The sequence below is a fragment of the Mustela lutreola genome, chromosome 7, assembly GCF_030435805.1.
Source record: "Mustela lutreola isolate mMusLut2 chromosome 7, mMusLut2.pri, whole genome shotgun sequence".
In the NCBI taxonomy this organism is placed as follows: domain Eukaryota; kingdom Metazoa; phylum Chordata; class Mammalia; order Carnivora; family Mustelidae; genus Mustela; species Mustela lutreola.
In genome coordinates, this window is record NC_081296.1 from 6758156 (window position 1) to 7232736 (window position 474581).

Below are 474581 nucleotides of genomic sequence, written 5' to 3' on the forward strand. Positions count from 1 at the left end.
AGATGAACAGAACTTTAACATTTTTATGTAGTTAAATCCACCAGTATTTGTATTTTATGGATATAGTCTTTGGTATTTTGTTTAGAAAAGCATTCCCCACCTCAAGACCAGATCATTTAACTTGCACTTCATTTTGGTTCTCTTATGTCTTAATGTTATTCTTTTTCTTCTTTATTTATGTCATCTTTTATATATGGATTTATTCTTTCAGGTATATATTTTGGTGTATAAAATGACATATAATCTAGCTCCAGTTAAAAAAATACATATGTGTGTGTGTGTGTGTGTGTGTGTGTGTGTGTGTACACACACACACACACACATAAAACTGAACCTGTTTCTGGACTTCTTAGTCTGCTGTATTTGTCTGTTTATTTCTGTATCAGTAATGTATAATAGATAATATTTATTGATCACTTACCCTCTTGCCAGGCTGTCTGTTTTCCATATATTAATTTGATTAACTGTCCCATCAAGTCTTTGCAGAGGCAGTTTATTATGAAACGAATGAATCTAAGCTTCAGGGCCCTTCAGTTGCACAAACCTCCTCCCAGACCCTGGAGGGGGCTCTAGCAAGTTATAACACAGTGTTATATTTGGTAAAATTTGCAGAGTAAGATATTGCAATGACAGTTGGTTAAGAAACCACTGTTTCTGACAAATCTTCCTTCACAGTACCCCGATATCGCTGGGGGGGGGGGGCATTGGAATGGCCTCTGGCATTAAGGAGAAGCTGAGTCCAGAATACATTCAGGTAGGTTTAGTGGGATTTCCTTGTATGGTTACCAGTCAATTTTGCTCGATGCCCCTTACAGAAATAGCTTCCACAAATACTCCTCCTGCCTGTTAGGCCAACTTACCCAACATCATGGCACAGAAGTACAGAGCTGGAACACTTTCTCTTTTCATTTTTAAAGATTTTATTTTTAAGTACTCTCTACACCCAACGTGGTGCTATTCCAATATAAAAGGGTCCCTCTGGGACCCAGCTCTAGCAGTATACAGTTAGTGAAAGAAAATAAGGTTAAAAATATATGGCAACAGAAACTAGCGCGCAGAATATTTTCTAGTCCACCAAAGTGTAAAATATGGTTATGAACACCTGGTCTAAAAAGAAGTCCTGGGCTCCTGGGTGGCTCAGTTGGTTAAGCCTCTGCCTTCGGCTCAGGTCATGATTCCACGGTCCTGGGATCGAGCCCTGCATTGGGCTCCCTGCTTGGCAGAGAGCCTGCTTCTCTCTCTCTCTCTCTGCCTCTCTGCCTACTTGTGATGTCTCTCTATCTCTCTGTCAAATAAATAAATAAAATCTTAAAAAAAAAAAAAAGGAGTCCTCTCGTCAGGAATAGTCTTGATAATTCATTTATTATACTTAAAGATAATCATACTCTTTTGAAACAGGAATCATGCAAAATAACGTATATTGGAATGCCTGGGTTTGTGGGGCACAACTCTCTTGCTGTCCTGTTTAAGGATTGGCTACAGCTTGTACAGAAAAGAAACATCACGGAGGGTTAAGAGGGTTTCCCAGATTTCACGATAGTCCTGAAAATGTGTTTATTTTCATCAACAAGTTCTAAAACTCAAGAAACTTTGCTAAATAGCCAATAATAGATTTTTTTTTTATCCTGCTGGAGAAAAAATACAAATGATTTTTCATTTTTTTCCTCTAGAAAATGACACACCAAAATCATTTTCATGTGAAGCGACGATCAAAGGGTATGAAGCCAAAATGGCAGGGCGGAAAGAGTATTATAGAAATGTTTTAGGCAGTTATCTGGTAAAAAAAGATAATGTTATTTTTCTGGGTTTGTGCTATTTGTGATATTTTTTGGCTTTCTAAAAATGTGTGCTTTGTGGGTGCCTGAATGGCTCAGTTGATTAAGCGTCTGCCTTCAGCTCGGGTCATGATCCCAGAATCCTGGGATCGAGCCCCGCTTCAGGCTCCCAGCTCCATGGGGAGTCTGCTTCTCCCTCTGACCTTCTCCCCTTTCATGCTCTCTCTCACAAATAAATAAATAAAATCTTTTTTAAAAAGTGTGCTTTGTTATGATTATCTCCTCAATTATAACTTCTTCTAATTTTTCTGGTAATTTCAAACAAAAATTTGAAAGGCTGGGTGCAATGAAGACCCATACTCCAAATTTCTATTTGATTTTGCATTAATTTCTTGTGTAAGATTCAGACTCATAAAGCCTGTGTCTATGATATTATGATAGAGCTTTTATTATGATTTAATAATAAATTTACAGACAAGAAAACTGGGGCAGAGAGAGGACAAGGTCAACAGTTGAATACTACGTTGTCACGTAGGAGTATTGTCACACACTATAATGCCCTATTAAATTCTGCCTTATTTCAGTGTTTAGCTTATTTTAAAGATCTTATTTATTGGACAGAGAGAGAATACAAGCAAGGGGAGGAGTAGGAGGAGAGGGAAAAGCAGACTCCTCGCTGAGCAGGGAGCCTGACCTGGAACTTAATCCCAGCACCCTGGGATCATGACCTGAGCCAAAGGCCAGACGCTTAACTGACTGAGCCACTCAGGCGCCCCTGTAACTCATTTTACTTTTTTTTTTTTTTTTAAGATTTTTATTTATTTAATTACTTTTCAGACAGAGATCACGAGAGGCAGAGAGGCAGGCAGAGAGAGAGGAGGAAGTAGGCACCCTGCTGAGCAGAGAGCCTGATTCGGGGCTCTATCCCAGGACCTGGGACCGTGGCCTGAGCCAAAGGCAGAGGCTTTAACCCACTGAGCCACCCAAGCGCCCCTATTTTTTTAATCTTTCTTTTTCACCGGACCATATAACTTGGACTGCTTCCGTATCAGTACATATCATACTGCCTCATTTATTTTCCCTTATGGCTGTATCGTGCTCCAATATACTATAATTTAGCCAGGTCTTTCTCTCTTTTTTTTGAAAGATTTATTTATCAGTTTGAGAGAGAGAGAGAATGAGCAGGGGGTCAAGCAGAGGGAGAGGGAGAAGCAGACGCCCCACTGAGCAGGGAGCCTCATGCGGGGTTGGCTCTCATGACCTCGAGATCACGACCTGAGCTGAAATGAAGAGTTAGACATGCAACCGACTGAGCCACCCAAAAAGATGGAAATTGCCATCTTCTCATTACAGATAAAACTGTCATGATATCCATGTACTTATGTCATTTCACCAAGATGGGAATATATTTAAATCAGATCAATACCCAAGAGGGAAACTATTATGTCAAAGAATATATGGCGACGTCTTTTTGATACTAGGCTTGAGATGTCTGTAGTGGAGGTAATAATTACCAGTGCCATTTCTTTATATTGAGCTACCTCTGAATTATTTGAATAAATTGTACTTAGTTGTGGTTAATTATGCCTCCACTAGTGCCAAATGTGATTTGCTGTTACCATATTTGAGATTCCCATAGACTATCCATCTATGTGTTTGGTTGATGTCTGTCTGTCTATCTGTAGCTTCCTTCCTGTGAGCTGTCTCAGGGGTAAGTATCAGAGCCAAGGTCATAATGTGAATTTGGAACCCATCCTCTAAGCTTTCGATAATTTATTTAGCATCTGTTCTTTGAACATTTGAAGACACTTTGCTCCCAACTGCATGGCCTGGGAAGATTTCCACAAGGTATTAAGTTTAAAAAAAAAAAATCAAGCTTCAGAAACAATATGAAACTGTTCTGATTTTTTTAATTGTATTTATGGGTTTATGTGCTTGGATAGGCAGGTAGACAGAGAATGCTCTTAATTAAGTATACAAGAAATAGTCTAAAAGTGTACATACCAAACAGATAATGACCAATAGTGACCCTTGCTGAGCAGCTACACAAGAAAGAAAGGCACGAATTGTCAGTCTCCACCTGTACCTTGATCTCTATATATGCTTTTATAAGTTGTTTGCATTTTACTTTTCTCGGGAGGTACAACTTACATGTAGTAGAGGACACAAGTCCCAAGTAGAAAGCTAACATTAGTTTGCATATGTGAATACTTAGAGCCTACTGTCTTTGCTAAAGACGATTTAATAAGGTCTCCAGTCCCACGTGGCTCTCTCACAATGTGGCTGACCCCTCCCCCATCAAAAGTCGAATCCAAGCCCCTTCCTTTTGAACCTGGTCAGAACTTTGTGACCACCTCTGTGGGGAGGTGAAATTCTATGTGGCTGTCAAGCCTAGCACATAGACGGAGATAGAACCTCTTCCTGATGCGCTCTCTGTCTCTATCTCTCTCTCAGACCACCATGTGCCCTTGGAGCCACCATGCTGTGAGGAAGCCCCAGTCACACGGAGAGGCTCACGCGGAGAGAAGCCAGGGTTCTGGGTCCTTCTGGGTCCTCTACTCCAGCTGAGCTCCCAGACAACAGCCCGCATCAACTTGCAGCCACAGGCATGAGCCCTGGAAAGGGATCTTCTAGACCCCAGTCAAGCCACCCCAGATGATTCTGGGTGAAGCAGACATGAGTATTCCCTGCTAGGCCCTGCCCACGTTGCAGATTCATGAGAAAAACAAGTAACTCTTTCAAACTATTGGGTTTGGGCCTGGTTTCTTACACAGTAATATATACCCTGAATAACACCCATGGAACTACTACCAGTTCTAGATAAAGAAAATTTCTGTTAACCCAGAAGTTTCCCTCATCTACCCTCCAAGTCAACCATCCAGTGGAAGGTAATCACTATTCTGACCCCTAGCACCACGTCTTAGTTTTGCCAGTCGTGAAGTTTCATATAAATGGAATCGTGATGTATTTTCATGTGGCTCTTTAGCTCAATAAGTAATGAAATTAATCCACATTGTTTCAGGATTAAGGTTTGTTCTTTTTCATTCATCGTATAACTATACCACCATTTATGTACTCTACTATTGAGAATCACTGGCCATTTATGATGAGCAAAGCTGCTAGGCACACTTCCGTATTTTCTTTGGATTTACATATGTCTTAGTTTTTGTTGGGATTATACCTAGGAGTTCAACAGCCAGAGCTTTTGTGGTGTGGTAGTTTTGAAACATGTCCATAAATTCTCTGATACCCCTTGGAATCTGGATGGACCAGATTACAGATTAGCATATGTAACTAATGGAATGCAGTGGATATGACCTTGCATGACTTCCAGGCTATGTCCAAAAGAGTGATGCAGTTCTACCTGGTTTTCTTGGGACACTTGCTCTAGGAAGTGTCCAGCCAGTGTTTCTTCACATGCTGCCCCACCTCTTTCCTGTTCCCCTTCTAATACTGCAATATATATTAGTCCTTTCTCATACGATTCACAGACATACATTCTTTTCTATATTTTCTGCCCTTTTCCCTGTATTTCAATTTCAGCCTCTACTGACTTGTGTTCTAGTTATAGTCATCATCTGCTCTGCTCTACTTGGCTATTAAACACACATTATTTAGGTATTAATGTGTTTATAGTATTTTTTTTTCAGGTTAGGAGCCTCCACTTTCATGGATTAAATGTTGAAATTCTCCATCTTTCTTCTATTTTCCTGATCATATCAAACATGGTTGTTTTAACGTCCTTGTCCGATAAATCCAATATCCGAACCATCCACAGATCTGATTCTCTTGTCTATTCTTGGTCCTCCTCTGTCTCTCCTGCCTCTTTAGCATGCCTCATAATTTTTTTTTAAAGATTTTATTTATTTATTTGACAGAGAGAAATCACAAGTAGATGGAGAGGCAGGCAGAGAGAGAGAGAGGGAAGCAGGCTCCCTGCTGAGCAGAGAGCCCGATGCGGGACTCGATCCCAGAACCCTGAGATCATGACCTGAGCCGAAGGCAGCGGCTTAACCCACTGAGCCACCCAGGCGCCCCAGCATGCCTCATAATTTTAATTCCCCCCCCCCCCACAACATTGTAGAAGAAAAAAATGTTGACTTTCTGGATGATATATCTTGATTTATATGATTTAGTCTCTTTATGGCAGCTTGTACAGAGCACCTTGAACCTGTCAAAGATTGGCTGTAGCTAATTAATTTTTCTCTAACTACTGGTGTGTAACCCCTACTTCTAGAGCATGGCCCTTTGGGATCTCAGCCAGAAGTCTCTTGTCTTTACGAAAGCTCCTCCATCTGGGTGGGACCTGAACTTACAAGCTCAGTGAAATGGTAAGAAAATTAAGGAGGGTGAATTGGGTACTGGTCTTTTAAATGCAGTGGAAATCAATTCAGCTGGAGGAAGGAGATGCTTGCCGCAAAGCGGGAAGTTCAACAACATGCTGCCCACCTCTTCGGACTCTGGGATTAGAAGCAGGAATCAGTGCCCAGAGCCCAGATATTTGGAGGGCAGGTTCCTTTTGCCCACGTGGCTCCCACAGGCCGGGTGCAGCTGTCTCCCTTCCATGTGGCTGGGGCTGAGGGATGAGTGGCTGCTTCTGTGCACAGAACTGAAATCGACAGAAATTAACAGCAGTGTCTAGTCCAAATCTTCCCCTAAATGACCAGCCTTTAACAGGCTCCAGAAAGCCAAAATAGCCACATCAGACAGACCCTGCCAGCAGCTGCTGTCTAGGAGGGGAGACAGATTCCTGGGGTTTCCTCCTCTGCCACCTTCCCAGAATTCTGTACTTCATTTCATTACTTCCACTTTCGCAGAAAGAGTGGTTTTGGCTATACTTTAGCTTGAACTCAGCGTTGATTGCATTCCACAAGTTTTCATACACAGCGTCCTCATATTTTCTATTAAATTATAATTATTGTTGATAATGCGGCCTCTACTATATGACCTCTGGTACATTTGAGAGATTGTGGGTTTTTTCTGATATTTAAAATATTGTTGTTTATTATTTTTGGTGGGCACCAAAGCAAGGTTTGAGTGATATCAAGGTGATGGTACAGAGTTCCCAGGGAGGGAAGGGACCCAAAAGTGTTGCCCTAAAATAGTGTTAATTTTTAGCAATGGATTGTAAAACGTTAAAAAAATAGTTCCGTGATCCACAGTGACAGTCACTGAGACACTAGAGCAGAAGAATGTGGGCTGCTGGATCTGGAGGGGTCCAAGATTCGCCCGTCTCCGGAGGGGTGACTTGGAGATTACTGGGGAAGGGAGGCCGTGGGTCATCCTGCCGCCCTCCGAAGCGCTCCCTGGCTGAGGCCTCGGGGCCTCCCATTTCCACGGGAAACTCCTGAAGGGACAGCCCAGGAACCTGCCCCTGGGATACGTGGGAGGCGCTGGAGCTGATGATGAGGGGCCCGAGGCGAGGACGGGCGCTCCGGGTCGGAGGAGACGCAGGGGCTAGTGCGTCGGCCCTCCCGGGGAGGGGTGCACCGGGCGCGGAAAACACCGCCCTGCGTGCCGCGAAGGACTCCACGCTGCGCCGGCCCGGCTCGGGCGGTCGCGCGCGCTCCCGCATCCCTGCGTGGCGAGGGCGCGCGCCCGGTAGCCGCGAGCGGGCCGGGGCCGGGGAAGGGCGGGGCCGGGGCCGGGGAGGGGCGGGGCCGGGGCCGGGGAGGGGCGGGGCCGGGGCCGGGGCGGGGCCGGGGAGGTGCGCGGCCGCCGGAAGCGCCTTTCCCGGAAGGCACCGAGGCGGTGCCGGCCTCCGGGGGCGGCGTCGGCGATGGCGGCTGAGCGGCGGGAGCTCTCTGCCTAGCCCGAGGAGCCGCGCCGCTGGAGGATGGCCTCGCTCGGGCCGGCCGCTGCGGGCGAGCAGGTGCCGGCGGCCGAGGCGGAGCCGGGCGCCGCGGGGCCTCCGTCGCCGCCGCCGTCCTCTCTGGGGCCCCTGCTGCCCCTGCAGCGGGAGCCGCTGTACAACTGGCAGGCGACCAAGGCGTCGCTGAAGGAGCGCTTCGCCTTCCTCTTCAACTCCGAGCTGCTGAGCGATGTGCGCTTCGTGCTGGGCAAGGGCCGCGGCGCCGCGGCCGCCGGGGGCCCGCAGCGCATCCCCGCGCACCGCTTCGTGCTGGCGGCCGGCAGCGCCGTCTTCGACGCCATGTTCAACGGCGGCATGGCCACCACGTCGGCCGAGATCGAGCTGCCGGACGTGGAGCCCGCCGCCTTCCTGGCGCTGCTGAGGTGAGCGGCTCCCCGCTGGCCGCGCGCGCCGGCCTGTCGCCTCCGGGCCGCCGGCGGTCGGGGCAGCGTCCCGCGTCTGCGGCCGCTGAGCGAGCCCGTCGGGTGCGCTCCGGGCGTGGGGCCCGGCCTCGGGGCTGGAGGAGCGGCGGCGCCGCGGCGGGGCCCGCTGACGTCGTTTTGTGTATGCTTTTGCCGAGGAGAGCGGGAGAGCGGAAAAGTCGCGTGCGACCGAGGGCCTTTGTGTGTGTCTGAGGTCCTGACTCGGTTTCGCTCTTAGTGTGTGTGAGTGGTGGGGCCCGGGGAGGGGAGGACCGGGACGGGTAGGCGCGGCCGTTCCTGCCGCCGCGGTTCTGCGGACAAGGTCACATTCGCTTAAAAGCGAAGCCAGCCTCCCGTGTTCTTAGGAGTTTGCTTTCGGCTTACTGGGGGGTAACACACTGACTTCTGATGAATTGTGGTGAACGGGAGGGAGCCAGTCGCTTGGCATTATTAGCTTGTATTTACGAAAGTCCGGCTGGGGAGCTGTAGGTGGTGTTTTCCACACTTTTGCAAGTGGGATCGGGGCCCGGAAAAGTCAAGTGACTGGCCAGGGTAACAGCAACCTCATAAGGAAGACCATGCGTGCTTCATTACATCGAGAGGGTTTTAGCTGCCTGACGACAGTGTGTCCCCAAAGTAACACAGTCTTGGTTGGTACAGAGGCAGAAAACAGACCACTGAACGGGCACATAGTCGACGAAGGCTCAAAGCTCAATCAGGAAGCTCAGTGGGAAGCTGACTATAAAGTTAAACCAAGTAGAAAATACCAAGATCCCATAAATAAATGGATAAATGGCAGGATAGATAGGTAGAGAAAAATATAGCTAATGAACAAAGAATGTTTAACCTCAGTAATTAAAGAAGTGGAAATTAAAAGCAAAGCACTTTCTCTCCCAATATTTAACTTTTTCTAAAAGATTGTATATAGGGGGACGCCTGGTTGGCTCAGTGGGTTAAGCCTCTGCCTTCAGCTCAGGTCATGATCTCAGGGTCCTGGGATCGAGTCCCGCATCAGGCTTTCTGCTCAGTAGGGAGCCTGCTTCCTCCTCTCTCTGCCTGCCTCTCTGCCTACTTGTGATCTCTCTCTGTCCATGAATAAATTTTAAAAATCTTAAAAAAAGAAAAAAATGATTGTATTTAGGGGCGCCTGGGTGGCTCAGTGGGTAAAGCCTCTGTCTTCGCCTCAGGTCATGATCCCAGGGTCCTGGGATCGAGCCCTGCATCAGGCTCTCTGCTCAGAGGGGAACCTGCTTCCCTCTCTCCTCTCTCTCTGTCTGCCTCTCTGCCTACTTGTGATCTCTGCCTGTGTCAAATAAATAAATAAAATCTTTAAAAAATTTATATTTATTTGAGAGAGAGAGCAGAGTAGGGATGAGGGACAGAGGGAGAGAGAGGGGGAGAAGCAGCCTCCCAGCTGAGCAGGAAGCCCAATGCAGGGCTCAATCCCAGGAACTCAGGATCATGACCTGAGCCCAAGACAAATGCTTAAGTGACTGAGCCACCCAGGAGCCCCACCTCAGTATTTTAGAGATCTGTTGGAAGAGCCCTAAGGTGGTGGTAAAATAGTTTGACACTGTAGATTCCCCCCACCCAGTATTCAAGTACTGTACAAAATGTTGTCTATAAAAATGTTTACGGCTGGATTATTGCAGTAGAGAGGAAGTAGTCAGCTGGTCGGAATGGTTAGATACCAGTGATAGGGGCACTCCATGCAGGGTAATGCCACCGAGTGTGATACTGAGGAATACTAGGCGATACTGTTAACATAGGAAGTGTGTATGATACATAGCATTGAAGCTGTGTGTGCTGGGAATAAAACAGAAGGAACAGAACCAGGCGCATACCCAGAGGTATGGAGAGAAGGAAGCGCACCCGAATGCTACCCGAAGCGTATTGGAGTGGTAAGATGATAATTGCCTTTTTGTCCTTCTTTTTGTTTCATATATTTTCTGCAGTTTAGTGAAATTATATTTATAAAGACAGAGAAAAAAGCCAGCTTAAGAGCTGGGATCTAGGTCTTTTGGTTTTGGTTTGGCATTGACAGGAGGATTGGTTTTTCTAGACTATAGGTATTTAAAGGGATTTGTTGGTCTACCTGCATTGCATCCTGGAGTGCTTGTTAAATTTGCAGATTCTTCCTCCCTCTTTGAAGGATTGTAATGTTTAGAGGTGGGGCCTTGAGAGCATTTTTTAATATTCTCTGTAAATAGGGCGCCTGGGTGGCTCAGTGGGTTAAGCCGCTGCCTTCGGCTCAGGTCATGATCTCAGGATCCTGGGATCGAGTCCCGCATCGGGCTCTCTGCTCAGCAGGGAGCCTGCTTCCTCCTCTCTCTGCCTGCCTCTCCGACTACTTGTGATTTCTCTCTGTCAAATAAATAAATAAAATCTTAAAAAAAAAATTCTCTGTAAATACTAATAATACCAGCTAAATCTGAGAGCCACTGATCTAAAAAGACTGTCGAGTTCTTTCCTTTAAAACTAGAGTGGGTAGAGTAAGAACGAAGAGGGGAAAATGTTTAGTTGGTATTTTCACTGAAGCTGGTGGTCACTCAATCCTTTCCTGTCAATAGAAGGTAAGTGGATTAATTTTAAAGTCCTTGAAATTTTCCTGTGTTCAGCGTGGTCCTGGTTTTTGTCCTTCTTCAGATTCCAGTCATTGTTCTGTTCTGAAATGATATCTGGCCTGATTGTTACATGATACCTGGACCGAAAGGTATTGGCCGGCGGTGGAGCATAGATGCTGTCCTTACTATTGTGTGACAAACAGATGTCTCCTAGTTTGTACTTGCTGAGTGGGGAAAACAAGTTAGCTTGGGCCTATTTTTATTATGTTTACAGATTGAATTAGTTACGTTAGTTACGTTATAAAAACCTGCTTGTTTTGATCTGCCTGACCTTGAAGTGATGTTCTTCGTTGTTTGTTTGAGAAACGCTGTGTGCCCTTGTGCCAGTCCCCGTTTCAGATGTCGGATTCAGCAGGGAACAAGCAAAAGTCCCTGCCCTCAGGTAGTTTATAATCTAGCAAGGAGAAGCAAAGATAAAATGTCAAGTACTGATAAATATTTTAAAGAAAAATGATCAGACTGTGAGGGTAGGAGCATTCTAAGCAAGGCAAAGCATGTCTGAGGTCCTAAATTTCTCCTGCTGGAGGAACTTCAAGAATAAACCAGTGCTGTTTGAGCAGAATGAATTGGGGAAAAAGTGGTAGAAAATGAGTTCCAAAGGAGAGGCTAGACAAGGTTGTGCAGGGCTGGATAGTCTATGGAAGGACTTTGATGTGTGGTGAGAAACTTTTGGAGAGTTTTCAGTGTGGCTGTGATATGATCTGATTTACATTTTTAAAAACTCATTTGGGCAATTGTTTGGAGATTAGACTGGGGAGGAAGTACAATGGGCAGCAGGGAGTTGAATTAAGACACTTTTGCAGTATTCCAGGCAAGAGGTATGCTACTGGGTTGTATCTACCAGCTTGGGAGTGATAGATGGGTAAAAAGTGGTCAGACTGTGGATAGCTGATTGACCTTTGAACCACATGAGTTTGAACTACATGGGCTTATGTATATGTGGATTTTTTCCCCCACCAAATGCAGTATAGTACTGTAAATGTATTTTCTCTTCCTTAGGATTTTCTTTCTTTAAAAAAAAAAAAAAAAAAGACTTTATTTGAGAAAGAGAGAGAGACAAGATGAGTGAGAGGGAGAGAAGCTGAAGCAGACCTCACACTGAGCACAGAACCGAACATAGGGCTTGATCCCACAACCACAGAGATCATGACCCAAGCCGAAACCAAGAGTCCAGTGCTTTACTGACTGAGCCACCCAGGTGCCCCAATGCATTTATTTAAAAAAAAAAAATTGTTTTTTTTAAAAGATTTTATTTATTTATTTGAGAGAGAACATGAGCGAGGAGAAGGTCAGAGGGAGAAGCAGACTTCCCATGGAGCTGGGAGCCTGATGTGGGACTCGATCCTGGGACTCCAGGATCATGACCTGAGCCGAAGGCAGTCGTCCAATCAACTGAGCCACCCAAGCGCCCCTATTTTAAAAAATTTTTTAAGATTTTATTTACTTGTTTGAGAGAGAGGGAGAGAGAGAGAGAACACGCACAGGCAGGGATAGGGGTAGAAGGAGAGGGAGAAACAGATTGCTCGCCGAGCAGCCCCGATGTGGGGCTCCATCCCAGGACCCTGGGATCATGACCCAAGCCAAACCCAGATGCTTGAACAGCTGAGCCACCCAGGCACCCCTTCTTCCTTTGGATTTTCTTGATGACATTTTCTTTTCTCTAGCTCACGCAATTGTAAGAATACAGTATATAATAATACAACATAAAATATAATGTGTTAATTGTTATCGATATGTCGTCTGATCAACAGTAGGCTATTAGTAAAGTTTTGGGAGAGTTACATGCAGGTTTTCAGCCGTTTGGAGGGAGGGGGATAGGGAGTGGAGGCCATGCCCCTAATGGCAGTGTTGTTTAAGGGTCAACTGCATTTTGTAAAGGTAGAACCAAGAAGACTTCTAAGGCTTATCTAAAAGAGTACAGCCAGAAATATGAACCTGGAGTTGAGGGAAGAGCTTCTTGCTGAACATAAATTTGAAAGCTAAGAGTGAATGGTCTTTAAACCATAAGACCAAATGGGGTCACCTAGGGAGGGGATGCGGTTGTGAAAAGAGGTGCCAGGATGAGCCCTGGGGACCTCCACCATGTGGAGGTGTAGCTGAGGAGACTAAGATGACACAGACACTGCTGTCAGTGAATTAGATTGGAAAGCAAGGAGCCTGGGATCTTGAAAGTCAAGTTGAAGGAAGTGTTTAAACCAAGAGGGTCTTGAAAGTCAAGTTGAAGAAAGTGTTTCAACCAAGAGGGAGTCCCTTAATGAATGAGTCAGTAGTGATCCAAAGGTTCTTATGCACGATCTTATAGTTTCTGTAATTTAAGATCAAGTTTTTGCCATAGTTTTTTGAAATTTTTACTAAATATAACCTAAATTAGGTTAGAAAACCTTTAATCTTTAGGGTGGGGGAAAAGGAGTAGTTTAACGACATATCATTTCTCTTGCGCTCTCATCCTTAAAGGTAGTGAATGAGGGCTGAAAGGTTCATTTTAAAATACAAAGAATTGGGGTACCTGGGTGGCCCCAGTTGGTTGAGCATCTGACTCAGTTTCACCCCAGGTTGTGATCTCAGGGTCTTGGGATCACCCTCAGCATTGGACTCTGCACTCGGTGGGGGTTCCGCTGGGGTTGCTCTCTCTCCATCTCCCTCTGGCCTTCCCCACAGCACACGCATACTCTGTCTTTCTCTCAAATAAATGGATAAGTCTTTCTAAAAAACAAAAACCTGTGGTAATTGATTAATTTTTAATTATATTTTATAAACCTTGGCTTTTTTTTATTATAGCCATTTTAATAATTAAATAGAAGATAAGAAACATATAAGTAAAATATGAACCAACATGGTTCCTGGATTTTTAAGTAGTCTGTTTTCTCATTAGAGGTGAGTATGGTTCCTCAGTTGTGTTACATAGAAACTTGTACTGAATTGTCTAGTCACTTAACACGTACTGATTAATGCTTAGCCATGTGCCCACACCGAGCTGGGTATTGTAGAAAAATGCACACAAAGTATGGGAAACACAGAGATCCATTTCTTACTTTTTTTTTAATTTTAAGATTTTATTTATTTGACACAGAGAGCGAGAGCACAGGTAGGCGGAGTGGCAGGCAGAGGGAGGGAGAAGCAGGCCCTCCACTGAGCACAGAGCCCGATGCGGGGCTCGATCCCAGGATCCCAGGATCATGACCTGAGCCTAAGGTAGCCGCTTAACCGACTGAGCCACCCAGGGGCCCCCCATTTCTTATTGTTAATAGAACATCATTTATAACTTGCATTGCTCCAAAAAGAATTTAAAATATCTTAAAAAAACACAAAGGTAAGAAATAAAGCCAAGATGAAGCTAATATAAAAATGCATGCTGTAGGCAAGCTAGAAATTTAATTTTTTTAAAAGGTTATTTATTTCTCACAGATCACAACTAGGCAGAGAGGCAGGTAGAGAGAGAGGTGGGGGAAGCAGGCTCCCTGCTGAGCACAGATTCCCAGATGAGGGGCTTGATCCGAGGACCCTGAGATCATGACCTGAGGCGAAGGCAGAGGCTTAACCCACTCAGCCACCCAGGTGCCCCTAAATTTAATTGTTTTAAAGATTTTATTTATTTGACAGAACAAACATAAGTGGGGGGATCGGCAGAGGGAGAGGGAGAAGCAGGCTCCCCACCAAACAGGGACCCCAGTGTGAGGCTCATTCCCATGGCTCCTGGATCATGACCTGAGCCAAAGGCAGATGCCTAATCAACTGAGCCACCGAGCACCCCTACAAATTTAATTTTAATTGTTTAGCAGCTAACGGAGAAAGAGAAACCTAGCTAGTCAGTACAATTCATAGTGTTTGTCAGGTTAAAAATAAAACAAAGCATCTGCTTAGTGAATGCACAACTCTGTCTGATAATCTGACCAACAAGAAAATGCTTGTGAGGTTTGCTCATAAAGAAGGCATTACTGAAGTCAATAGTATCCTTAGTCTGTCTTTAGATGTAAATGTTTCTTTAAAATATTCCTTGCTATAAGCTAAAGGTATATTACCAAAGTGGAATTTAATAAAAGCAGTTTGAATGGGGGTGTGTGTGTGTATCTCAAATAGAAGAGCCTAAAAACAATTCTCTCTTGTTCCTGGCGTGTTCTTCCCACCGTCTTGTCATCCTTTAGTCTTATCTCAAGCAGACGTTTCTCCAGGACGGTTTTGCAATCTCCCTGACAGAGCGCCTGGTTACAGACGCCTGTGAGACCGGGTCCTTCAGCTCTGTGGGGTTTGTCTCCTTGTTGCTGCCGCACATGCAAAGGCAAACGGTGATAACGGCCCCGTGTTTCCGCTCTTTATTTTATAACTCTGGTATTTTGCCTGAAAAAAAAAAAATTAAAGCAGATGTAAAGATTCTTTCTACCTTGCCCTTTAAATTAAAATGTCACAGGTTTCTGACTCAAGAAGGGAACGGAGCATGCAGTAGGCCTTCTCTTAAACCTGATAGAGTGATGGGGAAGAGGGAGATGGAGTGGGAGCCAACTGTGGAAAAGGGACAGAGCAGTTGAGAGTGTGCTGCTGATGAAAGGGAGGGGGTGACAGGACCCCAGAATCCAGAGCTCGGGGAGCTGCAGCTGGCTTCCCTGGCAGACCCCCCCCCCCCCCGCCATCCCCCAGTGGTTCTAGGCCAGGGCTGGTAGGGAGATGTGTGAAATGAGAAGGTGGAGCTAAAATGTGGCAATTAATTTTTTTTATAAAGATTTTATTTATTTGAGGGGCACCTGGGTGGCTCAGTAGGTTTAGAGCCTCTGCCTTTGGCTCAGGTCATGATCCTGGGGTCCTGGGATCAAGCCCTGCATTAGGCTCTCTTCTCAGTGGGGAGCCTGCTTCCCTTCCTCTCTCTTTCCACCTGCCTCTCTGCCTACTTGTGATCTCTTCTGTCAAATAAACAAAATCTTAAAAAAAAAAAAAAAAGATTTTATTTATTTATTTATTTATTTTTTTAAAAGATTTATTTATTTATTTGACAGAGAGAGATTACAAGTAGGCAGAGAGGCAGGCAGAGAGAGAGAGGAGGAAGCAGGCTCCCTGCTGAGCAGAGAGCCCGATGCGGGACTCGATCCCAGGATCCTGAGATCATGACCTGAGCCGAAGGCAGCGGCTTAACCCACTGAGCCACCCAGGCGCCCAAGATTTTATTTATTTGAGAAAGAGAAAGCAAGAGATTGCACTTGAGCAGAGGGGGAGGGTCAGAGTGAGAAGCTGACTCCCCGCTGAGCAGGGAATCTGATGCAGGACTTGATCCCAGGACCCTGGGACCATGACCTGAGCCCAAGGCAGCCGCTTAACTGACTGAGCCACCCAGGTGCCCCCGGGGGAGTTAACTTAAAGCTTGCTTATAGATGCACCCTCAGCCAGCTCTTGCAGACTAACTGCTAGTGACAGCCTCCTGGCAGGCTCTTCTTAAAGAAATTGAACAAACTGCCTGGGAGAGCTTAGGGACTCTAGAGTCATGGCATTAGGGGATCCCAGGTGCCAGTCAACAAGCCTCCCACATACACAGAGCTCTCAGCCAGCCCGTTCGCTTTGGGGGTGGTTTTCCCTGGAGAGTAGGCCCATCTACACAGCAGCAAGGAAAACCTAGACCGGCTGCGGGAACACCAAACTGGAGACCACCATTGATCATTAACGTATGAGGGCATGAGAATGTGAACCACGGAGACCAAGAGCAGCTGATCCTCGGAACTGGGAACAAAAGGGAACCTGAAACACTCTGGTTAATACCACCTTGGAGACTTGAAGACGTTTTTGCACCCATGAAACCAAGACAGAGTGCTGTGGAGGAGAAAAGGAATGACTAAGAAGCAGGAATTCTTAGAAACATGAACATGTGTTACTGGGGAGAACAGAAGGCCAGAAGACAACGGCATGGACATCTTCTAAAACAGAGGGAAACAGCAGAGAGGAAGAAATGAAGCAACATAAAAATAAACAGCCAACATTTGCCGAGGCTGAGTACTTGTCAGGCACTATTTAAAACACTTCATTTTTTTCAGTTTATACTAATCCTCACGAGAGCATGATGAAGGAAATGCTGTCACTCTCTTTTCAGAAAGGAGAAACGATGATAGCTTGTTTCTAGTCTCAGAGCTGGCAGTGATGGGACGGGCTCAAACCCGAGCCTGAGGTCCTGAGAACACTCAGCCCTCACCTGGGGGGCCTGCCAGTCTCACCCTGGAAGCAGGCCTGGGCCCAGAAGCAGCGCGTTCTCTGATAGGCAGTTTCCCCACCTTCCCTGTGCAGGGTAATAGCCACTGCCTGCCTTGTGGGAGGGTTGAATCAACAAATCAACAAATGTTGATTTTCTCTCTCTCTTTTCTGTTCATCCCCCTTCCCCTGACTGTAAGCGATGACACCTTACTTGCTTTTTAATTCCCTGTACTCATCACAAAGTGGCACGTAACTTTAAGGTAAATATTATGAGGGTAGTACAGCCAGTTGACTTGACTCTCTAAAAAGGTTTTGGGGGAAAATTTTTTTTAAATGGTGTGATCCTGAGAATCAGCAACCCTCACTTTGAAGGCTGAGGAGAATGAGAATGAACAGTCTCGGCTAGAGATAGTTGTAAGCACAGAGATATTGTTAGAGGAGCACAGGCATTTGGTTAAGGCGACAGACTGGAGGCTCTCATGGGCTGGGGTTTCATCTTGGGTGGTGATAATGGAGACAGGAATGAAAGAAGAGGAAGTGGAACAGTAGAGGGTGGGGACAGGAGTTAGAACTTCCTTCACTCCAGTGTAATAGAGGGTTCTGAGACATGTTAATGGGTTTTCTTATTTTATGACTTGGATCCTAGCAATATACATATAATTACTCTGATGTCTTTAGTATCACTAAGATGCAATTTTTAGAAGATTTATTTATTTGAGAGAGAGAGAGAATCTTAGCAGACTCCCTGCTAAGCACGGAGCCCAATGTGGGGCTCAGTCCCATGACTGAGATCATGACTGAGCTCGAATCAAGAGTCAGAAACCCAACCGACTGAGCCATCCAGGCCACCCAGGCGCCTCACTAAAATGCAATTTTTATTCTTCATGCCATCCTTCTCTACGGCCCTCCGCTCCCGGCTTCCTGTATATAGTTGAGAACTGGGCAGTACACACAGGGTCTCTGAGGAGCCACAAAAGAGGCCTAAAGTTGATAGGCAAAAGCTGCAAGATCTCTCAAGAACTGTCCAGGCTTTCGCTGAGAATCTTCTGCCTTATTTGCAGTTCTGTGAAGGTGATCTGTCCAGCAGTCTAACAGAAGCAGCGAACTGGGAGGAGGCAGTATCAGACTGATAGTGTTTTGAGAGAAAATTAAACCTAGATACCCAAAAACACAAAACAACATGAGTCATTTATGATATTATTAAATTGTTTTATTCCTCCAAAGACTCATTGTGCTAGTTTGGGAATAACAATGAAAGGTTAAAAGATGCCCAGATTAACAAGACACCATTATCAGGAAATAAATGAATGTTTTGTCATCTAGAGATGTGAACTTCAGCTACCTGTACATTTGTTTAAATGAACATCCTTTGGTGAAGGAGATGTTAGTAAACCATTGCTGCCCTGAACTGCGGTGGGGTGCTAAAAGACCTCTGAAAATTTGGTTTTAAGAGAGATGGGTCTGTCTTGAGATCTCACTTAACTTCAGTTTTGTTAGTAAAATGGAGACACTACCTACCTCTCGGGCCTGAGTAAGAATAAATGAGATTATGTATGTGCAAATGCCCTATGGCCTACAAAGTCTCCTATCAGGTTGTTGTTGGGTTTGCTCATTATCTTTTAAGATATTCCTCAGAGGTTTCACTCTGATGGATTGATTGCTTATCTAAAATATTAATGGCCATCTCTGTCAATTCCCAATTGCTTTCTAGATTTCTGTATTCAGATGAAGTTCAAATTGGCCCGGAGACAGTTATGACCACTCTGTATACTGCTAAGAAATATGCAGTCCCAGCCCTGGAAGCTCATTGTGTGGAATTTCTCACCAAACATCTTCGGGCAGATAATGCCTTTATGTTACTTACTCAGGTAAGTAAATGTAGCTAATAGCTAATTTTAAAGATTGAGTATAACTACATATGAGTATTTCATATTTCCTGGAGAATTAGTTCTAGATCATAAAGTATATGTAATTATTTTTATAGTACCATTCAGGGAACTATATCAGATTCATAATGTTTTTATAATAGAAAAGCAAATTAAAGTCCATACAGTATCATATAGGTAAAGAAATGAAGCCTTACGTAAGTAGACTCAAAGATACAGTTCTTTATGGTTGGAGTTGGAATAAACATCCACTGTTGTTCTTGGTATGATTTGAGAGTATGATAATAGCATGAGGTTTTCTGGACATCTTTGGTCTTAATTTTTGTTGGATCTGGAATAAAGATTGAGGTTGCAAGTCCAGAAAAGTTCTAAGATTTACTGTCTTTGGACTTAATCGGAAAGCTTGGAGGAGTTAGAATTTAAGATTTATATGAAATACTCTTTCTCTGATATATAAACATTTTCACTAAATGGCAGTATATATACAGAAAAGTACACATTCCCGTAAATACACAGGCTGATGGATTTTCACATACTGAACACATCTATGGAAGCATTAACCAGTCTTTACCATATTATTTGGCATTTATTAGGTGCCTGTAACCTGAGCTTTATACTTTAGCTATAAATAAATCACTGTTTTTCTCTTTAGACAAAGTTATAATACCCTTACATGAATTGTTTTAAAAATTCCAAGATAAGGGTGGTTGGGTGGCTCAGTCGTTAAGCGTCTGTTTGCCCTCAGCTTGGGTCATGATTCTGGGGTCCTAGGACCGAGCCCCGTGTCGGGCTCCCTGCTCTGCGGGAAACCTCCTTCTCCTTCTCCACTCCCCTTGTTCGTCGTGTTCTCTTTCTCGCTGTCTCTCTGTGAGATACATAAATAATATCTTTAAAAAAAAAATTATAAGCTAGCCTATAGCCATTTGTTAAGGACTGAACTATGTCTCCAACAGAATGTGATCTTATTTGGAGATAGGGTCTTTACAGGGGTAAGCAAGTTAAAATGAGGACAAAGAAAAAAAAATTGTAAGCTGATAATATGTAATTCTATTGAGTATTAGTGCTGGACCTACTGACAGATGTCCCTTAGCTCAACCCTTTCATTTTCCAAATGGAAAAACTAAAACCTGGGCTGCTGAACTGCAGGCTAGCTGGGGCCAGAGCCCCAAGCTCAGGGTTTCTGGCCTTGCAACTGTTCTGTTGCATAGAGAATGTCTGGTGCCACCTTTTATTGTTGGTTTTTTTCCCATCTTCTGTCATCAGACGTGTGTAGTTATGGAAGAAAGAACATGCTGACATATGGACGTAATCTCAGAACCGATGTCTGTATATAGTCCGCCCAGCACTGAGCTAGTTGCTTTGCATGTATCAGCGCATTTACTTACTGCAGCAAGTGATAGAATTATCACGGTTATGTGCATTCCAGCTCGGCTGTAATTTACTATTATCCCCTTTTGGACAATGAAGAAATGAAAGCTCAGGGAAGTATCTTACTTAACGTTAGACAGCAAGTGGTAAAACGAAGATCGTAGCCTTCAGCCGGTGGTGGTGAAGGTGCGGCGTATTGATGGCGTGACGGCAGCAGAGCGCACTGGGTGACGCCTGTGCGCCAGCCCCTCGTGTGCCGTCTTGGCAGTAACTTTTGGGAGGCGCAGGTGTTCTAGGGGAGAGTTTTCTTACTGTCCCCATTTTATGGTTAAGGAGATAGAGGCAGAGAGACATGAAATAACCAAGGTCATAGAACTATGAGGCAGTGTCTCCCTACATTTCTTCCTCTTCTGAGTATGTGATGAAAATCTAATACGGCAGTTGATATTCCTAAGATTCTTTTTATGTTCAAGGCTTTTAAGGTATGTGGAGAGGATCACTTAATTACTTTTATTTTAAAAGTTGAGTGAAAAATCAGAAACCAATAAACTAAACCGTGAGCACAGGACAGTTTCTAGTTCAGGTCCAAGGTGAAACCTGAGTCTGGATTTCTCACGAGCTTTCAGAGCACCCCGGTGCTTCTGAACCACACTTTGAGTAGTAAAGGTTAACGCGTGTCACTAGGAGAACAAAAAGGAACTTTTCAGTGTCCTGTTGGTCTGAGAACCCAGTAGTACTATTGCACATTTTCATTGGTGGCGTCATGTGACTTAGCCCACAAAGTGTCATGTGAATTTCTTATTTCAGCCAAGTGAGTCATTTGAACTGAACATGTTCATTTATTTGAGAGGACCTGTGCCAGCTTCATGCTAACACAAAAGGCCAGTATGCTGTACCAGTATGGGTTAGACAGGGGAAAACATTTTTTATGAAGTGAAGCAATCATACTGATATTTTTTCAGAGATAATGCCAGACCCAAACTAAATTTTGGGAAAATGTATTTTACTCTAAGTAGCAACAATAGATCCCATAGGAAACTTAATATTGCCTGTGTAACCTGAGGAGTAACTGAAATATTGCTATTCTGAATAAAAACAATTTTTACCAAAGACTGAAACACAAGTTTTTACGTAAACACTAACTAAAAATATAGTTGAGTTGGCCCGTTAAAATACTTCCTGATATTAGAATTTCATTTGATAAAAATGTACTAGTTTCCATATTTTAAAAATGCATGAACTATGATCCTAGACTGGATCCTCTTCCGGAAGGAAAAGTGTTATAAAAAAACAGTAGTTTGGGGCCCATGTGTGGTGCAGTTAGTTAAGTGACCACCTCTTGGTTTCTGCTCAGGTCATGATCTCAGGTTCATGAGATTGAGCCCTGGGCCAGCTCCGCAGTCGGCTTGAGGTCTGCTTCAGTGTCTTTCTCCCTCTCCCTCTGTCCCCCTGCCCCCTGCTCCCCTGCACATGCATGTGCGCTCACTCACTCTCAAAAAAAGGTCTGTTGGCAAAATTGAAATATAGTAGATAAAAATATTACACGGTTATTTACCAAAGTTAATCACTATGGGTTATATAGGAGAATATTCTTATTCTTAGGAAATACATACTGAAGTATTTAAGGGTAAGGGCAGGGATGTGTGTCATTTATTCCTGAACAGTTTGCCTCAAGTACACATGCAGACACTATACATTGCCTGTTTTCTTACACATTATTATCCCATTTATATATGTATGTATAAATACAAATATGTATAGATATGAAATGTGTCTGTGTGTGTAGAGAGAGTGCAGATGATGGAACAAGACAAGTAATATTTAGATGGGTAAATCTGGGTAAAGGTGTATGGGTGTTCTTTTCACTTGCAGCTTTTCTGTAAATTTGAAATATTTCTTTTTTTTTTGAAAGTATTTCTAAATTTAAAAAATCTAAGAGAAAATTACAAGAAATAGAGTTAATTTTATCCTCCTAGATCAGATTTTTTTTTTTTTTTGTGGAAAATTTGACTAAGCAAATTAATACAAGGCCAATATATAATCTAGGAATAGCATTTTCAGACATGTTCGAGTATTCTATAATTTTAAGAAATATTCTACTGACTTAACATACATATTTTATATATGTAAATATATATCATGTATTATGTATCTTTTTTTTTTTTTTAAGATTTTATTTATTTATTTGACAGATACAAGCAGGCAGAGAGGCAGGCAGGGAGAGAGGGGGAAACAGGCTCTCCACTGAGCAGAGAGCCCGATGCGGGGCTCGATCCCAGGATCCTGGGATCATGACCTGAGCCGAAGGCAGAGGCTTTATCCCACTGAGCCACCCAGGCGCCCCTATCTTTTATTTTTTTAATAAAGATTTTATTTTAGAGAGAATGAGCGAGCAGGAGGGGTGGCACAGGGAGATGGAGGGTGAGACTCTCAGGGAGACTCCCCACCACATGCCTAGCCTGATGTGGGGCTCGATCTTATGACCCTGAGATTGTAACCTGAGCCAAAATCAGGAGTCGGGCTCTTAACTGATTGAGCCACTCTGGTGGTCCCATATATATATTTTAAATTTAATCCACTGCTTTCATTGGTCTCTACTTTCCCCCATAAAACACAAGATAATGGTTGAGTTTAGGGACGTTTATTATTCTGTGGCATCTGAGTTACTGAATCCCTTGAAAATGGATTTTACAGGACGCCTGGGTTGGTTAAGCAGCTGCCTTCAGCTCAGGTCATGATCCCGGCGTCCTGGGATCGAGTCGCATATCGGGCTCCCTGCTCAACGGGGAGCCTGCTTCTCTCTCTGTCTCTTCCTGGAACTCTGCATGTGCTCGCTCGCTCTCTCTGACAAATAAATAAATTAAAAAAAAAAAAAGAAAATGGATTTTACTTTATAAATAAATGAAGACTCATCAGCCATGTCAGGTAATGCTTAGTTAATTGGCAGTATTGTCAGCAGGATTCTACCTGACCCGGGGTGAATATTTCTGTGTGCTTTGTGTTTGTCCATACTGTTAAATGTAAATAGATCTGACCCTAGGCCAGGCTGAAAGCTTGGTCATCAGCATACCTATTATCATCACATCTTTTTTCAGCATTTTTTTTTTTTTTTAAGATTTTATTTATTAGAGAGAAAGCATGAGCGGGGTGAGGGCCAGAAGGAGAAGCAGATTCCCTGCTGAGCAGGAAACCCTCCCCCCCCACCCCAAATGTGGGGCTTGATCCTGGGACTCCAGGATCATGACCTTACTTCAAGGCAGACACTTAACCAACTGAGCCACATAGGTCCCCCAGTGTCAATGGTTTTTATTTATTTATTTTTTGATATTATTTATTTATTTGACAGACAGAGATCACAAGTAGGCAGAGAGGCAGGCAGAGACAGAGGGGGAAGCAGGCTCTCCACTGAGCAGAGAGCCCAATGCAGGGCTCGATCCCAGGATCCTGGGATCATGACCTAAGCCGAAGGCAGAGGCTTTAACCCACTGAGCCACCCAGGTGCCCCTGTCAATGGTTTTTATTTTTATTTTTTTTTATTTTTTTATTTTTTTAAAAGATTTTATTTATTTATTTGACAGACAGAGATCACAAGTAGGCAGAGAAGCAGGTAGAGAGAGAGGGAAGCAGGCTCCCTGCTGAGCAGAGAACCTGATGTGGGGCTCGATCCCAAGACCCTGGGACCATGACCTCAGCCGAAGTCAGAGGCTTTAACCCACTGAGCCACCCAGGCACCCCAGCCTGTCAATGGTTTTTAAATCTCATTTGAGTTTGGATTTTCTGCCCCTTTCCTCCACGACTGACTTTTAAATTTGTTGTTGTTTGTTTTTTTTTTTTTTTAAGATTATACTTATTTATTTGACAGAGAGAGAGATCACAAGTAGGCAGAGAGAAAGGAGGAAGCAGGCTCCCTGCTGAGCAGAGAGCCTGATGCGGGGCTCGATCCCAGGACCCTGGGATCATGACCTGAGCTGAAGGCAGAGGCTTTAACCTACTGAGCCACCCAGGTGCCCCTAAACATATTTTTATTTTTGTGTTCTTTTGCTTTTGTTTTTATTTTATTTTATATTATTTTAAAGAGTAAGGAACCCAGGATAGGGGGAAGAGAGAGAGAGAGGATTTTTTTTAAAAATATAATTTATTTATTTATTTGACAGAGAGAAAGATACCACAAGCAGGCAGAGAGGCAGGCAGAGAGAGAAGGGGAAGCAGGCTCCCCACCAAGCAGAGAGCCCGATGCGGGGCTCGATCCCAGGACCCCAAGATCATGACCTGAGCCGAAGGCAGAGGCTTAACCCACTGAGCCACCCAGGCACCCCAAGAGATAAAGGATTTTAAGCAGGCTCCATGCTCAGCACAGAGCCCAGTGTGGGGCTGGATCTCACGACCCTGTATTATGAGCTGAGCCAAAAGACACTTAACTAACTGAGCCACCCAGGTGCCCCAAACTTTTTTTTTTGTTAATTATAATATGCACCCTGATTAACCACATTATCAGCTTGACTTATGACTTCTTAAAGCCCAGATAGCTTTTTTTGGAATCCTATAGTGTAGTTCTGCTCAATTTATGCTGGGGCTTCTTTTGTTTGTCAGTGTTTGTAGGATTTGTTCATATCATTGTACGTGGCTGTAGCTCGCTCTTGTGTAGGATTCGGTCCTGGGACTATATGCTTTTCTGTTGTTGGGCCTGCTTTTCCCTCAGGCACCCAGAGTTTGCATGCTCTGAAACTCTTGTACTTCATTCTCTCTCCACAGTCAAGATGGAAATGGAAGGGGAAAAAATCTGTTTGTACTGGTATGCTTGATAGTTGCTACCATTTGGTGAAAATATCCTAAAACTCGGATTTAAATAATGACTTTACAGTATAACTAGTTAGATCATGTTAGGCAAGTCAGTATACCTTTTGATCCACATCTGGAAAATGGGATGATTCTGTCTGCCTCATCTAACCTAGAGTGTTTGGTAATGATCAAAATAAGTATAAGAACCAGGCAGTATGTATATATAGGAGCATATGAAAAGAAAAGTAACAAGGTTGCCAGTGGTAATGTGAACTTGTTGTCTAAGCAAGGCATTTGTGCTTTTGGCTTTTCATTTCTGGCTACAGAATGGAAAGTTTTAAAAATAGGTACACATTATAATGGTATTTAAGATAGGTGTTTTACATGATTAGCAGTTATAACTATAACTGTTTGCAGAGTTAACTTTGAATATGTATGGTCTGAAAGTAAAATAACTATGAAAATAAAATAACTATCTTTTTGTATGTTTAGGCTCGATTGTTTGATGAACCTCAGCTAGCTAGTCTTTGTCTCGACACGATAGACAAAAGCACGATGGATGCGATCAGCGCAGAGGGCTTTACCGACATTGATATCGGTAAGTGCGCCCGTGGGCGGGCTGTGCCGCCTACAGACGGTTACGCAGTGTCAGTCAGCCTCACTGCCGGGTGGGCTGTTATTGTAAAGTGGCACTTTGTACCAAATTGGATAAGTCTGTCTCTTAAGAGTGCTGCTTTATTATAGTGATATATTCCTAAAGGTCATCTCTACTTACAACCTCGTTAAAAAAAAAAAAAAAAAAAAGCATGGCATTGTGCAACATTATAGTTGGGTCATTGACATACAGAGTGAGATGTGATTTTTCTTAAGGAAACTATGATCTAATTGGAGACTCAAGGGACACATATGTGAAATTTAAGAGTTAAGACACAGAAAATTCTGGATAGCATACAGCAAAATGTGATTTTGCCTTTTCTGAGCTAGAGATCTAGAAAATAATCACTATGCAAATCCAAAACATGGAAAGATTACCTCCCATTGAATAGCGTTAGGAAAGTCTTGATGGGGAGAGTTTGATCTGGGCTGTGAAGAATGGGTAGCATTTGAGTAGTGCAGAGGAGAGGGCATTCGAGGCAGGTAGAGCCCCAGGAAAAAGCGGATGGGGGGGTGGGCGGTGTGCGGCCCGCCAGCCGGGCTGCGTGGGACTGGCTAAGGACGGTGGAGGAGTTTGACTCTTGTTACAGGAGAGCTGAGAGAGCTGACCCAGGCCTGTGACCTGAAATATTATCTTCATCATGATGGACACAATGTATATTCGATATCTGTGATTGTCTGTTATTATCTATCTTGCTGGCAGACAGAAAAAAGCATGGGCAGGGAGAACACCCCCATCTTGAAAGCTTTGGCCGTGAAGTGGAACCGGCATTTTCACTCCTCATTGTCTCAAATTCAGTCTCATGATCCCATGTAACTTCCGAGGAAGGTCAGGAAGGAGAGAAAACAGCACCCACTGCTGCCTCTATCTGTGCCTGACCTGGTCTCCTGCCATCCTCTCCCGTCATTCTCGCCCTTTCATATGCACTGGCCAGGCTCATTTCTCTTTTAAGCCTTTGTGTTTACTGTTCCATTGATCAGAATCCTTTCCCCCGAATCTGTATGTGGCTTCCTCCTTTATATTATTCCGATACCGAGTTAAACGAGACCTGAGACAGACCACCTTTGACCTTAGGGAAACCTCAGACCTTAGCCCGAGTAGATACACATTCCCCTGAACTGTCCCTGTGCTGTTGCTCTGACTGATTTTCCTCATGATACATTTTACTACTTGAAATTCTTAAGTATTGTCTGTTCATGATGGTTGTCTAGCTTTCCCACCTAGATTATAAACTTGTTTTTAAGGACTTTATTTCTCAGTAATCTCTACACCAAACATGGGGCTTGAACTTAAAACCCTGAGATCAGGAGTCATGTGCTTACTGACTGAGCCAGCCAGGTACTCCTGTCAACTCTTTTGCAGTCCGGGACTTTGCCTTGTTTACCATGGTGTCTCGAACACTGATGACAGGAGAACATAGTAGGTGCTGAGTTAACATTCGCTCACCAGCTGGTCCGTCTAGAACGCTGCCTTTCCTTCTGCCTTGGCTAGTTCACTCAGTCTTCTCATCTTGGCTCAAATTCTACTTCCGCAGCGACTCCTTTCTGAAGAGCTAACGTCCTACCCTCTTCAGTGACAGTGAGTGTGTTCGATTACAACAACATCCCATTGACAGCGTGTCTGTCTGTCTGTCTCGCAGTACCTTGGGAAGGATTTATACTCATTTCACATCAATTATCCTGAAGGGCGAGGGCTAGATTCCTCCCCACTATACGTAGTAGGCCGCTGACTGGATGGTGGAGAGCCCTAGGCACCACCCACATTGCTGAGGAAACAGTGCTTCATCCTGATTTTCTTCCCCATAAGGGGTTGGCAAGTACACCATCGGTACTTCAGTCTGGGTCTGACATAACATCGGTACTTCAGTCTGGGTCTGACATAATACTGTTTGCATCTGGGTGGCTTCCTCCTGGAAACTTTTTGAAGTAGGTCGGCACGCCCTCGGAACCCAGAATCCCTGAAGGGGGTGTAGATCCTCAAATATTGGTTGATTTGCTTTGACCCCCCACCCCCACCCCAGATGCTTGTATTAAGATCTAGCCTTGCATCATGTTTGCAAAACATAGCCTTGGGTGTTTTTATGATCTTTATTAGGCTCAGCTGCCAATAGAAGACCTGTGTGTTTCCACACCACAGTCTAGTTTGGCCTTCGATGCACTTGTTAAAAACTGATTGGAAGAGAAGCCTAGATGCTGAGAGGATGCTGGGCCGGGCTTCAGGAGCTCTTCATGCAGGTTATGGTCTTAGATTCGGGGGGAGCTTTTTCTCCTCTGGGATTGGGATATATGTGCTGGAGGGATGTGCTTGCCATTTTCCAAGTAGAGAGATACCATTTTTCTCACTGCTGTTTGCTAAGGGAAGAAGACAGTATATCACACTGATAGGAGAAAAAAGCAAATTTGCATTATGCTAAAGGCAGTATAATGCACTGTTTTTTCCCCTGCTGATAATTTAAGTTTTTGTGTTTATCTTTGCTGAAGCTTGTCAGCATACAGCATAGAGATTAGTAGATCCAGTTTTCCCACGAGTGATAAGTTATGGTGAGTGTATATTCCTAATCCTTTAAGTATCGAGGCATAAGGGTTTACATTCATTTACCTGTGAAAAATTTTTATGGAGCCTTAATTTATATTCATCTGCTCAGCTACAAAAGAAGGAAAAATGTCATTTAAAAAAATACATGTATAACCTATTCATTTTTAACATATTATTGGGCCCCTGCTGTGTTCTGGGGACTGAGACGTCTTTGCTGGCATGATAGCTGTGGTTTGATACCGACCAGAGATTGAGTGTGTAGACCGTTACAGAATGCAATTTTTTTAAGATAAAATTTTCTTAGATGTGTAATACTGGGTAATTTAAGCATATTTAATGTCTTTAGATTTTTACTGTATTGGCATCTTCCTTTTTATTTGAATTTTGTGATTATTCGTGCTCATTATTATGAATATCAGTTATTGTATAGTGAAGCCTTCAGGATTCTGAAGTGTTTTTTTGTTTGTGTACTTTTGTTTTTAACGATTTATTTATTAATTTATTTTGGAGTGGGGAGGTGGTGAGTGCAGACGGAGGGCAGAGGGAGCCGGAGAGAATCCTCAAGCAGACTCCCCACTGAGCACGAGCCTGACTCAGGGCTCGAATCCCATGACCCCGAGCTCTTGACCTGAGTTGAAGCCAAGGGTAGGATGCCCAACCAGCTGAGCCACCCAGCTGCCCCTGTGTTTGTTTTTTAATCTTTCTCTTTGTATGAAAGACTCTTGACTCTAGTGCTTTTCAGACACCTGCATCTACTTTCCAGATTTCCTCTCTTCTCAGCCCCTGTTTGTGGGCAGCCTATCACTTTACTGTAGTCTGCTGGCCTCCAAGGCGCCCTCTCTGGACTGCTGCTTCTGGTCTACTGTAGAGAAGCTGAGTTGTTTTTTTTGTTTTGTTTTGTTTTGTTTTTAAGTTTTGCCTCTGATAAAAGAAGGAGGATTCCAAGTGAAGGCCTGAGTTCCAGGCATGACATTTGTACTTGGACATGAGATAGGGAGTTCAGACTCAAGATGTCCTGGATTAACTCCAGATCACAGCTCTCACCGTCCCTCACTACCTCCTTCACAGGCTTTCCCGTCTCAGTCGATGCTGCTGCCATCCGTCCGTGGCGTAGACTCTGAGGCCGGAGTTATCCTTGCCCCTCTCCGTCACCCTCTGTATTCAGTCTGTGAGGACATCACACTGAGTCATCCTCCTGAATGCATCCCGAAGCCGATCGTTTTCACCTCTTCCTGCTGGTCCTGGCCGTCATCGCCTCTGACCTGGCTCAGAGCAGGAGCCTGCTAACTGATCTCATTTCCACTCTGCCTCCACTAGAGTCTCTTCTCAACACGGCCGCCAGCGTGGTCCTTTTACAACATAGAATGTCACAGCCCCAAATCCTCTAGGGGTTTGGTTCCCCTTCCCACGCAGAGTAAAAGTCAGATGATCTGTAGGGTACTGTAGGACTATACCTCATTGCTCCCCATTTGTGGCCTCATCACTGACCACTTTTTCCCTCTTGCTCACTGCAGTCTGGCCACGCTGGCTTCCTGGTTGGTCCTCACACTTGCAAGGCACAAGTTCATATATGGGCCTTTGTACAGGCAGTCCTGGTACTCCTGGCTAGGCCTCTGTTTGGCTGACTCAACCCCACCCCACCCCCAGATCAAATCTTACTAGCTCACGTGAGCCACCCAAGCCATCCTATTTTAAACAGTACTTACGGTTCCCCTTACTCTGCTCTTGTCCTACACTTGTCATCTAACATCATAACATTTACCCCCATTAGAATCTAAGTGCCATGAAGGCAGATTTACTCAGTGACGTATCCTCCTCATCTAGGACAGTGCCTGACACATAAAGAGTACCTAATGGGAAGTCTTTGGGGAATGGGTAAATGGTTCTGTAGGCTTTGTGAATTTATGTATGTTACTAACTTGAAGCCACTTTCTCTGACTGACTGACTGTTAATCTTATCTGGATATTGGGGTTTCCTTGATAAATGGCACGGATACACAAGGAGATACTACACCTGAGTTGCCTTGTATGATAAGGAGTTGTTAACCTTATAACAGTTTTTTTTAAAAGAAAACTTTGCTGTTTAATTCCTCTCATTCTTCAATGTTTTTCTATATAGAGTCTATAGTTTTAAATCTCTAGCCTGTTTTTTATTGAAATTTGAAAACTTAATGTAAGCCTGTCTGTTGGTATTGTTTTGTTAAAAAGCAAAATATTCCTAATTCGCTTTATTTTTGTATTTTACTTCTAGACACACTCTGTGCAGTTCTCGAGAGAGACACACTTAGTATTAGAGAAAGTCGACTTTTCGGAGCTGTTGTGCGATGGGCAGAAGCGGAATGTCAAAGACAACAGTTGCCTGTGACTTTTGGAAACAAACAGAAAGTTCTAGGAAAAGCACTGTCCTTGATCCGGTTTCCGCTGATGACCATTGAGGAGTTTGCAGCAGGTAGGGCGACACCCTGGCCAGAATCTGTGTGCAACTAGCCGTCAGCCAGCCTTTGTGTGCTAGAGGAGAAACAGCTGGTATTTAGGAGTTCTAGTCCCATGATATATGAGTGTGAGCGTGTGTGATTTCATTTACTTTTCCTGAGAGCCCTTCAAGATAACATTATACGTTATTTATTTTGATATGTGCATTGGGTTCTTTTTTTCCCCCCTCCGAGTGGAGTTGCACGCAGGTTACCGTTAGTTTCAGGTGCACAACAGGGTGATTCTGTTCAGCAAGGCCCATGTGCTCTCCACAGTGTAGCCACCGTCTGTCACCACGCAGCACTATGACAGCGGCATTGACTGCATTCCCTATGCTGAACCTTTTGTTCCTGTGACTTCTTCATCCCATAACTGGAAGCCGGGACTCCCCCTCGCCTTCACGCATTTGCCCGTCCCCCGCTCCCCACCCACCCGTCTGGCAACCACCAGTTTGTTCTCTGTATTTATGGGTCTGATCCTGGTTTTTTGTTTATCCATATGTTTTTATTTTTTAGATTCCACATGTATGAGTGAATATAGGTTATAATTTTAAAATACTATGAGTATATATAAAAATCATATTTTTATGGATTAGAGAACTGAATCTGAAAGGTATTAAGTGCCTTGCTCAAGGTTATAATGATAGATCTTTCTGATTCTTAAGATCAATGCTGCTTTTTTTTTTAAAGATTTTATTTATTAGAGGGAGAAAGAGCATGGAGAGAGAAAAAGCAAGCAAATATGAACAGGGGAGCGGTGGGGGGGCAAGAGGGGCAGAGGGAGAGGGAGAAGCAAGGCTGCCCACTGAGCAGGGAGCCCACACTCTCAGGACTCTATCCCAGGATCCCAGGATCATGACCTGAGCCGAAGGCAAGACACTTAACTGACTGAGCCACCCAGGTGCCCCTGATCGACGCTTCTGATGTAAAATCAGAGAGACCCAGGGGTGCCTGGGGGGCTTAAGTGTCTGCCTTCAGCTCAGGTCATGATCTCTGGGTCCTGAGATCAAGCCCTGATTAGGGTTTCCTGCTCAGCGAGGAGTCTGCTGCTCTCTCGATCTCTCGCTCCTGGCCTCCCCACTGCCTGTGTGCACGTGCTCGCTCTCTCTTTATAAAAGAAATAAATATCTTATTAATACGGGGTGCCTGGGTGGCTCAGTGGGTTAAAGCCTCTGTCTTCAGCTCAGGTCATGATCTCAGGGTCCTGGGATGGAGCCCCGCATTGGGCTCTCTGCTCAGCAGGGAGCCTGCCTCCCTCTCCCCCTCTGCCTGCCTCTCTGACTACTTGTGATCTGTCAAATAAGTATAATCTTAAAAAAAAAAAAAAAAAAGAAATATCTTATAAATAAATACATATATATGTATGTATGTGTATATATATGCATACATATGTTTTGAATCTTCGTTCTGTGACCCATTCTTCTTATCCATATTGACATTGAGTATTATCTGCTTTTAAGTCATGGCCAGGTTGATTTAAAGGAAAAAGGAAATTTCATTACTGTTTAAAACTATATTTTTATTTACTGGCCATTTGTATTTTTTCTTAACATTTGTGACTTTTGTTTTTTCTGTTGGGTATTCAAATTTTTCTTGTTGATTTATCATAAATGTTCTAATTTTCTCTGAATTTGTTTTTGTTGGAATCAATGTTTTTTCTTTCTGCAGACTTTTTTATTGAGGTGTAACAGCCACATAATAAAGTGAACACACCTGCAGAACCACACTTGCTATCAGTTTGTCATTTATTACCAGTACCGAGAAGCCTTCGTCGTGGTCCTCCAGGTCCCTGCTCTCCCTCCCAAAGGAGGGGCCTGTAAATTAGTTTTTCTGGCGCCTGTAAATTAGTTTTGTCTGTTTTTGAACTTTTTTAGTTTTTATTTTAAACACCTGGTGCTTATCACCCCAAATGCACTCCTTAATCCCCATCACCTGTTTGTCCTGCCTTTCCTCTGGTAACGATCAGTTCTGAGGGTCTGTTTTTTGGTCTGTCTCTTTCTTTTATTTACCCCCATGATCATTTGTTTTGTTTCTTAAATTCCACATGTGAGTGAAATTATCAGGTAATTGTCTTTTCTGACTGACTGCTCTTAGTGCTATACTCTCTAGCTCCATCAAGGTCATTGCAAATGGAAAGATTTCATTCTTTTTTATGGCTGAGTCATATTCCTCTGTGTGTGTGTGCACATGCGCACACGCACCACATCGTCTATCCATTCATCAGTTTATGGTCTCTGGGCTGCTTGTGTGTTTTGGCTGTCGTAGGGTAATGTTCCTGTATACACCGGGTGCATCTGTCCATTTAAGTCAGTGGTTTTCATTCTTTGGGTAAATACCCAGTTAGTGTGATTTGCTGGACTGTAGGGGAGTTCTGTTTTTAACTTTTCGAGGAACCTTCATACTATTTTCCGGAGTGGTTGTATCAGTTTGCCCACCAGCAGTGCCAGAGGGCTCCCCTTGATCCACATCCTCGCAGATATTTATTTCTTTGAGAGAGAGAGAGCACGTACGTGCACACAGGCAGTGGGGAGGTGGGGGGAGAGAGAGAGGGAGAGCAGCAGACTCCTCGCTAGGTTAACATCAGAAGCGTCGATCGGGGGCACCTGGGTGGCTCAGTCAGTTAAGTGCTCTCTCTCGCTCACTCTCTTTCCTCTCTCAAATCAATAAATCTTTGAAACAGAAAAAGAGCCTGTTTATTTTTGTTTGCTTTTTTTTTTTTTAAGATTTTTATTTATTTATGAGAGAGAGAGAGAGAGAGAGACTGAGAGAGCATGAGAGGGGAGAAGGTCAGAGGGAGAAGCAGACTCCCCATGGAGCTGGGAGCCTGACGTGGGACTTGATCCCAGGGCTCCCGGATCATGACCTGAGCTGAAAGCAGTCGTTCAACCAACTGAGCTACGCAAGCCCCTGTTTGCTAGTCATTTTAAGAGTGAAATTACATAAGTGAAATCATATGGTATTTGTTTTTGTTTGACTTATTTCACTTAGTCTCATGCCCTCTAGCTCCGTCCATGTTGTTGCAGACCGGCGAGATTCATTCTTTACGGCTGAGTAGTATTCTCTTGTAATATATACCGCATCTTCTTTATCTTTTTGTCTGTTGATGGTACTTGGGTTGCTTCTCTGTCTTGGCTTTTGATAAATAGAAAATCTTAATTTTAATAAAGTTCATTTATCAATCTTTTTATTAAGGTGAAGGCTTTCTTTGTCTTTAAGAAATTTGCCAGCCTCAAGGTTATTAAAATACTCTCTTAATTTCTTTTTTTTTTTTTTTTTTTAATTTTTTATTTTTTATAAACATATATTTTTTATATACATATATTTTTATCCCCAGGTCTGTGAATCACCAGGTTTACACACTTCACAGCACTCACCAAATCACATACCCTCCCCAATGTCCATAATCCCACCCCCTTCTCCCCAACCCCCTCCCCCCGGCAACCCTCAGTTTGTTTTGTGAGATTAAGAGTCAATTATGGTTTGTCTCCCTCCCAATCCCATCTTGTTTCATTTATTCTTCTACCCACTTAAGCCTCCATGTTGCATCACCACTTCCTCATATCAGGGAGATCATATGATAGTTGTCTTTCTCTGCTTGACTTATTTCGCTAAGCATGATACGCTCTAGTTCCATCCATGTTGTTGCAAATGGCAAGATTTCATTTCTTTTGATGGCTGCATAGTATTCCATTGTGTATATATACCACATCTTCTTGATCCATTCATCTGTTGATGGACATCTAGGTTCTTTCCATAGTTTGGCTATTGTGGACATTGCTGCTATAAACATTCGGGTGCATGTGTCCCTTTGGATCACTACATTTGTATCTTTAGGGTAAATACCCAATAGTGCAATTGCTGGGTCATAGGGCAGTTCTATTTTCAACATTTTGAGGAACCTCCATGCTGTTTTCCAGAGTGGCTGCACCAGCTTGCATTCCCACCAACAGTGTAGGAGGGTTCCCCTTTCTCCGCATCCTCGCCAGCATCTGTCATTTCCTGACTTGTTGATTTTAGCCATTCTGACTGGTGTGAGGTGATATCTCATTGTGGTTTTGATTTGTATTTCCCTGATGCCGAGTGATATGGAGCACTTTTTCATGTGTCTGTTCGCCATCTGGATGTCTTCTTTGCAGAAATGTCTGTTCATGTCTTCTGCCCATTTCTTGATTGGATTATTTGTTCTTTGGGTGTTGAGTTTGCTAAGTTCTTTATAGATTCTGGACACTAGTCCTTTATCTGATATGTCGTTTGCAAATATCTTCTCCCATTCTGTCAGTTGTCTTTTGATTTTGTTAACTGTTTCCTTTGCTGTGCAAAAGCTTTTGATCTTGATGAAATCCCAGTAGTTCATTTTTTCCCTTGCTTCCCTTGCCTTTTGCGTTGTTCCTAGGAAGATGTTGCTGCGGCAGAGGTCGAAGAGGTTGCTGCCCGTGTTCTCCTCAAGGATTTTGATGGATTCCTTTCGTACATTGAGGTCCTTCATCCATTTTGAGTCTATTTTTGTGTGTGGTGTAAGGAAATGGTCCAATTTCATTTTTCTGCATGTGGCTGTCCAATTTTCCCAGCACCATTTATTGAAAAGGCTGTCTTTTTTCCATTGGACATTCTTTCCTGCTTTGTCGAAGATTAGTTGACCATAGAGTTGAGGGTCTATTTCTGGGCTCTCTATTCTGTTCCATTGATCTATGTGTCTGTTTTTGTGCCAGTACCATGCTGTCTTGATGATGACAGCTTTGTAATAGAGCTTGAAGTCCGGAATTGTGATGCCACCAACGTTGGCTTTCTTTTTCAATATCCCTTTGGCTATTCGAGGTCTTTTCTGGTTCCATATAAATTTTAGAATTATTTGTTCCATTTCTTTGAAAAAGATGGATGGTACTTTGATAGGAATTGCATTAAATGTGTAGATTGCTTTAGGTAGCATAGACATTTTCACAATATTTATTCTTCCAATCCAGGAGCATGGAACATTTTTCCATTTCTTTGTGTCTTCCTCAATTTCTTTCATGAGTACTTTATAGTTTTCTGAGTATAGATTCTGTGTCTCTTTGGTTAGGTTTATTCCTAGGTATCTTATGGTTTTGGATGCAATTGTAAATGGGATTGACTCCTTAATATCTCTTTCTTCTGTCTTGCTGTTGGTGTAGAGAAATGCAACTGATTTCTGTGCATTGATTTTATATCCTGACACTTTACTGAATTCCTGTATAAGTTCTAGCAGTTTTGGAGTGGAGTCTTTTGGGTTTTCCACATATAGTATCATATCATCTGCGAAGAGTGATAATTTGACTTCTTCTTTGCCGATTTGGATGCCTTTAATTTCCTTTTGTTGTCTGATTGCTGAGGCTAGGACCTCTAGTACGATGTTGAATAGCAGTGGTGATAATGGACATCCCTGCCGTGTTCCTGACCTTAGCGGAAAAGCTTTCAGTTTTTCTCCATTGAGAATGATATTTGCGGTGGGTTTTTCATAGATGGCTTTGATGATATTGAGGTATGTGCCCTCTATCCCTACACTTTGAAGAGTTTTGATCAGGAAGGGATGTTGTACTTTGTCAAATGCTTTTTCAGCATCTATTGAGAGTATCATATGGTTCTTGTTCTTACTTTTATTGATGTGTTGTATCACATTGACTGATTTGCGGATGTTGAACCAACCTTGCAGCCCTGGAATAAATCCCACTTGGTCGTGGTGAATAATCTTTTTAATGTACTGTTGAATCCGATTGGCTAGTATTTTGTTGAGTATTTTCGCATCTGTGTTCATCAAGGATATCGGTCTATAGCTCTCTTTTTTGGTGGGATCCTTGTCTGGTTTTGGGATCAAGGTGATGCTGGCCTCATAAAATGAGTTTGGAAGTTTTCCTTCCATTTCTATTTTTTGGAACAGTTTCAGGAGAATAGGAATTAGTTCTTCTTTAAATGTTTGGTAGAATTCCCCCGGGAAGCCGTCTGGCCCTGGGCTTTTGTTTGTTTGGAGATTTTTAATGACTGTTTCAATCTCCTTACTGGTTATGGGTCTGTTCAGGCTTTCTATTTCTTCATGGTTCAGTTGTGGTAGTTTATATGTTTCTAGGAATGCATCCATTTCTTCCAGATTGTCAAATTTATTGCCGTAGAGTTGCTCATAGTATGTTCTTATAATAGTTTGTATTTCCTTGGTGTTAGTTGTGATCTCTCCTCTTTCATTCATGATTTTATTTATTTGGGTCTTTTCTCTTTTCTTTTTGATAAGTCGGGCCAGGGGTTTATCAATTTTATTAATTCTTTCAAAGAACCAGCTCCTAGTTTCGTTGATTTGTTCTATTGTTTTTTTGGTTTCTATTTCATTGATTTCTGCTCTGATCTTTATGATTTCTCTTCTCCTGCTGGGCTTAGGGTTTCTTTCTTGTTCTTTCTCCAGCTCCTTTAGGTGTAGGGTTAGGTTGTGTACCTGAGACCTTTCTTGTTTCTTGAGAAAGGCTTGTACCGCTATATATTTTCCTCTCAGGACTGCCTTTGTTGTGTCCCACAGATTTTGAACCGTTGTATTTTCATTATCATTTGTTTCCATGATTTTTTTCAATTCTTCTTTAATTTCCCGGTTGACCCATTCATTCTTTAGAAGGATACTGTTTAGTCTCCATGTATTTGGGTTCTTTCCAAACTTCCTTTTGTGGTTGAGTTCTAGCTTTAGAGCATTGTGGTCTGAAAATATGCAGGGAATGATCCCAATCTTTTGATACCGGTTGAGTCCTGATTTAGGACCGAGGATGTGATCTATTCTGGAGAATGTTCCATGTGCACTAGAGAAGAATGTGTATTCTGTTGCTTTGGGATGAAATATTCTGAATATATCTGTGATGTCCATCTGGTCCAGTGTGTCATTTAAGGCCTTTATTTCCTTGCTGATCTTTTGCTTGGATGACCTGTCCATTTCAGTGAGGGGAATGTTAAAGTCCCCTACTATTATTGTATTGTTGTTTATGTGTTTCTTTGATTTTGTTATTAATTGGTTTATATAGTTGGCTGCTCCCACGTTGGGGGCATAGATATTTAAAATTGTTAAATCTTCTTGTTGGACAGACCCTTTGAGTATGATATAGTGTCCTTCCTCATCTCTTATTACAGTCTTTGGCTTAAAATCTAATTGATCTGATATAAGGATTGCCACTCCTGCTTTCTTCTGATGTCCATTAGCATGGTAAATTCTTTTCCACCCCCTCACTTTAAATCTGGAGGTGTCTTCGGGCTTAAAATGTGTTTCTTGGAGGCAACATATAGATGGGTTTTGTTTTTTTATCCATTCTGATACCCTGTGTCTTTTGACAGGGGCATTTAGCCCATTCACATTCAGGGTAACTATTGAGAGATATGAATTTAGTGCCATTGTATTGCCTGTAAGGTGACTGTTACTGTATATGGTCTCTGTTCCTTTCTGATCTACCACTTGTAGGCTCTCTCTTTGCTTAGAGGACCCCTTTCAATATTTCCTGTAGAGCTGGTTTGGTATTTGCAAATTCTTTCAGTTGTTGTTTGTCCTGGAAGCTTTTAATCTCTCCTTCTATTTTCAATGATAGCCTAGCTGGATATAGTATTCTTGGCTGCATGTTTTTCTCGTTTAGTGCTCTGAAAATATCATGCCAGCTCTTTCTGGCCTGCCAGGTCTCTGTGGATAAGTCAGCTGCCAATCTAATATTTTTACCATTGTATGTTACAGACTTCTTTTCCCGGGCTGCTTTCAGGATTTTCTCTTTGTCATTGAGACTTGTAAATTTTACTATTATGTGACGGGGTGTGGGCCTATTCTTATTGATTTTGAGGGGCATTCTCTGAACCTCCTGAATTTTGATGCTTGTTCCCTTTGCCATATTGGGGAAATTCTCCCCAATAATTCTCTCCAGTATACCTTCTGCTCCCCTCTCACTTTCTTCTTCTTCTGGAATCCCAATTATTCTAATGTTGTTTCGTCTTATGGTGTCACTTATTTCTCGAATTCTCCCCTCGTGGTCCAGTAGCTGTTTGTCCCTCTTTTGATCAGCTTCTTTATTCTCTGTCATTTGGTCTTCTATATCACTAATTCTTTCTTCTGCCTCATTTATCCTAGCAGTGAGAGCCTCCATTTTTGATTGCACCTCATTAATAGCTTTTTTGATTTCAACTTGGTTAGATTTTAGTTCTTTTATTTCTCCAGAAAGGGCTTTTATATCTCTCGAGAGGGTTTCTCTAATATCTTCCATGCCTTTTTCGAGCCCGGCTAGAACCTTGAGAATTGTCATTCTGAACTCTAGATCTGACATATTACCGATGTCTGTATTGATTAGGTCCCTAGCCTTCGGTACTGCCTCTTGTTCTTTTTTTTGTGGTGAATTTTTACGTCTTGTCATTTTGTCCAGATAAGAGTAAATGAAGGGGCAAGTAAAATACTAAAAGGGTGGCAACAACCCCAGGAAAATATGCTTTAGCCAAATTAGAAGAGATCCAAAATCGTGAGTGGGGAGAAAGGGGATAAAAAGAGGTTCAAAAAGGAAGAAAGAAAAAAGAAAAAAAAAAAAAAAAAGAAAAGAAAAGAAAAGAATTTTTTTTTTAAAAAAGAAAACACCTAAGAAAAATGTAAAAAAATATATATATATATTAGATAAACTAGTAAAAAATCGTTAAAAAAGAAAAAGGTAACAGTTAAAAAAAAAAAAATTTTACCCGAAGGCGAGAAAAAAGAAAAAAAAAAAAAATGAAAAAGAAAAAATTAAATTAACTGCAAGACTAAAAAAAATCACAGGAAAAAAGCCATGAGTTCCGTGCTTGGCTTTCTCCTCCTCTGGAATTCTGCTGCTCTCCTTGGTATTGAAACCGCACTCCTTGGTAGGTGAACTTGGTCTCGGCTGGATTTCTTGTTGATCTTCTGGGGGAGGGGCCTGGTGTAGTGATTCTCAAGTGTCTTTGCCCCAGGCGGAATTACACCGCCCTTACCCGGGGCCGGGGTGAGTAATCCGCTCGGGTTTGCTTTCAGGAGCTTTTGTTCCCTGAGCGCTTTCCGTAGAGTTCCAGAGGACGGGAATACAAATGGCGGCCTCCTGGTCTCCGGCCCGGAGGAGCCGAGAGCCCAGGGCCCCACTCCTCAGTGCGCCCTCAGAGAACAGCGCCCAGTTACTCCCGTCTGCCTGACCTCCGGCCGCGCTCCGAGCTCACCGAGCCTGCGACCGGTTCAAGGTAACACCGAGCTGCGAGCTTACTGTCGGCTCTGTCTCTGTAGCCGGCTTTCCCGTTCCAATACCCGCAAGCTCTGCGACACTCAGACACCCCCGATCCTTCTGTGACCCTGCGGGACCTGAGGCCACGCTGACCCCGCGTGGGCTTCGCCCCGGTTTAGCCTCTGGAGCGATGTCCCTCAGCGGAACAGACTTTTAAAAGTCCTGATTTTGTGCGCGGTTGCTCCGCCGCTTGCCGGGAGCCGGCCCCTCCCCCCGGGGTCTATCTTCCCGTCGCTTTGGATTCACTTCTCCGCTGGTCCTACCTTTCAGAAAGTGGTTGTTTTTCTGTTTCCAGAATTGCTGTTCTTCTTCTCTTCGATCTGCCGATGGATTTTCAGGTGTTTGCAATCTTTAGATAAGCTATCTAGCTGATCTCCGGCTAGCTGAAGCAGTCTCAGCTTGCTACTTCTCCGCCATCTTGACTCCTCCCTCTCTCTTAATTTCTCTTAAAGAAGTTTTAATGTTTCACATTTAACATTTAGATCGGTAAACCAATTGGATTTGGGGTTTTTTTTGGTATTATTTTCTCACGCACGTGTATGGTATAAGGTAGAAGTTAAGGTTCATTTTTCCCCATGTAACTACATATTAAAAAACTACCCTTGCCCCATCCATTGCAGGGCCAACTTTGTTGTAAATCAGGTGATTTTGTTTGAATTAATCTGTTTCTGGAGTGTGTGCTCTGTTCCACTGTTACATTTGTTTATTCTTGACCAGTTCTACATAGTTTTACACCAGATCTTGACATCTGGTGGTGAAAATTCTCCAGCTTTATTCTTCTTCAAGATTATGTTGGCTATTTTTTGTCTTTTTGCATTTTTGTATAAATAAATTTTTTACTCAGCTTGTCAGTTTCCACCCCTCCCCCCGCAAAATCATGGGATTTTGATTGGAATTGTGTTGAATCTGTAGATTGGTGTGGAGATAATTGACATTTTTATAATATTACTTGTCACTCATACTTATATTTTATAATATTTCTAGTCTGCTGAGAGTTTTATCATTTATTAGCTGCTTCTATTCTTTTCAGATAGTGATAGAGTAGTTCCTCCCTTTATTTTTGTTTTTTCAAATATGGAATTGACTTTATTAAACAATGCATGAGTTGGGCAGCATTCCGTCTAGCAAGCAGAGAGATGCTCTTTGCTGTATTTTTTTAATACGGTGAACTCCACTTGTTTTTCCAAATTAAACCTACTTTGGATTCCTTATATAAGCCAGACTTAGTTGTCATTCTTTATCCTGTTACCGAATCCAATTTGCTAAACGTCTTAAAAAATAGATTTTATTTATTTATTTGACAGAGATCACAAGTAGGCAGAGAGGCAGGCAGAGAGAGAGAGAGGAAGGGAAGCAGGCTCCCTGCTGAGCAGAGAGCACGATGCTCAATCCCAGGAGCTAATCCCAGGACCCCAGGATCATGACCTGAGCCGAAGGCAGAAGCTTAATCCACTGCGCCACTCAGGCACCCCTAATTTGCTAAACTTTTAAAAATATTTTTATGGCTACTTCATCAGAGAAATTAGTCTATAACTTTCCTTTCTTGGAATGAAATTGTGGAATTTTGATTACCAAGTTTCTACTGGTCGCATACAAAAGTTACGGATGTTTCTTTTTTCAGTGTTTAAGAGTTTGTGTAGGATTGGTGGTTTTTTTTTTCCTTAAGTGTTTAGGAAAATTCACCAGTGAGGATCTAGAGTTCTTTGTGGAAGATTTTGTTTGTTGTTGTTTTTAAAGATTTATTTATTTATTAGAGAGGGAGCGCTATTAACGGTTATGTTCCACTAGAGTAACCTCAAGCGCATTTAGAAATCTTCGAATACATAACCAGAATGTCTCTACTTCTCTGTTACTTTACGTTCTCTAGATTTGAATTCACGTTGTCATGTGAAGTATTAGAGGGTTAGGAATTGAAGTCCAGGCGCTTTTCCTGAGGCTCTGTCTTTCTCTCTGCAGGTCCCGCTCAGTCTGGGATTCTGTCCGACCGCGAAGTGGTCAATCTCTTTCTTCATTTCACTGTCAATCCTAAGCCCCGGGTGGAATACATCGACCGGCCGCGGTGCTGCCTGCGGGGCAAGGAGTGCTGCATCAACAGGTTCCAGCAGGTGGAGAGCCGCTGGGGCTACAGCGGGACCAGCGACCGCATCAGGTAGCTGCCTCGTGCAGGGGCCGGTGCGCGGCTCCTACTGCAGATCGCTGACCGGGTTTTGTTTGCCACTGTGTGTGATCCGCGGTCCAGAGTCAGGGGGATACAGCTGTCTCCTCGCTGGACCGGGACTGCGAGGACCTCTCGGGAAGCGAGTGAAGGTAGAAAGGTTTGGGGTGGGCTTCTGCGGCCTGGGCTCTGTTCGGATGGCCACTGCTGGGCAGCGGACTCCGCACCTTCATTAAGCAAACCCTTGCTCTTAGGGCGTCTAGCCTGAGCGCTCCCTTTGCATGGGCGGTCACAAAAGCTTGAATGGGGGAAAAAATCAGAGTCCTGAAAGACACGTGGATATAAACCTGTGGAGGAATTTATCTTTGCTCTGTTGTGTTTTCTTTAGGTTAAATATCAAAATAGAGTGAGTACCTGTTTTCGTAAAATGGATTTTTACTTAGGTGATGGCACTTTAGTATCAAATGAGGAACTAATAATAAGTTTGTTAAAAGATAGAATTCTGAGGGGGAGGACTCATTAATTATTGGGTGAAAATGGAAATGCATTTGTGGACTACTTAATAATCATTCACAATGAGAATATTATATAGGAAAATTTATGAGATGAGGCAAAAGTGTCACACAAAAGGACAGTAATAATAACCTTCTTTTAATAAAATTAGGGTAGAAATAAATAATTTTAAGCATTCAGCTCAAGTAGCTAGAAAATGAATAGCCACAAAAAATAGAAAAGAGAAGGGAAATGGAAAAATGTAGAAATTAATGAATTTAAAACAGTAGAATTAAGAAATCCATAAACTGGTTTCTTAAAAAAATCAAAATAAATAAACCTCAAAAATGGTAAAGGAAGAAAACACACATTTAGGAATAATAGTGGGGATATAATATAATCATATACTAAGGCAGTCTTTATTTTACTTCTGAGTTTAATCTGTGCTAATAAATTGAACATCTCGATGGAATGGATCATTTTATAGGCAAATATAAATTATCAGAATTGACTGGAGAAGAAAGCCTGAATAGACCAATTACCAGTGGAAGGAATTAAAAGTTATCAAAGAACTGTCCCTTCACAAGGTGGTTTTTACAGGTGAGTTTTATCAAACCTTCAAGGAATAGGTCATTTCCTTGAGGCTTAAAAGAAGAAAGTACTTCTTGGGTAATTATTAAAAGAAGCATAACCCTTATACAGGAGTCTGATGAGACAGAAACATTTCTAGGTCGGTCTCACTGGTATAAGATACCAGTGTCTTGAATCTAGCAGTACCTCAGAAAAAACAGTACTGTATGAGCTAACAGGGTGTATGTGAAGATTGAAAAAATGCTCAGTATTATAAAATACATTAAATACCCATTAACCACAGTAGCAGACCAAAGGAAAAAAGGAATATAATTGTTTCAGTAGGTGTCAGAAAGACTTGATAAAATCTCACCTTCATTCCAGATATAACTGTTCATAGACTTGGTCTAGAAAAATTCTTTCACATGGTAGACTGTCAAAACCTCAAGAGAGCAATGCTGGCCAGCCTTTCTGGGTCTCAGCAGTATTATAATTCTGGGTGATGGGATTTTTTTATGATTGTCATAAAGAGTAAGGAAATTAGAGCCTTGAATAATGGAAAGGAAGAAGTCTTTTTCATTATTTGCAGATGATATTATCTACGTTAGTACCAGTTCTTTTTTATAATAAAATATTTTATATTCCCTCTTTACTAAACTGATGAAATTCATAGACCATATGCTTCACACATTGCTTTTAATTGCCATGATGACCTAGTTGTAATGGAGCAGTAACCATAACCGAGATCAAGTAAAAGCCGTGCTTTGGTGTGTGGGCACTGTACAGACAGAAGCAGGCAGTGCGCGTGCACACCAGCGTGCTGAGACCACTACGCTGGTGGGGGACAGGTGTAGCATCCTGATGTGTCAAAAACCAGGAGCGGTGTTGCTGCTGATCGTGTCATTTTTTTTAAAGGTTTCAAATAAAACAAAATACGGTCACTCCTATTATTTTGTTTTTAGATTTGCAACTCGCTGACTCTCTAAAACTTATTTATACTCCCCATATCAGAACTTGAGGTGCTTTCTTAAGTCACAGGAGAGTTTTTTGGGGCTGGGGGACTGTGTTCCTATGTGAGGTCACACAAGGAGATGCTCTGTGCCTTATTTTCTCTATCCTGTGCGAATGGAGATAGAAGAGGGCCGTGCAGGGTCCTGCAGGACAGGCTCTGGGCCATGTGAACCCTAACTCTGCACCTGTTGGTGGGGGACCTCAGGCACGTCACGGAACACTTCTGAACCTTTGTTTTCTCTTTTGTAAAATAAAATGGAATATACTATGATGAGCTGTTTTTAGGATTATAACCCATGTGAGGTGTGTGTGAGTGTATGTGTGTGTACACATGCCCCCCCCCCGCCAGGAGCAATGGTTTAGTATTTGTGCAACTTTATAGAATATGATTACTACAAATACAAGAATTAACTATATAATATTTCTGCTCTATATTGATCACCTCTTGTAAAGGTCAGTGAATATAAAAATTGTCACAAAAAAATCTTTGGTTTGTGTTGAAGCACTGAGTGATGCTAAGGACTTGGGGACCCCACTTTGCAAAGAGAACAGAGGACTGGTTATAATGCCCTAATTCCATTCTTTGCACAGGCAAAAGACACATCCTCTCTGCAGAAGTGATCTTGCTTTATGACAACGATGACAAAAAATGTTTGGTTTGTTTATTTATAAATAAATTAGGAATTAGGTAGAATTAGGTTGAACTCATGTAGTTATAAATGAGTTTTTAACCTGCATGAATTCTGATAGGACACTTGAAAGTTGATTGGGATTCTTTGTTTTGGGAGACTATGCTAAGCATTGCAGTTAATCTGGTGCCCCTGGTTCCCTGCCAGTATTGACTCTACACCTTGGTGCAAACAGAGCTTGGCCTTCTTGAGGACCGGACTCATTTTGAGAACAAGGGATCCGTCTGGATAATCTCAGGATCAGTAAAAATCTGTTGGAACCAGTGAAAGAGAATAGTGACCACTTGTGAAAGGTGTATGCAAGAGCCAGTGGCATTCCTGCGTGTCCTCAGAATTCAGCTACAGAGATGGACGGTGGCAAGGGTTGAGTGTGCTCAGTGCCGCTGAGCACTTAAAAAATGGCTGAGGTGGTATGTTTTGTTGTGTAGTTTGCCACCATAAAAAGACAAAATTTGAAAAATATTTAGATTTTCGGTTAAAATATTAAATAAAAAACGTATCACTTACAGTGACAACATAAAGGAGCAGGAATAAATCCTAAGAAACACACAGTCGACTACCTTTATGAAAAATTGGAGAACTTGGACTGGAATCCGCGTCTTTCCAGATTAACCCTGTGTGTGCAGTTCCTTTCAGAAGTTGCGTGTGTTTGGTACGGAGGAGTGGTTTGCAAAACTATTCTAAAGTTGACCTGGAAGACTAAATGTATCTCTCTTTAAAAGAGCAGCATGGATCGAATGTGAGAAGTATTATAATGCTGAAATAAGTGCTGTATGGAACACACTAGAGAGTTCAGAAACCAGCCTGACGTAGATGAGCATTTAGAATATAAGGGAGGAAATTTAGAAAGGGAAGAAAGGATTAACCTCTGGGAAAATCAAGTTAGATCCTTTCTGATCCCATCTAGCACTGTCTGTATGAAGTTAAATTTTAACATTAAAAAAATGAAATCATGACAGTGCTAGAGGAGATGAATGTTACAGTGGGGTGAGATAGGCTTCTTTGAACTTGGCGGAGATCATATAATTTGACTACAGATAATACAGCATTTTTACTTCCAAAGCCACCATGAAGTTAATAAATAAATGACAAACAGGCTACTTTCCATAGTGGATGTTTACTGACAAAGCACAGCTATATAACATGGCCTTTCAAATCCACATGAAAAAGACACTCATCAGCAGAGAAAAATCTCTTTTATTTCATTAAAGAGAAAATCCAATAATGGTAAGCATATGAGCAAATGTTTTAACTCATTAGTAATCAAAGAAATATAAATAGACTCACTCAGCACTGCTAGCCTGAGATAGAATCAATCTTTGTTCCCTGTGGGGTGGAAAGTGTGCTAGTCTTCCTGGGAAGCAATTTGATAATGTTAATCTAAAGCTTTAAGAATATGCCTTTCATTTTCCTTAGCAGTTATACTTCTAGGAATTTATACTAGGGACATAATTAAAGTCCTGCAAGACTATTCATGATGGCACTGTTTTATAATAACAAAATTGGGAGTAACCTAGATTATCCAACAATGAGAAAGTAGTTAAATGTAGTGGACCAGTAGTAATTGTTTAGCTTTTTAAATGAAAAGTTGCAAAAAATATATATGTGTGTGTGTGTGTGTGTGTGTGTGTGTGTCCCGAGATGATTTTTTAAAGCAACGTGTTCATAGAAAACAAGTCTTACTTTCCCATTGTTAGAAAACAGAACCAAAAGTCTAGAAAGAGAATGCACCAAAGGATAAGTGGGGCCTCTCTCTGGGTCGTAGATTTAGTGATGCTTTAAAATTGTCTTTGTTTAGCTGCATTTTCTATTTTTTTTTTTTTACAGAGAATATATTACCATTTTTTTTTAAAAGATTTTATTTATTTATTTGATGGAGAAAGAGACAGGGAACACCAGCAGGGGGAGTAGGAGGGGGAAAAGCAGGCTTCCTGCCGAGCAGGGAGCCTCATGAGGGACTCTATCCCAGGATGCTGGGATCATGGCCTGAGCTTAACAACTGAGCCACCCAGGCGCCCCTACATTTTTAAAATAAGAAAAAAACCTGTGTTATCAACGATATATTTAAAACTCCTGAGACAGTCTTTGCCCTGGACTATAGTGGGTAAGAGCACAGGCGTTTTGGCCCAAGCAGGTCTGCAGCCCCCCAGCTATGCCACACTTTGTGACCCAGCAAGTTAATTTCTCTAAACCTCAGTTTCTTCAACCGTCCACACTGAGGATAATAAAAACAGTCCTGCGTTACTGAGTTTATAGAGCTGTTACAATGATTAAAGGAAATAATGTAAAATCTCGAAGCCCTGCATCTGGCTGGGGAAGGACTCGGTGTGTGGGAGTAGTAAGCAGTGACGTTGCTACAGAAGAGGCCGAGGGGCCCTGCTTTATGTCACCGATGACCGCTGGTCATAGGGTCTTTCGGGGCTGTTAGTACTTCCTGTCAGTTTTTGTACATTCATAAAATGGAGTAAGGTGGGTCTGTTTTTTAACTGTTATGACCGAACTGGACTTGGTAATTGTTGTGGAAGATCTCATTCCGATCCACCTGCGTCAATCGGGTCCTGACCCCACACTGCACCTCCGTGTTCTGGGAACGGCAGCCTCTTCCTTCACGGCTCTGCGCCCGACCTGGAATTACCGACTGAGTCCTTCGCTTACTTGCCTGTTACTGGCGTCCTCTGTTAGGCCACAGGTGCAGTGTGGGTAGACAAGCTTGCTGACCATTGTTTCCCTGGTGCCAGGCCCGGTGCCCAAGTCTGACAGGCCTTGAGTAAGTGTTCATCCTGCCAAGAAGTTTTCTAGTTCGGGCCGCTGGGCTTCAGGCCTGATGACTCACACATTTGTGTTCATGAAGGAGGTGGGCACATGTATTTGGACTAATACATCATTAAAATTATCATTACAGTAAAAGTGGCTGTTTGGCCGTCAGAAATGTACAGTACAGAACACAAGTTCTACTTAAGTTACTTAAGTTAAAATTTACTCTAGAAAGAGTTTTTTAGTAAACAGATAACACCTCCAAGGAGATCACATTTATGACAGTTTACCTTTTTATGAGCAATGTTAGTTATTCCAGGTAACACTTAGAAGTTTTATGAGCCTTCAGAATATGAACATTCACTGAATTATATGTCTATTTTATATCTGATTTCATTCTCAGGTTCACAGTTAATAGAAGAATCTCTGTAGTCGGATTTGGTTTATACGGATCTATTCATGGTCCCACGGATTATCAAGTGAATATACAGGTACACTTTCTACCTCACTATATAATTGAAATATAACAAGCGTATTTTTACAGTAAGATCTCATTTTGACAAACCAGATTTCAATATAATTATCAAAGGCATCAAAAAGCCTAGAAAGTTCTCTTTTGCAACTGATCAAGAGTGGTTTCAGAGAATCGGGGTCCTGGGGTCTTTCCTAGAAGCATTAGCATCGAAGGAGCGCTCCTTTCTCTAGGAAGCACTTCTGTGGGTCATTCCTGCTGTGCATTGTCTTAAAATACCCACCGGCTTTTTCCGTGGCACTTCGAACTCCAGGGCTTGAAACTGTTTAATTTCTCAGAACTACTATGAACACCTTCTGATCTCTGATTGTCTGACTAGACCCTGCCTCATGCTTTAGATCTTCTCCACCCCAGTTCTTAATCTGGTAGAAAGTTAAATACCTTTCGCATTCTCTTTCAGTAAACCAGTGTTCTCCTGCTGTCCAGTTAGTAAAATTGTTTTTGAAACACATCTACACTGGATTTGTATTTACTGCGCATACTGTACTTTGACATTTTGCATAAGTTAAAAGAAAAATAGAAATGAGAAAAGGAAGTAAACAGTGTTTAAAAACTTATATCAGTAGAAAATAACTGCCTTCTCTGAAATGTTGTTAATATATTATTTTAATAGTAAAAACCTTGGTGAACTTTGTGTTCAAAATACATCATTAGTTTTCAAAATACGGATCAGTTCAAACATCTGATTTGATGACGGTTGAAAAAGATGCCTCACTACCTCACAAAGACTCCGGCATCCGAGGGAAGAGCCGCGTTGCTGGCCCTGCTCACGACATCATGCTCGTTGTCTAATCCTGTCTGTTGCAGTCCCCTTGAACTTCAGCTGGGGCGCTCGGCGGCTGCAGTCCGTCAGGCCCCAAGTCTGGGTTTTGGCTCGGATCGTGAGAGGGAGCCCCATGTTGGGCTCGGTGCTCAGTGCGGAGTCTGCTGTCCTTCCTGCTCATTCTGTTTGTCTCTCAAATAACTAACTAACTAACTAAATGAATTAATTAAAAAATTTCAGCTGATGGGTCCCCAGCTGGCTTGAGTCTGTAGAATATACACCTCTTGATTCTGGGGGCTATGCGTTCGAGTTCCTCCTTGGGTATGGAGATTGGTTAAATAAATAAAGAATCAGCTGATAAATTTACACTACTTGCGCCATTTTGTTACTTGTTACAAACCAACTAGAAGGTGGCTTTTTTTTGAAAGATTTTATTTATTTGAGAGAGAGCATGAATAGGGGGAGGGGCAGAGGGAGAAGCAGACTCTGTTGAACAGGGAGCCTGGTGCAGGGCTTGATCCCAGGACCCTGAGCCGAAGGCAGGTGCTTAACTGACTGAGTCACCCAGGCACCCCAGAAGGTGACATTTTTAATATTTTTAACAAATACTTTCAAAACCCACTGAAATTGGAAAGATTTTAAAGGTTAGAAAATTTTATTTTTACCGTTTTAAGTGCAGTAAAACCAAAGCAAACCTCAGAGGGGTACAAAAGCTTTTCACAGGTACTTCCTGTTTCACTTCACATCCGAGGGGATGTTAAGATCCCATCCCAGTAGGATCCGGGAACCCACTTTAGCAGGCTCTGTCATCTGCAGGCCCGAGAGAAGGCATCAGGGATGTAGGTCTGTTGAAAGGGAGAAATATAAAAACTGAGTAAAATGAATGGAAATCGGACTTGTCTTTATTTTCTTCCCAGGGGCTGGCATCACACACCCTCCAAATGTAGCAGCGGGTAGACCCTTGTGGGTTTGCGTGTTAGCTCCACCTCGAGGTGTGATGGTGGCCCAAGTCAGGCAGCGTCTCCCAGCCTCAGTTTCCTTGTCTTGCTGTGGCAGCCGTGGTGCCCGCCGTACAGTTTCTAATGGCATTCTCCCCGCAGCCTTAGGGAGAAGGCGAAGCAAGTGTTCCTCTCAGTGAACCAGTGTGACTGCTCAGAGAAGTGCAGGGGTCTGCTGTGGGGGGGGACACCAGCCTGCCACGGTTTTCCATGTTGTTTTGCTTTGTTTTCTTTTTTAAGGATTTTATTTATTTGACAGAGAGAGAGAGCACACACAAGCATGGGGAGAGGCAGGCTCCCCAGTGAGCAGGGAGCCCGATGGGGGACTGAGTCCCAGGACCTCGGGATCGTGACCTGAGCTGAAAGGCAGTCACCCAATCGACGGAGCCACCCAGGCGCCCCGGGTTTAAGTTCTATATGGAACCGTGCGGGGCATTTAGGAAAGTACATGTCTGATTCTAAGTGGCACATGTGGCTTGCTTGTCACACACTGACTACACTTGTGCAGCCGGCAGCCAGATCAAGGAACAGGGCCTTAGAGCTTCCCCGGGGACCCCTTGTGAGCTTTCCAGTCACTGTCCCTGCGGAGGTGACCACTGCCCTGTTTTTGTCTCATGGGTGTGAAAAGGCAGGTCTGCGAGCCTCCGCCTCTGTGCGGCCTATTCCCTCGCACGGGCTTTGTGTCCTGGGAAGCTCTGACTGGAGCTTTTAAAACTCCTCTGTGCAGCCTCACCCCTTCGCGACGGAGTAAAATCGTCCTCCGTCGAGCCGCTTCGCCCTCCATGGGCGCTTGCTGCCGGCGCCGCGCTGAAGCGTCCCCGCGCACACGGCCGGTGCCAGAAGCTTCGTGAGAGGGTGTCCCTGCGGCCTGGCGCCGAGTATGGAGCTAAATCGAAAACACACGATGTTCACCTTTTCAATATCTGCATCCCCGAATTTCAGGTCATTTTAATCTCAGCAAATAACAGAGGAAATGCTGAGGGAATTTTCTAGTGGCAAGACACAGGCTAGCAAGGAGTCAAGGCCCATTTTCCTCAGTGTCTAAAATCCAGATGCTCAGGGTGCCTGGGTGGCTCAGTAGGTTAAAGCCTCTGCCTTCAGCTCGGGTCATGATCTCAGGGTCCTGGGATTGAGACCCCATCAGGCTCTCTGCTCAGCAGGGAGCCTGCTTCCCCCTCTCTCTCTGCCTGCCTCTCTGCCTACTTGTGATCTCTCTCTGTCAAACAAAATCTTTAAAAATAAATAAATAAATAATAAAATCCAGATGCTCTAAAAAGCAGTCTCCCGAGCCCTGTGTCTTCTGTGGAAACCCCTCTGACCAGGCCCGGCCCCAGTTAGCTGGCATCCCCCTGCCCTTGACAACCTATTAGAGACGTCTTGTGGGGAGCGGGTGGGTTCGCGGTAAGTACAGAAGAATCACACAGGGACACTGCGTCACTGTTCCTCAGGGCTCCGTACTCCTTTCTGTGAACCCTGGCATCAGGTGATGTAACTGAGGTGTACCTTCTCTTTGAAAACTTACAGATCATTGAATATGAAAAGAAACAAACTCTGGGACAGAACGATACTGGATTCAGTTGTGACGGGACTGCTAACACGTTCAGGGTCATGTTCAAAGAACCCATAGAGATCCTGCCCAACGTGTGCTACACGGCATGCGCGACACTCAAAGTAAGTCTTCTAGAATGTTCCAGAGGGTGAACTGGTGGGTTTCCTCTTGTTACAGAGCAGTCTTCCAGAGACAGTGAGAGTACCTGACAATAAAGCCTTTAGGAAGAGGGGAAGGAAGGAGGCTGGGAGTTAGAGTGCTCTAGTGCTTCTCAGCACAGCTCTGCTCAGAAATGTTCTTCACAAGAAGTAGCCCTTTGCTTGAGTAGGAGTTTGAATGTTTGACAGAAAATAAAATAATTATTTTCTTAAAACCGTTCACTGTTGCCTAAAAGCTGACTTCTGCATTCAGTATTTTTACTAATTAACTGACTTTGTAGCAAAAACTTTATTTTTCATGACATGGCTTAGCATAAAATTTCATACAAGGATTATAATGCAATATAATAGGTCATTAATCTAATTAAAGCACCACATTAAATTGAGTGCTTATGAAATGAAAATTACTAATGAACCTTTTGTTCTCATTTAGGGTCCAGACTCCCACTATGGCACAAAAGGATTGAAGAAAGTCATGCATGAGACACCTACTGCTAGCAAGACTGTTTTTTTCTTTTTCAGTTCTCCCGGCAATAATAATGGCACGTCAATAGAGGATGGACAGATACCAGAAATAATATTTTATACATAATTCAGCATTCTGGACATTTTGGCTAAATAGTAGCATACCATCTAGTCTCAAAGGCATAAAAAACTGGCCACAAAAAATAGTTTCAGTGTCATGAATATTTATAATATTTATAAGAAACATTTTAGTTTCTTAGAGGATATGAAGAATGTTGATTTAAGGCTGTGCATGGTTTAAAAGGAATTTTACATTTTCTTATAACCTTAGAGGAAAAGAAAACTGGGCATAAGTGTTTAAAAAAATAAATGCAGCTTTCAGCTTTACCTTGTATAATTTCATAAATCAGCTGACTCATGATCTTTCCGCAGTTTTATAGAAAGATTCTAGTTTCAGACAGCTGGTTTCATTGTTGTTGTTATTGTCGTAGTTTTAACTGTTGTGAAGTTTAGGTGAGTTGGACTTACAGGCTTATCTATTCTGAAGGTTATATGGAATGAGATGGGTCAGTATTCCTACAGAATTCCTATTAATTCACATAACTAATTTCAGAAAATTAAGAAAACTGACCTTATATTTGGAGTTTTGAAGTATCTGGTCGTTAGCATTCAGAATATTGCTAGAAGTAGGCCTAATAAATGCCCAAGAGCATTCTCTATGTATTTACAAAAAAGGATATTTTATAGTAGTATATTAGTCGTGTTATGTAGTACAATTTAAAACTATAAATGGAGTTTGTACAGATTCACAATAATGTGACATAAACAGAGGATCTAAAGGTAGAGTCTAAGACTGGATTCTTGATCACTAAACTGCACCATTGTACTCAGTGTGTCTGTATGGGGGATGCCCTTGAGAATGCCCGAGGTCGAGACGGCGCTGCTGGGGGCCACCAGCTAGCCAGCATCAGTTCAGCATTGTGGCGATAATCTTACATAACAGGAGACTGAATAAAATACTGACCTTTCTAACAACTACTTTGAGATTTTAAAGATAGACAACAGAATCACTCCTGCTGAAAAGTATACTTTCTGTCACCTACACAGTTCTACAGAACCAAGAAGTAAGATAGGTTTCATATTTCTGACCTCAGCTCATGTCACAGGTACAGCTGTATTAGGAGGGGATAGGGAGTATATCTGGTAGAATAACATTTGTATACTTTTTTATAAAGCAAAATTTTTATATAAATAACATTCTCTTTTTCCCTCCAAAGTGATTATCTTGTTAAAAAAAAAAAAAGCTTACGTGTAATTAAGTTTAAGATATGCAAATAGTTTGGGAAGATGGTTAAAAGTCAGTTCTTTTAAGTAACAACTTAAAAAGAATTAAGGTTTTCTAAATAATAGTAATTAGGACGTAAAAATTTTTCATCTAAAATAGTACTTCATTTTATATTTCAAGAAGGTAGTAAGGTGTGTTGGTGGCGGAGGTCTCAAAATTGCTGAAGAAGGGACATTTTCTATCTCTGGTATCTTGTGGATATAAACCTCAGCTAACTGGAATATTGATGAAATGTGTGGTTCTGATTAAAGATTAACCAGCGAACACCCTATAGTGACTGTTACGGAATGTCCTTCTACCTTACGATGTATGGCATGCCCTGGGTACGGCGGTTAATGTTTTTTTGACATTTGAGGCGTTTCAAATGCTTTTCAAGTATGTTGCACTGAACAATGATTGTCACTGAAGGTAGCTGTAGAAGGGATAAGCAACGGAACTGTTTACTGATGTGGGACATCCCCTGGAATTTTATAAATAAATACCTATTATCCTTTTAGGTTTTTGTCATTTGTCTTTTTCTTCTGAAAGTTGAGTGTAAGACACTGGGAACAAGGGTTCTAGCTGATTGAGGTTTAACCTTGTCTTTAATTTATGGAGGTAATTCAACACAAAGTAAGAGTGCACCACTTGGAGTGAGTCGCTGGAACTCGAGAATCAGTGCTGCCCATCTCTCTGCTGCTTGATCCTTTTTTGTGGCCACCAGTTGTTCTCCCTTGATCTAATCTCAGGAGGTGGGAGAATGTCTTGTCATTCTGGGATGGTTGTGTGGTGTTCATGGACACCAGAGTGGTCGCTGGGTGCTGGCTGTGCACTGAGGAGCTCACCTCTGTGCCTCCCATCAGTATGAGGGGAGACTGTTATAAAACCCACTTCCCGGGCAGAGAGATGGCATGTTTCAAAAGGTCGTCGTGGGGAGGCCGACTACAAACCCAGGTCTCCTCCGCCAGCCGCAGCTCCTGAATGCCCCAGAGATGATCCACTCTCCGCTTTCGGCCCCGCTGCCGTCGTCGTTCAGGCCACCATCTTCCGACCCAGCGGCAGGCAGGTCCCCACCCCCACCCCCGCCCCCCGCTTCATCGCTTGCCACATCGTCCATCAGAGTATTTCCTCTCTTACATTGTGGAATCCTCAGCTACGGGCACAAAGCAGGTGCTCCATCCACACATGGACTGTGCTCCCTGCTATCCTCTGTTCCCAGGAGGCAAGAGAAGACCAGCGGTAGCACAGCCTTCCTCCCTGGGGAGTCTGGGAGGCCATCCCTCACTACAGGGTCCAGGCCCAGCTCTCCGTCCTGGTCCTGGGCTGCTGTTGAGGACGAGGAGTCATGCTCCCGCCGGCCGGGAGGGGTCGCCCTGGGGCAGGAGCGCAGACGCGGGCCTGCGGAGCCGCTCCTGCCCACGTGCGCAGGCGCAGAGGGATCTTCCGGCGCCCGTTCGTCTCTGCCCGGCTTCCCCGCGGGGATGCTGCGGCTGGGCTGCTGGCTGAGGCCGCTAGTGTCGGGGCGCGGGCTCCGAGCCTCTGCCCGGCTCTCCTTAAGCGCCGAGATGCCCAAGAAAGCCGGTGCGACGAACAAGGCCAGTGGCAAGCCCCGTGGCAGGGGGAGGGTGGGCGGCGTGCGGGAGAGAGGCGGGGCCCGCGGCTCACGGCTCCCCAGACCCGGGGCTCCTGCGGTCTTGTGCCGCCCCACTCTGTCCGGACGGCCGCGTCCCCGCAGGGCCAGCGTCCCCCGGCGTCGGAGGCCCGGGCAGGCGCCTTCCCGCGCTGGGCCGCCGGTGCGCGCCTCGCGTCCTCGCCCCCCGCGTGCGCACCGTCCGCGCACCTGCCGCCCCGCCGCCGAGTGCCCTGCGCGCGGAGTCGGGCCGCAGCTTCCGTCGCTGGGCAGCCCTTCGTGGCCGTGGCCGGCCCTTCCTGTCCCCACACACTCTTCCCGCCTGGTTGCGCACAGCAGTTTGTCAGCTCGTGCTGCCGGAGGCGCAGGGACGAGTAAGAAGCGGCCCCTGCGCCTGGGGTTGGGGACCAGCACTGAGGGGGGAGCCAGAGCCCCGTCTTCCCAGCGCGGGAGGGGAACACTCGGTTGGGTTGATCGGAGGGCTTCGGGCGAGAATTGGTTGGGGATGCTGGTGAAACCTTTCCAGGTGGCCAGAAGTGCCCGGGCGCGACGAGCTTGTCCTGGGTTAAGGAGAAAGGGAGTCGTGGAAGGCTCGAACGTGTGAGAAAGCGCCTTATAGCCTGTAAAGTTGTAGTGTGGTTGTTGTTGTCGTTTTAGGGTAAGAGCCAGAGCAAGGAGCCAGAGAGACCACTTCCTCCCTTAGGTCCTGTGGCAGTTGATCCTAAAGGTTGTGTCACCATAGCCATCCATGCCAAACCCGGGTCCAAACAAAACGCTGTCACAGGTATATGTGGACAATGGGGGCGGGGGGCCTAAGCGGGGAAGGGGAGTCCCCTCCGTCCTCCCTTTGCCTTGCTGAGCTGAAGGTTGATCTACAGTTGGTGTATTTCTCACCTCTGCGATTAGAGGCGTCCCCGTTTGAGAATTCTAGATTCTAATGTAAAGGAGTAAATCCAGTGTCAAAAGTGAGTGAATATACCACAGTTACAGCATACCAAGTTCGATGAAAAAAAAAACGTATATTTTCCTTCTTAAAAATACGGTATTTTAGGGGCGCCTGGATGGCACAGTCACCTCTGCCTCTAAAGCGCCTCTGCCTTCGGCTCAGGTCATGATCTCAGGGTCCTGGGATCGAGTCCCGCATCGGGCTCTCTGCTCAGCAGGGAGCCTGCTTCCCCCTCTCTCTTCTCTGCCTGCCTCTCCATCTACTTGTGATCTCTGTCTGTCAAATAAATAAATAATCCTTTAAAAAATGGTGTTTTAGGGGCGCCTGGGTGGCTCAGTGGGTTAAAGCCTCTGCCTTCGGCTCAGGTCATGATCCCAGGGTCCTGAACCCATGCTGGGCTCTCTCTAAGCAGGGAGCCTGCTTCCTCCTCTCTCTCTGCCTGCCTCTCTGCCTACTTGTGATCTGTGTCTGTCAAATAAATAAAATCTTTAAAAATAAATAAATAAATAATGGTGTTTTAGAAAGGACACATCTAGAAAGATATGTAGCCTAGAATTATTAGTTTCTCCTATTTCAGAACTGGAGACATTGGCCAGAGAAAGAAAGAAGACACATTTTGGTTGAGTTTAAAGACCACGGGCCCAAGGAGGAAGAGAAAATCTAGTCTCTGAGATCCCTGGTCGTCACCTCCTGTGTGAACTTGCTTTGAGTTAAATACAAAACTTTTCTGGGCCCAGTTCTTTCTGTCTGTGGGATGGGATATTGAACTAAGAGGCTTTCAGGTGATTCCCTGGAGCCCAAAAAGGTGCCTCAGGGATCTCTTAGGTGGACACCGGGAGGCCAGCAGGCAGGGCTCCTGAGAAGCTGTGTTTTCATTTACTGTAAATGTGGGGAGTCCAGGGGAACTTGTGGGGGGGGCAGCATTCTGGGTGAAGGTGAAGGTCTTTTTCTCCTCCAAAGCTCTTTATTCCTTTTCTTTTTTTACACTTTGAAAACAAGACCTCCTAATTGCGGTGCTGGGCCTGGTTTGTGCTAGTGGCTGCGTCAGCCTGTCTGTGTGGGCCGCACCCACCGTGGCCCGCATTTTCAGAGTAGTCGCGCTGACAGTCCGGTCGGCATACCGTGTGTCGTCAAGTCTCGAGATGCCAGCCACTAGAAGGTACACAAGTATTCTGTGTACCAGCGAGACAGAATCCCTGTGAACACTTTCTTTACCATCTGTTGTGAGACCCGTCTGGATGTGAAAGCTACTAAAATGCGGAAAAGGGCACATCGCAGAATGGGAATTGGTGACAGGACAGGAGGCGGCTTGTTGTGCCACTTTGTGCTTATGGATTCTGTGGCCACGTCGTTCACACGGGCGCGGTGTAAGTGTGTGAAAATGCCTGCGTAACCCCAGGTGGGGACCAGCTTCAGCGCACTTGCAAACCCTTTGAGTAGACATTTCTCTCTCTCCGGAATAACCATGGGGGACTAGGGGCAGGAGTGCTTGATAGAGGCCGCATCGACCAGGGAGGCAGGAGTACTCCTCCAAAGCAAAGCTCTTTGGCCCAGCATGTCAAAGCATGCATTTAAACTTAACTTTGACTCACAACATCGCTTTATAGCCGCGTGCCCTTCGGCAAATCTGGATTTGTTGCCCCATTTGTAAACCGGAGATCCTAGCGGCATTAATATTTTCTTCATAAAGCTCTTATGAGGATTGAACAAGTTAATATTTGTGAAGTCCCTAAAACATGTTTGTATGCCATCGAATTTGTGGATACAAGTGCTGTGTAAATGTTTAAATGCTGCATTTTAAAAACCTTAGAGGCATTTCACGTGAGCTGAATCAGTCCAGTGCTCTCATTTTCCTGATGGCGGAACCTGTGGGCTGGCTCGTTCTCACCCGGCTCCTGATCCTACCGTAGGGCTCTGCGTACCACTCGGGCAGTTTCCAGTTGCGTGAGGCCGGGGAAGGACTCCAGGCCCATCTTGGTCTGCAGGACAGGGAAGATGTCAATTTACTCTGGATTTCTTTCCTCAAACGGGGGAGCCATATTTATTATAACGTTCCCTCAGGTGTGAGTAGTTTACTCACTCATTTCTTCACGCAGTAGTTATTGATGGAAAATCCACTCTGTGCCAGGGAAGTGTAAACCCTTTTGCAAAATATCCTCATTCCTTAAAGACACAGTCCACACTGATTTCATTCCAGACGTGACAGCGGAAGCGGTGAGCGTGGCCATAGCAGCCCCCCCGTCGGAAGGAGAGGCTAATGCCGAGCTCTGTCGGTACCTTTCCAAGGTCTTGGAGCTCAGGAAGAGTGACGTGGTTTTGGATAAGGTAGGTCTCTCTGGAAACAGCTTTGATGATTACGCATCAGTCATTATTTTATAAATATGGGCTCTTTTCCAAGTAATTGAAAAGCTGGGGTTTTTTGTTTGTGTGTTTGTTTTTTAACTCTCATCCATTTAATCACTAACATGTGTGATTCTGTGTAGTCACGTGTAGTCACCTTCATTCCTACTGGCTTGATCCTTAGGCTGACCACACTCTGTACATTTCTTCCTTGGTTGAAACCATTTTGAGCATTTTCTCCTTTCTACATGTATTCCTGTATCTGCTGTCAGATTGATCTGTCTGTCTCTTCAAGTCATTACCATGCTAAGAAGTCTGAAAGGGTCCTTTAGTGACTCTATCACATGTTTCTGGTCCCCCACGTTGTCCTGGCTCCCTGGAGAAGCTCATTAGGAAGAGAGAGGAAGAGATGAAGTCATTAATATCATGGGTTTCCTCTGGGGGTGGGTATCAGATCACCTGGGAGTGAGATGTACAACACCGATCCTGGCGTCACTCAAGACTTACTGAAAGAGAACTTGCAGGAGTGGGACTCAGCGGTGCTGCTGGTGGCTCACTCTCTGCATCCAGGTTCTCGCTGGCAGTCGGTCGTTGGTTAATAGGCTGCATCTAAAAATCTCTCCCCTCGGCCACTTCCCTCGATAGCTCTCCCACCTGTGGCAGGTCATTTCTGAGTCTGTCAGTGCACATGCTCTGACATTGGCCTGAAAGGGGCTTCCCACTCTTCTACCCCAATAGATGATCCCTGCTCAGATTTTACCTTCTTTAAAGGATGTTTCCAAATGAAACTCTTGGCCCAGTTGGTTGTGGAATTGGAGCATTTGTTCTGGTGGGTTTTTTTTTTTTTTTTAATTTTCAGAAATGTGTAACAGAATAGTTCTGTATTTGGAATTATTTTTATACAAAGTTTATAGAAAGTTCCAATATTTGGTAATTTAGAAAATAATTTTCACTTTTAAACAAAAAAGTTACTTAAAAACACAGTATTCTACTTCTGGACTCTATTCGTTTTGAAATTTGAATGCCAGTTTTTATTAGAGAGATTGATATGTGAAGGTAAAAACCCTGGAGAATTGTCAACATTTGTAGTAAGGTAGACCGTAAGATACACTCGTTGGTTAGACCAGGAATGCAGAACTGACAGGAGAAGGTGCTGTAGCTCAGCGGTCAGGAAGGCTGCGGCCACCGGGCAGCCCTGAGGACACGGCCGAGCCCCGCGCTCTCTGTTCGGTGAGTCGTCCTGACAACATTTTTTGCTTTTGGTCCAGGGCGGTAAATCTCGTGAAAAAGTGGTGAAGCTGTTAGCGTCCACAACGGCAGAGGAGATCTTGGAGAAATTAAAGCAGCAAGTTGAAAAACAATAAAAGCAAGTTATGAGAAGTACATCCTTGAGAAGCGCTTTAATTGCTATTCGTGAAGAGGCTGTTCAGTAGGAAAATATACCTCAGCGCACTGAAGAACATGAAAAGAAAATTTAAGAACAGGACTCAGAAGAGAAGTAGGAATTTTAAAAGTACTGTATGTTCAGTGTAGGTTCTGACGTCCAAAGAGTTTGGAACACATCAGTCCGATTTCATCGCATTACACAATGACAGAGCTGGAAGACACCTTCAGGATGACCTGTCACCCCTCTGATCCCGTGATGGGGCTTCCACTCTCCAGAATTTCAGAGACTTGTTCGGGATCACACCACGAGGTGTGGCAGCCAGAACCACGGTCCCTTGACTCCTGGCCACATTTTATGCCAATCGTAAATGAACAGGTTTCCACAGCACCTCTAGGGTTCTGAGGATTGCCTTGTCTGGAGTTTACAAGTGACAGAAAAAAACCTGTCATACTGCTTTGTGGTCTGTCTTTATATTTTAAAAGGCTTATCTACATACAAAAATGCCTTTTTTGTCTTTTGAAAACTGTGGAGTGAAAAACTAAGAGTTTTCAGGACTTGTAATTTACTATTAATTATTTTGGGGAAGTCACTGAATTTTTGTCCTCATTGGAGGGTGTAGTCTTCAAATCTGGTAGTTCCTGTGAATCTGCAAGGAGCCTTAAAAGAAGAGGGCCTGGAAGCTACTTTCCATATTTGTAAAAGCCCATCAGGAATCTCTCCTACATTAAAGCTTCAAAAGCTAGTAATAAATGCCTTGTTTTTAAATATCCAATGCAAAAACAGTGATTTGGTCAGGTAAATAACAAATTCATTACCTTTGCTGATCAGAATCAAAGCAGTTTTGTGCTTTTGTCTAAGTACCTGAGAAAATATATTGGTAGACAAAATGTTTAAAAATACAAAATCCCCAAGGACTACTAATAAAAATTATCTTGTACAACTCTTACTCTATTGATAGGAACCAAGGACGAGAAGAGTCACTTGGGTTACCCAAGAGCATAGCCAGTCCTAATGGCGGAACATGAGTTACGCTCAGCTGCCTTCTTCTCGAAGCCATTGTGCCATATTGCCCCCAAATGTGGTTTACTGTACCTGATCTCAGCTTCAGAACTTTTCCCACACATTCCAGCGTGTGTGCTAGCGGCATTTTACTTGTGGTTCTTTTGTTTTGTTTTACATGGATCACTGTTAGGATGCTTTCCTTGACAAGTAATGGAAACCCAGCTCTGTCTGGCTTACACACGAAGGGATTTATTAGCCCACTACCTGGCAAGTCCAGAGGCAGGGCTGGCTTAGGGGTTAGCCTGATGCAGCAGCTAAGTGAGTTCACAAGGACCCACTTTCTCTCCTTACCTGACTCTAACTAGCAGGGCCAGCTTCAGCCCTAAGCCCGCTTCCCTCATGGAGGCCAAAAGGCAACAGCTCTGGGTTTCAGGACCATATATCACTCCCTCCATCAGGCAAAGAGGCCACTCACCGAGAAGAGCTCTGATATTTTCTAAAAGCTCTAAAGCTTCCTGCTCCTTTGTGTCTAAGGGTTTGGCGGGTGGGGGAGAGAACCGGAGAATGTAGGTGGCACCTTTGCAATGTTTAAAGTTCCAAGCAGCCAAAAACTCAGACTTCAGGAGGCAGGTTTTTTCTGGGCTATGAATTGCTAGCATACCCCCCATCACCTGGAATTTGTGGTAAGGGATTTGGTTAAGTAGTTCCTTTTAACTGTAATACAAAATATAAGTTCCCAAAACACACTGTGACCCCCACTATGGATTTTTAAAATGCATGTGACTAGAGACTAAAAATTTTAAGAATCTAGATTTTCAGTTTACATCCAAGAGGTGGCACCATAACGCAACAGCAGGAAGCCACCGGGACTCTGAAGGGACTGACGATTCCTTTTTGAAGAGAGCAGCACTAGTAGGAGATATCTTCCGTAGTGCCTGACTACCAGTGTCACACGCTAATCCTTCTTGTCTGGTCTTGGAGACATTACTTAGGCTTAGCCCCACATTCCTCGAGTTCGGTTCTGGCCAGAGTGTTGTGTTAACTGCTCCATGGTGTAACCTCCTTGGCTGGGTTCTCAGAGGTCCTGGCTCAGTACCTCAGTGGAGTCAGCGTGGCCCCCAGTGTCTCCATTGTGCAGTTTGCAGAAATCCCCAGCTTAGTTGGTGTTTTTGAAAATGGAATTGGTCTGGAAAATTGGCAAGGAATTCATTTCTAAACACAATGCCAGTTTACTAATGTGAGTGAAGAACACACCTGCCAAATGGACTGTGTAGTGGGGGTCCCCGAGTGAGCAGCTTGTGTTGCTTCGGGAAATCTCTTCAAGAAGCCAGTCATCATTTGAAGACTGCTTGGAGAGCGTGGGATCCGAACCCAAGAAATTAGGGGATGGGGCAAGGGAGCTCGGACCATCGAAGAGACTCATCATGTCTCAGCCCCTCTCCTGGGACAACACTGGACACTCACACTTCTTGATACAGGAACTGCCCTTTTCAAGGTTGTGAGAAGACCACCTACTTCTGCCCGGATAGGCTTTCCTCTGCCTCTACACTTCAGTTGATAAGTTTTTCAGCATTTCCTAATCCTGTTCTGGTTGTGTGGGTCCATCTAATCCCTTTGATACAGAGTCTGGGCAGAGGGAACCCCCAAACTCAGCAGCGCAATTTACAGGCTCAGTGGTCATTTCTACATGAGATGCCTCCATGATATGGTTTTGCTACCACATTGGCCTTCAAGTTGTGTCAGAGCCTTGTGTTTCTCCAGAGATACCCTCGGGGGTTGGAGAACTGGGGCAGAGGGGGAGTGAGTCAAGTCAACAGAACTCCAAGCCTTTAGTCCTCTTCCGAAACTGTGCCGTCAGGATGGCAGCTGCTAGGCACATGTGCTCACTGAGCACTTGAAAGGTGGCTTACCAGATTTCTTCTTTTTTAAACAAAAGCATCATGGAAAAAGGCCTCGTTGGAAACAACAGAGAAGAGGTTGAAAATAGGGCACAAAATTTGGAGGGCAGGAGGGAGAAAGGTGAGCAAAGAAAGGAAAATGACAGATCTAAAAGTCAGGCAAAGGGAAATCAACAACATAATTGGGGTCCTGAAAAAGAACCCCAAAAGTGCAAGAGAACAATGATTTCAAGATATAATCAAGAAAATACCGGGAAAAAAAGGATTTTAAGGAATAAAAGGTGCAGCATCCCAGGGCAAACACTGACAAAGCATGGCTGACAAGGACATAAAACCAAGTGAAGTTCTCGGAATTCAAAAACAACGCCTGTGGCATCTAGACAAAAAGTTGAAATCCTAGGAAGGGAGAGGGGAGACGCATATGTACATTCATATGTTGTCACCTGGGAATGTGAACTGCTACAGTGTTTTGGAAAATGTGGCACTTAACTAAAAATATAGGTGTTTTAACCTAATATTCTACGTTGGAGAATACCTCCTAGAACACACAAAAATAAAAATGCCAAGGAGTATCTGAAAATGAGCAAAAATGGGGAAACATAATCTAAACGTATACCTACCGGAGAATAATCATATAATCAACAGAAAATCCATACGTGAGAGTATTAGACTGTTAATTTTTAATCTGTAATTACTGAACTAGAGTCCTGTTTGTTACGTTGCACGAACAAAGAATGATAGACGTGTGTGTATATATATTTATATACAATCTCACTTTAGTAAGCAAGGAAAACTATCAAATTTAGACATATTTGTGGGCATGGTAAAAGAGCAGCGTACACAACAGGCAATATCGCTGGATGAGTGCAGTGATGAGTAGTGTTTCACTTCCTTACAGTATTTATTATTTTGTATGCACACCAAACCTATACAGTGAAGGAAATTTTAAAATGAGAAAACACTCAAATGCAAAAGCTCTGGCCTTTAGCAATGAGAGCAGCTTTATTTATGTAATTCAGACAAAGGCTGGAGATCCGTTAGGGAGTTAAAGGCACTGACAGTGGAAAAAAACCATGAGATCATCATCACATCATTGCCCTGAAGCTGTCTCAAGAGAAGCCACTGAAACCCAGAGAAAATCTAACTGGTAATTAATACATGGGGCTCTGTGTGTCCCTTAGGGACAGGAATGAAAACAGCAAATGAATTAGCCCGTGAGCCCATGGAGACATTGGGGAAAGACGTGTGAGCTGCATTTCTTGCACCAGGCGAGCTCAGAGGCACCCCCCAGCCCACTGCACTTCCGGACACACACAGCTGACCCAGACCTGCAGCCTACCATGTACCCAGCCCCGTGACGCACGCTTTCTGTAAATGTTTTCACTTAATCCTGCAAGGGGACAGTCAGATTACACGTTAGCAGTTTTGATGGAAGACCTGTCCTCTTACTGTCTCATACTGTCCTGTAAATCTTAAAATCCGGGGGGTATTATCCACAACTTATCTCCACTTCCCGTCTGAGGGCACTGGTAACCAGTTCCTCAGATAATGTTTCTTGGCACCTGGCAGCCTCCACAGTGGTGCAGGAGCTGAAGCTGCTTCTTCAACCCTGGCTTGTCCTGAGAGTGTCCAGCCCTATTGATGAGGCCCATGCAGCCAGCCCGACCCAGGCCATTCTCTCCCAGAACATCCACGGGTTAAGGGATCTCCACTACTGTCCCTATCTTCCTCAAAACTTGGTCCTAGTAGAGGTCTAGACCTCTAGAGAGGAGGAGATACTTGCCCAAGGCTACCTTGGAGTCCAGTGGTATAATCTATTTGAATCTAGTTGTTGATTTGGTTCCATAATAATTTATCTGGAGCCAAGAGAAATTTTTGTTTAGATAGTATAGAACACAGCAAGAAGAGTCTATGTGAATTCTGAAGTAGAACTCTAAAAATTAACATCATAATTCCTGCCAATGTTGAGTATTTACTCCTGTTGGCCTTAATTCATTCTAAATTAAAAGCCAGAGGACTGTAAAAGCACACATTTCTAAATTTATATAGAGAGGAAGGAACTGAGTGACCTATATAATTGGTTTTTTCACACAGAATTAGCCCAAGTCTATCTAGTACTTCAAAATCCTCATTTATATCTCAAATATGATTCTGTGGTTAAAATACAAGATATTGAAAGACAAATCCCAAATAAGCTTTTCGGTGAATGAAAAGGTTTATATGAATTTCAGGTTTATAATACCTGTTTGTCTAACGCTACCAAAGTAAGCACGTTCACAAGCCAGCTTCCCAGCTAACTGAAGTTATTAAATCATACTACAAGCTGCTGTGAGCTGGGAGTCTTATTTCCTACATTTTCTATGAAAACAATAAGTTGCCTTTCACTATAAGAAATAGTACTAAATAAAAGAAGTCAAAGGCCAGGGGCATAGGTTTCCATACACAGCCAAATCTGTGTTTGGGTTGAATCAATCAGAGGGAATGGGTCTTGGAAAAATTTTAAGGTGTTAAAAAAACTATCTTTAGAAACAAGATGTGGAATTCAGAATTAGTAATCTTCAGGGCAAGAGATAATTTCCTTCCGTTTTAGTATTCTAAACTTAAAACTGACATTTCACAGGGCACCTGGGTGGCTCAGTGGGTTGGGCCTCTGCCTTTGGCTCGGGTCATGATCTCAGAGTCCTGGGATCGAGCCCCACGTCGGGCTCCCTGCTCAGTGGGGTGCCTGCTTCCCCCTCTTTCTCTGCTTGCCTCTCTGCCTGCTTGTGATCTTGATCTCTCTCTCTGTCAAATAAATTAATTAATTTTAAAAAAAACAAAACCCTGACATTTCACTACTCAATTCTATCATAAAATTATAGATTTTCCTTTAGGCAAATAAATTACAAAGGGAAAATTAAAATTAAATCCTGTCCGTTGAGCATTATAAGGAATGCAGCTTTGAAAACCCAAACCATGCTAGAAATCTCACCAGATGGCTTTTTTTCCGATCTGGTTTCAAGAGTTCCAACTGTCCTCAGAACCGTGACCCATGGTTATGAGTACTCTGGATAACCTCAAATCCTAGCACTCAAGAAAGAAAGAAAAAACAAACACACGAAAAAAATCCTCTAGCTCAAGTCTCTAGCAAGCTGGTCTCAAAAGGATGTTAATCTGGTATGTTTCCATAATCAGCATTTGACATTTTAAAATGTGTCAATTTCAAACAGCAAATGCTAATTTTAGCTCAATATTTATATAAATTTTCTTTGATATTTGAAATTTGTTCTATTCTGAAGGACAGAATTTCTTTTTCTAATTCATATATTAATTCACGTAAGAATGACAAATCTTTACTCTCAATAAATTTCCTGCTCTACCTTATCTTCTGTCAGTTACTCTATACCCTTTAAATCAACACTGTGCTTTATAATTTACCAAATACTTCCCTCCCATTGACTCTGCAAATGTTTATGCAGCACCAGTTACGTGCCAGTGGGAGTTAATGGTCCGAAGCCCTAGTTTCTATCTTAAGCTCTTGTATGTTTGGTCACTTTTTTTATGATGACCCTGTGAAGAGGGGCAGGGTATTTTCCTCATTTTTACAGGTGAGCACATAAGCTCCATGCTTAACCGATTTTTCTCAAGGTCCTCTACCTGGTAAGAACAGGACTGGAAGTCACGGCTCCTTACGCTTAATGCTATAGGCTATTACAACAGACTATTTGAGATTAATTCCATTTAACACTATTTTAATTCTTTCTTCAGATCATTCTCTGAATTATCCTTAAATTTTTTAACGTTATTTTCTGTCTCTCCCACATGAAGCAGAAACCATGACTTTCATTTCCTCTCCGTTTTTTGTTTTTGTTTTAAAGATTTTTATTTATTTATTTGACAGAGATTACAAGTAGGCAGAGAGGCAGGCAGAGAGAGCGAGCCCGGGGGCGGGGGGGAAGCAGACTCTCCGCTGAGCAGAGAGCCTGATGTGGGGCTCAATCCCAGGACCCTGGGATCATGACCTGAGCCGAAGGCAGAGGCTTTAACCCACTGAGCTACCCAGGCATCCCTCCTCTCCGTTTTAAGCATAAAGGGGAGTCTAATGGTGACTGTTTAAAAAAAAAAAAAACAAAGACGAACCACTACCACCACATGGGCTGTTTATGCAGAATACAGAAATAATTCATGTTAAAAGGACTCATCGTATTTTCCAGCAGGCAGGGCTGATACTTAGGCCATCTGTGAATATTTCAATACTATTGGAAAATAACCTTTCCTTAGAGACCCATCCCTCACTCCAAGCCCTGCCCCGTGGGCCCATAGGTCCCGGTAAGTAGTGCCAGCAGCCGGCACAGCAGACAGCCCAGCCCTCAGGGTCCTGCTCTAAAGCTGCGGCCGCTGCCACCCCAGTGAGTCAGTGCCTGTGCTTTGTCACTTGATGGGTAGTTTTAATAACCCACCCGCCTGCAGAGAAGATCGTGGTGTGCAGTGAGGCCATTCTGGACTGTCTAGGCTACATATCTGCAGTATCCAGAAAGAGATCTAACAGCACTGTGCCTACTGATGTAATCAGAGGGGTATAGGGAAAACCCTTATCTTACTGTTAAAATTTTATTTACATCTCAGTGTGAAGACCTGATTTATTAGATCCTTTCCAATCAAAGAGTTACCTGAAAGGACGGCTCTCTTCATGAAGGGGAAGTAGAGGGGAGTTGGGTCCAGAGCATGGAGAAGTAGTGCCTGGAGAAGTCAACCTCAAGGGCCCAGAGTGCAGTGCTAAGAGAGAAGGCAGCGGAAGGCAGGTTTGGGGAGTTGCCTTTATACTCCTTTTCCCTATGATGAAGCTTCTACTCTTAATATTACTCTTAAGCCAAATAAGCCTTTCCAACAGATATAAAGGAAACAGCAATAAAAAACGAAAGGGTTCATCACATTAATGAATGGTCTAACTGCAAAACTTGAGAAATTGCTTAATCTTGTAAGTACTTTATTTGAATGAAAGCATTGAAATGGCCATTAAAATGATCTGGAATATACTGATCGGTCTGAGAGGAAGTTCTGGCATCACGGTATTTGTACGAGAGGAAGCAGCGAAGATGCACATTTGGAAGTGAATGAGAGGAAGCAGCGAAGATGCACATTTGGAAGTGAATATAACATTGTACGATCAATTCATATAAGTACATAAAAGTACGTAGTCGGAATGCAGCATTATATACACACTACTGAAAAGGAAAGGAGAACATTTACAGAGTTAAACTTCTTTTAGAACATGTGAATTTTGATCTGCTTTAACTTAGCAAAAAGCCTCACAGTTTGTAACAAAATGACTGTGTGCCCCAATCTCACCCACCAGTAGATCAAGACACTGAAACAGAGAATGTTCCCTTCCCCAGTTGAAGGTTTTATTTCTGACATCCTCAAAAAAGGGACCAAAGCGGTTGTGGACATCACTCTTACCTGGAGTAATGATAAAAAGTACCACAGTCACAACAACGAAAGCCAAAAAGAAGCATCTACAGTCGTTTTACCTTCAACTGCTGATGCCATGTACAACACATTACAAGTGTGCATAGTTGTGCGTTCGGGAGTTGACTGTACTAACCGCTGTAAAAATTTGGGAATGAGAAAATCTGAGTATATGGATACTTCCTTATCTTACAAAGTAAAATCAAGCATTTTCCACTTTATAATTTTTATTTCTCTGTAAAACAAAGAACTCCTGGAGGTCAAACAAGGGACACAGACACCAATTTCAAAGCACTATTAAGTCATGAAACAAAGAAGAATCTGAGGTAGAAGTCAGGCAATGGAATCCACAACCTTTTTAGGGGAATACTGAACCAGCACATCTCTAGTAAGATCTTTTTTTTTTTTTTTTTTTTTTTAAGTCACAAGTTCCAAAAAGTTTATAATCCACTCTCTGAAATCAGATATAAAACTATGACCAACAGAAGATACACACAAACTTTTGTCATGTTAACAGAGGAAATGATTTCACAAAAAGCTGCTGACGTTTCCATCAGTAGTAACCATAGGGAGGCCGTTGGTTGTAACCATAGTGTCCGTATTGATGGGGGTAGTAAGGTTCTTGTCTGTGCTGCGGGTAATTGTTACCCCAGGATCGTCCGTGCCACTGATTGGATCGATTGTCACTTGGCCACCCCCGTCTGCTATCCCTACCTCTAAACTGTCTGTTATCTTGCAACCTACAACAAAAAAAAAAAACAAAGATTTTTATACTTCCCTTTTTAAAAAATACAAATGACAAATCTATCCCGCTGCATTTCATTTCTCAACCTCCTACTCCATAAACAGAAGTGTAAAAAACACTTTTCTCTGCAGAATGTTATATGTAGCAACAGTTATTCAAAACTTTCCTAAGATTTAAATCATTCTTCCAGTATTATACTGGATACACTTTGCAGAGAAATAGGCAGACCACAACACGAAACCCACAACAATAGGACAGTTCTGAATCAAACTGAGGTCTATTCGATTGTACAAGAGCTATTCTGAATTATGAAATAGACGAAATCCCACTGTATAACTTTCTTAAAGTAAAGCCAAAGACAAGGCCTTCTTTATGGAACCTAGCACAAAGTTTTGTAGAAAACTCTAGGTTCATAAACTATATTGGCAGAGAAAATAAAATGTTAGCCTACAGAAAGAGTATTTTAAAAAACAACATTAAAACACATACACAACTGAACAGCAAGGAAAAAAACACACAGTGCTGACAAAACATTAAAGTAAATCTTTACCAGCCACTCACTGCTTGCAGGCAGTGACTAGGCAAGAGGTATACGGTTCTGAACAGAAACAATGGCCCCTGGCCTCACTGGCCTTAACGGGCACACGGAGTAAAGCTGTCCTCTCCCACATTAGCCACCTGCGTCTCCTGAAGTAATACATACCGATTGCCTCTGTTTCTCTGGTTCCCACCGGCTCTGCTATTCCATTCCTCCACGATCGGCGGGGACTCGGGAGGGCGTTTCAGGTACTCCTGGTACTCTTTGTCAGCTTCTGTGAATCTGCTGGCAAACATCTCTTCAAAGTTGGGAACAGCTTCAGAAGTGTCTGTCATCCTGAAATTCTGCACAGTTTTTAATAGGTTTCTATGAGAATTTTTAAAAACATAATACTCTCTCACTCGACAAGTGAAAAACCAAGAAATGAACAATTTAGGCAAGGTATGCGTAAAAGTCTTAGTATATTTTTAAATTTAAAATGGTTTTAGATACTTCATTCAGTATTTCCTGATTTCAGTACCACAGGCATTGTGCTAACAGGTGCTTGGGATACAAAGATGAACGATATATCGGGGCCTCCACCCTGCAAAGAGCTTTCAGTCTAGTGTAAGAGACAGACCTGGTGCAAATACAGAGGGAGGAACAGTGAATGTCCAGAAACAAAGCTGGAAAAATGGGGAGGGACCAAACTGTGAAAAACTGTGTTCCAGGCAAACAACCCTGCCCTTATTCTGGTAGGAAAGGGGAAGACTTCAGCCTAAGTGGTATAAGCAGGGAGGCCTGTAGGGCAAACTGACTACTTAGAAGGACCTCTTTGCTAACAGGGTAGGGAAGAGACTCATGAGGACAGACCAAAGGCAGATTGCTGCAGGACTGGAGGCTGAATCTGAGGCAGCAACTGCACGTGCAATTTGGTAGGAATTCCATTAGAAATGAATGGACTGACTACACTGGACTACACTGACTAATGGACTGACTAGACAACAATGACTAGATGTTGGCAGAGGCGGGTATAAAGGATAACTTTCAGACTTCTAGCCAAATGCCTGGATGGGCTGTGGTGCCATAGGAACCACAGGAAAAGTGTGGGTGAGGATATGGAGTCTGAAGTTAGTTACAGGATGTACATCCACATGGGAGAACCAGCTCCCAGTTACCCATTTTGGGTCTGAGAAGTAGGGTGATGATACATATGGGAGACGTCAGCAGTTTTGTTGGTGGTTAACGCTGTGAGAGTGGATGAGATTTCTCAGGAAGGCTGTGGAGTAAGAAGTACATCAAGGAACAGAATCCTAGAGCACACTGACCTCTAGGAAAGTTGGAGATAAAGAAGGGATAAGAGGAGAATATACACAGATCAGATGCAAAAGAGCTTCCTGCAGGAGAATAGAGTGAATGGTCCTCAGTGTGGAATGGCACAGTGACAGAACCAAGAGGAGAAAATTAATAGGACTTAGCCATCAGGAGGTCATTATGTTAGAGTACTAGGGATGGAAGCAGGACGCAGTTCACTGAGAAGTAACTGGAGCTAAGGAACTAGAAATCTACATGGATTACAGAGTGAGCTTTCGAAATGCTTCACTGAACACCAGAGGGAAAGAGTAGTAGCGAAGGGGTTACTGGAAGAGGACCTCCGTCTTCCAGGACAGTGTCGCTGAGGTTGTTTATAGGAAAAGAAAACCAGTAAGAAAGAGAAACTGAAAATACAGGAAAGATGTGAAAATGGAAAGGCAAATAGGCCTTTAAATGAACAGCTACTCAACTCTGGGGTACTTTATAGAGGCATCCAATGTAGTCTTACTCTGGAACAAAATGAAAATTATGATAAATACTATCTAACAGCTAAAAAAAAAAAAAAAAAAACCCTGAAACCTCTTACCAGCTGGGTTCGGCAGGCCGAGTAGAATTTCTGCACCCACATTCTCAGAGACCCTCTACCTCTGAAGAAAGATTTGGCTCAGGCCACACGAGCCTCGTCCTTGAGAAGCGAGGGGACCAAGAGTTCCTTCTCTTCATCCTTACGCACGGCCTGAAGCCCCATCCGTATTCGGTAGGTAGCCCCACGTGCCGCACTTGCCGTCTTCCTCGGCCAAGCGGTGGTCAGTACTCCCACCCCCCGCCTCTCCTAACCCTAACTTCAGCTTCTCGTCGCTCTACTCTCCGCCTGCTTTGTGATTCGGGCGTGCGGGACCTGCTGAAACGAAAACTGAATCTCCCCCTCTCGCCTGACGTCCGACAGTTCCTTTTCTTCCTGCGTTACTTCGCCTTTGACAAACACACGTGATGGTGGAAGACCGCGTCTTCCGTGATTCTTCGCGGGATCCCTCAAACGCCAGTGTGTCCACGCCTGCCCTTACCCCAGCAACGGACAGCTGGACAGCCGGACTGCCGTGCGGGAGCAAGCGGCACCACCCGGACGCGCTCTTTCTCCCAGTGTGCCTGGGACTGGCTGACTGGAGTGTCGTCAGGTCTACGGACTTCCACAGGAACCCGGGAATCTCAGGACGCCCCCCACCCACCAGACAGGGCAGACTGTGCCCTCAGGCACAGTGCGGCTCCCACGACCCCTCCCACGGGTGGGCAGGCGTCTTCCTGCGCGCTCCTGAGAGCGTTACACAGGATTCCGGTGCATCTGAGCTTTACTCACCGAGCGATCTGCCGCGGCTGCCGCCGTTAATGTTTACGCTGTTTCGATCTGAGGGAGGCAAAACCCGCTTGATTCCCTCCAAGGAACCCTCAGAAGAATGGGCGGGGGCTGGTTACAGGCGCCCCGCCGGGCCTCCTGCAGTACGCTAGTCCGAGCGCTACCGGGAACGAGCTCCGTTCTCCTCGTGGACAGGAGGGGTCCGCCCTTCAGACTCGCCCTCCGACACCGCCCGTGTCTGTGCAAGTAACACCGCCCGCAGCTGCCCGCGGCCGACTGGCGCCGGACGCGACCGCCTGCCTGGGCCTTCGCTGCCCGGGAGACGGCGCAGACCGCCAGCAGGGCCCGGCAGGGCTTGCCCACCACGGTCCGGACAGGTCTGCTCCCTCCCGGGGCCCCTCAGCGCCGCGGCCGCGACGGCCGGTGGGGGCCGACAGGGGTTCCCGCTCCATGAGGCCCCTCGGCTCGGCCCGCCCGGCTCCCCGCTCCCCGTGGCCTCCCCAACCGGCGACCGGCCCGCCGACGGCCGCGTCCATCCCGCTCGGGCCGCACCCCGCCCGCCACACACGCAGAAACACCCACCTCCGGCCCACACCGCGGCCAAAGGATCGCCCGCCACTTCAGCTCTCCAAGGCAACGCAGCCACTTGAGCGACAAGCCGACATTCGCCCCACTTCCGCTTCCGGCGGGCGGGCGCGGGGGCGGGCCCAGCAGGTATCGCGAGATCGCGGGCTCGCTTGCGGCTTTTTCGCAGTAGCTGGGTAATGCGGGCGGAGTGCGGACGGCGCGGGCGGTGCGCCTGCGGGAAGTTACTTCCCTGGCGCTCTCAGCCTTCGCTCCCTGGGATGTGTGTGAAGCGTCCCCTGGCTGGGCGCCGGGGACGGGTGGGGACAGGCGTTCAGGAACTATGCGGAGAGGAGGGGGGAGGCCACTTCCGGCGAGGCGAGGGCTGCGGGGGACGGTGGGCACGAGCGGAGGGCCTCGGCGGTGCCGCGCCCCTCGCCCCGCGGGAAGACGGTGTCTGTCGTCCGCTCGGAACCGGGTTTGCCGAAACACCCTCTGCGCCCGCTGGCTTCGTCGGCGCTCAGGAACCGCCGAGTGTCTTGGCCGCTCCTTCCCGGATGTTCTGCGGTCGTGGCCGCCGGATCTCCCACATGGAACCGGGCCCGGCCCTTCCAGACGGCGCACCCGCTTTGTTAGCGTCACCGCCGGCTTCGACTTGGACACTTGGGTGTCCGCAGTTGACGTTTCCCCCCTTGACTGCCGTCCGATGTCGAGCTCTGTCGATCGTCCCTCTGCCGGCGTCCGCTCTCCCTACCCACCGTGCGCCCGCTCCACGTTCCCATTACCGGCCCGGAACGGGGAACACGCACGGCTTTTCTAGGTCCCCTTCCTCCGGCGGCGCTTGCCGCCCGCCCAGCTGACAGAGCTGCTGTGATCGTCTCTGTGACCAAAAGTCTTCCCTGGCTCCCTGTTGCCTGTGGGTGAAAGGCCAGGTTTATTAACTTGGTTTAAAAACTCTTAACTTCATTTTTTGCCGTTCCCCTTTCGTTCTCCCTTGCCCGTGGCAAGGTCGCAGGAAGCACCTCTTGCATGAATTACCCATTACCTTTCTAAAGACGGCTCCTGTCTCTTTCTCCTTGGAATACCCTCCCCTCCCATCTTCTAAGGATGCTGAGATTCTGTCCAGTCTTTAAAGCCAGATAAAGTGGCCTCTCCATCTAGAAATAAATTTTCTTTCCTGCTGAATGTCCATCCTACTTTCTGGACCATTCATCATTCATGCAGATAGTACCACTTTCTAATTTTGAACTAAAATTGTGTACAACTCTTCCCCAGACTAGACTGTAAACAGACCTTTATCATTCCTACGTTCTGGAATGCGTAATGTTGTGCTTTGCACAAAGCGAGCCCTCAATAAATGTGGCATGAGTGTGGAGCTGTGAGCATTCCAAGCCGTGTTTTACAAACACTGAGCCAGCAAAGTGGCTAGACGGTATGGATGAGGAGCTCTGGTAGTGTCCGTGTGGGATAGTAAAGGTGAGAGGGGAAGAGCAAGGTTGCAGTAACTCGAGTAACACTCTCCTTAGTGACGGAGTGGATGGTGGGCGCAAAGGATTATGAGGAATCAGAGAAAACTGCAGCCCTGTAAACCTGGGAAATTGGGACTGAGAAGGGATAGCCATAGGGTGAGTGGGTTTTATTTCTTTGAGCGAGAGCAGTAGAGGGGCAGAGGGAGAGAGAAATCACAAGCCGGGCCAGCTCCGTGCAAGGGCAGAGTTGGACAAGGGGCTCAACCCCACATCCCTGAGATCATGACCTGAGTTGAAACTGAGAGTCAGAGGCCTAACTGACTGAGCCGCCCAGGCACACAGGGACCCCCTAGGGTGAGTTAATTTTAAAGCAGGAGTTAGCACGGTGCTCAAAAAGATTTGTAGAATTTGAGATGGCAGGTTAGGAATACGGAACTAAAGCTGAAGAAAGAGAGGTTATGCCTAAATATGTAAATGTGTGAGTCATCCATGAAGAAACAACAGTTGAAATCATCCGTGTATATGATCTTTCCAAAGGAGAAAGTATTTATAGAGAGGAGCAGAAGGCCAAGGCCTACGCCTCAGGAAAACCCATATTTAGGAGGAAGGAATAGGAAATATAAACTTGAAGAGGGAAATTAGAATAAATACATCGTAGCAGTGTAACAGTAGAGAAACTTAGAAAAATGCTTCCCCACCTGGTATCAGGAGTCAGGGAGGACAGTCGGAAAAAGGAGGGTGGTGGGAGACCCATTTGTTTGCTTTGTAACTTTATTATAGCATTATTTCCAGGTGATGAGGGCTTGCACAAGAAAGAGTATATTTCTTTAATTTCATAAGTACTTAGAAGCTCCTAAGCTCCTGAGAATTTCTGTAAAGAACTCTAGGTATTCAAATCAATTTCAATTCAAATCAATGCAACTATTTCTGCCCATTAATTCTTTCAATATTCTTTCTTTAAAGAAATATTTAGGGGCACCTGGGTGGCTCAGTCAGTTAGGCATCTGCCTTTGACTCAGGTCATGATCCCAGGGTCCTGGGATTGAGTCCTGTGTCTGGCTCCCTGCTCAGCAGGGCGTCTGCTCCCCCTCCCACTGCTGCTCCCCCTGCTTGTCCTCTCTGTTTCTCTGTCAAATAAATAAATAAATGGAATCTTTAAAAAAAAAAAATATTGGGGCATCTAGGTGGCTCAGTCAGTTAAGCATCTGCCTTTGGCTCTGGTCATACTCCCAGCGTCCTGGGATCAAGCCTCATTGCAGACTCCCTACTCAGCAGGGAGCCTGCTTCTCCCTCTCATTACCCCCCCACTCATGCTTTCTCTTGCTATTTCTCTCTCTCTCTAATAAAAAAAATACAAGATTTATTTATCCACTCTAGAGAAAGATTTAAAATTTAAATCAAAATTTAAAATTTAAAGATCGAAAAACCTTTAAAAATACAAATTAAAATATTTTTTAAAAATTAAGAAATTATTTACTCCAGAGAAAGAGCAGGTGAAGGAGGTGATGGGTGGGGGTGGGAAGAAGGGACAGAGGGAGAGAATCTCAAGCAGATTCCCCACTGTGCGGTGGGGCCTGATGCAGGGCTAGATCCCACCATCAGGAGATCATGACCTGAGCCGAAACCAAGAGTTGACTGGATAGTAATGCCCCTGGGCCTGTGGATACATCTGGAAAAGATTGCCCTATGTTAGTTGACTTTTTTGTCTCTGTTACTAATCTTATATCTCAGTTTTATCTTCAAGCAACCCTATAAATTAACTTAGTTTTACCCATAATTTCAAGCCTTATGTCAACCCAGTCATCTGGAGGCAAAACACACCAGCTGATGTCCCTGGGGGGTTGTGGCAGCTAAAAACTCCTACTCTCAGAGGCTGTGAGTGACCTTGGACAACGACCACTTTAAAGGTGGTTCCAGCGGTTATGCAGGTTTTTCAAGGGGCCCAGCTGGTGAGTGGCAGCAGGACTTGGATCAAGTCTGTGCTCCTTCCACAAAACCTTGCTCTTTCCACAGTGAAACACTGTTTCCTCCCATTCCTTCCATACTCCACACATGGGGAGCCACACTGAGCCCCCTTACTGCTGTTGCCCAGCCCCGACTGCCCTGAAGTGGGGCTGCCGGGGAGCCCAGAAGGCAGGAACTCTGCCCCTGCTGCCTCCCCTCAAAACACGCAGCCAGGACAACCTACCTGTTGCCTCGTGTTCTCTACCTCTGAAGGAATTTTTCAAAGATGTATCTCACAGGCAGGACCCAAGTCAGAGGGCTGATCCCCAATGGAAAGGAAGGCTGGGCAAGTGAGCTTTTAGTTTCCTCTTGGGAGAGGCAGGACTCACAGGTGGCACATCCTCCAGACAGAGGAAGGATGTTCGGAAGGTGCTGGCAGACAGGAAATGTGACAGTTAGCCCTGCGCTCCGGTTTACACTCCATTTGGCCTTGTGTTATGGTTACGATTCTGAGCATGCATAAAATCACAGTATTGAAGCACTGTAAAGGACTATCTGGCTGAACACTTTTTACATTTTTTAAGATTTTTATAATTTTTTAAAAGATTTTCTTTATTGCTTAGAGGTAGAGAGAGGGTGCGAGCAGGGGCGGGGGTGCAGAGGGAGAAGTAGGCGCCCGCTGAGCAGGGAGCCCGATGGTGGGACTCAGTTCCAGGACCCCAGGATCATGACCCAAGCCAAAGGCATACCCTTAATCGACTGAGTCACCCAGGCATCCCTACTTTTTTTCTTTTAACTAATGCCACAGGAGATGAAATGACTTCTCCGCAGTGTTGGTCAGTGGCAGAACTGGAACCGGAACCTTCAGATGTACTTCACGATTCAACAGATGTCTTTTGAATTCCTATTAGATGCCAGGTTCTGTGCCATGCCCTGAAAACATCAGCGAATAAGGGTAAAAGCCCTGCCCTCAGGGAGCTTCCATTCTAGTGGGGAAGATGGTTGGTTGAAAAAGTGAACAGAAGAGTGACTCCACAGGGCAGGAGGACAGAGGGCAATGGGCCATCACTTTGGAGCGTGTCCTCAGGGAACATGGGAGTGCGTGGTTTTCATCTCAGCCCATTTCCTTGTAAGGTGGAGCTCTCATACTTTCTCCCTCTCAGGAATATACAGATGGAATACTGTGTTTATTTTTGACATCTGTTCCTTTCCTAGTGAGTAGAGGAATAGGTCTCTCATTTCTGGGACCAAGCAGATGTGGCCTACTGTGTTCTGAAACTGTGCCCTGTGGCAAGACTGAACTTCTGTGCCTATAGCTTGAGTCGGAACTACAGGCTCGCAAATTGTCTTTCTTTGTATTGTTTTATTCAAACCCCCTTTCCTGGGACGCCTGGGTGGCTCAGTAGGTTAAGCCTCTGCCTTCCGCTGTGGTCATGATCTCAGGGTCCTGTGATCATGTCCCACATCGGGTTCCCTGCTCAGGGAGCACCTGCTCCTCCCTCTTCTGCTGTGCGTGTGCTCTCTCAAATGGATAAATTAAAATCTTTAAAAAAAGAAGAATAAAAAAAATAAGCTACCTTTCTTCCCCCCAGCCTCCCTGCCCCACCCATGAATATACTGACCGTCTTCCATAGAGCCAAGCACAGGGATGGGCTCAATAAATAAATTCCTGAAAAAGAATTAAAATACAAAAGCCTCCCACTCACTTTTTTCTGACCTGGGCAAATGTCAACATGTTTCCCTGCCCTGCTTTTATCTTCTGCAGAATGGGAATAATAATCCTTTTCTTTCTCTGCCTCAGTAGGTTATCATGAGAAATAATTACTGCATATACAAAGTGCTTTATGTTCAAGTGAACAAAGACATTATGCAGATGCTACATAAATATTTAAGCGGCATGAAAATGCTTCAGGTTATATGCAGCATTGGTTTAGAGAATTTTCTTTTTTAAAAATTTATTTATGGGACGCCTGGGTGGCTCAGTTGGTTAAGCAGCTGCCTTCGGCTCAGGTCATGATCCCAGCGTCCTGGGATCGAGTCCCACGTCGGGCTCCTTGCTTGGCAGGGAGCCTGCTTCTCCCTCTGCCTCTGCCTGCCATTCTGTCTGCCTGTGCTCGCTCTCTCCCCCTCTCTCTCTGATAAATAAATAAAATCTTTTTTAAAAATTTATTTATGTATTTATTTTGGAGAGAGAGAGAGCACGGGCCTGCACGCACCACTGAGGGGAGGGTCCGAAGGAGAGAGGATGTCAAGCAGACACCCCGCTGAGTGGGGAGCCCACTGCGGGGATTGATCTCAAGACCCTGAGTTCAGTGACCTGAGCCGAAGTCAGAGACACAACCAGCTGAGCCCCCCAGGCGCCCTGAGGCATCGGGGTAGATTCACATCTGTCCTCCTGTGACTTTTAATTACAAGGAATTGTTTTAATCAGAGATTACAAGATCCTAATCCAGTTCCGGCCCTGGGTGCCATCCTCCCACAGGAGGAGTCCTTGGCGTAAGGGACTTTCCCCAGGAGAGGGTAGGAAGCAAGCCTGTGCTAGTTCTTTTGTTTGCTACCTGAGCCTGACTATTTCCTGTAGGAGCCGGTTGGTATCCTCGAAGAAATCACAGAAGGAAAGACGAGCAGTCTTGGGGAGGAAGAAGCTATGCATTGGGTTTAGTGGGTTGGAACTAAAGTCTCTTCCCATTCTTGTGAGATGAAGGGTTTTTCTCTCCTTTTCCTCTTGTGTGTTATGTAAATAGTGGCGCAGTCTATGTTCTCTAGGTGGAGGAGACTTGGATTCAAGTTGTGCTCGAATATCTATCTGATTCTGCTTCATTTGGCCAGGCCCACGCGAGGCCCCGTGATGGCTCTGTCTTTAGTGTCCTTCCTTCGCTTTTTGTGGCTGCTTTCTCTGCGTGCTCCAGCGCCCGGCTCTCATAATCTACTTCAGTGTCCTGTTCCCGTCCACCTCTTCATCAAATATGCCTGCTACTCTTAGAAGGGACCTTGGAAATGTGCAGAGAGGCCAAGAGACTTGTCCACTGAGGTGATCATCACAGTTTAATTGTTTCAAGCATTCTCCAAGCCTCTGGGACAGGCATGAGTAAGTCAGGATCCTTATCTGAGGAGGAACTTCTGCTAACTGCCCCATTTTAAGAAGGTCTCAATCCAGGATCTTGGCAAGCTTCTTGTCTTTGATGACAGGGTGGCCTCTTCTGCCCTTGTGGGAAGGCAGCCTTATCTGGTGATCTTTCCAAAGAAAAGTATGGGAAGCCCCCTCTTAACAGGGCGGTGTTATGTGAAGTAAGTGTCTTCGATCTGAGTGAGTGTAACGTAGGGAACAGAGCACCAGGCAAGGAGTCAAAGACACTTGAGTTAAAAATCTTACTCCCTGTGGCTTGTTGCAGGAGGTCATAGACAGGGTGTGACCACCAGATGACCGTGGAGCTGGCCTGGGAGCCATCAAGCTCCTCACCTCTCCTTCAGCCTTCCAGTGCTGGTCCTGCCCACCGTGCCCACGGCCGGAGCTGTTTTCAAGGATGCAGCCTGGAGAGACAAGAGACAACCCAGTGGAGGCCTCTAGTAAGTGTCTGAGAGTCTGGCAGGCAGTGTGGAAATCAACCTGTCTTGTGGCCAGCCAAGACAAGCCTCAAATGTACATTCCCTTGCTTATGAAAGCCGCCATCCACTGATCTGGAGGGGCCCGCGTCTTTCTTTGGTCTCTCCCCGCCTTCAGTGGGGGGTGGGGCAGTTTGTAAACCAGCCGATGTCCTGCAAGTCACCCCGCCCCTGGGCCTTACTTTCCCCACCTTGCTCCTGACCCCACAGATGGAGTTGAGGCTTCAGCCTCAGTTCCCTCAGCTTCTCCATCCCAGACCTACAGTGCACCCACTTGTCGCCCCTTCCCCCCATTTGTCTTCCAGGGTCTCAGGGCCGCTGCGTCTTGGGTCAGTGTGCAACCTGCTCTTCGGGTCTGTGCTTCTGCAGCTCCTTCTGTCTCCTCTGTTTTCATGTCCCCACTCCCACCCCCGAGCCTTTCCTTCTCAAGTTTCTCAGTCTCAAAACAAAACTGATACCTGCCCTCAATCCTGTGTCCTCCTCTGAACACCTCGGATCTGCTTTCTCCACACCGTGAGCCCCTCACCAAGAGCCCTGCATACCTGCAGCACTGCATCGGCCCCTTTCTGCCCCCAGGCAGGCCTCCGAGACCAGTGTGGCACACCTCGCCAGGACGAAGTTGACCTGGGGCCAAACGCAATGACTGGCTGTCTAAGGCTTCGGTTTATTTCGTACCCGTGCGGCATCTGACACTGTCCTCTCCTTGCTCCCTTACACCTTGCCGCCCCCTTGTTTCCAGGTTTCCCATGATCCTCCTCGGCCGACTCCTCGGTCCCCTGTTCATCCCTAAGTGCTGGTGTCCCATGACCCTGTCTGTACTCTCCAGGTGTCACCTCTGCGTGCTCAGTTTCTCTGTGACTCCAGCTTCCAGCCCTGTGCTGACGACTCAGCAGTGGTGCCCCCAGCCAGCTCTAGACTCACAAGTCTGAGCTCTAGACTCGTAAGTACTGCCCACTAGAAATTTCTCTCTGCGGGTCTGGCCGACATGTCCACAGGCGAGTTCATCCTCCTTTCTGGACCCATTCATCTGCAGGGACTGTGTTCTCCCAGTGACCCACACCAGACGCTGGCGCTCATCCCGGACCTCTCCCCCTCTCTCGCACACCCACCCTCCCCGTGTCCTGTGGACCTCAGCTCCTGACCGTCTCTTCAAGCAGAGAGCCTACTCTTCCCTGCTGCCACAGTTCTGACCCTCACCCCTTCTCATGCAGACCAGGTGACAGCCTCCTAACTGTCCCTGTAAGCCAGCGCTGCTCCCCTCCAAACGCTTCTCTACCCCGTAACAGGTGTTCTTTAATTCTTATGAAACACGCAGAGAAGAACTGAGAATAACATAACCAACCCCGGTGTGCCAGCCAGCTCGGGGTCCGGGGGGGGGGTCTTTCTAAACCACAAAGCCGGTGACTTCTGTCCCTTGATGGCCCCACCTTTCCGGGGCTCCTCATTGCTTCCAGCATACACTCGAGTGTGGAATTCCGGCCTGGGGAGACTCATTCTGTCCTATGCAGTGTCTCCCGCCACTCTCCCCAGGCGGACTAAATGCGTGGCCGCGCAAACCATTTCAGGTTCCTGGAAGACTGTGTTGTGTTGTCTTCGTGCTGTTCCTTCTGTTTGCGGTGCCCTACCCACTCTGGTCTACTCGGTAAACCCTAGCCTGTTATGTCACCTTCGAGCGGCCTCAGTCGTACACCCCTTCTCTGTCCCCACCTCCAAGGAGAACCCATGATTCCTTTCTGAATATCTTGCACGTGTATAGCCCCATCTCCCTAAATTAGAGATTCCTTGAGGGCAAGGCTGTATCTTTCACATCTCTGGCGATTAGCGTAGAATCTAGTGACCTGATACGTAGCTGGTGCTCGGGAATGTTGACTGCTCCGGCCCCTACCTTCCTGTCCCGTCTCGTATTTGAGAAATCTTTTCCCACTTACTTTCTCCCCAAGCGTGTATAAAGACCCTGCCCCCCTCCTGTGCACAGCATGTGTGTCCCCTGGACACCCCTTCCCTGGGTACCCTGGTCACCTTGTGGAACCTCTCCGTGGTGCCTGCTGGAGTGTAGGTGCTGTGAGCTCCCCCCACCCCGGACCACCATGCGTGGTCTCTGCCTCCCGGGCACCTGAGCACCGGGGCCAGGGCTCGAGGCAGGGGAGAAGCGTTTGCGAGCCTGCAAAGGAAGGAAGTCAGGCTTGCTGATTTCTACGTCCCCCAGCTCCCAAACTGTGTGATTCGAGGTTCTGAAAACTGTGACATAATCTGGAAGTTTTCTCCCAGCAGATGGTCAGAACAGTTGAAACACCGATTCAGACAGTTGGCAGATACGAAGGTAAACAGTGAAGACAGTGAGTCAGAAGGAAGGTGAATCCTCCAGCGGGAAGGGGAGCACTGGCCAACAGCCTCCCGTGGTCGCCCGCAGGCCTACACCCAGCGGTGGGCTCCGTATGTTCGCTCCCGTGATCCGTGGGCCTCGAGAGCATCTCAGAAAGGTGTCTGACAGCTTCCCTCTGACTAAACCCCGCCACTGGCTAGGAAGGAGCTGAGAGCACGTTATTTCTTTCTCTGGAGCAAACATTACTTTTATCTTTCCCTTCAGCGTTTCACTTTAGTTTGCTCATTTTTGTAAACTCAAACACCAAGTTTGGTCATTTACTTAATATTTTATTTCTGTCCAGATAGAATGCTAGAGAAAGCCCCTTTAAATGCTAGAGGACCCCCTCCCCCTAGAGACGTTTTGGGAGCTTGTGACCTTGCTTATTTTCTCTTCTCTACGAGCACTTATCCACACCCAGCATGTTTCTAGGGTAAGTGCTGGGGGGAATGGACAGAAGTGACGAGACGTGGAACACAAATCGTAGAATGTAAGTGAGGAGTCCAGTAGAGGATTGTCCCGCTATATTGTAGGCATCATCTGAGCAGGATGAGGTAACCCCATCGAGTTCAGGGAAGGGTAATCCCAGCGAGGTATCCGGTGTAGACAGACTCGAGGCTGAGGGAAAACTCAGCAAAGTAAAGTTAGGGCAGATGCGTGCACACACACGCACACGTGTGTGCCCATAAGCAAGCAAGCACAGATGCCAGAAGTGAGCCCCTGGGAGGAATCTGGGCTTGGGGTGTGGCGGGTGGACAAGGCTCCCCACTTCCCCTTTAGGCCGACTCACTCCCTCTCTACTCCTCTCTCTCCCGAGACACCGCCCCCAAGAGAACTGCTGTGTAACGTTGCCCCCCTCCTACTTGGAATGTGGGTTGTGACCTCTGCTGACATGGGGCAACGCGTGTCTCTCCTTGACTTTGGCCTGTTCCAGTGAGACATTGCTAAGGGTTGACTCTGCCTCCCTCCTGGTGGGTGAGAGCCTGCCCCCTCCCACAGGCGTGTGTTGGGGGCGAGAGCTTTTGCTCCATGGGGACCTGGAGCATTTTTAGGTGGAAAGAGCATCGGCTTTCCATGCAGGCCAGACTGAGTGACCTTAAGCAAGAGTGAGGCTATTTCTCCTTATTTCCAGAATGAGATGGTAACAATTATTATCTTCCACTGCCGAGATGATTGTAGGGCTTAAGAAACGTTAGTGAGTCCCCCCACACTCCTTCCTCACCATTCTCCAGACTGAAGCACTCTGACTTGGCTGGTTTGAGCAGGGAGAGGCTCTGAGGTGAACCTTTTGCAATGGCCCCGTGAAAACACGTCTGTCACAACACTCCCACCAGCACCGTCTGCTGAGCGCGGACTCCAGGCCCCGGCACTGCCTTGGAACTTCGTTATCTCCTTCAGGCCTCGCTGACTCGAGGTAACTCGCCCAAGGTTACACAGGCACGCAGAAGGGAGATTGGAATCCACGACTCCCTCCCCAGAGAAGGGACACCAGACAACCTCAAGAACAGCGCTGGAGGTTTGAGGAATAGGCGACGTGAGACAGGCCAGTCACGACTGCCCCCCATGGCTGAGAAATGAGAACCCGGACGTTCGAGGCATTGGTCAAGGAGGCACCGTTGGTTTTCAAATGAGACCTGCTCGAGCTGGCCGTGGACTTCCATTTAGCAGCTGAGACTCAGTTCACTTTGACTTTGGTTTAGTCCAAAGCAGGGATGGGAACGAGGCGAGGAGTCCATGAGAGGCTCCCTGAGGCCTGCCATCCTGCGCCTCAGGGAGGTGTGCGCTCACTCTAGTGTGTCCAGCGAGCCCACGCAGGGTGAGGTGTCCATCAGGTCTGAAGCATATGACCCAGTAATGATATGGGCCACCACGGAATGCTGTCAGTCTGCTACTCAGAAGGCCCCATCACCTGGACCTGAGAGCCACAGCTTCGCCCTTGAACTTCCTGCCCAGTGTGCCAGCACACGGAAGGTCGTTTGTGTCCTTACCCAGAGGGCCAGCCCTTCCTCAGGCAGAGGTGCGAGAATTTATGGATGGCGACATCCAAAATTGTGTTCAAAAAAGAGGCTCTGATGGAGACAGAGAACTCATCAGTGATTTCTTGGGTTTGGGTAGGAGAGAGGGACAGACTACAAATGACAGCAAAGGAGCTTTTGGGGGTCAGGGACCACGGGAATATCCTGAAGCCAGATAGTGGTGGTGGTGGTGGCACAACTCCGAAACTTTGCTAAAGAGAGAGAGAGAGGAGCAGCTCTGGATCTGCATGAACAGTTGACAAGCACTTTGTTGAAACCCCAGCCTAACAGACCATGGACCACAGAAGAGAAGGTTCTGGCCTAGAAAGGGTTAAGAGCAGAAGCAAATCATTAGAATCTACAGTCACACATCCAGCCTTGAGTATTCTGCCTCCTGATGGGCCTCCTTGGAAAGAGGATGTTCGCAATATTTTTTTTTTAAGATTTACTTATTTTAGGGGCACCCGGGTGGCCCCGTCGGTTAAGCCTCTGCCTTTGGCTCAGGTCATGATCCCAGGGTCCTGGAATCGAGCCCATTATTGGGCTCCCTGCTCAGCAGGGAGTCTGCCTCTCCCTTTCCCTCTGTCTACTGCTCCCCTGCTTGTGCTCTCTCTCTCTCTGTCAAATAAATAAATAAAACCTCTTTAAAATGTATTTATTTCAGAGAGAGTGCGGGAAAGTGTGTGAGTAGGGGAGGGAGAGGAAGAGAGAGTGTCAAGCAGACTCCCCGTTGAGCGTAGAGCCCAACTGGGGGCTCAGTCCCACGACCCTGAGATCATGACCTGAGCCAAGATCAGGAGTCGGAGGCTCAACCGGCCGATGTGCGCAGGCGCCCGACAGTCGTAGTATTAACAATGCCTCTGACAGAAATGGCTGGTCCCCTCGTCCCCTCCCCCAATGTCCACCCTCCCCTTCCGCAGAGAGGGGGGTCTTTGAGGCCCTGGTTCAGAGGTGGGCGGACCTCGGCGGAGTCTGAGGTTAACAGCCAGAGCCGTCCTTTCTCGCTTCCAGGAATCTTTCAAAATCCATTTGAGTTTTCACATCAGTTCTCTGTGGTAGAGAAGTTGTTGCTCTGAAAAGAAATGTCACGGTGAGACATTCTCAGTGCCACAGTCACTAAAATTTGAAAAGGGTGCCAAAGAGAAAAAAAAGATACCCTTAGTGGCTCTGCCTCCCCAACAGCATCTGTGCGTCTCCCTCTGTGTGTGTGTGTGTCTGTCTCCAGGCCCACCCACCCCTCCATCCCCTGCCTTCGACCACCACCTGTTCCCCCACCCGGTGCAGATCTGAGAGAACCAGCGTCACCAGGGTTAGGAAGAAGCCTCGTGCAGTCGCCACACCAGGGAACTGGGGCAGCAGGGAGGGGCACGTGAGCCGCCTCTACCCCCTCCCCACCAGGTGATTTTAATTACCCGCACCTGTGGCGTGATTCAGAGCCCAGGCCCCCTCGCTGGAAACATCCAGAACTCCGAGTTGCTTGCTGTTGGCTTATACCGACCAAGCTTGTGTAACCGCACTAGCGTACCAGTGTCTCGGGAAACCAGACGTCAGTTTATGAAATTACGGTGAGAAATACACCTTCTTTCCGATGGGCTATTCCCCTCCCTACCCCCATCCACAACTCAGAGTGCCTCTTTCCTGGCGTCTGAGCCTCTGGGCCACCGACCATGCCTTTCCATCTCGGCCTCCTTGGAACACAGCTGGTGCTCAGTAAATATTTGCTAAACCGAGCTGAAATTTTGCCGGGGATCGGCGTTGTTTATCTTTCGCCATTTTTTGGTTGAACAGGAGCTAGAGATGTTTTACTCAGCGTATTTTCTGAGTCAAACGCTGTTTCTAACCCACAAGGAGCCATGCAAACACTGTATGGCAAGATTTACCAAGAGGCCATTTGTCTGATTTTCTACCCCCAACACGGCTGACTTCGTTCTAAAGCAAATTCTTCTCCGAGGATTTACCTAGCAAGAAGGCAGTCCGCCTCACTGTGCGTTCTCCCTTTTCCTCTATGTTTGAACTGAATGCTGTAAAAGATATGGTAATAATAGCACACACAGCTACGGACGGTCCACTGCCCATCCCCGAAATAGATCTTCAGTAGAAGAACAACAGTATTGTCATTTACCCGGTGGTATGGGAAGCAGAGATCGGAACTGCAGACATAAAAAGACGTATGAGTCAGCGGAGTCTAATTTAGCCTTGGTAGTAGTGTGAGGCCTATTATTAGGTCCATTTTCAGGGAAAATTGTATTGTTAGGGAAGGAAGCGTCCCGTCCCTTTGTCAGAGCCCTGGTGATGAGATCCCTGGCCGTAGGGAGCTCTTTTTCAGGCTCTCAAACAGTCCTCCCCTTCCGCCCTCTCCCCTATCCGATCTCCTGCTGATCTAAACACCCGTGAAGGTCCCCAACCCCTCTGACAAGCTCAGACCACCCCCCGGGGTCAGGCAGGAAGAGTTTCTGGGGTAGGGTTGGTGAGGATGTCTTGCTCTGAGCTCTCGGCTGCTGTGACACTTCCTCTCTCTGTGGTCTGTGTGCCCGGGGCTCGGCCCCTGGTCTCTCCTCATCCTCAGCGCTCTTCACGGGAACCGTGTCAGATCCTGTGGCTTCCACCGCCCCCAGATGCGGGCGCCCCTGCTGCTCATCCATGGGGTTCGGCCGACGCGTCTGCTGTCTACCGGTGCTCTTCCCTCTGTCCCACTGCCTGCTCGGTCCAGCCCCACAGACACGGACTGCAGGGTTCTAGTCTCTTGAAACGTCTGTTGTGGCTTCGGTGCCTGGATCTCTAAAATGCAGCAGTGAATACAGAGATAATTTAGTAAGTTACGGTGTATCAGTGCAATGCAGTTTTTTAAAAAACACTTATTCATTTATTATTTGAGAGAGAGAAAGAGAGCACACAGATGTGAGAGCGGGCGGGGGGAGGCGGGCAGGGGATGGAGATGGAGAAGCTCAAGCAGGCTGCATGTCTGACACGGGGCTCGATCCCACGACCCTGAGATCATGACCCGAGCCGAAATCAAGAGTTGACCACGTAACTGACTGCACCGCCCAGGCGCCCCTCAAAGCAGTGCAGTTTGGAGCAGCTATTAAGAATGCTTGCAAACGACTGTGGGTAAATCCTGTCTCTCTATGCACTTCTAAGTTTCCCGAAAGAGAATTCTTTTCTTTCCTAATCAGGAAAGAAGGGAGGACACGGGTGACATAATCAGTTGTGTCGAAGAAAAGAAGGTGGAGAAGAGGCAGTAATTCACTGACCCCTTCCCCAGCCACACCTGGCACATCCCTGGAGACTCCCCAGAACCCTCCAGATTAGCCGTCTTTTCCCTTTCCCGTTGCCCGACTGTGAAGACAGATGAGATGATGATCGGCCTCGAAGCAGAAGCCTCTAGTTTGTCTCTAGTTCTCTATTCTCAAAAGAAAGTACTTTTTAGACCCAGAGCTTCCCCAGGAAAGGACCTTATTTTATTCATTTCCATAACCCCAGAGCATGCACAGCAGGATGTGGACTCTAGCGTGGCACCACGGGATACTATGCAGCTGGGAAAAGGAGCGGTTCTTTTTGTTCTGTCCTAGAGCGAGCCGCAAGGTACTGAAGGGGGAAAAGGCCAACTGCAAAGCAGTGTGCATAAGATGGTACTGTCTGCGTAAACGAGGAGGGAGGAAAGTTTTAGTTTCTGGAAAGATGAGTAAGAAACGGGTACCTCTGGAGAGGGAACTGCGTGGGGGGGCCAGAGAAGTCAGAGCAAAGATCTTCACCGCAAACCCTTTGAACATTTTCAGTTTTAAACCCTGTTGAATGTTTTAGTGATTAAAAAAAAATAAAATTTATTAAAAAAAAATAAAAATATAAAATTTGAATTTAAAAAATAGATGTTAAATTTATTTCAAATATGCAGAACAGGTAAATCTGTGCAAACAGAAAGCAGGTACGTGGTAGCCAGGGGCTAAGAGGAGGAGGGAGCAGGGAGTGACAGATTAATTGGGAACGGGTGTCCTCCTGGGGTGAGAGAACTATCCGAAGCTGGATGGTGATGATGGTCTCGCAACCTTGTGAATGTACAAAATGCCACCGAATGGTACACTTTGCTTTTTATGGAGGTATAATTGGCATCATGCACACTTGCAAATGGTTAAAATGGTGAATTTTATGTTACGTGAATTTTGCCATAATTATACACAGATAATTTTACGTGTTCTATGTAATTATATTTTTGAATGAGCAAATGAATGAAAAGATATAATGCTTATTGTATTTATAGGCCTAAATTAGATCATCTCTCTCTGTAATGAGATGTCCCTGCTTTGTGGAGTCTTTTTTTTTTGTAATTAAAAAATGTTTTTGGGGACACCTGGGTGGCTCATTGGGTTAAAGCCTCTGCCTTTGGTCATGGTCCTGGGGTCCTTCTCTCTCTCTCTCTCTGCCTGCTTCTCCACGTACTTGAGATCTCTGTCTGTCAAATAAATAAATAAAAATCTTTAAAAAAACCACAGTTTTTGTAAGTAATCCCTGCACCCAATGTAGGGGTCAAACTCATGGACCCCAAGGCCAGGAGTCTCAACCTATACCAGCTGAGCCAGCCAGGTGCCCCTGCTTTGCAGAGGTTGCAATGGGAAATTTCAAACATACACAAAAGTAGTGGCTCCCTTACCTAACCCCCAGCTCCAACAGTTAGCAACTGTGGCCAGCCAAGCTGCACTGATACACTGAGCTGCTTCTCCTCCGTATCTCCCAGATTATTTGGAAGCAAATTTCAACTACTGCTGTGTAGACCTCTAATAGCTAAGGACTCTTTAAAAAAGGGGGGAGGGGGCGCCTGGGTGGCTCAGTGGGTTAAGCCGCTGCCTTCGGCTCAGGTCATGATCCCAGGGTCCTGGGATAGAGCCTTGAATCGGGCTCTCTGCTCAGCGGGGAGCCTGCTTTCTCCTCTCTCTCTCTCTCTGCCTGCCTCTTTGCCTACTTGTGATCTCTCTCTATCAAATAAATGAATAAAATCTTTAAAAAAAAAGAAAAAGAAAAAAAAAACCTTATTTATAGTGTGTTACCATCTCTAAGAAATTAGGTTATTCCTTAATATCATCAAAGGGCAGTGTTCAAATTTCCCAGACTGCCTCGCAGATATGCTTTTTAGATTCGATTCATTGCTCTGTGGTTTAAAGAAACCAAACTGCTTTTCCCAGAACCGACCTGATAAGTTCATTCCCAGCCACAACGAGATCTTAAAGAAATTCAGGTTTCTTCATGAGGATGACTGAAGTCGGGCAGCATGCTCTTAAAGTTCCAGTCCTGCTCAGGCGTTTTCTTGGAGGAACCCCTTTGCTTGCCGTGACCCACGTTGCTGTGTGGCGATGGAGGCCAGTCCTCAAAGGCCAGTGAGATGACTGAAATCCTCATTTGAGAGGCTGCAGTTTAGCACTGGAACTCACCAACGAGAGCATCTCCAGTCTCCCTCTCAGATATTAGTATGGTAGCCCCACTTCCTCGTTTTGGGGGGATGTTCCAAGCCTCCTAGCAGATGCCTGGATCCACAGAGAGCACCCACCCCATACAGACGACCTGTTTTCCTGCACACAGATACCTGCGATCATGCGTACCTGCGTACCAGTTAGACACAGCAGGAGATGAAAACAGTAACCGACCAGAGAGCCCAGTGCAGGGCTCGATCCCAGGACCCTGAGATCATGATCTGAGCCAAAGGCAGAGGCTTAACCCACTGAGCCACCCAGGGGCCCCAGTAACTCATTCTAAAATAGAACAATTGCAACAATACAGTGTAAAAAATGTTATATTAATGTGGCCTCTCCGTCCAAAGACCTTACTGGGATACTTCTTATTCTTCCCATGAGGATGTGAGATGAGAAAGCGCCTACAGAAGGAGATGACGTGAGGTGGGGGACGCGGGCACGTGTCTGCGACAGAGTGTAGGGCGACTGGTGACCTGGGATGTGTTGGGATCATCTGCTTCCAGACCTTGTGTTGACTGCAGGTAACCGAAACCCCCGAGAGTGAATAGTGGGTGTGCGGCGGGAAGCTACGGGATCTTAACTTCTCCCTCTGGCTTAGGCAGTTCCAGATGCCCGCCCTTCTCCCCCTGGGGACTCCTCGGTGGCTCTCAGCTCCCCACACTCTCCTGACTGCCCTCATCGGTCGTCAGCCCCCTGAAGACGGGGGGTGGGGTGGGGTGATGGCCCTCGAGGCATTGCAAGTTACAGTGGAAGCTGTCCCAAGAAATTCTAAGGTTTGACTCTCTGCTTTCTTCTCCTCTACTTTTGTCCCCTCTGTTTTGTGCTTGTAACGCCTTGGTGGACCCGCATAAGTACATATTCCTACCTGGCCCATCTCAAGGCGGACTTGATTCTCTTCTGTTCGTCTTTCTGCACATTTTAGTGACCGTTCTCCTTCCTCCCGCACCTCTGCGTCGCTGCCCAGATGCTCGGAGCTTTAGTACGATGCTCATCTTCGGTTAATTCTTACCCCTTCCTTCACCCCTCAGTTCTACTCTCCTCCCAACGTGCTGTGCTTTCCAAAGTGACCACTAGCTTATGTGCAGGATTATCAAGCCCGGAAGTGAGCGAGAGGACCCCCCTCCTGCAGGAGACCGTGACTCTGTGGCTGCACAGTGCTAGCTCAGGGCGCGGCTTCCTCTCCTCGCCAGCACCTTAGTGCAAAGGTGCCAATACTGTCCGTTTTACAGATGACAAACTTGAGGCCTATGGAGTTTAGTTAACACAACTGAGCCTGAAAGGAGGGGAGCAGGGGTGAGAATCGAGACCGTCTGCTCACCTAACTACAGTGCTGTGTTGCTTAAGCCTCGGAAGTGATTTTTTTTTTTTTTAAAGATTTTATTTATTTATTTGACAGGTAGAGATCACAAGTAGACAGAGAGAGAGGGGGAAGCAAGTTCCCTGCTGAGCAGGGAGCCTGATGTGGGGCTCAATCCCAGGACCCTGGAATCATGACCTGAGCCGAAGGCAGAGGTTCTAACCCACTGAGCCACCCAGGCGCCCCTCGGAAGTGATTTTTGTGGTTACAGACAGGGGAGTTGGTATTCACCCGAGAGCAAACACAGTAGCAACCACTTCTTTTTTTTTTTTTTTTTTTTTTTACTTCAAATTTTTTTTCATTAACATATAATGTATTATTTGTTTCAGGGGTACTGGTCTGTGATGCATCAGTCCTACACACTTCACAGCACTCACCATGGCACACACCCTCCCCAGTGTCCATCACCTGCCACCCCATCCCTCCCACACCTCTCCCCTCCAGCAACCCTCATTTTGTTTCTTGTAAGTCAAGTTGGCGCTGGGTGATGGCATCCCTTGTTTCACCATTTCCCAAAATATGTCCCCCCTCAGGAAAATGTAAGGTTTCGTTGTTAGTAAATTCACTTAATTTAGAAAAGATAGTATATTGCATTTACTTCTTGGATTTTCCTGTCTATACTGACACAGTACAGATTCTAAAAAGCAAGAGAGAGACAGACAGACAGACAGACAGACAAGTAAAGAAACCTATTTTAGTTTCATCCAAACCTACGGAGGACAGAAACTTTTCCTGCTGTGTAACACCTGCTGATGTCCCGCGGAGACGCTGCTTTATGTAAACTCTGGAGGGAAGGTCAACACGGAGCTTTTTCAGAAATTTCTTGTCCTTTCCTAATTTGTTTTAACGACAACAAAGCCGTTTCTGGGTTTATTAAAAGGAAGACATATCTGAATTTCTAGCCTGTTTGGCCATAACCTGCTCTGACCCATCGTGCCCTGGAGTGGTTGTGGGAGAGGGGGGTCATGTTTCTGTGGCGCTCGGAGGCCTGCGTGGGCCCCCGGCTAGAGCAACCTGAACATGAGTCAGCCTCCTGGGCTTCGGGCTTCCTTCGGCTGGCTTGCATCAGGAGGGCCCCGAGGTGGAATTTCAGCTGTGATGATATGGTTGGTGTCCAGTGTCTCCCTCGGTAAACAGCGACCTCCGATTTGGTAGATATAAGCTTCCAGACTTATTTCCATGTAATGACCCAGATGGAGCTAAAGGTAGAGTCTGATGTCACCGGCCCGCTGTAGTCATTCCCTAATTAATACCTAGCCATGACTACCTGGCCCTCTTGTTCTAAATTAGGACTCTAGCTCATTGTCATCCCTCAAATATAGGGAACCAAGCCAGGGGATGAGCTGCCAGAACTCTGGATCAACCAAGGCCCTCGGCACAAGAGCAAGGAACGAGAGGCAGTACACGGGCCCTGCATTCAGGATGTTAGAAGAGGAAGGGCCCAGCGTGCAGAGGCAGCAGGCGCAAGGGAGTCTTAGGGGCCAGGAGGCCAGGGAGGGCTGGGGAAAGCAACCCACTGGTCTGAGCTGGGAGCCTTTATCTTCCCAGCCCCAGGCCTCTAGGTTGGCCCCGCCTTACTGTTGGAACATTCTAGTTGATTCTAGTTCATTGTTTCCCAAATTTGTCTTTCATAAGAATCACTCCATGTATTTATTAAATATACAGATTTCCAGGTCCCACACCCAGAGAGTACTGATTGGATCTGCTTAATGAAGGCCCAGAGAGGTCTCTGTGATGGGGCAAGCTGGGGAAATCGTCCTCTGGTCGTTCAAGGGCTGTTACTCCAGAGCAATGGGCTCGGTCCACGCCTCCAAGTGATTTTGTGTGCTGTGGGCTCATCTTCTGGTCCGAGATGGAACCCCACAAGGGTCTCACGTTCTCTCAGCAGAGAGGACAAGGGCCTCATCCTCCTCATTCTCATTTTCCTTGAGGGTCTTGGACACCCGGCCCCTCTGGCCAGGGACAGCGCGTAGCCTGGTGTCGGGTCCCATCTAGAAAAAGTTTCTAGGTTTTCTCCCTCTCAGGAGGTGGGGGGGGCGGAGTGTCAGTCTTCTCCCTCTGGCTTTAGTAAGACGTAATTTTGGAAGATGTGGTTTGATGCGCTCTTGGTTCCCGTTTGGTGTCTTTTATATTAAACCTCTTGTCTGCACTAGTTGGCCCAGAGTATTTATAGAGCAAGGATTATTGTAGAACAAGGAACAAAAACTAAATTAAACATGTTCCTATCCTCTGGGCGTTGACAACTTTGTTTGGATTTCGAAAAACAAAAAAGTTCTGGAGACAATGAGTGGTGATGGTTTCCTGACACTGCGAATGTACAATTTCACCGAAACCGTATACTTAAAAATGATTAAAATGGTAAATTTTATGGGACATGTATTTTGCCGCAATCAGAAAGAAAGAACAAAACCCAATTTGCTCAGGAGATGATATACCCGAGAAACAACCGAAGATGTTTCCGGAGCGATAAAACAGCAAAAGTGTGACCCTGAAGGGCCACTTGAGTGAAGAAAAGCAAATGCTCAGGCAGGTTTTGTGTTGTTTCTGAAGAAGGTTAGGAATCCAGAGCTCGTGGGATGTTGCAAGGGAAGGAGTTCACACAGAATAGAAAACAAAGTTCTACAGGGGAGGCTCCGTGGAGAAGGCAGCCCGCACACTTCCCAGCAGCCCGGAGTCCGGGAAGGAAAGAAAATGATAATTGGGAAGATATCCCTGGGGGAAGCAAGGGTGGGTTCTTGTTTCCGAGGGGTAGAGAGGTATTGTCTTGATTCCAGGGGATTTTCTGCTGTCCGGTATTATAGCACTGTTAGAGGAAGAAAACTCTGGAGACTTGCCCCCCTCCATAGCCCCACCTCTAGGGGCAAGCTGTTGGAGGGATGGTTAGAAATGGCCAGAAAAGGGGTGCCTGGGTGGCTCAGTGGTTTAGGCCTCTGCCTTTGGCTCAGGTCATGATCCCAAGGTCCTGGGATCGAGCCCCACGTCAGGCTCTCTGCTCAGCAGGGAGCCTGCTTCCCTTCCTCTCTCTCCGCCTGCCTCTCTGCCTACTTGTGATCTGTCAAAAAAAATAAATAAAATCTTAAAAAGAAAGAAAGAAAGAAAGAAATGGCCAGAAAAGGTGGATGCGCTGACCGATGCCAGATGGCGCATCTCTGCCCTGCACTTCATGGCAAGAGCCGGAGGTGGGTCTTGGAGCAGGACCGGTCTCTGACCGGGAGCCCCGCACAGGCAAGGGCTTTGTGGAGCCCACAGAGCCCAAACCCACTACGCAGTGATGGGAAACAGGAGGCTTTCAGGAAAGGTGTTACTTGGCACAAGGACCCAGATTTGCAGGGTCGCGGTGGGGGCTCACTGAGGACAGCTGGCGGACGCGCTAAGCTTCATTGGAGGCGGCGGTGCCAGGAGCCGGATCCACTGGCCTCCCAGATGGGGCTGGGGAAGGACAAGGGGTGGGGCTGTGGGTCTGACCAGCTCCCCAGGCCGGCCCAGCCATCTGTGGCCGGTCTGCACGTGGCAGGCGCTCGGTGACTAGGTGCTACATTGAAATGAATCGAAAACCCACTCGTTTCTGTTTCGTAGGATTTGCTTTTTGTTTGTTTTTGTTTTCTAGTAAAGAGTTACTTCTATTTTTTTTTTTTTTAATTTAAGATATTTGATTCAACTAAATCTTGCTGAAGGGGATTGGTCCACATCTCCAACAGGTGGCCCCCTGGGTGCCGAGGGCCACTTTTCCACCCCCCCAGGCTCCCCTCCCTCACCTGGTGGTTGGGCCCTATGCCTTCAGCCCCACCTCCTCCCCGTCAGCACAGGGACGCTCCTCCTGGAGTCCTGTCTCGGGGCTGGCCCAGAGTCCCCTTCCACACGCCATCCCTGCTGTCTCCGACTGCCCACTGATCATCTCCTCTTGCTTGTCCCTCGGTATCCTGCATCTCAGCACGTCCAAAACTGCACCCACCATTTCTCCTCTCTGCTCTGCGGCTGCCCCGCACCGCCCGCCCTGGGCTTCCCTGTACCCCGGAGAGGCATCACCATCTACCCCGTGTCTCCAGCTAGCAGCCTGCTTAACTCATCCTCAGTCCTGTTGAGTCGCCTCAGACGGGGCTCCGGAGCCTCCAAGCTGGTCTAGATGTGCAAGCAGGCACCTCTCTGTTCCGGGGCTGATGCCAGTCAGAGACAACTCTCCCCTGAACCCAGCCCCCCTCAGAAAGCGTGAGCAGGCTTTAGGATCACCTCCTTCTGTCCTGTGCTCAGAGGGGGCCCTGCACATCCTTGGCCCCACAGTTTCCTGGGGTTTCTTAATTCCCCTCTGGAGCCCGAAGTCTCAGCCAAGCCCGACCAATGAGCTAGGATATGTCCTTTTCCTCCCTTCCAGGCCCCAAACTCCTGGGGCTCTCGCCTCACCCGTGGCACTCTCTGGGCATCCCGAGGCTTGGAGCGGTGGTTTGCAACCCTGGCTGAGCGTTGGGATGGCTTGGGGAGTTTACGGGCTGACGGCTCTCTGGACACCACCCAGGCCAATAAAACCCCGCTGTCTGCAGGCGGGGCGCCGGTGCTGGCATTTTGTCAGGGCTCCCTAGCTGACTTCAATCTCTAGCCAAGGTTGAGAGCCACTGGTATGCAGCATGTCTTTCCACTCTTTCTTTCTGGGGGGAATCTCAGAATTAAGTGTTCTCCAGCTCCCCAGACTGGGTCTTTCAAGTTCTCCTCCAGGAATAGCTTAACTTGGAATGATTCTGTCATAGCTTTGACTTTCATCTAATGATTCACCCATCTCCTCTGTGCCCGTCCCCAGGAAACCAACAGAACCATGTGTTCATTGTGGGCATCTGTCCTCATAACCCCCTGCCCCGGCTTACATCGGTTTACTTTGATTGTCCCAGCCCTTGATTTTCCTGTGGGTGTCTGCTCCAGTCCTGACCCCAGTCCACAGTCCTCTGTGAGCAGCTGCCTCCGCACCTCACTTGGGGCTGCGTCTGACCCCCACTAAGCCCATCAGGGTATGTCGAGCCCCCAGGCAGGCCAGTCAGACACGGTGAGCCTCCATTCTGGGACCGCGGTTTGAATCGCCGGGGAATTCACTCATTTCTTGCTACATCTGGATGTGGGCCCATCGCTGGGCAGAGAGCCTGTCCACGAACAGAGCCCAGCAAGGAAGATGAAGCCAGGGACCCTGCCCTCGGAGATCGCTGTCCAGGGGGACTCACTTGCTGAAGCGTCCCAAAGGCCCAGTGGGGGTGATCAGGTGCTAGCTCGGGGCTGCGTGGCGGCAAAACCCAGACCGCCCTGAGGTGCCTCGGTTGGCCGGGCTGCCCCTCTGGTCATTTCCAGTGTCGCCCGTCGTAGCTGAACTCTGGGTGGAGACGGCCAGGGCAGTTCGGCCTCGCCTCAAGTTTGTTGGACTGACCCCTTTCCAGCGTCACAAGAACTCCCGGCTCCCCGCTCTTAGTCCAGGCTCCTGGAGGCTGGTCAAGACACCTCCTCTCCCTGCCCAGCCTTGGCTGAAAGCTGCCCTAACACACCATGGTGCCCGCAGCCTCTGCCCCTCTAGGCAATTCTCCCTCCAGCTGCCAGAGGGTCTAAGATCCGAATCTGATCATGTTCAGGGTTTGTACTTTCTCCCCGTGGCCCTCAGAATCAAGTCCAACGTCTTCACGTGTCCCCAAGATTGTTTGGTGGGGTCTCACCTGACCTCTCATGCCTGGCCACTTCCTACCACCCACTACTGAGCCAACCACGGGGACAGTGCTCCCGTTCCCTGTGTGAGTCACTCCCTGGCCCTGGTCTGTTTGTAGGAAGCGGCTTTCTCCCCCATACATCCTTCACCACCCAGCTGGATGTCCCCTGTCTAAGCCAGGGAAAGTCAGTGTCTCATGGAATTTACTTGTACCTCAGTTAACTTTGCGTATTAGGTTGTTTGGAATAGGTGCTCAGTCAGGGTTAAATGAATTAATGAATGCTTTCAGAACCGCAGCAGGACAGACAGACTTAGGAAAGCCCTGGATGGGAGAGTAGAGGGTCACAGGGACTGCTGGAAACTGGTGATGGCTCGCCTTTCTAAGGGCAGGTCCTGGGCCAGATTGGAAACAGAAGGGACTGGCGCTGGCGGTCCCGTATTCCTCTGGTGTCATCTTAAGATGACATCTTCTCTGACCCTCGGGTGCCCTGCAGAGGAATCTTGACACTATGCAGAGTTTGGGACTCAGATTTGCAGAGCGTCCCCAGGCGGGAAGTGCGTGAGCCGTTTCATACATTCTCAGAATCTTTAAGCTGACTCCACTAAGTTGTAGTATGTTGCTATATAAATAGTATTGGATCAGTATTCATTCGAATTTTCCCGTGGTTCCACCACAAAAGCCAGTAATAATAACGGTACTTATAGTGTGTCAGGAATGTACTGCTCCAGGGACTGAGCTAAGCACAGAAGGCTTGATCGGGAGGACCACGGGGAGCAAGCACGGTCCAGTGAGGTCCCTTGCCTGGCAGGCGAGCGGACAGAGAGGCTGGAAAGCTGGCTCCCATCACCGATGTTCATGGCACCGCCAGCGTGAGGCCCAGCTCTGACTCTGGTGTTGGTGCTTTTCCCCCTGTATTCCTTCTGCTGCCCTGTGAGCCGGATTTTCATGTTCTGTACGTCCGGCCCTTGGTCCCACACACTGATAGTTTCTGCCTAACCAGAGTCCTGACACAGTGAGAATGGAAACCTAGATTACCGTCCGAACTAAACTTCCTATCAAAACACAAACCCCGTCCCTCACCCGGTCCTGTGGACTCTACCCCCAGATGCATGTCTGATCCGTAACCCACCTTCCTGCAGCCCCTCCCTTATCTTTTGTCTCCACGTCTTTACTCCTGCCCCCTTCTTACTTCTCCTCCCCGTAACCAGACTGGGCTTTGCAGAAGCTAAACTAGATCCTAGCGTCCCCTCCCCCCCGCCCCCCGCCCCACCGCTGCCAGCGAGCCCAGATCCTGAGCCAGGCCTCGGGCCCCTGGGTCCCCCTCCCACCTCTTCTCGTGCCTCGTGAAACTCACCACATTCGAAACAGCCTGACTTTCCAGTTCCTCCAAACTTCCCGCTTCTCCCCCAGCCCAGTGCCTCTGTCCTGTCCTCCGCCCAGGACCTCTGGCTCCACACCATCCCCAGCCCGTCCCTCTTCAGGGGCCATTCCTGCCCCCATCCTCAACCTAAATTAGAATTATTCTCTTCACACAGATCACAGTTTATATGTTGTGTGATGATTTGACTCCTGTATTTCACGCGGTTTTATAATTCCGTGATGGAAGGATCAGGTCTCTTTTGCTGACAGCTTTGTCTCTGGTGCCCAGCACAACATCAGACACCCAGTAGGTGAAGAATATTTGCTGAAAGAATAAATATTTTTCCGTGTTACTCTATGGTCTTCCCAGATCTCATCTAGTAGCTGCGTAGCCCCTCATAGTTCTCCATTGAATTAAGGGCTTTCATGTGACGTTTGTTTCCTATGTCAAGAACTGACCTTGTAGGGTCAGAAGATAAAAAGTGTCTAAAATCCCCGGATCAGCAGCATCAGAAATCTGAACACACTAATAATATCATCCGTGGACACGGTGAGCCTCATCTTGCTGTTGAGAGAAAAAAAAAAAAACATGTATAGATTACAGGTTTCAAAATCAATGGAGTGGGTTGTGGGCAGCACCGCTTTTAAAAATAGAACAGAAGGGACGATGCTGAATGCTTTGCGGGTGAGAGGGTAAGCATTGTTCTGTGTGACTTTCCTATATATATATATGTAACTTTTGTTTCCATTCTGTACAGACAGGTATCTGCGGAGAATGCCGAAGCCGGGCCTGGGCTGTGGTGTCAGATGCGTTTCTCACCGCCAGTTGCCTGCAAAGCACAGATACAGGCGGCTGGCTTTGGGGGGGTCTTGCACACCGTGTCAAGCCCCAGGCCTCACCAGGTGGGGTGCTGGCCCCGAGCTCCGCGGGCTCACCTTCCTGCCGTGGCCGGGGCGAGGGGCCTGTGGGACTTGGCATATAGGACATCCCCAGGGCTACTTTCTTTTTCAATAAACTTGTTATTTCAGACCAGTTTTTGATATACAGAGAAGTGGGAACGATAAGGCTAGAGCTCCTGCACACCCCTCACTGCCCCCCCCCCCCCCCCCCCCGCCATCAGCGTCTTATGTGCCACTGGATGGCAGCGCAGGGAGCCTGCCCTAGCGCGTCGCTAGTCACTGAACTCCTGACTTTCTTCGGATCTTACCCGTTTGCCTTTTTCCTCTTCTAGCACTGAGTGGAGGATCTCGGATGCACTCAGGCCTCACGTCTCCTGGGTCTCCCCTGGCCTGTGGCGGTTTCTTGGTCTTTATTTCTTTTTCATGACCTTGATGGAGGAGTTGTGGTCAGGTATTTTGTAGAATGCTCCTGAACGTGGATTTGTCGGGTGTGTTTCTCGTGAGTCAACCGGGGTGATGGGTTTAGGGGAAAAAATCGTCACGCAGGTGAAGTACACGTCTTGTCACATCCTATCAGGGGCACGAGATGCCAACATGCTTCAGCACTGGTGACGTTAACCTTGATCGCTTGGTCAAGGGAGGTCTGCTGGGTTCCCCCACTGTGGTGTGGCCACGTTTCCCTCTCTGTTCTCTTATTCTTTCAAGGCAAATCACTAAGACACAACGGAGAGGAGGGTGGAGGGGTGGGGTGTGTCACACGCTACCTCCCAGAATGGAGGATATTTGTGCATCTCATTTGGAAATCTTCTGTAGGGAAGATTTGCCTCTTCTCCACTTACTTAATAATTTATTATTTTTTAAAGACTTTATTTATTTGAGAGAGAGAGAGTGAGCACGTGCACACAGAAGGAGAGAGAGAGGGAGAAGCAGATTCCCTGCTGAGCAGAGAGCCCAATTCGGGACTCGATCCCAGGACCCAGAGATCATGACCTGAGCCATGTCACGTGTCCCGTTAATAATTTACTTACGCATGGACCGATGTCTGTTTGTTTCTTATTTTGCATCGTAATGCTAATCAGTATCATTTATCAGAATGCTCCCAGTGTTTCAGCTTTGGCCACTGCAAGCTCTTTCAGGGGCTCCTGGGTCCCCATCCTCGTGTCTGCTCGAGCAGGTCCTTACTTCCTGCTACACCAGCATGCTTTAGCTCACTTGTACTTACCCTGCCCCAGACTGAAACCGGCCATTTCTCCGGGAGCTGGTGTTGAGAGGCAGGAAGTGAGAGTCGTGGAATGCTGCTGTCTCAAGCACAGAGAGCGCACAGTGCTTTTCCACCAAGGCAGCTGGGGGTTGAGGGGGGTTGCAGGCCATACAGAGGAGGGGTGCATGGGAAGCTGCTCCCTGTTCCTCGGTTCCTCAGCTCTCTGCACCTGCAGCTCTCGGCTGAGCCCCACCCCCCCACCCCCTCCCCAGTGGTCAGATCTGCCCTGGTCAGAGTGCGAAATGTTCCTTGGGCCGATTGTCTGTTCCTGGAGCTCCAGCTCTGGAAGCCTCTGCTACCCTCACAGAATGGCAGGAATGCCAAGTGCCTGAGTTTGTGCTGGTCGAGGTCTGGCTTCCCAGACTTCTGGGGGCATCTCTGCCCCCACCCAATCCCAGCTCTGGATCTAGGCAGACATCCCCTTTGACCTTCCAGAGGCCGATGTTTCAGAGTTGGCTTTCCCCAGCCCTGCTCTTGCTCGTGCTCCCTGGAGAAGACTGTGAGTGCACCCTCGCTGTCAGCTTTCTCCTCCAGACCCGCCCCTCCTTTCCAAGGCTCACACCTCTGCCTGGGGCTGAACCCTCTGCTCTCCCGCTCTCCTCTGGGCAGGACCTCCCTCTCCCCACCCGCATCTTCAGTCTGTGCCCCCAGTGGCTCCTCTTGCCCAGTCTAAAAGGATACCCAGGCCTCCTGGCCCTGCCGCAGCCTCCAGCCAGCACAGCCTCCCTCCTCTTCACCTCGGGCCTCTTGAAAGAGGAGACTCGGCCCATTCTTTTCCTTGACAACTGGGCCACACAGAGCATGCTGCTGGGAGATGTTTCACACAAAAAAGGGGTGACAGCTGGTTTGGAGGGAGCAGCAGGCCCAGATAGGAACTCCCAGTGGCCCCCCTCGGGGAGATCCCACGGTGACCAAGTGCTGCTGGGAGGACCCACCTGAGGCTCTGGCTTGTCTGGGAGCCACCCAGGAGGCAGCCCCCACTCTGGGCCTGGAGCTGGGGTTGGAAGGAGAGAAGGGAAACCTCTCCCCACAGGTCCTCCAGAGTTGGTGCAGACGAGGGGCAGCTGTTTCCAAATCTTGTCTGCTCCATGCTTTTCCTTTTTATCCTCACCCTGTAGGGAAGGCCTTTGTCCAGAGGGACCAGGCACTTAACTCATGGAGTTAAGCCTTCCATGTCGAGCCTTCCGTGGGCTCCTACCTCCAGCATCGCCCTGCTTCCCACTGACTGTGGGAAACAGCCCGAGTGAGTCACCAACTCCACCTGTTGTGCCTGGCTGCGCCCTCCCGAGGTAAGTGGGTGCGCCCTCCCGTCAGTGGAACAAAAAGCTATTCCTGTTCAGGATCCGGGAGGCTGCTCAGCCCCGCCGCAGGGCGAATCTGCGTGCTGATACCCCCCCGCCAGCTGAGCTGGCCTCTCCATTATTTTCCTCTGCTGACTTCTGCCTTCCACACTGCCTAGGACAGCCCTCACCCCCACCCCAACCCCTGGTCTTCGGAATTCAGCCGCTGATAGATGCAGCTCCTCCAGGACCAAGTACTGAACAGACTCCGAACAGACTCACTTGTGCTTACAGACGCCGGCCAGTTCTGTCTGTCTGGGGCCCGGCTTATGCCAGTTCATTCATTCAACAGGTGTTTGTGGAGGACGTGCAGGCATAGCTTTATGCACCGGAGAGACAATGATGAACAAAAAGAGATGGCTCCACAGAGTTTGCAAATGGGCCCGGGAGATAGATATTACACTGGTAGCTTCACAGATACCTACTGCAAATAATAAGTGCAATATGGGCGTTCACAGTTTGTCTAAGGCATTAATTAAAGGTTCCACAGGAAGGGAGAGTTTAACTGCGATCTGAAGAGTGAGTAGGAATTGACTAGGAGTGACACAGACATGAGGGAAGAAGATCTTCCCAAAGGGTGAGAATAGCATGTGCCAAGGTCCTGGGGTTGGAAGGGGGATGGTCAGTTGGCTAAGGGCAAGAAGAAGAGAAGGAGAGAAAAAAGGCCGGAGAGGGTAGTGGAGGCACCATGGGGCAGGATCTTGAGGCATGTTTAGTATCTTGGTCTTTATCCTGAGGACAGTGGGAAGGAACTCCCTGAAGGATTTTAAGAAGAGTGACATGATTAGATTTAGTTGAGATAATTACTGACCACAGTGTGAAGTAAGGGTGGGTGCCCCCCACCCTCACCCAGGAGACCTTGGTGGTTAGCAGGTAAACTTGTGGTCCCAGAAGAGATGAGGGGAGGTTTGAGATGGTGGCCCTACTTCTTATGCTTCTTCCTTTACTTTTTTTTTTTTTTTTTTTTTAACTGTCCTGAAATGGCAGGTTTATGTGGGCAGTGTGTTCTCAGCAGATGATCTGATGGGAGGCCCTCAGGGGCACAAGGTTAGCTTAGTCCCGGTGCCAGCCTTTGGTAGGGAATCGGAACATGATGTGTGGACAAGGGATTCAGGGACTGCTCTTCAAGTGTTTGTTGCCATCTCAATTTCCCTCGCTCTAAGAATAAAACCAAGCTTAATTAAGCCTCCTTAAAAGCTGTTAGGCTTTCACTGGGAGCCCAGCCCCATCTTCACCCGGGAGGAGCCCAGAGCACCCGCTGCAGGTGCAGGACCTCCTGCCACGTTGGCTTCCCGGATTTCATGGCGGCGGGCACCGGGAGCCACGGAGCCGGGCAATGGACAGCAGAATGAAGGGCTCCGAGGAGGGGCGTGACCGTGCCCATCTCAGATTCTGGAGACCCGAGCTCGGGTCTGAAAATGTGACCTGGGGCAACTCACTGCCCCCCGCCGGAGCCTCAGTTCCCTCCCCTGCAATCTTGGGTGGCCCCAAAGTCCCTCCATCTGCGAGGGCGACTCTCGGTCCCGCAGGCGGGGTGCCCGCCCGGAGGTACAGCGCCAAGCCCTCCCGGGGCGGGCCACGCTGCCCGCGGGAGAAGGGGGCTGCGCGGAAGGCGGGCGGGGAGCGCGCGGCGGCGCGCGGGAACGGTCCCCGCGCGGCCGCGCCCCCCGCCCCTGGCCGGGCGCCGCGGCCCCAGCCCCGAGGTTACGTAAGGAGCCGGCGTAGGGAGCGGGGCGGGGCGGGGCGGGGCGGGGCCGGAGCGCGGCCGCCCAGCCCCCGCCCAGCCCCCGCCCACCCCCACCGGCCCAGCCCCCTCCCGCCCGCGCCTGGCGGCGGCGGCAGCTTCATCAGCAGCCGCGCAGCCCCGCGGAATGGAGCGGCGCCGGGGCTGAGCCGGGCGCGCACGGGCCGCTGCATGTGCCGCGCGGGGAGCGGCTGCGGAGCGCGCGGGGAGCGAGCGCCAGAGGGCCCGTCGGAGCGGTCGCCGGAGCAGCGCCGGAGATGGGGTGAGTGAGCCGGCGCCCGCCGGAGGGGCCGCCACGCGTGCCCGGCTCGGAGCCCCCGGGGGGCCGGCGCCCCCTGCCCGCGCGCGCCTCCTCCCCCCACCGGGACCCGGGGGCCGGCTCCTGCCAGCCGGGGGCCCGCCGACCCCGCGCCCTCCGCCCCGACCTCCCCCCCTCCCCGCGGGGGCAGCCCGGCCTGGGCGCGGACTTTCGGCCCCGCGCGCGTGGCCCTCCGCCTCCGAGCCGGCCCCGGGCGCGCGGCAGCGGCGGGGACGGCGGTCCCGGGCGCGACCGACTCCCGGGCCTGTGTTGGGGAGTGCGAGCAGCAGTTAGTCGTCCTCCAGGACGGGGTGTGTTGCCCGCGGATGGAAATGGAAGTTTTCCTGCAGAGGGAACGGGCGAAATCATCCCGACCCCCCTCCCCGAGCGCAGGAATAGTGGACTTTGCTTGGAGACGGAGGAGGGTGAGGAAGTCTGGAAGGAGCCGGAGGGAGGCTCCGGTCCTCGACACAGCGGAGTAAGGTGCTCAGGGGAGAAGTTGAAATACTCTGTCCGAGTGACTAATGCTTGTGCGTACGTAAAGTAATTCAAAAGGCAGGACTGATTCCCCCTTGGCGTCTCCGCGAGCAGCAGGCGCCGTGAGTCAGGGAGTCGCTGTGCCGACACCACGGACTCCTGACACCTGCTCACCGAGAGCAGTGGCGAGGTGCGCCGGCCCTATTTCGGGCGCAGCTGTTCTGCCCATTTTACAGATGAGCAAACTGATGCCTTAAGTGGTTCGGTGACTGTCCCCAGGTTGGACAGCTGGTGAGTGTGTGTAGAAAGACATTTCGTGCATCTGCAGAGGGGAAGCCACAGCCTGACAGCGGCCACCGCGGTGGTGGGCATGTGGTGAGTTCCTGAATCTCTGTGTCCCCTGCTGCTGTGCTCAGTGCCCTTCAGACGGCCCTTATCACTTTTGCTGGGTGGGTTTAGAGAGCGTGCTTTTCTGTATGGGGTTGGGGAGGAGTGGAAAGGGGCGCGACTGTCCTGGAGGCCTGGCTCCCACCGGTCAGTGGCTCTGTGGCACCTCACTCCAGGGAAGTTTCTGGAGTCCTCTTACCCAGTGAACCTTATCTGTGGGGTCCGCAGGGTGTCAGAAGGAACCAGAGGCAGGCGGAGAGGAATTTTGATGAAAGGCAGTGGGAGGGCTCCAGACCCCCATGAACAGGACAGTGGGGAGAGAAAGGGACCGAGAGATTTGCTTAAGACATCGGTGCCAGTCCAGGAGATGTCACACGTAGAGAAACTGTGGGTGCATATACCAGAGGCACACTGGTGGGGAAGCAGGTTTTCCGTAACGTTTTCAGTGACCTCTTGGTAGACTATGAAAGAGCTGCTCTTTGTGCAGTGGGGAAACTTTGAGGTTCTCAGATTTCATACTTTAAAAAAAAATATGTACGGGGGGAAGAGGGAGTTGGCAAATGTAGGTCTCAAGATGGAAGATAAAAGGGATCTGGTCATTTTAACTCCGTGTCCCTCCCCACAGACAGCCACAGAACCAACTCCGCACACTTGCGTGATCAAAAATATTGAAGCTCTGTGGTGGAGATCAAATAGTTCTGTGGAAATGAAAATGTTTATGCACAGAAGCTTGAAGAAAACAGCAGAAGGCAACTAGTTTGTGGAGCCTCCGGGAGGGCTGGCTTGGGGGTCGGGTTTAAGTGGGAGGTGGCTTCCCTGTACTTTTTTCATCACTCAGTGCATGTCTGTCCCTCGCTCCGCAGAGGTGAGGGCTGGTTCGTGACTCCTGCCTACTTCTGCCAGTCTCCATATATCCCTTCTTCTGTAACTTATGTGATACAAAGCACGGCTGAAAATGGGGTTGGAGCTGGGGCTGGATAAGCAGTTCAGACAGAGGAGGGTGGAGGGAGCCATTTTCACTGGAAATAGAACCAATGTCATGCTTTCTGAGAGTTGAGTGGGACGGGGAAAGAACAAAAGGGCAGCCAGTGCAGAATCTCACTGTGGTCCTCGGCCCTGTTATGGCTCGACTGTGCAGACGTGGCCAAGAATTAAGGGGAAAAAAAAAAATTCTGAGTTTACGTCTTCCCCACTTAAGATGCTTTTCCTCTGTCAGGCATTAACTGTTTCCGCTTCTCTTCTGTGAAGTGTTTTGCATTGAGCCTGTGATTTCCCCAGTAAGTTTGTGCTTTTTCTCCCCGAGGCTGCTGTTTTCTACCTTCTCTCCTGAGACCTGTCTCCTCTCCCCTCACACACCTTCACTGACAAAACAAGAGCCACCGACTGAGGAAAGCCTCATGTTCCTGCCCCCTGCAGGAACCAGGGTGGCTGCCCCTGGTGGCTTTCTTGCCCCCTGTCTCAGCAGCTGGCCAGGCCCTCCTGTTGTCTCCCGCCCGGGACCGTCCATCCCGTCCCCTCTCTGCCTGGTCAGGCCACCTCCCTCCCTCCCTCCAGGGTCTGTCTCATCCGTATACACACGGGCTTTGGTTCAGTGCTGTCCAGTAGACCTTTCCACACCGATGGGAATGTGCTCTGTCTGCAGGGCCGGATACAGCTGCCACTGGCCACATGGGACTGTTGAGCACTCAATATGTGACTAGTGTGACCGAGGACCTGAATTCTTTTTTTTTTTTTTTTAAGATTTTATTTATTTATTTGACAGACAGAGATCACAAGTAGGCAGAGAGGCAGGCGGAGATAGAGGAGGAAGCAGGCTCCCCATGGAACAGAGAGACGGATGTGGGGCTCGATCCCAGGACCCTGGGATCACGACCTGAGCAGAAGGCAGAGGCTTCAACCCACTGAGCCACCCAGGCGCCCCGGGACCTGAATTCTTAATTGAAGTTGAAATACCCCCATGCGGGTAGTGGCCGCCATCTAGGAGAGCCTAGCTGTAGCTTCTGTCTTCTCTCTCTTGCTTCTTTGTTCTCCTTCACCTGAAAACATCTCAGAAGATATGTCCCAGTCTCTCCATCAGCTTTCTTCTACCATGCATTACCCCTCACACTCTGCAGTCGCACCCAGCGGCGGGATCCCTGGGGACCTGCCAGATCTCCGTCCTTGTGTTGGCCCCTTGGCCCTGTTCCTCACCAGTGGCCACTCCTTCCTGGAAGAGCTCCCCACCCCCACCCTCCCACCACCCTCCAGCTTCTGGCCTCCCTACTCCCCTGGTTTTCTGCTCACCTTTCTGATGGTTCCTCTTCGGTGTCCCTGCTGTGGCTTCTCTGACCTCTGAATGATGGGGCTGCTTCGGGACTGGACCCACGTCCAGTCTGCTGAAAGTGTTACCCACCGCACCCCTGCTGGTGACTCCCATGTTTTTATTTCCAACACAGCCCTTCTGGGCGCTTCCAACTCTTGTCCACGAGTGGAGCTCTTGATACCCCGTCCAGCTCTCTCGTTCCCTTCTTCTTCTCCGTCTCAGTCAGGGGCCCCACCAGGCACCCACTTGCTAAGAGTAGTCCTTGCTTCTCCTCTCCCTCACCCTCCACATCTTCACTATCTGTGAGTCCCATGGTTCAACCACCAGCATGTTCTCTGGTGTCCCCCCGTCCTCATGATCATAGCTCCCACTCTGGTCCTGGCCACTGTTGCCTTCTTCCTGGACCAACCTCCTAACAGGTCCCCCAGCTTCCACCCTGGGTATCTCCAGTCCATTCTCCACACGGGACCCCGAGTGGACTGGCTTTTAAAACTGCCGATCAGATCACATCACCCTCCTGCTTGAACACCCTTCAGCCGCAAGGGGCGGGCCTGTGCCTCATCCCCAGCTTCCTGGTCCCTCTGGCCGTACCTCACTGCCTTCTGCTCATGTGAGCCTCCTTTCTGTCCCTGCTCTGCCTGGGAATCTTTGAACTTGCTCTCCCCTCTGCAGAGACCCTCCTCCTTCTCACGCTTCCAATTCCAACATCAGGGTCACCTGCAGAGTCTCTCCTGAGCATGGCCGTTGCTTGCTAACGTGGCTACACCTTTTTGTCTGCATGAGCTCACCATGGCACACCTGCGATCACTTGGGCTTTGTGTACGTGTTTATAACCTGTCTTCCCCAATAGTATCCCACAAGGATCGAGTCTTCGCTTTTTCCCCAGTGTCTTTCAAAACCTAGTGCGGTGACCGGCACCTAGGAGGCCCCCAGGATTTCTTGACTGAGTTAATGCTTGACTGTGGCAGGTGGCCTTGCTTGGATGCTGGCCTGGAAGGTGTGATAATTTCTGGATTACCTTTTATATAGCTTGCTTAATTGAGGGTTGCAAGGGCCAAGAGAGAAAGAAATCACATTTGGGTGCAATTTTCTTTTAATGCTAAAGCAAGCCATTTAGCTTTTATTATGACTTGGGTTAATTCTCGGGCTGTCAGCTGTCACCCGAGTACTGAGGCTGTAGATTATCTTTTTACCCGCCTGCAAAGGTAACGGAGAAGCCGGCTTGCCTGCTGTTGTGACTTTTAGCTGATTCTGCTGGTGTTTACAAGCAGGATCTACTGTAGTTCTGTTTGGCTTCAGTTTACACACTCATTTATTTTGTCCAGCCAAGGTTATGTTGCGATGTGCGGCGGGCGCGGCCGTGGTCATCGGACACCTCGGGCCTCCTTTCGGTAATCTATCCTGGTTAGCCTTCTGTTGCTGTTCCTTTCTTCCCCTCTGACTTTCCATTCCTCCTGCAAAGTACAGGCTTTGCTCTGGGGTTCGTGTTGACTAGAACAGATACCGTCTCTCCGATACACTGAGGAGCTTGTCTTTCTTGGTCCTGCCTTGGGCTTCCAAAACTACTCCCTAAGGCTCATTCAGTCTGTCCATATGGAAGGCATTTGGAGGGTGCAGGACGAGCAGACCTGCTAGGTCATTCCTGTCCTTATGGGGTTTGTATTTTAGCCTCGGAGATAAGCCACAGAGAGAAGTAGCAGCTTTATGTATGAGTTGAAACAAAATGTTGTCCTGCAAAGGGTGTTGGAGGCAATGCCAGCCTATCTGGGCACTTAGGACAGATGCGCCGGCTTGCTGGAGGGGGTGCCGGGGGGCTCATGATGTCGGCGGCCCTTAGTGCCCCCTTCTGTGCCGGAGCTGGGAAAAAAACGCAGTGTTTGGAATGGGGTAGACGCCAAATGGATACGTATGGCAGGAAGGAAGGAAGGAAGGGGAATGAGTGACTCCTCACTGGGCTGACTTTTGCTCTGGGGAGATGCCCTCATTCCTGTTGAAAACAGCCCCCAAACCCCTTACCCTTGAGAGCTTGACTACGGAGTCAAGGGCACCTTGGCTGCTCCCACACCGTCCCTTGCAGGCGGACTCAGGGCCCAGCGGGGGTTGGTTTCTGTCAAGTGCACGTTGTGATTTCTGTAAATCGTTGGTTTTCTTTTCTGTAGCGGCTCCTGGGGAACTTGGAGTTAAATGCGCGGTCACTCACAGCCCGTTTACCAGACCTTGTCCTTTAACTTTATTCCTTGCCCCATCGTACGGCTCTTCCCTTGTCTGCCTTCCTCCTGGCTCATCTACGACTTCTTCTTCCTCTTCTTCTTCTTTTTTTTTTTTTTTTTAACAACATGAAAATAGCTTTGCTTTTTTCTAATTATAAAAAAAGCTACATGCTCATACTAAAACACAACAGCATAAAGAAGGAAGTGAAAATTACCTGTCATCCCACGTCTCAGGCTTGACCCCCGCCAGCAGTCAGATGTCTGCCTCTGCAGACTTGTTCCTGTGTGTCTGCGTCTCTGCGTCTAGATGTAGGTCTACCTGGAACAAATGTATTTTTAACAAAATGGAATCATATCCTACATCTGTTTTGTAACATAAGTTTTGCAACTTAAAATACCTTGAGTGGACATCTTTTCATGCCAGGAACTATAAATAATACAGCAGCCTTTAAATCCACACCTACTTCTAAGTTGTCATTTTGCTAAATTTTATGCATCTTTGTAAATTTGTTTGAATGCCCTCTAAAGCAGGCAGGGTTTTCTGGGGGGGGGGGGAGACATTTTGACAATTCCTTAAAGCGAATCGGTTGCTCTAAATGAATTACCAAGGGAAAGAAATGGTAGAGAAACCAGCATCACAATTAAGCGGCGACTGTGTAATTTTGGGTGAGTCACTGCTCCTTAGTGAATCTTGGTAAGAACATCAAGGATTCATCGTTGTTGCTAAGGGTGGTTGGTGGACTAGGACCCAGCTGCTCAAATTCTTTCTGCTTGTTTGGAAATATCAGGACAGAGTGATTCTCCTTTCAGACCTGGACTAGAAGGTTCTCTGCTAGCCGAAAGCACCCGTACTCACCCCTGAGGGCCTCTTTGGCTTCAAAGCCCTTAGCCTGGGGGGCACCACAACCCCTCCTTCCGAGAATTCCCTTGGCAAGAAGGTTGACAGGGACATACATAGGGAAAGGACATTATAGTCCCTGATTTTGTTGTAAGGCAATTAAAACACACTCAAAACCTGGGTAAATCCTGTAACCTGTCACCTCAGCCAGCACCGGCATTTAAGACCTTTGGAAAAAGACTTCCCTTCGGTCAAAGGAACGGGGATGGGAAGCACTTGAAAAGAAAATCTTTACTCCACCTTTCTTAAAAAAGCAGTGAGCAGGAGACCCCTATGATACTGTATGTCAATTAGGCTTTAATAATCTAACAGTGTAAAAAAAAAAAAAAAAAAAGGTAAACAGCAGTCCCAAAGCAGATTTACAATAGAGAAAAAGCATTTTTCAGAAGATTAGAACTCTCAGGTGCCAAGTCCTGACCTTCTAGATTTTGAGTGAGACTCCCCTCCACCCCCGGCCCCTACTGCGTGTCTGTATTTCTTGATGGGGTGCAGTGTTTCTGGGTTCGGAGGTGAGCCCCGGCATCGGGGGGCCGGTTTCCAAGTGGGGTGCGCCTGCGTGGGATGTGGCAGGTTGGGAGCCCTCGCTAAACCACCCGAAGTTTCCAGCAGTTCTGCCGCCGGGCGCCGTTCGTCATATGGTATCGTTCGGGGAGAATTTATTTAAATTATATTTCAAATTAGCTTGTTAGAATAAAAATATGCTTGTGGGGAACACATTTAGACATTTGTCAACGACTAGAGAGATTAAAGGGGGGGAGAAAAGCATTTTTATTCACAAGCCCAGCTGATAGTCCCGTGGTTATTGCTCCGGGGGCCGGGGACGGTGGCATCACCCCCAGCCCGGGCTGTCAGCCCGAGAGGTGTGCAGGCCAAGCCGCGGGGTGCAGGTGTCTCCCGCCCACTCGGAGTCCCGGGGGCCCCAGTGAGGGAGGGGCTCTGGCAGGCCTCGCCCTGGGGAGGTCCCAAGTCAGGGCGGCTGAGGCTCTTTGTCCCCTGGCCCCCGGGGGGGGGTACTCCCATCTGTGGGTTATTGGGTCGGGGGTATCCGCGGGGACCCAATTAGAGGGGAAGAGCGCAGACGCTGCTGTCTGGCCAGTGGATTCCTTCTGGGACCTTTAATTGGGATTCATGGAGGAGGGGAGGAGACCTGCTTTGCCTCCTGTTGCTCTGGGGGAGGAGGGCCCGGGAGGTGCTCATGGGGAGGAGGAATGGAGCCTGTTCTGGAAGGCTCCAGAGAGCTGGAGGAGGAGCTCCCCGAGAGCTGGCTTCGAGGGACAGCTCCTTGCCGCCTCCGGGTGACCAAGGACAGAACTCTCACCCAGTGGCTCCCCTCGGGTCACACAGGGCCACCTGTCAGGGGGACCAGGAGGACGGTGAAGTAAAGTGCAAACCCAGCGCCCGAGGCTGTGTGCTTGAAGGGGTCACTTTCTCTCAGAGGTCGCTGTCCTCTGTACCTGCACAGTGAGGTGACTGAGCGGGGGTGGGGGGGCGGGTGTGAGGTGTTGAGCTTGGTGCCTGGCCCCTAAGTCCCCAACACCTGGTGGCCAGCTTTATCAGCCTGGCCGTCGTTCCTGCGCTGGGTGGGGTTCGGCGGGTGAGCCCTGAGGAACCTTCTGGAATATGTGGTCAGGGATGCACCATCCCTCATCTTGGATCCTCTTGTGCACACCCCTACCCCCACAACCGTGGCTGCTCCCAGCCCCAAGCAGTGCCAGAGGCGGCTCCCTGTCACCGGGCCGGACAACATGAAATCTGCCCTCGGAGGCCTTGCTCACCGCACGAGAGCGCTCGGGGGCGCGGGAGCAGGACGGTCACGGGCCGGGGGACGGGGAAGCTCAGGAGAGCCCACCCACGTACGCCAGCCAGAAAGCCAGTCTGCTGACCAGTTGCTTTCGAGGGGAGGAGAAAATGAGGGGTTTCTCCCCATTCTGGGCCTCAAGACTAAGGATTTGTGCTGCTGGTTGGAGAACCCTTGGCTTGCTTAATCCTACATTCCCTCCTTCATCCAGGAGACCATCCGTGTGTGGCTCCCTGAGGCTTCTAGTCCAGGGGGGATGGTGGTCACACCGGATGGACTTTACCTCATGGATCAGCCCCGGGGAATACGGGGCCAGGAGCCATGTAGACTATGAACCAGTGTTGTTCAGGGCCCTGCATTTCATGGCCCTCACCCGCTCCCAGGGGTCCCAACTCCTTTCTCATCACCCCTCATCTCTTCGTCAGCTCCTGTACCTTTCTGGAGCCTCTGCCCAGTGACCACCGCCTGGCTGTTGAGCGCCACCTCTGGGCCAGGCAGCAGGGAGATAGAGGTTGTCGAACTGGCTCCCCGCCCTCCTGCGGGAGAATGGTGGTGAGCAGGTCAGGAGGGGCCTGGCCCCGGTGTTGTAATAGAAACAAGACTGAAGTGCTTTCTTCCAGAAAAGGTGTGAGAAGACTTCTTGAAGGAGGTGACCTTCAAACTGGGTTTTGAAGGATGCATAGGAGTTTCCCAGGCAGATGAGGAGGAGCTTGGGCAGGGTGGGTGCGAGATATTGAGACACAGAGCTCTGCCCGGGCCCACGGGAAGTGGTTGAGCACGGAGCTTGAGCATGAGATCCTGGACTCGGTCCTGGCTTCCCATTCACCTGCTGTGTGACTGGGAGGGAGACGCTGACCTCCTCTGAACCTCATTGTCTTCATCTGTGAACTGGGAGAAGTAACAGTACTGATGTCACAGGGTCATCATGAGGAGCCGAGGAAAGGGGCATATTTTGATGTGCCTTAGCTGGGAGCAGTGGAGGCCAGGGTGAGGGAGGGGTGCACAGTCAATTCAGGAGTGCAGAAGGTCGGGAAGGTATAGGCCTCTGCGCCATGGTGCTGGGACTTAGTCCTGGGAGTGGCAGGGAGCCCGCCAGAGTTGAGGCGGGACAGAGGGGAGCAGGAGAGGACCGGGTGGGAGGCGGAGGCGTGCTGTTCCCCCGGGGGTTTGGACTTCAGTCTGCAGGCCAGGAGGGAACATTTTGAGCTTGAAGATGAGAATAATACTGGAAGCAAGGACGTTGTTCCGCGGACCATGCCGGGAGCAGAGGGGCGGAGAGGGGAGAGAAGACCCAGCACGGGTGTACGTGGTGTGAACCTCGCCCAGTTCTGTAAGGGATCCGAGGAAGCCTCTGGGAATACTGGAAATACCAGGAAATGGACCGTATATGTCCAGCATCTTGCTGGGGCCTCCTACCTGCTGGGAGGGCTGCAGAGTCTTTCCTAAAACATCCCTAATTTGGGACACAACTGGAGCCATCACCTCAGGAGACATTAGCGGGCTGGTGTTACTGCGTCTGTATCTCACTTCATCTCGCAGCCCCCGCTCTCATGGCTGGGGAAGTTGGCCCTGGGGAGAGTCCGTGATCTGCACAGACCCCCACAGGGAGGGACAGAGCTTGGGACTCCAGCTTAAGTCTGTTTGGGAGCAAAGCCCATGTTCTTCAGATATACTTCCTGGGGCCACATCCCCTGTGCCAGTCACAAGGCCCGGGGACCCACAGCTCTTGCTTGCTGGGATGAGGGATGGGAAGAAGCCGGGGGGCCAGCTGTTGAGATGTTTCTTGACTGTGTGGCTGGTGCCATTGGCTGAGGTTAGGATCATAAGGGGAGGTGTAGTTTTTTTGGGGGGGACAGTTGGGAGACCTTAGTTTTGGGTGGATATGGTGAATTTCTGTCTGGGGTGGATCTTGCATGGGGTGGCTTCTGTAGGTGGAAATTTGGCTCTGGCACTCAGCAGTCAGGAGAGAGCTAGAGGAACGGATTTGGGAGCTGTCTCCTCTGGAGTCCGTCTCCCAAGGAGAGGACAGGTCCAGAAGATGACAGTATAGTTCTGGATGACAGTTGAAGGGATTGAGAAGAAGCCAGTGGAAGAGACAGAGGCCAGAGGAGGGGAGGCAGAGAGCATGGCTGCTCCTAGAGCCAACGCCTCAGAAAGCTTGCAGAAACGTAGGGACCCAAGGTACATCCCAAGTACCACAGTGTGTGTGTGTGGGGGGGTTGGGGCACGGGTGGATTCTAAGGGGAGCTCTAGTCCAGGGTAAAGCTCCAACCCGTTTAAGGCCTGTCAGGGAGCGGATACGTGGTGAGGAGGAGACAGTCTGGCTGAAGAGGAAGGCAAGCAGGGGGTAGGAAGGTTGACTTCACCTCATAAATTGAGCACGTTGGGAGCTGAGGGCAAAGGAAAGGAGGAGACTGAAGATACTAGAGAGAGGGAGAGGCCAGAGCCTCCAGAGGGGCTGGAGGGCAGTCCTCGGAGATGGACACCTGGTGGGGTGGCGTAGGGAGGGAGGTGTTCTGAGGCTGTGGCGGGAAGGGGCACAAAGAGCTCGGTGGGCGGGGCTTTTCCTTCTCAGCGTGAGCTAAAGAACTGATTGGAGGACCGGGGTAAGTCAGGAAGAGAAAAATGGTGCATCTGTTGTGGAGGTCAGGGCAGGGAGCTAGCCAGGGGCAGATACACCATGTGAGTAACCTTGATGGCCCAGCTAGAGCCCCAAGAGCAGGAGTCTGTGAGGGGCCAGTCGCCTCAGCTCAGAGGTCGCCAGCATGCCCAGCGGCCTGGGGCGGGAGCAGGCAGGCGGTTCCAGACCCTGACGGTGGGCGTGCAGAGAGGGAGTAGGCTGGACCCCGAGGGCTGTGCCCTCCGCAGCTCGGGGCCACTGTGCGGGAGGAGAGTGAGCCTGCTTCGTCCCCATCAGTCCTCTTTCTGCCCTCCCTCCTCCGAGGGTCAGTCATCATTCTGTGTAATAATCCTTTCAGACCCTCCCTCAAAAATGCATTAACATTCTTGCCAGCATGCCCTCTTTGAGTAATGAGATCTGCGAGTTTATTCATCTCTGTGAGAAGTGGATCTCCTTGCTCCATGGGAGCAGATCATCTCTGGGGGGGATGAACATTGCTGTGCTGATCTGCAGGGTGAGCTGGATGTCGGAGGGCAGGGGCGGGGCGGTGGTGGCTCACTGGGGCCCCCGCCCCTGTCGGGCTGAGCAGGAAGGTGGGCTGGTTGCTGCTGTACTTCACCCCCCCCCCCCCCCCACTCAGCCCCAGTCAGGGAGTCTCACGACGGCCCAAAGTCGAGCTGGCCAGAGAGACTGAGTCACAGCAAAGCCTTGTCTCTCTACAGGAGCCTAGTTCTTTAAGAAGGGGGAGGAGGAGAGGGGAACGTTGAGCATCACGCACACAAGAATATCCAGACTGCGTGTTCGTTCGTTCACAATCGTCTGGGAAGCCACTAGAGTTCGCCTGGGCGTTAGGACACTTGCTGTCCGACCATGTTGGAACACGTCCTCTGTCTTCCCAGCGTTGGTCTTCGCTTGTGCACACGTGTTGCACAGCCGATGGGAGCTACGGGTGAGGCGGCCAGCTCATGGCAACCATCTGTGGCTTCAGCCTCATGCGTGTGGCATTTCAAGCCTGCTGTCGCCCAGCCTGACCCGCCTGTCCTCGGGTGGACCCTGAGGACTTGGCCTGTGCCCCTGTGTATTGCTTATCACCTAAAGCATTTCGTTCTAACACAATGTTCTGTCAACCTGTCATCACCTGCCTCTCCCCCATCCTTGACAACCAGACCCGCCAGCCCTATGGAAATATCAGTGCCGCATATGGAATTTTTCATGCTGTAACGTCCACATTCAAAAAGCAAAAAGCAACAGGTGAAATAAGTTTTAATGTATCTGAAACTGGCATATCCCAGATTTTCATGGTTTTTGATATGTAATCCCTAGCGAGTAAATCAGACATGGTCCCTCTTACCGTGGAATTTGCGTTTTAGCGAAGGAGACAGAGTCCACGTGTCTCCGGCCTTACACCCGATCGTGAATGGATTCACAAACAAAACGACCTGCAAGTCGTGCTCCGCGCTGTGAGGGAATGAGGCAGAGCCCGAGACGGACTTGCGGATGCGAAGCTCGGAGATGCCTCTCAGAAGGTGCGACCTTTAAGCCTCTACCTCGAGTGAAGAATGAACAGAACATTCCAGGGAGAGGGAGGAGCAGACGCACAGACAGAGTGGGAAGGGGCCGCCTGGAATGTCGGAGAAACTGAAATCAGGAAAATTGAAGGTTTCACCAGAGACGTGACGCCCTCCTTAAGTTTTTAGGAAGATTATTCCTGTGCTCCGTGGCGCCTGAGGAGGAAGGGGACAAGAACCGGGGCAGGGGCAAGGCTCCTGGGCTCCGGGGGGCGGAGGATGCTGTCTGAGGCTAGGAAGGTCTCAGAGGAGACGAAGGCGAATGGGTGGATTCCACAGAGCTTGGAGATGGGTGCACCAGGACTGTCAGAGGGACTAGATGTGGGGTAGGGGATGAGGGAGAGGGAGGAAAGACGAGGACTCCTTTGGTTTGTGGCGTAAGCGCCTAGTAGATGCGGGCAAGCTGCAGGTCGGGAGCAGGGCTGGGCAGTCAAGGCCAAAGATCTGCGTGTCAAGTTCGAGGCAGTGAGTGGGGTGAGTTAACTGTGCGCGTGTGGGACTCCGCAGAAGGCAGGGTGGGGATGGAGGGAGGGTGGGCAGAGGAAGAGAGGGCTGGGGGCCGAGCCCAGAGCACCTGGCTCCGCAGCGGTACAGGACAAGGAGCCAGCCCAGAAGCGGGGGTGGGGTGGTGGGGGGGAGTGGCAGGGAGGGCGGAGGAACCTGGCTGATGGCATCAGGGTGGCCGATAGCGAAGTGTCTCAGGGGAGCGCTTGGGTATCTGTTTTGCACTTTGGGGAGGTGGCCTCCGACCGGCGGGGGCGGCAGTGGCACCTGCTGGCGGCCCTCACCTGAGCAGGATCAGTGGCGCGGTGGAACCATGGGCCATGCGGCTGACAATGCAGAGAGGCTGGGCAGCAGAGCGCGAGCAGAGAGTAGGACAAAAATGGGAGAAGCCGCTGGTGAAGGGGAGACGTATCCAAGATGGGAAGACCCCCAGCGCCCGTGGGTGTGGACGCGGATGCCGCCCAAGAGGAGGTGGATGGCGGAGGAGCGGAGGCCCACAGGGGATGCCAGAGCTGGGGTTCAGTCCCAGAGGAAGGGCCGTCCCTTGGAGCGGGGAGGGAGGCACCTGTCGTGGGAGGAGGCCCCAGCAGGGGCAGATACAGGCAGGTTTGGGTGTGGTGGAAGGTACGTGAGCTCTGGACGTGGCTCCTGTTTTCTCCAAGAAGTAGGGGGCAGGGTCACGAGAGAGCCAGGGTGGAGGGCAGGTGCGGGTGGCTGGAGCAGAAGAAGGCATGAATTGTCCGGGAGTGGGTGGCCAGCCTAGTTGGGAGCCCCAAGCTTGTGGGCCACTGCGCAATGACAGATTGAGGTCAGAGAACATGCCTTTAGAGCGTAACTTGTCCACCCAGTTTTGCGGTGTCGCCCAGTGGCTTGGGTGTGGGCCTGAAGGCAGGCGGATGGCAGGGTGCACCGGGCCGGGGTTTCCCCAGGCCGGAGAGGTAGGATATTCGCACGGGGCCGGCAGCAGTGATGGTCCCATGGGCTGGGTAGGGGCCGCGGAGGAGGAGAGGGAAGCCAGGAGGCGGCTGGCGGAGAGCACGTAGGTTAGTGGAGGCTGAGAGGCTGGGCCGTGTGGGCAGGAAGCCAGGGGCCCGAAGGTCACATTCTGGGGGGGGCTGCTTTCTGGAGACAAGGGGTCCCACGCATGGCTGTGGGAGAATGCCCCTGAGGGGTACAGGGAAGAAGGCCTTGCAGCGGAGGACAAGAACTGAGTTCAGGGCGTTGGGGGGTATCCAGGTGCATGGTGACCGTGACAGGAGGTAGGCGGAGAGCGAAGCCAGGCCCGGATCTGATGCCCTGATCGGTGGCAGGAAATGACTTAGCGGGAGCACGGGCAGAAGGCAGGGGGCCGGGATGGCAAGAGTCACCTGCCAGGGCCACAAAGACACCATCCTGTGTCTCCGCTGGGGCTCTGCCTCCAGGCAGGGGGAGAGGAGCAGAGCTGTGCGTGGTCCTCACGGACCCACCTGGTTTCAGGGAAGGTGTGACCCCCGGTGGGGCTGCTGGTGTCTGCGGATCTCCGATGGGAGTCAGCCAGTCCCTGGAGGGGTGGACAGTGTAGGGAGGAGCCTGGAGCCCGAGAGAGGCCCGGGACCGGGAAGGGGTGGGAAGGGTTCACGTCTTGGGGTGTGCTGACGGACAGATCTTTCCGAGCGTGTGAGAGACTCGGGGCCTTCTAGTTGAACGTGAGCTCCGTGTGAGTCAGCCCTGGTGGTGTGTCCGTCCCAAGCGCCCACAGAGATGTTGACGAGCTTAGTCCAAGCCTGTAGTAGCTATGATAAAGGAGGCGTCGTGTGGGAGGAGGGGCAGCAGAGCAGGAGGGGTCTGGACACGATCTGTGAGGGTGATGTGGTTTTTTCTTTGATTAATCTTGTTTTGTTTTTGTTTTTTTAATACTGAATTAATCTCTACTTCCAACAAGCGGCTCGAACTCAGGACCCTGAGATCAAGAGTTGCAGGCTCCCCTGACTGGGCCAGCCGAGCACCTCCCCCCCCAACTCTGGGAGGGTCTCAAAGAGTGGTTTCTCTGCCGTTCAGGGGTCTGTGAACGTCCCTCCCCAAACTGCATGGGGCACCCTATGCACCCTATGCAGGTGCTTTTCATCTGATTTTCAAAGGGGTCTATGACCCAGATGGGATTAGCACCACTGTTGGAAAAACTTGGGGGTACATTTAGCTGGGGAGGGGCACTGGGGTCTGGAGGAGCAGGTGGGGGAGGGGAGAGTGGTTTCCACGCAGGCCACCAGCTGTCACTTGGTGTGTGGGGGCTCATGGTGTGTGAACTCCACTGGGCCAACCTGAGTCAGGGAGAGGGAGGCACAGGGAGCACGGGTTTGGCTTTGTGGGCATCTGAGGGATGCTGCAAGCACCTGTCGCAGGTGGGGTACGTGCAGGGCAGCTGACAGAACCAGGGGGACCTGCGACGCTGGCAGGAACTCTGTCCAGGTGCCCTTGTTCTGAGGCGTAAACCACTCGGGGTGTCACTGGGTTTTCTCTGTCCTCAGGGAGAGTGGCTCCGAGATGAAGCCGCGACAGGTGCTCAGGTGCACAGCTCTGGGCTCCAGGCGTCCTGGGAAACCTGCCTGCCCTTCCGGAGAATTAAATACCGTCTTGGGGAGCGGGCCCTCCACCTGTCTGGGGGCCTCAGCTGACTCCTCCGGGGATGGGGGAAGTAGGTTCCTTCACTCCTCCCCACATCTCATTCAGGGCCCGTGAGTCCCGTCATGGGCCCTCTGTCGCCCACCTCCGTGGCGTGCGGCACTGGGCTCCCTTCCACCCCGCAGAGCTGGGGGGGCTCGTGGGCTGGGGTCCAGCACAGCTTTCTCTCCTGGGTGGGGCTCCTGTAGGCCCCCGCACCCAGTGTGCTCGAGGGATGGTTGGGTTCCTACCTTACCTTGGCACCAACAGAGTCAGATCCGCTAAATTTAAAAGTGACTCCCATGAGACAAAAGTGATGATTAATCAAGTTTGGCTCTGTCAGAACTTCCTCTTTTTTTTTTTTTTTTTTTTTGTATTTAATGTTTTGTTTTCTCTCAGTCTTTTTTTCTAAAAGTAGGCATGCCTCACCAAGGTTGGAATATTCTGGAAGACTAGAACTGGAATCCCACAGTCTGATTGAAAGCCATATCACTTGCTTTAAGAGAGGGAGCTAAAAAAAGCCACTCCTTGGCTTCTCCCATGAATTTTAAATGTTCTGAAAATGTTGCCCACAAAGGAAACAATGTCTCATTCCTTAAATAATTAAGTAGAGTATACCAAGAGTGGGGCATCACCCCGGTCGGGTCACACTGAAGCCTCTGGGGGCCTCTTCTGCAAGGGGAGAGCTTGGGTGGGTGAAGGAGGTTATCCTCGGGAAAATCGATGCGGCCTCAGCTGCCTTTCAAGCACTTGGTGAAAGTGGCGCAACCCCGGAGATGTCACGAAAGAGGAGAAAGGTGGAATGTGCTAGAATGCAAGCTTTCCTCCGGGAGGCTGCCTCCATCCGTGTTTGCATTTAGCCCTGCAAACTCACAGTTGGCCTTGTCTGTCCCCTCGTGGCCACGTGACTGCCCACGACTGATGACTGTGGCCCGAGGCCAAGTCCGTATCCTCGCAACCACTATAGTATTGGCACTGATTTCTGTATGTACTTGGTAGAAATTTCTGGAGAATGTGTATAGGGAAGAGAAGGCTACTTTATCTTCTGGCAAGAAACCCGCCCGCCCGGAGCCCTGGTGGTCTCTCCGACCAGACCCATCCTTTCCCGGCCCCCTGGCCAGCCGCGCATTCTGCGATGACCCGGGATCCTTATCCCTGAGGCCCCAGCCCTGCAGGTGCCGGACAGACAGAGGGTCATGCCAGATGGTCGTTACGCGGTCTTGCTCTGTTTCTGCAGAAGAGTGCGTTAGCCGGGGGAAGGGAGCTACCGTGTATCGCTTATGCATATGTACCCTTTCCTTTAACCGTTCGGATTTACCGAGGAGGAACAGGCAGGGTTCCGAGAGGGTGACTTCCTCGGTTAGGGTAACGTGTCCAGGACACAGACGGGCTGGCGGCCTTTACTGATGTTGTTCCGCTGTGGGGTTCACACTCTGCAAGACTTCTACAATTCCCTGAGAAAAACGGCCTCTGTTTCAAGAGTCCACCTTGCGGTCTAAGCTGTCATTGAGAAAGACGTACCTCCGGGGAGTTCTGCCAGCCCCCCTTTAAAAGAGAGGGGTTCGAAGCAGGGATTTGCTCTGATGTGTGCACAGCTGTTCGCACATCTGTCTGAGCCGTCCACAGATGTCTTCTGCCCAGAACCTCCTGCTGTCTTTCTTTCCTCATCCTTGTCTCCACGTTCTCCCAGGGTCCTTTCTGTCACATCTCGGTGGAGGGTCTCAGAGGGACGCCGTTCTTCAGCCTTGAGCTGTACGTTGTGATCACGACGACGGGAATGTTACTCAGATCACGCAGTGGGGATCTAAATCTCCGATAAGTGGGCCCGTTGGTCTGGGTCTGCATCTGATCAGTGACAGCGATATTAGTCTTGACAGGAGCAGGACTGTGAGCTCTCCAGAGCCCCGGTTCCCTCCCTCTTCTTAGCAACGACTCAGAACCCAGAACCCGTCATACTTGTCAGTGTTTCACACTTGAGGTGGTTGCCTGCATTGTTTGCCTCAAAGACGCATGAGAGCTCTTTTTCCCTTCCCTTCTCTTCCTCTTTTTCTTTTCTTTTCTCTTTTCTTTTCTTTCCCGTCCCATCGGGTCCTGTTGTGTGTTCTGGTTACATCATTGTAGCTGGGGATCTCCTGGCCGCAACAGAAGGACTTGTCCGTCAGGAACCTGAGTGGAAACGTGGGAAGGCGCCTTTGTGATGCGGTTTTCAGTAACGCTTTACCAATCAAGCCACACTTTATCTCTGTAGAGGGTGAGGTTTCAAGCCCCATCATCCTAGGTAAGAGGTCAGACTGAAACTGAAGCAATGAAATTTGGCGCTCTCCAGGACTCTTATAAAAATTGTTTGGTTTAGGGATGCCTGGATGGCTCAGTGGGTTAAACCTCTGCCTTTAGCTTAGGTCATGAGCTCAGGGTCCTGGGATCGAGCCCTGCATCGATCTCAGCGGGGAGCCTGCTTTCCCCTCTCTCTCTGCCTGCTTCTCTGCCTACTTGTGATCTCTGTCTGTCAAATAAATAAATAAAATCTTTAAAAAATAAAAAAAATGGTTTATTTATATGTCCCCTTCCCTGGAGCAAGTCTCTTACCCACCAACAGCTAAACTAACCTGGTGAATGATGGGTGCGGCTAGAAGAGGAAGTCACAGGCTCGAATGATCAGAAACCTGGATGGGACCTTGTTGCACGTTTTTGGCTGGAAGAAGTTCACAGTTGAGGGTTTTCTAGGTCATCTGTTTTGGAATGAAAATTTCCAAGTGGTTGGTAACAGGTAACATCAGTCCCCCCTTGTCCGTAGGATCATATGTTTGCATGGCAGAGGCAGAAACCCATGGATGTGCTCCTGTCCCTGTGTCCAAGGGCTTCTGGTGTTGTGTGCTTGGGCTTATCAGAGTCAACACCTGTGTCAAGGTGGCAGCCAGTGGGGTGGGGTGGGGGAAAGAGCTGAAGTCCAGGTGGAGGTCACCTTGCCCAAAGTGGAGTGAGCCCAGCTGGGTGCATCTTGTGTCCTACCTCTGCTCCTCCATGCCCTCTGTTAAGCCATAGTTACTGAGTACCTCCAGGAATGACTAAGACAGATCTGGCCCTGTCCTTGTGGATCTTATGGGAAATTGGATGTTGATTATAATTCACTCATTCATTCAACAAGTATTTTTTAGCGTCTGTATTTGCACTGGGAGCTGTTTGTGTATTGGATATATCAGAATCGCTGCCTTCATGAAGCTTACATGCAAATGACACACTACAAATGAAAATGTAACAAGTAACTTTCAGAATGTAGGGGAGGAAAACTTTCTCTCTCCTCCTTTTTCGGTTCGTTGGCCAGTCTAATAATTAAATGTACACAGAACAGATAAATAAGAGAAAAATTTAATTGCTAGGGGAGCCCCCAAGATAGGAGGCTCAAGGAAGTGACCAAAGCCGGCAGCTTTTTCACCTTTTAGACAAAGAAACTATAAACTTGCAAAGAATTGGAGAGACAGGTTTGGGCTTGGCAGGCTCAATTAGTGAGGGGTAACAGGGGTTGGTTAAACAACCTTCTCAGCCTTGGATTGCCTGTCTCTGGTGATAAGCATGCCCTCTGCTCCCCTGGTCCAGGAAAGATTCCTTCTCATGGAATGATTTACCTCCTGCTTTCAGGGGGACAGAGGGGAGTCAGAGTCTCATTCTTGCACCTGCTGTTTCTAAACTAGCTTTAATGCAAAACAATCAGTGTGCCACAGTGGTGTATTTTGGGGGGTATATTGCGCTCCCCCTCCGTGGCATGCTGGAAGCGGGTAAGTGCTGTGGGAAGCAGGCAGGTAAAGGTGATTGGAAGCATGGGGGTGGGTCAGTTGCAGAGGGGAACGCATGACATGAAAATTATGGCTAGGTTGGAGTTAAAAATCAATGGCAGGTTATGACAGAGGGGTGGAGGGCTGCAGGGAGAGAGAAAAGTCTGAGCACCTGGGGGCGGAGGGAGGATCATCGGTGTTGTGTATTAAAATGACTGAGAATCAAGACGGGAGTCGTGTGGGAGGGAGGGACTGTGGCCCCGTAGCTAAAATCATCGAGAAATAACGGGGCGTGATATGGGGGTTGCTGGTTGATGGCAGCAGTGAGGGGTAGTGGGTGATGGTCTGATGACAAGTGATTGAAAGCTAGGGAGTTTGGGGAGGGGGAGGGAAGAGAGTTGTCTGGCGGGGCGGGGAGGAACTTGTGGTCCAGCCACAGGAAGGGCTCGGAAGGGGAGTTACAGGGCTGGTGGTGGGTATCAGCCTGGGGTGGATGGGCTGGTGATGGCTGCTGGGTGCTGGATTTTAAAATCAATACATATCTGGTCCTCGTGCAATTCCTGGCACAGCGCTCCCAAAACCTCTGGAATGAGAGCCAGAAAGGTGTCTTTTGTTATGTTAATGGAGTGGCTTTTGGACGGCACCTGAGGTAGGGCACTGGTTGCCTGGGATGCCAGCCCTGTGATTAGAGGATGGGACATTCAGCCCCAGCCTCCTCTGTGGAGGGGAGAGGGGCTGGAGTTTGAATCAATTGCCAGTAGCCAGTGTTTTAATCAATTATGGCTACATAACGAAGTTTCCATACAACTCCAAAAGGACAGGCCATAGAGCTTCTGGGTCGGTGAACACGTGGAGGTTTGGGGAGGACAGCGCACTCAGAGGGCGCGGAAGCCCCACGCCAGGTCCCCATACCCCGCCCGGCTGTTCCCAAGTTCTGTCCTTTCATAATAAACCGGGGAGCTCATAAATACAGCGTTTCTCTGAGCTCTGTGAGCTGTTCTGGTAGATGAGTCGAGCCCAAGGAGGGAACCTCGGGTGTCCAGCTGGGAACAACCCCACCCCGACTGGCAGCAGGAGTCAGAAGCAGGGGGCGGTCTTGGGGGACGGGGCCCTGAACCGGCGGAACGGGGTACCCGACGCTGGCTCCAGGCCGACGGTGTGAGGACCGAGTGGACTTGTAGGACACCCCGCTGTTGTCTTAGAGAATCGCTCAGTGGTGTGTGGGGGGGAACCACACATTAGAATTGGGTGCAGAATCTTAGCTTCCCCAAGGGGCTGTCATTTGAGAGGGTGACAGGTAGGAGGGGCGTGTGTTCCAGAGGCCGTCAGGAGGGAACAGGAAGTTTCTAGGGCTGCACTCAGGAGGAGGCCTGCTTCACGTGTGTGGGGGCCAGTGGGGGCATGGAGCATGGAGAAGAGGGGGGTTCCCAGGGTATTTGTTTAGTGTGCGGGAAGAGGAGAACTGTTTTGGTAGTTGGAGGCTGCAGAGAGATCCTGGGGGCCAGAGGGAGGTTTTTCTGTGGCCGCCCAGGAGGTGGGCTGTTGAAACACCAGCAGAGCCCCATCTTACTGACCTAGTGGTTGGTCTATCAACATGGTCCAAACAGAGCTGAGAGGTACCATTCAGAGCCATGAGTCCTTGGACAGGAGCTTGAAGGTTTGGGGAACTCAGTTAGAATTTTCCAGACTCTCCGCTGACTGTTGGGACTTTGGGAAGAGCTGTGGGGATGCTACAGGACGACAGTCTGTGTGAGACATGGGTAAGGGTGAGCTGGTTTACTCTGAGACCCACAAACCACTCAGGAGAGCCTTGGCCTGCCCTTGGTGATGGGAGAGGGGAGAGCCCTGCCGAGGCGGGCCGGTGAGGGGGCGGTAGAGCGCAGGTGTGGGATGTCTCTGGAGGTTTCCGGAATGGACCTGTGTGAAGGGCCCCCGAAGCAGTGTGTGCTGGGCTCAGGCGGCTTCAGTGACTGTCACTTAACGGCCGTGACCTTGGGCACATCACTTTGTTTTTCCTCCTTTCTGTTTTCCTCCGTGAAATGGAGACTTGGATGCTGATCTCTCAAGGTTGGTGGGAAAATCAGGTGAGAGACGATGTCAGGGCCCAGCAGGATGGCAGCGCACAGCTGCGGACCCACTCGTGCTAAAGCCTCCAGGAAGGACCTTTTCGGAGGGACTGCTGAGACGGGTAGGGGGGTCTGGCGCAGAAAGACCACAGAAAGGCATTTCCTGTCGAGAAAACAGATACAGAAGGGAGCGTGAATGTCACCCGTGATGGGAATGTGTGCAGAAACCCGCAAATCTTGGAGAAGATAAAAATGGAGTGGGGAGAAATCTACACACGGCCATCTGGCCCTTCGGAGGAGTGGGGCGATGTGTTCTTGGTGCAGGGGAGCAGGCTGGGGCTGTTCCGGGGCCAGACTCTGGGCCACACCCACAGGCCCCAGCTGTCTGGCACCTGCCGGCTGCCTCGCTCTGCAGAAAGCCCAGCGTCAGACCTTTTCCGAAAGAGGGAGGAAACGGTAGAAGACCCAGTGCTGTAGTCCCACGTTTGATGCGTCAGACCCTGCAGCCCACACAGCCTCCAGAGCCTTCCATGGAGGGATGGGAACACATGTCACTCTTCCAGAAGGCTTTTCTCTCCATTGCAGACCCGCTGGTGCTCTGTCCCTTGTCCTCCCAAACCTGAGGACGGTGTTGGCGCCCATGCCCTGCTGTTCCGTCTCTGTGCACCCTACCCTCTCTGCCCTTTGTCTTGGCATGTTTGCCTTGGCTGTGGCACGGCCCAGAAGAGCCAGTGCGTGGCCCTCGAGCTCCCCTCGAGCTCCCCGTGGCACAGTTGTGCTTTCAGGTGAGGCCGGGCTCGTGGGGAAAGGTCACTCGTGCAGCCCAGCGGGGTAGAGGGAGGAGGAGGCTAGTGGGGAAGCCAGAAGCCGAGCCTTCCCCTGTCCCCGTGCCACCTGGTGCTGGGAAGGTCAGGACGTCGGGGTGGCCCATGTATATGTGCACACTCTGGGAGAGAGCATCACTGGGCAGCTCGGCAGTAGAGAGAGTCTCCCCCACGCTCCCACATGGGTCTGCTCGCTCGCTCACCCGGCGGAACTGCATGGAGCCCACCAGTGGGCCCCTTGTCCCCCTGGGCTCTTTGCTACTCTAGTCAAAGCTGCTGGCGTCAGCTTGGAGCATGTCTTCCATCAAGGCCCCATGGGAGCTTTGGAGATGAAGACTAACTAACCCCTGCCTCCAGGGGTCTTACACCCCAGTCTGGGGGCACAGCACTCGCAGGTACGCAAGGACAAGGCAGAGGAGGAGGGCCACGGAGGCGGTACGGACAGCCGGGCTCCGGGGAGGGAGCGCCGACTGGTGCTGGAACCTGGGGCCTGGGACAGAAGAGCAGCCTTGGCTACCCTTCACCTTGAACGTGCAAGACTCTGAGTGGTGGAGGGTGGGCTTGAGCGAGAGGCCACAGGAGGAGGGCACAGCTTTCCAGAAAGCACCGGAATGGGGCGAGCAGGGACTTCTGTTCGGTGAAGCCTGGGGGCTGCGCACAGGGATTGCTGGGGAGGAGACCATGAAGTCAGGCGGAGGCAAAGGCTGGGTGAGGGTCTCGCATTTCAGCTCCGGGTCGGGGGGCCGTCTTCAGAGCCCGGGTGTGGATGGCTGGACAGGGCGGACATCTGAGGTTGGTTTGAACGGAGTGCGGCTGACTCGCTGTTGTACAGGGGATCAGGCACAGAAAAGGCTCCCTTCAACTCCTGTCACCCGTTTGAGGTCCACAAGGGCTAACTTTCCGTGGACCGCAGCCTCTCGCTCCTTCTGAGCCCGCGTGTGCCCTGGGTTGTAAGGCTCCGGGGCGCTGTGGGCACAAGACTATTTTTGTGGTCCTTCAAACGCTTGTGTTTATTTTTAAACCGGCGCCTCTGTATAGCCAGGAGGTATCATACAGGCTTTGCTTTTGAGTAAAAAGGTTCTCTCGGACTGATGGAACCGGCAAAAGATGTTCTCAGTGTAAAGTTGTCCTTGCTTTTCATTTACCGCCTCAGCACATGTGATCGGCGTTTTGGGGAAGGCCACAGAAGTCCTTTGCTCTTTAAACAAAATCCTGGAAAGAGGAAACCCACATTCAGTTTGCCATTTTCCGAGCAGGTGCATGTGCCGGGCTGGGCCCTGAGCTGCGTTGCTCGGACAAGGGGGGGGGTCCTCGGGCGTCGGGGGTGGGACCGGGTGGGCTGTAAGTCTGGGCCCTGCCAACCTGCCTGCCCCGCTCTCTCCAAGAGGAGCCCCAGGATAGAGCGTCTGCTGTCTCAGCATAGGCACGTTGTCACTGAAAAGTGGATGAGAGCAACCGAGTCGGAGGTAGGGGACTCAGAGCAGGTGCGTTCTTGCGCCTTGCCTACCCAGAACCATCAACCTGCTGGTATCGCGATCACATAACCCTAGAATGGCAAGGTGAACTGTGATCCCAGGGGAGTAGCGGCAGCGGGGAGATTGCTGCAAATCCCCGGATGCAGGAAAGCAGGCAGGGAAATGGTGAGGCCAACAGTGTGTCCGAGGAGCCTGGAGTTGGGCAGAGGGGCTGCAGGTGGGGGGGGTTCCAGGGGGGAGCAGTCTGCCCTGCGGCCCTCCCGTGAGCCTCCTGACCCAGCCCACAGGTCCTGCCCCGGGCAGGCCTGAGACATGGGGCCAGAAGCTAGAACTTGGATGGAAGCTCCCAGGGGCGCTGTGTGTATTAGGAGAAACTGAGGGCACGTGAACATACTGGCAGAGGTGAGGCGGCGTGGGGGGAGGGGTCGGCATTGTAGAATAAAGTCGCGCTGGTCTGGGAGGGACCTGGCTGGGCAGGAGGCATTGGAAACCGTGGAACAAGTGTGATCAGTGAGGACAGGCAGTGCTTGCAGCACCGAGGAGTCTGGAAGGGGAGGAACCAGCAAATGAGCTTCTCATCTGATACAGGGGATCAGGACGGTGGTAAAGCAAGGCTCAGAGGGAAAACCATTTGTCAGCCACTGAAATAAAAAGTTCCTGTCCAGTGTGGGCAACTGAAGCGCGCCCCCTTAGCTGTTCGGCCCCAGACCTCTGCAACCAGCAAACGTGACCGCATGTGATAAGAGTGTCTTTGCCGACATGATTAAAGCAAGGGCCTTGAGATGGGCAGCTTCTCCTGAACGATGCCTGCGGACCCTACATGCAATTAGGGGTGTCCCGATGGGACCGAGGCCGAAGACAGAGGGGACGTGCGGCCCTCAGCAGGAAGACTGACCTGAAGATGCCAGGCTGCTGGCTTTGCAGTCAGGACGCCAGACCCGACCCTCCCCCAGAGCCTCCGGAGGGAGCGCAGCGCTCCTGGCTCCGTGGTTTCACCCCAGAGGCAAGGACGTTGTGTTTCTGGCCTCCACTCTGTGAGGGGTCCGGACCTCTTGTTTCAAGCCCGCAAGTCAGCACGGACTCAGTGCCGCAGCCCTAGGAAACGCGCGCCTGCCAAAGCGATCAGGCAAAAAGGCGGTTACAGATATTGGGGTCCTTAACGGATACCTCCCACTCGCTTCGAGGGTCCACAGCAGTAAGACGGGTGGGGGCACGCGGAGGAGCCGTGTCTTCCAGGAGTCTGAAGTAAAGCAGTCCCAGACAGATGGCTGTGAGCGGGCCCCCCAGCGCCGATTAGAACCGAGAGTTCCCGGTTCCAAGAATAATGTCTTCAGGACAGAAACTGGAACGGATTCCAGACGATGGACAGAACAAACAAGAAGCTGGGAGACGCTAGCGTGGTGGAGGGATGGGCTGTGTTTCTTTTTCTCAGTCGGAGAAAGAAGGCAAAGGAAAAACACAAAAAATAAGAACATTCCCAGGCACGTCCTATTCCAAATATGAGAGGCACTAGGATCCCACCTGCTTTTTTTTTTTTTTTTTTTAAAGTAAACTCTTTGTCCAACATGAGGCTTGAACTCACGGCTCCAAGATCAAGCATCACCTGCCATACTGTTGAGCTAGCCGGTGCCCCCTGTATTTCTTGTTTTTTGAACAGTTGGGAGAGTACTAAAGAGAAGCTTCTCTCTGATCTCAGTGCCGGGAGCTTTTGTCTTTGAGGAGCACTTGGCTCTGGGCATTGAAAAGGTCCAGAAAGAAATAGGATCCCGTCTCATTTCTTGGCTCTGCAGGGAACAATATTTGTCTAGTTCTAATAATGTTCTCTTTCTTGGGTGGTTACACTATACTCTTGTGTTAACTCAGTGATCTAACTCTTCCTGGTGCTGGGCATTCTGTGTAATTTCTGGTGGACCTTTCTGTAAGTCATGCTGGAATCTGACGTCCGTCTGATCCGTGAAGCCTCCTTGTTGGAAGGGCTGGAGAAATGAATTGTCACTCCAGTCATGTGTATTTATGTATGGAGGGGCAGGGGCCTTACGTGCAGGAGTGATGACCCAGTTCCGAAGGGAGGTGGCTGGTCTAGACCGACCCCGTTATGGGCTGACCGGCCGGTGGGCTTCCCTGCTCCTGTACGCCCAAGCAGCATGGTGGTGCTTCCCTGAGCAGATGCCGGCAGCCAGGAGGGCGTGTTGGGAGGGACGGGCAGGCCGACTCACAGGTCGGGTTGAAATGGGAGAAACCCGAGCGTGTGTATGTCCTGACAGAAAGGATCCAGACACAGAAAGAGACTATTATAATCAAGGTTGGCATTGCCCAGTCTTTTTTAATGTCCCGGACACAGAGCACATTTTTGTTCAGCGCACGGGTAAATGGACAAGCCCACTCGTGGTCAGATGTGACCGGCCGGGCACTCCAGTTGTGCCCCAGGCTGAGCTCTGCACCCAGAAGCTCGAGGAGAGCCTCCTGCTCCCAGCCCGAAGACATCTGCACCGTTGAGAAAAAGGCAGTCCTTCCTGTAAGTGCCTGCCGGATCTCTGCCACGTGCTCGATACTGGGCAGAAGAGTACAGATCTTTGGGAGCACGGAGACGGCCATCCTCAGACTGTGTGCCAAGCCATCGGTCGCAGGCTGGCTCGGCTCGCCGGTGGCCCCCTCGAGGACGCTGTGTGCAAGGAGGCCGAGGGCCCGGGTGGCGAGGGGCATGAGCTCCTGGGCTCCTGGCTCGCTGCTGGAGCTGATGCGGGACTCGCTGAGCCGGGGCTGCGGGCAGAGCCGGCAGGGAGGGGCGCTGCAGCCGCTGAGTTCAGCGCAGACACCTGGGCCGCAGGTACACACCGGGGCTCCCCAGGGAGAGATGGTTCTCAACCCTGTGGAACTGAGGCGTAGAAAGTGTTCCTGGAGGAGAATCTTGAACAAGCCCTTGTCAAGGAGGGGCCTGGTACTACATGGGAGGGGATGCTGCGCACGGTGGAGTCCTGTCCCAGCAGGATCGCGTTGCCCTAGGGCATCCCTGGCAGAGACCTCTGACCGCCTTCTGGGAGCCCCGGACCAGTACCCTCCGGCACTGCCGGCTTTTCCTCTTGGCGAGTGCAGTGGGTCGGGGGATGGGTACCGCATCCATCTCTCTGCCCCTGGGGCCTGGTGTCTAACTTTTGAAAGGCACCGATGACCGCAGATGGAAGGCCAGAGTTGGACTCTGGGCGACTTGGGGCACCAGCACCCTGCCAGCTCCCGGCCCAGGGTTTCCTGCAGGGGCTCCCCAGGATCCCTGCTCTGAGCTGCCCCACAGAGCGTGTGGCCCACCCGGGACTAGTCTGGCTCTCCTGCAGGGCTCAGGTGTTGGCAGCTGTCCCATGGGGGTCCCCCAGGGACTGCAGGAGTCCTGTCTGGGGACCTGTGTGTTTGCACCAGACAAGCTGGTCTACACTTCTGCCCCTTGACAGTGGTGGGAAACAACAGTTGTTTTGCCTTGCTGGGGCAAGTGATGGGGTTTCCACATTACATCAAAGCCAGATAATTCAGTTTAGCAAATATTTTGGACCTACTGTGTGCACAGAGCTTGGGAGGTGCCCCATTTCCATGTGTCCCGAGTGAACTCAAGCAGCTCTAGCATGGTGGGCTTATTTTTACTTACTAGGTCTCCTTCCTCAAAACACCCACTGCCTCGGCCTTGTAATGTGAAATCCTGAACGTGTCGCTTTTCCCTTCTGTGCGTGCTGGACTTTGTTGCCTCCCCCGCAGGTAGACCGCCGGAGCTTGCACTTCCCACAAAGGCCGTTGATGTCACATGCCCTATCCTTGGATGCAGAGGGAAATGGCCCTCCAGCTGCCCCCACCCAGGGGCCTGGGAGAGCAGGGACAGGTGTCCACGCTGTTCCGCTCTCACCCCGCGACAAAGGGCAAGTTGTTGGGTGCCCAGATAGCTGAGGCTGGCACCGAGCGTTCCTGCAGCTTTGGCTGGAATCCTATCCGTTCTTGGGGCCACCTCGGTGCAGTCCTGCCGGGTAGAAAGCTGTTTGGCAGTTCGCTGTGACTTTGATGGATAAAGAAAAGAGAAAACAAATTATTCTTTCATAAATACCACCCAGAAGGCCAAACTCTCTCAATAAATGGGGTCCGCAGGGAAGACACAAATAATAAATTACTTCCTGGTCACGAGGTTGGAAACCAGCGGGTTAACCGTGCGGCAGGATCAAACCCAGATGATAACTCAGGATGGAGGCTCTGGCTTTTTCCAGGGCAGCCCCTGGTTTAGAGATCGCCAGCCAAGCACCTGGGCGCTCAGAGGGCCCCTCGGCGCCGTGTCCCCATCCAGCTCCTGTCATGTTTGTCCCCGGCTATCTAAACTCTTTAAAATCACTTTATTGAGGTATATATGACTTGCAAGAAATTGTGCGTATTTAATGGATACAGCTTAATGAGTCCGGAGGTACGTACATACCCAGGAAATGGTCACTACAGTGTATGCCGTAAATATTTCCCTTGTCCCTGAAGCTTTCTCCTGCCCGCTTCATCATCATTGCTGTGTGTGTGTGGGGGGGTGCATACCGGCACTCTAGGAACACTTACCATGAGATTTCCCCTCTTTGCAAGTTTCACGCCATGCTGTAGAAAGTTCTTGGGAGTACCTGCCTCTCTCCCTCTGTCCATAGGGGGGGTTGGGGTCCTCTCACCCCTGTCTTGTTTGGTGCACGTGGTTGTGCCTTTGACCTTAAGCTTGGGAAGCAAGAGACAGGGGCCTCTCCCTTGCCCAGATACCGGTCCACATTGCATGTTTTGATGAGCCTGGTCCTGCCAGAGAACACCCCGGCTACATGGTCACCTTTCCACACTTGTCCCCTTGCATACACACGGGCCCGGACACAGACAGGGAAGGAGCTCCCTGGATCCTGAGGCAATGCCTTAGGCTTATTTCCTGGGGTGTTTTCAGTGCCCAGCTCAGCCCTCTCGTGTAGCTGCTGGTAAATGTTTGTTAAGTAAGTATGTATCGATATTAGTATGCATATTTATAAGAATGGGAGCAGAGCAGGATGCTATCCTGTAACCTTTTCTCTTAATACTGTGTCCTTGGCAGCCCTAGTTTTGGCTAGGTTTTGTGGGAATTCTGAAACCTACAAGGTTTTCTTCCCCTTCCTTCTTTTCTTTTTTTTTTTTTTTTTTTTTTTTTTTTTTTAAAGATTTTATTTATTTATTTGACAGAGAGAGATCACAGGTAGGTAGAGAGGCTGGCAGAGAGAGAGAGGGAAGCAGGCTCCCTGCTGAGCAGAGAGCCCGATGTGGGACTCGATCCCAGGACTCTGAGATCATGACCTGAGCTGAAGGCAGCGGCTTAACCCACTGAGCCACCCAGGCGCCCATCTTCCTTCTTTTCTTGTTGTTTGTTTTCTTTTCTCCAAAGCAAGAGATTCTGAGAGACATTCAAGTTCTCCAGCCACTCTGCTTTCGTGGTAAAACATTCGCAACATCAAGTTCTCCATTGTAACGATTTCTAGATGCATTTGCAATTCAGCGGCATAGAGAACATTCACAGCGCCATGCACCTGTCACCACCATCCACCTCCAGATCCTCTTCATCTTTCCAAACAGAAACTCTGTCCCCACGGAGCCCTAACACCACACCCCCCACACCCCCCAGCTCCTGATAATCACCTTCTACTTTCTGTCTCTATGCATTTGACTGTTTGGGTCACAGAAGTGGAACCATACCGTTTTTATCCTTCTGTGGCTGGCTTATCTCACTTAGCTTTATTTTCAGGGTTCACCTGTGTTGTCACAGGCATCAAAATGCCCTCCCTTTGATGCCTAAATACTGATCCATTGCATGTCTACCCGCTCATCTGTCGGTGGACACGTGGGCTGTTTCGGCCTCATGCCTGTTGTGAACCGGGCCGTGAGCGGGAGTGTCCAAGCCTCTGTGAGTCCCTGCTTTCAGTACTTTTGGGTGTGTGCCTAGAGTTGCTGGGTCCTAGGATGATTCTATGTTTACCTCTTGGGAGGAGCAGCAAACTTTCTTCCGTAAGCCCCGCATGCTTTCCGGATAAGTGACAACAAAGAGATGGCCCCTGCAGCCTCCCGGGACCCGTGCCGTGTGGGGACCCTGCTCCTGGGGGGTCTGGACCCAGGGTCCGGGCAGGGGGCTGGGGCAAGAACAGTTTCCTAAGGCTGCAGAGCTTGACGGTGCGGTTGACTGGCTGTCCGTAGATGACCGTGAACGTGGCTCCTGTGGCTGTGGGGAGGGAGGCCCCACATGCTCCTTGCTGGGATGAGATGCCAGAAGCGAGGACAGTAGCTGAGATCTGGGGACAGGAGCGCCGCGGGCTCTGGGATGGGGGGTACCAGGTCAGACTGTTGGGCCCCTGCAGGTAGACACCATTAGCCAGGAGTGGCCAGGAGCAGCCAGGGCTTTCCCAGCTGCACAAAAGAGGTTCTAGAAGAATCTGGAGCTCTCCTGTCCTTGCAGTTATAAGAAGAGTGGAGGTGCTCCCAGGGGATTGGGGGCTCCTATAAGCCACTCCTCCCACCCTAGGGCACGGGGATGCAGAGCCATAACTGTCCAGGTCACTCTGGACAAATGGAGAAGGGCAGAACCCAGAAGGACGTCTTCCTGACCTTGAAATGTGGCCCACCCCCAGTCTACAGGTTTGCTTGCGTCTTCTGAGGTTGCCTTACGTAAAAAACCACTGGCTGGGGGGCACCTGGGTGGCTCAGTGGGTTAAGCCTCTGCCTTCAGCTCGGGCCATGATCCCAGGGTTTTGGGATCGAGCCCCGCGTCGGGCTCTCTGCTCAGCAGGGAGTCTGCTTCCTCCTCTCTCTCTCTCTCTGCCTCTCTGCCTACTTGTGATTTCTCTCTCTCTGTCAAATACATAAAATCTTTAAAAAACGAAACAAAACAAAACAAAAACCCCTGGCTGCGCTATCTACCGAATCCCTTTCTTGCCTCTCTCTAAACCCCACCTCTCTGTGTTTTTTATATTTCTCAAAGCATGAACAAATTCTCCTGTTCATAAAAGACTGAGGTAAGCGGTCTGGTTCCTTCCTTCGGCAGCAGCCACCAAGGAAGGTGTGGGAACACAGAGGAGGCACAGTTCTGTCACTGTGGGGTGTGGTCACCAGACCCAGGGTGGTGCGGCCTCTCGGACAGGCTCCAGCCCCTCCCCAGAGCGGCCCTGTGACCCCGCAATTCCACGCCTATGGACGTACCCAAGAGCCAAGAAAACACAGGTCCACCTGAAGGTAGGACACAGCAGCATTCTTTACAAGAGCCAAAAGGTGGGAACCACACAGATGTCCCTCTCCTGAAGGACGGAGAGACGAAATGTAGTGTGTCCGTACAGCCAACTGATGTCCCCCACAGAACCCGGTGAGGTAGTGAGACATGCCCAACATGCATGACCCTCGAAGACACTGTGCTTGGTGAGGACGGCCAGACGTGGCCCACACGACCTGTGTGACTGCATTTATGGGAAGTGTCCGGGGAGGGCAGATCGATGGAGACCGAGCGTGCATCGGTGGTTACTGGAGCGGGCAGAGGGGAAGCGGGAGTGAGCGCTAATGAGCATGGGATATGGAGGGGGGGGTTTCTGAAAATGCTCTGAGGTCAGACAGTGGTGGTGCCGCACACTTATGTGAGCAAACCGAAACCCACAGAATCGTATACTTCCCAAGGGGGAGTTGTGTGGTGTCTGAATTATAACTCAATAACATAAAAACTGTCCATGGTTTATCTGAAAGTCAAGTTTAGCCAGAAATCCTGTAGTGTGTGTGTGTGTGTCTGTCTGTCTGTGTGTCTGTGCACGCACACGCACGCCAAATCTGGCAACTTTAGAGTTGCCACCTATTTTTATGAATGAAGTTTTCTGAAATACGTAAAAAATCGAAGAGCCCGAGAGGCCAGTTGATGGCATAAATGAAGGCGTCAGGGTGTGCATTGAAGGTGTGTCTGCACCTTCGGTTCCGTGTTTTACATCTTCTGCAGGGGGCTTGGCAAGTTACCAGCCCCCTCACACCGCATGTTTTTCGTTCTGAACAAGAGTAAGTCTACGAAAACAAAAACAGCTTCTCTCCCCCAAAATCTGAATTCAGAGCAGTAGCCATGCCCTTAACGAGGGTTTGGCTTCTCGAACTGGAACTAGAATCCCCCCCCCCCCCCCACCCGGCGGCCACGCAGGAAACTAAAAGTGTGAACCATGAAAGCAATTAGCCACAACCAGTACTAATTCATCAGTAGAGGAGAAAACAAGTCTCAGACTTTTAAACTTTGAACAAATTTTTTTTTTTTTTAATTATGAACACACATAGTTACTCTTCTTAAAGATTTTTTTTTTTGTTTAATTTGATGCTTTTAGGAGAGACGGCTCGGCTGGATTGTGTCCGGGCGACTTGAGGTAGGAAAGGGACGGTCGTCCGCGCAGCGGGGTCTCTGCCGTAACTAGCGTCTTACAACGTCCCTTTACCAGGCAGCTGTTTGTGACAAGCATTTTGCACAGTCCCTTGGGCTGGTGGGACTCAGAGTGAGGTGACTGGCCCCAGGTCGCACAGGCAGGGAGAGCATCCCCTGCCCCGGGGCCCTGACATGGCTCCTCCTGACTTGTCCAGAAGTCCCTCCACTTCTTCAGCCTTGTCCCTGATGAGGACAAAGTGTCCTGTAATGGCCCTGAGACCAAGGAGGACTCAAATCTTGTTAGTCCCTCATTTGGGTTTCTGTCCCTTTGTTTTCCTTTCTCAGAAAAGGTAGAGCAGCCTGGTAGCCTTCTAGAGGGCATGAAGCCCCTGGTCGTCCGCCTGGGTGGCCTGAGGACTTTCTTAAGTTTCAGGACCTGCTCCTTGCTCCTCTTCCTGCTGTGCTGGGTCCCTGCTTCGGTCGTGTGTCCCCTCCTTTCTCCCTGTGGGCTCTGTGTGGTGTGGTCGACCCAGGGGACCCCTCGAGGTACTTGCCCCAGAAAGGGACCCTGTCCGCCTTCCGGCGTTTCTGCTGGGTGGCTGTACACCCTGCGGGTTCAGCACCGTGCAGGTCCCTCTCAGCCGCGGCAGCCCGAAAACTCAGTCACTGGGTCTTCTTTCTGCCCGTTCTCACGCACAGTTTTGATCTTCAAACAAAACAAACAAACACACACCAAAGTCATTTTATTGTGACGTAACTCAAGTACAGTACAAGTCAGTTTTATAAAATATACAATTCACTGATTTTTTTTTTTTATTCAGAACTGGGGCAACCATCAGCACAATCTAATTTTAGAACATTTTGATCCCTCCTCCAAGAAACCCAGAACCCGTTAGCAGTCACACCGCCTTCTCCCCATTTTTACTACAGACGGGAACGCCAGTCCCCAGCATTTAAGGTTAAGAGCATGTGTTTTCCGGTCCTTTAAGAACATCGCGTCTGCTGTGATGGGGCGTACTGTCGCCAAGTCACATTCTCATCTCACGTTTGGCATCGAGTCTTCTGTATTTTGTTGTCATTGCAGTGTCCTAAGGAACTCTGTGCCCAGATGTATTAGAGCGCGAGGAAGAGCATGGACCGCTTCTCCAGCCGCATTTGGGGCTCCCCTGAATTAGCCGTTCCAGGACTCATTAATCGTTACGACCTGGGCAGCTCGCCGCCGGGCTTTTCAGAAATCATCACCTGGGTGATCTGATTCTTGGCTTGGTGTTCACAGTCCATGAATCATAAAACGCTGCTTTTTTGTTTAAAACTCCCTTTTTTCTTTCCACCATAGATTCAGATAGAATGAGTTCTGATAGCATAAAAGCTCAGTATGCCACACACAGCAGGAGATAGCACGAATTTTAGCACGAATCCATGCTAAAATCCCAAGACAGGACGCCTCCCACAGGGTGAACACGGACAGAAGGTGCCCATCGAGGTGACGGTCAGTTTGCGTGTGGCGAGCACACAGCTCCCGGATGACTTCCAGCGGTCTTCGATGGAGAATGCCATTTCTTTCTTTTTTATTTTTTTAAAAGATTTTATTTATTTATTGGAGAGAGAGAGAGTGAGCACAAGCAGAGGGAGAGGACAGAGGGAGGGGGAGAAGCAGACTCCCCATGGAGAGCAGAGCCTGACATGGGGCGCCAATCAAGGACCCCAAGGTCATGACCAGAGCTGAGGTCAGATGTTTAACTGACCGAGCCACCCAGATGCCCTGAGGGTACTGTTTCCTAAAGGTGACACCACATGGTGAAGAAAACAACTAGCCAGATGCATCTCACATTTTCCTACACGTGTATTTCTTGGAATGTATTTGAAGAGAAAATGGTCTGGACATAAACCTTCCGTGGAGCCCAGGTGGGAGTGGGTGGCCCCAAGGTGGAGACTCATTTCCTTAGTGTGGCGGTCAGCGTCTGGGGGTATCCAGCCGGGCCCCCCCTCCGGCCTCGTCTCCTTTCTCCGCTCCCGCAGCCGCGCGCACCGCGGTGCCGGCTTGTCTCCGGGCACACCTGCGGCGTCTGGAGGGCCTCTTGCCCCGCACCTGCCAGGCCCAGAAGAGTGGTGCGGGGGGCGGCGGAGGGTGGATGTGCGCAGCAGGGAGAGAGGGTCTGGACGGGGATAGACGGGGCCACATGAAGATGGGGTGACAGCGTAACTGATGACGAGGTGCGGTTATTTATTTATTTATTTATTTATTTGACAGAGAGATCACAAGCAGCCAGAGAGGCAGGCAGAGGTGGGGGGGGAAGCAGGCTCCCCGCCGAGCAGACAGCCCGATGCGGGACTCGATCCCAGGACCCTGGGATCATGACCTGAGCCGAAGGCAGAGGCTTTAACCCACTGAGCCACCCAGGCACCCCCGAGGTGCGGTTTTTAAAAGTGTTTATTTCATTTCCGGTTCACATACAGTGTCATATTAGTGTCAGGTGTACGATATGGTGATGAAACACTTCCGTACACTGCCCGGCGCTCATCAGGACGGGCGACCTCCTGTGTCCCCGTCACCTGTTTTGCCCATTCCCCTGTCCCCCTCCTGCTGGTCACCAGCAGTTTGTTTCTTGGTTCATCTTTTTTCTTTGTTTCTTCACTTCCACATAGCAGTGAAATCATACGGGATTTGTCTTTCTCTGACCAACTTATCTCACTCAGCAGAATACTGTCTCGCTCCCCAATGTCATTGCAAATGTCACGATTCCATTTTTTTTTTTTAAGAGCTGAATAATATTCCAGTGTGTGTGTGTGTGTGTGTGTGTGTGTGTTGCTGCTATAAACATCAGGGGCATGTATCCCTTTCTTTGCATTAGTGTTTTTGTGTTCTTGGAGTAAATACCCAGTAGTGTGATTGCTGGGTCGTAGGGTAGCTCTGTTTTTAATTTTTTGAGGAAGCTCCATGTTGTTTTCCACAGTGGCTGCTCCAGTTTGCGTTCCCACCCACAGCGCACGGGGGTCCCCCTTTCTCCGCATCCTCACCAACGCCTTTAGTTTCTTGTGTTGTTGATTTTAACCGCTCTGTCAGGTGTGATGTGGTTCCTCATTGTCGTTTGATGTACATGTTCCTGATGAAGAGGGAGGTGGAGCGTCTTCCCAGGAGTCTGTTGGCCGTCCGGATGCCACCTCTGAAGAAATGTCTGTTCGTGTCTTCTGCCCGTTTTTTAATTGGATTGTTCATTTTGGGGGGTGTTGAGTTGATAAGTTCTTTATAGATTTTAGATACAAACCGTTTATTGGATACGTTGTGTGCGAATATCTTCTCCCATCCAGTGGGTCGCCTTTTTGTTTTGTTGATTGTGTCCTTTGCTGTACAGAAGATTTTTATTTTGATGTCGTCCCAACAGTTCATTTTTGTTTTTATTTCCCTTGTCTCGGGAGACAGACCTAGAAACATACTTCTGTGGATGAAGTCAGAGATTAATGCATGTGCTCTCCTCTAGGATGTTTATGGATTCAGGTCTCACATTTGGGTCTTTAGTCCATTTTCAGTTTGCTTTTGTGCATGGTAAAAGAGAGTGATGGTCTGGTTTCATTCTTCTGCATGAGGCTGTCCAGTTTCCCCAAGCCATTTGTTGAAGAGATGATCTTTTTCCCATTAGATATTCTTTCCTGCTTTGTTGAAGAGGAGTTGACCATAGAGTCCAGGGTCCATTTCTGGGTTTTCTGTTCTGTTCCATAGATCTGTGTGTCTGTTTTTGTGCTGGCACTATACTGTTTTCATGACGACAGCTTTGTGGATAGAGCTTGAAGTCAGTAATTGTGATGCCGCCAGCTTTACTTTTCTTTTTTAAGATTGCTTTGGCTTTGTAGGGTCTTCTGTGGTTCCACACAGATTTTTCAGATTGTTTGTTCTAGTTTTGTTGAAAAATGTATTTTGATGGGGATTGCCTAAAATGTATAAGTTGCTTGGGATAATACGACGTTTTAACAATATTTGTTTTTCTAATCCATGAGCATGGAATGTTCCTGTAGTATCCTCAGTTTCTTTCATCAGTGTTTTATAGTTTTCAGAGAGGTGGGTTGTTTCTTTTAAAACAGTTCTTTAACCAGATTTATTTCTGGTGTATCATCATTTTTGTCAGTTTTGCATAAGATGTATTTTTAAGGAAAATTTTTTTAGTTGTAACATATATACAGAAAAGTGCATACATAAATTATATGTGTACAGCTCAGTGAGTTTTTACAAAGTGAGCACAATGATGTAAGCATCACCCAGATGAAGATATGGAACATCACTGGTCCCCCGGAAGCTTCCCTCACGTCCCTTTCACTTGTCACCCTGGTGAGTTTTGTTTTATGTTCTCTCTTGTTCCTCCCTTGGTCTTGTCCTCCCATAATCTGTTTTCTTATCCTTCGTCCTCAGAAGAGCCCCCACGCTACCCCCACGCAAGTAGTTGCCTTCCATATCAGCTTTGATGTTCTGAAACTCTGCTTCTTCCCCTCCTCACTGTCGGGGTCCCCACCCACTGTTGGAGACTCCTGGCCCTTTCCCAGAGCACATGGGAGTGGATCTGATCTGGGGCAGCCCCGCAGCCTGTGACCTCGTCCCGGAACTTGGTCAGGCCCATATCATAGGAGGACCCACAGAGAATGTGTGCGGAGGGCTCCCGAGAAACTGTCCCGCCTCCTGGGACCTAAGGCAGCATCATTAACAAAGCCCATCAGCATTCCACAGGGTCACTTGCCTCATTCCGTTCTCTGATGTAAATGTGACCCGAAAAGAGAATCCCCAGTCCTTGGAGGGCTGGTGACAGATGTGACTTACGTGAGCTTTCTCCTTAATCAGCTGGGTTAATCTGGGCAGTTTGGGGGCAGGTAGAAATAACTTTGATAGACTGGGTCCGCCCTGACTCACTTGGCAGGGCTCAGACCAGGCGTGGAGACAGACTTCTGGCCAGGTGCAGGTGCAGGTGCAGGCTTTCCCCGGAGAGTTGCTAACCCCTTGTTGTAACAGGGTATGTGGGGCGACTCCCGTGCCCCCCACGGATAAGAAGCACCACCTACACCATGTGCTCAGTTCCTCGGGCTTCTAACTTGGTTGTTCTGTTCCATTAATTTACTTCTTTGCTCGATAACCCCCTGTTTCACGTGCTGGACTCTACAGTTAAGTATTTCATTATCCGACAGGGCTGAATTTCACTGCTCTCCATTTTCAGAATTTTCCTGGCTGTCTTCGTGGGGCGAGTTTCCCACACGAATAGCCCTGTCTTGGTTCTCAAGATACTCCTGCTGATGCTGTGACAAATGTACGGATTAGTTTAGGGGTACTTGATTTTTTTTTTGTTTAAGGACTGAATTTATTTATTTGAAAGAGAGAGAGAGAGAACACACATAGAGGAAAGTGAGAGGGAGAAGCAGGTTCCCCGCTGAGCAGAGAGCCCGATGCAGGGCTCGATCCAGGACCCTGAGATTATGACCTGAGCTGAAGGCAGAGGCTTAACCCACTGAGCCCCCCAGGCGCCCCAAAAGTATTTGATATCTTTATATTGACTTTTCCTATTTAAGAACAGAATGTGTTTTATTTATTAAAGTCTGCTTTTCTGTGCCTTTAGAAATTCTCTCCAGAAATTCTTTTTTTTAATTATTATTATTTTTATTTATTTGAGTGAGAGAGAGCATGAGAGGGGAGAAGGTCAGAGGGAGAAGCAGACTCCCCATGGAGCTGGGAGCCCGATGCGGGACTCGATCCCGGGACTCCGGGATCATGACCTGAGCCGAAGGCAGTCGTCCAACCAACTGAGCCACCCAGGCGCCCCTCTCTCCAGAAATTCTTGTCTTGATGTTTTTGAGGCAGATCTTGCACACTTCTATAGATTTCTAGAAATGGTATCTTTCTGTTTGCTGCTCTCTAAGGGATCTTTAAAAATCTGTTACATCACCTGCAAGGTTGTTTGCATCTAGAAGAAGGCTATTGAGTTTATTTTTTGTTAATCTTGTAACTAGCCATCTTACTGAACTTTATTACTCATGCTCACTTTTTCAGTTGATTTTCCTGGGCACTGTAGGTGTGGCGGTCACATTAGCTGCAAATAACAGTAGCTTCATTCTGTTCTATTTATTACGGGGGTTGGTATGCAAGGAGAGCCATAACACAGTCATGAGTTCGAGTCTCGGATGGAGAATGTACTAGACGGACCTTCTGTCCATCTTTCCTTTGTTATCCACTCTGGGTCCTCGTCTTTGGAGGCTTGACCCTGTCTGCGAAGGGCCTTATTTTTTTGTTTGTTTGTTTAAAGATTTTATTTATTTATTTGTCAGAGAGAGAGCGCGAGAGAGCCCACACAAGCAGGCAGAGTGGCAGGCAGAGGCGGAGAGAGAAGTAGGCTCCTTGCCGAGCAAGGAGCCCAATGCGGGACTCGATCCCAGGACTCTGGGATCATGACTGGAGCCGAAGAAAGAGACTTAACCAACTGAGCCACCCAGGCATCCCTGTGAAGGGCCTTATTAACCACCCCGGTTAATAACCAGGTTAATAACCAACTGGCTCAAAGCCAGGAGAGCCCACACTGCTGGTACCTGTGACAGACACTCAGTCCAGGGTCCGTGTCCTGGGGCGCAGATGGGACATTTCAGGAGGCCGTGACTGCATGTGAAGGACGAAGAGGAGGTCTTCCGACCGGCAAAGAGGGTGGGATGTTTAGGATCAAGACAGGGCATGTGCGGGGGCACCTGGAAATGCTGACAGGTGAGGAGCAGGGCCAGGCGGTCCGGGCTGGGGGGACATTCTAACACACCTGGAGTGTGTCCGATGGGGGCTAGAGCCAGGGAAGGTCTTTGCGACAGTTGGGGGGAGGGGATGGGGTGGGGGGGGTGCGTGCCTTACCTTAATCTGTCGAGCTTGGTGGTGAGCGTTTCTCTTGGTGCTGAGTGTTGGATGTTTGGAGGGGTTTGAGACCCGAGATAGATAAACTAGCCAGGGCTTCCTGTGAGACCATGAAACACTGTTTAAATAGCTGCAAAATAATGTCTGGATGGTTTGGTTTTCATTCAAGTCAAGCAGAAGTAGGAATAATAAGAATGGTGAGGTTTCACAGACCCGTATCCGAAAAAGCGTGGAGCTGAGCATTGCTGTGGCAAGTGGAGGGTGATGATAAATTAAAACATCATTTTTCTTTTTATTTTTTCCCCTGCAAAAATTAGTCCTGCCAGTTCTTTGCAGAATTCTCTTACACGGAGCCAGAAACCGTTTAGAGCAGGAGTGGTGTCTCTGCTGAGTGGGTTTCATATTCCAAACATACATATGTTGCACAGAGTGTCTAATTATTCTCGGGGACAATTACTGTCAGGTTCCAAAATGTGTTCAATGAGCAGCAATTGGTGTTTATTCAGCTCTAAAAAGACTGTGCGAGGGAACAGTGGGTTATATTGTCTGCCTAAAGCAACGTTTCGCCATCCGGAAACATCTGCTTTCTATTTAAAGCATTGAAGAAGGAATGGGAGTATTTTTGAAATCCACTCCCTAAGCATCGAACAGCAAAGAAAAGAGAATAAAATTGGGTATGAAGGTAGTTTCTGTTCTCTGATACACACTCTCTTCAGCTTTTCCCTGCTGAGAGGGAAAGGCGGTCTCCTGAGTTGGAAAGTTCTGCTTCTCTTGAATTTTTCTATTTATACTGATTTGCACACTTATTGGAACTGACTCCTGTGTCCTAGTTCCAGCACTTCTGCTTTTCCAGGTGAGGCAAGATGATCTCTCAGAGCTGGGAATCTGCGTTTCTGAATTTGGGGGCGAGGTTTATAGACTTCTCTGATTTTGCCCATCCCGATGTCAGGATTTGTGATATGTAGTAGACTTTCTATGACGGTCAAGGTATTAGTTCTCTTTTACTGAGTAATAAATTGCCACCACCTTAGCAGCTTAAAACAAAAGACTCTGGGTCCAGAGTCTGGGCGTGGCTTAGCTGTGTCCTCTGCTTCTGGGTCTCTTAGGAAGTATCTTTAAGGTGTCAAAGAGGGGTGGGGGTCTCAGGAGAGATCTGATCCCCAAGTTTCCAAGTGGTTTGTTGGAAGAATTTCAGTTCCCCAGGGGGTGTTGGGCGAAGGGCCTCAGTTTAGGGCCTCAGTTTCCCTCTGGCTGTTGGCTGGAGGCCACTCTCAGTTCCTGCAAATGTGGGTCCCCCCAGCATGGCAACACACCTCACCAAAGCCATCAAGAGAGTCAGGAGAATCTGCTAGCAAGACACACCTCACAATCTCGTGTAGCTTACTTGCGCAATGACATCCCATCACCTTTGCTGTACTCTTTTGTTTAAAACAAGTCACAGGTCCCTCCGCCACCACCATCCTCAAGCTCGGGGCGAGAAGGGGGATTCCATAGGGCGTAATTACTAGGAGGTGGGGATCACTGAGAACCACATCAGAAGCTGTGTCTTACAGAAAGCTATTCTTTCCAAAAGAGTGGAGCGTAATGCTTAAGAGGAAGGGGACCATGTCCCTTGGACCTGCTTTCGCGTCTCAAATCTGTCACTGACTGTATAACCCAAGGCAGGTCCTTGGCCTCTCTGAGACCCCATTTCGTCACCTGCACACCTCCCACAAAGGATCTTTATGATCCTAGAGGAGAGGTCACGTGTAAAACATGGCAGGTGGAAGGAGTCAGTAAATACTGACTTTTTAAATCCTTTCTTCCTTTTCTTTAAACACCATTAGATTTGTGAATTTTAGAAGAATTCATTAGAACTCCCCACTGGCCTCAGACGCGGTTATTCTTGTGGAAATCTCAGTCCTGTGGGCAGTTTCCTGGGTTCAAGGCTGCGATCACACTGGCCCCAGCTTGCCCAGGACTGAGGAATGAGGTCTCTGGTCTCCCCCATGCTTGTCCTCAGCAGGGGTGTGGGACTCCCCGCACCTCTCCCCTTGCAGAGGCCTGACCACGGGACACCCGGGCTGCAGCCACGGACGTTGTGGCCAGCTGGGTCCACGGTCCTTCCTCTTCTGACATCCTTGCATTTCTGGCCAGGGTCCCCAGGGCGGCCCACCATAGCTTTAGTCCATCTCCAGAGCCCAGCCAGCAGGTCTGGAGATGGGGACGTCTTCATGTCCCTGTGCTCAACTTGACCTGAATCACACCTCACAGGTGACTCTTGACTTTGGCTTATCCCCGGTCAGGAAGCCTCCCTGTCCTTCCTGCCTGGTCTCTGGTCTCCCTGCTCCCCTCACTTCCTCTGTCCTGCCGGGCTCAGGGACACAGAGTGCTTGAAGTCAGTGATGGCTTGGCCACACGGCCTTCCCGCCCCCCCATCTCTACCCAGAGCACTTCTGCCTCCCCACGCTTTGCACCCCCAAAATCCTGTCCTCGGTATCAGGTATCACCATAGTCCCCTTCAGGCTGTGGGAGGAAGATCTGGAATCATTCAAAGCTCGTAGTGTCTTTGCGGAGGCGAGATGCTGGCCGTAGGCTCACTTCTTCCGTCTTTTGTCTAGATCACCTGTTAATGTCTCATTGTGGGTTTCTCCGCAGCTTCTCTGAGGATCAGAATTACCCGGAGCTCTTATTAAAAACGGAGCTCCCCAGGCTGGTCCCTGGAGAGCCAAGTTCCTGCGGGACGGGGGTGGGAGGCGGTGGCGAGCAGGTTGGGGCCCAGAAACTTGCTTTTTATGAAGTGCTCAGCTAATTTCCGTCAGAGGTTTAGGAAACACTGGTCTGGAGGCGCTAAAGCCCAGACCCAGTCCCTCTTGCTCAGTGTGGAGGACGTGAGTGCGGGTGAGAGAGCCGGGCCCCTGCCCCAGCCGCTGGGGCTCCTGCCTGACCCGGGTGCCCCTCCCCCGCTCGTTAGTGCTCCGTGGGAGGGAGGCAGAGAGACTTGAGCACAACGCAATTATTTTTTTTTTTAATTGAGGAATAATTAGCGTATAACATCACGTTAGTTTTAAGTACACAGCATGATTCGGTGTTTGTATACATTGCAGAATTCCTCTAAAACTCTCTCCTGCGGTTACTGTCCTTCCAACCGTCGCCTCCTCTCGCATCTGCAGGATTCCGTGTGAGCAGGCGTTTTCCTTTCTGGTGCTGTACTTCGATGATTAGCAAAATATGGTGCCTGGGCTGGTGGTAACACAGCTGGGGAGCCCAGATGCCAGACTTCCCCGCGGGGACTTGACAAAGAACGCGGCTGTCGTGGGCACACAGGCTGCCCCGCAGGCTGGCCCTCCTGGTGACGACCGATGCGGGAAACTGCAGCAAGAATGTTCTTTTTGTCTCTAAGTCCTGTCACCCCGTGGCTGGAAGGGTGTCAGTTGAGGCTCGGGAGGGTGGGTACACCTAACCACGGTTGAGGAAAGACAGACGTCCGAGTGATCCACGTTCCCAGAGGGGCTTGTCCTCCTCTGGAATCTAGAAGGGAGATTTCGGGGGGCAAGAAATGCTTCCATTGGTTCTTCTGGAAAGCTGGCCTCTTGAACCCATTGCATTGAGTTAGCACAAATAGCATGCCTTTGGCTTTTGTTCTCCTGGAAGAGCAGTCATGGAAACGGGTCTGCAGCCACGACTGATGGTTGATGCTGATGTTTATGGCGATAGTATTCTTTGCAGGAGGCTCAAATAGTAAATTGCTTTTCTAGGAAGACGATTCTCTTCTAAAAGAGCTTTCTTTCCAGTAATGAGCCTCGTCTAGGCAGAACAGGTTCAAAGACTGCTTTGCCTAAAACCTCTCCAACTGGAGACCAGAACACTTGAAATTCACTTTCTCCCTTTGATTTTTTTTTTTTTTTTTTATATCCACTGAGTGTCCTATATTTTATGCCACCCCTTTGGACACTGTAAGGATGTTAAAAGTTAATGTGTTTTGAGTTACTTTTTGGTTTTGTTTTTATCTCTAATAAATGCTCATTAAATCTCATGAACATGATACTTCAACAGAAATATCACCAAGTTAACAACAACAACAAATAGATTTGAGGCATCTCATGAACAGTGGGGCCACTTTTACCTGCTGGGAGCTGCTTCCCGCCCCCCACACCCCGCCGCCCCTGTGTGATCATATTTGGAACACTTAAAGGATTTTTTGAGCCAGTTTGCCCGAAAACCCTTTCTTTAAAATTAAGTCTATTTTGTAATGAGTTTGTGTCTCCTTTTACATTACTTTGTGAGGTCGATAGCTTACAGAATGAAATGCTGTGGCATCGGTTTCAGATTTTTATCCATCTGCTTTATTTCTTGATCCTTTATTGTCGAGATCAAAACAATTCCCCACTTTCCAGAAAGAAACCTGGATCCTGTGTCCATCTGGTTGACAGTCATGTTAAGGATTTACAGGAGCCAAAGAGCAACAACCCTACAGAGGCAAGAATAGCAAAAGGGAAGGATTTCCTGAGTTAAGCTCCTGAACCTCTAAAGATTTCTAAGTTGGGACCATAAAACCTTAAGGCTCCGTCCATTACAAACGAATGCGTCTTGGGTAAGATGCTGCGAATTTGAGAGTGACTTACTAGAAATATAATAGGAAGTTGCACATGGATTGCAGATCCTAAAATTGTGGCAGGATCCTCCAAAAGAAATGCATCACAGCATCCCGAGTGTGCCGGCGGGATGTCAGACAGGACCGGGACGCTTGGCAGGAAGCAAGGACTCGGGACCCGCATGTAGAGCGAGTCGCTCCTTGCCAGTCGCCCACAGCCCATGGGGGGTGGGTTTCCGTGACTCCCGTGCCGGCCTCTCTCCTTCCCCCTGGTCTTAGTTTACTTGTCCTCCTGTATATGCATCTCTTCCAATAAGCCGTTGAGATCTTTGGGGATCGCAGGAGGTGGGGCGAGACGTCCTAAATGACTTGCGAAATCCTGCTCTGACCCTCACGCGCCCTCCTCTCTTCCCGCAGAGAACAGCCCATCTTCACCACGCGGGCGCATGTCTTCCAGATCGACCCCAGCACCAAGAAGAACTGGGTGCCGGCGAGCAAGCAGGCGGTCACCGTTTCCTACTTCTACGATGTCACCAGGAACAGCTATCGCATCATCAGCGTGGATGGAGCCAAGGTACCACCCGGAGGCCAATGTCACCATTCCCAGTCCCTGCCTTGTCAGCAAGAACCATAGGATATGGGGGTGCCCCGGGGGCTCAGTCCGTTAAGTGTCTGACTCTTGGTTTTGGCTCATGTTGTGATCTCGGGGTCCTGGATTCGAGCTCCGCCTTGGGCTCTGTGCTCAGAGCAGAGTCTGCTTCAGATTCTCCCTCCCTCTCTCTCTCTCTCAAACAAATAAGTAAAATCTTAGGAAAAAATGTCACTACGCTATGTTTCAAAGTGGAGGGGAAAGGATGCACCCAATTCCTGCCACGTTACACAGGTGTTCCTGTTACAGTCATGACGCTGGTCTAAGCCACACCCTGCCTTTTTTTTTTTTTTCCATTTAAAACGGATTGCGTGGAGCACTGGGTGTGGTGCAAAAATAATGAATACTGTTATGCTGAAAATAAATAAAAAATAAATTTAAAAAAATTATGGCAAATGAGGGAAAAAAAAAAAGAAGAAGATTATTTCCCTGTTACCACGTTGTCTTCGTAACTAGCATTTTAATGCTTGTGTAACAGTTCCACCAAGGGCCTGCACTCTTCTTAATCTCTCCCCTTATGGTTGCCTATGTTCGTGGCTTCCAGTTTTTTCCTGGTCTAGATAATGAGCATCTTTATAAAACAAGTTTTCCCACTCATTTTCATCATGTACCTATTGCTTTCTTTTGGGTAGTTCCTTAGGTTCGATTCCTGGAGAAAATACGGTATGCTGAGATAGTAATCATTGATTCATGGCATGTGACCACTGTGACCAGATTGCTTTCTGCAGAGTCCGTTCTTCTAGTGTGCATGAGAATGCTGGCATATTGCACACGTCCCAGCAATTATAACTAGATAGGTGTTAGATCTAGCCTGGTTTTTATGTTATCATTCCTAGCGATCGAATTTGATTAAAAGATTTTGGAGAATTTCTTGAAATACCTTTTTCCCCAGGTATTTGTATTATTCTGCTGTCTTCCTTGATATTTTTGCCACGTTGCTATGGCGGCAGAGTAAAGAAGGGATAGCAACAGAAGTATCGCCAAGTTAACAGAAAAAAAAGTAGATTTGAGGCTTTATGATTTCTTTTCTGTCTTTAGGCAGTGTTCATCCCACTGGACAGTTTTACAATTTCCATTATCTGCCGTCACCCTAAACTCAGTGTATCTGGGGCACCCAGGCATCTCAGTCAGTGGGGTGTGTGACTCTTGATCTTGGGATCGTGAGTTCAAGCACCATTTTGGAGGTAGTTTACTTAGAATAATTAGGTAAATCAACAAAGTCACTTATAAAAGAAGAAAATGAAATTCACTGTATTTGAAGCAGAATTCCCCTATTTTCCCTCTAAACCGCTTCCCCATTTTCATTCCCTATCAATTTAGGCTGGAAGAAAGAAAAGCACAAATTCATTCCCTTTTTAGTTGGTCAGAGAGTCTGCTTTTGAAGGGCCTCACATTTATGCCTAGTATTTTAAGACCATAACTTGTCCTGAAAGTCTTTTTTTTTTTTAAGATTTTTTATTTCTTTATTTGACAGATCACAAGTAGGCAGAGAGGCAGGCAGAGAGAGAGGGGGAAGCAGGCTCCCAGCTGAGCAGAGAGCCCGATGCGGGGCTGGATCCCAGGACCCTGGGATCATGACCTGAGCCGAAGGCAGAGGTTTTTTCGTTTTTGTTTTTGTTTTTTTTAAAGATTTTATTTATTTATTTGACAGACAGAAATCACAAGTAGGCAGAGAGAGAGAGGAGGAAGCAGGCTCCCCGCTTAGCAGAGAGCCCGACGTGGGACTCGATCCCAGGACCTGGGATCATGACGTGAGCCGAAGGCAGAGGCTTTAACCCACTGAGCCACCCAGACGCCCCTGTTTTTGTTTTTTTAAAGATTTTATTTATTTATTTGTCAGAGAGAGAGTGAGTGAGAGCGAGCACAGGCAGACAGAGTGGCAGGCAGAGGCAGAGGGAGAAGCAGGCTCCCTGCGGGGCAAGGAGCCCGATGTGGGACTCGATCCCAGGACACTGGGATCAGGACCTGAGCTGAAGGCAGCCGCTTAACCAACTGAGCCACCCAGGCGTCCCTGAAGTCAGAGGTTTTAACCCACTGAACCGTCAGGCGCCCCAAGTCTTTTTTTTTAATTGGAGTATGACTAGCCTGCAGTGTTTTCTGGGTTTCAGGTGCACCATGTGTTGGACAGTTCCGTCCCTCACGCGGTGCTCCTCGCGAGAAGGGTAGTCACTGTCGGTCACCAACAGACACTTTTACAGGATTATGGGCTGTTTTCCCTATGCTGTACTTCTCGTTCCCACGACTCATTTATTGATCTTCTACCCGGAAGTTCACCCCTCTCAGGGGCCCTTACAGATTTCCTCTTTCCCTCCCACCTCCCTCCCCTCTGACAACCGTAGGTTTGTTTTGTTTTTTTGTTGGTCCGTTTATTTTGGGGATTCCACAAATGAGTGAAATCAGACGGCATTTGCCTTTGACTTGCTCCCTGTAGCCTGACTCCTTCTAGGTCCATCCACGCGATCATAGGTGGGGAGAGCTCCTTCCCCCAGCCTGAGGGATGCTCTGTTGTGCGCACACGCCCGCGCCCTTGGCCCGTTCATCGGGGACGAACACTGGGCTGCTTCCGCACCTACTTTGGCGACTGTAGATAATGCCCGGGAAACACAAGGGTGTGTATCTTTTTAAATTAGTGTTTTCATTTTCTTTGGGTAAATACCCAATAGTGGATGACTGGATCGTAGGGTAATTTTATTTTTGATTTTTTGAGGAACCTCTGTACTGTTTTCCACAAGGGCTGCACCAGTTTACGTTCCCACCAGCAGTGCCCGAGGGTTCCCTTTCCTCCACATCCTCGCCAACACCTGTTATTTCTTGTCTTTTTTTTTCTTTTCTTTCTTTTTTTTTTTTTTTTAAGACTTATTTATTTGAGGAGCGCCTCGGTGGCTCAGTCGTTCAGTGTCTGCCTTCAGCTCAGGTCATGATCCCAGAGTCGTGGGATCGAGCCCCACCTCAGGCTCCCTGCTTAGCGGGGAGCCTGTTTCCCTCTCCTGCTCCTTCTTGCTTGTGTTCCTTCTCTCGCTCTCTCTGTCACAAATCAATAAAATCATTAAGAAAAGATTTATTTATTTGAGAGCGAGAGAAGTCCCAGCAAAGGGGGAGAACCCCAAGCAGACTCCCCGCTGAGCACAGAGCCTGATGGGGGGCTCCATCCCATAACCCTGAGATCACGACCCAAGCTGAAACCAAGAGTCAGGTGCTTACCAGACTGCGCCACCCAGACGCCCCTCTTGTCTTTTCAGTCCTGGCTGTTGTGACAGGTGTGAGGTGCTGTCTCACTGTGGTTTTAATTTGCATTTCGCTAAGGAGGAGGGATGTTGAGCACCTTTTGTTTGCTCAGAATTTTCGTAGCCTTCTTTTTTTTTTTTTTTTTAACATTTTATTTATTTATTTGACAGACAGAGATCACAGTAGGCAGAAAGGCAGGCAGAGAGAGAAGGGAAGCAGGCCCCCATGCAGAGCAGAGAGCCCGATGCGGGGCTCGTTCCCAGAACTCCGGGATCATGACTGGAGCCAAAGGCAGAGGCTTTAACCCACTGAGCCACCCAGGCGCCCCTTTTTGTAGCCTTCTGACCGGCTCCCCTCTCCTGCCTGAAGCCTGCCCCACCCTCTGCCTGTAGGCCAGAAGCCCTCGGAAGCAGGGGACTGGGGGTTTGAGCAGGGGAATGGGGCCTGGTGGATGCTTCTTGCTCCTCAGAGCCCCCAAAGCAGAGAAGCCTCCATTGGAATGTCCTTGAGGGAAGTTGGGAGAGCCTCGTCTCCTCCTGATCTCCTGACGAGGCTTCTTGTCCTAAGACAGAATCCCTCCTTTCAGTCGCGTTCTCTCAGCAGAGCGAAAACTGCAGATGACGTTGGTCGGGCGCCTCAATCCTGTCTTTTCCTTCCAGTTGTCACAACCCTTCCTCCTACGGAGGAAGGGAGCCCAGAAGTTTTCATTTCACAGTTGAGGTCGAGGACAGGCAGTCACCCAGCCCAGTTTCGCACGGCCTGTGAGGCTTGGCAGGCCGGCGCCTGTGGCCAGACCCCGGGACTCCAACTGCCCAGCGCTTGGGTTGCAGCAGGCTGGCCCCGGCCGGTAGAGCAGCGCATCCTGACACGATGTCACGCGAGCCGCGTGTCTTCTTCCGTGTTTGGACGGCCGCAGCTGGTGTGGCAAAGATATCTAAAGACTGGCAGGGGCTGGTTCTCTCCTTTAAGCAAACAGGAGGAGACAGGACAGGGTTCTGCTGAGCACACGTGGCAGTGCCTGGCACCCAGGAGGTAGGCAGTTGTGTTTGATGAGTGAATATCTGCAAGGTGCCTTTATTATTATTATTATTATTGTCATTGTTATTGTTGTTATGGTTATTATATTATTGTCGTTATTGTTATTATTTTTCTATTCTATTATTATTATTATCTCTGTTATTGTTATTGTTATTATTGTTGTTGTTATTATTATTTTCTTCTATTCTATTATTATTATTACCTCTTCCCTTCTCTGGGCTTCTGAGCTGGCATCGCCGCGCCTCGTGCCAGGATGTTCTGCTAGGGGTGGTGAATCAGGCTGACCCGCTTCCTTTTATCTGTTGATGCTGTCACTTCATCTGCTGTCCTCGAGCTGGGTTTGCATGGGTGTCAGTGGAGTTATCCAAGGATACATTGGGCTTAAATACAGATAAAATGACTTGCTTTGAGAAAGTGCTTTTAGTCCTCTTAGCTGGGCTTTTAGTGATTTGTCCAAGTGTCAGCCGCTCTCTCCTCCAGCTCTGCGGCTCCTGAAGGCTGCGGCGGTGCGGTGGCGCGCGAGCCAAACCAGGCAGCTAAGAGAAATCAGATGGGGGGGCGTGTAGAGGGGAGGGGGGCTGACTCCGAAGCTGTGGAACAGAACCAGCTCAGGGTTGGCTTGGGGGACCTGTCGATTTAGGGAGTCACTTGCAGAGTGGGAACCTGGCCGCAGGACACCACTGGAATTCAGAGATGGTTGTGGTGGCAAGTGTCCAGTGCAGGTGTGTCGGTGGGAGGAGCCGCTGGAGGCGGGGTGAGGAAGGGACCTAGGGCACAGGCTGGCTGACTTCTGGGCAGATGAACGGACCCTCCTTCTCTTGTGAGACAAGAGAATAAGGGGCGGGGGCCGGGGTCGGGAACTAAATCACAGGCTGGGGGACACCTCCCCACTGACTCATTTGCGTATGGGTGACAGAAAGGGAGCAGTGAGCTGGGCAGTTGTTTGGGGGTCTGGGATCCTTGCTCGGAGCGGGCACGGGGGCATCTGCGGAGCGTCTGCCACCAATGGGACCCACCCGCTGAAGTCCCGCGAACGAGCCAGATGGGTGCCTCGCAGTACGGGTTTGCCTCCTGAGATAAACAGCACCCTGTGCGAGTTAATGCTTCCCACAGCAGAAAATGTCACCTGAGACACAGAGTAAATTGCATCTCTCTGAACTTTCCCAGAGTCAGCACTTGAGTTTTTGAGTAAATTATATACATTCTGGCATGCGGTGGTCCTTCTGGCAGCTGAAAGCAGAGCCCAGATAATGGCAACTGAAAGGCACTGGAGAGGGGGGCCTGGGCGGCTCAGTCAGTTCAGCCTCTGCCTTCAGCTCGGGTCATGATCCCAGGGTCCTGGGATCGAGCCCCACATAGGCTGCTTCTCCCTCTCGCTCTGTCTGCTGCTCCCCCTGCTTGTGCTCTCTCTCTGTCATATAAACAAAATCTTAAAAAGAAAGAAAGGCAGGCATCAGGAAACGACAGGAAGGGAGGAAGGAAGGAAACCATCGAAACCATAGAAACACCGTGAACACAAGGGACTAAAATTCCAGAGAAGTAAGGACTGCTCAGAGATGACGATGACAATGGCAGTTGGCAGCTCTTTTCTGCCGTGAGTGTTGGCCAGGCCAGGCTGCAGGTGGACGCTGCTGGGGGAGGAGAGAAGCCCCCGGGGCAGGGAACAGTGGGGGCCAGAGGGTCTTTAGGCCACGGCTGGCTTCCCCACTAGATGCGGCTGAACGGCAGGTGTGCGTGGGTCTGCAGGGACAGGCTGAATGTTGCTGCGGGTCGAGAGAAATTCCCCTCATATTTACAGTGCTTAGAACGAAGACCTCCCCAAGGGGTCTAGAAGGGAACAGCAAAGACCCGAGAGCCCCAGAGACAGCGGGGAGGGGGAGACTCGCGGCGGGGGGTGGGGGGGGCGTCTCTGTACCCTCCTCCCCTGGGAAGGGCACTCGCCGGTGCGGCAGGAGGTAGAGGCTGAAAATCCATGCTCGACTCCCGGGAAAAGCAGAGCAGGAGGGACTTGGGAGCTAGAATGAGAGGCTGGGGAGCGAGTGGCCCAGACACACGGCCAGCTTCTCCTGCTGAGGTTTGCCAGATTTGGAAGTTAAAATTTGGAAGGCCTCAGAGCAAAGCTGGGGACGTCTGACAAACAGAACTGAATCTCCTGAAGCGTCTCGGGGAAGTGGAGATAGAGACCGGCCAGGCTCCCAGTGGAAAGCCCTAGAGGGCCTGCCCTGAGGCAGAGGCAGAGGGAGCCTCACCAGACCGGAAATGGGGCCCTGACACAGCTCCGTCCCAGAGCGAAATAAGGATATCTTGGATTCCTACCTGCCCAGCAGACAAGAGAGGACACGTCCATTGTAGGCGACAATATCCCGTGGAACCCTAACCAGTCCTTTCATACCCATTTCCCACCATACGGTGAAAAAGCCTGGACACCCAGAGACGCAAGACCATCGGCCTAGAATCAAGAGAAGCAAAACCCAGATAGTAGAACCAGGTTCCGGCACAATCCAGACGTTAGAGTCAGCATCGAGCATTTCTGAAGAACCATGATTATTATCTTCAAGGAAACAGAGGGGGAAATGGACAAAGTAGATGACAGGAAGGATAGCCCCCAAAGACTTAGACATTTTTTTTTTTTTTTTTAAAGAATCAAATGAACATTCGAACTAAAAAAAATGCAGAGTCTAAAATTGAGTTCAGTGACTCAGTTTAGTAGCAGATGGGTTCTGCCAGGAGCCGGGATTAGTGAATTGGGGGACAGACCGATAGAACATATATCCAGATTGAAACAGAGAGAACCAAGAATCAGGGTGATAAGAACCGGTAGGAACATGAACTGTGTTGGGCGCACTCAGGAGGTCTAGCATATGTGTACTTGGAGCCCCAGAGGAGAGCAGAGAAGACGGAGCAGAAGCGGTGTTCTTAGAATGGTTGAGAATTTTCCAGAAAAAAAAGAAAGAAATTTCTTTCTAGAAAATTGAGTCCACAGGTTTGAGAAGCTAAATGAACCCCCAGCAGGATACAGATTCAGCTCTTGAAGCCTGTTTGTCCTTGCTCTGTAAGTAGTACATACTTTATATTCCTTTTAACCACTTACTAGCTCTGTGACCTTGAACGTGTCATTTGACTTTGTTGAGCCTCAGTTTTCCTATCTGTAAAAATGGGGATGAGAAAGAAGATGGTGTGAAAAAGTGCCTTGGGAATTATTACACTGCAAAGAAATACCAGGGGTCCTCGCCTTTGTTATTCCAGCCTGACTGACCCTGGGACAGCGTGTTTGGGGCGAGCTCCGGAGGTGTGTCCTGTACTCCGCTCAGCCTCTGTCCTCTGCCTTCCAAGGGGGCTTTGGGGAGGGGTTTTGGAGGCTGACTTAGAGGCATAGGAGCACAAAGATCTAGAAAGAATCAGGATTCTGAATGGGTCTGGTGATTGCTTCACCCTCCCAGAATTCTGGTAATTGGGAGGTGACGACCGGGGTTGGCTTTCTGGGATCACATGATCCACTCTGATCCAGCGCCCCGCCACACACCTGCCCTCAGCCTGCTCTGATTGCACCATATCAGTCCCGCCTGGGGCTGAGCCAGACCCCAGCCAACCTCTGAGGTCCCAGAAGCATTTCTTCATGCTCGCTCCTGGTTTAGGTCTGCATTTTCCATGCCCCACTCCTCTGCCCCCATCTCTGATAGTGTCGGGTGACAGCAGGCAGAGCTCTGGACCCGCTCTGCTTGCATCGCTATCTGAAAAATGCTTGGTCACGTGTCTTCACTCGCGTGAACTGTGGTGTTCTAGGAGTTATGATAGTCAAAGGGAAAGAACGGGGAGTTCAGTGGAGGCATCCATGGTGCGGAATGAGAAGCATGTTGTACAGAAATTCCAAATGCAGGTTTCTGAGTCTTTTCTCTAGGCTCTGCTCCTTACCAGGTCATTTCCCCTGTGACATGGAGGGGATAGTCCCACCGCACATGTCACACGAGCTGATGGAAGTAAACCATTCAAGACATGCTCAATACGTAGCAATTGCTGTTCTTCGTATTAACTTCCAGAGTTATTTTGGCAAATAAACAAGGTTTGTACTTGAGCTAATGCCTCCTTAGAAAACTCAGTAGGGGGCGGGGCGCCTGGGGAGCTCAGACATTAAGCGTCCGCCTTCAGCTCAGGTCATGATCTTGGGGTCCTGGGATCGAATCCCGAGGAGCCTGCTTCTCCCTCTCCATCTGCCTCTCCCCCTGCCCGTGCTCACTCTCTCATGCTCTCGCTCTCTCTCAAATAAATAAAATCTTTAAAAAAGAGAAAGAGAAAGCTCAGTAGGCATTCATACACACATAGCGATGATACCTCTGTTTCTAGAGGCGACTCTGACTCCCTGTTTGGGTCTCCTTATTAGTTAAAGCAAGAATCTGTGGCCAGAAGGTCCGTCCTTCAGCGAAATAATCGGCTGACGTTCCCACCATGGAAAGGGAGGTCATGCTCATCAGCGTTTTCTTTTCCCTGTTTTATCAGTAATGAGTGGAGCTGACTGTCGAGAACGCACATTTCCTTAATAAGGAAAACTGCTAGTAGAGTCATCCTTTAGCATTCTTACAGGCACACCGCAGAGATACGTGGGTTCAGTTCCAGACCAAGGCAATAAAGCCAGTGTCACGATTAAGCACGTTACGTGAGCCTTGTGGTTTCCCACAGGCTCGTCATGTGTGTGCTGTGTCCGTCCGCTTCGCGTGCCACAGCAGGACTTTGGGAAAAGTCCACGCCTTAATTTAAAAATGCAGTTTTATTGCAAAAAATGCTAACAATCCCCTGAGCTTTCGGTGAGTTGCCGTCAACGATCACGGGTCATCATCCCAAGGACAGGAATTGAGAATGTTTGAAATGCTACAAGAATAATCCCGATGTGACACCGAGAGGCGAACGGAGCGAAAGCTGTTGGGACGGCAGCGCCCGCAGGGTTGCCGCGAACCTTCAGTTGGTAGAAAGTGTGGTTATCGGTTATCGGGGTACGGGACAAAGCGAAGCCGCGGAGCCAGGTGTGCCCGCACTCAGAAGGCTGTGTTTCTGCTCAGATCGTCACAGACTCTTTCACGGGGGCCGTGAGCTGTGGGTTCTGCCCTCCAGCCTGGCACAGACATCCGCTTTCCCCACGAGTGTCCCTGGGAGGCCTAGGGCTTCGAAGGGCTTCTGCCGGGGTGAGCCTAACTGCTGATTACTCAGTGACACTTTTGGATCGTTCAGTGGTTGTTTGTTTACACGTCTCTCCCCTCTTCCTACTTCTGCGGCGGGAGGATCAGGAGTCCGGACTCTTCTGCCCCTTGTCCTCGGTGAGCAGCGCGCTGGGCGAGCAGATGCTCGGTAGACGCCGAAGGCCGGGGCTGGAGGGCCTCCTTTTACCCCCGCTTCACTCGGTGCCCTCGTTCCCCTGCCGGGGTCTCCGAGAGGCTGATCTGCGGGCTCCAGCCCTGCGTCCGCGGAGTCTCTGGCTTCTGGGTGGGGCCGGCCGCTGGCAGGGACCACAGGCAGAAGCGAGGGTATCGGCTCTGTGGGCTCCCCTCCGGGGGGATGCCGGGCGCAGACTCGTCTGTCAAGACAGCGTGTGGCTGCACCGTGACCCTGGCCTTCTGCAGCCTGTGGCCTCTTCCTCCCCTTTCAGGCCCCGGAGGGGCACCGTTGAGCGCCCGGTCCCTGCACCCCTGCCGACGGCTTCTCTACACCCCACTCGTACCACGACCGTTTGCTTTCTCTGTATATTACCCGTCCACGGTCATCCCGGTCGGAGCATGGCTGTTCCTTCTTGTCGGGGAACGGCGAGCCCCAGTCACTGATGGAGCACACGGGGGCTCCAGGTGCTTGAAAAGGGACGTAGCGCGGCTCCTCCGAGAGTGTGCGGCGTGGCTGGCTCCCCGCTAAAGGCTATTGGTGCCCCGGAGCTTTGGGGAAATAAACAGCAGTTTCGGAAACTAGTCTCTCCTTAGGGCAGACTTTTTCCCGCCAACTGTAAGATATTGTAGAGCGACCGTCTGTTTTGGGGTCTCTGCAGGGACCCCTGATTATGGGGTGTGTCTGATGCGGCGGAGGCTGTGCTGGCAGGCCCCGGGGGCAGGCGCCGTGGGGCGAGGGTGCGCGCTGGGTGCTCCGTCCAGGTCAGACCCGGCGTTCAGCTCCTCTTCTTCTGGCTCTTTCCTGCAGGTGATCATCAACAGCACCATCACGCCCAACATGACCTTCACCAAGACGTCGCAGAAGTTCGGGCAGTGGGCTGACAGCAGAGCCAACACCGTGTTTGGCCTGGGGTTCTCCTCGGAGCAGCAACTGACGAAGGTAAGGCGGTCGTCCCGTCGCACGCTCTCGTCCCTCGGTCCCTGGATGCCGCCCCTGGACAGGATTCCTCTCCAGGCTTTGATCTGAGCCCCTCCGGTGCCATAGGGCTGCCCGACCCGATGACATTTTAGAGACCCCAGGTGCCCCGAAGTGGAGCCGTAGTTGGGGAAGGAAAGCTCACGTGCCACCTGCCCCTGCAGAGCCTGAGGTCGCGGCCCCAGCAAACCAGCAAACCGCTCTACCTGTGGTTCTTTTCCCATGTGGGGTCACCCCGATCCCTGGGTCCCACATGCACATGACAGCCGTCAGCATCAGTGACCCGTTAGCAGAGGACAGGGCTGCCGAATACCGACAGCACACAGTTCCTGTCCTGGGGTCCCTATACCCCTTAAAAGATCACAGTGTTTGGGGTGCAGGTCGCTTTTTTTCCCCTGGGGAAAGGATTCATAGCTTTGATTTGATTCTCTGATGGGGCTTGGGACACACTCTGTAGACAGTCAGAAAGGTGTCGAGGAGCCGGTGGTGACCGAACGCAGCTGGAGAACCCCAAGGTCTGTTGGAACAGTCTGAGCGCCTCAGATGGCGGGACAGAGCTTTTCTGGGCGAAGGGGTCTTCTTGTCATAGGCTGCTGGAAGAGCCGTGCGGGGAAGGCCTTGCCCGAGAGCAAGACTGGCTAGTTTACAGGACACAGAACTTACAGGAAGGATGTCAGAGGGTCTTGGAGAATCTGAGGGAGTGTGGAAAGGGAAGGGCCAGAGCCGGGCTGGCTGCAGGAGGTTTGGCTTTAGGATTTATCTCTAGACAGTTGCTGTGAACGTACTTCCTGAGCTGTGGCCGGGCCCACGCGGGGCCCGGTGCTGAGAAGACAGAGCTGTGGTCCGTCCCAGAGGCGTTCACAGAATCCCAGATTCCAGGGGACTTGACTGGGTCGCTGGGTATGGACCTGGCTGCTTGGGCTCGCTGTGTATACTGAAGATAGCTTTCAGGGGAGAGTGGTGGAGACAGGTCGGGAAGCCACCATGCAGGGGCCCACAGATTTGCACCTCGCGTCTGTCTAGCACACGAGCACAGGCTGTGTGCACACACGCACCTACACACTTCTGCACACACGCATATTTCTGAGGAGGCCTGCGGCCCGCAAGGCAGCCATCCTGCCTCCAGCAGAAAGGAGCCCCTGATAGAGGACACCCCACGGACCGTCCTCTTTGGCATCTCCACGTACTTCCATGGGGATGCCACTCCCTAGGAGCCCCAGAGACCGGAAATGGCCTGGTGGCCCTCTGGGCATCCCTCTTATGCCTGCAAGCTTGCAGAAGCATTCTTTCCTGGGTGACAAAACCTCCCCTCCTGGGGTGCCCGAGCGCCTCAGTCCATTAAGCATCTGCCTTCAGCTCAGATCATGAGCCCAGAGTCCTGGGATCAAGTCCTGCATTGGGGCTCCCTGCTCAGCGAGGATCCTGCTTCTCGCTCTCTCGCTCTGCCCCTCCCCCCATACGTGCTCTCTCACTGTCTCTCCAGTAAAAACATAAAATCTTTAAAAATAATAATAAACCTCCCTGCCAGTTCATCAGGGCCCTGACACAGGGAAGGAAGCAAACTTTTTGAGTCTAGGTCTGCGGGTGTCATTGTGGAAACAATGTCCTTTGGTCCCCGGACTCGTGTGCTGTGCCTCAGAGGGGAAGCAGCGTGTCCCACGCGTCTGGAAAGCGTGTGTGGCGGCAGACAGCCCCGTGGCGTTCTGCAGGGTGGGAAGACTGAGAATCCTTCACTTCATTTTGTCTGCGGAGAAGGGGGTTTGCTGGTTTGAGCCAGTGCTGTGTGGTGTAGACGACCTCAGGCGGGTCTCTGAGCGGCGGGACTGGCAACGCTGACCGTGTCTGTCAGGTGAGGACGAGTCACTGTGTCCTGTTGATGAAGGGGCCAAGGCAGGTGACTCTTGACCGAGCACCTCGGTGCTCATGTCAGGGAATGAGGCCGAACTGGGGGCTGCGGCGGGATCACTGTGGTTGGCGGTGGGCACACAGTCCGCCAGAGATCGGGGTGGCCTGGAGAGCAGGAGTGAGTTGTCAAGGTCACATGGTGCCCAGGCCAGTGTGTCTGTGAGCCTTGTGGGCAGGCCCTGGGCTGCCAGGAGGAGAAGGTCTGGGTGTCCCTAGCTTGGCCCTAAGGATTCCCTTTGGCACGGAGGCGGGGAGCTGGGGAGACTGTCTTAGTCCATTTGGGCTGTCAGGACCCCGGGCCACACACAGCAGAGCTGCGTTCTCAGAGCCCGGGGGGCCAGAAGGCTGAGACCAGGGCCAGCACCGAAGGCCTGCTGCCTGGTTGTTTGCTGGCACCTTCTCGTGGTGCTTTCCTGTGCTGGAAAGAGAGCCGCAGGGCTCTGTGGGGTCTCTTATGAGGGCGCCTGTCCCATTTATGTGGTCTTCACCCTCCTGAGGTGAGAGGTGACCTCATCACCTCTCAGTGGCCCTACCTCCTGATCCCTCACCCCGGGGCCTAGGATCTCAACATACAAACTTGAGGGGGTCACAGGCTTCCAGCCAGTTGCAAGCACTCACGTGGGATGTGAGTGTCTTCGGACTCCAGTTCCACAGGACCCCCCTGGGTTCCACTGATCTCTTTGTCACTAACCTTCCAAATTTGTTTCTTCCCGGTCCCTGCCCGGGCAGTGAGGCCCCTGACCATTTTCCCAAGGTTCAGGGCAGATCGTGACCCCAGGCCACCTGCCCTGTGCACACTGGACAATGAGATGTTCCAAGTCACATCCCAGGGGAAGACTTCCCTTTTCCGTCATCCTCTGCACAACAGCAGGAGCATGAGTAAACCCATGACACCCCGGGAGAGAGGCTGTGACCAGGATGTGGGGGTGTGAGGATGGGCAAGGCTGTGGCCAGAGCCCAGCCCGGGACTTGAGACCGTGGCCTGTGAGAGATCTCAAGCCAAGAAGGAAAACAAGCGGCTCAGAGCCGTAGGCAGGTTTTCCCGGCAGACTGGGTTGTTCTGGTCCCGATGAGGGATGACGAGGGCCTGAGTAGGAGCCGGAGGGACTTGGGCACCACGGAGGAGCTGAACCGGGGGGACCTGGTGAGTGTACGTGGGAGGCAGGGGTTCTGAGATGAGGACGGACTGACAGACAGAGGGAACTGCTGTTTTCTGAAACGAAGAACAGGGCTGTGAGAATCTGAGAATTTATGTGACGTGGAAGCAGGTTTGATGGTGATTTGCTGAACAAGTGTTACCAGCACCCATCCGAAGTGGACAGCAGATTGGGTGCCTGTCCCCTCTGAAGGAGCACCTGGAGGTGGCCGTGGTGTGGGGACGAGGGGGACACTTGGGAGTAGCCCTCCCCCCCCCCCCCCGTGTCTCCTCCCCACACTGGCTGGTGTCCTCACGCCTCCGGGGGAGCCCGCAGAGAAGCAGAGGCTCCCGTGGGAGGCAGGGCCCCAGCGCCCCTGACCCCGCCCGATGCTCCGGGCCTTCCAGAAGCGTCCACGGCTGACAGAATCGCTCTCAGGGGCCTGGAAGAATTTCTTCCCTCTTTGGAGGAATCAGAGGAGCTGGGAAGCATAAACGGAGAACGTTTCTAATGAAAAGAATCGAAAGCGAGAACCCAAGACAGAAACGAGAACACATTGTTGATGTTCACTCCCTGGGCCTCTGAGATGCGAGGAGGCCTCAGGCCGTGCCTGCCTCCCCGCGCACCTCTCACTCCCCCAGGCCAAGGGAAAAGTCCTGTCATCACGGAGGAGGCCCCGTCTCCCTGAGTCCCTCGGCCACCTTGGGCGACGCCGGTCGGACCTGCCGTTGTCATAAAGGCTTCTCGGGTGTCTCCTTTGTTCAGAATGTTTCAGGTCACCCTCTTCTCCATCTCCCTGAAGGGAACGATTAGCCACACGCTGATAAATTACCGTCAAGTGAGGCTGGCAGTCTCGACAAGTGGCAATTAGCTGGCAGAGAGGAGCTCGGGCCCGAGGGGACGGCTGTGGCCGCACGTTTCTGACTCCTCCGAGCAGCGCCCCGCGGTCCGGAAAGAGGGCTCGGTAAATCACACCCTCTGACTGGGTGAGGGAAAGGAACTGTAGCTATTTTCACTTAAGAACAATTTACACTCCGGGGGTACCTGGGTGGCTCAGTGGGTTAAAGCCTCTGCTTTCGGCTCAGGTCATGATCCCAGGGTCCTGGGATCAAGCCCCGCATCGGGCTCTCTGCTCAGCAGGGAGCCTGCTTCCTCCTCTCTCTCTCTCTCTGCCTGCCTCTCTGCCTACTTGTGATCTCTGTCTGTCAAATAAATAAATAAATAAATAACCTTTAAAAAAAAAAAAAAGAACAATTTACACTCCATCTCTCTCTACCCCCCCAGAAGGAAAATAGGTGCCTTAGTCTTTGCTACTCCCATGATAAGGACCCCTTCACACCACAGTCCCCAAAGCACTACAGGGACACTGTCTGCCCCTGAGACAGGCTTTCCAGAGACGATAGCAGCTGCATATTCCCAGAGGTAAGCGGGGGCTGATCGGTCCACCTCAGCCCTCCTGAAGACCCTGGGAAACGGCTTGCATGTGCTGATAAAAGAACAAGCTGCTGGACAGAGACCCAAGGAGGGCGATGCGAGCGTGAGCGTGAACCGGTGGTCGAGGGGAATGTTCTCTCCAGCAGCTGACCTCGAGGGGCCGCCGTCCCAAGTTGGGCTCCGTGTCACTTATCACAGACAGAAGGAAGCCCATCCTGCCACAGAGGGGCTGATCCAGGATGGCGCTGATAGTGCTGTGTGACTGATTTGTCTAAAGTCACACACACACACAGACACACACACACACGCGCGCGCAGCGTTTGCTGTTGACCCATTTTAATGATTTCATCTGTCATTCAGATGTGTATCGTTAGGTTCATCAAGTCCGTGCTGTTGTAGGAACATTGCTCTCTCTTCTACCTCTCCTATTTAAGGGCCATTGTTTTAGAGTGGGGGAGATTCATCATTCTTTTGATATGTTGTAGGGAGAATGCTTTGGGCTACAAGTAACAGGGAACGAGTCACTGTGCTGAAGCAAATAGAGTTATTCTTTTCATACAAAACTGAAGTCCTGAGGCAGGCCACTGCCAGCATCCATACGGTGGCCCCATGACGTTGGCTATGAGGGCTGTGCGTGACTGTTTCTTTTATTGGCCTTTTCCTCATGGTGCTAAGATGGCTTCTCAAGCTCTGTCCATCACATCTGCATTCATGGCAATAGGGAGAACGTAGAAGGGTCCCTTGTGAGCTCCCTTGGCAGCTCCTTGGATCCAATGTCAGTCTTCAGTCCCTGGGCCACCTTCCCACAGCAGGGGTTGGGGGCTGCAGAGAGAATTAGGTTGTTATGACCAGCTTAGACTGGTTCTCATTCTTTCCCACCTGGGAAATTTTCTGCTCTGATCCAATTTGAGATGTTATTAAGCCAAGAGAAAACAAGAAATGGATTCTGAATAAGCAAGTAGCGTCTGTCGCAGGGTCTTCGATGGCCAAGGCCAAAAAAAACAAAAAAAAAAACAAAAAAACACCCCACAAATGAAACAACGGTCTTTCATTTCTGGCATGATAATGATGAAAAAAATGATGATTTTAATTTTTTTTTAACAGATTATTAGTACAAGTTTAAACACTACAGAAAATGATCCTAATAAGTAAAGATGTGAGAATTTGGAATACATTTCAGAAACCTGGATGCTTTGAATATCCTTTGATCTGTTGGTTTCATTTATTGGCATCTATCCTAAGGAAATAATTATACCTGGGCACAGATTTCGCTGGAAGAATTTTCCTTGCAGCATCATTTGTAACAGCAAAAGCAAAATAAAAAGCAAAAACACCATCCACATGTCCAGTAGTAAGAATCCAGGCTAAATGAACTCCAGTATATCCTTCAGGATATTGTGCTGTATGGCAGTTCAGAAGCTGTAACAGAATTTTGTATGATTACATGGAAATATTAATGTTGCACCGTTAATTGCAAAAGTGGCTATAAAATGAGGTGGACGACATGGTTCTGGTTTTGAGAAGAGATATGTGTAATGGGACCCCTGGAGGGCTCAGTCCGTTGAGCATCTGACTCTTGATTTTGGCTCAGGTCGTGATCTCAGGGTCCTGGGATGGAGCCCCACATTGGGCTCTCTGCTCAGCAGGGAGCCCACTTCCCCCGACCCTGCCTGTCAAATAAATAAATAAAATATATATATATATATATATATATATATCCATTACATATATATATATATGTAATGGATGCATACACACAGGAAGCTATTGGACATGTATGTAGTCGGTGCGTATCGTTGGGTGGTAGGACTATAGGTTTAAAAAATATTTTTTTCTAAGCTACCCTTTCTAAATTCACAAGCATATGTGATATTTTAGAATAAAGGGGAAGATTAGAAAACTGTAGATTTGAAGTCAGGGGATTTTTTTCACCGAAGGACAATCCTCTGGGGGCCCTTGGTTGCTGCCGGGTTTCCAGTATTATTCATAATGCTAGGATTAGCATCTTTGTATTGAAGACTTTTTTTTTTAATGTACTCAATTTTTCCATAGAATTGTTTCCCAGAAGTGGTATCACTAGGTCAGTGGTTATGAATGCTTTTTTCACTGATGATCCCCATTTCTAAATGGCTTCTCAGTGGGGCCGTGCCGCCCACACAATGGCCTGGAAATATCTTGTCCACACTGGGTATTCTAATTGTATTTAATGTTTGCTAATTTAGCGAGCAAAGAATAGTACCTCATTATTGTGATTTGCATTTCCGGCGGGACTGAACAGTCTCTTTTATCAGTTGCTTACTTACTGTGTGGTTTTTTTTTTTTTATTAGTGAATTTTGCCGTTTATCTATTGGGCTTTTCATTTTTTCCGTGTGCACAGAGAATGGGGTGCCAGCCTAGCTACGGATATTCCCCCCTCAGGTGGCTGTTTCCCTTCTGATTTCATGTTTTTCCCCTTTCCTGTTCAAAAGCTTTAAATGGTTGTGTAGTCGAGTCTGTCACTCCCGTGATTTTTCTTTTATTTCTTCCAAGTTTAGATAATTACTCTCTCACCCTTCAAGCAGGAGTTTGTTAAATGTTCAATTCTGTTTGCATCCAGATTTTTATTTTTATTTTATTATTTTTTTAGTAGATTTTATTTATTTATGTGACAGAGAGAGAGAGAATGCAGGGGGAACAGCCGGCAGAGGCAGAGGGAGAAGCGGGCTCCCCTCTGAGCAGGGAACCTGCTGGCGGGGCTGGATCCCAGGACCCTGGGATCATGACCCGAGCAGAAGGCAGACACTTAGCCGACTGAGCCACCCAGGGGCCCGACACATGCAGATTTTTGAAAAACATGCTTACCCCTTTACCTCACTGAAAGTGTATCATGCACCTCGTTTGTAGTAGGGATTTAAACTCATTTCCCTCTGTTTACTGAAGTTGTATCACGTGTTACGCATCCAATCATTTCTCCCCGTCCGAGGAAGATTCCTCCTTTGTCACCAGCTCACGCTGATATCTGTGGTCGGGTCCGTTACCATCGTGCGTCTACTGATAGCCCATCTTTTAGAACGATTATATACTTAAAATTTATCTGGTAGGGTTTATCCTACTTCATTGCATTTTAAGCTTATTTTCTGGAATTTTCTGATTCTCACCCGTTTGAGTGTAAAACCAAACCCTCTACAAAGTCAGAGTTTCTCTGGGGACAGAAACCCAATCTTTCTCGCATATCTCGGTGTCCCCAGAACAGCCTCTGGCACGTAGCCATAACGAGTTCCTATTTCTGAATGAATGAATTTTATGGCGCTCTCTTACTAAAGGTTGTGGTTTCCTGGCTTTTTCACTTTCATTTTTTACTTGAAGAAATTAACCAAATGAAGGCCAGAGAAGCCCAAGTTCCCTTTGCTGTGCCCCTGCCCCGCACCCAGCAAAGCCACATCTCTCCTCCTCCAGTGGTACCGAGGTGCGTTGTCGGGCAGCGGCAGAGGAGGGGGCCGGGGCTCGGCGGGGCTCAGTGGCCTACGTTGGAAAGGCTGGTGAGGGGCAGAGTGAGCAGCTTGCCTGAGCTAGCCGGGAAGCAGGAAGATCTCAGCACACGTAGTGTCCAGTGTTGGTGTCCGATGGTCTGTGTGATGCTGGTGCTTCTGAGACCCCCCTCCACGCTGTCCTTCTCGGTATCCCGAGCCCCCGAGCGTGGCGGTGACCGCAGTGAGACCAGCCACTGCGGCGGCTCTTCTCTTCGCGTCCCTGTGAGCCAAGAGCGGGTGTCCTTTTCCCTTGGCTGAGATGTTCAAGGCGGTTATTACTGGGAATGACACCATCACTCTGCAGTCCTGTGGGGACGTGTGTTATAGACGTACGTGTGACAGCTGCTCGCAGTCTCCCTTCTGCAACTGAGAAGGACAGTGGCTTGATGGAGCTGGCCGGGGCCCCCACTCCTTGTCGCTATTCTTTGCCTCAGGCCTGTCTTGGCCTTCAAGGTCCCCATGGCCTATTTCAAGTTGAAGCTTTGACAGGTAATTGTCTTTGAAAGAGGGAGCCAGTACGATTCTATCTTACATTTTAAGGTAATGGGGCTTCTCTTTGCGAATGGAAAATCTAATTGGTCAACACTTAGCAACTGCCATGAGCAAGACTTCTGGTGTCCTTGTTGGCGCAAGACGGTAACTGGAGGCATGGAAGATGCATCTGGGTCCAGGTTCAGGTTTACATTTATTATTACTATTTATTATTATTTATTAGCTGTGTGGTCATGGGCTTGACCTGCCTAAGGCTGCCCTTTCTCATCTAGGAACCGTAGATGAGAATCCCCGCCCTACAGAGTAGTGGTGAGGAGCCCAAGAGAGAACGTGAGTTAAGAAGCCATTAAACTCGTTAACATACAGATGTGTTTGTCCTGTGGGCCCGGGGGAGGAGGGGAGGGCCATGAAGGTGTGTCCAGGACGGAGAAGCAAGAAGCCATTGGAGCTGAAGGTCGATACCCTAGGATTAGGGTCTCCAAGAGTAGAACCAAGGTCTTCACCAGGTAGGGATGGTCAGAGTGAAGTAGGAGAAAGAGGGAATGCAGGCCCCAAGCTCTGTCCAGAAGTGACTGGCTCTGTCAAAGCCTGACAGAATTTTACATACTGACTTGGTTGCCCGTGTCTTCTACTCAGCTCTTGGCCTCCTGGGAGCCAGAACTGCATCTGGCTGCACAGTGTACTCGCCCCGGTATCCAACTTTGTGCACGACCTGGTTCAGGGACGGTGGAAAACACTTGTTCACTGAAGGAGCGAGGGCTCCTTGGACTGTGTTTGTTGACTGAATGAGCGTGACTCTGGCTAATGACGTTTCCAATGTAGTCTAGAAGCAACTTCAAATAAGACCCATGAGAGAAAGCGCCCCTGATGGGGATGGGGACAGGAGAAAGAGAGCGCTTCTGGTTGGAGAGGCTTGCGGGGGGAGAGGCGTCCCCCCAACCCCCCCCATGACAGCGTACAGTGTGGCTGAGACTCTGTTAGCAAGGGGATCTCTTACAGCTTCCTTCAAGTCACATTTGACTTTTAATTGATACTGGATACAAAACCACTGAAAATAAGACCTTTAAAAATCCAGTCTTTTAATGTCTTAATAAGATTGAAAGACCTTTATGGTGCCTGCAAAAAAAACTTTCCTGGGCCCATGTTCATGTTCTGAGGGAAGCCTGGCCTCGCTCCCGGGAGAGATCCGGTCGGGTCAGCTGAGGAAGCAGGAGGAGGGAGTGGGGTGCTCCCGGACACCGAACCACAGTTCCTCACTGAGCGCTTTCTCATCTGTCCAGCGAAGGAAGAGCTGCGCCCTTCTTAGGCTAGACCCGTGCCTTTGACATGATTTGTTCTCAAGTGGTCAGGGGAGGGGGCGTCTGTCTGGAACCCGAGTCCTTCATTCACCCAACAAACCGACTTGCACCTGCTTCCTGCAGGTGCTGGCGAGGAGGCCGTGGGGAAAGGCGTGGAGCCCGCCATCAAGGAGTTTCTACATAAGGTGTTCACTTTAAGGGCCCCCCAAAAAGGAAGCAGGCCAGGGAGGGGCTCTGTCCATCCCTGCTGGACCTCACATGTGTTACCCAAGTCATGTGGTTTTCCTCCGACAGCTGTGGGGCGGCTACATACAAAACCCGGTGGCTCTGGCTTTATTTCTGGTCCTGCAGGAGCAACACGGGTCAGAACAGAAGGGCTGACCTCTCCCGCGCCAGCCAGGGCACATTGTTCCCCGGGGTCTGTCATCCGGCGAGGTTTCCCAAAGCAGACCGCTGCCACCTGCGCCGTGCAGATAGTCAGAGGGTAGCCCGCGCTCCGGAATTAATGTGTTCTCAGCAGAAGCCCTAGAACTGTCGGCAGCCTTGCTCCCTGCCAGCTCCCTGTGCCCGGCAACCGCACGCTGCTCTCTCTATTGCTTTGTGTTGCCGACACCGCCCTCCTAGGATCTTCTCTGCTCCGACTGTGTATTTGCTAATTAAAATCAGTTGCCTTGTCTGTATCCATAAGCCCATGATTGATTTGATTGCCGTGGCATTTGAAGGATGTTTTTTAGCATGGAAATATTAGAAACAGTATTTTTTTTTTTTTAAGATTTTATTTATTTGACAGACAGAGATCACAAGTAGGCAGAGAGGCAGGCAGAGAGAGAGAGGAGGAAACAGGCCCTCCGTGGAGCAGAGGCCCGATGTGGGGCTCGATCCCAGGACCTAACCCACTGAGCCACCCAGGCGCCCCGAAACAGTTTTTTAAAGGTAGAGAGCATCATATAATCAACCCCCATATACATATCGCTTATTAGTGATATGTATTAGGCTCAGTGCTTATTAACATTTGCCACATTTCTTCCTCTCTTTTATTGTTTTTGAAGTCTTTTTTTTAAAGATTTTATTTATTTATTTGACACAGAGAGAGATCACAAGTAGGCAGAGAGGCAGGCAGACAGAGAGAGGAAGGGAAGCAGGCACCCTGCTGAGCAGAGAGCCCGATGCGGGGCTCGATCCCAGGACCCTGAGATCATGACCTGAGCCGAAGGCAGAGGCTCAACCCACTGAGCCACCCAGGCGCCCCTGTTGAAGTACTTTCAAGGACACTGCAGACAGCAAAAGATTTCAGTGTCTGTCTCTAAAAAGTAATGATGTTTTCCCTCATGACCATGACATCATTGGCGTTTCTTTCTTTTTTTTTTTTTTAATTTTATTTATTCATTCGAGAGAGAGAGAGCATGTGTAGGGAGGAGCAGAGGGAGAGAGAATCTGAAGCAGACTCCACACTGAACACAGAGCCTGATGCAGGACTCGATGCCATGACCCTGAGATCTTGACCTGAGCCGAAACCAAGAGCCTGACACTCAGCTGACCGAGCCACCCAAGCACCCCAGTTTCCCCCCAGTTACAGATGGTCTGTTCAGCACACAGTCATAGGCTACATGTTGCCTTTTGCTGTTTTGCATTTTGCTATTTTATATCTTAAGCTTTTAAAATCTAGAACAGTGCCTTCTCCCCAACTCTTGATCTTGTTGGTTTCCGTCATATTGTAGGAGTTCTTGGATCTTTCCATCGAGGTGGTGAAGTTTAGGGTGGACCCTTCTGTGATACAGCTACACTTACGTTCCTGCCATGGGAGGCGCTTGTTTTTACTACTTCATTATTAAACTAGCTTCAGCAGCCTGGAAGTGATCAGATCAGATCAGGGGCACCTGGGGGGCTCAGTTACACAGCCCACTCTTGGTTTCAGCTGGGGTCATGATCTAAGGTCCTGGGATCGAGCCCCGTGTCAGTCTCCGCGCTCAGCAGGGAGTCGGCGAATCAGCTTGAGGTCCCTCTCTGCTTCTGCCCCTCCCCCATGCCCATGGGCTCTCTCTCTTTAAAATAAATAAATCTTTAAAAAAGTGATTTGGATCTGACCTTGGCTGGTAGTTTGATGGAAGAAGCGTTCCTTATGTGCATTTCTTTTCATCTCAAATAAAACCATCTTCTGGATTTATATGGTTTATTGACTTAAAATGAGTGCAAAGCACCGAAGTTGGGTTCTGAAAACCAGCGCGCTCAGGGCCGAGAACAACTCCAGTAACTCCTGTTCACGCTCAGTTTGCAGAGAAGTTCCAGGAGGTGAAAGAAGCTGCCAGGCTGGCCAGAGACAAGTCCCAGGAGAAAATCGAGACCTCGAGCAACCATTCCCAGGTACGTAATTTGTGCACAAAATAAATCCGGTGTGGGATCAGTAAGTGGGACTCTTTGTTCCTTGTCACTTTGACAAGAAATAGGGACTTGTGGCAGGAGGGCAGTTTGAAGGCTCTTCCGGCGGCTCACGTGCTCCTGCTGAGGTGGATAAGACATGTTTGCACGAGGCTCGGATTTTCCAGATGTGCCAGCACATCTGGACAGAAAGCAGCTGATGCGATTAGAATCGCTGCACACCCCTGGCTGCTCAGAGGCATTCTCTGTCACTGTGTTTCCGCACCAGAGAGAAGCAGGGTGTTTCCCTCCTGTGCTGGGAGGTGTGCATCGAAAATACGGTGCCTCGTGCCTGCGACACGGAAAACTCGGTTGATGCTAGGGAGCCCCGGTCTCTGTTTTGTTCTGTTTTTTTAAAGAGAGAGAGCAGAAGTGAACTGTTTGGTTTTTTTAAAGATTTTTATTTATTTATTTGACAGACAGAGATCACAAATAGACAGAGAGGCAGGCGCGGGGGGGGGGGGGCGGGAAGCAGGCTCCCTGTTGAGCAGAGAGCTGGATGCAGGGCTCAATCCCAGGACCCTGAGATCATGACCTGAGCCGAAGGCAGAGGCTTAACCCACTGAGCCACCCAGGCGCCCGTCTGTCTATGTTTTAATAAAGCTGGACGGGAGATGGTGTTCCAGCAGCCCTGGATTTAGCAAAGGAGATGTGGCTTTGCCAGAAATTAAGTGTTCTGTCTACTTGAAAGTGTGGTGATTGACCAAAAGGAATCTCTTTTAACCCAAAGTAAAAATCCCTGCATTCTTGATGTCTGGTTTGGCATATGTAGTGGAGGGCAGAAGGCCTGACTGAGGGGTAAGATTCTGCGCAGAGAGATAAGGGAACAGGAGACAGTGGGGGGAAGGTTCGGGGTTGGGACTAAGCATGGTGCAGCAGCAAGACAGCCGGGAGTCTGCCTGGCGGGAGCGGAGTGCACTGTGGGAGGAATTAGAGATGTGCTTGGAGATTCTTTATTTCTAGTTTATTAATTATTATTTACTTAATTGTTATTCATCGTTTGGGCAGACATTGGAGGTGTTGCATGATAGTTTCTCTGGAATCGACATGAGGGCGTTGCTTGCAGGTGGGAAGGAAGTCGGAGTGACAGACAGCGGGCAGATTGGCAAGGACACAGCCCCGGGGGTAAAGAGGAGGGGGTGGAGGTTGGGGACAGCCAGGGGACTGGGCTGTCAAGTTGGACATTTTCAAGTTGACCGTCTGCTTTAAAGAAATAATAGCTGAAGCCTTGAGTATACCAAGAAGCAGTGTGGGGGGCTGGTGCCTGGGGGGCTCAGTCGGTTAAGCGTCTGCCTTCAGCTCAGGTCATGATCCCAGGGTCCTGGGATCAAGTCCCATATCTGGCTTCCTGCTCTGCGGGGCGCCTGCTTCTCCCTCTGCCTGCTGCTCCCTCGGCTTGCGCTTTCTCTCTGGCAAATAGATAAATAAAATCTAAAACAGTAAAGAAAGAAAGAAGCAGTGGGAAAAGGGAGGGCAAAGCTAGAGCCTTGGAAAATGCACCCAGCTGTGGGAAGAGCGCCCCGGAAGACTGCAGAGAAGGAGACCTCTCCCCATCACCGACCCCGAGGCAGGAGCACGCTCCGCAGGCAGGGCTCTGCATTTGCTGCCGGGGCTGGCCCCGAGGACCCGGGATTTCCCAGTGCCTGTCCTGGCTCGTCATATGAAAGATACCCTGTGTGAATTTACGAAATGTGTATTAGGCTTCAGGTGAACAGGAACTTTCCTGAATCTTTCTAAAGAATCTTTAATATGATCTGAATGACGCTCTTAATTTCATACACTAATTACCATACTGAGTAAATCGCTGAAGACCTGTAAAATTGGATACCAGCAATGGTCCATAACCTAAATAGAGTTTCTAATATATGATCTTTTTCTGAATACCACATATTATAGAAGTATCCTTGAACTTCATAATCAGAAGTTCTTTATGTAAGGTTTCTGTTTTAATGTTTGTTTTTACCAAAAAAGTTTTTTTTTTTTTTTAAATTTCAAAGGGTTTATTTAGCCATTTGAGAGAGAGCCTGGGCATGGAGGGAGGGACAGAAGGAGAGGGAGAATCTTAAGCAGGCTCCCTGCTTGTGTGGAGCCCGTAGTGGGGCTCTGTCTCACGACCCTGAGATCATGAACTGAGGCAAAATCAAGAGTCAGACGCTTAGGGGCGCCGGGGTGGCTCAGTGGGTTAAGCCTCTGCCTTCAGCTCAGGTCATGATCCCAGATCCTGGGATCGAGCCCTGCATCGGGCTCCCTGCTCAGTGGGAAGCCTGCTCCTCCCTCTCCCACTCCCCCTGCTTGTGCTCCCTCTCTCACTATCTCCCTCTGTCAAATAAATAAATAAAATCTTAAAAAAAAAAAAAGTCAGACACTTAACTGACTGAGCCACCCAGGTTCACCCCCCAAAAAGGTTTGTTTTTTTTTTTTTTTTAAAGATTTTTCTTATTTACTTGACACAGAGAACACAAGCAGAGGGCGCAGCAAAAAGAGGGGTGAGAGAAGCAGGCTCCCCGTTGAGCAGGATGCCCAATGCGGGGCTCAATCCCAGGACCCTGGGATCAGGACCTGAGCTGAAGGCAGCTGCTTAACCGACTAAGCTACCCAGGCGTCCCCCCGCAAAAGCATTTAAACCTTAAAAAAACAACTATATCCCTAAGGTGCTATTTTATATATATGTATTAATTATATGTCAGCTTTTTGTCTCCAAGCTTTAGTTTTCATTTATCTTCCTGACGTTTCCCCAAATGTAGAGATCATCGTACATTTTTTGTGCATTTTTATTGGAAAACATACATTTGCTTGCTTTCCTGAATCTCTTAGGGAAATGAACACTTTGGGTAAGTTTCCCAAATATTTGAAGATCTTAAAACATCCTACATGGGTCTTATCCTGAAGGTGAAAGCAATACTATTTACCGTAAAAAAAAATCAAAACCGTGCGGTAGTCTAAACAGGAGAATGGGAACGACCTGCTTTCTCACAACACAAAGACACTGTTCATGTTTAGGTGTGTTCCTGATATTTATATATATATATATAAATTTTATAATATATTTTTATATTTTTTAACCTTTTTACTTTTTATTTTTAAGATTTTATGTATTTATTTGACGGAGATAGCGAGAGAGGGAACACAAGCAGGGGGAGTGGTAGAGGGAGGAGCAGGCTTCCCGCTGAGCAGAGAGCCTGATGCAGGGCTCGATCCCAGGACCCTGGGATCATGACCTGAGCCGAAAGCAGACGCTTAACCAACGGAGCCCCCCAGGCGCCCCAACTTTTTTATTTTATATTTCATGATCATTCCCCTGTGTTTTCAAATATCCCTTTTCAAAACTACGTCAATGGCTAGCCTAGCATTTGTCTGTATAGCAACATATTCCATTAACCCACACTTTGGGACATCGATGTGATTTCTAATTTTCAGGAATATAAATGACCCTGTGATCAACGTCTTTGTACATCTCTGCATTTGGTAATTTCTACAGGATAAATTCTTGAAAGGATTAGGTTAAAAGATAGGGACATTTTAAAAGCTTTTGACAAACACTGCAGACTTAGCCTATAGAAACGTATGGTTCTGACTCCCACCAGCAGGGACTGGGAACAATTTTATCCTCCCACACTCTCACCAACAAAGCTTTGTTGACTTGACAGCAGGAAAATGTATTCTGTTGGCTTTTTTCACTTCACGTTTCTTTACCAGTGAGATTAAATATTTTTTGTGTTGATTGATTCTATCCATTTCTTCTTCTGTAAATGTCAATTATGTATATTTTTCCTTTTAAAAAAGAATCGAAGTATTCATCTTTTTGTGTTGACTTTTTTTTTTTTTGAGATTTTATTTATTTGAGAGAGAGCAAGAGAGCATGAACACAAGAGGGGTTAGGAGTGGGGAAGAGGCAGGCAGAGAGAAAGTGAGAATCAGACTCCCCTCTGAGAAGGGAGGCTTGATCCCAGGACCCTGGGATCATAACCTGAGCCAAAGGCAGATGCTTAACCGACTGAGCCACCCAGGTGCCCCCTTTTTGTGTTGCTTTCTAAGAATTTTATTTTTTAACATGGTTATTTTTGAACATACTCAAAGCTAGGCAGAATTGTATAATGAACCTCCATGCGACATACAGATCAGCTTTAAACAATTAGGAATTTAAGATCAATTGTTTGCTTGGTGCCCCCCCCCCGAATTTTAAGCAAATCTTAAACATCTTATCATTTCCCCCATAGCTATGTCAGCATGTGGCTCTAAAAAGACACGGCCTCTTGAAGTTTTTCAGATAAGAAAGGTATTAACATCTTGTTTTTCATATATGCAAATGTTCAGCAGCCGATATTTTCCCCAGGTTTTTGTGCATTTTTAATTTTGTTTACGGCATTTTTTTTTTCCAGTGCAGAAATTCAGCGGTAGTCAAATGTAGGCATCGTTCCCTCCGTGGTTCTTTCCTTTGCCTTTATGCTCAGTGGAGGCCAAGATCGAAGAGCTTCTCCAAGAACAAATGAGATTTCACCGCCCTGTGGCATGACTTATTACAGAAAATATTTCAGAATATTTATAATAAGGCTAACGAGCCGTGGAGGCCACACACACATCCACGGCTCATCCCTGCTGGTTTCGCGCGTCTTGCTCTCTCTCTGGCCCCAGGGGCTATAGGTTGTCTCCATTTCTGATACTTTTTCTCTTTTCCTCACTCACTGTTTCTTGTCCCCTGTTGTAAGCCCCACTCCCCTCTCGTCCGTGGCTTTGGTGTTGAATAAGGGAGACCGGGTATGCAGGCTTGTCTGGTGGCTCTGTGGAGTGGGGTACCACGACCGACGTGTGCTCTGGTCAGGAAGGTTCACACGCTTTCTCAGCTTTCCCTGGACTCCTCCGGGCCTTTTCCTTGGGTCTTTTTTGTTTTTTTAAACAACTTTTTTTTAAGGATTTTATTTATTTATTTGAGACCGAGAGATACAGAGAGAGAGAACAGGAGTGCAGGGAGCTGCACAGGGAGAAGCAGGCTCCTGGCTGAGCAGAGAGCCTGATGCGGGGCTCGATCCCAGGACCCCGGGATCATGACCTGAGCTGAAGGCAGACACTTAACTGACTGAGCCACCCAAGTGCCGCCCCCCATTTTTAAAATTAAGTTTCCTCGGAAGAATGTAATGATTGCTAGCCTCTCGTGCTAGTCTTGGTCGCGTTCTGGTCTGACAAGTTGGTTGTCCCCTGCTCATGAACATACTTTCTCATTATGCCTGACCTGCTGCTACTATGAGCAAATCCGGTGTGAAGGTGACTCCCTTTGGCCCAGAACCTGGGTGTGAAACCCCGTCTTCTACTCAGGTGTCCAGCGTCAACGGGACAGACGATGAAAAGGCCTCTCACGTGGGTCCTGCTGACGCACAGCTTAAGTCTGAGAACGACAAGCTGAAGATCGCCTTGACACAGAGGTATGGCTGTTTGCAATCCACAGGGCCTTTTCCCGAGGTCACTGCCTCCCGCGGCCTTTCCCGCCAGGTGGGGTTTCATGAGGAGACCAGGTCCTGCTCAGAGTGTCTGGTCTTGTCTCCGGGCCAAAGCAAGGCCAGCTGGCTTCATGGTTGTTCTCTGTCTGACCGCCCAGACCAGGAGCATATGTGCCCGCCGGTGTGTGTGTGAGATTTCCGATTGTGCGAAAGAGGTGTGTGTGTGTGTGTGTGTGTGTGTGTGTGTGTATACAAGTGTGAGAGAGACTGGTCCCTGTGCTTCTGTTTTGTTCTGGTTTTTTGAGGAAACAAATATATCATTGATTTGTACAGAGTAAGACTGAATCTCAAACATCCAAGAAAAATCTATAAAAAACTGTTAAGAATACAACCTCTCACAAAAATCAATAGCTTTTCTAGATACAAACAAGCGTCACATAAAATATGTATTTGAAGATGAGAAATTCCTTTGTGATACGAACTAAAACCATCAATTACATGAACTAGAAACATAAATACAGAAAACTTAATGGCACAGAATCTCTGTGAAGAAAGTTTTAAAATGATTTTGAGGGCCATAAATGAATAATTTAACAAATAGAAAGATATATTCTATTGGGAGGTGGTAGAAATGTCTTCATATTTAAAAAGAATCCATTTCCTATAAATGGATGCATAAATTTAACATAATCCCCATAATAAGATCAACATGATTTTAATTTTTAATGACTACACAGGCTGTGCTTACATTTTCCTGTCTTGAGAGCGTGGCCCATTTCCCGACGGCTGGGCTGGCCCTGTGAGCCCGCTCAGAGCGGCTGTCCTTGGGAATCACGCTGTCCCCATCCCAGACGGGGGCTTGGCCAGCTCCCCCCAGCCTTTCTGTGGCTGAGAAGCTGCTCTCCCCAGACTTGCCCCATTAAAAAGCTAGATCACATTAACTCCATTTTACAGGAGGAAACTGAGGAAACTGAGTCTCAGTGGTAAAATGCATCCTTGCTTAAGGTCATGTTAAGGCGATTTCCCCACCGTCCTGCCTGCTTTTCACTCTTTTGTTGTTTAAGACACAAGATGCTGTTGGATGAAAACGTTCCACCCCTAAAAATAAAGGTTTTTTTAAATCCCAACTTAATGAGCAAGGGCATTCTAGGAATGGGTGTGAAGCCATTTCCCTAAAGCAGCTTAAATTCTCCATCATGTGTTCTGAGATTAACCAGATTCCATCTTGCTATTTTTTGCCTGTAGTGTTTGAAACTGAAAGCTTGTATTTCTAGTCACGTTCCCCCGTCCTTGAGGCTGTGGGATGGAGGAGAACACAGGTTACAGAGAAACATTCCTATTTACTTACCCCCCCCACAAAAAAAAAGGCCTTTAGAGACAGAAGTGACATCAGCCAGGCCGGATTGATTAGAAGCCGGACACTTTGAGTGGGGTGTGTCCTGCGTGTCCTGTGTACCCACGTGTCTGTGTGTCCACATGCCCTGTGTATCCTGCGGGTCCTCTGTGTCCTGTGTGTCTTGTGTGTCCTGCGTGCCCACGTGTCCTGTGTGCGCTGTGTACCCACATGTCTGTGTGTCCACGTGTCCTGTGTGCCTCCGTGTCCTGAATGCCCTGCGTGTCTTGCAGGTCCTGCATGTCCTTGTGTCTTTTGTGTCCTGTGGATCCTGCATGTCTTGCGTATCCTGCGTGCCCACATGTTCTGTGTCCGTGTGTCCATGTGTCCTGTGTCTTGCATGTCCTACATGCCCACGTGTCCTGCATGTCCTGTGTGCCCACATGTCCTGTGTGTCCGTGTGCCCACGTGTCCTGCATGTCCTGTGTGTCTTGCGGGTCCTCCATGTCCTTGTGTCTTACGTCTTACATGTCCTGTGTGTCCGTGTGTCCACGTGTCCTGCATGTCCTGTGTGCCCTGCATGTCTTATGGGTCCTACGGGTCCTGCTTGTCCGTGTGTCTTATGTGTCCTGCATGTTGTGTGCCCACATGTCCTGCGTGTCTGTGTGTCCTGCATGCCCATGTGTCCTGCGTGCCCACGTGTCCTGCGTGCCCACGTGTCCTGCGTGTCCTATGCAGCTCTGGCCTCGGGGTACCTGCAGCTCCGCGCACGTGTGGTCTGCAAAGCCAGAAGGCAGAAGGACCATGAACCAGACCCTGAGGGGAGCCCGATTGTGGTTTGTTTCTTGAAACTACTCCTCTGTGAAGCACGTAGGATGGAAGACAAAGGCGAGATTGCTTTGGTCGCATGGAGGCGTCCCACAAACCTGTGGACCTCCCCCACCCCTGAGGTGACATGAGGTCGGCCAGGGGGACACACAGTCCCTGTCCCCTCTGCCCTCTGGACGTCAGCTTGGATTCCCTACGGGCTGGGAGGAGGCACAGGTTGTCACGTGTTGCTGGGCTGCCCGTCACGCCCAGGGTCCTGGTGTCAGGGATTCCTGAGACCCTCGAGGGCCTGTTTCAGAGCCTGCGACCCTGGGGCTCGCTTCAGGAAGAGACAGGACAGCAGCGTCTGGGGCAGGGGCTCTGCAGGGAGCGAGGGCTTCCTTCCGAGCTTCGGCTGCTCCTTCCCCAAGAGTTTTGTGCTTTCCTGAAGCGATTCTTTAAGAAAGCAGCCTGGCAAGGTGACCTGTTGGCACTAGAGAGGCTCCAGCCCTTCATAGCACCTGATCCCCCGTGGCCAGCGGGGGGGCCAGGGTATGGTGTGGGGTCAGGCGGGGTGGGTGGCCCCCAGCGTCCGGGTCACCGCCTGGCCTGCCCGCAGTGCCGCCAACGTGAAGAAATGGGAGATGGAGCTGCAGACCCTGCGGGAGAGCAACGCGCGGCTGACCACGGCGCTGCAGGAGTCGGCCGCCAGCCTGGAGCAGTGGAAGAGGCAGTTCTCCGTCTGCCGCGACGAGAACGACCGGCTCCGGAACAAGGTGGGTGCCCGGGCACCGGGGGGTCCCCGTCCACCTCGCTTGTCCCACCACCTCCCTTGCCACTCCCTGCGGCGGGACGAAGCGTCGCTGTCACTGTCGCTCCCCCCACCTCCCCACTTTCCCGAGCAGGAACACGAGGGAGTGAGCAGGTTTCATCTGGCCTCAACCCTCTGACGCCGGTCAGGGGTGGCCCTCCTGTGGCACGCTCCGTGGTGCATTCATTTTGGGTAGAGGACAGAGAGCCAGAGGGTGAGCGAGGACAAGAGATTCAGGGAACCACGAGGAGCGTTCCCTCCGCCGCCCGACTGCCATGCCACCGCTGCCAGAAAATCCCCCATGGAGACCCTGGGGTCCCTGTGTGTCCATGCTTTGATGCTCAGCACGTTGGTCTGGCAGGCCGTGGGCAGCAGCTTCCGTGTAAGTGTTAGGGGGTCACATCACCCCAAGACAGGTCTTCGCTCTCCCTGGCCCCCCCATCTGTAAGCTGCCCTGAGTGGAGCCTGAATGGAGCCACCAGAGGCCACTCCCCTGCTCGCCCAGCTTCGCTGCAGATGGCACATAAAACTGCCTCGTGTCATTGTTTCACTTCCATGCTGCAAGTGCTGACCGTGAGGGCACCAGGCCAAGTGCTGACTCCGTGCGTTCCCTGCCGGGGCCAGGCCGATCTGGCTGCCAGCGGGATCGAATGCCCAGTCTTCTTTCCAAGCAGGGAGCTGGCTCTGTCCCTTTGCATGAGTGTGATGGGGGAAGAGAGGAAGTACACTCCTTAGAGTTTGCTGCCTGATTGGGAAGCACTGGGAACTTGATTTCCAGGACACCAGGTAGAAGGAGGTGGAGTCCCCAGTGGCTCCTGGAGCTGGGGGTTCAGATCCCAGGGGCTGGCGTGCAGCTGCCTCTGAAAGTGTCGTCATTGTGACCACCCAGCGCCCTTGGCCTTGAGGACTCCTTCCTGCTTGTGGGACCCCACCAGTGGGGGGCTTTTGTGTTATTGCTGGTTCCCTTCTGCCTTGTACTCTGCACACTCTCTCTGGCCACTGGGAAGCGCTCAGCGTCGGAACGCAAGGCCAAGGCTGTGAGGCCTTTGAACCCCTTCCGAGGGGTCAGGCCTGGGAAGGGGAGGAGAAGGCACTCTGGGGATTCACCCGTCCAGCCTGTACCTCTCAGCTCTCCCGGAGGAGCCTCGCCACAGGCCAGGCCCTCCTGTGTGCGTCAGTAAGGAAAGGTCACCCGGGTTTAAAATGTTTGAAATGTCATTGCGTCTCACTGGGCGGCCGGTGACCCACAGCGTTGATCAGTTCTCTTCCCTGCGGTCTTAAACCTTTCCGATGAAATAGAATAATTCAGGACATGATCAAGTGATGTAAAAAGTCATTATGGGGAGAAGCAGATAGATTCATGGGACACCTGGTCCCTACTCGAGACAAGTCCTTTAAAGCAAACTACCGTTCCCCCCTGTGGCGGTGAGAGGGAAACAGAAGCCAGGAGCATCCCGTGGCCAGGTTTTGTGACTGCCGTGGCTCTGCTGGCGTTAGACAGGGCATCTTGAGCACGCAGGGAAGGGCGGGTAGCCTCGCGGGGGAGCCACACGGGGTCTGCTTGTAGCCACAGGGAACAATGCGTAAGTGGGTTAGTTCACAGTTTGTTGTGAGAGCGTAAACAGCCGTGGTGAACTTCAGTCGTGGTGAACAGCTCAGCGGCCGGAGTAGGGGAGCCTCCCGGCCTCAGCCCGTGGGTGCGTTACAGATAGACGAGCTGGAGGAGCAGTGCAGCGAGATAAACCGGGAGAAGGAGAGGAACACGCAGCTCAAGAGGAGAATCGAGGAGCTGGAGTCGGAGCTGCGGGAGAAGGAGACGGTGAGTGGAGGCGCCCGCCGGCCCTGTCTCCCGGGACCCGGCAGGTGTCTCGGGGTAGGGGGGTGTGACCAGCCCTGGGTGGGAGGGGGGCAGCACGGGGGCCAGCCAAGAGCTGCACCGAGGCTGGGATGCAAGGGGGAGCCGGACATTCATAAAACAGCCGGAAACATTTGTGGGTGATCTGTCCTCGGAAGTGGCTTTGTGCTGTCCATCCAGCGAGAGCCCCTGCAGTGCGGGCGTTTGTTTTCTGGGGGAGGAGTGCACAGGACCGCTAAGTGCACGGACGCTGGAGACTGTGGACCAGGCACCAATCTTACGCCTCAGTTTGCCTAGAAGATGGGGATGCTGAGAATCCCCATCTCTTTGTGGTGGTGTACAAGCTTCCCGTGATAACACACGTGACACACTCAGCCTTCGAGATTACCCGCGTGCTGAGTACTGACTCCAGCACCTCTGTTATTCTCGAGGACGGTGCAGACTCCAAGAGCTGCTTCCGCTAACATACACACAGATCGTGCTTTTTTAAGGTTTTCTTTTTCTTTATTTTTTTTTTTTTAAGATTTTATTTATTTATTTGACAGAGAGATTACAAGTAGGCAGAGAGGCAGGCAGAGAGAGAGAGGAGGAAGCAGGCTTGCTGCTGAGCAGAGAGCCCGATGCGGGACTCGATCCCAGGACCCTGAGATCATGACCTGAGCCAAGGCAGCAGCTTAACCCACTGAGCCACCCAGGCGCCCTTTTTTAAGGTTTTCAAGGAGACGTTCTATCTGACTTGCTTTCACATCCTTTTTCATTTTCATTTCGTCCCCTGTAGGAATTGAAAGACCTCCGCAAACAAAGTGAAATCATACCTCAGCTCATGTCAGAGTGTGAATACGTCTCTGAGAAGTTAGAGGTAGGAGGGGCGCCTCCCTTCACCTTGGCCCAGACCAGAAGGCATCCGTGGTGTTACTCGTCTCTCTGGGGCCTCCCCTCTCACAGCTCCCCTGGTAAAGAAGAGTGACTTCCTAGTCAGGAGAAGCCCGCAGTCCCGGCACGACTGGCTTGTGCTTTTTGTGCTTCTGTCAAAGTGGCCTGTGCAGAGCTGTAGTGCAGGGACCGTGTCCCACCCCCAGAAGTCTCCATGGAGCCTTAGGGCTGTGAGGAGCGGGGTGAGGGCAGGGCAGAGTGTAAGCCCCAGAGCAGGGCCACCTCTCTACTCTCCAGCCAGTGACCTTGAACATGACCTTGAGCGGTGCCCCTCACTGGCCTCAGATTCCTGATCACGTCCTGTTTCACCTCCCCCTACTTCAGGAGCACGTTATTCAGGTGTACGACCCCAGTATCAGCCGCTGGTTCCTGGAAACCCAGAAAGTCAGCCCCTCACTGGGTGTGTGGGGCGCTGGCCTATGCCTCTGTTAGGGACTCAAAGCCACCCTGCCCTTAGGAGGAACCCAACTGGCTCCCCAGTCACACCGCCTGATCCCAGAGCGGGGACTGCCGGCCCTGAGTCTGGCACAGCCCATCCTGCCTCACTGAGGACAGGGAGGCCTTGGCCTCTCCGTAGAACGGAGGAAACAAGTCACTGCGTGGTTTGTCCCCTTTCTCTCTCCCATAGCTGAGCTCACGTGTAGCCTCTGCGGACCCTTCTGGGAGGAGGGCCTGCACATTTCCTCTGCTGGGCCTCTGTGAAAGGGCCCACTTGCAGCCGGCTCCTCCCCGCAGGACCCGAGCTCTGCACCGGTGTAGGGCCGTCCTTTACCAGGCCAGAGTGGGTCCTGCGCTCCGCCTGTCAGCACCTCGGCGGGGGAACAGGCAGGAGAGCGGGGCGCACCGGGACGCCCCACATTCTGCACTGATGTTCCCAGTCACAGGCCCAGGAGAGGGGGCGAGAGGGGACAGCTGGGCTGGGGCAGGGTCTCGGCGGACGCGCCCCCTTGGCTCTGCTCCAGGCCCTTCTCGCGTTGGTCTCGCTGCAGGCCGCAGAGAGAGACAATCAGAACCTAGAGGACAAGGTGCGGTCCCTCAAGACGGACATCGAGGAGAGTAAGTACCGCCAGCGCCACCTCAAGGTCGAGCTCAAGAGCTTCCTGGAGGTGCTGGACGGCAAGATCGACGACCTGCACGACTTCCGCCGCGGCCTCTCCAAGCTGGGGTCCGACAACTAGGGGCTGGGCGGGGGGCGGGGTGGGCGGGGCGTCCTCCCGTGGGCGGTGCTTCTGTCCACGCGGGGGCGGGGCTGGGGGCGGGGCGTCCTCCCGTGGGCGGTGCCTCTGTCCCCGCAGGGCGTGTGTGTCGGCTGGGGGGGAGGGGGTGCGTTTGCACTCTGGTGGTGGGTGGTGCGGTCGCTCTCGCCTCTCCCGCTGGGCCAGGCTGCGGACCCCGGGAAGCCGCTGACTCAGGAACCCCGCGCCGGGTCCCCCGTCAACACGCGGTCAGGGCGGGGACGGTTGTATCTTTCTCAAGGGCTGTTGCAACCGCACCACCTGAGCAAGGTGTTTTCTAATCCAAATACGCACACCCTTTACACCTTCGGAGGAGCGTGGAGTGTCCGGGTGCCCGTGGGGAGGCGGGGGGCACGGGGAGCAGCTGTCCTCCGGGTCAGAACCCAGATGCTTTCTAGCAGCCACTTAGTAGACGCTGGTCGAGAAAGAACAGGTGTCGGGGGCGCAGGGGACCACCTGCCTCCCCTCCGCCCCCTCCCTCCCACCTCCTGTGTGTAGGGTTGCCACAACGGTCCTTTCCCGGGTTTTAATTTCGGAGCAGATCGCTGTGCGGTGGGAGCCACACGCGGTGACGGTGCCTGGCATAGAGTAGGTGCTTAATAAATATTTGTTCGATTAAACATTTAAACAGCACTTAGTGTTTTAATCAACCCCCCCAGCGGAGTCCATCGGACCCTGTTGGACAATCCATCCTCTTGCAGCGCTGGACAGGAGTTGGACTGATGGTGTGCAGTTCAGCTTCTGGATTGCCTCTGGGTGCCCCCGGGCAGGGTGGGTGGCAGAGGAGGCAGCAGGAGCTGGTCCAAGGCCGCTCACTAGCCCATCCATGCTGCTCTGCCCCCGGTGCCTTTGAACTGGGACCACCCTGTTTCTCTAGGGTGGGGCTGTAGGCTGGGACCCCATGTTGGGACTGGACAACTAAGAAATAAATCACAGGAGTTCTCAAGAGAGAGTCTGCTCAAACTGTCTGAGCCTTGGCCTTAGCGACAGGAGCTTCTGCCCCTGCCCTCTCTCTGTTCCTGCTGAGGAAAGGACCAGAGCCATAAAGCCCTCCTCTCTTACTGAGTTTCTCAGCAGGGCCAGGGGCATCTGGGCTTCCTGCATGTGGCAAGATGGTTTGAGTCCCTGGCCATGGGCATTTCTAAATGCCTTTCTGTGTGATGGAGTCTTTGGTGTCTCCTTACCCCCCTTGCCTGCTTTGGGAACCAGCAAGAGAACATCTCCTTCTAGAAAGAGTTTCTAGAATTTCCCCCTAGTGGATCTGGGTGAACAATGAAACAGCCTGAGGAGGCAGGTGGGCACATGCACATGTGAGCCAGGCCCTGGGATGAACCCTGCTGTTGAGACCATGTCTCTGAGCAGAGAGCTCCTGTCCGGGTGAGGGAGGGAAGGCCAGCCGGCTGGGCACCCGGGCACCTCGGAGTGGGGATGGGGGGCGCACCTGCAGGCTGGGGAGCAGCTCCGCTTGGACACACTGGACTCATGGCAGACAAAGTGGAAATTATGGTCTCTGGTGGTCTCCGGATCTTGTGCTCCGGTGGTACTCTTGGTGACCTGACACACGCTGCTGCTGGCCTGCGTTTTCCCCGGAGTCCCAGATGGCTCTCAGGGGAGTAGCAAGCAGCTCCCTGCTGGTCAGGAGCCCAGATTGCTAGGCTGGCCATGATTCGGCCCTGTGGCCCAGCGCCGACTCCAGGGGTTTCTTCTCAGGACAGGTCAGCCCACCTATCAGCAGACGGGACCTGGAGCTAGTTGCCTGGGAGCAGTCCACGCTGGGGTCCCAAAACCTCAGCTCGGGGCGTCAATGCCCGCCACCCCGTCTGCTCAGTGACTTACAGATCTGGAAGGAACAGTCTTGGCTGACTGGAGCCTGCTGGGGGGTGGGGTGGGGGCACAGTCACAGGAAGATAGAGTTGCCAGAGCTCTCTGTGTGTCCTGCAGCAGTGACAGTGGGAAGCTCTGTGGGGGCAGCACCATGACAGTGGGCTGCTGCGACCCTCCGTGGTCAGGACCCGTGGTCCCTGGGAAGTGTGGTCAGCGCCTTCCAGGTGGTAGGATCTGCACTGTGGCCTCTTATGTTGCAGCCCAGGAGCCAAGAGCAGGAGGGGCTCCCCTGCGGGTGGCGTCAGGTTCAGCGGGGAAGGCACCCCAGCTATAGGAGAGCGCTGGCCGTTCACTCCCTTCTGCTTTTCTCTAAAGATCTTAGTGCTTCTTCGCTGACTTTATTTAAGAAAAGATGGCCCTGGGGGCAACATGGAGGGTCTGTGGAGAGACAGGCCCTGGCACCATGAGGGTGGGTCCCATGGGTGCTGCGTGTATCCTACCTTCTGCCAGAGCCAGTTCCATGCCCTCGCTTACGGGAACATCTGACTACACAGATGTCCTTCAGTCGTCCTCACCGAGGCCGAACACGGGCCTCACACCTGCCTCACACTCGTGCACCTGCCGGCCAGGCCGTACTGCTCGGCCATGGTGAGCCAGGACCCCACTTCCTTGCCAGGTCACGTCTCCTGAGGTTGACGTGTCCAGGGCTGGTCGCCTGAGCGGGGATTAGCTTTTTTCCTGCATCTGTGAAACCTGGGGCCTGAAGGAGGCGAGGTGAACCGTGGAACCCCTTCATCATAATGGGCCTTAAAAATAATTTTCCTCCTGGGGCGCCCAGGTGACTCAGTCAGTTAGGCGGCCGACTTGATTTTGGCTCAGGTCATGATCTCAGGGTCCTGGGATTGAGCCCCTTGTGGGGCTCCCCACTCAGCAGAGGGTCTGCTTCTCTCTCTGCCTCTGCCCCTCCCCCTGCTTATGCTCTCTCTCTCTCTCAAATAAATAAATCTTTAAGAATAATAATAATTTTTCTTCTAAGTAAAGACCCAACTGGGTGCATCAAAATCGAGAAGGACGGGGCAGGGGGTGGGGGGGGTCTTACTAGTGTCCAGGGACTACAACCCCCAAATGACAGGTTGGGACAGTGTGGTCACGCCTTGAAGGTAGAGTGAGCCAGCATCCATAGAGACCTGGAGCTTGGGTGGCCCTTCTGTCCCGTGCTGTCCTGCATGCTGTCACGTTAGACCTCAGGTGGGTGAGAGCATTGGGCATTGTCATTCCCCATTTTGCAGATGGGGAACAGAGACAGACAGCGACATGCCCGTCACCCAGCAGCCTTCATAGGCTCTGCGTATCCAGCTCTTCCGGACCTCGGTCCGGTGTCTTTCTGGGCGCCATGCCACTGCTCTCCTTCTGTGACCTTTGCGTGCCAAGACAGAAGTTCCCTGGGACCCTGATGAGGGCACATGGCAGTTAAGTCATTTTAATATATGTCCACAGCAAGTGATGATTTACAAACGAGTGAACCAGAATTATATTTATAGTCATTACAGACCGTAAGTTCCATGTTTGAATGTCTCTGGCTCTGCAGAGATCTTTCTGAGAGCATGTTGGTTAAAACAATGTCCAAGCTCTGAGAGGCCAGATCTGCAGAACACAAACATTGCAAGTTCTTTGTTTTTGGCTTGCTTTGGTGGTAGTAGAGTGGATTGTCCAGAACAGGTGGGGAGCCCTGAGAGGGCAGAGTGGGGAGGTTGTCCAGCCGCTGCCCACTCCTGCCCGACACGAGCCAGCTCTGGGGAAGGAGCAGGCCAGCCCCATGGTTACAGCCGGGTGAGCGGGACCTGGCTTGACCCCAGGAAGACTGTCCAGGTGGGCAGTGGTCTCCAATCCGCAGGCTCCCTGTGGACTGCTCCAGACTCAGGCAGCCCGTGAACTCTGCCTTGAAGATTGGGGGTACCCGGTGGTTTGGGTAGATACTGCATTTGGCGTGAAGCATCGAGTCTGGGGTAGTACAGAGTAGAGCTCAGACCATTCTAAGGGACTGCTTTTGTCTAGAAATGGAGGCAGTGTTGGATAAGAGCCAGCCACCGGGCAGGCCACGGACTGTACCGGGGTGTACCTTAAAAGGGGGCAGCTGTGATGGGATTTTAGAATAGGCGTTCAAAAGAGTCTGCCCTTTGAGATGGAGACCGTCATGCCCTTTGCTCGTCACTGAAAGTGGGTTGTTTGTGCCACTGGTCCTTCTAAAAGTCACGACTCTTTAATTTCCTTGAAATGTCACTGGATTTTTGAAGCGCTGACAATTTATATAGAAGCTTGCAATCATTGTCTGTATGTATTTTTAAATGATGAGCATGGTTTAAAAGGAGCCTAATTCTGAGCATGGTTTAAAAGGAGCCTAATTCTGAGTACATGATTTCTTCAAAAGGAATATCATATATTTGGAGGGGCAGTGGCGGTGGCATCACAGAGAGGGAATCCTGTGCAGAAATGTATGTTCTTTACCTGTCTTTTCTGTACATCTGTCTCAAGGGTATGGGGTTTTCCTCTTTAAAAACCTGCCAGGCAAGAAGGTGACTTTTGGTAAGGTGAACTTAGGAGTGTGTGTGTGTGTGTGTGTGTGTGTGTGTGTGTGTGTGTGTGTTTGGAAAAAGTGGGAGAAACTATAAGGAAGTGTTTTAAATAAAAATATATATATACCTAAGAATGGTCTTTGATAATCTTGGTAGTGATGCTGAATGTTCTGGAATCTGTTTCTGAGAAGAGTTTGTGGGTCTTTTGTTTTGGGTCAAATTGTACAGAGCCCTACTCTCTTTGATGATGCAGAGCCTTGTGAAAAGTGGTCCCCGAGGCCACACAGACCCCTGGCACACCTGGCAGAAGGCCAGACTGTGGGACATTTTGGCAGATGATTGACAGGTCTGATGATTGGCAGCTGTGGGGAACGTGTTACTATTTTTACCCTGTTGTACTGCTTTCAATGTAAAGTCCTGACTTTAAATAAATTGTAGCGATGTTTTGTGATATAACAGCCCATTAGGCATATCTTATAACAAATATAAGAATTTAATGATTAGTATGAGGTGGTCATGTGGACTCTCCCAGAAGTATGAGGGCGTGTTTCTTTTTCCCTTCTTAAATGCATTTTTGGTACCTAAATGATATATACATTTTTCAAAAGAAACTACAGATGAGTGAAAAGAAAAAAAATCACCTGCTATTAGACCATCTGATTATAACCACTGTTAACATTTTAGTATATCTCTTTTCAGACTGTTTTTAATGCACCTATATTCATTTCATTTCTTTTTCATGAAATACAATTATGTTACACATAACTGTTTCGTAACTTTTTTCAATTGTGACATTATATCATGACTATATGTCACTCGAGGTAAATTTCATCATTTTTAATGTCTATATGGGTTTTCCCACGGATACTTGGGTGGTTCCCAATTTTTTTAGTCACGGTCAAGGATATGATGAAATCCATTGTTCTAAAATCTTTGTAAACTTGTCAGACTTACTGAGGATCATTTCTAAAATCGAACTCGGTAGTTCCGAAGTGTGGGGAGCAGCACCCACGCTGCTCTGTGTCTCCTCCTGTCCTTGCTGGGCATACGGGAGACTGCACTCGAGCCCCCTTATCTGAAGTCATGCAGGGTCCTGTGACCTTCTGGTCAGTGAGACCTGAACAGAAGAGACCTGGGAAGCTCCCAGGCCAAGACTGTGAGATGCCCATGACCCGTTCTCCAGGCTGTGCACCCTTGCTTACACACAGGGTGATGTCCCGGCCCTGGGGCGTCTGTCAGCCGGGGTCCTTGAGGGACTGCAGAAGAACCTCCTTCTCCCCTCACGCCACCCACCCACGCACCTGCACGGAAATGGAGCGTGGGGTAAACGGTAAGCCTCGGGCGTCACACCACTGGGGTTTCAGGGCTAATTTGTCACTGCAGCTTAACATGTCCTATCCGGACTAACAGAAAAGGCTACACACATTTTGGGGACTTTTAATATATATTGCCTCTAATTGCCTTCCTGAAAGATGATTCCAAATTATACTCCCACCAGCATTGTGTGAGAATGTCCTGCTCCCCCTTTAACACTGGTGTTCCCGTGGGGCGGTGGCGCTAGTTTCAGTATGCATTGTTTGATTCAAGTGTGACCCTCACTCGCAAAACTATCGGTTGGAAAGTATTCTTTGGTACTTCACTTACTCATCTGCTCTGGTCCCTTTTCTCATAAGATGAGTAGCTTTCTTAGTGATTTCTAAGAAATTCTTCCTTTCCCCATAAATATCTCTAAAAAAAAAAAAAAAGTACGTATGGCTTTTTAAAATGTTTGGACATTTAAGCATTTCTTTCTTTTTATTCAAACCTATCCTTCCCTTCATGCCTGCTATCTTTGCTGTTAGGCTCATGAAGATCTTTCGGATCCTAATTCCGAGACTGTATAAATAGTCACCAGGATTTTATTCTTACACTCTCATTGTTTTTAAGCAGTTAAATCTATGGTGGGTGGGGGGATGGGTGAACAAAGGGAAGGAGATTAAGAGCACATGCATCATGATGAGCAGCGAGTGAGAGAGAGGCTTGTTTGATCACTGTATCGCATGCCCGAAACTAATGTTAGTGTATGCACTATACTGGAATTTTTTTTTAAAATAGGCCAATAAATAAATAATAAAAATAAAGTGAAAAAAAAAAAGCTAAATCTATGATCCATCGGGAATTTTTTTTTTCCAAATTGGGGAATGTGTCCTTTCTCTACAGATAGAGAAATTCCATTTTTTGCTGTATACCCAATCCTTCTATATCATTAAGTGTCCTTCTGAGCTTTCTGTGTGACACGTCTGGCACTGGTACCCCATTGTTTGCCATCGCATGTTTAGACTAAATGTCTCCACGAATTAAACGTTTTCAAAAAAATTTTAGTACTTTTTGTATATGACTATTTCTAAAAGAAATTTGGGATCATTTTGTAATGTTTAGAAGAATTGGGTGTTGGATCATGTAAAAATTTATAGCTTACTCTTATAATTCTTCAGAGAGAAGTAATGTCTTTATAATATTTCAACTTTGATTTCAGTAACTTTATAAAGTATTATGTAACCTTGGTATATTTTTTCTAGCATGGGTCATTTTTGAAGCTGTGCTCCTATTGTAAACAAGCTCTCTTGTTCGTTGTATTTTCCAACTGCTTACTGTTTATATAAAGCACTACTTTTTTAAAATGAAAATTAGACTCACTGACTTTTATTTAAAGCATAAGAGCTGTATAAATGTACACATTAGGGGAAGACATAGAGACTCAAATTGCCCTATAATGAAAATCCCTCTGCCCTTAGACAGTCAACAGTTGGTGCATAGTCCCCCCATTTTTTTTTTCTAAAAATGTTTTTCTCTTTTATCCTTCTGAGCATATGCTACACTACAACTCTTCCACTACTTGCGTTTTTTACTTGGCAATAGATCTCGGGTATCTTCCTGGGTCAGTACACGTCAATCTACCTCATTCTTAGCTCTGCATAGAGAGCAGTGAGTGTGTATTCTGGTTTATTTAATGTGGCAGTTGGTGGTTCATCTTGTAACCAGCCAATTACTGAGATTTCTTTTCTTCTAATGGTTTTGTTGTTATTCTTTTGCCTCTCTCAGGTAGATAATGGTTCTGTGGTGATGATAATTTTACCTCCATATTTTTAATTATCTTATTTCCTTTCCTTATCACATTGATCACTTTTGGAAGAACGTTAAGTAACATGTATATAATTGTACTGGTTTTGTACGTTCTTCATAAATGTTTTTTTTACTTAGCAAGAATACTTCTAGGGGCACCTGGGTGGCTCAGTGGGTTAAGCCGCTGCCTTCGGCTCAGGTCATGATCTCAGGGTTCTGGGATCGAGTCCCGCATCGGGCTCTCTGCTCGGCAGGGAGCCTGCTTCCCTCTCTCTCTCTCTCTCTCTGCCTGCCTCTCCATCTACTTGTGATTTCTCTCTGTCAAATAAATAAATAAAATCTTTAAAAAAAAAAAAAAAAAAAGAATACTTCTAGTGTTTCTCTAGAAGTATAAATTTGACTCTTAGTGTAAGATATTCTTAACATTTGAATTTATATATTAAAATGATGTCTTTCTAGTTTGCTGAAAGCTTTATGAGTAATGGATGTTAGAATTTTATTAAATTCCTTTTTTTCACATCTGTCAAGATGATCAAATGGTTTTTATCATGACCTAAGAGAAATCTTTTTCATAGACTTGTTAATGTCTAAGCTCTCTTTGCATTTCTAGAAAAGCCTGGTATAGGCACAGTTCTTTTAATATAGATCTCCACCCAATGTTAACAGTGGTTATTTATGGTGGGTTAGTTTATGGTAGATTTTTATTTTGTGTTCTTGTCTGTATTTTCTGATTTTTCTACAAGTCTCATGTCTTACTTGTATAATAAAAAGAGCTTTAAAGTATGAAGAATATTCTGAATTTGGCTTGCTCATATCTTCAGATTTTTCGTTGTTAAGATGGATAGTTGTGTGATTTTTTTTGTCTTGCTTTGTCAGGTTCTGGTGTTGGGTTTATGTTAATTTCTTTAAAAACAAAACAAAACAAGAACTTGAGGAGCTCTTGCTCTCTTTTTTTCTATGCCCTGGAAACAGTTTAAATAATACTGAGAATTTTTTGCTCCTTCATGTTTTTATAATCTGTGTAAAACTGTCCAAGTCTAGTGCCTTTTTAGGAAATAATTCTTTGACACCTTTTAAAATGTTTTCCAGGCTCATTGGTCTCTGCAGACTTTCTTCCTATTCTGTGGGTTTGGGGCCATTTAAGTTTGTTAATAAAGATTCCATTAAGATTTTCAGATTTTCCTGTGTGGAGCATTATCCTTTCTCATCAGTAACATTGTGTGTCTGTGCTTTCCCTTTATTCTGAGTGGTTTTTCCAGAATTAGTTTATTTTATCAGTCTTTTCAAGGCACTTAAATCCAAATTTACTCTTTTACCGTTTTATGATTTTTTGTTAGTTTTTGTTATTTCCTTAATTTTTTTTCACTTTCTTTAGTTGAATGCCATTTTGACTTTGTCTAATTTAATTATGGACGCGTTTCCTAGCAATTGTAAGGTTGTGACTTCTCTTCTGAATACTTCTTCATCCATATCCCTCAAATTTTTAAGTAGGGTGTTCTAAGTTATAAACAATTTGCAATTTCAGATTTGACTTCATTTTTCACTGGAGAGCTATTTGAAATTATGCTTTCAAATTTCCAGGTATTTTGATATTTGCTGTTGTTGTTTTTAACATTTGTTACACATTTCGAGTTTAACTGCTTTGCTATCAAAGAGGGTATGGCCTGTACAGTTTCTGCATTAGCGTCTACTGCTATCTTCTTGGGACCTAACAACTTGTCAATTTTAGTAAATATTCCTAGGAAACTGGAAAAGAAGATATATTCTCTGAAGGGAACATAATTCAGTCTCTCTGTATTAGTTTGACCTTATTAATCTTAATATTATGGACAGTTAATTTTTACTTACTTGATCCATTAAGACTAAGGAAAGTGTGTGCATCTCCCACTACTGTGGAATTTCTATTTCTCTCCTGTTTCTAATGGTTTTTGCTTAATGTGTTTCAGTATGATGTTATTTGGCAAATTATCTTTTTATATTTAAGGCCAAAATATGTCCCTTTGAAGACTTGTATACCTTTGTGAATTTCACTTGATTTTATTGTAATAGAGTTGTTTATGTAGAAATACATAGTTCAGTAAAATGTTTGTGTCTGTTTTTAAGTCAACAAAAATCTTTCAGGATTTCAAAAATCCTTTATATCTTAAGAAGGTATGGGGTGCCTGGGTGGCTCAGTGGGTTAAAGCCTCTGCCTTTGGCTCAGGTCATGCTCTCAGGGTCCTAGGATCGAGCCCCGCATCGGGCTCTCTGCTCAGCAGGGAGCCTGCTTCCCTTCCTCTCTCTCTGCCTGCCTCTCTGCCTGCTTGTGATCTCTGTCTGTCAAATAAATAAATAAAATCTTTAATTAAAAAAAAAAGAATGTATTTTGGAAGCTCTTGATCTCCCCAAGGGAAGGTTGATGTTCTCTGGGGTCGCTTCCTGAGCCAAAGCAAGGATGGCAGTGGGGGGTGAGGTCCATATGCTTTTGGTGGAACAGATTGAAAGTTTTTGAGTATGTTAACATTTCCAGTTCCTGCTTTGGGACAGCCCCATGCTTGAGTATGCTTAGGGAACACCTGCCCTTCAGGGGGTGACCTTTTGCCTTGATGGGGCCAATACCAAAGCTCTTCCCAACCCAACAGACATGTTTCTTCTGCAGGTCTAGCAATCTGAGCAGAAGGCAGCCGAGTGTATTGTATGTTTGTGTTCCTGGCTGTGCGGGGAAAGTTAATCTCAAAGACTCATTCTACCAGAAAAGATTTTTTCAGAGCTGTTTGAACAGATATTCACGTGACAAAGTCTTCATCAGGCAGAGAACCAACTCTTCCCAAGCACGTGTAGGTGGTGTGACTCTCAACCCACAGCTCAGGAGTGGAAGAAACAAGATCTCTCTTCCCCCCTCAGTCAAGTTCGTTCTTCCCCCGCTCAGTCAAGTTCGTTTCTGGTTTGAGTTCCCATTCTACCAGGCCCGTGCAATTTGATCTTGGTCAGTTCTGGGACCCCCTTTTCTTCAGTGTGAGTCTTCAGAGGTCCTGGGGGGGCTTACATATCTTTCGAGGTTTGGGGAGGAGGGATCTTGTGCCTGCCAAAGTGTCCTCTGTCCCTGCCCCACTCTGTCTCCCACTCTGCTCCCTCTGGGTCCTGCTTGTGTTGCTTGGGAGTACGAGAATTTCTCAGATGTTGCCCTGCTCTGGCGATCGCTCAGCGGCCGTCCCGTTTGACAGCACAGGTTTCAGGTGGAGGGTGATTTAGCCTGAAGGAACTGCTGGGTAGGCCAGATGTGTTGGCGTAGAAGCTCACCAGCGAGTGGAAGTGTTTCTGTGGCCACGGACACAGGCTCTTTGCTGACAGCTCCCGTCCGCAGGCCCTCAGCTACATTTTGGGTTAGCCTGTGGCCCTGCCTGCCATGAGAGCCACCTCCCTGCGGGGTCTCCTCACACCACATCGAGCCCTGCCTTCTGCCTCGCGGGACATTTGGCCAAGTTGACCTGCCTTTTGAAATAACCCTCCCGAGACACTTAAGTTTTCCTTCCCCGTCCTGTCTCACTTCTGACTATCCCTCCTTCCCCGACTCCTCCTCCTGCTTTGGAGTGTTGGGGTCTCCAAGCATCCAGCCCAGGGCCACCTTCCCTGACACTCTCCCCCAGGCCATTTCAGGACCTCTGTGGTGATTTCATCAGCAGCCGCCCCGCCTCCCCCGTTCAGCTCCCATCCTCCAGTGCCGCCGCCCTCCCCTCTGCGCTGGCCCATCTTTGCTGCCTGTGCAGCGACTCGTGATGTTGGGGTCCTCCCTCGGGCTGTCTCGCCTCTTCACCCCTGCCCCACTCTGCAGACAGACCACCCCACCTGCTCCCGGCCTCCATCATCCCGGAGCTCCTCCACCCTCTAATTCCTCTTATGAGAGGCTGCCCGGAAGCCTCTTCCCAAGGCTGGAGACATCAGGTTCTAGCCCACGCCCCACCCCTGCAAGGGGACATGCTCCCCACCTGGCCGGCCTCTGCTTCTCCTCCGCTTGCCTGGAACCCTTCCAGAAGCTCTGCCAGCCTGGGAACGCAGAGGTGAGAGTCCCCAAGTTTCCCCAGGTATGTACCTGCAGGGGTGAGGTGAGACAGTATGTTCTGGTGCTAATGGAACCCAGCTGATTTGTGGAGGGAGGGGTCTGTGGGGCCCAGAATGGGGGCCGGAGCACAACCGGCTTCTCCAGAACCGGGAGAGCCCAGGCCACTTTGAAGGGCCTCAGACCTGTGAGACCTCGTGCTTCCAGGCCCCCGCCCTGGGAAGGAGCCCACTGTGACTCTGTGCCTGCCTCACGCTTCCCTTGCCACAGCCCTGAGTTTGTGGCCTGTGTGTGCCGGCGGTTGGGGGGTGGTCTGCAGACCAGAGGCTTCGGGGCTACCTGGGGTTTCCAGGCCCTCCCGGAGAAACTTCCTGGATTAGCAGCCCAAAACTGTCCACAGCCCAGTCTCTGGAACCTCGGACTCTGTGACCTTTTCATGGCAGCAGGAACCTCGCAGCTGTGACTCAGGTTACAGAACTCCAGGTGGGGAGACGATCCTGGATTATCGGGCAGGGGGGGCGTCTAACTCATGGGTTCTTTAACGCAGAGCACTTTCCTGGCTGATGGCAGGACAGTCCGAGAGTGAGCGGCTGCTGGCTTCAGAGCTGACCGGAGGCCACCACCGGGGAACGCAGGTGCCTCCAGAAACGGGAAGAGGCAGGGAAGCAGCCTTTCCTCTTGAGCCCCTGGAAAGGCACATGACCCCGCTGACACCTTGAGGTCCGCCCCGTGGGGCCCCGGCGGACTTCGCACCTTCAGAACCGTAGCTGATGGTCTGTGTGAAGTGTCCGCGTCCCTGGGAGCTGCTACAGCGGCAGCAGAAAACCATAGGCCCCTCCCGTGAGCTTACAGACCTCAGCATCACAAAGCTCTGTGTGTAAATTCATTCACTTACACGGGCTCACCTGGCGGGTGGTCGTGAGTGGGAAACCTCATGATCCCAGCACCTGCTGCCCCGTCTCGATCCCCTGCTCAGGTTCCGAGAGGGGGTGAAAACGCACGAGCAGGTAAGTCCGATTTTCTCAGCTCCTCCTCCTCCACGGCAGGGCACCCCCGAGAATGCTGCCCCTGCGGACGGCTGTCCTGGACCAGCTCTGGCCGGAGGGCTGTTCCAGGTGGGAACTGTGGCCTCGGTGGGCTGTGCTTGTGGCTAGGGCTGCAGCGGGGGAGGCAGTGGGCGGGGGCGGGGCAGGAGGCCGTGGGGTAGACGCTGAAGGATGGGTGTGGGTTTGCCAGGACGTGGGGGCAGGGGACATCCCAGGCACAGAGGTCTCAGCGGGGGCAGCTTGGTCTCGAGGACACACAGCGGGAGGGGCGGGACTGCCCAGGGGACTTCTGCCAGCTCCGAGGGTTGAGGACTCAGTCCCGGTCCCCAGTGGGCTGCGGAGAGGCTGGGGAGCCGGGAAGGCGGGTGGGAGAGGGACCAGGGCTTCGGGAGAGCACGTTGGGAGGTTGGAAGTCGGGCAGTGGGAGGGAACCCTTGTCTCTCTCCTCGGCTCTGAATTCCCTGAGGCCAGAGTCTGGGCTGAATTCAAGGCTTGACTGGAAGCAGGGGTGAAGCGGGCAATGAGGGAGAGGCGGCTGCAGAGAGGGGGATGTTCTGCTGCACGGAACACAGTTGGGTGAGGAGCTTTAGTGGCGGGAACTCTCTTTGGAAAAGGATTCTGTCCCTGGAGGCCACTTGACTTTGGCAACCCTTACAAAGCAAATTCTGAGGCCTAGTCATGCCTGAGGAAGTCTTAAGATACTGAAATGACAATAATTAAAAACAATACCACACCGCAAAGTAAGCATAGGGAAGCCCAGCAAACCTCTGACTTTGCTGTTTTTTTAAAAACACCAGATTCTTCCCAGAAAAACGTGCTCAGCTTGGCCCGCATGTGCTGGGCCAGGGGGCCTGAGACACAGGCCCTCAGTGTGCCTGGGGCTTGGGACTGAGGGCCTGCAGGTGGCTGGCGGCGAGCGTCCCCCCGGTGTGGCGCCCCCGGGGGACCTAGGTGGGGCCAGGGCCGGGGCAGCAGAGCTTGGGCTCCAAGGGCAGAGCGCCCACATGCACACGCAGGAACCGGCGTCAGGTTGGCACCTCTCGAGGTAGGGGAAGGCAGGACGCGGGACAGACCTGTGGGCGACCTGACAGTGGCCACACACAGGGGTCTAGGCTGCAGCAGCGGAAGAAGGCCCCGATCCCTCCCAGCGGGGCCCCTCGGGCCTGACTCTGAGGTGGAGTTGGCTAAGAAGACTCTGGAAGTAGGAGGGGGCTTTGGTGAATAACGTCTCTGGAAACAAAGGAAGGTCGATACGTCTCGTTCTGTGGAAACCCAGGGTGGCCACGGCAAGGGGGACGCTTCTGAGGTCCGTGGGGGATACTCTGGGCCGTCTGAAAAGTGAGCAGACTGTGTTGACCCCATCCCCTTCCTGAATTCAACACACATCGAGGAGGGAAGATCCCCACAGGAGACTTTCGTCCCTGCCGGGAACATCACCCCCTCACCCTCAGAATCTGCTCAAGCGGGTGTCCACCTGCAATCATCGCGTTAAGAGCTTTAAGACCCCCCTGCCCCCACCAGGCAGGGACAGCTGTGTTCAGATGTGACGTTTCATGTCCTCATGAGTGACACTGACGCATTATAAATAGTTCTTTATTAGGAGTTTATATAGTTCTTGATACATAAAATAGATTTCATTTAAAATAGCTAAAATAGTTCCTGGCTGGAAGCAGCTTACTCTGATTCCTGCTAAAATCGTGTTCACATTCCAGTCCATCGAGGTGAGGAGACCACTGCTGCCCACGGAAGACCCGGCAGGAGCTGCAGGCCGCGGCCTACCCCAGTGGCAGCAGCTCCTTTCCTGAGTAAGGGAATGATGCTCGATAATCCTTCGTGAAAAAATAGATACTAGTCTCCTGTGCTGTAATACCGTGGGATCTAAGATCCCAGCTCCAATGTGGCCTGTGGAAGTCACCCCCCAGCCCCGGACTTCCTGCCCTGATTTTCGGAGCCGCAGCATTCCAGAAGAGCTGCGGACATCCCGCAAAGCCCCCTGGGCTCTCAGGCTGTCAGGGGCGTTTCCAGCCCAGGTGCCAGGCCTGCATCACCGCATGCAAGTGCGGGCGGCCGGGACGGCGGTGGGGAGCACTCAGTGGTCCCACTCGCCGCCGCCGGGGCCCTGCTCCTCGCTGTCCTCCTCCTCCGAGTCAGCGGACACTCTCTGGATTCTCTGGAGCGCTGCCTTGATGCTTCTCTCCAGGTCGCTGGCTGGCTTGTTGCTGGGGCTCGGGCTGAGGCCGGAGTGAACCTTCTTCAGCTTGACCCCCTGCCTTATGGCAGCCAGAAGCTGCTCGTTGAAGGAGGTGTGGGGACGGGTCAGAGCGGGCACGGCTGGCCTCTGCAGAGGGCTTCTGCCCCTCCTTAGGGCGGCCAGGACTTCATCCATAGACCCTGCAGTGGAGCAGACAGAGCAGGTGCCATCAGGAGGCCGCACTCCCGGCCCAGGACAGTTAGTGACATGGTTCAGCGCGTCTTTTGTTACACAGACGCTCTCATTAGCTGCTGGAAAGGTCCTCCCCAGGCGTGCTGAGTGCAGGGGAGTCACTCCTCTCCCCCCATCACTCCCTGCCCGCCCCGTCCTCGGAGCCGCAGCAGCTCAGAGACACGGTCATGCACACGTGTCCTCATGACGGCTGGGATGAGTGCCCCCCCCCCCCCCCCCCGCAGAGGTCTGCCCACACTCCAACTGCAGGTCCGGGTGTGCACACCCCTGCTCCGCATTCACACCACACTGCTGCGAACCCCCTGTGCATAGGCCGGGTGGTCTCCATCTAAGAGTGTGGACGTTTTTGTTTGTACCTGCTTCAGGGTATGGCGGGACCGCAGCATGGAATGATTCTATTCATACGGTTCATGTCGCCTCCTGCAGAACCCCTGCCCGTCCCAGGTGGAGGGGCTCCAGCAGAGTCTTTGCACCAAACGCACACAGAATTCTGCTGGGATGTATCTACCTGCCTCCGCCCGCGAAGCAGCAGCTCTGAGTCGGGCAGACGATTTAAGCCCGTCTCCTCAACAGCCAGTGTATCAGCCGGAATTAGAACTACCGGTCAGAGCGGCAGCCCTCATTCAACAAAACATTCACGTGCGTTCACTGTATTGTACTTGCAAAGGCAAAATGGGGTCCACTGGGTTGTTTTTGTTTTTTTTTTTACCACTTCACTTTAGAAAGATCTCCCAAAATACGGCTTCTCAGTCCTCCAGTCTGTAAGAACAGCCTTCTGCATTCTCATGTCCCTTTACCATAATTCCCAACCCATATTCAGCTTAAGTCATAAAAATTAAATTCTGGAAGTGACTCAGAGCAGACTCAACAGCAGGCTTAACTCAAAGCAACATAAAAATTCCAGGAGCAGAAATCAAACGCACACTCAAGTCTTAAGAACCTGAAACAGGAATCTTTAAGAGTGACCCCAAGTCTCCAGACCATTGAAATGTCTAGAGACGGTTTCCTCCTGGTGAGCTGGTTAGCGTCCAGCAAACTCCACCTCAGGCTATGCTAACTTTGCTTTAAGGGAGTGGTGGCTTAAGGCAGCCAATGCCGGAGAGTTTTAAGGCTGTAGAGACTCCTCCAAAAGATTCCGATTTGAGGGTGATTGCCCCCACAGCAGCCAGCTGCAGGGGGACTGAGCGAGGACAGACGCTACGGTTACCTGGGCCTCCGAAACCCGCTGAGGAGTGATGGGCTCCTGCAGCCCTGGGCTCCGATGAGTCCGACGAGTCACACACCAGGGGAAGGGGCTGATCCGCTGTCACCGACGTCCTCCCATATGAGTTCTGGCGATTGGGGGACTGAGAATATGGAATGGGCCCAGCAGGGAGGGGTGGTGGAGGCGGGGGAGGCGGGGGTGGTGGTGGGGGCGGTGACAAGTCCTCGCTGGATGGGCAATCTGTTTGGTCGCCAACGGGAACAGAGCTCTGGACGGTCTTTCCAGAGCCGGGCGGATCCCCGGGGGTTTGCGTGTGGCTAACTTCAGAGACAGGTGCGCCTCCAGCCTCCCCAGAGGACAGGTGGCTCCCGGAGGCCATCGGAAGGGTCTGTGGGGAAGGCCCAGCTGGCAGGTGTGGAGCTGCAGGTTCTGAGCAAGGGGTCTTTAGGACAGAGCCACCTGGACATCTCTGGAAAGGAAACACTGCTGTGAGGCGCTTGCCACGGTGCAAACCATCGGGATATAGAGCTGCGCGCTCAGTGCGCCAGCGCGGACGGGCCTCTGCAGGGATGGTGTCGTGTGTGCGGCGGCTGCCTCTCACTCCGGACAGCCGCCCTTGCTACCAAATCGATTCCTAAGGAATAAGCATCAATTCCCTGGATGTGTGATACCATCTCTGCAATAAATATGTGAACCCACACGTCGATGAAAACATTCCGTTTTAGTATAAAAAAATAAGACTCAAAATAACAAGAGACTGTGGGCTGAGAAAATGATGGCGAATCCGTTTAAAGTATGAGGTAGCAGTGAAAATCAGACAGTACACAAAGTCAGTGAAACGGTCTAAAAAATGCAGATGATGCAGTGTTACATCTATAATAACTATGTAAAACACAGCGGTATGAAAAATTTCGCCAGAGTGGACCTCAAAGTGTCAGTTGTATCATGTCTCTTCTCCAGTTTTTAGGTTTAAATTTTGTAACTTAAAAATGTGAATTTATATTTTTTTAAATTTGAGAGATTGAGAGAGCACAGAAGGGGGAAGGCCAAGGGGAGCAGGTACCCCGCTGAGCAGGGAGCCGATGCCGGGCTGAGGTCCCGGAGATCCCGGAGATCGTGGCCTGAGCTGAAGGCAGACGCTTAACCCACTGAGCCACCCAGGCGCCCCTAAAAATGTAAATTTAAAACATTCTGGTCTCTCAAGTACTACTTTGATAAAGGAAAACATAACCTTATTAAAAAAAATGAAACTTGAGGGACGCCTGGGTGGCTCAGTTGGTTAAGCGGCTGCCTTCGGCTCAGGTCATGATCCCAGCGTCCTGGGATCGAGTCCCACATCGGGATCCTTGCTCGGCAGGAAGCCTGCTTCTCCCTCTGCCTCTAGCCTGCCACTCTGTCTGCCTGTGCTTGCGCTCTGTATCTCTCTCTCTCTAACAAATAAATAAAAAAATCTTTAAAAAAAAAAAAATGAAACTTGAGTGGTGGGAGCAGGTCCCTAATGAAGGCACTGACTAGCCAGTGAAACAGAAAATGTAAATATGTAGCCAATAGAGTGGACTAGATCTCTATCTGTAAACAAGAACATATCTCAAAAATGTAATTTAAGTGGAAAAAAACCTGGCAGAGGCTGTATGTAATGTGATGATACTAATGTAGACTTAGCAGTAATATATCAAAAGTGCAAAACAAAGAGTACAGGCACACCTCGTCTTACTGCACTTGGCTTTATTTTGCCTTGCAAATATTGTATTTTTTAATAAACTGAAGGTTTGTGGCAACCCTGCATCAAGCAGGTCCCTTGGGGCTGTTTGCACCAGCATTTGCTCACTTCATGTCTCTATCACATTTTGACCATTTTTGCAATATTTCACATGTTTTCATCATTAACTATGCTATGGTGATCTGTGGTCAGTGATCTTTCATGCTACTATTACAGTTATTTTGGGAGGCGTGCCTCAGTGGCTCAGTCGGTGAAGCGTCTGCCTTCAGCTCTGGTCATGATCTCACGGTCCTGAGATCAATCCTGAGTCGGGCTCTCTGCTCAGTGAGGAGTCTGCTTGTGTTCTCATGCTCTCTCTCCCCCAAATAAATAAAAATCTTTAAAAACAGTTGTTTTCGGGTGCCCAAACTGTGTCCGTGTAAGACCGTCAACTTCATCATTGTCTTATTCTAGGAAACTGCCACAGCCAGCCTACCTCTGGCCACCGTGACCCGCCAGCAGCCAGTGACATGGAGACAAGACCCTCCACCAGCAGAAAGACCACAGCTGGCTGAGGCCTGGTTGATCATAATTTGAGCAATAAAGTATTTTTAAATGAAGGTATGTACATTTTTGGAGACCTCGTGCTATTAATAGACAACACTAAACAGATGACAGTATAGCATAAACATCGCTTTTATATGCACTGGAACACCAGAAAATTCACCCGCCTCTTTACTGGGGCGGTCTGACCCCTGCACGGTCTCCCTCCCACACTTTTCCAAGTCTTTCCACAGCAAACAGCAGAGCAATGGCAGCAAGCCCCAGACCTCACCGATGACTAGCAGTCGCTAGTCATGGAGTGACTGAGTGACACACAGACACAGAACTGGACTCCCAGGAACTCCGGGCCAGACTCCAGGGTCGTGTAACTATCCTGATGGCAGGGATGCCCAAGCCCCCAGAACCCCCTCCTCAGCACCCCTGCAGCTGCAAGTTGCAGTGACCCTGGCCTGCTGAGTTCTGCCTTATGTTACTGGGAGGTCTGTCTCCCCAGGGCTCACCCAAGACAAATTAAGCCCTTGACCTCCAAGCAGCCCCTCAGAAATTTAAAAACCACCTGTCTCAGCTCAACAAGTTATCACGTATCAGGATTCACTTCCTGTCTTCTCCTGCTTCCTTCCTTCCTTTCAAATGTGGTCAAATTGGTTTTGTCCCCTCGAGGGTGGCACTTCTTGGCAAACATGGATCCCCTCGTGCTCCAACTCGGTCTTCCCACTTCCAGAGGTGGGTCTGGGCATTCGTGACTTTCAATATTCTTTTTTTTTTTAAAGATTTTATTTATTTATTTGACAGGTCACAAGTGGGCAAAGGCCAGGGGCGGGGGCGGTGGGAAGCAGGCTCCCCACTGAGCAGATCCCAGGACCCTGAGATCATGACCTGAGCCAAAAGCAGAGGCTTAACCCACTGAGCCACCCAGGCGCCCCATTCGTGACTCAAGCTCCCCAGGTGATTCTGATGTGCTGCCCGGGCAGGAGAGGGCCTGTTGCGGCTCTGCAGTTCGAGATAGGCGGCTGCATATAAGCCTGGACTAAGTGTGGCCACTCAGGGTCACAGGGTTAAGAGGTAAATGAGAATGAACGTACATGTCTAGCACCAGGCCGATATACGGTAGGGGCTCATTTATGATCAGAGCAGTAAGCACATCAGAAAGCAAGGTGAAGTCAGGATGTCCTGATTTATCAGTCCAGTGGCTCCTTTCCTTGTTGGCATCACAGCACACCTTCAATACCTTATTCCAGAATTTTGTCTGGCTGCAGGTGGTCTCTCCTTGTGGGGGTGGCTACAGCCTTGGGTCTTTGTGAAGGTGTGTGTTGTAGATGTGTGATGAGAACAGATGTATGTTTTATACTGCACTAGTTTAACATTGTTTTTAAATAAGTAGCTATTTACCTTCTTTTTAAACCTATTCATTTTTCCCAGAGCACTTCACTATACACTATGTCACTCTGTTCCCTTGCCTGCATCTTAGAGAATCCTTTATTACAACTGAGGAAACATGAGCTAAGGTTGAGGCCAGTGTAGCCACCCTCTATTTTCCTAGAGGCTGGGCAACACTACAGCAGGCAGAGTCAACCCCACGGGGAGAGCAAGCAAGCACCCTGGTGCACAGCAATGTCCAAAACTTAATATTCTAATATTTTCAGGTGCCCGGCTGGCTCTGTCAGTTAAGCACCTGCCTTCTGCTGAGATCATGATCTCAGGGTCCTGGGATCGAGCCCTGTGTTGGGCTCCCTACTCAGCGGGGAGCCTGCTTCTCCCTCTCCCTCTCCCTCTGCCTCTGCCCCTCCCCCCAATCATGCGTGTGTGCTTGCTCACTCCCTCTCAAATACATACATAACATGTTTTTTAAAAATATTCTAATAATTTTGTTTTTTATTTCTACACTAAAAATAATGGTGTTTGGGGAACGTTTTGTGTTCCCAATGATCTGTTCATAATACTTGACACTTTTCTCCCAGTACGGGTGATCTTCGTTTATTTCTCCAGAAAATGCAGGTGAGGGGACTATTTCTAGAACTTACCTCTTTAAATGCTCTCAGCCGCTGGAGTGTTTTTTTGCGTTCCTGGCTTATCCATTCTTTCTTCTTTTGCTCTTCCTCTTTCATCTTGTCTCTTTTCTATATATAAAGAAACAGATGTTTGTACATTTCTCCAAATAGAAGTCTTGAGAGAGAAAGGGCCCGTGACCGGATGCAATGCCTCCCCCAGCCCAAGTCCCAGCCCCCCTCCCCAGACTGCAGGGCTGGACTTCGGGCTCCCCAGGATCAAGCTTGGTGGCCGCTCCTCCCACCCCCCACACCAGGGGAGATCCCCTCTCCATAGATTTAAGCCAGTGTGTCACGTGATACGAACATGAGACGTGTTCTCTTCAGCCACTTACCACCTGGATACGATGATGCTGATGGAAATGTTTCACACTCTCTTCCGCCAGCTGCAGTCGGAGCCGATGGTTCTCTCTGCACTGATCCTGGGAAAACGATACAAGTCACCGGCGCGTGTGCATTGTTGCCGTGGCCGCTAGCAGAGAAGCCTGGCAGAAGGAGGCACTGCGTTTGTGCTGTCATGTGAGGCAATCATACTCGGGGATTTCTGGTGTGGCTCTGTGGTCCTGCCTCCCCTCAGTCATGGGACACGTGCAGATGGGCTACCCCTGGGGACTGGCGGCCCCCAGTGGTAAGGACCACAGCTGATTTTGTGCCGGGAAAGATGGAAAAGCAAACCCCCCAAGTGGAAATGAGGGGACACACAGGCAGTCCCTGTCCTGAATTAGCATGTTTCTAAGAATCTGTTTCCATGCGACAGTTTTAAACACATCTCCCCATAATGTTACAATAGTAACTACATGTCCAGACAACCATATCCAACCCACAAATACCTGGAAAATTATATTAAAAACTGTATTTTAACTGGGCTTTACCATTCTTAGTATATCACTTTTAGGTAATCATGGAGTTTTTAAAAATTAAGAAAAAAATCACTCACCAAATATAAGGAGTGATATAAGCTGAATTTTCTTTTTTTAGATTAAAATTTTTTTAAAGTCATGTCTACATCCAGCATGGGCCTCAAACTCACAACCCCAAGATCAACACTTGATCCCCACTGACTGAGCCAGCCAGGTGCCCCATTATTTCTGATATTCTATAATTGGTAATTTAAAATAAATTTTAGGGGCGCCTGGGTGGCTCAGTGGGTTAAAGCCTCTGCCTTCGGCTCAGGTCATAATCCCAGGGTCCTGGGATCGAGCCCCACATTGGGCTCTCTGCTCAGCCAGGAGCCTGCTTCCTCCTCTCTCTCTCTCTCTCTCTCTCTCTCTCTGCCTACTTGTGATCTCTGTCTGTCAAATAAATAAATAAAAAATCCTTTAAAAAAATTTTTTTTAATTAATTTTAGAATATACTATAGCTGATTATTATTAGAAGTGTCTTCCTACCATTATTTTTTAAATAACTGTGTATGTAACAGGCATTCGACACAGTTGTTGAACAGATTAATCAAAAATCTAGACATTATGGTAAATGCTTAGGCCCCAAAAGAAACAGAATCTTTAAAAAAAAAAAAAAGTAAATATATCTTATTTAAAGCCACTGATAGTTTCACAAACACATGAAATTAATCACTGTGTTGGCAGAAAGCCCTCCTTTCAACCGCTCTTTATCTTCCATAGAAGGAGTCCCCGGAAGGGGAAGGGCGGAGAGCAGCTGCCCGACCAAGCGCCTACCTGTCTGTTCCTGAGACGGGCTCTCCGGGCGCAGATCCTGCCCCGCTGCGACTCCAGGCGCCGGCACTGCCGGCTCAGCTCCTTCACCTCTGCGCTCTGGTCCCCCGGCAGCCCTGCCACGCCAGCGAGCACTCCCAGCTCCTCTGGGCTTTCACACGGGTCATAATAGACAACCTCCTCTTCTTTATCTAGAAACATATTGATGACGTCTTTAAAACATGGTTGGGTATAAAAAATAACACACAAAAATACTTTAAATGTTAGAAGGTAAAGATGACTTGTGACCCCACCACCTAGGGAGAGCCACTATTAACGTGTGTACACACACAACTACACACACACAGCGCCACATGTATCAACAGCACAGGGCTAAGAGGCCATTTTCCATGTGATGGAAACAGAATTTTAATGGCAATGCAGTGCCCTCTCATTTGAGCATTCTGTACTAGAATATTCCGGGTCCTGTTACTATCTATTTATTTCACAGTGATGCATATCTGAACATAAAAACTATGTACATTTTTTTACTTCTTTCGAAGATTTTATTTATTTGACAGAGAGCACAAGTAGGCAGAGCAGCAGGCGGGGCGGGGGGAAGCAGGCTCCCTGCCAAGTGAAGTGCCCAATGTGGGGCTCGATCCCAGGATCCCGAGATCACAACCTGAGCTGAAGGCGCCCCTTATTACTTCTTTTTTTTTTTTTTTTAAAGATTTTTTCTTTATTTATCTGACAGAGATCACAAGTAGGCAGAGAGGCAGGCAGAGAGAGAGGAGGAAGCAGGCTACCTGCAGAGCAGAAAGCCCGATGCGGGGCTCTATCCCAGGACCCTGGGATCATGACCTGAGCCGAAGGCAGAGGCTTAACCCACTGAGCCACGCAGGTGCCCCCTTATTACTTCTTTAGAAGATAAGTCAGGGCCCTTGATAATCAGCACTCAGTGGCCCTCCACGAAGGCAACTACCTTTGACTAGCAGTGTGGCATTTAGGCACCTTAAAGATATTTAATTATTACATATGTATTTTTTAAAAACTCCAGCCCTACAGAACTGAGGAAAATAGAAAGTGAAATCTTCTTCTTCCTTTCTCCTTCCGTCCTTCCTTGGGATCCCATTCCCAGAGGAAAACATGAACAATTTAGCACGCATCTTTCCAGATAACTTTTTAAATAGAAATTCCCCCTAGATATGTAAAATGCTTATAACCTGAAATTACTATAAAGTTTTTTTTTAAACTGGGATTAAATTAAATGTTTAGATTCAGTACAAAGAAAATAATTATGCAGAGGAAATCGAAGGGGAAAAAGACGTAAGTAAAAGGAGAGACATACCATGTTCTTGGATGGGCAGATTCAAAATTCAAAGATGATGATTCTCCCCAAATTATTCTCTAATTTTAAACACAGTCCCAATAAAAATTCTAAGGAGTTATGGGTTTTTTGGTTTGGGGGTTTTTTTTTGGTTCATTTGTTTGTTTGGTACTTGCTAAAATGGTACTTGGTACTTTGGTACTTGTGTACATCAGTATACAAACAGGGCTCTCCAGCACACTGTCCTCACTCCGTATATTTAGGTCATGGGACTGTGGGATAACCAGTCCTTTCTCTGTTTTGCTGTGTGTTTAACTATGACTGTATCACTGGAATTACAGTAGATGTTTTAGCCAACTTAGAAGAAGTAATAATGTGGCCTCTATTTCCTTGGATGTGTGATTTAAACATTTTAACATACACATTTAAAGATAAATCTTACCTTTTATAAGCCTTTTAATTGAGTCCAACTGTGTTATAAGCAGTATTTCTTCATATTTTAATATCTCAAATTTAACCTCATACAGTTCTAATTGGACTTCATAATACTGTATTTCTAATTCATCTACAACGTCTGTATTTTTTTCTTGTTCTGGAAGATCTTCCATCTTGTTTTCATGGAAAAAGTAAGAGCAAGTTAAAATAATTAGTACACTGAAAGCTAATGTTAGATGCATTTGATCAATTTTCTGTTGTCTGCTTAAGACCAAACAGAAAAGAGAAGAAACACTCTTCCCTTTCAAGTGACAAAACAAAAATGCCTTATTCAATGTTTGTTACAGATACTTTAACTTACCCTTGAAACATACAAAAACATTTAGGTTTAGAGAAATATCAATAGCAGTGAGGCATCTGCACTGTTTCCTGCTTCAAACCTTTATCGTTACTGGAAGAAGTTTAAGTGGCTGTGATCCTAGGAGGAAGGACCTTTGTGTTCCTCCCGAGTTGTGCTGAAACACTGCTTCACTGATTCAAGTGTATTACCCACTTCAGCACTGAGCTCAGTGTTATTACCAGGAGCATCTTAGAATATTTCAAAAGCATCTTGACCGAAAGAAGCTGTATGGCCAAACTTCCACAGTCTAAATTTTCAGCTAGTGGAGGATGTTGGAATGAGTGAAGCAAGGAAAGTCTGTTAATAGTGCTTGGAAAGAAAGGTGCTACCTAGAAGAAGTGTGGGCTTTCTTTTCTTTTTCTTTTTTCTTATCTTTTCTTTTTTTCTTTTCTCTCTTTTATTCTTTTCCTTTTCTTTCCCTTTCTTTTTTCTTCCTTTTCTTTCTCTGCCTTTCCTTCCTTCCTTCCTTTCTAGAGAGGGAGTCTGCACAATGTATGTGCGTCAGGCAGTGGCTGGGGCGGTGGGGAGGGGGAATCTTAAGCAGTGTCCACAACCAGTGTGGAGCCCGTCGAGGGGCTCGATCCCCTGACCCTTAGATCATAACCTGAGCCAAAATCAAGACACTTAACCAGCGGAACCACTCAGGTGCCTCAAAAGTGTGGTTTTTTTCCCCAACCAGGTTTCATTTATCTTTGTCTTACCTTTCTATGAATTTCAGCTCTTTTGTGATTTAAACACAATTCTCTCGCTCTCATGAGCTGCAGAGTCTCTCGGGCTAACATCAGCTTGAGTTTTTCTAATCTGGGAGTTGCTGTGGCCCAGGCAGCCTGGCCAAATCTCTTCTTGTCCTGTTCCATTTGTTTCTGCATTCCTGTTGGATTATAATTAACAAAATAAAAACATAATTACAACTCATTGAAAAGGGAAAAATGTATCCTGAGCTAATTGTTTACTGCCTTCCATGTTACTTGCAAAAAACATCCTTTCTAAGAGAAAAATTGTTTTAAGTGATTTTTTTATTGTTGCAAAAATAATACATGGACATCAGTATAAAATCTTTAGATACTTTGGGGCGCCTGGCTGGCTCAGTCAGTGGAACATGGGACTCTTGATCTCGGGGTTCTGAGCTTGAGCCCCACATTGAGGTGTAGAGAGTTCTTAAAATATTTACAAAGAATTTCAGATACTTCATTTAAAAATAATAATTATAAATCATGAATCTCATCTACCGGAGATGATCGTTCTTACATTTTGGTGAATATATGGCCAGACTGTTTCTATGTCAAGCTAGACAGACAGTTTGAACCAAAAACAAAAAATAAAAACCCCACAAGGGGCACCTGGGTGGCTCAGTCAGTTGAGCATCTGCGTTGGGCTCAAGTCATGATCCCAGGGTCCTGGGACGGAGCCCCGCATCAGGCTCCCTGCTCAGCAGGGATTCTGCTTCTCCCTCTCCCTCCGTCCCTCTCCCTGCTTGTGCTCTCTCTCAAATAGATGAATAAAATCTTTTTTAAAAAACCCCACAAGATCACCATTCTTCTTTGAAGCTTATTATTTCATTTCACATATTGTGGAACTCTCACCATTCAGAAAAACAGATACAGAGAATCCTACTTCGTGACCACTGACATTTCCCTTGTTGAATGGAACTTAACAAAATGGCACATGTTAGCTTCCTGTCTGGGGCCATCAGCTACCACGACTTAATCCATCAGAAGTCCTTCGCCCACCCCAGCCACCCGACTGCGGCATTCTTTCGGCCCCATGTCCCTGCCCCTTCCGTCTCTGCTCCAGCCGCCAGGCTTTCCTTAAGTTCCTCACACTTGCCAGCTTCCCTTCAGCCAGAGAACCTGGTGGCTGTCATTTCTTCTGGAACACTCTTCCCTCACTCTGCTCTCTCAACTCGCACTGACCCTTCAGAGATCAGGGCAGGCGCCACTTCCCAGAGGCCTTCACTGCCCTACTGAAGGAGCCTCGTGCCTCCTGGCAGCTCTCAGAGCCCCATGCTTCTCTTCTTAACGGAAGAAGATGGTTGCTAGCGCCATCTTCCGTGTGTTGGAGGGAATACGTAAGTAGGATCTCTCTCCCCTCACCAGACTGACTGTACAGTGTCTATTTATACTCATCCTTACGCTGAATCCCCAGCTCCTAGGAAACACAGGGCCTTTTATTCAAGAGGCTTCAAGTGTTTGTTGAGTCAAATGAAAATGACACACACCCCGGTATAGAATTTTACACTGTTACCTGCTAACGCTTTTACTGTTTCTTTAAAATAATTCACTGTAATGTCCTGAATAGAGACTATGGCTTCTTCAGCCTGTCTGGTCCATTCTTTGGCTTCCTTCTCCAAGGCAACTATCCGCTTAGGACCCAAATTATCCTCATCCAAGGATTTCTACAGAAGATGGGAAAATCGTATTAGAAGAGTAATGCAGAGCCAGAGGAAACTGAAAGGAAATTGGTTGCACAGATTATGCCAACTACTTTTATAACTACTACTTAATTAAATTTCCTTCATTCAGCAACTCCTTACTGAGTATGAAGGAGGCTCTAAGCTAGACACCACCCGGAAGACAAAGGGATACTCTGGGGTTTGAAGAAAAAGAAAAAACCTACTTTCACCTTGCCTTACTAGAATAACATTTTCCAGACAGGAATGCTCTCAAGTTACGTTTCTCTGTTAATTCACAATTCTTTCGGGGCACCTGGCTGGCTCAGTTGGTGGAGTATGTAACTCTTGATCTCAGGGTTGCGAGCGTGAGCCCCACACTGGGTGTAGAGATTAAGTTAAAAATTTAAAAAATTTAGAAAAACCCACAATTTTTTAAATGGCACCTGTGCTGTTAAGCACAGGGCCTGGTACACAGCATTCAAGTGTTAGCTGTCACTACGGTTTCTTTTAGGGATACGACAGGAAGCTTTTTCAATATGATCATTCTTCTCCGAAATGCAAAGATAATACCTAACCTAAACATAGTAAAATCTAAACATTCATAATTAAAACATATACTAGCAGTCTTTTGGCAGCCAATTCTTCTACAAAGCTGTTACTCTAAGAAATACATAGACGCTGGCCATCAGGGAAATGTAAATCAAAAAAATAGGACACCACTTCACATCCACCAGGATGGCTAAAACCAAAAAGACAGACAGTGACAAGTGTTGACAATAATGTGGACAAACTGGAACCCTCACTTACCACTGGCAGGAATGTAAAATGGTACATTTGCATTGGAAAAGTCTGACAGTTCTTTGGAAAGGCTAAATATAGTTACCATATGACCCAGAAATTCTGCTGCTAGGTAAACACCCTAGAGAAATGAACACATATGTCCGCATAGACACAGATGTACACAGATGTTCACAGCAGCTTTATCCTAATATTCAAAAAGTGGAAACTAATTTTTTGAATGGAAGTTTAAATGTCCACCAAACAAGCCAAAGCTCCACCAGCTCCTAAGTGGGTAAGTAAAATGTGCAACATCCATGTAGTGATACTACGGGACCAGAGAGAGAAACAAAGTTCTGGTACATGCACCAGCACGGATGGACCTTGAAACCATTATGTGAAATGAAAAGAGCCAGACACAAATCTGTACATGATCCCGTACAAGATGAAGTGCCCAGAAGTAGAAAGTAGACTGGTGGCCGCCTAGGGGTGGGGGAAGGGAATGGAGAGTGATGCTACTGGGCATGGGGTTTCTTTCGGGAGTGATGAAAATGTCCTGGAGCTAGACAGTGGTGACAGTCACGCAAATGAATATACTAAAAACCACTGAATTATACACCTTAAACAGGTGAATGGTATGGTCTGTGAATTATATCTCAGGGAAGCTGTTAATTAAAGAAAAATATATACAGGAAGAAAAGACTATCCAAATAATAAACTTTCAGAGTAACGAGCAGAACAACTTTCTCTGGAAATCTGAGGGGTATGAGTTTTCTCTAAATAGGATACCATTTCTACAGTCCCAAAGCTTGGCTGGGGCATGAGAACATGTGTGGCTGGCCCAGTGCAGGGGGCAGAGAGCAAGAGATCTCTCTGATGTCTTCTGACTCCAGCTGGTTGAGACCCAGGGGAAGCTGTTTAACCCCTCTGGGCTCTAGGTTCCTTTGTAATACTGACAGGAGAGCGCCTGTTCTAACTAAGGTCACTGGATTGTTCCAGAGCTCCAGGAAATAAGAGCGATGGCGACATTTACTAAAGCTTAAATTACTGAATTATGACCCAGGGCCTTGCTATTTATATTTTCATCCAGTTTCTTAGAAATCTGCATATGTCCTTAGAATCTGAAAATAGGCTCAAGTAAATACGCATCACATCAAAAACAAGTCACTCTAAGAAATACATAGGTATAGCAAAGAATGTGTTTAACCCTTGAAAAACTGCAGAAATCTTAATGTATTCAGATACCAATGTAAAATGCCTTCATTTTAAAATTAGTTTTACAAAATAAATTCAGTGTATATATCATACCATCTAAACAGAACGGTGAACCCAAGGCACAAAAACAGACTCAATGTCAAATGGGACTAAAGAAATATGTGACAAAGGGTAATTTGATAAAATAAAAAATATAAAGAAAACATACCAAAATACTAAGCTTACATAATGTTGCAACTTCTCTCATATCCCTAAATGGCTTCAGTAAATACTGGAAGAACATAGTTGCCCCCGTAACTAATTCCTGGTATGCCTCATCTTCCTCTCGATAGACGTTCATCAGTGCTACCATGGTCTGGGCTTTCTCGTGCCCCTGAAGAACCTAGAAGACAGAAAGTAAATAGAGCTCAAGGAAGGACAGTTATTTATAAGATCAAGCCAAACAGGGGCGCCTGGGTGGCTCAGTGGGTTAAGCCGCTGCCTGCGGCTCAGGTCATGATCTCAGGGTCCTGGGATTGAGTCCCGCATCGGGCTCTCTGCTCGGCAGGGAGCCTGCTTCCCTCTCTCTCTCTCTCTCTCTGCCTGCCTCTCCGACTACTTGTGATTTCTCTCTGTCAAATAAATAAATAAAATCTTTAAAAAAAATCAAGCCAAACAAACAAAACTAAAGAAATTTTAATGCCCTGAACTTTAAAATTTGAAATACTGATTAAATATGAAGATGCTATTGCCCTCCAACCAAAAGGCCCCATAAAACAGTAATGGTTAATGAAATCATGCAGTATCCACGGTAGAATGTTATTGCTGTAATCATTCAATGGCGTGACACCCTTCACAAGCTCCTTTTATAAAGCCATTTTAATTTAAAAAGCTCATTCCATAGGCGGCTGAAGGAGATGTAATTAAGAGTTTGCAACGTGGCTGAATTCCTCTCCCACACCCTTCTTCCTCAAAAGAATGCACAGAAAACTCATCCAGATCAAGAACGACCTATGATGAGAACAAGCAAGCAATAGGACATGTCCAGGGGGTTCGATCACTAAATCTTGGCTACCGTAGTAAACTGTGGATATGCACGCCGTCGTTTTTCTCCCAAACCCTTTTGTGGACTTGCGTTCCTCCTCCCCTTAAATTCTGTAAGTTTGTAGCTCTAAGAATGAATTGTTCGGCTTCCCAAACGACCTCTTTTAAGCTTAAAATTGCACCCCCGTTGCTAGTCCGAATCGGTAAATAAAGCTCACTCCCCTTCGGCTTTCCATCTGACCCAGTCTGCGTTACTTTCCGAACCGTGTCCCCCAGGCCCCTTCGCCGTCTGGAGCAGCGGTCTCCCTCGCTCGCGTCCCCCCACTCGCAGAACCGGGAAGTGTTTACATCTAGCGCGTGTCGTAGTTTCCCACACGCACTACGGCTGTTTCCGGTTCTGTTTCCGCTATTCTCTGGCAAATCCCGTGAGCGCGGCCGGCTCCGCCAGATGCGCGGGGACCCTCCGGAGCACGCCGGCCCCCGCCCCGCAACAGGTGTCAGGCACCTGTGCACCTGCGCGCGCCCCGCCCCGTCCCCGCCCACCGTCACCTGGCCGGCCGGCCGGCCGCCGGGCTCTCGGGAACACTACCCGCCCACCCGCGCCCACCCACGCGCGCCCACCCACGCCCACCCACAGCGCGCGCAGCCCAGCGGCCCCACCGAGCCGGCGGGAGGGGGCCGCGCGTACCTGGCGCAGGCGCGCGCCCGCCGCCGTCCACCGCGCGCGCAGGGCCCTGTCCCGGAAGTCGCGCAGGCTCTCGCAGTCGGGCGCGCCGCCGTCGGCCGGGAAGAGCGCGTCGCGCACGGCCGCGCCGCCGCAGCCGCTCGCCGCCTCGCCCAGGTAGCGCTCCAGGCGCCCGCACAGCTCCTGCAGCGCCGCGTCCCCGGGGCCCGCGCGCGCCGGCCACACCAGCGCCCACAGCCCGAGCCCCAGGCCCCAGGCCCCGCCGGCGCGCGCGTCCAGCTCCGGCGGCAGCGGCGGGAAGCAGCGCTCCAGCGGCGGCCACAGCGCCGCCAGCTGCCGGTGCGCGCCGCGGAGCCCGGCGGCCGAGAGCAGGCCCGCCCAGCTCGGGGGGGACGCGGCCGGCTCGGGCTCGGGCTCGGGCCGGCTCCCCTCGCGCCGCCGCCGCTGCGCCGTGCGGTCGTGACAGGTCACCGCGAACTTGGCCTCCGCGTCGTTCCAGGCCACGAGGAAGCGCAGCTGGTGCCGCTCGGGCTCGGCGAAGAGGTCGTCGCGGACCGGCACCCAGCCCTCCAAGCTGTCGGGCTGCTCGTCGTCCATGGCCGGCGGCTCAGCGGCCCGAGGACCGGGCTCGCGCGCGCCCGGCCTCCCCGCACCTCCCGGGGCCGGGCGGCATTCTCGCCGCTCACCCTCGCGTCAGCGCCCGTCGGGCTCAGCCCCCCGGCGCCTCTGATTGGCTGCCAGCGCGAGGGCGGGTTCTCGGCAGCCAATGAGAAACTCAGAAGTTGTCTCGGGCGGGGCCCTGGGCAGCGGTCCCGGTCGCATCCCCGCCCCGGAGCCCGGGAACTTCCACTCTTGCCTCACGGTTTCCACCTTTGTACCTGCTCACGTAGGAAGAGTGTTCCCCACCTGAGCGAGCTACCCTCTTAGCCGCCTGCGCTGAACTGCGAGCCTCTTGGGAACGGGGACCGGCCTGGGCGCTACTAGTCCCCGAGGGTTCCTGCGCCCGAGGACGGTGCAGACTTGCTGGACACCAAATGTTAAATCAAACGTAGGAGTTACTGGCTGAGGACCTGGAAGCGCCAGCCAGTGGGTAAAAGCCACACATTTGCCGTTACCGAGTCAGCAGGCTTTACTGGGGTGTCAGCTGTGTGCAGGTTCGGGGGCGCACACAGATGTCTCGGTCTTCAAAGCATCCCAGCTCCCAGACCGCATGTATGCGTGCAGTGCGTTCCTACCCTTCTTTTTATAGCCAACGAGACGGAGACCCGGCAAAGAACCGTGTCCTAACAGACACACAAAGGCTAATAAGACCACCTGGCCCCCCAAGACCTGTTGGAGATGGGGAAATCTCATTTGCACGTGGCGATGGGATGTGACTTGAAGGGAATAAGACAGCCCGGTCTGCGTCCGGGAAAGGCGCAGTGCGCGCCGCGGGAAACCGTGCAGGTGGGCTTCCTCCTGGGAGCGCACTGGGAGGGCTCAGGGGTAGGGTCCGGGGAAGGCAGGTGGGGAGAGAGGCCCTGGAAGCCTCGAGAAGGAGCCCTTCTCTGAGGTTGGGCTCCTGAGGGTTTAGATTCAGGAACCAGGGAAAGCGCTTTTGAAAGTTTGGAGCTGGGAAATCCGGACATCAGATTCGCCCTTGCTGTCATACCCAAAGGAAACAACCAGAAACCAGGGCCAGCCTGGAGCCATGGTTAGGGCATCTCTCCCTGCGGAAGATGATCCCAGAGTATCTAGAAACTACTGTGGAATGTAGCTTGAAGTCTGAAGTTGCTTGTCTGAGCACCCTCCCCCCTGCCCCGACCCCTGTGGATCGGGGTGGGGTGGGGGGTGGACTCAGAACTGCTGCTCTTGGCAGTGCTCTTGGAGAGAACCTATTAGTTGAAGGGATTTATTTTTCTCCAAACCATTTTTTAATATATTATCTTAGCTAGTATGATTTACTGATAATTCTTTAAATCTGTTTTGGTATCTTTTAGTATATTCTTTCCAGTATGTCTTTTTACTGTCTTTGTTTTATGTTATTTTATCCTTTCTAGTAGTCTTTCTAATTTATTTACTTTATCAAAATGACACTAGCAGGGACACCTGTTCAGTTAACCGACCTGCTCAGTCAGTTAAGCTCTGCCTTCAGCTCTGGTCGATATCAGGGTCCTGGGATGGGTGGGATTCCTTGCTCAGCAGGGAGCCTGATTCTCCTGCTTGCCACTCCCCCTGCTTGTGCTGTCTCTCTCTCTGACAAATAAATAAAATCTTTTTACAAAAATGATACTAGCAGACTTTCTTTTTTTTTTTTTTTTAAGATTTTTATTTATTTATTTATTTGACAGAGAGAGATCACAAGTAGGCAGAGAGGCAAGCAGAGAGAGGAAGAAGCAGGCTCCCCGCTGAGCAGAGAGCCCGATGTGGGACTCGATCCCAGGACCCTGAGATCATGACCCGAGCCGAAGGCAGCAGCTTTAACCCACTGAGCCACCCAGGTACCCCAGGTTTTCAAATTATAAAAGTCATTTCTATTTTTGTGTGAGGGAAGGATGTTTGTATATTCTTAGAAAAAAATAAGGGCAGTTACCCACCAAACCTAATAATTGTTGTTGCCAGCATTCATGCCTGCTTTATTTTCACTTTACGGTTCTTCTGTAATATTGCCCTTTTTCTAAGCCAAATATCATATCTTATTTTTTAGTAAAGATATTTTTAAAAATTAATAAAAGGTATATATATAACTTATTAAAATAACTGTAAAATATAAAGAAAAAAGTAAACTAACTCGAAAGAGTTAAACCTTGCTCTCATTTTGAGTGTATTATTATATACAATATCATATATTATTATATATCTATAGTACATATTATACTATGTAGTATATATTTGTTATTTGCAGTATGTTTATATATCTTTATCATATATCTACATATCATCTAATATATTTATGATTATGCTGTCATTATATTTTATTTACACCCTTTTTCTACTTATAGATATATTGTGGGTATTTTCCACCTACAATATAGGCACCTATATGATTATTAATACTTGCCAATATTGAGTTGACCGTATAGTGAATTAACAAATTCTATATTGTCAGATATAAGTGAATCTCAATTTTCCGCGAGCAAACATAAAGTGCTGGTGAACATTCCTGTGCATGCATTTTTGCGTAACTTTTTTCTTTAATTTTTTTTTTACTTTTGATATTTTATTGTGCTTCTAGTATTTTTACGTTATAGATACCTGGCAGTAATGATATCTTTCAAATGACATTTTGACTGAGATTTTAAAAAGCAACAGATGTAAAATTCTGAGATCCAATCACCATAAGCAGACTTTTCAAGGAAGCGGTCCAGAACCCCGTTCATGCTCTCGGGAGGGAAACTGGTGAAGCAGTTTCTCTGGGGAACAGTGTCGGTGGGCCGCGGGGAGGACTGGGAGTCCGGTCCTCTATCCCCACACCCAGTGAGGGATCGTCAAAGGGACACTTTAGATAGCTTGCTGTATCTTTCTGCAGGTGGCCTGAGGTGAGCAAATTGGCTGCTTTGATGGCAGAGTCAGAGGAAGTGGCACATTGGGTCCAACTGCCTCCCAGTGTTTGCAGGGACCAAGGATGGGGCTGCCTCCCAAGATCCAGATGTGAGCCAGCGGGAAGACAGAGTCAGCAAGGAATCCTCAGATCCTGCCTAAGAGAGCCAACTTCACAGGTAAGGAAACCTCATTTGAGAAATCTTGGAAGTGGTCCACCAGGGCCTATAAGGGGAATGTGAGGGACCCCCTGGATAGAGGGGTTCTCAGCCTGGTTGTGGGAGCTCGAGGGAAGGGTCTCCATAATGGGAAATTCCAGAGAGGTAAAAAGCTCCCCAGGAGGGCCCCTCAGAGGGTTAAGCTGCTGCCTTCCACTCAGGTCATGATCTCAGGGTCCTGGGACCGAGTCCTACATCAGGCTCTCTGCTCAGCAGGGAGCCTGCTTCCCTCTGGCTCTCTCTCTCTCTCTCTCTCTGTCTCTCTGCCTACTTGTGATCTCTCGGTCTGTCAAATAAATAAATAAAATCTTTTTTAAAAAATGCTCCCCAGGGGGCGCCTGGGTGGCTCAGTGGGTTAAGCCGCTGCCTTCGGCTTGGGTCATGATCTCAGGGTCCTGGGATCGAGTCCCACATCAGGCTCTCTGTTCATCAGGGAGCCTGCTTCCTCCTCTCTCTCTCTGCCTGCCTCTCTGCCTACTTGTGATCTCTCTCTGTCAAATAAATAAAATCTTTTAAAAAAAAAATGCTCCCCAGGAGAGAGAGAGGCGAGACAAAGAGGAAAGGAGGTGCACAATAGGGAGCTCTAAGCACCTGCCAGCCCAGAGAGCCTGAAGCTAGCACCCACTGCGGCATCAGCTCCATTAGAGGCTGTCTTACCATCTTGGCACTTCTGCCCTGGTGTTCCAGCAGCAGCTCAGGGAGGAGGTGGGAGAAGGGCCCAACCTCATTCCTCCTTTCCCAGGGCAGACTTCCAGCTAAAGAGGCCCAGACTCTTTAGGGTAGGGGAGAAGACTTTGATACTGGCTAAGCGAAGTTTGGGTTTTGCATTAGTATTCTGGACAGTACGCTCAGTTACTGAATGGAGACTATGCCTTCAAATAACCCTAGGACGGAATGTCACCAAAGAGGGAGCAGAAAGTCACGGGTCTGCTGGATTGTTTGTTTGTTTGTTTGTTTGTTTTTTACTGGAGAAGGGAATGATTTCCACTGTGGGTACATGTGAAAGGAATGGTGGAAGGAAAAAAAGCAAAATTGCATTTGTTTCCCTTCAGAGTTGTACTTGTTCAAAACAGTTTGGGAAAAGTCCTTCAGGCCAGGTGGAGGCCACCCAGCTCGAGGACTCTCAGAGGCCCTCCCTCCCTCTCTGCATGGCTCGCATCTGCCCCCACCCTCTGCACACAACCAGCCACCCAAGCAGCTCAGGGGAGCTACAGACCTCACATCCTCCCAGTAAATGAAGGAACTCAGGGGACAGCATGTGACCCCTCCTGGTGACACTTGAGTGCTAAGAAGTGCAAGACAGCCGCGGCAGGCCTATATTTGGGCTCTCACACACAACTGTTGCTATTTGCAGTGGGAGCTGGCTCATGTTACCATCACCTGTCACCTTCCATGCTCCAGTTACAGCCCTTGCTGTAAGCCAGGCAGGGACAGGCTGCGGGGCTTGAACAGGTGACCTGGAGGGAAATCCTTCTCCAGAGGCCTTGGAGGTCAAAGAAGAACCCGTGGACCCTGAAATCAGCAGGCAAGTTTCTGGGTGATCCTGTTCTTCTAATGCAAAGGGTATTACTTGGAAGTCAGTTACTTAATGGTGCAATGTTAATGCAATATTGTTCCTTTAGGGAAAGAGGTATCATCCTAAATTGCGGATGTGTAAATGGCAGTCAACAGTGGGAATGTTTTCTGTGCCCTCCTGGAGCATGGGCTCGCCTTGACTGAATGCGGTGTTGGTATGGGCTGTGAAAGCCTCTGTGGCTGCCGATTCCTGCAGTGTGCCCTTAAAGTATTTTTAGTGCAGGAGTCCATTTGCTAGAACAGTTTGGAACCTTGTGTAATATTCTCCTCTGGCTGCGGTAGCAGGCTGATAAACACATTTTATTTTAATCAGCATGTGTGTCCTGACAAATCGTAATTTCGTATTTTGATGGAAATACGGAGAAACCGAAGGACAATCATTTTTCACCTGTTACACATACCCGTCTCCCACGGAAAGTTTTCAGGTTTGGACTCTGCCTGTGAGAGCTGATTTGAACTATTCGTGTCACTGTACAGCCAACGCTTGATAGCAAGTTTCCTTAGTTGTGGCTCGAGAATTGCAAAGGGCTACCTGGGTGGGCTTCTGAAATTACAGGCAAAATTCTGTCGGTGCCCTAGGGGCTCACTTTTAGGGAGAGAATTCACAGCTTTCAATAGATTCCCAGAGGCGCTCGTGCCCCACAAGGTTACAGTCATTTTGGGGGGGGGGGGGCTTTTCTAATTAATGCACTGGGACACACCTCTCATATAAGACTTCGGCAAAAGCCTTTTTTGTTGTTTTGTTTTTTACTGCAGTCCTATAGCCTAGAGTAGAAGCTATCAACTACTTTATTTTTTTATAGGCTGTGACCTATTTATTTCTCTAAGGCTCAGTTTCATCATTTATAAAATGACAAATTCTTTTTTTTTTTTTTTAAGATTTTATGTATTTATTTGACAGAGAGATCCCAAGTAGGCAGAGAGGCAGGCAGAGAGGAGGAAGCAGGCTCTCTTCTGAGCAGAGAGCCCAATGCGGGGCTCGATCCCGGGATCGTGACCTGAGCCGAAGGCAGACGCTTTAACCCACTGAGCCACCCAGGCGCCCCTAAAATGACAAATTCGTGTTAATCGTCCTTTCTTCCCCAATTCTGAATGTCTGGTCAGGCGCTGAAGGAGTCCAGACGCTGAGGCGGTACGGGCACGGCCGCTCTGCGGGGGTGTTGCAAACCTCCCATCTCGGTGCTGAGTGCCCAGACCAGTTTGTTTGTCTGTCCAAAGGGGAAACGCAGGTCTGGAAGAATCTGTGCTCGTTAGATTTGTTCTTGATGTTTCCCAGCCTTCTCGATTGCATAACAGTTTGATTTGGTGTTTCACTCTCCAGCTTCCCGTTGAAAGAATTGGTCAGCGTGATTTATTGGTAATACAGAATTCTGGTTTTCTCCCTTTTGGTAGTGCACAGAAGTGTGTTCTTTTTAGCAGGCTGCCCTGGGGTCTGGAGGTGATACGGTTTCCTGGAGAGCTGGGTCCGGGGCCAGCTCTTCACCTGCTGTCCGAGGGCCCCTCCGTCCCTAGAGTTCCACACCTCTGCCCGGGGGCCCCCGGAAGCTCTTGCTATGAGAACCGGTGACCTCCCAGCCGACGTCTGGGCCTGGATGTGAGGCTCTTCTGTCCTGGTGCCTCCTCCCGACTTCAGTTGTTTTCCGGGGAGACAATGACCCCATAGCAGCCACGGGTGGCTCCTCCTTGCGAGGGCCACTGTGAGTCTTCACGTTCTGACCCTGGTCCTCACCCTTCATGAGTGCCCCAGAGGGAGAAGTTGAGGTCCGGGCAGTGACTCTAGCAGCCACCCCCACACTCATGACAGCACCGGACACGGCCTGAGGACTCACGTTGAGCCACGTGCTGTGCTAAGCATTTTACACAATGTTCTATTGCACCCAAAAGAATTCACATACATCGTGCTATTTCATCTAAATGCTAACTTCATGAGGCAGGAACAAGCAAAAAGCCCATTACGTGGGCTCATGAAAGCAAGGCCCAGAGAGGTGGTTTTTCCCAAGGCTACAGCACTAAGAAGTAGCTGAAACCAAAGGCAAACAGAGCTTTCTCATCCAGAGGGCAGTGGCCTCAGCGGTGAAGGTGGTGTGTGGGGGGGGTTATCTGGAGATCGAGTTGACAGACCCGGAATCAGCACTAATCGGGCATCAGTCACATGGGTGACGGCAAGGATGAGCTCCCGGCTCTGGTTTGGGTGCCGACGGGAGGGGGTGTTGTGCTATGTGTCAGTGGATGTTAGGAACGCGGTGGCCCTCTTGAGGATGTGACAGGCGTCGGCCGTGATGGAGGGGCGGCGAGGTGGGGGAGGGTGGGCGGCTCTCAGCAGCAAGAGCAGCCCCGGCCAAGACCTCAGGCGAGACTTGGCGTGGGACAGAGCCCTGAGCTCCGTCAGAAAGAACAGTGGTGTCCGCTGGAGAAGGTGACGGTGTTTGGGGGGGGTGGCACTAGGGCAGAAGGGGTGCCCACTGTCCACGGGAGTTGATGGAGACTTGCCAGTCATGGAGCCCTCAGAATGCAGGGCCTGTGGCCAGCAGATGGTAGAAATAAGATGGTTTTAAGAAATCTCTGCCTGCAAGGTGTCAGTCAGGTGTGGCCTCGAGCGCTGGGGCTGTATTAGTTTATTTAATCCTCGTAACAAGTCCTCTTCACTTTCAGATGAAGAAGCTGGCTCGGGGCCACTGAGGCAGGTGGTCAAGGTCATATAGTGGTTAAGGTCATGTAATGAGACTGTCACTGACCCCAGAAGCCAGGCTCTTCTTTGTGCCTGCAAAGCCGTCCCCGCCTTCAAGCACTTCCCCTGCTGGGAGCTGGGCTGGGCCTTCCCTGGTTCCGAGTCTGTGATAGTGAGGCTGCGGGTCAGACCCCCCCAGACCTCGGTGTCCTGCAGCAGCAACAGACGTTCCCCATGTTTCCACCGCTTTGCTGAGACACACTTGACATCCGACACGGGGCGGGTGTAAGGGTTACCCTGGGATGGTGTGACACACGGCCATACCGTGAGACGGTGACCCCGGCAAGGTCGTTCACCGTAGGGTCCCTCACGTCACATCATTACCTTTTATGGCCTGCGGTGGGAACACTGAGTGTACAGTGCGGCCTCGTTCACCACCGTCGCCGCGCTGACCACTTACTCATCTTGTCACTGTGGGTCTGTACCCCTCGACCAGCATTGCCCCATGTCTCCCCCTCGCCAGCCGCTCAGCCACCGTTCCAGCCTCTGTTCCCGTGAGCTCAGCTTGCTCGGGTTCCACGTCCGTGAGGGAGACCATACAGCCTCGGTCCTTCTCTGCTGGCTCCTCTCACTTAGCGTAACGCCCTCCAAGTCCACCAGGTGGTTGGAAACGGCAGGACTTCCCTCCTCCTTTCTTTCTTTTTTTTTTTTCCCTAAAGATTTTATTTCTTTATTGAGGGAGAGAGAATGACAGAGCGGGAGCATGAGAAGTGGGATATCAGAGGGAGAAGCAGACTCCTCGCTGAGCGGGGAGCCCGATGCGGGTCTCCATCCTGGGACTCCAGGATCATGACCTGAGCCAAAGGCAGTCACCTAACCAACTGAGCCACCCAGCGCCCCAGGACTTCCTTCTTTCTTACGGCTAAGTAATATTCCGTGGTTTTCCTTCTTTATCATCCATTTGTTGATGGACACTTCAGTTGTTTCTGTCCTGGCGGCTGTGAGGAACGCTCCAATGACCACAGGAGTAAAGATCTCCCTTTGAGATCCTGATTACATTTCGCTCATACATATGGTAGTTCTGTTCTTAATTTTTTGAAGAATTTCCATACTATTTTCCATAACAGCTGTGCCAGTTTACATTTCCAACAGTGTACAAGAGTTCCCTTTTCCCACATCCTCACCAACACTTGTTATCGCTTGTCTTCCGGGCTGACATTCTTTTTTTTTTTTTTTTTTAAGATTTTATTTATTTATTTGACAGACGGAGATCACAAGTAGGCAGAGAGGCAGGCAGAGAGAGAGGGGGAAGCAGGCTCCCTGCTGAGCAGAGAGCCCGATGCGGGACTCGATCCCAGGACCCTGAGATCATGATCTGAGCTGAAGGCAGAGACTTTAACCCACTGAGCCACACAGGCGCCCCCAGGACTGCCATTCTAACAGGTGGGAGGTGCTATGTCATTGTGGGTTTTGAGGGGTTTTGTTTTGTTTTGCTTTTTGTTTGTTTTTAGGTAAGCTCCATGCCCAGCATGGAGCCCAATATGGGACTTGAACTCACAACCCTGAGATCAAAACCTGAGCTGAGGGGCGCCTGGGTGGCTCAGTGGGTTAAAGCCTGTGCCTTCCACTCAGGTCATGATCCCAGGGTCCTGGGATCAAGCCCCGCATCAGGCTCTCTGCTTGGCAGGGAGCCTGCTTCCCCCTCTCTCTCTCTGCCTGCCTCTCTGCCTACTTATGATCTCTGTCTGTCAAATTTAAAAAAAGAAACAAACCTGAGCTGAGATCAAGAGTTGAATGCTGGGCACCTGGGTGGCTCAGTGGGTTAAGCCGCTGCCTTTGCCTCAGGTCATGATCTCAGGGTCCTGGGATCGAGCCCCGCATCGGGCTCTCTGCTCAGCAGGGAGCCTGCTTCCCTCTCTCTCTCTGCCTGCCTCTCTGTCTACTTGTGATTTCTCTCTGTCAAATAACTAAATAAAATCTTCTAAAAAAAAATTTTAAAAATAAATAAATAAATAAAAATTTAAAAAAGAGTCGAATGCTTAACTGACTGAGTGACCCAGCCATCCCCTCACTGTGGTTTTCACTTGCATTTCCCTGACAATGAGTGATGTTGAGTGCCTTTTCATGTGTCTGTTGGCCATATGGATGTCAGAAAAGTGTTTGGTTATGTCCTCTGTCCATTTTTAATCAGATTATTGGGGTTTTTTTGCTATTGAGTTGTACAAATTCCTTACATATTTTGGATATCAACTATCGTGTAAATAGTTTGCAAAATTTTCTCCTAGTTGCCTTTCCATTTGTTTGTTTCTTTTGCAGTGGAGTTATTTTTAGTTCGATGGTCTCCCACGTGTTTATTTTTGCTCTTATGGCTTGTATTTTTGGGGTCACATCCAGAGTGTTGTTGCCAAGACCGATGTCGAGGACCTTTTTCCCTTGTTTTCTTCTAGGAGTTTTATGGTTTCATATCTTACATTTAAGCCTTTAATCTACATCTGGAGTTAATTGGGGGAAGTGGTATAAAATAGGGGCCTGGTTTTATTTTTTTGCATGTGATTACCCAGTTTTCCCAGCACTATGTCCTTTCCCACAACGGGGTCATTCTGATTAGCTAGGTGGCCACACTTGCAGGAGAGCAAAGGCTCAGAGCCCCTTAGGACGGAAGGCTTGGACTGTGTTGTTGACCAGTAAGAGATGTGGGGGTCACAGGCTGGATTAGGGCAGGGGAGAAGGCAAAGTGGCGTTTCCCCAGCTGGGTGGCCCCTTTGGCCTCAGGAACCATGGAAGAGAGATGCGAGCTGAGGTGGGGCTGTTGCACGTGTACTCAGGAGTGTCTTGCAATCCTTTGGGTCTGGTACATATGTGGGGCTGTAGAGGGAAGGTTTCTTGGTCCATCTCAATGCTGGTTTTGCTGGGATGCAGACCCATCGTAGGGAGCTGGGTCCTACTTCACCTGAAGCTATGCTTCCCCATCCCTAAAACAAGCTACGTTGTGACGAGGTGCCAGGACTGCCCCAGCCAGAGTCTAACGGTGGGCAGGGCTCTTACAAGTAACCCCAAAGAACATCCAGGCTCTGCGATCTTCATAAATCGCAGGTGCTAGGGAGACCCCAAAGCTGCTTGCTTTGTGATGCTGACTCTGGGAACAATCGTTATTCATCGCCTCCTCCAGCCCAGGCGTAGACCAGGTCCCCGTGGACCTGCTGGTGGACCAGGACACAGTGGAGCTAGTACCTCGGGCCTCAGTCCTGCGTGGTCATAGCCATGGTACTCAGCCTCGCCGCACATTACTGATTCTTGCCACTGTTGTCTGTGTAAAGAGTTTCAGAGCCTTCAAGAATGGGACCGAAGTGTTCCTGAACCCTGATGTGATGTGCACTGTCTCGGAGTCAGGGGAGTAAAGTTTCCTTATGGATCCAGACCCCAGAAGCCAGTTGTATGCCTGGTATGCAGCGAGGGGGTGTTCGTTGTCTCTGTCGCTCCTGGCTGCTGGGAGTCCGCTGCTCTGGCTGGTGCTGCCGGGGGAAGTGAAACAAGAGCATCCTGTGCGGACTTCAGAGCGGGGCAGGCAAGAGGCAAGAGTCCCAGGGACTCCCCAGGGCAGAGCCTGAGTCGTCCATTCCCACTGTCCCCCCACGCGCAGAGAAGGCCAGTCAGCGGCTGTGTTTTGTCTTGCCGTCAGCATGAGCTGAGGTGAGCCCATGGCGAGGGTGTGAGAGACCTCCAAGGAGGGTTATTGCCCTGATTAAGTTGGAAGAGTGACATTTGGGACAGAGCCCAGATGAAGAGAGGTGGCTGGGGACGTCCCCAGGTTAAGGGTAGAGCGGGTCTCCCTCCCTGGCATCCAGAATCTACTCTGACTCTTCCCGAAGTAAGGCCAGATGGGGGACGGGGGTCAGTCCTCTGTGCTCCTAACTGCCCCCCCTAGCCTTTCCCTGTGCTCATAGGACAGACCTGGGGGGCGGGGCTCAGGCAGCAAGAGGAGCTGGCAGCGAGCTCCGAGCTCCGAGCTCCGAGCTCCAAGAGTGAGAAGGGAGGGCTGGGCCCCGAGGGCAAAGGGCCCTCTCTGGGTCAAGTTCTTTTCCCTGACAGCGTAGGTGGGACAGCTGAGTGATCCTTGGTCTCTGCAGACAGAGCAGACGAAAAGATACGAAACCGAAACCGAAGGCCCGTAGAGGAATGTGCAGGGAGGGGCTCAGGACCCAGTCAGTGGCGTTAAAGGCAGAGCACAGAGAAAGTGGATTCTCCAAGAGGGAGTCAGCTCCCTGGGACTTCAGGCATCTGCTGGCGTGGCCTGTGGGGGTGATCACAGGCTCGTGGCTCGGGAGATAGCATGTGTGTTGTCATGTCCCACCAGAGTGGAGAAAGTGAGAGGCAATGAGCTCCACCCAGCCGTGTCACATGTGGGAGAATGAGAATGTTCAGGAAGGCTGCGGCTTCTCTAAACTTCTGCCTGTGCTTGGAGCAGAGGTCGGGGCTAGAGACAAGGATTTGGGCCACTGGCAGAGAGGGGGCCGTGGAGCCACAAGAGTGGACAGAATCACCTGGCGCAAGTGAGTGGGAGGAGGGGGGCAGGAATGGAAGCCTGGGAAAGGCCCGTGTGGGGAGCAGCCCAGTGGGGGACCGTCCCGAGAGCAGACGGCAGGCTGAGCCGGGTCAGCAGGGTCGAAAGTCACAGAACAGCCGGCAGAACATGGGCCAGTGTCTGTGGATCTCACAATTAGGGCAGCAGAAAACGCTGTATTTTTTAAAAGGCAATCAAAACCAGAGAAAATGGAAAGCAACCTGAATGGCATTTTTTACATAGCTTTGGGGTAGGTATTGAAAGGATAGTCTATCAACAGCGAGGAGTCCCTCACTGCAGAAGGACCAGCACTGTGGGTCAGGGAGGCGCTGCCCCTGACTCCAAGGGGTTAGACAGACAGCTGTCTGCTGGCTCTGATCCCACAGTGGAAACTAAGGCGGGGGCCTGTTTGACTCATCCTGATGGTTATGGTGGGGGTGGGGGAGTGCTAAACTCGGTCTTCCCATTTTTTAAAATGTTGTTATTTTCCTCCAAAATGTACTGCATATGTACCATGTTGGAACGGTTTAGTAATGGTAGTTTTCAATTTTTACCTTTTTAAAGATTTTATTTATTTATTTGAGCGCGCGCAAGAGTACAGGTGGGGGAAAGGCAGAAGGAGAAGGACAAGCAGACCCCCCACTGAGCAGGGAGGCTGATGATGCGGGGCTCCATCCCAGGACCCCAGGATCATGACCTGAACTGAAGGCAGTTGCTTTCACTAACTAAGCTTCCCAGGTGCCCCAGTAATGGTGGTTTTTTAAAAAAGCATTAGGTTTACCACGATTCATTGTTAAAGGGGGCATTAGGAACTGGATTGTGGGGTTGCTTACACAACTTGAGAAATTTACTAAACACTGTTGAATCATGCACCTAAAACAGGTGAATTTTATGGTATATAAATTATAATTCAATAAAGTTATTTTCAAGATAATTAGTGAGTAAGTTAAGCAGGTCACAGAATTCCTGGTTTTATGTAGGAATGCGTTTTTGATAAAGACTTGTGCAGGCTAATTAGAATGGTAGAACAGTTCAGTGGGTAGAAATTTCAGTCAGTATTTGGACATCAACTGCCCCTGTTGTGACTTGTACAGTTAAATGAAATAAAATAATAATAACAACTGGTTCTCTAAACCAAAAAGGTCGTTCTAAGGGGCGCCTGGGTGGATCAGTCAATTGAATGACTGATTCTTGATCTCAGCTTAGGTCATGATCTCGGGGTTCTGGAATCAAACCCTGTGTTGGGCTCTGCACGCAGTGGGGAGTCTGCTTGAGATTCTCTTCCTCTGCCCCTCCCCCTGCTTGTGCATGCTCTCTCTCTCTCTAATAAATAAATCTTTAAAACAAAAGGTCATCCTTTTTTGTGTATGGATTAGTGGTCTTCAATTTTTTTTGGCTCATGACCTCCCTTAGAACCTTTATATTATCTAAAAATTTTTATCAAGTTTAAATAACCTTGTATTAAGTGATAGTTTCTCATATATGATACCAGAAATACAAGCTAAAAGAAAAAAAATAGAAAATTGGACTACATCCAAATTAAAAACTTCTGTGCTTCTAAAGGACACCTTCAAGAAAGTGAAAAGATAATTTACAGAGTGAGAGAAAATATTTGCAAATCAAACATCTGGTAAAGGACTTATATCCAGAATTTATAAAGAACTCTGACAATTCAACAATAAATAGGGGTGCCTGGGTGGCTCAGTCAGTTAAACATCTGCCTGCCACTGAGATCTTGATTTAGGGTCCTGAGATCGAGACCTGATCGAGACCTGCTTCTCCCTCTGTATCTGGCCATTCCCCTGCATGTGCTTGTGCTCTCTCTCAAGTAAATTAAAAATAAACAAACAAACAAACTAAAAAACTTCAACAATAAGTGGATAGATAACCCAATTTGCAAATGGATGTATTAAAGTTCTCCAGAGAAACTGAATCCAATACGGGGGAGAGAGGTACATGTATGTGTATAAAGAATATGAGAGAGACATGTATCTTAAGGAATGAGCTCATGCAGTTACGGATGCTGGCAAGTGCAAAACCTGCAGGGTGGGCCCGCCTTATGGAGACCTAGGCGAGAGCCAACACTGCAGTTCAAGTCTGAAGGCCACATGCTGGTAGAATTCCTTCTTGCTTAAGGCAGAGCCATCTTTGTTCTGTTCAGCTCTACGACTGATTAGAAGGACCCAGTGATGTTACGGAGGACAATCCGATCTACCCCAAGTCCACCAACTTAAAAGTCAATCTCATGAGCAACTAGAGACAAAAAGTAGATGGTCATTATCAGGGGCCGGGGGAGTAACTGCCAATGAGTATGTAGTTTTGAGAGGTGATGAGTGTTCTGGAATTGGATATCAGTGATGAGCCCATAACTCTACATTTATTAAAATATTAACTTGTACACTTTTTTAAAAAAAGATTTATTTATTTGGGGGAGGGAGCACGCACGTTGGGGGAGGGGCAGAGGGAGAGAATCTTCAAGCAGATTCCCTACTGAGCATGGAGCCCAATGCGGGGGCTCAATCTCATGACCCTGAGATCATAACCTGAGCCAAAACCAAGAGTCTGACTTAACCAACTGAGCCATCCAGGCATCTCTAAATTGTACACTTTAAAAGTGGAACCTTATGGTGTGTAAATTATATCTTAAACCATTAGTTTAAAAAGTACTAGTAGTTTTAAAAGATGCACTTTCTGACATGCTATAAATCTTTACATTTCCGAATAAAACTATTTTATAACTCTTAAATTTATTTAATGGACTCTTAAATACTACTGTAGTTTGCTGCCCTTCATCAAGTGTGCTAAAAAATGCAACAAAAGCTCTTATGGAGCACCTGGGTGGCTCCATTGGTTGAGAATCCAACTCTTGATTCAGCTCAGGTCGTGATCTCAGGGTCGTGAGGTTGAGTCTCATGTCGGGCTCTAGGCTCAGCATCGAGTCTGCTTAGGATTCTCTTTCCCTCTCTCTCTTCCCCTCCCACTCATACTACTCTCTCTCTCTCTCAAATAAATAAATAAATCTTTAAAAAACAAACAAACAACTCTTTTAGGGGTGCCTGGGTGGCTCAATCAGTTAAGCGTCTGCCTTCAGCTCAGGTCATGATCCCAGGGTCCTGAGATCAAGCCCTGCGTTGGGCTCCCTGCTTAGCAGAAAGCCTGCTTCTCCCTCTCCCTCTGCCTGCTGTTCTGCCTACTTGTGTGCTCTCTCATTCTCTCTTTCTCTCTCTATCTTTCAAATAAACAAATAAATAAATCTTTAAAAAAAAAACCTTTTATAACATTAGAAATTTTACCTTGTTCTTTTTTTCTTCTTGAGCTTGTGTTTACATTTAACTTTTCAGAAGAGAAGTTTTAGAGTTTTGTCCTAATGTATTGTTTTTCTATATTTAGAAAGTCTTATTGATCATCTATGAGACTTCTCTACAAAAAAAAAATACATGCATGGGATTTAAATTTTTTTATTTTCCTGGAACCATAAGGCTCTAAATGGTAACCTCTTTTTTCTTCTGGATTAATTTATCAAAACAATTTGTAGGCACATATGAGCAAAACAACATACATTACTAATTTTGACAAATGCTAAACAAAACAAATGTGAAATGGAAATGCATCTCTTGGTGAGCTGGGTAGGGCTTTTCTTTTTTTTACAAGTTAATTCACATTTTCATGTATGAATTATTACATGCAATTACAAATTATATTATTATAGCACTATCATTCAACTCTTTGAACTCTTTCCGAAATGTATGCCAAAAATTACATAGTCGTCTATTGTGAAAAATCATTTTTAGTCATAGGTCAGCTGACACTTGATTAGTTCCTCCTTCAGTTTTGTTGAAAGCAAAGAATTGGAAACCCCTTAGCTTACAAAAGAATGTTTCTTTTCCTTCCCTGGCTGCTCTCCTGACCCACGCAAACTGTGCGGGATGATAAGTGGTTATTATTTGTTGTGGAGCGAGTAATACACTGTTCCTTCTCTCCACCTGGCCGTCCCCTCCCACTCCTTTTGTCTCATTCCAGTTCCTACAAGGGGTAGCATTTATACCATCGATCTGAAGACTACAACATCTGTACATAGACTTTCTAAGGGATATGTGGATGGGGATAATTTTAAGAGTATTAGATTCCAGATGCTTAACATAATACTTAATCTTCCCCAGAGCTGCTCTCTCCTGAAATAAGCCAGCTGTTGAGGCTTCATGCAGGTTCTGTGTTCACAATATCCCTTCCTCTCTTTGTTACAAAAGTAAAACTGCACCCTCTCGCTTTTGAATATTACTTTGCCCTGTAAGATTTCATGGCCTTGGAATTTAAAAACCTCTAGTGGGGGGCATCTGGGTGACTCAGTTGGGCTAGTGTTCAACATTTGCTTTTGGCTTAGGTCCTGATCTCAGGGTCCTGGGGTCGAGCCCCCATGATCCTGCTTGGATTCTCTCTCTCCCTCTGCCCCTCCCCCAACTCATGGGTTTTCTCTCTCTCTCTCTCATAAATAGATAAATCTTTATTTTTTAAAAAATGCTTTATTTGTTTGACAGAGATGACAAGTAGGCAGAGGCAGACAGAGAGAGCGGGGGAAGCAGGCTCCCTGCTGAGCAGAGAGCCCGATGCGGGGCTCAATCCCAGGACCCTGAGATCATGACCCGGGCCGAAGGCAGAGGCTTTAACCCACTGAGCCACCCAGGTGCCCCAAATAGATAAATCTTTAAAAACATAAAATAAGTAATAACCTCCAGGCTGAGTGGAAGGACAATTTGAAGTATTGATATCAGTGTTACTAGAGATAAAGAGGAGCATTTTATAATAAAAGGGGTCAGTCCATCAAGAATACATGGCAATTATAAATGTACATGCAGGGAGCCTGGGTGCCACTGGTGGTTGAGCATCTGACTCTTGGTTTCAGCTCAGGTCATGATCTTAGGGTCGTGAGATCAAGCCCCTTGTCAGGCTTCATGCTTAGCACAGAGTCTGCTCCTCTCCCCCACCTCTCTCTCTCTCTCACTCTAAAATAAATAAACGAGTCTTAAAAATAAATGTATATGTGGGGTGCCTGGGTGGCTCAGTGGGTTAAAGCCTCTGCCTTTGGCTTGGGTCAAGATCCCAGGGTCCTGGGATTGAGCCCCGCATTGGGCTCTCTGCTCAGCAGGGAGCCTGCTTCCTTCTCTCTCTGCCTGTCTTTGTGCCTACTTGTGATCTCTGTGTGTCAAATAAATAAATAAAAATCTTTAAAAAAAAATAGAAAATAAATGTATATGTACCTAACAACAGGGCACCAAAATACATGAAGCAAAAAGTGACATAAATGGAGAAAGAGACAACTCAGCAATATCAGTTGGAGACCTCAGTACTCCACTTTTGATAACAGGATGACTAAGAAGAAAATAAATAAGGAAATAGGGACTCAAATAACACTATAAACCAGCTGGACAACACAAACGTCTAGAAAACACTCCCCCCAACAACTGGAATACACATGCTTCTCTAGGCATATCGAACATCCTCCAGGATAAACCAAATGCTAAAATAAGCATCCATAAATTTAACAGGATAGAAATAATGAAAAAATATGTAATCTGACCACAATGAGATACTATTAGAAGTCAATAACAGAGAAATTTGGGATGTCACAAATATGTGGAAATTAAAAATATACTCCTAAATAATCAACATATCAAAGAAGAAAGCAAAAGGGAAATCAGAAGATAATTCAAGGTGAATAAAAGTAAAAATAAAACATACCAAAAGTTTTGCCACATTATTGGGATGTGGCAAAAGTGGTGCTTAGAGGGAAATTTATAGTTATAAATACCTGTATTTAAAAAGAAGATCTTAAATCAACAACCTAACTTGCCACTTTAAAACACTGAGAAAAGAACAGCAAACAGAACAAAGCAAGTAGAAAGAAGGAAGTATTAAATATTATAGTGAAAATTTATGAAGAGGGGAATAGAAAAACAAATGAGAAAAATCCAAGAAAACCAAAAGCTACTTCTTTAAAGACATCAGCAAAGCTGACAAACTTTTACTTAGGCTGATCAAGAGAAAAAAAGAGAAGACTCACATCACTAGAATCAGAAATGAAAGAGGGGACATTATTACCAAACTACCAGAAATAAAGTAGTTAAAAAGAAGACCATGAACAGTTGTATTCCAGTAAATTAAATAAATGAAATGAACAAATTCTTGGAAAGACACAAACTACCAAAAGACTCAAGAAGAAATTGACAACTATTGGCCTATGTAAAATAGGCTGAATTAATAATAAGGGGAAAAAATCACAAAGAAAAACCCAGATAGCTTCACTAGTGAGTTACGAAACATTTAAAGAAAAATTAATGCCAAGTCTTCACAAGTTCTTCCAAAAAAAGTAGAAGAGAAGGAATATTTCCCAACTTACTCTGCAAGGCCATTATCTCCCTTACATCAAAGCCAAACAAAGACATTACAAAAAGAGAAAACTACAGGCTAATATTTCTTAGGAATATGAATGCAGAATTCCTCAAAAAATACTGGCAAACTGAATCTAGTAAACATATATATATATGATATATATTGGGATATATAGGGATATATATCCCAATATATATCATATATATATCATATATATATATATAGATATATATATATAGGGATATATATCTATCTATATATATATATATGGATATATATATATGGATATATATATATATATATATGATATATATCATATATATATCCAAAACATCATGACCAAGTGGGATTTATCCCAGGAATGCAAGGTTGGCTTAACCTCAGAGTTTTCAGCAAGTTCTTAGATATGACACCAAAAGCACAAGTAACAAAAGAAAAAAATTAATTAGACCTCATCAAATTTTAAAACTTTGGTGCTTCAGAGGACACCATCTATAAAGAGGGAAGTGCCTGGCTGGCTCATTTGGTAGTGTGTGTGATTCTTGATCTTGGGATCATGAGTTTGAGCCCCAGATTGAGTGTGGAGCCTAAGTATTTTTTTAAAAAAATTTTTAAATGGGGGCATGTGGGTCACTGAGTTGGTTAAGCATTTGCCTTCAGCTTGGGTCATGATCCGGGGGTCCTGGGATTGAGCCCCGCATCAGGCTCCCTGTTCAGTGGGGCATCAGCTTCTCCCTTTCCCTCAGCCTGCTGTCCCACCTGCTTATGCTCTCTCTTTCTCTGTGTCAAATAAATAAAATCTTTTTTTTTTTTTTTTTTAAGATTTTCTTTATTTAGTTGACAGAGACACAGTGAGAGAGGGAAGGCAAGAAGGGGAGTGGGAACAGGAGAAGCAGGCTTCCCGCTGAGCAGGGATCCCAGTGCAGGGCTGGATCCTAGGACCCTGGGATATGACTTGATCTGAAGGCAGACACTTAACAACTGAACCACCCAGGTGCCCCAAATAAATAAAACCTTTTAAAAATAATAATAATAATAAAGTAGAAAGACAACCTACAAGATGGGAGAAAATATTTGCAAATTATGTTCTAATAATGGACTATCTCGAGAATACATAAAGAAATTTTACAAATAACCCAGTTAAAAATGGGCAGACTATTTCAATAGACAGTTCTCCAAAGAAGACATACAAATGGCCAGTAAACGCATGAAAAAATACCTGTTATCAGTCTTCATCAGGGAGATGCAAATCAAAACCACAATGACATACTATTTCACACCCTCTGGGATGGCTGTAATCAAAAAGTCAGATAATAGCAAGTTTTAACAGGGCTGTGGTAGAATCTGAGCCTTTGTACACTGCTCATAGGAATGTAAAATGGCCCGGCCACTTTGGAAAACAATCAGATAGTTCCTCAGACAGTTAGACGTAGGGTTACCCTATGATCCAGCAACCCCACTTCTAGGTATTTATCCAAGAGAGATGAAAACATATAGCCACACGAAAACCTGTACACAAACATTTTAGCAGTATTACTTGTGATAGTCAAAGGGTGAAAACAACCCAAATGAAAAGGGAAACATGCAGGGGGGCCTGGGCAGTGCTGTGGGTTGAGTATCCAACTCTTGGTTTTGGCTCAGATGGTGATCTCAGGGTCATGAGATCAACCGCATTGGGCTCCACACTCAGTGGGGAGTCTGCTTAAGTTTCTCTCTCCCTCTGCCCCTTCCTGCCACACACTCTCTCTCTTGCTTTTGGCTCAGGTCATGATCTCAGGGTCGTGAGATCGAGCCCCACATTGGGTGCCATGATCAGTGGGGAGTTTCCTTGAAGATTCTCTCCCTCTGCCCTTCCCCTCACTTGTGTGCTCCTTCCCTTCTCTCTCTCTCTCTCTTAAATAAATAAATCTTTAAAAACAGGGAAATGTGCAAATAAGCTGATGAGGGTTAATAAAACACAATGTGCCCACACAATAGAACATTATCTAGCTCTAAAAAGCAGTGAGTACTGACACATGCTCTAACACGGGTGAGTCTTGAAAACATTGTTATGAACGGAGCCAGTCACAAAGGACAGTATATCATATGATCCCACTGATGTGATTCCAATATATGATTCCATTTATAAGTCAATAGAGACAAAGTAGATTAGCGGTTGCTTAGGGCTGGTGGAAGTGAGGGGTTGTGGGTGGTGAGAGCTGAAGAGTACAGTGTTTCTTTGTGAGTGGATGAAAATGGCCTAAAATGGACTGTGGCCATGGGTGCTCGTTTTCATGAATACACCAAAAGCTCTTGAAGTATGCACTTCTGACAGGAGCATTGTATGGTGTGTGACTCCTGTGTCCGTAAAACTATCATAAAGAACAGTCTGGCATAACGGCAGTTGTGTGCCCAGAAGAAAGGAGGGACTGTGGAGTCCAGCAGACTGAGTAGGCCACATCCTCCAGGAGGCAGGCACCAAGTGGGACTGGATACACCAGGATTTTAGTAGGGCAAGCCCGTGTCCGGGATGAAATGGGGGGGAGATGGGAGAGGCTGAGAGAGCCGTCAGCCGGTGACGCAGCCCAGCCCCGAGGGAGGGAGGGAGGTTGGTTTGGAGCAGTCCCCCCAGCCTGCCACACACCCTAAAAAAGCCTTAGCAAGGCCGTCAAGGAGCCCTCCGGCCAACATCTGCCCTCAGAGGAGTTTCGTGTCAAACTGCTCTGCCTTAGTGTCCCTGCTGCACTCTGTCGCTGGATGGAGATGCCCGTGTGAAGTGTGTCCTCCGTGCGGTGAGATGACATTTTCAGAGCGCAGCTGGACACCCAGTCACCTCAGCTCCCTGTACCCGGACATCCATCAGGCACAGTCTCAGGGCCGCCACACAGACTAAGGTTCAAATCCCAGCCTAACAACTTCCTCAGCACAGGACGTTGCTCCAGATAGCCTGTCTGAGCCACAGTTTTGTCATCTGTAAAATGAGGGCAATTGCAGTGCCTACCACACGGGGGGTATGCCTAAAACCTGCTGAGCCTGGAGAAAGCATGCAGTAAGTGCTCAATAAGTAGGAGCCACTCCCTATGTTGTATTTACTACTTCTACCATTTATTATTTCTTTCTAGATTTTACGAACCGCCATTAAAGGGTAAACATCGCAGTCTCTGTAGAGTAAGTGTTCTGTTTATTTTACTTAATGTCACACCGTAAGTCTTTCGCAAGTTATCATCTGCTCTCCCTAGTGTTTTAAAGTCTGCGTTGTGTTCTATAGAGTAGGTGTATCCTAGCTCAGTTAACCGTTCTCCTAATCACTAGGGTTTTACTTTTTGTTTTCCTGTCATAAAAATTTTTATGGACACTGGGTGGCTCGGTGGGGTGAGTGTCCAACTGTTGATTTTGGCTCAGGTCATGATCTCGGGGTTGGGAGATTGAGCCCCGTGTTGGGCTCAGCGCTGGGTGTGGAGCCTGCTCCAGATTCTTTCTCGGCCTCTCCCTCTGCCCCTCCCTCCAAAAATATTTGCGGTGGGTATATTTTATAAAAACATTTTCCCCCTGTATTGGATATTTCCCTTCGGGATCCTGATGAGAATTACTAGCTCAAAGATTGGGGACATTGTTAAGGCTCCTGGTCCATGCTACCCAGTTTGTCCTCTGGAAAGGGGGGGCTCGTGTGCACTCCACCCACAGGTCCCCAGAGCCCTCCTGTCTCTGGGCCCTACCCAGCCTTGGGGAATCGTGTATTTTAAAATATTTGCTTACTAAGAAGGCGAAAATGGCATCTTACTTATTTGTTATCTGTCACTTATAAGGGTGGACCATTTCCCAATGGTTTTGCCCAAGTGATTACTTCATGGATGGTCCTTGCACACTAATTTATTACAATCTTAATTTTTTTTCCACCAATTTATACTGTATGTTTAGTCATTCTTGCAGAGACACTTCCCATTATTTGGCCTCTGTTTGAGTCAAGAGGGACCTATTGACCTTTCTCTGGTAATTTCTGGCCCCGTTTAAGCTTAGAAAGCCCCTCCTTCCTGGAGAAGGTCAACCACTCTTCCTGGATGATTCAAAGTAAAACTGCAGCTGAGCTGCTCGGGCGATGTTTTAAACATTGTGAGTGAGTGGAGCCAATCCAGCGGCCGTTCACTGGGATGGCTTTCTGGTAAGCGGGGTCCCTCCCTCTCCCTGTGTCCTAGGAGCCGTGCGGGAGGAGCCCACAGGTGCAGAAGCGCCATGGATGGGAAGGCTGCGGGGGCTCCCCCGGACTTCCACTTCTACCCCTTGGATCTGTATGACCCCGAGGACCGGCTGCACCCCTTCCCAGAAGGGGCCACGCGGACAGGAAGCGAAGTCTACGCTGAGATGGCTGAGGAGGCCAGCGACCCCGGGAGCGTGGCCCTGGGAAAGGCCCCGAGAGCCCTGGAGGAGGAGGTGGACGAGCTGGTGCATCTGTACGCCCTCGGGGGTGCGGGCGAGTGGGGCTCCGAGCTGGCGGACGGGAGCGCTCCCTGCACGGAGGTTCCAGAGCATCTGCCGCTTGGGGCGCAGAGGGACTGGCAAAGGCGGCCCGAGGCCGGGGAGCGCGGCTGCGTGGGCTGGGGCGCCACCGGCCCGGGCCTGCGAGAGGCCTGCAGGTACGCGCACGGCCGGGCCAGCCAGGAGTACGAGTGCTACGTCATCCCCGAGGAGGAGGACGGGGACGAAGCCGCCCTGGTCTTCTGCGTCACCTGCAAGGCTCCAGTAAGGGCGCTGGAGGTTTCGGACGAGCACAGGGAGCACGAGGTGACGGCCCTCGACAAGGCCCTGGAGAGCGCCAAGGTGAGCAGCTGGCCTCCGTGGCTCTGTGGCTCGGGCCTGCGCACCCCGGCGGGCAGGCAGGGGCGGAAGGGGAAAGGCCTGCCCGGGAGGGAGGAGAGCACTAAGGGCTCCTTGCCGACCTCTGTTCGCCAGGATGAAGTCCACAAAAACATGTTCAAACTGGAAAAGCAGATTCTCGAGATGGAGAATTTTGCGAATCACTTGGAGGAGGTTTTCATCACGGTGCAGGTACGAGCGGGTGTAGAAGCGGTCTCCGGCGCACACGTGCCGCAGGCGGCCGGGTCAGCGGCTGTGACCCTGCGAGTCCCGGGATCTGCGCCGACTTCCCGCCCTGTCTTTCCAGGGCACGTTGGGGATGTACCTCATGGAGCCCCTTACCTGCCCGCCTTCCCTCCTGAACCCCGCACTCCCCTCTATCTGGCCTCAGCCGTGCTCAGCGGTTGGGCTCTTCCATGGCCCTTCCTTGACCGGGTGTAGCAAGACACCCATCCCTCCTTGTTCGTGCGCCCGACTCTTATCTGTGTCTCGTAAGATGAATACACATCCGTGCCTGCCACCAAACATGTCACAGTCGCCTGCGTGAGCCCTTTAGGTGTCTACCACACCACGGGGTTGCCAGCACCAGACTCACCAGCCAGGGAAGGGGCGCCAGGACTGAGAGGAGACTCTCCACACCCCCTTTCCTGCCCTGCTCTGCTTCTGTTCACAACACAGCCTCGGGCTGTAGCCACAGAGCGCCTCGGGTGGATTAGCCAAGCCCCAGGCCCCTCTCCCATGAAGCTGGAACATCATCCCCCCGCTCGTGATCAGGCAGAGGACTATTGCACTCCTCCCCCACGCAGGGCACAGGCAAGGCTCGAGCATAAGGTCGCGGTGGGAGGGAGACCTGTGTGACCCCCTAGACGGACTCCTTACACTCGCATGGGCAGCTCGCCCTCAGACCAAAGCTGGTCCCCCGCAGCGAGGGCTCTGAGTTTTACCCAGTTTCTCACACCAGCACTGGGGCCATCGCAAGCAAGTGCTGTGCTCCTGGAAGACGCTTGGCAGGTGCTCCCCGAGCCGGTCCTGAGAGCCTTTTCTTGGGAAATGTCTCTGTTGTCTGCTGAGGCCAGCGTCCGTCAGAAGCCAGAGCTCTCTTGGCCTTCCAGCCCGAGCCGGAGGGCCAGGGGTTGACAGGCGTGTGTGAACGTGACTCCTCTGCTGTGCCCCCAGACTCAGCACTGCCCTCCTGTGCTCCCCCGCCTACCTGACAGCGCTGTCCGGCCGCAGCCCTTCCTCCCCTTCCCCATCAGCTGGCTCTTAGTTGATGTGAGGGTCCGTGGGATCCTGGCATTTGTGCAATGTGAGCGTCAGGGAAAGGAGGTGACTGTCGTGAGACGCTGAGGGCTCAGGAGGGAAAGCTGGGTGGCATATCCCAGGGCGAACATCTCCGTGTTAAGGTCCAAGGATGCAGCAGCAGGCTGACACCTCAGTGACCACCTTCCGAGGTCGCAGTGGCCACAGTGGAGGGGGGCAGCTTGGGGTAAGGGCGCAGCGGGAGGGGTGCGAGACGCTTCCAGGAGAGAACGCCGCGGGGCTCTAGCCGCCGATTCCTGGCCCTAGCCCCCACGGCGCCCCCTGCCCAGCACCCCAGCCAGAGATGACCAGACAGGGGGAGGCGACTGCAACAGCTCCGGGTGGGTACGTTTCCATGCCCCAGTGGCTCTGTAGCAGACGCGGCACGTCCACTGAGATGATGGCTGACGTCTACCTGTCTTGTAGGAGAACTTCGGGAGACAAGAACAAAACTTTGAGTCACATTACAATGAGATCTTGGAAACACTCGCTCAAAAATATGAAGAAAAAATACAAGCTCTAGGGGAGAAAAAGAAAGCCAAGTTGGAAGCCTTGTATGGACAGCTGGTCAGCTGTGGGGAAAACCTCGACACCTGTAAGGAGCTCATGGAAACCATTGAGGAGATGTGCCATGAGGAGAAGGTTGACTTCATCAAGGTCAGTCATGAGGTGACATGAGGTCACAAACCCGAGGGACGGCATGGCTGGGGCGGGTTAGAGTGTTCCCTCTCTGCCTGGAGGCGTTGTTGTTGACCACCGTGGCCAGCCTCCGTTTGGTTCCTGGATGTTCATGATGGCGGGGCGGTCCCCCATGTCCCTGCACAGCTTTGCAGTGATGATGAAGTCCCAGAACCTAAGTCAGGTTCGGTGGGGTGAGGAGGTTCGGAGCCGACGACTAAAGAAAGAATTCTTAAGGCGTCATTGGTGCAAAATGGTGGTTTATTAAAGCACGGGGACAGGACCCGTGGGCAGGCGGAGATGAGGCTGCCCCGGGTTGTGAGGGGTGGTTGGTTATATACGCAGGAGTTGGGTAGGTGAGGACAAAGGGTTATTGGGGCAAAGAATACTATCAGGATATTGAAGGCCTGGTTACTATCAAGCCAAGGCCACATTCCCTCTAATGAGGCACTAACATAAAGACAATTGGGAGTCTCCTGGTGGAATGTTACATTCCTGCTATCAAGTGTCCTTGTTAGTGAGATTTGGGTTTAGAAGAAATGGAACTTTATTTACTTTTCCTTCTACCTCCGCCTCCTTCCGTTTTTATGGAGGGGAGGATGACATTAGGCTTGAGAAACTGAGTTCTGTGTCTTTGGAATTTGGGCTATTGATAAGGTAACTTCTTTGTTTGTAAATCTCAAGGATATTTGCAAACCAGGGGAGACTCCTGTCTTGTAGGATTGTGATCTTAGCAAGTTAACTATTTATCATTTTATGGCAGTCAGGGGTGCCTAAGGAATGCTACACCTATGGAGGGGAGCGGATGAAGGGGGGGGGTGCAAGGCGCCAGCTTTTGCTTTGTCCTCAGCCAGCCTCCTGTTCCCTCATCATTCCCCCCTGAACAATTTTGACCCTTAAATCTTTAAGGTGGTTGAAGGTGGAAGGTCTCATCTTCTGTAACTTCTTCGTGCTGAATAGGGGCGTAGAGCTGTCCCTACCTGCTCGGGTCAATATTTGTCAGGGTAGGAACGTATAAGAGAGTTACGAAAGGTGGAGGCAGCTGAATCCAGCGCTGACAGTGAGGAGGCGTCCTCGCGTGCGACAAGGATCGTCTGCCGTGGTGTAGTCATTGTAGCAATGGAGTCTCGGCACCAAGTAGAGAAACATGGAACAAAGCAACATATTAAGGTTAATAAGGCGATAAGAATAAGAAGCCCGAAAAGGAGATTCGGCCATAGCCCTCCTTCAAACCAGGAACTTAACCATTCACTGAGAGAGAGAGAAGGATCTTGTAGGGCCTTAATCTGGGTATTCATATCTTTTATTAGTCCTGTGACATTTTTGTGATAGTCTGGAATGTACACACAACATTCTGTCTTGATAATTGCACATGTGCCACCCTGGGCTGCTGTCAGGACATCTAAGGCCATCCTATTCTGTAGGACTGCCTTGCGTATTTGTGACACTTCGGTATTAAGTAGGGAGATGCTGTTCAGTGAGTCATTGAGTGCCTTTGTAGTATATTTATTAAGGGCTTCTACATGCCACATGACATCCTCTAGTCCCGCAGACGGAACAAAAATGGATGCTAAGTGATCATACCATTTAAAAACAGATCGTGTCCATCTTTGTTTTAAGTTGGGGAGATTAGCTGGAGTTGTAATGGTTTTAGTAATGCGCCCATGAATCCAGGCAAATCCTAAAGTACAGCGACCTATCTACCCTGGAGGAAGACAGGGCCACAGGTTGGTTCCACGTATCCAGTGGATTCCGTTTGGAGCTGGCCATCTGATGCCAGGTTGCCTTGCCCAGCCAGTAGCAAACCAGTCAGTAGCCTGGAGTACTATTATCTGGGAACACATTTCTAGTGATAGCCATCCCAGATATCGTGCGTTATTTGCCCAAGTACCACTCGTATGATTCTTTTGTTCCCAGCATAAAACTGCCTTTTAACTGAGCTGTCCAATCGTGGGTGTGAACCACAAATATGTATCCCGGATCTGATATATGCCATCTTCAGTATAGCGATAAGGAGGGTTTTGTAACTTAGGCCCATATTTGAAGTAATGGCTTGATAGCAATCCCCTTTCCTTCCAAATAGCTCCATGGGCATGTAGTACCAGGAAAGCATATTTGGAGTCAGTATAAATGTTAATTCTTAGACTTTGGCAATTGCAAAGTGCTAGTGAGCACTATGGCACACCTAGCTTTTCTTATTTTTTTCTATGAAAACTACTGTCATCAGAAAACCAACTGTCATTCATATTTTTAACAGGGGCATCTTAAATCTGGCCAAATAGAGTAAGCAAGATCAATAACCTTTTTGCTCTATAGAGAAAGAAGTACAGTGGTCAGGTTCAGGCATACAGGTTGACAAGTTTTATTTCTGGCATATCTGTTAATGTAGCCCAGTATTTAATAAGTTGGCCTCCATCATCCATTGGTGGCCTTTGCCTTCTAAGACAAATCTGGACCTGATGTGACATCATTACAGTCAAGGACTGTCCCATAGTGAGCTTTGAGGCTCTTTTATAGGAGGGCTGTTCCATGCTTAGCTAAAGCATCTGTTTGCAATTGCACCTCAACAGAGGTGGCCTCTAGGATAAATATAACTAAGGGATGAAACCAATAAGAAGACCTTTGAGTGGTCCAGCCTTAACAATATCCTGATTACAGAGGATCATTGGCAAGTGAGAGAAAACTTGTCAAGAGATAAGGGGAGTCCCCCATGGATCATTCAATCCACTCATAAAGAAAGTGGGGTCATCCATTGTTTCCACAAGTCCATAGTTAATCCTATGGAGTGCAATAGGTTGGCTTTTAGGCAATTTCATTATTCCAGTTGTTTAATCATGTGCCGTGGGGTCTGCTAATATCCCCACAAAACAGTAAGATCGACTAAAGAAGCTATTGTGCAACTTCTCTGAAGTTTACCTCAAATTGTTTAGCTTAGGTAAACAAACATTTAAAGACAATCAAATCTAGAATTCAACACCCATAAAGGTGTGTTATTAAAACATAATTTTTCTCTCTAAAATAACCCTCATTTACAGAGATAGCCAAATCAGGACTAATTCACTTGTGAAACAAGTCCAGTTTTAACAAACTTGGCCTATTATTTACATAAGCTCAGCAAGAACAGTGAGTGTGATCAATAGATCTTTTAGAATCTGCTTTGCTGGAACTTTGTATAAGGAATCTCTAGGTTGAACTTTTAGTAGCCTCTCTGGGCCAGAAGCCAAGCCCTGTACTTGCCATGAGGCATGCCTGCAATACCTTTGGGTGAATTCCTCTTCCCGAGACTGCACCTACCAAGGAGTGACATTCTTTACTCACCTGGTGAGGCTGCTGGGAACTCTGTAAGCAAGGTATCAGGCCAACAGTCCCAAGGGGCTTTATGGCTCCAGGTTTCATAAAGTCAACCTTAGTTCCTTTAAGCTGTCTGGTCATATCTGAGTCTTTTCAAATATGACATCCCAGTCAAAGCCTTGGTAAAATAACCCGTGTTTCCAATTCTTTCCTGTTATAAGGAGAACAGATTCTTATTGGACTTATGCAAATGACTGATTGCCATGGAAGAAAGAATACTTACTGAGACCTTTTGGTTTCAGAGGGTTCAGATAGAGAGAAAAGTTGAATGCTTTGATTTGTTTACAAATCAATACTTTTACATCTCTGTAAGTTACAGATAACTAGGAGGGAGTATCCCTAGTCTGGAAGAGCAAACATTAAAGAGAACCAGCAATGTTTAAAGTAAGACAAAACATTAAGAGACACAACACTATAATCTTTTAGTTCATTTAGTCCCATGTTGCTAATTCTGGTGAATGCGGCTTTAGTCAGTTCTGGAAATTCTTACCCATTTCAGTTTTGGGATTTTCAAGCATATCAAATATCTGTATTTGTCCTGAAAGTCCTTTATAGGAATATCCTTGAAGATAAAACTCATTTTACCAGAGAATTAAAACAATTATAAATGACAAAAACTCAGAATGGATATGGTTAGAGCTAAAGAGACACGGGAGTTTACAATTTAGCTGCAAGGAAATCAGGTTATTTCTGTGATACATAACATTTCCATAATTACAGTATCAAGCGGCGATCTCTCAAAACGTTAAAACTTTAGGAAGTGTGTAGAATCTCTGGAATAGTTATAGCATTTTCCCAAATGTAATCCAAGGTTTATCATTGGTTCAGTAGTACTTCATGAGCAACTTCACATACCAAGGAAAAGCCTGAGTTAAAGAGATTTACAATTTAAATCTTGTCAACATTTGCTAGAATTTTAGAAAGTTTTAAAGCACATGCCTAAATATAATTAGGGATGTTAAACACCTGATAAACAAAACATAGAAACTCGTTTTTCTGGGCAGGCAAAGAGAAAACCATTTACATTTTCTTAACAGCAGATCAATTGATCTAAGAAAACATTGTCCTTTTGAACAGAGAATTCCAGTCTTGTACCAATGTACCTTTAAAACCCATTCATTTCAATCTTTTTTTTTTTTTTTTTTTTTTTTTTTTTTTAAGATTTTATTTATTTATTTGTCCGAGAGAGAGAGAGGGAGAGCAAGCACAGGCAGACAGAGTGGCAGGCAGAGTCAGAGGGAGAAGCAGGCTCCCTGCCGAGCAAGGAGCCCGATGCGGGACTCGATCCCAGGACACTGGGATCACGACCTGAGCCGAAGGCAGCCGCCCAACCAACTGAGCCACCCAGGCGTCCCCATTCATTTCAATCTTAATCCATTCTTGACCATAGCTAAAATTTTCTGAAGATTTCCCTTCACAAACCTTCTACAACTTTCCTTGGCATTCAGGTTTGTCCCAAGCCATTTCCTTCTAAACAACCATCTCATTTAGGACAAAATTACCTTCCTTTACCTTCAACAAAATGTATTCCCATTCCTTAAATCTTTCTTACATGTCTCCTACTTTCCTACATACAGTTTCCCTTTATTTCCATCAGTCTTAGTTACACTAAGCAGAACTTTGTATTCTTAGAAACACCTTTAGTTATTAACCAATTGTGAACTGCTACAACAGAATTCTTCAGGTGGCAAATTTATGAATCAGTTAAGTGGCAAACAAGTCTACCAGCAGATTTAAATGCTCTTAGTTTCTTTGCAGTAAGAAGTCAAAAGCACAAACCTACATTCAGTAATTAACAACTTAGCATTTTATCCTGTTTGGTTAAGACCTAGATGTCCACAATTTAATTCCATTTGTCATCCAAGCAAAACTTTAAAAAACTTTCAGGTTACCAAAGACTTTGAAAGCTACTTCAGCAATTACCCATTAGAAATTTGAGACAGACAATTAACCATCAGTTTAGTCATTTCTTTGCTAACAAATTTTAACAAGTAACACAAGCTTATTTGACCTTTAGTAAACTTCGATAGAATAAAGCTTCACATTTACTGCTGTTAACTTCAAAGATGCATCTATCTTAATTAAACCAACAGACTTAACTTAGTTCCAACACTGATTTACGTTCCACCTGGGCCCACTCCGCTTTGAATGTTTACCTGAGACATGTGTGGGAAGATCTGGAGTGGGTGTTAGGTCCAGGGGGTTCTCTTCTTGCTCCTTGACAGTGAAGAGAGAAGGAGCTGTGGTGCATGATCTAGAGGCTAGTCATGCAGGTTGCACGCGCGTTGGTACAGAAACAGAAGGGGAAAACAGAGGAAACAAAGTGCTGCCAGGAGGCAGAGAAAAGATTCCCGGTTTCAGAGCTCATAAGCCCCAACAGAGGAGCAGATGCCATGCTTTCCCACCAGCCAGGGGGGAGGGGTTAGGCAGTCCAAGTCAGGCCAGAGAACACAGGGAAACTTCCCCGCAACAAAGATAGTTTCGGCAGCTGCTTGGGAATATTCCTTATAGTCTCTGTCTCGAGTTAGACTAACCCCAGTTGGCTCCAGTTATAGCCATTAACACGGGAAGGGAGTGAGGGAGAAGCCCCCACATCTATTAGGAGAAACAGAGAGAAATAAAGCCAGAGTCCCCTTTGGTAGGGATGGCCCAGCAACCTGGATTTACTAGAAGAAGGCTTATTTACGTAATTACCATCCAATATGTCAGGAGAAAGTTTACTAGCTGACTCATTTGGGCAAACACATTCCGCAAAAGCCCCTTAGTCTGGGGTCCTGGTGCAGAGCAATGAAGGCCTAGGTATGAGCAATGCAGGCACCCTAGGTCCATTTGCCCTGCTTCCTGCAGAGGAGATCTAACTGATAGATCCCACTGAGGCCATGCAGTGTTACAGGAGCTCAGTCCTTTCCTAAGTTTTGCAATCCAAATTATTTCCAGTGGGTTAAAAGGCACCCCAAGGTAGAGTCCTTGGGAACTGAAGAAGCCTACTGAGGCCATGCTTCCAGAAAAGTAATGAAGGTCCATTACCAAATCCCCCCTGACTCCTGGGTAGCGTCCCACGCAGGATATGTCAGAGGTTCCTGTGTGTCAAAAGCGACCAGAGGCGTCCCTCAAGATATCGCTATTGATCACCGTCATGTCTTAAAAGGCCCTGGAGGGGTGCCGGCGTCCCTCCACTTCCCCATCGCATCCTAGGCTGCTGATGGGTGCCTGGTGAATGGACTAAAATGCTTGTGCCATGCTATCGTATGTCCTGAAGACTGCATACTGTTTTGTCATATTAACCCATGGAAATACTAGAAAAGTTTGGCAAGGGGAAATTACCCAATTTCATAGCTTTAGGCGGTTTGCAGAAGACACTGACGAGAAACAGTAAAGACTGAAATCCATCATGGTCTAAGCGACATTCCAACACATGTGGTCCTTACAGCCAACTTCCCTAGGAAACGGTCCCCGGTTGCGTTTTAATTCAATCGGGTACTGGTTTTGGCCGGCTCCCAGTGGAGGTCTCGTGGCCAGAAGTGGCTAGACCGGGCATGTGGAGGGGATCACATTAGATCAATCAGGAGGAAACCTCACACGGGAGTCTTAAGATTGGCAGCCGTCCTGGTGACTTAGTTGGCTGTCCCGTGCCCAAGAGAGACAACTTTCTATAAGAACAGGAATAGAGTGAGGCCATCAAGTTTCTGGGTCTTATTGCCATTCCGGCCAGGGTACTAGCTTACAGCCAAAAGGCAGACGCTCTCCTCCCCGTGGAGTAGCCATGGGCTAGAGGATTACAGCCTGAGCAATTGACATGCAAGTGTTCCAATAAGACCATACTCCTTGAAAAAGCCCTGGAATGAGAGTACAGGAAAAGGAGAGAAAGTACTCACCAATTTTGCACCGAAGCTCAGAGTCCAAATGTAAAGACTCACAAATCTCCTGGCTGGCTCGCCAAAAATGATGAAGTCCCAGAACCTAAGTCAGGTTCGGTGGGGTGAGGAGGTTCGGAGCCGACGACTAAAGAAAGAATTCTTAAGACGTCATTGGTGCAAAATGGTGGTTTATTAAAGCACGGGGACAGGACCCGTGGGCAGGCGGAGATGAGGCTGCCCCGGGTTGTGAGGGGTGGTTGGTTATATACGCAGGAGTTGGGTAGGTGAGGACAAAGGGTTATTGGGGCAAAGAATACTATCAGGATATTGAAGGCCTGGTTACTATCAAGCCAAGGCCACATTCCCTCTAATGAGGCACTAACATAAAGACAATTGGGAGTCTCCTGGTGGAATGTTACATTCCTGCTATCAAGTGTCCTTGTTAGTGAGATTTGGGTTTAGAAGAAATGGAACTTTATTTACTTTTCCTTCTACCTCCGCCTCCTTCCGTTTTTATGGAGGGGAGGATGACATTAGGCTTGAGAAACTGAGTTCTGTGTCTTTGGAATTTGGGCTATTGATAAGGTAACTTCTTTGTTTGTAAATCTCAAGGATATTTGCAAACCAGGGGAGACTCCTGTCTTGTAGGATTGTGATCTTAGCAAGTTAACTATTTATCATTTTATGGCAGTCAGGGGTGCCTAAGGAATGCTACACCTATGGAGGGGAGCGGATGAAGGGGGGGGGGGTGCAAGGCGCCAGCTTTTGCTTTGTCCTCAGCCAGCCTCCTGTTCCCTCATCAGTGAGAGGCTCAACAGACATGAACATGGCGGAGCCCTTCCCTCCACTGTGGCTGGGGCCTCTGCCAGCCTCAGTTCCTCCCTCCTGGAGACCCGTCCCCTCCCCGGGAAGCTGGGCAAAGTCAGCCTTGGAGAGTTTTCTCGTCAGCTCAGGTGTTGGAGCCCTGGGGAGGAGGTTGTCCAGGCTAAAAAGACACTTCCAGCTCTCCAGTTAAAAGGGCACCAATTCTAAATCTTTATAAATGCAAACACACACACACACACACACACACACACACACACACACATCAACTTTTCTATTTCCTTGAAACCAGTTAAATCTGACCTCAAGGCCCCATGCCCTCGGGCTGTGGAAATGTTAATGTTGGTCAGAGGTGGGGTCCTCTTTCTTCCCATGACCCCACAGGAATCTGGGGCCGTTGGTGTCTGGGATGAGGGGCAGGGAGGGGGCCTTCAGCTTCCCGAGCTTCCCAAATGCGCCTCCACACTGACCTCGTGGGGGTCCCTCCAAGCCCAGCAGCACTTCCTTCCTGCTGGTGCTGGCGCTCGTGCTCTTGCTTGGGGCAAGGGACCTGCAACAGAAGCTGGAAAGCAAGTTGGCAGGCTCCGTGAGAGCCCCGGATACGCAGACCTCGCGAACCACTGGTCCCACATTGTCGCTGCGTCTCAGAGACACAATCCCAAACATGCAGGACGAGGCATGTACGACAGTGTTCTCACTGCTCTGTGACGCTGAAACCTCAGAAGCAGCCGAGATGTCCATTAGCAGAAGCCTGGCTGCATTAGCATTGGAGATCCCCTTCGGGGGACTGTTGGTCCGTCTGAAACTGGCGGAGCAGAAGGGAGCATCTGTAAGGGGGGCCGGGGGGCCGGGGCGGGGGTGCCACGCTTACGCAGCCTCCCCGGGAGCACCGGTCATCCGAGCCGGAGCACAGCCTCAGCGGGGTGGCCTCTTTGGAGTGGGGGGTACAGCTGCTACTTTTCTTTTTCCTCATTTTCAAGTTTTAAAATGTGTTTATATCATTATATAGTTCGAAAAAGAAATTTCTTTTCAAAATCAGTTTGATACTTTCTCCTTTTCCTCCTCCTTTTTAGGACGCTGTGGCCATGGCTGACAGGTAATATTTTTGTTCTGAAACGTATTTCCTTGTTCTGTTCCTGACTCCTCTACTTATCCAGATAGACTCAGTTCCCCTTGGGCGTTTGGTCCCAGTTTCTGCCCCAAGGTCAGATAGCAGTGGCTTTGGAGGGAAGAGTCACTAGCTGTGAATCTCAGGACCCCAGGGCTGGAAGGGAGTGGGATGCCCGGGCCGGCCAGCAAGCCCGTGGTCGGGTCTCCTCCCTGAGCCGCTCCTTTCACCAGGGCCCAGTGTCCCCAGCACCCCCAGCTGTGCCAGGACCCAGGCTGCGTTCCGCAGGAAGTGTGACATTGTGGAGTCAGACAGGTGTTCTGTCTTGCTCCCCCCAGGGCCCTGGGTGAGTCCAGCCAGCCTAGGACCCACCTTCCTTATCTGCAGGCAGGAAGAGTTTTATGGGAATTAAAGGAGACACCGTCTGTACAGCAACATGGATGGTGAAGCTTGATAACGTAAGGGTTAAGAGAAGAGGTTCTGGCAAAGGACAGACCTGGTTTCAGATTCTGCCCTTGCCCCTCACAAACCCCATGATCTCCAGGAGGCAGGACCGCTTAGGGCCCCCGTCCACGGACAGCAGGTTGAGTAGGCTTGGCCCCATGGAGAAGAAAGCCCAGAGTCTGCACACGTCAGGCCCTGGGGTGACGTGAAGGGCTGGAAGCTTCCAGGTCAGCATCTGCACGTGCCCTGCAGCTGAGCGCCGCCCCCGCCCCGCCTCCCCTCAGATGCACACATCAGCCCCACCCATCCCTCCTGGAGGCCCCATTGGAGACCCCCGGGTCAGTCGCCAAAGCAGATGGCAGAAAGCAGCTAACAGCATGTTAAAACAAAGATGTAAGAATTCAGCGGAGAGGCCCTTCTTAAGTGTCACTGGTGACCCAGCGCAGTCAACACTCCCTAAGGGGGGCTGCCCCTTCATTCTCGTTCGTTCCCACAGACTTGGGAAGTTCCTGAATACAGACACAGACGTGGAGATCACTACACAGCCCGACTTTGAAGACCAGACTCTGGACTTCTCCGACGTGGAGCAGCTCATGTGCTCCCTTCACGCCCTCCCGGGTACGTGCTCCCCTGTGCGCGCCCCTGTGCGCGCTTCCCGCGGGCTCCGCTCCCGGAGCTTTGAGTTAGACCTTTGACGGCTAAAAGCAATCAAGATTTAGAAACAAGTATTCTTCCGTTCTCATTTCACATCTTCCTGGCGTGTAAGGGGGAGAGCAGAGGCTGACCTCCCCTAGGGCAAGTGCCTGCCCCACTTTCCAGGGAGCTAACAGAGGCCCCAGGCAGCGCTGGAATACTTTTACTCTGTAGTCTGCCCAGACTCTGCCTGCCTGAGTCAGTCCAAGTAAGTAGCCCAGATTTTATTTACTTAACGAGCCCAGTAGCTGGGAGATGAGTTTTAGGATCCCATGGAGCTGGTGAGAATCCCAGGCCTGCCACTTCCTAGCTATGTGTCTCTGGGCAACTTCCCTGCCTTCTCTGAGTCTTGGTTTCCTTGTCTGGGAAATGGACTTCACAATGCCTCCTGGGGCTTTGGTGACAGCTGCATGAGGTAATATGTGTAGGGCACGTCACATGGTACCAGATTGCTCTTCAGAATATTGTTGTAATTACTTATTTCTAAGAATAATATTGTAATTTAGCTTTTTTGTTTTGACTGCTTGCCTTCTCTTTCTCCCCAACACTCAACTATGCTATAAAAATGTTGTATGTATCATTTTAGGTTTTTCTTTTACATAGATTTTTTTGAAATAAGTTAATTATTCTCTTTTGTAACCTGCTTTTTTTAATCAAAACAATTATGACTAACATTTTCTTGTACCGATAAGTTCCCCTATAACATCGTTTTAATGGGTATATACCTTCATTTGTTTACTGAGTCCTCAACTAGATTGGATGCTGGGATGTTTCTAGGTTTTTCCCCATTACAAACCACACTGTAGTGGACATCCTTAATTATAAATCTTGGAGGCCTTCCTTAGACTCATGGCTCAAGGGGTGATTTCACCGAGCTGTGATGTCCATTGGATGATCCCTTCTAGGGATGGTGCTGCCCAAATCATCGGGCCCCAGCATCTGGAAGGAAAGGCACAATCACCCCAGTCAGTGCTTGAGACACATGGACACCTCGCCCTCTAAGCCCCGGTCCCGTGCAGACCGTGCCCCTCCTGCCCACATCTGCAGTGTCCTGAGTGGTTCCCAGCCCCTGGGCCATCTCTCCTCTCACTGCAGGTTCTGCTCTACTTGCCGTGGGGCTGTTGCTGGCAGGATATAGAAGGACCCTGCTGTCCATCCTGGACTTTGTCAGTTCGGGATACAGGTTCTTTCTCTTCCTCCCTCCTTTGTCATGTTAGGACCTTCCAGGCTCTGAGCAGAGAGGCAAGGCTGAGCTGTGGCTAGGTAAATTCCTTAGAGTTTGGTTGTGCTCTTACCTGGACGGAGCGATGTCACCATCGGAAGTGAATGTTGTTGTACCAAGCCTGGGTCGGAGGGAGGTGCTGCCATGGGAGAAGAGTGATGGAGGAAAAACCAGGAGTGTTTCCTAGTGGTGTGTGAGTCTGGGGAGTAGGGAGGCAGAAGTACTAACCTACAGAGAATGAACAAATTGACTCAGTAGACTAAAGACGATAGTTCTCCAAAGCGTAGCGGCACCCAGCGTAGTCTTCTCTCACTGTAACAAGTATGTGGCTGCTGGACCCGTCCCCAGAGAAAGCAGAGCTTCCCTGTTGAAGGGATTCTCTCCCTCCGTGGCTCACTTCGGGCTGCGGCCACACCCCTGGGGTCCTGGCTGTCTTGCGTCTTTGGATGGCGTGGAAGGGGTCAAGGACCCGTGCCTAGGGCAGGTCTGGCAAACCACGCACCAGCCCGAGTCCCTGTCACAGGCCCCTCCGCCCCACGCTTGTGTGGCTTTGTCAGAGTAGGAATGGACATGCTGGTTGTTGCTCGCAAGTTCAAGGTTGGGACGTTCGGCCTTCCCGACCTTGTCCAGTCTGGGCTGCTGTGTCCGCTTCCAAAGCCTGAAGATCAGTCCGGGGACCAGTAGTCCCTTGGCGGGGCCGTTCCCCTCCCCCTCTGCGTAAGGCTCCTCACTTGTGTGTTTCTCTCCCTTGTCCTTACCTAGCTCCTTCTGCTCCAGTGATAAACCCACAGGCCCCCAACTCTGCCACGGGGTCCTCCGTCCGAGTGTGCTGGAGCTTATACTCTGACGACACCGTGGAGAGCTATCAGCTGTCCTACCGGCCAGTGCGGGACAGCGCACCCGGGAAGGACCAAGCAGGTGAGGCCCGTGCTCTGCAAGGGCTGAGGGCGCTCAGAGGCCGGGCCCTGCCTTCCCAGCAGTCAGAGGGTAGAGGTGGGAGCGGTCTACACATCCAGTTCATGGGGGCTGTTGTGATCTAGGGGCAACCTAGAGAACGGGATGCAGGTGGGGGAGCATGGCAGAAAGGGCCAGAAAGGCAGGTTGGCTGGGGCAAGTCACAAGGCCAGGCTAGGGGATCTGGAGTGTGGATAGAGCTGTCGGGCCAGAGCTGCCCCGGGATGATGCCTGGGCTGCACTGTGTGCAGGAAGATGGGGACGCCCTTCCTGGAGGAGGCCCAGCTGGGCTGTCGTGGTTCTGATGGGCCCCATGTGAGCATGTGAGGGAAGGGTAGGCCGGCTCTTCTCAGAGCAGCCCTGTGTTGGTAGAGACCAGAAGGGTAGCCCCCAGACCCGTGTGAGGGGGGAGGGGGGCCACTGGTGCTCAGACCTGCGTTCTCAGACCGAGCAGTCTCCTGGGAACAGACGCTCACCTCCACGTGGGCAGCCCACCCTCTTCCCAGGGAAATGCAGCTGGCTGGTGTGGGGCTGAGCCTGGGGTATCTGCCGCCCCTGCCCCCACGTAACAGATGAGCCATTTACCTGTTGAAAAGAGAGGTTCAGACATTAGAGGAGCCCCAGCTGAGCCCTTGGGGAAATTGGGGGACCACAGCTAGCCTGGCAAGGCCTATCCTGTGTGCATAGAGGCAGAGCGAGGTTGGGGGAGAGGGCTTGGGGATTTCCAGTTTATGGACGTGGAGACTGAGACCCCAGGAGAAACGAGCTGTCTGTGGGGACACATTGTGTGCAGGCTTCCCGCACAGAGGTCTGTACCAGGCCAGGCAGGTAGAGAGTTCTAGGTGCTGAAAGCAAGGATGGTTTTTCTGCCCAGGGACCAGGAAGGAAGGGGAATTTTTTTTTTTTTTATTTAAATTCATAGAGTGTATTATATGTATTATTTGTTAATATAAATTAACGTAGAGTGTATTAGTTCCAGAGGCAGAGTTCAGTGTTTGATCATGTGTGCCCTCAGTGCCCATCACCCAGCTGCCCTATCCCCCTCCCCTCCCGCAACCTTCAGTGTGTGGTGGTGTCATGCGTTATCACAGCCTTCCCAGTCCGGGGACGATCGGAGGTGTATCAGTTAGCTTTCGCTGCGTAAAAATACCCTATCCCACCCTACTCCATGCATATATACGCAGCCTGTTTGTTAAAATAACAAACATTTATTATTTCTTGTAATTCTGTGAGTTGGCTGGATATTCTTCTGGTCTGGGCCAGCTCGGGTAGGGCCAGATGGTCTGGGATGGCCGCCCTTACAGATCTGGGGACATGGCTGGGATGGATGGGGTGACTTGGGTGGCACCCGGTCTCATCGTGCAGGAGGCTGGCTCTGGCTTGCTCGCGTGGAAACGGACGTGTTCCCAGCAGCAAGAGGACAAGCCCCCGTATTCTGGCATTTCCCGAGCCTCTCCCAGCATCCTGCTTGCTGCTGTTCCGTTGGCTGCAGCAAGTCCCGTGGCTGAGCCTGTCTAGGGCTGGCAGGGGAAACCGAACCACACTGTGGAAGAGTGCACATACAGGGATGGAGGGGAGGGAATTGGGGGCCAATTCTGTAATCTACTATAGGGAGATTCAGCACAACTAACTTGGAGCTACCTGGCCAATTTTAGAGTTGAATTCTTGTCTTTTTTTTCTTTTCAGTGTTTACAATGACTGTCAAGGAAACGTACTGCTCAGTGACAAATCTTGTGCCAAACACCCAGTATGAATTTTGGGTCACGGCTCAGAACAGGGCCGGCTCCAGCCCCACCAGTGAGCGGGCAGTGTACATGACAGGTAAGGGGGCCCACTTGTGCCTGGAGCAGGACCTTGACCCCAGGGGACGCGGGAGTCCCGGCTTTCTAGCTGTGGCAGGACCCTCGACTTCGTTTGGCAGGGCAGGAATACCTGTGTGTTTTTCTTTCACTGAATACATGAAATCTCTATTCCTAGTGTGGAAGGGACATTTGCTTAGAGTTGGTCTCAAAATATCAAAAAGCAATCACAGTGGCATAGAACCTTCCAATCTCCTTCTGCTCCTGGAATGTGGGAAAGGGATGCCCTGCATCTCGGTCCGTCTGGGTGGCCACAACAGAGCAGCATGGACCAAGGGGCTCATACACGACAGACATTACTGCTCAGGGTTGCAGAGGCTGGAGGGTCCGGGATCACGGAGCCAGCATATTCAGCGTCTGCCGAGAAGCCTTCCAGGTTCAGGGACGGCGGGCTCAGTTCCGGCTGTGTCCTCACACAGCAGAAAGGGGCCATGGAGCAATTTGGGTTCTCTTTTATAAGAGATGTCCTCCCCCTCCTCATCTCCCAGGGACCCCACAGACCATCACTTTGGGGAATAGGTTTCAACACATGAATTCAGTGGGGAGGTGGGGCGTCAGGGGGGTAGAGGGGTTTGGGAGGCGGGAGGCTGGGGAAATCTCTTTGTGCCAGGACCGTGCTCGTGCCGTCTGGCCAGGCTCTGGGCCCACTGGCTGCGTGTGAGCAGAACAGCTGTTCCTCTCTCCCTTTGTCCCGCACCCAGCGCCTTCCCCTCCCATCATAAAAAGCAAAGAGATACAGAGCTGCGAAGAGGCCGCACTCATCTGCTGGGAGTCTGGAAACCTGAATCCCGTGGACTCGTACACGGTGGAGCTGACCCAGGTGGAAACACCCGAAGCCTCGGGTGTAACCGAGTGAGTCCCGGGGGGCCTTTGCTGGGCACAAGAGTCCTTGATGCCTGACACGGTGACATAGCCCAGGAAGTGCATAGGGTTGGAGGGAAGGTCAGTTTGGGACACAGGGCAACCTCAATCTGGGGCTGCTTCCTTTTCATGAGAAGTTGCTGGAACATAGGGGCGCCTGGGTGGTTCAGTCGGTTAAGCATCTGCCTTCGGCTCAGGTCATGATCCCGGGCTCCTGGGATCAAGCCCCACATCGGGCTCCATGCTCATCGGGGAGCCTGCTTCTGCCTTCCCCCTCCCACCCCTGCTCATGCTCTTTCTCTCTCAAATAAATAAAATCATAAAAACAAACAAAAATAAAAAGAAGTTGCTGGAATGGTACTACTGAAGGTGCATGACACGTGAATAAATGCTTTAAACCTCAGGTTGGCTTTCTCAGCCCAGTGACGTTTTACCTTCCATTCACTTAGCACGTGCTGTGGGCCTCGGTGGTGCCGGGTCTGGTGCCTGGGCTCTGGGAGACTAGACAGACAAATCCCTGCCCGGCGGCACTGACCATCCAGGGGAGCAAAGAGAAAACAAGAAAACTAACAAATGCATGAGATGCTGGAGGAACGTAAAGCACCCCCCCTCCACCTGGAATTTAATGGGCAGGAGGACATCTTGAGCCAAAACAATAGAGGTTAGAGTTGCACGCACAGAGACTTCTGTGCCCGTCATGGGAGGCTGTGGAAGGCTCACGGCCACCCCAGGTCCCCAGAGCTGAAGGTGCTCACAGGTGGGCAAGGGCTGGGTCAGCTGCCCCAGGGGCCTGCAGATCCCAAGAGTGCACAGCCTGTGGCTCTGGCCACCAGAGTGATCCCGATTTCCTTTGCAGTTTGTGCTGACACGTTAGGAGCCCCTGGCACCTCGCACCAGCCCAGACGAGGGGGGGTCGGTGATCTGGGGGATGTGGGGTAATCCCCACTCTCCCAGTACAGACCAGTCATCCTGAAGAAAAGACAGCATTGCCTCACAGACGAGCCCTTTTTTGCGAGCTCATCCCACACCAGCTTCACTTCCTTCTGTGGCTCCAGCCCCCTGGTCGTATTCCAGCTCTCCTGCTTCTGGGCTCCGTCCTGCCACGTGGCTCTTCTGTGGAGACTCCCGTCCCCGTGTCATCCAGTGACTTCCAAGTCATTCTTTGGAGCTCACTCGGGTGTCCCTCTGCGGCATCAGGCACTCCATCATACGCCGTCACCACGTCATGGTTACCGCCTTCCATTGCCTCCAGTGGTGGCCTGAGGAGTGCCTCCGCCCAGCCTGACTGTGACTGTGAGCTCGGTGAGGCCAGGGACTACATGAGTTTTCCCCAGAGCTTCCGTCTATGGCACCCGGAACCTAAGGTGCTTGGTTTAAGGTTTCTTTGTTTGGTTTTTAAGATTTTATTTATTTATTTGACAGAAAGAGAGAGAGAGATCACAAGTAGGCAGAGAGGCAGGCAGAGAGAAGGGGGGAAGCAGGCTCCCTGCTGAGCAGAGAGCCCGATGCGGGGCTTGATCCCAGGACCCCGAGATCATGACCTGAGCTGAAGGCAGAGGCTTAACCCACTGAGGCACCCAGGCGCCCCAATTGGTTCATGTTTATTGAACGAAATGGGAAGGTGCCCCACTGGCCTGGGGCCGCATCCTTCCATGACCAGACAGCCAGGCCCGGTTGGGTGAGGGCATCGTATCGGGAAACGGGCATCACCTTGAAGGTTTCTCTTTTCCCCTGGACTGAAGCGGGGTTAGCAGTCACAGGACTAGACAGTGGCCGTTATGGGCTCATATTCGTGTCTGGTAGAATTTAAATAAATTGGCTGGGGGCTTCTGTTTGTCACCAACACAGACGGAGGCCTTCTGGGGGCCTGGGGCTGGGCCCGGGTCGGTGGACCCCGCAGACAGCAGGGGACCCATGGCATCCCACCTCACGCCTGCCTCCACTGACATTAGATGCCAGGCGTGGGGCTAGGTGCCCAGGCCCCCGCGGTGGGGAACCTGGAGGGAAGAGGGCTGCACACACCGGGAGTCACAAGGGAGCGAGGAAAGTGGAGTGTGGGGAGGACACGCTCTTGGCTGTGCTGCTGGCGGTCGGAGGACAGGAGTGCGAGGCTGGGTTTAAATTCCCAGCTTCAAAGCGGAGGCCTGGTGCTGGCACCTGGCTGGCTGGCCCCACCGCGCGGTAACCGCAGCTCTGCCTCTCTGCCCAGGTCGGTGGTGGGCATCCCAGCCTGCGAGTCTCTGGTGCAGCTACAGCGCAGGCAGAGCTACACGATGTCCGTGCGAGCCCACAACATGGGGGGCCCCAGTGCCAGGAGTGACCCCGTGACAGTCCACACCACAGGTACGCACCCAGGCCACATGCCCTCAGGGACTTAAGGGAGCCACCCTGTGGCAGAGCAGAGCTGTGTGACTTCACTGGAAAATACGGCAAGCCAGGCCAAGAAGGGGCTGGGGACATTAAGGCCCTGGGGTCCCATTTTATAGACAGGGGACTGGAGGCCCAAGTCACAGAGCAGTCTGGTGGCAGAGCAAACGGGATGGCTCAGGCGTTTTCTCCTTACCCTCAGGTGGGCTAGAGGCTTGTCACCCTGGACTGCGGTGGCCAGATACCTCATTGCTCACATAGGTCACACGCCGCCCTTGGAAGGGCATCATTATTCCCAGCAGGAGCTGTAGGCCGTGGCCGGTCTCCTGTTCTGCTGTCTGCCCAAGAGTCTCCCAGCCACCCACAGGCCCAGCTTGGCCCTGGCCGCTCAGCCTCTCCCTAGGCCCTGTCTGGCCACAGGGGGTGCCACGCCCCCAAGCCCAGCCCCTTGCCCTGTGCACTTGCCACCCTCCTGTCCTACAAGGCCAGATCTCGAGCGAGCAGAGACATGGCTCGCAGCCCTTCCTAACTCTGCCTTCCCAGGAGAAGCAGGGCGCCCAAGCCCGGGCTCTGACTGGGGCCGTTTCCTGTGTCACTCCATCCACCTTTCCAGCGCCAGGAGGAGAGCTGTGTGATTAATTCCTGTGTTGCTTCCACACGGTTGGAGAAAAACCAGCCGAGGGGCCACTGAAGTCCCCAGAGCTGGTGCAGGCTCGTGCTGGGATTAGGACTCGGGTTTTTCTCTTCGGTAGGCCCTGGGCCTGCCTTAACCTGGCTGGTCCCCCTCCTTTGCTGTGCCCACCCGGTGGTTTTGAAATGTCAAAGTCTGGCTGTCTCAGTGAAAGGGAACAGAGCAAAAGGGACAGCGAGCCCCCGATTATTCGGTCATCTCTGAATTAGTTTGTTCGTACAGTTTTTACGAGTGTATTTATGAATGAGGCCTCTGGACGGCTCAGTCGGTTAAGCTCCGACTCTCCATCTCAGCTCAGATCTCCATCTCAAGGTCCTGGGCTGAGATGGTAACGCCTGAACCCAGGTCTGAGATGAAGAGAAGTGACTTGACAGGAACTCGGGGAGAAGAACAGAACTTGGCTAAGACACGGGAGTGGACAGTGAGTTACAGTGCTCTCAAACGATGCATTTTTTTTACTAAACAATTTGTTCTTAAATCTATTCATACCACTTTGTGATGAGATTTTTGTTTTAACCATGATTTGGGGAGGGCTGTCATCTCCTCCCCTCCCCCCCACAGCCCTAGTCGGAATGTTGAATTTCACTTCCCTGTGTCAGACACGTCAGTAACAATCTCCCTGGTTCCTGTTTCCCCGGCCGGCGGGAAGAGGTTCCCACCTGCACACGGTGTTTGCTGCCTCCTGGTTCAGAGCCAAGCCTCTGGAATCGGAGGGGCTTGGGGGTTCAAACTGGAGATCTGTCATTTGCCGGTTGATCTTTTTAACCACCTGTGCCTCAGCATTCTCCTCTACGAGGGAGAATAATAGCACCAGTTCTTTCTTTCTTTCTTTCTTTCTTTCTTTCTTTCTTTCTTTCTTTCTTTCTTTCTTTCTTTCTTTCTTTTTTTTAAGATTTTATTTATTTGACAGGCAGAGATCACAAGTAGGCAGAGAGACAGGCAGAGAGAGAGAGGGAAGCAGGCTCCCGCAGTGCAAAGACCTCCCCCCATGCGGGGCTCGATCCCAGGACCCTGAGATCATGACCTGAGCTGAAGACAGAGGCTTTAACCCACTGAGCCACCCAGGTGCCCCACAGCACCAGTTTCTAAGAGTGATTGGTAAGGCCTGAAGCAGCAAAGACTTGCAAACCGCTGCTGGGGGCTGGGCACAGGGAGCCCGGTGCAGGGGGAACAGGAGGGGGCACCCCGCGAGGCTCTGGCTACAAGAGGAGGTGGCAGCGGTGACGGGCTCTTGGTACCTTCGCAGGCAGCCGCTTTCCCCTGAACCAGCACACCTGCCATCCCTGGCTGACTGTGGCTGACGACGGGTTTACGGTCGTGCGAAGCGAAAGGAAAACCCCCCTGAAGGAGCCGCTGCCTGGCAACACCCGGTTTAGCAGGTACTTCTCGTCAGTCGCTCACTGGAACGTTCTGTGAGCCTCCCTCATACTTGCTGTTGTTCAGGTGCGAGTGGGTGCTGACAGACGCCGTCTCGAGGGGAAGCAGTCCCTGAGATAGATGAGGGCCGAGGGGTCTGGTGGGGGAGGGCAGCCAGGAGGGGGAGGGAAAGGGTCCGGCTGGCGTGGGCGGAAGACACATGTGGCCACAGAGGCTGGGTCCTGGGCGGGAGGAGTCCGACCACGAAGCCAGCCGAGGGTCACACTGGCAGGTGACGGGAGAGCAGAAACGAGGACATAGGTCCCAGGGCTGGGCCCCGCGGTCCCTCTCCTACATCGCGAAACATTGTTTTAAAACTCCTGATGGAAACCCACGATGGAGGCTGACCCGGGGTCGGTGGGGAAGACGGGGATTTCGCGAGTCCCTGACCTGGGAGCGGGGGCCGGTCCCCCAAAGACGGGCGCCGGCTGTCTGGCTCTGCAGCTGTTTCCAGACCTGTTGAAAAACCCTTTCTTTATGCCTTACTTCTTTCCACATACTTAGAGGACACTTGAACTCAGAGCAAATACACACTACTGAAACAGGAAAGTCAAAGCAGTGGGGGAGAAAGAACATAGGTCACGTTCAAGAGCAAATTCCATTTCCAGGAATTCACGTGAAACATGACTCTCAGCTTCCCGGCCATCAGGAAGAGACGAGGTCATGGTGGGTTGGATTTAGAGTCGGGAGGATCTTCCAAGAAGGAAAAGGGGCTCTCCTACGGGGGCCCCAGTGGCCACTGCCGCATATGGTATGCAGCCTCCATGCCTGGGGCCCCGACTCTGCCGGGTCTGGCTCTTCCTCTGATGCCGGCTCCCTGCTGGCCTATCTGTTGTGTGTGCTAGTGCGTTAGTGTGTATACGCGTGTTGGTGTGCACAAAGTACGGTGGAAAGCAACTTTACCCACCTGCCTCTGCCCATTCAGCCCAAGGTCAGGTGGCAGGCAGGGTAGGAAGAGATAAAGGTCTTACCTGTGTTTTTTTAAAAAAAAATTCAACGAAGCAGATTTTGAAGATCTTACTGGCTTTACTCCCTGCTGTCTGAACTGGGCAGCGTCCGGTCCTGCGGGCAGAAAGGAGCGTGGAGGAGCTGTGCAGGATAGGATGAAAGACTTCCGTGGGCCGAGTGAGCAGGAACACGGACGTTAGAGTGGGCAGAGCAGCCGCGGTTGTGGCGGGTTAAATTCTTTCAGGGGGGCGCCTGGGTGGCTCAGTGGGTTAAGCCACTGCCTTCGGCTCAGGTCATGATCTCAGGGTCCTGGGATCGAGTCCCGCATCGGGCTCTCTGCTCAGCGAGGAGCCTGCTTCCCCCCCTCTCTCTCTGTCTGCCTCTCTGCCTACTTGTGATCTCTGTCAAATAAATAAAATCTTTTTAAAAAAAATTATTTCAGGGGACAGCAAGGCCTCTCAGGCATGTCACCTCACTTGTGCTCATCAGATGATGATGATGACTGGGTGACTGGCTAAGATTCTAGATCTGAGAGCACTGACCTGATGACTTGTCCCAGTTTGGGGACAAGCAGGACGGGGGCTTAGCCATTTGGGGCTTGTTGTCCTGTTTTCCACCCTTTCGGTACCTGGCTGGTACCAGGGCTATGTGTGTCCCTCTGTCGGATAGCTACCAGGTTGTGGCCTCCCCGTGGTGGCACCTCTCTGGGACAGGATGCTCTCAAGAACAACACGGGGACAGCTTTCCTGTAGTAGCTTCCATCCGCACCCAGTCCCCTGAAAACACCCGCCTCTGACCACGCCTCTGCTCCCTCCTGGCATGTGAACCCCAGGAAAGCTCCCCAGGCAGACAGAGCCTCAAGCATACCCCCATATCCGCCCCCCACCCCAGGCTCCAGCCCTCGGATGTTGCACTGAAAGCTGCAAAACGGGTTTTGGCCACTGGGGCCTGTGCCAGTGGTCTAGCGCCTCCCCTGGAAATATGGGAGAGCTCCCCATCTGGGGTTCTGTTCGCGGCCTTTTGGGGTTCAGCCAAGCTGAGTTAGTCCCAGTGTAGTATCCTGTTACCGGTCTTTCTGGTGCCCTCTGAAACACCATGCTGGGTGCTTGGGGTAGAGATGAAGGCGCTGTCCCTGCCCACCTGAGACGCAGGTGTCAGGGGCACACCTATGAGAGATAAGGCATTGTGGGAGCCCCAAGGAGGAAGGCTTCCTGCAGGGGGAAGGGCTGGAAGGATGAGCGGGAGTCCTGCGGGTCGACAAGGGAGATTCAGAACCTTACACAGCAGAAGCAGAGAGGCCAGGCCGTTTGTTCGGAGAAGGATGAGCGGTTGGGCACGTCACGGGTGCAGAGTCCATAAGGGGAGGATGAGAAGAGGCGGGAAAGATGGACGCGTTCTAGCGCAAAACAGGTTTGCACCGTACCCTTCTGGTCACGGAGAATTAAAGTAGGGGAAGGGACAGGATCAGATTCGTATTTCAAAAGGATCACAGTGTGAGCTGGGGAGGTGGGGGAGAGGCCTGGGGGTGGGGGGGACAAGGAGACCAGAGAGGAGGCCGCGGGGGCCTGACAGAATCAGCAGTTGGAGGGCAAATGAGAGGAGATGGACTCCGCAGATCCTTGGCCCGAAACACCACCGGCAAGAAGTGGCCGGCTGGCTTCGGGGCGGGCAGGGGAGGGATGGGTCAGGGGCCGTAATCTATGGAGTGCTGATAGGTACTGGACACGTTCCAAGTGCTTTACGTGGATGGTCTCACTGGATCATCACAACAGCCTGTGAGGTCCAAACCGTAATCAGTCCAGTTCGATAGATGAGAAAATTGAGGCACAGAGAAGTAAGGGAATTTGCCCAGTGCACACTGCTGGTAAGGAAGGGTTGGTGTCAGAGTTCAACTAGAAGCTGAGCTTGTAACCACGACATTATTTTTCTGTCTTAGTTTGCTGACTTAGGTTACTAGGTAGACGGTGAGTCTGTTTCCCAGAAGAGAGAAGACATGAGGGGTACCTACCCCACCCCACCACAGCCTGGCCGGCGGGAGGGGTAGGAAGGTCTGAGTTCTGCCGGGGACGTTCTGAATGAGACCGCAGGAGGCTGGAGGTGTGGGTCTGGAGCTTGGAGCAGAGACGACTTCATTTTACAGAGAAGGATTGAGTTCATGTGCAGTGCCCTTCCCAGAGCTTCGCATGGCCTTCAGGACTAGGGGTTTGAGGATGTGAGGGCAATCTGGCCGTGACAGCCGTCACCCTGTGGACCACCAGGGTTGAGGCGGCTGATCCGGCTGGCTGGTCGGGGCTCCCCTGCCACCCCTGCTGCTCCATGCGTCTCCCTCCCAAGGCTGCGTGTGGGATCCAAGAGGACGACCTGCCCAGGTAGAGGAGGACCGTTCTTTGGTCAACGGTATAGGAGTAGCTGCGCTCCCCTGCCAGAACGCCCGAACAAGCTCTAAGGGTCTGTTTGCGGGAGAATTTAGGGCCGTCAAGCTTCCAGGACTCCAGACACAGCCAAATGAGCCCCTGCAGGTGGGCATCTGCCTTTCCATAGGTTAATTAATTAATTAATTAATTAACTTGAGGTTTGAGAGTAGAAATCAAGTGTTAATGACAGCTGAACAAATCTGCCTAGGGATTTGGGGAACCACCTCGAATTTCATTTTAGAGATACTCATGTGGCCAAATCTCCAAAAAGAACCTTTCTCTGGAGAATGCTGCCTTGTTGTAAAACAAAACGTAACTCTGACCTTTTTAAGTGTAATTGTTCCTAGGGGCGTCTTGGAGGTGGATTCTGATCATCTGCTCTTCACTCTTCTTGGGACATGAGTCCCCATCTTCTGCCTATGGGCTGCCACTTCCCACGGGAGGCGTTCAGAACACCGCCTTCCACATGTGCAGACCACCTGCTGACTGGCCCCAATAGCTGGCGTCACTGCCCAGCATGGCCAGGCTGGGCCGCCCCAAATCACACGTGCTCCTTTCTAAACCCAGGTGTGTTGCTGTCATGGGGAATCTAATTCCAGTCCGAGGGCGCCACTACTGGGAGGTGGAGGTGGACGAGCAGGCCAACTACACAGTGGGCGTGGCCTTTGACGATGTCCCTAAAGAGGAGGACCTGGGAGCAAACCGCCTGTCTTGGTGCATGAGGCACAGATTTGCATCATCGAGGTAAAGTAACATCTGGAAAACCAGTGTTAACATTCACTTTGCAAGAACAGATCCGGAGGTCTTAGTAGTAATAATGAAGGCCTACAGTGTGTTTCAGAGGATGTTTTAGGGTATTTCAGGTGCCCTTTCTAGTCCTTTTCCCTAAAGTCCAGATGAGAAGAGAAGGAGCAGCTTTGGGTGCTTTTCTTTCAGATAAAAATAGCTAAAATTTGCAGAGAGCTTGTTCTGCGCCAAGCACTGTTCCACACTCTTAGATATTTTATCCTATTTCCTTCTCAAATCTATTATCCCATTTTAAAAACAAGAAAGCTAGGCCTTCCAGCGGTTCGATAATCCATCCAACATGGGTTTTCAGAGCTTGGAATCAAATCCCGGCCATCCGGCTCCAAAGACCGCATTCTTCACCACTAAGCGACTCGTTTTCCCTGTTTGAGTCATGTTATTAAATGCATACACGTTTGATTTGAAGCCTCAATTCTCTTTCAGTGGGAAGACGCTTAATAGTTAGGGCTCATTCTGGTTTGCTTCTCCTGCAAAGCACTCTGTCCTGTAGGCATGGACTAGTTCTAGAAAGCTGGGGAAATCCCAGGAGGCCCCCCGGCCAGTGGACATTGTCAGACTTAGAAAGCCACTGTTGCAACCTCCCTTTGCCTCAAAAACTGTAAAACTTCCCACCATTTTCCCAGCACCTCTTTGTGGGGCCTCTGACCCTCACTGGCTTGCTGAATCCTATTAACGTCTGAGCCGGTGTTCTCTGCCTATGAGCCTCCATCACGGTCAAACACTGTCTGTCATGCCCGCGCATTTGTGGGAAGACCAGCTTCCCCTGTAAGATGGCTGGACTAGAGCTGACCCCACTAAACCTCAGGCCCAGTTCGAGGAATACGAGACGTACGAGGCACCGAGCCACAGGGTTTCTTTGGATTCTGCCTCAAGTAAGACTAAAATCAAAGGGTCCTCTCCTAGAAAGGTAAGAACGAAGGGCAGAGAAAGACACTGTGTATAGTGGGGGGGGGGGGGGTGGCGGCAGGACAGAACACAGAAGAGGATGGAACACGAGACAGCATGGAAAGGCAGGTCAGAAGCCAACCCCGAGCTAGAGCAGTCGCACGCGGTCCCACCTCGGAAGGACATGTGAGTGAAGAGATGGAGTTACGAGTGGAGGATGAGGATTGGGTGTCCTAGCTGACTCCTATTTCTTGCTTTAGTCTTGCCTCTGCTGTGCTGGAAGGAAGGTAGAGGGAGGGAAAGCTTCTGGTGGCTGCTCAACTAAGAAAAGGAGTCGAGGGGAAGATGAGGCGAGATGGCCTGGCTTGCTCTCACGCTCGAGACTATTCTGAGTGTCCCTCGGGGCTGTGGACCTGGCCCTGAGCTCTGCAGGCGTCTGTGGGTAGCGGGGGGATGAAGTCCCCGCCTCTGGTCTCGGTGCCAGCCATTTTCAAAGCACACAGGCCACAGAGCATGGCTGCTGTCGCAGCTAATGGTGACCGGCCCCCAGGCGGCCGTGCTAAGGCTGAAGGTTTGAGAATTGTGCCTGAGTACTTGTGCACACTCTCCCAAAAGGCCCATTTTATTACATGAAACATCAGGAGGTTGCCTGTTTCAAATGTCTTCATTATGAAGGCTTTATACATCCATCCGATCCTTAAAATCCACAAATTTTTTAAATACCTATTTCTACACAAATTTTGATGCAATAGGAGTGTATGCTACTATATGTAAGGTTTTTAGGTTAAGAGATTGTTCAAAAACAAATGGAGTTTAAAAATATGTCTCAGGGCGAATTTTAGAAAAGAGAGAAATAATTTTGGAAATGGCCTGTTTGGGTAGTCAGTTAATAAAAAATAAAACAATCACAGGAGTATGTGAATAAAATTAATATGAAATGCTGTGTAAATAAGCCCTACACAGAATTTCTGAAGCTCTGTTATATCAACACTTAAATTTTCAGGCACGAGTACGAGTTCCTGCACAACAAGACGACTCCAGATATAAGAATAACAGTGTCCCCAAGGAAGATCGGCATTCTGTTGGACTATGAAAACTCAAAATTGTCCTTTTTCAATGTGGACATTTCTCAGCACCTTTACACGTTCAGCTGTCAGCTCCATGGATTCGTGCATCCCTGTTTTTCTCTGGAAAAGCCTGGCCGTCTGAGGATACGTAATGGCATTGCAATGCCCACGCACGTCGCTTTCTATTAGACCGTTCTGGCCTGACTTCCTGTCATTGTGCGGTCCCTCCCCTCCCAGCCACTCAGCCCTCAGCCCGTGGGCCCAGGCACTGACGCACCACGCACCCGGCCCCTTCGGCTCCCGCTCTCCTCTGGCAGACGGGGGTGCTGACGCTCGTCTCGGCGGACCTGGGCTCTAGGCCCTCGCTGCTGCCCGTGTGATGTTCGGTGCGTCCCCATCAGGCCCAGCTGTCACCTGAGTGCTCTGCCAGCGTGAACCCAGAGGTCCTTCACGTGGTCAGGCCGGGCGGTCTATTTTTTTATAGGCAAAGTATCTGAATCTCCAAGGCCTCCAGAGCTCGGGCTGAGGGCGAGAGAATGGGAGGGAGGGATGCGACACCGGCGCTGTGTCACCAGCGGCCGGGAACAGACCTGCAAAGACGAGGGGCCGTCCACAAAGAGCAGGGAAGCCATGCGCCTTCCCCTCTCCTGTTTTCCCAGCACTGCCGGCGCTGTGCTGAGGGTCTCCCGCCGCACACTGTGACGCTGTTCCTGTCCTTCACCGAACCCACCTGCTCAGGCTTTGCAGTGCCCTCTGCCACGCCCGATTCCGTGAAGGCGGGTCGGGGTCTGTCTTGTTCATCGTCCAGTTCCCAAGGGCTACCCCGTCATGAACAGGTTCCCACCGCCTCTGGGATGAGTCCGTGTCCTCTCCGTCCAGCCACTGCCCGTGGGCATGCTCTCCCTGCTCTTCGGCTGAGGGACGGTGGGGCCCCCTCAAAACCAGCACAGGACACGCGGCCGGGAGACACCATGGAGGGGAGGCGGTAGGAAGGCACAGAAGGGCCCCTGCAGCTTGATGGCAAGATGGGGACACGGACTACTCCGCACTACCACATAGATGCACTTTCACTGCATCAACAACGGGCCGGGGAATGAACGAGGAACACACAGACGTGAGTGGCAGCTGATCCTAGAAACCGTCCCATAAAGAGACCATCCCATAAAGAGAACCAGGTTCGAAATCAGAAGATTTACAGTGGATCGCTAGTCTGTAGCTGCTTTGCCTTCAACCTTAGAAAAGTCCCACTATCTTGAAGCGCTCCTGTTTCCCTTTAAACAGAGAAAAAATAGTACTTGTTTCATAGGACAGGAAGATTCCCAGTGACCGTGAGAGGGCACGACAGTATAGGGCGCACAGCGAATGCATGGCAGCTTGTGAAGACAGCAGCCCACCGAGACCCAAGATGAGCTCTGGTGGGTGGTCTCCCACCGGCAGCTCTGGGACTTCTGGCCTCGCTGCTCTCGTGCCATCCTGCGACCACGGGACCCGGCCCCGCTGGCTGCATCCCCAGTTCTCCAGCCCCGGAGTCTGGCCGTCTCTCAGAGCTCTGCACTCAGCACCTCCCAGCTCGCAGAGCGAGTGACTCCGTCTGTGAGGCAATTCGCAGAGACCGTTCTGTGTCCTACCCTGTGGAGGCCTCTCAAAGCAGACATCACCTCATCACTTCGGGTTTTCTGTGAACTGAAAACGCCTTGGCTCTAGAATCTTCTGTTTTCTAGCACACTCGAAGTCCGACAGTGAACACCCCTCCTGTCTCCAACTCGGCCTGTGATGTGAGCAGCAGCTCAGATTCCTGACTTCACAGCCCACCTAGACGATATCGCAGCTCCTTAGTCTCACACGCGCATGCACACGCACACACATGCACACACACGCACACACACCTGCCAGCCACGCTGCATCACTGGCCTGAAATCAGGAAGGTACGGCCCGTGTGAGCACAGACGGTTCAGGTTACAGACACACGCTGTTCCAACCCTGTTCTCAGCTCCAGAGGCAGAAACTGCAGTAGGAAGTAGGACATCACAGATAAGGCAAGTGTGAACTCCGGACTCTAGCCGGCTTTATGAAATGTTTCGCGTGTAATACGGACATGTATAAATGATAAAAACTCGACACCTATATAAGGTCTGAGTGAAATTTTTATTTGATCAAGGAAAAAACAACTAAAATTGGCACTGAGCATTGACATTTAAAATTCACTTAATTTACACAAGGCATATGAACAACTTAAAGCATCATAATTACTCAGCGTAAAAAACTTTGGTTTAAACATGTTTCTTCTGCAAGAAGAAAAAATTAAGTGTAGAAAAGAACCAAACAAAACTTTTTTTTCTGTAAAATATTCCAGTTCCTAAAATATCACGAATAATCTGCTGAAACTAAATTTTAACAAGGGGCAGGATTTACCTCCAGGCCATGTTCACCTGCAACCCCGCTGATAAATCTGTTAAAAAAAACAAAACAAAAAGGATTTTTAGAACATCAGACAGTCGAGGCCACAATCCCTGACTGCAGTTAAAACAAAACATGTCAGTCTGTTCTTTCCCTACGTTCACCTGTCTCACTGTATAACCCTTGAGCAAATTATTAACAGAAGCTTTGGCTTCCCTCAACAAAGGGGAGTGAGAATATGTAAAAAAAAAAAAAACACAGAGGGCACCTGGGTGGCTCAGTTGGTTGAGCAACTGCCTTCGGCTCAGGTCATGATCCTGGAGTCTCAGGATCGAGTCCCACATCGGGCTCCCTGCTCAGCGGGGAGTCTGCTTCTCCCTCTGACCCTCTCCCCTCTCAAGATCTCTCTCTCTCTCTCTCTCTCTCGCAATAAAAAAAAAAAACAAAAACAAAAAAAAACCACAGAATCTTAGTGTCACTAACATGGGTTTAGTAATTCAGGATAGTCGGATTTGAAGGCACCTGAGATAGGACTAGAAAGTTGGTGAGAGACTTGGGATATAAAATGACACTGGTTGCTGATAAAATTAAATTGCCTTTTATTTGGAAACGTGTCTATTTAATAACTGACTTCCTACGGGTTCAGACAATGATATGCAATCACTTAGACACATTCAATAAAATATTTCAGAAGCACGTGCTGGGTGATCGGCATCAAGCAGAGCGGTTCCATGGACATCGAGGCCTTTTCTGCATCACTTCCCACCCTCCAGTATTTGTCAGAAGCAGAAGCTCCCGCAGCTCACATGCTGGCAGCTGCCCGCAGCGCGAGTCCCTCGGACACAGCCTTCCGCAACGCAGACTCTGCTGGTCTCCATACAAAGAGGCTCAGCTCCCAGAAAACTTGCTGGACTCCCTGAAGGCTGCACCACGGGAGAGGTCCTCCTTCCACTTTCCGGAGCGACTTCCACTTCCAGCCCCGCTCCCGTCAGTTCGCACTGGGAGAGATTTCGTGGATCCCCCTTCCCCCACACTTTCTAATCTAACAATTTACCGTTCCTATTTTACAGTCAGACGACTCGAAGTGCGTAGTTGCTGTTGGTAGATAAGTAGGTCTTGAATTTATTTTGCAAACAAGACCTGTTCTAGCTACCTTTTCCTTTAGGAGGCTAACAGCAGAGTCGGCTTGACTTCAAGGACTCTGTTTTCTTAGTCTCCAGAAGACCAAGTCCAGCTTTTAAAGCACGGTCCTCTAGCGTGTCAAGAACGACAGGAATGGTCATCGATCACTTTTAGGTGACTGATGACTTTTCAAGTTTTCAGAGATTTTTCTTCACTGCAATCCACAGTTAAGGAATCTAAATTCAAGATGAGAACTGGTGGTTTGGGAAGAAGACTCCATCCAGGGAGCAAGTCTCCTAGAAGGCACGTGACGATGAGCTGGGCACGATGCCCAGAGGCAGGAATGACGTCAGAGTAGCTCCAGCACAGGTGCTGCTGCCCTGCTTGCTTTCTGCTACTCCCAACCCCAGGAAACAATCGAGCCCCGTTCACCGATTCATTGCTTTTTCTTCATCTTCCCAGACTTTAACACTATCAGGTTCTCTGCTCTGTCTACTCAAATCCTGGCGGACTCAAACTGTCGTTGATCTGAATTGTGACAATTGAGCGACACAGTGCACAGCTCAGACAACAGGCAGCCATGCATGCAGAGCCCATAAAAAGGCTTTTGTATTATGAACTTGCATTCTCCTTTTGCGGTCTCCCTCATGCTCATTCCTAGGCCTAGATGTGGGCTTCAGAGATGCCCTTAAATTCCAAAAGACGGGTCTGAGTCAGGAATATAATCTACTTGCTAGGAAAGCACTCAGTCAACAAAACCTAGGTCTCCCAGTCACGCATTTTAAGAAAGGAACTTTGGTTTTTTAGAGATGGATTTCCTGAGTACATACACTGCTTCATGGTCAACCTGTCATCTCGTTCTGCCACTCAGAAAGCTTCCTACCCTCTGATTTCTTTTATACCCCAAACACCCACGTGATGAAGGAGGAAACAGGGAGAGAGAAAGAAAATAAGAGAAGTACTACCCGAAAGCAAGGCCAAACCTCCGAAGAAAGGCAGAAGATACTGGATAAGCAATGGACCGACCCGTTCTTGTCCCATCTAATCCCTACGTAGCTCAAAGTTCACTTCCTGGAAGCATTTCCCCCTAATTCCTCGCTCTCCCAGGCTGAGTTCAGTGCCACACACTCACCTCTTTTTGAGTGGCATATTGCAACCGGCAACCTGGGTCGGCTCCACTCGGCTGCACGCAAACCAGAGGCAGGAACTGTAGCTCCTCCCCTCCAAACCATCAGAACACGGCCGCGATGAGGTCTGCAGAGCTCATTTACCTGGAAAGAGGTCAAGAGACATCAAACTGTCTCCCAAATTAAATCTCTTCATCAGAAAGCAAAGCACTCTTAAATTATGTGTGCTGGGTGAGGAGAGGGAGATAACAAATATTCTCCGCCTTTCTGCAGTCCCCACATACCTAAGGGTCCACCACAGAATCCCACTAGGAACAGCGACTTCTGACCTGGCAGGAGGAGGGGGAGGAGGGGGGTGACAAGATCTGACGCGTGAGGAAGAGGTTTAGAATGCTTCCTTCCCATCACCACAAGACCTCACTAACGCTCACATTTAATATTTATTGCACTTGTGACTATTCTTAGGGAGCCCATGTTTTAAATGCTCTGAAACATCAATTCGGTTTTTATGTCTGGAGGCTGATGAGTAGAAGTGAAGGCCCTGACAGAGCCTGATCGATTGCACGGCACACCGCACCACGGCTCTCTGCTGGTCCGAGAATCTAAGACTTTCACAGAGAAAGGACATGCTGTAAGGTTAACGACAACCCCAGGGATGTATAAAGACCGCAGGTGATAACTTCTCAAAGGTCAAGTGTCTTTTAAAAATCATTTTATGGGAGAGATTTCCTCCCCCCTCCCCCCAAAAATTGTAGCCAAACTTTTTTATCAGACACAGGGTGAAAATCCAAATATATGGAGGCACCTCTTATTCTTGAAATCTCCTTTCCTAAAAAGTTGATGGTATTTTCAGACCCTAGGTTTCATTATTTTAAATTGGAATACTCTGGGGACACGTGGGTGGCCCAGTCGGTTGAGGGTCTGCCTTAGGCTCAGGTCATGATTTCTGGGTTGTGAGATCAAGCCCCATGTCAGGCTCCCTGCTCAGTGGGGAATCTGCTGCTCCCTCTCCCTCTGTGCTCTCTCGCTTTCCAGAAATAAATAAGTAAATATCTTTAAATCAGAAAACTATATTCCTAGGCCTTGAAAGAATGTCAAGCCAATCTCCCCAAAATAACTGCATATAACTCTACCAAGGATTTCTGTAAAATCAAAGGCATTTTTAAACACCAATTACCTACTCAGGTAATCATTATGAACTCAGCAGTGAGTACATTTCTGTGCAGTTACTAATCCACCGAAAAGTCTCAAGTTCTGGAAGTGAGAGAAGGGAGATGCGTGCAGACTGTAACGTGCTGCGGTCACTGGAGGAGAAGGTAAGAGCTGAACAGCCGGGGGAGTGAGTGGAATAGAAACCACCTAGAGCCTGTCCATGTCTAAACCCACCGAAGGGGTGGTCTTCTCTCCTCAGCCCTCTCTAGTAGTCTGAAGCGCTGTCTGCAGCACTATGCAAACCACCAGGAGGAAAGGAAAACAAAATGGAAGATGTGTTCCTTGTGCCTGGAATTATGCGGGCCCTGGAAATAAAAGACTGCTCCTTACTGCATTTTTAAGGTAGTATTTCTGCCCATGTCACCATCACTTGCAACAGCAACCATGTCTACATCATCTCAAGTTTCTTGGGAACATTTACGCAGAGCACTTGTTCTCAGGGCCTGGCTCTCGTGGAGGCCCAAGACCCTTTCAGAGGCTCAGTCAACTCGAAACTACTTTCATCATTAACACTGAGACAGTATTTGCTCTTTTCACTCTGATTCCATGAACATACAGAGTTTGACCAGACGCTACACTATGTGAGGACATTCATCACGGACAACAGTATATGCTTGGGTGTTCTGGTGATAAAAACGTTTCTCAGTTTTAACTTCTAATACTAAAAACAATATGTGTGTGTGTGTGTGTGTGTGTGCACGCACACGCATGTGTATGTTTATGTGTGTATATGTATGTCCCACATAAAATCTCTTTGGAATCCTCAGTAATTTTAAAGGAGGGTCCTGAGGCCAAAAAGTTTAGAAGTTCTTAATACAGAGCGTCCATGGCTTCCCCACGATGAAGGTCTAGTTGAGTGAGTTCCTCGGTAGTAAGAGTACACCCATGCTTTCCAGTACTTGCTAATGTACAAGCTGATCTGTAGAACTCTGAGGCGTACACACTTTCTTCATTTCCATTTCAAAATACGAGAGAGATGACGGGACAATGCCCAATACGGTTAAAGAGCGCGAGTACCAAATGCAGAGTTACCTAAGACAGCGGAGGCCTGACTGCAGGGCACCCACAGCGTCTCACCTGGACTTGGGGTGAACTTACAGGCTCACAGTGGCTGGTCCGATTCAGACGGCTTCCGAGGTAAGCATTTCCACGGGCTGTGACAGCATGTTCTCACAGCGAGAGCTGGGACTGTAAGTAGTTAGCTGGAAGTCTGGGGGGGGTGGGCACGCATCCCTGAAACTCAGGCCTCTAGGAAACGACAGAAGGCACCCGACGGACTCCTCTCCAGCTACACAGCATCTGTGATGTAAACAAATGGCTGCGCCTGGGTGGCTGAGTCGGCTGAGCCTCCCACTCTTGATTTCAGCTCAGGTCATGATCTCAGGGTCAGGCGATCGAGCCCCTCATGGGGCTCTGCAGGGAGTCCGCTTGAGATTTTTCTCTCTCCCCCTCTACACCCTCTAAGATAAATAAATAAATCTAGACACACACACACCCCCAAAAAAGGTAAACAAATGACACAGTTCTAACTCCTGAAACATACCGACTTTGCCTTTCTTGGATTCATTCTGCACGGAAAGGTCAATCCCCGTCTTCGCTCCCTTAAACAGACGGCTTAGCCATCCAAAAAAACAGTTCAGACGCGGAGGACAAAATGATGGCCTGCAGATGAAGAAATCTCGCTCCTGGTCGTGGCTCGGTCACTAACGAGCTCGGGGACTCTCCGCCCGCCTCCTCTCACTATGCTTCGATTTAAACTGAACCAAGGGCGACGACCCAGACGGCTGTTCCTCCTCCGACACCAGACGACGTTCCCGGCGGATTTAGGAAGCTTCAGAATGACCCGCCGGGCGTTTGCGTCTTCAGATTCCTGCAACAGGTGCCGCTGCCTCACGCGGGAGTCCCCGATTCGAACCGCCCGCTTCCGCACAGGCCCTCGCGTCACACCCCTTAAGCGACACGGGCCACCACGGATGTGGAACTCAGCTACTGCATGATCTTTCCTTCAGCCTTACTCCGGGCGTGTCTCTCCCTCCCACACACATCCCCACCGCAGCTCCGCGAACCACCCTGCTGGGGTTTTTTAGACGAGGTCGAGAAAGCTGGCGCGAGCTCGGAACGAGACCCAGCTCCGCGGAGACGCCGACCCCGCGGCAGATACGCCGACCGCTCACCTCTGCGCCGGTTCCCCGCCATGCCCCCTGAAGCCCGACACACCAGCCAGCCTGCCTACTAAGACACTGTTACCGCGCGCCCCGCGCCCCGCGCCCCGCGCCCCGCTGGTGGCCAGAGAGCAGCCTCACCGCACGCCACGGACGAACCCGCCCCTGCCGCGTAGATCGCGGGAACGCCTCCTCTCTCCTTCCGGTGGAAAGCAGCCCTTTCCGGTTTCCGGTCGTGGGGAGGAAGTCCCGCCCCGCGCAATAGCGCAACGCAGCGGGACGCGCTGACGCGACACAGATGCGCCCGCAGACGAGAGTCAGTGGCGGGGTAGGTGGGCCGTGGGACTCCTGGACTGAGGTCGCAGTTGCTGGGTCCCCGGTGGGGAGTGGGGAGAGGGCAGAGCAGTTCAGCGGGGGCTGGGAAAGCGGCTTGGAGACTCCCGTTTCCCCAAGAACTCGCTCCTTCCTCCCTGAGCGTCCTTCGGGGGATCGAGGCCCTTCCCTCGCCGGCTGCCGCGTATTTGACTCCGTTTCTGCGTTCCGATGATCTGCGCAGCCGCGTACCCTGCAGTCAGAATGGTTACGCTTACTGAGCATTAGCTGAGCGTCGTCTCGGAGCAGGAGCTCCTGAGCTTCGGTAATTCCTGCCGACCACTGTTGCCCACTCACGAGAGAGCATGAGTACCTCCATAGCTGTCAGCTGGACTAGGGACATAGCGCTGTTGCGGTTAGGAAGACAAATTACAGATCAAAACTGCCCTTGTTTTAGTTTCCGAGGGCTGTCGTAACGAAGCATCACAAACTGGGTGGCTTAAAACGACGCGTTTATTCTCTTACAGTTCTGGAACCAAGAAGTCCGGCATGAAGATGTCAGCAGGATCATGCTTCTGTCTGAAGCTGTGGGTAAAAAGGTTTTCGTGCCTCTTCCTGGTTTCTGGCGGTGACCAGCCATCCTAGGAATTCTTTAGCTTGTAGCTGCATCATTCGTATCTTAACTGTTCCAGCGGATGTTTTCTCTGTGTCTCTGTTTCTCTAAAAGGACAGAGTCCTCCGGGACAAAGGACCACTCTACTCCAGTGTAACCTGATCTTAACTAATTGTATTTGCAATGACAGTTTGCAGGTCAAGTCACGTTCTAAGTTTCTGGGAAGGACATGAATTGGGGGCAGGGGTGGGGTGACACTGGCTAGCCCCCTATAGCTGTCAAAGAGCTTGAGAAGTTGGCAAGCCAGAAGCTGAGGATTTGCTGTAGTTCGCAGGAATTCAAAATAGTTCAGTTGGAGCCAGGAAGTTTTTGTGGACATTTGAGCTATTGCCTTGATAGGTGGGTAGGATTTGGATGTGCCGTCATAGCTCACACCCAGCGTTCTGGGCAAACAAGCGTCACAGACAAGGTTGAACGTGAAGTAAGTTGGGTTAAAGCAGGAAGGATCTTGAATACAAGCCAAAGAGTTCGGACTCTCTTCTGTCTGTAAAATGAGAGTAAAAGTGTTTTGGCAGAGAAGTTGTGTTTTGAAGATTAATTAGTAACCTAGTCAAACCTGCTTTGTGTTACTTAGTCCATTTAAGAAGTCTCAAATCCTATTCTCTGAGCATATCCTGTTGTTTTTCATCCTGGTGTTTCTGCTCCTGCTGTCCCTTATTCCCGGAGTGCTGCCATCAAGGAGAGTTGTTCAACCCGTTTTATGTTTGCAACCCACTAATGCCAAAACCTGACCAACATAGCACAGGAAGAAAAAACTGCCAAACTCCCGTAAATACAAACCCCTAAAATAAAATATTAGCAGATTCCGTTGTTCCCTACATCTGGAACCAAAAAGGTTTTATCCTGGAAATGATACAACATTAGAAAGCCTGTTTCTATAAATCACTGTATTAATAGTTTAAATCTGTATGAGGGTTAAATCTGTATGATCATCTCAGTTGATAAAGTGTTTTTTGAAAATATTCAATATCTCCTTTGATTGAAAACACTTAGCAAAATGGGAATAGACAAATAGCAACTTGATAAAAGGCACTTGAAAGAAACTGATACTAAATTTCATACTTAATGATAAAGCAGTAGAAACATTCCACTAAACTCGGAAAGAAATCAGACTCTGATTTCTCTCAATGCTGAGTTGAATCTCAGAACAAGAGTGACACCTGGATGATTAAAGGGGGTACAAACAGGGCTTCTGTGTGAGGGATACTGGGGACAGCGCCTGGATGCCCGGTGTGAGGAGATGTTTTTTAAATGAATTCAAGACACTTGTGTAAACATAGGGGCATTAGGGAATGAGAGAAAGGAGACCCAGTTTGACAGCAGGGGCTTGCTGCCAATGTGCCAAAAGACTGCTCGGGCAAGTCACTTAAATGCTGTGTCCTGTGTCTGGTTTATTTTCTTATAAGTAGTTATCAAAAGAGTCACTTTATATTTGAAGCCATTCTCCAATCCAGTTCCAAAAGTGTAACAACTAAACTAGTAAATTCCTGAACTCAGTTCCTAAGATCTCAAAATGACTTTTCCTCTAGTTAAGGCAGTTTAAGGAGAGAATTAGGAGTTTGAACTTTACAGTTAAGCTGCCTGAGCTAAAAATCCTAGCTCTGCAACAGCTTAGCAGCTGTAACCTAGTCTAGTTAATGAGCTCGACCTGTGTAATAAGCAAAGCTACCCATATAAGCGTGTGACAGGGGGCTGGCATACACACTCTCGAATTGTTCATGAGTTCGGTCGTTACTATCAGAGGAGACACTTCTGAGTCGGTACAATGCTGTGGAGTGAAATGTGCCTTCTCCCCTGAAAATATGTATGTTTAGAAAACATTTTTCTTGGGGCACCTGGGTGGCTCAGTGGGTTAAAGCCTCTGCCTTCGGCTCAGGTCATGATCCCAGGGTCCTGGGATCGAGCCCTGCATCGGGCTCTCTGCTTAGCAGAGAGCCTGCTTCCTCCTCTCTCTACCTGCCTCTCTGCCTACTTGTGATCTCTGTTAAATAAATAAAATCTTAAAAAAAAAAACAAAACATTTTTCTTTAGTATAGTTGACAGTTCTACTTTGGCCTCAGGTGTACAATGTAGTGATTCACTTCCTCTGTAAAAAATATGTATGTGGTCTAAAAACTTGTAATTTTAAGCCCCAACTCTCAATGTGTTGGTATTTGGAGCCTGCTGGTAGGGAGCCTGCTTCCCGCCCCCCGCCTGCCCGCTTGTGATCTCTGTCTCTCTCTGTCAAATAAATAAATAAAATCTTAAAAAAAAAAAAAAAGTCAATAGATCTCTCTACTATTGTATCAAACTAAAGTATTGATAGGAGAAGTAAAAGCAGTGTAAAATATTTATGCCAGTGGACTTGCTCAGTTGAAGATAATGGAGGTGAGAGTCCAGGGAGACCGAGACAGCTAGAGTTTACAGGACAGTGTACCACTGAGGAGAGACCTGGGTAGGTCAATGTAGAAAGTGGGTTCACATGGACTGTTCACCAGAGTACTGATCGGCCCCTATGTGAGGAAACGTGATGCCAGAAAAAAAAACCACCTGAAAGAATTATGCAGAAAAAGTAGTGCCTATTCCCACCACCAAGACTGGAAAAACTTGTAAGTCATTAGGCATTGGGGAGAGTACTGAAAAAGTCTTGCTTCATTCGTGGGGAGTAAACACCCCTAACCTAAATACAGTTCTAGTCCCACCAGACAAATCTTAAAAATAAGACCAGAAAGGACTACATTCAAAATAATTACATCTTAGAACTATATCAATGCTCCAAAAATATTGTAGGAATACAAAAATATCCAGCAGTTAACAATGTAAAATTCACAATGTCTAACATCTCATCAATGATTACCAGGCATGCAAAAAAGAAAAAAAGATGCAGTCCAAATGGGGTGAATAATCATTGAAACCAACCCAGAACAAAGATACTAGAATTAGCAGAGAAGGACATTAAAAGTTATTAGAACTGTATGCCACAGATTCAAAAAGTTAAGTAGAGAAACGGAAGATCTAAAATCCCAATTTAACTTTTTGAGATGAAAAATACAGCATCTGACATGAGAAACTGGGTCGGATTCATAGCAGATTAGACATTGCAGAAGATTACTGAATTTGAAACATAGTAATAGAAACTATCCAAAATGGAATAGGAAATTTTGTTTTGAAATTTTGATACACACAGAGTATCAGTGACCTGTTAAATAACTTCAGGTGGCCTAATATACTTGTAATTTGAATCCCTAAAAGAGATAAGAGGGGAGGATATATTTGAAGAAATAATGACCAAGATTTTCCTAAACAGATGAGTCCTATAAATCTACAGACTGAAGCTCAGCAAACATCCAAGATCAGGAAACAGGAAAAAATATACCAGGCACATCATAATCAAAATTTTTTAAGCTAGTGAAAAAAATCTAAAAGCAATCGTGGGACCAGGGGGCGTTGCAGTATGAGGAGATATTACAGAAGAACAGAAGTAAAGATGATGGCAGATAACTTGGTGGAAACATTGCAAGTACGTATTAGAGCAACATCTTTAAAAAGGAAGCAAAACCAAACTGTCGAGTTAGAATGCTCTAGCAGTTCTCTTATTTCAGAAACAAGGTGAAATAAAGACTTTTTCAGACATGTTAAAGCTGAAAATTAATCAGCAGCATCCCCTCCCTACAAGAATTATTAAAGGAAGTCATTCAGGCACAAGGAAGAGGGCACCAGATGGAAACCTTGATGTACCGGAGAAATGAAGAGCACCAGCAGTGACAACCACACGTGCGTTTTTTCTCACACACAACCTGTCATTTTTTAGAAGAGCCAGGCTATTCTTACAACACTACAAAACTGGTAAAGTTAAGATATGATTTTTCTTGGTTTCTGCTTGGAATAAGATAAGGATCATTGCCTCCTGTGGTATCATCCCCTCCTTAACAAAACCATCTAGAAAGTCATTTCTTTGACTTTGTTAGTTAGTGACATCCACCCCCTCATGGACCTGGGGTATAAATAGTAGTGGAAGGCACATTTATTTTCTTAATCTTCTTTAGTTGTTTTAGTTAACTTGTTTCTGTGATGATGAAATGGACACATCTCCTCACTCCAAGATACAAATTTTAAAGTATTGGTTCACCAATGTTTCTGGGCCCACCGGTCTGTTCTGTTAGTCGTTTCATCTCATCTTGCACCAGCACCACACTGTCTTAATTGTTACAGCTCTATGGTAAGACTCTGTATCTGGTAAGATGAGTCCACACACCTTACTCTTCAAGACTGTCTTAGTCTTCTCAGCCCGTTGCTGCTCTGTACACATTTTAGAGTCTTAATAGTTTCTGCAAAATTAAGGTGAATATATGATTCATGAGTTGTATAATCCTCAAATAAGATTGGGGTCAAAATTTTCTGCTTAAACTACTTCTTAGGTGCAAGTAAATAGTATATGTGTTCTATATGCTTTATCTTAAGCTTGTCTCTTTCAAAATTTCACAGGGTTCTCAATTTCAGGTTCACATGGTTTTGTTTTGGTTTGTTTTTTTCCTCCTGAAATTTTTTCCTGAAATTTTAGTTTGGGTCACTTGTCACCTGTAAGTGTCTTCACTGTATGTTTGAGGGATGTTTTTCACTTCTGGTTGTTGTGACAGTTTTGCCTCTGTTCTTAATCCTGAAGAACAATCTGACAAATATAAACGTGGCCCAAAATACCTTGGGGTGGCATAGTTGTATAAGTCATTGAACCACTCAGGTGTAACCTGCACTTGCTCAGGTAAGACCCAGCTGTTCCCTGTGGAAACTGTCTCTAGTGAAACATGGCCAGAGTCTGCTTTATCAGCAAGTGGCGCTGACTCTGTCCTCTGGGGATTGCTGTGGGTCACTCCCCTCCCGTTGTTTCTCCTTCCAGTGACTTGACCAATAAAGCCTGGTGGATAATAAATAGTTAATGAGCTCTCAGTAAATGAGAACTGACTTACTAAACAGAAATGAAACGTACCTCTCAGACTCCAGGATCCTTACTCCTTTCAATCAAATCCTGAATATTCAAAATTAGAGCCTTCAGATGCTCTCCTACATGTGTGCAGACAAGATCCAGGATGATAATGAGTTCTCTATCCTCCAGGGACCTGAGAACCACAAATACAAGCAAATGCAGGAATTCCACAGAAGCACCCCAATGGTTTTCCCAAGTTCAACACAGATTAATCCATCTATTCAGATACACATACTTTCATGGTTACATATAAAAACTCATTCTCTTTTGGAGACCAGGTGGCAATTACCTGTGATAAAAACATGATAAAGATGGTTCTTATTTGCATTAGGCTGTTCCTAATGTAGTGTAACAAAGATCAGGGGATAGACAGATCCTCAGTGCTTCTGCTAGGCTCTGAGAAGGGTCAGTTGGTAAAAACAAAAAACCCTACAGTTTTGTTTGGATGCTGTAAGTCTCTGACTTCTGTTGAGGAAAATTGACATAATTATGAAAAGCAAGGAGGATATTGGTGATCTTCCTGATTTGAAAACCTCTAAATGTATTCTCTTGGAATGATCCTGAATAGAGATGGACATGAAGCTTTATCTGTAACAAGCCAGGACTCTAACCTCACGAAGATGTAGGTTCTGCTCTCTCAATAGCCCTATTAGCCAAATAGACCGTAGTTGCTCTGCGTTGTTACCCATGGGGTTCAGCCGCCAGAACACCTGGGCTATGGTCCTGGTTGTATCCTTTGGACCTTGAAAAAAAAAAAAAACCTTTAAAATCATTTTCTCTTAACATGCTTGTCTGTACTTTGAAAGGATTAAGTAAGTTAATGTTCTAGCACTTTGAAAGAGTAGAAAGTGCTATTAATTACCAGTGGACGTGAATCAAAAACTGGAAGAAACCTTAACTCTTAACCTATTTTGGCTGGGAAGGGAGATTTGGGGTTTGGGCACAGCCCAGTTAAAGGGATTCTCAAGTGTCAGTTACCTCAATCTCTCCTTTATGTCCCTGTCTTTTTATTGGGCCTGCCATGGCCTTAGTTAACACATTCATCTCTTAATTCATTTGTCCTTGTCCAGCCACCCCTGAAAACCTGCTTTCCCAGTTTCCATTATCCTTCACACTGGCCACTAGTTATTCTCTAGAATTTATTTAACTACAAAAGTCCTATTCCAGTGGCTCCTTAGGGGATTACAAGATGGATCCATGATATATCAGGCTCTTCCATTCTACCTCTCAGGTAGTCATAAGCACTAAGTTTGTATAATGCCTGACACATAGGATTCGATATATCTACTGTAGTGATTTATATAATATTATTAATGTTATTAGAGGTAATTACAAATATGGAGATTGTATATAAATTATATTAAATATAAATACTTTAAATAAAAATTTTAACATTTTTTTATATACATAAAATTATCTCCATTTCTAGCCCCTTTCCTCTCCGTGAGAATGAGAGATGGAACTGAAAATTCTAACCTTGTAACCGTGGCTTGGTCTTTCTGGTGACCAGCCTCCCCAAAAGCCCACCAAGAGTTACCTCGTTAGAACAGAAAACATTGCTCTCACCTATGATCAGATCCAAGGGATTTAGGAGCTCTGTTTCAAACCAGGGCAAAAGGCCAAATGTTAAAGATGCTTCTAGTGCTCTTATCCCTTAGGAATTTAAAAGGATTTTAGGAGTGCCTAATCAGGAACCAGGGACAGACCAATATATAACTTTTCTACCCTCACATTCACCATTTACTACACTTAGCTCAAATCCCTGTGTTGTTAATTCTTGGCAAACATTATTTCTTTGTCTAAAAGTTAAAAAAGCTTCCTTCTCTGGTCGCTTTTTCAGGACTTCATTGTTTTGTGAACCCTGCCCCCCACCCCCCCACCATGGACTGGTAGAAATTTAGTAACATTTGTATGCTTTTCTCATGTTAATCTTGTATCAGAGTAATTCTCCAGTCCAGCCAGAGACCCTAAGAGCGTCGAGGAGGAGGTTTTTTTCTTCCCTTACACTAACATCTTCAGTACAGTGTTGAGTAGAAGCAGTGATAGCAGACATCCTGGTCTTGTTCTAATTTTGAAAGGAAGCTCTATTAATTCACTAGGCTGCTGTAACAAAGTACTACAAATTGGGCGGCTTAAATAGTAGGAAGTCAGTGTCTCACAGTTCTGGAGGCTAAAAGTCCAAGATCATCATGTGAGCAGGATTGGTTCCTTTGAAGGTTGTATGGGGAAACTGCTCCCTGCCTCTCCTCTACCTTCTGGTGGTTTCCTGGCAACCTTTAATGTCTATTAGGCTGTAAATTCATCACCTTGACCTCTGCCTTCATGTCCATATGACGTTCTCACTCTGTGTGTGTGTCTGCTTCTGTGTCCACATTTCCTCTTTTGGTAAGGATACCAGTTACGTTGGATTGGGACTCACCCTAATGGTCTCATATTAACTAATTACATCTGCAGTGACTCCATTGCCAAATAAGGTCACATTCTGAGATACTGGTGAGGACTTCAACATACTAATATTTGTGGGACACAATTCAACTCATGAGCAGCTCTGACACTTTGGTATTAAATGTGTTTGCCATGATAATCTTTGTTAAGTAAGTTGTTTCCCATTTCCAGCTTGCTTAAAAGCTGTTATCTTAGATGTTAACCTTTACTGAATGTTTTTACGTACTTAATGAGATTATAATATATAACTTTTCTTCTTTAATCTGATAGTGGGTGATTTATTCTAACAGCTTTTTCATTTTAGTCCATGCCTGAATTCTCAGAATAAACCCAAATTGATGGTGAGTTTTAATACATTCCTACATTCAGTCTGCTAACATTTTAGAAGATAGTTTCTGCATCTTTGTTCATAAAAATTATTGGCCTGTATGGTTTGTTATTGTTATTGGACCATCTTTGTTCTTGATATGTTACAATCGCCCCATAAAGGAAGGTGGGAACTGTGACAGAGATTCTGGGTTGTTTCAGTTCAGGATGATGAAAATGTTCTGGAAAATGGTTAGTGATGATGGTTGTACGACAGTATGATTGTACTTAATGCCACTAAGCTATACACTTAAAGATGGTTAAAATGGTAAATTTTATGTTTTGTGTGTTTTAACACACACACACACACACACACACACACACACCAGACCCACCAATAACATCACTGAAAGCTTTCCTCTTAAGATTAGGAATAAAATAAGGATGTTTGTTCTTGCCTTCCCTATTTAGTATTTTACAGGAGATTCTAGGCAGGGCAGTTATGAAAGAAAAAATGAATAAAAGCCATCCAGATTAGAAAGAAAAAGTAAAACTGCCTCTATTTAAAGATAACATGATCTTATATATAGGAAATCCTAAAGAACACACACACACACAAACTTAATAGAGCTAATAAATTCAGGATGGTATCAGAAGATAAGATCAATGCATAAAAATCAGTTGCATTTCTTTTTTTTTTTAAGATTTTATTTATTTATTTGACAGATCACAAGTAGACAGACAGGCAGAGAAAAAGGGGGAAGCAGGCTCCCTGCTGAGCAGAGAGCCCGATGTGGGGCTTGATCCCAGAACCCTGGGATCATGACCTGAGCTGAAGGCAGAGGCTTAAGCCACTGAGCCACCCAGGCGCCCCTCAGTTGCATTTCCGTACACTGACAATGAACAGAAAATGAAATTTAGAAAACTGTTTCATTTACAATAGTATCAAAAAGAATACTTAGTAATTATTTTTTACAGAGAAGAGCATAACTTGTACACTGAAAACCACAAAACAGTGTTGGAAGAAACTAAGGAAGATTTAAATAAATGGAAAGGCATCCCATTTTCATAGATTGGAAGACAAGAGGGCAGTACTCTCCCAAACTGATCTACAAATTCAACACAATCCCAATCAAAATCCCAACTGCCTTTTTTTTTTTTTAAAGGAATGGACAAGCTGATTCTAAAATTCATATAGGATTGCAAGAGACTTTACCCAAAACAGTCTTAAAAAAAAAAAAAAAAAGGTGGAGGATTCCCATTTCCCTACTTCAAGCCTACAGCAAATCTATAATAAAGACAGTGTGATGCCAGTATAAGTATAACCGTATAGATCAGCAGAATCGAATTCAGAGTCCAGAAATAAACTCATACAACTATGGCCAATTGATTTTCAACAAAAGTCCCAAGATTATTCAGTGGGGAAAAGACTATTTCCACAAGTCGTGCTAGGAAAACCGTAAATCCACGTGTGAAAGAATGAGGTCGGACCCTTGCCCTACACCGTATGCAAGAATTAGCTCAAAGTGGGTAAGAGGCCTGAGCGTTTAAGTTAGAAGAGTCTGAAAACACAGCTGTTAATTTGTGACTCTGTATTATCAATACTTTCTTCACCAAAAGTACAAGCAACAAAATTAAAAAATAAAATTTGAACTATACCAAAGTGGAAAACTTTCAGGTGTCAAACTTTTATATATATCAAAAAAGTGAAAAGACACACTCCACAGAGTGGGAGAAAATATTTATGGACTATAATTTGATCAAGACTAGTAGCCAGAATATATAAAGCATTCTTAATAACCTAAAAATAAAAACAACCCTATTAAAAATCAACAAAGGTATTAAATAGACATTTCTCCAGTGAAAATATACAAATGGCCAATAACCACATGCAAAGATACTCAACATCATTAGTCATTAAGGAAATGCAAATCAAAACCACAATGAGATACAACTTCAAACCTACTAGGATTGCTATAATTAAAAAAATAAACAAGTATAAGTAAGAAAGTGGAAAAATTGGAAAATTGCTGGTAAGAATGTAATTTGCTTTGGATATTTGCAAATTTGCTGTTTGCTTTGGAAAGCCGTTGGATGGTTCCTCACAAAGTTAAACAGAATTACCATATGACCCAGTAATTCCACTCCTAGATATCTATCCAAGAGAACTGAAAATATAAGTTCCAACAAAAACTGGTACATAAATATTCATAACAGTTACTCATAATACTCCGTGAGAACAACCCAAGTGCCCATCAACTGATGCATGAATAAACAAAATATGGTATATTCATATAACATAGTATTATTTGACCATAAAAAAAAGGCTACACATGGATGAATCTTGAAAACATTGTGCCATGTGAAAGAAGCCAGACACGAAAGGTTGTGGATTATATAATTCCATTCATATGAAATGTCCAGAATATGCAAATCTGTTGAGACAAAAAGATTAGTGGTTCCTAGTGGCTGGGGGACAAGGGGATTCAGGAGTGACTGCTTCATGGATATAGGGTATTTTTTGAGGGTGATGAAAATGTTCTGTAATTAGTGGTGATTATTGTGCATGTTTTTGAACAATCTAAAACTCACTAAATTGTATATTATAAAATGGTGAACTTGAGCGAGATTTTACAGATGAGAAGTGTGCACATGAAAATATGTTTAACCTATGAAGGAAAGGCAAATCAAAACCATTTTGAGAACAGCCCAGAGAGATATGATGACTAAATGTTATATGGTATCTGGGATGGAATCCTGAAATAGGAAAAGGATCTTGGCAAAAAAGTAAGGAAATCTGAATGAAGTAATAGACCTTAGTTAATAATAATGTGTCAGGGCACCTAGGTGGCTCAGTCAGTTAAGTGTCTGCCTTCAGCTCAGGTCATGATCTCAGGGTCCTAGGATCAAGCCCCCTGTTGGGCTCTCTTTCTCAGTGGGGAGTCTGCTCACCCTCTTACTGTCCCCCACTTGTGCTTGCTTGCGCTCTCAAATAAGTAAAATCTTTTAAAAAAAAAAAATAACGTGCCAATTTTGGTTCATTAATTGTCCTAAGTGGACCATACAAATATGATTTAATGGGTTAGTTCTTTGGGATGGTAAACCTGTTCTCGATCTTGACCATGATTAATCTATACATGTGTTAAAATTCATAGCAATGTACAACAAAAATAGTTTACTTTAAATGTTCATTTAAAAAAGTAAAATTCGGGGGCGCCTGGATGGCTTAGTAGGTTAAGCCGCTGCCTTCAGCTCGGGTCATGATCTCAGGGTCCTGGGATCGAGTCCCGCATCAGGCTCTCTGCTCGGTGGGGGGCCTGCTTCCCTCTCTCTCTCTCTGCCTGCCTCTCCGTCTACTTGTGATTTCTCTCTGTCAAATAAATAAATAAAATCTTTTAAAAATTTTAAAAAAATAAAATAAAAATAAAAAAGTAAAATTCGGGGCACCTGGGTGGCTCAGTGGGCTAAAGCCTCTGCTTTCGGCTCAGGTCATGATCCCAGGGTCCTGGGATCAAGCCCCACATCGGGCTCTCTGCTCAGCGGAGAGACTGTTTCCTCCTCTTTCTCCCTGCCTGCCTCTCTGACTACTTGTGACCTCTGTCTGTCAATTAAATAAATAAAATCTTTAAAAAAAAACTATTAAAAAATAAAAATAAAGTAAAATTCTTAAATGATTTGGAAGAATTGGAGAGTAACCAAGAATTCAAAGAACCTGGAGATTTGATCCTTGAAGGAACTGAGCTGCACTGGGTGAGATCTCTCCTTACAAAACTTTCTCCTTAGGACACTCCCCAGTCTGCGCAGTGTGGGTGGCTAGAACTCTTGCAGAAAGCCACAGACTTCTTGGCTTAAGAGAGCAGTGGATTTTAGTGGAGAACTGGGAAAAATGGGTAAAGGTGGTCAAAAGGCACAGACTCACAGTTATAGATAGTCCCGGGAATGTCATATACATCATGGCAACTATAGTTAAAAAAAAAAAAAAAAAAAAAAAAAAAAAAAAAAGATATCAGTGGGTGAAGTTCAGATCAGCTGCCAGAGCAGCTGGATATTGAGGGAGAATACCCAGAAAGGAGGGATCTGCAGAGAGGAAATCCCCTAAACCTGCTTATGAAATCCCCTCAAATCTTTGGGTGACCCCCATACTGCAGAGCTACTAGGTGAAACTCCCAAAGAGTCCAGCAGAAAGCAACAGCTCAAAGGCAGGAAGAGAAGGGCAGGTATTTCAGCTGCTGCCTGCTCCAAGAGAGATAGGATTTATAGTATGATTTTCACAAATTCAGAGGGGCATGGGTAAATGTCTTAGATTGTCCACTGAAATCCCACAGGGGCCACATCTTGGAAGACTCCGCCAGGATTAAGGCATTCACTCTAATAATAATGAGGAACCTTAAACTCACCATAACAAACGTTGAACCCAAACTACACAAATACAAGGTCAGTTTCCAGCTATTAATTTGACTCCCTGCTAATACAAAAATCAACATTCTTCAGAAGATACAAAAAAAAATCCAGACTCTGTATAAGGTGTCATCCCCACCCAATGTCCATTATCGCATTTTTAAAATCCTAGAGATGCCCCACCTCCAAATGTAACTCAATATTAATAGAATTGATAGAATGGCAATAATCCCCAAATGTTGTGGGGAGCAGAATTTGAAGCAGCTATTATAAATATCTATAAGAGAGTTTAAGGGAATAAGTTATAATGGATACATGAAAGAGAAATCTTAACAGAGAAAAGAAAAAGAAACCTAGAACTGAAAATAAAATAAAAAATTCAATGAGTGAGTTTAACAGCAAATCGACGGAATCCAAAAAAGGGTCAGTGAAATCAAGTATCAAGAGACCTCTCAGTCAAGGGACTGAGAAAAAAAATACTGAAAAAAAAAATATGACCTATCAAAAAATATTCAGGTGATGGCATTAACTGGAGTTCCAGTTTTCAGAGAAAACAGGGTAGGAAAATGTGATTAATTAATGACAACAACAAAAATCCCTACGTTTTGTAAAGACAAAATTTTCAGATTCAAAATCTCAGGGAACCGCAAGAAGATTAAATATGAACAAAACCACTCTTAGACACATCACAATCCGACTTCTTTTTTTTTTTTTATTTTTTTTTATTTTTTTATTTTTATTTTTTTAAAGATTTTTATTTATTTATTTGACAGAGAGAAATCACAAGTAGATGGAGAGGCAGACAGAGAGAGAGAGGGAAGCAGGCTCTCCGCTGAGCAGAGAGCCCGATGCGGGACTCGATCCCAGGACTCTGAGATCATGACCCGAGCCGAAGGCAGCGGCCTAACCCACTGAGCCACCCAGGCGCCCGACAATCCGACTTCTGAAAAGAGAGATAAAATATTGAAAGCAGCCAAAAATGATAAACACATGACATACTGGAGAACAATGGTTGGAGTTCTCATTGACTTGTCACCTGAAACAGTGAAGGTCAGACAGTGGGGGAGGGGGGAGTCTTTATTTAAAGTACTGGGAAAAAAAATCATTAATAATTCTACATCCAATAGAATGAATGAAGATGATATATAGATATTTTTCAGATAAAGAAATCATCTAAGAGAATTTATTGCCAGCAGACCTGTACAAGGAATGCTGAAGGAAATTCTTCAGGCTAAAGAGAAATTAGATCAGAAAATCTTAAACCTTGACGAATGAATGAAGAGGCCAAACAAAAAAAATACAGACAACAAATCGGTATTGACAGAGAAGAAGGGGATGGAGGGACCAGTGAAGTAGATAAAGGGGATCAAGAGTACACTTACCTTGATGAGCACTGAGAAACGCACAGAGTTGTTCAATCATTTTATTGTACACCTGAAACGTACGGAGCACTGTAGATTAAGTAGACTTCAATTAAAAAAAAAAAAAAACGGAAGAGGATCAGAAGTAAATGCAAAAGACTATTTTTGTCTTCTCACTTTCTCTAAGAGATAGGACACTTTAAAGCAAAAATTAGAACATTAGCTTCTGATTTTTATAGTATATAGTTAAAACACACATAATAAATACAGCATAAAGGATAGAGTAGGGGATAGTGGTAAATAGACTCATTTGTTTACAAGTCTCCTACATTTTACATGAAGTACGGTATTATCTCTAAGTAGACTGTAAAAAGTTTAGTAGGTATATTGCAATACTTAGAGACACTCAAAATTAAGACAGAGGTTGAGCTAACAGTAGATAAAATGACGATAAACTTGAGTATATTGAAACAAGACAGGAAAGGAAGAGCAAAGGAACAAAAATCAAAAAGAACTGGGGTGCCTGGGTGGCGCAGTGGGTTAAGCCTCTACCTTTGGCTCAGGTCATGATCCCAGGGGCCTGGGATCAAGTCCCGCATAGGGCTCTCTGCTCAGCAGGGAGCCTGCTTCTCCTCATCTCTCTCTCTCTGCCTATTTGTGATCTCTCTCTCTGTCAAATAAATAAATAAAATCTTTAAAAAAAAATCAAAAAGAACTAAAAAAAAATGGTAGACCTAAGTCCAGCCATATCATTTATTATATTAAATATATATGGGCTAAACAGTTTAACTCAAAAGCAGAGATTACCAAAATGAATAAAACAAGATTTAACTATATTCTGTCTACAAGAGCTGCAGTTTAAATATAAAGAGAACAAATTGAAAGTAATAGGACGGTAAAAGACAGAAACTCCAAATAGGGAGCATAACAACAACAGATGAAATAGACTTCAGTGCAAAGTGTAGTAGCAGAGATAAGGAACATTTTCATAACGATATAAGGTCAACCCATCAGACATCACACTCATAAAATGTTTATGTATCTAATAAGTTTCAGAATCCACAGAGCAGAACTCAATAGAATTAAAGGGAGAAATAATAGACCATCTTGCAATTGTCGGAAGTTTTAACCTTCCTCTCTTAACAACTGATAGAAAAACTACCAAAAAATCAATAAAGACATAGATGATCTGAACATTATCAACCATGTTGACCCAATTGGTATTTCTAGAATACTATAAATGAGCAAAACAAATTTTTAAATGCACTTGGTATATTCACCAAAATAGACCATATGTTAGTCGGTAAAGCAAGTCTCAACACGTTTAAAGGGAATACAGAGTTTCTCAGACCTCAGTAGGTTGGGGACAGGGCACTTGGAGTGCAGCTATCAAACTGGCTGGGGCCTTAATGCTCAGGACAGGGCCCCAGGGCTTCCTGCTTGGCTTCCTTGTCTACCTGAGGGACAGACGGCTTGTCCTCCCTGCTCTGGCCACAGAAGGAGAGCACCCAGCAAGGTGTGGAGTGCGGCCACTGCAAGGTAAGCTGCTTGGGGTAGATGCTGGGATTCCAGTGGGGTTCCTCTGTGCCAAGAGGGAGGAGGTGACCAAACCCTTGGTAAGAGCAGGAAGGGCCAGAGCAGGGTGTTGGGGGCTCAAGGGTAGGACCTGCTCTGCCCCAAGAGGGAGCCCCAAACCTGGTTCTGACTGAAGGTGACAGCCAAGGGCAGTGACCCCAAACTCTTGCCTCCCACGGAGGAACAGTGTCTGGGACTATACTGAAGGGGGATGGGAGGGGCCGGAAGTTCGGGTCAGACTATAGTCACAGAACCAAGGGCCACCACATTGGCCCACAACAGCAGTGACAGGACCCCATTGGGTTGAGGTCCTGCAGGGGCCTCAGAGAGAGGGCCTGACACCCTGGTGCAGGGCTACCCTCATCATTCTGTTCCCCCGAAACCCTCAGGGTGAAGGGAGGCAGAGCTCAGGCCGTCAGCAAAGCCCCAGCGGAGTAGAGGAGGCAGAATTATCAGGACAGGACTGGGCTCTGGCTCCCAGCTTCAGGGCCCTGGTCCTTTTCCTTTCTCACAAAAAAAGTGGAGGCTTGGTTCAATGAAAGTCAAAGGGAAGGGCGGCTGTTTCTCCAGATCAGGAAGGATACAAGGGGTCAGTACTTGGCATTAACTAGTGCCTGGTGGTGAGGTCTGGGGGCAGGGGAGACACTCGTGCGCTGGCAACATGAAAGAGGCAATACTGTGCAGTGGTTAAGGTCAAGGGCACTAGAGCCAGACCATCTGGGGTTGAATCCTGGTTTCTCCACCTACGAGCCTGTAAGCTTGGTAATCTCTCCAAGCCATGGTTCCCGTGTCTGTAAGATGGGAAGAATTAACAGTGTCTCCTTTATGACATTAGGACATTTTGTCATTAGGGCTCAGTGGGGCTTTAGCATAGTTTTTGGCAATAGATACTATGGATGGAGCACCGCATGTAGCCCTAGATCCACTATCTGAAGGGACACCTCGTCCAGACCCTGACTCAAATTCCAGGGCCCGACTGGCAGTGGCCAAAGTGCCCCATGACCCCACCACCACTGGAAACTTTCAGAGGGAGAGTTGGGTGGGGCCCTGCCTGCCAGGGCCTTTCCAACTGGGTAATTCTCAGAGAGCTCCGGGGTAGGGGTCACGGAGGCAGCCAGCCTCTAAGGGCTCATTGTTCTTCTCTGAGCTGGGAAAGATGCCTTCCCCCCACCTCTCTAACTCAGTCTGCTCCGGAGCGGACCAAAGATCAACAAACACCGCCCGTCTCTCCTTGCCCAGCTCACAAAGGGCTCTCAGTGTCTCACAATGGGCCTGTGATGCCCAGCCTTCTGAGCTTATCGGACCCTGTTCGCAAACGAGAAGCTGAGGCCCGCAGGGAGGAAGTCGTGTGTGTATGTCCCATAGAGGGAAGTGGCTCAGCCAGGATTCGGTCTCCCTGTCCTGCATCCAGGACTTCAGACTTAGGGGCACAAGAAATGCAGAGTTGTGCATGGACAGCCCCACACACAGCGCGCACAGCCTAGGGGGATTCAGGGGGAGGGGCGGCGGCTGGAACCCTCCCTCCTAAGCGGTCAGGTGGTGGTAGCTGTTTTGTTTTGTTTTGTTTTCTCTCTAGATGAGCTTCACGTCCCAGGTAACCGGAGCAGAAATCCTCAACTTGTCTTGTCTCCCCAGGTGGGATGTCTGCTGCTTCAGAGGCCCGGGGCACAGCTGTGACCATGACTTGGCCTAATGATAAAGTGGGAGGGGGGGCAGCAGGACCCAAGTGCCCGCCCTACGTGGTGTGTTGCCAGAAAGCATGACCATGACTGTGGTCTCCTGAAGTCCAAGGACGTGGAGAGACTGGAGTCTAGGGTGACCATCCAGGTTTTCCTGGGTTCGGGATGTGCAACTTTAAATTTTATTTTTATTTTTTTTAAGATTTTATTTATTTGACAGAGAGTGAGAGAGGGAACACAGCAGGAGAGTGGGAGAGGGAGAAGCAGGCCTCCTGCTGAGCAGGGAGCCCGATGCAGGGCTCGATCCCAGGACCCTGGGATCATGACCTGAGCCCAAGGCAGACGCTTAACCACTGAGCCACCCAGGCGCCCCGCAACTTTCAATTTTAAAAACCTGGAAAGTTCCAGGCAATCGGGGATGAGTTGCTCACCTGAGTGTGCCACAGCTTCCAGTCTGGGAAAATGAGACTCCCCCAGGAATAAGTAGAGGGGACTGGAGACGAGGGCTAGGAAGGAAACGCAAGTGTCAGGGACCGGAGCAACTGGACACGCAGTGGTTGGCACTCTGCAGCTCGGGCCTGGGCCGCCCACTCCTCGTTTTCACGGGGTTCCTTCCCATCCCTGTTGAATCCGCCGGAGTCAAGCCCCTCCGTCCCAACAAAGATACCCAGAGCCCTGGGACCTTCTCCCAGGTCCTCTGCCAGCCTGGGATTAGTCAGTGCTCAACGGGCCCTCTTCTCCCCTTCTTTCCCGGGCACTGTCTCAGACCCCATCTCCGGCACGGCCCAGGGGGCCATCTTTCCAAGTCCCCAGAGTGCTCTGTTCCCAGGCGATAGGACAAACCGGAACTCAATGGCCTTCTTACCTCCTTACAGAGGAAAGGGAGGTAAAGGTGACCAGAGCTGTGTGCACTCAGGCAATGGAGAACCTCAGCCTCAGTTTCCTCAACTTGCAAACAGGGGTACTGTACCTCTCTTGTAAAATGGTATTAAGCATCACAGGACCAGCTGCTCAATAGATGTTTGCCGCCGAGGCTGTTGGAGGGGACTTAGACCACTCAGTCCCCAGAGGAGATGTCTGTCTCAGGTCTGCATGTCACTCAGGTTTCTGTTTCTTCAGGCCTTCTGCTCGACTCGGGTCCACCGAGTCCGCCTGTTGCCTCCAGGGAATGTCAAGATGGGACCCGTTGAGGAAGGGAGAGCTCCGGGTGGGGGAGGGGAGTGGAAAGGCTGAAATTTAGGATGGGAAGAAAAGGTTGGATGAGGAGGCGGTCGCCATTGTTGGGAATTGAGGGGTTCTTAGTGGTGGCTCCAGGCAGGGTTTACCCGTGATGTGCAGACTTCTGGAATTCAGCACACAGAGGCACAGGTGGGCTAGTGAGGCCTGGCCCTGGGCCAGGTCTCCTTGAGCCCCCGGAGGCCCAGCGGACCTGACGCCCAGGGGAAGGAACCGGCTCCCCCTGCACCCCAGCCTGTGCAAATGCCCAGTGGTCGGGGCCCTGTTTCCTCTCAGGCCCTGACAGGGGCAGTGAGCACCATTAAGTTCTTCCTGTCTGAGGCCTTCCTGGGGCGGCACTTCGAGGCGGTGGAGTTGGAAGGCAAGGAGCCCGAGCCGGGAGACCTCTTCCTGTTCAGGCTGTTGTCCCCCACCGGACGCTGGTGCGGGGCCCACGTGGGAGTGTACTGTGGCCGCGGGGAGATCATCCATTTCGAAGGTGAGCATCTCCGGCTGAGATGACGGCCCCAGTCTGCGAAGAGAGGCTGCCGGTCGCAGCCCTGCGCCACCCGTGGGTGGGGCCCACGGGAATGAAAACTGCAGGTCCCAGGCTGGAGGCGCGCGTCTCTGGAGAAGGGTACTTGTCCCGCAGGGTATGGGGCTCAGGACCCCCAAGTCCTGGGATATTTGGGAGCGGGATCACAGGGCTAGGGTCCCGGGACCCACCCCGGCTCTGATCTACAGCCATTGGGCCATCCCTGTAGGGAGGAATGTCGCCAGCCAAGGGCCTCACGCGTTTCTGGGCTCCTGCGAAGGCATTGTATCCAAACAGGGGCAGCGCCCGCTGCAGCGCTCCCGCTCGCTGTGGCGTGTGCTGCGTAGACGTGGCGGCGTTGACCCGGTGGGCCTGGAGCGCCGTGTGCGCGAGGCCATGGATGCCGACCCGCCCCCCTACCACCCCACGCGCAGCAACTGCGTGCACTTTGCGCTGCGTCTGCTCGGCCCCGGGCCCACCCTGGACCCCCTGCGAATAGACGGCAGTCCTGTTAGCTCGGTGAGTGTGGCTCCGTTACCCAGCCACGACCCCACCCCGCCTCCGCCTCCACAGCCAGTTAACAAACAGGGCTAACCTCAAACCCAAGATCCACTTTACTCTGCCGGACCCAAAGCACCCAGAAACAAAGCAGGCCTGCCAACTCGAAGTTCCACTTCTCTAAAACTCTTTTGGGCCCACTCCAGGAAGGCCCCAGCTCACAGATCTTGGGCACATCGATTTCCGCCAGCCTACCTGCTTCCAAACCCGGACGCTGCTGGTCCTTGTTAAGCCTCTTTTGCATTCCCCCAGCAGAACCTACCTACGGAGCCCATCTTTCTTGCCCTTTACACCCAGGCCCACAGATTCTGGTTCTGATCCCACACCTGGTACCTAGTCTAGATCAAGACTCAGCCCTATGAACTCCTGCTCTCCAAGTCAAGCCCTCCTCACCACCTCCTCCTCTTCCTCCTCCTCCTCCTCCAAACCCAGCCAAGAGACCTCAGCCATCCAACCCGATGGCCCAAACTCGGGCCCAACTGGATCTCACCCCTTTCCCAAAACCTGGTCACTACTTTCTCTCTAGATCCAGGCCACCTCTCCTTGGGGGTACTTTGGGCCTTGGCAGCTGAGCTGGAGGCCTGACATGATCCAGGAGCCCTGCCTGTCACACCAAACCTTAACCCAGTTTCTTCCTCTCTCCCTTCCTTTCTAGATGTCGGTGGACCTGAACTTGAGTGTGGACTAGGTGTGGCCTTAGGCCCTCCTGACTGTGTACTGGGGCTTCAGAATGGTCATTAAACTATTTTGCAAAGATGAGTTCAGGGTTCACTGTCCCTTCTATTCAGTCTCCATTTCTCTGCCTACAGCGGGCTGTAGGCTCCTCCCACGGACAAAACCTCCTTAAATTCTGTCAGGTCCAGGAAGTCCCCTGGCTTCCTGGTGAGGAACCAAGGCACCATCCGAGGGGCCCAGATTTTCTAGGAAATATGTAGCTGGGAGCAGGACCGTCCTTGGTCTCCGAAGCGGGTCTCTGGGTACTGTGCCTCTTTCCCGCTCTAGGACCCCCAGCACGGGGACACAGCCTCCTCTTCAGTCCCCGGCTTTCCTTCCACTGCCCCGGGGGAGCATATGTGGCTGTGTCTGGAATGAGCGGAGCCGGGTGGTCGGGACCTTCCACCAAGACCCTGTGGTCGGGAGGGTGAGGGAAGGCTGTCCCTCCTCAGGACGCGGAGGTGCATCGAATCCCTCAAAAGGACAGGGGTCTCCTTTCCCGGGAAGGGGAGGGGGCGGGGATTTCCGAGAGTGGGGGCGGGCCCAGACCCCGCGGCACAGCCCCGCCCCCTCCGTGGACACGCCCTCCGCTCCGCACGCCCGGGTGCCTTTAAGAGCCTCACGGCGCGGCGCTGATTGATAAATCCGCGCGCTGCCTCCGCTCGCGCAGATTGCGGCCTCTGCGGAGCCCGGCCTGCGCTCGCTTCCTCGGCCCCAGCCTCCGCCCCGGCGAAGCGCTCTGCCCGGCAGCCCCATGTCGGCCGCCCCCGCCTACGGCGAGGACAAGGGCGGCTCCGCCGGCCCGGGGGAGCCCGAGTACGGCCACGACCCGGCGAGCGGCGGCATCTTCTCCTCCGACTACAAGCGGTGAGGGAGCCCGCGGCGCGCCGGCACCATGGACAGCGCCCCGGCCGCGCCGACCGGAAGCCCGCCCTGCCCCCTCCCGCGGCGGCCGGGCCCCGGAGACCCCCCCTCCCCCGCGCCGGCGCCCGGCGCCAAGACCCAGCCGGGACCCCGGGAGGGGCTGCAGGCCGGCGGGGGAGGGGCCGGCCCTCCGGCCCGGGCGTGCCTGGGTCTGCGGGTTTGCACTACAGGTTCCCCGCCGATTTCGCGCGGGCGAGCCGGCTCCAGGAGGTCGCGGGGGAGGGGTCAGCGTCCCTGAGCTTGAGTCTGGGGCCTGTCTGGGAAGGCCCGCGCTGGGGCCCTCGGAACCTCGCAGGCCTGGCCGCTCCTACAAATCCATTTACCTCATTCTGGCCCCGCGCTCGCGCCCCCATCTCCTCCCATCTGGCCGGTGCTCACACACTCCTGCTTCCCACCTTGACCCTAGAGATCAGCCCCACCTGGACCGCCTACCCTTCTACCACCAAACCCCCACCTTCGGCTCACTCGTTGGTTCTTTCGTTTGTTTGTAAATCCTGAAATAAGCATTTGTAAGGGGCTGCTGTGTCCATTCTCCTCCTAGTCCCTGTGAATACAGGCGTGAACCTGAGACAGCCCTCGGTCCTCGTCCTCTGGCTGCTCTAGAGGAGAGCACAGGGGAAGAATCCGTATTACAGGAGCGTCGGAGGGATGCTAGGAGCTGGTCCCTATCCGTGGAGGACAGAGGGAGGGGAGAGAGAGGGATGTTCCAGGCAGAGGAAAGAGCCTGTAGGGAGGTGGGGAGCCAGGTCACGCGTGTTGTAGGTGCTAATACAATATGGCCCGAATCGTGTGCAAGCCCCTGGAGTGACCAGAAATGAGGGTTGGGAGGATGCCAAGGGCTCACCAAGAGCAGGTGATCTCAGACTGGCGTTTTAGAAGGATTCTCGGCTGGATTGTGGAGAAGGCGTTGGGGGTATGCTGGTTTGAGCAGGAGACAAGGGAGGGGGACAGGAGGGTGGTCTAGACTGTGGGAGGGGCAGAGGATTTGAGGACCTCTGAGGCAGTAGAAGTCACAGACCTGATGCTTAACGGTGGGGAGAAGATAAGGGTAATACTCAGGTCACTATTTCTTTTTTCTTTTTTTTTTTTTTTAAAGATTTATTTATTTATTTATTTATTTATTTGACAGACAGAGATTACAAGTAGACAGAGAGGCAGTCAGAGAGAGGAGGAAGCAGGCTCCCTGCTGAGCAGAGAGCCCGATGCAGGACTCGATCCCAGGACCCTGAGATCATGACCTTAGCCGAAGGCAGCGGCTTAACCCACTGAGCCATCCAGGTGCCCCAGGTTACTATTTCTTGTAACTGGGTAGATGGTAGCACCGTACAGTGTTATTGGAAATAAAGACGTTACAAGTTGGTGAAAATAATGCTGAGCCCAGCTTTTGACAGACAGATTGTTAGCTCTGAGGGATATATTCAAGCCTATTAGGTAGCTGGGATTGCAGGAGAGGTTATTAACATATGCATTAATCAAAGCCACAGAAGGAAGTTAAGGTAACTCAGGGAGAGTTGATGAAATGCGTGCAGAAAGTGCAGAGATGAACTGGGAAGATGCAGACGTTAGGCACGACCAGAATGCAGGGGAAAGTGTTTGAAGGTGCTTGAGGAAAAGTAAACCAAAGACAGGAGGAAAACCGAATGTGCTTTCAAGACGGAGGAGGCCACCAGCAAGGTCAACACAGACAAGGGAAAGAAATTATGACTGTTGGTTTGACAAAGAGCAGGTCAACCCCGCTCTGCTCCCTACCTCCTGTCCTGGGGGACGAGTCTGGCCAAGTCCGAAGAGGGGGAGCTAGATAATTTTTCCCCAGCATTCTATATGAGCAATGTTAAACAAACAAAAATTGAGTGCGTGATATAAGGAGTACCAGAATATCCACCATCTCCATCCAACCACTGTTGACATTCTGCCATATTTGGTTTGTATAACCCTCTAGCCATCAGCAATTTTGGCTGAACCACGTAAGTTCCAGACGTCATGGCCCCTCAGCCCTAAATTCTTATCAGCGTCTAAAACCAGTGACAGTGAGTAGAGAAGCAAATAAGAGGTGAATAGATCAAACACAGCAAATGGGAAATTTGCTTTCTGGAAGTTTGTGAAGGGGAGAGAAAAAAAGTTCCCTGAGGAGATCAGTGGTTTGAGAAGGTTTGTTTATTTTATTTGTGCTGTTATTTTTTTAATTTATTATCAGGATGGGAGAGCAAGTCTAACTGCTGTTTAATTTATTATCAGGATGGAAGAGCAAGTCTAACTGCTGCTGTTTTTTTAATTTATTATCAGGATGGGAGAGCAAGTCTAACTAGTGTGGGAGAGGCTGAAGGGAACTGAAGGCTCCGTGGCCCCTGGGTAGTGGGAGGCGAGGCGCACAGAGCTGGAGCGGAGCTGGCTTTGAGGAGGACTGCTGCCCCGGGGAGGAGGGCAGGTGTTGGGGATTTTGTCTGGGGCCTTTCATTTGCTGTGAGAAGCAGGTGGCGAAGCTCTGAGAGCAAGAGAGCAAGGCTGTGGGCGGGGATTTGAGGCACTTCGAGGGGGTCTGAAATGCAGCAAATAAAGCCAGCTACTCCTGGCGGGGCAGGGGCAGCACGGACAGGAGGGCCAGGGGTGTGAGTGAGAGAGCAGCTGGAGCCAGGGGGCAGAACCCCCTGGGCCGGGGAGGGAGGAAGTAGAGATCAGAGAAGGCCCATAGGAAGGATGGAATCGAGGACCTGGCTCTGGGGTCGGGTCAGAGTGGGCAGGAGGTGCTCAGGATTTCTGAGGAAGAGCAGTTCTAGAGAGGCCAAGGTCCAGATGTGGCCGGAGAGTGGAGGTGAGGAGGGTGTCCCTCCCCTCTGTCTGGATCAGCTCTCCCCTGCCCCACTTACCCCCTGGCCAGAGATTGGGGTGTCTTAGTCCCCACTCCCTACCTTCCTCCCCCTCTTGAGTCCTGTCTCTGAGCAGTGAAAAGGAAACCAGAGCCTCCTTCCCTGCCCGTGTCTGGTTTCCGAGTTTCGGGGGCGGGCTGTCTAGGACAGCGACAGGCGTCCCTGGCTCCCGGGTCAGCTCAGTCTCATCTCAGAACAGGACCTGGCGGTGCCCAATGCAGCGGTTCCTGCAGCTCCCGGGGGCCGCGGGGAGGGCGGGGGGCAGAGGGGCCTGTGGGGCTGACCAGGAGGCCGCCAGCCCCGTGCTGGGCCCTGAAGGCGGGCCCCCACCTTGGTACCAGGCCTTGCAGCCTGAGGAGCTGCGGTGGCTGCAGGCCCCGGAGGAAGACACAGCCCCGGAAGAGCCCCCGGAGGGACCCTGCCCAGAGCCTGGCCAGAGTCAGAGCCAGAGCCAGAGCCAGAGCCAGAGCCAGAGCCAGCTGCTGAGGTACAGAGGACTCCTGGGGACCCTCTCCCGACCCTGGGAAGGAAGCGGTGGGCAGCCGCTGCTCTCAGCTCAGACTCTTCCCCATCCCAGCTCCTCAGGAGGAGGACCCAGCTGGGATTTAGGGTCCTGAGGGCCGGGGGAGGTGTCAGGGGCACAGTGTGGGGGCTGAGGGCATGAGGGGGCTGAACTTAACTCCGGCAGCTCTCAGGGAGAGGGATAATGTTGTGATCCGACCTTGACCTGTCCCCCCCCCCCCCCATCCCCGGTCCTGGCTCAGGTGGGCTTCAGGGGAGGTTCTGAGACAGGCTAAGGCCCACCTGGTAGATTGGGGTTTGGGTGGTGAGAGGGAGGAAGGTGTATATCAAGGGGGCGGTGAGCACGGCTGGCCTCAGTGCCAGGTTCTGCCCCCTGTCTGGCCCCTGGAGAGTTCCTCAGGCCAGGCCAGGGGACAGGTCAGAGTGAAGGCCGTGTAAGGGGATCTGACCACGGGAGGCTGGAGTTTCCAGGCTTCAGAGCCTCGCTATGTATCCCTTGCTTCCTCTCCCTCTTGGGCACACAAGCTGGTGCTATGAAGACGTGGGGCCCGGAGTGGGCCCATCCTAGGAAGGAGCTGCTGTCTGTTAGTGGGCATTGGGGGGTCCTGCTCTGTGTGCTGTCTACCCCCAGTCCCTCTGCTCCCTCAGTTCCCCTGGGCCTGGCCCGGAGCCTCCAGGGCCTGGGGTGCAGGCACTAGGCCAGGAGGCTGGGGCGGTATGGGCACTGCAGCGGTGCCCTGGGGCATTTGACAGGGGCCTGTGGCATTTCTGGGAGTGGCGAGGATGCCCGGGCGTGAGGCAGTCTGCTTTAGAGAACACCCAGAGCGAAAGGGGACCCGGCAAACTCCAGCTGCTCCCGGGGAGGTCGACCCAGGCTGACCCCTCAGAAGGAGGCCAAAGGATCCATGAGGCTGTGTGTGTTTGATCCTAGAAGCCTCAATTCATCCAGAATCTCAACCAGGAGTCCGCTGGACACTGGGGAATGAGCCTGGAGTGACAGTTCTGTCCAAGGGCATCTGTGTATGTCGTGTGTGGCAGAGGAGGCATGGGGGGCTGCGTTGTGTGGGTTGTGCGTGTCTAGATGAGGGCGTGGCGGAGAACAGAGAGGTCTTGTGGGGTGTGTCTGTGTTTGTGGGTGCCTAGGGATGTGTAGGGGAAGTGTGTGTTGGTGGATATGTGGGCTTACACGTGGAGAGTGTTTTTGTGGGAAGAGTCTGAACGGGAGGTGTGTGGGTCTGTGACCGTGGGTTTCTCTGGGGGCTGTGGGTGTGTGTCTGCAGAAGGCTTTTGTGGGCGTGGGTGGGTTTGCGTCTGAATTGTGTGTGTCTGGGGTGCAGGTGTGTGTGTCTGTGGTGGGGGTGGGCATGTCTATGGAGGGAGCTGTGGGGGACATATAGGAGTGTGTGTGGTACGTGTGTGGATGGTGCCGGTGGGGGGAGGGTGTTGCGTGTGTAGTTGTTGGTGACGTGAGTTGACCGTGAGGTGTACGTGTGGAAGGACCTGGCAGTTCAGTGGTGGGCGTTTGTCCCCTGGGGACGCTGGGGCCCGGCTTTCCCTCCCCTCCCGTGCACCGCAGCTGCGGTGCTGTCCACCGCGGCTGCACCGTCTGTCCCTCTTCCTCTGAGCTCTGCCCCTTGGGAACTGACCTTCAGGTCTGTGTTTGGGGGAGTGAGAGGACCCTCTGGTTTGGGGGGTATCCCCCACGTGAGGGAATTTTAGATCAACACGGCTGGGGCTGCACATCTTTGGCCTTCATGTGAAGCTAGCAAATCCTCTGTGTTCTGGAAAGCCTCATCTTTCTACTTCGCTTTCCTTCAGAAAATCTGTTCAGGAAAGACACTTCCTAAAAGCCTTGGAACATCCATCTCTAAGCCCCACTTCTGTCCTTTCTGCACGTGTGGAGGCGCGCAGGTGTTCCTGCAGGATGCAGCAGGAGCGCGGCAGCCGTCCCGTCTTCTCTTCCCCTGAGCCTCCGTCCTTACGCATCTCCCTGCAGCAGCATCACACGTGCCTGCCTGCGACCATCGTCCTGCTCTTCCCCGCTCTCACTGCTCCCCCCTACTTCTGATTTTCTATTGTTTCTAAATGTTTCACTGCTTTTTAATTTCTACCGTTGATGATTCCTTTCTAGCCCGGGTCACAAGCTATGGGTTATCAGAGTATCGTCTGGGAGAGGAGAGAACCGTGCAGGACCCCACACACAGCTGCTCACCACATTTTGGAACTGTTTTGGTGACACATGAGCACATCAGTTGTCCCACAACTGTATCAGCTGTGTACAGACACATTTTTTCCCATGAGTTTATTTGTAGTTCTCTGCTCACGTCTTTGACCACCAGCCCCTAGTCCTATGTTCCACTGAGCATGGTTGGGCAGGTTGTTCACTGCACAAGGATACCTGGCCAAGGAATACCAGACTGTACTCTACTCATGGATTGGGGAGCTACAGCTCAGGGCTATGTCTACTTGGGAGGGCAAGCAGAGGGTGGCTATGCTTGCGGCAGCCGTGACAGTGAATGCTGGATGTAGACCTTAAATTGATATCAGTACTTCATTTTAATTTGCCACATCCCCAATATTTTCCTTTCTGTTGCTATTGTAGACTGGATTGTGTCCCCTTCAAATTCCTGTGTTGGAATCCTAACCCCCAGTACCTCAGAATATGACAGTATTTGGAGAAGGGGTCTTTAAAGAGGTGATTATGTTCAAATGAGGTCTTTAGGGCTCCAATCCAGTCTGACTGGTGTCCTTATAAGAAGAGGAAATTTGGACATAGGGACACACAGGGGTGGGGAGACTCTGTGCAGATATAGGAAGACAGACATCCACAAGCCAAGGGGCGAGGACTCCGAAGAAACCACGCCCGCTGACACCATCTCAGACTTCTAGCCTCTAAAATTGTGAGAAACTCAATTTAGGTTGTTTAAGCCACCTGGTGGGTGATGCTTTGTCACGGCAGCCCTAGCAAACAAATACAGTTGCCCTATTTTTTTTTTCTTTAATGTAATTTCATATATCAAAGTTAAAAAAAAAAATTAAACCTTAGCCACCTGGTTACTGATAACTTTATGACCTTGGAAAGAAGAATTTCCCCTTCCACTTCTATGTTTAAGAATCATTTCACAATTCATCACAGATGTGGAGTTTCTTTTGGCCTGGGATGCCAAATGTGGACCAGCTCAATGCTTTGCTGCACAGCAGCTGTCCCAGCAGCATGCATGTGCGGGAAGGAAAGGTTCTTCCTTCCACTGGTGGGTTACTTGTTCCTAATGTACCAATTCAGACCTATTGATGAAATCGTCCCCTAGGACCTTTGACTTTGTTTTTAGACTGGTACCATGGAGTTTTTGTCATTGCCCTGTTTTGTGTTTGCAGCTCCCAGAGGGTGAGCTGCCTGTCATTACCCCATTGTTCCCTTCTTCCCCAAATTATTCTTTGGAGCTCCAGGCAAATTTTGCTGCCATGTCAGGAAGTTTGACAAAATGCCTTCATTGAAATTTCACTGGACAGTGCATGGAATTTATGTATTGGCCTGAGGACGACCCCTTTTCCTTTCAGCCGTGTGCCGGGGTCATTTATTCAAATCTTCATTTATTTCTCCCAGGACAGTTTTATAACTTCCTGGAATCCCCGTTGAATGTTCAGTGACAGCTCTGGCTTTTGTTCTGAGGGCATCTCAAGAGATTTCTGGAGCCCTGGGACCTGTCCAGTCCTGGGAGTTAGGTCAATCTGTGGAGTCCGGACCCAGGAACACACCTGGGCTGGGGCAAGAACATTCTGTCCCTGTTTGGACACTGATTGCTTCCCATGAGCTCCAGAGCTTTCCCTTCTCTCCAACTGGCCATTTTCTGGGTGGGGCCCCTACTTTTGATACCCCAGACCTTTGCTCTTCCAGCTCTGGGTCCCCACCTGTAGGGGTTTCCTAGTGATGCCGTAACACAGAGCCCCAGAGTGCGTCGCTCAGAACAAGTGTGTTGTCTCACAGTCAGAGGCTGGCAGGCCAGAAGGCAGGTCTGCAGGGCCACGCTCCCTCTGAAACCTGCGGAGGGATCCTTGCCCCTTTTTGACTTCTGGCGGTTTCTTGGCAATCCCTGGTGTTCCTTGACGTGGAGATGGATCACCCCAATTCTCTGCCTTCACCTGGCATCCCTTGCGTCTGTCCACATGGCCACCTTCTGAGAAGAACACCAGAAACACCGCGTCGGCCATACTCCCGTGTGACTTCCTCCTCATTACAACTGTGGCAGCCGTTTCCAAAGAGGGTCACCTTCTGGGGTCCTCGGGGTTAAGACTTCAACATCTCTTTGGAGGGGGACCCAGATCCCGTACCATGGGCTGGCCCCCGTTTCTCCCGACCCCAGTTCCCCTGCCCAGGTCCCTTCTTCCTGCCTGGCTCCGGACGGGTGCCCCCTGCTGACCTCCCGTACCTCCCGCACCCGCCAGGCATGACGACCTAAAGGAGATGCTGGACACCAACAAGGATTCCCTCAAGCTGGAGGCCATGAAGAGGATCGTGGCTGTGAGTGAGGAAGGCGACCTCGGGGTGGGGGGCAGGGATCAGAGAGCAGCTCCCCTCGGCTCCCTGCGGACCTTCCGTGGTAAGCGTGGGCCTCCCCGCTTTTCCTCCCCCTCCCTTGGCCCCACGCCCCAGATGATCGCCCGGGGAAAGAACGCCTCCGACCTGTTCCCCGCCGTGGTGAAGAACGTGGCCTGCAAGAACATAGAGGTGAGCGCCTCCCAGGAGGGGTCCCCACGCTCCCGCTAGTTGGGGTGAGGAGGACAGTCCAGCCCCCCAGGCTGGGCTTGCTCAGAGCGCGCTCGGTTCAGGAGAAGTCACTGTTTGCGTGGGCCCGAGCGGAGGACCTGGGCACACTGGGGACGCTCCCCCCCCACGGGAAGAATTGGTCCCCGGGACCACAGCCCGCGGGTGGTGACATCTCCTGGGGTGCGGGGGACACGATCCCGCTGAGAAACCGCCCTCCCCAGGTGAAGAAGCTCGTGTACGTGTACCTGGTGCGCTACGCCGAGGAGCAGCAGGACCTGGCCTTGCTGTCCATCTCTACCTTCCAGCGCGGCCTCAAGGTCAGAGGGGTCGTTTGCTCCCCTGTGCCGGAGGAGCAGCCCGGGAGAGGCCGGGGGCCAGGGGGGTACGCTGGGGCCCCGGCCCTACCTGCCTGGAGTGGGGAGGGTCTGCGGCAGAGCAGAGGACCAGTGGGACCCTCAGCAGGGGGAGGCCAGCTCCCAAGGGTCGGGAGACGTGGGGCGGGTGCCCAGAGGCCCTGTCGCTCCTCCCCTGAGGAGCCTGTGCTGATGGCAGCCACGAAAAGGAACCACCGAGCCCCTGAACATGGAGAGCCCTGGGCTCCCTGCCCCTTGGTATAAAGGAATTGTGGCCACAACCAGACACTCCTCCTTAAGTGAGGGGCCAGCTGACCGGGTTCCTCACCTCTGTGGGTCACAGCCTTGGCACCAGTGGGGGCTCCTAGTCTGGGTTTCTGTGGAGAACAATGACTCTGGAATTCAGTGAGAAGGACAGAAGGGTTTGTTGAAAACAAATGAGCTCTACCCAGAGGAAAACAACAAAGTTCACCCCTTAGGAGAGCTGCCTCAGGCGTGTGTGTGTGTGTGTGTGTGTGTGTGTGTGTGTGTGTGTGTGTTGGGTTCAAAGGTCAGTGCAGACGCCATAAACACATGACTGTCCATTTCCAGTGAGTTCAGTACAACTGGTCATTCCTCTAGTGTTGAAACAAGGTGATTAGGACCATTATACAATTAGAACAATCAGAAGCAATGATTAGAACCATTCATTTCCAGCAAGGATTCTCCCTTCTTTTGATCAATCCAGGCTTGAGACTGTTTGCTTCCTTAGCAGCCCACATCTGTGGTTTGCTCAACTCAGACAGATCTCCAGTGGGCAGTCAAATAATCTAGGTCTCCCTACATCCTGTCTTAATGCAGTTGGTCCCTAGGGCCCCTATGAAACCCTATTATAGTTCATTTTATTGGTTTAGCACAGCATCCAGTTCAGGGTGACTGTAAATTTTAATTCTTGTCCTCCTGATTTTGCATCTTCCTCCAAGATGTTGATAAAGTGCACAGACTAGGCCAGCAGACTCAGTCCCACTGTGTATCATGTTTCCAGGAAGATGCCAGTCTGCTCATAAATCTTCCCCAAGTATAATGTTTGACCAAGATGTGGATCCACCTAACTATACAGTCAGCTGGCATTTTCTTACCTGGTTAGAAACGGTCTTATTCAATAGCAGAAGAACTTCTTAACACCCTTCATTGCAAAGGGCTGTGGAGATACAGAGACAAAGCAGACATGAGTCCTGTTCTTCACATGCTTACATATGAAGTGAAACGAAAGGCCTGCATCAAAAATGGCCAGCCAGGGGCTACAAGACGCCCACCAATGCTTGCTGAAATCAAGATCCACAGTGTTGAAATCTACCAGCCTCCTTACCCTATCAAAAAGGAAAATCCTTTTTTTAGTAACTTCCTGTGAATCCATAATCATTTCCAAATACAAGGGAAAAAACAGGTTAGAGCCGTAGATAGGATATGATTTGACTCTGTGAAAATACAGACTCCTGCTTTTTATTATTATTTTTTTTTAGGATTTTATTTATTAGACAGAGATCACAAGCAGGCAGAGAGGGAAGCGGGAGGGGGAGGAAGCAGGCTCCCCACTGAGCAGAGAGCCCAATGTGGGGCCCAATCCCAGGACCCTGGGATCATGACCTGAGCTGAAGGCAGAGGTTTTAACCCACTGAGCCACCATGGTGCCCCCAGACTCCTGCTTTTTATTTATTTGTTTGTTTGTTTGTTTATTTTAAAGATATATATATTTTAAAGATTTTTATTTATTTATTTGACAGAGATGACAAGTAGGCAGAGAGGCAGGTAGACGGGGGGGGGGGGGGGGGATGTAGGCTCCCTGCTGAGCAGAGAGCCCGATGCGGGGCTCAATCCCAGGACTCTTAGCCGAAGGCAGAGGCTTTAACCCACTGAGCCACCCAGGTGCCCCCAGACTCCTGGTTTTTAAATAAGGCTTCTAAACCATGTGTTTAAGAATCGCTGCTAGAATTTTGACAGGGATTACCATCATCGTGCCCTGTCATTTTGTGAATCCTCTCTTCCTCCGTTTTAGAACATCAAGAAGGCACCTGTCTGTGTTTTGGCACTCCTCCCATTGTCCACCATTCTGTAAAGTTCACAGCAATTTACAGCCAGCGCAGCTGCTGTTGCTCTCTCATGATTGCAATGTACCATGTCTAAGGCTGTGCTCCCGTGTGCCCTGGAGGCCACAGGAGCAAAGAAGAGGCTCCTGTGCCCATCTGTTCTAAACACTGAAGGAAGAGGAAAAAGAGCAAATTCTGGGAGGTTGCTGGGGGGAAGGAGTATTAACGATGAGCTCTGCAAAGGAGGCCGGTTTGAATTTGCAGGCAGTCACCTCTGGCATAAATACAAAGACCTCCCCCACCCCAAATCCCACCCAAGGACCAGGAAGTGTTTCAGGAACTCTAGGTATCCTGGAAGATTTTCCCTCTTCCCGAAAAATGAAGCAACGTACTGCCACAACTGTTCCGGTGTCAGATTTCTGCAGCGGGGATGAGAGTCAGTTCCCTCAAATGGTCCCCCCGCCCCTGGGGTCCCTAGGACTGGCACTTCATTCAGGGAGGCAGGAACTGCTGGTAGCTAGGGACAGTGAGTTCCACGGACGCGGCCTTTCCGATCAGGCCACTGTGCTCTCTCAGGGCTCTGCCTCCACCTCTGCTCCTAGGACCCCAACCAGCTGATTCGCGCCAGTGCCCTCCGCGTCCTTTCTAGCATCCGGGTGCCCATCATTGTGCCCATCATGATGCTGGCCATCAAGGAAGCTGCCTCGGACATGTCACCCTATGTACGGAAGACAGCTGCTCACGCCATCCCTAAACTCTACAGGTACGCCCCCAACCTAGCCCTTCACTCCTCAGGGAGTGGCCCCAAGCCCCCCACCCCCCCCCACCCCCCCGGGGCTCTTCCAAGTCTTGCAAATCGCCCTTCTTCTCTTGTACTTGGGATGGTTTGAAATGGTTTGGGGAACTGCTAGAGATGGACAGTGTTGGTGGCAGCTCACACCTCTACCAGTAAAGTTGGGGTGGGGGTGGTGAGCACAGTGTGAGCAGATACTGGGAAGGCTGGGGAGGGCGGATCGCAAATCACAAACGTTTCTCCTTCAGTTTGGATTCTGACCAGAAGGACCAGCTGATTGAGGTCATTGAGAAGCTTCTGGCCGACAAGACCACAGTGTGTACATGGGCACACACGGGTGGGTGGTGGAAAGGAGGGGCCCAGAGGCCCTCTGCCCTTCCTGTTCACACTCTCTTGCCCCTGTCTGTGCCCCAGCTGGTGGCGGGCAGCGTGGTGATGGCCTTCGAGGAGGTCTGCCCAGAGCGCATCGACCTGATTCACAAGAACTACCGGAAACTCTGCAACCTGCTCATCGACGTGGAGGAGTGGGGCCAGGTGGTCATCATCAGCATGCTCACCCGCTACGCGCGCACGCAGTTCCTCAGCCCCACGCAGAACGTGAGTGGACCCCGCCCCCAGCAGCGCGGGGAGGAGGGCGGCCGGGAGGAGGCGCCCACTGCCCCCCACCCCCACCCCCGTCTCCGCCTAGGAATCTCTGCTGGAGGAGAACCCTGAGAAAGCCTTCTACGGCTCAGAAGAGGATGAGGCCAAGGGCCCGGGCTCGGAGGAGGCGGCCACCACAACAGTGCCGGCCCGAAAGCCCTACGTCATGGACCCCGACCACCGGCTGCTGCTGCGCAACACGAAGCCGCTGCTGCAGAGCCGCAGCGCCGCGGTGGTCATGGCGGTGGCACAGCTCTACTTCCACCTGGCGCCCAAGGCGGAGGTGGGCGTCATCGCCAAGGCGCTGGTGCGTCTGCTGCGCAGCCACAGGTGCGCCCCCCACCGACCGCCTGCCCCACCGGCAAGGGGAGGGGTGGCTGGGGGGTCAGCACCCCCACTCCCCGCGGGCTGACCTACATCCACCCACGCTGCCCATTTCCGGAGGGGTAGGCAGGCCCTCCCAGCTTTCCTCCGACCCTGGGTGCACACGTCGTGCCCCACTCTTCCTCCCTACCCTCTCCCCGCCCCGTACTGACCCCGTTAGTGCCCACCCCCGACTGGCGCCCTCCCTTCCCTCCTATTTGGCCCACCTCCCTTCCCTCGGCTCTTTGTCCCTCGCCCGGGCGGAGGGCCCGGGGTACCTCTGACCTGTCTCCCCCGTAGTGAGGTGCAGTACGTGGTGCTCCAGAACGTGGCCACCATGTCCATCAAGCGCCGGGTGAGCACGTCCTCCTGCGTGGCGGTCGGGGAAGCGGCGCCTGTGGGTGCGGGCGGCCCCGGGGACGGCAGGAGGGGGATGCCTTAGCCGGGCGGAGCGTGGGAAAGGGCAGACCCCAAGCGCAGGACGAGGAGCAGGGCCAGGACCCTGAGAGCCGCTGAGGGAGGAAAACCCAGAGAGGAAAGACGGGGTCACGTCTGAGAGGGAGGTGGGAGGACAGGGCGGCGGCAGGATGGAGTCTGCGCCTGGGGTCGGGAGAGCTGGGGAGCTCTGGGAATGAGGCCCGCTCGGGCTGCGAAGGAGCGCGCTGGGGCCGCCTCTCTCGCGCCAGGGTATGTTCGAGCCCTACCTGAAGAGCTTCTACATCAGATCCACGGACCCGACCCAGATCAAGATCCTGAAGGTGAGTGAGGCCGACTTTCTGCCTCCCTCCCGCCCCCACCCACAAACCCGGACATCCCCAGTGGCCACCGTGGTTCCTGCCAGGTTCTGGGGCTGGGCCCAGGGCCACTGAGTCAGAAGTGATTGCTCAGGAAGCTGGGCTGCAGGCAGTGCCTTGGCCTATCACCTGTTAAACCTCTGCCGCTTTTCACATGTAAAGTAACCTGATTTTCATAATAAACTAAGGAAGCAGACTTGGTCTCGGTAAAAATGTAGACCCAAGGTCCCTAGCGCAGAGTCAGTTCTGCTGACTCCAGAGTTCCTCCTTTGCCCCCACTGTGGTGTCCTGTCTTCCACCCACCATGTTCCTTTCCCCACACACCTACCCCCGTCAGGGGATCACGCAAACATACACCCACAGAAGTGTTGTCAGGAGCCCCTACCCACATTCCATTCCCGCTCTGCCTCCTCCTTACTGAGTAATTTCATTCAGTGGCAGTTAATCCCAACTCTGAACATCTACTACTTGTCAGTCACAGCTAGATCTCAGGGTACGAGGGATGGCAGACTCATCAGACACTTTGCCCTTTGGAGCTTACAGTCTAGTGGAATGAGAGAAGACACTGAGCTGCTAATTGCAAAACAAATGTAAGAATCCATTTGAGAAATATGGTCAGAAAGAGAAGTGCAGAGGGCTGTCAGCACAGAGAAGGAGGCCCTGGTCTAGTCTGGTGCCAAGGAGGCTTTCCTCCAGGAGGTGAGGCTTGAGCTGAGGCCTGAGAAATGAACGCGAATTGTCTAGGCGAATGCAGGGACAGGAATGGCAGGAACTGCTTCACAGGGAGGAAACAGTATATGCAAAGGCCCTGAGGCAGGAAGAGGTCTGACAAAAAGCCAGTATGACTGGGGCATGGAGGGTAAGGGGGAGAGCACTGTGAGGACAGAGGTAGACAGCAATTGGCTCGTGGAGTTTTATAGGCCATGGTACGGATGTTGCCCTTTATCCTAAAAGCAATAGGATGCTTTGTTTTCAGTGGAGGTGGAGGGTGACATGCTCATGCTCTCTATCCGCGAACTCAGGGAATCCATTTAGGGAGCAAACGGGTCTTTCTGCATTTTGGACAAGTTTTACAGTCTGTTATTTCCTTCATCAGTTTAAGGTTGATGCAGGGCTGCCCGTAGGATTATTTCCCGGCCTGGGAAGTGTGTTTGGGACCAGGGGTTGTTGAAATACACAAAGCCCACTGGCCGTCCCGCCCATTTTTTTTGCCTCCCCACAGCTGGAGGTGTTGACCAACCTGGCCAATGAGACCAACATCCCTACTGTCCTGCGGGAGTTCCAGGTACGGGCCAGGCCCAGCTCCCAGGGGAGGGACCCCGGAGAGTTGCCTGGAAGCTCCTGGTGCTCAGTGACAATCGTCCTGAGAGGCCGCTATTCTCTTCAGAGCCAGAAGTAGAGAAACGGTTGTCTTACACCCCCTCCCAGTGTCTTCTGGTGGCTGTGGGCCCGGGAATCACTGTGGGATGGGGAAGAGGGTCGCTCCCTCTCCCAGAGTTTTGTCTCTGGCATGACAAGTCATTGAATGAGGGGTGCCAGCCTTCCTGGAAGGCCACTCTCAGGCCTGCAGAATCGTGGGGAAGGGGGTCACGGCCAGCAGGGGTCACTCTGTTGTGGTGTCCCACAGACCTATATCCGCAGCATGGACAAGGACTTCGTAGCGGCCACGATCCAGGCCATTGGGCGCTGTGCAACTAACATCGGCCGAGTCCGTGACACCTGCCTCAATGGCCTGGTGCAGCTGCTGTCTAACCGTGATGGTCAGTGCTGGTCTGCGTGTCTGCCTTTGATGAGCGGAGGGCGTCTGACAGACAGGCCTGTCTGTCCGGGCATGATGCATGTTTGTCTGTCCATCCACCTCAGCGTCTAAGTGTGGCCACATCTCTGAGAGCCACTGGAGGAGTGCAGGGGGGCGTGGAGGAGGGCTGAGGGTCTGGGAGCGGGGCAGGCGCGTGCACTCCCCCGCGCGCGGCCGCCTCACCACCCCGGGCCCACACGCTCCCTTCCCGGCTGGCAGAGCTGGTGGTGGCAGAGTCCGTGGTTGTCATCAAGAAGCTGCTGCAGATGCAGCCGGCACAGCACGGCGAGATCATCAAACACCTGGCCAAGCTCACGGACAACATCCAGGTGAGGGCGTGCCTCCGCTTGCCCTTTCATGCCAGCTTCCTCCGTGATTCCTTCCTCCCCAGCCTTAATGAAATCCGCTTCCATACCTTCCGTCCAGGCTCTGAAAGGACCACAGGTAGAAAGAGGGGGGACCAGGAGACCCTCACGGGTTGCCCAAGCCTGGCTCTCCCCGCTGCGGGTCCCTTGCTGAGCTCCACGGCCTGAACCACGGCTCACATTTTCTCTGAAGCTCTGGCCGATGGACCTCGTGTTTTTCTCTTTGTCTTGTGATGTTGAAACTTTCGAATAAAGGCATCCCTTGAGCCCCCGGCCCGTTTCCCGAGGACCCCACTGTTCATTGGCCAGCACAGATGGGAGGCATGGCATTTGCTCAGCTGGCCACGTGCCCACCCACAAGTCCACACGTACCCGGGTCCTGACCGCTCCGGCACACCCGCAGGTGCCCATGGCCCGAGCCAGCATCCTGTGGCTCATCGGCGAGTACTGCGAGCACGTCCCCAAGATCGCACCTGACGTTCTGAGGAAAATGGCCAAGTCCTTCACGGCAGAGGAGGACATTGTCAAGCTGCAGGTCATCAATCTGGCAGCCAAGCTCTACCTGACCAACTCCAAGCAGGTGAGGAGGGAGAGGTAATCCCCGGACGCATACTGAGCCCCAGAAACAGCCCAGGCGGGAAGCTGGGACCCTCGCCAGGCAGCCGGGAACTCCAGCCTCTCTTTCTGTTTGAAGACAGAGTTCAGGTCAAATGTCTAGTGTACCCGTAGGGTCCACAGCTACTCCAAGGGCTCAAGGGCCAGGAAGGATGGTGGACGGGGTCGAAGAGGCTCCCCTATGGGGCTGTGACGTCCGGTCTGCCCATGCGAGCGTTCCTCCCTGCTGCCTTGGGAATAGTAGGGCCGGACCGAACCACAGAGGGGTGGGCCTGAGGGAGGGGCCGGTGATGGTGGGCACTGGTGGGCACTCCTAGGAGGTGGGGTCTGTCCGTTCTCCCAGAGCATAGCTATGTTTGGCCAGTCTGTGCCAGGGACGTGAGGGTAAGTCTCTGCTTGGTCTGGGATGGTACTGGTGTATGTTGTGTTTCTCAAGGTTAAAGGTTATGGGAGGTACCATAGCCAAGTGAATGGCTCAGCTAGGCTGGTATATCAGGATAGTAAAAGCCTGGTACATGTCCAGCAAGCTGTGAGATGGTCCGAGGAGATTCTCCTAAGAATAAAGTGTTACGTGCAGAGTTCTCAAGGTGTCAGAGAGTCCAAGCACTATGGCAGTTCCCACACTCACTGGCCCTCTCAGTTAAGTGAGGTAGGGGGCCAAAGCCAGCCTGCTGCCTGTGTTTGTAAATAAAGTTTTATTGGGACACAGCCATGTTCGTTCATTTGTTTATTACATATGGATAATTTTGTGCAACAACAGCAGAGTTGACAAGTTGTGAGAGCCCCTAGGGCCCACAGAACCCAAAATGGTTACTTTCTGTCCTTCCTAAAAAAAGCTGGGTGACCTGTAGAGCTGAGTGTCTGAGCAGGTGGCTTGGGTCAGCAGCGAGGCTGTACCCTGGAGATGGTGACATCCCCACCCACCTGCAGGTGGCCTCTTTGCCGTCCCATCGCGTCTCCAGGCAGTGGCACTCGTGTCTTCAGTGGCTCCTTTGGTCCTTGGTGGCTTTGGTGGGTCCCAGGGATTAAGCTGGAGAGGCAGGGCCTTCAGGGGCTGGGATGCTGGTCAGGATTTGGAACAGGCAGCAGTCATGCGTGGAAGCAATGGTGGACAGGGTCTGTGACTGTCGGTGTCGAGGGAGAAACAGGCTGGAAAGCGAAACTGGACAGTGCACTCCCTGAGTGAATATTTGTGTGCCTCCTTTGTTCAGAGGGGAGGAAGGAACAGGCTGAGGGCCGTTTGGAAAGATGAAGCCACATGGGTGGGAAGTCCCCCAGATGGGCTGAGCAGAACCCCTGAGCCCCAAGATGGTGATGGGTGATGTCGGCATGTTCCTGAAGGCTGCTGTGTCCCCATGGCATTGCCCCAAACTGTCACTGTGAGCTACGGTGCAGTTGCTCATTCCTTCTTTTTTTTTTTTTTTTTTTTTTTTTTTTTTAAAGATTTTATTTATTTATTTGACAGAGAGAAATCACAAGTAGTCGGAGAGGCAGGCAGAGATAGAGAAGCAGGCTCCCTGCTGAGCAGAGAGCCCGATGTGGGACTCGATCCCAGGACCCTGAGATCATGACCTGAGCCGAAGGCAGCGGCTTAACCCACTGAGCCACCCAGGCGCCCCAGCTCATTCCTTCTTTAACATAGATTTCTCCAGGGTTCACAGTGCCTGGCACCGCGGGGGTGTCCTTGAGCACGACAGTGGATGAGACATGTTTACTGGCCTCCAAATGCTCCCAGCTAAGTAGGGGAAACAGTAGGAGACACAGGGCAGGAAGAACTGTAGCAGGGTTGGCGCAGAGTGTGGTTGTGGCCAGCTGAAGCCGTCTCCCAGACAGGACACCAGGGGCTGGCCCCGTCATGGCAGCCGGCATAGGCTGTTCAGGCAAATGGACGCGAACCTCCACGTGCCCTTTACCTGAACATGGGTCCCAGGCACAGGCCCTTTAGGATGGTTCTTTAATTCAGTAAAGAGAGATTTTCTCCTCTCTCCTGTCCTCCCGTTTTCCACTTCGTTTCTTCCCAGCCTATCCTCAGAGTGCCGGAGGAAAGAGAATCATTGGCATACCAGGAGGGAGGAGGTGTGGGGGTGCATATGGATATTTGTGCAAAAGGGTGGTAATGCTTCCCCCTCCCGGGACCGTGGGTGACATTCTGGGCTGCCATGGGCCACAGCAATCCCAGCCACTCCCCACTTACTTGTCTCTAGCACATGCCGGGTCCTGGCCCAGGCCAAGGGGCTGGACATAGCTGTGCCTTGTAAGCCTCAGCCAGTAATCAGGCTCCGGGCCAGAAGCCACGAAAGCTCTGATAATAGAGAGGTACTGACAGAGGGCTGGGGGCCGCAGCCCAGGGCAGGTGGTCCTGACAGCACCTGGGGTCTGACACCTGGGGCAACTTTCAGCAGTGAGTTTGCTTCTGATATGCCAGCTGACATGTGTGGGAGGAGGGTCTGCTAGGAGTGCGGTGGGAGCCAGAATCTGGCCTCCACCGTGGATGGAAAATTTTGATAGAGTTCTGCAGAATTAAAAAAAAAAAAAAAAAAAAGTAATTTTTGTTTAACATATTATAAAGGTCATGCATGATCATTATAACCCATTTGGAAAACCCAGAAAACTAGTAAGTAAAAATATAAGTTAGCCATAGGTCTGCCACTTAGAAAAGATCCCTTTTAATCGTCTATTTCTTTAACTCTTAAAAAAACATTTCTGGTGCCTACATGTAGTCATCCAAAAGTTACACATCCTTGTCTCGTTCAGTATCCTAACTTTTCCATTTCTGTTTCCTTCCAGTGCCTTCGTATTTAGAAGGTTGTTTCCCCATTCACAGATCAATTAAAAATCCCACCTATATCTTCTCTAGATTTAGATTTTTGTATTTTCCGATCCATCGTAGTAGTTTTCTCTTGATGTGTCACAAGTCACCATAAACCCAGGGGCTTAAGACAGTGTGGGTATTTTCTCACAGTTCTGCAGGTTGGGAGTCAAGGCGCGGCTTCACTGGGTCGTGTGCAAGGCTGCCCCGAGATGCCACTGAGGGCTGGGCTCCCGTCCGGCACTCTGCAGGGAAGGGTTCTCTTCTAGATTGGCCTGGTTGGTGCTTAGATGCAGTGCCTTGGGATGGTGGGACCGAGGCCTCGGCTTCTTTCTGGCTGTTGGCTGGGGACTGCCCTCCATTCGAGAGACCACCCTCAGTTCCTTGCCAAGGGGGTCTCCCTACATGGTTGCTTATTTCTTCCAGGTCACCAGGGGGGAAAAAAAAAAAAAGTCTCCAGAGCAAGGTTTATATAATGAAACTTAATCACGGAATTATGTTTTACCCCCATGACCTTTGCCCTTGCCTGTTGATCAGAAGCGAGTTTCGGGTCTTGCCCACACTGACGGCAAGACGATTACGTAAAGGCATGAGCAGCAGGAGGCAGGGACTGTGCGGGAGGACCTTACTATCTGCAGGCCACAGCCATCTAGAGCTTGTTTTCATATGTGAGGTCAGGATATATTTTGCTTTCGTATTTTGAAGAACCAGCGTCCCGGTGTGATTTAACAGGTGGTTCCAAGGTAGCAGATGCGTTGACATTGGTTCTCAAAAACGGGTCCATGTTCACCACTTAAAAGTCTTCCCCCGGAAGCTGGAGGCTGCTGGTCCGTGGGAACCTCGTTCTGTTCTTGGTGCACTGAAGCAGGTCTCCTGGGTCTCTTGAGCTGCCCGTGAATCCTGCACATCCTGGCTGAGTGAGGGGAGAGTCTTGGTGGTGCAGCTGGATGCTAGGATTTCTGGTGGGTCCTTGGGGTGTGGAAGGGTAGTGAATTGTTATAAGCAAATCCTGCAGTGACAAGCGGGGGGTGAACCAGGCCCTTCCTGTGTTGGTTGTTGATGCGCAGTTAAGGCTGCGGACAGAGGGATCCAAACCCTTAACAACTTCTTTCCACTTCTTTCCAGAACTAGGCAAGGACTTGGGGAGGGAGAGAATCTGGTTAGCCAGCTGGGATGTCTGTAAAGGGAATCAGCAGCATCTTGACAGTGGACCATGTCGATAAAGGCATCGACTGGCCGTGACTGGTCAGACGATGTCTGGCCCAGGGCGGGGAGAGGGTCTGTGATGAGGGCCACTGCAAGGTGTGCTGGGCCGTCTGGCGCTGAGAGTGCTTACCTGTGATGGGAACAGTGTTGTAGGCGCTGTACTGCTGTAGTCCCTATGGGCTACGTCGTAGGTACAAGAGAGTCACAGTGGCTCTCTAGCTTTGCCACAGGAGTGGCTCTGATTCTCGGCCAGCAGCTGGGGGATTTACATCTCATGGGCATCTTTCTGACACTCCCTCTGGGTCACCTGAGGTTAGCCATGTCCTCGGCTGGATGCCTGTCAACATCAGGAAGACCCAACTGGGTTCTAGACTTCCTCCGCTGCTTCCTGCTGCCTGGGCACTCTGGCTGTGGGACACGAGATCTGTGTACGTGGTGGTTCTGTCTTGCTTGTAAGCGGTGGAGACCCGGGTGAGGGCAGCAGCCTATGTCAGCAGGGAGGCGGTGCAGGGAAGCCGGTCGATGGCCCGCTCTGGGAAGCCTGGGCCTAGAAGCAGCGCTGGCTGACTCCTTAACCTGAGAGGAGTCACTTCTGACTCTGCTGCTCCTCTGGAAGGGGGGGCATAGCCCCTGCCTCTCAGAAGGGCTGGGATGTTACATGAGAGCCTGTGAAGTGCCTTACACAGCACATGGTGCTGGAAGGCCTCCCTGAAGGAGGTCGGCTGCCTGTCATGCCGTGAACGCAGGGCCGGGAAGGCCAGGATCAAGGCAGAAATCAAGATCTGGGGTCCTGGGATGCGGCTGCCTCCATAGACCCCACAGGCCTCCAGCAGCCCCAAAGGCAGCTGCAGTTTGCTCTCGTCTCTTCGGAACCTTCCGTGGGAGCTCACGGCCTCTGGGACTCTGGGCTGCTCAAAATATACCGTGTGGGTCAATGGGACATGAGGACAGCCCTTGCCAAGGGGATCCCCGTTTGCCTCCCGCACTCGCCCTGGCACCCCACAGTATAGAGGCTGGCCCGGGCTGGAGTGGGCAGGGTAGGAGCTTGGTCTGGGACAGGGGGACCCCCGGACTGAGGAATAATGGAGCCCATGGCCCAGAGGGAAGAGATTATAATAGGGCGACCTCTTCTGCGGGGCACAGCAGTTGTTGGAGCTGGGGTCAGGAGTAGGGCCAGGGGCTTGAGGGGAAGCACAGAACGGTATAGCAGCGAGTGGGAGAGGCAGCAGGCCAGCAGGTGTTGGCCTGCGGAATCTGCTGCAGGGCCCGCCCACCCTTGTGTCCCCACTCTCGTCCCCCAGACGAAGCTGCTCACCCAGTATGTGCTGAGTCTGGCCAAGTACGACCAGAACTATGACATCCGCGACCGAGCGCGCTTCACCCGACAGCTGATTGTCCCGTCAGAACAGGGAGGGGCCCTCAGCCGCCATGCCAAGAAGCTCTTCCTGGCACCCAAACCAGCCCCCGTCTTGGAGTCATCCTTCAAAGGTGGGAGCTGAAATCAAGGGTGATCTCCTGGGGGAGGGGGAGGAATTGGTCAGGACCCCAGACCCGGCCCGTGCCCCTGAGTTTCCAGTCTTAGCCAGACATCAGGACCTTTGGAGAATTGCCAGACCCCCATCCCCAAGAGGGGACAGATTTTAAAATCTCTCAGGAAAGAGGAGGGTCCTCTCTCCTTCCTGACAGCACCCCCTCTCTGCCTTACCTTCCGGATGCCACGGGCTGGGCCTCTGGCCCTGATTCCTTCCCACTCCCGTTCCGACTGCACACCCTCCCCATGGGGTCCAGAGCCTGACCAGGCAGGTCTTCTTCCTCCCCCTTGACCCAGCCTGGCCAGCCCTTCCTCACAGCTGCTGTCCTCATACCAACCAGGCCTCTGCCCAAGCCTGGCCGTGCCGAGGCACACAGACCCCATTGCCCCGGAAGAGAAGCCCCACTCACGTGTCGGCCTCCCCCCAGACAGAATCAAGCAGATGGGCCAGCAGCGTCTCTGGGCCTGGAGCCCCCTGCCACCCCCTCTCCGCCCTCCTCCACAATCCCGCCCACCCCATCCCTCAGCCCCGGCTCTAGTCAGGCCAGACAACCTTATCTCCTGGCACGAGGTCCCAACTTCTGGCTGGAAGTCCCTAACAGGACACAGCCACTGCTTTCACCTGCCTAGCTGGGGGGGGTCCAGCTGTCCACCCGACCTGGGAGATAACTCCCCCAGGGCGTTTCCTAATACCTCCTCCTGCCCTCACCTCTAACCCTGCCCCCAGACCGGGACCACTTCCAGCTGGGCTCACTGTCCCACCTGCTCAATGCCAAGGCCACAGGCTACCAGGAGCTCCCAGACTGGCCAGAGGAAGCGCCAGACCCATCTGTGCGAAATGTGGAGGTCAGCGGGGGTGATGGTCGAACTGTGTGTTTGGGGAGCGGGGGGTGCGGCACAGGTAGCAGAGCGCCCGGCAGTGCTGGCCTGGCTCTCCTGACACCCTCCCCACATGCAGGAAGAAGATCTCTCCCTTATCGAGACCCACGTGGGCCTGTTGGGCGAATACACAGAGGTCCCCCTGCCCGTGTGCCGTGCTCTCTCCCTCCACCCCGTGCGGCCCCTCCCCTTCCCCTGGTGTGCTGTAGCCTGCTTCTGGGTTCACAGTTCTCCCTGTGTCAGCAGCATCCCCTCCCCTCCCCATTCTTCTCTCTTGGAGACCGGACCGAGGAGGGCAGGGTGCGCGGTAGAGACCTCGAGCTTCCCTTCCTCCGCCCCAACCATGATTCGATGCTGCTCTCGCCCCACCCCCATCTCCAGGTACCTGAATGGACCAAGTGCTCAAATCGAGAGAAGAGGAAGGAGAAGGAGAAGCCCTTCTACTCGGACTCTGAGGGGGAGTCAGGCCCCACAGAGTCTGCGGACAGCGGTGAGGAGATCAGCAGAGCAGGGGTACCGTGGCCCTGGCCACGTGTGTGTTCCACATGGTTTCACATGTGCAGGGGGTTGTGCAGCTGCGTGCGCGGACCTGTATGTCTGTGGGTGGGCCCAGGGGGTGGCACGTCGCTTTCGAGTCCATCTGTGTCCTGATGGATCCAGGTGACGTCTGGGGCCGGGGGAACCTCGGAGGGTGCAACTTCCCTGCTGAGTCATGGTGGGATCCCAGGGCACCTGTTCTGGATCCAAGGGGGTCTGCACACAGGGAGGGGCCCTGAGCCGGCTCCTCCACAGACCCCGAGTCCGAGAGCGCCTCGGACAGCAAGAGCAGCGGCGAGAGTGGCTCCGGGGAGTCCAGCAGCGAGTCTGATAGTGAAGACCAGGAGGAGGAGAAAGGGAGGAGCAGTGAGAGGTAAGACGGGAGCCAGCCAGGTGGCTGGTGGGGTTCAGGGGGTCTCCTCTGGAAAACAAGGGGGAATGCTCAGCCTTAGCCACTCTCCTAAGAGCCCCTGAGCTTCCTCCTGATCTGGTGGGGCCTGCAGACCTCCAGTCCACTCCCATGATGGCTGCTGTGGCTGGCTGCAGGGGTCTCTGTGCTGGGCCTGCCCCCTCACGGGGGCAATGTGGAGAAGCAGTCTGGGGCCAGGGGCCAGGGCCCAGGCACAGAAACCCACATGTGACCTCCACTGGCTTGATTCCCCTCTCCTCCCTCCCACTTTCCTGGGCTTCTCCTGCTCTTCTGGGAGGCAAGGAGAGGTGTCCAGGCTGGGCCTGAGCCCTATTTGCCTCCCCTCCTCTCCTCCAGTGAACAGAGTGAGGAGGAAGGTGGGAAGAGGAAGACCAAAAAGAGGAAGAAGGTGGCTGAGGGACAAGGAGATGGTTCATCTTCAGATGAGGGCAGTGACTCCAGCAGTAGCTCCTCCGAGTCTGAGAGGACGTCAGAGACAGAGGAGGAGCAGGTGGAACCTGCCTCTTGGCGGAAAAAAACAGTGAGAGCCTTGGGCCCGGAGCGGGGCAGTGGGCTCCTGGGCCAGAGCCTTTCCCATGTCCTGGGCCAGGCCCAGGCATCTCCGCGCCATCTAGAACGGACCATGGTATCACCTATCCAACCCACAACAGGCCAGGTTCTCTCCTCCCGCACCTGCATCCCATTTTTCTCTTTCAGCCTCCCAGTGGCAAAAGTGCCCCCGTAGCCAAGGAGATCTCCCTGCTTGACCTAGAGGACTGTGAGTTTGGGTAGTAGAAATAGCAGGGGAAGGAAACCTCGGGAGGGTGGCTTAAGAAGGTCCATGGGAGCTCTGGATTAGGTTCCTCAGATCTCCAGGGTAAGAGGAGGAGACAGAACACACTCCTGGGTTTGAGAGGGCAGCGGGACAACCTCCCCAGGTGTGGGGTTGGAATCTAGGAGCAGAAAGCCACCGGGAGCCCCTAGGCTGCCCTGAGCGTCGCTGTCCGCGGTGCTGAACCGTGTGCTCCCTGAGCTCTGTGCTCTCTACTCAACCCAAGCCAGTTCTGCATTGCCTCTCCCTCATGGCCTTCCTCATCTCCTCCCACAGTCACCCCGGCCAGTGTCCAACCTGTATCTCCCCCTACAATTGTGTCCACCAGTCTGGCTACTGACCTGGAGGGCCTGACACTCACAGACTCCCCACTGGTGCCCTCGGTGAGTGGGATGGGGGAGGGACTCTGGGGCAGGGACACCTCTGTGGTGCATTCTAAAGTGTGGATTTGTGTGTGGGGGTGAGACGTAGGGGATAGCCTTGAGCCTCCACTGCTCGATGACCCTAGGTGAGGGCAAGGTGGGACAGGCCCTCTCCTTGTTCACTTCCACACTGGCCCTCCTCCCCTCCAGCTGCTGAGTCCAGCGTCAGGTGCTGGGAGGCAGGAGCTGCTACACCGTGTAGCTGGCGAGGGGCTGGCTGTGGACTACACCTTCAGCCGTCAGCCTTTCTCGGGTGACCCCCACATGGTGTCTGTGCACATCCACTTCTCCAACAGCTCTGAAACCCCCATCAAGGGCCTGCACGTGGGCACCCCCAAATTGCCTGCCGGCATCAGCATCCAGGAGTTCCCTGAAATCGGTACGGAGGGCCTTGGACGTGGTGGAGGAGGCGGCTCCTGGGCAGAGTCAGTCTTTCTGTGGCTGCCGGTGCCCTCCGTGCCGGGCCAGGCTGTGAGGGCTCAGAGAGGGCATCTGATATGATCACGCCCTGGTAGACAAGATGACTAGGAAACAAGCAATTCTGTATCAGGGCAGAAGGTGCTTGAGGCCTTGGTGATTTCAGGACTGACTTAAATGGGGGAAGAGGTTGGGAGAGTATTTAGGTTTAAGGAGAAAACCAGGAACCATCTCCCAGGGGCCCAGAAGGTCAGGAGTGCATGGTGGGGTGGTCAGCTCTGGTAGTGGTGGGTTCCAGACCTATTAGGTGATGGTGTCCCCCCTCCCCCTTTCCCTGCCTCATACCCGCAGAGTCCCTGGCACCTGGAGAATCTGCTACTGCTGTAATGGGCATTAATTTCTGTGATTCAACCCAGGCGGCCAACTTCCAGCTGTGGTGAGCATCTAACTCATGGTGGGGCAGGGCAGAGGATGGGGAGAAGAGGGAGCAGAACTGCAGGGATATGTCATGTGCTTCCGGGTGTGGGAGCCATCCCAGGCCCTCAGATCTTCTCTCTTGCTCTCCTACTGCCTTCGGGCAAAGTGGGAAGTGAGGGGCAAGACTCCAGCCTCATTTCCTCTCCCTCTGTCTCCTCCCACCTTTGCAGTACTCAAACCCGGCAGTTCTATGTCTCCATTCAGCCACCTGTCGGGGAGCTGATGGCTCCTGTGTTCATGAGCGAGAATGAGTTCAAGAAGGAACAGGGTGAGTGCTCCCTGGGGTGGACGGGAGGGGCTCAGTCATCCACAGTGCCGTCGTGCTGGAGGAGCCTCCCCAGCTTCAGGCAGAGCCTCAGAACAGAGGCTTCACTGAGGGTGGGGCACATCATTGAGGCTTTGGAGGGAGGGGGACTCAGCCAGGCAGAAAATTCTAGGCCAGCATTCCAGCTTGGGGGAAATATCGTGAGTACGTGTCAGGGAAAGTTACCCGGAACAGAGGAGAGTTTGGTTTGGGGCTCAGGAGTCCACAGCACAGAGGGGTAGTCAGAACAAAACTGAAAAGGAAAGGTCTGCTCTAGTTTCTGGATGCCTGGGTTGCTGTGCTACAGGATTTCAGTCCCAGAATTTGGGAGTTGGAAGGGGTCGCCAAAGCTACCAGGTCCACCAGCACTGTGAGGGAGATTAGGACTGTAGACCTCATTTTCCTAGCCATGGAGGGTCCCCGAAGGTGTCTGAAGAAGGGACCAGGTCCCTGAGGAATGGACCAAGGGACCTTGGCTTCAGCAAGGGGAATCCGGCAACACCAGCAGCAGCTGGGACCGCCCTGGGGAGCCTGCGACAGCCAAAGAGGCAGGACAGCTTGGGGAGGAGAAGCATGGGGCCTTGTGAGCGCTGGCTCGATATTCTGACCCCGCCACTCCCTGGTGTGTGACCTTGGACTAAATCCTGTCACCGTGTATAAGGCTGTTGCACTAGATCTGGTGAGAGAGGTTGAGGACTGGGGTGAGCGCCCTGGCAAAGGCATTGCAGGGCTGGGGCAGGGAGTGGTGCTGACCAGGGGGCAGCTGAGGGCCGCTCGCTGCCCTGAGAAGGAGAAGAGGGAGGTGTACACGGATGGCAGGGTGGCAGGGAGAATGGCAGTGCCCTTGCCTAGGCCAGGAGTCGGCAGCCTTTTCCCATGATGGGCCAGAAAGCAAATGTTCTAGGCTTTGTGGGCCATGTGATCTCTGCTCAATGACTCAACTCTGGTGTTAACACAGAACAGCCACAGATAATGTGTAAATGAATGAGTGTGGCTATGCTCCAATAAAATTCTATTTATGGACACTGAAATTTGAATTTCACATAATTTTCATGTCGTGGAATATTAAGCTTTTGATTTTTTTTTTGCACCCCTCCCCCCGACACTTAAAAAATATAAAATACATCATGGGCCGTGGGCTGGATTTGGCTTGCCCACTGAAATTTGCCCAACCCCTGATGCCAAAGGAGGAGGAATGGGCTCGGCAGGGGAGGAGGGAGGAGCGTGGTTGGTTCCAGATGAGCTGATGGTGAGGGGCACGGGGCATGTTTGGGAGCTGGCCCTTTGGTAAGCGACCACAGGTGTGGGTCTGTGCCCCAGCAACACCTCTCAGCTGGAGTCAGGAGCCGAGGTGAGAGCTGGAGCTGTGAATGAGCCGCTTGTCCCCGGAAGAGAGGTGGGTGGGAAGGTGAGGCCAGGGGGCGTCCTTGAGGAAAACCCGCGTTCTTCAGGAGAAAGAGGGGAGGGGTCAGAGCAGGAACAGCGAGAGGCAGAAGGAGGCCCCGGGGAGGAGAGAGGACAGAAGACTGTCCTGGGGTGGGTGGCTACAGGCCAGGATGACCCAAGACCTTCTGCTCCATGCGATAGGCGGCTGCTGCCCACATGTGAGAGCAGGTCACTGCCAAGAGGGGACAGAGGCCAACTGCAGCGGGTAGGAGGAGGCCAGGGCTTGAGGCAGTGGAGCCCTCTTGGGAGGACTTTGGCCATGAATGGGGAGGGAGACACAGCGATAGCACGATAGAGAGGACTTTTTAAGGACTCGGACCCCTGGCCGCAGGGAGCGTAAAGGTACAGGGGCACGGAAATGTCATCACTCCAGAAGGAAGGGGATGGGGGCAGCAGCAGAGGGAGGACAGAGGGGCTGCAGGGAAGGCGGCAGGAGGTCACACAGCTGGCCGTGTGTGGAGGTCACACACTCACCGAGTGTGTGAGTGGAGAGGAGAGCTCTGGCCTGCAGAGTGAGGGGTTGTGCGGTGCTGTGAACGCCCGGGGGTCCGGAGCTCGGGCTGCAGGTGACATGAGACGTCCGTCTCAGAGCCTCACGTGACCACTGCACTCTGGCCTGTCCACTGAGGACCAGTGCCTTGACCGAGAGTGTAATCGCCACCAGCGATCTGTTTGTGGGGACTCAGCTTTCTGGAGCTGGGAGGGACCTGAACTCAGGTTGGAGGGCCAGCCAGGAACGACCAGAGCATGTGGGGGCTGGGGTGGAGGACACCGCAGGGGTAGAGGACACTAGCCACCAGGTCCACAGGCCCTCCCTCCCACGGGGCGGGTAGTCCAGAAGTCTGATGGTGGGGAAGGGCCAGATCCATCTTTGGTCAGCAGCATGGCTAGAGCTCGGGGTGGGGAGGCTGGCTTCCCGAAGCAGGGTGCGGTCCAGGACGGAAATAGCCCCTCCTTGAGTCTGAGGGATTCAGACCCACTTTTAGCCTGAGACCTGTCCAGCCTGTGGGGAACTCAGTGGAGGGTGCTCAGACAGACGCAGGTGCCAGTCTCTGGACCCAGCATGGCCTCTGCCCTCACCGTGACCATTGCCCCCCCCCCCCAGGAAAGCTGACAGGCATGAGTGAGATCACAGAGAAGCTCACGCTGCCAGACAGCTGTCGCAGTGACCACGTCGTGGTGCAGAAAGTGACTACCGTTGCCAACCTGGGTCGTGTCCCTTGTGGGACCTCTGACGAGTACAGGTAGCGGCCACCAGCAGAGGGGACGAGATGGGCTCTGGGCAGGCTGGCTCTGCAGGAGGGCCCCCGGCCACGAGGCTGAGCCCCTACCTCTGTCCTCACCCCAGATTTGCAGGCAGGACACTGACCAGCGGGAGCCTGGTCCTGCTCACCCTGGACGCCCGGCCCTCGGGGGCTGCGCAGCTGACCGTCAACAGCGAGAAGATGGTGATCGGCACCATGCTGGTGAAGGACGTGGTGCAGGCTCTGACCCAGTGATGCCCGCGGGCCGGGAGTTCTCAGCCCTGCTTGTCTCTCCCTCGTGGCACTGGGCTGCTAGCCCCCATCCCTCCTTCTCTCTCCCTCTTCTCTCTCTCCTAGCAGATTCCTCAGGCCAGATAGCACCAAGGGTGGGGGTGGTGGAGCTGTTGCCCTCTGGTCATTCCCAGCCCCCCTCCCCCATAACGCCCCTCCCCACGGGTTCCACATGCTCTGTGCAGGGGCAGCCCTGACTGCGCCCTTGTCTTCCCGGCTTTCTGCAACTGTGTGTGTAGCAGAATCCCAATAAAAAGGCTTCTCCCGATATGCTGCCTCAGCTTTCCCTCCTTCTGGGCTCTGTCTGAGGGGGTGCGGGGGCAAGCTGCTCTGAGCGGTCGTGTGACTCTTGTGAATGATCATCGCTGACTTTCTAGGGGAGGTTGGGACTCACTCTGGCCAGACTCCAGGGTGACCCTCCGTGAGTCTCCAGGCCTATGTGTGGAAGAGACCTCCAGGCAGGGGTGGGGGGGCCGAGCTGGAAGATCTCCCTGTCCTTGCTAGCAGGCTCTGCAGAAGGGAGGCCTCTCTGGTCACTGTCAGTCCCCATGGATTTCCCTCATGGGCCCTTGGGAAAGACCGCTAACGTGGGGGACTCCCCGACATCGGCGTGGGGTTCGGACTGTGTCGGCAGTGGGGCCCCTGCCCGGCTGGGGCGCTGACCCAACCAGCCGTCATGGAGGGGCGGGAGCGGGAGAGGTACAGCAGCGTTCCCCAACAGCCCCGTGTCGGATAACCCCACATATTCCAGTTGGCGTCTGCAGGAGAGCGCCCTTTCTCACCGAGCCCCGGGGGCTGAGGGCGCTCCGCGGACACACTTGAGCAGTGAAGACGGACGGCCTCTGCAGCCGGGACGAGGCTTCCGGAGGTGGCGGTGAGTGTCGGGGCTCCTTGACGCCTTTCTCCGTGAGGAAAGCGGCTGAGTGAGCAGTGCTTCCAAAATATGTAAAATGTCACACCGCAGCATGTGTTCTACCGAAAAACAAAAAAATGAGAGTCTACGATCAAGTTTAGGAATAACGGATTTAAGGATTTTATTTATTTACTTGACAGAGATCACAAGTAGGCAGAGACGCAGGCAGAGAGAGAGAGGGGGAAGCAGGCTCCCCGCTGAGCAGAGAATCCGATGTGGGGCTCGATCCCAGGACCCTGAGATCATGACCTGAGCCGAAAGCAGCAGCTCAACCCACTGAGCCACCCAGGCGCCCTAGGAATAATGGATTTAAACGAAACAAGTTTATTTCCCACAGGCCTTCTCAGGGACTTTACTGCGCCAATTTGTATCGTGACCTATCCCTGCCCCAAAGGGGCTGGCGCAGTGTTATCCAAACCTGGTTTTGACTTTGGAAGTCTTTCCCCCCAGAATACTTTGACTGCCAGGGTTACAAGGAAAACACACTCAAACGATGGTTTGAGAGGAGACGCCTCAGCTTCCCCCCACCCCCTCCTCTGTGACTGAGGCTCTAGACCCTTGGTCCTCCCTCCTCACCGCCTTGCCCCTGAGGCGTCTCTGCCAGGTCTCTGCAGGGGAGAGGCAGGTGCAGCAGGTGTGGCCTCCTCTCGGGGAAGGCGGACAAAGGCACTGCCAGGGGACACCCCTGCCTCCGTCTCTGGGGACACGCTGGGCTCGGTGGCGCTAGACAGCAGCTGGAGCCCCACAGTCTCCCTGGAATCACGGTTTTTGTCACTGCAGGTTTGGCGATGGGACCGATCGGCCAGTCAAGGGCAGACGGAGAGGTCAGCCTGCTCTCCTGTCTTGAATCCGCAGCGCCCGCAGCGTAAGAAGGTGAGCGCGGTTCCCAAGGCACTGAACGGGGACCATCAGAGAATTCTTTGCCGACCTGTACTTTGCAACAAAGGCCCCAGAACGGAGTCTGTTGGAACCAGAAGTGCGTCAGGCATCTCCCCCAACCTCCCTCAAGGAGCTCGCAGCCCAGATTCCCACAGCCTCTCAGGAAGGGCCCTGGGATCCAACCTCGAGTGAGACTCCATGTGCTAGAACGTTGGTCCCAGCCCCAGGCTGCTTTCTCCAGAGTGTGTCCCAGGCTGTGGGCTTAGCAGTCTCAGACCTTCATGAGAAAATGGTTCTTGTGCTGGTGTCAGGGGAGAGGCAGGGAGGAGGAGAGCGAGGTGTGCCTGGGCAGCTGGCCAGGAGAGCGCGGAGCCCCGGCGGGCAGGCAGCGCAGCTGGAGCTGGCAGATGCAGCAGCCTCCCAGCCAGGAGGGGGAAGGGGCCGGGTCTGGGCTGAGGGAATGGTCTAGGGAGAGCAAACCTTTGCCAGGGCAAGGGAGTGGCTGCCCCAGTCCTTGGCCCAGCCCAGGTCTCCCAAGAGCCTAGGTCCCTGGCCACACCTTCCCCGAGCCACCGGGATTGAGTGGGTCTCTGCCAGGGTGAGAAGGGCCCGCCCAGCACACAGTGGGGGGAGCTGCCCAGACCTGCGGGGGCTGGGGGACTTCAGTCTCCCCCAGAACATCCTTCTTTCCAACCTGTGTTATACCCTGTATTTTGTCACTGACCCAAGTCTTTGTACCTGTGGTACTGCTTTGTCCCCAGGGCCTCAGGGGCCTGGGCTCAGGCTTCCTGGATTTCACGCTGCCCCCTTAGCAGGAAGCTGGCCCAGGGCTGGGGATTCATGGAGGGCCCCGGACCGGACTGCAGCGCAGCCGAGGAAGTCCTCTTAGCGTTCTGTTCTGCCAGTGTCCGGGGACAGCTGCGGGGAGGAGGGGGAGGGGGAGAGAAGGCAGGCAGAAAGCGTCCCCAGGGCAGAGTGTGACGGCAGACCCAGGAGGTCTGAGTGTGGTCCGAGCCTGACCATGGGTCTCTACAGGTCAGAGTACAGTGAACGCAGAGAGGGCCTGGGAACTGGAGCCCAGCCCAGCACGGCTTCAAAGTCGCGCCCCAGGCAAAGTCTTCAGGTTCTGGCCTGAAGATCTGTCCCCCGGCTGCAGCAACTGGCTAGCCGCCAGGGCCGGGGGACAAATCTATCTGCAGAAAAAGATATCCCTATCTAGTGACATCAAGGAAGCCACCACAAGGCTGTGCCCATGCTGGGAACCCGCCCAGCATGGGACAAGCCCTATACTAGTTCAGAACCTTCTTCTGGGCATTTTGGGGTCACCTCCTAGCATAGCCTACAGATTAAAGGGGTTGCATGTGTAACTCAGTGTGACAGGGTATCCCAGGTCTGACTGGGCAAGGAAGGGAAAGCAGGAAAACTCTGACCCACAAGAAGGCCTGGCCTCTGGACAGCCAGGATCCTCACCACCAGCTGCTTGCCTGAGACTTGCTGACCCAAGTTCATGGCCTGCTCGGTCACCCCTGTCTCTACTCTAGCTCAACATGCCAGGGCTTGGTGGGGGTGCGAGGAGGCCTGCCTGGGTCCTTTCTTCCTCCTCGGTGACTGAGTAGCCAACGTGTCTTGGGCACTGTGGTGACAAAGCTAGGACCACTGGCCACCAGGACAAGGCTGTGAACCACAGAAGGCCTGCCCAGCCCCGGAGATCCTGTCTGACTCCATCAGCCTACAACCGGTGGCGGAGTCGGGTGTGTATGGGAGAGCTGGGCCAGGGTGCTCATGGACTGGGGTCCTCAAGGCGGTGGTCTGGGTCTTCCTTCCCTAACTGCCTGCTCAGTCCTGTGTCCCAGGATCAAGAGAAGGACAGTGAACGAGAGTACCTGGAAGGGTGAAGCCCAGGGTGGGCTGCGGAGAATGAGGGGGTAAAAGCAGGACATAGTGTCTGGGATTTTCTACTAGAAAGTGGTCTGAGCCCTTTATCTGCCCCAACCCCCACCCCACTCATCTATCAAGAAAGCACTTAGGGCTGCACTGTTAGACCCTGGCCATTAGGAGCTCCTATCCTTACTGCTCCATTACTGCGGAGGATGCTGTGGTGTCCCTGAGGCCTCACAGCTGGGCCTGGAACCGTCCTGAGGAGCGTGAGCAATGCTGGGGGTGCCCACACTGCCTGAACACCTCACCACTTCTTATCCTGGTGCCAGGAGTCCTCCAGCTGGAGCCACTTTTCAGATCTTCCACTCTGAGATTCCGCTTGAACAGAAACATTCCGCGGCTTCCCCGTGGTACCTAGAGAACAGAGGTTGGCAAGAGCTCCGACAGAATGCTTGTCATATCTTCTGGGAAGACCCCAGACACCTGGGTCCGTGTCTGGCTCAGTTGGTTAAGCCTCTGCCTTCGGCTCAGGTCATGATCCCAGGGTCCTGGGATTGTGTCCCGCATCAGGCTCCCTGTCCAGCAGGAAGCCTGCTGCTCCCTCTCCCTCTGCCCTTCTGCTTTTGTTCTGTCTCTTGCTTTCTCTCTCTCTTAGGTAAATAAGTAAAATATTTTTTAAAAAAGACTTTAAAAATACTATTTAAAAATTAAGTATAATATTCATATTGAAAATTGTACAAATGACAAGTATGCAGTTCCCCAAGTTTTCATAGAAGGAACCACCCATGTAAACGAGAAGCTGAGTGTGATGACAGCCCCTGCCCCTTGTGCAGTGTTTTATTTCGCTCAGAGATCATGGAGCTTTGAAGCTATCTGATACCCAGCTCCAGTTGGAAGTGGGATCCTGGGCAGCCGGGACGGACTCGTGTTTGGCAATGGCGGCACGGTAGCATGTGCTGGTCTCTGGGGCCACTAGGGCACCAGCAACCCCTGTAGCAGGGGCAGGGTGCATGGAAATTAGCAGGATTTTTTAACTGAGGGAGAATGTGAGGGAGCAGCTCTGCAGAAGAAGGAATTCTTGAGGGCCTGGGCAAGGTGACCTCGATGTAGGCTTTTATGTATCAGAAGCCAGCCATCTGCACCTGCGGAGGGAAGGCAAGAAGAGGTGGGGTTGGGAGAGGGGATACCCCTAGGACGAGGCAAGACGGAGGCCTCAGGATTCTGACAATGGTAGCTGCATTCTTTGAAGTAAATTCTGAATCATGTCTTTATCCTTTGCTGGAAACAAAGGCCATAGCCTCCTGAGTTCTCCCGTTGCTCCTTTTCCTGAGACTCTGGATATCTCTAACCCTTTCTCCAGCATCTTGGGCCAACAGCCCTCAGCTTCCATTGTGATCAGTGTGGCAACTGACCCCCAGGACTGTGCATGGGGATCCCTGCTGTTTCCCATCTGTGGCCTTGGGCCTCTCATCAGGCTTGATGGGTGTGAATAGTGGGATATTGCAGAAGTGACAGTATGTCCTTTCTGAGATGTTATAAAAGTCACTGTACTTCCACCCCAGTCTTTTTCTTTCTCCATCTGGTCATTTGCTCTGGAGAGGGCTGGGTAACATGTCTTGAGCTAAAGCCAGCAGCCCTATGGAGGGGTCCATGCGACAAAAGAATTGAGGCTTTGCCAGGGGCCACCTGAGCGAACTAAGAAGCAGAACTGCAGCTCCAGGCAAAGCTTCCAATGACTGCAGTTCTGGTCCCCAGCTCAGCTGCAGTCTCAGGAGGAACCCCAGGCTGGAGCCACCCAGCAGAGTCATTCTTGGATTCCTGACTTGCAGAGATTGTGCAAGGTGATACATGTCATTGTTTCGAGCTGTTAGCTTTACAGCCACAAATTAATACCATCCAGCCCCAGACCCACAGCGGGGGAAAGTCCTCAGAGCGGGGCCTGGCCCCCAGGCTCTGGCTTTGCAAGCACTTGGCTCCCATACTCAGTGCGCAGTGTGCTGGAGTGGGCTTGTGCTGGCTCAGAGCCCCGACCGCCATGCCTCCAGGAATTCTGAGCCAGGTGGTGTCGCACTGGTGGCTGGAAATCAGCTGTGGTGGGAATATTCACATCGCAGAACTAGGTGGTTACTGCAGGGACTTCCCTTCTCACAGCTTGTTGTCAGGCTTCTGCCGGCACACCACTGCCTTTAATGATCTCCGTCCCTTATTTCTTTAAAAAACTATGATAACGAATATAACATAACCATGGCTATTGTCCTGATTCCCAGGCTTAAGGACCAAAGCACTTACTGATTTAGGCAATACCCTTTGTACTCATTTCACAAGCTCTTCCTGCCTCACCTGAAGTAAACCACTATCAGAATTTTCTGTTGATCGATGTGCATTTTTTTCTGTACTTATTCTACATATGGATAGGCCCTTAAATGATATAATATATATATATATATATATATATATATATATATATATATACTTTTGATAGCAGTATACTGCATGTTTTAAATTTTTATATAAATGGGATCATAAAGTGTATCTTCTCCTACCTCCTGCTTTTTTCACTCAATATTATTACTGAGTCATCTATGTTGACGTGGTCTGGCTTTATTTCATTTACTTTTACTTATACATATTATTCCATTGTATGACTCTACCACAATTTATTGATGTACTCTCCTGCTGGTGGATATTTAAAGTTGCTATTTTATTTTTGCAATTGTCAATAGTACAGCTATTAGCATTTTTATTCAGGCCTCCTTTAAAATATGCAAAGGTTTCTCTAACATATTACCCTAAGATTAGAATTGCTAGGTCATAGAATATAAACATGTGCAACTTAAACAGCATTGGCAGAGCAGCTGTAATTCACATCAAGAATTTCATGGTACCTTGGCTCACAAGAGTCCCCAGACTGGAAACAATTCCAATACCGATCAATAGGAGGATGGAGAAGCAAATTCGGTACATCTGCACAATGGAATATGGCTTAACAAGAAGAATACTGAACTGTTGCCACAGGCAACAACATGCGTGGGTCCATATTGAATGGAAGAAGCCAGATGTTTATGTGAAGTTCTACAACAGGAAGAATGGAGGTCAGGAAATGAGTAAGAATAATAGTTACCTCAAGGAGGGAGGTATGAAGTGGGAAAAAGCATGATGGAATCCTGTGGAGTTCTGGAAAGATTCTATGCCTTGATGTAGGTGACAGTTACCTGGGTATATATGTAGGTAAAAAAAATTATTGAGCTGAACATTTAAGATTTGTACATTCCATATTATATGTGTTTTCCCTCAATTTAAAACATGTAGAAAATAAAAGCAAAAAACTAGAATGGGGGAGCCAATTTATACTCTCAGTGGCAGTGAGACTTCCATTTTGTCTGTGTGAGAGTTGTGAATTGTCTCTCCTGTGGTTTGATTTGCATTTCCCGGTTATTGCTGAGGGTACACACCTAATGCTATGTTTGTTAGCCATTTGGTTTTTTCTGCTTCTGTCAATTGCCTGTTCCCATCTTTTGCCCATTTTTCTATAGGGTTGCCTCTTTTCCTCATTGATTATAGAAGTTCTTATGTATAAGAACTTATGTACCAGTTCTTTATAGATCTTACATTGCAAGTATCTTCTTCTAAGTTTATGACTTGTTTTTTTCAAATTTTAAAGATCTTTTGTTAAATCAAAGTTTTAAATTTTAATGTGGCTAAATTTATCAATCTACCTTTATGTCCTGTGCTTTATGTTTCTGATTTACAAAATTCACCCACACTCTGAGGTAATAAAATATTCTAATATTTCTTCTGAAACTTTTCCAAGTAGTGCCTTTCACATTTATACCTTCAACCCACTTTAAATTCACATTTGTGTATGATGCAAGGTGGATCTGATTCACACTTTTAATCCCACTTTAAAAGACAAACAAACAAAAGAACATGGTTTCTTCTTCACAGAGCTTAGGAAAAGTCTAGGAGAGATTGTGTGCCTAACTTTACCTTATGGTCTTGAGTTCTTAAGTCAATCCCTCTTCTGATCTTTTTCAACCAGGAAAATTATTTCCTCCCCACACTGTCTTTTCTTTTTTCAGCTGCTTGCTGTGGAAGTACCGAACACCTGAGCACATACACGACTACATGGTTCCTCCTGTCCTCCTCGTACATGCATTTAAAACTTAGTCCAGGGAATTACCATTGCACTTAAACCTGTCTTGCAAATCTGGAGCTTGACTGCAGAGACAGTGCCAGGCATTGCTGGGCTCAAAGGATGTTTGTTGACTCTGAGAATGGATAATGCTGCCTATTTGTTCCTGCTACTTCTGCCAGTGACCAGCTGTCGGGACTTGACCGAGTCATTTAATATCTCCACCTCTGCTGCTTTCCACACTGTACCCTGTGGACACCTTCCAGTCAGAAGTACTGTTCTTCCTGTTCTACCTGCAGGCATGGCCAAGTGAGGGCAAGGAGCAAAGGGGCAGGCCACACCTGAGGCCATGACTGCATTCTGACTCAGCCACTCCATCCGTCACCATCTGCATTGAGCTCTGGGGTCAGTCAGAAAGAACTGCACACATAAGGGTGCTGGAGGTTTTGTTCTTATCTGGTCAAGGCTCTGAAGCAAGAAGACTGGGTTTGAGTTCCCACTCTATTTCTAGCTGGGAATCCTTGGGCTAGGTACTTCACTCTTTTTGAGCTTCTGTTTTCTCATCAAACACAGGTAAAACACTTACAACTCTGCCATGCATGTAGCAAGTGCTCAGTGAAGGTCAGCTATTACCATTGTGCCAGCAAGTTTAGGAAAAGGGATTTTAGGCAGCAGCAATTTCTGTTCCAAGTCACCTGAAAGACACCTTCATTTTCTTATGGTTAGGAGTTTTAAAATATGAAAGAGCTCCCAGATACCTACTCCCTTGGGCACTATTCCAGGTTTCAGATTCTTATCTTGCTCAGCTTTGGGTCAAGAAGGAAGGATGTACACAAGTTTGCAGCAAAAGGGCTGCATGGGGCCCCTGGATGTACGGGGCTTTGCTCTTAAAAATCGAATTAGTGACCAAGTTTAAAATTAGTAAGATTTCACCTTGAAAAAACCCAAGACAACTGAGGTTGTCTTGAAAGATCTGCCTAGGCTGGGACCTTATTTTGGCATGGCATCTATCTGCCACTGGCCCTTTCCGTGCGTCTGGGCCTTCTCCATGCTTTCACCCTAGGTGGCTCCTGGGCTATGGTGTCCAGGTTGCACCCCCAGGAAGACAAGCAAGATGCACCACTTTGGAGCAGCTGTACTATGCTGTCTGTGGGCCAGAGTAAGCCTTGGGGGGTGGGCTGTTCCCCAAAAAGGAAGGGCCCCAGGAAGGAACCCCTGAAGGAGGGTCCCAGTGAAGCTGAACCACGAGGTATGGTTTTCTCGGTGGCTGGAATGGCCCAGCGTGAGAAGGAGGGCAGATGGCTAGGCAGAAAGAGGTCAGAATAGTTGATGGGTAGGGGGTGCCAGGACCCCCTCTTGCCCTGCCCCTGCAGCATCACCCTCTCTGCCCATGACCCGGGCAACACAAGGAAGCTCCCTGCATGAGGACATTCTTCTGAATGGAGACCAGCCAACTTCACTGTCACCCGGAGTCTTCCTGTGGACTTGTACTCCCATCTGTTCTTATCCTGGCTACCTTCTCCCCTTAATCCTCCTGAAACAGCAGATAAGCCCACTGACCTCCTCTCCTTCCACAGAAACCTGAAGTTACCTGCCCACCCCGGCCCTGGTCATTAGATCCAGGCCAGCCTCACCAGCCTGCCAGGAAAGGCAGCAGTCCTGTTCTCCCAACGGCCAGGAGAAGCCTTGTGCATAATGAATGCTTTATAGCTAGTGTTATAATGATGAGCTAACCCATGTGCCTCACTTAGTCACGCCCTACAAACGCCGGTCCCTCTCCTCGCTCCAGTCCCTTACTTCTTCTCGGCCTCTACTGAGTGTCCAGTCACATCTTATGAGACCCGATACGGCCATTCTCCTGTTGATAATTCTTAATAGTTCCCTGCTGTCTGCAAAATAAAGGCCCTTCACAGACTGGGCCCAGGCTTCCCTCCTGCGGTATCAGCATTATCGTCGTCCTGGTCGGATTGAGCTGCTCCGTTCAATCCTCCCTCCCCGCCTTTGCTTGGTCTCCCGCCTGGAATGCCCTCTCCGCCTCTGCGCTTGCCTGGGGCTTCCGGTCCGCTCCTGCGCCAGCCACCCCAGGTCGCCTTTCCTGACAACAGCCAGGACCACAGTGGTGTCTCTTGTCCTGTGATCCCCGCCCTGTCCCTTGTCCGCTCTCCCTGAAGCTTCCCATTACAGCAGGGCAGGAGCGTCGGAAGCGGTTTCCCCAGGAAACTACGGTCCAGAGAGGATCCCTGGTGTCTTTGGAACTTTGGGAAACCCCGACGCGTCCCCCTTTCCAGCACCCGGGCCATTCCAGCACACGGAGCAGCAGATCTAACAGTCCTGGGGGCAGAGGCAAAGGCTAGGGCACTGGCTAGGGCGGCTGGCCCCCGCCCTGGAGGGGTCCTTGGAAGAACAGGAGCAGGGACACGGGGCTCTGCTGACAAAGCACCTCGCCGCCGCCGCGTCGCAGGGTCTGGTAAGTCGCGCCCTACGCGTACGGGGTGCGGAGAGTGAGGCCGCGAGGAGGAAAGTGACTTGAGCAGAGTCACTGGGTGAGTGGCGCGCTTGGGCGCGGGCCTCTGGGCTCCCGGGCGCGGGCAGCGGCCGCCCCCGTCCAGGAGCCCGGCTCCGAGTGGGCGGCTGAGCCCTCCGCCCGGCTTGCCGGGAGGGGCGGGGCGGCGGGGGCGGGGGCCCGGGCGGGGCCGACACAGGTGCTTCGCATCCGGCCGGCGGGGGGGGGGGGCCCGGCTCCGCGGGGGCTTTATAAGCGGCCCGGGGCGCGGCGCTGTGCGCGGCTCGCTGCAAAAATAGTGCCCACGTGTCTGCGCGTCCCTCGGCGCGCCGGCCCGCCGCTCGCCGGCCGGCCCGTCCGTCCCGCAGGGCTACGCCGGCCCCATGGCGTTCCCACTGGTAAGAGCCGCCCGCCGCCGCCTGCCGCCCGCCGGGGCGGGGCTGGGCGGGGCGCGGTCCCGGCCGCGGCAGCTAACGGTCCGCGCGCAGTCTCGGCCGGCTCGGCGGTCCCCTCCTCCCCGCCCCCCCGCCCCGTGAGCGCGAGTCCCGGGCGGGGCGCGGGTCACGTGCCCGCGGGCGTGGGGCCTCGTGGAGGGGCGTGTGGCGAGGGGGGGCAGGGAGCCTCCTCGTGACTCAGGGCCTTTGGGCTTAAAGGCGCCGCGGCCCTCCGGGGGCGGCTGGTGGGGCCTCGAGGCTGCGCTGCGGACACCCCGTGGCCTCGAGTGTATGTCCAGACGGGAGCCCACCGGACGGAGGGGCGCCTCGGCGCCGGGAACACTTCCATCTCCCGCAGCCGTCGCACGTGAGACCCGAAGACGCCGGCGCAGGGAGCTCACGCGCTTCGCAGCGCCCACCGCGAGCCTCGTTCGTACCCAGGGGGCGGCGGGGGTGGGCGGGCGGCCCGGGTGGGGCGGGGCTACGGGCGGCCGCGACTCCCCTGCGCCGGGCCTACGCTGCCTGGAGAGCGCCACGACGGCAGCGGGCGCGGCTCCTTTAAGGCGGAGGGATCAGGCCCCTCGTGCGGCCCGGCTTCCCCAGCCCGGTGGGTCACGTGGCTTCACACGTTCGACTGTGCGGGAGCCGCGTTCTGGGGGCGGGGTCAGCTAGGTGGGGTCGCTCGCGGGTGGGTGGCCTAGCACGTGCACCGGGGCTTCGCGCGGGGGAGGCCTGAGGCGGCGGCTCTGAGGTGGGTCCTGCGGACCCCGGCGGGCGGACGTGCAGACGTGGAGGCTGCGCCGCCCAGGAGGGAGCGTAGGCCGCACCTGCTTCAGCCTTCCTGACCCGGCGGCCCGGCGAGAGGACGTGTGCATGCGGCCCTGGTTTTGCCCTTCTCTGGTCAGTCCAGCTCCGGGCCGGGTGCACCAACTTGGGACGAAGGGGTGCGGACTCCGCCCCGGCCTCAGGTCTGGTGGAGCTGCAGCTGCGGGGGTAGCGGGCCAGGAAGGCCTGGGCCAGCCCTCAGCCCCACTGGGGTGGTGGGGACCCGGACCAAGGACAGGTCACTCACCTTTGGGTGCCTCACTTGCGTCGCTCCCTGGGCGGCGTCCTGGAGCGGGTCTTGTGTGTCATTCAGTCGCTTCTGACTTAGTAGCGTGCTCGCGGGGTGCCCGGGCCCGGCCACAGGCTCCGTGACGGGGCCCAGGGCTGCCCCGGGGCCTCCGGGAGGTCGAGGCAGCCCCGGTGCAGGCGGCCAGCGGGGTGCGCCTTGCAGGCCTCGGCCCTCTGCACGTGCCTCCCGGGAGCACTGCGAAGCGCCGCAGCCTCCGTGACAGCGCTGGGAAGCCAGGGGGCGCTTCTGGAAGCGCAGCGGGGGGGCGGGGGCTCCCCTCCCCCACGCGCACTCTCCCCCCACCCCAAGCCTCGGTGCTCAGCGCTGCATTTCTCTGGCAACTGCCTCTGGTCTCCCTGGCTACCGCTCCGCCGCCTCACTCCCTGTTCTGGCACCTGAGTAAACTGCTCTGAGTCATGGGGGGAGGGGGGGGCGAGGGGCAGGCGGGCCAGTTGGCTCTCTGGGAGGCACAGGTGTGCGGCCTGCTTCTCATCTGCGCCCCTCCCCCAACCCCAGGTGACAGCGTGCTGGCGGGAAGTGTGGCTGGGGAGCATAGTTTGCACCCTGAGGCTCCGTTTGAGCCTGGGGATGCGTGCTGGGTTAAAAATAAGAGTAAGTCCAAACAGGCAGCACAAAACCTCGGAGACCTCAGGCCGGTGATTGTTTCGCTGCTTGGCTGGTTTTTTGTCGTAGGTAGGAGAGGAGGGAAGGAAGTTCCGCTTCTGGAGCTCAGGGGAGCTCTGGGCTCGGGGTGGGGGGGAGCCCCTCGCGATAGTAATGCTGAGGGGCTCACCCCCGGTCTTCCGTGGTTCCGGTGAAGCTGGCTTCTTTGTTCCCAGAACACGTTGCTGTAGAGTTTGGTGTTTGTCACAGTGACTGGACTGAAACTTGCGAGGCCTGGCCATGCATGCTCAGTCTGTAGGACTAGAATTTAGAAGTTGGGCACCCTATGTGTAAGTCAGTCTTGGTAATACAAAAATGCTTGCACCCCCCCCCCCCGCCCTTCCCCGCCCCCTGCCCCCCAAGGCTTGTCTGCACCGCCAGAGCTGGTGCGTGGGGTCAAGGAGAACGGAAACATTTGCAACTGGGGTTGGGCCATAAGCACCTGATGCGGGGGTGGGTATTCTACCCGGGCCCACCTTTCATGGCAGTGATCTTGAGGCAGAAAGCAGAGGAAGGTGGTGAAAGTAGGAAGACTCCAGGCTTCCCACCAAACTTGTTAGCAAGTAAGCTCGTGATACTAGCTGCCTTACTGAGTATTTTCATGAGTCATCAAGGTGTTTATTTTGTTTTTAATCTTTAAAACTGGTTGTGTGCTCAGATCTCTGGAGGGGACTGAGGTTACATCAATGAGGGAAGCAGAGAGAGAAGAGTAGTGCCTACTGAGCTATAAAGTTTGTGTGTGAAGGGAGCTGCCAGGAGCTGGTTGTTGTCACATAAAAATGTGGGCCCAGAGTTGATGGATCTTTGACTTTTTTTCCTAGTTAAGCTACTAGTCTCTGTTATAAATGTAGCACTTAAAAAATTGTGAATAGGGGTGCCTGAATAGCTCAGTGGGTTAAGCCTCTGCTTTCTGCTCAGGTCATGATCTCTGGGTCCTGGGATCGAGCCCTGCATCAGGCTCTCTGCTCCGCTGGAAGCCTGCTTCCCCCTTCTCTCTGCCTACTTGTGATCTGTCAAATAAAATCTTAAAAAAAAAAAAAAAAATTGTGAACAGTGTAAGGATCAAAGGTAACATGTCTCTGAAGACAAGAGTCAAGCTGAGGGCTAGTTTGGGATCTCAGTCTTAAAAATCTTCTTTTGAGATTTTCCCCCCGTTTTGCAAATGACGAGGTCAGGCTCAGAAATCAAGTTACAGGGATGTCAAGGGATAAAACCCAAGTATGAACCTAGGTCTTTCTGGTGCCATATTTCAAAGTGTGAAACTGTGTGCATTCTGGTAAGTCATAGGGGTCAAGGAGTTCTTGTTGGTGTACATTGTATAAGAAATGCAGTGCTTGGGGTGCCTGGGTGGCTCAGTGGGTTTAAAGCCTTTGTCTTGGGCTCAGGTCATGTTCTCAGGGTCCTGGTATCGGCCCCACGTCGGGCTCTCTGCTCGGCGGGGATCTGCTTCCCCTTCTCTCTCTGCCTGCCTCTCTGCCTACTTGTGATCTCTCTCTCTGTCAAAATAAATAAAATTTAAGAAGAAAAAAAAATGCAGTGCTTTATAGCCCGGTCCATTTGCAGGCACAGTAAACCTTCCCTGCGTTGGAGGGAATCTCTGGTTGTTGTGGAAGTCACTGTGGGTCTTCTGAGCATTAGTGCAGCAGTGATGATGTCAGGAGGAATGTGCTGTGTCTATCATTCCACGATGTGTGTCAGAGCAGTTAGCTGATCCTGAGAGAGCCAGAGGTCTGGAGAAATCAGGCTCCTCCCACTGTGGGGGTGACCCTCCCAACCCTCTGCACAACAGACTTTCCTTTTTCAGGACAGTTAAAACTTCAATAAATTTCTTCTTCTGAGATAGGCAGATTTGAAATTATGTAATTGTTTTAAGACCTCTAAAAGTAGAATGTGGCTTATTAAATCTCACCTTTTCTCTCTTAGCTAAAATTCCCATAATCATACCTCTTAGATTTCCAGGAAGAATTAATAAGGGTTTTAGCAGTATGTGCTAAGATCTTCTGGAATAAGCTTCCAGGACATAAAATAGCCCTGTGTTAGGAATGAGAGACTGGGTTTTCATTCTGGGTGAAAGAAACTTGAACTCACAGCAGTGTACACAGCCGTACTTGCAGATGTAAAAGGATATGTACCTTTATTTCTGTGTTTTATTCCCAAAAGATTTAAAGCATAAAGCAGTAAAGACCATATTCAGAGCCTTTGCCAAAGGGATTTTTCTGCAAAAATGCAGACTCCAATACCAGATAACTTTTTTTTTTTTTTTTTTTTTTTTTTTTTAATGCCTGGGTTTTTGGAAAGATGGAAACTTTAGAATGTTACCTGGTTTCCACCTGCTTCTCTAGCAAATGTTTTTAGTTCAGGCACTCAGCTATGAGTTAAGTGTTTGTGAATTTGGGGGTAGGGAAGAAGGGTGAGGTGACTGAAGTAGCTCTCTGCTGTTATTTTAATGTTTTTGTGGTAGGGAGTACCTGTGTAGACTTTCTTATTCATTGGTTTCAGGTACCTTGACTAAATGACCATTCCCTAAAATATATTATGTGTTTGTTTAAAATGGAAATTAATGGCTTAAAGTTTGGGACAGGAATGTACACCAAACCTGGATATTAATGTGTAGACTGTTGTCTTCAGTAGCTAGTGTTGAAGTCAGTAAAAGAATCACAGGATCAAATAGCAAATTATTTTCTTTCCTATGGAAGAGCTGTGCTAATCCCATCCTGTCCTGCAAATCTGTTTTCCTAGGCAGTATCTAACCTGTACTCACTCTGGGGAGAACTTGCCAGAAAGCCTGCAGACAGAGGGTAAGGGGTAGAAAGGGGGTTAGACCCAAAGTTTGGAAAAGAGGAGGTTATAAGACTTTTTGCTTCTATCTGTTGTTTGGTTTAAAGCCAAGAAGCATTGATTGTACCCTTTCACTATTCTTACGTCTTTTGGACACCGCTGACCCTGCTCATTGGCTCCCCACATTACTGCTTTGGAAATGCTCATTGTTTTCTTTCCTGCCTTTGCTGCTGCCTGTTTCGGTCACACCTGCTCATGAGAGTTCATCCCCTTCTGTAAGAGTAGATTCCAAGTGCTAGAAGTTTTTATGTGTAAGATAGGAACCCCAAAACAAGACATACCTCAATTATAGTAAACCGGCTGAAAGGATGGAATGAAAAGTTACATCACGTGTGTGATATTTTGCATTTTTCATGGGAAAATCATCTGACTTTCCATAAAGTCAATATCCAAACTTCAGTGTTAAATTTGGATTATAAACATAAATTTCACAGAGTTTTGTTATTGGAATTCAAAAAATTTCCTGTCAAGAATTATTTTGCTGCTTTAATGTGTAATATGAGTGTTTTTAAATAACACAGGCCTGAGGTGAAAATTCCTGATTAAATGGGGTTGAGCATTGTGTGCAGGAGTGCAGAACACTGAGGCATGGATAACCTTTGATTTACACTTTGTTTTTAGGATTCATATATAGTTGGAGCACCCTTCAGATTACCGTGAGTTAACACTTTTGATTGTTTTTTTTTTTTTTTTTAAGATTTATTTATTTGACAGAGAGAAATCACAAGTAGACGGAGAGGCAGGCAGGCAGAGAGAGAGGAAGGGAAGCAGGCTCCCTGCTGGGACTCGATCCCAGGACCCTGACACCATGACCCGAGCCGAAGGCAGCGGCTTAACCCACTGAGCCACCCAGGCACCGAACACTTTTGATTGTTAAGGCATTTTGTGATGACTTGCCTTGAGGTAATGCAGAATCCTCAGAGGACAGGTTTGTGTTCGAAAAATGGGTCACAGTTGCACCTAGCTGTTGATTCTGGGAGTAACTTAGCTATAATAGCGTTACTGGTTTCTTTACTCTTGGTCAGTATTGTGCAGATATAGGTACCATCCCGACAGGTTTAGCATCTTGGCCCAAAGTCTTCTGGATAAAAGTATGGGAGTAGCTCTCTGTTGGAGGAAAGCAGTTACCTTGAAGGGCTGGTTGGATTTTTTTGTCTTTTGACAGAACGCTTAATCTCTTACTACGTTAACACCTGTGCTCTGTGCGTTCTGGCTCTGATGCCATCTGTCTCCTGAGTCTGTCCTTTCTCTTGAGACATTTTTTTTAAGCTGTAATTTTGGAATTGTTGTGAAGCTCAGAAGATATTAGAGACCTGTCTCCCAGATATAACTCAGAGTTAACAAACACAGATTCTAATGTCTATTTTCTCAGATAAGAGGACTAAGCTTAACATGAGAAGTGATTGTTCTAAATTAATACAGCGAGTGGATGATAGAGCCAGCACTGGAACACAGGTCTCTTGATTTCCAGCCTGGTATTTCTAGAATTCATGCACCTCGTCCTTTGCTCTGTTGGTCTCTGATTATTTCCTTCTACTTAAAATTTCCACCTGTCTTGTGAGACTCTATAGCTCCCTCCTCCTCCTGTCTGATAGGTCTTTCTTGTCTTGGCACTTACAGGCTTCCTCCCCCCGAATGCCACATTCCCTGTGGTTCATTCTGTTGGCTCTTCATTCCTCTTGTACAGAGGGGCCTGTGTATTCCTGCTGCACTAGCCCCTCTTTCTGGGACCAAGTTTTAGGTTGCCCTGCTTGTTCTCAGAACCCGTCGGTCTGATTGGCCTATTGAAGGAGTTCTATCTGTTGGAGGCATATTAAACCCAGCAGGTTTAAAAACAGAACCAATTTCTTCTCTCTACTCATCTCCTGAGGCTAATCTAATTCTATCCCCTCCACCCAATTAGTCTATTTTTTTCCAACTAGACTAGTGTTCTCTTGGGGGAAAGAACTGTGTTTGGGGTGTTTTGGTTTTCATTTTTTTATTTTTTCAGTCACTGGAGGCCCCTGTACAGAATTCTGGAAGCTAGATGAACGCATATTTGTAGCTTTTCTTTGGAAACCTCTTTGCAATTTCTGTAACTATGGTGTTGATGTGCTCTGTCTCTCTTGGCTCCTGCATCCTTTCATAGCTGCTGCTTTCTACTGCTGCTGCTAGGTCAGGTCTCCCTTGGAGGAGTGTTTTCAGTCTGCTCTTTCTCCCTTCTTCCTTAGTTCTTGCCTATTCACACCCATTACTCTGTGTGGAGCTCTATCCCACTAGTCATTCTGTTTTTCCCCAGACCTATCCTTCTCACCCTTGGTCCTTGGATGGGTGTGTCGTCCAAGCTCATCCCTCTGTATCCCTGACCTCCAGGAATGACTACTGAGGTCCTGCTTAAGTCCAGGAGGTTCTGTTTTTGTTTCTTTGCCCAACATGGGTCTCGAACTCATGATGGTGAGATTAGGACCTGAGCTGAGATCAAGAGTTGGATTCTCAACTGACTGAGCCACACAGGTGCCTGTTAGTTTAGGAGTTTTCAAATGAAACTCAAACTTGCCTTGGATTTTGGACTTCACAAAGCTGAATTTAGTGCTGCTGGTCAGGAGGTTATATCTGTTCTTCCATCATGCCACTTTTCCTGCGCATGTTACCCTGAGTTTGGGGAGGTCTCTCATTGCCAAGGTTTCCATATGTTTCACATGAAATAGAACAGTTTTTCCCTGCCCTTGTGAGAGCCTCCCATACAGCTTCAGAGTTGCCACGGAGCAGTTCCCTGGCCTGCTCAGTCTCCTCTCCTCCTCTCCATTTCTCATGCTATCTTGAAGGGGAGGAAGAGGAGATGTGCTGTCTGATATCCTGATTTGAGTCCTTGTGCTCTGTTAACTGGTTGATTTTTGAACAAGATTTTCAGTTTCTCTAAGCATATCTTTTCCTTTGCAATGGGAGACTAATACAGGCTTATACACTCTGGGTCCTGCACAGTTGGGTCATCTAGGTCCTGTTCTTTCACCAACTGGACTTGGCTCCGATTACATTCCCAATCTCTGGCTATTGCGGGAGTGGCTTATCCCCTATTCAGGGAGCAATTTTGTGCATTGGAGTCCATCTTTCTCACACTCTCAGGACCTTTTGGTGCATTGTTGCTGCCACACCTTCCACCTCTGTCTGTAAACACAATCATGTCTCTCGCACGTTGAGACCACATCTTCGTACAGCACTCCCCTCGAGCAGCCAGCCTCACCGGCTTTGCTTAGCTCTTTCCCATTAAGCTTTTCTACTGAGTAGCTCCCTCCTCATCTTGACTGGCCCACCCTTTGTTCATCTCTTAAAGCCTTGAGATGGGACATCAGAGCTCCTCTCCCTTCTCACGTGTGCATTTCTGAGTGTCTTTTCCAAGTTCACTATGCCCTTAGAAACATTTCTTCAGTCTTTCAGGGTGGTCGGATTTCTGCCTGGATGTTCCTGTAAGATCTTCAAAAAGTGCCAGTTTGATCACCTGCTCCATAAGGCAGAGGTTCTCAGACATTTTCCTCTCAGCACTCCGTTACTGAGGACCTCAAGAGCTTTTGTGTATGTGGATCGTATCTATTGATACTTGCCCGTTAGAAATTAAAACTGGAAAAATAAATTAATCTTAAAGTTACAAATCCATTACATATTAACACAATTAGATTTTTGAAAACCAAGGAAAATGGGAAGAGTGAGCATTCTTTACATTTTTGCAAATCTCTCCAGTATCAGATTTATTAGAAGATAGCTGGATTTTCCAGTCTGTTTCTATATTTAATGTGTTGCCATATGTTGTTTTGGTTGAAATAGATGAAGAAAATTTGACCTCACACAGATAATGTAGTTGGAAAGGGGAGGACTCTTTGGGTAGCCTTTTCATTTTATTGTGGGTATTCCTCTTGGATACTACACCAAAACTCTGCAAGTTTTAACTTCCTCAAGGTCAGTTGCAACATGGAATCTGAAGCCAGATGGGTGTACTGTTCTTAACTTTGTTACATTAAAGCATATTGATCCTCCTATACTTTGGCTAGCTCATTCACCCATGTCTGATTTTGTAACCCTATACTTCAGTCGTTTGACAAATACTGGTTCACTGTTATGCAATATTGCATAGTAAATGTATTACATATTCACATATACACACTATGCTGAGACGCTAGTTAATAACATCACCAGTTTCAAAGAAAAGTCTTGAAGTATTGAGGAAGGGTGTAGGTGAAAATTTCCCAGAGTTCTGTTTTTTCCTTCAAAGCTCAAACTTTAATCATTGGCAACAAGTACAGACCATTAGTATTTTATTTGAAGTGTCTAGCTTGCTTTGTTTTCAAGAGAATGCTTGCCAAATACCCAAAGTTTGATAACCATAGTAGGTCGGCTCTTTCAAGTAAAAAAGAGGTTTCATTAAATAAATAAATAAATAAATAAATAAACCCAATTCTTTCTGAAACTCAGTCACATAAACCCGTGGCCTTGAAACAACTACTATATTTCAATATGCAGCAGATGGGCTTCATGCTTGCTTCCCATTTGTCTCACAGAATATTGAAGGCCCGTACTCAAGGTTCAAAACTTAATAAATACAGTTATTTTTTAAAGATTTTATTTATTTATTTGACAGAGAGGGTTCACAAGCAGGCAGAGAGGCAGGCACAGAGAGAGGAGGAAGCAGGCTCCCTGCTGAGCAGAGAGCCCGATGCGGGACTTGATCCCAGGACCCTGAGATCATGACCTGAGCCGAAGGCAGCGGCTTAACCCACTGAGCCACCCAGGCGCCCAATAAATACATTTTTAATGCTTTCTCAAGGACCTTGGTCAGAGAACCTGGCTGTTTCTGTGATTGAAGAGCACGGAGAGTACCGTAACTGCTTACTACAGTTTATTGGCATTGCCTTGCCTTGATTCCTGCTAAGATGCCAATTTTACCCACTGCAATTATTTTTGTACCATTATTGCAAATGTCAGCTTAATGAGAAAAGAAATTGGTATCTTAAAATTATGAAAGTAGTTTCGGTTTTGTCGATCCTTGGAAGGGTCTTGGGACCTCTGTGGGTCCAAAAGTCCTCCCTTGGAGAACTACCACTGCACAGTGAAGGTCAGGATCCCTGGTGGTAGCACACAAAGCCCATCATGATCTGGCTTCAGTTTAATGGCTGGATTTAATCCCTACTGGTCTCCTCTTTGACCTTTTTTAAAATAGAGAGAGAGGGTTGCCTTTGGCTCGGATTATGATCTCAGGGTCTAGGGATCGAGTCCTGCATCAGGCTCGCTGCTCCTTGGGAGTCAGCTTCCGCCCCCACCCTGCTCATGCATTTGCTTGGTCTCTTTCAAATAAATAAATAAATCTTTAAAAAATATTTAAAAATTGAGAATGTCTGTATAGTATATAGTAAAAGGCACTAATTTTAAGTGTATAACATAGTCTATTTTACATGTTTGTATTATTTTTAAACACCTAAGTAACGGCCACACTGATGAAGATACCGAACATTTACAGTACTCATTAAGGTTCCCTTGTGCACTTTCCCGCTTGGTATCTCTGTGCCCTGCCCTCCGCCCCCACCCCCCTGCCAGGATTAACTCCTGCTCTGACTTGTGTTGTCCTCAATTGGTTTTGCCTATTTTTGAACTTAAAATGAAGTTCTGTAGCATGTACTCTTCCTGAGTCTGACCTTTTCCCCCCCACTTAATTTAGTATCTGAGATTTCAACAAGTTGCCATGAAGTTCAAGTTTATTGCTGTTGTCCCAGAACCAGTAGTGACTTACTACACCTAAACTGTGCAAACAGTGTGATGGATGCTGAACACCTGCTTGCTTCCTGGGGTCTGGGATTTGGGCATATTCCAGGCAGAGGCTGTCTGTGTGACCACCCCTCAATAAAAACCCGGGGAGCTAAGTCTCCAGCAAGCTTCCCTGATTGGCAAAAACTTCTGTGTGTCGTCCCAGCTTATTGCTGGGGGAGCTAAGCAGTTAAGCTTATGTTGTTTGAATCCTTTGGAAGAGGATCCTGGAAAGTTTGTACTTGGGGGTGCCTGGGTGGCTCAGTTGGTTGAGTGACTACCTTCAGCTCAGGTCATGATCCTGGAGTCTGAAGATTGAGTCCTGCATCAGGCTCCCTGCTCAGCGGGGAGTCTGCTTCTCCCTCTGACCTTCCCCCCTCTTATGTTCTCTCTCTCTCAAATAAATAAAATCTTAAAAAAAGGTTTTACCTGATTTCTCCCACACTTTGTCCCATATACCTTTTCCCTTTGCTGGTTTTCCTCCGTATCTTCTGGTTGTGATAAATGTGCTCAGTACAACTGTATGCTGAGTCCTGTGATTCTTCTAGTGAATCATCAAACCTAGTGAGGGTGGTCTTGGAGACCACTAACACAATGGGCATTAGTTTTTGCTTCTCTTCAGAGTTTGAGTATAACTAAAACTGCTGTGACTGTTCTTGTACGTGCCTTTTTACAGTCCATCTTTGCCCTTGCATTAATGAACCTGAGTGCAATGCTGGGTCATAGGATGGTGTCCCTTGCACTTAAAATTCTAGCATTAGTGTATTTCTAGTTGCCTAAAAGCATCACTGTTTCATAACTCCTTGCCTTTTGTACATGTTGTTCTTTTTACCTAGAATGCCCTCCCCACTCCTATGACTGTTTGGTAAAACCTTTTTATCTTCTCACCTTCCTACTATTCTTGTTATTTCTCTATATATTTATTGCTGGACTTAGCGTACAGCACATGTTTGCTTACGTGCTTGTGTTCCCATTAGACTCACTCTTTGGTGCACAGATTATCTTATTTATCCTGTCTCCAGAATGGCTCCTGGCATATGATGCAAATACAGTCCGTAAATGTAATTATAACTTCTGGGTCTACGATCACCAGGTTATGTTGTTTATGAATTCTTTGTTTGTTGTTCATGTGAATTGTCTCTGGTCCAAGGGGTTGAAAACCCCAGTTCCTGAAATGACTGAGTTGCTTAGAGAAGAAAGTGGAAGGTCAGATCTGACAGAAGAGATGGACTTGGTGACTGAGTATTGATTTTGATCTTAACATTGAAGAAAGGAGTCACTGCTGGTGTTGGAGGTTGGGTCGAGGTGGTAGAACATACTTGTGAAAGTGGTGTGAAATGGGTCTGCCTCTCCTGGGCTGTCTGTGTTGAGTCCCTGCCAACACTGCAGGTATGCGGAGTGCTGCTTAGATCAAGGTCCTGCTTAGATCAAGACCTTAACCATTTATCAAACACAGAACTAACAGCCCATCTAGCTAACAGTTTGACAGGTAAGTGGGACAAGAGCTACGGTTGCAGTGACCATGTGTTCTGGATATTCTTGAGCAGTCATGGTATTAAATATCCCTTAATGTTCTCAGAAACCTGTCTTGGAAATTGTAGTATTTCCTTTTCCAGAGAGAGAGAGTGAGTGTGTGTGTGTGTGTGTGTGTGTGTCGCATTGGCTGTATCCTGTAGAAAATGAAAACTAACCAGAAAAGAGCAATCAATGAGAAGGGGGTTCCTGAATTCAGAGAGTGGAGAATGATTAAGGATCAGATCTCCAAAGATACCAAGTAAGATAAACCTGAAATATTGGTTGGGTTTGGCAATTACGAAGTCATTAGTTTAGCAGCAGTTCTTTAGTGTTTGTGTGTGTGTGTGTGTGTGTGTATGTGGGAGGAGGTCATACTAGCCGGATATTGTGGGTTAAGAGGACAAGCAGAAGGTTAAAAAAGTAAGTATAGCATATTTTCTAGAAGGTTGGTAGTAGAGCAAGAGAAAGGAGGCAGTGGTATGGGAGGAATTTTAAGTCAACAAGGTGTGTTGGTGTTTTTAGGATGAGAGAGCCTTGGGCATACTTACAGACTGATGGGAAGGAAGCAGTGGAGAAGAAAGTGGAAGGTCAGATCATGAAGGCAAAGAAAGAAGGAGTGCTATCTTGAGTCTTGTATCTGGTGATGGATTCACTTTTCTTTCTCCAAGTAAGGACCTGCAGCCATTTCTCCTTTGTTCCTGGTGACCCTCCCTGTCCAGCCCTGTTCTGCCACTTCCTTTTCTTAGTTTACTGTGTTCTGTATCCACTCTGTATGTTCTCTGTCGTTTCTCATGCTTAGAGAAATTCTGATTTCTCATTCTCTAGATTAAAAGTCCGAGTTGTCAGGCCATCCAGATACCTTATTTAGTTCTTTCTTGTGTATGTAGCATTTTGTACTTAATCTCCACTTACCTAACTAGATTTTTTTCTCCTGCTTGACTAATTCTCCTTAGGCCAAGGATTATGTTTTATTTACCTGTAATCTCAACATCTAACCTAACAGGTTTTTAATATTTATGAAATATTAGATTGAACTGTGTGAAACTGCCATTTTGTTGGTTGCAAAAGGTAGAATGTTGACAGTTTTGTATGGACCAACTCAATAAATTTTAAGTTTTTACAGTGTTGCACAGAAGACCTGAGGTGGAAGTTCAGTTAAGGATGGTCAAGGGGCGCCGGGGTGGCTCAGTAGGTTAAAGCCTCTGCCTTCAACTCAGGTCATGATCCCAGGGTCCTGGGATCCAGCCCCGCATTGGGCTCTCTGCTTAGCGGGGAGCCTGCTGCCTCCTCTCTCTGCCTGCCTCTCTGCCTACTTGTGATCTCTGTCAAACAAATAAATAAAATCTTAAAAAAAAAAAAAAAAAAGAATGGTCAAGTAAGAGTCAAGGAGAAAAATCTAGAGAAGCTTTTTTTTTTTTAAAAAAAGATTTTATTTATTTATTTATTTTAAAGATTTTGTTTATTTACTTGACAGAGATCACAAGTTGGCAGAGAGGCAGGCAGGCGAGGGGGGTGTGGAACAGGCTCCCCGCTGTGCAGAATCAAGACCTGAGCTGAAGGCAAAGGTTTAACCCACTAAGCCACCCAGGTGCCCCACAGAGAAGCATTTCTTTTTTTTTTTTTTTTTTTTTTTTTTTTTTTTTTTTTTTTTTTTTTTTTTTTTTTTTTTAAAGATTTTATTTATTTATTCGACAGAGAGAAATCACAAGTAGGCAGAGAGGCAGGCAGAGAGAGAGAGAGGAGGAAGCAGGCTCCCTGCTGAGCAGAGAGCCCGATGCGGGACTCGATCCCAGGACCCCGAGATCATGACCCGAGCCGAAGGCAGCGGCTTAACCACTGAGCCACCCAGGCGCCCCAGAGAAGCATTTCTTAACTGTAGAGTCTGTAAAGTTCAAGCAGAAACTGACTTTGAATGACCAGGTGACAAAGCACACATGGGAATTTGGCTAGATGATTTACATTTTTCCCTAAAGAAAACATATCCATTCCTCAGGTGAAACTGTAGCATTTCTTAGTCTTTTGTCTGAATGATAATTTTCTAAGTGGGTATTCATATAAGGTCTGTTCAAAGTTGTAGTTAAGGGGCACTTGGGTGGCTCAGTGGGTTAAGCCTCTGCCTTCGGCTCAGGTCATGATCTCAGGGTCCTGGGATTGAGCCCCGCATCAGGCTCTCTGCTCAGCGGGGAGCCTGCTTTCTCCTCTCTCTCTGCCTCTACCTATGATCTCTCTCTCTCTGTCAAAAAAAAAAAAGAGTTGTAGTTAAATAGTATTTCCAATATCATGAGTATAAATGCTGTAGAGGTTTTGCTCAGCTTTATTACTGTAAAAATAAAGGCAAATTGCCAAAGTAAATCTCTGAACCAGTTCTTTTGGGGCATCTAAGTTTATTGTTTTCTGTTGATGTGTCATGTCTTTTTTTTTTTTTTTTTTTTCTTTTTGTAATCTCTACACCCAGGGTGGGACTTGAACTCACAACCCCAAGATCAAGAGGCAAATGCTTAACTGATTGAGACAGCCAGATTCTCTTCTGTTGGTGTGTTTTAATTGAAAAAATCTAAATGTTCAAGATTAATGCTTTCATCTGAAAAAAGCCTCTCTAATTAGAATATCTTATCCTCAGAAAAACTTTTTAGTGTGAACATCATTTTGCTGGAGGCTTAGTATTTTCCAGTGTATGGACTCCAGGTTAAAACTTCCATCTGGAAGAATAAACTGTGTGTCATTCAGACAGTCTTCCCCATAAGTCTCTCAACTGGCTTTTCCATGAAGCCATGGTAAATGATTAGCAGGAATAGTCTTGAGGGGGTCTTTGATATAGGTACTGTGTTTTTTATTAATGGCAAACTGAGTTATAATCAACATAGAGGTTGTAGCGTTGGAATTTATTTATGACCATTAAGTATCCACAGACCTAAAAAATGGCCATGCTGGATTTTATGGTCTCCAAAGGCAAGGCCAAGGTTTTCGAATTAAGCAATTCTAGCATACAAATAAGTATGAAATTTGGGGTCTTAATCTTTAAGTAGAAAACCTAGTGAGGTGGTATGGGTTCAGATTTTTAAAGCGTTATGAGTGATCGTTTCAAACCACAGGTGCAGAAAAACCTCCAGTTAAAAGTACTAACCCAGTGAGGGGCACCTGGGCCACTCAGTGGGTTAAAGCCTCTGCCTTTGGCTCAGGTCATGATCCCAGGGTCCTGGGATAGAGCCCCACATAGGGCTATCTACTCAGCAGGGAGCCTACTTCCTCCTCTCTCTCTCTGCCTGCCTCTCTGTCTACTTGTGATGACTGTCAAATAAATAAATAAAACTTTAAAAAAAAGGGGGGGGTGGTGCCTGGGTGGCTCAGTGGGTTAAGCCTCTGCCTTCGGCTTGGGTCATGATTTCAGGGTCCTGGGATTGAGCCCCGCATCGGGCTCTCTGCTCAGCAGGGAGCCTGCTCTCCTTCTCTCTCTCTGCCTGCTTCTCTGCCTACTTGTGATTTCTCTCTCTCTATCAAATAAATAAAAATCTTAAAAAAAAAATAAGTGCTAACCAAGTGAATGGGCTTCTTGGTGAACTTGACTGGGATGAGCCTAGCCGTGTACTTTACGGATTCCTCATTACTACAAAGTCTGCAAAGTAGATGGTACTCTGTTCTATACCCAAGGCTACCAAGGCTCCTAGAAGACACTTAAGTGTTAGTATTTGTACTCCAAAGCCTGTGTTCATTCTGCTTTGTGAAACAGTGATTCAGTTTTGGGGAAGATTCTTCCCTTGTGGAAAAGGGGAATGCTTTTTTCTGACGGTTGTCTCCTTCCCTCTCCCAGCTGAGAATTACTGCTGTAGGAGACCAGTGTGTCCTGATGGGATTGCCAACTTTTACCTATTGAGGAGAACATTGAGATCTGCTCTACAATAGCTTGTATTATAGCAGAGATTCCTCATGAACTGTTCTTTCTGACAGTAAGGAGGTACAGCTGGTTTTGTCTCAACACCATTTTTAGCCAGTGACAGTAAGAATTACTAGCATCGCCAAGTAATTTGCTCTTTTGATCCGTGGTTCTCAATAGTATTATGATTTGCATTTCAAGTCTCTGATCCTCTTAAAGCCTCCTTTCCTGTCCATTGTGAAAGACCAAATAAAGGTTTAAAAAAAAGGACAGTCCTGCAAATGATCTCACTTTGAGGCAAAATATGCCAAAAATAACCATGAAAAGTATCAGACAACAGTAGTATAACTAAGGGAAGGGGGTCTTTTTCTTTATGGTAAAACATTGGTATGAGCTCAGACCTACGCATCAGTTAAGATAGAGTATACAAAGGAATAGGTGTGGATGAAAGGTCTGTGTTTTGAAAATGAGAAACTGAATTCTTTTAGCTGGAGAGTTTGAAGGATCACTAAATTGTGTTGTTAGGGACATGTTTTAGGCAGTTCAATTTGTATCCTGTCTTTAGTCCTTTTAATTAAAATTTCTAAGTAAAAGGATTAAGAAAATTAAGCATGGAAGGGCCTGCGGTCTTCAAAAGAATAGTTGGCTTTGTCCTCAGTACGTTTTTTCCTTTCAATAGCAAATGGTCTTTTCTTCAGGTATCCTTGTGCTGGCCTCTGACCCCTTGGAGTAATAGTGATGATACTGCTGACCAGCATTCTTCTGTTCAGCGTGTATTCATGTGCCGGGGTACTGTGCCAAGCATGTTATGTGTATTCACATAAATATAAAATCTAAAAGCCACATGAAGCCGTAGTATGCCTTTTATTCCTGTTGCACCCCTAAGCAAAGTGGTAGGTCTGCTTTCCCTCAGTCATTGCTAGCTTTGCTTTTCCTGGCCCCCGCCCTCCCCCACCTTCCAAATTGGTTTTTTAAGGCAAACCATTGGTACTTAACTGATGTGATCAAGCAGTTTGGGATACTAATCAAACATTCCATTTCCTTTTGGTGTCCCTGAGCGGGAGTGGGGTAGGGAGGCACTCCGGACGGCATTTGCTGGGGTTTGAAGTTCCGGTCTATGTTCCAGATGGGATTTGGAGCGGGGAAGCTTTGGCCAAGTGCATTTCTAAACTGGGTCTCTTCAGGCTGCTTGAGATGGTAAGATTCTTAGACTTTGCCCTTCTCCTGGGGAAGTGGGTTTCTCCCGGAGGGCCTCTGGGCCCGTGTCTTCCCCAGACGACTGTGGCTTCCCTCCCTGGTTCCTCCTGTTCTCTTTCATGGTTGCTCAAGGTCTCCTGAGACGCAAATACAATGTTTACCTCCTTGCCAGGATCTGGGAATCCACAGATTAAGAGCACATCCGTACTGGTGAATTAAAATCAGATTAGTATTTGTGTATTAAGAGGGGCCTCTTAAAATTTGGAAACGTCTGATGTAGGAAATAATTCTAACTCCTTAACCTAGCATGAAGCCTTCTTTCCCGTTCTCGCTCTTGTATAACCATGGTTTGCCACACTGGACAACTTTCGATAATGCCCCTCTGTCCTCTTTGTGCTTCAGACCTTCTTCCTACCTTTTCTTTCAGGCCCGTCCTTGGCTGAGCGGACAGTGAGCTCTGAGCGCCCTTGGCTGAGAGGACAGTGTTTGACCACAGCAAACTGTAGCTAGTGTGGTGGCTGCTGACAGCATGATCAGATCTTCGTTCCCCTTCTAGACTTCAGAAATCGTTGGCTGAACGAGTCTAATCTGCCTACACTTTGGTTGCTCACTGTACATAGCAGACAGTTGGTTAATGTTGATTAGGCAGCAAATGAGTGAAGTTTGTAGCCCTAAGACCTGCAGATTGATGGTGAATGCTTGCATCTTACCCTTTGTGATGTTGCCTTAGTGAGGCTGAGAATCATCTTCGAAATCTACAGTTGTGAAAGGGGCCTTGTGTGTGTGGCTCTCCGGAGGGCGTGGGAAAACAACCTTGCAGGACTGTGTGTTCTGTTCCTCCTGACAGCTTGCAGAGGATACCAGTCTTTTAAAGAGATTGAGAATGCTGTGGGACTCAAGTTTGACCCTTTAAGGCCATCCTGCAAAGTTGATAAAATTCTTAGGTACTTCTGGTTATTCTCATGCGTACCTGAATTGTAATAGGCTATACATAGAGACACCCAGCTTTTTAAAAGTTTGGTTTTGGGGGCACCTGGGTGGCTCAGTGGGTTAAAGCCTCTGCCTTCGGCTCAGGTCATGATCCTGGGGTCCGGCTATCAAGCCCCGCATCGGGCTCTCTGCTCAGCAGGGAGCCTGTTTCCTTTCCTCTCTCTCTGCCTCTCTGCCTCCCTGTGATTTCTGTCTGTCAAAATAAATAAAATCTTAAAAAAAAAAAAAGTTTGGTTTTGAAGTGACCAGCGATAAGATTCTAGGTGCTAGTTGCCTTACTTGGTGTGAGTTTTGTTTCTTTTCCTTGAGGTAATTGGGAATTGTGGAGCAGATGAGTCAGACTTCCCTTAGAAATGACACTGTCAGCCAGTATGTCCTTGCTAACTGTGTCAGGCTTCAGATATCCTGAGTGAGAGAGTGAAGAATGGTCCCAGATTTCTGTCTGGGATACCTGGTGGATGCTGGTGTTGTCTACTGAGCTAGAGAATAATACCAAGGGAATCTCTCTGATTGCGGCAGGGGGTGTTGGATTGTCTATCTGCATTGCAAGTTCAGGGTCTTAAATGAGTTCTGTACTTCTAATGACTATGTTCAGTTGTACCACTGGAACAATTCCTTTGTGTGGTGCTTGTACTGCTCTTGGTGCTTTTACCATGTCTTCTCCTGTGCCTTTAGGTATGGAAATAGCAGCCAGCGTATGCCAGGCACCATGTTAAGTGCTTTATTACATCTTGTCAAAAGGGTGGTAGGAAAAAAAGGTGGTAGGTACTCTTCCTGTTTCACAAATGGGGAAACTGAGGCAAAGAGGTTAAGCAACTGAAAATAAAGGGCAGAACCAAACTTTTTAAACAGCTATGTAGAGCTATAATCCACATTACCATAAAATTCAGTGATTTTTTTTTTAAGTATAGTTAACAGTTTTGTGGTCATCACCATAATCTAATTTTAGAATGTTTTCAGAATCTCAGAAAGGAGCCTTGAACCCTTTAGCCACCATTTCCAAAACTTCTTCTCTCTTCACCCCTAGATGAAGGCAACTCCTCTAGATTAGATTTGTCTATTTTGGACATTTCCTATAAATGGGCTCATAATAGGGGGTCTTTTGTGACTGGCTTCTTTCACTTAGCATCAAGTGCTTGAGGTTTATCCATGGGAAGCACATTTCAGTGCTTCATTTTTTAAAAAAAGAGTTATGTATTTAAGAGAGAAAACATACAATGAGGAGGGGCTGAGGGAGAGGAAGACAATCACAGGGAGCCTGATGCAGGCAGGGCTGGATCCCAGGACCCTGATGAGATGACGACCTGAGCCGAAACCAGGTCAGATGCTCAACTGACTGAGCCACCCAGGTGCCCAAGTGCTTCATTTTTTAGATTTCTTTACGTTTTATTTATTTATTTATTTATTTGACAGAGACAGTGAGAGAGGGAATACAAGCAAGGGAAGTGGGAGAGGGAGAAGCAGGTTTTAGGCTGAGCAGGGAGCTGGGATGTGGGACTTGATCCCAGGACCCTGGGACCATGACCTGAGCAGAAGGCAGATGCTTAACAACTGAGCCACCCAGAGGTGCCCCTCATTTTTTAAATTTCAAGATAATATTCTGTTATATAGATCTACCTCCAGAATTTTCTGGTTCTACAGTTGCTGCTGCCATACCATATTAATTCCTATACAAGTCTCATTAGAAGGTTCTTGGGGGGGTAGTATCTTGTATTTTTCTGTGTTTTTCTTATTCCCTCTTCTAGTCCTCTCAGGAAACCTTGCTCATTATTGGATTCATTAAGTGTTTTAATATATAGGCAAAAAATTCAAGTCCTTGTTACTTTATCTAACTCATTGTTGGCTTGGGAGAAAGTGGGGGGCTTATTTACCATAAAGGAGTATAGAAAAAAAATAAGTGTCTTTTTTTTTTTTGTCTAGGATGAAAACCTAAATATCTTTTTCCTGTGTCTAGGAAGAAGAAGCTGGGCGGATAAAAGATTGCTGGGACAACCAGGAAGCACCCGCGCTCTCCACTTGTAGCAATGCCAATATCTTTCGAAGGATAAATGCCATATTGGATAATTCTCTGGATTTCAATAGAGTCTGCACTACACCCGTAAACCGAGGAATTCATGATCATTTACCAGGTGACTTAGATTTGAAACCTTTAGTGTATGTTTTTGTACATACACTATGTATGTATGTAAACCTGTTTCTCAGTGGCTTTCTTGTGAAGCCTATGAAGAATGACCTTGAATGGTAATACTGGCCCCTTTTTGTAGCTTACTTTGTGAATAGGGTTCCCCTCTGGATGAAGACTGCCTTTGATTTATGATGCACAGATCTCTTTTATGACCCATAAAAAGACTGGATAAAAAGGGGTAGGTCAAATATAGCAGGACTACCTATGTAGAGGATTATAATGTGAGTCATGGATCTAATTACAGGTTTTCTGGTAGTCACATTTAAGAAGGTTTTTTTTTAAGAGGGATATTAACATTTTATCTGAACTAACATATGTAAAATAAGCTAATATCTAGTTAATATAAAAATTACTAGTGAGATACCATATTCTCTTCTTAGTGTCTTTCACATTTTCAGTGTGGCTCTGTTGAAACTAGCTATGTTTCTGGTGCTTGGTAGCCATGTGACTAGTGGCTGCTGTGGTGGACAGTGAATCTCTTAAATATTTTAATTACTTTTAACTGTGAAAGCAGGTCAACAGGCATTTAGTTCTGATGAATTGTGGGCTATCCCATGGGCTAGTGGAGGGGAGACAGTAGCATACCCGAAGACGGCACTTCACAAGAAGGCTTGGAAGTCCTAAAAGGTGTCATTTCATAATCTTCTGTGGACGTTGCAGAATGCTGTAAGAATGTTGAAGGAATGTTTCTTGTTTGAATTAGTTTAATTGAAAATGAACATGTTTTTAATTTTTTAAATGTGCCTTGAAGAAATTTGGCAGTAGTGGGGTTTGCAGAAAAAGTACTAGTAATTGCTGGTTTTTTTCATCATATATCCTTTGATTTAAATCCTAACTTGACAGTGGAAATAATTCCCTTAAAGATGCAGGTGTATGTGAACATGAAGTAGCTAAATGTCTGAAGGAGAGATTTCATGACAAACAAGACTGACTTGTGGTAACTGTAAAATTTGTTTTTTTTTTTTTTTATTAAATTGTTCTAACTGGAGGGCAAATGGGAGAAGGGCACAGTGGGAACTAAGAATGCTAGTTGGTCTTATCTCTTCTAACTTCCAAGAAAGTACAAGTTTATTATTCTGTTTGTTGGTATATGTCATGTGCTAATGACCCTTATTGTCCTTTAGCTTATGCAAGCTAAAAACTCAGAAAATCTGCTTGATTCAACATACGTGTTCTGTTTTTCTTTGAGAAAATTGTATGAATTTTATTCCAGTATGAATGACAGCCAATAATGGCTTAAATCTCACTGAGTTACCTCAGACATGTTGGGAACTTAGGCACACCTCAGGGAAATTGTGGTTTGGGTTCCAGACCACTGCAGCAAGGTGGATTTTGCAGTGAAGCGAGCCAAAGGAATTTTTTGGTTTCCCAGCAATGGAAGTTATGCTTACATCATATTGTAGTCTGTTAAGTGTGCAATAGCATTATGTCTGAAAAATAGTATATACTGTAATTGAAAAATACTTTATTGCTAAAAAATATTTTAGCAATACTTTAATAAAAATATTTAGCAATACTTAGCAAAATACTTTATTGCTAAAAAATATTAACCATCATAAAGTCCTAGTTTTTTCACTGGCGGAGGGTCTTGTGTTGATGTCACTGCCTGCTGACTTTTGAGGGTGGTGGTTGCTTAAGGTGGGGTGGCTGTGGCAGTTTGTTAAAATAAGACAACAATGAAGTTTGCTGCATCATTCGACCCTTTCAGGAATGAGTTCTCCCTAACGCCCAATGGGGCCTGATAGTACTTTGCCAACAGTAGAACTTCTTTTAAAATTGGAGTCGATGCCATGTTACTGATGAGAAAACCAAATCTCCTCTGGGTTAGAGGACTTGTGCGGGGCTACCTAGCTAGTCAGTAAGGGCCTAATTTCAGAGGCACACCAAAGTCTGCTGTAGCAGTGCATGTTGTTTAGCATCAGGGCACTTCCTCATGCTGGGCTCCCACAGACAGCATCTTTAGGTGTCCGCACGTGTGTACCCAGCTTTGACTTCTGTGTCTGGGCTGGTCTTGGGCTCCAGAAGAAGCTGTGATACTGCAGGTCAGATTTCCACTGCACCCGGGGCTTACTCCATAGAGCCCTGGCCTTTGCACCTGGATCATGCTGCCCTGACCTTGGGATGTCTTGTTTGGCTGTTGGGCGAAGAAGACATCATTATTTCATTCTGAGACATTCACAGGTTCCAGGGATGAAGACATGGACATCTTTGAGAGACCTCATTCAGCTAGAACATTAAGCAATGATCAGCTCAACCTTGGACCTGTAGTTCAGGTCCATCCCTGCAAAATCTGGCTTGAGAGTCCACATCTCTTACTGTACACTTGGTCCCACTGCCACAATTGACCGAATTCATCAGAAATTCAACACAAATAGGGAATGCCTACCTCGTGCCAGTCACTGTTGTTAGGCTCCAGGGATTCCTGACTTGATATGGCATCCTCAGAACCTCCTCTCCCATCATGGATGGGAAACAGAAGGAAAAAACAAACTCAGTGGAGAAATAAGTAAAATAATTGACAGTTTTAGTAAGTGCTATGAAGTAATAACATTTTGAGTGACCTAGGTAGGAACTCTCTGAGGAGGTGTGTTTAAAATGGAGTCCTAAAGGGAGAGAAAGTGCTGGATCATGTAAAGAGTGTGAGGAAAACATTCCAGACAGAAAAGGTTGGACTAAGGCTTTTGAAGGAGCTTGGCATGTTTGAGGCACTGAAGGAAGAGTAGGGAAGGGAGTGGGAGGGCCAGAGTGGGCAGGTACTGTGGGCTGGGCAAAGACCCTGGGTGTTCTTGTGAGAGTTGTCAGCGGTTGGTGGCCAGTGATATGAAAGAAATATTTGTCCTCTGAACTCTGATTTCCCATTTCTCCAGCAAAAAGGTGGAGGACAAAATGGAAGCCACACCTCTGAGCGGGCTGCCTTCCCATGGTGGAGAAAACGAGTGTTGACTCATCGTTTTCTTTTGTGCTTGGGAAAGATTCCTGGCATTGCTCCTGGGTTTGCCACTGCAGCTTCTTTACAACTCAGCCTCAAAGATCACTTTTTTGCTTTAAAAATCATCATGTTCTTTGACTCACTATGTCCAGATCTGAGAATGTCTCCGAAGGAGTAATAATGAAGACAAATAAGGATTTATGTAGAAGGATATTTAGAGCATCATTATGATGGTGAAGATTTTGGAAAGAAAAAAAAGAAAAACAAAAAACCCAAGTGTCTCCTAAGAGGAAAATATATTTTTGTGTATTTATGTGATGGAGTATTATGTAGTTATTAGAATAATACCTTTTGAAAATAATGGCTTTCTGTGTGTTCAGTTACATAAAAATTTTTGTAATATAACATAAAATTAAGATAGAATACTAATACATACATAGACACATTCTCAATTTTGAGACATAAAATTAATATAATAATATAAATATTTACAATGGAAAAAACTGGGAGTCCCTTCTCTCAAACCCTGCCTCCGCCTTATTAGCAACTAAGTATATGTAATATTCTCAATCCTTTGTTGTTTTTGCAGCAATCTTCACAGCCTCTTCACTGGGAGTCAGTCCCATCTCAAGCATCTTTGCTCACCCACAAGACGCAACTCCTCATTGTTAAAGTTTGGTCACAAAATCACAGCAGTTCAGTCCCATCTTCAGGCTCCACTTCTAGTTCTAGTTCTCTTGCTCTTTCTACCACATTTGCAGTGACTTCTCTCCATGGGAATCATGACCCCCTCAGAGTCATCAGTGAGGTTTGGAATCAGCTTCTTCCAAAGTTCTGTTCATGTTGATATTCTGAATTCTTCCCATGAATCGAATGTTCTTAAGGGCATCCAGAATGGCGAATCCTTTTCAGAGGGTTTTCAGTTTACTCTGTCCAGATGCACCAGAGGAATTACTATCTATGGCAGCTATAGTCTTACAAAATGTGTTTTGTAAATAGTAAGACTTGAAATTACTTCTAGATGCATGGGCTACAGAATGGATGTGTATCAGCAGGTGTGCAAACCACAGCACTCTCCTTGTACATCTCCATCAGAGCTCGTGGGGGACGAGTTGCATGGTCAATGAGCAGTAACGTTTTGACGGGAATCTTCTGAGCAGTAGGCCTCAACAGCCAGCTTGAAATATTTATTACACCATGTTGTAAACATATGTACTGTCCAGGCTTTGTTGTTCTGTGGGGAGAGCACAGGCAGAGTGGGTTTAGTGTTAATTCTGCAGGTGCCTAGGATTTTCAGCGAGCACAGGCTTCAGCTTAAAGTCAGCAGCTGCATGAGCCCCTGACAAGACAGCCAGCCAGTCGTTTGAAGCTTTGAAGCCAGGCCCTGCCCTTCTCTCTCTTGCTGTGAACGTCCTAGATGGCATCTTCCTCTGCAAGAAGGCTATTTTGTCCACACTGCAAAGCCTTATTAGCATATTGATTGAAATATTGTAAGAATTACCACCGTGTGACTCAGAGACAAGAAGTGAGCAAATGCTGTTGGAAAAATGACACCGATAGGCTTGCTAAGATGGGGTTGCCATAAATCTTCAATTTATAAAAAATGCAGTATCTGTAAAATGCAGTAAAACAAGATATGCCTGTATTGCCTTTTTCCATGTATTATATTTACAGGGTCTTCATATTGATACTTTTAAGTCAGATCAGTGTATTTTAATCACTGTATAATAGTAATATTTTACATAAATATAATATTTACCTGATCCTCTATTGGTAAATGATTTTTGCTATTGTAAACAGTGTTTTGGTGAGCATCCTCGTATTACCTGTCTCTTGTGCATGTAACAAGCACTTCCTGAGCCTGCGCACCTAGAAGTGAATTGCAGAGTGATTGGGTATATACTGTCTTCAAATTTAAGTTGCTAAATTCTTTCTCAAAGTGAATTAATCAGTTTACAGTCCTGCCAGGATTTCATGAGAGTTTTTTCCTACATCTTTGTAGACCCTAATTGTTGTCATAATCCAAAATTTCAGTCAGTCTTAGGTGTAGAGCCTACTTAATTTTGTTTCTGTCTATATTGTGAAATATTTTCTACAGTTAAAGAATACAGGTAGCATATATGATCTGGCATCACCCAGGAAAGATCTCTAGACCTCAGCCTCAGGGTTCTTCCTTTATCCTTGGCTGTTTCTTGAGATTCCATTGTATATAATTAAAAATCACTGGCTTAGATGAAGTCATGTAGGAAATGCTGTTCAGCTACATAGCTGAACTGTTAAGTGGAATATTCTCTGCCTAGAAAATTGAATATTCAAAAATTGAATATTCTCTGCCTAGAAAAATCCTTCTCTTTCTAAAGTGTGGTTTGGTTCTCACCTCTGAGAACTTCTCACATTCCTTTGCTTCTGTTAGATGTAACGAGATCATTCTTGGCTATTTCAAATTGTTCATTGATCCCACTGTGTGGTGTTCTAAATGTAAACGTACACAGTCTCAAAACAGGGAAGATAAGGTATAGTTTTGAAGAAGCGTACTCAGTTTGCCTGTTTCATAATAAACCTGCACGAAGGTGCAAGCCCTGGCTGCAGATTCGCTTGAGAACAGACCCTGGCCGTGTGCTTACTTGCTCTGATCTTGGCTATCCCTCTGAGATTGTTTGCTGAACTGTAACATGGGAGCAATAGCCGTACCCCTCTCTAGGATTGGGGGGGAGCAATTGAATAAGTGTGTTGAATTTGTAGACTAATGCCCATAATGGCACTTACACACCATGTGGTGGTACTGATGGTGATAGTCTGGGTATATAGAGAGAACAGTTGTGAGAGAACATGCTTTAGGGTCATGATGTTGAAGAGTTGGATTCCTGGTTTCTGGTTTAGACTGTCAAGGACCAGGTGTTCAACACCCATGGGTTCCCTGCTGAGTACTGTGCAATAGGGTGGGTGTCCTTATACAATTGCTTAATGTATACCTTCTCACAAACTGGGTACCGAAGCTGAAAGAGGCCCTAATTTTATGTTCAAATTAGTTTTACTCTCCCCACATTCTATATTGATTAAAGTCTAGATTTTTCTTTTTTGTTGTGGTAAAATAAATTTCCCATCTTAACTATTTTTTTTTAAAGATTTTATTTTATTTATTTGACAGAGACACAGTGAGAGAGGGAACACAAGCAGGGGAGTGGGAGAGGGAGAAACAGGCCTCTCACTGGCCAGGGAGCCCGATGCGGGTCTCAATGCGGGGCTTGATCCCAGGACCCTGAGATCATGACCAGAGCCGAAGGCAGAGGCTTAACCCACTGAGCCACCCAAGTGCCCCCATCTTAACTATTTTTAAGTGCACAGTTCAGTGACATTAAATACATGTACATTGTTGAGCAACAGTTACCACCATTCATCCCTATAATTTTTCTTTCTGTAAAGCTGAAACTCTGTACATGTTGAACAAGAACTCCCCATTCTTCCCTCCCTGCCACTCCCTGGCACCCACCATTATGCCTTAGGTCTTCATGATTTTGATTATTCTAAGTACCTCCTGTAAGTGGAACCATATAGTATTTGTCATTTGGGAGTGGCGTATGTCCCTCCCTTTTGCATCATGTCCTCAAGGTTCATCCATGTTGTAGCATTTGTCGGAATTTTCTTCCTTTTTAAGTCTGAATAATAATCTGTTATCATACATATGCCATATTTCTTATTCATTCATACATTGATTGGATGATTGGAGACTTGGTTGTTTCCACGTTTTAGCAGTGCCATAAACACAAGTGTACAAATCTCTTCATGTCTGTGCTTTCAGTTCTTTCAGGTATGTACCAAAAGAGGTAATTGCTGGATCACATGGTAGTTCTGTTTTTAATTTTTTGAGGAATCACTATTGTTTTCCACAGTAGCTATACCATTTACATTCCCACCAAGAGTGCACAAGTGTTCCAGTTCCTCCACACCCTCACACACACTTTTTTTTTTTTAAATAGTGCCATCCTAATGGGCATGAAGTGTTATCTTAGTTTTGATTTGCATGCATTTCCCTCGTGATTTGAGAGGTTTAGCACCTTTTCATGTGCTTATGGCCTAGTTGTGTATCTTCTTTGGAGAAACATCTACTCAAATTCCTTTGTACATTTTTTAATCAGATTGTTTTTTGTATATATTGCTGAATTTTTGGAGTTCTCTGTAAATTCTAGGTGTTAATCCCTCATCTGATATGTGATTTACGAATACTTTCTCCTGTTCTGTGGGATGCCTTTTTCCTCTGGAGAGTGCCTTTTGATGTACAAAAGTTTAAAAATTTTTTTTTAAACTTTTTTTTTTTTTTAAAGATTTTATTTATTTGTCAGAGAGAGAGAGAGGGAGCGAGAGTGAGCACAGGCAGACAGAGTGGCAGGCAGAGACAGAGGGAGAAGCAGGCTCCCTGCTGAGCAAGGAGCCCAATGTGGGACTCGATCCCAGGACGCTGGGATCATGACCTGAGCCGAAGGCAGCTGCTTAACCAACTGAGCCACCCAGGCATCCCATAAAGTTTAAACTTTTTTTAAAAACCTGATTTGCCTATTTTTTTATTTGTTACTTGTGCCTTTGGTGTTGTTGCCAAGAAAACATTGTCAAATCCAGTGTCATGAAGCTTTTGTCCTGTGTTTTCTTCTAAGGTCTTACATTTAGGTCCTTGATTCATTTTTAGTTAATTTTTCTCTATGGTTTTAGTTAAATATCCAACTATATCTGCATGTGTGTGTCCAGTTTTCTCAGCACCATTAGTAGAAAAGACTGCCCTTTCCCCACTGAATAGTCTTGGCATTTGATCGTGTGCGTAAGAATTTATTTCTGGGATTTCTATCCGGCTTCATTAGTTTATATATCTGTCTTTATGCCAATACCACACTGTTTAGGATACTGTAGTTTTAGATTGGGTTTTGAAATCAGGAAGTGTGAGTCTTCCAGTTTCGTTCTTTTTTTTTTTTCCTTTAAGATGCTTTGGTTATTCAGGGACACTTGAGATTCCATATGAATTTTAGGATGGGTTTTTCTTTATGTATTTTGGATATTAATCCCTTATCAGACATGATTTTCAAATATTCTCCCATTTGGTAGGTAACTTTTTCATCTCGTTGATAGTTAAAATGTTTTTAGTAATGTATTCCTATGTGTGTATTTTAGCTTTTGTTGCCTTTGCTTTTGGTGTTGGGTTTTTCTATTTCTGCAACACTGTTATTAGGATTTTGATATGTGTTGCACTGAATCTGCAGTTTGCTTTGGGTTGTATTGACATTTTAACAGTATTAAGTTCTCCAATCCTTGTAATGTACATGAGATGTATTACCATTTATTTATGTTGTCTTTAACTTATTTTGTTTCTTAGTTATTTTCTTAGTTTTCATTGCACAAGTCTTTCATTTCTTTGGTTCATTTAGTTCCTGAGTATTCATTCTGATGCTTTTCTAGATGGAATAGTTTTTGTAATTTCCTTTTTAGAGTGTTCATTGTGTATAGAAGTGCAACTGATTGTTTTATGTTGACTTTGTATCCTGATACTTAGCTGAATTTATTTATTCTAAGGGAAGTTTTTTGTGGACTCTTTGGGGTTTCAACATATAATCATATCATTTACAAACAGAGATAATTATACTTCTTTTCCAATTTGGATGCCTTTTATTTCTTTTCCTTGACTAACTATTCTTGCTAGAACTTCCATTATGTTGAATCAAAGTGGTAAAAGTGGGCATCCTTATTTTTTTTTCCTTATCTTCAAGGAAAAGCTTTTAGTGTCCCACCATTGAGTATTATGTTTGCTATGTTTTTTTTATATAAAGCTTTTATTATGTGAAGTATATTTCCTTTTATTTCTATTTTGCTGAGTGATTTTTATCATGAAATTATGTTGTGAGATACTTCTCCACATCAAGTGAAATCGTCATGTGGTCATGTGGGTTTTTTTTTTCTTTCTTTCATTTTATTGATGTGGCATATAGATTTTTTGTACATTGAGCTATCCTTACATTTCAGGAACAAATCATATTTGGCCACAGTGTGTAATCCTTTCAGTGCAATGTGGAGTTGTGTTTGCTAGTATTTTGTTGAATGTTTTTGTTCAGTTTTTATTTTTGGATCATTCTTCATAAAGGATGTTGGTCTGCAGTTTGCTTGTAGTGTCTTTGGTATCAGGATTATGCCGCTTTCATAGAATGAGTTGAGAAGTATTCCCTAGGGGCTCTTTAGTTTTTGGGGAAAGTTTGAGAAGGGTTGCTATTAGCTCTTCTTTAAATGTCTGATAGAGTCCAACTGTGAAGCCATAAGTTTCAGGCCTTTTCTTTATTGGAAGATTTTTAGTTGTTGATTCAGATTGTCTATTTCTTTGTGATTCAGTCTTGGTAAGTTTTGTGTTTCTAGGAATTCACCTGTTTCATTTAGATTTTTCAATTTTTTTGATGTATAGTTCATAGTACTGTTTCACAATCCTTTTTGTTTCTGTAGGGTAGGTAGTACTTGCCCCACATTTGTCATTGATTTTAATAATTGGATCTTCTCTCTTATAGTTCATTTGCCAAAGATTTGTCCATTTTGTTGATCTTTTCAAAGAACCAACTTATAGTTTTATTGATTTTTTTTTTCTTTTTTTGGTCTCTTATGTTGTTTATCTCTGCTCTTACTTCCCTTCTAGCTTTGGGCTTAGTTTTTTGCTCTTTTAGCTTATTACCTTGTAAAGTTAGGTTGTTGATTTGAGATTTGTGTTTTGATGAAAGCATTTATAGCTATAAATTTCCTTCTTACCACTTTTGTTGTGTTCCACAGTTTGGGTATGTTGTTCTTTCATTTTCATTTGTCTCTAATTATTTCCTATCTTCCTTTGTGCTTTCTACTTTGGTCCATTGGTTGTTTAAAATATGTTGTTTAAAAAAATGTTTGATTTCTACAGTTTTGTGGATTTTCCAGTTTTATTTTTATTATTGACTTCTAGCGCCATCTGTGGTAGTCAGAAAAGATACTTCATGTGATATATATCTTTTTTAATCTATTGAGGCTTGATTTGTGGTCTAACATACAGTCTATCCAAGAAAATGTCCTATGTGCACCTGAGGAGAGTGTGTATTCATTGTTGTTGGGTAAAATTTTCTGTGTATGTCAGATCTGACTGGTTGACATGTTAAGTCTTGTAGTTCCTTCTTTAAATATCTCCTTTTTGGTTTTTCGATCCATTATTGTGAACGGGATATTGAAGTATTGAACTCTTGTAGACTTTTTCTCCTATTCTATCTGTATTTGCTTCATAAATTTGTATGGGTCTGTCACTAGGTATGTAAATATTTATAATTTTTCTATTTTGATGTATGAACCTTATAATTGAGCATTCTTTCTTAGTCTCTTGTAACCTTTTTTGGTTTAAATCTGTCTGGTGTTAGTATATCTACTCTGCTCTCTTTTGGTTTTTATTTGCATAGAATACATCTTTCTGTCAGTTTACTTTTTTTTTTTAAATATTTTATTTTATTTATTTGACAGAGATCACAAGTAGGCAGAGAGGCAGGCAGAGAGAAGGGTGGGGAGAAGCAGGCTCCCCGCCAGAGAGCCTGATGTGGGGCTCAATCCCAGAACCTTGGGATCATGACCCTGAGCCAAAGGCAGAGGTGTGGTTTTTTGGTTTTTTTTTTTTTTTTTTTTTTTTTGTCAGAATGAGCACAGGCCGACAGAGTGGCAGGCAGAGGCAGAGGGAGAAGCAGGCTTCCTGCTGACCAAGGAGCCCGATATGGGACTCGATCCCAGGATGCTGGGATCATGACCTGAGTGGAAGGCAGCTTCTTAACCAACTGAGCCACCCAGGCATCCCCGAAGTCAGAGGTTTAACTCACTGAGCCACCCAGGTACCCTCTGTCAGTTCACTTTCAACCTGTCTTTGTGTCTTGAGTCTTTTGTAGACATCATGTGGGTGGGTCATGTGTTTTTATCCATTCTGCCAGCCTCTCTCTCTCTCTGTCTCTCTTTTAAGTATGCTCCATGTCCAGTGTGAAGCCCAGCACAGGCCTTGAACTCACAACCCTACTATCAAGACCTGAGCTGAGATCAAGAGTTGGACACCTAGCTGACTGAGCCACCCAGGCACCCCTAATCTCTGTCTTTTGATTGGAGAGTTTAATCCATTTACATTTAACTACTTATAAGGAGGTACTTCTGTCATTGTGTTGTTTTCTATATGTCTTACAGCTCTTTTTTTTTTTTTGCTTCTCATTTCTTATATTAATGTCTTCTTTTATGTTGATTTTTTTTTTTTTTTTTTTTTGGTAGTGAGACCTTTAAATCCCTTTCCTTTTTCCTTTTTGTGTATCCTGTAGTTTTTTTCTTTGTGGTTCCTATGCCATGGTTACATTTGACATCATAAATTTATAACACTCTAATTTGGATTTATACTAGCTTAATTTCAGTAACATACAAAACCTTTGCTCTTTTACAAGTCTCTACTCACCCCTTTCAGTTGTTGTGACAAGATTAATCTTAATGTAGAAAACAAAATATCAAATTACAAACCAAAGTTATAGTCATACTAATTTTCACAGTAATTATTCTGTTTCTTTAAATGCAGTAATCTTTGAAAGCACATGGAAAGAAGTTATAGACCATTATTACAATGATACCTGCTTTTTAAAAATTTCAGTATCATTAACTTACAGTATTATAGTAGTTTCAGGTGTACAATATAGTAATTTAACACTTCCATACATTACTCAGAGCTCATGATAAGTGTGGTATTAATCCATTTTTTTTTACTTTTTAAAAAAATAACAATGTGGGGCGCCTGGGTGGCTCAGTGGGTTAAGCCGCTGCCTTCGGCTCAGGTCATGATCTCAGGGTCCTGGGATCGAGTCCTGCATCGGGCTCTCTGCTCAGCAGGGGGCCTGCTTCCCTCTCTCTCTCTCTGCCTGCCTCTCCGACTACTTGTGATTTCTCTCTGTCAAATAAATAAATAAAATCTTAAAAAAAAAATAAAAAAATAACATAATGTATTATTTGTTTCAGGAGTACAGGTCTGTGATTCATCAGTCTTACACAATTCATAGTGCTCACAATAGCACATACCCTTCCCAATGTCCATTATTTAATCCACTTTTATCTATTCTATTTTCCCACCTACCTCCCATTGGGCAACCACCAGTATATTCTGTGATGAAATGTCTGTTTTCTTTTCATTGTTTCTTAAATTCCACATATGAGTGGAATCATAGAGATTTGTCTTTCTCTGACTTCTTTTGCTAAGCATTATATCCTCTAGTTCCATCCATGTCATTGAAAATGACAAGATTTCATTCTTTTTTATGGCTGAGTAGTATTCCATTGCAATGACACCTGCTTTTGTAATTGCCCACGTGATTACTCTTGTGGAGACGTTCATTTCTCCATGTAGCTCCGGGTTACAGTTGAGTGTCCTTTCATTTCATTATGCAGAACATCCTGGGGCCTGTTTGCAGGTCTACCTAATGGCCACGAACTTCCTCAGCTTTTGTTTGTCCTAATTTCTTCCTCACATTTGAAGGGCAGTGTTTGTGGGTATAGGATTTTTAGTATTTTTTTTTTTTTCTTTTTAGCACTTTGAACATATGGGCCCATAGTTTTCTGGCCTCAAAAATTTTTGATGAGACTCTGTTGACTGTCTTACTGAGCATCCTTGAATATGGTGATTGGCTTCTCCCTGCTGCTTTTAAGATTCTCTTTGTCTTTTCATTCTTTCTTTTTTTTTTTTTTAAAGGTTTTATTTATTTATTTGAGAGAGAGACATTGAGAGAGAGCATGAGAGGGGAGAAGATCAGAGGGAGCAGACTCCCCATGGAGCAGGGAGCCTGATACGGGACTTGATCCCAGGACTCTGGGATCATGACCTGAGCTGAAGGCAGTCGCTTAACCAACTGAGCCACCCAGGTGCCCCCCCCCTTTTTTAAAGATGTTATTTATTTATTTGACAGAGAGAGAGAGATCACAAGTAGGCAGAGAGGCAGGCAGGGGGAGAGGGGGAAGCAGGTTCTCCCTGCTGAGTAGAGAGCCTGATGCAGAGCTCCAACCCAGGACCCTGAGATCATGAACTGAGCTGAAGGCAGAGACTTAATTCATTGAGCTACTCAGGCACCCCTCTTTTTTCTTTTTTTTTTTTTTTTTAAGATTTTATGTATTTATTTGACAGATAACATAGGGAGAAGTAGGCTCCCTGATGTGGGGCTCGATTCCAGGACCCTGGGATCATGACCCGAGCCAAGGCAGATGCCAAACCAACTCAGCCACCCAGGAGTCCCTCTCTTTGTCTTTTGAAAATATGATTATACTGTACCTCAGTGTGGTCTTTGAATTCATCCGACTTGGATTATTTTGTGCTGCTTCAGGGTTCATGCTCATTTTCACCCTATTTTAGAAATTTTAAGCCATTATTTCTTCAGGTACGCTCTCTGCCACGTTTTTCTGGAGGCTCCCAGGATGCATATATTAGTCTTCCTGATGGTATCCCACATCTGTCCCCAAGGAGCTGTTCTGTAAAATCTTTTTTTTTTTTTAAAGATTTTATTTATTTATTTGACAGAGACAGTAGGGAGAGAGACAAGTTGGGGGGGGCAGGCTCCCTGCTGAGCAGAGAGCCCGATGTGGGGCTGGATCCCAGGAGCGTGGGATTGTGACCTGAACTGTAGGCAGTGGCTTTAACCCACTGAGCCACCCAGGCTCCCCTCTCCCAAGTCTTTTTTATTACTTTCTTTGGCCTTGATCATTTCCATTTTCCATTGTCCTGTCTTAAAGTTCACTGATTCTTTCTTCTGCCTGCTTTTTTTTTTCTTCTTTGTAGGTTTTCTGTTTCTTTATTAACATTTCCATTTTGTTCACACGTTGTTTTATTGACTTAATCCACATCTTTCTTTTATTACTTTATCATATTTAAAACCACTCTTTATCTTCCAGGGTCTTTTCCGGGACAGTCTTACTGATTTCTTTTCCTTTGAATAGGCCATACTTGTTTCTTTGTGTGCCTTTAGATTGGTTTATTGAACACTGGATTATAAGGTAACTCTGGACAACAGATTCTTTGCCTTTCCCAGCATTTTCTTTTGTTTTTTGTTTTTTTTTTTTTTCTTGTTAATGTTCTTGCTGAGCTTTGTTTCATTTTTTGGCTTTAGGTTTGTGTTTTTTTTTTATTTTCTGTTTGTTTGTTTTTGTTTTTTGGTTGTTGTAGACAGTCTGTGTTGAGGATCAGCCTGAGGCATGTTTATACTTAGGTGTTTTCTCAGGTCTTTCCTGAGCCTTTACCTGAGCATGTACAGACACTTTGTAATTTTTTACAGATAGATGGTTATCTTACAGTGTCCTAGCCATTGCCTGACTCCTGTAGGGAGAAAAAGTGGGAAATGAAGGGGGGAACATGGCACCTACTGTTCGAATGCCCTGGAAGCTATTTCACTTGGAGGGAGAGGGGCTAGGTCTTGCAGTGCTGGGGGAGGAGCAGCAGCAGTGTCTGTCTGTTTTTGTGTTGGCTCCCCTGTGATCAGTGTTCAGAGCACATATCCCCAATATTTGGATGATTAGGTCTTTTTTACCCACCTTAACTTCTCCAGACCATATGCAGACTGCTCCAGGAACATGTGCACAGATACATAGCTGGTCCTGGGGTGAGTGTAGCTGCGGCTGAGCTGGAAACTGAAATTGACCAAAATTGATGCAGCCTATCCTCAAGTTTTAAGCCTTCATCGGATCCCAGAGTTCTGAAATAGCTACATAGGGGCCTGGGTGGCTCATTCAGTTACACGGATGACTTTTGGTTTTGGCTCAGGTCACAATCTGAGGGTGGTGAGATCAAGCTCCACATTTGGCTCTGGGCTGGGTGTGGAGCCTGCTTAAGATTCTCTCCCTCTCTGTGCCCACTCTCCCAGCTCATGCATGTACTTTCTCTCTCAAAAAAAAAATTTTTTTTTTAAATAGTTACATCATATTGATTGTGCTAGCTTAATTGCTGGTGCTTTCTATACCTCCATCTTCTGAAAATCCTCTTAGCATCTAGGGTTTTAGTTTTGTATGTTTATACATCATCACTTATTTTGGCTTTATTTTTACTGGTTTTTTAGATTACTTGTTGGTATTGTTGTTTTTTCATTTTTGAACCAGTTTCCTTGACTTTTCATATCATGCAGTGTAGCACACATGTATAGGATATTGCTAAAACCATTGTTTTACTCTAATTAAAGTATATAGTAAACACCCACATAGCCTTTAGCTAGGTCAAGAAATAGAACATTTGACACCTAGGTGGCTCAGTTGGTTAAGCAGTGGCTCTCAATTTCAGTTTGGGTCATGATCTCAGGGTCTTGGGATTGAGCCCTGTGTCAGGCTCTGCTCAGCAGGAAGTCTGTTCTTCTTCTTTTTTAAAAGATTTTATTTATTTATTTGATAGAGATCACAAGTAGGCAGAGAGGCAGGCAGAGAGAGAGGAAGAAGCAGGTTCCCTGCTGAGCAGAGAGCCCGATGCAGGGCTCAGTCCCAGGACTCTGGTATCATGACCTGAACCGAAGGCAAAGACTTAACCCACTGAGCCACCCAGGCACCCAGAAGTCTGTTCTTCTTGAGGACTCTCCCTCTGCCTCTTCCCTTGCTTGCTTGAATGCACTCTCTCTCTAAAATAAATAAATTTTTAAAAAACAGAACATCATCAATGCTCTGGAAGTTCCCCATGTTTCTTTAATGATCATTTCTCCATCTTCAGATAGAACCATTGTCTTCCTGTGGTTTTTCTCTAGTATTTCATCCCCATGCTTATATCCCTAAAAAGTATTTACATTTTGAACTTTATTCCATACTGTATTCTTTTATGACTGCTTTGTTTTTGAAACTGATCTGTGTTGCATGCAACTGTAGTTAAAATTGATGGATATATTTAGCATTATAAAATATTTCATAACTTATTGATTCTAATGTTTAACTTTTGGGCTGTTGCTAGTTTTTGACTGTTAAATAGTGGTGTCATGAACGTTTTTGTGGGTCAGTCCTGGTACACAAATTCTCTAACATCTAGGAATGAGTATCTTCAAAATCAATACATAATCCTTAGCCTTTCCCAAAGAGGTTGTACCCGTTTATTTCCCCACCAGAGAGAATATATCTACGCCGAAGTCCTCACACCCTAACCAGCTGTTGACATGTCACTCTTTTCCATGGAGCTGTTCTTATGCAGTGTAATACCTCAGGTGGTTTTAACTTTTGTATTTTCCTGATGTCACTGCAGTTCAGCATTTTTAGGTCTTTATTGGTGATTTTAAATATTCTGCAACAAGTTTGCATGGGTTTTTGTGCCTTTTTCCTGTTGGGAGAATCAGACTTGTAGGGCATTCTTTATTGTGGAGCGGAGTCCTTTGTCAGATCTATGCACTGCTAATATCTCCAACTTACTGGCTTTTTAGTCTTTTGATGAACATGAGCTCTTTTTAAGATGAGCATGATGAACATGAGCTCTTCTTTTTTCATTTTAAGATAGTTCCAATTTATTGAGCTTTTTCTGTACTGTCAGCATTTTAATGCTGTATTTAAGAAATCTTTTTTTGAGGAAATGGTATTTTTTGTGTTCTCTTTGAGGAGCTGTCTTGGTTTTTTTTTTTTTTTTTTTTTTTAGATAATATCAAACAATTATAAATTTTTTACTTAATTGTTTGCTAGCACCTAGAAAGAATAGCTCTGTGTATATTGATAATATATTCAGTGACCTTGCTGAATTTACTTAAAAATACTAGTTGTTTTAGAGTCCTGTGGATTTCCTACATACACAGTTGTCTGCAAATTATGAATGTTTTGTTCTTTCTTTCCAGTCCTTCTACTTTTTTTCCAGTAACTTACATCAGTGCTTTAGATTACACAGAAGAGCATTGAATAGAAATGACACAGAAGAGCATTGAATAGAAATGACAATAACAAGCCTATATGTGTTATTGCTAGTTTTGTGGAAGGGGTTACAGGAATGGAAATCTTGAGCATTTCATTAATTGTTTCAGCTGAAATTTTGGAGATTTTTTTTTATCTGATTAAGGAAATTTCTTCTCAGAGTTGGTGGAATGTGTGTGTTTTAAATCATGAATGGGTCTTTTTTTCTTTTTTTGAAGATTTTATTTATTTAACAGAGAGATCACAAGTATGCAGAGAGGCAGGCAGAGAGAGAGGGGGGAAAGCAGGCTACCTGTTGAGCAGAGAGCCCGATGCGGGACTCGATCCCAGGACCCTGAGATCATGACCTGAGCCGAAGGCAGAGGCTTTAACCCACTGAGCCACCCAGGCGCCCCCATGAATGAATCTTAAATTTAGTTTTCATTGGTATTTATTTGGCTTTTTTCACTTATCATACAAACATGAGAACATTCAGGAAAGAATACCAAATTAAAACCAACTTGACCTTCCCAGAATAAACCCAGTTTGGTCGTAATATATTTTATTTAGTATATTGCTGAATTTGGTTTTCAAATGTTTTCTTTGTGATTTTTGTATCCATGCAGGTAAGAGATTAGGTTGTAGTTTTCTTTCCTTAAAATATCCTTGGTAACAAGGTTATGCTAGCCTTTTGAAACAAACTGGGAATTATTTTTTCCCTTTTCTTTGGAAGAGCTTATATAAAATTTATAGTGTGCCTGCTTAAATTTTGGCATAATTTTGTGGTTAATCCACCTGAGCCTGGAGTGTTTGTATTGTTTTTTGAGGAAAGGGTCTAAATTATGGATTCAGTTTAATAGAGACAGAATTATTCATACTTTGTTTCTTCTTTTGAGTTTTTCTAGGAATTTCTCCCAGTTCCATTGAAAAATTAAAATTCATTGGCATAAACTTATGTATAGTAGCCTTTTAATGTTTTAGAATTATCAATATTTTTTCTTTTTTTATTGAGATGCAGTTGATGTACAGCATACTAATTTCAGGCATACAACATAATGGTTTGGTTTTGTGTTTGAACATACTGCAAAATGTACGCTAGATCATTTAAGTCTAGTTAATCTCCATTACCATACATAAAGAATTTTTTTCTAGTGAAGAGAATTTTTAAGATTTACTTAGCAACTTTCAAATATGCAGTATAGTATTAATGTAGTCACCATGCTGTATATTACATCCCCATGACTTATTTATTTTATACCTGGAAGTTGGTACCTTTGGACTCCCTTCTTTTAACCCCCCTCTGCTGCCACTGGCAACCACTGCTCTGTTCTCTGAATTTATTTTGTTTTTATTTCGTAGATTTCATATATAAGTGAGATCACATGGTATTTGTCTTTCTCTGTCTGACTTACTTAGCATAATGCCCTCACATTCCGTCCAGATTATTGCAAATAGCAAGATTTCAGTACTTTTTTATGGCTTAATGATATTCTGTTACATTTGTGTAGCCTGTTTTCTTTATCCCTTCATTCGTGGACACTTAGATTGTTTCCATATCTTGACTACTGTAAATAGTTCTGTAGTGAACATTGGACTGCATATATCTTTTTGAGTTAGTTTTGAGTTAGTTTTCCTTTTCTTCAGATAAATATCCATAAGTGGAATTGCTGGGTCATATGGTATTTCTGTTTTTAATTTTTTTTAGGAACTTTCATACCATTTTCCATAGTGACTATATGAGTTTGCATTCCCACCAACGGTACAAGTGTTCCCTTTTCTTCACATCCTCATTAGTGATTGTTACATCTTGTTTTTTTGTTGTTGTTTTTTTTTTGTTTTGTTTTTTTATAATAGCCATTCTAACTGCTGTGGGGTTAGAATGGGGTTAGATAATCTGATTGTGGTTTTGATTCATGTTTTTCAATAACTTAGTAGTAGTTGAGTATCTTTTCATGATCTGTTGGCCATCTGTCTTTTTTTCTTTTTTTTCCTCCCAAAAAATACTTGTTCAGATCCTCTGCCTGGATTTGTTTGTTTTAAGATTATTTATTTATTTATTTGACAGAGAGAGAGAGAGAGAGATCACAAGTAGGCAGAGAGGCAGGGAGAGAGGGAGGAGGAAGCAGGCTCCCCTCCAAGCAGAGCCCAATGTGGGCCTCGATCCCATGACTCTGAGTTCATGACCTGAGCTGAAGGCAGAGGCTTAATCCACTGAGCCACGCAGGCACCCCTCCTCTGCCTGTTTTAATTGGATTATTTAGTTTTTTGCTGTTGAGTTGTATGAGTTCTTACATATTTTGGATATTAACTCCTTACAGATACATGATTTTTAAATATTTTCTCCCACTTAGTGGGTTTCCTTTTCATTTTGTTGATGATAGAATTCTTGACATTTCTTGACATTGGTAATTTGTGCTTCTTATTTCTTTTTTAGGTCAATTAATTTTTTAAAAAAGATGAACTTGTGACTTTGAATATTCCCCCCCACTCTCTAATACTTTGTTTTATGTCATCAATTTTTTTCTTTCTGATAGTTTATTTAGTTTAATTTACAGTTCTTTTTCTAACTTCTCAAAATAGAAGTGTTTTGGTAGTATTTTTGGAGATAAAGTTTGTATATAATATGTCCATACTTAAAAGTTTCACAATTTAGTGGTTTCAGTATATTCATAAAATTCTGAAATCATCACCACTAATTCGAGAATCTTTTCATTTCCCAAAAAGAAAACAACCCTTAGTCATGACTCTCCTTTACTATTTCCCTGTTCTCTGGCAGTTACTAGTCTTTTGGTCCCTATAGATTTTTGCCTACCTTAGATATTTCATGTGAATGGAATGATGTAATATGTAGTCCTTTATGCTTGGCTTTCCTGACTTGGCATAGTATTTTCAACATGCTTCTGTATTTACCATGAATCAGTACATAATTCCTTTTTCTGGCTGAGTAATATTCCATTATATAGATATGTCATGTTTTCTTTATCCATTCATCAACTGGTGGATATTTGGCTTGTTTACATTTTTTTGGCTATTATGAATAATACTCTTAAGAATATTTACTATGGAAGTTATATACCTAGGAATTAATTTTTGGATCATATGGTATCTCAGTGTTTAACTTTTTGAGAAATTGCTTAACTGTTTTCCAAAGCAGCTGCAACCATTTTACATTGCCACCAGCAATGTATGAGGGTGATTTTTTAAAAAAGATTTTATTTATTTATTTGACAGGGAGAGAATCACATGTAGGCAGAGAGGCAGGCAGAGAGGGGAGGGGGAAGCAGGCTCCCCATTGAGCAGAGAGCCTGATGGGGGTCTCAATCCCAGGACCCTGAGATCATGACCTGAGCCAAAGGCAGAGGCCCAACCCACTGAGCCACCCAGCCGTCCTGAGGGTGATTTTTTCCCATATTCTTATCAGTACTTTTTATTTTTTATACTATAGCCAAACTAGTGGGTAGTAAATATGGTATTTCATTATGGTTTTAATTTCTGTAATGATAATTAATCTATTTAACCATGTATATTTTCTTTGGACAAATATCTCTTTAAATCCTTATTGTTCATCTAAAACTTAGGTAATTTTTTTTTTTTTTACTGTTGAACTTATGAGTTCTTTATGTATTCTACATGTTAGACCCTTATCAAATATGGTTTGCAGATATTTTGTACATTCTGTAAGTTGTCTTTTAGCTTTCTTGATAGTGTCTTCCCTCTATCGAGCACAGGGTTTTCTTGCTTCACTTATTACATTTAGAATGAAAAGATTCTTTTTTTTTTTAAGATTTTATTTATTTATTTGACAGACGGAGATCACAGAGAAGCAGGCAGAGAGAGAGGAGGAAGCAGGCTCCCCGCTGAGCAGAGAGCCCAATGTGGGGCTCCATCCCAGGACCCTAGGATCATGACCTGAGCCGAAGGCAGAGGCTTTATTTAACCCACTGAGCCACCCAGGTGCCCCCAAAAGATTAATTTTGAGTTGATTTTTGCATATGGTGTGAAGAATGGGTTTAAATTCATTTTTTGGCATGTAGATATTCACTTGTCCAAGAACTATTTGATGAAAAGAGTATTGTATCCTCTTTGAATGGGCTTAGCATCCATATAGAGAATCAGTTGACCATAAATGTAAGCATTTATTTCTGAACTCTCAGTTCTGTTCCATTGATTTATGTCCATCCTTTAGCCCGTACCACACAGTCTTCATTATTGTAGCTTTGTGTAGTAAGCTTTGAAATCAAGGATTGTGAGTCTTCCAACACAAATTGTTCTGGGTATTCATGGTTACTTGCAATTCCATCTGAATTTTAAGATTGGCTTGTCAGTTTACGCAAAGAAGACAGCTGGGCTCTTGAATTTGTAGATCAGTTTAGAAAGTATCAACATCTTAATATTAAGTCTTTCAATCCATGAACATGAGGTGTCTATTAGTTTCTTTCAAGAATGTTTTATATTTTTCTTTGTACAAGTCTTGTCCTGTATTTGTAAATATGTTTATTCTTTTTTGATTCTGTTGTAAATTGTTAATTTCATTTTCAGATTATTCGTTGCTAGTATGTAAAAATATCATTGATTTTTGTTTGTTGATCTTGTACTCTGCCACTTTACTGAAATCCTTTAGCCCTAATTGTTTTTTGTGTGTGTGTGTGGATTCCTTAGGATTTTTTTTTATGTCTAAGATCATGTCGTCTTTGAATAATATTAAACTTTTTCTTTTCAGTCTGATGTTTTCTATTTCTTTTTCCTGCCTAGTTTCACTGGCTAGAACCTCTGTACAGTTTTGAATAAAAGTGACAGGAGTAGACATTTTTGTCTTGTTCCAGCCTTATAGGGAAGCGTTCGGTCTTTGACCATTAAGTATGATGTTAGCTATGGAGTTTTGTAGAAGCTCTTTATCAGGTTGAGGTTATTCCCTTCTGTTGCTAGTTTATTGAATTTTATTTTATCATGAAAAGATGTTCAGTTTTGTCAAATAATTTTTATGTGTCAAGATAATCATGTGATTTTTGTTTTTTATTAATATAGTATATTTCACTGATTGAGTTTTATGTTAAACCAACCTTGCATTCTTGGAAAAAATCTCATTTGGTCATGGTGTGTACAGTTCTTTTCATACACTGTTGCATTTGGTTTGCTAATATTTTGTTGGGGATTTTTATTTATACTGATATGGTCAATAGGTCCTATGATTTTTCTTGTGATGTCTTTGTTTGCTTTTGGTATCAGGGCAGTATTGGCCTTATTACTGAGTTGTAAGGTGTTGTCTCTTGGGCATTTTTTTCGTAAGACTTTACAAAGAATTGGTATAATTTCTTTTTTTAAGCCTTTGGTAGAATTCACCAATGAAGCCATATGGTCATGGACTTTGTGGGAAGTTTTTTGTTTTTTTTTTAAGATTTTATTTATTTATTTGACAGAGAGAGATTACAAGCAGGCAGAGAGGCAGGCAGAGAGAGAGAGAGGAGGAAGCAGGCTCCCTGCTGAGCAGAGAGCCCGGCACGGGACTCGATCCCAGGACCCTGAGATCATGACCCAAGCCAAAGGCAGCAGCCCAACCCACTGAGCCACCCAGGTGCCCCATGTGGGAAGTTTTTGATCAGTAGTTCAGGTTCTTTCCTCATTATAGGTCTACTCAGATTGTTTCCTTTTGTGTCAGTTTTGGCAGTTTGTTTTTGTAGGAATTTGTTCATTTCTCTTAAGTCTTCTAACTGGTAGGCATACAGTTTTCCCCTTTTTATTTCTGTAAGGTTGGTAGTAGTGATGCCCACACTTTCATTTCTGATTTTAGTAATTTGAGTGTTTGATCTTTTTCATGGTCAGTCTGGCTCAAGATTTGTTAGTTTTGCAGATGTTTTCAAAGAACCAGCTTTGGGTATTGTTGATTTTTTTTTTTTTTAAGATTTATTTATTTGAGAGAAAGCACAAGCAGGAGGGGCAGAGAGGGAAAGAGAATCCCAAGCAAGCTCCCCACTGAGCAGGGAGCCCCATGTGGCACTGGATCTCAGAACCCTAAGACCATGACCTGAGCTGAAACTAAGAGCTGGATGCTCAACCAATTGTACCACTCTAGGGCCCCATTGAATTTTCTTTATAGTTTTTCTAGTCTTTTTTTCATTTATTTCTCCTTTAATCTTTTTTACTTTTTCTACTTTTTGTTTTTACTTTTATTCTGGTTCCTTAAGGCAGAATGCTTGGGTTATTGATTTAAGGTTGTCTTATTTATTTATTTATTCAACAGAAATCACAAGTAGACAGAGAGGCAGAGAGAGAGGGGGGAAGCAGTCTTCCTGCTGTGCAGAGAGCCCGATGCGGTGCCCTATCCCAGGACCCTGAGATCACAACCCAAGCCAAAGGCAGAGGCTTAACCCACTGAACCACCCAGGCACCCCTAAGGTTGTCTTTTTTTAATACAGCTGTAACTTGCCTCCCAGGTACTGCCTTCACTACATTCTATATCTTTTAGTATGTGATACTTTCATTCATTGCAAAGTATTTTTGGATTGTTGTATGATTTCTTCTTTGATCCATTGATTATGTTGCTTCATTTCCACATATTTGTGAATTTTCCAGTTTTCCTTCTGTATTAATTGCTAATGGCGTCATGGTCAGAGAACACAGTTTGTTTTCATTCTTTTCAAATTTACTTAGACTTATTTTGTGGCATTACATATGGTCTGGCTTGTAGAATATACAGTATGCACTTAAGATTGTGTATTCTGGGGACTCCTGGGTGGCTCAATTGGTTGACTGGCTGCCTTTGGCACAGGTCATGATCCCAGCATCCTGGGATCGAGTCCCACATCAGGCTCCTTGTTCAACAGGGAGCCTGCTTCTCCTCTGCCTCTGCCTGCCACTCTGCCTGTGCTCACTCTCTCTGACAAATAAGTAAATAAAATCTTAAAAAGAGATTGTGTATTCTGTGTTTGTTGGACAGAATGTCATATGGATGTCTTTAGTTCTTGTTGGCTTATAGTGTTCAAGTCTTCTGTTTTGTTGATCTTCTGTCTTCTTGTTCTGTCTATTATCGAAAGTGAAGTATTTATGTTTCCAACTATTGTTAAAATATGTTTTATCTCATCAGTTGTCTTTTAACTTCATATATTTTGGCTCTGTTCCTAGGTTCACTATGTTTATAATCATTATATCTGTTTCATGGAGACATTTTTTTCGAGGGAGGAGGGGCAGAGAGAAAAGGGGAAGAGACTTGTTTTTTTTTTTTGTTTTTTTTTTTGTTTTTTTTTTTTTTGCTTTACATGTATTTATTCATTATCTACAAAAAGCCTATGGGGCAGATGCCATTAGTGAATGATAGCCCTTTAGAAAGCCAGTTTTAAGATTGTGGGGGGAGGGTCAGAGTGGGAGAAGCTGTCTCCCTGAGGAGCAGGGAACCAAATATGGGGCTTGATTCCAGGACCCCAGGATTGTGACCTAAGTTAAGGTAGACATTCAACATACTGAGCCACCCAGGTGCCCCCAAGACTTTATAACAAGAGAAATGCTACACAGGAATAATCCATATTCCAAACCAGGTGGGAATTCTGGGTGTTTTAATTTGTTTTGACTAAATTCTGAGCCTTATCTTCATTGAAGATCTCTGTAATTCTTCTATCAAGAATATACCTAAAATTAAACCTTGCCTTGCCGAAAAGCAAAACAAGTCCCAGCAAGTACCACTTATCAGTAGGGATCTGGGGAGGGAGGATGTCAAGGGCCAGGGGATGCTGGTGGTGAGACACGGGAGCTGAGCCAGCCCTGGACTCTGCTGGGATTCTGGGGTTTTTTGGGTCTGAGTACTGTAAAAGGTAGTTCAGCAGGCCTAGAGCTAGGATCCTCTGAGGGCTGGGTCAAGCCCAAGAAGGCTAAACGTTGGGCAGGTGGAGTGGAAAAGTAAGCCTTCTGCTCTTCTGAGTAGCGCTCCTGTGGTATCACAGCATCCCGGTATGTCCAGTCACGCCAGTGGAAATTAAACCCTTCAAGCAAGGTGATTCGGTCAGCTCTTTTAGGTACACAGTCCAGAGGCTTTGTGGGTTGCAGATCTGGCACCTGTATTCCTGGCAGGAGCACCACTCCTCTGATGGCAAACCAGCCCCCATATCGGGGGTGTATACACACACCTGATATGTGCTGGTCCCCCCAGGGGTCAGCCTCCACATCCTTTCGTTGGTAGTAGTAAGCAGCCCCTGCCACATGAGCTGCAGTCTGGGCCAGAATCTTGGGGCGCCGATTGGGGTGTACCTCATAGTCAGCGATGACTTCGATTTGCAACTCTGGGAGGTTCTCTCTAACTCGGCCCAAGTGGTAGGCCACACATTGGTCCACAGGGTCAGTCAGTCGTTGGAGGTGGCAGCTCTGCAGGAACGGTTTGAGGGCCTGGTCAAACATGGCGGGTGTGCTGAGTACTAGGAAGGCCAGGGTAGGTCCTGGCAGGGTTAGGTGGAAGGCTGGAGGCAGGAGTGCATTATACCATGCCACCTGGAAGGGGTAAACCTCGAAGCCAAAAGGGCACAACGTGTCCTCGATCTTCTGCTTCAGTTCTGCGACCTGCGGCTCCATAGCTCACGCTCGAGACTTGTTTTTTTGTTTGTTTGTTTGTTTTTTTTTTTTTTTTAGGGGAAGAGACTCTTAAGCAGGCTCTGCCTTGGTGTGCCTAGCATGGGGCTTGATCTCACAAACCTGAGATCATGATCTGAGCCAATATCAAGAGGTGGTTGCTAAACCACCTGAGGCCCTTAGGTGCCTCACCAGAGACAATTTGTGTTTTAAGATTTATACTGTCTGATGTTAGTATAGCCTCTCCATCTCTCTTTTGATTACTGTTTTCAGGGTATATTTTCTTATATCTTTTTACTTTCAACCTTTTTGGGTCTTTGAATCTCAAGTGTGTCTTTTATATGGTGTTTATTTGGTTCATGGGTTTTAAAAATCCGTTTTGCCACTCTCTGGTTTTTAAGTTGGAGAGTTTAGTATATTTACATATAATGTAATTACTGGTAAGGTAGAATATATGTCACTTTATTATTTTACAATATTTCTTATGTCCTTTTTTTATTAATTTCTTTTCAGCATAACAGAATTCATTGTTTATGCACCACACCCAGTACTCCATGCCTTATGTGCCCTCCATAATACCTACCACCTGGTACCCCAACCTCCCACCCTCTTATGTCCTTTTTCTGTTTATTAGTTGCCTTCTTTTGTGTCAAGTGGATATTCTTTAGTGTACTACTTTAATTTCCTTGTCTTCTTTTACTATATTTTTTGAATTTGTTGATGGTTGCCCTAGAGATTACAAAAGTCAATTTAAAACAGTCTAGTTCAGATTAATAGCAATTTCATTTCAATATATACAAAAACTTGACTCCAGTATTGCAGCATTCCCTCCCTCTTTTGTACTGATAGTGTCATACAGGTTATATCTTCATACATTGTATGATCATTAACACAGATATATAATTACTGCTTTTACTCAGTGATGTTTTGATAAGATAGGAAAAAAATATAAATAGATATATTTGTAGTCTTTTTTTATTTACCTGTGTAATTTCTGTGGTGTGTTTGTTACTTTGTGTGGATTAAAGTAACTGTCCAGCATCCTTTCATTTTAGCCTGAAGGACTGAGTTCCATGTTTATGTAGGGCAGGTCTGCTAATGACAGATGGCACAGTTTTTGTTTAATTTGAGGATGTTTTAAATTCTAACATTTTTGAAGGATTGTTTTCTTGGCCATAGAATTCTTGGTTGAATTATTTCTTTCAACCAGATGAAAACCAGAGTGTTTCTTCTCCTTGCTTTCTGGTTTCCATGGGGTTGCTGATGAGAAATAGCACTGCCTTAATCTTAGTGAGGATCCCTTGTATATGGTTTGTAAGGAGTTGCTTTCGTCTTGTGTATTCCAGGATTCTCCATGCTTCTGGCTTTGACAGTTCGATTCTGATGTCTCAGTGAGACTTTCTTTGTATTTATTCTATTTAGACTTAATTACTGTGTTTCTTGGAGGTGTAGGTTGATGTTTTTAATTAGCTTTGGGAAGTTTTTTGTCATTTTTCTTTAGTCCGTCTTCCCCTTTTTTCTCTCCTTCTGGGACTTTTAATGTATGTGTATCAGTATGCTTGATTATATACCATAGGTATCCAAGACTCCCTTCACTTTACTTCATTATTTTTTCTTTCTCTTCCTCAAACTGGATAATCTTATTGTACCAGTCTCTTGGTTTGCTCATTCTTTCTTCTTTTTAAATTCTGAGATGCTGTACTGAATTTTTCATTTGTTTATTGTACCCTTCAGCCACAGAATTTCCAACAGGTTCCTTTTTATAATATTAACTCTTTTATTGTTTGGGGAGAGATGGTTCTCATATTTTAATCTCTTAGCTGTTTCTTTTTAATTATGTAAACATATTTAAAACCGCTGACCGATGTCTTTCTCTAGTGCTTGGAATGTCTAGTCTTTTTCAGGTAATTCTTTTGATTTCCTTTCTTCCCCTGTGAATGGACCATATTATCTTGCTTCTTTGCAGATTTTGTAAATCTTGTAAACATTTTGTTGAAAAGTGGATACTTAATATGACAAGTCTAGAAATCAGATTAGCCCTCTTTCCCAGGGCTGCTTGTTCTTTCTGTTGTTCAGTGGCTTTCCTCAACTACTTCTGTAGAATCTCTACTTAGTTATCCTATTGGTCAACTTATGACAGCAATGAGATTTCCTTACGTGCTTGGAACCAGTAAGTCTCCAGCCTTTGGTAAGGGGCTCAGCATATCTTCCAGGCTGAACCATATAGCTTATGACCCTGTAGTAGCCTTCACTTCGCTGCTTGTGCAGAGCCTTAACTTTGACCAGAAAGGAGCAAGTTCTCAGGGCCTTCTTAGGTCTTAGCATGTATGTGGCCCTCTAAATGCCCAGAACTATATTGAACTTTTAAAATCCCGCTATAGATATCTCATTCCCTAGTATTTCCTTGTAAGCATTTTTTGGCAGTCTGTTGTTGCACAAATTATTATTTACCACTTGAGGCACCAGATGCTTAACAGTTGCCTTTGATTGTTGAACAAACTTCCCCTGGAGTAAGACTATTAATATTAGGTGAGATCCAGAGCCGGTAAAGCAAAGCTAGCCTTAATAAAAACAGGAACTTTCAGGGAACCACTAGAAAGGTCAAGTAATGACAGTCTCAAAGGATGGGATTTGAGCTCTAACCTTGTTCTACTCCTCCTAGCAGCTGTCAGGCTGCTAATTTTCATTGTGATTGTGGGCTGTTTATTTTCAGGGTGACTGCAGAACTAGGGAGGAGAAGATGGAATATTGCAAATTAAAAGGCCACAAAACATACTGTTTTTACCAGTATCCAGCTGATGTTCCCCAACTACTGTAAGCTTTTGTTTAATTTCCAGAGTTCTGAAAAAGTTGATTCTAACAGTTTTTGCCATGTTTTCACTGCTTTTATAGAAGAATTTTTGGAGGTACTTACTTGGCCATTTACCTGACATCACCCTGATCTTTTTTTTTTTTTTTTTTTAATATTTCCAATATGTTCATCAAAGGCTATAAGTTTCCTTCTAAGTATGGCTTTAAGTGCGTTCTAGAACTTGTGATGACTTTTTAGTTATCACTTATTTTAAAATCTTTTCTGATTTCCATTAAGATGTCTTGTTAACCCCTGAAGAAGTGCATGATTTATCTTCCAAATATTTGGAACTTCTTGTCTTTTTGTAATGGAGTTGTTCTATAATCATAGTGGAATGAAGATGAAAACCTTCCAGATGATTTCAGTCTCGAAATCTGTTGAGACTTTATTTAAGGTCTAGCATACGCTCTAGTTTGTTAAATGTTCTCTGTACATTTTTAAAGAAAGTGTGCATTTGTAAAGAAAGACATGTTCATGCCCTGTTCTTGTGTCTGGAAGGTCTGGTTTGTTGATTTTACATTTCACATATTCTGTATTTTTTTAATTTTTGGTCTGCTTATCTGACCAGTTACTAAAAACAATATTTTTGTTTTGTTTTGTTTTATGAATTTTTAGAGATAAAATTTTAGAATTGTAGCCTACTTGCGGATTGATCCCTTTATACTTATGAAATGTCCTGCTTTTATCTTAGTTTTGCCTTAAAGTTACTTTGAGGGGCACCTGGGTGACTCAGTCTGTTAAGTGACTGCCTTTGGCTCAAGTCATAGTCTCAGGGTCCTGGGATGGAGCTCTGTGTCAGTCCTCCTGCTCAGCTGGCAGGGTGGGGGAGGGGGTCTGTTTATCTCCCTGTCCCTCCTTCCTGCTCATGCTCTCTCCCTCTCTTTCTCTCAAATAAATAAAATAAAATCTTTTAAAAGTTGACTTTTACAGTTGTTTAGTTGCACCTTTCTTTGATTAGCTTTGGCATGGCCTGCCTTTTACTATGTATTTCAACCTGTCGTTAACTTTATATTTCTAAGAATAGACTCTGTTAAGCAGCAGCTAGTAGAAATTCTGATTTTTTAAAAAATAATTCTACCAATGAGTGTCTTAATTGTAGTTTGGGGTTTTTTTAAACATCTATTAACATACTTATGCTTAAACCTGTCAACTTTATTGGATCTTCTCTTTGTCCTTCATGTCCTCTGTGACTGTCTTTTAGGTTAACCAGGTATTCTTTATTCAGACTGCCCTTTTCTGCTCTTTGATTAAACATTCTTTCACTGTTCTACTCTAGTTTTTTCATCCCTTTCTGGAAAATGCACGAAATTTGTAGAACTCTGATTGCCCTGTCCCCACAGTTTTTGTGGTATTGTTACAATGCATTTTAATTCCAGGTATATGCATTTATAACTATAATTTATTTAGTTTAACTCACATATATTCTTCCTTTATTCTTTTCTGAATATATAGGCTCACTTTCCAGCTGTGAGAGGAACATAGTCTGTGTTCTCTTCAGTGTGAGTCTACTGGCAATCAGTTTAAAAAAAATTTTCCCTAATAGTGTCTTTATTTCACTTTCATTTCTTAGGACATACCTTACTGGTTATAGAATTCTTGGTTGGCATTTATCATTCCACTCCATGTATGTTTATTATCTTTAGGCTTTTAAGGTTTAGTTGAGAAATCTGTTGCTCTTTTTTGCAAATCTCTTGTTTTTTAATGTTCTGTGATTTGTTATCTTGTCCTGGTGTTTTCTCTGCTGTTTCACTCTTGAGTCTGCATATGATATCTTTTATTTTTCTCACTTGTGGGTTCTTAGGCTTCTTATATATGTGGATGGGTATTTTCCCTGCTCAATTCACAATCATCTCTTCACGTATGTGCTCTGCTTCATTTTTCTCTTTCCCTGTGACTGCAATTAAACATTGACTCCACTTACTCATTCGATCCTTGGTCTCTCATCCTCTCTCTACTATTTTCTTTTTCTTTCTTTTTTTTTTTTTTGTCTCTCCCCTTTGTTTTGGACATTTTGGCATTGTGTTCTAGTCACTTCTTGTACTGTGCCTCATTTGCTGTTAAGCTCTGGTTTCCAATTTCTGGTATTTTGATGAGAGGTTTTGGTCCCTGGCTTCATTCTGGTTCATTTTTACCCTGAGAGGTGCATTTGCGGGGGTCCCAGCCTAGTGGACAGGGTGTCCTGTTAGACTCCCTGCTGGGTAGGGCCATCTTAACCTCTTCCCCTTTGTTCCTTCAGGTCTTAAACCGAAACCCCAGTGTCACTGAGCAGTACAGGTACCGTCAGAGGATCCATGACTTGGGTCCTCTGGTGTTTTACTTTCTCTTCCAGGTTCCTGCTTTCTTTCAGATCTAAACTTGTAGTTCTCTGTCTTCTATGATCTCAGATGTTTCCCAGATAATGTCTGTCTTAATCAGCATATTTTATTTTCTGGAAGGTTAGTCTTAATAACCTCATTAGCCATAACTGGAAATGAAACTTGTATGGTTTTCAATTTTGACTTAACCTTTGTATTAATTCTTCTCTAGTCCTGGTACCTGTTGTGAACGGTTGCTGTAAAGAAATGTGTAAGAAATGGCCTATCTAAGGAGCTTAGCGCACATCCGTTGCATGGTAGTGAATAATTTTTCCAATTTTCTTTCATTTTTCAACTTTTTTTTTGTCCTCCTGCTTAATACAATTCTTGGAAAAGTACTTTGTCTTTCCAGTTAAGTTTTTTAGCTCTGTTATACCAAACTCAGCATTCACCAGTTTTACTTACATAATCAAATTTTAACTTTTAAGGTCTCCTGAGATCTTGTAGTTTCTGGGCATATTTATTTCAAAATTACTTGTTCATGCCTTTATTAGCCTTTATTTCCTCAGGTGTAGATTTCATGTTACGCTTGCTGCCTCATGATTCTGTTGGTCTTATGAAAATATTTGGTCAGTATTGGTTGTAACTTTTATTTTATTGTATTTTATTTATTTATAATTATTATATTTTAATATTTTATTTATTTATTTGACAGAGAGCACAAGTAGGCAGAAAGAGAGGAAGAGAAGCAGGCCCCCTGCGGAGCAGAGAGCCCGATGTGGGGCTTGATCCCAGGACCCTGGGATCGTGACCTGAGCTGAAGGCAGAGGTTTTAACCCACTGAGCCACCCAGGTGCTCCTATAACTTGTATTTTAAAAGGGACTCTGCATTTGATATTGCCTGAAAGCAGGTGTGCAGTGGCCTCCAGCCTGCCCTCAGGGCACCTTGTGGAGGGTACCTTCACAGGTGACTGTGAGCATTGCTGTAATCTGGCTGTGCAGCCACTGACAGTTACCACAGGGATGCAGTAATAATTGGGGATTGCCAAAGATAGCTTCCCTAATTCTCATGCCTTTATTAGTTGACAGACTTCCTTAAAAGTAAACTTCACTTATCAATTATTTGGTTACATGGAAGAATGAAACACTTAGTAAAGCTACATAAGTGCTTGATTATTTTTCTTCATTTACTTTCTTCCATAATATTGAACTGAGTCTCCAGCATTCTCCGAAGCTGACCAGTAAATTCTTCTCCAGTATGACTAAGCTCATGGATGTCATGTGTTCGATGGGTCTTGATCCACTGCAATTACCCCTTTCTGTTCAGATTTTCCAGTGTTTGGAAAGTGGGGTGACTTAAAAAAAATGGGTAACAACAGTTGTAGAACAACTAGAACCCTCAGACATTGTTACTGCAAAATATTACAGCTGATTTGTAAGTAGTTTAGCAGTTTTGAAGGACAAACAGTTTACTATATGACTCAGAAATGTACTCCTGGGTGTAGACCTAAGAGAAATGGAAACATATCTACACAAAAACTTGCATATGAATATTTATAACTTACTATTCATAATATCCCAAACATGTAAACAGGTGTCTGTCAACTGATAAGTACATGAACGAACTGGTGTGATACGTTCATACAATAAAATGTGATTTGGCAATAGACAAGGATGAAGGTCTAATTCATGCTAAAAGATGGATGAACTTTGAAAACAATATGCTAAAGTGAGAAAAGCTAAAGACCACGTGTTACATCATTTCATTTCTATGAAATGCCCAGAATGAGCAAATAATGCAGATCTAGAAAGTCGATTATTGGGCTTCCTTTTTTTTTTTTTTATTTCCTTTAAGATTGAATTATTTAGGGGCATCTGGGTGGCTTAGTCGTTGGGCTTCTACCTTTGGCTCGGGTTGTGGTCCCAGAGTCCTGGGATTGAGCCCCATATCGGGCTCTTTGTGTGGCTGGATGCCTCTTTCTCCCTCTCCCATTCCCTCTCGCTGTGGCTCTCTCTGTCAAATAAGTACGTAAAATCTTTTAAAAAATACTTATTTTAGGGAGAGAATGTGTTGTGGGCAGGGGCAAAGGGAGAAAGAGAATCTTAAGCAGACTCCCTGCTGAACACAGAGCCTGATACAGACCTCTGTCTCATGACCCTGAGATGGTGGCAAGAGCCAAAACCAAGAGTTGGACACCGAACTGACTGAGCCACCCAGGTGACCCAAATAATAGATTTCCTTGGACTGGGTTAAGTTGGAGGGAAGTGGTTGAGTGCTAAAGGGTACTCATTTCTTCTCGCAGTGATGGAATATTCTAAAATTGGTTGTGATCGTGATTGCCCAACTCTGTGGAAATTAAAACAACATTAAATTGCTTGTTTTTAGTGGGTAAATGTGTGACTAAGGAGAAAGGAGTATTTGCAGTATGTAACAGAGGCTTAACTTTACTAAATTACAGAGTGTTCTTATGAATTAGACTAAACCCTCTTTTAAAAATGGTCAGAGCACACATGAAGAGACCGTTCTTTTAGTCCTCATACAATAAACTGCTCTCAGTGCTGGAAATACAGATGCGCCTCTGTAGAGAAGAGCTGTGAACTGTATGCATGTGACTGTAGGAGTCTCGTGGGAACCAGGGACACACAGTTCAGGTTATGCTAAGTACCACGAAAGCACCTGAACTGAGGGGATATGCTAGAGAATGGCAGCGTGGGAGGGGTTAGTGCTTGCATGAGGTAAGGGAGATTATCTTTCTGAAGAAGTGACATTTATGCTTAGGACCTCAATGAAAAGGAGCCAGCCATATAGAGGAAGTGACTTAAAACCAGGGCAGAGCAAATGGGAGTGTCCTGCAAGTAGGTGGGATGGGTCGAAGTTATTATAGTTGAGGGGTAGAAAGGCTCTTTAGTGGGGTGGGAAGTGTGTTAAGTGTGAAGCGGAGTTAAAAGGAAGTGATTGCAGTAGTCCAGGTGAGGAATGTGTTGGCTTAGACTAGTATGGTAACAATGGAGACAAGGGCAAGTGGACAGATTTAGTGTGAATTTCAGGAGTAGGTCTAGTAGGACTTGCTGATTGTGGCAGATAAGAGAGAGTAGGATCAAATTTGGCAAACTTAGGTGGATCCATTTTCTGAGATGAATACTAGGAGGGAAAAGGGACAATTAACCAATGAAAGAATGGTAAATCTTACAGAAGTTAAAAAGAGAGAGTAGACCCTTGTCATTCAGTCTAAGAATTTTAATGACAAACTTAAACAATGGGATTGTATTTGTTTTAAAGATTTTATTTATTTATTTGACAGAGATCACAAGTAGGCAGAAAGGCAGGCAGAGAGAGGGGGGAGAAGCCGGCTCCCTGCCAAGCAGAGAGCCCGACGTGGGGCTTGATCCCAGGACCCTGGGATCATGACCCAAGCCGAAGGCAGAGGCCCTAACCCACTGAGCCACCCAGGTGCCCCTGGGGTTCTCTTTTGTACTAATTAGATTCATACAAAGTAAAGTTAAGGGTGTGGAGAAGTAGTCCATGTATAGTTGGGAATTCAGACTGTAATTACTCTTGGGGCAATTTTGGCCAACATCTATCAATTTTAAACATAGTGGATCATGAGGAATAATGCACTTGTCAAGCATATTTGCCTACGAAATTAAAAATAAATGTAGAGGGATGTATATTGCCTTACTGTTTGTAGAAGAAGAAATAACTACTAGGAAAGACCTAAATGTCCATCAGTGGAGACGTGGCAAAAGCTCATGCGATGGACTACTATCCTGCCACAAAAAAAAAGTGGCTCCAAAATACAGTATTTGAAGAAAGATGTAAAATAGTACATTTGGCTCTGTGTGTATACTTTTTAAAAGCTATGCATTTATGTGCTTTGTGCACATGAAAGAATCTTCTAAAGGTACCTCCAAGCTGGGGAACTTGAGGAAGGAGATAATTCTCATGTTATATTTTCCTTTCCTATTTGAAGTTGTGCACATCACTTCTTGGTCTTTTGGCCAAGATCGGGTGAAGTTGTGCACACTACTGACATTAACTCTGAATGTGGCAGTGAACTTCCCTGTTGGACAGTCTCTGACCATGTCTCATTCTCAGGATAGAATCTAGAAATACTAATTAGACTGCTAACATCTGTATAGGAGATAAGCCCAAAAAGACTCTTGATACGCATGACCAAGAGCATCCCAGAAGGTTTACCAAGTTCTTTTCTTAAAAGACAGCTCGTTTTTATTTGAAAACACTGTGAGTTGTTGTTTTGTTTTTTGTTTTTAAATATGTCATGAGTTCCAGGGCGCCTGGGTGGCTCAGTTGGTTGAGCATCGACTTTTGATTTCAGCTCATGTTATGATCATCAGGGTCATGAGATTGAGCCCCATGTTGGGCTTTGCACTGGGCGTGGAGGCTGCTTAAAATTCTCTCCCTCTCTCTCCTCCCCGCCGTGTGCGTGTGCGTGTGTGTGTGTGTGTGTGCGCGCGCGCGTGCTCTCTCAAAACTCAATATATCGTGAATTCCTTTGTCAGAGAGCTTACCCAGATTTTAAATTCTTAAAACCATTTTCTGAGTTTTATTGTGATTTATGTCTGGTAGAGATGATTTGGAAAATTCAGTGCCAGTTTATATGTCCTGCCTGTGGTCTACTTTTGGGTTGTTTGGAAGACTGTTCATCCCTTTCTGTGTACTTCTGGACATTTCCATGCAGTTCTAATTCTGCTTTCTGTAGCTGATTCTCCTTCCCCAGCTACTTAAGCTTTCTATTCCATCATGTGTGGAGACAGGAATATTAATGGCTAAGTTCCTACCTCTTAATGAGCGAAATAGTTATTTTCAGCTTCTCAACATTAATAGCTTTGTGATAAACCTCTCTATAGGTGGGCATTTCTCTGCCTTTATGAGTATTTACTTAGAGATTCTTAGCAATACAATTACTAGTTGAACAGTTTTAATTTTTTAAGCTCCTTATGATTTATGGAAATGCTATCCTTTTATGGTCCCTCCAGAAATTTGAGAATGCTTGTCTTATGTATTATGCAGAGAAGAAAATTATCAAAATGACTCCTCAGCTCTGCATATTATACCTTTAACTTTTCTGATTTGGTAAGTAGACTTTTTTATTGGAAAATTCTTTGATAAGCTATATCTTTCTAGGCAGAAATTTACAGCATATCTCTTGCTTCCTGATACTATGTACAAAATACATACTGAACAGAAATGTGCATAATAAATTAAGAATGTACCTTGCATTTTTTATTTGGTTATTCTACCATTAGGCAGATGTGGACATGGCATAAAGAAAGGCCAAATTCTGACCTAATACCACAGTATTAGAATTGCAGTTACGTTATAATTCTCTCACTGCTTCTAGAGAAACTTCCAATAGCCATTAGAAATAATACAGGAAAAAAATGGGATTTCAACTCCAATCTTTAGAAGCAGCCATTCTTTTTAAAAAATATTTATTTAATTTCTTTTCAGTGTTCCAGAATTCATTGTTTCTGCATCACACCCAGTGCTCCATGCAATATGTGCCCTCCACAATTCCTACCACAGACTCATCCAACCTCCCAACCCCCTCTCCTCCAAAACCCTCGGTTTGTTTTTTGGAGTCCACAGTCTCTCATGGTTCGTCTCCCCCTCCGATTTCCCCAGCACACTTCTCTCCATCTCCCATGTCCTCCGTGTTATTCCTTATGCTCCACAAGTAGGTGAAACCATATGATAATTGACTGTCTCTGCTTGACTGATTTCACTCAGTAAGCAGACTTCTTAGTTGAATTCCCATTTGTTTTAAAATGGAACAACTTTTTTTTCTTTTTCTTTTCTTTTTTTTAAACAGTGTTAGTCTTTTGTCTTTTCCCTTGTTGAATTTCCTACTGACCTTCTTTTTCTCTTTGAGTACAAACACTACCAGAAACTCTGGATAAACCAAACTGCCTGAAAGACCATTGTGATTCCTTCCTTTGTTGTGATGTTAAAAGAAAACATGTAGCTTTTTAATTCATTGTTACCTAGTTCCTGTGAGTAAAATCCCGGGAGGAGAATGTGTTAAAATGGGCTTAGACGGTCAGACACTCCTCACAGGCACTTTTGACTCTTCAAGATGTTAATGATGGCCCAGAATAGTGATTGTCCCGAGTCACACGTGTGTAGCTCCCCGTCCCTGTGGAGGAAGGAGTGTGTGTGCGAGTCCGGTTTTGTATTTGACTTCACCTTGAGCCTCTGTCCTTCGCTTCTTCCCCAGAATACGGAATACTGGCTAATTCTAAGTGTTCATTCTTAGGCACATCAGTTGAGTTCCTGTTTTTTTACCAGCAGTCAGTCTGTTTCAGACAAAATATAACTTACGTAACTTTTTGTTCTGACCAAAATTCAGAGAGTAGGAGAGAGAACAAATTTAATGTGCCTTTTTTTTTTTTTAAAGGGAATTAATATTTAGAAGTAAGGGTCTCTGCAAACAGTGCCTCAGTTTAAAGTGCTTTTAACCTTAACTGAGTGCTTGGGAAAATGTAGTCAGAATTTTTTTTTAGAGTTTTGTTTTATTATTTTAACCTTGAAGAAGAAAATAATACCAGCTTATTAATGTAAAGGAAAGGCTACCTGACTAGATCTCATCCTCAGAGAAAGTAGGCAGGGGTTATGAACTGAAAATTGAGAGCTACTGGCTGTTTTTAATTCTTCTATTAGGAAAATGGTGCTTCAACTATCTAATAGAGATGTTGTAAATTAGACACGATATTTGGAAAGTATACTTCCTCAGGGAAATCCTAACCTACCTTCCCCCATGGGGCCAGGAACCTCTTTTCTTTCTTTCTCTTTTTTTTTTTTTTAAACGTTTATTTTTAAGTAGTCTTTACACCCAACTTGGGGCTCAAACTCACAATCTTGAGATCAGGAGTATCAGGAGCAGCATGCGCCACTGACTGAGGCAGTCAGGAGCCCCGGGGCCCAGAATTTCCTTTGCGTACTGTTGTTCATTACCTCTCTTCACTCCCATGGCAGCTCGCTGTGGTTGTGCTCCACACTAGAGTCACTGACTTGCAAATCTACAAAGGCAAGAGCCGGAGCTGTTTTTCCTCCCTCCTCATACTAGCTGGTGCCTGACACATGAGAATCTCACTTAAGTACTTTTTTTAAACCTAACACATTGACACAACTTGGAGTTGGATAACAGCAGTGTTGGTACAGGTGTTCACAAATGCATAGAAAATGATATAAGAGAAATCTATTTTAAACCACTAATCAGAGGAGATTAGAAGTGAGGATGAAACAGTGCTGCAGGAATGAGAGTGAGCTTTTACTTTCTACCCTGTGCTTGTCTATTCTTGAGATACTGCCTTTTCTGTCCGAAATGTGGAGTGTCTGTCCGACCCGTGAAGATTCTGTCTGCGCTGAGTGCTGGTATGTCATGTCGGCATCGGAGAGCCCCCCTGGCCACCTGGGCTTCACCTTGCTTGAGCTTCCGTGTCAACACTTACAAAATGGATTTAATGCCTTCTCCATGTGTTCTTATCTTTTTCATTTTAATAATTTTAGTCTGAAATATTCAACATGTGATTTATATAAACATTAGGAGGTGTTTTATGATTCAAAATGCAGGGAATATATAGTTTAAAGTTTTTCATTGAGATACACTTGACATATAACATTGTGTTAGTATTAGGTGTATAACATCATTTGATACATGAATTTATTGCAAGAGTATATGCAGTTTATTCTAATGACCTGCATTATATTTCACACTGGCAGCCTATCTTGATTTGACCTGCAAATTTTCATCTGAAATAGTTTATGTATTTAATTCTTATAAAATATAAAGTTGAAAATGTAGATTAATATCTTTCAGTGCTGAACCATACTGAAAGTGTTCCAATAAGAGACCCAAGTTGCCAGTTTTTTCATTAAAATGTTAATTCACTTCCCTAGTTGGAACAGCCACTTTTTAAGAGGTCAGTAGCCCCATGTGGCTAGTGTGTTCTGAATGTGACACAGCAGTCCCGGAGGCATGTGGGTCTGACTGGCAGGCCAGGGGGTGCCAGCCATCCTCTTGGCTTCACCTTTGGATTCTTGAGCCTGGCAGCCAGTCCAAATTTGCTTATGTCCTTGGCTCTCGAAGTGAAATTTCTTGCTGTACTGTTTACTGTGGGGATGACTTTGTTGCTCCATATACTGTCCTCTTAGGAGATAGTCTCTGAGTTTGACCAGAAAGCAGAACCACAATGGTCATAATGAACTAAGGATTTATTAGAGGACTTAGATATTATAGGACTTAGATTACGTCACCAGTGGAGGTGAAGGAGGATCACAGAAACCTTACCGAGCAGGCCTCTTGAAGTACTGGTGTGCGTGGACAGTCAGGGCTCACAGGGTGCTCTAGGAAGCGAGAGACATCTGGCTGCGAGGGTCAGGCCTGCAGGGGAGCCGGTGCCTCCCTGAGGTGGATCTGGGCTCGTTTTTTCTCCAGGGCCTGTTGTAGGGTGGGATCACAGATGTGGAATGGAGGAGAGCAAGCTGGAGCTCCATGCTGGCATCTTTGTGTCTGTCCCTCACTGTGTCCAATTCTGTCAACCTCATGCTCCGATTTTCTCAGCCCAGCTCCAGGTGAGCTTGGACTTGAGGAGAAGAGTACCGTGTAGAGGAGCTGTGGTAGAAAGTGGGAGGGGGAACCAATCCTGAGACTCCAGTTGGTGGAAGGAATTGTACCTTACCAGATTATTCTAGAGCCTGTCCATGCATTCTGCTCTTTTTCTCGCTTTATGAAGTAGCGAATATGATTTCTAAAATCCTTGGTCTGTGTGGTACCATCCCCATCTGCTGGAATGTCAGAGCTTTGCCGCTCAAAACTAAGCCTTGATGGTTTTGATCACAGGGAGGAAAACTCCCACTGTGTTGTGTGTATGGCAGCTTCTGAATGCAGGTCTTCTTATTTCTTCTTGACTGAAGAAGTAGTGAGTACAATTATGGGGGGAGAGGGAACTGTGCAGAGGTCAGGGGTTAAAGCTGGAATCCACAGCAGGGAGGGTGTTTCTGCTGTGAAGTGAAGAGCCTGGACTAAGTGGGTTCCAAAGCCCCTTCTATTTTTAATATTCTGTGGCTTACTGTATTTAAATTATGATCCCAATTTTGTATTATTGTTAAACTCCTAGTGTCAAATTTAAAATCTTCTAATACCGATTTTTCTTTATAAAAATTTTTAGAAAAGTTTTTGAGTTTATTTAGGGGATATTAAATCCTAGTTACATTACCCTGTTTTATAACCAATGTTTTTCTTGTTCAATATGCTCATTGTAAAACAGACAAAGGGGAAACAGTCCTATGTAGTCCCACTGCTGAGGGATAACTAACATTTTAGCGTATCCAGTATTTTTCTAACACACACACACATATTTATTAAAGTGAAAGCTTTGTGAACACACTAGTAGTGATTTTGCTCTTTCTCTTATCTTTTAGCGTCATTGATTTTATATGTCTCTTTATAAGTCATTGTCTTTTATATGTCTCTAAAGTTACATAGCATATTACTGTGTAAACACACATAATATGGAATTCTTAACCCAGATCCGTGAATAGAGTTCAGGGAATCTAGGAACTTGGATCTAGGTGAATAGATCTTCATTTTCACTAATGTTTACCTGAAATGTAGCATTTATTTTTATTGTAAACATTGGCAGCAAATCACAAAATAGTAGGGCCTAATACTCTGGCAGTTGGTTAAGTGTCTGACTCTTGGTTTCAGCTCAGGTAGTGATTTCAGGGTTATGAGAGTGAGCCCTGCATCTGGCTCAATGACAGGACTGCGCTCAGTGTGGAGTCTGCTTGTCCTTTTCCTTCTGCTCCGAGCCCCCTTGTTTCCCCCTCAAGTAAGTAAAATGTTTGGGGGAAAAAAAATCAGGATGCCTCGGTGACTCAATCCATTAAACGTCTGCCTTCAACTCAGGTCACGATCCCGGGGTTCTGGGATAGAGTCCTGCGTCAGGCTCCCCGCTCAGCAGAGAGTCTACTTTTCCCTCTCTCTCTAAACCACTCCCCAGTTGCACGTTCTCTCTCAAATAAATAAAATCTTCTTAATTATTTTTTTATTTTTTACTTTTTAAAAGATTTTTATTTATTTATTTGACAGACAGAGATCACAAGTAGGCAGAGAGGCAGGCAGAGAGAGAGAGGGAAGCAGGCTCCCTGCTGTGCAGAGAGCCTGATGCGGGGCTTAATCCCAGGACCCTGGGATCATGACCTGAGCCAAAGCCAGAGGCTTTAACCCACTGAGCCACCTAGGCGCCCCATCAAATAAATAAAATCTTAAAAAAAAAATCCAAATTATCACTATTTTACATATTTAACAACATTATTCTTAGAAGGTAGCAGTAGGCTTTAGCAGACTGCTAAATTGTTCATGGTTTTAAAAGTTAAGAATTTCAAATTATTGGAGATCATTTGCTTACATAGGTGTCTGTTTTAAACACTAGTAGAAAGTACCTAAAGTTAAAACTTTTGGCTATATCTGTGATTACTTGGATCTAGAATAAATCTCTGAAGTAAAATCCTTTATCTAATAAGTATCTTTCAGAGCTTTAAGTGGACTTGTCAGATCACTTTTCAGAAACTTACCAGATTAGTCTCTCCATAGTATATGAAAGCACCCAGTCCTTTTAAAAATAGCTGTTATGTTCTCTAGATCTGCTGTGGTTTGGCACTGTAAGGGGTCTCCAACTTGGCATCCTGTTTAAGGAACTTGTGCAAACCCCAAATCTGAACAGGAGAACCTCACACTTGATTGTGTTTAGATCACACTAGTTTTCCATACAGCTCAGGCACAGCCTCTGACAGCATACTGTAGGCCAGGACCCTGGACCAGAGTCTTCAAGACCTTCTGTTTCAGATGCTGCCCCACCGGGAGCCATAGACGAGGTGGAGCTAGACTTGAATCAGCAGTCCTCTCTTGCTTTCCACGGGGAAGAATTTAAGTGGTCGCTTTCAGAAACGCCGCATGCACGTGGCATTGGAGTCTTGAAAACACCAGAATGTGAACTTGACATTTCGCTGAAAAACTGAGAGCTTGGGGGGACGATAATAAGAGAGGAGAGAAGCCAGTGTTAAGAATTGAACCCTTGATAGGATGGGATAGGTTCACTTAAGTGGAAAAAAGAGAATCCACTAATAATTTATGGATGAAACAAGCCTGAGTTGGGACATGCATGAGTGTAGACCTGGCATAAGAAAGTGTCCCAGAGTAGGAGGGAGGCAGAACAGCTTTGTCCCTGGATTTGGATCCCACCTCTGCCACTTAGTAGCTTTGTCACTTTGGTCTTCTCTGGGCCTTGTTTGCTCTCTAGTGGAAAAGATTGAACCAAGTGGTCTTTTAGACCCTTTCCTGCTTTTCTTTGTGGCTGACCCTCATCTGGTGGTGGGGCATTAGGGACTTCTGTCCCAGAAATTCTCATCCTAATGGAAGTAATTACTTGTTTGGTCAGTTCTGGCTAAAGGGCCTGAACTATGCAGAACACTCCTATTGGCAAATGATCAAACACTGATTAGAACCAGCCTTAGCAAAATGTGAGATGTGTTGGAAGGCTCTTGGTATATACCTCACAGAGAGGAAGAAGTGGCTAGAAAACTAAGCAAGGATGCTAAATCCAGGGCTTTCAATCTGGACAAGATCTTGTCTCTTTGCAGCCTCTCCCCAAGTGTGGGTTTCATTTTCTCCTTTTGCACAGTTGCCCTTTTATCTGAGGAAAGGGATATGTTCACATTCTCTAGCATCCTGAAGCTAGGAAATGGTTCTTCCTCCACTATATCTAATTAGAAAAATCTCAGAAAGTACTCCCAGTTAGCTTGGTGTGATTTGTGTCCATACCTGGACTGGCCTTCACTCCTTCCTAGGAATGGGTTATTCTGGCCCAGGTTGGCTCCCATGTTCACCTGTGGATCATCACTGTGATCAGTGAGGCAGAATCCTGCGGGAAGATGGCTTTTGTCTAAAGGGACCACTTGGGGACGCCTGGGTGGCTCAGTTGGTTAAGAAGCTGCCTTCGGCTTAGGTCATGATCCCAGCGTCCTGGGATCGAGTCCCACATCGGGCTCCTTGCTCCGCAGGGAGCCTGCTTCTCCCTCTGACTCTGCCTGCCACTCTGCCTGTGCTCGCTCTTGTTCTCTCTCTCTCTCTGACAAATAAATAAATAAAATCTTAAAAAAAATAAAATAAAAATAAAGGGACCACTTGGATGCCATAAGAAGAAAAACAGTTCAAACAAAATCCTGGTGTGGGGGAGATTTTTAAAAACATGGCCTAGGAGATTCAGGAATGGGGCAGCAGCAGTCTTGAAATGTGAGTTTGTATACATCCCATTGATCTAAAACAAACAAACAAACCACCACAACCAGTATAACCCACAATGAGATACCAATTCACACGCACTAGGATGGTCATTGTCAAAACAAGAGAGAGGAGTGTGGGTGAGGATGTGGGGCATTTAGAACACATGTGCACTGCTGAATGTGAAGTGGTACTGCCAGAGTAAAAAGTAGTGTGGGTTTCCCAAAAATAAAACTGAAACGTAGAATTGCCATCAGTTCCACTTCTAGGTATATATGTGAAGGAATTGAACCCATTTTTGTACATCAGTGTTCACAGCAGTACTATTCACAGTAGCCGAAAGGTAGAACTAATGCAAATGTCTGACAGTTGAGTGGGTAAACAGAAGGTATCTACCTACAGTGGGATATTATTCAGCCTAAGGAAGGACATTCTGATACAGGCTACAATGTGAATGAACCTGGGAGATCCTACAAAGTGAACTAAGTCGGACACAAAGGACAGATAATATCTGAGTCTACTTCTTGGAGGTTCCTGAAGTAGCTGAATTCATAGAGACAGAAAGTGGTTACCAAGGGACTGGAGATGGGGCTTGTGGGGAGTTAGTGTTTAATAGGCACTGAATTTCAATTTGAGATGAAAGCTTTCTGGCAATACATAGTGTTGACAGGTTACACAAAAATGCAATTTGAATTGTATATTTAAAAATGAATTGTATAGGGGCGCCTGGGTGGCTCAGTGGGTTAAAGCCTCTGGCTTCGGCTCAGGTCATGATCTTTGGATCCTGGGATCGAGCCCCACATCGGGCTCTCCACTCCGCAGGGAGCCTGCTTCCTCCCTCTCTCTCTCTACCTGCTTCTCTGCCTACTTGTGATCTCTCTCGTCAAATAAATAAAATCTTTTTTTTAAAAAAGACTTATATATTTAAAAATGGCTAGAATGGTAAAATTTCATGTATAGTTTACCATAAAACAATTAAAAAAATACAACGTACTTCTTGCATATATGTAATTTGATGTCATAAGTGAAAGTGTGTCTGGTGGAATAGACCTATTTGATACCTATTATCTATCTGAAAAATATATAAGCCCATTCTTTAATGGTAGGATATTTTTCACGGTTCCTCTTCTCCTTTTGTCCTATCTCTAGTCTACTTCTCCTATGGAATTTTATCCTAATGTGATATTTTATATTTATGGGTCTTTTGTTGATCATAGGCTGTACTTCTCTGCAAGAAAAAAAAAAAACAGTACATAAATTGAAGTTTTAAATTATTTTCTGTGACTAAATGGCTGTAAGTGTTCTGGATTGCTGTGGTCTTTGCTCGGACAATTGATTAAGACAATCTCAGTGTTACAAATTTTCACAAGATTTTCTTTAATTGTTTGTTGGAAGTGCTTCTTAATGAGATAGATGAGACATTTTCAAAACCCTTGTAATTTTGGATGATTCACTTATTGCTGGAATGACTCAGGGTTTTCAACACCAAATATATTCCTATTTTTTGTTTTTATAGATCTGTGCTCTGAGTAAACTTATTCACATAAATAAATAGATGGGAAATGAAGGAGTTATTAGAGCAGCATCTCTGAGTTGTTTGAACTCCTCGAGTTCTATGCAAAAAATCAGACATCTGTCATTATTTTTAGTCTTGTACATGCTGACAGTTCCATTCACTCCTTCGTATTTGTGACAGAGAAGGAACTGGAAACCATCTAATTTGTGAAAAGATTTGTTACCTAAGTTAACAGTTACTGAATTTCTCAGTTTTTTTAAAGTGTACCGAGAGTACTTTATACGGGTTTTAGATAACTCCTGTATCTATCGTTGTTTAACTTAAAGACCTTGTTTACCAAAAACATTGGGAAAATTACTGTTAGCTTAAGGGGTGCCTGAGTAGCTCAGTCATTTAAGCATCTGCCTTGGCTCAGGTCATGATCCCAGTGTCCTGGGTTTGAACTCCTCATCGGGGTCCCTGCTTGGCAGGGAACCTGCTTCTCCCTCTCCCAGTCCCCCTGCCTGTGCCCCCCCCTTTCTGTCTGTCAAATAAATAAATAAAATCTTTTTAAAAATTTTAAAAATACATCTTTGCCAAGAAAGTATCTTAAAATTCTTTTTATCTTACCACTTGCTTTAAGTATGTACTGTCAAAACCTTGGGTCTATAGATTCTAACTTGCTGTGCTTACGGAAAATGTCAACCATAAAATCTAACGAAGTCAGTTCTTATTGTCAAACCAATTAGTTCAATCAGACTTGCCTTTTGTCAGAAAAAGTCTGACTTAATTTTCCCCCGACATTTTATTATGAAGTTTTCTGACATACAGAAAAGCTGAATGAGCTATGAAGTGAACCCCATCCTGCACGCCGTCTGGAGTCTACAGTCAACATTTTGTCAGTTTGCTTTAACACGTACCCACTTAGCTATCCCTTTAACCATTTATCAGTTTGTCCTACTTTCATAAGTTGCAGATGTGGGTATAATTCACCCTTAAATCGTCAGTATGCACGTCATTAAGTAATGTTCAATATTCATTTACAGTTTTTTTTTAAAGATTTTATTTATTTATTTGACAGAGAACACAAGTAGGCAGAGAGGCAGGCAGAGAGAGAGAGAGAGAGAGAGAGAGAAGCAGGCTCTGCATTGAGCAGAGAGCCCGATGCGAGGCTCGATCCCAGGATCCTGGGATCATGACCCAGGCCGAAGGCAGAGGCTTTAACCCGCTGAGCCACCCAGGCGCCCCTCATTTACAGTTTTTTGAGGTAAAATGTCTACGGAGTGAAATGCACAGATCCCATATGGATCACTAGACGCATCCCTACAGACGCTCACAGCCGGCCTCATTCCCATCACAATGCCCGTATTACGTCCCCTCACAAAGGGTCCCGTTAGCTCCCTCTGCTCTCCACTTGGTCTCCCGCAGAAGCAACCACCAGATTTCTTTTTACCATGTGTGAGTTTTGTCTGTTCTAGAACTTCAGACAAGAGTACCTAGATAGAATTCCATTTATGGAAAGCTGCTTTTGGTGATTAAGATTCCTCCGTGTTTCATCTATCAGCTTGTTCCTTTTGACCCCTGGGTCCTACTACATGTGACACATTTTATTCCTGTGTTAATGGTCACTTGGTCTGTCTCCAGGTTTTGGTGGTTGGGAATAAGGCTACTGCTGGCTGTTCAAGTACAGACCTGCTTGTAAACCCATACTTTCATTCCTCTTGGTTGGGAGAACTAGGAGTGGAATTGCTGGGTCATAGAATCGTCTTCTGTTTAGTTGTGTAAGAAATTCGAGACCTTTTTCAAAAGCGATTGCACCACGTGTAATAATGCATGGAAGTTTTAATCGGCCACCCTGAATGCTGGCGGAATGTGGAACCGTTCTTTCTCATTTCAGACTGGTGGGTGTGGAGTAGTTCCTGTGGTCCAGTTTGCATTTCTTTGACTAATGATGTTGAGTACTTTTTCAAGTGCTTGCTGACCAGTTGCATATCTTTGTGAAATACCTTTTCAATATTTTGCCCTTTTTCAATATTTTGAAAAATATTTTTTTCTTTCATTTTTGAGTTAAGGTTTTATACACTTTACATACACGCCACTTACCAGATCTTATCTGTGGATATTTCCTCCCATTTCGTAGCTTGCCCGATTATTTTCTCAATGATGTCTTGATGAACAGAAGTTTTTAACTTTGATAAGTTCAGTTTATCAAACGTTTTTTCCTCAGTACTTTTTAAAGATTTTTTTAGTGCGAGTGGGGGGAGGGGCAGAGGAAGAAGCAAACTCTAGAGGAAGAGGAGCATGGGGGGAGGGAGAAGCTCTCCACCAAGCAGGGAGCCCGAGTCCCCGGGGCTCCATCCTAGGACCCTAAGATCATGACCTGAGCTAAAGGCAGATGCTTAATGACTGAGCCACCCAGGCACCCCTGAAGTTTTTTCTAATGATCATTGCTTTCTTTGTCCTTGGTAAGAAACCTTTGGTTCTGTCCATTCCCCCACCCCAAGTCACAGAGAGTCTGTGTTTCCTTAAAGAAGTTTTAGTTTTAACTTTTTTAGGTCTCTTTGATCCACATTGAATTAATGTTCATATATGATGTGAGGTGGGGGGTCAAAGTTGATTTCTTTCCCATGTGGTTATGTGGTGGCTCCAGCACCGTGTGTTGAAGGGTCTGTCCCCCCTGAACTGCTCAAAGGCCAGGTATATTGTTGGGCTCGCATTGACCACGTGGATCAATTGGGTGAGAATTTGCTTTCTAACAATATTTAATCTTTCAGTATATGAACATGGTACATGACACTTTAGAATCTAAACATTGTTAATACTCATTTTAAGAATATTGTAGAAACCACTTTTTATTTTCATGGAAATAATTTGTGGACTTTAATTGAAGATTACTCAGGACTAAAATAAGCCAAGGATCCCATTTTTATGGTTGGGCATCAAAAGTCAGTTGTCGTCTTTCCTACCTTAATACCTTAATCTGTAATGTGATAGGACGTATAACTACAGTCCTCTGTAAGTGTTCCCTCAATGTCTTAGCTGTCCTGGATGCTCTCTTGTCTAAACTTGTTTCACCTATGAGCACGCAGGTTGGCATTAAATTATTCTCTCGAGTGTGAACTTCCGGGGAGTTCTGATTAACTCAAGCTTAACCTTTAATGTTTGGTGAATAGTGTAAGAGAAAGTTAATAAGTAAGCCTAGGCCTGAAGGTTGGCTTTGATCTGAGAGGCCACAGGGAGCCATTGAAGGTACTTGTTTAGTGGAGCGAACACGGTGAAAAAAGTGGTGTTGAGTAAGAATGCGGTGAGTTACCTGGAAGAGACAATCTGGGGGCAGAAAAACCCTTTTAAACTTGTGTTCCTCAGTGTAGCCAGCATACCGGGAGTGTTGACATCATTTGGGAGTGTGTTAGGACTGCAAGTTCTGGGTTTGACCCAGACCCACTGCATATGAATCTGTGTTCCAGAAAGATGCCCTTGTCCTTCATGTGCCCCTTAAAGTTTGAGGAGTCCTGCTCTGGAGAAGCCCACAGTCTCCCTGGCTTACGAGGGTTAAGGGACGTAGAGCAAACAGAGGAGTTGAAATGATCTTGAGATGTCTGACCCCTTGCACGTTTGTTCTTTCTCTTTAAATTGCCAAAATGGATTTTCAAGATCATTTTGGCTTTCTGGATGTTTGGGTGAGAAAATTGTCTTTCAGTCTTTTTAGAAATACATTCTTAGGAATGCTACTTTATGGGCTTGTTAAAACCTTAAGAACCATAAATCATTGACTTAAGTAGACTCGGCTGACTATAAAGTTAGTCATTTGAAAGAATCTAATGGGGACAAACGATCCAGTGTCGTCCTCTCCTGTTCCAGGGACTGGAATCTGGGGATGAAGTTGAGATTTTTGTAAAAGTGCTCCAGTGTGGTTGCTGAACAAACTATATGTGCTGCTTTAAGGCCAAAAGAGGGAAAAGAAAAGAGGGGACAGATCTTACTTTTGCATTGTTGTGATTGTGCAGTTACTAAAGGAATGTGCACTAGCAGCCCGCTAACCTGTTGGTATTTTTCTGTGTTCCTTTACCAAAAGTTCCATCAGTGCACAGAATTGTCATGTTCTGGTCATGTTGTGGTCTGTTTATGCCATTGGTGTACGTATCTTCTTTCTCCCCAGCGGTTCTCCCTCTTCTCCCTCTCATCTCCGGCCTTCCCAGCTCTGACGTCTGGCTCCTCTTGGGCCCTTTCGCACATTGTTTCCTGTTTGAGTTCACAGGCATTCCTCGTTGCTCGGCAGAGCAGCATTTTGACATTCCAGCCTCCATTCTCCCACGGCTCGACTCATGCAAACATGTTTACCTTGCTTACCTTCTTCCCTCCTGCCTCCTCAAAATTAGGTCTCCTTTTCCCTAGGATCAGCTTGTGATATCTGCTCTGAACCCAACTCAGGCTTCCCATGGGCCTCAGCCAGCTTTTTGCAATCACCATCAACCCTTGGGCAATGGCTCCTGCCTTCATGGTGTCACAAATGAGGACCTGGCGCTGCTCTCGTCTTACTCCCCTAACTTGCCAGAAAGGACTTTAAATTTTTGAACCAAATTAAGAAACTTAAATCAGAAGCTTTGTATAGGTATGGATAAAGAAAACTTGTAGGAAAAAGCATTTAAGAGAGAGATTGTTCAAAAGGTTGCCTTAGAGTGAGAATTTGCACTTCATCTTGCACTGGTTACCAGCCTTTAGTACATCAGAGTGCCCACCTGGTGCTCAGCAAGAGATCATGAAGACCGGCATCCAGTAAAAAGGGGCAGGTTCCTGCCCAGCATCTGCCATGAGTTTGAGAAGCAAAGAAAAGCTTTTGCTCAGTGAAATGAGCCTTTGAGACCTCTTCCCTAGAGTTAGTGTGGCTGGGAGTGTACTTCTCCAGCTCTCTTTCAGTACAGAGGGAAGAGGTGGAGCAGAATGGGAAGTTGGAGAGATGGGATCAGGCAGCCATTGGAAAGGACTACAAGGTTTCTGGAGGGGCCCCGGGCTGGTACAGTCAGTACAGTGTGTGACTCTTGATCTTGGAGTCATGAGTTTGAGCTCAACGCTGGGTATAAGGATTACTTAAAAAAAAAAAAAAAAAGGAAGTCTTTTGAGTAAAATGTTTCTGAACACAACTGGCTGCAGATGGAGTGATCGTGCAAGCCAGTTCACCCACCGTCTCTGTTTAAGCCTGCTATCCGGGTATGAGTTTGTTTTCACTGAAGTATCACTAACCTAGAGCGTGCTGTTAGTTTCTGGTGTACAGCCTAGTGATCAGACAGTTCTCCATGATACTCAGTGCTTGCCACGGTAAGTAGCGGTGCCATCTGTCCCCATACATCACCTGCGGTATTGTTAACTGTTTACCCGATGCTGTACTTCTTGTTACTGTAACTGACTCTATTTTTTTATTATTATTTTTTATTTTTTAAATATTTTATTTATTTATTTGACAGTCAGAGATCACAAGTAGGCAGAAAGGCAGGCAGAGAGAGAGAGGAGGAAGCAGGCTCCCCACTGAGCAGAGAGAGCCTGATGTGGGGCTCGATCCCAGGACCCTGGGATCATGACCTGAGCCAAAGGCAGAGGCTTTAACCCACTGAGCCACCCAGGCACCCCTCTGTAACTGACTTTAAAATTGGATGTTTGTTCTGGTATAGTTATTAAAATCTGCCCCCTTTCTCTCTCAAAAATGCCTTGGTTTGGATGATAAATTATACAGTCACCCTACTGAAAATAGAACACTGATAAAACGCTTTGTGTCAGGCAGTGTACCAGACACTTCATGCGATCCTGAAAGGGAGCTGCAGTTGCAGATAAGAAGAGGCTCAGAATGGCTCAGTAACTTGGCCAAGAACGCACAGTGGCAGACCTTGTGAGCCAAAGCAGGATCCATCAGACGTGTAAAGCTATTTAACTTTTCCCAGCCTGTAGTGTTAAGCATTTAATGGGTATGGGCTCCACTGATTTTTAGGATCTAGTGAAGGAATCCTGCAGTGGTGGTAAAAACCTTTTTCTGGAAGAAACCATGGAATGGAGAATGTCTGGATGAGGCTGGAGGTGATGCCTTCAGTGGGCACGCTGGGAGTGAAGGTCAGGTTGTATTTCGATCCTGGAGTGCCCGGATGCGCTTACACATCAATGCCCTCAAACTGCGTTGCTGCTTGGGCCTGGGTCTGTCAACTTAGGTTGGGTGGGAAGGTTGTGGAAGTGGCATAGATCGTGTCGCTCAGACTTTCACGTGGGTTCATATCAACTGGGAATCTTGTTAAAATGTAGATCCTTTCTGTGGGTCTGGGGGTGGGGTGCATTGAGATTCTGTATTTGTAACAAGCCCCCACGATGCTGGTGCTGCTGGCGGGCCACACTAGACTGTGGGCAGCAAGAATATAGTCGGCGATCAGGTTCCCTTTGCCAGGGGCAGGAGGGTAGTCAGGAGTACAAAATCCTCACTTGAGAGGTTTGGGTGGGGATAGGAGCTTCTGGGCACAGTTGACCTCATTGTGGGGTGGAAGGGACTATACGGATAGCAGGGTTAAGGGGGATTGGATATTTAAATGTGGATGTTTTTAACGGTAGCATTACATTTTTGTAATTAATATGTACAGATTATTTTTCAAGTGTACTTTTAGCTTGTGCAAAGTATGAGCATCGAGCGGCAGGAGGGAGTGTTCTGGGGTGAGGGCAGCACCGGCCTGGTGCAGCGGTGAGCGGGGCTTTAGCAAACACAGAGCGCAAGCGAGCAGTGTCTACAGCCAGACGGGAATAACGTGGATGGATGACACAGCAGCAGATCTCTGAAAGAAAGAAAAGGAGAAGGAAAAAACCACCGAGGGGAGGAGTCCCTCCCACGGACCGGTCATTTCTCCCCTCCCGGCTATGCCTGAGTGCCCCAGGACGTGAGGGTGTACAGTGCAGAGAGCTTGGCTGGCCTCTTCCTGCGGCTAACAGCATCACCCCTGCCTCTGCCCACCTGGGACCCTGTCACAGGCAGTCCCAGGTGGGCCGGCTTCCTGTATCTGGTTACTCCTTGTGGAACACAGGAACAAGCGAGGTGGAGAGCTTCCCACCTGGTCTAGGTGGGAGCGGCCTGCCTGCCGAGGCTGGGACTTGGCTCTGCCTTCTCAGAGGGGGAAGCCTTGTGACTACAGGTCATGATGGAAAAGGACTGATGGGGGAGAGAGCACGGAGGCAAAGAGAAAATGGCGGAAGTTCCACCATCTCCGGGCAGAGCTGGACTTTGTTGCTGGAGCTGTGAGTGGTCACAGGAGCAGGGCCTGGGTCCTGGGCAGCACCCCTGAGTGAGGCATCCGTGAGCCTCCCAGCTGGCCGGCGTAGCTCGGAGTGCGCCTGGAAGGCCAGAGAGAGAGTATCAGCAGAGCTGGGTGGGGGGAGCTCCTGAACACTGGAGATCTGATGAGGCAGAATATGGTTGGGACCGTTTCTCCTCCTTCTGTCTCTCCTGTTTTAGCGATGTCGCCCCAGTCTGTCCCTGTGGTTTCTGGAGGGTGGGGGAGCTGGACCTGACAGATCTGCTTATGACTCGGGCCCATCCTGCCGCGGTGAGGGAACGCTGGGGACAGGGATCGTCCTGGTGAGGGCAGTACTTACCTGGGCGTGTGGGTTGTGGGACACCTGAGCAGCCCCGTGGTTCCCTTCCCTCTGCCACAGCTGACCCTCTTTCTCTGTGATAAACTGCTCCAGACAAGCCTGGAGCACCAGGGGCTGTCCCCCAGGGTCCCAGAGTGCTGCGTTTTTCCGAAGGTGATCCTGTTCCAGTGGTAAACACTGCTGTGTCAGGGTGCTGCTCAGGGGCCACTTGGAGCACATAGATTTTTGCTAGCAGGATTGTGAAGCTTTGCATTGGGCTGCAAAACCAGGGCTTGAGCAAGCAGCTGGAGAGAGTCCAGGACTAGAGTGTTTTTGGGTTTGGGGGTGGAGAGCAGAGGGAGGGGAAGGGAGGGGCAGGAGGGCAGAGCTACACAGGCAGGCAGTCGGCTGCTTTGGCTTTGCTGTCAGCGGAGAGGACTTCAGTCCTGCCTGAGGGCCGCTTGGCCACCATTGCTGGAGACCGGAGGGCGCTGCCTCGGAACCCAGACTTACCAGCACTGCACCCGGACTGTTCCAAGTAGCTGTTGTGCTATCTTTTCCCGGGGAGGCAAGTCTCCTCCCTGTCGTCCCCTCCTGCTCCTCCCCCATTCTGTGAGGGATGATGCCGCTCTCTATTGCACGGCTCAGCCGGCTGATGTCACTGGCAGCGGGAAGCATCAGCAGCCTGATCACATGCTGGCCCCGTCTGTAATGCAGACGGGATAGGGGTGTGTATGTGGGGAGGGGGCCGTATGGCAACTGCTCTTGCTCTAACGCCCCCAAAAGTGCAGAGGCAGTGGCCACAGCGTCCAGCCAGCCTGGATGTCTGCTCCTCGGGCTTGGGAAAACTACTATTAATAAGACTTATTGTTGATAATACTGGGGAAAACAGCCCTTAACTCTGGGGTTTCTGCTGTCCTCCTGTCCAAAGCAGACTTCCAGGACTCTGAAGAAACATTTGCAAGCAGGATGCTTTTCCCCACCTCTGCGCAAGATTCTTCCCGGGGCCTCCCAGATGCAAATGACTTGTGCCTTGGCCTGCAGTCCCTCAGTCTCACAGGCTGGGACCGACCCTGGAGCACCCAGGATTCGGATTCCTCAGCCCAGAGCAGCACACACTCGGGTGAGTGCCAGAAAATGAGTTGGCTGGGGGAGGGGGACGCATGGGGTGGCAAGTGAAGACGTCTGTCCACAGCAACAGTTGTTCTCTTCCCCTTTGCATCACTCCCCCCCCCCCCCCAATACAACATGGAGCTGTTTTGCAAGAGATGAAAATGCTGGCTGTGAGTGTGGCAGGACAGATGGTGGCTCGTAAAGGCAGGCATGGCTTTTCCACTTACCCTGATAAATTCCCTGGAGTTGTTAGTCTGCACCTGTGGTGGCCCTGAGAAGGGTCCCCAAGGTGACAGTCTTATGCAGAAAAGATCCAGCTAACCCCCTAGTGCCCAGGCCTGTCTTGGAGATGATGAAGCAAAACACTTTTAGGTGGGGGAGGGGGACCTCAGGGGCTGATCACTGGAGGTCCAGATTCTGTTTCTCAGTGGCTTTGAAAACTAGGGGCCTGTATATGAGGATGGGTGGTCCCAGAATCATGGCAGGGGAATAATTTTAATCTCAGGTGAGGCTGTGTGGCACTAGGATATTGAAATTGGCTTAACATATGGGTAAGAGCATTGACCCTGGCTAGGGGTAGGCAGGGTCAGTAGGGTGGAGTAACTCTAAGCTGTGGAGGCTTTGTTTTTCTTTGTGTGAAGGGTAACCAAATGGACAGAGAAGAGCCACTCCCCTTTAGGGCCCCTTGTTGCCTTGGGAGGATTTGATGGGGACAGATTGAAGGGGGTTCTTGGCAACCCCTTGAGCTGCTTCTGGTGAGACCCTCCCAGTGCCCATTTATTTCCTTCTTGTGGTGCACGGGGGTGGGGGTGGGGGTGGGGGTGTTGGCCAGACCCAAGGCTTGGAGTATTCAGGAAGAATGGGAACTTAGGAAATATGATAGGTAACTTAAGATCCATGTATCTTGCTTTATGTGAATTGTGTCTTATTAAAAAGAGTGTCGGCAGCAGATACTTTGGGGAGATGGAAAGGTAGTGGGGGTGGGGCAGCCATTTGCTGTTGATGCCGACTGTGGGATTCACTGAGCCTGCCATCCTTTCCTTGCCTCCCCCGCTCAAGAAACTGGCAGTCAAGGCAGCAAGGTACTGTCTTGTTGATTTCTCTGGCCTCCACCCTATTTGGCGCAGGTCTTTTTTTAGAATGCTTTGCAGAGCCTGGGACTGTTGTGTTTGTTGGCATTTTAATGGCCAGTTGTTTCAGCAAAATCCCATTTGACTGGGGTTAGGGGATTGGATTTTTTTTTTTTTAATTTGATTGAGGATAGGGAAGAACTTTGCCATAAGTAACTACGTCTGGATTAAGATAGAATTTCTTGAAGTACTGGCCTTCAGCTGACTCAGGTTTTTCCAGAAAGGTTGGTAGGTGCCCTGTTCCCCCACACAAGCAAGTATGGTATCCTGTGCCTGGGGATCTTGGCTAAGAGGCCATGGTCACTTCTTTTATGTGGTACTCTGAGGTTGACCTGGATGGCCTATGAATCTGACCTTGTCCTCACTCCCACGGTATCTCAGGAAAAGACGGAGGAGCTCACAGAGGAGGTGGGCACCTGTCTTTGTGATCCACGTTTTACTAAGGCACTATCTTTCACTGACACCGGGTTGGGGCGTGGCCTTTCTTTGGCTCTGGTCTGTCTTAGCTACAAGGGTCCTCTGGAAAGGTATTATAGCACGTAGAAGTGCAGGAGGACCCAACTTGGGTCTTGGAGAACATGGCTTGAAAGTTACTGTGAAATTGGGCTATAAAAAAATAGCTTGGACCCAGCCAAAATTTCTCTGGCTTCCATATTACCTGAATGTCTTGTTTTACAGCTGTTTGTCTCCAAAGTGGGGATGGATTTATTTCTCCGCCTTTCATCTCAGGCGTTAGTGACAAACACTGCATGATTCTGTGGATCAAGAAGGGACTGCAGTCTGTGGCCCTAGCATTCACAGGGACTAGAGGGCTGCCGTGGTGGTATGATCTGGCTATGGGCAGGGTTGGTGTAGCTCTGTCTTCCTTTCTGAGAGTTAAAGACACACTCATCCCTAATATCCATGATGTCTTTGAATTTTGAAACTTTGGTGATAGCCATCCCTCTTCTTTCTCTGAGCTCGGGCCCTTCACGGAGAGCTCACATGAGGGTGCTGCCTCCTGGAGTAGGCTGTAGCCCTCCCACCAGCCAGCTGCAGTGCCAGATCGGGCACCCTTGCCAGCAATGCGGGAACACGCAGCCCACATTCCAGTGCCTACACTGCCTTCCCATCTGAAGACCAACTAGCTCACTTTCTTCAGCGGGGAGGAGGTATTTTAACAGCTCTGGACAGTCCGGGAGTCACCCTTGCAGACAGCATGGCACTGGGCTGTCCGTGTGGTGCACAAGGTCCGGGCTGCGTCCTTGGGCTCTGCTTGGTGATCTGTTGCCCCAGGCACCCATGGCTTTACCTTTGACCATCCTCTGCCGCTGTTAAGTATTTAGCAGTTTTGGGTGCATGGGTAGAGCTAGCAGGGCTCTTGACTGAATATCTTGGCTCAAATTATTCAACAATCATTGAGTTCTGGCTGTCAGCCACGTACTAGGTTATTCGTCAGTGAATAAAACCCCCATAACTGTCCAGGGACAACCGGTGAGAAGGTGTACTATATGCTGCATGGTAGTGGCTTCATATCGCTTTCATCAAGCACGACGGGCACTCTCATTTTCTCCCCTAGGTGATACAGATGTGTACAGAGAGATAGCTAGGTTTCTTTTTTTTTTTGCATAGGGACAACCCTTCATTGGGTTCTCAGCATGAGGCTGGTACATGGAGACCTTTCTCAGGGGACTAGGGTCCTTCTGTTACCTGGGTTCCATTGGCCTCAGAGGCCTGCTTGGTTCCACTGGAGGTGGAATCTGGTTTTGAGATTTGTGCCAGCATTGGTTTGGATATGGCACTTTGTGGGGTCCCTCTCTCAAGACAATGCCTACCCTGAGGCCTCACCTGTTGCTGGGAAGGAAGCCCTTTTAATATTAGAAGTGGGTGTTTCCCTTAGACCCCAGGGCATGTGTTCGGCTCTTCCTTTGTCTTCCTGGCAGTGTCTTAAGTCCTGTAATGGAGGAGCAGGGCTCTGAAAGCTGCCCCCAGGAGCTCAGGATGGGGGGTGGAATGCCTAAAAACCACTGGTTACCGACTGCTTCCCACACACAGTCTATCACATAACTTTAATGCCTCCAAAGTTCTGCGAAGTGGGTACAGACATTACTTTCGTTGTAAAGATGAGGAGGTAGGTTCACAGAGGTTGTGAAGTGCCAGAAATCACACAGCTGCCAGAATTCTACCCATGTCTCTTTGGTTCTAAAACTCTTGTGCTTTCTGTTACACCTGCCTTCCTGTAAGCAGAACTTGAACATGTGGATGAGAACACTTGCGTTGGAGTATCTCTGTATCAGCCCTGGGGTTGTCCAGCCAGAAGGGCTGTGTTCCCTTGCCGAGGCCCCTCAAGGCCAGGGCGTGCAGCGGACAGTTCTGACTGCCCTCCACCTGGGTGTCTGCCCATCAGCAGCAGTAGCTGATGGGTTGGTCTTCCTGATCCCACGTGGGGACCCTTGCATGCATAGTATTTACTCAGCAGGAAGGGGCATGGCTGAGAATCTACTTCGGGTTGGGGGAGCTGGAAGCCAGGGAGTCCTTGTGTGCCTTGTACCGAAGCCCAGCAGGTAGACCAGATGTTCAGGCTGAGGATGCCAGAGGCATCTCTAAAGGCCCCTGTCCTTTAGAAGTTCCTCAGGGATTCTTAACCTGTCAGCCTTCTCTGGTTTCTACCCTGACCACTAACTGGTCAGGTTATGAATGGTATGTTCCCTGTACTATTACTTGCAGGCTCCCTGTCGGGTGTGCAGGCTGGGTCAGCGTGGGATGAAAGGGGCACTCTTGGCATTTTGCTTCTGCTGCTGTCCTTCCAAGCAGCCTTTCTGAGGTGACATTCAGCCTTTCTGAGGTGACAGAGTTCGGCTTCTCATCCATAGAACATGGTCCTCCTGGGCCTGACCAAGTTCTACAAATCTAATTCACTTATCCACTTTGTCACTTCTCTCCCCAGCATGCAGCACAGTGCCTGGCTCCTGGCTTTTTATAAGGGTGTTTTGAATGAATAATGAATGCCAAGCCACTGTTCTTGTTGTTAATCCTGGGTACTTTTGAACTGTAGATTGGTCAAGGTCTCTTCCATTCTTCTGCCTCCTACTTGTTTTGATCAGCTGGATGGATAGATTTCTTCAAAGATCAGTATCTCTGAACCTTCCTAGCTTCTAAAGCATGAAGACACATATTTACAGAAGATTCTGTCGTTCACTAGGACGTGAACACTGTCATGGAGTCAGGCAGTCTACTGAGGGGAGACTGGGGTTGTCCAGCCAGAAGTGCAGAGAAGAGGGAGGGCCTGGGAAGCAGTAAACGTGTGGTGCCTCCTGGATGAAAAAGAAGTTGTGTAGGAGAGCATGTGTACTGCAAGGGTTAAGATAGGAAAGGAGGTATTGTAGGTATGTGGCCCTAAATCTCAGGCTAGAAATAATGGCCCCTGGTCTGGGTTTTTTCCCCATGACTACTCCCAGGAGATAGCAGGCATCTGACTATGATGTCTTGGGCCTGGTCTCTCCCCAAGCTGAGCTCAAACTCAGACACTGTCTTACGATCCCTATATCCCGTGCCAAGCTCTTGCTGCCATTATTGTTGCCACCACCAGACTCGGGGTGACTTTGTACTCTTGGGGAAGGCTTCAGAAAATTCGAACAGTGACTCAGCTGTAAAACCCACAGGAACTGGCATAGAAGGGTGAAAGTGGAGAAAGTTAACAATCGGTCTAAAAATATTACTGCTGATTTGGTCTCCTGTACCCTCTGAGGTAGCTTTAATGAGCTGGAACCCTCTGCCAGGTCCTCTCCTCCCGTGACTTCCCAGAGTGCTGTCTGTCGCTGATGCCGATTCTTGCCAGCATGGGAGTGGGGATGAGTGCCTCTGCTCCAGAAAGCGAACACGGCTTTTCTTAGTCACTTTTGGAAGGCCCAAGTTATATACACTTGGCCACCAGAAGCTCAGACTTCTCCAGTCCCCGAGTTGTGGAGTTGAGGAATAGAGCACAGAGGTCAAGGCCTTGGCTCTCGTTGAAGGGTGACTATGGAATTCTCTCCCACACTTTCCACCCCCCAAGCCATCTGGGTTAATACTTGACATCTGGCCTTGGTGAAGCTCTGTGCCCTGTGATGGGAAGTAGATTTCGAGATAAGTTACTGGCCTGCAACATGAGTGACCTGTCACTTCCACGGGATTTAAGTTATGTAGCTTAAAGAGTGTGTCTTTCCAAAAAATGTACTTCCTATTTTAGGAGAAAGAGGGGAACCTGTCAATTGCCAGCTATTTGGCTCCTTCCCTCCCGATTCTCAGCTGGTAAAAATCAATGCTGGCCGCCCAGCAGCCTTACACCAAGGGAATTATGATCTCATGGCCTGGGCCGGGAGTAAGTCAGGTTCCATCTCTTGAAATGAGGTGCCATCTTCCCCAGAAGCTTTTCCTTTGATCTGTAGTTATTGACAGAACTACCTGGCCAGGCCCTGTGTGAGCTGACTATAGGACAGGTCACTCCAGGGCATCTGACCATAGGTGACAGTTTCCAGAAACCTGGTTCCTTCTGTGGGTTGAAGGAAATATCAGAACATCTGGAAGATCCTATGCCTCTTCATACAAGATTTTGTCTTCCCTATATCTTCTAGTCAAACTCCATATCCTTGGCCCCTTCCACTGTAATATTTGCAAGAAACTGCATGGAGGGGCTGATGTGACCCAGCTGTGTTAATCCCGGGGCCTTCTGATCTTAGGTCTGCTGGATGGCCTTGTCATTTCCAGAGCTATCAGTTGAAGCCCCTTGACCTTGTTATTGTGTGGTTGGCACTGCATTCAGTGGAGCACTCTGTCCTGTTCTTCCAGATTGGCATATGGAAGTGTCTACGAATGGCTGCAAGGATCCCAACAGAGGGCAGGGAGGTGCCTCTGCTGTCTTGCCTTCCTCGAGTAGAGTAACTGTCTTCTACCCGTACCTATATATGTTTAGTTCTCTCTAAAGAAAGTATTTGAAACCACTGGAAGGAGTACGGTCACAAATTGGCTGTGGCAAGTAACTACTTCTGCCAGCCTCTGTTTTGATAATGGGCTGGGATGAACTAAAATTTTTTTCCCTACTTCTGTGTTGCCTCCATGTCAATATTGTGTCCTTAAGTCGAATAACTTTGCTGGAAAGAGTGTAGCCTCGGTGAGCATACCAGCTCTAAGGGAGGCGAGGTCTCCAGCCTTCCGGGACTCTTCCGCAGATGCGGGTCACCTGCTCTCTGCCAGGTGTAAGCTAATTACTGTTGGAGGGGTCGGCATGCTTGGTTGAGAAGGCAGAACTTTGTCCACATGTGTGCCTGCAAATATTCATGCACGTTTCTGAGGTTTTAAAAAGCTTGTTTAAAAGAAGATTATTTCTTCTTATAGGCTAAGGCTTGAAAGGTACTTAATTATCACCCTCCCCCCGACACCGCCCCCGCTGGGGAATCTAGGCCCTATTTCTTGTGCTTGATTCTCCTTTTTGGGCTAGATCCAGTTACCTTGCAAGAGGCAGAGAAAGTCCAATGGGAATTGACTAGTTTTCCTTCATGTCATTAAAAAAAAAACTTCGGGAATAATTTCAGATTTACTAAAGTCTTAAAGTTACACAAGGAATACTTGTATTTCTTTTATCCGGATTCTCCTGTTGTTGGCATTTACCTTTATCACTTGCGTGTTCTCTTTCTCTGTCTCTATATAAGTTCTTCCTGACCCATTAAGAACAGAGATTTCTTATGTAACAGAGACGTTCTCAATTCCAGTCAACGCAACGTTGCTACAACACTTTCATTAAACTGTTGTTCGTGGTCCGGTTTTGTCGTGTGACCCGGTAGTGTCCTTCGTGGCACCTCTCCTTGTCTCTTCACCGGTGTCTGCTTCAAGCAGTAGGGCCTAGCTCCCTTTGTTTTTTCCCAGCATGAGCTTACAAAGACTTCCAGCTGTCCTGAATATTTTTCTCGACATTCAGCTTGCTCTAGTCAACATTTTTCCCGAAACTGTTACCACAGTCTATACCAGACTTGTGTATTCTTTGCTCCTGGTTATTGTCACCTCCCTCTCTCCTCCCTACTCCCCACTGCACACCCCACCCATGTTTTCAGAGATCAGATTCTTTGGGAAATGTCCTATATAGCCACCGTGCTTTTGTTAGTTTAGGTATTAGTTGCCATTATGCTGTAAGAGCTGTGTTTAACCTACAATCTTTAAGTCAAGGGAAATGATGACATGAAAAGCTTTTGGGGTGTGGTTAGGGGAACTGATCAGAAGCTTGATGTAGCAAGCCTCAGGTTTTTTTAGATGAGTGCTTCTCAAACTGTAATGTGCACGTAATCCTCCTGGGGATCTTGTTCAAAATGTAGGTTCTGAATTAGTAGGTCTGGAGTGGGGCCCACGATGCATTTTTAATGAGTTCCTAAAGTGGCAGGGCCCTAGAGAAGTTTCAAGGCCTGGATGATTTAGATCCCAAGGCACTGACCTTTGGTAGGTGTGAGAGCTTTGTCAGTAGTTGATGGTCTTAAAGGAATTTGAATAAAAGGTGTCGGGAACATGAAGACAAAAAGATGTAAGGTCCTGGGTATTTAAAAAAAAAAGTAGCTAGTGAATGGTGCATTACAGAAGATAGAGCTCAGAATCAGAAGGAGCTGGGACACATCCTGTCACTCACTAGCTGTTACTTTGCCCAACACTTGACCTTTGAGCCTTGGGTTCTCTTTGGTACTAGTAATCACTGCTTCGGATTTAGTGAAGATTACTTTCCTGAAGTGCTTCTGACAGAGCATCTGGCACATGCTCTGTGTGTAGGAAGTGGAAGTTGCTGTTAGTGGATGGTAGGAGCTTGGTTGAACCTGGTTCAGATTGTAGAACAGATGACTGACCGTGAACCATGGGCACTTAAGGAAGTGAGTTCATTAGTGGCCAACGTGGGTTGTCATGCCATTTTCTTTTTAGACAGGCTTATTATCACATTGGGCGGAGTGCCATAGACCTAATTCTTAGCTTTGACACAGGAATTTGACAGACTCTCAAGATATCTTTGCGGGCATGGTTAAAAAAAAAAAAAAAATGCGAGTTAGTTGAGGTGGATGGATTTGTGGCTGGAGAATAGAAATACAGCACGGTCGTGAACAGAAGCTGATGTGAATGAGAAGAGTGGTCACAGGGACACCCATTTTGCTTTTTGACTCTTCCAAATAACATGTTTTTAAGAAACCTTGGGTGAAGACAGTTACTGTAGCCTGTATTCATTGTCCTTGACATCCCCAGACACAAACCCTTGGGGCCAGCTACATTCTCTTGAGCTTTTTTCTGCTGTTTTATGCTGTGTGTCCCTCGACAACTCCGGGGGCTCCCTACAGTGCTGTACCTTTTTCTCGGATTGACACACAGTCCTGTCTTGCCTTTCCCTGGGGAATGCTGCCTCTGACTCGTGCATTTGCTTTTCCTCCCCGGTGCTGCTTTGTCAAGTGAGAGAGAGCATTCTTCCAGGCCTCATAGGCCACTTACTTCAGCCATTCCTTTTGTTGTTCTTTCCAGTTTCCCCATTCTTTCCTTCTTTGAGGGTTTCGGGGTTCGTTTGCTTGTTTGTTTTAACCCCAGGCCCGTTATTACCATGGGTCCCTTTAATATCCCTTCGGATGAGCTGTCCAGCTTCTCAGGCTCCACACGTTCCATGTCAGCCCACGGCTGGTCACTGTCCTTCGTCTTGCCATCCTCAAAGCCCAGTGTTCGCCATCCCAGCCCCTCCTGTTTCTTCTGTCTGCCCCTTCGTTCCTCTTGCAGCTGTCAGCACACTAAAATGGCTGGCTTGCGTCTGCATCCTCTGTGCTGACCTGCTTCTGTCCTTCACCTGCACTGTGTGACCCGTCCTTCGCCTCCCTTGGAGCTCTTGTCCCAGTTCCTCCTTCACAGCCCTGCCTGGGTCCTGTGTGGAGAGAGTGGCCCGTCGAGCATAGACACAGTCTCTCAGCTGGGCCCCCGGGTGTAGGGGGCCATCCTGTCAGCCACCTCTGCTGCTCCCCTCATACCGTCACCATGAAGTCTGTGCACCTGAACTTGGTTTTTGAAGCTGTGTATGATGTGGTTGCTCCCTTGTTACTCAGCGCCTACGCTTACTTCTGTAGCATGTGGGGGGATATGTGGCCTCTGGGGCGCTGGGTCCAGGTTCAGGCCGGTGCGGACGAGCTGCTGTTCTCATGGATCTTTTATGCCAGGCTTTGCAGCACCAGGAAGGAGCTCCAGTAAGTCGGCAACCCACTGCCTTCTCAGGGCATGAGCTCGGGGGCTTGGATTTTGTGCTGCGGGGACGCAGGTTCTTGTCAGGAGTGTTTGAGAAGTTTGATAAGGGTTATTTCTGGTGGATGTCAGAATCCAGCATTGAGAGACACATGTTAAACAGCTATGGGCTGTGCTTAGGAATGGATTACAAAGGCCTTAGTTAAAAGTATGTTTTCTTAAAAACAAAGTGATAAACTAACAGACTCCTTGCTGTAGCTGGTGCAGTTCCCACCCCCTCCCCCCACCCCCCGCACACACATGTGTCCGATCGGCTAGAATGAGGTTGGCCGAGCGCATTCCGTGGTGGCTGCCACGTGGAGGGACTGAAACACTCTTCCACATGGTAGGAATGGAGAGTAGCACCTCTGCTTGGGACTGGGGTGGCCGTTTTCTGGTGAATCTAGGATATATTTACCAGCATAACACACACACACACACACACACACACACACACACACACACACACACATCCACGGTATCCCCTGTGCTTGGAAAGTTGAAGATCCGCCCACCTTATCTTCATCTTCAGGCTGCAGGAGAGTGGGCTGGTCTCCTCTGGCACACGCGTTCTGTCGTGAATGGCGTGTGTGCGAGCGGCCTTGAAAGTGTGCTTTCGCTTGGCCTCTGTCTCAGGAGAGGCTTCTGCCTGTCGCCTGGGATGCAGCACAGCCCGAAGCTGGCATTCAACTCTGGCCACCTGTGTGTCACTCGGTGACCTGGGTTGGGAAGCTGGGCACGGCCACCACTTACTGAGCCTCTGCACCACACACACACATGTGCACTTACACATACAGACACGGGTGCACATAAACACACACAGGGACTCTGCACACAGACACAGATGTGCGTGCACACACTAAAGCATGCATCCACCCAGACACACACACAGATAGGTGTGTGCACACAACCCACCCCACACACACACATAGACACATGCAGTGGTGCACACACGCTTCCCCACCACCACCACCACACACAGACGTCCACACACACACTCGCTGACACAGACACACATGACTTTGGCTTCACCTCACAGCCATTTGGAGGTGGACACTTTCCTCTGTCTTTAGATGGAAACAGTATCAGATGAACGCTTCTTCCTCGGCTTCATACCACCATGCTCCATGGCAAAGCCCTTTTATTCTTTATCCTCGTGGGTAAAAGACACATTTTCCTTTGGATTCCTTATGTCTTCAAGGCTGAGGGTGGAAGGACGTCGTCCCCTTCTTCCACTTTACCTCCCTCCTCTCTTCTTGCTTTGGTTCACTCTTTCTTGACATTTGGTATTTAATTATTTACTGCGCGCTGGGCACTGTTCTGCTGAGCACTGTCCATCTGCTGTCTCGATTGTCGAGCCCTCCTGACAAGCTATGAAATAGTTGATATTCCACTCAAGATGTTATGAGAAAACGCGACTCCACGAGCCTCACCGAGCACACAGCCGCGAGAGGCAGTGTCGGACCTAGGGTTCCAGCCTGGTTTGTCTTAATCCAGAGTTGGCTTACACTCACTGTCCTTTTGCTCCCGTCCTCAGTGTCTGAAGTTCAGGGGTGAATACGAGAGAGTCTGTAGAGGCAAGAACTTTGCACGAGGGAGGTTTGCAGAAGAGATGGTGTGCTCCTTTTGAACCAGACTTATGGGGTGTGACATGAAATTCTGTAATGTAGCTAGATACTGTTAGAAAGGTGGGAATTCTTCGAATAAACACGTTGGCAGGCAGTGAGGAAGGAGTGTGGTTTGGGCTTTCTAGCTGTGCTGAAGGTGTCTCTTGTGGCAGCAAGACGTGTGTATCCAGCGTTAATAGCAGCTATGACCAGGGTTCCTGCCAGCACAGTTTCCCAAATACTGGCACTGACCCTTAAGTCTGGGTGGCAGGGAGCACGTCTGCTGCTGCTGCTGCAGCAAGAACTTTGGTCTTCAGAAAGCCGTCCTGGAGCTGCTTCTTATGGGGCCATGGTTGGTGTTGGGACGTCATTCTGCTCATTGCACTCTCCCCGTGGTTCTGCCATGCTTTTGCGGTGGTGCCTTTGTGTATCTTCTCAGGCGGCTGTGCGGAAAAAGGGAAGGACTGCTGTTTGGGAAGAAAACTAAGAGGTCATGAGATGTCTTTATTTTTTTTTCTTCCTAGTACTGAGCATGCTTCATAACCCACTCAGCAACGTCCTGGGGAAACCCCCCTTGAGCTTCCTGCCTCTGGAGCCCCTTGGATCTGACTTGGTGGACAAGTTCCCAGCACCGTCAGTTAGAGGATCCCGCCTGGACACCCGGCCCATCTTGGACTCCCGTTCTAGCAGTCCCTCTGACTCAGACACCAGTGGCTTCAGTTCTGGATCAGATCATCTCTCAGATTTGATTGTACGTAGCTTGTCAGGGAGTGAGGTGGGCAGGGCCAGTGAGCCTGCTGTGAGAAGCGTGTCCACCAGAGTGCCGGCGGGAGGTGGAATGACGGAATCCGAGGAGGCCACGGGGAATGTGCTGAGAACCTTCCTCCTCCACGGAGGAGATGATGCCGTGTATGCTCACTGAGCGGTACATTTCAGGACCCAAGCAGTAGACTCTCCTCTTACAAGTTACTTCAAGCACTTTGAGAAATAGTTAATTTCAAAAGTTAATATGGGAGTCCTGCACTGTTCTCTTTCTTGACCTGCTTGGTGGTTTTCTTTAGCCTTGAAACAGTATGTTTACATACCTTGACATATATTCTCTCAAAATTTCTAAGTGAAGATTTTACAGATCACACATTAGTAATTATCAGAGCCTGGATTTTAATCCAGATCAGACTGACTGGAGCTCCTCTGTTCTTACTGACCTGTGTCACCTCTCCGAGTGAGGCCGTGACGAATCTGTGAACTGTTGCCTCAGAGTTAACTCGTGACCACACGCCCCTTGTGCACAGCCGTGTGTGATGGGAGCGGCACCTGCGCTGAGGAGGATTGGCGGGTGGATTAGACTAGACAAAAGATGGGGGCGGGGCAAGTACATACATGGGAATGGCAGGGAGAAATCATCCTCAAATCAAATACAATTTCAGGTGCCTTCTGCACCCGACTTTCTCTGCTGCCGCTCCCCCTCACCAACTCACAGCTGAGAGCATGCGATGGCTGCTCTTCCTACCCTCTTGTCTGTATCCAGGACTGGTAGTGCTGGACATAGTTAGTTTCCCATCCATCCTGTGACCTTTTAGCACCTGCCTGGTCTCCTGTCAGCTTGTCCTAGAATACGAAAGCTGGCATTGGTGTTCTACTGCCTGTTGGTTTTATCCGTTTAGGCCGTGTTTCCAGAACAGCGACCAGCAGCAGGTCCCTTTGATTGTCTGGGCTGTAGTTGACTCCCCTGTAAAATGGGGTTAGATGCTTCTGGTTCTGCCTGTGCTGATTCGGATGGGGCTCAGCCTTGGAAATTTACCACAAAACTGGCTTCGATATTTTGGGATTTTGTTGAAAGAATTCTCTCAGATACCCAACCCCAAGGGTTATTTGATGAAGGGTTGTGGGCAGACAGCTCACGGCAGAGGGAAATAGAGGCAGTATTTGAACTTCCAGGAAACATTCTGAACAATTAGTTTGTGTGTTTTTTGATAATGTATCGTTTTTACCCACTTAAGTTAGTAAAATATAGAACCTTGACACAAGCTTATAGTGGAATCCACAATCTCATATATTTCTGACAGAAAGCAGAACTTCCTAGAAAGCATTTTGTCATTTTATCTCTAGGAATTGGACCAAAAAAAAAAAAAATAAAAAGCTACACAAAGCAAGAAGCTATACCTTAAAATTTATATTTATAATCCTGAAAACTTGGAATGCGTCTAAATATTAAACAGTAGGGGAATAGGTTAGTGAAATGTAGCTTGTTCCCTAAGTAGATTATCATAAATTAATTAAAAATGATTGTGAAGACTGCCTGGGAATATGAAAAAAAAGTGGAAAAAAGGATTTAAATTTTAGTGTAAGGACAACTAATAAAACATGCATAGGAAGAAAATGCATAAGAGAAAATACCAGAGCTAAATGGTATAATTTCTAAGTAGATTATGATTATTACTTTTATAACAAAACTGTCCTTTAAAAACTCGCATCTTCCTTTTTCCTCCCCTAGTCAAGTCTTCGTATTTCCCCTCCCCTGCCCTTCCTGTCTCTGACGGGCGGTGGTCCCAGAGATCCTTTAAAGATGGGGGTTGCGTCCCGGATGGACCAAGAGCAAGCTGCTCTCGCTGCTGTCAGCCCGTCCCCAACCAGTGCATCCAAGAGATGGCCAGGGGCTTCTGTGTGGCCATCCTGGGACCTCCTGGAAGCTCCCAAAGACCCCTTCAGCATCGAGAGAGAGGCCAGGCTGCACCGGCAAGCTGCAGGTGAGTGTGGCCATGGCCATGCCTGGGGCCTGGGGCCTGGTTCTGGGCACACCGAGTAAGTGACCCTAGTTCACACACTGCTGAACTGTCTCTGGTCCGTTCCGTGGAGTAAGCGCTAGTGGGACAAATTCCAGAACATCTCTAAGGCCGAGCAGAGAGGAAAGAGGCTGTGCCCATATGGGGTTGGACCCACCTCTCTGTTGTGCTCTCCCATGGAGACTGGCTGTGTACGGGCATTGCTTTGGTTCTTTCACGGGTGGGTGTGTTCAGGAGAAACCCTGGAAGCAATGTCCAGGATTGTGTCTACCTCTCCCCTTTCTAATTCAGAGATGGGTCAGACGCAACCCATGCTGGAGCTTTCTTCCCTGAGGCTTTCTGACTGGTCTCCTCAGGGATGTACTGTGGGGTAGGTGGTCCTTGGGTCAGCCTCTAAGGTAAGGGATGTCCTGGTCTCTCAGGAATGTTTAGGTTTTATCATTACATTTTCTTAAACACATATGGAATCTGTTCCTCATCTTATTACCAGTACTTGGAAGTTAAGGAGTCTTGGTAAGTTGTCAAAGCTCTAGGGAGATACACTGATCGCTCTCCTAAGGTTCTGGAGTTGAAGACTGAGTGAATATTCAGTGTCTCCATCCATTTGTCTCTGTAGGCTTCAGTTTGTCCATCTTTCCCATCATAGAGCTGGACCTGATCTCATTCTCCCCTGCTGTTTCTGCCACCTTGTTCGCTTAGTGGTTTTGGCAACCCATGTTTGTACTAGTGCCATTGTTTGCCTATGAAATGACATTACCTTGCTTTTGGATGAGGCCATTATATTGATTTATGTTTTTGTTTGCGAAATATTGCTGATGGTACCCAAGTTCTTGGCATAGCATCACATCGGGCCTGTGCCTTTTAAGGAATGAGCTTCCATGTCGTTGTCCTGGATGGACGTGATGGTTGGCTTCATTGGCTGGCTGCCCTAGGGCTGAAGGACTAAAATGGGCCAGTCCCCACTGATCTGGAAAGGAACAGACTGAGATGGGCTAAAAGCCAAGCTGGTCGCCAAGAACAGAGAGGCCTCTAGAAGTTTCCAGAACAGGCCAACCAGAAGATGGTTTCTACTCTGTACAGCGAGAGGGGTTCCTTAACGAGCTGTTTGAGTCAGAGAAATGTCACAGTGGGTTTAGAAAGACTTGCATTTGGTATAAATAGGAAGCGGGGTGTTTGGGGGGGGAAAAATCTATTATCTCACAGCATTGGCATCAAGGATGGCCTAGTGTCTGTTCAGGTGCCGTGAAGCTCGCTCTGGCAGTGATAGGACATGGTTCTGAGGAGGGGAACAATGGAGACATTCTCATCTCGTTGGGCTGCTCCTGCCAGTTTTTATTGGCTGTGTCCCGACTTCTGTGACTGAGTTCAGAGTGAAGACTGGGAAACAGTAGTGTATGTTCTTCATTCGAACATCCGGGGAGAAGGCCAGTTTGGATCAGTAAGCATATAGGACATTGTAAACAGAATTGCTTTGTTGATGTTAGAGTAAGTAGAAATTAGTATTGTAAGCCATGACTAGATAAAACAGCTTTGTGGTTAGCTTATCAGTCACATGTTTGAAAATTGCTTGGGTTGTGATCATTTCACCCTACACATCTGCTTTGCTCTTCCTCTGTGTTCTAGTGGCAACAGAATTAGTGATTTAGAGTTGTCCTACCAGGCTGACTGGTTTGATGAGTTGTGAGGTTTCTTGTCTTTCAGAATACTCATGGATGTCCTCCCAGGCAGCCAGGCTGGGACTGTGGCCTGTCTCGTTCTTCCTGGATAAGTTCATCCCAGAAAAGAACAGTGACTGTGTTGATCCTCTGACCCATTTCTCTCTTTGTTGTCTACCAAAGCTGTGAATGAAGCCACCTGTACCTGGAGTGGCCAGCTTCCTCCCCGGAACTACAAGAACCCCATCTACTCTTGCAAGGTGTTCCTAGGAGGTGTTCCTTGGGATATTACGGAAGGTGAGCTGCCTCTGAAACCCGCTGCTTTGAGCACTGAAGGTGGGCCTTGTCTCAAGAACCTTAAATTTGGACTTGAGGCCAGGGCTGAAGCAGGGCCCGAGCTCAGGGTATTAGGAATAAGTGAGGGCAGGGGTGCATTTTATGGACCATGTATTGCTTCTGTGTCTGGTGCTTACACTTGTCACCGGAGACCCAGGGTCAATTCTGAGTTGTTTGTAAGGGAGACAAGTCTGGGAGAAGAGCACTGGTGGTCCTGTGCTGCACTGTCCCGGGGTGGGGGGTTATCAGTTTCTGCCATTCTTTTCCATCTTCTTGCAGCTGGATTGGTTAACACCTTCCGTGTTTTTGGCTCTCTGAGTGTGGAGTGGCCTGGTAAGGATGGCAAGCACCCCCGGTGTCCTCCCAAAGGTAATATGCCTAAAGGTAATACAGACATGGTAGGAGCTTTTTTTTTCCCCTCCCTAGTATGCAATTGCACTGAGAGATGCTGGGCTGGCCCAGCTGCATGCTGGTAACATGGTTTGGGCACTCCAGGGCACAGAACTTTCAGCTGTTGGCACTCCTCTCCAACTCAGCACACGCCTTCTGCTTCCTTGAGCTCACGTCCCGTCTGTCCACACTTACTTACACTGCAGTCGGGGCTGCTTGTGAGTCTTGTTGTGGGCAACTTCCTTGTGCACTTCCCTCCAAACCTGAACCCCGGCAGCTACTTTCCTCTCTAACTGAGGCATTCAAAAAGCTTTCCTTTGCCTGCCTTTCTTGCCCAGTTACATTGTTGCCTGACCTAATTCTGAGATCCCTTTGGAGTTGGCAGGAATGAGGACCAAGCATCTGATTCCTTACTGGTCTGAAACGAGATCCCCTCCCTGTAGAAAGGTGCTATTTTCACTCTGCCCCGTCTCCACCGAAAGTGTTCCAATGAACCGAACCAGTGCTCTAACTAGGCTTTTAAAGCCATACGCCCTTGCCCCGGCAGACCGGCCACAGACCTGTCACCCTCCCTGCTCCAGGCCAGCCTGGCTTTGCTGACTGGAACGTGTTGTGTGCTCAGGGATGAAGATCCATATGGTCATGATGAGATCCTGTGTCCCACCTTGTCCTTTCCCTCCCTTGGGTGGGAGACAGTATGCTCCTCCCTCCCTCGGCCCAGCCACCCGACCTGGCAAGTGCTTCTATTCAGAAAGACATTCCGGGAGTAGCACAGACATGTATCTTACACACGAGGCCATTTCTCTTGGAAGAAACCCCAGGGATGTTAATGCTGTTCCTCCTTTCATTGGAAATAGGGTATGTGTATCTGGTCTTCGAACTAGAGAAGTCTGTCCGGGCCTTGCTTCAGGCTTGCTCCCATGACCCGCTGAGCCCAGATGGTCTGAGTGAATATTATTTTAAGATGTCCAGCCGAAGGATGCGCTGCAAGGAGGTGAGTCGGCACGATGTCCTCTCTGGGCTGGGTGCTTGGCATGTGAGGCAGTGGATTTCATGGGGCAGGCGACCCCACGAACTGTGGGAGAGCTTTCCTCCCGTGCTACAGTAAGGACAACAAGATACTCTGTTACAGTAGAAAAGCAAACAACCTCCGGACCTTATTGGGTGGCATATGTGTGCTCCTGCCTGTGGAGATCAGACTACGTCCCAGCCCTTTTTCCAGCCAACATCTCTGTCCCAAACATCTGGTCTTAGAAATGAAATAGAAAACAGCAGCTTTCTGTACTTGGAATTAACTGCTAATCTATAGCTCTTTCTCCCTAGTCCTGCCCTCAGGCTGTGCCTCCTGACCTCCCAGCCCGTGGTGGGTGAACTTCTCCTTATCCCACATCATCCACGGAGAACCTCTTGGCCAATGGTCAAAAGAAGTTTTGTGTTCAGATCAATGTTGTCGTTTTAAAAATCTGGTTCCAGAGAACATCACTTCTGCGATACTGGACTAGATATTTAATATATCTGAACCTTCATTTCCTCATTTATAAAATGGGACATGCAATGGTTATTGTAGTAAAAAAACGAGCAGTTGCCAGGGTTGCTAGAGGAGGGAGGGAGGGAGGTGTAGGTGGAGCACTGGGGCTTTGTAGCTCCCCGGGACCACTCCGGCTGGCACCCCAGTGGGGGGCTCCTATCATCACATGCTTGTCAGAATTCCCAGGATGTGCAGCAGGCACCGAGAGTAAGCCCTAAGGTAAAGCATGGACTTCAGGGGTGATGCTGTATTGGCGCAGGTTCCCTGATCGTGGGGCAGGCTGTTCCAACCGGAGGAGCTGTGCACGCATCGGAGCAGGGACAACGTGGGAGCTCTGCTCCCAGCTCATTTCTCTGTGGACTGGAAACTGCTATAGGAAATAAAGTCCGTTAAAATCTGTAGGGTGAAGGGGGAAAAGCACTATTGAGCTGGTCACATTGGATTTAAAATAAAATAATCCAAGTAACAAGCCTGGCTCTTTATAGCTGTTTCCTCATGTGAATTCACACTCTTAGTGGCACAGTAAGCTGGTCTTGGGGGCTGCCCTTTCTTGCTGTGTGGGGCTTGTGCAGCTCCCCAACCTTGTTACACTCCAGGACTTGGTTAACCCGCTCCATCATCCCTGTCCCCTGCTTTCATGGTGAGGGGCTGCCATGGCCATCCTACAGGCCCCTGGCCTGGCTCAGTGCCCCTGCTGGCCCCTATCTCCTGTCCCCACGTCTTCACCTTGCAATCGGTCTATGATGTGCTGACTCAAGGCTGTCCTGGTTCTTCTTCCTCTCAGACTCTCCTCTCCTGTGTCCCCTCCCCACCACCAGGGCATCAGTACTGGACTCTCTTCTCTTCTTTCCTTGTCACTTCAGTCAGTCACTCCTGTGGCTCTGCTCCACTCCCTTCTCCAGCCTCATGTCCTCCCTTCTCCTGGCCCTTCTTGGGGATGTCCTGTAATCCTAGATTCTTGCACCCAGTGTAAGAGAATGCTCGGAAAGCTTGCTGGCCCCTGGGATGTAGGCCAGGACATGATACTTCTCCCCATGAGGGTGGGAAAAGCAACATGGCCTTTTTCATCTTCCCCTGAAATGAGCTTTCCCTGGTAACTGGCGTCAGGTGCTCATCCCAGGGTCTTCTCGGCCTGGACCCCCTCAGCCCCAACTCTTCAGTCTCCCACCAGGCAGATGGTCTGACTTGTGCGGCCTCCTCTGTCAAAGAATCCTCTTGGTCTTGGCCTGTTCTATGCCCAGTGTCCCCTGGACCTCTAGGTCCTCTCAGCTGTAGCTTCTGTCTCCGATCTCTTCCCGTTTTGAGACTTTCTGGTGTTGTCATTGTTGGATCTTCATGAACCAACTTTCCAAAAACACCAGTTTTCTGTCGGCGCACTTCCTCATCGGGTACTCTGCCTGCCGTGCCAGATTTTGTTCTAGGCTCAGGGGACTCATGGGGCAAAGGGCACTGCTCCTGCTGTGCCGTGACACTGCCCTGTGAGCTGTCCACCCTGCCTGTCTCCAGTCACTCCCACTGCCCCTGGCACACGCTTGCTCACGCACACATTGGGCAGTGGCCGTCTCCTAGCGGGGCCTTGAGCGTCCCCACCCTCTGTCCTTCCAGCTCGTCTCCTTCAGTCTCGGAGTCCTTCCTGCGCCAAGGACGTGCTCTGTGCTCTCGGTGGCTCTTTGCTCCTCTGCTGGAACCACAGCCTAGTGCTTGCTCTCCAGGATGAGCGGCTGCTGTTCCACTTGTTTTCCCCACTTGGGACAATAGACTGCGTGACACCCAGCTGTGGTTGGGGTGAGGTGGCTGCTGAGCGCCTGTGTACCTGGGCCTGGGCAGTACACCCGCGCCCCCGCTGCTGGGCACGTGCCTCGCGGCACGACAGCCTGTCTCTCTCTGGCTCCCTGCCAGGGCTCACACACCTCTGGGTGGTTTCCAGGTACAGGTGATCCCCTGGGTCTTGGCTGACAGCAACTTTGTCCGGAGCCCATCTCAGAGACTCGACCCCAGCAGGACGGTGTTTGTCGGCGCTCTGCATGGGATGCTCAACGCCGAGGCCCTGGCAGCCATCCTGAACGACCTGTTTGGTGGAGTGGTGTACGCTGGCATTGACACAGATAAGCACAAGTATCCCATTGGTGAGTGTCCCACTTGTGTGGGACAGCTTGGTGGCCCCTGGGACCTTGCTAGACCGAGACCGTAATTCTTCCCACGGGAGCCGAGAGGGAGGCCTGGCCCAGGTCTGCAGGTCAACATCCACCAGCAGCACAGCGTCATTGTCTAGATAAGCCGTCGGTACTGCTCCTTGCACCCTCCGCTGTCCCACCGCTGCCCACGAAAGGGGAGAAAGTGGTAGGAGATCACAGGAGGTGACGGGGAGACCAGAACTTTGTTTGGAAGCTAAGAGTTCATAGCCAAACCAGTTTGCATCAGCAACAACAATTCATTAAAAGGCCGGGACCTCCCTGAACGTGACTGTTTTTCAAATTAAGAGTTCTTGAAAAGTGGCCTTGTCTCTAGGGTCAGAGACCAGATCAGGTTGAAGGACAAGGCCGTGTGACTCAGGCAGCAGAGTGTATTCATGGCCTATGCTGTCCTCACTGAAGGAAGTCTGTGGCCCTCACTGCTGGGTGTTTGGTCAGCCCCCTGAGAAAGGAGGTTCATTCCTCAGCCATAGCAGAATAATCTTGGTGGTGGGGTTTGGAGGTGGAGCAGGGCCTGACCTGTGTGATCAAGGCAGGGCTAACCGGCCTCCCCAGGTACTTACTCTGCCTGCCCACCCTGAGTCTGGTCGGGAAGGAGTTCCGTGTAGGGCTGCACTGCAGGCTGGGAACAGGGACCAGAGAGGCTGCAGGGCAGAGGCAGCATTGGGCAGGAGGAGTCTTCTTCTGGCTTCCCTGCTGCATCTCTGGAGGGCCTCTAGGCCAGGAGGGGTTTGCCTGCTGCTGTCCCTTCGGAGGGGTGTTCTCTCTGTGTCTTGGATCCCAGTGTTGACCCTGCCTGTGCATCTGTGTGCACCCCACCAGTCTCTGCCTGCCCCCATCTCCGTCAGCAGATCCTTCCTGGTTCCTGAGTGATTTGTGCCCCCGTGGTCCACGGAACTACACCATTTGATAAACAGGGTTGCTGAATGCTTGAAATATGCCTAGTGCCACGTGTTCAAATGATAATATTTGGGATATATTGGGTGTAATTAATTATATTATAAAAATTAATTCCACCACTTTCTTTTTACTTCAGTGTGGCTGCTTGAAGACTTAAAATTACATAAGTGTCTTATATATGTTTGTCTGACAGCCCTGCTCTAGAGCCAGGGTTTCCTGAGTGTTGACAAATAGCATTTGGTAGAATTTGGCTAGAAGGTAGATTTGTTCTCTTGTTCCTAGGGTCTGGCCGTGTGACTTTCAATAACCAACGCAGTTACCTGAAAGCAGTCAGCGCTGCTTTTGTGGAGATCAAAACCACCAAGTTTACCAAGAAGGTGAATGCGCCAGTCTGTACCCTTACTCTGGGTCTTCACTTCCCAGGGCAAGCCTGGGCCTGGAGCCGGTCCCAGCTGGGGGTGTGCAGGGAGCCCCGTGAGGCTGGGGTTGGGCGTGGCCAGGCGGTGGCAGGCTTGGGAGGGAGGGGAGCTGGGAACTTTGAGCCGCTTCAGCATGGGAGGGGGCTCCGCTCACCGGCAGTTTGACGGGCGTTGCTCGGGCAGCCTGGCTTCCCGTTCTCCAACCTGACGTGTATCCTCTGAACACACCTTTTGCCGGGTGATGGATTGCTGGCACTAATGTGCCCAGAAACCCGTGCCGACGCGGTGATGGATGTTGGAGCCCGCCAGCCTGGCCTTGTGTGTGCGCATCTGTCCTCGATGGACTCTGGGCTCTGCCCATAATTCTCCCCTTTAAAAACGAGACCTCCTGCATTCCCGTGTATACCCCAGTAACGTCCCCTCTCTCCTGGCCCATCTGGCCTCCTGGTGAGAAGAGTGCTCATTCTCCTCTTTTCCCATTGTGTAGGTTCAGATTGACCCCTACCTAGAGGATTCTCTGTGTCATATCTGCAGTTCTCAGCCTGGTCCTTTCTTCTGTCGAGATCAGGTGAGTCCCCAGGGTAACGGTGATGTCTAGGAAGTCCCTGCCCTCAATTAAAAATTGTCATGCCGCGTTTCTCCCTAGAAGGTTGGTGCTCTTGGGGTTGTCTACGAAAGCATGAAGGAGGCAGCAGTCATGTTCCCTGATGGTCAGACCAGGGAAACAGGTCCTTGGGAAACTTTGTTGAGTCTTGATACCCTGCCCTTCCCCTTGCTGGTGGCATGACCACCAACAGGATGTCTTTGTGGGTGAAAGGAACCTGGGTAGGTATGGTTAGCAGCACCTGTGAGCCAGGCACAGTAGTTCTTTTTTTTTTTTTTTTTTTTTTAAGGTTTGTTTATTTATTTGTCAGATAGAGAGAAAGAGAGAGAACACACAAGCAGGGGGAGCAGCAGGCAGAGGGGGAAGCAGGCTCCCCACCGAGCAAGGAGCCACACTCAGGACTTGATCCCAGGACTCTGGGATCACACCCAGGTGTCCCTGGGCACAGTAGTTCGAATCAGGCCTTTCTCCACTGGTCATCCCCTCCTTGAGGACCCCTTCTTCACTTGTGAGCCTCCAGACTCCAGATATTTGTACCTGGTTTCTCTCCACAATTGTCAGAAGTGGGGAGCTTTCTGTTGAATGTTCCTGGGTGGCAGGGAGGAGGGCTCTGGGTGTGTTTGGGCAGTGCTTCCCAGGGGTGTCCATGCGGCTGGCCTGGTACCATACTGGGATGAGAGTTCGGGGAGGTTTGGGGAGGGCCTATTCAGCCACTAGTGGTCAGCCATGCTTGGTTTTTCTGCAGTGTTGCTGACTGCAGAGGACCAGAGGCTCAGGCAGGGAAGAGTTAAACCAGAAGCTCCATGGGGTCAGGGGGTGTGAGTAAATTCAGGTTATTAGGTAAAGCCCAGAACACGGATCTCTCTGATGAGCCTCTTCTAGCAGACTCCTGCATGTTCACAGATGACCCCATGTTCGGGTAATTGTTCAAAGGCTGGTGGGTTGGCTGAGGTGGCACGGCTAGCCAGAGGTAGGACCGGGACTGTGGTGCATACCCCATTGTCTCTTCTCAGTGCAGAATGCCTAGCATTAGGACGGGAGCATCTGTCTTTGAATGTTCTCCCAAATTAGCAGCCATATGATGTAGCTGCTCTGTAGGAGGTGAGCAGGGCAGGGGCCCTGACAAGCAGCCTGGTGGTAGGAGGGAATGCGAGTACATGGTAGGAGCCCAGCACGTTTGCTTGAGGTGGGCACTTAGTGGGTTTGCTGCGGTTAGTCAGGCCTCTGTCGGGTCGGGGGAAGGTGAGGAGAATGTTCCCCGAGACCATACCTTCTAACTGCATGGAGGCTGCCAGGAATCCCTGCTCCCTCTCCAGCAGAGCAGGTGGGCAGCTCCTGCAGCACCCCCCCCCCCCACACACACACACACTGCTGGTGCTGACAGCGTGGCTTCTCTCCTCCTTCTCCCCCAACCAGGTGTGCTTCAAGTACTTCTGCCGGAGCTGCTGGCACTGGCGGCACAGCATGGAGGGCCTGCGCCACCACAGCCCCCTGATGCGGAACCAGAAGAACCGAGATGCCAGCTAGAGGGGCTGGCCGGGCCCGGTGGCCTGTGGCGCCCAAGGCTGGCAGGTCAGCAGCTGCCTGCAGCATCCTGCCCCTGGCGACCAGGGAGCTGGCTTCCCAAGGACAAGGGAAAATCGTAGTCACCTTTGCACTTGCTGAATCTGTCTTTGTTTCTGCACTAATTAATGCACAATGAGTTCTGTCGGGTTTTGTTTTCAGGGGGTGCACCAGGGCAAGGACCTCTGGCTCACCCTCCAAGCGACTCTGTAGTTTTCCCAGATTTTAGTTCCTCATTTTGCCGATGAAAAGCAAAAAAAGAACTACGTGTCCGGAAGGTATTGACACGATGCCTACATCTAGGTTTATTTATTAAAAGCGCTTTTTTACATTCCTTGCAATACTGATGGTGGTGATACGCAGGTCTCGGTTTCATTCTTGCAGTTGCCATACAGTGCCTTTCCATTTATTTAACCCCCACCTGAACGGCATAAACTGAGTGTTCAGCTGGTGTTTTTTACTGTAAACAACAAGGAGACTTTGCTCTTCATTTAAACCAAAATCATATTTCATATTTTACGCTCGAGGGTTTTTACCGGTTCCTTTTTACACTCCTTAAAACAGTTTTTAAGTCGTTTGGAACAAGAGATTTTTTTTTCTTTCCTGGCAGCTTTTAACATTATAGCAAATTTGTGTCTGGGGGACTGCTGGTCACTGTTTCTCACAGTTGCAAATCAAGGCATTTGCAACCAAGAATAAAAATTTTTTTTCGGATTTGAAACTGGACCGGATAAGCGGTATTTGAGCGGCTGCTGTGTATAGTTTTAAATGGTTTATGGCACCTTCTTAAGTTGCACTTACGTGGGGGGGAGGGTTGATAGAAGTTTTTAATCACAAAGTCACAGGACTTTTTTCTTTTGTAACTGAGCTAAAAAAAAAAAAGGGCTGCTTTTCGGTGGGGGCAGATGAAGGCTCACAGGAGCCCTTTCTCTCAGAGGGGACAAGTACCCTTCCCTTATTTCTTTCATTTGAGAAGTGTATGAAGCAACAGTTGCAGTCACTGAAATGCTACTGGAATTTGAAAACTTGACTTTTTCTTTCTTCTTTTTAAAAAAAAAAAATACAACAAAAAACCTACTTGCCCCTCTTTGGGAAGCTGTGTGCCAAAGAACCAGTGTCATAACCCCTCTCCCTCCTGCTGAGCTGCCGTTGCATTGTTGCATATCCCAGCTACTCTGTGGGTTTTGTGAAGCTGTGTGTGAAGTCTCTACCTCATTGTAGCATATGCAGGCAAGACTGCACTCTCCTACAGATGTGTGGAGTAAGCTGTGGTGTAGTTTTTTTGGCACATAATAAACACGTTGCAGCAGAGTTCTTGTTCTGTCTCTGTGTCTGCGGTGCGGGAGCCAGGGGGCCACAGGGTCACAAGACTGCAGAGTAAAAATTCGTGTTTCTTTGGATTTTCTGTGATGGGATTCCAGCCCAGGTTGACGGTGGGGCCATGGGGAGACCTGCCCCTGCAAGTACTTCTTGGTCACTTCCGGGGTCAAATCCATCTTGGAGATGCCTCTCTGGCAGGTGGGTAGCTTTGATCCAAGCATAAAAATCCCTTATGCTTCTCAAAGCCCCAGACCCAGCGTGGAGAAACTGGAGGCACAGCTCCTCAGGCCACTTGTTCTCAAGCTCTCCCAAGCCTTCTGGGAAGGCTTTCCATCATCTTGGACTCACCTGTGCTGACCCAGTTCCTCTCTGAGAGGGAGAAATGCACTTGCTGGTATTCTTCAGAGAGCCCCGTTACTCTGGACTCTGTCACAGGCTCCCAGGATTTGTGAGCGTGTCCACTGATGATCTTCCCAGGTAGGCTGTGCCTGGGCCCAGCGCCTGCATTGATCATTTGGATTCCAGTTTAGTCCGAGGTAGAGGGAACCTGGCACAGCGAAGCATCATTCTGGTGAGAGGTGCAAGAACTCACTGTTGGAGGGGGTGGGGGAGTCCTCCAGCCAAGAAGGAGAGACTTCCGCTTTCCCTCGAGGCCTGGCTAGCAGCTGCTTGACAGAAGTTTGCTGGTAAAGTAAGTGCCTGCAACTCCCTCAGAGGAGTGTGATCCTCCCTTTTGGTCTCTGCTTTTTCTCCTTTTCCTGCAGTGACATCTTTCCTCCCCTCTGTCCCCATTTTGTCCAGGGCCACTTTCAGGTAGAGGGCTTCCTGTCCTCCGGCCTTCCATTCCCAATCAGTTTAAAGTCAGACGGCACTAACCAAGGTGACCAGGAGTGAGTTGAGGGATGAGGGAGGCTCAGCCCCATGGCCCTTAACTCCAGCAACCTAGCCAGGCAGCCTTTCCTGAAGTCAGCGGGGGGGCATGGGACTTGCTTCAGCAGATGGGGTGGGGGGGTGGGAGCAGAGCTGGAGGGCAGGGGCAGGGTATGCCAGGGGTGGTCTGCTCTGGTGGGCTTCAGAAGGGCCTGGCTTGGGGATGGGAGCGTCAGCAACAGCCTGAAGACAGTGCTCACCGGGAGGTGCCTCCATGGTTGGGAGTGCTGCAGGCAAACATGGTCCTCTGCTTCCACGTTTGAGAGCTTGCTTTATGGGGGGTCCTGGGGACTCACTAAGCAAAAACGGCCCTTCCAGTCTTGGAGCTCACCCTCAGTGGAGAAACTAAGACAAGTCACCATGACAAGCAGCTTAAAAAGGATGATGATGCTAAAAAAGGATCAAAGGAGGAGAAGCCCCTCTGATAATGTGACCCTTGAGCAAAGACTTGAAAGAAACGGGATCAGCCTATCCAAGTGGCATCCCTCTCCCAGACTAGAAAAGGCAAGTCCCTGAGGCTGAGGGTCCTGGGCGGGGCACCATCCCTACCTCCTTACCTTTCCACGCTCCCGAATCGCCGTCCCAGGGACGCTAGAGCCTCCCTCCGTCTCAGGCGTGTGCAGAAGACCTGCACGCCTTCTAGTCTACGGAACATAAAACGATCCTGTTGTAGAACCAAGGAGCAGAAGACGCGGGAGGACAGAGGCCTTAGGAACGGAGTGAGCGGCAGCCGCGCCCACGGTGGGGCGGGCCAGGTGCTTGCCCCGCCTACCAGATTGCGGCGGGCCGCCTGCACTTCCGCCCCGCTGAGCCGGGGGTCGCTGTGGAGCACCTGAGACAGCTCTGAGTGTCCCGGGTTACCCGGAAGCGCCTTTCTGGCCGCGCTTTATAGGCCTCGCTTGTGCTTCCTGTTTCCTCTTTTACTATACCCGCCAACATGGTAGGTATCTTGTCCCGAGGCCTCGGTCCGCTACAATCGTCCTCCATCCGCTGCTTTCCGCGGCCCCCAGCCCTCGAGGAGGGGCGCGGGGCCCCACCAGGCTTCAGCTTCCGCGGGTCACTGGCCTCCGCGCCGAGCCCCGCGTTCCGGCGATGCCCGGCCCGCCCTCCTCCCGTCCCGGGCTCAGCCCCAGCCCGCGGACCCCGCCGCCGCCGTCGGAGGGCTGTCCTGGCTCGCGGGTGACGCTGTGCTCTCCCACCCGCAGGGCCGCGTCCGCACCAAAACCGTGAAGAAGGCGGCCCGGGTCATCATCGAGAAGTACTACACGCGCCTGGGCAACGACTTCCACACCAACAAGCGCGTGTGCGAGGAGATCGCCATCATCCCCAGCAAGAAGCTCCGCAACAAGATCGCAGGGTGAGCCGGCGGGCCCGGCGGAGAGGGGCGCGCGAGGGGCGCGCGGCGGGCTTCCCTGCGGGCGGTCGTGCGGCTCCGAGGCTTGCGCGGGCTGCGCGGGGCGCCGGTCGTCGTCCGTGCGGCGGCCGCGGCTCACGGCTGCCGGGCGTGTGTCCCGCAGCTACGTCACGCACCTGATGAAGCGCATTCAGAGGGGCCCGGTGAGGGGCATCTCCATCAAGCTGCAGGAGGAGGAGCGAGAACGGAGGGACAACTACGTGCCCGAGGTGAGCTCGCGGGGTCCGCCTCCGGCCAGTCTGGGGGGTCTCCTACCCGCGGTCGCCCCGCCCCCAGTGCGGGTGCCCGTGGGACAGCCCCGCTCGGCCCTGCCGGCGCTCTTGCCGCAGAGCCCCTGGTGCTGCGCGTGTCGTGGTTTGCCGGAGCCTAGCACTCCCGGGCCGCTGGCCGCCGCCTGAGGTCTTCTGCAGACTAGGCGCCAGCGAGGGCCTTATAGAGGGGCAGCGAGAGAGGGCAGCCGGGACCGGGAGCCCTTCAGCAGGCTGCTCACCGTGGAGGGCTGCTGGGCATCCCCCCCTCCATCTCTGGTTGAACACTCTTGGAGAAACGGCGGGGAGAGGGAGAGACGACCCTCTGATCGTTTGGGGGCCTGCCCTGTTTATAGGTCTCGGCCCTGGATCAGGAGATCATTGAAGTGGATCCTGACACTAAGGAAATGTTGAAACTCTTGGTAAGTGCTGGCGGGTTCCTGCAGGAGGACTTTGCCCCTGGTGAGGACCATCGCTAGCTTTCTCCTCTTGCAGCCACACCAGCTGCCGCCGTCCTCCCCGTCCAGGGAGCCACATCCTCTTACCTGCCTTTCTCCCCGAGGAAATGGTCACTGGAAGATGACGAGCGGCAGTGTTGGGGATTCAGTCTACACTGCTAACCCCTGGACAGCTGTCTCCATAATGGGGTCAGCTGGTTACGGAAGCGGGAGATGGCCCTCCACAGGAAGAGAGTTCTAAAGCCGGTGGCTGTTCCCCCCGTGACTTCCAGGACGCTCTCCCTTCTGTTTGCTTCTTGCCTCTGTGGTTGTCCTCTCATTCTTCGTGCTTTCCATCCAGGCTGTCACTCCTTGTGTGCGTGCTGACCTCTCCAGAGACCTGTGCCCTGCTTTCTCTGTGCTTCCCAGATGCTTGAGCTGTCTTCATGGGGCCTCTCTAGCTCTACACAGCTCGGTGACAGTAGCCTGGCTTTGGAATCCAGTACACAGTGATTTGAAGCAGCTTCATTTTTTCTTTATGATCATGAAATGTTTAAGACGCTCAGAAAGGGAGTGGACACAATGAACTGGAGTGTACTCAGCCTCCAGCTTCAGAAAAACATCACTGGTATAGCTGAAGTCAGCTGTGGGGCATTTTCTCCAGAAATAATCACTGTCCTCAATGCAGCATTATTGTCTCAACTGTAAAACTGGTTTTCGAGGATAAACTGGGAGGGATATTAAGTTCAGGTATGTGGCAGGCTCTTAACAGTTGCATTAGTGATGTCTCCTAGTCGTGTCAGGCCTGGAAAGGAAAGGACACTGAATGCGGCCTAGAGCAGTGATTCTCAAAGCAAGCGATTTTGGTCTTCAGGGTATTTGGTAATGTCTGAACATGTTTGGTTATCGGAGCTGGGGAATACGAGCAGGCATTGGTGGATAGAGGCCAGGGTGCTGTTAGAAATCCTACGGGGTACAGGAGAGCACCCTCAGGTGTGGGTGTTGGGATGCATGTGCCTTCATATCTCAGGTAGGCTCCCTTGTGAGTTTATTGCTCTGGGGCAGGGAGAAGGCCCCTCTTGGGATTCTGCAGGGTCCCACCAACCTGACGCCAAGCTAGTGGAGGGTGACAGGCATGGCCTGGTGGTGTTCATAGGACATTCATCATAGATCTTACCGGTATAGCCACACTGAACCTGTTCTGTTGTTTTTCCAGGACTTTGGCAGCCTGTCCAACCTGCAGGTCACTCAGCCTACAGTCGGGATGAATTTCAAAACACCACGTGGAGCCGTTTGAATCTTTCTGCTGTGCTGTAATATCATCAATAAACCTTGGACAACAACCTTGCCTGTGTCCTGTGTGGGTTGGGTGCCACTAGTGCTAAGGGCAGGAGTTCTTTCCAGAGGGAGAAATCCTGAAGAGCGCTCTGCAGTGGGAGTATCTGTAAGTGGCCTCTGGGCAGTGCCCATACAGACGTGTTGGAGAGCTCAGCCACCCTGCCTCGTCCTGGCGGGCCCTGAGCACTAACCTTGTCTGCAGGTGGAAGTCAGGAGATGCTTTCCTCTTGCTTTGCATGCCCTGGGTGTTTGATCCTCTGCCTCTCCCAGATACACTCAGTCTGGGCTAATGAACCTGTCCTGAAAGGGTAACTAACACTCCTCGCATGTTCAAGGGTTGGCCTTTATGGCTGGGAGATTGGGTGGGTGGTGTCTGCCCAGGACCTGGCACACAGGAGATGCAAGTGTGAGTGGAGGGGGTGGGGAGGGTCAGTGCAGCTGGGCTGCTTGCTGGCTGGATCCTGGATAGATCACTGAGTTTAGGGGTCTGCTGAGGCTGTGGGTCAAATAGAGACCGGGGCTGGTCCTGAGTAGAGAGGGAAAGGAGGAGGAGTTGTTACTCCGTTGGTGATCTGCACATTTATCTGCTGCTCCGTCCATGGTGGAGCTGCGCATGGTCTCCAGCATGGGTGTGGAGACTTCTGCAAGGAGGTGACCGGACCCTTGCCCCTCTGCTTCTATGAGGCAGATACGGCAAGCAGCGTGAAAATGCACAATTTTGATGGAAAAACATTTCAGAGAAATGTTACAAATACAGTACAAGGAACATCAAATACTCAGATCTACCAATTGTTCATTTTGCCCCAGTCGCTTTAGACTCTGTATGTGTGCACACACGTGTGAGCAAAGATACATGCATATGCACTAATTCAATTCAGGTCTACTGAGGTTAGAGGCAAGACCTTTGCCCCAAGTATTTCAGTGTCTGTTTCCTTAGGAACAAGGACATTCTTTTACAAAAGCACAGTACAGTGTTCAAAATCAGGAAATTTAGCATTGATCCAACCGGGATCGATTTTAGCTAATGTCCCAATGTCTCAGTTATTTTTCCGTGGTCCGGGATCCCACCCAGAATGACTGGAGGGCACCTAGGGTTCATGTTCCTCCAGCTTCCTTTCCAGGTCTTCTCATGACATTTTTGGAAAGTATGGTCTGACTTTGTAGAACGTCTTTCAGTTTGGGTGGTTTCATGTTTCCTCAGATACAACAGCCTTTTTCTGGAGGAAGCCCCCAGAAGTGACACTGCTCCTGGCGCATGGAATTGAGAGGTGCAGGATCAGCCTGTCACACTAGCGGTGTTTACTTGGTGCTCTCGGGCTAGGGTTAAGGAGCGTCTCCACTATGAACTTTCCCACTGTGATTACAGACTTGGGAGGAGATACTGTTATGATGTTTTGACTCCAGGAGGCAGCTTTGTCTCATTTATTACAGTAAACTTTTGTTTCCATCTTTTGGAGCGGGTTCGGGGCCTTGCCAGCTAATATGAAGCGCCTCCTGCCCCCACGTACCCCCTTGGGTTTTGATCAGCGGTGAGGAAAGGGTCGGGCTCTGCATGGGGGGTGGGGGAGGTTGTTAAAGGGTAAAACGTGAAGCCACAGCGGGGCAGCTCGCTGTGACTTTTGTTGCGCTCCACACGGTGAGGCAGTGCCCTTGCTCCTGGACTTGAGCCGGGCCCGCACCCCAAGACTTGGGGCCGGACTAGGCGTGCAGGACCGGGCTCCCACGGGCGCTGAGCGGCCCCCAGAAGCTGCTTTAGGCTCCAGCGGGCTGGGGGCTTCTCGACCTCTGTCGGGAGGACAGGTGCTCCTCCCATCTTCGTGCGGCACCTGTGGGAAGCACGTGGCCAGTCCCCGCCCCTCGGGGGCTGGGATTGGCCCTTCCGGGGGTGGGCGGGGCCGACGCAGGTACGCCCGTGCGCTCCGCGGACCACGGGAGCCAGGTTCGCCCCGGCTCTCCCCTGGTCTCCCCGGGGCTCGGGGCCCGCGATGCTGTCGGCACAAGCACAGCGGACAGCCTTCCGCCTGCCGCGTCCGGGGGCCGCTGCTCCTTCGCAGCCGCACGGAGCTCCCGAACCTTCCGAGGTAATGTCTTACCCATTTCTCTGTATCCTTATCGGTGATGGTGTTAACGGATGTTTTACTACGTACCCAGAAAAGGGACCTACGGAGAGAGCAAATGCGCAAGTTAAGCTTATTCATTCATTCATTCATTCATTCATTCATTCTCGGCGAGGGAACTGAGAGCACGTCGCTCAGGTCAGAGACGCCCCAGCCCGGCGGCCGCGGAGTCCGGGAGTGTCGAGGTGAAGGTATAAATGGACCCGAAACCGGTTTTTTGCGCGGGAAGTCAGTCCGCTGGCTTTCTGCTCGCCGCCGCCTGCAGTGACGAAGCCCGAAGCCGCAGGGGCAGGACCGGCCGCGTCCCGGAACCCCAGGCCGAAGCCGGAGCGCGGAGCCGCTCGCAGCGCGTGGCTGTGCGCCGGGGCGCAGGCTCCCCGCTCCTCCTGCAAGTGCGTACTTGCTCTCTGTCGTGTCCGCCGGCAGGATTTCCAGCGCCCTTCGCGGAGACCATAGTGTCCGCTCGACACCAGAAAACCCCCCCTGTCACTTGTTTCAAACGTGTTTTCTTTCTTTGCGAAGTTCAACTCGTCGGACGTTTGACTTGTATCGATTGTTTCAAAATAACAGCGCTTGAAGTTTTACCCTTTTTTCTGCGGTACCTGGAGTCCCCTCTGTTTCTCATTAGATATGGGGGTGGGGGTGGGGAGACAAACAGCCTCCCTGTTGTGAGGAGTGTGAACCGAGCTCGTTCTCTCTTCCCACGGCGGGGGTCAGCACACCATGACGGGCGGCGGGAACGGTTAGGCCTGGTTTCTGCGTTTCCAAGTGCCTTGAAATAACCACGGCAGGACAGTAATGTGAGCTGTGACAACGGTATGAAGCTCATGTGTCCGTCCGTCTTATTGGGACACAGCCGCATTCCTTCCCATGTTACGCGTGCGGGTCTCCCTGTTAACAGGCTGGATGTAGATTGTTGCAACACAGTAGGGGGCACTCATCACTTTGCCTGACAAATTGCAAATTACACATTTATAACTCAATAGTGTTTCAAGGGCCATACCTCTGACCACGTCATGATATTTTATTTTCTGAAAATCACTGGTGCATATTCAACATTAAAAAGCGAAAACTGGGCTTTGAGTGTTGCACTTTCAAGGTCTGCGTGGCTCATGTGTGAGCCAAGCAAGAAGGAAAGCTTATCAAAGGTGAGTTTCTCGGGAAGAAAGATGCCTAGAGAATAGAGACTAACTGTTTAAGACTATTAGCCTTTGAGTTGCCAAATGGTATCTTGAAGAGGTGACAACACTGGGAGTCACAGAGAATTTAAAAAGAAGACAAATGATTTTTGAGTGCTTTTCCTTGTCTTAATGAGTCAGAAAATGTTATCCATACCGCTCAGGTGTTTGTGCAGGAGTTAAAGCTGAATTCGAAGAGACTGAGGAATTAGCCTCTGACTCAGTTGCTTAGAAGGCCTATAGGTGAGAATTTTTTAAGGATGAGAACTAATTCAATCTAACCTGAAGTGGGAATCAGCCTGAGCTAATGTGGCAATTAGTGGTGATAGAAATCTGTGTGGGGCAGAAAAAGATTTCTTTGGAAATCTTGCAAAGATTTCAAAGCTTGCAAGAATGTAAAATGTTCAAAACCTTAATCATCAGTAGGTATCTTGCAGAAAATACCTCACAGTACTTGAACCAGTACCATTAACAGTAAATTTCATTTGCTCTCATAGACTTAACCATCATCAGTTCCATGAATTTTGTTTTTAATTATGGTAACAGATAGATATTATTTATCATTTTAGCCACTGGTAAGTATACAAATCAGTGACATAAATACATTTGCCTTCTCACAATGACTACCAACACTGTCTCCAAAACTACTTCATTGTTTCTTTTTTTTTTAAAGATTTTTTATTTATTTATTTGACACAGAGAGATGACAAGCAGGCAGAGAGGCAGGCAGAGAGAGAGGGGAGGAAGCAGGCTCCCTGCTGAGCAGAGAGCCCGATGCGGGGCTCCATCCCAGGACCCTGGGATCATGACCCGATCCGAAGGCAGCGGCTTAACCCACTGAGCCACCCAGGCGCCCCTACTTCATTGTTTCTAACAAAAGCTCTACCCATTAAACAGTTACTTCCTGTTTCCCGAACCCCCGCCCTTGGTAACCTTTATTCTGCTTTCTGTCTCTATGAATTTGCGTGTTCTAGGTGCCCCACATAACCAGATTCATATAATGTGAATTTTGGTGACTGGCTTGTAGTAAGCATGGCCCATCCGTGCTTTTGTTGTTTTGTTTGTTTTGTTGTTTCTTGAAGTTTTGGAGGATGGCCTATGAACCAGCTGAATCATTTGATGATTTGGCAAATGTTTGTGCCTTAAGAGGCTGTGTGTAAAACACTCGGGACCCCTGCGAGGGGTTTGAGGATCAAACCACACGGTTTGATTGAGTCTTGTTTCGTGAGTCACCTAGGTCTGGCTAACGAGCACTAGCTCTGTTTCCTCCCGATAGCTTTACCTGAGCAAGGGACAGTCCTTGAATTTCCACTAAGGTTTCTCTGAGCCCAGGTGACTCATCTTTTTTTTTTTTTTTTTAAGATCCTATTCATTTATTTGACAGAGAGAAATCACAAGCAGATGGAGAGGCAGGCAGAGAGAGAGAGGGAGGGAAGCAGGCTCCCTGCCGAGCAGAGAGCCCGATGCGGGACTCGATCCCAGGACCCTGAGATCATGACCTGAGCCGAAGGCAGCGGCCCAACCCACTGAGCCACCCAGGCGCCCCCAGCTGACTCATCTTAAGGAGAAATGGAGCGAACTTGTTCTTCTCTTTCCTGGATATCCTACGCTTTCATCCTCGTCTACTGGTCCAAAGGTCCTCACATTGACAACAATAAATTCTAGTTCTGGTTCTTTAATGCCACCGAAGAATTGATATAACCAGCAATCAGTCAGTCTTTCAGTACACAGCAAGAAGGGTGAGGTTAATTTAAATTGTTTTCCCCCCTCAGGGAGAACAGACACTTAAAATGTCCCCTAATGAGAGTGTTCTGGATTTTTCCAGAGGGCGGAGGTGGTACTTCTGACCATTTAAGTCCTTTCTTCACAGGTTTTTCTAATGGCCTAGATTTTTACATTATACTTGCCTTTATGATCGGGAATGGTGTGAGGTATGAAATTGTAACGAATTCTTATAAGCAAGAATTCAGAGTTCTTGTAAGCAAGTAGTTCGTTTCTGTTATAAAATGAGTTCTGTGGTCGATTTAGTCTACAAAGGAAGGCTAAGACAAAACATGTTCTTAATTTCTTTACCAGTGTTGCGGCATCAGGATGTCTAGCTAGACAGCACCCCATCCATTCTGTTCATGCAGACAATAACAGAACAGTGGGAACAGCCTGAAGCTGGTGAGACATAGTAAAATCCATTCAGAGTTGCTGGGTACAGGGTGAGCCTCAGAGGGCAAACTGTCTTCTGGTTCCTTAATATTCTGTCATCTGTACAATTGTCCCATCTGATGGGAGGTAAGAGCAAGTGGAAGGGGTGTTCAGGATGTCCATTTGGCCCAGTGCACGCCCTATCTGTACCCTTTTAAAAAAAATTATTTTTATTAACATATAATGTAGTATTTGCCCCAGGGGTACAGGTCTGCCAATCATCAGGCTTACACACTTCACAGCACTCACCATAGCACCTACCTTCCCCAGTGTCCATAACCCCACCACCCTCTCCCTACCTCCCAACCCCCAGCAACCCTCAGTTTGTTTCCTGAGATTAAGAGTCTCTTATGGTTTGTCTCCCTCCCGACGCCATCTTGTTTCATTTTTCCTTCCCTACCCTCCACGACCCCCTTCCCTGCCTCTCAAATTTCTCATATCAGAGAAATCATAGGATAATTGTCTTTCTCTGATTGACTTATTTCGCTCAGCATCATACCCTCTAGTTCCATCCACATCATTGCAAATGGCAAGATTTCATTTATTCTGATGGCTGCATAGTATTCCATTGTGTATATCTACCACATCTTCTTTATCCATTCATCTGTGGCTGGACATCTAGTTTCCTTCCATAGTTGGGCTATGTGGACATTGCTGCTATAAACATTCGGGTGCACGTGCCCCTTCAGATCAGATCACTACATTTGTATCTTTAGGGTAAATACGCAGTAGTGCGATTGCTGGGTCATAGGGTAGCTCTCTTTTCAACTTTTTGAGGAACCTCCATGCTGTTTTCCAGAGTGGTTGCACCAGCCTGCATTCCCTCCCCTTTCTCCGCATCCTCGCCAGCATCTGTCATTTCCTGGCTTGTTAATTTTAGCCAGTAGTCAGAACGACTGGTGTGAGGTGGTATCTCATTGTGGTTTTGATTTGTGTTTCCCTGATGTAGATGGCCCCCTTTTATATCACTTTGTGATACAAATTTTCAGATTGCATGATATTTGCCTGATAGTCCATAACATCATCTAGGGATAAATGCAGGTTTATGAATCGGAAGAGAAAGGATAGTGGACCCATTTCAAGCACACACCAATCAGTCTTGTCAGCCCTACTGTTCCCGGTGATGGAGTATCCGTCTCCTTAGTATGGGCTGGGCCACGTACAATGGTAATTTTGGTAGCAAGATGAACGGACTGTGGTAGAGTAAGTTAGATGCTCATCAGCAGTAGTCGTGTCAGAAGAGGTCGAGAAATCCATAGGATTTCCCAGTTGTGCCAGCAAGGTGGTAGACTCCGAAGACCTACCTGGTGTCATTGTAAATGGGGGCCCTGTTCCATTCTGCCAATATGCACATCTCGAGGAAGCTGTGGGTTCAGTGGCTTCAGCTGATACTACAGGGGATGCAGACTATGCCTTCAGGGGGGCTGTATGGGGAAGCTATGGTGTAACAGTTGCATTTTCCTGGGATTTTGTCTGAAAGAGGCATCGGGGGTGCCTGGGTGGCTCAGTCCGTTAAGCGTCTGCCTTTGGCTCAGGTCATAATTGCAGGGTCCTGGAATAGAGCCCGACACTGGGCTCCCTGCTCAGCAAGGAGTCTTCTCCCTCTGCCCCTCCCACTGCTCACTCATGTGCTCGCATGTGCGCGTGCGCTCTCTCTCTCTCTCTCTCTCTCTCTCAATAGAGCAATCAGGGGCACCTGGGCGGCTCTGTCAGTTGAGCATCCTGCTCTTGGTTTTGGCTCAAGTCATGAACTCACTTCGTAAGATGGAGCCCATCCCCCCTCCCCTCACCCCCAGTCAGGCTCCACACAGGGTGGGGAGTCTGTTTCTCTCCCCCTCTGCCCCTCCCGCTGCTCTCGTGTGTGTGTGTGTGTGTGTGTGTGTGTGTGTGTATGTGTGCACAGCATACACTCTGTCTCAAATAAATAAATCTTAGGGGAAAATAAAGCCATCATAAAGTTGAAGTAAGTTTGGGTTGTCTGAAGGGATATATGAGAGATTTTCTTGTGGCTTTGAAGCCATCTCTATAGTTGCAAGGCAGCCTTGGAATGGAATGTGGCTCTCATTGGGGAGAGGTAGTAGTGTAGCAGGATTTTTTTTTTTTTAAGATTTTATTTATTTATTTGAGAGAGATCACAAGCAGGCAGAGAGGCAGGCAGAGAGAGAGGAGGAAGCAGGCTCCCTGCTGAGCAGAGAGCCCGATGTGGGGCTCGATCCCAGGACTCTGAGTTCATGACCTGAGCCGAAGGCAGCGGCTTAACCCGCTGAGCCACCCAGGCGCCCCAGGATTTTTTTTAAAAAGATTTTATTTACTTATTTGACAGAGAGATCACAAGTAAGCAGAGAGGCAGGAAGAGAGAGAGAGGGAAGCAGGCTCCCTGCTGAGCACAGAGCCCCCCCCCCCCCCATGTGGGGCTTGATCCCAGGATCCTGGGATCATGACCCAAGCTGAAGACAGGATTTAAACCACTGAGCCACCAGATGTCCCAGTGTAGCAGGATTTCAAGCAGCAACAGTGTACGGTGACAGGGGGACTGGTGATTGGGCTTGTTCATAGGTGCTCTGCCCCCGTGTAGAGAAGGCCTGTGTCTTAGCAGCCTTCCGCCGGTTTTTCTCAGGGGTCCCCAGGAGCTCAGCTGCAGCCTCCAAAGTGAGCAGGGTGTCCCAGCCAGCAACACCCTGTCTTCCTTCTGACAGCTGTTGGGGGGAGTGAAATTTCCTCTACCTTCTCAGGTCCTGTGGTCGCAGCCTGCAGGGTAACCGGTCTGGTTCCCGCAGCTTGTGCTGCCCCCTGCATGGTGGCCACAGGTCATGCTTCTGCACGCTCGGTGGCCTTCACAGGTCATGGCTCCAGGTCGGTCGTCCTCTCTCTTCCCTTTCTGATGCTGCGGTCTTGCGGGGGTTGTTTGCCGGGTGGTGAGCAGCTACAGACATGCGCTGGGAGTACTGGAGAGCACGTAAGGCAGCGGGGAGGTTAGTGTGCTAGTCGAAGCAGGATGACGTCCGGTGTGTGGAGTGCGCTTTGAAGCCGTAATCCCCAAGGACCCAAGTCCGTCGAAATCAAATGAGTCCAAGAAAGTCCGTGTAGAAGGAATCGCCTTTGTAAGCCAAGCAGCTTGTTGTGTTTTATGACCTTATGTAATCGAGTTTCAGCTTCCCGGGAGTGTCAATCCAGGTGTAGCTGGTGGTGTTGGCCACGGCACGGAGGTCTCCTTGCGGAGCTGAAAGAGGAGCTAGAACTGTTCCGTTCTCAAGATCAGCTTTGGCCAGAGACTCGAAGCAGCAGATAATGCAATAACTTTACAAATTAAGGAGAAGTTCCGATCATAGACTCGTTTACTTTTATCGCTAACCAGGGAAGTAGGAACCTACTAAAAGGAGGGAATCCTCAATTACGAAAGCCTCTTGGCAGGTTCTTTCTTCTTTTTTTTTTTCTCCTTTAAGTTTTTATTTTAATTCCAGTTCACATATAGTGTTACGTTAGTTTCAGGTGTGCACTGCAGCGAGTCATCACTTCCATGCATCACCCCGTGCTCCTCACCGGGACCCCCCTTCATCCCTCTCACCGGTTTCACCTGCTCCCCCGGCCACCGCCCCTCTGGTCACCAGCAGTGTGTTCTCTAGAGTTAAGTGTCTGATTTTTGGTCTGTCTCTTCTCTCTCTCTCTCTTTTTCCCTTCTGCTTGTTTGCTTTGTTTCTTAAAGTCTGCATATGAGTGGGGCACCTGGGTCACTCAGTCATTAAGTGTCTGCCTTCGGCTCAGGTCATGATCCCAGGATTCTGGGATCGAGCCCCGCATTGAGCTCCCTGCTCCTAGGGGAGCCTGCTTCCCCCTCTCCCACTTGTCCTGCTTGTGTTCTCTCTCTCACTCTCTGTCAAATAAATAAATAAATAAATAAATAAAATCTTTTTTAAAAAAAAAAAGTCTGCATATGAGTGAAATACAATATTTTTCTCTAATTTTACTTAGCGTGATATTCATTAGATCCATCCATGTTGCAAATGGCAAGGTTTCATTTTTTATGGCTCAGTAATATTCCATTGTGTGTATCTACCACATCATCTTCATCCATTCATCAGTCAATGGCCCATCCATGTTGTAGCATATAGGAAATTACATTCCTTTTTATGGCTAAATGATATTTCATATTTATATGGATAAACAGAATGTGTGTGTGTATGTATTTTTATGTATTCATTTGTTGATGGACATTTGGGCTGCTTCTGCTTTTTGGTTTTTATGAAAAATGCAGCTGTGAGCCTGGGTGTGCTGGTGTCTGTTTAAACTCCTGCTCTCGGTTCTTTTGAGTGTATACCAAAGATTGGAATTTCTGGATCATCTGGTAATTCTGCGCTTAATCTGCTGAGAAAATGCATGACTGTTTTCTGCAGCCGCTACTTCATTTTACATTCTCACCAGCAATGCATACAAGTTGGAATTTCTCCACATCCTACCAACACTTGGGATTTTCTGTGTTGCTGGTTTTGTTTTTTTAAGTAATAGCCATCCTCATGGGTGTGAAATGGTATCTCGTTATATATATATTTTAAAAGATTTTATGTATTTGTTATAGAAAGAGTGAGGGCAGGGGCGCCTGGGTGGCTCAGCGGGTTAAAGCCTCTGCCTTTGGCTCAGGTCGTGATCCTAGAGTTCTGGGATCGAGCCCCGCATCAGGCTCTCTGCTCATCGGGGAGCCTGCTTCCTGCTCTCTCTCTCTCTCTCTGCCTGCCTCTCCGCCTACTTGTGATTTCTGTCAAATAAATAAATAAAATCTTTAAAAAAAAAAAAAAAAAGAAAGAGTGAGTGCGTATAAGCAGGGCAAGCGGCAGGCAGAGGGAGAAGCAGGCTTCCCACTGAGCAAGGAGCCTGATGCGGGACTGGATCCCAGGATCCTAAGATCATGACCTGAGCTGAAATCAAGAGTGGGACGCTCAACTGACTGAGCCCCCCAGATTCCCCTCATTATACTTTTGATGTGCATTTCTCTGATTAGGGATATCAAGCATCTTTTCATGTGTCTCTTGTCCACTTTTGTATCTTCTTTAGTCCTTTGTCCATTTTTTTAAACTAACTGGATCTTGTCGTTGCTATAGGAGTTGTTTGTATATTCTGGGTATTAGTGCTTTATCAGATATGATTTACCTTTTCACCCATTCTGTAGGTGACCTTTTCTCTCTGTCAGTTTTGTCCTTTAATACACAAAAGTTTTAAATTTCACTGAAGTCCAGTGTTTTTTCTCTTTTGTCACCTGTGCTTTTGGTGTCACATCTAAGACTCCTTTACCAAATCCAAGGTCATGAAGAATCATCCCTGTTTTCTTTCAGGAAACTTTCCCCGTTGAATGGACTTGGCACCCTTGTCAAAAATCACGTGGTCATAAATGTATGGGTTTATTTCAGAAATCTCAGTTCTCTTCCCTCGGTCTTAGTCTGTCCTTTGGCCTGTACCACAACATTTTGGTTGCTGTAACTTTGTAGTAAGCTTTGAAGTGTGAGTCTTCCAGCTTTGTTTTATATCAGATTTTTCTTTTTCTTTTTTGCTGCTTGGGTTGTATGTGCTAGGGCTACCATAACAAAATACCGAAGACGAGGGAGGGGAGATGCTTAAACAGATCCTTATTCCCTTGCATGTCTGGAGGCTGGAAGTCCGAGATCCAAGTGTTGGCAGGTTTGGTTTCTCCTAAGACCCCTCTCTCCTTGGGTTGCAAAGGACTGTCCTCACATGGTCTTTCTCTGACCATGTGCAACCCTGTGTCCTGCCGTGTGTCCGAACATCTTATAAGGACACCAGTCCCAGCAGACTAGGGCCCACCCTAAAGGCCTCGTGGTAACTTAATTACCTTTTTTAAGGTCCTATCTCCAGATGTGGTCACACTTTGAGGTACTGGGGGTTTAGGACTTCAGCATACAGATTCTGGGGAACACAGCTGAGCCCAACACATGGACTCCATACAATTCCATATGAATTTTAGGGTCAGCTTTTCTATTTCTACAAAACAAAAAAACAAAACCAAAAAAACACCATTGGAATTTTAATAGGAGTTGCACTGAATTTATAGATGGCTTTGGGTAATACTGACATTTAAGTCTTCCAATTGATGAGCATGGGGTATCTTTCCATGTATTTAAGTCTTTAAGCTTTTTCAGACATGTTTTTAATTTTCAGGCAACAAATATTTTTCTCACAGATTAAATTTATTCCCAGGTATTTTATTCTTTTAGATTGTGATATTGTGATGTAATAAACACGTATTTAGTTTTTGTCCCCAGTTCTTGGCACAAAAGTTTCAAAAACCCTTGAAATTTCCTGAGTGGTTGGGGTGGGGGGACCATTTTTGCTCTTCATTATAAGCCTCTTTCAACTTTACCTGAGTTTGTGCTTATGAGGTCACTCTTGGGGGTGTAATTAGCTTGGGCACTGGTTGCTAGAGGAACTAATCATGTGATTCAGAAATTGGAGCATTGAGCCCCACCCCCTGATCCCTGGGGTGGGAAAAGGGCCCGGAGATTGTGTGCAACACCAGCAGTCAGTGATTTGATCAGCTCTGGGCCTACAAAGTCGGACGTCCATAAAAACTAAGTTGTGCGGTCGGAAGAGCTTGGTGAATGCGGGCCAGGAGCGTGGCCCATGCCGGAGTCTGGGACAGAAACTCCTGTACTCAGGACCCTCCCAGGCCCCGCCCTATGTACCTCGTCATCTGACTCATCACTTGTGTCCTTTGTAATAAACCCACAAGAGGAAAGGTTTTTTTCCCCCCAAGTTTTGTGAACCCATTATAGCAAATTATTGAACCTAAGGAGGGGATTGTGGGAGGCCCCAATTTATAGCCAAGTCAGAAGTGTGGGGAACCTGGGGCCCCACGACTTGTGATTGGCATCTGAAGTTGGGGAAACCTTGTGGGTCTGAGATCTTGACCTGCGGTGTGCTAACTCAGAGTGGTTTGTGTGAAGACTGAACTGAAATATGTGACACCCGGTCGTTACCTGCAGAGAACTGGAGAATTGGTCAGTGTGGATAACCCACACAGAGATGGAGCTATAAATGGAACGACTTTAATAATTTCTTTAAAAAACTGTTCCAGAGTGCCTGGGTGGCTCAGTGGGTTAAAGCCTCTGCTTTCGGCTCAGGTCATGATCTCTGGATCCTGGGATCGAGTCCCACATCGGGCTCTCTGCTCAGCAGGGAGTTTGCCTCCCCTCTCTGCCTGCCTCTCTGCCTACTTGTGATCTCTGTCTGTCAAATAAATAAATAAAACCTTTAAAAAAAAAAAAAAGAAAACAAAACAAAACAAAACAAAACAAAAAAACCTGTTCCTAAGTGGCTATAGAAATGTGACAGATTTTTGGGTGATGATCTTTTCCTCCACGATTTTCCTGAATTTGTTTCTCAGCTCTCATCACTTTCTTGTGGATTCCTTGGGATTTTCTATGTACAGAGTGATGTCACCTGCAAATAGAGATATTTTCACTTTTTCATTTCCAATTTGGATGCCTTTGATTTCTTGTCTGGTTGCTCTGGCTAGAACATCCAAGCTATGTTAAATAGCAGTGGTAGAAAGCAGGCATTCTTCATTTGGAAAATTACAGGAAAAGCTTTCAGTCTTAATTTTTTGAAAAGACTCTATTTGTCTATTTGAGAGAGAGAGAGAGAGAGAGATAGGATGAGTGGGGGGTGGGGCAGAGGGAGAAGCAGACTCCCCACTGAGCAGGGAGCCTCAGGCAGGGTTCGATCTCAGCACCCTGAGATCATGAGCTCAGCCACCCAGGTGCTCCTCTCTTGTTTATTTTAAAAACTTTATTTTCAGCTGAAAACTTCTGAGGCATTCTTTCGGTTTCAGGACCTATAGTTTAAACATTTTAAATACAATTTAAACACAGTGAAATTGCAAATTTCATTAAATTGTAAATAGAAGTTAAAGTTTCTTTCTTCTGTACAAATAATTAAATAATGACGTGTAATATGTTGGGCTAGCTTAAAATAGATTTGTTTTTCCTTTCTCTGTTCATTATAGCCAGCAGGTTCTCATTTGCAGGAGGATGGAATTCTAGCTTTCCAGGATGCAGTGTTTCTTTGGGTTGATAGAATCTTTGCAGAGTGTTCCTTTCTGCCTACTGTCCTCGGACCCCATGATCTTCCTGTGCAACAGAGGGCTTGCAGCATCTCTGAAACTTCCAGAATTGTGTTGTTTCTCGGCTGTATCAGCACGGGACCGTGTTTGCAGAAAGTCAGCTGTGAGGTGGTCCTCAAGCGGGAGGGATTGCCTGAAAGGTTGCTGTACCCACAGCGAAGGGGACAAGTGCCTTTTAGCATAGTTGAAGGGCCAGGGAACTGGCCTGCAGACCATCATGTGGGACGCGGGGGCAGGAGCTGCTGGGCACACTCAGGTGCCTGGCAATCGGGGCTCTCCTCCTTGCTCGCTCCCCTCTGGGGACCTCTCTCACTCCACAACCCCTAGCACTTTCCTGGAGATTAACTGGAAGACTGAGTCAAAGGCCCCTTTCTCAGGGATGTCTGACTTCCCAGCTGGGACTCTGCATTTCTCTGGGGACTGTGCACGTATCAGCAAGGGCGAGTCTGTCCGAAGAAGGTGTTTTCTTTTTACCTAAAGCTGTGATGACTCATTCGACTCCTTTCTTACGTAGGAGGCCCTGGGAGTACAGTGTGACTGACGATGATGAGCTTGTACTTATTGAGCAAGTACTACGTGCTGGCTGTGCTCCTGCGCGCACCTCGTTTCGTCTGATCCTCACCACAGACCTAGGAGCATTTATTATTGACCCAAGTGTGGTCGACGCACAACGCTGCACTCGTCTGGCGCACAGCATAGCGGTCCCACAACTGTGCGTGTGACGCTGTGTTCTCTGCAGAGGCCGCTCCCGTCTGTCCCCAGCGACACTATCCCAATACCATGGACTGTATTTCCTGTGCTGTCCGTTTCACCCCAGGACCTCCTCATTCCATACCTGGACGCCTGGACCTCCCACTCCCCTTCCCCCCGGCAACCCCCGGTTTATTCCCTGCATTTGTTTCTTTTCTTTCCGTGTTCCTTCATTTTGTTTCTCTGGATTCCACATGTAAGTGACATCCTAGGACATTTGTTTTTCTCTGTCCGACTTCTCTCATTGAGCATAATGCTCTCCAGCCCCGTCCACGTTGTCACAAATGGCAAGACCGCGGGCAGCTGAGAGATTTTCACTGCGGATGTGCTCCACGTTTTCTGTATCCGATCAGCCGTTGCTGGGCACTCACACGGCCTCCATGTCTTGGCTGTTTGTCGTACGCAATGCGGCAGTGAACACAAGGGCGCACGTGTCTTCTCAAGTTAGTGTTTTTGATTTCTTTGGGTAAATACGCGGTGCCGGAACTGCTGGATCCTATGGCAGTTCTGTGTGTCATTTCTTGAGGAGCCTCCACGCTGTTTTCCACAAGGGCTGCGCCAACGTCCATTCCCACCAGCAGTGCCCGCGGGTCCCCTTTTCACCATATCCTCGCCCACACTTGTTTTGTCTTTTTTTTTTAGTCAAAAATTTTTTAAAGATTTTATTTATTTATTTGACAGAGATCACAAGTAGGCAGAGAGGCAGGCAGAGAGGGGGGAGAAGCCGGCTTCCTGCTGAGCAGAGAGCCCGATGCGGGACTCGATCCCAGAACCCTGAGATCATGATCTGAGCCGAAGGCAGAGGCTCAACCCACTGAGCCACCCGGGTGCCCGTTGTTTTGTCTTTCTGATAGTAACCATTCTGACGGGTGTGAGGTGACCTCTCACAGTAGTTTTGATTGGCATGTCCCTGAGGATGACTGATGTTAAGCGTCTTGCGACGTGTCTGTCGGCCGTCTCTCTGCCTTCTTTGGGAAAATGTCTCTTCAGGTCCTCTGCCCATTTTTAATCAGATCATTTGGGTTTTTGGTGTTGAGTTGTGTAAGTTCATGATCTATCTTCGATAGTAACCCCTTATCGGATATGTCATTTACAAATGTCTTCTCCTACTCAGTAGGCTGTCTTTTCATTTTGTGAATGGTTTCCTTCACTGTGAACATCTTCTTTGGATGTAGCCCCAATAATTCATTTTTGCTTTTGTTCCCCTTGTCTGAGGAGACATATCCGTAAATATGTTGCTAAGGCTGATGTCCAAGAAGTTACTGCGTATAGTTTGTTCTGTTTTGTTTTTAGAAGTCTTATGGTTCCAAGTGTCACATTTAGTCCTTTCATCCATTTTGAGTTTATCCGTGTGTGCTGTAAGAAAGCGGTCCCGTCTCTCTCTACATGGAGTTGTCTGGTTTTCTCAACACCATGTACTGCAGAGCCCGTCTTTCCCCGTGGTCTATTATCGCTTCCTTTGTTGTGGATTAATTGACCATATAAGTGCGGGTTATTTCCAGGTTCTCCATTCTGTTCTGCTGACCTATAGTTTTGTGCCAGCACCATCCCGTTTTGATCTACGATGATGGTTTATCCATCCATGTGTGTCATTTTTAATTTCTTTCATGAATATTTTATATTTTTTAGAGTACATTACATCTTTCGTTAAGTTTATTCCTAGGTACTTAATTCTTTTTGATGCAGCTATAAATGGGATTGTTTTCTTAATTTCTCTTTCTCCTACTTTGTTATTAATGTACACAAATGCAACCAATTTCTGTATATTAATTTCATATCCTGCAACTTTATTGAATTCACTTATCAGCTTTAATAGTTTTTTTTGTTTGGTTTGGTTTGGTGGAGTCTGGTATCCCATCACCTGCAAATAGGGACAGTTTTACTTCTTTCTTTTTTTTTTTTTTTTAAAGAGTTTATTTATTTATTTGACAGAGAGAGATCACAAGTGGGCAGAGAGGCAGGCAGAGAGAGAGGGGGAAGCAGGCTCCCCACCCAGCTGGGAGCCCGATGTGGGGCTCGATCCCAGGACCCTGGGACCATGACCTGAGCTGAAGTCAGAGGCTTTAACCCACTGAGCCACCCAGGCGCCCCAGTTTTACTTCTTTCTTACCACTTGGCTGCCTTTCCTTCCTCTTGACTGATTTCTGTGGCTAGGACTTCCAGTATACTGTTGAGTAAAGGTGGTAAGAATCAACATTCTTGTTTTGTTCCTGTTCTTAGAGGACAAATTTTGTTTTTCGCCGTTGAATATGATGGTAGCTGTGGGTTTTTCATGTATGGTCTTTGTCATATTGAGGCATGTTTCCTCTACATATACTTTGTGGAGAGTTTTCATCATGAACAAATGTGGAATTGTCCAGTGCTTACTCTGCAGCTGTTGAGATGATCATGGTTTTTTTTTTTTAATTTTATGTATGTATGTATGTATGTATTTTCTATGCCCAATGTAGGGCTTGAACTCACAACCCCAAGATCAAGTGAGCCAGCCAAGTGCCCTGAGAATGATTTTTTAATTTTATTTATTTTATTTATATATTTTTTAAAGATTTTATTTATTTATTTGACAGAGAGAGATCACAGGTAGGTAGAGAGGCTGGCAGAGAGAGAGAGAGAGAGAGAAGCAGACTCCCCGCCGAGCAGAGAGCCCGATGCGGGACTCGATCCCAGGACCCTGAGATCATGACCTGAACCGAAGGCAGAGGTTTAACCCACTGAGCCACCCAGGCGCCCCGAGTCTGTATATGTCTTTAGGTCTGAAGGGAGTCTCTTGCATGCAGCATCCAGATGGGTCTGATGTTATCATTGTTTTTAATCCATTTGGTGACCCTGTGTTTCGATTAGAACATTTACACGATTTACATTTAAAGTAAGGATTGAATGGTATGCGCTTATGGTATATACCAGGCACTATTTTGTTGTTGTTTGTTTTTGTAGCTCTTCTCTGTTCCTTCTTTTTCTTTCCTAGTGATCGATGACCTTCTTTAGTGTTATGCTTGGCTTACTTTCTCTGTTTTTTGTGTTAATACTATTATAGGCTTTTTGGCTGTGGTTGCCATGAAGTTCATATGTAGCATCCTAAGTGTACAGTAGTCTGTATTAAGTTGATTGTCATTTAAATTTGAACACATTGTGAAGGAACTACATTTTGATTTCTCCTCCACATTTTATGTAGATGTTCTCATACTTTATATCTTTTTACTTTGAGGCCCCGTAACTAAGTTTTTGGATATAATTGATTTTGCTGCTTTTGTATTTTATCCTTTCTTTTAGCTTTAAAAGTGATTGGTCTGCTACCTTTGCAGTATGTTTGCTTTTCCTCACAAAGTATTTTCCTTTCATAATTTTTATCTGATTATGGTCTTTTCTTTTCCTCTTAAAGAAGTCGCTTTCACATTTCTTGTAAGGTGGGTTTAGTGGTGATGAACTCACCAAACTCCTGTCTGGGAAGCTCTTGATCTCTCCTAACATTCTGAAGGATAACCTTGCCAGGGAGAGTATTATTATTTGTAGGTTTTTTCCTTTCAGCACTGTGAATATATCCTGCCTCTCCCATCTGGCCTGCAAAGTTTGTGTTGAAAAATCAGCCCATGACCTTATGGGGTTTCCCATGTACAGAACTAGTTGTTCTCTCCTGGTGCTTTTAAAACTCTCTTTTTTATCTTTAATCTTTTATCTTTGGCGGTTTAATTATTAGGTGTCATGGCGAGACCTCCGTGGGGATTCTGTGCTTCCTGGATCTGGATGTCTGTTTTCTTCCCCAGGGTGGGGAAATTTTCAGCTACTATTTTTTTCAAATAATCTTTCTGTCCCCCCCCAGCCTCCTTGAATGTTGGCTTACATTATGCTGTCCAAGAGCTCCCTTAACTTATCCTCATTTTTAAAATGCATTTTAATTTTTGCTGTTCAGCTTGGGTGCTTTTTATTACCCTTTCCTTCAAGTCGCTGTCTGTTCTTCTGTGTCCTCTAATATATTGTCAATTCTCACTAGTGTAGTTTTCATTTCTTCTACTCTCATTCCTTTAATAAATATTTCCTCTTTGGGCATCTAGGTGGCTCACTTGTTAAGCATCTGCCTTCGTTTGGCTCAGGTCATGATCCCAGGGTCCTGGGATCAAGCCCCATGTCAGGCTCCCTGTTCAGCAGGAAGCCTGCTTCTCCCTCTCCCACACCCCCTGCTTGTGCTCCCTCTCTTGCTGTGTCTCTCTGTCAAATAAATAAATAACATCTTTAAAAAAAAAAAAAAGTCCTCTTTGTTGAAGTTCTTACTGAGTTCATCCACTCTTCTCTCCAGTGAGCATCTTTATGGCCATGACTTTGAAATCTTTATCACATAGATTGTTTTTCTCCATTTCATGTAGTCTTTTTCTGAAGTTTTGTCACATTCTTTTGTTTGGAGCATATTCCTGCCTCCTTGTTTTGCTTGACTTTCTGTATTGTGTCCATGAATTAGGCAGAACACCTGCTTCCCCTAAACTTGGAAGATAAGGTTTTTATTATGTAAGGTTGTCCCCTGTCTGGACTGTGTATGCCTGGTGACTCTGGCTGGCTTGCTAACACTGTGGCTGGTGTGGGCTGGAGGTCCCAGGGAGTCCTGTACCGGGGCTGCCCTGGTGGGATGGTAGGACCTGAAGGTGGACATGGTCCAGGTTGATTCCGGGGCTCTCCACACAGAGGGCACCCCGGCAGGCCAGCTGAAGTGGTGCCAGTCTGGCATGTTCTGGGGTGTTTTGTGCTTGTGTGACCTTGGTGAGAGTTGGCTGGAGTGAGCGCTACCGGGGATGTCCTGGTGTGGACCATGCTGGGGTTGCCTTGGAAGGATGGGTGTGGCTGGTGTGGGCTGAGCTTCTGGGGCTCCCTGAGGCAGTAAGCCAGTTGGGGTTCCCGGACCCTGTTTCTGTCTGTGCTGTCATGGTAGAGGGGACATAAACCATCATGCTCACCAGTCCCTCCCACCAGGGGAGAGTTCTAGCAGCTTCCTGGCCATTTGGTGGAGTGTTGGGGTTTGATTATGTATATTCTAGTGTGTTTTTTTTTTTTAAAGGATTTTATTTATTTATTTGAGGGAGTGAGAGAAAGCGTGCACAAGCAGTAGGAGTGGGCGGAGAGAGAAGCAGACCCCCACTAAGCAGGGAGCCTGATTCAGGATTCGATCCCAGGATCCTGAGATCGTGAGCAGAGCTGAAGGCAGAGCTTAACCGACCAAGCCCCCCAGGTCCCCTTCCTGGTTCTTTTAAACCACGGCTTTTTTTCCTGCACCTCAGGACAAACGAGGCTGTTCCCAGTCCCTCAGTTCCATCCCGCCCACCGCAGCTGGCCGCGTCAGCGGTGGGGGTTCCCTTCGTTACCGTGTCTCTGTCTTTCTCGCCATTCTCTGCGTGGTCTCTCCATTGACAGGAGCTGTTCGATCAGCCCGAGCTCTGCAGGGAACTGCTCCATGAGTAAGTGTAGATTTGGTGTGTGCAGGAGGAGAGTTCAGGGTTTCCCTCTGCCACCAGATAATCAGTGTTGGAACCGAGGCAAACTTAAAACCCCTGCTTACCCTGTGGGCACTGCTGGCTCCACGGCGGGGCGATTGGAAACTCTGAGCTGCAGGTGATAATCAAAGAAAAGTGAAAGTGGTTTCGCGGTGTATTTAGGGTGCGGGAAACTAGTGGACAGACTTTGTGACTGAAACTTAATCGTGAAATTCGGTTCTTCCCCAGGAGTTACAGAGAGATTTACCAGCTGTAGGAAACATCAGGGCCAAGAAAGGAGACTGGGGAGCTTAGGACTGAATCTGTTCATTCAATGATACAATTTGTGATCTCTTCTTCATTTTCATGCTTGCTAGAGTTTGGGGTATTTTTGTAATTTTCTACCACAAACCTTGAAACTAAAGCATAATGGGTATGTAAGGATATACAAAAACAGATTTTAGAACCTGAACAAGATTCCAGTTTTTTCTCTTGTTAAAAATTGTCTGTTGGGGGCGCCTGGGTGGCTCAGTGGGTTAAGCCGCTGCCTTCGGCTCACGTCATGATCTCAGGGTCCTGGGATCGAGTCCTGCATCGGGCTCTCTGCTCAGCAGGGAGCCTGCTTCCCTTCCTCTCTATCTGCCTGCCTCTCTGCCTACTTGTGATCTCTCTCTGTCGAATAAATAAATAAAATCTTTAAAAAAAAAATTGGCTGTTGGGAGCTAAGGAGTAAGGAAGTGTGTATGAATGGTTGGATGGGCGGATGGATGGATGGATACAAATAAATAAAAGTTGTAGGTTTTCATTAAAGTACAATTTAGGTCTTTTACCTAACAAATTCAGCCAGCAAAGCAGGTTATGGGTTAAAACTGTTTTCCTTCTGGGCACCTGGGTGGCTCAGTGGGTTAAAGCCTCTGCCTTCAACCCAGGTCATGATCCCAGGGTCCTGGGATCGAGCCCCGCATCAGGCTCTCTTCTCAGTGGGGAGCCTGCTTCTTCCTCTCTCTGCCTGCCTCTCTGCCTACTTGTGATCTCTGTCTGTGAAATAAAAAAAAAGTTTAAAAAGAAAAAAACAAAACTGTTTTCTTCTTAAAGGAATACAAAGTTGCTCCTTGTTTTTAACTTTCAAACGGTTTTAAATCACTCCAGCAGACACCACATTCACATGGTTCGTCATTCCAACCGTGCAAACGTGTTTACGGTGTGGTTCCCTCCATCCAGCTCCTGACCTTGAGCCTCCTGGTCCCTCTGTCCACATGGAGGAGCCCTGTTGTCAGTTTTTGTGTCCTGGAGATGTCACATGAACATGCCATGGGTTTGAAGGTGTGTCTGTGCATCATGTCCTACCCCCTTCCCTCAAGATCTGGGGCTTGCTTCCTTCTCCTTGAGAATGGGCTGGACTTGGTGGCTCACTTAGAACTCACAGAACCTGAGGCAAGTGACTGTTGCAACTTCTAAGCCACGGTCATAAAAATACTTGGTGACTTTCTCCTTTGTCTCTCAAATCACTGGCTCTGATAGAAGCTGCCCTGTTGCTAAGACACTTGAGCAGTGTTTTGAGAGGTCCATCCGGTGAGGAGCTGAGGCGTTCCAGTAAGAACAATGTGAGAAAGTCCCCTTAGAAGCGCATCCTCCAGCCCCGATCAAGCTTTCAGCTGAATACAGCCCAACACAGCATCTTATTATTTTTTTCAAGGGAAATATAATTCAGATACCATAAGACTTGCCCTTTTAAAGTGTAAATATAGTTCGTCCTTCAACAACACAGATTTGAACAGTGTGGGTCCCCTTATATGCAGATCTTTTACCACACAGAGCTGTAAATGTATTTTCTTTTCCTTAGGATTGTCTTAATATTTTCTCTAGCTTACTTTATTGTAAGACTACAATATATTAGGGCGCCTGGGTGGCTCAGTGGGTTAAGCCGCTGCCTTCGGCTCAGGTCATGATCTCAGGGTGCTGGGATCGAACCCCACATCGGGCTCTCTGCTCAGCAGGGAGCCTGCTTCCTCCTCTCTCTCTCTCTCCCTGCCTCTCTGCCTACTTGTGATCTCTCTCTGTCAAATAAATAAATAAAATCTTTAAAAAAAAATTAAAAAAAAGACTACAATATATTATATATCTTTGAAATATGTGCTGTTTATGTTTCAGTAAGGCTTCCAGTTAGCAGTAGGCAATTAGTAAAGTTGTGGGGGAGTTAAGAGTTATATGTGGATTCTCGATTTCATGGGGGATTGACACCCCTAACCCTTCCACGGCTCCAGGGTCAACCGTAGAGTGGTTTGGGATCTGTCCCAGGGCGTGAATCTGAAGGTTGGTACCAGTGCTCCCAGGGAAGAGGTTTTGCATGAATTCTAAGTCTAGCAAAACAAAGACAGCCTTCCAAGTGGAGTTTTCTATATGTCACCAGACAGGTCGCAAATGACAGGAGAAACTGCTCTATAAGTAAGTGTAGATTTTGTATGTCCGCTAAATGATGAGGCCTTTTAAGGACCTCCAATCCCAGACTTGTCCCCACCTCCGTCCCATTGTTGGCCAGGCTGGGACCGGAGCTGTAGGTTTCTGAGAGCATCTCCCAGCTGGTGAGAGGGCATGGATAGGACAAGTTGAATTGCCACAGAAGTCACTGGGACTTAGCTGTTTTTCTTGATTAAAAACTCCCCAGATTGCTTCAGTCCCTTGGTTAATTTCTAGAGTTCTGAAAAGCTGATTCTGACAACCTTTGCCACTTTTCTTACTGTCTTTATGAAGGAGAGAATTGGCGGGGGGGGGGGGGTGTCTTTATTTCTCCTTTTTCGCTGATGTCACTCCCTGGTCAGCATCTTGGACTATTGCCGCATGAGGGACACTGAACCAGGACCACCCCACTGAGCTACTCCCAAATTCCTGACCCACAGAAACTGAGCTAATGAGTGTTTTGTGTTAAATTGCTAAGGGTTTGAGTAATTTGCTATGCAACAATAGATTACCATATGCAAAGAATGCAAAACATGTCTATTTCTCCCCCTCTTTTGAAAGTTTTTATACTTAATCTCTCCACCTCACATGGGGCTCAAACCCAAGATCCCACGATCGAGAGTCGCCTGCTCTTCTGACTGAGCCAGCCAGGCACCCCCTTCCCCTTTTTAATACATATTAAAGCACACTATATACCATGTTCTGCACTGTTTTTCACGTACTGTAAATGTTCTTTTTTGTCCTGTGAATGCCAAGGAGTCTTTTCTTTCTTTCTTTCTTTTTCTTTTTTTTAAAGATTTTATTTATTTATTTGGCAGACAGAGATCCAAGTAGGCAGAGAGGCAGGCAGAGAGAGAGGAGGAAGCAGGCTCCCCACTGAGCAGAGAACCCGATGCGGGGCTCGATTCCAGGACCCCGAGATCATGACTTGAGCTGAAGGCAGAGGCTTTAACCCACTGAGCCACCCAGGTACCCCTCCTTATGGCACTCTGAGATTCCATCGTCCGTGTGTTTGGCCAGTAGCACGGGGTGGACATGTGTCCCTTCCTTTAGTAATGGCTGTTAAGCTTGTATCCAGTTTGGTGTTCTTTCAAACAACACTGGGACGAACAGCCTAGTATATCCAATATTTCTCTGATGTGTAGAAAATTTTCATGTCTCGTTTTGTGTTTTCCCTCAAAGTTGGGCTTTGCCTTTTGTTTTTGTAAAAATAGAAATCTGGGACAAACCAGTTGAAACCATAAGGACAGGATTTTAACTCACTGGATAGGAAGTCCCGAAATGGGTGTAGCAGTCAGTGCTGACACAGAAACCCCAGCTTGCTTCCGTCCTTGCCCGAAGTAGCTTCATCCTTGGGCTGGCAGCAATATGGCTGCAGCAGCTCCGGGTGTCACATTCAGACCCAACCCTCCTACAGGGAGAAAAGACTCTCTTCCATGGCCTTCTGGTGGGATTGAGAACCTTATTCAGAATGGCTCCTGCAGACCTCTCTTTGTGGCTTTGTGGGCAGAACAGGGACACGTGTCCAAGCCTGAAGTAGTTACTGGTGGATATGGGATAAGCATCTAGAGGGAGTGGACCACACCGTCAGTGAAGCAAAGGTGGTGACCCTCCTGGGGGTGACAAGGGTCAATATTAAGCCTGACCTTGGAGCTTTGTTCTAAGGGTCTTGGTGTTACAGTACAAGGACAGGATTTAGCCAGACATCCCAGGACTACCTTACAGAGAGGATCCCACAGGAGAAGATCTTCTGAAATCTCTACCAAGGAAAGACTTGTAGACCACGGGCTTATTTCGACTTTTTCATCATTGAACTGATGCTGTTTTGATTTTACTTTGGCTGCTTGGAAACCCTGAGCTGAATTTATTACTCATCTGTCGCAATTATGGGCCATATTTTATCCTTGCGTTAGTTTGTCTTCATTTTTAATCTTGTGCAACCTTCTTGGGACTGCAGGTTCTTAGGATGGAGCATGTTAATATTTTTAACTCTGGATTTTCAAAAGTTACTCTCAAGGGAGACCTGAGTTCCTTATTTATGAAGTAACTTGGAAGGAAAATCTTCTTTTTTTCCTTCTGAAATAACTTTCTTTTTGGGAGTTCCATCCCACCTGCGTGCGGTGATCCGTGGCGGGGCCCGTGGCCGAATCACTTGGTGCTCTTGCGGGGGATCTCTGCTGAACCATGAACTAAGAACAGTTGTCTGATGTGAGGCCAATCTCTGTTCTGAAGGAAACCCATTTCCAATGTCTGAAAATGCTCAGGTAAGTTCTTGGAGCATTCCTCCTATTTTTAGAGGCTGCACAGACTACCCTCCATTTGCGTGATTTGCACCCTGGACGCCTTCCTCTCTCAGTGACCTGGCCACCGGGCTAAGCTGCCTCGACAGCCCCTAGACCCTCCTGCACTGTCCTCCGTTGCTAGTGTTGGTGTTGGCCCGCAGGTGAACACACTTGCTTTCCTGATGACTGAGCGTGTTTCTCTCCTTCTCTAGAACAGGATCTGTTCCATGGGACAAGAATGGGGTCTTGTGGAAAGCTGGGGTTTGAGGCTTTGGTGAAGGGGGGCCGCGGGAGGACCCCAGAAGGGCAGAGATAGAAACGCCTCCTTGCAGCGCCCATTCATGTATCAGAGCCCCTGCCCATCCCCACTCCTCAGGCACCAGCGCACACGTGATGTGACATGTTGGGGTTCAGGAGCAAACGGTCAAGAAAGAATTCTTGAGACGGTTTCGGGGCAGAAGACGTTTTATTAAAGCACAGGGGACAGGACCCACAGGCAGAAAGAGCTGCACTGGGGGCATGAGGAGTGGCTCTTTATGTACCTCCAGGTTGGGAGGGGGTCCGGGACCCTGTAAGTCTCTAAGGAATTTGGAAGCAAGGTGTCCAGGACCCTGAGGGGCCATGACTGCTGTCCAGGAAAACCTTCATCACGGAACCCTGCTGGTGGACATCAGTGGGCCACATCTGGAGAATGACTGATAACCTATATCCTGGGTGAGCTCGGGATAACGGAAGTTCCCTAAGGGATTTTTATGTGTCAAGGAAGACTTATGGGATCCTGGGATTGGGCTCGTGTCAGGCTAAGGTTGCCTTTTGCCCTTAACGCAGGTAGTTGAGCTCCTGGAGGAAGGTCACGGAAGGTCACTGCCTGTCTCAAGTACTGGTCAGTGGGCTGCAAGGAAACGTTTTTTTTTTTTTTTTTCTGTATTTCTTTTGCCTTTATTCTCTGCATCCCCCAGACCCACCAGAGGCTGCTGGAATGCGGGTTCTGGGGCGGCGGTGGGTAGGGCCCGCAGGCCGTTTGTCCCCGCCGAGAAGGCAGGGGCTGCGGGACTGTCCTAATGCGTGCAGGCATGGGGAGGGAGCAAAGACACGTCCCTCTTTCTGCGGCCACGCAAGACCCTGGAAGGGTGCGTCACTGCGCGCGGGAGCGGTCCCGACTCGTGGTCTCAACTGTCCTCCGCTTACGGCAGAATGAGACAAATCGTTCCGTTCATTCAGCTCCTTCCCGAGCCTGTTGGGAGCTGATGCTTGAATCATTCCTTCCCCTGTGGTTTCTTCCCTGGGGAAGAGGCTTCCTGGTGACTCAGAAGCCGCTGCTTCCACATCCAGTGACTTTGAACAAACAGGAGCGCAGAACCGTGTCCTCTGTTCCTGTGACCTTTTCCTCTCCCTTACGGGAGCGTTCAGCTCCGGTGAGGTAGGCGGACAGACCGCGGTCTTTTCCCAGGTTGGTCACTTTGGCTTCTATTTACAAGTTCAATGCTGGGCCTCTCTCCGATCCCGAGGGACACGCGAGTAGGGCTCTCGGGCCACTGTCCTTCCCGGGTGGAGCTCCATGCGCTGCGCGGTCGCTCTGGCAGGCGGCGGGCGATCTGGAACACTCGCCTTGCTCTGGGGCTCTGCAGCCCTGGACGTCGCCAGGAGTCCCGGGCCTTGTCCGCGGCCGACACGGGGGACCCCAGCAGCCAGGGACCCCAGTGCCCTTCCGCCGTCCCCTCCCCTCCTCGCCCTGGACTACTCCAAGGTTTGCGTCGGGTCCATGGAGCTCCGTGTGCCCAGCTTGGAGTCCGGCGTTGGCTTCCAGCTCCGCTCGGATGTCCGCGGGCTCTCGGGCTCGGTGACATCCGCGGGGCATGTGCCCCGCCTCCCCATTCCCCAGGGCAGTGACCCCGAGCTAGTCTGTCCTTCAGATGTCAGACCTTAGGACTCGGCAATTGCAAAAGGCAATCCAGTGTGTTAGTTTCGGTGGTGGGGGGGACCCCGGAGAAAGCCCCGGGGGAGCCCCAGCCTCGCAGATTGGCGCTGCAAGTGTCTCCCTCCTGGCGTTTTCCCCTAATCACGTGAATCTGCCCTTTTCCCCCCAAAATGGGTCATTCCATGGACACTGTTCTTCACCGTTTTCATGTGATGACACAGTCCCGAGGTATCCAGTTTCGCCGAATAGTTTCCGAGTCGTTTTCAGTGTCTGCAGAGAACTCTATTTTGGAACCATGAGAGACTTTTTAAAGACTGTCCCCTGCTGTGGGCGATTCTGGTCACTCTGATGGCTCACAGCCTCCGAGGCGTGGAGGGCAGAATTCTGTGCGTGGTGCCCACCCGCTCCGTGCCTGCCCCGGCCTCCCCCCTGCACCCGCCTGGCCAGCCCTGGCCTCCCCCCTCCCCGCTCCCCACCTCCCCCCGCCTGGCCCGCCCTCCCCCAGCCTGGGCATGTGGTCTTGTCCGCTCCAGGCAGGTGAGCGCGGCAACCTCCTTTCTGTCTTGTGAACTCTGGCCCTTCTGTCGTGTCTTTTCCACTGTGAGATGATAAAGATACTTTCTTCGTGGTTTCTTCTGCTGCTCCTTCACTTATTGGTGACTTTTACTTTTTTATGTTTACACCGAGGTCTAATTACCGTACCGTGTTATGCTGGTTTCAGGTGCCCAGACGACCGAATCCGACAGTTTTGTCCATGACTCCGCGTCACTGCGGTCACGGTTGTCACCAGCCGACCTCATTAGACACCATTGTCTGCACTCCTGGCGCAGGCGCCGCACCGTTCCTCTCCACGAATGATTTATCCTATGAGTGGAAGTTTGTACGTCTTGACCCCGTCCATCTGTCCTGCCCTGCCCTCTCCGGCACCGCCCGCCCTGTACTCACCCGAACTCAGTTCCCAGAGTAGTTGTTTCCTTGTTTTGTTGTTGAGATTCCACAGAGTGAGGTCATGTGGGATTTGTCTTTGTCTGACTTATTTCACTTAGCATCATACCCTCTAGCTCCAGCCATATGGTCGCAAATGGTTCTCAGGATTTAAAAAAATTTTGTTTTAAGATTTTATTTACGTATTTGAGAGAGAGAGAGAGAGAACAGGAGCTGAGGGGAGGCGCAGAAGGAGAAGCAGACTCCCGCTCTGCACAGAGCCGATCCCAGGACCCCCGGATCCTGACCTGAGCTGACAGCAGGTGCTTAACCGACTGAGCCAACCAGGTGCCTGTCACATTAGGTCTTTAATCTGTTTTGAGTTTATCTTTGTGTCTGGTGGAAGGAAGTTGTCCAGTTTCATTCTTCTGCAGGTGGCTGTCCGGTTTTCCCAACACCATTTGCTGAAGAAGTTATCTTTTCCCTGTTGTGTGTTATTGGCTCTTTTTTTTTTTTTTTTTTTAAGATTCATTTATTTATTTGACAGAGATCACAAACAGGCAGAGAGGCAGAGAGAGAGAGGAGGAAGCAGGCTTCCCGCTGAGCAGAGAGCCCGAGGCAGGGCCTGATCCCAGGACCCGGAGATCATGACCCTAGCGGAAGGCAGAGGCTTAACTAACCACAGAGCCACCCAGGCGCCCCGTTATTGACTCTTTTATCATAGATTAATTTACCATTAGTTGTGGGTTTATCTATGGGTTCTCTGTCCCGGCTTGTTGACCTATGTTTCTATTTTTGTGCCGGTACCACACTGTTTTAATTATGAGACCTTTGTAGAACTCTGGGATTGTGATACCTCAAGCTTTGTACTTCTTTCTTTCAAGATTGCTTTGGGTATTCAAGGTCTTTTGTGGCTCCCTACAAACCTTAGGATTACTTATATTCTATGAAAAGTACTATTAGTATTTCCATAGGGGTTGCATTAAAAGTGTAGATTTCTTTGAGTAGTGTGGCCATTTTAACAATATTAATTTTTCCAATCCATGACTGTGATCTGTCTTTCCATTTGCGTCACCTTCAATTTCTTTCATCAGTGTTTTGTAGGTTTCAGAGTACCGGTCTTTCACCTTCTTGGTTAAATTTATTCATAGATATGTCATTCTTTTTAGTGCAGTTATAAATGATATTTTTTTTTCTTAATTTCTCTTTTGCTATTTTGTTGTCCGGGTATAGAAATGCAACAGATTTCTGTACATTAATTTTGTATCCTGCAATTTTACCGAATGTAGTTGTCAGTTATAATAGGTTGGTTTGTTGGTTTGTTTTTGTGGATTCTTTGGGGTTTTCTATATATAGTACCATGTCATCTGCAGATAACCACAGTTTTACTTCTTTCTTACCCATTTGGATGCTTTTTATTTCTTTTTCTTGTCTGATTGCTGTGGCCAGGAATTCCAGTATTGTGTTGAATAAAAGTGGTGAGAGGGTGGACCTCCTTGTCTCTTTCCTGATCTTAGGGGAAAAGCTCTCAGCTTTTCACCATTGAGTATGATGGTAGCTGTGGGTTTCCCCTGTTTGGCCTTGATTATGTTGACAGTTTTCATCATGAATGGATGTATTTTGTCAAATGGATTTTCTGCATCTGTTGAGATGATGGGTGTTATCTTTTGTCTTGTTGATGTGATATACCACGGTTATTGGTTCATGAATATTAAACTTCCCTCCTTTTCCTGGAATAGATCCCACTTGATTGTGGTGAATGACTTTTTAAATGTATTGTTGAATTTGGTGTGGTATGTTGCTGAAGAATTTTGCATCTGTGTTCATCGGAGATAATGGCCCAAAGTTTTCTTTTTTTGTGGTGTCTTTATCCAATTTTGGTATCAGGGTAATGCTGGCCTCATGGAATGAAGTTGTCCTTCCTCTTCTATATTTTGAAATACTTCCAGAAGAATAGGTATTACCTCCTCTTTAAATGTTTGGTAGAATTCTCCAGTGAAGCTGTCCGGGTCTGGACTTTCATCTTGGGGAGTTTTTTTGATTCCTGATTTGATTCTTACCAGTAACTGGTCTGTTCACATTTCCTATTTCTTCCTGATTCAGTTTTAGAAGATTTTTGTATATTTAAGGATTTGTCCATTTCCTCTATGTTGTCCAATTTGTTGCTACATGGTTTTCCATAAATTGCCTAACAAATCTGTTTCTGTGGTATCAGGTATTTCTCCTCCTTTGTTTCTGATTTTATTTTTTCAGTGCTTTCTATTTTTTTCTGGATGAATCTGGATGAAGGTTTATCAATTTGTTTTTTTAAGATTTTATCCGTTTGTTTGTCAGAGAGAGAGAGTGTGTGCATGTGCACAAGTAGAGGGAGGGGTAGAGGGAGAAGCAGGCTCTGAGCTGAGCAAAGAGCCCGACACAGGGCCTGATCCTAGGACCCTGGGACCATGACCCAAGCCGAAGGCAGACGATCAACTGACTGAGCCACCCAGGTGCCCCCAATTTTGTTTATCTTTTCACAAAACTAGCTCTTGGTTTCATATTCTATTTTGTCTCCATTTCATTTATTTCTGCTCAATTTTTATTATCTCCTTCCTTCTGCTAGCTTTGGTCTTTGCTCTTCTTTTTCTAGCTCCTGTAGGTGTAAGTTTTGGTTGAGATACTTCTTTTCGAGGGTAGGTCTGTACACCTGTAAACTTCTCTTAGAGTTGCTTTTGCTGTCAAAGGTTTCGGATCATCGTGTTTTCAGGTTCATTTGCCTTCATGAACTTTTTGATTTCCTCTTTGAATTCATGGTTGTTTAGTATTATGTTGTTTATCTTCCAGATATTTGTGTTTTTTCCAATTTTTCTTATAACTGATTTCCAGTTTCATACCATTGTGGTTGGGGAAAAAGTGCTTAATAGGGATCTCAATCTTCTTAAATTTACTGAGAGTTGTTTTGTGGCCTAATGTGATCTGTCGTGGAGAATGTTCTATGTGCACTTAAAGAATGTATATTCCACTGTTTTTGGATAGAACATTCTGTGAATATCTGTTAGGTTCTCTGATCAGATGTGTTATTTAAAGTATCTGTTTCCCTTGTTGATTTTCTGTGTGGATGATTTATCCATGGATGGAAGTGGGATGTTTAAGTCCCCTACCACTGGGAGCCTGGGTGGCTCAGTCATTAAGCATCTTCCTTCGGCTCATGACCCTGGGGTCTTGGGATCGAGCCCACACCTGGCACTCTGCTTGGCAAGGAGCCTGCTTCTCCCTCTCCCCCTGCTTGTGTTCACGCTCTCTCTAATAAGTAAATAAAAAATCTTTAAAAAGTCCCTTACTATTACTATATTATTGTCCGTGTCTCCCTTTATGTCTGTTAATATTTAGTTGCTTTATGTACTTAGGTGCCCCTGTGTTGGGTGGGTAGCTTTTTACACTTACTCTCTTGATGGATGGAGTCCTTTATCACTAAACAGTGTCCTTCTTTGTCTCTTGCTACACTCTTTGTTTTAAAATCTATTTTGTTGGATCAAAGTACGCTACCCTAGCTGGTTTTTTTGTTTTTGTTTTTGTTTTACTTCCATGAGCATCGTATGTTTTTCCAGCCCTTTACTGTCCGTCTTTATGTGTCTTTAGGTCTGACATGAGTCTCTTATAGATAGCATATAGATGGGTCTTGTGGTTTTTTTAAAATCTGCTAAGTCACCGTATGTCTTTTTGTATTTATTTATTTGAGGGTGTGAGCTGGTCGGGGGGTAGAAGGGCAGAGGGAGAGGGAAAGATAGAATCCCAAACAGACCCTGTGCTGAGCACAGAGTCTGGCACAGGCCCAGTCTCACAACCCTGAGATCATAACCTGAGCTGAAGCCAAGAGTTGGGTGCTCTTGGCCCCCAGGCGCCCCCACCCTATAACTTTTGAATGGAACATTTGTATTTAAGATAATTATTGGTGGGTGTGTATTTACTGCCATTTTGATATTTTGCTAATTGTTTTCTAGGTTTATTGTGCTTTTTCTCTTCCTTTGTCCTCTATCTTTCCTTGTGGTTTGATGATTTTCTTTAGTGTTATGCTTGGAGTCCTTTTTCTTTTTGTTGTGTATGTCTATTAAAAGTTGTGTATGACTATACATAAACCAGTAGGGTTATATATCACATCCTAAATATACAGCAGAATATATTAAGCTGATGGTTGCTTAAGTTAGAACACATTCTAAAAGCACGAATTTTTGCTTCCCACTCCACATCTTATTTATGAGGTTGTATCTTACATCTTTTCAGTTTGTGTATCTCTTGACTGATTTTTTTTTTTTTTTTAGATATAATTGATTTCTTACTACTTTTGTGTTTTAACCTCCCTACTTGATAGGTTGCAGTTCATCCACTACCTTTATTCTGTATTTGCTTTTACCTGTGATTTTTTTCCTCTTTTAATAATAATTTTTTTCTAGTTATGGCCTTTTCTTTCCAAAGAACTCCCTTGAAGATTTCTTACAAGGCCAGGTTAGTGGTAATGAGCACCTTTGACTCTTGTTTGGCTAGGAGACTGCTTTCTTCAATTCTGAATGATAACCTTGCTGGGTAGAGTATTCTTGGTTGCAGGGTCAGCCCCCCACCCCAGCACTGTGAATAATATCATGCCACTATCTTCTGGCCTGCGAAGTTTCTGCTGAAAAATCAGCCAATAGCCTTATGGGGTTTCCTTTGTGTGTAACTGTTTTCTTTTCTCTTGCTACTTCCAAAATTCTCCTCATTACTTTTAGCCATTTTAATTATGTGTCTTGTTGTGGACCTCTTTGGTTTGGGCCTCTCTATGATTCCTGGACATGGATGTCGGTTTCCGTCCTTAGATTAAGGAATTTTTCAGCTATTATTTCTCGAAAAAAAAAAAATTTCTGCCCCCATCTCTCTCTCCTTCTGGAATCCTTAAAATGCAAGTGTTATCAACCTTGATAGTGTCGCTAAGTTCCCTTAACCTATTCTCATTTTTTATTCTTTCTTCTCTTTGCTCTTTAGCTTGGTTGCTTTCCATTACTCTGTTCTCCAGGTTGCTGATCTGTTCTTTTGTGTCCTCTAATTGGCTGTTGATTCCTTCTAGTGTATTTTTGAATTTCAGTTATTAAATTCATCACCTCTGACTGGTTCTTAATATTTTCTCTCTTTGTTGAAGTTCTCGCTGAGTTTATCCACTCTTTTCTCAAGATCACTGAGTATCTTTACGACCATTGAATTCTTTATCAAGCCTGTTACTTATCTCCATTTTAATTAGCTCTTTTGCTGTGATTTGTCTTGTTCGTTCATTTGGGATAAGTTCTTTGACCTTCTCATTTTGTCTAACTCTCTAGGTCTCTTTCTGTGTATTAGGAAGGTCTCCTGGTCTTGAAAGTAGTGGCTTGTGTAGAAAAGATCCTGGGAGGCCTTAGAGTGTGATTGCTCTGGTGACCAGTGCTCTGGGGTGTCTCCTGCGTGGGCTGCGTGTGCCTTACTGCTCAGCCCAGCTGGCTCTGATTTGCTTTGCCTGCTGTGGGCGTGGTGTGCTGGGTTTGGTCCCTGTGCTGCTGAGAGACTCGAAGCTGCTGCGGGCTCATTGCTGGGTGGGGCAGCAGTCACACTAGCTCCGTGTCCTTAGCCTCTCTGCCTCGGTCCCGGGCACACCCAGCAGCAGGGCTTGCTCCCGGTGCAGCCAGGGAAGAGGCTTGGCTGCTCAACTTGCAGGCACTCTAGCGGGGGTGGGGGGGGAGATTATTTCCCCTCCTTCCTAGAACAGGGGTCGCCCAGAAGGTCTGGTTCCTGCCAGGGCTGCCCGCAGGGTTCGGCAGCACAGGAGCTGCTTTGCAGGGGTGCCTGCAGAGGGCGGTGGGTGGGAGGGGGTGGCTTCCCAGGGGAACGTTGGAGTGGGGCACGCAGTGCTGACAAGATAGATGGAGGGTGCTCACGTCGACGCCCACAAGCGTCTGGCTGTCTAGGCTGACAGAGGGGAAGGGAATGGTGTCTACCAGCTCTTTTGTTTCTGGAGAAATCTGAAGATCCCTGCCCCTCAGCACACGGTCTTAGTAAATCTGCCTCACGTGTGCTGCCCAGGGACTTCTCAAACTACTGTTTCTGTCCTGGGTCTCAGCCAAGTTCTGTATTATGCTGGCCCTTTAAGGCAAGGCTCAGTGTCCTGTTGCCCTCCAGCTCTCCTGGAGTTAAAGCCCTGTGGTTTTCAAAGCCAGAAGTCATGGGGACTCCTCTTCCCAGTGCCAGGGGTGGGGTCTGATCCTCTTGCTTCTCTGTGCTGGTGGTGTCCTTCCCATTTGTAGTTAGTCTCACGGGGGGTTTGCTTCCCAACTCTGCCGCTGCTTCTCCCCTTTTAAGTGTGACCTCTTCTCTGCGATTAACCGCAGAAGGTCTGAAACTCAGGGTTTCAGAGTTAGTTGTATATACAGAGCTGTCACCTAGGTGTGTCTGAGCGACTGCGGGAGCTCAGGATCCTCCTACATCATCTTCCTTAAATGGCCCACCCTGGTGTTTTGTTTACTTTTAAAGAATTTGCACATTATTTCTGATACTGACCGAGTCATCCCAACAACACTTATTGAATAAGTCCATCTCTCCTCCCGTGATGGGAGATCGCAGCTTGTATCACCTACTAAACACATGTGTGTGTTTGGGTCCCCTTTCTGGCTCCCTTCAGTTCCCTTTACTCGTCCAAAGTGGGGTCAGTGCGTCACTCCTTTTAAGTGGCAGCTTTTTAATGTGTGTCTCTATCTTGTCCTAATCCTCTCTGTGCTGTTCATATTCAGAATTTTCCTGACTTTGCTTCACATACTGTATGAACATTAGAATGATTTGGGTAGATTAAAAAGACTTTTTTTCAATTGGGAGTCATGCTCAATTCAGAGACAAGTTATGGGAGAAAAACATGACCTCTTTGCAAAGTTAATTCATCCTGAAAAGAGGGTGTGCCTTTTAGTTCTTTCAGATCTTTTGTATGTGTCAGGCGCACTATTTAAAATTCAAAAGGGACAGTGGACATACAAGGAGGAGCCTCCTGTCCAGCCATGTTCCCAAGCCACCAACACCTTCTCCCACAGGGAATCTCTGTGGTTTCTTGCATGTGCAGCTGAGATTTTAGGCTTATTTAACATTTAAACAATTCTAGGGTGCTCTTTCCCTCCCCCTCCACTTTCTAGACACACACACACACACACACACACACACACACGCAACACAATTTGTGTTGCGCCTCCACCCACACTTAACACATCTTCATAATCTTTTCCTATAAGGAACACAAAGAACCTTCTCATTTCTATCTGCAAAGTCCCCACTGTGGGAGCAAACCACCACATATTTACTTACTCTTCATCAATGGTAGACATTTAAGCTATTTCTAGCCTTTTACTGTTACATACAGGGCTGCTTTAAATAAATCTGTGTATGTGTCATTTCTCGTGGTGTGAATGTATCTTAAGTTATGTCTGGAAGTAGAATTGCTAAGCCCCAGTACACACGGGTCTGTGACTCGCAGAGATTTGACAAAGTTGCCCTCCATGGAGGTCTTACCAATTTCTGCTCATCTTGTCAGTGTCTGTGTCCACACGGCCTTGTGAACACATCGTGTCATCAAACTTTTTGTTCTTTACTAATCTTAAAGGTGAAAAATATCTCCAGTTGGTTCTAATTTGTATCAATGCCTATCAGGCTTAGCAAAAACTTTAAAGAAACTCTTATACTGCTGTTTTTCATGAATTTCCTGTTCATGTTTCTATTTTTTTCTACTGAATTTTTTCCTTATAGTAGAAGTCTCCAAACACAAGTATTGTGGAAGTAAGCTTTCTGTAAAACAAATCACACACCTTTCCCTTTTCTTTTGAATTACTGTGGTTGGTATATATAATATTTTAACTTTCATAGTTGACTTCATTGTTTTCATAGGGCTTTCCTGTTTTACACACTACTTAGATTTTCTCTATTTAAATATATTCTCCTAGCCACCTAAATTAGAAAATATCAACATATTAAAAAGTAGAGTAACGTATTTAAAAAATACTCATCACCAGATTTAATAAATGTTAATATGTTGTTGTCTGCTTTAGATATTTACTTTAAAAAACAAAATGAGGATAATTCCCTTTGAAGGTCTCCCCAGTACATGTGCCTCCGTTGCCCCCAAGAACCACTTTCAAGAAGTTGGCTGGGGTGTGGCCTTCTCGGTCAGATTGCTTAATTTTGAGAACAGAGAACCGCAACCCCCCCACCCCCCATCTAGTTGAAGCAGAAGGGACTTATCAATGGAAGGACTGAAGAAACAGAGTCTTGCTGAGTTTCCCAGAAAGTCTCCCTAAAGCCATGCTTCAGGGCTGGGCTGGGCTGGGCTGGGCTGTGAGGCCGGGTCCGCTGCTGGGGCCCCAGAGCCTTACAGTCCTGCGCCACAGTCAGAACTCCACCGCGGCCGGCCGCTGGTGCAGAGCGCCGTTCCTGACCTGCAAAACGTAGGCCTCCGTGTGCTTCTCTCCCTTCTGACTCCTTCTAAACTGAGAATCTCGCGCAGTTGCATCTGACCGGTGATCCCAAGTTAGACACGGAAATGCAGGCGTGAGGGAGTTTGGCGGAAAAGCTTTTGGCTCTCTACCGTGTGTGGACACCAAGACCTTAGTGTAGCACAAGCTAACTCAGAGTATTTGTAAACTGCCCCCACATTTTAATGCTCCCACCATGACTTTTTCCATGAACAACAGTGTATTATCTTGGGTATTCAAAAAAATTGAAGTGAATGGTGTCCTAATACAATGTAGCTTTTTCGTTCGATTTGATCTTAAGCTTTTTCCCAGTCGACATCTCTAGCTCTCCTTTATTCTTTTTAAGTGCTGTACACAGTATACGGATTCGTTACGTGTTAGTGTGCAGTCACTTACGGTAAAGTTGGCTGGCTTAAACAAAACATTTAATATCTCAAGTTCTGTGGGTACGATCCAAGTGTGGATCTTTAGCTGGGTTGTCGGGCTCGGGGTCTCTCCTGAGGCTGTCATCAAGGTGTCTCCTGGGCTGTGGTCCCATCCGAAGACCCAACTGTGGCAGAATCTGTTCCAACACTCGTGTGGTTGCTGGCAGCACGACTTCCCTTCCATCGCGGCTGTGGGCTGGAGGATACCCTCACTTCCTTGCTATGTGGACTTCTCCATGGAGCAGCTCACAACAGAGTAGCTTGCCCCATTAGAGCAAGCAAAAAAGAACGAGAGTGTGCCCACGATGGATATCACTGTCTGTAATGGGTTGAAGTATTCACCAAAATTCAGATCCCCTAGAATCCCAGGATGTGGCCTTATTTGGAAATAGAGTCTTTTAATCTCAGATTGTGAGATGAAATTTTTGAAATCAGAGTGGGCCCTAAATGACTGGTATTCTTCTGAGGAGAGGTCACACTGATACACAGAGGCCACGTGAAAATGGAGGCAGAAATTGGAAGGAGGCATCTATGAGCCAAGGAATGCTGAGAATTGCTGGCAATTACCAAGAGCTAGGAGAAAGGCATGGGATGGTTCCCCCCTTAGAACCTACATAAGGAATCACCTTGTCAACTGCTTGATTGCAGATTTATGATCCCCAGAACTATGAGAAAACAACTTGCTGCTGTTTTAAGCTACCCATTTGTGGTCACATTTTAGGGCAGCCCTAGAAAAGTATTGTCTTTTGTTAGCCACATCTTAAAAGTGGCCCACCATCATTTTAACGTTATTGGTTAGAAGCAAACTACTAGATCCGTCCCGAAGTTGTAGATCCCAAGAGGCAGGGACCATGAGGAGAAAGTGTCTACAACAATACAGCACGGTCTGGGTATGACGTCATGATCTCATCCATTCTCCTACTAAGGACATTCAGATGGTTGCTACTTTTTCACTGTGATGAAGTCTGAGTGTGAAGATCCTTAAATATATCTTTTTGTGCACATGGGCAAATTTCTCTGGGATCTGGAAGTAAAATTGCCATTGAGAAACTTCAGTGGGTATTTCCAAATTGCTTTCTGTTGTGGTTCTTAACCTCCTACACAGAAGTTTGAAAGTTCGCATTTTCTCATTCCCTCATCAACACTTGTTATTGTCAGATGCTAAAAACTCGTTAATCGGAAGGGTCTAAAATACCTTGGTTTTTTGCCCTTATGGATTTCTAGGCATTCTTTCTATATTTTGCTTATGAATTTGTTGCTCCTGTAGGTTCCCTCTCAACCCGTGGTACCACCAGTGCCGTGGATCTTTAGTCTAGTGTGATGTGGATGCTGCGTGCTTGTGCTTATTTCTGTCTCTGTCTTACTCACAGTTTATTTTTCCATTTATCTCTTACAGGTTGCGTTAGTTACATTTTTTTTTTAGAAAGATTTGAGATCGTGTGAGAGAGCACGCAAGGCAGGGGGAGAGAGACTCTCAGGCAGACTCTGTGCTGAGCGCAGAGCCTGATACAGGGCTTGATCTCATGACCTGAGCCGAAACCGAGTCTGACGTTCAACCGACTGAGCCACCCAGATTTGCCCCGTTACATTTTATTTCTTCACTTAGCTTTCCTTTTAGTAATTTTTAAATCCCATATTCTTTTATTCCTTTGACAATTTCCCTTGACTTCCAGGTAATCATATTGAAAGTCTGTAATAAACATCTCTTTGGTCCTCCACAACACTTAACTTAGCCTGCTGCATACCTGCCCCTCCTGATTATACATCACTTTTATTTCGGCCCCACTCAACATGTTTACTTAGCCTTGTCCAGATGTTTACCAGTTTCTTTGTTTACTGTTGCTTTCATAACCCAGCTCTTTCTGGACTCGTTTGAGAGAAGTCTTTCAGCATTTCTTTCCATGGAGTCTGTTTACGAAGAGCTGTGTACATGTCTAAAATTGTCTGTACACTACCACCTCACTCTTGAGCAATAGTTTAGTTCAGTATGTGATTCTAGGCTGACAGTTTCCTTCCATACTTCGAAGAGGTTATTCCTAAGTCTTCTGGCCCTGGTGGCCAAGGAGTGACAGCAGTCTAACACTAGTTCCCTTGTAAGTGCTCCGTCTTTTCTCACGACTGTGAGGTTTTCCTCTTGGAGCTCCGCACTGTGTTGGGTAGATGGATTTTGCTTGTCCTACTTGGGGTTCAGAGCACCCTTTAAGTCTGAGGGACTCTCGGGCTTTCTTTAGTTAGTGCCTCTCCCACTGATCTAATTCAGATGTATTTTGAAGCATTTCACTTAACCTTCCGTATTTTAATTTTGCTTTAATTTAAAACCTCTGTGCTGCGTGGGTTGTAACTTCCAAGTCTTCCAGTGTGCTCCTTTGCTCTTCAGTTGTGACTGGCCTTCTGGTAAATCTGTGCAGAACTTTTCTGTTTGTTTCAATGACTATATTCTTCCTTATCTAGAATGTCCATTAGGTTCTTCCTCAAATCTACCTATTTTTAAAACTACCTTGGTTTACCTTATGGTTTCTATTGCTGCTTTTCTCCCTTGAAACGCATCAAGCACACTCCTTTTAGTCTCTTTCAGGTCATGGTGGAGCTCGGGCGGTGTCGCACGCACTGCTCTCTCTACTTCCTGATGGTTGAGTTGCTCGGGGAAGTCAT

At 48.3% G+C, this 474581-nt stretch overlaps 11 protein-coding genes, 2 long non-coding RNA genes and 1 other non-coding gene across 39 annotated transcripts; 8 read left to right on the forward strand and 6 right to left on the reverse strand.

The window, feature by feature from the left end:
- Nucleotides 1-7512: 7512 nt before the first annotated feature.
- Nucleotides 7513-53741, forward strand: BTBD1 (BTB domain containing 1). 2 transcript variants are annotated; one of them, XM_059179876.1, is made up of 8 exons: nt 7518-8009; nt 18549-18705; nt 25363-25468; nt 30312-30509; nt 41721-41913; nt 47839-47926; nt 51253-51399; nt 51869-53741. In XM_059179876.1, the coding sequence occupies exons 1-8, from the start codon at nt 7612-7614 to the stop codon at nt 52025-52027; spliced, it is 1446 nt and encodes a 481-aa protein (XP_059035859.1). In that variant the 5' UTR covers nt 7518-7611; the 3' UTR covers nt 52028-53741. The 2 variants fall into 2 exon arrangements, with proteins under 2 accessions (XP_059035860.1, XP_059035859.1); XM_059179877.1 differs by lacking the exons at nt 47839-47926; nt 51869-53741 and having other exon boundaries at nt 7513-8009; nt 51253-51355.
- A 911-nt stretch (nt 53742-54652) lies between these two features.
- C7H15orf40 (chromosome 7 C15orf40 homolog) lies at nt 54653-98640 on the forward strand. Of its 2 annotated transcripts, none has more exons than XM_059179881.1 (4): nt 54653-54819; nt 55512-55638; nt 57998-58125; nt 98365-98640. In XM_059179881.1, exons 1-4 carry the CDS (start codon nt 54706-54708, stop codon nt 98587-98589), a joined length of 594 nt encoding a protein of 197 aa, XP_059035864.1. In that variant the 5' UTR covers nt 54653-54705; the 3' UTR covers nt 98590-98640. The 2 variants fall into 2 exon arrangements, with proteins under 2 accessions (XP_059035864.1, XP_059035865.1); XM_059179882.1 differs by lacking the exon at nt 98365-98640 and adding an exon at nt 59409-68292 and having other exon boundaries at nt 54656-54819.
- Nucleotides 68085-72510, reverse strand: RAMAC (RNA guanine-7 methyltransferase activating subunit). 4 transcript variants are annotated; one of them, XM_059179885.1, is made up of 5 exons: nt 72385-72488; nt 71806-71853; nt 71038-71349; nt 69324-69502; nt 68085-68615 (listed from the first exon to the last, which is right to left on the reverse strand). In XM_059179885.1, exons 3-5 carry the CDS (start codon nt 71077-71079, stop codon nt 68429-68431), a joined length of 408 nt encoding a protein of 135 aa, XP_059035868.1. In that variant the 5' UTR covers nt 71080-71349; nt 71806-71853; nt 72385-72488; the 3' UTR covers nt 68085-68428. The 4 variants fall into 4 exon arrangements, with proteins under 4 accessions (XP_059035868.1, XP_059035867.1, XP_059035869.1 ...); XM_059179884.1 differs by having other exon boundaries at nt 71038-71352; XM_059179886.1 differs by lacking the exon at nt 71038-71349.
- Nucleotides 98641-100875: 2235 nt separating the features above from the next.
- Nucleotides 100876-188878, forward strand: HOMER2 (homer scaffold protein 2). Of its 2 annotated transcripts, none has more exons than XM_059179879.1 (9): nt 100876-101056; nt 146918-147074; nt 157584-157715; nt 169795-169887; nt 175252-175358; nt 178133-178289; nt 180033-180143; nt 180958-181038; nt 182102-188878. In XM_059179879.1, exons 1-9 carry the CDS (start codon nt 100923-100925, stop codon nt 182288-182290), a joined length of 1161 nt encoding a protein of 386 aa, XP_059035862.1. In that variant the 5' UTR covers nt 100876-100922; the 3' UTR covers nt 182291-188878. The 2 variants fall into 2 exon arrangements, with proteins under 2 accessions (XP_059035862.1, XP_059035863.1); XM_059179880.1 differs by lacking the exon at nt 100876-101056 and adding an exon at nt 102931-103113.
- Nucleotides 188879-196505: 7627 nt separating this feature from the next.
- WHAMM (WASP homolog associated with actin, golgi membranes and microtubules) lies at nt 196506-213389 on the reverse strand. The gene is made up of 10 exons (XM_059179887.1): nt 212796-213389; nt 211293-211466; nt 208945-209095; nt 207402-207571; nt 206308-206473; nt 204560-204747; nt 203219-203305; nt 202860-202955; nt 198579-199044; nt 196506-197319 (listed from the first exon to the last, which is right to left on the reverse strand). Exons 1-10 carry the CDS (start codon nt 213387-213389, stop codon nt 197018-197020), a joined length of 2394 nt encoding a protein of 797 aa, XP_059035870.1. The 3' UTR covers nt 196506-197017.
- FSD2 (fibronectin type III and SPRY domain containing 2) lies at nt 212878-267100 on the forward strand. 3 transcript variants are annotated; one of them, XM_059179890.1, is made up of 16 exons: nt 212878-212948; nt 216301-216490; nt 217884-218054; nt 234822-234867; nt 235893-236514; nt 236647-236742; nt 238276-238506; nt 247631-247653; nt 248606-248727; nt 250787-250942; nt 252665-252799; nt 253539-253689; nt 255908-256041; nt 258003-258135; nt 262102-262278; nt 264230-267100. In XM_059179890.1, exons 5-16 carry the CDS (start codon nt 235930-235932, stop codon nt 264480-264482), a joined length of 2196 nt encoding a protein of 731 aa, XP_059035873.1. In that variant the 5' UTR covers nt 212878-212948; nt 216301-216490; nt 217884-218054; nt 234822-234867; nt 235893-235929; the 3' UTR covers nt 264483-267100. The 3 variants fall into 3 exon arrangements, with proteins under 3 accessions (XP_059035873.1, XP_059035872.1, XP_059035874.1); XM_059179889.1 differs by lacking the exon at nt 212878-212948 and adding an exon at nt 213578-214238; XM_059179891.1 differs by lacking the exon at nt 212878-212948 and adding an exon at nt 215252-215272.
- On the reverse strand, nt 266420-272537 carry LOC131835543 (uncharacterized). 3 transcript variants are annotated; one of them, XR_009355227.1, is made up of 5 exons: nt 272455-272537; nt 271695-272021; nt 271250-271450; nt 268945-269083; nt 266420-266742 (listed from the first exon to the last, which is right to left on the reverse strand). It is a non-coding gene; the product is annotated as an uncharacterized LOC131835543 (long non-coding RNA). The 3 variants fall into 3 exon arrangements; XR_009355228.1 differs by having other exon boundaries at nt 272326-272472; XR_009355226.1 differs by lacking the exon at nt 272455-272537 and having other exon boundaries at nt 271695-272410.
- LOC131837787 (small Cajal body-specific RNA 15) lies at nt 267784-267910 on the reverse strand. The gene has a single exon (XR_009356370.1). It is a non-coding gene; the product is annotated as a small Cajal body-specific RNA 15 (non-coding RNA).
- Nucleotides 272411-293156, forward strand: LOC131835542 (uncharacterized). Of its 3 annotated transcripts, XM_059179893.1 has the most exons (5): nt 272411-272950; nt 273153-273216; nt 291535-291736; nt 292002-292291; nt 292986-293141. In XM_059179893.1, the coding sequence occupies exons 2-5, from the start codon at nt 273175-273177 to the stop codon at nt 293016-293018; spliced, it is 567 nt and encodes a 188-aa protein (XP_059035876.1). In that variant the 5' UTR covers nt 272411-272950; nt 273153-273174; the 3' UTR covers nt 293019-293141. The 3 variants fall into 3 exon arrangements, with proteins under 3 accessions (XP_059035876.1, XP_059035875.1, XP_059035877.1); XM_059179892.1 differs by having other exon boundaries at nt 292002-293152; XM_059179894.1 differs by having other exon boundaries at nt 272498-272641; nt 292002-293156.
- Nucleotides 293157-293632: 476 nt separating this feature from the next.
- On the forward strand, nt 293633-322980 carry AP3B2 (adaptor related protein complex 3 subunit beta 2). The gene is made up of 26 exons (XM_059179896.1): nt 293633-293911; nt 301798-301873; nt 302006-302080; nt 302341-302436; nt 305141-305301; nt 305580-305646; nt 305746-305928; nt 306020-306303; nt 306637-306691; nt 307023-307094; nt 308353-308415; nt 308758-308890; nt 309148-309257; nt 309697-309873; nt 315225-315411; nt 316182-316300; nt 316715-316823; nt 317126-317243; nt 317637-317820; nt 317997-318057; nt 318388-318494; nt 318684-318912; nt 319302-319386; nt 319598-319695; nt 322283-322421; nt 322526-322980. The coding sequence occupies exons 1-26, from the start codon at nt 293799-293801 to the stop codon at nt 322674-322676; spliced, it is 3252 nt and encodes a 1083-aa protein (XP_059035879.1). The 5' UTR covers nt 293633-293798; the 3' UTR covers nt 322677-322980.
- On the reverse strand, nt 321651-334960 carry LOC131835550 (uncharacterized). The gene is made up of 5 exons (XR_009355229.1): nt 334524-334960; nt 326691-326796; nt 325243-325422; nt 323495-323684; nt 321651-321737 (listed from the first exon to the last, which is right to left on the reverse strand). It is a non-coding gene; the product is annotated as an uncharacterized LOC131835550 (long non-coding RNA).
- On the forward strand, nt 332875-431242 carry CPEB1 (cytoplasmic polyadenylation element binding protein 1). 14 transcript variants are annotated; one of them, XM_059179911.1, is made up of 12 exons: nt 332875-332981; nt 353363-353537; nt 406408-406599; nt 418086-418312; nt 420056-420308; nt 422183-422296; nt 422615-422719; nt 423583-423719; nt 426181-426379; nt 427628-427722; nt 428252-428332; nt 429785-431242. In XM_059179911.1, the coding sequence occupies exons 3-12, from the start codon at nt 406446-406448 to the stop codon at nt 429893-429895; spliced, it is 1476 nt and encodes a 491-aa protein (XP_059035894.1). In that variant the 5' UTR covers nt 332875-332981; nt 353363-353537; nt 406408-406445; the 3' UTR covers nt 429896-431242. The 14 variants fall into 14 exon arrangements, with proteins under 14 accessions (XP_059035894.1, XP_059035885.1, XP_059035880.1 ...); XM_059179902.1 differs by lacking the exon at nt 332875-332981 and adding an exon at nt 333349-333415; XM_059179897.1 differs by lacking the exon at nt 332875-332981 and adding an exon at nt 333588-333880.
- LOC131835548 (cyanocobalamin reductase / alkylcobalamin dealkylase-like) lies at nt 377619-378942 on the reverse strand. Its single transcript, XM_059179912.1, has one exon. It carries the CDS (start codon nt 378936-378938, stop codon nt 378090-378092), a length of 849 nt encoding a protein of 282 aa, XP_059035895.1. The 5' UTR covers nt 378939-378942; the 3' UTR covers nt 377619-378089.
- Nucleotides 431243-433004: 1762 nt separating the features above from the next.
- RPS17 (ribosomal protein S17) lies at nt 433005-435623 on the forward strand. Its single transcript, XM_059179913.1, has 5 exons — nt 433005-433121; nt 433387-433538; nt 433699-433804; nt 434200-434265; nt 435497-435623. The coding sequence occupies exons 1-5, from the start codon at nt 433119-433121 to the stop codon at nt 435575-435577; spliced, it is 408 nt and encodes a 135-aa protein (XP_059035896.1). The 5' UTR covers nt 433005-433118; the 3' UTR covers nt 435578-435623.
- Nucleotides 435624-474581: the final 38958 nt, after the last annotated feature.

Excerpts from the sequence above, each read along its gene's own strand:
- RAMAC (XM_059179885.1), bottom strand. The coding sequence starts at position 71,079 with ATGTGGGTGCAGAAATTCTACTCGGCCTGCCGAACCCAGCTG. Across the intron at positions 69,503-71,037 it reads CGGCCTGCCGAACCCAGCTG|AATTTCAGGATGACAGACAC; the intron begins GTAAGAGGTTTC and ends AAAACTGTGCAG. Across the intron at positions 68,616-69,323 it reads CAGAGAAACAGAGGCAATCG|GTTGCAAGATAACAGACAGT; the intron begins GTATGTATTACT and ends TTTTTGTTGTAG.
- BTBD1 (XM_059179876.1), top strand. The coding sequence starts at position 7,612 with ATGGCCTCGCTCGGGCCGGCCGCTGCGGGCGAGCAGGTGCCGGCGGCC. Across the intron at positions 41,914-47,838 it reads GGGACCAGCGACCGCATCAG|GTTCACAGTTAATAGAAGAA; the intron begins GTAGCTGCCTCG and ends TTTCATTCTCAG. Across the intron at positions 51,400-51,868 it reads CGGCATGCGCGACACTCAAA|GGTCCAGACTCCCACTATGG; the intron begins GTAAGTCTTCTA and ends GTTCTCATTTAG.
- HOMER2 (XM_059179879.1), top strand. The coding sequence starts at position 100,923 with ATGGAGTTAAGCCTTCCATGTCGAGCCTTCCGTGGGCTCCTACCTCCA. Across the intron at positions 157,716-169,794 it reads CGGAGCAGCAACTGACGAAG|TTTGCAGAGAAGTTCCAGGA; the intron begins GTAAGGCGGTCG and ends GTTCACGCTCAG. Across the intron at positions 178,290-180,032 it reads ACGACCGGCTCCGGAACAAG|ATAGACGAGCTGGAGGAGCA; the intron begins GTGGGTGCCCGG and ends GGTGCGTTACAG.
- CPEB1 (XM_059179897.1), top strand. The coding sequence starts at position 333,743 with ATGTCCAGACGGGAGCCCACCGGACGGAGGGGCGCCTCGGCGCCGGGA. Across the intron at positions 333,881-353,362 it reads CAGCGCCCACCGCGAGCCTC|GAAGAAGAAGCTGGGCGGAT; the intron begins GTTCGTACCCAG and ends TCCTGTGTCTAG. Across the intron at positions 422,297-422,614 it reads TCCTTGGGATATTACGGAAG|CTGGATTGGTTAACACCTTC; the intron begins GTGAGCTGCCTC and ends ATCTTCTTGCAG.
- WHAMM (XM_059179887.1), bottom strand. The coding sequence starts at position 213,389 with ATGGACGACGAGCAGCCCGACAGCTTGGAGGGCTGGGTGCCGGTCCGC. Across the intron at positions 204,748-206,307 it reads AATTAAAAGGCTTATAAAAG|ATAAAGAAGAGGAGGTTGTC; the intron begins GTAAGATTTATC and ends ATATGTTTCTAG. Across the intron at positions 203,306-204,559 it reads CCCGTCTCAGGAACAGACAG|GATCAGTGCAGAGAGAACCA; the intron begins GTAGGCGCTTGG and ends TCGTTTTCCCAG.
- LOC131835548 (XM_059179912.1), bottom strand. The coding sequence starts at position 378,938 with ATGGAGCCGCAGGTCGCAGAACTGAAGCAGAAGATCGAGGACACGTTG.
- RPS17 (XM_059179913.1), top strand. Across the intron at positions 433,539-433,698 it reads CTCCGCAACAAGATCGCAGG|CTACGTCACGCACCTGATGA; the intron begins GTGAGCCGGCGG and ends TGTGTCCCGCAG. Across the intron at positions 433,805-434,199 it reads GGGACAACTACGTGCCCGAG|GTCTCGGCCCTGGATCAGGA; the intron begins GTGAGCTCGCGG and ends CCCTGTTTATAG.
- FSD2 (XM_059179890.1), top strand. The coding sequence starts at position 235,930 with ATGGATGGGAAGGCTGCGGGGGCTCCCCCGGACTTCCACTTCTACCCC. Across the intron at positions 238,507-247,630 it reads AGAAGGTTGACTTCATCAAG|GACGCTGTGGCCATGGCTGA; the intron begins GTCAGTCATGAG and ends CCTCCTTTTTAG. Across the intron at positions 252,800-253,538 it reads GCGGGCAGTGTACATGACAG|CGCCTTCCCCTCCCATCATA; the intron begins GTAAGGGGGCCC and ends TCCCGCACCCAG.
- AP3B2 (XM_059179896.1), top strand. The coding sequence starts at position 293,799 with ATGTCGGCCGCCCCCGCCTACGGCGAGGACAAGGGCGGCTCCGCCGGC. Across the intron at positions 302,081-302,340 it reads TGGCCTGCAAGAACATAGAG|GTGAAGAAGCTCGTGTACGT; the intron begins GTGAGCGCCTCC and ends CGCCCTCCCCAG. Across the intron at positions 316,824-317,125 it reads CACAGAGTCTGCGGACAGCG|ACCCCGAGTCCGAGAGCGCC; the intron begins GTGAGGAGATCA and ends GCTCCTCCACAG.
- C7H15orf40 (XM_059179881.1), top strand. The coding sequence starts at position 54,706 with ATGCTGCGGCTGGGCTGCTGGCTGAGGCCGCTAGTGTCGGGGCGCGGG. Across the intron at positions 54,820-55,511 it reads AAGCCGGTGCGACGAACAAG|GGTAAGAGCCAGAGCAAGGA; the intron begins GCCAGTGGCAAG and ends TTGTCGTTTTAG. Across the intron at positions 55,639-57,997 it reads CAAACAAAACGCTGTCACAG|ACGTGACAGCGGAAGCGGTG; the intron begins GTATATGTGGAC and ends ATTTCATTCCAG.
- LOC131835542 (XM_059179892.1), top strand. The coding sequence starts at position 273,175 with ATGAAGATGTCAGCAGGATCATGCTTCTGTCTGAAGCTGTGG. Across the intron at positions 273,217-291,534 it reads GCTTCTGTCTGAAGCTGTGG|GCCCTGACAGGGGCAGTGAG; the intron begins GTAAAAAGGTTT and ends GTTTCCTCTCAG. Across the intron at positions 291,737-292,001 it reads GGAGATCATCCATTTCGAAG|GGAGGAATGTCGCCAGCCAA; the intron begins GTGAGCATCTCC and ends CCATCCCTGTAG.